This window comes from Homo sapiens, chromosome 5, assembly GCF_000001405.40.
Source record: "Homo sapiens chromosome 5, GRCh38.p14 Primary Assembly".
NCBI lineage: Eukaryota > Metazoa > Chordata > Mammalia > Primates > Hominidae > Homo > Homo sapiens.
Window position 1 is genome coordinate 42,358,208 of NC_000005.10, and position 576,716 is coordinate 42,934,923.

A 576,716-nucleotide genomic window follows, 5' to 3' on the forward strand; every position below is an offset into this window, starting at 1 on the left:
AAGAACAAAGCTGGAAGCATCATGCTACCTGACTTCAAGCTATACTACAAGGCTATAGTAACCAAAACAGCATGGTACTGGTACCAAAACAGATATCTAGACCAATGGAACAGAACAGAGTCCCCAGAAATAATACCACACATCTACAACCATCTGATCTTTGACAAACCTGACAAAAACATGCAATGGGGAAAGGATTCCCTGTTTAATAAATGGCACTGGGAAAACTGGCTAGCCATATGTAGAAAGCTGAAACTGGATCCCTTCCTTACACACTATCCAAAAAGTAACTCAAGATGGATTAAAGAGTTAAATGTAATACCTAAAACCATAAAAACCCTAGAAGAAAATCTAGGCAATACCATTCAGGACACCGGCATGGGCAAAGACTTCAAGACTAAAACACCAAAAGCAATGGCAACAAAAGCAAAATAGACAAATGGTAATTTGTCTAATTAAAGTAAAGAGCTTCTGCACAGCAAAACAAACTATCATCAGAGTGAACAGGCAACCTACAGAATGGGAGAAAAATTTTGCAATCTACCCATCTGACAAAGGGCTAATATCCAGAATCTACAAAAAACTTAAACAAATTTACAAGAAAAAAATGAACAACCCCATCAAAAAGTGGGCAAAGGATACGAACAGACACTTCTGAAAAGAAGACATTTATGCCCCCAACAGACATATGAAAAAATGCTCATCAACCCTGGTCATCAGAGAAATGCAAATCAAAGCCACAATCAGATACCATCTCACACCGGCTAGAATGGTGATCATTAAAAAGTCAGGAAACAACAGATGCTGGAGAAGATGTGGAGAAATAGGAATGCTTTTACACTGTTGGTGGGAGTGTAAATTAGTTCAACCATTGTGGAAGATAGTGTGGTGATTCCTCAAGGATCTAGAACTAGAAATACCACAAGACCCAGCGATCCCATTACTGGGTATATACCCAAAGGATTATAAATCATGTTACTATAAAGACACATGCACACATATGTTCATTGCAGCACTATTCACAATAGCAAAGACTTGGAACCAACGCAAATGTCCATTAATGATGGACTGGATTAAGGAAATGTGGCACATATACACCATGGAATTCTATGCAGCCATAAAGAGGAGTTCATGTCCTTTGCAGGGACATGGATGAAGCTGGAAACCGTCATTCTCAGCAAACTATCACAAGGACAGAAAACGAAACACCACATCTTCTCACTTATAAGTGGGAGTTGAACAATGAGAACACATGGACACAGGGCAGGGAACATCACACACAGGGGCCTGTCGTGGTGGGGGGGTCTGGGGGAGGGATAGCATTAGGAAAAATACCTACTGTAAATGACAAGTTGAAGGGTGCAGCAAACCAACACGGCACATGTATACCTATGTAACAAACCTGCACGTTGTGCACAGGTACCCTAGAACTTAAAGTATAATTTTAAAAAATTTTTCAAAATAAAAAGTTAAACATAAAAAAAGTCTGTTCCAATAATACACAGGTATACTGTGGCTTGGGTCCTCCTTACAAACATGTTACCCTTTAAATAAATACTGGGCCAGATTGTGACAGAGCAGATTTGCTACACAGAGGCCTTTTTCTTGGAGGCCCCAAAGTCTCTCCCACTACGTACTGTGTATCCCTCAGGATCAGCAATAGAAAAATTAAAGTTGGAAAAAATTTTTTATGCTTCATGAATGGCTTAGAGCACCTCAAATACCTCGTGGAATAATTTTTATTTGCTCTAGTTGGAGACAACAAATAATTGGAGACAACAAAAGATGGTTTTAGACATAACTGTGGACTAGAGGGAGCTTTCTATGACACATGCAGACTTCTCTTTCTGGTTCCTTATGCCTTGAGCATCTCTCCTTTACTCTTCCCTCTGTCCATGTTCTGCCTTCAATTAACAACACTCTCAAGACTCTATTCTCTGAAGTGAAATTAAAGCCAGCAGTCGTCAGAGAAACTCTAACAGTGTTATTTTACTGTTTCAAATGTATGATACTGGATTACACAAGCCATTGTGACAAACTGCTGGTGTCCGGACATTACTTATAACACTGTTCCTATGAGTAAATGCTTTCCAAGTTACACACAGCTGACTCACAAATAAACTTTTGGCCCACAATCCATTTATATGTTGGGGACTGTTTGTACTAATATAAGATCCTTGCCACAGGATTTTTAAAAGCCATTGCAACAAATAATTCTTTTAATTTCTAAGAAAACCCACCACTTCTGCAAGTTGTATGTTGTTTTTATCTCTAGATATCAAATTGCCTTAAAGCAAAACTTCCCAGTATGGATATCTAGTTGGGAAAATAGTCTGACAACAACAAAGAGAAGATAAATGAGAAAGCAAGATTGAACATAACTCATTTACAAGAAAAGGCCTTTGATTCTGTACTTTGTCCTTCAGCTTCAGAATTCAATTTTCCTACTCTCAATTTTCTGCTGTTCAAATGCTGCAGTCGTTTTGTTGCTTGGATATAAATGGTGGACTCCAGCTCTGAAAGAAACAAAGTTGGTGAAAAATTCACAGGAAGCCAACTCCTTCTTTCAGTTCTTTGTCAAAGCCCTTTGTATTTTCAAAGTGATCAAAGGCACTTGCAGGTGAAAAGCCGAGAGCTGTCAGTGGTGCTAGGGAGGGCGTGCTGTGGAAATGCTATCCTTTTAGGAATACAGTTTTTTTCTGAAGGAGGAAGAGTGAGGGAATTGTATAAATAATCCTAGAGGCCATTGGAGTACAATTTTAACTTGTCAGCCCTATTTAAATTTGGGTCACTCTTGTTACTGGTTCTGGTTATAAAAAACCTCCCTCAGGGGGTAAGAATCCTTTCCTCTCCTCACAAGATCTTTCCTAATTCTCCTGCCTCCCCTTGTTCAGGCATCATGCTTGGAGGAGAGCAACATCATTTATGTAGCAGCCCATTTCAAGCTTCTTTTAGATGGAGATAATTACAGATGGAAAATGTGCCACAGAAAGAGACCACCTGTGGTCAGTGCCTCACAAATGGAAATGTAAAAGGTGACTTGTATGGATCACAATGCTCTGCAAAGCTAACTTCCTGAGTAATTTTAAATTCTTTTAAGATGGAATATCTCTCTTCAATTAAGATTTGGGATAATCAAATATTATAAGGGAGCCTTGGGACATAGCATATTTAAAGAGACTTGCCTGTGTGCACAACTCATGCTGAAATAGAAGTAGATTAAACTCCATGCCATTCATATAAAATCTCTAACCTGTGAGAGTTTATTATTTATAGTAGTGGGTCTGCAAACTACAGCCCTCAAGCTAAATCTGACTCATCGCCTGTTTCTTTGTTGTTTTTTTCAGCTTACCGGTTAACAATGGTTTTTATACTTTTACGTGGTTGGAAAAAAACAAAAGAAGATAATGTTTTGTGACACATGAAAAGTATTTGAAATTCAAATTTCAGTGTACAGGAATATAGTTTTGTTGGAATATGGTAATGCCCACTCATTTATGTGTTGCTTATGGCTGGTTTTATCCCACAACTGCAGACTTCAGTAGTTGCAAGGGAGACTGTGTATGGTCTTCAAAGCTTAACATATTTACTATCCGGATCTTTCTGAAAAAAACTTGCCAATCCCTGTTTCATGTTCACTGAGAATTCACTTTTTCTAGTGATGTGCTGCAACGAGGTAGGGCATTCTTGGAGCAGGAGACAAATGTTATAAAGGAGAGGGGGAAATAATCCCAGAGAAGCATGAGGGCATCGGAAGGCACACCTGCCAGCATCACAGGTTGTCTCAGCTAGGGCTGTGATTTGCTTTTCTCTGAAGAACTTCATGCCTACAGCCTATATTTTTAATAGAGGGAACTAGGATACAGCGAAAGTTGGACAAATGAGGACACAGAAAAAGAGGAGAGAATAGTGGCAGCTATAACACAGACATACATTATTTTCTGTCTCTGACTCCTCTTCTCTCCCTCACTATCTTTAGTGGTCGCACTTGAGATATGAAGAGGATGGGGAAAAAGAGGGAGGAAAGTAGGAGGGAGACAGAGGTCAGGATGGAAAGGTGGAAAGTAGGAGGAGGAGAGAGAGAATTGTAGAACGAAAACTGAGTGTTAGAGTAACAGAGTAGAAAACAAAGCAGAAATCAAAGTGGGGAAGGTAGAGAAAAAGAGATTATGGAGTAGTGAAGAGAGCCTTCCAACTATCTATTCCTACCACAAGTTAACCTTTCTAAAAGGAGGCCATAGAGGCTTTGTTAATTAATTGATTGACTGATGATTGATTGAAATGAAGATCAAGACACTAAAGACAGAGGATATAGAAAGGTGATAGAAGAGAGATGTGACATGAAAAATTAACTTTAAAAACTATAACGTGTTCAAAACCAGCTTTTGAATTTTTTGCAATTGCACTTTTAATTCGAATAAAAGCTTATACATGGGCTTAATATAGTTAGATAAGTTCTGGCCTGACCTCCAGCCATGCACCACCTCTCTCCCTTTACCAGGGGTTTCCACAGAGTACAGTTCAAGGACCCCCTACCCTACTTTGAAATAATAATCATCACTTCCTCACCTGGGGTTAGGGGGTCATTCTGATTTTACAGGAGGGAGTCGTTTTGAATCTAATTACCTGAAAGACAGCGAACACAAACCTGTATTTGCAGTCTCTGTCCATATCGAACTTGTATAACAGTCATAAAATCGTTTACAGTTTGGTAATAACACAGATGAATTTGAAGCTCACACATTTTTAAGCTATATTGTAATTCTCACATGGAACCCGAAAACACTAAGTAAAGGGTTAGAGCATGACACATATGAAACCGTCATAGGTGTTTTTCCTGTGATGTGGGGCAATTTTTTAGGGCATCAGATATCTAGAAGAGAAGTAACATTAATTCTGAATTTTAAAACAACATTAGCAGCACGAGAACTACGTGAATAGGATTCCTTATAGCCTTAATCCATTACAAATTTGGATTTATAAAGGTGTTTCCCATAATATTCCTTTTATTCTTTCTTGTCTTTTTTTTTTTTTTTTTTTTTTTTTTTTTGCAGTGGCGCGATCTCGGCTCACTGCAACCTCCGCCTCCCGGGTTCACGCCATTCTCCTGCCTCAGCGACTCTAGTAGCTGGGACTACAGGCGCACGCGGCCTCGCCCGGCTAATTTTTTTTGTATTTTCGCAGAGACAGGGTTTCACCCTGTTTGCCCAAGCTGGTCGCGAACTCCTGAGCTCAGGCAATCCGCCAGTCTCGGCCTCCCAAAATGCTGGGATTACAGGCGGGAGCCACCGCACCCGGCCAACATTTGTTTTTCTTTGAAGAATTTTCCATCCTTGTCCACTCTGGCACACAGGTCAACTTGTTAGAAGACCAGGAGACATGGGGTTTTCTACACTCACTTTTGCCACTGTGTGGTTTGCTTCAGACCACACAAAGCACATTAGAAAACACAAATGTGCCAAGTGTGCCTGCCTACCTCTCCATCACATTTGCAGCCCCCCTTTCCTATTTGAACATGGAATGCCATAACCTTAGGACAAATCAGGACTACTTAAAAGGGCACCTAAATGTTCTAATGAAAATAAATTTGAATGTCACTCATAATTTTGCATTGAAAAATGTACTAGAAATATTTGTGGTCAAAGAGGAAGTTTTACTACCCTGAAATGTTGCCTTGGAAATGCACAGTGAGGAACAGGTAAATGAAATCTTTTCCCTCTAGTTTCATCTCTCCTCTGTGGCTAAAGGAAGTGTTATATAGAAATATAATCATCAGCTCTATCCCAAAATCAACAGAAAAAATGTTAAGGACTGGATGCAGTGGCTCATGCCTAGAATTCCAACACTTTGGGAGGCTGAGTGGGAGGATTGTTTGAGCCCAGGAGTACAAGGCCAGCCTCAACAACATAGCAAGACCCCATCTCTACCAAAAAAAAAAAAAAAAAATTTTAAAAATTAGCAGGCATGGTGGTGCAAGCTTGTAGTCCCAGCTACTTGGGAGGCTGGGGCAGGAGGATCTCTTGAGCCCAGGAGTTCAAGGCTGCAGTGATCTACGATTGTGCCACTGCATGTCAGCCTGGATGAAAAAGTGAGACCCTGATCTCTAAAAAAAAATAATAATAATAAAGTTAAGTACAAATTACAAATTGTCTTCTATTTACATAAATAGAAGTGGATCCTACTACTGAAAATATGAGTTATTCTAAAGCAAACCTTGCCCCTTCTGGGTAGGCAGGTTATCTTGGAAATCAACAGATGTCAGGTTAAAATAGAGAATCACAGCCTCACACTGAAACCGTCATGGTAGGATTAGTCAGTTCCCTTATAAGAAGAGACACAAGAGAGCTTGCTTTTTCTGTCTCTGCTCTCCTTTATGTGAGTATACCAAGAGAAGACAGCCATCTGTAAATCAGGAGGAAGGCCCTCACCAGACACTGGATCTGCTGGATTTTTGATCTTGGACTTCCCAGACTCTGGAAGTGTGAGAGTAAATGTTTATTGTTTAAGCTGCCCATTATATGATAATTTGTTATCACTGCCTGAACTAAGACAACCATCTTAACCATTTTTAAGTATACAAGTCAGTGGCATTTAAGTACATTCACATTGCTGTGCAACTATCACAGCCATCCATCGCCAAAAGCCTTTTCAACTTGTAAAACTGAAATTCTGCGCCCATTACACAATAATTCCCCATCCTCTCCTCCCTCATTCCTTAGGAACCACCATTCTGACTTCTGTTTCTATGAATTTGATTACCCCACATACTTCATGTAAGTGGAATCATACAGTATTTGTCTTTTTGTGACTTTATTTCCCTCAGCATAATGTCCTCAAGGTTCACCTATGTTGTAGCATCCATCAGACTTTACTTCCTTCTCAAAGCTGAATAATATTCCATTGTATGTATACACCACATATTATGTATCTATTCATCCATCAATTGGTGCTTAGGATGTCTCCAACTTTTGGCTATGGTGAATAATTCTGCTACAAAAAGATATTTATAAATGTATAAATACCTTTTTGAGATGTGGGATATTTTTTATTTTCATAATCAGTGTGAAGGTGGGGGGGCCATATGCCGAGGTAGGAGCAATAAGAAAATCATTTATTACCTTGGTGTCAAGGTGGAAAAAAATGTCCAGCAATGCAGAAGACAGTTTCCCACAATGAAGAACTTTCCTACCTAAAATGCCAATTGATACTCCCATTACAAAACACTGCAAGAAGAAGAAATATCAAGAAATAGGCCATTGCAGTAAATCAAGTACCAGGTGATGAAGCCCTGAACTATAGGGGAGATAGCAAAAAAGAGGAACAGGTAAGTCTGAGGACCCTTTGACAAGATTCAAGGCCAACAGTCTGAGATAAGAGTTCTCTGCATGGTTTAAGACAGTTTATTGATCATTACTGGGCCCCAATTTCTTATTTATTTGCAAGATGAAAATATGAATTATTTCAAGTTTCTATCAGTTCTCACATTCTATGGTCTTTTGACATTAGATTTTGACATTAAACATGACTGTCGCACACCTAAATGAGGACGTATAGATACTTGGCAATCCCTACTGAAAAACCTGATCTTTGGAGAGCTTGTGAAGTTGGTCAAGTTTGACTTGATAATCTCTCAGCTGTCCTTATGTCAGTACTTTCCCACCAAGCACCTGCCCATGAACATTCTTATAGGTTCCTGGCTGCCTAAAACTTCCTGAGGTGCTTTGAGAGGATTTGCCTTTCTAGAGCCATACCCATGCCCACAAATATTTTTCATGTTTCTATCAATTGATAGAAATAATTAGCTACTGCTGCATAACAAACTATTCTAAAACCTAGTGGCTTATATTTTAAGACTTAAAATAATAATCAGTTGTTACTTCTCATGAGCCATGGGTGGGCTGGGCAAAATTATTGAACTAGAATGACATAAGCTGATCTCAACTAGGCTCACTCATACTTCTGTAATCAACTAGCTAATCAGCTAGGGTTGGCTGGTCTAGACTACCCTGAGCTGTTTTCATAGGTGTGGGAGGGTTTCACAAGAGCAGAAACAAAGCCTCTTAAGGCGTAAACTTGGAGCTTGCATGCTGTCATTTCTGTTACATTATTAGCAAGTAACAAGGCCAGGCTCCGTCTCTTAATGAGAGGCACTTTCAAAGTTACACTGCAAATACATGATCACAGAGAAGAACAGAAGAATTGGGTCATTTTTGCAACAAATATACTATCAAAACTTCATGTGTCCTCCAGTCTACTCTCAGGAAATAGCTAAGTGACAGCTAGTACTATCACACTAATCAAGACCATGTATTCCTCAAGAATTAGGATAAGTCTTTTATCTTGGTAATCTTGGTTATACAGTATAAGAGTTAAGGCAAGCCCTGAAGAAATATTTGTTGAAATGACATGAAACCCATTTACAAAGGCATTTTAATAGTTACCACAGAAAATGTTTTTCTGACCCTTTCTTCTCTAAAAGTTAAGTAGGCAATTTAAGGATGTGCTTTATAGAATGCTATTGTGTTGATTTGGACTGTTACACATCATTGAAAGAACTAAGTCTGTGATTGTACTATACAGCATATTTTTTAAAATCTTATTTAGCTTGTAACTCTTTTATACCATGCAGAGGACTCAATATTTCTTCACTAATGAGCAACAGACTGCTGTCAGTTAATAGCTGGACAAAAGCAGCTAAACTAACATGACTAGGGAATTCTCAAAGCGAAGAGGTGGAACTACTCTAAATTAACATATCATGTGGCTTTAGGTTTCTTTGGTTTCAACCCAAAACTGGTTTTTCTTTCCTCCCTGCCCTGAATATTTTTAGAATATTTTACTCAGTGATGAAATATCTGTTGCAGTTTACTCAACCTGCATCTTTTCTCCTCTTATGATAGAGCCACCTTTAAAATCTTATCCACCACTTGGCCCTTACTGCCAATGATTGGATTAATTAGGGCTTGCTATTTTGATTAAAAAAAACAAAATGTCTAACAATGTGTCTTGTCTTTAACACACCAGAAATTATTCTTAAGGTCAGGTAAAACATTGAACTATTTGGAACAATTTAGTAATTCTCGGGTGATTATAGACACAATTACTATAAAAACCAAATAATTTAGGCAGACCATTTCCCATTAATTTTGCAAAAAGCACTTCTCTAAGTAACAATGAAGACACTGGAACAAATAGGATGTTAAAACATTTGGCCATATATTTTTCATTGGTGTGGTTTTGGTCATGGTCAAAACTAACTGCTGAGACTAGTATTACGCCTCTTCTGTGTCCTCTGGAAAATAGGATAATAATAGAACTTATCTCAAAGAATATTTGTGAGGGTTAAATTATCTAATTCAAGTAAAATATTAAGTAAGTATAATGCCTGGCACATAGTAACTAATCATCACTATCAGCTGGAGTTCCGTTAATTTGCTTCACTGATTAGTCATTGCTCTTACACAAAATCAACGCTTGATTCTTATTCTGAACAAATGATGACTTTATTGCATTCCAACTGAGCATAGAGCATGGCACTATTATTAATAATAGTAATAATTATAATATCAATAATGGTATTGTGAAAAATAAAAAATCAATTTATCCAAAGTTTCTTTTTAGAAGGAACTTACCTTCTAAACAGGGATATGAAATATTACTACACCATAACCCCCAAAAGTGAATATTTAATACCAATGAAAATTAATTATGAGTAAATATCAATATCCAAATGATGTTGATGATTCCCAAGGAGATCTAAAATTGATTGTTTACGCGGAAAAATAAAGTTAAGTATCTATGTCACAGTGCACGCATATATAAATGCCAGATGGAAAAACAAATCTCTATGACCTTGGGGTAGAAAAAATATCTTATTAAGAAACAAAAAGTGCCGATCAAGCAGGAGAAGACTAATATATTGAATTCTTCTAAATTTAAGAACTAAAAAGAACATTTTGTGTGAAGCGAACGGTGCCACAAATAAATTTTAAAAACAAATAATTGGCACAGAAAAGATAATTGTAACACAAATAATTGTCCAATAATTAGTATTCAAATATATATAAATAAATCTGCAAATGAATAAAAGGAAGTCAAACAACCTAATAGGAAAATATTGAAGAATATGAATATACAATTTACAAAACCAGAAAGCTGAATAGCCACTAAACATCAGAAAAAAAATGCTCTACTTCCCTGGCACATATTAAAACAATGGCAATCAGTAACACATCATCAGGGTAGCAAAAAATATTTAAGTCTGGCAAAATCAACAGTTGACAAGGAATTGAGAAAATGGGATTGCTCAGGCATTGCTAAAGGGAATAAAAATTGGCATCACCTTGAGAGTACTTTGCCATATCTAGAGATTTCTATAGCCTATCTATACCACTACCTACTATACACCCTAGAGAAAATCTCCCACATGTATAATAAGACATAATATACATAATGAGACAGGTTTAGGAATATTTATAGAAGCATTGTTTATAAAAGCAAAAAAAAAATTCATATTAATTATATTAGAGTCATGTAATGAAATATTACATAGCATTTAAAATTAAGAACTATAACTGCATGTTTATGTATTTTTTATAAGTTACACAGCCTGAATGAGCTGCTGTAACAAAATACCTTAGACTGGGTAACTTATAAACAATAGAAATTTATTATATACAGTTGGGGAGGCAAAAAATCTAATTTTCACATGTCAGTAAATTCAGTGTCTAGTGGAGGATTGCTCTTTGTTTCAAACATTGCTCCTTCCCACTGCATCATCATGTGGAAGAAGGAAAAAAACAAAACCCCTCAAGCCTGTTTCATAATGGCTCTAATCTCACACATGAGGGCAGAACCTTCATGACCTAATGGTGTCTTGAAGGCGCCACCTTTTAATACTATCACACTGGAGATTAGGTCGCATCATACGAATTTTAGGGGAGCACCAACATTAAGACCATAGCATGTATTGTATAGATCAACCTTGAAAAAATAATTCTAAATGAAAACAAATTACAAAATATTACATATAATGTGACATTCACATAAAATTTAAAAACATACAGCTATATTATATAAATGAACTGTGAATGCCTGCCAACTTTAGGCAAGTGGCTATATCTAGAAAAGAAGAAAGAGAAGGAAATCTGTGAGGAATTAAAAAAAAACTTTAGTTTCTATAACTTTTTTTTAATAAAAACCCTTAAGTAAATACAGTATGGGAGATATTAATATTTTACATAATCTGTTTTGGATATATACACATTAAAAATAATATTTGGGAGGAGCATTTCTGGCTTTTTTGAAATATTTCATAATAAAAGGAAAAGTAAACCTTACCAATCCTTTAGGAATACTCATAAAGCCATTAATAAACCAAAGCCCATTATGATAACATCACACCTCTAGAGCTGTCATTCATTGGATGATTTTGATCTTACAGAAGACAACCAAGACCAAGAAGCATCTAAGTTGTCAAACCAAGCTCCAAAACTACGTGTCCAAACTCTTAATTGTTATTCTTAACAGAGATTCTCAGTTCCTTATATAAAGCTACTAAATCTTACTTTATAAGCTTGGTTAAAAGTTGTAAAAAGCAAAATATTACTAGAAAGAAAAGGAGAAGAAATAAAAATATACTAAAGGGATATGAAATTATTTAAAGTTAAATGGTGGCTATTAAATATACATATACATCTATATATGTAAATCCATAAAGCCAATAGTAGTGTACAAAATGGCACAAGAATATATGCTGGTAATGATATCAAATAATTGATAACATTTGTCATCATGCTCTGTGTACTCTAAAAATAGAGGGACATCTGCAATACATTTTAGAAAAATGCCCATTAAAAATGCTAACATTTTTTGTTTTATGGGCTTCATTTCCATTGTGTACATGGTAATAAAAGATTTAACCCAAAAGTGTGACTCTAATCATGGCAATTTCAAACACAGTATAAAGTTGTCAGCTTTTTGGAGTTGTGGAACATATATTTCTTCTAGATGAGGTTTGCTTCTTTTACACATACAGCTTCCCTCAAAGTGTGACTGCAAGTAGACTATCTAAAGGACAGTGGAGGAGGATTGCTCTCAGAGAACAAAAAATAATTATAAAATTCTTTATGTACAGTACAGAAAGGATTTGTCAGCATTTTAACCCCTGAATGTCATACAATATATCTATGAATCTCAACAACCAAGATTAAACATAAATGCCATTAATGTTAATTTTATAAATTTGTTTTTTACCTCAAATTCTAGTTCTTAGTTTAACTGAAGTCATATATAATACACAGAGAAAATATTTTAATAAAGGAAAATGGATCCACAGATGATAATTTGCAAGAGATGGAAAGGAGATTATGATGATAACTTTGGTAGTGTTTTAAATTATTTTTTTAAGTTGACAGGAGAAAGGCTTGCCCTCTAATTCTCATGGTTAAGAGTTTGAAGAAAGCTGTACCTCTATCAGATAATGTAAAATCTAATGAAAGATTCTAGGATATCAATGGACTATTTTATTGATATGAAATCTCAATCTAAAACTTTTAAAAGTTTCTTCATTTTCTTTACTATAACACTCCATCGTTTGGCTATATAATCTTCAATAATATTTGACTAAATTTTCATAAATTTTAAAAAATCTGTTTTATAGTCCTTCAGAGTTAAATGCATAATCAACCAGTTTGCTTGCAACATGCATCTAAACCAGAATGAAGAGCCACATTCTTTGGTCTATTTCATGTTCTCTCCATCTTGATCTTAATTGCATTATTGCTAATATTAGTATATTAATTTTTTCATCTTACATTATTTTAAGTGGTGCAGAAATGTGTAATAAAACACTCAAATGTATCTGCAAACAAGTTCTATTTTTATATAATGATGGTTGCTTGACGGAGGCTGAAAAAGTTGACTAGTAGGCAGAGAGGGATGACAGTGCTTGATATTCACTTGCTGGATGAAAGTCTAAAAGAAATAAGAAAAGTGATTTAAAGGTAGCAGAGTAAAAGTTGAGGTCCCATAATACACATAGATGAGATTGGTTCTAGAAATAGCCTGCCTGTATATTTTGATTAAAGAGTAAGGTTTAAATATCCTGGCTGTTGAGAGAAGAAAAACTAAACACACACACACTTGTTGAAAGGTGTGGAAATCTCTGGTTTAGAATTTGATATCAGTTCCAAGAAAGTGGCATCTCTTATAGAATACTAGTAAGCTATACCACATAGTTTGATTCTGAACTTGGCATAGATATGTGACATGGGAATAAATGTACACGTGCAAACCAGCTCATTTGATGAGGTCAAAATGAAGCCTTTTGACTAAAACCACCAGCTTTTGACCAAAGGTAAGTTGTCCTTTCCCACTAGCTTTTTATCCAGTACTACCACCTTATTTTGGTTCCTCATTCTGGTGGACTGTGGTCATTAGTAAAATACTGTCATCAAGCAGAAATCAATGAACCCCACTTCAAGCAGTTGAATGTGAAGGATGTCTTCAAGGAGAACTACAAACCACTTCTCGAGGAAATAAGAGAGGACACAAACAAATGGAAAAACATTCCATGCTCATAGATAGGAACAATCATATGAAAATGGCCATACTTCCCAAAGTAATTTATAGACTCAATGCTATTCTCAGAAAGCTACCACTGATTTTCTTCACTGAACTAAAGAAAACTACTTTAAATTTCATATGGAACCAAAAAAGAGCCCACATTGGCAAGACAATCCTAAGCAAAAAGTACAAAGCTGGAGGCATCATGCTACCTGACTTCAAACTATACCACAAGGCTACAGTAACCAAAACAGCATAGTACTGGTGCCAAAACAGATATATAGACCAATGAAACAGAACAGAGGCCTCAGAAATAATGCCAAACATCTACAACCATCTGATCTTTGACAAACCTGACAAAAACAAGCAATGGGGAAAGGATTCCCTATTTAATAAATGGTGCTGGGAAAACTGGCTAGCCATATGCAGAAAACTGAAACTGGACCCCTTCCTTACACCTTACACAAAAATTCACTCAAGATGGATTAAAGACTTAAACATAAAACCATAAAAACCCTGCAAGAAAACCTAGGCAATACCATTCAAGACATAGGCATGGGCAAGGACTTCATGTCTAAAGCACCAAAAGCAGTGGCAACAAAAGCCAAAATTGACAAATGGGATCTAATTAAACTAAAGAGCTTCTGCTCACCAAAAGAAACTATCATCAGAGTGAACAGGCAACCTACAGAATGGGAGAAAATTTTTGCAATCTATCCATCTAAGGTCCAGAGTATACAAAGAACTTAAACAAATTTACAAGAAAAACACAGCCCCATCAAAAAGTCGGCAAAGGATATGAACAGACACTTCTCAAAAGAAAACATTTATGGGGTCAACAAACAAGAAAAAAGCTCATCACTGGTCATTAGAGAAATGCAAATCAAAACCACAATGAGATACCATCTCACGCCAGTTAGAATAACAATCATTAAAAAGTCTGTAAACAACAAATGTGGCAAGGATGTGGAGAAATAGGAATGCTTTTACACTGTTGGTGGGAGTGTAAATTAGTTCAACCATTGTGGAAGACAGTGTGGCGTTTTCTCAAGGATCTAGAACCAGAAATACCATTTGACCCAGCAATCCCATTACTGGGTATATACCCAAAGGATTATAAATCATTCTACTCTAAAGACACATGCACACGTATGTTTATTGCAGCACTATTCACAACAGCAAAGACTTGCAACCAACTCAAATGCCCATCAATGATAAACTGGATAAAGAAAATGTGACACATATACACCATAGAATACTATGCAGCCATAAAAAAGGATGAGTTCATGTCCTTTGGAGGGACATGGATGAAACTAGAAACCATCATTCTCAGCAAACTAACACAGGAATGGAAAACCAAACACTGCATGTTCTCATTCATAAGTTGGGAGTTGAACAATGAGAACACATGGACACAAGGAGGGGAACATTCTGTATTATATTGCTTAAAAGAAAGTCAAATTCCTACCTTTTTGGACACAAGACCCCAGGGCAGAGTTCTTATATATTCTATATTTCCCATCCAACCACTTAGGACTAATAACTTCACAAATTTGATTATTAGGTCTTACTTGTGTCTCATTGATTAATCTTTAATTTTTTAACTTATTCAGCCAATAATGGAAAATTGAAATGACAGCACTATGGCACAGGCATCCAGTCACTGCAACTCTTTTTGAGTCACTTCAACTCTTTTGACTCCTTAAACAACTGCCTTGACTCTGCCAGAACTAACTCAGGCACTTCTGTGCAGACAAAGCCCAAGAGGCCATAAATGACCTTTTATAGCAGATATATTCTGCTTCAGAATATATCTTTATATTCTCTTTAACATCAATTCCTGCTCAGGTCAAGCTCAGAGAGAAGAGAAGAGAGGACATCTAAGAGACACTGTCTGACTTTTACATTTTTTTCCTGGCCCACATTCACTTCATTTATATATCGGATATGTTAACTAAAAGTAATTTTCATAATCATATAAGCTGGGGACCATGATAAATTTTAATACATATACATTCCACATTACATTTTAGATGGAAGGGCTGCCCTAAATTTGCTTACATTTCTTTCAATCCTTATGAGGCAACATACACAAAGCATTTGGGGATTATTGTCAAGCCTCTTAGGGTTGAGGCTCTTCCAGAATAAAATGAAGAACAAATCCCCTTAGAGAAGGCACAGGTTCACCATAAGCTAAGAGAATCTGCCTTAGGGCAGAGAAGAAAAGTTAGCAGGTTTAGTTCCCCATTAAACCTGAAGTAGGGTTAAATGAGCTAGAAGAAGCTGTTGAACTGTAAGGCTGCTGTGAGATAAAGACAGCCACTGCTACATCTTACCCTGTAGAAACCTTGAAAGCATAATTCTGAGCTGTCCCCTCACTCACTTACTGATCTGGCAGCAGGCCCATAACTAGCTCTAGGCTCAGCCCTGTACTTTGAAGAGTTTGAAAGAAATATGAGAAAGCCTTGCTCTCCAAGGACCTTAGAGACTCACCTTTACTTCCTTCATGGTCTGCCACCCGATGATAGTAACCAGAATAACCTTGATAAGAAGGTTTAACTACTCTGAAATACCTGCTGAGAAGTTAACAGTAAGTTGAAGCTAAATCACTGCATATTTTTAAATTGAAATATGCATGAAAAGGAAGATAAGTCTGTGCTGCTTAGGATAGTGTAGATAGCCAGGATAAAGAAAGATGAGAAATTCAGATATATCGCTCAATCATTGGCAGTGTTTCTGAAGACACAGAAATCAAATGGCATGTGAACCAAAGGGCGCTAATGTTTCACCTTAAAGTGGAACCAAATCAGAGACTGAAGATGAGGCAGGCAAAAATTTTCTAAGACCACACAGCTAAGAAAGGGAAACTTGAATAACGGGCATTGTTTGGGTGTTTTAAATACATATTCAGTTGTTTGAATTACGATTGGAGCAAAACATATCAGGCTGAAGAATCTTACAGCCACAAAAAGGCTAAAGGGAAAGGAGAGGATGAGTGTTTTTTCAGAACTGCAAACTGGAACATGGGTCATCCAAACCTGATGAAACTAGGGTAACCATAATGGGCAGAGCTATAAAGGAGCGGTTAAAAAATATAGTGGATGAAAGCCAGCAGAAACCAAGATCAAGAACTGAGTGCATGACAGGGCTACGTAAATGAGTAACTTCCCTGTTCTGGGTAACAATAAAGGTTAAAGCAGAGAAACTACTTTAAAAGCATACAGTAAAATTTCAGTCATCCTTCATATGCCTATAGTGAATTATGTTTTCCAAAGCACATTCACATCCCTTGACTGTGTTCTCATAACTACAGTAAGGTGTATTATCCATGCTTTACAGATAAGGAAGTTAAAGGTCATGAACGCCAAGTAATTTATACTGTGTCACACAGCTAGTTAGCGGCAGAAGAGGGTGGGAAATCTCTTAATCTCTTTCTCCAGTACTCTGTCTAATATATCATGCTGCATCTTCCTAGCAAACAGAGTCATGATCCACAAGCCCATTTTTGCAATCTGGGAAAAAGTCTAAAAATGTTCCACAAGCCCCACATGGGCAGGCTCCTTCCCACTCTGTGCCAAATATCCCCACACCACTGTCTCAGGTGATGCCATGCACTGGACTTGCTGCAGGGCTTAGCACATGATATTCCTTCTGCCTAGAAAAGGGATCCCTCCGTATTTCTCCTAGTTCATGGTGACTCCTCTTTCAGCCTAAATGTAATTTCCTTCAAGGAAGTCTCCCCTGAACTCTAAGCTGCCTTAAATGTTTCTATGTGATATGGTTTGCTTGTGTTCCCACCCAAATCTCATCTTGAATTCCCACATGTTGTGGGAGGGACCTGGTGGGAGGTAATTGAATCATGGGGGCAAGTGTTTCCTGTGCTGTTCTTGTGATAGTGAATAAATCTCACGAGGCCTGATGGTTTTAAAAAGAGGAATTCCCCCACACAAGTTCTCTCTCTTTGACTGCTGCCAACCATGTAAGATGTGACTTGCTCTTCCTTGCCTTCCACCATGATTGTGAGGCTTCCCCAGCCACTGAATTTAATTAAACTTCAGTTTAATTAACTGAAGTCCAATTAAACCTCTTTCTTTCGTAAATTGCCCAGTCTAGGGTATGTCTTTATCAGTATCATGAAAATGAACTAATACACTATATTATATTACTCTATAAACACTTCGTATCATAACATTGTTTTATTTTACATTTCTTTAGATCAATAATTGATCAATCATCTACTCTCCCATTAGTCTAAAAGTCTGCTTTGCTCACTTTTATATAGTAGTTATTTACTAAAAAGTTGTTGATTAAGGAAATGACTGCTGGACTTTCTTCTCATATGGAAAGAAATCACTAATTTTCTGAAATAATTTATTCATGTTGAATATTATGTCTAGGTCATGTCCTCATGTGTGGCAATTACCTGGTGTGCTTGCAAATATGTATCCCAATTCCCAGAGATTTAGATTTGGTTTATATCAAGTGGATCCCAGAAGTATTCATTTTTACATTAAGCCTCTCAGGTGTTTCTGCTATGCATAGTCCACAGACCATACTTTGAGACACACTTCCAGGGTAAAGATGTTTCCAAAGAAAATGAGTACAAAACTGTTCTATCTTTAGGCTAGATTCAATGAAAGACAATTGATATGAAGGATAAAGCATGGATATATACAGAGACAGAGACAGGGATAGAGACAAAGACAAAGATAGAGATAAAGAATAGAGACATAGAAAGATAAATAAGTGATCAAAATCTAAAAGGATTCAGAACAGCTCTAAAAAAAGAGGCAGTTAAATCACGAATTATAACAGTATATCTTCATTGTCTCTTCAGTACAATCTGGTTTTCATGAGAATCCATGTGTACATCTGCTTGTATATTTTTGAATGCCTCTTCTTTCTCTAGAAAATACAAAGAACAGGGGAAATGTAGTGGAAATTAACAAAAGGTGAGTTTTTCTGGGAGCAGTTCCAATTTGAAAGGCTTATAGTGTCTTCATAGGCCAGGTGGTCTTAAAAACAACAGCAACTGCATCAACAAAAATCCTATTTTTGTAGGAGAAACTGAATAATTCCCTATGGAAAAAAGTGGAGGTAGCATTCAAATTTAGTTAGTGCCTGGACATTTTGGTACAGATTGCTGGGACGCATTATCCTTACTACCAGTAGCTTGACCTCAAGGTATTTCCCCAACCTATAACTTCCTGCCCAGATGGGGAAGACCCTGACTCTTATTTCCTCCTACAGGTTCTCTGACTTAGTATCGATGCAAGCCCTCTTTCATTCATGAAAGCAAATGATAAAGAGATTAGAATCCTGCAAAACAATCTTCCCCACCTTCTTCTCACCTCCAAGAAATCTTTTTCTGCAATTCATTTTTCAACTGATCTTAGTTATCCTAGGGTCACACAAAAAAGACTAAAGAGACTTTACTAACACATTAGTTAAATAAGTTTTCTTATCTATTTTCTAAGTCCAGAAAAATTTCCCTAAGTAGAAACCCATAGGATCTCTATTTCCAAGAGGCAATTCTTCATTACCATTAAAACTTTTAGTAAAACTACCTTATTTGCTATTCTGAGCCAGGCATATCTTCCCTAGAGAGTCTATGAAGTAGTTCCTGTTTGCTATCAGATACTTTTAGAATACTGGTGAGGTAAAACATGCCTCAAAGTGAAAAGATTCATATTGAAATAATTGCTTCATACAAATGGCTAAGATTCATTTCCAAAGCTGATTTAAGCTGACTTCCCAATTGCTATTCTCTGTCAGCTCCACTATAACATCTCTGTTCCTTTCCCATGATCAACAGCCATGGAATGAGTTTCACTGCTGTGGTTATAACTTTTAGACAGTGGAAATTGCTGAGCAAAGGTGTCCTTCAACAATCTCCAGTTAAAGAATTTGTTTGTTAGAACTGGTTAGGACAAACACTGTCAGTGCCAAGGTCTTATACAATGAAACTCCTTCCCATTTCCTCCCCGTGAATGGCATGCAAAGGTCAAGCATTTAACCACCTCTGGAATTCCAATTGTTGAACACCATCAAATATGTTGGCAATGATCACACCATTAGGTCTTCTTCCTCTCTTTCTCTTTAGCTATCTAGATGTATCTTCACAGAGTTTTGGCATTATGTTATTTAGAACAGATAAAATATGATTTAGCTAAGAAATTAGTGTTTGAAGTTTCAGAAAGGGATTGTCTTACCAGAGGAAAGTAAATGTATTGGAAAAAATAGTCAGTTGACAACTGAAGTGTAGATTACTCTCACATGTAAGGGGTGGGATATTAGGAAGAGTCTCAACAGGAATTGGATGTCATATTTAAAGGAGTGACTGAGAAGACTATAAAAATGGGGGAAGGGTTAAGGAAAAATCCTAAGAGATGGTTTTCCTGAAGATTATACAGGAGGAAATAAATGAGTAGAGGGAAAATGCAGAGCCTAAAACCCAAGAAAAGCTGAAGCATGGGACAAGGGTCACCCTCCAGGAAAAATGGAGGGACACAGCCATTGTCAGTCCAATAGAGAAAGCCAGGGGAATAAATACCCAGGCCATTCTATCTTCATGGCCTCTAGTTTATCACCAACATCTCCCATTGGGTGAACCCAACTGGACGCCTGAGTACAAGATAACTTCGTTGATGCAGTCCATACAGGTCAGCTACCTGGTCTGAAAGTATGGCAGAGAAGAGTGGATACTGGTTCTGGAAGTAGAAACAAATTATCCAGGAGAAAGAAAACAATCTCTCTCTTTTTGTATTTAGTACCCCTCTTACTAAATCCTTTACTTTACAATTTCTCCAGTGTCATAACTAAATCTTTTCACTACACACGCACAGCACAAACTTAGATACTATTGGCATATTTGGGAAGGATGGAACTGAGCTTTTTTTTCAGAATTAAGTTTATTTTTAAAGAGAATGTATTTTATATTTAACTTCATGCACAAAATCTTGATTTTACAAGAAAATTTTCTCAAATAAGTACAAGACACTTTAATATTTTGTTTAAAGTACATAAGTGGATGAATGATAAATTTGTATACTAAAAGCAGACATTAAAAGTTTGGAAATTTCAAACATTTTTATGTAGTAAAGCATGTAAAATATCCAGTTTTTATAAAGTCTGAAATTTATTTTAGATTCATTTCAAAAGTGAAAATTGTTACAAGAACCAAAAAAATGGAAATTATTAATAAGTTCCACTGCCACCAGCATTCTCTCATTCGCTATTTCTTGAAGTAACCAGTGATAACACCATGGTGTTTGTCCTTGCATGCATTACTTCATCCTCATTAAAATGCATATATATGTAATACGTATTATCCCTCAAGTTGTTTTTGTTTTTCTTTACTTAAAAAAATGCAGCAATTCTGCAAGGTCAATAAATGTGGATGTAGTTATGAGTCCTTTTTAATAGTAGCATTGTGTTTCATTGTTTCTTTGTTTGAGACAGAGTCTCATTTTGTCGCCCAGGCTGGAGTGCAATGAGGCAATCTTGGCTCACTGCAACCTCCTCCTCTCGGATTTAAGAGATTCTCCCACCTCTGCCTCCTGAGTATCTGCGATTACCGGCTGCATCACCAGGCCTGGCTAATGTTTTGTATTTTTAGTAGAGATGGGGTTTCATCATGTTTGCCAGGCTGGTCTTGAACTCCTGGCCTCAAGTGATCCACCCACCTCGGTCTCCCAAAGTGCTGGGATTACAGGCATAAGCTACTGTACCTGGCCAAGTTTCATAACATTAACGCATTATAATTTGCTCCCCAGTTCTATTATTGATAAATATTCAGGTGATCCCCACCTCTGGCCATATATACAGAATTCTAATCAAGTTAGAGTGTTGTTGAAGAACCAGTTGTGTCAACACCAGAGTGTATTAGAATATTTAATCTGTCTCACTGATTTATTTGCTTTTAAGAGACTGCATAATATATTTATCAAGGCCATGTTTGAACCTAGACTTCACTATGTATTGGCTATGTGACCTTGGGCAAGCTTCGTAGTTTCTTCACATGTGAAATGCGAATAATAATAGTATCTCTCTCTAAGAGTTAAGAATTAAAGGAGGCCAGGCGCAGTGGCTCACGCCTGTAATCCCAGCACTTTGGGAGGCCCAGGCGGGAGGATCACGAGGTCAGGAGATTGAGACCATCCTGGCTAACACAGTGAAACCCCATCTCTACTAAAAAATACAAAAAATTAGCTGGGTGTGGTGGCAGGTGCCTGTAGTCCCAGCTACTCAGGAGGCTGAGGCAGGAGAATGGCGCGAACCCAGGAGGTGGAGCTTGCAGTGAGCAGAGATAGCGCCACTGCACTCCAGCCTGGGCGACAGAGCAAGACTCCATCTCAAAAAAAAAAAAGAATTAAATGAGTTAATGTTTGCAAAGCATTTAGAATTATTAACATAATAAGAATTATATATGGTTTGTTAAATAAATGTAAATAAATTCTAATGGCATACCTTTCTACTTCTGTTCTAGTAAATTTTTAATATCTGATAACACTAGTTTCCTTCACCAGTACTCCTTATTCTAAATTGTCTTGGCTACTCTTAAGCAATTATGCTTCCTTTCATATGTACTTTAAAACACTTTTGTCTTAACCAGTTGGAATTCTGATTGGAATTGTCTTAGAATATTATATTAATTTGGAAAGGATTAATATTTTATTATATTTTAAAAAATACTTTTGTCTTAACCCATTGGAATTCTGATTGGAATTGTCTTAGAATATCATATTAATTTGGAAAGGATTAATATTTTATGATATTAAATCTTCCATCCAAGAACACAAGTTTCATTTATTCAGGTCTGATTTTATGTTTTAAAGGTGTATTTTGTAACTTTCTTCATAAAAGTTCTGCTCCTTTCCTGCTAAATTTTCTTCCTATGCATGTTATAATTTAGGGGACTTTTGTGAATAAGATGATTTTTCATTTCTGTGTTTTAAAATTTTTATTGATTTTGAAATAGATAATATATATACAGCTCAAAATTCAAAATGCACTCAAGAATGTACAGTGAAAGGCTTCCTCTAATCCCTTTCCCTAGTTTCCTTTCTCCTATTGTTTTTATTTTTTAATTTTTTTAATATTTATTTATTTATTTTGAAATGGAGTCTCACTCTGTCGCCCAGCCTGGAGTGCGGTGGCATGATCTTGGCTCACTGCAACCTCCACCTCCTGGGTTCAAGTGATTCTCCTGCGTCAGCCTCCTGAGTAGCTGGGACTACAGTATTTTTAGTAGAGAGAGGGTTCCACCATATTGGCCAGGCTAGTCTTGAACTCCTGATATAGTGATCTGCCAGCCTCGGCCTCCCAACATGCTGGGATTACAGGCGTGAGCCACCAAACCCAGCACTTTCCTGTGGTTTTTAAAAGGCCCTTTCACAACTTTAAAAGTAAATAGGTTTGATCTTCATATCATAGAAATGCATTACATGCAAAAATGATATATAGGGCTTTCAAACTACTGCCCTTTAATTATACTTGGATTTCAACATAGCCATCATCTTTTGTGGTTCAACATTTTCTCTGATTTACTGAAAATATTTGTTACTTAATGTAGGATGTTTTCATAAACTTATCTTCATGAGCAAACATCTACTCTTTGATGAGTAAACAACGGCTTGCAATGTCATTATAAAATGTCAGTGAAGGTTAGAAAGAATATAAGGTAAATAAGCAATATTTGCATCAATGTCTAAAATGGCTTTAGTGAAATAACACTACTCAAAAATTGTCACACATTCTAACTAAGAAGTGTCATGCTAGAAGAATGCTTTTTTAGGTTCCTACCTCTGCAACTCTTTTCCATAAACAGATAGGATTATTTGGCCTCATTTACACAGAAACAGTCTTTTCCATCTTGGGACTATTCCTGTCTGAGGTTGGATATTGTATGCATTGCAGCCCCACATCTCTCTCTTCCCTAAAGCAAAACTGTCCTTCCCCACCTCTCCTAGCTAGGTTAATACCTACACCATGTACCAGTTCCCCAGCTGGGAAACCCTGGTAGTGGAAGTCCAGCTCACAGTGAGCCCAGAACCAATAGAGACCACCAAGCCCTGTGCTTTCTTCTTTATGGTGGTGAAGGCATGTTACGGCAATTTGACTTCTATTTCTTATGGAGTATCAGAGCATGCTGTTGACCATGGTCTCTTAAGATCTTCACTGAATAGCAGGTACCTGAATCTTCAAAAGGTTTATATGCCACCCTTCACAACATGTGTATCTTCCCAAGGCTTCCAGCATATTAGTCGCCTCTTGCTCATCTTGCCCAATTAGCATATATCATTGATAGGACAGATCTGTGTGAGGTTCTGTGGCATATCCAGGCCATCCAGATTACTTAGGTCATATGATGAGAAAAATCAGACTTAACAGGGCCCTAAGGCAATACTGCAAATGAATATTACCATCTGCTTCACATAAATGTAAACAGTTTCTGATCCTTTCTTCTGATACAGACAGAAAAGAATGTGTTTTTTACATGAATGACTGCATATTACATACCTGATGTCTTATTAACCTGTTCTAGCAACAATACCCTTCTTGCTACCCAAGCGCTGCACTGTACCAGGGCTATTACACAGTTTAGTTGCTGTAGTCTTTAGTTATTCCCCAGGATCCAACCAGTTTCTGCGAGGCCAGACTGGCAAAGTTAATGAAAATAAGATAGGGAACACTATCTCTGCATCTCTAAGGTTCTTAACTGGAGACACCTAGCTCTGCTATCTCACCCAAGTGTCATGTTTTTGATTTACTCTTTTAACCACAGTGGGGGGCAGTTTCAGCATTTTCTGCTTGACTTTCTCCACTATGGTGACTCTTACTGCATAGGCAAAGGACCAAACTGTGTGTTGGGGTTTGGAGGAAGAAAAGTGTAACTCCAATGTGAAGTATAATAACCATAACTATACATTCAGGTAATGGAGGGATAATCATAATATGCTCACTGGGAGTTGAACTTAAACCATAATTCCAGAATTCCTTCTTTCTATTGTTGTTGTACATGTTAAGCAGCACATTTGTTGGTTGTCCCTCTCTGGAGGGACATTCCGTATGCCTCTGGAATTAACACACTCTATCTACCAGCTCTGCAACTCCCTGTCAGTCAACCTTTCTTAGCTGCCTCTATAACTTTGCCTCTCATGATAATTTCATTATCATGGCTCCTATCAGTTAAGTGCTGCCAACTCGCTTTTATTGTTACAGATCCCACCATTCCAATGATATTAAGCCCAGCTCTGTGACCATCTCCACTACCACCAGGCCTGGCCTGCAAAAGAGAGCCATTACCCCCCGCACCTTCTTCTGGTAGTCTTGACTGGTGTCCTCACCAGTGCATTCTTGATGGTTTTGGTGAATGGTATGTCCTCTAGACCCTTGTGAAATATCAAATTCTGTTGGCTTTTCTGGCCTCATATAATATAATATATCCATTCTGGTATGCCCACTTTCTGGAACCTCTTCATTCCTTTATATGTTGTCTGACAGGGCATTTTGGGCAGTTCTATTTTGTTCAGCATTGGTTATTATTTCTTGCAGACCTATAAGAGCCACGCTAGCAATGACTGTGATCTATCGCTTGAGGCTTTGCCAGGGTGATAAATCCTGTGTCTTGAGAAACTAACCCTAAGTCAATAAATTCTTGCTTATCTAGTTTTACATTCTGGCCCCCTTGATCATGTACCCTCAACATCCCAGTGGTATTCCAATGGATTTTGCCAATACAACATAGCAAATTCCTGTAGCTCCTTCTATGGTAATCTTTTTTCTCCCTTTTCAGATCCAGCACTTCCCCAGGCAGACCTTGCCAGTTATTGACTTAGCAGCCAAGAAAGGAAGTGGGGGGCAATTCTTACCCGCCTCTTACTTTCCCTCTTACCAGGGAAGTGTAGTCATCTTTTTAATCTGTGAGGGTTCAGAGGAGTCTGCAGAGCCAGCATCCTCAGGGTTATCCATCCAAATGTCCCCATCAAGTATTTCACAGTCTCAGGTTTGCCCAAACAGGGTCTGTTAGTGTAAGAGTTCTGCCTTGGTTGAACACCCAAACACCTTTGTAGTTAAGCAACTCTAACTACCATTTACGGCTCAACTGTATCAGAAATCTCATAAGATATGGGGCTTTTTGTTATTTACCAATGAGGCACTCTGGCCCTCAAAATTAACCGGTGACTACATATTAATGGATCTCAGTTTCTCATTAGCTTTGTGCAAGGCAATTTAGTAGTAAGCAATTAGCTCTGCTATCCCCATCACCACCAATGTCTTTTAAATTCCTGAATTACTACACTTGCAAAGGCATTCCTCTCTACTAATGAGGTTTTTTCAGGTCATCACCAGTGAAATTTGTAGTGTTGTACCACTACCAAGTGCCAGGTCTATCTACATCCCACATTTCACTTAGGACAGCATCCTCTTTGCTTACCAGGCAGTGAGAAAACTAGTCCCAGATTCTCAGCATACCACCTGTGTGGTCAAACCACTTCTGGCACCACTTGTGTTAGCTGAGGATTTCTAAGAAGCAAATGTCAAGATGTGACCAGATATAAAATAGATTTATTGGGGAAACCTATCTTTGAGGGAAAATATAGAGAAAGCCTTAGGAGGCTGGGAGAACCATCAGACTAGGATGCATGTCTGGCCCCTATGAAGAAGAGAGGGAAGAAAAAAAAGCCAGACTGCAATGAATTTCCACAAAAGTTTCAGCAAGTCTCATAGAAAATCCTTGAGCCAAAGTCACCTGCAGAAAAGTCACACATTTCCCAGGAATAGGCCTGCCTTAGTATCTTCTCTGTGCTCAATCACTGGCTGAAAGAAGCCTGTGGGAAGTCAGACTTTAGCATGAAGGTGATGGTTAATTCAGAGGGCAGCAACTGGAACCTTTTATGGCCATGATAGACATATTGTCTTATATTTGTATTACTATAAGCAATTCTGCAATTGATATCCTTATATATGTTTTCTTTTATACACATATAAGATTTATGTAAGTAGGTGCAGGTTACTGGAACACAAGTTATATGCCTTTTTCATTTTACTAAACCCTTAATGACGTTCTTCAAAATAGTTGTAATAATTTAAGCTCCCAGTAGCATGTAATGAAAACTTCCGTGTTTTGCCAACTCTTGATATAATACATTTCAAAACACTTAGCTGACTTTAATGGGTAAATAGTGAAATCTAATTTTTGCTTTCATTTGTATTTATCTGATGTCTAATGAAGTTGAATATCTTTTTATGTGTCTATTGGTTATTTGAGTTTTTTCTTCTGTGAATTGCTTGTTCTTGTCTTTCTCCTATTTTTATTTGGGTAGTCTTTTCCTTTTTGATCTTTAAAATCTGTTTTAATATACTCTAGAGACTGGTCTTCTATCTGTTGTACATATTGAAAATATTTTTTCTTTAAGTTTAATGATTGTCTTTTCATTCTGTTTATGGAACTATTCATTATGCAGAAGGAGTAATTCTTGCTATACTCAAATCTTACTATTTTGATTTGTGCTCTTGGGATCCTGTTTTAAAAACCTTTCTCCACCACAACATAAAGATTTGCAGCTATATTTTCTTCTACTAGCAGATTAAAAACTTGCTTTTCATGCTTAGTTCTTTCTGTCCATGTGAAACTCATTTTTTATATATGTTGGGAGGTAGAAATATAATTTCGTTCTTTGATGTGTCCAAGGTTATGTTTATAATTCATGGCCATTTTCAGATTTTCAGTGAGTACTACTCTTTAAAGAGTAGTAGAAACAAGTTTGAAACAAGTGCACTACATGGGCACTCTGCAGAAAAGAATGAGTGAGAATATTTCAGATACATTTGCCTCATTTTGGAACTTCTTACATTTATAGTAAATTGTGGGGCTACAGGAAAATAAATGAGTAAATAAGCTTTAGAATATATTTATTGGCAAAACAACTTCCCACTGACCTGTTAAAAGGATATTTAGCTAAGATATTAATAGCGCTAACAGTATTTAGCTGTTACTTGAATTTGATTATAAAGATAAAATTTGATATATAATTTGATTTATAAAGATAAAATTCAAAGTTACATTTATTTGACTTTAAATCAGTTGTTTTAGAATTGATTTCAGTGTGAAATGCTAAATTATGTAAAATGGAATATGTTCGAAATATTAAAGCAGTTTGTAAAAACTAAATAAACATGAAGGTTTCCATGTAAAATTATGATGAGTTCAGCTTTTAGTCTCTTTGTTAATCAATTAGGAACTCAGTTACAAGTAAAGGGAACTCAAGTCAAACTGTCTTGAGTCAAAAGAGGCCTTAATTGCCTCACATACCAGGACAGTCTATAGAATAGAACTTTCAGCGTTCCAAAACTCAAAAGCACCAGGCCTTTAGTTTGAGATTTTGCCGTGGACTATGTCAAGTCTACTCGTAGCCTCTCTCTTCATGATTGCAAGCAGCATTGATATAGCACCTCTAACACCATTTTCTCCCAGGAGCAGATTCTGTGGGAGAGGGCAAGGACTTCTTCCCAGAAGCTACAGCAAAAGTTTTGCAGTAACTTCCTTTTTGTTTCTGAAGTACAAGAACAAAGATTCGCTCCCCACAGAAAAGGTGGTTTATAGTTAGAATAAAAAGGTGACTGGATGCAGGGCCTCCTGAACAAAAGGTGTTCACTATGTTCCCTCATGCTCAGATTCCCATCAAATAACCATCTCAAATAACAATAGAGAAAAAGTCCCCTTAACCCCAGAAATTGTAGAGCAGTAATATTCCCAAGTGAGAATATTTGCAGAATTTCTCTGAATATTGTGAAGACGTGAACAGACTGAAAAAGAGCCCCCCCTAAACCTTGTTTGGGAAGGGAATAACAGAACACCTGGCAGCAACCTGCTACCACTCCCTAAATCAATGAGTGAGGAGTGGAGGAGAAGTGAGAATCAGCCCAGAAGGACCCCTCCATAGTATCAGGAAGCATAATGAGTTCCAGAACCACAGAAAGTACAAAGCACACAGTTCTTACAGCCTGATTTACCCTCTCTATGGTCTGTCACAACTGATGAGGAGTGTCAACACCACTGCACTGGGCTCCTAATAAAGGAATCTTTTCAGGCAAAGAATGGAGATTCTGCTTTGATTAACCCCTGGACACCATAAAAATCATGACAGAAATAATTCCTTACATAAGTGAAGGTTCCTATAACAACTTCATCTAGTTCTTTCTCTCCCCACTCTCTGTGCACTTTTACATTTCCAAAGTAGCAATTAGCTACAATAATCTCTATTTTTTCTTCTCTGTTTCTCCAGATCATAAAAAATGAACAGAGATTTACATGATCTCTGAAAGAACATATTTAAACTCCCAGTTCTGACACTCATAGATCTCCCTTTATAAGCATTAGAAAAGAGTTATTAAAAAGCAACCTCTGAACATACAAAAGAACATATGCATTCAACAGAGGTTTGTTTTAATTTTCTTGAGGAATTAGCAGATGACCACCATTTGTCATAGAATTACTGCAAAAAAGAAAAGTATATCAAATTCTTTATTATGTGGCATAAAGGTTCAGTAAAGCATTGTGCTCATGGACTAAGAACAGGAAATCAAAATAATCATGCTATGAGACTAAGAAAGTTTTCACGGAAATCTGATTCCCGAATTTAAAATTGTAAAGGAGGCAATGAAAAGCAGATTGGATGGATGCTATACATTCCAGACTTCAAGCCTTGGATCAACCTAGCTACTTATTTTTTTTTCTGTATCAGCACCCAAGCAATCAGGAAAAATAAAATTGTCTAAGTAGTTACACTTCAAATTGATGATTGAAGAACTCCACTTGGACACTCAATAGCCTCTAACAATCCGACTACATATTCCAAATTAATGTTGTTTCCCACTAATTGAGCTATTTCACGCCTTCACTTAGAACATTCTACAACAGCAAGACTCATGCTAAAATCAATGTAGAACAGGAAATGAGGATGCCAGTAGGTAATCTGATTCCAAAGTTTAAGAGGCTGTGCAGTGGCCAAAAAACAGCCATATCCCATTTGTGAGTAATTGTTATTGTTTAAGAATAAAATTTTTTTTATTTTAAAAACATTTTACATATTTTCCTTAGTGAATAATCTCACATTATCTTTATTGAGAATATCATGAACATCAGTTTGGAAACTCCCTCATACCTTCACTTCAAACACACAAACCTGTCTGAGTTCTCACTTACACTTTCTTCTCTCTTTTTATAGTGAAGGACATGTTCCTCTCCACATCAAAGATCAGTCTCTCAATCCTTCCACCCATGCTCTGCCTTCTATTCCATCTAGTCAAATCAAGAACTTTACTTCCACAAATTTCCCTTTTCTCTCCTGCATCAATAACTTTTTTTCCTTCTGGAATATTCTCATAAGCCTAAAGACATTCTACACTTTCTTTTATTTTTAAAAATAATTAAATAAGGGGCTTCATTTTACCACAGCTTTCACACCATGTTTCTGATTTTTATAGCAAAATGTCTTGAGTTACTTAAGCTCATTTTCTCCAGTTTCTCACCAAATTTTCATGCTTCTGCCTATGTCATCTGGCTTCTGTCCCAACTTCTCCACTGTCAGTATTTTTATTGAAAATAATGATTATCTCCTTATTGTGAAACTCAAAGGCTACTTTTTTCTTCTTGCTTGACCTCGCAGCTATCCTTGATAACAGTTGTTCACTGCCTTCTTTATGACTCTTTCCATTCTCAGGTTTTTTACATTATATTCTTTTGGTTATTTTTCTTATAATATTGACCATTCTTCTCCAGCTCCTCCACTGTCAGCTCTTGTAGGAGACCTCTCAGTGCTGAAGTTCTTCAGCAATTGAACTTGAATCATTTTCCCTTTTCTATCGGCATTCTTCCTTCAGATCTTTTCTTGCTTTAAACATCATTTATGTGTTAACAGTGCTCAAATTATATTTCTAGAACTTGTCTAATATTCCATCTTCTCAACACCTCCATAAGGCATACCTGTTTTACCCCTATCTTTTCTATCATTGTAAATTGTTCCATTTGCTCCAGCAAGAAGCTTTGAAGTCTTTTTCCCCTTCACCCTCACATCCAATAAGTCAGCACATCTATCTGAAAAAATATACTGTGCTACCCGAATCCAAACCAGATCTCTCACACAGATAGTTGCAATAGCCCACTAACTGGACTGCATTTTCTCTTTGGCCTTTCTACAATCCTTTCACCCTTTTTAGAGCATTCAGAACAACCCTATAAAAACATCCATCTCTTCTTGCTAACAACCCTGGAAATAGCTTTCCATTGCACTTTAAATTCTTATCTTTATACTTATCTCATGCCGTGACCATCCTTTATTACTATGTGTCAGTCATGCAGGATTTTTTTTTTTCAGTCCGAGACTATCCAAAAGTCTTTGCTTTACAGTTCTCTTTACTTAGAATATTTGTTCTTCATCTGGCTGGTTCCTATTCATTGTATAGTGTAAAAGTCACCTCCAGAGGGAAGTTTTCCTTTGTTTGTGCTTTCTAAGTAGCTTACTGAAGGTATTCTCTATCACAGTACACCATTTATTGACTCATAGAAAATACTAAAGTTGGGCGGGCGTGGTGGCTCATGCCTGTAGTCCCTGCACTTTGGGCAGCTGAGGTGGGCAGATCACAAGGTCAGGAGTCAGAGACTATCTTGGCTAACACAGTGAAACCCTGACTCTACTAAAAATACAGAAGAATTAGCTGGGCATGGTGGCAGTCACCTGTAGTCCCAGCTACTCGGGAGGCTAAGGCAGGAGAATGGTGTAAACCCAGGAGGCGGAGCTTACAGTGAGCTGAGATTGCACCACTGCACTCCAGCCTGAGTGAAAGACTGAGACTCTGTCTCAAAAAAAAAAAAAAATTAAAGTTGCAATTATTTAATTTATATGTTGTTTATATTACATTGTTTATTTATTTTCTCCCACTAGCCATGGAAAAGGTGCCACCCAAAAGGAGCTGTGATATTTGGTAGAGGAATGCCACCCTCTATTCCAACCAAGTTCTGTTAGGAAGAAAGCAGGGTGAATAAACACCTCAACCTCAATCCCCATCTCCTCTTATCTATTTCTGTTTCCTTTTGTCAATCAGACCCAAAGAGCAAAAGAAGCTAAGCTAGGTGATGTAGACCATAGAGATCAGCATACTAAGAAACATAACAGGACAGAGGAGGGCTGAGAAGGAATCTGAGAGGTAAATTGAGACTACCCAGGACATAGATTGAAGATAGAATGAGCTGAGTTTAATGGGAAGTCAAGAAGAAAAGCATAGTATGGGGGTTCAGTCATGGTGGTGGGAAAGATTTTAGAGGAAATAAACACAAACCTTCTTGGAAGGCCAAGAGGTTTGCATAGCTTTAGTAAAAGCCTTGGCTGAAGGCAGCTGAGTTCTCTTAAAAGCTCAGGGCATAGATACATAAGAATGTAGAGGAGTTTATCTAAAGAGCTTGCTTACTCATGTGGTCCTAAAATTGACCTTTGATCACTCATGGGCAAGATGGCTCTCCCGGGGCGGGGGTGACCAGATTAATTACCCACAGGTGTGTTGACTCAAAGTCAACCATGTTAAATAAATGCCCGCAGGGCCAGATAGTCAGGGCCATTGCTTCTGACTCTTTACAGCACCTTCCTTGGTGTCTGTGAGTGGCTTGGACCCCTAGCTGCTCTTTGACTGAATATTGGTGTTTGAGTACGTTATCCATCCGTCATGCAAGCTGGGGTCTGCAGAACAGACCCCCACAGTATAGAGCATTCTGTAGAAAGGGTGTGATCAAATCAACAATGGGAAAATAAAATCTTTCCTGAATTGAAGAAAGGCTTGAGTCTACCAGTCAAATAACAGAATTGCAAAGGTTTGAAAATATACTTTATAGATAATATTCCTTAAAACACGAATCAAAGATTTACCAAAGCTCTCCAAGAAAAGAGACTAAATAAACAACTCAGTAATTAGCAAAATAAATGAACTGGAAATAAGCAATAAAACTAACAAACCAGAGACTCATATTTTAATTATTTATAAATGTTTAGAAAATTTAATGCAAATATTAAAAATAAACCCTTGAATCATAAGAATCTTATACAATAGATTCTCAATTTCAATCATAGATGATGTTAATAAGATTGAGTAATAGAATAAGAAAAGAGCAAAATTATTTTACAGGGTTGTCAGTAGAAAGAATTTTATTTTTGGCATTTATAGGTAAGGAAAATAAGATCAATTTTAAAATAAAAATGATAATGCCAAAAAGCTATAAATAGAAAGAAAAAAGAAAACATAATCAAATATCAGAGTACATAAAAATAACCTCTAAGAAGTATTAACACAGAAAGATATAATAAGTATAACTGGGTTGACATTCTCTATTATAAAACAAAGACTAATATATTTATCACAACTCACTAAAATTAAAATTAAAGTTCAGTAAGAGAAAGTTTTAAAATATTCTCTTGATCTGTGTTTGGGTCTGTATTAGTCTGTTTTCATGCTGCTATAAAGAAATACCTGAGACTGGGTAATTTATAAAGGAAAGAGGTTTAATAGACTCACAGTTCCACATGGCTGGGGAGGACTCAGGAAACTTACAATCATGGCAGAAGGCAAAGGGGAAGCAGGCATCTTTTTTACAAGGTGGCAGGAGAGAAGAGTGAACAAAGGCAGAAGTGGTAAACACCTTTAAAACCATCAGCTCTCATGAGAACTCCCTCACTATCATGAGAACAGCATGAAGAAAACTGCCCCCATGATCCAGTTACCTCCCACCAGGTCCCTCCCTGAACACCTGAAAATTACAATTAGATTACAATTCAAGATAAGATTTGAGTGGGGACACAGGGCCAAAGTACATCATTCTGCTCCTGGCTGCTCGTGAATCTCATGTCCTTACATTACTAAACACATCATGGTATTCCAGTAGTCCCTTAAAGTCTTAACTCATTCCAGCATTAACTCAAAATTCCAAGTCCAAGGTTTCATCTGAGACAAGCACAAGCCCCTTCCACCTATGAGCTTGTAAAATCAAAAATAAGTTGGTTACATCCAAGATACAATGGGGGTATGGGCATTAGTTAAATGTTCCCATTCCAAATGGGAGAAATTAGTCAAAACAAAGGGGCTACGGGGCCCATGCAAGTCTGAAATACAATAGGAAGTCATTAAATCTTTTTTTTTAATTATACTTTAAGTTTTAGGGTACATGTGCACAATGTGTAGGTCTGTTAGATATGTATACATGTGCCATGTTCGTGTGCTGCACCCATTAACTCGTCATTTAACATTAGGTATATCTCCTAATGCTATCCCTCCCCACTCCCCCCACCCCATGACAGGCCCCACTGTGTGATGTTCCCCTTCCTGTGATCATGTGTTCTCATTGTTCAATTCCCACCCATGAGTGAGAACATGCGGTGTTTGGTTTTTTGTCCTTGTGATAGTTTGCTGAGAATGATGGTTTCCAGTTTCATCCATGTCCCTACAAAGGACATGAACTCATCATTTTTTATGGCTGCATATATTCCATGGTGTATATGTGCCACATTTTCTTAATCCAGTCTATCATTGTTGGACATTTGGGTTGGTTCCAAGTCTTTGCTATTGTGAATAGTGCCGCAATAAACATACGTGTGCATGTGTCTTTATAGCAGCATGATTTATAATCCTTTGGGTATATACCCAGTAATGGGATGACTGGGTCAAATTGTATTTCTAGTTCTAGATCCCTGAGGAATCGCCACACTGAGAAGTCATTAAATCTTAAATCTCCAAAATAATCTCCTTTGACTTTGTGTTTCACATTTGGGCACACTAATGAAAGGGGTGGGCTCCCACAGTCTTGAGAAGCTCCTTCACAGGCTGATGTTGAGTGTCTACAGCTTGCCCAGGCACATGGTACAAGCTGTTGGTGGATCTACCATTCTGGGGCCCAGAGGCTCTTCTCACAGCTCCACTAGGCAGTGACCTAGTGGGGACTCTGTGTGGGGGCTCTGACCCAACATTTCCCTTCTGCACTGCCCTAGCAGAGATTCTCCATGAGGGCTCCACCCCTGCAGCAGACTTCTGCCTGGAAATCCAGGTGTTTCCATACATCCTCTGAAATCTAGGCAGAGGCTCCCAAACCTCAGTTGCTAACTTTCATGCACCTGCAGGCTCAACACCACATGGAAGCTGCCAAAGCTTGAGGCTTTCACCCTCTGAAACAATGACCTGAGCTGTACCCTGGTGCTTTTTAGCCAGGGATGGAGCTGGAGCAGCTGGGACGCAGGGCATCAAGTCCTGAGGCTGCAAAGAGCAGCAGGTCCCTAGGCCCGGCCCTTGAAACCATTTTTCCCTCCCAGGCCTCTGGGCCTGTGATGGGTGTGGCTGCCTTGAAGATTTCTGACATGCTCTGGAGATGTTTTCCTCATTGTCTTGGCTATTAACATTAGGCTCCTCATTACTTGTGCAAATTTCTGCAGAAGACTTGGATTCATTGCCAGAAATTTTTTTTTTTTTTTTTTTTTTTTGGCTACCACATGGTCAGGCTACAAAATTTCCAACCCTTTATCTTCTGCTTCCCTTTTAAATATAAGTTCCAATTTCAAACCATTTCTTTGTGCACACATAAAACTGAATGCTTTCAGAATAATCCAGGTCACCTCTTTAATGCTTTGCTGCTTAGAAATTTCTTCCACTGTATACCCTAGATCATTTCTCTCAAGTTCAAAGTTCCACAGATATCTAGGGCAGGGGCATAATGCCACCAGTCTCTTTGCTAAAGCATAGCAAAAGTCACCTTTACTCTAGTTCCCAACAAGTTCTTTATCTCCATCTGAGACTACCTCAGTGTGGATTTCATTGTCCATATCACTATCAGCATTTTGCTCAAAACCATTCAACAAGTCTCTAGGAAGTTCCAAACTTTCCCACATCTTTCTGTATTATTCTAGGCTCTCCAAACTGTTCCAGCCTCTTCCAGTTACCCAGTTCCAAATTCACTTCCACATTCTCCAGTATCTTACAGAAATGCCTCATTACCTCAGTACTAATTTTCTGTATTGGTTCATTTTTACACTGCTATAAAGAAACACCAGAGACTGGGTAATTTATTAAGGAAAGAAGTTTAATTGATTCACAGTTCCACATGGCTGGAGAGGCCTCAGGAAAATTACTATCATGGAAGAAAGCAAAGGGGAAACAGGCACTTTGCACAAGGAGGTGGGAGGGAGGAGTGAATGAAGGAGTAACTGCCAAACACTTTTAAACCATCAGTTCTCATGAGAACTCTTCTCACTATCATGAGAACAGCATGGGAAAACTGCCCCCATGATCCAATCACCTCCCAGCAGGTGCCTCCCTAGACACCTGGGGATTACAATTCAAAATGAGATGTGGGCAGGGAAACAAAACCAAACCATGTAAATGTCAAAAAAGAAAACCAAACAAACCAATTACATTGCAAACACTATATTAAAATAATATATGAGACTATCCCAAACCTTTACTTATGAGTACATTTGTAACCTAAACTTATTTTATTCTTAAAACTAAGAGAATAAAAATAAATGAATTACGCATTCAACTCCAGAATTTAGGAGAAGGAGGAGGAGAAGCATAAGGAGAGTGCAAAAACATAAAACAAACAAACTAACAAAACAAAACAAAACAAAGACATGTCTACAGAAAGCAAGAAGAACAAAAGCAAAAAATAATACATTGGAAAATATGTTGTTTTAAAGAGAGAATGGATATGTAAATGCAATTTCTACAAACACACAGATGCACACACACAGCTGTACTGAAAATATTCATGAAAAATGTTTAAATGTATCATGTAATACACTCTGATGTTATTATTGACAAATAAGCTGCATACATTTAATTTCCACAGTTTGATAAGTTTTGACATATGTAAACACCCATGCAGCCATCAACACAATCAAGATGATGAAAATATCTAACGTACTCAAAAGTACCCTCATGTCTCTTTGCAATCTCTTTCCATCCCCTCTCCTTCCTCCCCCATCCACAGAGAAACACTGATCTTCTTTCTATCACTATGGATTAGTTTTAATTTCTAGATTTTTAAAAATACAGAATCATAAAGTATGTGCTTTTTTGTCTGGTTTCTATCACTGAGAGTAATTATTTTGAAATCTTTCCATGTGGTTTCCTGTATCAATAGCTCATTCTTTTTTATTGTTGAGTAATATTGCATTGTATGGATACACCACAATTTATTTGCTCAATTATATGTTGATGGATATTTGTGTTGTTTCCAGTTTGAAGCTATTAGAAATATTATATTCCTGTTTAGTTTTCTATTTTTAATGTGTCCATAACCTTCTTAAACTGATGGTACAGCCACTAATGAGACATAAGCCATAGATCTAAATAGTGTCTTAAGACATAAAATGTATATCAAGTATATCAAAGAGAAGAGAGGAAAATAATAATAAGTTATTTCTACTATGACACAGTTTAAAGATACAGTTTAAAGATCCCCTTTAGATCCACCTCTTTCTTTAAAACCTAGCAGATAAACAATATTAACAGTTCACTTTTAACATTCCTGTTAATCGGCTATTAATTCTTAAGAGGGAATTAATAGAAGTCAACATAGAACAAGAATAGAACATAAGAAGACGGGGTTGGGAAGAAGAATAGGGACAGGAATGATAATAGGGATTACAGAAGGAGAGACACGTTGACGAAGCCAATTGACAAGGTGCAAAGGACAAAATTCACCTATGTGCCAATTTCATTTAAATTGTCTCCCTTGACCCTTTGACATATATGATGCAGATACCATATCTTTTCCTAAATTTCCTCATTTCTTTTGCTTTCTCTATATAGACTGCATTCAAATAGCAGGCCTTCATTTTTGTTAATATTCCTCCCCCCAGATATCTTCACATGGTAAAAATTACCAATACAAAATGAAACGGTGGCAGTTGGTATTAGGTTCAATACATGTACAGTCAGCCCTCCATATCCACAGTTCTGCATCAATGGATCCAGTCAGTTGCACATTAAAAATATTCAGAAAGAAACTGAAATAATAGTAAAACAATAAAAAATACAAATAAAAAACAATACAGAATAACAGCTATTTACATAGCATTTACATTGTATTGGGTATTATAAGTAATCTAGACTAGAGATGATTTGAAGTATATGGGGAGGGTGTGCATAGGTTATATATAGATACTCTGCCATTTTACATAAGGGACTTGAGCATGTATGTGATGGCAGCAGCAGCCCCCCTAGAGCAGCTGCTGCCATGACCCTGGCTGCAGGTGGGGAGGCTTGGCCCAGAGTAGGCAGGAGCCCCACCCTCCCAGGTGCAGCTTCAGCTATCAAAGCCATGGCTACAAACTCGGACATCTCTGCACTCTTGGGGGCACAGAAAGGCCCCCCAGGCCCCACAGGCTCGGAGGTATCTGCTCCTGCTGCCTGGTCTCTCACCACTCCTGGCACCTGCTCTGGTCTCAGAGCAAGGTTTGGCCTGAGCCCAGGCACTGTCACAGCCTGACTGGGTGCGCACATGCTTGGGGCAGCACTGACATGCCAGCCCCCTGCTGCGTTGGCCCCCTCTCAACTTTGCATTGATATGCACAGGAGGGAGGCTGAGGGGGGCTGAGGGCAACTCGGTGCTGGCCTGCAGGCACCCCCCAGTACAAACAGCCTGGACACCATAAATGGCAGCAAGAGGCAGACAGGCTCCTGGGCTGAAGGGCACAGTCCTAGTGAGCCCCACCTACAAGCCAGGGGAGGTCTGAAGCCTGGGGGCCAGGCTGCTGGTCCAATGGACCAGAATGAGAGCTTGTGGTGCTTTCTCTGGGTGCGCCCATGGCTGCCCATGGACCAATTGCCACACACTTCCTCCCCTCTTAAGCTCATATAAACCCCAGACTCAGCCAGACTTGGGGAGATGACAGGATGACCAACTGTGGAGAGCAGCTATCCACCCTAGGGTCTCCTCTCTGCTGAGAGCTGAAAAGATGACGGGATGACCAGCTACAGAGAGGAGCTACCCACTTCAGGGTCTCCTCTCTGCTGACAGCTGAACACTTAATGAGAAGACCTGCCTGCAGAGAGGAGCTACTCACTCCAGGGTCTCTTTTTTGCTGAGAACTGAATACTAGTTGGGACACCCTGCCTGCAGAGAGGAACTACCCAATGTTGGTCTCCTCTGAGCTGTTCTGTTGCTCCTTAAAAGTCCTCTGCCTTGCTCACCCTCCACTTGTCCATGTACCTCATTCTCCCTGGACACAGGACAAGAACTTGGGAACTGCCATAGTGGGGCCAAAAGAGCTGTAACACAAACAGTGCTAACACATGCCCCTGGCTCACCACATTGGGGGCAACAAGAAAGAGAGAAGAAAAAAAGACAAGAAGAAAGAAGGAGAGAAGAGCTGTGGCCCTTCAGGGATCCCAGACCTAGGACCTCCTGGTGCCAGGGCTGTGACACCCTCTTTGGGGCTTTGTGGTTCCTGGAATCTCCAACCCTCCAGGTGCTACCATTTTTCCCAGTGCCAGCTGTGGAAGCTGCTTGTGGTATGCTTCGTCCAGCCACAGCCTCACAAAAAGCTGGCACCCGTGCTGACATTCCTGGCTGTGAGCAGTGTCCAGACCCCATACTTTCTAACACACCCTTCACCACTCTGTGCCTGGCTTGCCCTTGGCAGGTGCGGGGTCCAGGCCAGTAGCACGAGCTGAATGCAGCCTGCCAGGACGAGTAGGCCCTGCAGGCCTGAGCAAAACTAGGGCAAAGGCGCCACTGGCCACAGAGGTTTCTGACTGGCAAAGCGACACCCGAAGCATTCTGTAACACATGGATTTTGGTATTTGCAAGAGGTCTTGGAACCAATGCTTTGTAAATAACAAAGGATGACTGTGTATTGGCATACAATTTATAATATATGTATGATAACTAATAATAGCAATAGCTTAAACAAAATAGAGTATTATTTTTCTTGCACATGAAAATGTCTGGAGTAGGCAATCCAAAGCTGATACAGTATCAGCTTGGTATTAGGAAACCCTATCCCTTCTATTTTATGCCTTTCTAGCCTTAGCCTGAAATCTTTTGTTCAGAGGTAGTTTATTGGTTATCTGTGTATATGTAAGCCTATGAGGATCTGTCTGTATGTGCTCTCTCTCGCTCTCTTCCTCTCTCTCTCTTTCCCTCTCTCTCTCTGTCACACACACACACATACACACACACACGAGTATGGTGTAGTAATGTAACAGTGAAAGCACAAAACTAATTAATATAACTATTAATTTTTGTTTAAGGAGTCTTTACCAATCTCTGCACATAGACTAGGATAATTTTAGAGCACCGAGGTAATATGCAAAAACAGTAAATGTGTAGTTTTAAAAACTAAGTCTGGGATTAAAGGAGAAGTATGTAAACCCATAAAAACTGATACGCTGTTCAGCATCTTTTTTACTGAGTGGTTCCAGTCATGCATGCACACATATATTTTTAAATTTTAATCAGATACATATTTAATGATCTACCACTTGATCACCTCCTTTCTAGAATCAGTGTTCCTTTGACCCCAAGATACCTGCAGGTATTGCCTCTTTTAATAATCACAGCATTCGTATGAAGTATACATTATCATTTCCATTTTGAAGATAAAACAACCTCTAGCACCACTTTTTGGGTAAGGTTTTATTGAAGGATAACATACATAGAGATATGTGAGCAAATGTGTATAATTCAATTTGTTCTTACATGCCTTTTAGCCATCATCTAGATCTGGATTTAGAACATCTTCAGCATCCCAGTAGCTTCATTTATGCCCTCTCATAGTCAATAGAGAGGTCTAGCCTACAGATGGAACCTATGAGATCTGGACAAAATCATTAAGGGAGTGCCATCATGGTAGGAGAAAAAAAAACATTTGAGTGCAGAAGTTCTAGGAGACAATTGAGAATAAAGGAGTCTCATGCACATACTACTTGTGAGCACCATGTTACACACAGAATAGGTTTTATTGGGAAAAATCTCACAAATGGAGACATAGCAGAGCACACATGATCCCCTAAGCTCTCATCTCCACAGGCAGGACTCCAGGAGAAGAACACCACTCCCATAGCACTCTAGCATGTGTAAGAATAGGTAGGAACACTTAGATTCCTAGGTAACCATGGAAACTTCCTCCTTAAGGAAGTGACTCTCCTAGAAGCAGCTGGTATCTGCTAGTTCTTTCATTTAGTTAATTCAGCCTTGCTAAACTACCAAAAGAGAAGAAATAAGCCTCCAGAACCATCTAGATGTCTCTCCTTGCCTAAAGAAGAAGCAGTATCAAGGAGTTGAGAGCAATCAATTATTTCAAATGCTGCTGATAGGTCAAGTGAAAGAACTGAAGATTGGATTTAGTAACAGGTAGGTCATTGACCATGTAGACAAAGCCAGTTTTAATGGAGTGCTGGAGGAAATGCCTTTGTGGAATAAAATTAAGAGCAGTTGAAGAAGAGGAATTGGAAATAGTGACTATAAAGAACACTTGCAAGGAGTTTTGCTGCCAAAGGCAGAGAAAAAAATGGGTGACTTAGCTGGCAGGGGAAATGAGATCAAGCACAGCTTTTCTTCATGTTAAGTCAGCGTGCTTACAGGAATGATGCAGAAGAGAGCAAAAACTGATAGGAGGAGTAAAGGGAAACAGCAGTGTCCTGATTGAGACAACTTGGGATCTTGTGCACAAGAAGGGTGTAGGACTTTAGAAAGAATAGAAAGGTTGATCTATCACAACAAGTTTGAAGACAGATTGCAAGTGGAAAGATGCTGGAAGGAGGGGTAGATGTGGTGGTGGTGGTGGAGAGTGGGTCCATGAAAGTTCTCCTCTGATTTCTTCAATCTTCTTAGAGAACTAAGAAGCAAGGTCACCAGCTGAAAGTGAGGATGACAAGAAGGTGTTGGACATTTGAGGGGAGATGAGAGGCATGAAATAATCATCTGAAATTATATGCTATTGAAAATCATTGGTAAGCCATTCTCAGTGGGCTCACACTAGGGGTATAGTAGCATTTGTCAGAAAATTAAACAGCTAAAAAACCTAAGCATTATTCACCCAGAAAAAATATGAGCATGCCTGAACTCATCACTCCCACATAGCCCAAACCTGACAGTTTTCTTCCGTAACTTAACATTTAAGATGTTGAGTTACAACATGTTTGCTATGTTTGTCTTTCATTACAATATTTCACGTTGACTATTGAGAACTATAAGCCAATTTCCTTTTAGACTCTTGATATTTTGCTATTAGTTACTGTTGAACAAGAGCCATATCAGCTGTGCAGCACCTCCAGGGAAAGGGTGGATAAGTGTGTCTCTGGCAAGATAGAAGAAAAGCTACTTGTTAGCTTGTTTCTTCTATTTCCTTTTGTTAATTCTTTGTTTCAACTAGGATGAAAAATCTAGATCTCTTTGCTTCATTTTGGTGACTGTATTAAAAGGAGACCATCTAAATCAACTGAGATAGCTCAGTGTTCCCTTACAGGCACATTTATCAAGTTAAAATCTGGGTCATCTCCCCTCATGCAGAAGACAAAAGGAAATCATATTTTCAGGTCTGTCTTGATGTATCCATAAAATGAAGGAGTAATTTTTTTTCTGTTCCTGAAAAACATGAAAGAGCCTCTATTCCAGCTGTCACTGTGGAACAAAATAGGAAAGAAAGACAGACTGAGCTTTTTGGATTTATTTCATTTTGATCATTCAATATGTTTTCAATAAGATGCTAGATTTGGTTTTAAAATAAATATGAAAAATGTAATGGCAGATACATCGGGCAAAAATTTGGCTTGAGTTCGCAGTGGATAACATAGGAATACCAGATGTGGAGGGAATACATGAGAAGAAGAGCAATTTTATAAGCTAAAAAATAGTGGGCTCAGCATTTTTTAGGACTCTTAGTGCTTTGACTATTCTTCTTTTAATAATAAGTAGAGGATGAGTAGATTATTCAGCAGTAACCTATTACAGCCAAAAATTCCAGAAAACCCATATAAGGCTTCTTGTAGTCTACAACTATGCGAATGCATGCATAAAACTAAAGAGAACTCTGAGGAAGGAATGATATGATTGTGCCCCAGTGCCTCCTGGCTTATACAATAATACTTGGCCCATGTTGCATCAATTTGCTAATATAAACATGATATTGACTACATTTTATATGGTAATTATATATCTTCAAGAGGAAGATAAATTTGAGATGCCAATGATTTAAAGAGGAAAAACAATTTATATCATACTATACATAGGAGACTTTCCATCTGGATCATTCACTGATTTTTGAACAGTTTGAAGTGACTACTGAAAGATCCAAATGAACTTTATCTCCGATATAACTTGATAGAGTTTTCAGACTAGAAACTTTAGAAAGAGTGCAAGTGAAGAAATGCACATATCAGAGAACTATCACCCCCAAAACTATTGCTTGAATTAGAATTTTTAATAGGGAACACTAATTAAAACCTTGTAGGATATTTGGCTTTTTCAAACCTTTGTATAAATTCCGTTGCATCTATATGCATAAAATATATATAATACATGTATAATTTCTAGTGATTTATTACTTTTAGATGATAATATCTTTTTTAAGATTTATTCGTGGCATTAAACTTAAATACACTTTCGAAAGGAGCCCAGGACACTCATCCCCTCATGAAGCTTACATTTTTCTTTTCTTGCCATATATGCTCTATTTTAATGTAGAGAGAGAAATAGAAACTTAGAGTTTCGGAAGACTTGGCACACTCAAAAGCATACATGGAGGCTTGTATCCTACATTGCATATAATTACTATTTTTTCAAATTATGTTTTGGTAGGAGCTTATCCAGATTAGCTATAGAGCAAAGGAATGTTGGGGCAGGAAGTAACCTTAGAGAGGGTCAGGGCTCTAGGCCGATTAAACTTGTTTTATGAGTAAATAAATTCTCTTGGGGAAGTTAAAGGTCATCACCAGTGTTACATTATTGTATAGCATGGTCTCTGTCTTCCGTTGTATAGTATATTTGGGAAAGTTATACCGACTATATGTAAAGACAGACTTGGGGTCAGTCTAGTCCACATTAAAATCTCTGCTAAACTAATAGCTATGTAACTTTGAGTGTTATTCAGCTTTTCTGAAACCCAGCTCCTATATCTTAAATCAAAGATAATAAATAGCATAACACATACAATTGTAATGAGAATTAGTGGAGGTAATCAATGTAATAGGTCATAGCACATATAAAATATATAATAACACAGGAAATGTATAAATCTACTATGCTAAAATTCCCAATGGTATTGTAATAGAGAATAAAATAGTCTTCTATAAATAGCTTAACAATTAAATTTGAGTGGAGTTTCATGAAAAAATTCTTCAGACTCTTTATATTCATGACTTTCATTAGTTACAGAGGGTTTAATATTGAATATGAGGCACTTAGGTACTCTACGTGTCTATGCAAAATCAAACCGGTATGAAGGAGGTCTATGCAGATGAAACAGTGGGTGATCTTATGCACCTATTTGCAATGCAAATGAACATGATATATATTCATATACACCTGACTGAAAAAACTTGAAGTAAACTGGCCCTCTTGATTTATCCTTTTTCATTAATTGAATCTGGTAATATTAAAATCAGATCTTAACATCTTCAATGCATAGATTATCATTTTAAGTACAGACAAAATATAAGAAAAACACTATATTGTACTCTTATTTGTTTGAATTTAGTTGATCCAGATGTTCATTCTCTGCATGTAAGAATTCTGAACCTGAACATCAAAGATTTTTGCAAAGTACACCCAGCGAGATGCCAACCAAGAGTCATGACCAACTGGCACCAAAACAACTCTTTTTGGCTGATAGGCAAATTGTACTTGGATCAGGGAGAAAGCCAAAGCACTGAAGATTCTCTCACAGCATTCTAAACAGCACATAGTTTTATTCTTCAGAAAAGGGGCTCCTTCCTCAAAGCCTCCTTGTAAACAAATAACCCACAACATATACAGACAGCAATGGCTCTTACTGGAGCAAGTTTTTAAGCAGTATTTAAAAGTTCTTCAGGCTGGGAGCAGTGGCTTATGCCAGTAATCCCAGCACTTTGGGGGACCAAGGTAGATGCATCACTTGAGGTCAGGAGTTCAAGACCAGCCTCACCAACATGGTGAAACTCCATCTCTATTAAAAATACCAAAATTAGCCATGCATGGTGGCACATGCCTGTAATCCCAACTACTCGGGCGGGAGGCTGAGGCAAGAGAATTGCATGAACCCAGGAGGTGGAGGTTGTAGTGAGCTGAGATCGCACAACTGTACTCCAGCCCAGGCAAGAAAGTAAGACTCCATCTCAAAAAAAAAAAAAAAAAATTCTTCAAAAAGGGGCTTAAAAGTTTTAGAGAACTATTACTGCTATTGCACATTGGGATCCATTTAATTTATTGTATCATTTCAAGTCCTTTGAGAAACAGATGCCAAAATGAATTAAATGTTTGAAGGATTTATGGGAGAAAACACCTGTGAAGGATATAGGAGAGAGAAGCAGGGGAGCCTTCAAACCAAGCTGCAGGTTTAGCATCTGACTAAGGAAGAAGGAAGAAAGGGTGATTGTGTACAAGGAGCCTCAGACTATAATGAAGCTCTGCGAGTATCTCAATGAGGTCAAGAGGGAGCGCTAGAGCAAAGATTCACCTGTAGAGGAGTCCAGTGTCAGGCAGAAATGGCTCAGCTCTAGTAGCCAGTTGTTGGCTGGGAGCAGCCTGCAAGAAACTGTGGCCTTGGCAAAAACATTATGAATCCAACATATTTTTGAATTGTTGTCCACTGGAGACTGTCAGCCAACCCCAGTACTTGCAGAAAGTTCTCTCAAAGGGATATGGGAGCAGTGCATCTTCATAGCTACCACTGATGCCTTCCTAAAACACTACCCACAAGGATTCTCTAATCGGGCTACTTAGAAAGACAAGAGAGTTAAGAACAATTAAAACAGTTATATGCAGCTTTCCATATATAGTATTATATGCAATACATTATAGGCAATAGTTAGGGCTCTGATGTTAATTTCCAGTTCCTATGAAATAAATTGGTAAAGCCTTTGGTCTGGCATGGCTTAAAAGATTATAATTGCTTCAGTTGTGGTACAGCTCAGGTTTCTTTCTTAGCCATTTGTGGTCCAGGTTTCCTTCACATGCGTTTCATGCAGTTATAGGCTGAAATGGATTTTCCATTGAATAATTGACCATATTACTAATACTACTACAGAAATGATCAGTTCAACTGCATAAAGTTATCTCATAAACTTTTCCATAACTATCTTCATAGTCTATTCATATAACTTTTCATACACTATTTCAATAACTTTGTGACTCCTTTATTTTGTAAAACTTAAAGATTATCCTTTGTTCTTTCTTGACAATTATTATTATGTGGGAATGGTGACTTCCTATAAAAGATCTTGTGAAGTTCATGACTATTTTTCTTCTAATAATAAGTAGAGGATGAGTAGGTCATTCAACAGTAATCTATTATAGTCAAAAATTCCAGAAAACCCATAGAAGGCTTCCTGTAGTCTACAACTATGAGAATGTATGCATAAAAGTAAAGAGTACTCTGAGGAGGAAATATGATTGTGTCATATGATGGGAATGATGACTTCCCATATAAGAGCCTGTGAAGTTCTCCTGTTACTTACTGAAGTGCTTCTGTTGTTCTGCACACAGAGAAGTGTAGAGCATTCAAGAAGAAACGTTATTATGTCTTCTTTGAAATTCACTAGGGAGCAATAATTCTAGTATTTCCTCAGTAAATCCTGTATCTAGATGAATCAACAAAGTACAGACTGTCTCTTGAGCTAAACTTTTTACCATGATGGTATAATCTAACCTTAACCTAGAATGTGCCAGGAATTTTGACAACTCCTCCACAGGAAAGAATGCATTCTGTTACAAGATTCCTCCCTGACTTACGCTGAGATAATTCTCTGCCAAGCAAGCACAGAGATCAGGTGCCAGCCCTTATGAGAAATGAAAGAAATTAATCTATAATGGGAGTTGGAATAGTGACCAGCTTTATTCCACTTTGTATCCTTCCTTTCCCCAAAGTATGTGAATCAACTGGGTCTATGTGAACCTGAGAGAAGCCTTGTGAGGATTTTTAACACAACTACCATTCTCTCGGACTCATTTTTGCTTTAACCATATTAGGACATACCAAGAAAGTTGGATTAATAACAATGCCAAATTTTAATGTAAACAATTCCTATTGAAAAAAAGACTTAATCCTTTGCTTTGTGTGTTAATGAAAGTTATCTTTCAGTCTCAGATTGCTTCAAGGGTTTATCACAGTTCTTGGACTACACAGCTTGGTCACATTTCCTTATGCAGAGAAGAGGTGGAGAAAATGTCTAAAGCAGGCAGCCAGTTGCCTCTTTTAGTTTTTTCTTTTTGCAATACTCTCAATGACCTGTTTCTTAAACTAAAGCATAAGTATTACTTTCATCTTTATACAAATCATTGCTTTTTAAAATATTACAAAGTTGTCCTTATCACTAAAAAATTTAATAAAACTAATATAAAGAGTGAATTTATAAAGTTTTACATGCTCACTGGGAAAAAAGTCAAACATTACAACAAAGTGTGTAAAAAAAAAAGAGAGAGAGTGAATATTCATCTTTTTCCACTTCCCTCTTCTCCCATTTCCACTCTGTTGGGGTAACTGGATCTTTTGCCATACATTTTTATAAAAGTTCATTCATATTTTAGTTATTTTTCTGCAACTATTTTTCTTTAACAACATATCACTGACAGCCAACTGTATTAGTGAATACCTGTCAATCTCATTCTTTTAAAAGTAGTACAACATTCTGTTGTATGAACTTTTAATTTAAGTGATCTATATTAAGGAGCATTTTAATTGTCACTAATTTTCCTCTATTACCGTTAAAATCGGAAGAAATATCTTTTTCCCTATGTCTTTGCACTTGGGTAAATGTTACTGTAAGATAATCCCAGCAGTGAAATTGATGGATCAAAGGGTAGATAGAATTTAAATTTTGATATATATTGCCAAATTGCCTTTTTAAAATGTTACTAACTATACATTTCCATAATCATATGCACGTTTATCTTTCCCCATGCACTTGTCATAACTGGGTGTTATCAATCTTTTTGATGTGTTGCATTTCCCAATTGTAAATTACTGAAATCATTAATACCTTCAGGATATATTTTTAAAGATGGAAATGTGGTTTCACCTGCTTAAGCATTCTAAGGTTCAGCAATATTTTGATGCATATTTTATAAACCAAAAACTAAGAGGTAGAAAAGATGACTCCACTAAGTAGACGATGCCATCAGCTGCTAAGAGTAGTTTGCTATTGGGTGGTCCCCAAACTGGTAGGAATTCAAACAGTTAGTGGTGGTGATCGCAAAGTTACTTTCAATGTTACATTCTTTTCAACATTTCAAGATTGGGTTTGCTGAAGTGAAAATAGCACAGGCTTTGAAGTCAGTTAGAACTAAGATCAAATTCCTGCTCTCATTCTTAATGGGTGAACTCTCTGAGCCTTAGTTCCTCAAATGAAGGGTAGTTGTGCTCTGTCCTATCTCACAGCAGAGTTAAATATATAAACAGCTATGAGGAACAAATAGACAAATGTGCCGTATAAAAATTAAATATTCATAAAAACAATGTACCATTTTAAAAAGTCAAAAGACAACAAATGTGGGAGCATTTTAAAATTTGCTTCCTTCATAATAAACATAAACTTCTAAAAGTGGAATTTCTGTATAAAAGGATACATGCATTTAAGTTTATAAATATGCCAAACTGTTCTGAAAATAAGTTTTACCTATCTATATTCTCAATTGACATTGAATAAAAATGTCTTTGTCTCCACACCCTGACTGATCATGTGCACTATTGACACATTTTTCCCCAACTTGATAGGTTAAAAAAAGTTCCTTGCTGTGATTTACATTTCTTTAACAGTGAATTAATTTGAATATCTTTTCATATGTTTATAATAATTTATTTTTGTTTTTCTATCAATTTTCTGTTCTTAACTATTTTTGAAATATTTATTTTCCTATTGAGCTGTTTCTAAATCAGTTTTTAAGATCTCTTATATGTTAACTAAATTTTTCTTGTTTTACCTGTTGCAAATAATTGTTCATTCTATATTCTTTGGTGTTTGATTTTTTTACCATGGTGATATATTATATTTAATATAAAGTAAAATTCTAGACTATGTAGACAAACATATATGACAAACCTATATCTGCATATAATTACTTTCTTCTAGTGCAAAGTATACATTACCCATGATAAATCCAGGTAGGAAGAATAAAACACTAAATTCCTTATCATTGGGTAAAACATGTTAATGTTGTTTTGAGGTGATCAGCGCCGCATTTTGTAATTATATAGATATATAGATTTTGACAAGACCATTCTGCAAAACAAGCCTCAGCCAAAAGAATGAATTTTATAATTGCTTTTAAGATGCTCAGAAGGATACATTTAGGGTAGAGCAGCATGAGGTGAGAGTGGGGAATTTTACCAGGAAAATTTTGAAGACCCTGATTCTCGCCACAAAATATTGAGCTGCTGATTCTACCAGTCTTATTATAGCCACATTCAATTATTTAATTGTACTAATGCTATTTATTTCTGTAAATTTATTTTCAGAGAGTGATCTAAAGGGTAAAAATCAGGCTCTAAGTTATGTTTTGATAGCTTTCAGTTCGGAATCAACATTCATCATGCATAAGGCATGAAAGTATGGTTAAAATGGTTTATTAACTCTTGTGAATCATAAGCATAAAAGAATCAATTGATATATTTCTAGTAAATGTAATAAACCCCAAGATAATGCAGTACTTAGGTCAATCTTTTACATCAAGTAATCCCAGGAAAACTGGAGATTGTAAATAAATCTCAGATATCTTGCTCATTTTAGTTTTTGTTTATCTGGATGCATTTCGCTCAATCCCTGAAACTCATAGTTTCACAGACTCATTGAGATTTTCATGAACTATAAAAGCAATTAAATATTTAAATACAAAATTCTCAAATTCAAGATATTACTAAACTGAAAATTGTAAAAAATAACTTTTGAACCAAAACTTTCTGTGGTAATCATGAAGTAAGCAATTTATGTTTCTTAAAATTAAATTTCACCAATGTCTTTGAAATAAGAAGAAGTTAAAGATGAGTATGAGATTGCCCCTACTTTCTAGTAGCATTTTTTCCATTCAGGAATCTCCATGAAAATTTTAGAGGGAGAGAGGGCCTCTGGGTCTTATCTTATATAACACCATTGCCACTACATTATCCAGCCCACTACCTCTGGCCCCTATTAAGATGATCTTGAGAAACAATTTCTATGGATTAGTTTCAGAAGGATATGCACTTCTAAAAATAACTGCTTGGCTTTCACTTTATATTAACATACATGTTGTAAAGGATTATGATATTTTATTTGTTATAGCCACAAAGAAACTCAGAGCCAAGCTAAGAGCCCACTTCTAGCAAAAGAACAGGATGTTATGATACACATTACAAGAGCTAACTATCCCTGCTGGTTATCTCAGTTTTATATCCTATTTTTCTTACATTCTCATTTCCTCACCTGTTTTATTTATTTATCTTTTTGGCTTATATGTATTTCTAGAAGCCACCTCAAATCCTCTTTTAGAAGAAAGAGGTAGAGAAACATTAAATATATGAGTGAATAAGGTAAATAAATAACAACACAGATGATAAGGATATACACAGATTAAGAACTCTGACATATTGGTTTGGAAGATTATCTAAGTCTGCATAAATAAAGTGATTGTTATGCATCAACCAGTTTGTTTTATCCAGGCTTTCTATCATGTTGAAATTACTAATAAATTGGTTCATACCTCATCTCATACTATATAATAAATGTTTATTTAATGTTGCTTGTGAATCAAGTCATTGTAAAGTGAATCATATATTTAATCTACTAGAGAAACTTACCATTCAAGCACTTCGTAAAGCACAGAATTTTAATATTCTATTAAGATTCAACTTCTTATATAGATGAGGTTTCCATTATGCAGATTCAGAATTTATGTTCCCTGATTTAAAAGAAAACTAGAGTGCAAAAGCAAGGTAGAAGTCCTTGTTCTCTCATATACCCAACCCCCTTACACTTTCCAAAATTTTCACTACCTACATTTTCCTAGAAAAAATGTTTCATGTAATTTTTTCCAAATTAAAAAATAAATATTCATAAATAATGTGTGTAGCTATATGTGTGCAAAATATATAAAGTTAGATAAAATAAGAAAGAACTAAACAGACATTTTTGAAAGAAAAGATCCAAAAAATCAGTAAACATGAAAAGGCATTCAAGTTCCTAAGAAATCAGGGGAATGCCAGTTTAAACCATGATGTAGTATGCTCCACAGGCACCAGAATGGCTAAAACAAAAAAAGATGAAAAATACCAAGTGTTGGTAAGAATGTAAGAAATGAAATCTTTCATACACTGCTGGCAGAAGCACAAATTCATACAACCACTTTTGAACATCGTTTGGATATATATATATACTCAAGAAAAATGTGGACAGTCTCTAAAAGACATACAACAGAATGTCCATAGGAAAACTATTTGTAGTAACCAAAAATTGAAATCTACCCAAATATCCATAGATAGTAGTATTTTGCTATCAAGTTGTTGCTGTCTTCTGCATATATGTTTCCTACATATTTCACATTGTATTACTTTTCTTTTAGCTTTATTTTCAATAATGAGCATCAGATAGCCCGAAAAATGAAATTCAACTTTTTAAACAAGGATTTGATAAGTTCTTAATACACTGAATTCTATACTGGGCTCCTCAATTGAAAACCAACCCTGAACCTCTTTTCCAAGCTGCTCTTAGACGAATATCTGCCCCCTTCCAGCCCTGTTCCCACTAAAGAAATGTACAGAGGTCTCCAGGAGATCATACTGTAAATACTGCTCACTGGCCCATGCTAGAGAGTTCCCGAGCTGTCTTTCCTCCAGCAATGTCCCCATTCACCAGACAAGGAAACTTTGGATGAATGAGATATGCCTGGCCATGAGCTGTGGTTCCTCTTCAGACCATTCTTTGTGATATCTCAGACTTTGGAGTTCCTAGCTGAAGTGTCCTGGAGTTCCAAGGTGGGGGAGGGAGAGGTTGGCTAGAGCTTGGACATGTATGCTTCTATACACACATATATAGGAGACCGTTGCTGAGCATAGTGGGAGCCAAGAGTGGGGAAAGTGGCAACGACTGGGGACTAAGAATCAAACTGAGGACCAGATATCCCTGCATGACTAACTTCTGGTGCAAAATTCTGAGAGGTCTGAGAAATCTAAATTCAAACCTGTCCTTTCAGGTCATTATGAAGGTATATTTCTGAAGGTAAGAGGATAGAACACATTGTAGCCAACAATTCATTAGACTGACAATACTTTAAAATATTAATATTTAGCCTTATGGACTTATACTATGCGGGCTTCATTTGTCCTCTGGCTGTGGCTCCCACAAATGTTAGAAGTGGGCCTACATGTGATGGAACTAAAATGCAATAGACTTTCCTTATGTCCTTCCCTGCTACCACTACCATTAGTTTGGTTCCTAGATATTGAAAGATAATTTTAAAGATTTTGCCAAAGACAGATGCTTGTAGGGTGGTGGCTTGAAAACACAAATTGAGCAAGATGGTAGCATGGCTACATGAAAAGGTATGGAGTTGTCCACAGAATGCTCTTGTTTCACTGGACTATATCAATCTCATTGTGTGACTTGGTCTAGTTGATTTTCTTCTCCAAGCCACTTTCTTACTAAAAAAGAAAGGACAATCACACCTTTTTCACAGGACTACTGTGAAAAAATCCTTACATAATTTATGTGATTTGTGCTTGGAATATTGCACAGTGTTAAAAAATATGGTAAACACATTTTAGGAAGCAAATAAAATTTGGACAATCTGATTTATTTTTGTCTACAACAGCTGAAACCTATTTTACTTAGCTTTTAAGTTCTTTTATAGAGGTATCACTGTTTTTTATGTGGCTAGACATCTCAGCCTTACACCTGGTTCAGAAAGTGCTCCAGAGGGCCAGTGGCTGGGAGAAAAGTGCTATTACCTTGCTAGTCATCTTGTTCCTCAATATAGCCCTTACCCTACCTAAGGAGTTTTTCCAGCCAGAAATTCTCCAGTAGTTCATACCCTCACTTGACCTTTTCTGGCTTCACTGGGTAGACATTGAGTAGGCAGAGCTGGGTTTTTTTCAAGCTCAAAAGGGTTCAGTGTTATTTCTCTTGGGCATCCATGATGCCCTCAGTCAAGTCTGATTAGCAAGTTACATTGAGAGTTCATTTAGTAATTGGAAATGATCTGTGTGCCTTTTATGAAGGAAAGCGGTTATGAGAAACTTTCTCATACCTGGTCAGATTCCTTTCTCATTTATATCCTTTTTTTTGCTTTTATATTTTCACTTCTTTTAAAAATTAAGAAGATAGAGGTAAAGAAAAGAATCCTACAGTATGTGAAGATAGGCAGTAGGAAAGGATTGAAATGGAAAATGAAAGAAGGGATAGACATCCCTTTATCACACTGAGGTGCCTGAATTTACTTCCTGGGAGTGTAGGCTGAATAAGTAGCATAGGTTGTTTGGAACTGGGATCCCACCACATCTAACAGACTCCAGGGCTTCTGTCATTTCATTACTCTATGGCACCTAGCTGAAAGCTTATGGTCTTCCTCTATCTTGTGGTGACCACAATGGAATTGAATTTGATACCGGGAACAGCAATTTATGAAGGAGTTTGATAAACTGGAGCACACACCAAGGAGGTAGCCCAGGATGGTGTAGGGTCAGCAAGTCTCATTGACTTCTCATGTCAATGAGAAGTAGTGAAAACACCTGTGTGTGTTTGGTCTGGAGAAGAGGTAACTGGCAGTATGACATGTAAGTGTGTCTCATGAAACAAACAAATTTAAATTGCTAATTTTTTCCCTATGAGAGATAGAATCAGGTACAAATAATAGAATAGCAAATTCTTAGTAACATATTTTTAACAAATAATGCAGTCATGCTGCCCAGTGAGGGAATTAGTGGGTTACTCATCAGTACAATTATTCAGAAAGCAGAAATCATCTCAATGTTTCTAATTGTTTCATCATCTTTGATAGATGATTGTCTATCAGATGGGTTTTTTAAACAGGCTTTTGCATTTGGTGAGAAGGTAAAGAAAATAATGTCAATTTTTAAAAATCTCCACACTTAAATTATTTAAAGGGGAATGTTTATTCATGAGTCTCTTTTGAGACCTGTTTGATTTTGTTCCTCTCTACCAGGTGGCTGTACATAATCTGGCATATCCCTGGCCTGTAACTTTCCTGTGGGTGAATCCACTAAAGAGCATAAAGGAGATCAGTTTTATTTATTCCTTTGAGTTTTTATAAACTCTGAATTGAAATACCTATTTTTTGAAATTCATAAAATAAATGGTAATTTTTGTTCGTTTGTTTTTGCTTTTTTAATTATACTTTAAGTTCTAGGGTACATGTGCACAACGTGCAGGTTTGTTACATAGGTATACATGTACCATGTTGGTTTGCTGCACCCATTAACTCATCATTTACATTAGGTATTTCTCCTAATGCTATCCCTCCCCCATGCCCCTACCCCATGACAGGCACCAGTGTGTGATGTTCCCCACCCTGTGTCCAAGTGTTCTCATTGTTCAATTCCCACCTATGAGTGAGAATATGTGGTGTTTGGTTTTCTGTCATTGCTATAGTTTGCTCAGAATGGTTTCCAGCTTCATCCATGTTCCTTCAAAGGACATGAATTCATCCATTTTTATGGCTGCATAGTATTCCATGTTGTAGATGTGCCACATTTTCTTAATCCAGTCTATCACTGATGGACATTTGGACTGGTTCCAAGTCTTTGCTACTGTGAACAGTGCCGCAGTAAACATACGTGTGCATGTGTCTTTATAGCAGCATGATTTATAATCCTTTGGGTATATACCCAGTAATGGGATGGCTGGGTCAAATGGTATTTCTAGTTCTAGATCCTTGAGGAATCACCACACTGTCTTCCACAACAGTTGAACTAGTTTACACTCCCACCAACAGTATAACAGTGTTCCTATTTCTCTACATCCTCTCCAGCATCTGTTGTTTCGTGACTTTTTAATGATCACCATTCTAACTGGCGTGAGATGGTACCTCACTGTGGTTTTGATTTGTGTTTCTCTGATAACCAGTGGTGATGAGCATTTTTTCATGTGTCTGTTGGCTGCATAAATGTCTTCTTTTGAAAAGTGTCTGTTCTTATACTTTGCCCACTTTTTGATGGGGTTGTTTCATTTTTTCTTGTAAATTTGTTTAAGTTCTTTGTAGATTCTGGATATTAGCCCTTTGTCAGATGGGTAGATTGCAAAATATTTCTCCCATTCATGTAGGTTGCCTAGCTAACTCTGATGGTAGTTTCTTTTGCTGTGCAAAAACTGTTTAGCTTAATTAGATCCCATTTGCTAATTTTGGCTTTTGTTGACATTGCTTTTGGTGTTTTAGTCATGAAGTCCTTGCCCATGCCTATGTCCTGAATGGTATTGCCTAGGTTTTCTTGTAGGGTTTTTATGGTTTTAGGTCTAACATTTAACTCTTTAATCCATCTTGATTTAATTTTTGTATAAGGTGTAAGAAAGGGATCCAGTTTCAGCTTTCTATATATGGCTAGCCAGTTTTCCCAGCACCATTTACTAAATAGGGAATCCTTTCCCCATTGCTTGTTTTTCACAGGTTTGTCAAAGATCAGATGGTTGTAGAAGTGTGGTGTTATTTCTGAGGGCTCTGCTCTGTTCCATTGGTCTATACACCTGTTTTGGTACCAATACCATGCTGTTTTGGTTACTGTAGCCTTGTAGTATAGTTTGAAGTCAGGTAATGTGATGGCTCCAGCTTTGTTCTTTTTGCTTAGGATTGTCTTGGCAATGAGGGCTCTTTTTTGGTTCCATATGAACTTTAAAGTAGTTTTTTCCAGTTCTATGAAGAAAGTCATTGGTAGCTCGATGGGGATGGCATTAAATCTATAAATTACCTTGGGCAGTATGGCCATTTTCATGATATTGATTCTTCCTATCCATGGGCATGGAATGTTCTTCCATTTGTTTGTGTCCTCTTTTATTTCATTGAGCAGCGGTTTGTAGTTCTCCTTGAAGAGGTCCTTCACATCCCTTGTAAGTTGGATTCCTAGGTGTTTTATTCTCTTTGTAGTAATTGTGAATGGGAGTTCACTCATGATTTGGCTCTCTGTTTGTCTGTTATTGTTGTGTAGGAATGCTTGTGATTTTTGCACATTGATTTTATATCCTGAGGCTTTGCTGAAGTTGCTTATCAGCTTAAGGAGATTTTGGGCTGAGATGATGGGGTTTTCTAAATATACAATCATGTCATCTGCAAATGGGGACAATTTGACTTCCTCATTTCCTAACTGAATACCCTTTATTTCTTTCTCTTGCCTGATTGCCCTGGCCAGAACTTCCAACGCTATGTTGAATAGGAGTGGTGAGAGAGGGCATCCTTGTCTTGTGCCAGTTTTCAAAGGGAATGCTTCCAGTTTTTGCCCATTCTTTATGATGTTGGCTGTGGTCTTGTCACAAATAGCTCTTATTATTTTGAGATACCTTCCATCAATACCTAGTTTATTGAGAGTTTTTAGCATGAAGGGCTGTTCAATTTTGTCAAAGGCCTTTTCTGCATCTATTGAGATAATCATGTGGTTTTTGTAGTTGGTTCTGTTTATATGCTAGATTATGTTTATTGATTTGCATATATTGAACCAGCCTTGCATCCCAGGGATGAAGCCAACTTGATCTTGGTGAATAAGCTTTTTGATGTGCTGCTGGATTCAGTTTGCCAGTATTTTATTGAGGATTGTTGCATCGATGTTCATCAGGGAGAATGGTCTAAAATTGTCTTTTTTTGTTGTGTCTCTGCCAGGATTTGGTATCAGGATGATGCTGGCCTCATAAAATGAGTTAGGGAGGATTCCTTCTTTTTCTATTGATTGGAATAATTTCAGAAGGAATGGTATCAGCTCCTCTTTGTACCTCTGGTAGAAATCGGCTGTGAATCTATCTGGTCCTGGACTTTTTTTGGTTGTTGGGCTCTTAATTATTGCCTCCATTTCAGAGCCTGTTATTGGTTTATTCAGGGATTCAGCTTCTTCCTGGTTTAGTCTTGGGAGTGTGTATGTGCACAGGAATTTATGCATTTCTTCTAGATTTTCTAGTGTATTTGCATAGAGGAGTTTATAGTATTCTCTGATGTTAGTCTGTATTTCTGTGGGATCAGTGGTGATATCCCCTTTATCATTTTTTATTGTGTCTATTTGATTCTTCTCTCTTTTCTTCTTTATTATTCTTGCTAGCAGTCTATCAATTTTGTTATCTTTTCAAAAGAACCAGCTCCTGGAGTCATTGATTTTTTGAAGAGTTTTTTGTGTCTCTGTCTCCTTCAGTTCTGCTGTGATCTTAGTTATTTCTTGCTTTCTGCTAGCTTTTGAATTTGTTTGCTCTTGCTTCTCTAGTTCTTTTAATTGTGATGTTAGGGTATTGATTTTAGATCTTTCCTGCTTTCTCTTGTGGGCATTCAGTGCTTTAAATTTCCCTCTACACACTGCTTTAAATGTGTCCTAGAGATTCTGGTACATTGTGTCTTTGTTCTCATTGATTTCAAAGAACATCTTTATTTCTGCCTTCATTTTATTATTTACCCAGTAGTCATTCAGGGGCAGGTTGTTCCGTTCCCAGGTAGTTGTGCAGTTTTGACTGAGTTTCTTAATCCTGAGTTCTAATTTGATTGCTCTGTGGTCTGAGAAACAGTTTGTTGTTATTTTTGTTCTTTTACATTCGCTGACAAGTGCTTTACTTCCAACTATGTAGTTAATTTTGGAATAAGTGTGATGTGGTGCTGAGAAGAATGTATATTCTGTTGATTTGGGGTGGAGAATTCTGTAGATGCCTATTAGGTCTGCTTGGTACAGAGCTGAGTTCAATTCCTGGACATTCTTGTTAACCTTCTATCTTGTTGATCTGTCTAATATTGACCGTGGGATGTTAAAGTCTGCCATTATTATTGTGTGGGAGTCTAAGTCTCTTCGTAGGTCTCTAGGGACTTGCTTTATGAATCTGGGTGCTCCTGTATTGGGTGCATATATATTTAGGATAGTTAGCTCTTCTTGTTGAATTGATCCCTTTACCATTATGTAATGGCCTTCTTTGTCTCTTTTGATCTTTGTTGGTTTAATGTCTGTTTTATCAGAAACTAGGATTGCAACCCCTGCCTTTTTTTGTTTTCCATTTGCTTGGTAGATCTTCCTCCATCCCTTTATTTTGAGTCTATGTGAGCCTCTGCATGTGAGATGGGTCTCCTGAATGCAGCACACTGTTGGGTCTTGACTCTTTATCCAATTTGCCAGTCTATGTCTTTTAATTAGGGCATCTAGCCCATTTACATTTAAGGTTAATATTGTTATGTGTGAACTTGATCCCATCATTATGATGTTAGCTGGTTATTTTGCCCGTTACTTGATGCAGTTTATTCTTCACGTTGATGGTCTTTACAATTTGGCATGTTTTTGCAGTGGCTGGTATCAGTTTTTCCTTTCCATGTTTAGTGCTTCCTTCAGGAGCTCTTGTAAGACAGGCCTGGTGGTGGGTAAATCTCTCAGCCTTTGCTTGTCTGTAAAGGATTTTATTTCTCCTTCATTTATGAAGCTTAGTTTGGCTGGATATGAGATTCTGGTTTGAAAATTCTTTTCCTTAAGAATGTTGAATGTTGGCCCCCCTCTCTTCTGGCTTGTAGAGAGGGATCTGTAAAGATCTCTTGTAGAGAGGGATCTGTAAAGATCTCTTGTAGAGAGGGATCTGTAAAGATCTCTTGTAGAGAGGGATCTGTAGAGATCTCTTTCTGCCAAGAGATCCACTGTTAGTCTGATGGGCTTCCCTTTGTGGGTGACCCTACTTTTCTCTTTGGCTGCCCTTAACATTTTTTCCTTCATTTCAACCTTGGTGAATCTGATGATTATGTGTCTTGGGGTTGCTCTTCTTGAGGATTATCTTTGTGGTGTTCTCTGTATTTCCTGAATTTGAATGTTGGCCTGCCTTGCTAGGTTGGGGAAGTTCTCCTGGATAATATCCTGAAGAGTGTTTTCCAATTTGGCTCCATTCTCCCCATCAGTTTCAGGTACACCAATAAGACGTAGGTTTGGTCTTTTCACATAGTCCCATATTTCTTGGAGGCTTTGTTCATTTCTTTTTACTCTTTTTTCTCTAAACTTCTCTTCTCACTTCATTTCATTAATTTGATCTTCAATCACTGAAACCTTTTCTTCCACTTGATCAAATTGGCTACTGAAACTTATGCATGCATCATATAGTTCTCATGCGATGTTTTTCAGCTCCATGAGGTCATTTAAGGTCTTCTTTACACTGTTTATTCTAGTTAGCCATTCGTCTCATCTGTTTTCAAGGTTTTTAGTTTCCTCATGATGGGTTCAAACATCGTCCTTTAGCTCGGAGAAGTTTGTTATTACTGACCTTCTGAAGCCTACTTCTGTCAACTCATCAAAGTCATTCTCCATCCAGCTTTGTTCTGTTGCTGGCAAGGAGCTGCAATCCTTTGGAGGAGAAGAGGCGCTCGGGTTTTTAGAATTTTCAGCTTCTCTGCTCTGGTTTCTCCCCATCTTTGTGGTTTTATCTACCTTTGGTCTTTGATGTTGGTGACTACAGATGGGGTTTTGGTGTGGATGTGCTTTTTGTTGATGTTGATGCTATTCCTTTCTTTTTGTTAGTTTTTCTTCTACCAGTCAGGTCCCTCAGCTGCAGGTCTGTTGGAATTTGCTGGAGGTCTACTCCAGAAACTCTTTGCCTGGGTATCACCAGCAGAGGCTGCAGAACAGCAAATATTGCTGCCTGATCCTTCCTCTGGAAGCTTCATCCCAGAGGGGCACCTGCCTGTATGAGGTGTCTGTCAGCCCCTACTGGGAGGTGTCTCCCAGTTAGGCTACACGGGGGTCAGGGACCCACTTGAGGAGGCAGTCTGTCCTTTCTCAGAGTTCAAACACCATGCTGGGAGAACCACTGCTCTCTTCAGAGCTGTCAGACAGGGCCATTTAAGTCTGCAGAAGTTTCTGCTGCCTTTTGTTCAGCTATGCCCTGCCCCCAGAGTTGGAGTCTACAGAGGCAAGCAGGCCTCGTTGAGCTGCGGTGGGCTCCACCCAGTTCAAGCTTCCCAGCCACTTTCTTTACCTACTCAAGCCTCAGCAATGGCTGACGTCTCTCCTCCAGCCAGGCTACCACCTCGTAGTTTGATGTTGGACTGCTGCACTAGCAGTGAGCAAGGCTCTGTGGGTGTGGGACCTGCTGAGCCAGGCACAGGAAGGAACTTCCTCGTCTGCTGGTTGTGAAAACTGAGGGAAAAGTGAAGTATTTGGGCAGAAGTGTACCATTCCTCCAGGTACAGACTGTCACTGCTTCCCTTGGCTAAGAAAGGGAAATTCCCCAACCCCTTGCTCTTCCCGGGTGAAGCGACGCCCCACCCTGCTTCAGCTTATTCTCTCTGGGCTGCACCCACTGTCCAACCAGTCCCAATGAGATGAACCAGGTACCTCAGTTGGAAATGCAGAAATCACCCGTCTTCTGCATCAGTCACGCTGGGAGCTGCTGATGAGAGCTGTTCCTATTTGGCCATCTTAGGTTGTTTTCCAATAAATGGCAATTTTAAGCTTTCACCTGGCTCTGGGACCTCCTCATAAATTTTGGCTAAGAATACCCAGATCATGAAATAACATTTTCCCTGTTACCTTCCAATATAGGGGGAAAGCAATAAATACTTCCCTAAGTCATTTTTTTCTCTTCATGATTCCCTTGCCATCCTCACCCAAGGCAGTTGTGGGATGGAACTAGGGGACTAAGATAAAGAGAGTACCCTAGTCAAAGAGCTCTCACAGTGTGCTCACAAGCATCACATGCTCAATTCCATGATATGCTGAGTCCTGGGCAAGGAAGGAATTCTCAGCACTCTTGTACCTGCTACCTGACATTCTTGAGCCTCTTACCCTGCTATGGTTTTCTTTAATCAGCACTTCAGTGATTTACTTATTATGTTTATTGTTCATTGTCTCTCCTAACTAGAATGCAAGCCCCATGAGGGCAGCATCTTTGTAGATATGTGGTATAAATTTTGTTCCCTGATGCATGCTAAGTTTTTAGAACGAAGTCTGTCATAGTGTAGGCTCACCAACATTTGTATGAATGAAAGAACATGGTGAATGGGAATTCAGTGTTAGTTTAAAAAAAATTCATTAAAGGGATAATATTTTATTAGAATCTTATTAATTTTACCAGTAAATATTGTATTAATCAGGGAGATATATATATATATATATGTCATATTCATGAGATATATATATATATATATATGTCATATTCATGAGATATATATACAGAGACTTATTTTGAGAAATTTGCTCACATAATTGTGAAAACTGAAAAGTCAAAAATCTACAGGGTAAATTGGTTACAGATTTAGGGAATAGTTGATATGCAGTTTGAATCCAAAGGCTGCCTGCTGACAGAATTTTCTCTTCTTTGGGATAGGTCAGTTTTTTTCTCTTAATGCCTTCAACTGATCGATTGAGGCCCACCTACATTATGTAGAGCAATATGATTTACTCAAAGTCTATTGATTTAAATGTTAATCTTACCATAAAAATGCCTTTGCCAAAAAAATCTAAAATAATATTTGACCAAATATCTGGGTACCATGGTCTAGCAAAATTGACACATAAAATTAACCATCTCAATGTGTCAACTTTGCTAGGGCATGGTACCCGGACATTTGGTCAAATATTATTCAAATAAATTTAGAATTTATCACAAATGTTTGATATCATAATTTGATTTACAAATATCAATCTAATACTTTATTTTACAGCTGAATGATCTCAGAGAGCAACCCCTTCCTTCTATAGGCCAAGAAATGGAGTCATTGTGAGATTAGTAACTAATTTACCCAAAATCACAGAGGACCCACACAGGATCCCAAGGCTCCTGACTAACAATCCTATGTTCTTCAACTACAAATGCTATAAAACAAAACAGCTATAAAATGCTACTTTAAGTGTTTTGGCCTCTTTTGTTTTGTTTTGAGAAGAAGCTTTGGCATTTTATAGTACAACAGAGTGACTAAAGCCATGCTCTAACCTCAGATAACTGTAGATTTAGGAAGTTTATACTGTGGTGTTTTATGGTTTGGGGAGATGGCGATCTGACCTAGATATCTGCACTTGAATATATATAATCAGAATTATTTTCTAATTGTTTCTATTGTCTTCAAGGCAGTTTATATTTTTTGCTAAGCCCTACTGGGGATGTATAAAAGACTGGGGAAGGGTGGGCCATAATAAGGTAAGGCCATAATAAGGTAAAATAGGTTGGACAAGATAAGTTAGCCAATATCTGAGTAAAGACTTCAAGGAACTGTAGGAGGAAGCAAATGAATATTTGTGGAAGTGTGTTTAAATCAGAGAGAAAAGCCAGCAAAAAGCCTTCAAGTTAGGAGTCTGCCTGGCCTGCTTAAGAAACAGCAGGGAGGCCGGTGTGCTGGGAGCAGAATGGATGACCCAGTGATGGGGAAATTCATGGGAGATGAGGTGTGGGGCAAAGGTACATAGCTCACGTAGGGTCTCATGGGCCATTTTGAATTTTATTCTGATTTGAATGGGGAACCATTGGAGGGTTTTGAGCTGAGGAATGACATGATATTAATTTTAAAAGGAATGACTATGGCAACTGAATTTATACTTTGGGTTGTTGTTGGTGTTGGTTGGGGATTAGGGGTGGGGTTTGTCAAAGCAAGCAGACCAGTTGAGTTGAGAGACTACTGCAGTAATCTGAGAAATTCTGGTGGTTCAGACCAGGTGTCTCTGGACCTCTCCAAGAAAATAGACAGAGTTTTGAATGTGGAATGTGATTGGCAGAGAAGAAGTAAGGATGATTTCAAAGGTTTGTGGCCTGGGTAACTGGCAGGAAGTAGTTGCCATCTACTGAGATGGAAATGTCACCCACTGTGATTGGAGTATGTTTAAGGAGAAAGAACCAGAGTTCAGATGTGGACATGTCAAGTTTCAGAGGTCTGTTAGACATCCAAATGGAGATACCCAGTTGTTAGCCTGGAGCTCTGTGGAGAGATCTGGGTTAGAGATATAAATCCAAGAGATACAACTTTTCATTCAATTTGATTATTTATTGGACGCTTTATAAACTCTGTAAATACTGGGCACTAACCTAGACATTGCAGGTACAGATATTAAGAATATATAGTTTCTCCCTCAGAAATCTCTTAATTAATGAGAAAAGCAGACATGTCAACAAAACTGCAATATTTAATAAAAGAAGATATAAAGGCCTATAAAGGTGCTGATACAGGGAGAATTAATTAATTCCACCCTGGGGAATAGTCAGGAAGACCTTCAGAGAGAAAGTAAACAATTGATTGGAACTTTAAGATTAAGAAGGATTTCTCTGGGTGGACAAAGTAGGATCTTCCAAGCAGAGTGGAAACCATGAGCAAATGCAGTTTCATTCTTCAGAAGGTAAATGTGCTCTGGCATGCCTTAACTTATAACAAATTAATCAACTCAATACCTGCTACATTTTCCCTCACAATTTGGAATATATAAAGAGGCACATACTACTATGGACCAATACCTGGTCATATATGAGATTGAAGGACCTTTACTTACGAGGCTTAAAAATAAAGACTGCCCTTCATGTCAGTTGCAGGTTTATATCTAGTTCTATAGTATTAACTGAGGTGTCTTTTCCTATGTTTTCTGTGCATGATGACTTTTTAAAAATCAAAGACAGAGCAGCAGCCAGAGTAGTCTAGTTTCATGGCACACAGAATGGAGGATATTGCTGAACCCAGATTTAAAAAAAAAAAGAAGTCAATTCTTATTTTTTTAAGTATGGCCCTGAGCTCATCTCAGAGCATAAACAATAGAATTTAGAATATCTTTTATGACTCCGTCTGGCACCTCCTAAACTAGATCAAGATTCTCTAGCTCAGGGAAGAAGGGCAAAGGATGAGAAGGCACAGAGAGGATATAAACAGAGAGGTTGGTAGTGCCAGGCTCTGAAGAAGGTCCAACTTGGAAGGTCATTTCAGACAGGCGTGGAGTCAGCATTTGAGGCCTGTCTGGTCTCTACTCCTGCCAGGACTACCCTGTCAGCCAGCTTGGCAGGTATGGACCACCCAGCAGGAGTTTTTCTTGACTGTGCCCTAATCTTTTACTTTCCCAAGTTTCTCTATATGGGTACCTCCCCTTTTAAAAGCTCCAGACACAGCCAAGCACCACTATTGCTCCAGCAAAGTATGAAGCCCCAGAAATCAATGGTTTGGGGAAGAGTCTTAGGGGAACTAAATGCCTCCTTATTTTTAGATGCCATAGAACAAGAGCAGTTCAGGATCAATAACCATCCCACCCCATGATAAAACACGCCCCTTCCAGAATCTTTCCTTTTTCGTTCATTCTAGGTGTCTGTCTGGAACAGCTGGGGTATTTGAGCCACAGCTGAGCTTCTGAAAGCATTCTAAGGAACAGTTTTTCACTTATCTGATTCCTTTGAAAATAGGGGTATCTTATGTGATATCTGCTATCCCAGAGTCTTTGGTCCTCTGTTCCTTCTCAAGTCTTGGCTCCCGTGTACTACTTCAAAGCCCTATAGATATTTTATTCTAAAGAAAAGAAACTTGGTTCCTTTAAGTTGTTTAAACATTTCTTTCTGGGTATAAACTTGGGTTTGTGTCTGGGAGCTCTGTTAAAAAAAAAAAGTCTTTAGTAAGCCAAAGCTGTTAGAAGCTTATAAGTAAGTGACATTACAATTGACCGTCAGTAAATAGTGGAAAGATTGCATGACTAGCTACTCCTTCAGATCTGAGACAACCTGGAGCTAGATTTTTGTACTCTCTACTCAGAAAAGCATATAGTGACTTGGGGTTTGATGCTGTACAAAAATGACATGCTTATGCACAACTTTAACTTTCTGCAACACTTTTACAACTTCTTGTGAATGAAGTAGGCAGGGCTCGCATTTGACAGATGAGCTATGTCCAGCGTGAGGCAGAGTTAAAACCCTTTTCCTGGCTCAGGAACTTCAGGCTGGGGCCTGTGTCTGCTCTCCCTGCATCCCTGTCCTCTAGCAGATACCTCTCTGCTAACATGCTGAGTGTCCTTGGTAAATTACTCATTCTCTCTGTCTCCGTCTTCTAACCTCCACAATAAAGTCCTTCGTAGTTTTAACTATCTTTTCACTGTGCCCCAGTGAGCAGGAGTTTGGAACTTGATTGTTGATGGAAAGGCAATATTTGGATGGCTAAACACGCTTTCCAAGGTATCTCGCTGATCTTCCTCTCATTCCTGGAGATAGCTAACCTTTTTGTAAGTGTTTCTTTGAGTCTGTGGACTGCACTTAACGCTCTTGTAGGTCCTGCTTTCATTTGGAACGGGCAGGCGGAGAGGAAGGAAGTGTATTGCAACTACCAATATTTTCCTCTAGGAGGAGCCGCGCAGCTCAGTTGAGAGTGACACGCACCAACTCCAGCTCCTCGCCGGGAAGACTTCATCCCAGCAACTCGGAATGCTTGGCCCGGGCGGCACTCGGCCTCTCCGCAGCAGTTCTCGAACTGGCCTCCTTGAACGTCCGCTTCGCCTTCGCTTCTGCAACCTGGATCTGGGGGACTGCGGGCCAGGCGCGGCGTGACCCCTGGTGAACGGTGGCCGCCTTTTCCCACCCCTGCCCTCCCATCCTCCCTTCCCGTTTCACCCCGCCCCCTCTCTCCTCCCCAAGCCTGACAGCCCGCGAGCTGCCAAGCAGGGCGCAGCCATGGGAAGAGGAGGAGGGCTAGGGAGCGGCGGCGGCGGCGGCAGCGGCAGCAGCAGCTGCTACAGTGGCGGTGGCGGCGGCGGCTGCTGCTGAGCCCGGGCGGCGGCGGGGACCCCGGGCTGGGGCCACGCGGGCCGGAGGCCCCGGCACCATTGGCCCCAGCGCAGACGCGAACCCGCGCTCTCTGATCAGAGGCGAAGCTCGGAGGTACTGGAGTGGGGCTCCGGGAGTCTGGCTTTATTTTCCTCCTGTTGTGCCAGGGGGCCTGAGGGTGAACCCTGGGACTCTAGTTGTTTATGAAAACGGGAGGATCTGTCTTATATATTTACACGGATAATTTTTTATTCCGGATGACTTGGCTGTGCTCCCCTCCTCCTTGCGAAGAAGTTGTTTTCTGCTGGTGGGTTGTTGTAACCCAATCTAGTGTGTGTGTGTGTGTGTGTGTGTGTGTGTGTGTGTGTGTGTGTGTGTCTGGAAGTTGGTGAGGGCGGCAGGGAGTTGCGGGCGACAGACGAACCATCACACTCTGGCGTCTGCTCTGGCCCGCGAGTAGTGTACGTGGAGGGGTTTACTCCGGAGACAGTTTTGTTAAAGTCATAAAAGTTTTGCTAGTGTGTTTCTGTTTGCCATCATCTGCCTGGCTGCGGCAGGAACTGCCGAGGCTGCTGCTGTTGCGCGGGGAAGAATCCCCGGCAGCGCGACTGGAGAGACTGGGGAGGTCGAGCTGTGCGCGTGGACACAGCGCGCAGAGCGCGCGGTCTTTTGCGCGTTTGTGCGGGCCGCAGCCGCACGTTGGCACCGATGGAACTGGGGTCAGTAGAGTGACAGCCACCAGTCCGCATGAACTGGGGTAAGTGGAAATTGTGGCGAGCCGACCTCCCCCAGCTTTTGACACACTAGTGGTTGTAAAATCAACCAGGCTTAAAGTTTTGACAGAACTGCCAGAGGCTGCGGGTCAATGGGGTGGCCGCGTGTCTAGGGAGAGGGCGCTGGCGGCGCAGAGGGTGCGGGGCAGGGCACTTGCGAGTGCGTGGGGAAGTCTATTTGGGGCGAGTGCTTTATATATAGCCCGAGGGGATGCCTGCTGAGACCGAGCTGCGGGGGCTCTCGGTCTGGCGCGGACTGTGTGTCCTGAATGAGTGTACGTGTGCGCTGTGTGTGCGCGCGCGAGTGTGCGCCTGGGGAGGCGTGTCGGCGCCTGAGCCAGTAGGGTGTGCAGGGTGGAAGAGGCCACAGAGGTGCCGCCTGTCTGTTTGTGCCGCCAGGAGACCTTGGAAGGGACAGAGAAAGGTAACGGAAGGCCAAAGTGTTGGGAAGTCAGAGTAGTTTCTGCATAGGATTAAGTATTAAGGGCTTTAAAATAACTAAACGCATTGCCCTGAGTGGCTGAGGACTGGAAGTGAGGTTTTGGGGAGTTCTCAGGAGAACTGCATGGGAGGGCGTTTGGGAGGTCTAAGGGATGTGTAATATGTGTGAGTACAGAACTTCGGAGACAGACACAGGTTGGAGCTATGAATTTGAAATTTTCAGGGTGCTGCTGTCCACAGTCCAGGGACTGGCTGGTTTCAGAGGTATTCAGGCTCCCTGGTGTGTGTGCCTGGGAAGACACTCATCTTTTCTTGCAGACATGGGATATTGTGGCAGGTCAGGCTCTGTTTCCTGAGCAACTGGTGTTCCAGGCTAGTTTCCACCTGAATCACCCTAGAAGTGTCTTTTTTCTGATGATAAATGTTGAAACCTTTCCAGAAATTAAAATGCTGGATAGAAACAAAATTGATGCAGCAGACAGGATTGTTGATTCTATTTATTCAGTGATTGGGAGCTCTTTTTCCTTTTGAGAAAAGCAAAGCTCAGTGTTTCCAGATTAGATTTCAAGGAGTCTTCAGCTATCTACAGCTTCCCTTCTGGGCCTTTGGATGGAGCTGGAAGGATGTGTTTTGGCCTAAAGACCTTTGGAAGACATCATGTGTAGCTTAAAGAGGTTGTCCCGTCTCTCATCATCTTCTTCCACCCTTATAAACTTTTTGTTTTGCATTAATCTAAGGAAAGTTGGTGTGTCAACATTTAGCTTTTTTTTATTGGAGTAAATATATCACAGTGAAATTATAGTTATGGTCTCCTGAAGCCCATGGAAAGCCAACACTTAATGGGCAAAGGTGTGAAATGAAAGTCTATAAATGCAATGACAAAGTGACGAGATGAGTGCATTCTTTTTTCAAAATGAACATAACTGTGCTCACAAAAATTTGTTTTAGCCAGGCTTTGGGCCCATGTTTTTTATTATTAGTTTTTAAACAGCAGACTCCACATCATAAACCACTTTAAAATGGATACTAGAGGCCTCCTGTATGCTATCTCTGGCGCCTGCTTAAACAGATGTTTACAGTGCTTGGTAACCTATGGGATTGTCATGTTGAGTATCTTGTTAGCTCAGGACATAATGTTTATAGCATAATATAATAAATGGAGCCACAGTTGCAGCGTGCTTCTTCCAAGTGCATGAAGCAAATCTTGCAGCAGGGAAACAAATCTTGCAGTTGGTCCAACTTGGCTAGCCTTCTTTGGCTATCTCCTGGTGAGCAATGTTAATGTAAAGATAAATGTGAGTGACGTAGTGAGAAAGTGGGACAGTAAATTGTTTAGCTTAGTGAAAAAAGCATGGATTATGTTTTTTAAATCTGCTAACCTGAAGATTACACTTCTCAGGTCGTACCACTGGCAAATTGCACAACTATGGGAATTTGGTTTGCTTTTAAAGAGCAATTTTTAAAAAGTATGTCAGTAATGAAAATAACTTATATTTCTTAATGTGTTTATGTGTGTCCATACAAGCCAATACTTTTTCTTCTTTAAAAAGAACCCTATAATTTCTGTGGTAATTATTTAAATATTATGAGCATTCAAATCTCCTAATCACCTTTTCAATCTTCAATTGATAAGAATCGAAGTTTGGTAAGACTGGAGTCATCCCTCAGCCAATTGTGTAAACAAGACAGTACAGAATGTCTTTCTGGCAAGTAATTTTTTTCAACCTGAAACAGATAATATAAATAATATGTCCCATAAAAGAATTACTTAAGATGATAATTACTTTAGAGGTAATTATCTGGTGCATGAACCTCTATCTGTGAAAATGGTCTAGTCTATCTCTTATTGGAAATAATCAGTTGGAAATCTCCCTTTTTCATTGGTCAGTCCATTCTAGGAAAGATTCATTTCTAGAAAGTTCTTATACTGAATCAACATTTTCTTCCATCCACTTGCCTATCCTTCAGCAGCTGACCACAATGAATCTAGTCTCTTTTCCCTGTGTTTACCATACTTGAAAACAAATATTATCCTCCTTGCCGAATCCCCTTTTGCCTACTCTTGGAGCAGTTTTTCATCCACTATAGGGTTCCACCCTCCTCTGCCTTGAACAAGATGCCCTTGATTGTACATTCTCATTGTATTAGTCTGTTCTCATGCTGCTAATAAAGACATACGTGAGACTGTGTAATTTATAAAGAAAAAGAGGTTTAATGGATTCACAGTTCCACATGGCTGGGGAGGCCTCACAATCATGGCGGAAGGTGAAGGAGGAGCAAAGGCATGTCTTACATGACAGCAGGCAAGAAAGCATGTGCAGGGGAACTGCCCTTTATAGAACCATCAGATCTCATTAGACTTATTCACTATCATGAGAACAACATGGGAAAAACCCACTTCCATGATTTAATCAACTCCTACTGGGTCCCTTCCACCACATGTGGGAATTATGGGAACTACAATTCAAGATGGCATTTGGGTGGAGACAAAGCCAAACCATATCATTCCGCTCCTAGCCCCTCCTAAATCTCATGTTCTCACATTTCAAAACCAATCATACCTTCCCAACAGTCCCCCAAAGTCTTAACTCATTTCAGCATTAACTCAAAAATCCACAGTCCAAAGTCTCACCTGAACCAAGGCAAGTCCCTTCCACCTATGAGCCTGTAAAATCAAAAGCAAGTTAGTTACTTTCTAGATACAATGGAGGTACAGGCATTGTGTAAATATGCCCATTCCAAATGGGAGAAATTGGCCAAAACAGAGGGGCTATAGGTGCAAGTCCAAAGTCTAATAGGGCAGTCATTAAACCTTAAAGTTCTGAAATGAACTCCTTTGACTTCATGTCTCACATCCAGGCTGTTTTCATGGCTGGCATTGACTGTGGCTTTTCCAGGCACATGGTGCTAACTGTCAGCCCCTACCATTGGGGGTGCTGGGGAATGGTGGCCCTCTTCTCTTAGCTCTACTAGGCAGTGACCCACTGGGGACTCTGTGTAGAGGATCCAACCCCACATTTCTTTTCCTCATTGCCCTAGCAAGGGTTGTTTATGAGGGCTCTGCCCCTGCAGGACAACTCTGCCTGGACATCCAGGCATTTCCATACATCCTCTGAAATCTAGGTGGAAGTTCCCAAACCTCAGTTCTTGTCTTCTGTGCACCTGCAGGACCAACACCACATGGAAGCTTCCAAGACTTGGGGCTTTCACCCTTTGCAGCCATGGCCTGAGCTGTACCTTGGCCCCTTTTAGACATGGCTAGAGGGGCTGGGACACAGGGTACCAAGTACCTAGGCTGCACCTAGCAGGCCCAGAAAACCATTTTTCCCTCGTAGGCCTCTGGGCCTGTGATGTGAGGGGCTGCCATAAAGGCCTCTGACATGTTCTGGAGACATTTTCCCTATTGTCTTGGTGACCAACATTTGGCTTCTCATTACTTATGCAAATTTCTGCAGCAGTCTTGAATTTCTCCCCAGAAAATGGGTTTTTCTTTTCTATGGCATCATCAGCTTGCACATTTTCCAAACTTTTATGCTCTTTTCACCTCTTGAATGCTTTGCTGCTTCTAAATTTCTTCTGCCAGATACCCTAAATAATCTCTCTCAAGTTTAAAGTTCCACAGATCTCTAGGACAGGGGAAAAATGCCACCAGTCTCTTTGCTAAAGCATTAACAAGAGTCACCTTTGCTCCAGTTCCCAACAAGTTCTTCATCTTCATCTGAGACCACATCAGCCTGGACTTTATTGTCCATATCACTATAAGCATTTTGGTCAAAGCCATTCAACAAGTCTCTAGGAAGTTCCAAACTTTCCCACATCTTCCTGTTTTCTGAGCCCTCCAAGTCTCTAGAAAGTTCCAAACTTTCCCACATTTTCCTGTCTTCTTTTGAGCCCTCCATACTGTTCAAACCTCTGCCTGTTACCCAGTTCTAAAGTTGCTTCCACATTTTTGGGTATCTTTACAGCAGCACCAACTCTACCATTACCAACTTACTATATTAGCCCATTCTCATGCTGCTAACAAAGACATACCCAAGACTGGGTAATTTATAAAGAAAATTAGGTTTAATGGTCGCACAGTTCCACATGGCTGGGAGGCCTCTCAATCATGGCAGAAGGTGAAGGAGGAATAAGGCACTCTTACATGGTGGCAGACAATAAGGCATGTGCGGGGGAACTACCCTTTATAAAACCATCACATCTCATGAGACTTAATCACTATCGCAAGAACAGCATGGGAAAAACTCGCCCTCTTGGTTCAATGACCTCCCACTGGGTTCCTCCCATGACACATGGGGATTATGGTAGCTACAATTCAAGATGAAATTGGGGTGGGGACACAGCAAAACCATATTACTGACTGTCCCTCCTAATGTGTGTTTTCTAAACAAAAGATTTATAATTTGTAGTTCTGAACATTCTATATCTATTAAGACAGTTTAATATTAATGAAATTCTTTAGCCATTTCATTACGCTCTTGATTAATTTCATACCTATAAACAAGATAACTTGTTCTTTTCAGATTATTAATCATCCATAGTCAAAGCATTTTTATAATAGCTTCAAAACATTTTTTCATGCCTGAATGTACTATAAATTTATGGAAAGTATAATACTGTGTGGGTAAATAAAATTCTATAAACAGTGCAAATAGTGACTTAATTTCTCCCTATCAAGGAATATCAACCCCAAATATACCGAAAGTAGAATGTTCCAAAGATAAACAAGTTGAAACTACATGTTATAGACAGGTAGGGACTATGATGTATTTTTTTCATAGGCCTCATTGTGTCTGCTTCCATGAACATGAGTCAGTACTAGCAATCAGGCATTTATTGAAGGCTTGTTCTGCCAAAGTCCCAGAGAGTATGCCATCTGGCCTTAAATGAAGTGAAAGTACATCAAATAAAGATACTTCCTTGGGCAACTGGGATTTAAGATGTGCATGCAGGACATGTCTAAGTCAGCCATCTACTTTTTCTCAGGAGGTAAATGGCTTGCCAATGCCACAGGAAAGTCTAAAGTGTTCACACTCCATAAGCAGGTCCCATGTCCTGTTGTAGGTCTGGACAGGAGCTGGACAAAGGCCCTGTTACTCTTAGCTTACCAAGTCTTAGCTGCCTTGGAAGAAGATAGCAAATCTGGCTTATCCAGAGGAGAGGCCTGAAGTGTGCATTGGGCACCTACCTGGTGTGACTGATTTCTCTTTTATGTATCTGTCTTGGGCTTCCAGCTAAATTGTGAATTCCCCTTGCCACCAAGCTAAGAATCTGCCACAGCATTGTCTTCCTGCACACACACACACATACACACACACAAAAACATATATGTTGGATGATGAAGAGACAATGTCAGTTTTTCAGCAAGTCTGAATGTGAAACAAATGGCTATGTTTCTTGGTGCAGTGGGGTGGGAGGATGAGAGAGAAAAAACAAACCTGTGATATAAACTGACATCTGAGCCTACCAAAAGCCCTTTGAGAGACCTTTGATCAAGACAAGGGGATAATCATAGTGTTGTGCACTTAGATAAAATTGTCCATGCTAGTCCCGTGTGTGTGTGTGTGTGTGTGTGTGTGTGTATGTGTGTGTTTCTTCACTTTATCCCCAGCATTATGGTCTCAATTCATACACATTTGCTTTTTTGCTTTATTCTAGTCTGATATGAAGGGAAGAAATAAGCAATGATTCAGTTCCTTTTTTTACATTTCAAACATTCATTTCACTACTCCCCACCTCCCAGTCCTCACCCCCCAAAATTACAAGAGACCCATTGGCAAGTACTTGGACATGCAATTTTCAAACCAAAGGTTTACTTTGCTATAAGAAACGTCTAAGTTAGGATGATATAATATGAAATAATAGTAAATTAGATGTCAAGAAACTTGGGTCCTCTCCAAGCTCTGCCTTTAATGGGCTTTGCAGTTTTTGCCAACTATTTAACCTTCCTGGGCTTCATATTTCTTGTATGTTAAAAACAAGCAAAAAGGAGAAGTAAACAAAATGACCCCTTAGAATTCTCTTCAGGGCTATTGTTTGAATCCATTTAATTATCAAATTTCTCTCTTCTTTTAAATGTAAGCATCAAAAAATGTTTGCCTATTTTATTCTCTCATCATTAATTTTTAATCAATTAAATAAAATAGATAAAAATTTTATCAAAACCATGCTTCTTGCTTTCATTCTAAAACAATGCAACTCATCACTATCTGATGCAGAAAGTCTTTCTGAAATATTGTTTTTCTCTTTTGTTGTTGTTTTTTTCTTTGTGCTAAAGAAAATTCATTGATGAGTACCAGGTTCTTCAAAGAAGGATGGAAAAGTCATTGTTTTTTAGTCTCAACTTCTTTCTTCAGTGCTTCTTCCTACCTTTTAATATAGGCAAATAAAGCCTTAGGCCAGGCACTAATTTTACTTAGTAATGATTCATAAGAAGGTAGTGATTTTGTCAGAAATTGCTGGCTGCATGCTTTTAATCAGCATCTAAACTTACCTTCAAATACTCCATTCCAAAATCAGCAGATAACTTCTTCTACAGAGTCTTTCAAACTTCCAGATGTGTTTACTGTTTTGATTAGGGCTTTCTTCTTTTGTTGTTGATAAGACTTCAGCCAGTTTTCTTTAGGCTAACATTATTATATTCCCAATGAATTATACTTCTTAGGTTGTGAATTTGTTTAAAGATAAATCTATCTCCAGCTGGCTGGCTTCTAAGTAAAAAGGGGTATCCTAGGGAAGAAGTGCACTTCACAGGGATTCAGTACAGGTGTAGAGAATTCCCTGATAGAGAATTGGAACACATCAAGAGTTTGCAAATTGAAAAGGTACTTTTATGTACTTATCCATGGTGGACAACCTGTGTCCTAGGGAAGAAGCGCATTTCACAGGGATTCAGCACAGGTGTAGAGAATTCCCTGATAGGGAACTGGAACACATCAAGATTTTGCAATCTGAACAGGTACTTTTATGTACTTATCCATGGTTGACAACCTACTGTGCTAGACATTTGCTGTAGTAACTCCTTGATTTTTTCCTCGGTTGTTTATAAAATTAAACATTTGAAGTAGCCTATTGAAAAGTCTTAAAAGAAGCATCTCCTCTATTCCTTTAGAATACAGTATATTAAACAAGTGATAAAGTCCAAAGAAAAATCCTTATTCTTTTCTTGCTTTAAAAAATGCACTTTATTTTATTAAGCATTATATCTATCTTTTAAAACTTTGAATTGCCATATCAATGAAAGTAGAGTGTTATCATTACAAAACAGAATCGCAGATAGTTCTTTCCCTGTGCTTATTGAGAGAAAAGGTGCATAATTGATGCTGTAAATGATCATCTTGAATTTGATGATGGCTGGTGAGAAACCTCAGTCAGACATTCAATTTTGATTGCCATTGGTCAGAAAGGCAGCCTTTGTTCTTCGTCACTATGTGGCACATGATCCTAATTCACCCTATCAGCTGCTTCTCTGCACACTTTCAAGCTATGTGATTGTTATACTAGAAAGCCTCTAAGTTGGCCAAACTAATGAAGACTAATCTGACAAAGCATATGTGAATGATAAATTCTGTAAAGACCGTGGAGATAGAGCCTCTGCAGTGGCTTCTTCCCCTGGGGATAGAAGAAGATACCAGAATCCCTGGGCAAGATGAAATAGATAAAGGAAAGGCATCATTTTTATACCTAGGAAATCAGAAAGATTAAAGAAAGAGAAGCAAGAATAAAGAAGAACTACTACTTTCATAGTTCATTCTTTCAATGTAGCACCTTATTTCCCATAGAGACATTGGTGAAGCCATGCTTTTCTTTGCCATAGAATAGGTGTTCAGTAAATATTTTGCAGGTGGCCTTAATATGTAGTAAAACATACAGAAATATGGAAGCATTGACAAGAAGTTTGTGGATAATTTGAGGGCAAAAGGATGTAGATAGGATCAGGTTCATAATGCAAATTTGCTATTATTCTCCTTAGATTAATGATGTCACTCAAACTTCATGACCTGCTTTCCAAGGTGTATGCTGTTCACAGCCTTGGAAACATTTAGAAGTTTTTAGTACTTGGAGCAAGATGGATATATGTTTCACATTTTATCTAGGACTTAGTAGGACTTGGGAGACATATCTACTTTGCCAGATCTTAGTATACTTATTATGGAGCATGACATTTTAATTCTCTTTGCTTTTGTCCTACAAAGTTTAGTGTTTTAATTTATTTTTCTCGGTGCATATAGGGAGAGAATTATTTATATAATCTGAAAAGTACTTTGAAAACTACTTGGGAAAATATGTTGAATAAATAAGTTTTTTTTTAAATTAGCCTACAGGATGTAAGTCTGGCCAGGCTAGTGGTATTTTTGGTATCATTGTGAAAAATCAAAAACAGAACATGTATTTATCAATCCATTAGTGTGTTCCCAGGAATGTGCTAGACACTAGGGAATTAAAACATGACTCTTGACTTTAGTACCAAGCATTCAAGCTAGAAGGCAACACTATTAATGTACATTCATGGTGTGATTATGGAACAGTCGATGACTGTACAACTTAATGAAAAGTTCATTAGAGACTATAAATGCTACATTTATTTAGAGAGAAGGACAATCTGTTTGGACTGAGGGATTGGAAGAGTGGCCTTCATGGGCAACATGGCTCCTGAGCCAGTACTTAAGATATGGTATTTTTTTTTTTTTTTTTTTTTTTTGGTTAGGTAGAAGGGTTGGAGAGGTTTCATGCAAGGAGTTAGGAACTGAGGACCAGGAGGCGTATCTTGAGTTCACTGGGGTTACTGGTAATAGGGAGGAGGCAGAGAGTACCAGGCTGTGGATTTGTTATCCGTTGGAAGCTCTTCCCATTGCTTATTATGGTCGCTGCATATAGGCTCATCCCTTGGGTAGGGCTATTGGAGTGGCCACCCTGACCCTATTGCTGATTGGATAGTGGTGGCTGCTGTGTGGTATTTCAGCACATTTATCTTTTCTGAACATTATGTAAATTCAGTCTGAAAACTTCTTTCTTAAACAATGTTCCAAGAGGCCTATTAAAGATGCCAACAATATGACTTCCATTCAAGAATATGATCTTGAATGGGCTTTACAATGGCAGAGCTGACCTGAGATTACCTCCTCTGCTCCTGCTCTCAAGCCATGTGCTGATGCTGACAGTCCTGGCCCAATAGAGCCATAGGGCCTCACAGAACTTGAGATCATCTACCAGTGGCTGTCAACCAAGCCACTCCTTTCTGCTAGGTAGTGCATAGGGACATTGGGAAATACAGTTATTATAAGAACTGGAAAGAGTTGTAGGCTTTTGGTGCCTGAAGTCAGAAATGCTAAATTTCTGTGATGCCAGGGGCAGTCCTATATAAGAAATTATTGTGCCTCCTCAAATGCCAGTAGATCCCTATTGAAATACTTGAGTCTCATATCCTCACTTTATTTATAGGTGAGGAAATGGGAGGCCCTGAGAAGTGACAAAACTTTCTTCTAGGATTAAACTTCACAGTCTCAGTGACAGATTTATAACTCAATTCTTTTAGTTTTCTTTCAAGAGCTCTTGTTGCAGCACCACAGTCCCTCCTATTAACATGGGCTATAACTATGGAATAGCATGTTGTTTATCTCTGCCATTTTTATAGAAGGATGATAGTTAGCTATGTTAACTATCTGAATGGGTGGAATGTGAATTGAGATAACTGGTACTTGACCAGCAGTTCTTTCGCCTGGGAACACACACAGATTCACCTGTAAATTAGGGTTGGCAGATGCCTGTTGAGATGTCAACCATAGCCAAAGCTTACAAATTGGTTGACTTTTTGGAAAGGGCATGGAGTAGGCTTTGGATTCACACAAATCTGCTTGTCTGACCGGATTTGAATACAACCCTTCTTATCTTTACTATCTTTGTGACTCTCAGCCAATTAAACTCTCTGAGCTTTATCTGCAAAAAAACAGTTGATTATTCTTATTTCACAAGCAATGAGTCAAAATAGTGCCTGGCACATATTGGGCACTGCAGATATAGAGAATTCCCTACAGTATCTTTTTGAGCATAAAGACTTGAAACCTTCACTTATAAAAGACCCTCTTGATAACAGTCGCTATTTTTTTCTCCTCCTTTCCCCAAACAACGAAACTAGGGCTTCAGTGAGTCCCTGAAGTGTTTACTTTGTTTGAACTGTTGAGATTTCCCTCCTCCAGAAGAGTCCTGCTGGCCAGAGATGAGTTCCTTTTGACTTCTCTGTCAACGTGCCTGTATTATTGTCACATAGTAAAAATGAAAGATATATCTAGATGATTATTAGCAGGTTATGAAACTTAGATTTTAAAGTCAATAATAAAAGCCATTCCTGGGTAGAGAAGTTTTTCAGAGAGATTTCTACCTTGCCAGCGATGAGAGAGCCTACTTAGGTGAGGTGAATACTTTAGGCAAGTTAAGGGATAACACAATATAATTTATTTAAGTAAGTTTTTTATCTGGGACTAATTTCAGGTTTGCAGAAAAGTTGCAAAAATTTTAGAGGTCCTGTATATTCCTCACCTAGTTTCCCATGTTGACATCCATAATCATGATATATTTGTCAACACTAAGAAACCAATGTTAGTACAGTACTATTAACTAAAATCCAGACTTCATCCTAATTCCCCCAGAGCTTCCACTCACATCTTCTTTTCTGTTCCAGGATTCAATCCAGAAGCGTGCACTGCTTTTGATTTTATGATTTTTAAATACTGTGCATGTGCTTTTTTAATTTGGGCCCTCTCATGTGTTAAACTTACCGGCCTTTGTAACCAGATAGCAAGTTCTGTAACAGAAAATACAATGATGTTGAATCCAACATCATGCTGGGCACAAAGTATGTTCTCCAAACTAATTAAATTTATCACAGCAACAAGAACAAAGTTTTACTCAGCGTACATATGTAGCTGAGTCCTCATTGGTAAGCTAAGAGGTAGTCATAAGAGTGGGATAACTTGGAAGAAATTTGATTTTGAATGTGTGCCCTGAACATTGGTATAAAACAGGACCCCCTAAATCATATATGAACTGAGTCTGTACACTGTGCCTAGCATTGTGTGTGCATATCACACTTACTCCTGATAACTGTAAGGCACATAGCCTTGAGTAACTTAGCTGAGGAAATGAGACCAAGGGAAGTTAAGTTACTTGGCCAGGGATTCACAGCTAGTAACACAGCTGAGATTAAAACATATGTTTTTCTGGCTTCAGAGCCTACACTCCTAATGCTGTATTCAATTACTCCCACACTTCTCCACTTGCTTAACCCCTATTCTTGGTGTCCTTTTTCTAGGTATACAGAATTTGAAAACTATATTGTCAAACTACAGCAGACCTGGATGCATGGTATACACTTCTTTGTGAGCTGGATTAAGTTTCAGCCTTGAATTTGTGGATTATTTTCAAAACCTGCCTAACATCTGTAAAACATGTTGTTTTTTTAATATGTAGATATCCACATAAATTGACCACAATGCTCTTCAGAAAGTCCCATAATCCAATAATAAATAAATTTTTGATACATGGCTAATAACAGGCACAGAAGCATCTCCAAAGGACAGGACATTGATATTGTGTAATAATTTAAAGTATTTTATGATTGTATAATGTGCCTGAGTTTTGGATAGTTGACCTCTATTTCTCAGTCTTTACATAGTTACTGCTTTTTTAAGTGTTACATGAGGGATGTGGAATATTCAGTGTAACATTTGACTAATCTTTATGTTTTGAGTGGCCCAACTGAAAATTACCCTTGGTTGCCTTGGAACTCTGGGCATGATGTTCAAAACTAGAAATTCTTGCAAATTATTTGAGCTTTGGCTCTGGGAAGATAAACAACATGAATAACTAGGTTAACCAGGGCTGAAATTTCTCTAACCTATAATTCTAAATTCAGAAAAGAATGGGCTTTAGGGTTTTTTGTTTATTTTTGCTTTGATTACAAGTTGTTGGAAGCCTAGAGTTAGTATCTAATAACACAATCTATGTAAAACACAAATTATTGGCTCAGAATGATATCTAATTTCTAAGAAGATATGAGGAGGCAATCATGTAAAAACGTGCTTTTCTTCCTAGAAGGAATAAGCTGGGATTGGCCAAAAGGTAATCCCTTTAGAGTCTAATGTTTAGAGCATTGCATATTTTTAAAGAAGACATATTACCTTTTAGAACATATGTAGGAAACCATTTTCTTTGCTTATATGGCTACATAAAGTTGTCATGGTTTTAAACCGTGACCTTAGATACCTTATAGAAGTAATTACAGGCACAATCTGTGAATGAAGATTTGCAAACTATGCTTCACCAAGCCTCAGGGACTATTGGATGTCCAGAGGACAGAGCCATGTTGGATGTCTTATGGGCCTTCAGTCCTGCAAAGTGGTGTGCTTTCATGTTTTACACACAGCAGTTCTGAGAAAATTTAAGTTGAAAAAACAGCCTCTCTTCTTATTATTTTTATATTTATTTATTTATTTATTTATTTATTTATTTATTTGAAACGAAATCTTGCTGTGTCACCAGGCTGGAGTGCAGTGGCGTGAACTTGGCTCACTGCAACCTCTGCCTCCCAGGTTCAAGCGATTCTCTTGCCTCTGCCTCCTGAGTAGGTGGGACTACAGGTGCAGGCCACCACGCCCAGCTAATTTTTGTATATATGTATTTTTAATAGAGACAGGGTTTAGCCAGGTTGCCCAGGCTGATCTTGAACTCCTGAGCTCAAGTGATCAGCCCACCTCAGCCTCTCCAAGTGCTGGGATTACAGGTGTGAGGCACCGTGCCGAGCCATCCTGTCTTCTGAAAAAAAAAAAAAAGCAAACAAAAATGTTTAAGCCTGGTATATATTTTCTTATATTGCATAAGCTACTTTTCTGACTGCCTCTCTTTAGAAATTCCTCTGATTTCTAGAGAAAAAAAAATCGCATTAGCTTTTTGGTTTCTAAATTCAGGCTCACTTTAGTAACTGCTAGATTATAAACTCTTAGAAGGCAAAGGGCTATGTATTCTCTACTTGTGGACACTCAATTAGTTTGCTTAAGCAATTACTTCTGTGTAAGCAACATTAATGAAGTGCTTACTATGATCAAGGGCTATACCAAGTCCTTTTTTATATTATTTAATCCCACACAAAACCCATGATCGACCTAATTGTACACTTGGTGAAACTATGATGTAGGGAGGTTAAATAATTTGTTCAAGAACCCACAGCTGGTAAGTCGCACAGTGTATTCAAACCCAGATCTTCCTAATTGCAAATGTGTCCAACTCCCATGCTTCTAACCACTGCCTATGTGATGGTTCTTTGAAATTCCTCCCTCCAAGAAGTGGAATTTAATTCCCCCCGTCCATTGAATGTGGGCCAAACTCAGGTGACTCATTTCTATTAAATGGAGTAAAGTGGAAGTGAAGATGTGTGGCTTTAGCGACTAGGTCATTCAAAGTGGCTCCTGTCTTGGTTGTTCTGTCTCTTATACCTATTGGGCATTTAATCTGGGGAAAACCAGCTGCCATGTTTTGAGCTGCTCTGTGGAAAGGCTAACATGAAAAGATACTGTGGATCCTACAGACAGCTTCAAATGAGGACCTGAGGCCCTCAGACCAGTAGCCAGTATGAAACTGAAGCCTCTTGACCACAGCCTCCATGAGAGTAATGGAATCTTGACCCCCTAGTGAACCACAGCCTCCATGAGAGTAAAATTCAAGATGGAGCCTTGACACCCAGTGGAGCCTCGAGATGACTGCAGTCTTCCACCAACAGCTTGATTCATGAAAGACCATCAGCCAGAGCCACCCAGCTAAGGTGATTCTAGGCCCCTACTCCTAGAAAATAAATATTTGCTGTTTTGACTGCCAAGTGTTTGATTAATTTGTTACGCAGCAATAGATAAATAATGCAGCCTAACACTGTCCTGGTCATTTTTAAAAAAGAAATTGTTTTAATTTTACTAAATCACAAATTTTAAAACATTGATACAGCAAGGAGAAACTTTCCAGAAAAAAAATGCTGCCAAATTTAAGTAGTAAAATATTAATGTCCAAAAAACATCATAGTTACAATGACATCTCTAGGATTGAGGATTTTGTAAGTCAAAGGTCAGCTGCTTAAAAAACCCATAATTTTAAAAGGAAGGATATTAATAATAACTGCATTATTGAACATAGATAGCATTTTGAACTTTTAAGAAATCCTCATGGGAAAACTCAGGAAATAATCTGTTTGGTAAGTTATCACTCATAATCTTAAATTGTTAGGTGCATGTTTGCACTTTCCATGATTTGAAGAGGAATATAAAGCAAAGTTGAATTTTAACCTCTTCCCTAATGATTTTACTCAGCTTTTCAAAGGGGTCCTAAAAGCTCAGAGGTCAAGTCATTTCTTGGTTTGCTCTACCTGACAAATTGCATTAACTCTGCTTTATAGCCACTTGCAGTTTAATAAATGACTTGGACTTTGATTAATATCTTTAGTGCTTAAGCCCAAGAATTTGTATAAGACTTTGGGATATAGTACTGTAAATTTATCTAAAGATGGACACTGGAAGGTAGAAGGAGATATATTAGTGTTGGTTTGGGTACATGTCTAGGTACTGAATTTGGATCATCATAAGTCCTTACAGAAGATACTTGTTGACTTGTCTTTTAAAAAATATGTGAAAGTGATTTTTTAATATATTTACAAAGTGATCTAAGTGATTTAAGGAATTCATTCATGAAGTGGATATGACTAGTTCTTGTTTAGTATTCAGAATGACTGTAAAATAGAAATGCTGATTTTCCTTGCCCAGATTGTAGAACACAGATCAAACCCTCCTAGTCCTTCCCTTAAATGTTTTTTCTCCATACAGCTTATGCCCTGAGTTCTCAAAACATTTTTTATATTGAACTGGACTGTATAGTATATGCCTGACCCTGATTCATGGGATTATGCTGCAAGGGAATATAAAGATGAATATTGATAGCCTGAGTGTGAAAATTCATCATTACTCTCATCCTCATTCATTAATTCATTTGTTCATTAACTCATAAACACACTAATTGATTCAACAGATATTTATTGAACGTTTACACTTTGCCCAGTGGAGCACTGGACTAGGTGCTAGCATAGTATAATAAGCAACCCAGAAATAGCCTCTGCCTTGCTGCATTTCATAGTCTAGGACGGAGAAAGGCATTAACCAAGTATAATTTAAAATTGTTTTAAGTAATGTGAAATAAACATATATGAGAACTTGACTCAGGTTGGTATATTTGATGGTTAGGGAAAGCTTCAAAAATGGGATATTTGAGATCTAAGTAAGAGGGAAAAGAAAGAGCATAATGGGTAGAGAAAAAATAGGATCCAGGAAGATACTTAGTACTTCTGAGAACTAAAAACAGTCAAGTCAGTGTAGTCAGAGTTCAAAGAAGGAGAAAGAACATGATCCAAGAAGAAGCCAGAAAAGTAAGCAGGGACTACATCTTACACGATGATGTAGGCTGTATTTTAGTTTTTACTTATCTTAAGAGCAATAGAAAACCATTGAAGGGTTTGAAGCAGGGGAGTGACATAATCAGGTCTGCATTTTAAGGAGGTCACCTGCTCTATTATGAAGCATGAATGGAGGAGGATGGAAAGAGATATTCAGGGAGCTGGTTTATGAGTCTGTTGTAGGCCAGAGGTATTGGTAGCTTGGACCAGGGTGATGATGCTGAAGATTGAAAGGAGTTAATAGATTTATAATATATTTGTGAAGTAAAGTTGACTGTACTTAGTGCTGACTTAGATAGTACTGGTGAGGGATGTCATGGTAAACTCCAAGGTACTGGGCTTCTTCAACTGAGTGGAAAACACTAGAGGGAGACCAGGTAAAGGTTGAAGGAAAGTGAGGAACAGTAGTTCAGTTTGGGGATATTTTGATTTGGAGGCCTTTTTAAGACTTCCTCAAAGAGACACAGTGCAGTCTTGAGTCCTGGATCAGAGGAGATACCTCAATGTATAAATTTGTAAGACAATGGTTTATACACACTATTAAAGCCACTGAGGTAAGTGAGATCATGTACAGAGTGAAAATGAAGTGAGAGAAGAAAGCATAAGTCTGAGCCATGAGAACTCCAACATTTAAAGGCCAAGTGGAAAAGTTGACAAGAGTGGGAATTGTGACTGGGGTAGATGCTAGAGGGGCATCTCAGAGGCCAAGGAAAGAGAATCATTTAAGGTGCTGATGAGGGGTAAAGTAAGAAGGTCCTGTAAATGTCCTCTTGGATTAATAAATTTGATGTTTTGAAGGACTTTAGGGAGAATGAGTTTGTTGTAGTGATGGGGGCAGAAGCCAGAATGAAGTGTCATGGGAAATGGGTGGAAGTCTTGAAAGAGAGACAATGAATATAGATAACTCAAGATATGTGGTCAAGGGAAACAAAAAGGATAAGGCTTTAACTAGAGGAGGAAATGGAGTTAAAGGAGGAGTTTTTTTTTTTTTGAGACGGAGTCTCGCCATGTCGCCCAGGCTGGAGTGCAGTGGCACGATCTTGGCTCACTGCAAGCTCCGCCTCCTGGGTTCACGCCATTCTCCTGCCTCAGCCTCCTGAGTAGCTGGGACTACAGGTGCCCTCCACCACGCCCAGCTAATTTTTTATATTTTTAGTAGAGACGGGGTTTCACCGTGTTAGCCAGGATGGTCTCGATCTCCTGACCTCATGATTCGCCTGCCTTGGCCTCCCAAAGTGCTGGGATTACAGGTGTGAGCCACCACTCCCAGCCAGGAGGAGTATTTTTTAAAGATGGGAGACTTGAGCACATTTGAACAATAATGGGGAAGACCAGTGGGGAGGATCAGGGGTGGCCTGAAGATAGACAGAGGGTGGATAAATAATCATGTAGGATTCCTGAGAAGATAGAAGAAGTTGGATCCAGAGCACAGCAGGGGGAATTAGCTGGCCTTGGAGAGGAGAGATGATCTCTATCCTCTATTCTAGAAGGAAGCCAAAGGTGATGTGTGCAGATGCAGAGGTGTGTTTGATGTGGTGAAGCCAAGTCAAAGGAGTTTTTGTTCGATGCCTTATATCTGCTCCAGAAAGCAGTTGAGTCACCAACTGAGACAGGGAGAGAGAAAGGGGCTGGCATACTAGGAAGGAAAGGGGATCATTTCAGATATTTGAGGAGGACAGAGTAAGTTGGAATATGAAAGGGAATAAATGAGTGAAATTTAGTAGGACTGCTAGTCACTGCTTGAAGGCTCAGCTGAGGCTGATGATCATGAATTCATGGTACTACTGTTAGAATTATTATAAAATATATGAGCCTTTTTGGAGGTGCTCAGCAGTTTACCAGACACAGAAAAACAGGTTCATCTAGGCTTAGGATTTTGTCAGAGAGGTATGATGAAAAGATTGCAAAGGAGTTTAGGATATTGGCATGGGCAAGGGAGCTTCTGGAGTGATAAACCAGGAATCTAAGCCTGCTAGGGAGGGACATATAGACAGGAGAAGGAGAGTATAGAGATCTTTCTGAAGGTTAGAGGAAATTTGTAATCAAAGTGGTTGATTAAACAAGACAGAAGTATAGCAGTCAGTGATCAGCCCAGGATGCTGCACCCCAGATCAATTAAATCTGTATTTCTGGGTGTAGGGCCCATCCCAGTTTCTCAGGAGATTCCAGTGCTTTCCTTAAGGGAGAATATTGATATAACTGTTATTAAGACTATTGTGAAAAAACATATTAGCAATGTGAAATCAAGACAAAAACACAAACACAGAAAGAAGTTAGACAAAAACAAAAAACACTGAAATTACACATTTTCTTTTTCACAAATCAAAGTCAAATTCACGGACCTTCTTCCCTGACTCATTCTCCCTGACATTAGAAGTCCAAAGGGAGCAAGTAAAGTCTTTATGGGGAAGATGGTATAATTAAGCACCAATTACCTAGGGACCAGATGCTTTGGGATTTGACTGATGAAAACAGATTAGAAGCATGGTGAATTTGTTCACTACTGTCTTTTTGGAGGGGCAACACTCCTGGCTCACTTGGCATGAGGTAATGTCAGTCTGGCTACAAAGATTTGAATGTGGGGCTTGAGTTTCTAAAAGGGGACTGATTGGACTTCTCTTAGCCAGGATACTTGGACTTGGTGGCTATATCATGGCTCACAGTGTCTTGGAATGGTCTTGAGCCTAGTTGAAATTTGTTGAAATTACATATGAATATTCATTAATGTATTACTTGGAACTCAGTGAGAAGGATCATCACTGCCAGATTTCCTAGTTAGGAAAACTTACCTTCATTCCTTCCAGTTAAATAGAAGACCATTGTATAGTTCATTTTGGGCTAAGTGGAGTGTTTATGAAATGTGTAGGGCTTATAGGCATAACTATTGCTAAAGAAAGCCCAGTAAAGCTTGACATCCCCTCTGTTGCCCTTGTCTGTCATTCCATAAATTTAATGTCAAGGGCATTTTTAGAGAAGATGATCACAGGATGATTCAGGTAGACATGGAGCAGGTTGTGAAAACACTGGCATGTTTCACCAATGTATTAGGGTTTCCAGAGAAACAGGACCAGTAGGGTGTGTGTGTGTGTGTGTGTAGATTTATTTTAAGAGATTGGCTCACACAATTATGGAGACTCGCAAGTTCAAAATGTGCAAAGTGGGCTAGTAGGTTGGAGACCCAGAGAAGAGCTCATGTTGCAAGTCAAGTCCAAGTCCGCTGCAGAATTTCCCTTTGCTTGGGAGGTCAGTCTTTGGCTCTATTAAGGCATTCAACTGATTGGAGGGCAGTTTACTTTACTCAGAGTACATCATTTAAAATTTTAATATCATCTAAGAACACTCTCATAGAAACATTTAGGGTAATGTTTGACAACATATCTGGGCACCATGGCCCAGCCAAGGTGATATAGATATAGATATAGATAGATATAGATATAGATATAGATATAGATATAGACATAGACATAGATAGATATAGATATAGATATAGATAATGGATATATATAATGGATATATAATGGTTATATAATTAAACATTACACCTGGGAAGTTACAGCACTATCTTCTCTGGATTAAACAACAACAACAAAAATACTCAGTCCAATTCATGATTTGTTGAGGGTCTGTGTAGAATATAGAAATTATACTACAAGTTTGGTTTTCTTTAGGATGGTGAGCATTTTATAAAATATGTATATATAAAGAGAGGCATTCTCTTGTAACACTTAGAATAGTCCTGTACACATAGAAGGCACACAGAATGTCCAGTGCCAGTGACATGAGACTTCATAATGAGTTTGAAGCCAAAGCTTTGTGTAGTAAAAAGCCATGAGCAGTTAATAAATTTCCATTTGATGGCAGCTATAAATATTAACCAGAAGACTCATAACTGTGTTTTCAACTCACATACCTGGGTTGGGGCAGAAGCAATAGTTTCAGCAGCTTTTATTTATCTGCTTTTAATTCCATCTCACCATTGTTAAATTTACCTGAAATAATTGCCATTTTGACAATGCCCTCAAAAATCATCTTATTGCCTGGGGACTGATTTTCAGATTCCTGAGCCCAGTATTCAGAATCCTATATATTCCCTCAACCTATCTTTCCATGTGTATTTTCTGTTGAGCTTCAAACTGAACTACCTCTTTGCTCTCAACATATTCTATTTGTTAACTTTTGTTCATGTTATTCCCTCTAAAATGACTTTTCTCTAATTTTTTTCATTCTCTCATTCTTCTTGTCTTTCGAGGTGGAACTCAAATGCCACAACGTCAAATGCCACAGTATCTGCTATGATCCTTCCCCTTTCCAGCTACAAATTCCTCTTTCCTCTACCACTTCTTTGGCACATTTATTAAGACTCGCGATTTCTCTCATCTAAGTCTCTTGTGCAATGTCTTACTGTATGTGGCCTGAATTCAGGATCTATGTCTACAGCCTCCCCTTTAGCCTCACTCCAGTATCTTGCAGGTGGGCAGTCCTCTGTAAACACTTGTTAAAAAAGTCAAAACACATTTTTCAAATCAGAAAGAACCTAACATACAAAGCCTCATTGTCATTTTTAAATTTCATCGAAGAGCTATACATTGAATTTTTTGTGTGTTCTCTATAGTACCTAGCCATGTGCTGGACAGTGGACCCACAGTGGACATTCAGTAATTAGTAATAGATGGATTTATTCTGTATTTAACAAAATTTTCTGGATGCTTTTAGACTGAAGGAGATTGGTTTGATGACACAAGTTTCAAAAGACAATGTTATTGCTAATGCACATTATGAGGGAACTATGATATATTTTGAAGTCCAACAAATAGAAAAATGAATCAATCACGAGTCAGATTTATTGATGGAATTGTGCCACCATCAAGTCCTAAAGCATTAGTAGTGATGTTATCAGAAAATATCCCACTCTGAGATCATCTGTAGCCAGCTTTATACTCTAAAAGAATAGTCTGAGTATGTTCTGCCTGGAAAAGGGCTCAGTGGTCTAGGAATTATTGTTTTTACTTTTTCAAAGTTTATAAACTTGGCATGACTGTGCTTTTCTGTGGCTTCCAATCTCTGGTGATAAGTTTTCTCAAAATATTCCTGATTTATCCTGATGTAAATCACAATTCATAAATATCAAGAGAGACTGCCTACAGTACCATCTTCTGATTTAAAAACACATTTGAATCAATATTTACTTATATATAATGCATTCTGCTGAATAAGGAAGTTCTGACTTGTTAAGCTCAGTATGCTTCGATAAGAAAGCAAAATTTTTTTGTTGGGTTTTTAAAATGTATTTTAAGGTCCTTGTCTCTTGGTGATAGTTCTTTACATATTGAAGTGCCAGGGAATAACTGTCCAGTAGCTGGACAAGAGAGACTCATAATATGGCAGTTGAAGCCAAAGCATTAAGCAAAAACAGTTATTAATATTAACAGGCTCACTGTAGAGAGAAGCCATAGTTGTCAGGGGAGGCAGAACTGCCCAGGAAACCCATCTTTGTCCTTTTGTCTACACAGGTTGGGGCAAAAGCAGCAGTTATTTGAACTCAGCAAACCTGTGTTCCATATTGAAGGCCTGCATAAGTCAGGGACCAGGGATGTAATGAAGACCAGACATGGACTTTAGGAGCACAAAGTGTAGAGATAAAACTGCACTCATAATGTAAGCTAATGGGAGGCAGGAACGATGGAAGCAGCAAAGACTCGCTACAGTGGGAGGAGTTATGAGAGACTTCCCAGAAGATATGGCATCTGAGCTGATTCTTAAAAGTTCTGTAAGAGGCCAACAGGCAGAGAAAAAATGAAAAAATGCTATTAAACAGTATAGCCCATAACCGTGGGGATATACCAGAGGATGATGTGTTAGGGAAATGGTAAGTACTTTAAAGTGGCTAGATCAGAGAATGTTCGAGGGCAGGTGAAGGGAAAAGTAGGCAGGGTTCTTATATTTATATCAGTGATCTTGGACTTTGTCTGGGGACCTGCAGGTAGCTGCTACCAGAATTTCTTATGTCAGTAAGTAACATGATCAGATTTGTTATTTTAGCAAGACAACTTACACTATAAAGTATAGAGAGGTGTTTGGAGTGCACTGATTGAACAGTAGTGTGGAGATGTGTTTTTTAATAATAAACCAAATGAGTAATAACATGTCTTACTCTTACATAATTAGTAAGATCTTGCCAGCATCTTTGTTGGATGAAAGGAAGCCTAGTGTTTATCACCAAATCTTTTGAGATGTCAGTATAACACAACACTGTATTCCACTTTTGAAAACAGCCATCCCTATAGTGTGTGAAGAGAATACTTAAAGTGCAGACAGACAAGTGAACACCGCACTTCTTTGTCACATGCAGTCAAGAAACCAGACAAGATATTTAAGCTATGATTATTAGTGTTGGCAAGGGTTCAGCTCCAGGGAAAATAAATACATTGAGTTAGTGGTGGTGATGAGATTGACACGAATAGAGTTGTATTTTCCTTTTCATGCTGTTGCAAGGGAAATGAAGCTTTAAACATAATGAAATTGGTTCTTGTGAACAGCAAATCTGCTATTTCTTCACTTTTTATGGCTTTGTCAACAGTGATCTAAGTTTTGCTTTACTTATTTATTTTAAATTTTGTTTTATTTTAATAGTTTTTGGGGAAGAGGTGGTTTTTGGTTCCACGAATAAGTTCTTTAGCGGTGATGTCTAAGATTGTGGTGCACCCATCACCCAAGCAGTATACACTGTACCCAGTGTGTAGTCTTTTATCCTTCACCCCCTCCCACCCTTCTCCCTGAGTTGCCAAAGTCTATTATATTATTCTTATGACTTTGCATCCTCAGAGCTTAGTTCCCACTTACAAGTGAGAACATACAATATTTGGTTTTCCATTCCTGAGTTACTTTCAGCTCCATCCGGGTTGCTGCAAATGCCATTATTTTGTTCGTTTTTATGGCTGAGTAGTATTCCATGGTATATATATATCACATTTTCTTTATCCACTCATTGGTTGATAGGCATTTAGGCTTGTTCCATATTTTTGCAATGGCAAACTGTGCTGCTGTACAAATGCATGTGCAAGTTGTGCAACTGCCTCCCTCCCTCCATCTCTCTCTCTTTCCTTTCTTCCTTCCTTCCTTCTTTTCTTCTTTCCTTGTTTTCTCCCTCCCTCCCTCCCTCCCTCTATCTCTCCCTCCCTCCCTCCCTCTCTCTCTCTTTCTTTCTTTCCTTTCTTTCTTTCTTTTCTTTCTCTCTCTCTCTTTCTTTCCTCTTTCTCTAGCCCTGCCACCCAGGCTGGAGTGTGGTGCCATGATCTCAGCTCACTGCAACGTCCAACCTCTGCCTCCCAGGTTCAAGCAATTCTCCTGTCTCAGCCTCTGGGATTACAGGTGCCCACAACCATGCCTAGCTACTTTTTCTATCTTTAGTAGAGATGGGGTTTCATCATGTTGGCCTGGCTGGTCTCAAACTCCTGACCTCCAGTGATCCACCCACCTCAGTCTCCCAAAGTGTTGGGATTACAAGCATGAGTCACCATGCCCCGCACAAGTGTCTTTTTCATATAATGACTTCTTTTCCTTCGAGTAGATACCCAGTAGTGGGATTGCTGAATCGAATGGTATTTCTACTTTTAGTTCTTTAAGGAATCTCCCTACTGTTTTCCATAGCGGCTGTACTAGTTTACATTCCCACCAGTAGCGTAAAAGGGTTCCCTTTTCACTACCTTCATGCCAACATCTATTATTTTTTTATTTTTTAATAATGGCCATTCTTGCAGGTGTAAGGTGATATCACATTGTGGTTTTAATTTGCATTTTCCTGATAATTAGTGATGTCAAGCATTTTTTTCCATGTTTGTTGGGCATTCGTATATCTTCTTTTGAGAATTGTCTATTCATGTCCTTTGCCCACTTTTTGATGGGATTATTTGTTTTTTTCTTGCTAATTTGTTTGAGTTCCTTGTAGATTCTGGATATCTTGCCGATTCTGGATATTAGTACTTTGTCAGATGCATAGTTTGCGAAGATTTTCTCCCAATCGGTGGGTTATCTGTTTACTATTATTATTATTATTATTATTATTATTATTATTATTATTGCTGTGCAGAAGCTTTTTAATTAATTAGGTCCAATTTGTTTATTTTTATTTTTGTTGCATTTGCTTTGGGGTTTTTGCTCATGAGTTCTTTGCCTAAGCCAATGTTGAGAAGAGTTTTTTTGATGTTATCTTCTAGAATTTTAATGATTTCAGGTTCTAGATTTACATCTTTGGTCCATCCTGAATTGATTTTTATATAAGGTGAGGGATGAGGATCCAGTTTCATCCTTCTACATGGGGCTTGCCAATTATCCCAGCACCATTTGTTGACTAGGGTGTCCTTTCCCCACTTCATGTTTTTGTTTGCTTTGTTGAAGATCAGTTGGCTGTAAGCATTTGCCTTTATTTCTGGGTTCTCTATTCTGTTCCATTGGCCTATGTGACTATTTTTATACCAGTGCCATGCTGTTTTGGTGAATATGGCCTTATAGTGTAGTTTGAAATCAGGTAGTGTGATGCCTCCAGATTTGTTCTTTTTGCTTAGTCTTGTTTTGGCTATGTGGGCTCTTTTTTGGTTCCATATAAATTTTATGATTTTTGTTCCAGTTCTGTGAAGAATGATGATGGTATTTTGATGGGAATTGCATTAAATTTGTAGATTGCTTTTGGCAGTATGTTCATTTTCACAATATTGATTCTACCCATCCACAAGTGTGGGATGTGTTTCCATTTGTTTGTGTCATCTATTATTTCTTTCAGCAATATTTTGTAGTTTTCCTTGTAGAGATCTTTCAACTCCTTCGTTAAGTATATTCCTAAGTATTTTATTTTTATTTTTGCAGCTGTTGTAAAAGGAATTGAGTTCTTGATTTGACTCTCAGCTTGGTCATTGTTGGTGTATAGCAATGCTACTGATTTGTGTACATTGATTTTTGATCCTGAAACTTTACTGAATTCATTTATCAGATCTAGGAGCTTTTTGGAGGAGTCTTTAGGATTTTCTAGGTATACAATCATGTCATTGGTGAACAGTGACAGTTGGACTTCCTCTTTTCTGATTTGGATGCCTTTATTTCTTTCTCTTGTCTAATCACTCTGGCTAGGACTTCTAGAACTACGCTGAATAGAAGTGGTGACAGTGGGCATGCTTGTCTTGTTCCAGTTCTCAGGCAGAATGCTTTCAACTTTTCCCTATTCAGTACAATGTGGGTTTCTCCTAGATGGTTTTTATTACTTTGAGTTATGTCCCTTCTATGCCAATTTTGTTGAGGGTTTTTATCATAAAAGTATGCTGGATTTTGTCAAATGCTTTTTCTGTGTCTAGTGAGATGATCATATGATTTTTGTTTTTAATTCTGTTTATGTGGTGTATCACATTTATTGACTCGGGTATGGTAAACCTACATCCCTGGTATGAAACCACTATATCCCTAGTATGAAACCCGCTTGATCATGATGTGTTATCTTTTTTGAAATGCTGCTGGATTCAGTTAGCTACTACTTTGTTGAGGATTTTTGCATGTATGTTCATTAGGGATATTTGTACTTTTAGTTTTCTGTTATGTCCTTTCCAAGTTTAGGTATTAGGGTGATACTGGCTTCATAGAATGATTTCCTCTTTTTCTATCTTTTTGAATAGTTTCAGTATCCAATTCTTCTTTAAATGTCAGATAGAATTCAGCTGTGAATCCATCGCTCTTGGACTTTTTTTGTTGGCACTTGTTTTTTTATTACTGTTTCAGTCTCACTACTTGTTATTGGTCTGTCCAGAGTTCCTGTTTCTTCCTGATTTAATGTAGGAGGGTTGTATATTTGCAGGAATTTGTCCATCTCCTCTAGATTTTCTAGTTTGTGTGCATATAGGTGTTTATAATAGCCTTGAATGATCTTTTGTATTTCTGTGATATCGGTTGCAATATCTCGTTTCATTTCTTATTGAGCGTATTCGGATCTTCTCTCTTCTTGGTTAATTTCACTAATGGTTTTTCAATCAATTTTATTTATATTTTCAAAGAACCAGCTTTTTGTTTCACTTGTCTTTTGCATTTTTGTTGTTGTTGTTGTTGTTTCAGTTTCATTTAGTTCTTCTCTTATTTGGTTATATCTTTTCTTCTGCTTTGTTTGGGTTTGTTTTTTTCTTGTTTCCCTAGTTCCTTGAGGTGTGACCTTAGATTGTCTATTTGTGCTCTTTCAGACTTTTTGATTTAGGCATTTAAAACTATGAAATTTCCTCTTAGCATCACTTTTGTTGTATCCCATAGGTTTTGATAAGTTTTGTCATCATTATCATTTTGAAAGAATTTTTAATTTTCATCTTGATTTCATTGTTGACCCAAAGATCATTCAAGAGCAGATTATTTAATGTCCATGTATTTCTATAGTTTTGAAGGTTTCTTTTGGAGTTAATTTTCATTTTTATTCCGCAGTTGTCTGAGAGGATACTTAATATGATTTTGTTTTTCTTAAATTTATTGAGACTCGTTTAGTGGCCTATCATATGGTCTGTCTTGGAGAATGTTCCATGTGCTGATGAAAAGAATGTATATTCTACATTTTTAGGTAGACTGTTCTGTAAGTACCTATTAAGTCAATTTGTTCCAGGGCATAGTTTAAGCCCATTGTTTCTTTGTTGACTTTCTGTCTTGATGACATGTCTAGTGTTGTCAATGGAGTACTGAAATCCCACACTATTATTATGTTACTGTCTATCTTGTTTCTTAGGTCTAGCAGTAATTGTTTTATTAATTTGGGAGCTCCACTGTTAGATGCATATATATTTATGATTGTGATATTTTCCTGTTGGACTAATCCTTTTATCATTATATAATGTCCCTCTTTGTCTTTTTTTTTTTCCACTGTTGTTGCTTTAAAGTCTGTTTTGTCTGATATAAGAATAGCTACTCCTAGACTGGCCGCAGTGGCTCACACCTGTAATCCCAGCACTTTGGGAGGCCAAGATGGGCAGATCACAAGGTCAGGAGTTCTACTAAAAATACAAAGAAATTAGCCAGGTGTGGTGGTGTGCGCCTGCAGTCCCAGCTACTCAAGAGGCTGTGGCAGGAGAGTCACTTGAACCCAGGAGGTGGAGGTCATAGTGAGCCAAGATTGCACCACTGACTCCAGCTTGGGCAACAGAGCAAGACTCTGTCAAAAAAAAAAAAAAAAACCTACTCCTGCTCACTTTTAGTTTCCATTTGTGTGAAATATCTTTTTCCACTTCTTTACCTTAAGTTTATGTGAGTCCTTATGTGTTACGTGGGTCTCTTGACAACAGCGGATACTTGGTTGTCGGATTTCTCTCCATTCTGTCATTCTGTATCTTTTAAGTGGAGCATTTAGGCCATTTGCTTTCAATGTTAGTATTGACATATAAGGTACTGTTCTATTCATTATGTTAGCTGTTGCCTAATACTTTTTAAAATTATGTTATTGCTTTATAGGCCCTGTGAGATTTATGCTTTAAGAAGGTTCTGTTTGGGTGTATTTCAAGGTTTTGTTTCAAGATTTAGAACACCCTTAAGCAGTTCTTGTAGTGCTGATTTGGTAGTGGCAAATTCCCTCAACATTTGTTAGTCTGAAAAAGACTATCTCTCCTTCATATCTGAAGCTTAGTTTTGCTGGATGCAAAATTTTTGACTGACAATTATTTTGTTTAAGGGGGCTAAAGATAGGACCCTGCTCCCTTCTGATTGGCAAGGTTTCTCTTGAGAAGTCTGCTGTTAATCTGATAGGTTTTTCTTTATAGGTTACCTGATGCTTTTGTCTCACAGCTCTTGATTTTTTCCTTTGTCTTGACTTTAGATAAACTGATGACTGAGTGTCTAGGTGATTATCTTTGCAATGAATTTTCCAGGAGTTCTTTGAGCTTCCTGTATTTGGATATCTAGGTCTCCAGCAAGGCCAGGGAAGTTTTCCTTAATTATTCCCTTAAATAAGTTTTTCTAATTTTTAGATTTCACTTCTTCCTCAGGAACACCATTTATTCTTAGGTTTGACTGTTTAATATAGTCCCAAATTTCGTGGAAACTTTGTTCATTTTTAAAAATTCTTTTTTCTTTGTCTGATTGGGTTAATTCAAAAGTCTTATCTTTGAGCTCTGAAGTTCTTTCTTCTTCTTGTTCTAGTTTGTTGCTGAAACTTTCCACTGAATTTTATATTTCCCTAAGTGTATCTTTCATTTCCAGAAGTTGTGGATGTTTTTCTTTATGATATCTATTTCTCTGGAGAAAATTTCGTTCATATTTTGTACTAGTTTTTAAATTTATTTAAATTGTTTTTTGCCTTTTTCTGGTAACTCCTTGAGTAGCTTAATAATTGACCTTCTGAATTCTTTGTCTGGAAATTCAGAGATTTCTTCCTGGTTCGGATCCATTGTTGTGGAACTACAGTAATCTTTGGGGGTTTTATAGAACTCTGTTTTGTGATATTACCAGAATTACTTTTCTGGTTCCTTCTCATTTGGGTAGACTATTACTTAAAATTGTTTTTGTGGACTGTGTTTTTTTTTTAATTTCTTATTTTTTCTTTCTTAAGAATCAGACTCTAATGTTTATTTTAGCCTAATTGGAGTCTTGGTGCTTGTAGGGGTGAAGACTCTGTACGAGATCCTTAGTTACAGAATCTTCCTGCACTGGTTTTCCCCAATGCTGATTTTAGTAGTTACATACTTGGTGTGTGGGTGAATTCTCTGTCTCCTGTGAAGCTGGAATGGCAGGGATCCCTTGACGCTTATGTCCTCCTCTCATGGTATACAGTTTATTTACTGGTCTTTTATTTACTGAGTTGATGATTCAGGCTTCAGGACAATTGGGGAGGTATCCCCCGGCAGGCACCAGTTGTGGCTAAGGCAAGTGGGTAGATGTAATACCCAATGGCGAGCCGAGGTCACAGCCTTGATGAGGGTGGCTGGAGGAGCTCTCAATTAGGTGTGCTGAAATTTTATCAAGGTGAAAAGTGGGAGCTTCCTCAGCTCCCCTGCCAAGTCAGAAAGAAAACTATTCACCTCACAGCCTCACTCCTGTCCTAGCATTTCAGCTATTCAGATCAGACAGGCATCTCTTTTCATCTATAGGAATGTTGTTGTTCCAAGTAGGGAGGAACTGTGACTCTGCCTCTCATGCAGGCCTGAATCTGGGGTTTGCTCCTCTTGTGGGCGATACTCACCCTGGAGTGTTCCAGAAAGGCTGTCTACAGGTGTATCCATGTGTGTTCCTGTGGGGGAAGCCCCAGCTGTGTCTGCAGTGGAGTGCCAGGGGGAACAAGGACTCCTTTTCCAAGGCCCTTCATGGTCACAGAGGCTGCTTGCCTATTGGGGTATAGGTGCAGACTTTCCCTACTGCACCTGGCACTGCAATTGGGTCTCTGCTGTGAGAAACTACCCACTAGCAGAAAGATCTGAAACTCCTACTATTCAGATTATTTTGTCTCACTTAGTGATTCCTTGATGTGGTGTTCTCCTCTTTCCCCTAGGGATGGGCTTCCTGAGAGCCAGATTGCAGTGACTGTTATTGTTCTTCTGGGTCTAGCCACCCAATGGAGTTACCAGGCTCTGGGCTGGTGCTGGCGAATGTCTGCAAAGAGACCGGTGATCTGATCAGTCTTCAGGTCTCCTAGCCATGTATACCAGCACCTGCTCTGGTGGAGGTGACAGGATAGGGATGTAGACTCTGTGAGAATCCCTGATTGTAGATAGGTGTAGTGTGCTGGCTTTCTCAAATGCTAGTTATGCTAGTATTGAAGTTGCCACGTGGACAGACTAAGGACCTCTGGTTAGCCAGGATGTTGCAGGCAGTGATATTAGCTGTTGTTTTCTCCTTCCTGGGAGCAATATTATTGTCATGAGTATGGCCTGAGTTGGTTGGCCTCCAGCCAGGAGGTGGTGTCTTTTGTGTTCGGCTGCCAAGGCAGATAGAAAAATACCATCAAGTGGGGGCAGGATTAGGCGGGTCTGAGCTGAGACTCTTCTTGGGCTAGTCTTGCCACAGCCACTATGTAGGATGGGGAGGATGGTTTTCAGGCTGATGGGGTTATGTTCCAGAGGGGATTATGGCTGCCTCTGTGGCACAGAATAGTTCACCAGGGAAGTGGAGAATAGCCAGTAGTGAAAGGCTTCACCCAGCTCCCACACAGTTGGTGAGCCCAATCTCACTCTTGCAATGCTGTGTTAACAGCACCAAGTTTAGATCCACGCCTCCTGCTTGTGGAACTCAGTCTTACTCCAGGCCATACACTTCCCCACTGAGAAAGCAAGCAAGGCTTTCAGGCCACACCCCTCCCTGTCTGCCCACAAGGTTCCTGTGCTCATATCTGCTGCAGTTCCCATTCACCCACCAGATTCTGTTCACGCAGGTTCATGCCCCCTCAAAATTATCACAAAATTCATTTGGAAGCTTCTTTCACCTTGTGCCCCCTCCCTAATTCTGCTGGCTGCCTTCCCTGAGGGCCCCTGTGAGATATAGTCAGGCATGGCTTCCCTGGGTTTGAGCTGGAGACTGGGAGTGCCTACAAGACTCTTCCTGCTGCTGCTTCTACTTTTGTGTTTCACGTGGCTCCCTAAATCTGTTCCAGCTCTAGGTAAGGTTAAATCCTTCTCTCATGATCTGGATTTTCAGATTCCCCAGTGAGGATATGTGTTTGGAGGCAGGTTTTCCCCCATTCACACTTTGGGAACTCATTGCTTTTTGCCTGTCTCACAGAGTTTGCAGCAGCCTGTCACTTCTTTCAAAGGATCTGTGAATTCTTTCCATTTTCCTGATATGATCCTGTGGTGGTTCTTGGAAAAAAGGTTCACAGTCTGAGTCTCCACACACTGTTCTGTCCATCCAAGCAGGAGATGTATGTTAGCCCTGCCTGCTATCTGCCATCTTTCTTCTGTCCCCAATCCTTCTCTTTAGATAGCTGAGATACCATCTTTTGTTTCTTCTGACTTGGTTCTATTCACTGACATTCCTCTCTATCAAGTAGATTTTTGAACTTTCATGGAAATTTATTCCCAATTTATATGGAAATAATTCCCAATTTATATGAAAAGCTTATAAAGTGATTCATTAACCAAGTATTTACTGAGGTGCTAAAAGTATACTCTGAAGCAGGAGTGGCAAGTCCTTTGCCTTCATGGAGATTGCATTCTCTTGTAAATCTTACATGATGGTCACTAGATTTAGGAATAAAGGACTCCAGCATAAAACACTGACACTTCTGCTGGAGAAATATTTTACAAACTATATATATTGAAGCCCAAACTCTGGTTTATTGGTAAAGGAGTAGCACTGATACTAGAATTTTGTGATCAACATGTTGGAATAAGAAGTCAGAAGACTTAGATCTGTGTTCTTTTTCTCCCGCTGGCTATAGGTTGCTTTAATCTCTGAGCTGCAGTTTCCTCATCTACAGAATAGGTTAGACCAGATTAGTGGTCTTCAACTTTGGCTGTATATTAGAATTATCTTACTCTTGACCAATTAGGTTAGAAATTTCGGGCCACACACAATGGCTTACGCCTGTAATCCCAGCATTTTGGGAGGCAGATACGGGCAGATCACAAGGTCAAGAGATGGAGAACATCCTGGCCAAGATGGTGAAACCCCATCTCTACTAAAAATACAAAAATTAGCTGGGTGTGGTGGTACACACCTGTAGTCCCAGCTACTCAGGAGGCTGAGGCAGGAGAATCGCTTGAACCTGGGAGGCGGAGGTGGCAGTGAGCCGAGATCGTGCCACTGCACTGCAGCCTGGTGACAGAGCGAGACTCCGTCTCAAAATAAATAAATAAATAAAAATTAAAATTAGAAATTTCCTGGTGGAGAGGAAAGCAGAGGTATTTTTAAAGCTCTCAGGTGATATATTTCTGTTTTAAGGTAGGACTAAAAATCATGGGACTACGTCAGAAGTTCTAATTATAAATCTATAGGTTAGTTTTCTCCAGGCATGGGTATAGTGCTTAAATGCCTTTTAAATTTGTTACCAACATAGAAAAAAAAAGGTTTCCGGCTTCTCTTGAAAAATGGAAATATTAGGCAACAGTTGGGCTTATGTTTCTGAGTGGTAAAAATTAAACAAAGTAAACGAGTCTCCGTTTCATTTGTTCCTGTTGCCTTCCTGGCTCTTGAAGGCATTGTCATTTGTGAAAACTAAACTAGATGGTCTTTAAAATCTCCAATTATTTGAATTGCTTATTTCCACATCCAGAAAAGAGACGGTAAACAAACTATACCTTTATCTGTAAGCTAGTTGGTTTGTGAAATCAAAGGGAACTTAATCTTTGAATATGGAAAAATCCCAGGGTCCAATGGAAGAGAAACTCCATCTCATTAATAGCAGGACTCCACAGACTGCTATGGAAAAGACACCCACCCGGGGCTAAGAGGGAGGGAGGCGGAAGAGGACTTAATTCATTTTCTGGGCATTTTTAATGAAGCTTTCCCCTCTTTCATTATTTCTTATTTGGGAGCTGGATCATTAGTTGGGATGTGACTGGCTTTCCCTGGGGAGCAAAAAGGAGATTAACAGAGGTTTTGCTCGCTTCTTCCTGTGATTTACTGTGGGAAGTCTCCCAGGTTCTTCCCTTCGCTTCTCTGTGGCCTTCATCTTCATGGTTTCTTGCTGTGTCTCTCTGAGAGCAAGTACCTGGGTGAAAAAGGCTGAGTGTGTGGTTTTTTGGCAACTGCCTGGCATTGGATTTAAGTGGGTATATTTGAATTACTAGAATTTTACATTTTATAGGTTCAAAATATGCACTTGAATTCTGTAGGACCTCTTACCCAAATTGAATAATCCTTTGTGCCTTGTTAAATTTTAAAAAGTCACACTATCAACATTATGACATATGGCATATATGATGGCAATAATAAAAATAACACACTTATTGTCCACTTTAATGTGCCAGCAGTGTTCCAAGTGATTTGCGTAAATATCAAATTTGTTCCACACAATTATCCTATGAACTAAATGTTATTATTTCCTGGTTTATAGGTGAGGAACACAGAGGCTCAAAGCAGCTATTTGATTTCTCTTATTTCAAAATTAGGGGAAGTGAGATACATTAACCTGTATAACCAGACCTTGTTAACTGTTTTTGGTAAATTCCAATGTGTATTGATTTTCACAAAGACAAATCACACCATTGTTATATTAAATATTAATTTTTTCATAGTCCCTCAAGGTGCTTACTGGCTATATTGTTACTGTCTTTTGATGTTGTTTATACATGGTGGATTACAGAATTCCATGAACATAAAAAATCTTGACTTTATCCTAGCCTATTTCCTATTCTTACCCCCTGCAAAGTAAAAAGTTCAAAATAGCGTTAGTAAGCCAAGCAAACTACTTACTAGCCACATGAACCTACTAGCCTCTCTGCCTCAGTTTCTTTGTTGGGAAAATGGACAATACCTAACTCAACTCATAAGGATATTTCTAGAATCAGGTGTAATATCAAATAAAAATATATTTCCTTTTTCCTAGAAGATACCCATGTATATCTTAGGTACTGATGTATTCATAGTGATGCAGAACATAAAATGTTTATTCTTTTGCTTAGCAACAACTATCCATAGAGATTTTTCCACTTTAGAGATTTAATCCCATTAAAGGTTTTTAGATTGATTGGACAATGAGAATGTTTTTGTCTCTCTGAAACTGAGGCTGAAAGTTGATTTCATTCTCTCACTTCAAATCATACTACAAGGCTACAGTAACCAAAACAGCATGTCACTGGCACAAAAACAGACACATAGACAAATGGAACAGATTAGAGAGCCCAGAAATAATGCCACACACCTACAACAATCTGATCTTTGATAAAGTTGACAAAAACAAGAAATGGGGAAAGGACTCTCTATTCAATAAATGGGGCTGGGAAGCTAGCTAGCCATATGCAGAAGATTGAAGCTGGACCCCTCCTTACACCATATAAAAAAATCAACTTGAGATAGATTAAAAACTTAAATGTAAAACCTAAAACTATAAAAAACCCTGGAAGATAACCTAGGAAATGGCATTCTCGACATAGGACCTGGCAAAGATTCCATGACAAAGATGTCATGACAAAGATGTCAAAAGCAATTGCAACAAAAGCAAAAATTGAGAAATGGAAACAGATTAAACTAAAGAGCTTCTGCACAGCAAAAGAACTATCAACAGAGTAAACAGCCTACAGGATGGGAGAAAATATTTGCAAACTATACATCCGACAAAAGTCTGGTATTCAGAATCTATAACAAACTTGAACAAATCAACAAGCAAAAAACAACCCAATTAAAAAGTGAGCAAAGGACATTAACAGACATTTTTCAAAGGAAGACATACATGTGGCCAACAAGCATATGAAAAAATGCTCAATATCACTAATCATTATGGAAATGCAAATCAAAACCACAATGAGATACCATCTCACAAGTCAGAATGGCTATTACCAAAAAGTAAAAGAAAAACAGATGCCTGTGAGGTTGTAGAGAAAAGGGAATGCTTATACACTGAAAAGGGAATGCTTATACACTGCTGGTGGGAATGTAAATTAGTTCAGCAATTGTGGTAAGCAGTTTGGTAATTTCTCAAAGAACTCAAAGTAGAATTACCATTAGACCCAATAATCCCATTATTGGATATAAACCCAAAGGAATATAAATCGTTTTACCATAAAGACACATGCATATGTATTTTCACTGTGGCACTATAACAGAGACACAATAACAAAGACATGGAACCAAACTAAATGTCCTTCAATAGTAGACTGGATAAAGAAAATGTGATACATATATACCATGGAATACCATGCAGCCATAAAAAGAAATGAGATCATGTCCTTTGCAGCAACATGGATGAAGCTGGAGGCCATTATCCTAAGTGGACTAACACAGGAACAGAAAACCAAATACCACATGTTCTCATTTATAAGTGGAAGCTAAACATTGGGTACATATGAACACAAAGAAGAGAGCAACAGACAGTGGGGCCTACTTGTGGGTAGAGGGAGGGAAGAGGATGAGGATTAACAAACTACCTATCAGATACTATGCTTATTACCTGAGTGGCAAAATAATCTGTACACCAAACCCCTCTGACATGCCATTTACCTATGTAACAAACCTGCATAGTACCCCCGAACTTAAAAGTTAAAAGAAAAAAAAATGATTAATGAGCGTGATACCAGAACAATATTATGATGCAGGGCTATTTTTTGTGTGTTTGCTAGCTGGGCTTGAGATTTGATAAATAAGTCCCATTGTCCTAATCCGCTAGTGATGATGTTCTAGCCTTTGAAATTCAAACTACTACTACTCCACTTTGAGAGAGACTGCATGAGAATTGGACCCAGCCTGGGGCTTTAGACACCATGGTTCAAATCTTGGCTCTTATCATTTTTTAGCCACGTGTCATGGACTCAATGTTTTTGTCTCCCAGCTCCCCAGATTCACAGGTTGAAGCCCTAACCTCCAATGTGGCTGAATTTGAGATTAGGGCCTGTGAGGAGCTGGTAAAAGTTAAATGAATTCTTAAGGATAGGTCTCCAATCCTATAGAGTTGGTGCTCTTACAAGAAGAGGAACAGACACCCGAGTTCTCTCTCTTTGCTATATGAGGACATGGTGAGGAGTGGCCATCTGCAAGCTCAGAAGAGAGCCCTCACCAGGAACTTAAGTGTCTGGCACCTTGATCGTGGACTTCCCGACCTCCAGAACTGTGAGAAATAATTTTTTGTTGTTTAAATCACCCAAACTGTAGTATTTTGTTGTGGCAGCCCAAGCCAATTATTATACCATGTAAGCAGGTTACTTAAATTTACTAAATATGTAAGTTACTTAAAATTTCAAATCCTGGTTCTAACTTTACTAGCTATCACTTTTACTAGCTAACACATTACATTTTCTTCAACTTGCCGCATGCTTTTGCTGTGAGTTTTAAATGAAATTGCTTAAGTACTTTGCTTATCATACTGCTGATCCATAGTAAGCACTTAAAGTTAGTTTCCAGGAAGTTTGGAATGGATCTCACTTATGCAAATGGTTGACTTTGACGGTGCTTGTTCCTCTCTGGAAAGGGTTCACCTCCCATTAGAATAGTCCTGTGACTGCAGTAATTTTGTATGTTAAACTTACATGTATATCTGCAGAATGTTAAATCTGCAAACACCATCCATCAACCCAAAAGCAAAAAAAGAGTGTTTCCTAATAGTTAATAGTTGGTAGCTTAATAGGAAATCTAGAAAAAAAATGTTTAATAATGAAGGCTATATTAATACCAAGTCTCATTTGAGTTCCTGTCAGTAAGGAAATAGTTATCTTTCGTTGTTAATCAATGAAGACCAGTTGCCATAATTAGGGCTCTGGTGTGTTTTCTTCACATGGTCTTCTAGGACCTAATGTAATATCATTTGAGAGGCTCAAAGAGGATCCCATATTCCCAAAGGTATCTTAGAGTCCTTAGCTGCCCAACATCCCACCATTAATCATGCTTTGCAGATGAAAAATTGAAGACTCCTTGTCTCTGAATATCTGGGATATGCTTTCATTCCTAGGATGGACATTTTTCTTCTTCCCCAATAAGGAAGAAAAAGGGACAGAGGTGATTTATAAGAGCAGTTCTACTGAGTGAAATGTGGGTCCTAGCAAAGGAGGACACAGCTGCCCCTTGTAATAGTGGAGGGAAGGAAGGAGGCAGGCTGGCTGTACTTTGCCCTCCTCAACCCTAAACCCTATCTGTTTACCACAGTGGACCTTTTTTCTGAACTCTAACCTCATTATTTCATTCATTATCCACGTAATATTCATTAATGTTCTCCAAGGCTCTTAGAATAAATCTTTAACATTTCCCCAAAAAGTCACAAGGTCTGACACCTGCCTTCCTTTTTCCAGCTTCCTATCATAATCCTCCTTTTTGGCAGTGGCCACACTGATCTTCTTTCAGGTTCCCAAGCTCAGCATTTGCTTTTCATTGGGAGCCCCTTACATCATGACTGTCAGCCTGATTGTCATTTCTTTGGGGAGGCCTTCCCTGAACCCTGGAACTGGATCATATACCCCTATCATGTGCTTTCATAGCACCATGAATGTCTCCTTGGTGGCAGTCCCCAGTAGGAGAATTCTGTGTTTATCTGTATGGCTGTTTCATAAATGTTTATCTTCCTCCCAATAGTCTGTCAGCACTTTGGCAGCCAGTTGTGTTTTGCTGTTGATTCTACCTCCAGCACAGAATGTCTCTTAGTATTTATGGAAGGGGACATGAAAAAAGAAAAAGTCCACTGCATGAAGATTTAATCCAGCGACACTGAGGCCTGAACATCTAGCTTTAGGGAAGCCAGCTTCTAGCAGGACAGACTGGTAGGGACTAGGTAAGGAGAATGGAAAAACACAGGGAATGAGCATCACTTTCTTTAAGACTTTGCCTCTGGCAGACCCCTCCAAGTAACAGATTCCAAAGAGATTGTGAATGTTCTCCCTCTGGTATGCAGTCTCCTGTCCTGTCAGAAACATGGTACCCAGAGGCCAAAGCTGCTGCATAAGCAAGTTATCATGAAACTATTCCAGGACAGGTTTCAGAAGCAGGGTCTTAAAAATGAGTATTAAATCTAATGTTCACCCAGATACATTTCCAACCCACATATAGACACCGAATTTAACGATGAAAGTGGAAGTTACTCTGTTGAGGATTTATTTGAAATGTTGGTTTTCTCTTGTCCATCTGATACAGGTCATAGCTCTGTTTCTGTCATTAGATTGATTTTCATGTTTCTCAGCACAGACTCTCTGTGAGTCAGAGATAAGTTTAATTTTTCAGCATGGCCATAGGAATGATGAAGTCATTCCTCATTAAAATGAAGCTAAGCAAAATTTAATAGTACTTGTTTAAGATTCCTTATTTACTTTTCTACACAAAAAGAGTTGCAAGGGGAAAACAAAAACTTTAGCTTTGAGTAATTTCCTTAATTCAAATATAGATTTAAACCACTTTGTCATAATATGTAAATGAACTATTGCTTTTTTCACCACAGGTCTGTTTTCAAATAGATAATGAGATTATATAAATAATTACCTTATATAAACATAAGGTTACTCATTATTGAAAGCAATTTTCTTTTTTTGTTTCTGGTTTATTATGGTTAAGAGTGAGCCTTTGTTTTAGATATTTGAAAACAAAATGTGTGTGTGCGTGTGCTTTTGTGTGTGTGTGTGGATATGTGTATCTAGGGAGGTCCTCAAATTCAAAAATTATAATACAAGGTTGTAATGTCAGCACTTCCTATTGCATAGTTTTATAATGGGGATATATAGCTATGCATTAAAATGCATTATTGAAATGGAAAATCAGGATGTGTTAAAAATGAATTAGTAATTATATTAAGATCTGAATGGGAACTAGCATACAATGTAACTTAAGCTTTTGAAAAATAAAAAAAAACAGAAAATAATTAATGATAAGTTAGTTTCAGTATTACATTGATAAATATTTCCAGAATAAGCTATAAAAAATAAGGAGGTAGATTTATTATTTTAAGGTTCATACTAAAAGATTGTAATATTTACTTAACCTTTCTTTATTTAATTTAGAATAAGATTACTGTCATCTCTCTAAGCATCTATGTAATAGTGTTTTATTTACTTTTCCATTAAATATTACTGAGATAAATAAGGAGTCCTGGTGAATGAAATATAATTTAATAAGCAGAGTTTTCTTAGGTGAAAACTAATCATGTCCTGCTATAAATGTATATTGAGAGAGAAGCTGAATAGACAAGCTCCATGATTTAGTCAATGATACGACTTCAGGGAAAATGTTTTTATGCCTTGTTGGCCATATCTTTTAATACTTGCATTGAAAATAAAATTACATCCCAAGATTATGAGGGTTGTGAAATTTTATAATTAGATATTTAAGTCCTGAATTGATTAGCAGCAGTATAAACATAGACATGGATTTTGGGTTAAATCTGAGAACTATTTTTTTGTACTAAAATTTGCGTGCAGATGACAATGGGAAAATCAAATGTTTTCCTGGAAAATTTTCAAATGGGACAAATAGTCATCTTTCTGGAAATATGAAATAAAGGGAGTGGTAGTGGTTGGACTATAAACCTCTTTGAAGGCCTTTTAATCTTTAGCTGTAATTCATGTTTTATCACCATTGGATTTTCAAAACGGAAAATACCTTAGAAATAATTTAGTGGGCCGGGCGCGGTGGCTCACGCCTGTAATCCCAGCACTTTGGGAGGCCGAGGCGGGTGGATCACGAGGTCAGGAGATCGAGACCATCCCGGCTAAAACGGTGAAACCCCGTCTCTACTAAAAATACAAAAAATTAGCCGGGCGTAGTGGTGGGCGCCTGTAGTCCCAGCTACTTGGGAGGCTGAGGCAGGAGAATGGCGTGAACCCGAGAGGCGGAGCTTGCAGTGAGCCGAGATCCCGCCACTGCACTCCAGCCTGGGCGACAGAGCGAGACTCCGTCTCAAAAAAAAAAAAAAAAAAAAAAAAGAAAAAGAAATAATTTAGTGTTACCTTGTTGATATTACCAAAAAAAAAAAAAAAGTGCTCAGAGTCACATAACTTGATTCAGTCAGAGCTGGTACTAGATGCTCAGTCTTCTGACTTCTAATTTAGTTTGCTTTCATTATCTACTTACTACCTGCTGCTGACTCAGAGCTCCTCAGCTATCTGCAAGTGGATGTGTTTATTGAACATTTACGATGTACATGAACTGCTCTCAATGCGAAGCTCCCATGGTGAATGGGAGCTTACTTTCTGACTCAAAAATTAGTTTTCTCTCTTTGTGTTCTAAATGAAAGTGTCCTTTTGCTTTATCTGAAGCAGAAAGTTGTAAGTTTGTTTATTTTACTTTTGAAATTTTGGAGAATTGGCAGTGGGGTCATGCCATCAGAAACACATACATGCAATGCATGGATGCACGGTGTGAATGAGCTCTCTGGAAGATGGTAGATTATGGGAAAGAAGGAAGCTCAGAAAGAGAGTGGACCAAGTCAAGAGGAAAGAGAGAAGAAACAGGCAAGTGTGGAGCAGAGGAAAAGTAGGAGGGTCATGAATCCATTCTGCAGGTGTGTGCTGAGTGACTGGAAGAAGGAAAAGAACCAAGGAAGTCTCTGCCATGTTATCTTAGTTTTGTTAAGGGTATAAAGAGATTGAAGAGAGTTTAACTAGGCCATCTTTAACCCTAGGACATCCCTAGAGTCCCTGGCAGAACTAATAATCTAAATTATGAATGGCTGTGTGTGCACACACACAGGATGCACTTACTAATGTCTATCATTATGAGTATCTTCTGACTTCTCCACTACAAAGAAAGGAAGGGAATGTGACCCTCTTTCCAGGTTAGAAGTAACTAGGGCATAGTAACACAAATGGATGAATTAAACTGTTTAAATGGTGCACTGGAATATATTTATTTTGGGGCAAATCATGAAGAAATAAAAAAGGAAGAGATTCTCTTTTGAGAAAAAGTTTGTTTCCTATTGTCAATTGAGCAACTCTGTGAACATCTTAAAGATAAAGAATGATTATTCTGTAAAGTGCTGGGATTTCTGGTGCTGTGTGACAAAGTCCGGTTCCTTTTGTCTAAGTTAGTTATAATAATCTTTAATGAAAAGCAGAGGGGTCCCATGGTTTGGAACAAGTATCTGAGTCAAGAGTTGACAAGTAGAATAGCTGGGCGCAGAGGCTGCTGTCAAGTTGACAAAGCCAGAACAGTACATTTGGACAGAAAGAATTTGATTTTCTTATACTGAATGTGATGATCTTGAAGAACAGATTTTTTTTTTGCATGAAAATAAATCTTTATTTTCAGTTATTACCCACCAGTAAGAGAAAGTTAGGTTAAGGGTATAAAGGGATTGAAGAGGTTTCTACTTTTGCCCAGTCCTTATTTTGAATAGCCTTCCACTCATCCAAAGTCATCTCTTTTGGACCCTCCTCTTTTACCTCTTCAACTTCATTCTCCTTATTTTCAGTGTCTGCCACTGGATGATGTTCTTCACCTTCAGGTGTTTCCTCAGTCACATTTGATTGATCCAAGTCACTGCAATTATAAGATATTTGTTTCTGAATGTATTTGGGGGACTCTGTTAATTCATCTTTGACAATTCCCCAGTTGTGAGATCTGCTACCTCCACGTTACAGGTCCTCGTGCTTCAGGCCACTGTAATGTGAAAAAAAAGATCTATCACTTCCACTATACCTATCAAATTCACGTTTGCCACGAGAATCAAATCCATCTCCTTGGCCCATTTCACGTCCACTGCCCTCTCGACCTCTTCCAAGACCACCATGACCTTGAATAGGTCGGTCAATAATCAGTCTATCAACTGAAAATTCGCCTCCTTCACCCCTTTCATCAAGTGGCTTTTCAAGTCTTCGTTCACAAGGTGGTCTCCTTTCTGGTCTTCTATCAGTTATTTTCCCTTCACCGTGAAGTTGTTGAGCAGGTCTTCTTCCAACTTGTCTTATTCCTTCTTCTTTTTGTGTTTTTTATTTTTCCTCTAGGCAAGCTTTATTCTTTGATTCCTCTATCCAGGAAGGGGGCTGTTGGTTGCATCTTACCCAAATGGAATGCAATGGGAATTGGGAGCTTGAGTTGTGTGGAGGAGGAGTTGTCAATCTTAACAAATGACTATAGCTGGCGTGTGGTGTCCATCAATCCTTGAGGGCTTGGCCATGCACACTAGGGAATGGTCAGAACAGACTCAACAGAGGTCTCCAGAGCTTTACAATATCTACAATATCAAGGTTCAGGGGGTATAGACAGTAAGGAAAAAGGCCATTTCCTGTTTCTGTCCATTTTTGGTACAGTAGACAGTTAAGGTTTTTTCTTTTGACTAGCTTTTAAAAAATTACTTAGAAAATGGAAAGCTTATAAACATTCATAAGTGAATTGTTGAATTGCTACCCCAAGTGGTTTCCTTACCTAGTCACCACTTAACCAGAAATACTAGAATACACGGTTCAACCAGAATTCAACCAGGCAGATAACCTGCCTATTGCTCAAGCAATCATCAGAGTTTTTAAAAACAAAATTAAGCAAAAAAGACCTTTCCCCAAATACAATCATTACTTTGTATGACCCATTCCTAAGAAAGCTACATTCCATTTCAGAAAACATGACCACTTAAGGTACAGTTAAAACAAAGTCGTTGCCTTCAGGTGCTTACTTTCTGTTTTCTTTAAATTAACTGCTGAAATGTTTATCTTGTGTTTTGTGCTGCATTCCTGAAAACTGTAACTTTTAAGGACATAGGCCTCATCTTTATAAAGGAAGAAGAAAACAGCAAAGAGGTGTCTCATTTGGGAGGCAGAAGGTTATGACCAATGCTGGAAGTCTTCCTCTTCCTTACTTGTTGTTCAACAAGATGGGTTCTGTGGTGTCGCATGAGGTGTGAGTTGGAAATGAAAGCTGCACCACACTTCTTATATTCATAGGGCTTCTCCCCAGTGTGGGTTCTCTGGTGCACCGTGAGGCTCAACCTCTGTCTGAAGGCCTTCCCACACTCATTACACATGTAAGGTTTTTCTCCATTATGGATTCTCTGATGAATAAGTAGGTATGAGCTACATGTGAAGGCCTTCCCACATTCATTACACACAAAAGGAAGATCTCCACTGTGAATTCTCTGGTGGACAAAAAGGCAAGAGAGCTGACTGAAGGCTTGCCCACATTCACTGCAGTCATAAGGTTTCTCTGCAGTGTGAATTATCTGGTACATAATAAGGTGTGAAAAACAACTAAAGGTTTTCCCAAACTCACACTCATATGGCTTCTCACCAGTATGGCTTCGCTGATGTACAATAAGATTTGCAATCTGCGTAAAGGCTTTGCCAGAATCGTTACAGGCAGAGGGCTTCTCCCCAGTGTGGATCCTCTGGTGGACAATATGGTTTGAGCTCCCAGTAAATGTTTTCCGACACTCATTACATTTACAGCATTTTTCTGTAATGTGGAGTTTCTGGTGCCGAGCAAGTTGTGAGCTATAACTAAAGGCTTTCTCACATTTACTACGCCTAAAGGTTTTTTCTAAGGAGAGGTTTTTTTGATATACAGTCAGATTTGAACTCTGATTGAAGGCTTTCCCACATTTTGAGCAAACATAAGGTTTCTGTCCAGTGTGGATTCTCTGATGCACATCGAGCTTTGCACTCTGAATGAAGGCCTTCCCACACTCATGACATTCAAAAGGTTTCTCCCCGGTGTGGATTCTCTGATGCACAACGAGGTTTGCACTCTGACTAAATCCTTTCCCACACATGCTACAATGTAAAAGACTTTCGCCCAAGCTGGGTTTTCGGATTGTTAACAGTGTCAGAATTAAGGCTGTATTTTCCCACAGATTTCTTACATTTCTGGTCTTCCTCTTCTTTGAAGCTTTCAGGTAAGTGACAGTCATTCACTATGACTTATCTGAAATCTTTCCTTTCCCTCCTTATTCTCTGCCTCTTTAACATGTTTTCTTTTTCACAAGCCTCTCTTAACTCAGGTCCTTAAGGATCAGCTTTCTGGATTCTTCCTAATATGATGCGGGGGTTTTCAGCTTCCTCACGTATCTCAGTTTTTGGAACCAGTAACTGAAGGTTCTTGGTTTCAGCACCTTTTCTTCCTCTTCTGATCCATCAAGGCCTGTCTGACGAAACTCCCCTGGGGCCCAGACTTTGATGTTCTCAGAGTGCACTTGTTGGCTGGATGCCTGATCTGGGAAGTTTTCTTCTTCCTCCTCCTCCTTTTTCACCTTCACTGGGCGGCATGGGCCTAGGGCCATGGCTTCTCTCAATTCTGCAGTCATCTTCTCTGCTCAGCAGGGGAACGCCTATAGCTGGGAGCTGCCCAGCACAGGTCAAACCCCATCTAAGCTTTATGTTTCAAAAGCTTCTTCTTGAGTTTCCTCCCAGGGCCAAGATGAGTATTGCCTACGTGCGCAGCTGAGAGGCCCGACCAGAGTTCACTGGCTCTGCAGCAGGAGGCTGGGGGACCAGGACCTCAGCTCCTACTGGCACGAGAACAATGACCCTTATTCCTTCTTTCTTAAGCACCATGGACGGCTGCGTCTCCTCTTTCCTGTCAACCACGCCAACGCTGGAGGGCAGCGGGTTCTTGCTGTCTTTCTGGGACTCCTTGCGCAGCTAGCTATTTGCCTGCCGCCTTGGAGTTGGTCTGGGTCGCAGCCTGAGCTGCCGCTCTTGGCCCCAGAGACGCCGCCCCCGCCAGCTTCTTTTTTCTTGTTCTCTCCTGCCTTCAGCACCTCGAAGGGGTCCGATTAGTTGTCAAATAACTGGTCGAATCGGTTGGTGACCAGGCAGCTGAAGCCTTCCTGTAACTGCCCAGGCATGATGGTTGCTCGGCGGCACATTCCTCCACGGATTGCAGCGGGCTGCGCCGAGCCAAGAGCGCGTGCTTCAGCTCTTCCCAGAAGATCGAAGAACAATTTTTTTGAAATCCGCCTGTAAATGTCAGGCAAGGTAAATTTCAAAATGAATTTTTAAAGTCTCTAAAATGGAGTTATGTTTAATTATGACTTTATGACAAATTAAAAGATAGTTCTAGATAATACTATTGTAGAAAGAAGCTTCTCTTGTTCTGGGAAAGAGAGACAGTTTGGAAACTTGAGACAAGACCCTTATTGTCTGTTTTATTATTTACTGCTAACAAACTGCATTCTCTCACTGTTCACTGGAATAGGTGGGTCCAGGGAACTTAGGAAAGCCTAATGGGAAGTGAGAAAAGTAAATTATTTCTTATATTTTTATGTATACAAATAGTTGATAAAGGAGGAAGTGTAGTGGTGGGGTGGATCATGCAGATTGGGATACAAGAGACAGTATAATTATTCACAATTATAGATAAGGAGATCTAGGCTTCACATTTTCACTTCTGGAATATTCCACTTTGACAGAACAGTCTACTGTCTGCCTCAGCCTATCCTGGAGATGTCCTTGTGGTGGGAGAGGACCTGCTTTCTCCTTGCTGTGCTCCTACAGTTTGTCTCTGCCAGTCATGTCCAAGCCCCTTGTCTTAGTGCCTCACAAGACCTCTTCCTCTGACCAGGATTCAGGCACCTTCTCAGAACCTTCATTCCCCTGACAGCAGGACCAGCCAGTCTCCCAGACCCGGGGTAGTGCGAAGAGGAGAGCAGACTCCTTAGACCCAGAGTCCCAGGACACTTGGCCTCAATTCCCGTGACACCTATATCACCCAGACAACTGGGAAATGGAGGTGCTGGTGCCAGAACAAAAGCATAAGCTGTGTTTCTCAAGTTTGGACTTTACCTGGGCTGTTGCTTTATTTTCTAGCTGTTTACTGATTTTTAGAAGCATAAAGGTTTCTTTCTGTGAAGTTCCTAGGGACACTTAACGGAGTGGGGACAGGTATTCCTTTTGTCTTTCAGAAAGGCATGTTAAGAGTTAGTCTCACAGTAATTTAAGTCTCACCTCCTAAATGGGGTAAGAGTGGGGAGAAATATATGTGTGTATATTTGTGTGTGTATATAAATAATATATATATACTACTAATATAATTAATAATGTGTGTATAAATAATATGTAAATAACATATTATATTATATGTCAATAATAAAATATTATATTAATATATGTTATTACATTAATATACTATATATTATAATATATAAGATATAATTATATATTATATACTATTATATTATATCTATAACATAATATATTATATATTTATATATCATTATATAATGTATTACATGTATTAATATATATTATCTATATAGTAAATATATGGGGTGTGTATTTGTGTATACACACACACACGCACATATATATCCTGCATTGTTTGCTTAGAATCATGCTTTGCAATTATTAACTGCTTTTTCTTCCTTCCCTTCATCTAATACACCTGAAGAATATTTCAGTTAGCCAAAGGTGAGAATCCGAATTCATATTTGTATTCCCAATAGATTTCCCGCAGAATCTTGGGTTATCATTTCATCAATAACAGTTATGCAGATGTTCTATTGCTGTGTCCAATGCTTGCTTCGTTCATATGAAATTTGACTTTTGGCCATTCAAAAAGCAATCAGTGCCTTCTTGTTGATTAGCACTAATCACCACAAGATCCTTCCAATAGTAAATTTTCCAGAGCAAAATTCTAAACTTACAGATTAGTTTGCCGCAGCCCCTAGCCCTACACTGTAAGGATCTTGCTTTCCATGAGGTCCATTGTTAAATGGAAATGTTCCCCTGGCTCTATGCAGTGCTCAGGTGTTTCTTACTCAGCTGAAGGACTAATGAATTTAGTTTGAATCTAAATTTGGAGTAAAAAATGCCACTCAGGAGAGCTGCTTCTGTGACTGCATTGCCTTCCAACCTGCTTTTCCATTTTTCCTTATTACTCCATGTCCTTGAGGAGTTTATTCCTTTATAGCTTTTGTGATCTGGCTGTAATTATTTTGAAAAAAATTTTCATTATACTGGACATTTTGGATTAAGTCCTCCAAATTTTCTTATTTGTGAGAGTACAAGTCACTATTTACACTATGGTAAACTGCATGCAAACATCTGAGTACCTTTCTGTTCCTGTCTTCAGCTGGGCCAGCACTAAGCTGGAATAGCCTATACTTTGATGTTTTTCTGAGGAAGTACATTTTCCTTTTCCCTCAGATTCCTGGTGCCTGGTATAGCACTTTTTTGATTTGCTCTTGTTCTGGCAATAGGTCAACTGGCTTTCATGGTCCTTAACGTTTCAGGTAAATAATTCCAACAGTTGTGACTGGAAGGAATTCAAATCAACTCAAGGCATCCACTCTATGTTCAAAATGCCATGTTTTGAGTGATTTGTCCTTTGGTTAGTAACTTTAAAAAATATGAGGACTGGAAGGAGAAGCTACTATTTGAGGAACTAATGGAAAATCAAGCAGTTTTTGATGTACTAACATATACACTTATGATGCAAGGAGTGTGATCGTTGACCTTCCTACTTATCTAAACATTATGCTCTCAGAGCATGTGGATAGGTAGCATAGCCTAGTGGTTAACACACATAGAAAAGTCAGACTGCCTAGTTCGAATCCCAGCTTCATCACTTGCTAGCTATATAATCTTTATTAAATTAGTTAACTTTCCTGTGCCTCAGTCTGGTTTTCCTGAGGATTAAATGATTTTATATTTGTTAAGTGCCTAGAACTGTAGCTGGTCTGCAACAAGTACTATACGTCTTTGTTTAAATAATAAATAAAATGACAGTATTGTTCATATGGAGAAACAGGGGTCTTAGGCAGCTTAGGAGTTTTTCTAAAGTAACAGAATCATTTAATGGCAGGAACAACAATATTATCACTGCCCAGAACCCTAATGGAGAACTATAGCTCTTAAGGGTGATGTGGGGAGAAATACACTGATGAAAAACAATCAACATTATTAAAGACAGGATGGGAGAGAGTGGGAACTCGTCATTCATTTATCTAATGGCTTAGTCAGCAAGTAACTAATGCCTACTTTGGGCCTTGACACTATACCAACATTGTGCAGAAAGTGATTAAAATGCAAAAGAACATTCACTTAGGCTGGGATAAACAAGAGGTCTTTTGCAAAATCTGATGATGAGCTTGTTGATGTTGAGTTGACAAACTATGCAGCAGGTCAGTGGGGGGGTGATTATCATAAAATTCCATCCCTTAAACATCTACAGGAAGATGATTATTTTAAGATGCTTTACTTCTGGAGATGTATGCTTTACTTCTACTTAGAGAATCTGGCTTATGTTCTCATGTTCTGGTTTTATATGTAATTGGTCATGAGCTTAATTTGAGCCAAGCATTTGACACAGTTGCCCCCAGAAGTTAACTCATTTGTGGATTGTATAAATGCTATTGCACAAAAAAGAAGTATATATATACAAATAGTCATAGTAGACCACATCTCAGTTAATGGCTTCAAGTCTAGATGAAATGTTTTAAGAGGGATATTGACAAATTAGAGAACATTAGAAGCATTTGCCAGAATACTGGCAGGGCAAGAAATTATGCCAAATAGTAGAAAGAGAATTAGATGCCTAAGTGGAACATGGTGTATAGCCCATAAGAATTTGAAGGATTGTCACTGGTAGAATAAGATGTTATTCTTGGCTGCTTCCAGCTGAGGAGTGGTGGATGGGTGACTAAGGCCTATAAGAGAGCAAATATAAGGAAGAGTTTCTAGATATTAAAATCAATTTCCAAAGAAACAGCCTGGCCTCTAAGGGAAAGAGCTTCTTGTGAGTAGATGTGTTTAGGTGGGGCCAGATGAACAAGCTCCTGAGCTCTAGGGATTAGACTCCTTCTGCTGGATAGGAGGTACAACCAGGTCATCCCAGAGGTTCCTTGTGTTCCAAGATTCTGTTACTCTATGATTTCATGACTTGGATGTCACCTCCCTTAGGTTGGTTACTCTAAATAATGTTAAAAGTCAGTGTATGCCTTAAGATTGGGTGAATTGCTATGACAGAATGAGATTTACCAGAGAAGCAGTTAAGTCTAAGAATGAAACTACTGTTTCTAAGTGAAAGAGGTATGAATAACCTAAAGATAATATTTTTCTCTGTAGATAGAAAGAATTTGTATTATAAGTCTGTGTTGGGTGTATAGTAGGGCATCACCAGAATTCACCCTAACTGGGTGAATTCATGGCAGTGATCAGTAGAATATGTAGTTTAACAATGAGGCCTTATCATTTCTAAGTAGTTTCTTTTTGAGACGGAGTCTCACCCTGTCAACCAGAGCTTTGCCCTGGAACTCTTGGAGTGCAACGGCGCGATCTCGGGTCCCTGCAACCTCCGCCTCCCAGGTTCAAACAATTCTCTTGACTCAGCCTCCCGATTTCTAAGTGGAGAGTTATGAATGGCCCAAAGATAATATTTTTCTCTATAGATAGAAATAATTTGTATGCTAGGTATGTGTTGGATATATAGCAGGACATTACCAGAATTCAGCCTAACTCGGTGAATTCATGGCAGTGAACACTGCAATATGTGGTTTAATAATGAGGCCTTATTCTTAAGGCAAAGCTCAGAAAAGCTGATAAGCAAATTAGAAAGGTCTATTGAAAAGTGTCTGTTGGCCGGGCGCAGTGGATCACGCCTGTAATCCCAGCACTTTGGGAGGCTGAGGCGGGTGGATCATGAGGTCAAGAGATTGAGACCATCCTGGCCAACATGGTGAAACCCCGTCTCTACTACAAATACAAAAATTAGCTGGGCATGGTGGCATGCGCCTGTAGTCCCAGCTACTCGGGAGGCTGAGGCAGGAGAATCGCTTGAACCATGGATGCAGAGGTTGCAATGAGCTGAGATTGTGCCACTGCACTCCAGCCTGGTGACAGCAAGACTTTGTCTCAAAAAAAAAAAAAAAAAGAAAAGTGTCTGTCTAGCCAGGCGTGGTGGTTCATGCCTGTAATCCTAGCACTTTGGGAGGCCAAGGTGAGTGGATCACTTGAGGTCAGGAGTTCAAAACCAGCTTGGCCAACATGGCGAAACCTTATCTCTACTAAAAACACAAAAAATTAACAGGATGTGGTGGTGCACACCTATAATCCCAGCTACTTGGGAGGCTGAGGTAGAAGAATCGCTTGAACCGAGGAGGCAGAGGTAGTAGTGAGCCAAGATTGTGCCACAGCACTCCAACCTGAGCAACAGAACAAGACTCAGTCTCTGAAAGAGAGAGAGAGATGAAAGAGAGAGAGAGAGAAAGAAAAAGAAAGAAAGAGAGAGAAAGACAGACAGAAAGAAAGAAAGAAAGAAAGAAAGAAAAAGAGAAAGAGAAAGAAAGAAAGAAAGAAAGAAAGAAAGAAAGAAAGAAAGAAAAGAAATAAAGAAAGAAAGCAAAGTGTCTGTCTGCCAACCTGCTTCCACAAAGGCCCCTCTTCTGATTGTAGAAGTGCCTGGTTTAGGATGGCAGTGTGCTCTACCTGCTGTCTGGTGAGTAGTCAGGATTGGACTTCTATAAGACACCCTCTGAGAGGCTTGCAAATACCTTCAGAATCAGGCAGAGGTCTTTGGCCAGTTATTTCTGAATAAAGCATATCTGCGTGTCTGTCTGACCTAAGCCTGGGAACCACGATGGAAGATACTGTTTGAACAACAACAACAACAAAAAAAGGCAGGGAACTTAAGAGAGAAATGGATTTTAGTCACTAAGAACACGAAGAGGAACATTTTGATAATATGTACTCTATACAAACAGAATGCTTATACAAGACAATCAAAGAGGAATGGGTAGTTTTCTAAAGAGTAAAACCTGTATTTTTAGGAACATATATTTGTTTACAATATATTTTTTCTTTTTTCACCCTTGATTTTTAACTATTTAATAATTTTCTACAACATTTTTTTCTTTTTTTTTTTTTGCCCTTTTTTTTTTTTTTTTAAACAGAGTCTCGCTCTGTTGCCCAGGCTGGAGTGCAATGGTGCTATCTTGGCTCATTGCAACTTCCGCCTCCTGGGTTTAAGTGATTCTCCTGCCTCAGCCTCCCGAGTAGCTTGGATTATAGGCACCTGCCACCACACCTGGCTAATTTTTGTATTTGTAGTAGTGACGGGGTTTCACCACGTTGGCCAGGCTTGTCTGGAACTCCTGACCTCAAGGCCCACCTTAGCCTCCCAAAGTGCTGGGATTACAGGTGTGAGCCACCGCGCCCAGCCTGCCCTTGATTTTTAACTATCCCTCCTGTGAAAATTTAAGTCTTTCTGTGGGTTAAAGGGAACTGGTAAAGAGCACTGGATTTATGCTTGGGCTGGAATTTCCCTCTAGGTTTGGATGTAATGAAGGCAGTAGAGATTTGGGTTTATAACAGAGGCAGATTTGTGAAACTATAGGAGTTGAAGCCTGAGGGTCCCTCACTTGCAGAGACCCCTTCCAGGGTCCTGGAAGGAACCCTGCTAATGTGTTATTATGGTCATTTTTTTTATAAAAATTGCAAAACATAATGTGTTTCAGCCATGACTGGTTAAGATCATTGTCTTCTTCCAATTCAACTTTCCCTCCTTTCTCCTTCCCTTTCTAGTTGGGTGGCATTAAAGTGGTCATGCGCATTTTGTATTTGTAATTATGTATTTTTTTTTTTTCTTAAAAAGGACCCCCCCACCAAATTGTATAAGTTTCAGGCCCTAAAAACATGGATCTTCCACTGGGTGTAGGAATGGAATGAGTAACAATTTGGAAATTGCCTGTGTAGCAGAATCAGCGAAAAGTCAGAGTCAGCAGTCAAAATGTGATGGGGAGAGTGAGAGTAAATTGGAATCCATAATCCCAACAGCATTTGACAGTGGGAAAATGGAGCTTTTTCCCCCCTCTTTAGGGTTCATTTTAAAGAATTCCATGCAAAGGATATCATGAATTGAGAAATATACATCAGATTCATCAGATTAAAAATTTTTTTTTTTTTTTTGAGACGGAGTCTCGCTCTGTCACCAGGCTGGAGTGCAGTGGCGGGATCTCGGCTCACTGCAAGCTCCGCCTCCCAGGCTCACGCCATTCTCCTGCCTCAGCCTCCCGAGTAGCTGGAACTACAGGCGCCAACCACCATGCCCGGCTAATTTTTTGTATTTTTAATAGAGACGCGGTTTCACCGTGTTAGCCAGGATGGTCTGATCTCCTGACCTCGTGATTTGCCCGCCTCAGCCTCCCAAAGTGCTGGGATTACAGGCGTGAGCCACCGCGCCCGGCTTTTTGTTGTGTTTTTTGTTTTTGTTTTTGTTTTTTTGAGATGGAGCCCTGCTCTGTCGCCCAGGCTGGAGTGCAGTGGCACAATCTCGGCTCACTGCAACCTCCGCTCCCAGGTTCAAGTGATTCCCCTGCCTCAGCCTCCCGAGTAGCTGGGATTACAGGCACGCGCCACCATGCCCGGCTAAATTTTTTGTTTTTTAGTAGAGACAGGGTTTCACCATTTTGGCCAGGATGATCTCCATCTCCTGACCTCGTGATGTGCCTGCCTTGGCCTTCCAAAGTGCTGGGATTACAGGCGTGAGCCACTGCACCTGGCCTAAATTCTTTTTAAAAATAGCAAATTCTTAAAAATAATGCAAATTGATGATGAATTATGAAAATCATGATGAGAAACTCCTGACTGAAGAGAGAAATTGTTGGAAAATGATTCTCCTTTTCCTCTACTACTTTATGTAATTATAAAGCCTTTTTCTAAAGTTCCTTTCTGACACAGAAATACTGGCCAACAGAAATTCAAAGGAAAGTTGAGACTTTTGAAGTTCAGGCAATTTATATGGTGTTTCAGGTGTTACTACCTCTAATAGTCTATCAGTAAAACCCTGATAGGGGATGGTCTCTCCTTTTTGCCTTCTACTCCATCTCTTCTCACACACACTTGTGATTCTTTTTCTTTTTTTAAAAAATTTTATTATTATAATACTTTAAGTTTTAGTGTACATGTGCACAACGTGCAGGTTTGTTACATATGTATACATGTGCCATGTTGGTGTGCTGCACCCATTAACTCGTCATTTAGCGTTAGGTGTATCTCCTAATGCTATCCCTCCCCCCTCCCCCCACCCCACAACAGTCCCCAGTGTGTGATGTTCCCCTTCCTGTGTCCATGTGTTCTCATTGTTCAATTCCCACCTATGAGTGAGAACATGCGGTGTTTGGTTTTTTTTCCTTGCGATACTTTGCTGAGAATGATGGTTTCCAGTTTCATCCATGTCCCTACAAAGGACATGAACTCATCATTTTTATGGCTGCATAGTATTCCATGGTGTATATGTGCCACATTTGCTTAATCCAGTCTATCATTGTTGGACATTTGGGTTGGTTCCAAGTCTTTGCTATTGCGAATAGTGCCACAATAAACATACGTGTGCATGTGTCTTTATAGCAGCATGATTTATAATCCTTTGGGTATATACCCCAGTAATGGGATGGCAGGTTCAAATGGTATTTTTAGTTCTAGATCCCTGAGGAATCGCCACACTGACTTCCACAGTGGTTGAACTAGTTTACAGTCCCACCAACAGTGTAAAAGTGTTCCTATTTCTCCACATCCTCTCCAGCACCTGTTGTTTCCTGACTTTTTAATGATCGCCATTCCAACTGGTGTGAGATGGTATCTCATAGTGGTTTTGATTTGCATTTCTCTGATGGCCAGTGATGATGAGCATTTTTTCATGTGTTTTTTGGCTGCATAAATGTCTTCTTTTGAGAAGTGTCTGTTCATATCCCTCACCCACTTTTTGATGGGGTTGTTTGTTTTTTTCTTGTAAATTTGTTTGAGTTCATTGTAGATTCTGCATATTAGCCCTTTGTCAGATGAGTACATTGCAAAAATTTTCTCCCATTCTGTAGGTTGCCTGTTCACTCTGATGGTAGTTTCTTTTGCTGTGCAGAAGCTCTTGAGTTTAATTAGATCCCATTTGTCAATTTTTGCTTTTGTTGCCATTGCTTTTGGTGTTTTAGACATGAAGTCCTTGCCCATGCCTATGTCCTGAATGGTATTGCCTCGGTTTTCTTCTAGGGTTTTCATGGTTTTAGGTCTAACATGTAAGTCTTTAATCCATCTTGAATTAATTTTTGTATAAGGTGTAAGGAAGGGATCCAGTTTCAGCTTTCCACATATGGCTAGCCAGTATTCCCAGCACCATTTATTAAATAGGGAATCCTTTCCCCATTTCTTGTTTTTGTCAGGTTTGTCAAAGATCAGATAGTTGTAGATATGCGGCATTATTTCTGAGGGCTCCGTTCGGTTCCATTGGTCTATATATCTGTTTTGGTACCAGTACCATGCTGTTTTGGTTACTGTAGCCTAGTAGTATAGTTTGAAGTCAGGTAGCATGATGCCTCCAGCTTTGTTCTTTTGGCTTAGGATTGACTTAGCGATGCAGGCTCTTTTTTGGTTCCATATGAACTTTAAAGTAGTTTTTTCCAATTCTGTGAAGAAAGTCATTGGTAGCTTGATGGGGATGGCATTGAATCTATAAATTACCTTGGGCAGTATGGCCATTTTCACAATATTGATTCTTCCTACCCATGAGCATGGAATGTTCTTCCATTTGTTTGTATCCTCTTTTATTTCCTTGAGCAGTGGTTTGTAGTTCTCCTTGAAGATGTCCTTCACATCCCTTGTAAGTTGGATTTCTAGGTATTTTATTCTCTTTGAAGCAATTGTGAATGGGAGTTCACTCATGATTTGGCTCTCTGTTTGTCTGTTGTTGGTGTATAAGAATGCTTGTGATTTTTGCATATTGATTTTGTATCCTGAGACTTTGCTGAAGTTGCTTATCAGCTTGAGGAGATTTTGGGCTGAGATGATGGGGTTTTCTAGATATATAATCATGTCCTCTGCAAACAGGGACAGTTTGACTTCCTCTTTTCCTAATTGAATACCCTTTATTTCCTTCTCCTGCCTCATTGCCCTGGCCAGAACTTCCAACACTATGTTGAATAGGAGTGGTGAGAAAGGGCATCCCTGTTTTGTGCCCGTTTTCAAAGGGAATGTTTCCAGTTTTTGCCCATTCAGTATGATATTGGCTGTGAGTTTGTCATAGATAGCTCTTATTATTTTGAGATATGTCCCATCATTACCTAATTTACTGAGAGTTTTTAGCATGAAGCATTGTTGAATTTTTACAAAGGCCTTTTCTGCGTCTATTGAGATAATCATGTGGTTTTTGTCTTTGGTTCTGTTTATATGCTGGATTACATTTATTGATTTGCATATGTTGAACCAGCCTTGCATCCCAGGGATGAAGCCAGCTTGATCATGGTGGATAAGCTTTTTGATGTGCTGCTGGATTCGGTTTGCCAGTATTTTATTGAGAATTTTTGCATCAATGTTCATCAAGGATATTGGTCTAAAATTCTCTTTTTTGGTTGTGTCTCTGCCAGGCTTTGGTATCAGGATGATGCTAGCCTCATAAAATGAGTTAGGGAGGATTCCCTCTTTTTCTATTGATTGGAATAGTTTCAGAAGGAATGGTACCAGCTTCTCCTTGTACCTCTGGTAGAATTCGGCTGTGAATCCATCTGGTCCTGGACTTTTTTTGGTTCGTAAGCTATTCATTATTGCCTCAATTTCAGAGCCTGTTATTGGTCTATTCAGAGATTCAACTTCTTCCTGGTTTAGTCTTGGGAGGATGTATGTGTCGAGGAATTTATCCATTTCTTCTAGATTTTCTAGTTTATTTGCGTAAAGGTGTTTATAGTATTCTCTGATGGTAGTTTGTATTTCTGTGGGATTGGTGGTGATATCCCCTTTATCATTTTTTATTGCGTCTATTTGATTATTCTCTCTTTTCTTCTTTATTAGTCTTGCTAGCATTCTATCAATTTTGTTGATCTTTTCAAAAAACCAGCTCCTGGATTCATTAATTTTTTTGAATGGTTTTTTGTGTCTCTATTTCCTTCAGTTCTGCTTTGATCTTAGTTATTTCTTGCCTTCTGCTAGCTTTTGAATATGTTTGCTCTTGCTTTTCTAGTTCTTTTAATTGTGATGTTAGGGTGTCAATTTTGGATCTTTCCTGCTTTCTCTGGTGGGCATTTAGTGCTATAAATTTCCCTCTGCACACTGCTTTGAATGTGTCCCAGAGATTCTGGTATGTTGTGTCTTTGTTCTTGTTGCTTTCAAAGAACATCTTTATTTCTGCCTTCATTTTGTTATGTACCCAGTAGTCATTCAGGAGCAGGTTGTTCAGTTTCCATGTAGTAGAGCGGTTTTGAGTGAGTTTCTTAATCCTGAGTTCTACTTTGATTGCACTGTGGTCTGAGAGACAGTTTGTTATAATTTCTGTTCTCTTACATTTGCTGAGGAGTGCTTTACTTCCAAGTATGTGGTCAATTTTGGAATAGGTGTGGTATGGTGCTGAAAAGAATGTATATTCTGTTGATTTGGGGTGGAGAGTTCTGTAGATGTCTATTAGGTCCACTTGGTGTAGAACTGAGTTCAATTCCTGGGTATCCTTGTTAACTTTCTGTCTCGTTGATCTGTCTAATGTTGACATTGGGGTGTTAAAGTCTCCCATTATTATTGTGTGGGAGTCTAAGTCTCTTAGTACGTCACTAAGGACTTGCTTTATGAATCTGGGTGCTCCTGTATTAGGTGCATATATATTTAGGATAGTTAGCTCTTCTTGTTGAATTGATCCCTTTACCATTATGTAATGGCATTCTTTGTCTCATTTGATCTTTGTTGGTTTAAAGTCTGTTTTATCAGAGACTAGGATTGCAACCCCTGCCTTTTTCTGTTTTCCATTTGCTTGGTAGATCTTCATGCGTCCCTTTATTTTGAGCCTATGTGTGTCTCTGCATGTGAGATGGGTTTCCTTAATACAGCACGCTGATGGGTCTTGACTCTTTATCCAATTTGCCAGCCTGTGTCTTTTAATTGGAGCATTTAGCCCATTTACATTCAAAGTTAATATCATTATGTGTGAATTTGATCCTGTCATTATGATGTCAGCTGGTTATTTTGCTCATTAGTTGATGCAGTTTCTTCCTAGCCTTGATGGTCTTTACAATTTGGCATGTTTTTGCAGTGGCTGGTACCGGTTGTTCCTTTCCATGTTTAGTGCTTCCTTCAGGAGCTCTTTTAGGGCAGGCCTGGTGGTGACAAAATCTCTCAGCATTTGCTTGTCTGTAAAGTATTTTATTTCTCCTTCACTTATGAAGCTTAGTTTGGCTGGATATGAAATTCTGGGTTGAAAATTCTTTTCTTTAAGAATGTTGAATATTGGCCCCCACTCTCTTCTGGCTTGTAGAGTTTCTGCCGAGAGATTAGCTTTTAGTCTGATGGGCTTCCCTTTCTGGGTAACCTGACCTTTCTCTCTGGCTGCCCTGAACATTTTTTCCTGCATTTCAACTTTGGTGAATCTGCCAATTATGTGTCTTGGAGTTGCTCTTCTCGAGGAGTATCTTTATGGCGTTTTCTGTATTTCCTGAATTTGAATGTTGGCCTGCCTTGCTAGATTGGGGAAGTTCACCTGGATAATATCCTGCAGAGTGTTTTCCAACTTGGTTCCATTCTCCCCGTCACTTTCAGGTACACCAATCAGACGTAGATTTGGTCTTTTCACATAGTCCCATATTTCTTGGAGGCTTTGTTCATTTCTTTTTATTCTTTTTTCTCTAAACTTCTCTTCTCGCTTCATTTCATTCATCTTCCATCACTGATACCCTTTCTTCCAGTTGATCTCATCGGCTACTGAGGCTTCTGCATTTGTCACGTAATTCTCGTGCCTTGGTTTTCAGCTCCATCAGGTCCTTTAAGGACTTCTCTGCATTGGTTATTCTAGTTATACATTCATCTAATTTTTTTTCAAAGTTTTTAACTTCTTTGCCATTGGCTCAAACTTCCTCCTGTAGCTCGGATTAGTTTGATCGTCTGAAGCCTTCTTCTCTCAAGTCATCAAAGTCATTCTCCATCCATCTTTGTTCCATTGCTGGTGAGGAGCTGCTTTCCTTTGGAGGAGGAGAGGCACTCTGATTTTTAGAGTTTCCAGTTTTTCTGCTGTTTTTTCCCCATCTTGGTGGTTTTATCTACCTTTGGTCTTTGATGATGGTGACGTACAGATGGGTTTTTGGTGTGGATGTCCTTCCTGTTCATTAGTTTTCCTTCTAACAGACAGGACCCTCAGCTGCAGGTCCATTGGAGTTTGCTAGACGTCCACTCCAGACCCTGTTTGCCTGGGTATCAGCAGCGGTGGCTGAAGAACAGCGGATATTGGTGAACCGCAAATGCTGCTGCCTGATCGTTCCTCTGGAAGTTTTGTCTCAGAGGAGTACCCAGCCGTGTGAGGTGTCAGTCCACCCCTGCTGGGGGGTGCCTCCCAGTTAGGCTACTCAGGGGTCAGGGACCCACTTGAGGAGGCAGTCTGCCTGTTCTCAGATCTCAAGCTGCGTGCTGGGAGAACCACTACTTTCTTCAAAGCTGTCAGACAGGTACATTTAAGTCTGCAGAGGTTACTGCTGTCTTTTTGTTTGTCTGTGCCCTGCCCTCAGAGAGGGAGCCTACAGAGGCAGGCAGGCCTCCTTGAGCTGTGGTTGGCTCCACCCAGTTCGAGCTTCCTGGCCGCTTTATTTACCTAATCAAGTCTCAGCAATGGTGGGCGCCCCTCCCCCAGCCTCGCTGCCGCCTTGCAGTTCAATCTTAGACTGCTGTGCTAGCAATGAGCGAGACTCCATGGGCATAGGACCCTCCGAGCCAGGTGCGGGATATAATCTCCTGGTGTGCCATTTTTTAAGCCCATTGGGAAAGTGCAGTATTAGGGTGGGAGTGACCTGATTTTCCAGGTGCCGTCTGTCACCCCTTTCTTTGACTAGGAAAGGGAATTCCCTGACCTCTTGCGCTTCCCAGGTGAGGCGATGCCTCGCCCTGCTTTGGCTCGCACTCGGTGTGCTGCACCCACTGTCCTGCACCCACTGTCTGGCACACCCCAGTGAGATGAACCCGGTACCTCAATTGGTAATGCAGAAATCACCCGTCTTCTGTGTCACTTATGCTAGGAGCTGTAGACTGGAGCTATTCCTATTTGGCCATCTTGGCTCCTCCCCCAGATCACACACTTGTGATTCTTGCTGGCATTCACACTTACTCTCTCTTTATTTTTTGAGACAGGGTCTCACTTTGTCATCCAGGCTGGAGTGCAGTGGTGCCATCTCAGCTCACTGCAGCCTCCACCTCTGGAGCTCAAGGGATTCGAGTAGCTAGGACTACAGGCGTGTACCTCCACCCCTGGCTAATTTTTGTATTTTTTGTAGAGCTGGGGTTTTGCCATGTTGCCCAGGCTGATCTCCAACACCTGGGATCAAGCAGTCTGCCCACCTTGGCCTCCCAAAGTGCTGAAATTACAGGTATGAGCCTCCATGGCTGGGCACTTACTGTCTTTTTAATTATCAGCTTGCAAATGAGAAATCTGCCCAAGGAGCCTGAGCTTGGTGAATACAAGTTCATTTCAGCCCCATTGGTGAGTTTATGATTCTATGAGACTTTAAAGATGTATTTTATTTGGACATGTTAAAAAAAAAAAAAAAGAACCGTGTGTTTCTTCACAACATCCAAAATAATTATTTTATTGGTATTGATAATTATTATTGAGGAATAGGGAAGTCATGTATGTTATCAACCACTTCCTAAATGATACCTAGTTAACACGTTAGGGGAGGGAATCGAATCTGAAAGTGATACCCATTTAGTGAAGCCAAGCAATGTAGCAAGAGTTGAGAAAAACTTATAAAGGGACCTCTTAGCCCATGTCCATAACATTGTCGTTAACATAAAGATAGGTTGCCAGAGAAAGGGTAACTGTATGGTCAATTTAGCCAGGTCTGAACTCTCAAAAATCAAGCACTCTCATTCTGTTAGGGTGAAGTCAGAGAAAAGAACCTTCACAAGGTTTGAAAACACAGTTGTAACATACTGGGCTGTGTTCCAGGGCTAGCATTTGACTCTGATTTTTATCTTGTGCTTAGAACCAGCCTACTGTTGTCTCTGTGCAGAGAGAGTACTAAGTAGGTACTGAATAATACTTGCTGTCCAGCACATAGCTCTGTGCAGAACGAGCACTAAGTAGGTACTTAATAATGCTTGCTGGCCAGCACATGGATGGATCATGTTTATAAGTGTGTATCATAAACACTTTGCCTTGAGGAAATTGTTTTCTTTTTAGAGTTTTCATACTGTGGACATCCTTAAAAAGCCCAGAAAATGTATCTTTATGGATTGACATGTGACTTCTTACATATGAAGTTAGAAGCCAATGAAATGCTGTTCTTTGGACTGAACTTTCAAGACTCATGTGTGTGGTGTCTAATTCATTAACTAAAAATATGATTCATATTTACCTTATGTAGGACTACAGGTATCCACATATCCACCATTAGGATATTCTTTAAATCTGGTAGTTTGGAAGATTTCCAGACATTGTAAAGAGTAAATGCATCAGAAATAAGCATTTTCCAGAAGAGGGAGGTATGAAATTGTAATGATTAGCCTGTTGCTTAGTCCTGGAAATGTGAAATCAGATAAAAATGAAAAAGATGCTTTCCTTGCATTCTCTTCCAGAAATATGCAGCCTGCTGCTCTTTTGTCTTCAGTGTGACCATGCTGCCCTGAGGAGAGCCCAGAACTGTTTTTAAATTCAAAAGGACAGCTGCTTTCTGCTCACTCAGGTCCACTGAGGCATGCTCCAAGACAGGAAAAAGGTGCTTAGCGGGGCTCTTTGATAGAGATTCAATATATGAATTTTACTTTGAGAATAAAAAGCTCACCCACTTTTAAAAGGTTAATCAAAAGCTCATTGTAGTGTATTCTTCCTTTCCTATGCAGTTTCCTATGGAAATGGAATCAGTTTAAATTCTGGCCTCAGAACAGCAATATTTTTCACAGAGGCAGTCCTTCTGCCAAGTGGCTCTAGAAGTACCCGTAATATCCATGTCAGGAGTATGAAAAATGAAAGGGATGAACACTTCCTTCAGAAATTATACCTTTGATTCCTTTACTTTACGGCCAGGCAGGAAGAATCCTGAGAGAGGTCTTTACTGAAAGTTCAGTATTTATGAACTACATACTGAAAAATGAAAAACGATTCCTAGCACTGAGTTGCTTACCCTGTCAAGTTTACCCATTATTTTCAGGCTGTTGAGCATTGTTTGAAAAATCGATCTGAGAGCTAAATGAGACTCTGTCCCTTACCATGGTCTTGCTGTTATAAATTCACACTGGGCTATTTCCATTCCCTAAGTTTGCTTTGCCCTTTCCTACCCTTTACCTCTATGGTCTTCCATCCGGTAAATTTTCTCTCACCCTTCCTGGTCTAGCTCTATTTCATCTTCACTTATGAAGGCTTCCTTGTTTTCCTTTTTTAGAATTAATTGCTAATTCCTCACTGCTCTCTAAGCATTAATACCCCCATCATAGCCTTCATCATAATATGTTTTGTGCTGTAGTTATTTATGTACTTACTTGTTTTTCCCCCTTCTTTGCTCTTTGATTAAATGCATGCCAGATCCAACTTTACAGATGAGAAAAATGAGCTCTGAAGTTCAATAACTTGCCCAAGGCTACCCAGTTAGAAGAGTTATGGACTTCACTCTGAATATGGTGACTTTTGTTCTAGTGTGTTGCCTTCTCTAGTCTTCTTAAGAAAAACCTTGTCTTCTTTTCTTTTTTCCTTAGGTTGACTTATTCTATACATTAGAAGTTTCTAAATTTTAATCAAACTGTCATTCCAGGGTCATAGTCAGCCACATGTAAATCAGAATGCAGTTTTACATAGATTCATTATTACTGTGCATGGAGATTAGAAGCCAGCTCACAAGAAGACTTAATTTGGAAAGATATGTAACCAACTTCACGTAAGTGCTAGCCTTTCATTGATTTCTCACCTCCATTCTATATTCCTCCTGGCACTTGTTTTAAATCTGTTCTACTGAAGTCCATACTCTACCCCCTTGCTCTCAGCCGATGATCTGTTTACCTGCTCTGAGAAGATTTAGATCAGTAGTTCTCAAACTTTAATATGTATAAAAATCACATGCAGAGCTCTTTCTAACATAGTTTCCCGGGACTTTTCCCAGGAATTCTGATTTCAGCAGGTCAGGGTGGGGCTCATGAATGCTCCATTCTAACAAGCTCCCAGGTGATGGCAACACAGCTGGTCTGAGGACTACACTTTGAGAACCTCTGATTTAGGCCATCCTCTGCAATAGGATGTCTTCTCCAATACATCTTCTCTGGATATTTATCCTTCCTCTCCTTCTATGAGAATTCAGTCGTTCTATTCTCAGGCTGAACCCTCTCACCACGAGCTTTTATCCCATCTCATTTCATCTATTTCAGGACCTTGCTTCAACTTGGCTCTCTTTGAATCTTTTATATCACCCTCTCAATTGCTTTTTATTCTCTACTGCTTTACTAATAAAACTGTTCCTTTCTCAGTTGTACTATTTAAGATACATCTAATGATTGTAAGCAAAATTATTTTCTCTAAGAATGGTCGACAATTTCAGATTCAACTCAGCTGGCTAGGAACTAAGTTTCTGTAATTTGGGAATTGGCTTGTAGAGAGCAAAATTAAGAAACCAAGTTTGGCCGGGCACGGTGGCTTACGCCTGTAATCCCAGCACTTTGGGAGTCCGAGGCAGGTGGATCACGATGTCAGGAGATCGAGACCATCCTGGCTAACACGGTGAAACCCCGTCTCTACTAAAAATACAAAAAATTAACCGGGCGTCGTGGCGGGCACCTGTAGTCCCAGCTACTCGGGAGGCTGAGGCAGGAGAATGGTGTGAACCCAGGAGGCGGAGCTTGCAGTGAGCGGAGATCGCGCCACTGCACTCCAGCCTGGGCGACAGAGCGAGACTCCGTCTCAAAAAAAAAAAAAAAAAGAAACCAAATTTAACTTTTTTTAATGGATGTGAGTGGAAGAGACTAATGAGATAACACAAAAGAGTTAACTTCTTACATTTCTGTAGTCTAATACGAGATAGTTTCTCCAGGAATTAACACAGCACATCTGGTTCACTGACCTGAGTTTGTTTCCTGGTGAGGCATTGCAGTATCATCCATATCTCAGGCAAAGGTACTCCAGCATTTTGTAGTTAAGCAGTTGGAGGAGGAGTAGGGAGAACTGCTGTACTTTGAAACATTTCACAGTGGACTACTTTGCATTCTAATGATGTTCTCCTTACTTAAGGACTTTGTTATGTAAGGATACTTTGTCCTTCTGATAATCACTTACACTTTTCTTCTGTGTTCATGTCACTTCATTAATCCTGATTACTTGTAATGAATCATAATCTTACCCACTTATTCTTGTGTGACTCATTCCTACTTGTATTCTTAATAGTATTTTCTATGTCTGATAACACATTGTCAATTGACTATGCTATTTTTAACGTAAGCGTTGGCAAAAAGGTTTACTTAGAGAAAAGCTCTACATTTAATTCCCCGGTGCCTCAGTTCCCAAATTTGCTAATAAAGATTATACTTAGCTGTCACTCCACGTTTCATCAGTAGGATTAAAATGAATAGAGATCATGAAATAAGACAATGAAAAAAGATAATTATAATGGACCAGATTGAGAAATCCCTACAAATCAACAGAAGCGACCTGCCATGTCAGATTCCTAGATGCAGTTTATTTACTCAGTGGGCCATATTTCTTCCTTATTCTTTCTTTTTCCATGATGCCTTCCAAAACTATATTTTAACCAGGAGGGAAATACCATTTGTCTTCTGATATAGGAAGATCCTACTGAGAGATTATATTCATATATTTCGTCCATCGGCCTGTAGGTGGAATTGTATTTAAAATACTAATAAAGGTTATTATTGCTTATATATCTAAAAATGCTCCAACTGTCCAAACAAAGCTTATACTGTTGATGATATTTATCAGTGGCTCTGAACACTTGCATATCATAAAATTCTCCCTCAAAATTTAACCTTAAACTCTTTCAGGCTTGTCTTGGTCACAGTGGGAACTGAGGACAGCTGCTCATGTTTTTTGATAGAACAGCTCTTAACATGCTTTTGCTCTTGCCTCCCACTGCCCAACACCAGCTGCATACACACAGTCTACTTGCTGTGTGCATGCTCTGGCTCCTGTCTCCTTTTCCTTCAGCCTAGTTAGCCTGGTTTTGTTTGGTTTCATCATACAATGTATCTATTAGTAAAACTTTTATGAACTCTGATTATAGTACTAAACTCATAATAAAGTAATCAGAACTTCATTTATTAAAACACTGTCTTGAGCTTATTTTTTAATTTAGTACACATGACAATTTGGTAAGGTAGGAATTTTCATTCCCCTTTTATAGATGGGAAAACTGAGGTCCAGGATATAGGTAACATTTTCAAAGTTAACTCGTAAGTAAATGGCTTAGCTGGAATTTGAACCCAGGTTTCTGCAATTCTAAAGCCCATCCTTTTAACTGCTATGCTATGCGCACAATTACTGTATTCTTATTTGCTCTCTGAAATACAACACCTTATTCTCATTTCATCTGCTCTTTCTGCCCTGTACACTTCAGTTTCTGCTCTATAGATACCTGCTCGTATTGTGACATCTCAATTTTTTTTGTACCTTGGCAGGGTTTTGATTGATGTATTGGTGTTCTGAACTCTTTAGCATATGTATTAATAGGGAAGACCTACCAAATATTTCATGTAATAGGGATTATTTTGTCTACCTATTTTATCTTTCTTTATAATGTAAGTTTGTAGAGGGCAGAAACTATAAATTGCTCAGTTAGGGACTCCACATTGAGCCAAGCACATACATACTTGACCCAGAGAAGTCATCACCATCTTTATCGCCACAGCTAACATATGGGTAGTGCTCACCATCTACCAAACATGTGCATGGATTATTTTATTTACTCTTCACAATAACCCTATAAAGTAGACTATGTTGCCATCCCCAAGGTTAAAAAACTAGCCCAAGTTCATCGAGTTACTGCATGATAGAGTTTGAGTCTAACCAACACCAATCTACACGTCTGTCAACACAGTTAACTATCCCACACTTCTCAGTGGAATCTAGAGTTCCACTTATTTCCTATTCCTTCCATTCTTCACTATATGTCCTCTTTGCCTTCTTATCCTGTTTCTCTACTTCTCACTTTCTGCCCTATACGTATCTGCTCAATCTTCAATCTTCTCTGCCTTACCCTCTCTTTTTCAATTTTGTTCTCGTTCTGTCCTATCCTGCCTCCCCACTCTTCTTACCTCATTTTCCTAGTCCTCTTTTCTTCTTTTTTTCACCTTTTTACCTCTTACATATTTCTTTTTTAAAAGTAACTTCAAGCTTGATAATAGATTCTTCAACGCTCTTAGCAATATCGTATCCTAACCATAATAAAATGATAGTGTGCTAGGTGTAAACAGAAGTAGAATATGAAATTGAAATGAAGAATCTCTTTACTTTTTCTATTAGAAACATAAATAATGAGTGACTGTAACATCTTGGTCTCCATAATTTCTAAGTGTTAAATAAAACACATTTCTTTTTTTATTTAACACACACACATCCACACACACATAAACTTGTTTTATGCATTGATTGCCATTTATTGAGCAGCATATTTTTGGAAATGCAACAACTACAAAAGAATTTTTAAGTTATTATCATACAGTGACATTAATAGGCTCATCACTTTGCCTTCTTTCCTTGTTCTATCATGTAGAGGGTTGCTTTAGAGATCATTGTGTATTGATATGAATTATCATTGAAGTTTTATTAGTCTGGATGTCTCATCTTGGGCATTTTGATAAATTTCTTTTGCTCCAAATCCAGAAGTTATGGCCATTCATCTTTATAAATAAGACTTTTTAAAAAAGGTAAAGTCATAAAATAAATATTTCAAAGCAGTGTTGGATATAGCCAGCTGAATAAACTGCCCTTTCTAGTTAACTTTGAACTCTAAACCTTATTTAAATATCCTCCCTTTTTTTCTGTAAAGAAGACGAGAAAAAAAAACAATTTCAGTAGATTCTAAAAGAAAATATAGCAAGAACATTTTCATAAGAGATATCTCACATAAAAAGCTGTAAAAATTGGGCAAGTATTTGCACCTAACCAGTAGAACTTAGAAGAGAAAACATGAAATGAACTTCTTAGCTTATGGAATGGTGTGGATAGGTTTGCATTACTTAGATGTTCACAGAGCTCTAGCATTTACTTACTGAAACACTGGAATGGTTCATATCCCTGTGGTTTCCACCTTATTTCTTCCAGAAGGATTAGGTTTTATGCTGCCAGAGACCACATTGACTCTTAGTAATGGGATCACTAAATTCTGGTTCACAATTTTGTGCATAGAGAGATTGCACTAATATCTCAAAATTGTAGCTATGATTATAACCCTGGCATAGAAATCTGAGCTATGCTGGCAGTGTCATGCTGTACAATCGAATCCACCTGATTATCTCTGCATTTGTGACAGCTGGGCTGGCCTTCATTGGCATATGCCTCTTTGCTGTGCCCAGGGCTTTGAATGCAAAATGAAAGATCAGCATGATATTAGGGGCCCATGATCCATAGATGGAGCTTCACAAGTGAACAGCGTCTCAGCTTTAACATGGCCCCCAGTATCCTGCTTTATCTTTCTGGACTGAAGTTCCTATGACAGATTTGTTGCTTTAAAAAAGTAATTTTGCAGATTTGTCCTTTTTTAAAAGAAATAAAGATTGCCTTCCATTTCCTACTGAAAGTGATATGGTAGTATCCATCTTATAATTGCACAGATTCAAAAATAAGCCACAAGTATGTGTGCTGAAGTATAACTGTGGACTATAAAATACAGATATCATAGCCTATAATATGGAGGGTAGTGTGATGTTATAAAGCCATTTTTCTGTGTTTTACATTATCATAAAATTTAACTACTGAAGGGAAAGTGAAGGTTTTAATATTTAACTAAGCCTAGCACTTGAAGAGAAACACATATATTTTACTTGGAAAAAAAGGAAGTTCCATTTTGGACACTGCAAATGACAGTGCCAGCTGTTGTCATAATATTTCTAACATCCGCTGAGGATTAATTCCAGGCCCAGCAAATTCACTGGATGAGCAGAAACAGCCAAAGAAGTAAACACTGGAGCTTATGCTGTGATATTATTAAATTAGGCATGAGACTTCTACAGAGTTGGATATGTAGTGAACACTGGATTATCATGCCTGAGGATCGTTTGCTTTGTGTATATCTGCAGAAAATTGAATCCTGAACTTGCTTTCTTCTGCCTCTTGGCCCTCTTCCTCTGTAGAGGTATACTCAGAAAATGTGATCTCATTTGAATATAAACTTTTCTATTAATATTCATTAAGTACTCATACAATATAAGCTGAGGAAACAAAGTGGTGGGTGTAAAACACAGGCCTCATGTAAAGAGCTTACTTTCACTACAGAGGCAATGTAGCATAATGAAGCAGAGATGGGTTTCAGAGGCAGGTAGACCAGAATTCAAATCCTACTTCTCCTAAGTATGGCCTTGGGCCCATCACTTAAATTTCTGAGACTCAGTTTCCTTTTCTATGAAAGGTAGATACTAATCATGCTACAGAGTTCTATTAAGAATTAGAAATATTTAAAGATACTTAGACCACTACAAGGTAGCTATTTTTCTAGAACAGGCATACCTTATTGTATACATTCTATGTTTCTAGAACAGGCATACCTTATTGTATACATTCTATGAAACAGAATATGGAAAGTGCTAAATGAAAGGCACAATCAGAGAATTCCCCAGGCCCTCAAGAAGGAAGGCGGAATGGATGAGGAAGTCTGCTGTCCAAGGGGTGGGCCAGAGCTAAGGCAAGATTTGTGGGTGGGCCTTCACTAACCAGGCACAGGGAGAGGGCATTCCAGGAGCAGATGTAGATCTGGCCAAGGAATTAAGACAGGAATGCAAGTGGCGTTTTCCAGGCAAAAGATTAGGAAGTTTTAGATCAGCCTGGATATGGAGACCTTGAATAGCAAGCCGACTGAGGAATGCATGAAAGAATGACTACTAGCTGGAATAAGAGATAAATCTCAAGGCCTCTTTTCTCTTTCACCTCTCCTCTTGCCCACATCATGGACAGATAGTTCTGGCTTTTCCTTATACTCTGTTTCTGTAAGCAATTTTAAGAAGGCAGAGTGCATAATGGTATTACTTTTATGTCTGCGTGTGTATTGCCACCATGAAGCCTATAGTTTTGCTTTTCAAACTACTAGATTGTGACCTTGTAATGATCTGGCAAAAGGCTGAATTTTTAAAAGCAGTAAATCCATATAGTGGATAATATTGGGAAAAAATTAGGGCTAATACTGAGGAATGAGAAGATTAGGAAAGAGATAAATAAAATATGGGTGGTATAAATAAAAATTAAAGTGAAAATGTGGGGAAAGGACTGCTTATGATTCACCTTACAAAATTTCTACCTTATGGGGTCTGTTTTCACTGTCAGTTCTTTCTGTGAATGCATGTTCATGAAGATACTGAAGGCTGTTTTTCTATAGGCAGCTGGTGGTTTTCTGCTGTAGGCAGAAGTGGTTGAGGTAATCCTAGGGAGGTGATGCTGAATGGGGCTGTGGTTCTACTTTATGTAAGGTTATTATATGTGAAAGAAAGAGTAATTTTTAAAAGTAATTAACTAGTGGTAGATTCTGAACTAACATTAGCAAAGGTTGATTATAAATCAGATTTTATTTTTACTACTGATTTAGAAAAAATCTTTGGAGAAATAGATTTGGAATGGTTAAATATCACTTTAGGGAGCACATTTTGGTATCACAGCTTAAAGGTACTCTTAAGAGAAAGCTTTACAAATGGGGCAACCTGAAAAGACACATTTCATGTGCATTCAAATTCAAGATAAGACCCAAAGCTCTGTTGCCAAGGTAAAGGTTTTGAGAGTTAAATGGGAATTTGGAAAATAATATGCAAAAATTGACTTAAAATGTAGATAAGCCTACAAGTATTTACAGGGTGGAGACATCAGAGAATGTAAGAAATAGTTTGGATCACTAACAGGAATGTGTAATGGGAAGTCAAAATCTATGCTGTCAGGAAAAATTCATATTATTGGATAGAAACTGTATTATTTGGTACATTTAAGATAAAATGAAAATTGTGTTTTCAAAGGGTTACGCCTCGCAGTGGATGAGTGATTGGGGCGTTTTCTGGTTTCAGTGATTCTGTAGGCAGAAAACAGTTTTTACTGCCAAGTGTGTCAGTGGAGGTGGGGAGACAGAGACCTTGCTGTGTTAAGTGAAATCTGTTGCTTAAGAATAAAGCTGGGATTTCTGTAGAATGGAGAAGGAGTTTGGTATTATCATATTATCAAAAATAACTGCTCTTTGAAAAGTAGATTTTTTAAAGTTTGATTATCAAGTATTTATTTAAAATACTGCCTAAGTATTTAAACACTTTCAGGCTCTGATTTTGTTTTTTTTACAAAGGAAACCTATGCCTAAAAATTATTTTAAGTAGTTATATGGATACATGAGCTACACAGTTTCAGACCTGTGTATATGACTTTCTAAGAGGTCTATGGTATCCAATAATAAATGATTTTATGCAGGGATTTAACACATAATGGGTCATGCATTATCTATACCTTGTTAATGGGATCTATATAGAGTGATAGCAGAAAAGAAAGTTAATTTTAGGATCCTTTAATGCCTATAAATTTAGAGCAAAAGAAATATTTCTAAAAGTTCAACTTTTGTATACATATGCCCAATCACAAGTTTTACAGACATTTTTACACGTTTAGGCCTGAAATATTTGATTCCGCTCTTATTTGTCAAGATACAATATAATTACATTAGTAAAATGCAAACAGGGCAGATAAGTTTTCCTTCTTTTTCCTATGCTATAGTCATGCTGCAAACCCTCCATTACAGTTTTTTGGCTGAGGTAGGTCTAGATGTCTAGAGGCCAACTAATACAGTTTTATATAATCAACATAGGGAAGTCATTTCAGAGACTGGCATTGAGCTCTTGGAGGGAAGAAAATGAACCTTAAAGCTTCTTGGGAATATCCCTCACTGCAGCAGAGTTTATGTGCTCTAATGGATGCTCCGTAAATGCTTGAGAGAATATAAGTCCCATAGGTTAGCATATACTTAATTCTACCTATCATGGAAACCTCTCCATACATTCTATAGCTGAAATATTTTAGGAGCTCAAAAGGAGTAACAGAAACTAAAGGGAACACCAGCTCCAAGATTGGATTTTTAGGCTTTCTTTCTAGTGTAACACTTCCCTTCCTGTTGGGCCATCGGCAACCATATCCTGGCTAATTAGAAGTGATTTTCAGGGGAAAGGAAGAGGTCATAAGTTCTTGCCTCCCTATTTTCCTTCTTGTTGGGTGCTAGTAACTTACCTTAAGAAGTAATGAAGTCCTAGTAAAACTCCTAATATTCAGAAACCAACTCTCATTATTCAAACATGTTGAGGAAAAAATGTCTCCTTGCGTCCTCTTCTGCTTAAAACTCCCCCAGTACCATCAAGCATGGACGGATATATGATAGTGGCAGTATCCAGAAGACACACCATCTATGTAACAAACCCTGGAAATAAAGTATGGTATAATCCTAAGCATTCGCTCAGCACTCTTGCTTCTGGGAATTTGCTATGAGTCAGCCACAGGCATCTCTGTGTACCTTCAAGCCCAGATTAGCACGTATGGGAGGATAAGAGAGAAAGTGTACTTCCTGAATACATCTTGGGTAGAGTAAACTAATCCTTAGCTAGGTTGATGACATCCTTACCCAGAATTTAAAAGTTCAGTAGAGACTCTTCTTGAAATGTTGAATTTTTATTTCTGCTTGTTGCCCTCTATAGATGAGTGAAATGCAATGAAGATATTCATGGCTACTATAAAAATGCATTAGTTCTTTTTGGTGAGCTACTTGACTATCAGAGCCAAATATGTAGGTAGTTGGAATTAAATTTCCAATTTAGCATCCCCCTTAGAAGGGTGATGGAAGCTCCCATATCTTGGTATTTCTCTTTCTGAGTATCTGCTGTCTCACTGAGGCAACATGCTAGCCTCCATGTTGTATTATTTCACAGGTATAGAACTAAGTGACACATTGCCAATTCCCACGCCCCCCCCCCATTTTCTTTGATGGAGGTAGATTACATTTATAAGGTGTAGATATTGCTTGAAGGTACTTGTTCTTTCTTATAAGTAAGCAAGAAAGAGAGCAGCAAATAATAGCTAGGAGGAAGATGTGCCCACACCACATTCAGGCCACTTAGTCTATCTAGTAAGATAGAGTGTTTCAGGCATCAAGCATGTACTGGGAGACATGCATACAGAAAAAGAACAAGCAATAGACTCCTTTGAGAGTGACATGGTAGGTCTGAAGAGTGAATGTAACTTTTTGTCTCCATCCCCTCAGTGATTCATTAATTATTCATTAGCTGTTTTTTTCCACCAGGATTACAATCATTTTACCTTTGCTTGCCAGCCTAGTGGGTTATTAACAGTGGTTACTCTATTTATTTACACATTTTCCTTGTGTATGTTATTCATCCTGTATTAGTTCACCCCCACCCCTAGTCACCATTCTTTTTTCTTTTGTTTGGCCTTTCATGGCTACCATATTACCATGTGATCAGAAAAAAAATGCACTGGTGTCAGAATTAGGCCAACACAGACATATGGGATGGTAGGTTCATTTGGGTTGGATAGAGAGCTGTTTGAAACTTGTATACACATTTTTCAATTTCAAGAAGAAACATCTGCAGTAAAGGAAGAACTGCATAGTTTGCAGTGGTCTAATGGAGGTGAACTCAGGAATCTCAGATGCATTTAGCTCTACAAGTCTCCATTATACAAATGATGTTGAATGTTTCATCTCTTGCTACAGATTAGTTTTGGGCCATCATGAAAAACTTTCCTGAAGATTAAGTCAAACTTATCTATGCATGCCTTCTTTGGATACATAGATCCACCTTTGACAGCTACTCTGTCCACTAATTCTGTCAAGTAGGACTGAGCTTTCTTGAACACCTCTCCTTTTGTTAACAAGAAGGAGAAGAAGAAAATTAAACACTCCTGGCATCTGCCTGGCTGTGATTTAGCCCTTGGTAAAAAGTATTACAAATTGAGACGGTGCCAGACTGCTCCTGTGATTCATCTCTTCTCCTGTCAAGACCAGTTGAGGCGATGCAATTGGGAACCTCTCTAGTTTGTGAAGAGACACTTTATGTTGGAAGCAACAGCATAAGCACAATAGTACTTAGGCATTCAAAGCAGAGAGAATTGGTTCCTCCTGATTGGGTGAACAATCACTGCAAATTAAGGTCAAAAGTATTGTCAACCAATTCAGTGTACTAGGCTTCTTCATCATTTCCCATGACTTGTTCTCTCTTAGGAGAAGGTTTAGCAAATTGGAGCAATTTTTTTTTTTAAATCTTGGTGCAGCGTTAGTGATAAAACACAAGAAAGTTTAAGGCTGGATATAGCATGTGCATCTATATCAAGATGAAGATCCATAGAGAGATGTGCTTGATCTTGGGATGCTGGATGAAAATCCAGGCACTGTGTTGTGGGAGCCTGATTTCTGAAAGTTGGGGCATCATTGTTTGGCTTATGACGTTTATAAGTGTCAGGTACGTCTTGTCCCACAGAATACTTGTTATAGCTGTTAAAGGACAGATTGTCTTCAAGACAACTGGTACCCATGCCAGAGTAGGGTATATTCTGACAGAAAATCCATTTACTCTCATCTGTAATTTATCCCCTTAGTTGAAACATGATCCCAGTGTAGGGCATTTACTTTTCACACTCCGTTTAAATCAGTGTGGTTTCTTCCTACCTTAATGAATTTTACCTCATTTCTTTGTCTTGCAAAAACCCAGGGCAGAATGGTAAAATTTCAAAACAAATCTTTCACAAGGCTGGAACTAGACACTCTGTTGGGTCACATGCAAGTTATTTGCAGAAGAGGAACACTTTGCATGTGAATAAGAGAAAGCAAAGCACTTACACCAGTATTCAGTGCTCTTGGGGCCAGGAGTGAGGGGCCTTCCATGTTTGCAGGACATCTGTTTGGGCCTTAAGTTCTGCTACAGCCCCAAGTCCTTATCTCATATCTGCCTGGTGTCCTATTTTTCTGCTTAAAGAGTCAAAGACTGAAATTCTTATCCTTGTTTCCCATTCATTCCTAAGTTACTTTAGCCTTCACATGGAGCCACCATGCTGTGGCCCACAGAGTGTGCTATTCACTTAAACTTATTTATCTTAACCTTTTTGTGAAATATGGTTGCATTCTTTGACTTTCCTTGCTTGTCACAGTTTACATTAATCCTGGAACTTTTGAGTCTTAAGCGCTACATGATAGTACTCTTTCTAATGGTTTCTAATGTTACACGAATGCCTCTCTTTCCCATTTCATCCCTTTCTCTCTGTTGGTTTTGACTTTAAGCTCTCTGGCTGTTTCATGGCAATGATTATTGGTGACAGTATTATCTATTACCAAGTGTTTCTTGTTCAGTTTTGCATAGTTTCAATGTCCTTTTAAGCAAGGATTGCCAAACTACAGGCCACCTGTTTTTGGAGATGCCATTTAATTGGAACACTGCCATACCCATTCATTTACATATCACCTATGGCTCCTTTCTCACTACAAGGGCATTGTTTAGTAGTTGAAACACAGACCTTATGTACCTTCACCTCAAAACCTAGAATATTTACTATCTGACTCTTTACAGAAAAAGTTTGCTGATCTCTACTTTGAAGAAGAGAAAGTCGTCAGATACATACAATGCCAAAGAACTGCTGGCTATGAAAGGGATATTGTAGAATTCTGCAATTTTCTTAAAGAATGGAAAACATTGGAAAAGAGTCACCTGTTTACAGGTGATTTGCATTTCTATAGGTATCAGAATAATGTGGGTGCTTGTAGGTTGGGGAAGGAATGGCAGGCCTTCTCTCTCTGTCAGTATCTTCAGGCCCTGAAGTCATACAATCAATGGATTGCTTTTCCTCTTCACTTTTCCATTTTGCCATAATTTTGCCAAGGGGGAGGTTGGAAGTGGGTTAATATTTTGCGTTAGAAGAGCATTTGGATACATCCTGATAATTACTTTATCTCAGATATTCTTAGATTCTCTCTAGTGAAGGCCACACCTTCTCTGTGCCTCAGGCTGGCATGGCCCAACTGTGCTACTTACCTTGGGTTCCTGCTGCTCAGCTTAAAGGGAATCTCTTTCATATGCCTAGAGCCTTGTTTACTCAGTTCAGGTCTGTACCAGTTGACACCAAGTCAAAAAGCACTTTAGACAGAAGCCTGCTTTGAAAGTGCTAGCTAGCAGCAAATAAGTCTGGCTTAATTCTCCCTTGAGTCTGGAGATCTGATTGGAAGGGTAAAAGGGAGAAAGGGATGATTTATTTGTTGACTGGATTGACTACTTTATATTAGTAATTATGAGGCAATTCTACCCACATTATCTCATTTAACTCCCCATAAAAACCCTACAAGGGAGGTAATATACTTTGGAAAACTGAGACTCAGAGAAATTAAGTAAATTGCAAAGTCCCCATGCTATAAGCATTATAGTCTCATAAGCAAATGTCATGAGCTTCTTCTAGCTTTTTCTTCATGCTCACAAAATGGTTGAAGGAGATCCAAGCATCATGTTTCTAGTTAAAAAGAAGGTGCAGAGTAAAAGGCAAAAGGCAAACGGACAAGCCAACCAAGTTTGTTCTCTTTCCTAGATGTTCTACTTGGTGACTTCAGCTTATATCTCATTAATGTGCATCATAGGATTATCTCTGCAAGGGAACCTGGAAAATATAGAAATTTGTTTGTGTTAAGCTGGGCACCTTGCCACCTCCATAAAAATGTGCTCTATAGGTACAGAGCAGGAGATAATCATTATTAATAGGCAACTTATAGTCTCTGTTTCAAGAGGTCATTCTGGTACCTGAGAAAATTGACAATCTCTGGTCTAAACTCTTACAGGCCTCTCTTGCCTTCATTTAAGATGAACTTGATAGAATAAAGATTATTGTTGTTCTCTAATCTCCTGGGTATGAGACAGAGAGGTAACAGATGGAATGATTTCTTTCTGGCTTCCATAGCAAACCAAAGCATGTGCCAGTGAAGAGTGGCAACTGCTACAAATACTTAGCCAAACGTGGGGAAGAGTGTTGATGCTGTAAGTCTCCTAGCTATGTCGAGGCAGCAGGTGTCTCTGTAGATCAGGGCAGCAATCCCTTTGGTAAGGGCATGAAGAGGGCACTTGGGACTACTGGATTGCATCATCTTGGCAGAGAAAAATGTAGCATATACTGGAACTCTAGCTGGGTAGGGAATTGACAAGTTGAACCACAAGTTGACTACTGTTCAGTCAGCACTAGCTTTTATCTTCCAGTCACCATTCCCTGTGGCTCTTCATTGATCGTCCACAAGCTCCAGGCCTGGGTGGTGCCTGTTGTGATATAAGAAGGGAAGAGTGATGGTTTCCAAAATGTGAACACTCATGTGTACAGTTTTCATGTTGATAATGAAATGCTAGAAGGGGAACAGCTAGCTGATGCCTATGTCTTTGTCCATACCTGGCTACCCATGACAAAGTTGTTGTTGTTGTGGTTGTTGTTTCACTCCAGGCACAGGCACAGAGCCGCAAGAGTAGAAAACAAGAATTCCATCCTGCAAAAGAAAACTGAATCCCCCTTGCTTGGTCACTTAGGGAATCAAGTTCAGGAGGGCTGGACATGTTTTCTGTTGCTCTGTAATAGGGGCTGAAACTTAGTTCAATTATGGTGCTTAGCTGAAGCACCATGACTGAATCTTTTTTTGAGAAGGAGAAAGGAGAAGATTTTAAAATGAAATGCCATAAGTGTAACATAGTACATATAGAGGTCACAAACTTGGAAAGCCTGTGGTGTCTTGGAAGGTCACATAAATGTGTGAAACACGCCAGTTGCACACAGGCAAGCATATGTCCCTTCTAGAGAAATTATTGCCACTGAGGAATGCTGGTTCTAATCTCCACCCTCCCTTCCCCTCCCCTCCACTCCTGTAAAAACCAGAGGTTTGGAATTTTGCGTGAATAACTCAGTTTGTTAGTGTTGACAACCAGGCATGACAGTAGCTCATTTGGACCCTTTGTCCAAATCAGGAAACAGCAGCCCTTCCTTCATGGCAGCCCTGTAGCTACGCCAGTCGAGTGTGGGCTGGATTTCAGCCCTTACTCTCCTCCTTAGCTGAGACTTTGTGCCAGACACAAGCTGCCCAGCTGTAGACAGTGGGCCCAGAAGTTATCAGTGTTACATGAGCAAAACAAAACATATCTACGGGCCATACTCAGCCCATGGATTATTATTTTGCAGCTTCTGTAGCTGCGGTTAAAACAAAGCTCTGGGGCCAGATCACCTGGGTTTAAATCTGGGTTCTGCCCTTCAGGCAAATGACTCAGTATTTCTTGGCCTCAGCCTCCTCTATCTGTAAAATGAAGATAAATACTTGTACTTACTTAACAGGGTTGTTACGAGGATAAAATCAATACTGTGGGGCAAACACTTAGCTCTACAGAGGGTGACACATAGCACTTAATGTTATATAATACCAAAATCATGTGAAAATCTGATTTTTTCACACTTAGAGAATATACAGCATATAAAATGATGGGAGAGTGCATGTCAGACCTTCATGATTATTTTCTGCTTCTTGGGGAAATGCTTATGCCTCTTTGGTCACTGTGAAGACAGAGAACTCAAAATAGTAAGCATCACTTACTAGCTGGCCTACTAAGGCCACAAGAACAAATGAAGTAAACACTCTGCTTGAACCACTGATTTTGTTTGCCTGCATGAAACACTTGCACAGGTTGACAGCTGACATCCGTAACAATGACATCCTAAAACCATTAAGAAATGATTAAATTAAGTTCAGTATTATCTGTTGCAAAAGACAAAGATGTGTGAGGTACGTTTTAGAATAACTTACAATGAAAACAACTAAAAAGTGAGGAAGTTTAAAGTGGTGAGTATTCAATTGCTTGAGTTCATCTTCTACACTGGCTCATTATCTGGAAGCTGGGCCACAGAGTTAATACTCCATCTTTAAAGACTGTCACAGGTGTTTGCACCTAAGATGCATCAGGTTCTGCAGTAAAAATTTGGTTCCTGGCACTGAGACAATGCTAGGAGGAGGGTGTTAACTTAGTACTGACCATAATGAAATCTGTGGTTGACTGCAAGGACCTGGGTTGAAATAAGACTAAATCCAGTAGTATTGCTCCGGTAGGTTCAATCATATTCAAGTGTTCAATAATGATTATAAAGAAGTGTCAAGCTGTCATGCTTACTTTAAAACATATCCAGAAAAGAGAATCCAAGGAAGTGTATTTAGTTCTACCTGCATTTAAATTAGCTTTTTTTTTTATCATTACATCAATGTCATTAGGCCCTAAATGATATTAAGAGTGTCTATGAGACCCCAAAGACAAAGATTGTCCCCTAAACTTCTATTCTTATTTGTTTAACATGGACTTGGCCCAGCTACCTCCAATCTAAAGCTTCTTTCTCTAGAGTAAGGTATCTCAATCTATGCACTGTTGACATTTTGGGCCAGATAATTCTTTGTTCTTGGGGCTACCCTGTGCATTTTAGGATGTTTAGCAGCATCTCTGGTCTCTACCCACTAGATGCTAGTGACTTCCTTCCCCTCAACTCATGACAACCAAAAATATCTGTATACATTGCTGTAATGTCACCTGGGGAGAAAATCTTCCTGGTGAGAAACACTACTCTAGACTAAGAAAAGTAGCCAGATTTTTAAACACAAAAGTGTTTTTCCTCCCAGAGGCAAAAAGTGCCCTAGAGATGGAAGAATTTTGAAAATAAGCTCTTCCACAAACTATACTGCCAAAATGGTTAGAGAAAGATCCTATAATCACCATGCTTGACAAATGGTGTTTTTGCTAAGCCTCACAGCAGCTTTGTTCATGTATTGTGTTAATTGCAATTAAATAAACTAGTCTAGAAGTGCGGGTCATCATCCAGCCCATTCATATCCCTCCTTTACAGTACACATCCAGACTTCTTTCAGAGTTTTGCTTGCCCATTGGTGCTCACATATAAAAACTCCGTGGGTGGGAGTTAGGGATTCATAGAGCAGAGAGGGACCTCAGCTCTTCATGTCCACTTTTCTTGTTTTAAAGGACAAGGCACTGAGGTCCAGAAAGTGGAATTTGCAGCACAAATTGCTATGATAAACCTCAGTGATTCAGCCCCTGGGATCTTCAATGATATAGGCACAGAACATATAACTATTACTGAGTAAAATGTTTAAAATTATGTTCTTATGGCAATGTTCAAGGTTTTAGGCATAAGTAAGACAAAGCAGAGAAAAAATAAAAAATATTTTTCAAATTGAAGGCTTAAAAAATTAAGGATACCCTCTATGTGCCTTCTGCTTTAGGATCCAGAATCTTATGTTTGTTTGCTCTTTATAACACATGACTGTGTAATATCAGTCAATTGTGACTGGTAAATTTCCATTAATTTGCCTAATCATATTTAGAAATTATGCCTACTAAATAAATTATGGTTGGAACTTGAAAGGAATAATGGCTTAAATAAGTGATTTGTTCTTTAGTCAGAAAAATATTCTCACGCTCTCTCTCATACCCTCATGAAGCACTGTCATCTCCATCTAGTTTATAATTAAGGCAATGGGACCAAAGTCATCCTGTTGGCACAGGATGGCCATCTCTGCATCCAAATTTCTTTTACTAATTGGAGAAAACCACTAATTGTACATTTTAAACTCAAAATGTCTTTATGTATATATATATTTAAAATATATTTTATTATTTTTATTAATTTATTAATTATAATTATATTTATTAAAATAATAATTATTTTTATTAATTTATACATATGTATAATTTATGTTTTCTCCATGTGGCTAGCTGTTGATCTAAAGGAGAAGGAGCAAGGCAGGAAAATTATCAGGTTCAGTGTTTAACTGGGAGATGAGGACATCACTAAAAGAAAGGTACAGCAGGTTCTACTGGTATGTACAAGTTTTGATTACAAGGTGTACTCTTGCCACCTGGTGTGGTGTCTCAGCTAACTTTAGTTTCTGATTACCGGGGTCTCTGAGACAACTCTCCAGGGTCAGGTATAGAGCTCCTTTTGCCCTTGGCATGTTCCAAATCGCTTCCTTATGCTCAACCTTCTGAGCAATACAAGGAAAAATTCCTTGTATTGGCATGTTATGAAGGTTATTGAAATACTTTAGGAAATGCCTTTGACCTTGTTTTGTACTTAGAGGATGATCTCATTCAGAAATGGGTAGTGTCAAAATATGGAATGTGCTAGTAAAATAAGCACACAATTCACTTAAAGAAACAAAAACAAGACAAGACAAAACAAAACAAAACTTGTTTGGGATGGGTGAAAGGCATGGGGCTGCAATTCATCCTGGATTTTAAGGTTAGAAGTGGTTGAAAGAAATGTGATATTTTTACCTAAACCGTGGTCAACTATACTTTTACTTTTTAGCAATGATGTGAATGAAGAATGGCTTTGAAGACTGTTGGTGGATTTGACAAATATTTATCAAGAGCCTGCTATGAGTGTCACCATTATAGGTGGTAGAGATTCCACAATGAACAAAACAGAGTCCTTTCTTACATTTTGTGAAGGGAGACCACCTCTAAACAAATATATATCATGTCAGGTAGAGATAAGTGCCATGGGGAAAAACAAAATAGGGTAAGGGGCTAGGTGGGGCAGGATCAGACCAAGGAATTTATATTTTATATAAGATTGTCAGGGAATGCCTCTCTAATTAGATGACTTTTTTTTTAATAGAACTGAAGGACATAAAAGGACGAGGCTTATGGATATCTGGGGGAAGATGTCAGAGGCTGTTATAAAAGTTGCAACAGGAAACTGATTAGGACTCTTAGCAGACTTATATGTGCTTAGAATGAAAGGGATTGGGATAAAAGAAAAGAGGGGAGCTTTGGGAAAGCATTAAACTGTGGCCATAGCACTGATTGGATAAACCATAACATTGGATTATGGGTCTGCAAATTTCTTACATTTTTTTTAAAGTGTCAGACCCATAGCCCTAGTAATAAGCAACATGGTCTTTTCTTTGAGCATAGCTGTAATGAACATGTTATTCTTTTGGAGTTATCCTGCAAAGCTTATCAAACTCAAGAAGCAATAGTTTATATGCATTGCCCAGGTTGAATATTATTAATTTGGGTTGGGAAGTGATATGACCACATTCTGACTGACTATAGGCCCTAGTTCAGTTTACCTGATTTTATGCCCAATTTTTAATGAGAAGGGAGCTTGCTAGGCCAGGCAGGAAGAAAGAAATGGGGACAGTGTCAAGCAGGAAATGCAGAAGAGTTGAGTGTAGGTAAATCCCATCTTTCCTGGCTTTACGTTGCCTTCACATCCCTCATAATGATCTTCTACCTCAGTCTTCAGTATAAGCAGTATGTTGTTCTAAAGGTATGAAGTCTTGGCCAGGCACCGTGGCTCACGCCTGTAATCCCAGCACTTTGGGAGGCCGAGGTGGGTAGATCACGAGGTCAGGAGATTGAGATCATCCTGGCCAACATGATGAAACCCCATCTCTACTAAAAATACAAAAATTAGCTGGGAGTGGTGGTGCACACCTGTAGTCCCAGCTACTCGGGAGGCTGAGGCAGGAGAATCGCTTGAACCCAGGAGGCGGAGGTTGCAGTGAGCCGAGATCGCACCACTGCACTCCAGCCTGAGAACGGAGCGAGATTCCGTCTCAAAATAAAATAAAATAAAATAAAAGTAAAGGTATGAAGTCTTTTCCAAGCTAAGGCAAGAATGCTGAAACCTCAATCATAGCACTTTTCCAAAAGAGTCTTACCTTATATTCTGGATCTCTTCATTATCTCAAGAGGGGCTTCTTTCTCTTTAAATGTGAAAAGAAGAGAGGCATCAGCTAGCCCTATTAGCCCAGGGCTAAGAATTGCTCCAGATTTTTGAATGCTTAACCTTAAACAAAGTCACATGTACCAGTGGAAAGTGGCTCCCCTGTTTTCAAGGACAGGTCAGATTTTAACTACGTGCCTCTTAGGCTTGCCCTGTCTTCGGAGTTGTTAAACATGCATGTTGGGAGCTGTTGACTGTTTTTTTTTTTTTTTCTTTCTTTCTTTTTTTGCCTTATAATTTACTTTTATTTTAAATCTATTATACTTTGAACTGTTGACTGTTAGAGAAAGCAGTACTGGCTTAGGATCAGCAGAGAATATGGTTGAATTCTATTTCTTAAACTGAGGAGAATTTCTGTTTGAGCCCAGTCCAAGTCATTACTTGAGCAATTTTTTGCGCATTTTGCTGCTTAAGTGTTTATTTTTTTTTTGCTTTTACAAGTAATTTTTTTTAAAAAAGTTATCATACACTCAGCAAACATTTTTTGAGCACGTACACAATGCCCAGCCCTGTGCCATGCATGTTCAAAAAAAAAAATAGGTAACATTATATCTGTGCTTGTGAAATTAATACATTTGTTAGAAAGATAAGACTTCAATCAGTAAAGCAATCCAAGAAGGAACAAGTACAAATCCAGGAAGGAGACATTAGCTCAGTGGAAAGAGTCCACTGAGGTAGGTAGACTTGGGTTTGAGTCAGAAGCAAGAGATTGCTTTTGTGAGATTTCGCTTATCCTGTGTGGGCCTCAGCTTCCTGTTATGTAAAATGGGATAATAGTACCTATTACATTGTCACATTGGATTGCTGTGATGACTTGATAATATTTATATACAAAGCAACCAGTATAATGCGTGCTCATAGTAAGCACTTATTATATTATTATTATTTATTGGACATATAATTAGAAGGTCTGGGTTATAATCTTGATTCTACAATTATTTAGTTTTGGTAAGTCACTTAACTTTATCATACCATTCATGCATATTACCTATAAAGTGAAAGGAACAGAGGTTCTACAATTTATCTCCCAAATTCCATGGTATTTTGAACCAAAATGTATTGAATAAGTATTTGATGTTTGCTTCCCCTTCTTGTTAGTGATATTTACAATAGCAATAAAACATCAATATTTATTTAGGACTTGCTCTGGAGCCACGAGCCGTGGTGTGTTCTTGACATTATGTTATTTACTCCATGCTGCATACTCAGTGAGACAGATAACCTTGTCTTGTTTCCTAGATCCTAGGCCATATTTTATCCAGTTTAATATTTCTGAAATCAGAATGTATTATGTAGTATTATGTAGTTAATAAATATATTTAATGTGGAATTTTTTTCCCAAAAGCCCTTTCTAAGTGAGATGGACCCTCTTATGATTTAATGAGGATGTCTTCCAAGGGAAATAAATATTTTTTCTATATTTCTGATGGTAAAGTTGAAGCATAGAGAGGATAATTTACATGACCAAGATTAATGAACTAACAAAAGCAAATTCAGGACTTGAACTTAGGTTTGTTTTATTTAACAATGCTCACCCTACCGTACTTCTTGGGAGCAAAAAATTTAAAAAGTTTCTAACATATATTCATTAGTTCTTTCCATTTTTTATAGCAAAATATATTTGATCTGTCTCTAGAATCAATGATAGATTCACTATTTGTTAACTTTTAACAGGAATATATTTTAGTCCCTCTAGCCTGACTTTATAGGCTATGTACCCAGTACATGAAAATATATAGTAGCCTCAGTTTAATGTTGATGTTTATTTGATGTCGACATCACTAGTGACACTGGTCAAGCGTATCCTTTTAGATAAGAGCCTATTAGAATTATATATTCCCTGTAGAAATCTTACCTTGACCATAGTACATTTAACAGCAGATTTTTCTCAGACTTTCAAAATCCTGAAAGTCTGGGTCATTACAAGAAAACAAGGATGTGGTCATAAACAGTTGATTATTAAGCAAATTCATTGAAAATTAACAGCAGTATTCTTTGACCTCACTCTTTATAGCCAAACTGCTAATCTTGGGTAAATTATAAGATTATATTACTAATCCATTGACATTTAGCACAAATTAGCTATCAAATGGGTCAGTTGTTACTGTTGGAAACTTATGAAAATACATTAAAGTTCTTCCCATTTCCTGTATGTTTCTTTCTCTGACACAGAATCTTAGAGGCTTTTATTAGGCTGGGAGAACTTCCCAAATAATCTAATGACTAGTTGAATAATTGTTTATGATATAAAATCAGCTTTGTTGTCAGAATGATTACAGTTTCAGGGTCATAGTTAATAGAAAAATATTTCAGTGAAGGTTACCATTAGTCGTTGTAAGTATCCCTTGATTCAAGAAGTGAAACTTTTATTGAAAAAACTATTTGCAGAGCTGGAGCCCTGATGGGCCTTTCTGAAGTTTTTAAAATTAAGAAATCCTATCTCTACTTTTAACAAGACATGAATGTTAGTATATTCACCCAGACTAAATGAATGAATGAATGATCACATTACACATGCTTGGGATTTGATTTCCTTCCTCTGGTGTTCACTGGACTAGCAGCTTCAGTACTCAAGTGCGATTGTAAAATTACACATGGTGGAATTCAAAATGGTGTACATCAGTCAGGTCCTGGAAAGACACACAATCTAACTCAGAAGTTTCAAGAGACTTCAAGGGGAAATGTACAGAAGTATGGGTAGGATTAAAGTAGCTAGCAAGGAATGCTGAGTCACTCGGACCCTAGCTGCCATGAGAAGCTATTATCTCTTCTGGACCTGGAGCTGCAGAAGAAGGAAACCGTGTTACTCTAGTCCTGAGAGGGCCGGAGCCATGGAGGAGGGGTCTTGTGACAGAAGCTAAAGTTCTGGAGAGACATAGGCTAGGCCAGAGCATAGGAATGTGGGGAAGACATCCCTGACCTCTCTGTCAACCTTCTAATCTCCATTGTTCAAACCCAGTAGGAAGTTATCCAGCATTGAGCCTGGAGAGTCAGCCCGCAGCAGTCAGCCTCCTGAGTGCAGAGCAGAGGAAGACCTGGAATGGATATGCTATAGGAGGAGGGCCAAACAGAGAGTAACTAGTCCAGATGGGAAATGCTATTTTAGACCTCATACACTGCCAAAAAAGAATGGCATATTCAAGGAATCCAGGACCTTGACCTCATTTGATCTTGGATTTGCATCCATTTTCTGATACTTTCTTCCAAATACTCTTGTAAGCATCTGACAGCAGCCAGGAGAATTGCTGGTCAGTTCAGCCTGTCCCAGCTTCATTGCTGAGGTACATATGTGGTTAAGGAGCTGAGAGAACTGGTCTGATAGCTCACCAAAGGGGGCCTTTCCCAAGGAAAATAAAATAAAGAGAAAATTCATTGAGAATCTGTCCAGAAAGGACAGTAAGTAGGCATGGAATCATAGTAGTAAGGAAGCATGGAGGAGGCAGGTGCATAAAAATGACTTGTGATATTTTTGAAGCTATATGATAATGTTCTGACCCACACTCTTGCCAGCCTCTGCAATCTTCTGGAGGCTTCATATGAAAGCAGGATTGGTATGCTGTTTATTATAAATAGTGAGACCTGAGAGATGATTACTGTCAGCATAAATGGATATTACACATTGCACCTATCTCCCAGCAGGAAGTTTGTTTGTTTGTTTGTTTGTTTTAGACGGAGTCTTGCTCTGTCGCCCAGGCTGGAGTGCAGTGGCACGATCTCGGCTCACTGCAAGCTGCGCCTCCCGAGTTCACGCCATTCTCCTGCCTCAGCCTGCCAAGTAGCTAGGACTACAAGCGCCCGCCACCACGCCCGGCTAATTTTTTGTATTTTTTAGTAGAGACGGGGTTTCACTGTGTTGGCCAGGATGGTCTTGATCTCCTGACCTTGTGATCCACCCGGCTCGGCCTCCCAAAGTGCTGGGATTACAGGCGTGAGCCACCGCGCCCAACCAGAAGTTTGTGTTTGATGTCACTGTTGTTTCACCAATTTAAAAGAAAATGAATATTTTTAAAGGAAAAGAAAAAAGTTATCACACTATGTGATGAAATTTGTATCTATGGGTGGTTATTTGCTACTTGGTAAATAATTAAAGCCTGTACTGGTTACCTTTCCTTTAGCAGCTGACAACAAATAAACATCCTCACCTCACACCTTATACACTTTACTCCATGGTTCATTTTCAGTATTATTTTGTACTTCTCTTGCTTCATCATACTATTGCCTGGCAAAATTCCAACCCAGATTTAATCCTGCTTTCCATCTATACCCTGCCTACACCTGAGAGTTCAATGTTACTGTGGAAAATGCACACTGTGGTGACTTGTTTCACTTTAAATGCATGGGCCCTAACCTCACTGAGCCATTTATTAGTAATGATTGGCAACTCTCCATATTTCTTGAATCCACTCACTTTCCTAGTCTCCTGGACAACTATGTGACAACTCCTCTATCCTCAAGCCTCCAACAATTACTTCTCATACCCTAACTCTGCGCAGATAACCTTTTTTCCTATTTCACTGCAAAAAGCCCAGAAGTAATCAAAAGTGAATCTACAAGCTTCCACCACCACATCTACTCCTCCCAGTCTCAGTGACCATATGGTTTGCCTTCCTTCTGTTAACAGAGAGCTTCTATCAAAGATGAACCTCTCCACTTGGCACTTTATTTCCCTCTTGCATATTCAAGGACATTAGCTCAGCAATTTTCTTTCTTTCTCCTTTCTTGCATTATTTATTTTCTCCCTCCACCAGAAGTTGTCACCCCAACTTCTATTAGAATGACTTAGGAAGTGCAGGCCTCAAACCTTTTTTTTTTTTTTTTACACGTCTACCTCTATTAGCACTCCCTGCTCCTATTTTAGGAATCCAGGCTTTAACGCTAACAGTTACAAATTAAGCCACAAGCTTTGTAAGTATTTGCCTGTGCTCTAGCTGCTAGTGGGTTTTTGGAAAATCAGTATCTGATGGGCATTTGAATACATTTGCTCTTGTGGCTTTAAACAATGTCTGTACAATAAAAACTTGAGAATTTATCTCCTCTGAATTCTAGACATTTCTATTCAACTACCTAGCTGGCATTTCCACTTGCATGCCTTAAAGGCCCTCAATCTTATCTGTACTGAATCGATCACCCCCCTAACTGCCTCATCCGTCAGTTATCCCCATTGCAGTTGGTGACATTCCATCCTTTGGTTGCTTGGGTTAAAAAATGTTGGAGTCCCCCTTGACTCCTTTCTTTCTCTCATTTCCCAAAGCCAATTCTTTGGCAAATAGTAACCATTTATCACATTTTCCACTGCTACTGTTCTGGTCCAAGCCACCATCCTCATTCACTTGGATTATTGCAAAGACCTTTACCTGTTCTATATGCTTTTATATTTGCTCATTTTTCTCCCTTCACCCCTATTTTGCTTTCAGCACAGTATATCATCTCATGCATCTACTCAAAGCCTTCTAATGCCTTCCCATTTCATGATGGCCTATAAAGCCCTTTGTGATCTGGTTCCCTGAAATCCTTGACTTCATTTGGGCAGATGTTTCTGCTATAACGCTATTTATGTGTTCTGTAAAACTTTTTGGTCTGCAAGATGTACTTTGAAAAATAACAGGTCTTATGGTAAAATTACGATTGGAATAGAACACTCATATCTTATACAACATAAAAAACTGTAGCAATAACCAAAGCAATAATAGATACCTTGGGAGATAACAGGAAGGCAGGCAGCTCAGATTGACTGAAGGCGACTCAAGGAATATTAAAAATGCACAAAAACAGTAGCATGGAGATGCCGGCTGGGGAGCTGAGATGAGACAGATGAATGGAGCTCTGAGCCAGAGGGCCTACCACAAAAGTGGTCATAGGAAGAAGTTCAGCCTGCCTTGAGCAGATAGCTTTGCCTGGTGGGAGAGGGCGTATTTCTTGGGAGACACCTCTGGGTGCAGGCGCTCATCTTTAATTCCCTTAAGAGAGCTGAAATCACTGCAGTCTGTGCAGCAGCCAACTTCAGGGATTTTTCCTTTCCTGCTAAGGTTATAATTCTGTTCTTGCTATTCTTACTCCTCTTGCCTAAGAAAAATCTTGTTTCCATGTAATACCAATATTATCCCACTATTTACCAGTAGCATATGAGCTGCTTGCTGTTACAGAAACACATGCTGTAATAGAACAGACTGCACTCCTTGGGTCATCTTTGTTATTTCCCATGTGTCAGGTGAGCACCCACCTTGTGACTTTTGCTACTGGTCTTTCCCTGCCTGGAATGCTTTCCCTCCAGAAGTCCTCACGGATTTCTTCTTCTATTTCAGTTCTTTATTTAAAAATATTTTTCATAGTTTGAACCTCTCTAACCAGCTGATTTAAAAGAACAACACCACCCCAACAACGTTCTCTACTTTACATCATAGTTTAATTTTCTCCATAGTATTTATCATCATCTGATATATTATAATACTCATGTATTGGCTGAACCACATCCATAAGTATTAAGATCCGTGAGGGCAAGACTTGTGGGTTTTTAAACTTGTTTTCCTCCTTTGTTTTTCTCTATTATATCTTTAGTGTCTGGAATAAGGTTCAGCACATACAAGGCATTTACTAAATGTTGAATGAATGAATGAATGAAGCTCAAGCTCCATCTACAAACAGTCCTCTGTTTTTTGTTTTTTGTTTGTTTGTTTGTTTTTTGTTTTTGTTAGCTGTTATCTGGCTGTTTTTTATTAGATAATAATTTGTCTTCCTTTACTTACTGATTTTGTTTATGTGTTTGCAGGTGTGTGTGTGTGTGTTTGTGTGAAAGAGGAGAATGACTTTTATCAAACCTGGTTTTATGTCTTCCTTAGGATGCATCAGAGTTTCATGCTGTTCACACTACCCTTCGGGGTATTCAGACATTTAAAGTCTTAATATTTCAGCAATAAAGTCTTAATATTTCTGGCCTGGAAAAATACTGTGATATGGGTTGAATTCATCTTTTTGCACCCCTCTATCATCATAACCACTCCCTGCTCCCATTCTAGGAATCCAAGCTCTTATGCTAACAATTAAAAATTAAGTCCACAGACTGCAGATAGACCCTACGCTTGAGCTGCCGGTGGGTTGCTGAAAAATTAATATTTGATGGAAATTTGAATTAATTGCCTCTTTACCCCCTACCAATCCCTGTGTATGGTCAAAAAATAGGACATTCCAATACTCCACAGTGATGGCCACAGTGCTGGTTTGTGCTGATGTTATAAAGGAGCAGGAAGATGGTAATGAACTCCCTCTGGTGCTGGACAAGGCTTCACAAGGGTGCTGATGAAAACAATGTGAGAAAATGGACTCAGGGGTTCTCAAGGCAGAGAATGGTGGGGGGATCCAGGAATCCACATATTCAAAGACACAAAGAAGTACAGATTTCTGAGGTGTTCAGGGAATGGTGATTCATTAGGTATGGGGCTGGGGGTGGGGCACAGGGTAGGCAGAGGAGAGAGCAGTAGGTGTATATGCCATGAAGATTTTGGAATCGATCCAACTATACAGCTATCAAAGGTTTTTGGTGATACAACCAGATTCGTCTTCTCACTCCTTACCTTTCTCACCTGATCCCTCCCTGGCTTTTCCAAACTGTCAACTATAAGGCTGTGTGACCAGAGAGCATGCCCCTGTCCCCAGTACTCAGATAAGTGCCTGACATATATATATATACATAGACAACCTACTTGTTTATGTGTCTGAACAAACTATCAATATTCATTTCTGCATTTTCTTTTCAGCAATGCTTACACTGTCTTCAAATCCTTTAGGGCCCTACACTTGACTATCAGGCTGCCTATTGAAAACTAACTTTACAGGTTGTTCATTGGTTACCATGATGGCACAAGTAACCATTCAGTAACTTTTTTTTTTTTTTTAACTAGAATTGAAAGCTTTGATCCATTCTCTTTTTCTGGTCTCATTTCCCTTCTACCAGATCTGATTCATGGTGCAACTTTTGGTGGCATCACCCCTTAATCCAGCAACATTTTTGTATACCCTGAGGTTATTACTTTGATGTCCTGAACTTATGGCTCTGGGGGATATTTTTTTAAAGGGGTCAGAGAAATAAGGTTGAATTAGAGAGATTCTTAGAAGTTTATGATTAAAACACTATCCCCTCTGATCTGAGTCCCAGCTCTGCCATTGACAGGTTGTGTATCATTAGCAATAGCAAGCTACTTCACATTTCTGAATCTCAGTTGATTGAGCAAAATTTAGATAATCAAAGACTACTGGAGATGTGATGCTTTGACACAAAGAAATCTACCTCTTTGGTGAAATTTCAATTGTGTAGGAGCAGTTATTTGGGAGAAAAGTGCCCTCTCACCTTCTTAAATCATCTCCTAGGGCTATAATAGGAAATACGCAGCTTTTGCTGAGAACCCAAATGACATTGTGGATTATCCAGCTCTAGTCTTCTCTCTCCCATATAGAGGCCGGTTATCTTTGTCACTTCACAGCTCATTAGCAGCCCCACTCAGGGCCATGGAGAGGAAATAGATGAGATGAAGCTTAAATATGTCACATTGGTTATTTCTTAGCAGCTCTGATAAAAGGCTTAGCAGGGGCCAGGCGCGGTACTGTACGTCTGTAATCCCAGCACTTTGGGAGGCCGAGGTGGGCCGATCACCTGAGGAGTTCCAGCCCAGCCTGACCAACATGGAGAAACCTTGTCGCTACTGAAAATACAAAATTAGCCAGGCGTGGTGGTGCATGCCTGTAATCCCAGCTACTCGGGATGCTGAGGCAGGAGAATCGCTTGAACTCGGGAGGCGGAGGTTGTGGTGAGCCAAGATCGCGCCATTGCACTCCAGTCTGGGCAACAAAAGCAAAACTCCGTCTCAAAAAAAAAAAGCTTCAGCAGGGTGAGGTTAAAACTCAAATAAAGAGGTCTGAGGATTATCTGTGATGTTAGCTCATGTGTGTTACCTTCCTGTCTTCCCTTCTTTGTTCTTATTTCTAGGGATTAGTTGACTGCAAACATTAATGGGTTAAATATAAAAATGACTGCAAACATTAATGGGTTAAATATAAAAAATCTTTTCTATCCTGAAGGTCTTTGAAAAAATGATTTTATTACTTACTGGAAAAGAAAAATAAAACAAAGCTTGCTTCACCCAGAATTTATTTTTTCTTCTAGTTAAAATGAGCAACTTCTTTAACCAGAACTGACCTTGAAGACAAATGGCTAAAATAAAACATTTGCTGAATTCACTGGGCGCATCTTACAAGTAATTTTTGGATTCTGCATTGACTACCTACAAGTGCCTTCTGGGTGCAAGTCCACAGGCAAGATTTGTTCTGCAAATCTTCCATGACCAAGGTCACCTCTTTGGATTGGCAGACCCAGGGAGTCCATATTGGGAAGATAAATTCACACTTCACCCCTTGTTGAGATCTCCAGCCTTGCTCCTCTGATAACCAGGTCTCTCTTCTGTCCTATTATAATTTATGACCTTTGAAAAGTTACTTATATCTGGGGCTATTCAAACTCCCAGCTATCTATGACCATATGCATAAATGGTTCTAGATTTAAAAAAAAAAAGAAGCTATTCAGAGATATTGGGATACCCTATAACCAATATAAATGGGTAATTCAGCAGAACCAGATGCTGGGGTTGAGAAATAGATGTGGACAATTGGGGCAGGGCCTAAGAAAGATCGGAGGCAAAGACAGTGACTAGATGGGGAGCTCTGATAAGGTAATGCCCAGGCCTGTGCTTGGAATTCTGCCACAGTGGGGACATTAGTGGGGGTCTGTAGTCATTGCAGGGTGAGAGGAGGATAGAAAGAAAAGATTGTGTGAAGGTCAGTGGAAGGTCCCCCATTTCATTGCTAAGAGAACTATGTATGCACGTTTTCCTGTGTTTAGTCTCACACATAATTGTACCTTTAAGAACTGATCACACACTGCATTTCCCTGGCAGTTTTTGGCATCTCAGATGAGGAAGAGTGATGGGCGACAGGTGATGGTGACAACTATTAATAAGATCTGAAAGTAAACAGTCTCATGAAAGGTGGCCAGGAGAGGGCAGTCACCTTTTATCAGGAGCACAGACTGAATTTGCAAAGGGTACTTAAGCTACAAGACTATAAAGCATGATGCAGGCTTAACCAAAATGCAGTGTCTTGAGCATAGTAGACTCTTAGTGTATGTTTGCTAAATATACCTTAGCTGCTGCTGTTCCCCAGAGCTCATCAGAGTTCCATAGAAACCTGGTCCCTTCCAGAAAACCAAAGAATGACTAAAGAAAAGTGATTGCAAATCCAGAAAGCAGCTTTGCCTTACTGGTTGGTAACAGCAGGATTTTCTTTTCCTTGTAGTTTATTTTGGCTTAGGCTAGTGTCTCTTTCATGAAGACAGCTACTATTTACAATTGTTGTTAACATGTTTTTCCTTTTTCATCTCCCAATATACTCTCTTCCTGTCGTTAAACACAGTCAATTTACCAATGGAATCTGCTTTATAAGCTCCTGCATTTTCTTTTTCCACAGATGGGATTAATGCCATTATGTTCTATGTCATCCACATAGTCTTGGCTTCTAGGCACCAAGGTGTTGTTCTAGAGGAAAGAAGAGTAATGGTCGACACAGGCAGGCTGAGGGCTAACCTAATGATTTCATGCATTTAGTGGTAATTCTTAATTAAGATCCCAATTTTATTCTGTTGGATTTAGTCTATAACCCGCTGAAAATCATTCTTGAATTAACACTGGGTGGATATAAAAGCAGAAAGCCAAGGACTTTGCACTGTTCTCAGCTGTAGCTGTTTATTTAGCTGGAGAAAATTTAGTGGGTGGTCCAACCTTCATAACCAGGAAGAATAAAATAGAGGTGTAAAGGCCTTGGTGGAAGGAGGGCAGTAGCAACCTTTCCATTTCTTCAGTTTTATCGCAGCCTATGAAATTAGTTCCTTAGGTATGTTGATCTTGTAGGAGCTAGTATTTTAACATTTGCTCCATCAAGTTGTTTGGTTTAAATCTAAGAATAAGCCCACTGAAAACTATTCCTAATTTGTGAAACGAATAACAATAATAGATGTTAATAGAAACAAAGACTTCATTTGGTTAGTTTTTAGAGGGGGCACAGAGAATGTAGTAACATAATAAGTTAGATTTTTGTTGTTTTCTTTTTCTTAGTTCTTTGTAGTCTTTATAATCTCTAATTGGCATTTGCTCCTGACTTTTCTCAGTGTACTTCCACATGGAAGAGACAAAAGTCTCAAAGCTGGTGTAGAAAAACCCTTAATAAATTGCCCATTAATTAGCCACCTTGATTTCCACCTTTAAAGCAGTTAATTGAAGTAAGAATTTGTTAGATTTTTCTCAAGCATAGCAGAAATTAAGATTAATTTCTTAGGTGTCATTGCTACTTGCCTACTTAAACCACCAGTTCATCTTTATCATAAATACTTAAGCCAAAAGTCACATTAGAGGCAATATGGCACAGTGATTGTGGACCCCGGAGTCAGGTGAGCTGGTTGAAATCCTGGCTTGGCTACTTCCCAGCTATGTGATCCTGGGCTTCAGGGTTCCCTTTTGCAACATGACATGATTGCTGAGCTGCTTCTTAGGGTTGTGTGTGGCTCCGGTAAGATAATACAGGAAAAGAGCTGAAAGCAGTATCTGACCCTGGAGAGAAAGTAGGGAAGAGACAATAGAGGAAAGAGGACAAGGAAGTGGGAGATGAAGAGAAAGTTCAAGAAGGAAAGTGGAAGAATCTCAAATAGAAAGTTAATTTTCAGTTTTTCCTGAGAAGAGATATATAGACATCTTCATGTGGCTTTGGAGAGCCTTGGAGCCCATCAGCAAGACGGTTGGAAATTATACTGAAACAGAAGTGTAGACCTATGTGACTTATGTCCTGGCCAGTTGCCTCATGTCCTCTGTGGTCAGGTTGATCTCTACTGGCACTGTCAAAAGATTTTTTATGGACAGCTGGTTGGGGTAAACTTTGAAACCTGATTGTTTGCACTTGAGTGCCAGAGTGTGTAATTATTTACCGGTGTTCACTAAGGATGTCAGTGTAGATTTTTAGGGGGAGAAAAAACTTAAATTTAAAATTTGGAGGCATCTTTTTCAGTCTGCCTGCCCTGGTGTTTGTTATAACACTTAGTTTGGCATGTAACAGCTGAAGCTACTGGTTAAATCATTAAGCATTTATTATTTTAAAACTCCTCTTCTCAAAGCAAAAAATAACTATCATGTTGAAGTTCTTTCCTCTAAGAATGACATTTACTGTGAGTTTTATACCAATGGACTAATTGGAGGGTTGAGAAAATAAATTTTGGAAAGACAACAATAACTTCAGAATTTTCCTTGGATGGAGGTTTCCTTTTTAAAACCTGAACTGAGCTTTATCAAAACAGTAACTGAACTTTGAAACGAAACAAGAGTGCTGAATTGAAAGCTCCAGGAAGGCAGGGATGTGTCTGTGTTGTTTATGACTATAACCTCTGGGCCTAAATCAGTACCTATCCCATGGTAGGCACTCGGTAAATACTGAAGGAATGAGTACAGTATGAAAATTAGCATGGCTGATCCTTGGAAAAAATATAAGTCAAAAGGGAATAGCATGCATGTGTAACTAAAACATCAGTCCACATGCTTGAAATGTCATCACTTTTTTATGGTCAGGACCTGTTTTTTTCTGCTCCAATTAAAGAAGAAAATTGTAATGTGAAAGAAGCAAGAAGTGAAGTATTTGGTATTCATGTGTTTTGACATCTGCAGTAAGTTTAAAATAAATTTCTAAATCTTATTGTATTGAAATTGTATGAGTTTCTTAAGTGGTATTATTCATTCAGACTTAAAGTGAAGTTAGGTTGCTGTCACTCATAGTGGACTTTTTTTTTTTTGGCATTATTAAAACAACATGTCTTCTGGGTGTTGTCTTGTATTACAAAAGCTTGCGTGTTTTCTCTTGATGCTGTGCCCTGTCTGTTGCCATTGAGGGGTCTAAGGACCAAATGAGGTCTTGTTTCCTTCCTGATATTCTTTTGACCAGTTTAGAATATGCCAGGTCCATTCACACAACTAAGCGGCTCAGTTCTCTCAGTTCCCTGGTCTTCTCATATTAGATTGTTATCTATGAGCTTGAAGTTTAGACATGAAAAAGAATGGTTGTAATCCTCTTCCTTCTCTCACCCTCTTCCCTTTTTTTCTTAAGTTAGCCTTTTGAATTCATGATTCTAATAATTAATATATATTATTATATAATATAGTATATATTCATAATAATGATTAATGATAGTATTAATAATTCTGTGTGTGTGTGGGCAGCTACTCATACAGAGGAAAACAGATTGATTAGTGGAAATTACATTAATTTCATAACTTCTTATTAAAAGAGTTTGTGTGTGTGTTGTTGGTTGTTTGTTCCCTTTGCAACTCAACATGGTCTTCTTGAGGTGTAGGGAAAACATATGCTTAGGAAACAGAGCCTTCTTTTCTCCTTTTGGTATGGAAGACATATGCAAAAAGAATGAAGGAACTAATTGTCTCTAGCCAGGGCTCTGCAAAAATAGTACTGGTAGAGAAAAAGCTCTAAAAGAAGTAAAAGTTTATAGTGCTTTCTCCTGGCAGAGTTAACCTCATCTTCATCAGCTTTTCCCCTGCCTCAGAGAGGCAGTTTTGGAATGACCAAAGCAGAGTGCCCAACCTCTCTGTTCAGAGTTAGCGAGCATTTGGATCACTCTCTCTCTCTGCCTCAGTATGAGTGGAATATTGCATGACCATTTCTGATTTCTGCCATGAGCGCACTCGGCCTAGATGAATAAATCCTCCTTGAAGAAGGCGGGGCATTTTGGCATTCACAAGAAACCATGTTGATATCTGATCCTCCCACTGGAGAAATGTGGCAAAGTGAGAAAGACTCACTCTTTGGGACTCCAAAAATGTAAACACAAGTAAGCATGCAAGCTGAAGAAGTCACTTGAAATAGAAAAAAAAAGTGTTAAACTCTCTGTTAGTCATGTGACTTTTTCTTGGTATTCGAGAGCCAGGAGGCTCTTGTGGTCTAATCTGGAAAGAGTCGCTAATCGCTGTGTCACCTTGGCAAATTGGTTGATCTCCCTGTGCTGGAGTGTTTAGTCCAGCTGCTGGATGGGATGAAAGCAAGACCTCACTGAAACCAGATGCTGTCTCTCTGAAAAGATTTCAGCAATAAATAATATCGTATATACTTTGTTCCTGGCAGCAAATACTGAACTGCTATAACCCTCTGTTTTCACTTGCTTCTAAATTTCTGGAAATATCTCCTTTGGGCTTGAATTTTTCCATGCTTGTCTTCAGCCCAAAACTTTTTGGAAAGTTTGACCAAAATTTCACTTAGCTGTTTTTCCTGAATTATGGGAGAATAAGGGCAATGCATTGTTTTTCAGCTCATAAATTCTCATTTTTCCCATTATTCCTCAGAAAAATAGCTGCTACATTTAAAGTGTTTAGAACTAGTAAAAGAATCTTGGTATGGTAAAGAATACTGGCAGAAGACAAATTTAAGTCTCTCAGTATTTCCTTCTAACTTTAAACATGACTGCACACAATCAGGGCACACATAAAAAGCTCTGATGTAGTTTTATAGATGGCCAAAGAGAAGATTCTGCAAATTCTCTCAGTAACTCATCCCAAGTTACCAAGAGGCAACTTTAGCTACCATCAGTTGTTACCTTTCTCAACCACTTGCTCTGTCTGTGGATCTGATTTCTAAAAAAATGTCATGGTTATATGTTGGCATTGACCCCTTATCTACATTTTAAATAAAGTTGACCATTTCTTTTAGGTAGCCTTCATGTGTGATGACCTCAGTCATATCTGCTGACCTACTAGACTCAAAATTCCTTTACAGCAGGGCCTAGGTCTGTCTACCTCACCATTGACACTGTAGTGCTCAGCAGGGTATGACACATGTAGTAAAAACTGATTGTTGAATGAATTAAATGACCATAAGTACAGTTGTTTTTGCTGCAATTTGTTCATTGATTTGTCCACTAAGACATGCATGCATGTATTCAGTGAGTATCACTGAGTCTCTACTTTATGCCAGGTATTGGTATGAATGTTGTGAATATTTCTTTGCTTTGATGGATAACACAGAAGTTTTGCTGATACACAACAAAATAATTATATTATTTGAGTACAATTACTATGCCTATAGTTGGAATATTAGTCCAATATAGCTAAAGGCAATCCCAGGGAATTTATCACTTACTGAGCGTCCATGATGTGCCTGGCCCTGTGTTAGGTACTGAGAAGAGATCAATTAGACAGTTTCTGCAGGAAGTCACACATAGGTTAACAGTGCCAAGACAAATCCTAAAGTACCTATTATACAAGGGGAACTATAATAAAGAGCCAGGTGAGTTGAAGGCAGGAGAGGTATCATTGTACCACAAGATACCTTGTGATCTTGTGTAAATCCCCTGAACAATCAGGAAAAGCTTTATGGCATAGCTTTATGGTCAGAGATCTCATGGGGACAGGCAGTTAGTTGCAATGCCTTTTATAGCCACATCCTTCACTCCTTAACCCTGCACTGTCTGCCATTCATTCTCTCTGTGCTTTCAGCCTTGAGAAGCTGGCCAAATTTCTCAGGACTGGAAAATAAACTGGAATGACACTCAGGCACTTGATATCAAGATTATTAGGGTCATGATTGTGTTTAAGACCCTAAGACCTCTTGATGCTTTTACAAGAATGGGTACTTTTTTTGTCCCTGTTTTCTTCTTTTGCCCCAAGTTTCAAGAGCATGTTACAGCAGCAGTATAAGCATACACAATCAAAGGTGATTGAAGTGAGGACAACTGGCTCAATGAGCTCCAGCCACTTCAACTCTCCTCCTAGTCCCTGTCCCCTTGCCCGGAATGCTTCACCCTCAGACTTTGACATAGCAGGCTTCTTTTTGTCATTCAGATCTCAGCTCAACTGCAAGGATTTCTCTGACCTGAAGTTACATATGTGTCACCCCTTCTGGTCTCCGTTGCTCTCTATCACATCACCTATTGGACTACCTTTATAGCATTTATCTCCACCTGATTGTGTCCTTTTCACTGTTTTTCTTTAAACTTTTTATTGTCAATTTTCTTTCACTAGATGCCAGTTCCATGAAGTAGGAAACCTTTACCACTGGTCTTGAGTGCTCTTGAAAGTGTACGTGTGCAATAGGCACTCAAAAATGTTTATGGAATGATCAGCTGGATGCGTATATGGCAAGTGGCGAGAAGCCAAGGGAATAGGACAAGAGTCCTATTGTGCTCCTTGCCTGAAGAAAACCTCTTGCAAGAATCATAGGCTGTTCTTGAGGGTGCCTTTGCCTTGGATTCGCCAAAAATTCTTCTGTTTCTTTTGTGTGAAAATTTTCCCCTCATACACAGCAATGGGCACTAAGAATGCATATATCCAGACTTTTCAGGTTACAGGATGGCATCTCAGATATAGTCTTCCTTTGATCTATATACTATGAAGCCATAATTGCTTAGCCAGTATCTTTTTCAGGATTTACTCCATATTTCTTATTCTAGGCCTTTCAGGTGGCAGCTGCACTGGCTTTCAGATATAATTTAGAATTTAGTTTCGGATTTGTAAAGCTACTCATGCTGCAGATCTTCTCTGAAACATTTCTGTCACATTTTAGAAAGCTTTACATTTTCATCTGCTAACGATTTTCATCTGCCAAAGAGCCCATCTACTTAAAAAGCAGATCACTGAAGCCACACTTGGCACATATTACTTTGGCTTATTTTCTTTTGATTTTTTTGCTTTGCTGGGATTACTTATTTATGAAGAAAGAGAGAATATTGACTTCTTATTTTAGAAGAGAGGATATTACTTGGGTTGAGAGTTCTAGTTATATAAAATGTATTTATCTAAGTTGTTAACTATATCAAAAATGGAGCAGTCAATCTTTGGAAATAGTTCAGGGTGAAATGTTTTTAGCATGTTCACATATTCTCTTTGCTGTTTTTAAATAATTTGGCAAAGCTTATTTGCATTTCCCAAATTAACAATTTTGGCCAAGAGGAAAAGCTAAAGTGTTGGTTTTTCTCAGCTCAACTTTTTGGGTGTAATTAATTTATAAGCAAGATTTTATGAAGGGAGAACAGATAGGACCTTTCTACAAAGTCCCTGAGCCAAAATAAACACCCCATTGTTCCATCGTTTTGTATTGCACATAGGAAAACATCCATCCCTATCATTATTCTGTTAAAGGGACACAGATTACCAGATTTGTAATTTTAAAAAAGGCCATTTGTTGATTGAGCCACTTTGCGTATAAAGGGTGGTATATGTTGCCTGCCGAATTTCTGTACAAGAAAAAAATCATATATCAAAAAAATTTTTCTCATTCATCATATAAGAAATTTATGCATTTTAGTATGTACCAGAAGAAATGGCTTTGGCATTTTCTGTTTTTAGCAGTCTGTTGAAATTTCTTCATTAAAGACATTTTCTGTTTGAAGGTTAAAATGACCATATAAATACAGATTAATTCAGTTTTAATAGGTGCATCTTCCTGTCATTTACCACTTTCTCTCCTCAATATCAGCTACAGTGATCAACATATATTTAGCAGTGAAACTGATATATTCTGTTTATCTTCAAATCATAAGCTTTTTGTTTAAATACAAAGGAAAATCTTATACCTCTGATTTTAATATGACAAATCAAAAAGTCCACACCAAACTCCCAACTCATCCCAAAAAAGAGATTGCTATCTACTCATCACTGTTCTCTGCTTCTAAGATTTGTTTCCCTTGGGGTTACTGTTTGAGCAACTTTTCTTACTTCCAAGATTGTTTTTGTGGTTTTAAGAAAGAATCTGAATTCCAAGATTATTTTTCTGGTTTTAAGAAAGAGTCTGAAAATCTAGAGATTACTTACCTTGTGGTGAGGTGGTTGTCTATGCTTCTGTTCAACAAAGGCCTCATGTACTGAATGGAAAAAAAGCATCAGGACCTATAATTTTCTAGGCATTATGCAAGATAATAGAGGAGACAAAAATGATGTCTTGCTTCAAAGTCTTAGATCTATTTCCCTTTGGGGGTTGAGGAATGAGAAAGAGATTTTTAGATGAAAAACAGGAAGCCCAATGAGGACGTGTGGCAATAGTTCCTAAAATGAGCAAAGAGATAAATTTACTCTTTTATATGATTACAACCAAATCACACACTGGTGAGTTTCAAAACAGTAGTTTTCATTTAGAAAGCAAATTAAGTGGAATAATTCAACTGAGTTTCACTGCAATGGGATTCATTCTAGATGGTTCAACTCTGGAATTAGAAACAATATCTAAGGATGTTGCTGATAGTAGTCAGCAGATAAATACCAGTAAGTCGTATACAGGTATACATCATTTTATTGTGATTTGCTTTATTGTGTTTTGTAGATAATTGTGTTTTTACAAATTGAAGGTTTGTTGCAACCCTGTAACGAGCAAGTCTTCTGGCTCCATTTTTCCAATGACTTGTGCTCATTTTGAGTCTCTGTGTTACATATTGGTAATCCTTGCAATGTTTCAAACTTTTTTATTATTATTATATCTGTTTTGGTGATCTGTGATGAGTGACGTTTGATGCTATTATTATGTTGTTTTGGCACACCATGAATTGCACCCATATAAGGTGGGGAACTTAATCACTAAATGTTGTGTGTGTTCTGACTGCTTCACTGAATGGCTCTTCCCCTATCTCTCTCCCTCTCCTCTGGCTTCCCTATTCCCTGAAACACAACAATATTGAAATTAGGAGCGTTAATAATGCTACAATGACCTCTACGTGTCTGATATGGTTTGGTTGTGTCCCCAACCAAATCTCAACTTGAATTGTATTTCCCAGAATTTCCATGTGTTATGGGAGGCACCCAGGGGGTGGTAATTGAATCATGGGAGCCAGTCTTTCCCATGCTATTCTCATGATTGTGAGTAAGTCTCACTAGATCTGATGGGTTTATCAGGGGTTTCCACTTTTGCTTCTTCCTCATTTTTCTCTTGCCACCACCATGTAAAAAGGGCCTTTTGCCCCCAGCCATGATTCTGAGGCCTCCCAAGGCATGTGGAACTGTAAGTCCCATTAAAGCTATTTTTGTTCCCAGTTTCTGGTACGTCTTTATCTGCAGCATGAAAACAAACTAATACAGTAAATTGGTACCAGTAGAGTGGGGTATTGCTGAAAAGATACCCAAAAATGTGGAAGTGACTTTGGAACTGGGTAACTGGCAGAGTTTGGAAGAGTTTGGAGGGCTCAGAAGAAGACAGGAAAATGTGGGAAAGTTTGGAACTTCCTAGGGACTTATTGAATAACTTTGACCCAACAGCCTGATAACGATATGGACAATAAAGTCCAGGCTGAGGTGGTTTCAGATGGAGATGAGGAACTTGTTGGGAACTGGAGAAAATATGACTCTTGTTATGTTTTAGCAAAAAGACTGGCAGCATTTTGCCCTAGAGATTCATGGAACTTTGAAAGTGAGAGATGATTTAGGGTAACTGGCAGAAGAAATTTCTAAACAACAAAGCATTCAAGAGGTGAATGCTTGGGTGCCATTAAAAGCATTTCATTGTGAAAGGGAAACAGAGCATAAAAGTTCAGAAAATTTGCAGCATGACAATGCAGTAGAAAAGGAAAACCCATTTTTTGAGGAGAAATTCAAGCCGGCTGCAGAAATTTGCATGAGTAGCAAGGAGCCTAATGTTAATCCCCTAGACCATGGGGAAAATGTCTCCAGGCCATGTCGGAGACCTTCATGGCAGACCTCCCATCACAGACCCAGAGGCCCAGGAGGAAAAATTGTTTTTCTGGGCCAGGCCCAGGGTCCCTGTGCTGTATGCAGCCTAAGGACTTGGTGCTCTATGTCCCACCTGCTCCAGCTGTGGCTGAAAAGGGCCAACACAGAGCTCAGGCTGTGGCTTCAGAGGGTGGAAGCCCCAAGCCTTGGCAGCTTCCATATGGTATTGAGCCTGTGGGTGCACAAAAGTCAAGAACTGAGGTTTGGGAACCTCCGCCTAGATTTCGGAAGATGTACGGAAATGCCTGGATGCCCAGGCAAAAGTTTGCTGCAGAGTTGGGGCCCTCATGGAGAACCTGTGCTAGGGCAGTGCAGAAAGGAAATGTGGGGTCAGAGCCCCCACACAGAGTCCCTGCTGGGGCACTGCCTAGTGAAGCTGTGAGAAGAGGGCCACTGTCCTCCAGACCCCAGAATGGTAGATCCACCAACAGCTTGCACTGTGCTGCTGGAAAAGCCGCAGTCACTCAATGCCAGCCCATGAAAGCAGACAGGAGGGAGACTGTACTCTGCAAAGCCTCAGAGTAGAGCCGCCCAAGACCATGGGAACCCACCTCTTCCATCAGCGTGACCTGGATGTGAGACATGGAGTCAAAGGAGATCATTTTTGAGCTTTAAAGTTTGACTGCCCTGCGGCATTTCAGACTTGCATGGACCCTGTAATCCTAATCCTATTGTTTTGTCCAATTTCTTCCATTTGGAACAGCTGTATTTACCCAATACCTGTTGTATCTAGGAAGTAACTAGCTTGCTTCTGATTTTACAGGCTTATAGGCAGAAAAGATTTGCCTTGTCTAAGGTAAGACTTTGGACTGTGGACTTTTGGGTTAATGCTGAAATGAATTAAGACTTTGGGGGACTGCTGAGAAGGCATTATTGGTTTTAAAATGTGAAGACATGAGATTTGGAGGGGCCAGGGCCAGAATGATATGGTTTGGCTGTGTCCCCACCCAAATCTCACCTTGAATTGTATCTCCCAGAATTCCCACAGGTTGTGGGAGGGACCCAGGGGGAGGTAATTGAATCATGGGGGCCAGTCTTTCCTGTGCTGTTCTCATGATAGTGCATAAGTCTCCTGAGATCTGAGGGGTTTATCAGAGGTTTCTGCTTTCGCTTCTTCCTCATTTTTCTCTTGCCGCCACCATGTAAGAAGAGTCTTTTGCCTCCTGCCATGATTTGGAGGGCTCCCATACATGTGGAACTGTAAGTCCAATTAAACCTCTTTTTGTTTCCAGTTTCAGATATGTCTTTATCAGCAGCATGAAAACAAACTAATACAGTGTCCAAGGGAAAGGAAAAGTCACATGTCTCTCACTTTAAATTAATTAAGCTTAGTGAGGAAGGCATGTTGAAAGCCAATATAGGCTAAAAGCTAGGCCTCTTGCACCAAAGAGTTATCCAAGTTGTGAATGCAAAGGAAAAGTTATTGAAGGAAATTAAAAGTCTACTCCAGTGAATACATAAGTTATTAAAAAAAAAAAAGTGACACAGCCTTAGTGCTGATATGGAGAAAGTTTGAGTGGTCTGGATAGAAAATCAAACCAGCCACAACATTTTCTTAAGCCAAAGCCTAATCCAGAGCAAGGCCCTGACTCTCTTCAGTTTTATGTAAGCTGAGAGAGAAAGCTACAGAAGAAATGTTGGAAGCTAGCAGAGGTTGGAAATTTAAGAAGCCATCTGTGTAATAACATAAAAGTACAAGATGAACCAGCAGGTGCTAATTTAGAAGGTGCAGAAAGTTATCCAGAAGATATAGCTAAGATCAGTGATGAAGATTACTAAACAACAGATTTTCAGTATAGATAAAATAGCCTTCTATTGGAAGAATACGTCAATAGAAGATCTAAGACTTTCATAGTTAGAAAGAAAAAGTCAATGCTGGGCTTTAAGACTTCAAAACTTCAAAGGGAAGGCTGATCCTTTTTTTATGAGTTGATGAAGTTGGTGACTTTAAGTTGAAGCCATTCTCCCCAGCCTTGCTAGAGAAACCAAAAGTCAAATTCAGGAAATACAGAGAACCCCTGCAAGATTCTACACAAGAAGATCATACCCCAGACACATAATCATCAGATTTTCCAAGGTCAAAATAAAAGAAAGAATGTTAAAATCAGCTAGAGAGCAAGGGCAGGTCACCTACAAAAGGAACCCCATCGGGCCAACAACAGACCTCTCAGCTAAAACCCTATAAGCCAGAAGAGATTGGGGGCCTATATTCAACATTCTTAAAGAAACAAATCTTCAACCAAGAATTTCATATCCAGCTGAACTAAGTTTCCTATGTGAAGGAGAAAGAAGATTCAGAGAAGCAAATGTTGTGGGAGTTTGTTAGTACCAGACCTCCCTTATAAGAGATCTTGAAAGGAGCACTAAATATAGAAAGGAAAGACAGCTACCATCTAATACTAAAACACACTTAAATACACAGACCAGTGACACTATAAAGCAACCACAAAAGCAAGCCAGCATAACCAGCTAACAACACAATGACACTATCAAGTTCACACATATCAATACTAACCCTGAATGTAAATGGGCTAAATGCCTCACTTAAAAGGCACAGAGTGGCAAGCTGGATAAAAAAGAAAGACCCAATGGTATCCTGTCTTCAATAGACCCATCTCACATAGCCTCAAAATAAAGGGGTGGAGGAAAATCTACCAGGCAAATGGAAAACAGGAAAAAGCAGGGGTTGCAATCCTAATTTCAGACAAACAGACTTTAAACCAACAAAGATCAAAAAAGACAAAGAAGGGCATTACATAATGGTAAACGGTTCAATTCAACAAGAAGACCTAACTACCCTAAATGTATATGTACCCAACACAAGAGCACTGTATTCATAAGGCAAGGTCTTAGATACCTACAAAGAGACATAGACTCCCTCACAATATTAGTGGGAGACTTCAACACTCCACTGACAGTATTAGATCATCAAGGCAGAAAATTAACAAAGACATTTAGGACCTGAACTCAACATTGGACTAAATGGATCTGATAGACCTTTACAGAACTCTCCACCTAAAAATAACAAAATATACATTCTTCTCATCACCACGTGGCACATACTCTAAGATTGATCACATAATTGGAAACAAAACAATCCTCAGCAAATGCAAAAGAGCTGAAATCATACAATTTCAAAAATCAGAGGGCCCTTAAGAATTATGCTAAATCTACTCTGTCTATACTCTATAAATGGAACACAATACATGTGTAATAGTACACCTGTTTACAGTATGGCTTGCTGAATATTTTAAGGCCACAGTTGAGACCTCCTGCACAGAAAAAAAAGATTTTTTTCTAAATATTAGTCCTCATTGAGAAAGCACCCAGTGACCAAAGGGCTCTGATGGAGATGTACAAGGAGGTTAATGTAGTTTTCGTGCCTGTTAACACAATGTCCATTCTGCAGCCTATGTATCAAGGAGTAATTTTGGCCTTTAAGTCTTATTATTTAAGAAATACATCTTGTAAGGCTATAGTTGCCATAGATAGTCATTCTTCTGATGGATCTAAGAAAAATACATTAAAAACCTTATGGAAAGGATTTACCATCCTAGATACCATTAAAAACATTTATGATTCATAGGAGGAGGTCAAAATATCAACCTTAACAGCAGTTTAGAAGAAGTTGATTCCAATTCTCATAGATTACTTTGAATTGATTCAAGACTTCAGTGGAGAAAGCCGCTGCAAGTGTAGTGGAAATAGCAAGAAAACTTGAATTAGAAGTGGAGCCTGAAGATGTGACTGAATTGCTACAGTCTCATGATAAAACTTGAACAGATGAGGAATCACTTCTTATGGATGAACAAAAAAATAGTTTCTTGAGATGGAATCTACTCCTGGTGAAGATGCCATGAACACTGTTGAAATGGCAAAAGATTTAGAATATGACATAAACTTAGTTGATAAAGCAGCAGCCAGATTTGAGAAGATTGACTCCAATTTTAAAAGAAGTTCTGTGGGTAAAATGCTGTCAAGGAGTATCACATGCTACACAGAAATCTTTTATGAAAGGAAGAATCAATCAGTGTGTCAAACTTTACTGTTGCCTTATTTTAAGAAATTATCACAGCCACCCCAGACTTCAGCAACCACCACCATGATCACTCAGAAGGTGTCAACATTGAGACAAGACTCTCCACCGGCAAAAAGATTATGACTCACTAAAGGCTCAGATGATGATTAGCATTTTTAGCAATAAAGTATTTTTAAATTAAAGTATATACATTGTGCTCTTTTTAGACATAATGCTCTTGCACACTTACTAGACTACAACAGATTATACACGTAACTTTTTTTTTTTTTTTTGAGACAGAGTCTTGCTCTGTAGCCCAGTCTGGTGTGCAGTGGTGCAATCTTGGCTCACTGCAAGCTCTGCCTCCCGGGTTCACGCCATTCTCCTGCCTCAGCCTCCCGAGTAGCTGGAACTACAGGTGCCCACCACAATGCCCAGCTAATTTTTTGTATTTTCAGTAGAAACGGGGTTTCACCATATTAGCCAGGATGGTCTTCATCTCCTGACCACGTGATCCACCCTCCTCAGCATCCCAAAGTGCTGGTATTACAGGTGTGAGCCACCGCGCCTGGCCAGACATAACTTTTATATACAGTAGGAAACCAAAAAATTGTGTGGCTTGCTTTATTGAGATATTTGCTTCATTGCAGTGGTCCGGAACTGAACTGCAGTATCTTCAAGGTATGTCTGTATTCAAGTTTATATTTTGACATACATTCTTCTTTACTTGTTAAAATCATGGTCACCTCATTATTATATGACTGATCAGAATTTGCAGGGTTGCTTTGACCATATACCATTGTTCTACAACTACGCAGATGTCTGAGTCCTAAAGGTGAATCTGTCTGGCCAGTTCTGGGTTTAACGGCCTATATAAAAAGTAGATGTTACACACCTTGTATAACTGAAGCGCCCTATCACGGACACAGCTTAACTCTTGGGTGGGTCACTTAGTCTGCTTGGTTGAGGTTTCAGTGCTTTTCACATCTACAGAAATGTCCTATTTGTCTAAGGCAATTTTATGAAGTAAATTTACTCTTGTCATCCTTTCCAACCTGAAAATAGAGGATATATAATTTTTAGCATTCCATTATTACCTAGGGGATGGTCTTCAGTCATTCTTCCCTGAATTTATTACACTGGCCCTATCTTCTTCACCTGAAATAAGTTAAATGTAGAATTAGCACTAAAGAGAAATAGAATGAACTTCTTCCGGAATGGGAATAGGAAATGAAAGAGAGTAAATCAGAAGTGAATCACTTCTTTTTTTTTTTTTTTTTTTTTTTTGCTTTGCAAATCTATATTTTTTTCCAGCTTTATTTAGGTATGATCAGCAAATAAAAGTTGTATATATTCAAGGTGTATGACATGATGATTTGATATATGTGTACATTTTATAATGATCACCATGATCAAATTAATTAACACATCCTTCACCACACAGTTACCATTTGTGTGTGTGTGTGCAAGAGGAGGTAAGGGAGTTTAATCATTTTTGAACACTAGCTACAACATAATTCAATTAAAATTCTGAGAAAGAAGAAAAATTGTCATGCAGCTGTTTAATTTTAGAAGCATTAACTGACAAAATCCAAGTCTTATGATGAATACTCAGTCAAATTTTCATGAATGAATGGGAGCCTTTACCTCTGAAATTGTTGTCATGGAAGAAAACACTAACACTGTCTTACACAGTAATTCAAGTTACCAATTGAGTTAAAGTAGCAAGATGAGCCATGGTTGTAATTGAGAATGGCAACTATGGTGTTCTTATCTAATCTGCTACCTAGTTTGCCTTTTTGCTCTAAAATGGTGACTATGTTAGAATTCAAAGAATAAAAGGCCTTTATCCTTTCAGGGGAAATACAAGTAACAAGCTTAATTTTTTTTTTCTTAACACTGATGAAACTCATTTGGGGCTGTGGAAATTGCTGCTAGCATTGAACCTCTTATTAACATTCAAGGTGTGCCAGTTTTGCACAAGCTGTGTCATATTCAGAGATAGATTGTTGGCACAAACTAAGGCACTTATTCTCTTGTTTTTTCACTTCTTTCAATAAGAACAGATAAATATACTATTTCTAGATAAGCAGTTGAAACTGTTCTGCTCATCTCTTTGGAATAGGTTTGTGGGGGTATCACTGTATGACATGCCGAAGAAATATACAAGGGAAATGCTCCCGCATACATTGAGATATAAATGAATGCCTATTTTAGAATACGTCATTTCTTAAAAGTAAAATAAGTTTTGGCTGGGCGCAGTGGCTCACGCCTGTAATCCCAGCACTTTGGAGGCCAAGGTGGGTGGATCACCTGAGGTCAAGAGTTCAAGACTAGCCTCGCCAAAACAGTGAAACCCCATCTCTACTAAAAATACAAAAATTAGCCAGACATGGTGGTGTGCGCCTGTAATCCCAGCTACTCAGAGGATGAGGCAGGAGAATTGCTTGAACCCAGGTGATGGAGGTTGCAGTGAGCTGAGATAGCACCATTGCACTCCAGCCTGGGCAACAGAGTGAGAGTCCATCTCCAAAAAAAAAACCAAAAAGTAAAATAAGTTTTTAAAGTCACTGATTCTGTTTCTAAGGAATTCTCAGCTGGGGCTTCTGAGTCAATTCTCGATGGTTAGAACTTATGAGTAGCAGAAAAAGAAAACTACTATGGATTTTCTCTACAATGATTTGAGACAGTGAATGGGGCTTTCTGGCAGGTTAGCAGTTAGGAACTCAGATGACCATAGACTTTTTTTTTTTTAGAGTGGGTCTCGGTCTCACTCTATCACCCAAGCTGGAGTGCCGTGGTGTAATCATAGCTCCCTGAAGCCTCGACCTGGGCTCAAGCAATCCACAGATTTTTGAAGTTCACCCTGGATTGTTGTGTTCTACACAGAGGTTCCACCTTTTGCTGCCTTTTATGGTTACTATATTATTATTTTGATGTTTCTTAACCAGCTGAATCACATTGTAGTATATGAAATATGTTTTGGCTCTTGTTTTAATGGTTATTTGCTAGCAGATTTCACAATGGCCCAATGAAACAACCCATTCATTGCTATTTGTTGCAATTCATGGTGACTAAACATGACTCCATGGTACGGCTCACCAAAGTCTTGGTTTATGTGTGACTTCCAGGGGAGAGAGATTGAGAACCATCTGTTAATCATTTTGTCCCTAAACTAGAGTTTTTCAATGGAGTACTTGGGCAGTTGAATTAGTATGTTTCTCGTAGGCTAGTGAGAAAAATAGCTTTTTTTTTTTTTGGCATTAATCAGACTGCTGACCCACATCTCTGGGAATACTTGTGACAAGATCCAGCCTGACAATATCACATATGATTTGCTTTTCTTCTTGGAAGGGACACATTGTGGCTTTTCTCTGGAATCTGTGAAGAAAATGCTCCTGAGCCTAGAAACTGGAACTGAGAAAGCTCTTCCTGATCATATAACAATAAGTCTTGTGAGGGTCAACCCTTGAGCCATGAGGGCAGCTTGAAGGAACATGGGGTTGAGAGTCAAGTCATCAGAACTTCTGTTTATTTTTCTGTGTAATATTTAGGGACTTGTTATGTTTAACTCTAGGCAAAGGTATAGATTTGGAGGTCTTTGATATAGATGATAGATAGATAGATAGATAGATAGATGAAATATATTTTAGCATACAAAGGAGGCTACAATACACACTCATGTACCTGTCACTCCAATGAATTCATCAAATGTAAACATTTTCCCCAAATCTGCTTCTTAGCTGTTATTCGTAAAGAAACAAATTGTACAGAAAAATTTGAAGGCCCCCGTTTTACCTTCCCCAGTCTCATTATTTTCTCTGCCACCCCAGAGAAAACAACTGTCTTGCATAGGTATTTATATAATTCTGTTTTATACTTTGCCACTTTTACTACATATATGAAGCATGCTTGTTACATACATGAACATAAAATATACATGTTTTACTGTAAGTGTGGAATGTATTCTAGAATTTGCTACTTTTACTACAAATATTTTATTTTCAGAATTTACCCTTGTTATTATATAACCCTAGTTCATTTTTTAATTGCCATATATTACTCCATCTTATGAAAATACCACAATTTATTTATTCCCATACTAATCAGAATTTGAATTGATACAATTTTTAATTAAAATTAATAATGCTGAAAGAAATGTTCTTTTTATACATTTCCCTCAGGGTGCATGTGATAGAGTTCTTCTCACATATATATCAGTGTACTTGCTGTGTCTTAGGATATGTACAATTGCATGTCTATTAGATATGCCAAATTGCTCTGCAAAGTACTCATACCAGTTTCCACTCCTACCAGCAATGAATGAGAACTTTGTTTCGCAGGTCATTGCCAACACTTGATTATTATCAGATTTAATTATTTGCCAGTTGATGGATGTGAATTGCTCTATCACTGTTTTAATATTCATTACTTTGATTATTTATAACATTAGGTATACTTTTCATAGGGCCATTTAAATTTCCTCTCATCTGAATTGCCTATTTCTCCTCTTCGTTGATTCTTCTATTATCTTTTCTTCTCTTTATTAATTTATAGAAATGTATGTGTGATCCTAATATGTGTCATAATATCTATGTTCATATTTCATATATAAATATAATGAAATACTTGTCTCTGTTATATATAGGTTGAAAAGTTTGCTCCCTATCTGCTGATTGCATTTTAATTTTGTTCATGGCATCTTTTAACACACGTGATTTTTAATTTTGATATAGTTAATATTTTTTATTACTCTAGATTTTGAGAATTGCTCAAGAAATGACTTTATTTTGCATAGTCATATGCTCTAATTTTTTTAATCTACTTACAATAGTTTTATGTTAAATATGTCAACCTTTGTTTCACCCGGAATTTTTTATATGTATGGTATAAAGCATAAATCAATTTTTTTTACTATTGAGAATGCTTTTATTATATTATATCTTATTCTATTCTATTTTTATTTTTCCATAAGTTATTGGGGTACAGGTGGTATTTGGTTACTTTAGTGGTGATTTGTGAGATTCTAGTGCACCCATCACCCAAGCAGTATACACTGCACCATATTTGTTTTCTTTTATCCCTCATCCCCCTCCCACCCTTCCCCCAAAGTCCCCAAATTCCATTGTATCATTCTTATGCCTTTGCATCCTCATAGCTTAGCCCCCACATATCAGTGAGAACATATCATGTTTGGTTTTCCATTCCTGAGTTACTTCACTTAGAATAATAGTCTCCAGTCTCATCCAAGTCACTGCCATTAATTCATTCCTTTCTATGGTTGAGTAGTATTCCATCATATATATATAGTATATGTATGTATATATATGTACGTATGTATATATGTATATATGTAAGTATATATGTACGTATGTATATATGTATGTATATATATGTACATATGTATATATGTATGTATATATATGTACATATGTATATATGTATGTATATATGTACATGTGTATATATGTATATATGTATATATGTACATGTGTATATGTGTATATATGTATATATGTACATGTGTATATGTGTATATATGTATATATGTACATGTGTATATGTGTATATATGTATGTATATATGTACATGTGTATATGTGTATATATGTATGTATATATGTACATGTGTATATGTGTATATATGTATGTATATATGTACATGTGTATATGTGTATATATGTATGTATATATGTACATGTGTATATGTGTATATATGTATGTATATATGTACATATGTATATGTGTATATATGTATGTATATATGTACATATGTATATGTGTATATATGTATGTATATATACTATAGTTTCTTTATCCACTCGTTGATTGATGAGCATTTGGGTTGGTTCCATGATTTTTCAATTGCAAATTGTGCTGCTATAAATGTGTGCAAGTATCTTTTTCTTATAATGACTTCTTTCCTCTGGGTAGATACCCAGTAGTGAGATTGCTGAATCAAATCGTAGTTCTACTTTTAGTTCTTTAAGGAATCTCCACGCTCTTTTCCATAGTGGCTGTACTAGTTTACATTCCCACCAGCAGTGTAGAAGTGTTCCCTGATCACCGCATTCATGCCAACATCTACTGTTTTATTATTATTTTTTTTATTATGGCCATCCTTGCAGGAGCAACATGGTATCACATTGTGGTTTTGATTGCATTTCCCTTATCATTAGTGATATTGAGCATTTTTTCACATATTTCTTGGCCATTTGTATATCTTCTTTTGAGAATTGCCTTAGCCCACTTTTTGATGAGATTGCTTGTTTTTTTATTTTCTTATTGATTTGTTTGAGTTTGTTATAGATTCCAGATATTAGTCCTTTTTCAGACGTATAGATTGTGAAGATTTTTCTCCTACTCTGTGGGTTGCCCATTTACTCTGCTGACTGTTCCTTTTGCTGTCCAAAAGCTCTTTAGTTTAAGTCCCAACTATTTATCTTTTGTTTTTATTTCATTTGCTTTTGCGTTCTTGGTCATGAAATCCTTGCCTAAGCCAATGTCTAGAAGAGTTTTTCCAATGTTATCTTCTAGTATTTTTATAGTTTCACGTTTTAGATTTAAGTCCTTAATCCATCCTGAGTAGATTTTTTGTATGAGGTAAGAGATGAGGATCCAGTTTTATTCTCGTATATGTGACTAGCCAATTATCCAAGCACCATTTGTTGAAAAGGTGTCCTTTCCCCACTTTATGTTTTTGTTTGCTTTGTCTAAAATCAGTTAGCTGTAATATTTGGATTTATTTCTGGGTTCAATATTCTGTTCCATTGGTCTATGTGCCTATTTTCATACCAATACCATGCTGTTTTGGTGACTATGGCCTTAGAGTATAGTTTGAAATCAGGCAGTGTGATTCCTCCAGATTTGTTCTTTTTCCTTATTTCTTGCTTTGGATATGCAGGCTCTTTTTTGGTTCCATAAGAATTTTAGAATTGTTTTTTCTAATTCTGTGAAGAATGATGGTGGTATTTTGAAGGAGAAGGTTTTGAATTTGTAGGTTGCTTTTGGCAGTGTGATCGTTTTCACAATATTGATTCTACCTATCCATGAGCATGGGATGTGTTTCCATTTGTTTGGTCATCTACGATTTCTTTCAGCAGTGTTTTGTAGTTTTCCTTGTCAAGGTCTTTCAACTCTTTTGTTAAGTATATTCCTAAGTATTTTATTTTTTATTTTTTTGGCAGCAATTGTAAAAGGGGTTGAGTTCTTGATTTGATTCTCTGCTTGGTCGCTGCTGGTGTATAGAAGAGCTACTGATTTGTGTACATTAATCTTGTATCTGGACATGTTGCTGAATTCTTTTATCAGTTCTGGGAACTTTCTGGAGGATTCTTCAGGGTTTTCAAGTTAAATGATCATATCATCAGCAGACAGTGACAGTTTGACTTCCTTTTTACCAATTTGGATGCTCTTTATTTCTTTCTCTCATCTGATTGCTCTGGCTAGGACTCCCAGTACTATGTTGAAGAGGAGTGGCGAGAGTGGGCATCCTTGTCCTGTCCCAGTTTCCAGAGGGAATGCTTTCAACTTTTCCCCATTCAGTATTATGTTGGTTGTGGGTTTGTCATAAATGGCTTTTATTACATTGAGGTATGCCCCTTGTATGCCAATTTTGCTGAGAGTTTTAATCTGAAAGGGATGCTGGATTTTGTCAAATGCTTTTTCTGCATCTTTTGAGATGATCATGTGATTTTTGTTTTTAATTCTGTTTATGTGGTGTATCACATTTATTGACTTGCATATGTTAAACCATCTCTGTGCCCCTGGTATGAAACCCACTTGGTCATGGTGGATTATCTTTTTGATATGTTGTCAGATTCAGTTAGCTAGTATTTTGTTAAAGAGTTTAGCATCTATGTTTATCAAGGATATCGGTCTGTAGTTTTCTTTTTTGGTTATGTCCTTTCCTGGTTTTGGTATTAGGGTGATGCTGGCTTCATAGAATGGATTAGGGAGGGTTCCCTCTTTCTCTATCTTGTGGAATAGCATCAAAAGGATTGGTATCAATTCTTCTTTGAATGTCTGGTCAAATTCTGCTGTGAATCCATCTGGTCCTGGGCTTTTTGTCGGTAAGCCTTTAATTACCATTTCCATCTCACTGCTTGCTATTGGTCTGTTCAGGTTATCTAATTTTTCCTGATTTAAGCTAGGAGAGTTGTATTTTTCTAGGAATTTATCCATCTCTTCTAGGTTTTCTAGTTTACGTGCACAAAGGTGTTCATAGTACTCTTGAATGATCTTTTATATTTCAGTGGTGTCAGTTGTAGTATCCCCCATTTTGTTTCTTAATGAGGTTATTTGGATTTTCTCTCTTCTATTCTTGGTTAATCTTACTAATGGTCTATTGATTTTATTTATCTTTTAAAATAACCAGCTTTTTGTTTTATTTATCATTTGTATTTTTTCTTTTAATTTTATTTAGTTCTTCTCTGTTCTTGGTTATGTCCTCTCTTCTCCTCGGTTTGGGTTTGGTTTGTCCTTGTTTCTCTAGTTCCTTGAGGTTTGACCTTAGAAAGTCACTTTGTGTTCTTTCAGTCTTTTTGACATAGGTGTTAGGGCTATGAACTTTCCTCTTAGCACTGCCTTTGCTGTATCCCAAAGGTTTTGATAGGTTGTGTCTTTACTGTTGTTCAGTTCAAAGAATTTTTTAACTTCCATCTTGACTTCATTTTTGACCCAATACTCATTCAGGAGTAACTTATTTAGTTTCTATGTATTTGCATGGTTTTGACGGTTCCTTCTGGAGTTGATTTCCAGGTTTATTCAATGTGGTCTGAGAGAGTACTTGATATAATTTCAATTTTCTTAAATTTATTGAGGCTTATTTTATGGCCTATCATATGGTCTATTCTTGGAGAAAGTTCCATGCACTGTTGAATAGAATGTGTATTCTGCAGTTGTTGGATGAAATGTTCTGTATATATTTGTTAAGTCCATTTGCTCCAAGTACAGTTTAAATCCATTGTTTCTTTGTTGTCTTTTTGTCTGGATGACCTGTCTAGTGCTGTCAGTGGAATATTGAAGTCCCCACTATTATTGTGTTGCTGTTTCTCTCATTTCTTAGGTCTATTAGTAATTGTTTTATAAATTTGGAACCTCCAGTGTTAGGCGCATATATGTTTAGGATTGTGATATTTTCCTGTTGCACAAGGCTTTTTACCATTATATAGTGTCCCTGTTTGTCTCTTTTAACTGCTGTTGCTTCAAAGTTTGTTTTGTCTGATACAAGAATTGCTACCCCTGCTGGCTTTTGGTGTCCATTTGCATGAAATGCCTTTTTCCACCCCTTTACTTTAAGTTTATGTGAGTTCTTATGTGTTAGGTGAGTCTCCTGAAGGCAGCAGATACTTGGTTGGTGAGTTCTTATCTATTCTGCTGTTCTGTATCTTTTAAGTGGAGCATTTAGGGCATTTACATTCAATGTCAGTATGAGATGTGTGGTACTGTTGCATTCATCATGCTGTTTGCTGCCTGTGTACCTTGGTTTTTTGTTTTTGGTGTTTGGTTTTTAACTTGTATTTTTGTTTATAAGTCCTATGTGATTTAGGCTTTAAAGAGGTTCTGTTTTAATGTTTCCAGGATTTGTTTCAAGATTTAGAGCTCCTTTTAGCAGCTCTTGTAGTGCTGGCTTGGCAGGGGCCAATTCTCTCAGCATTTGTTCGTCTGAAAATGACTGTATCTTTCCTTCATATATGATGCTTAGCTTGCTGGATAGAAAATTTTGGACTAATAATTGTTTTGTTTGAGGAGGCTGAAGATAGGGGCCCAATCTTATCTAGCTTGCAGGGTTTCTGATGAGAAATCTGCTGCTAATCTGATAGATTTTCCTTTATAGGTTACCCAGTGCTTTTGCCTCACAGCTCTTAGAATTCTTTCTTTTGTCTTAACTTTAGATAACCTGGTAACAATGTGCCTAGGTGATGATTTCTTTGCGATGAATTTCCCAGGTGTTCTTTGTGCTTCTTATATTTAGATATCTAGGTCTCTAGCAAGGCTGGGGAAGTTTTCCTCAATTATTCCCTCAAATATGTTTTCCCAAACTTTTAGATTTCTCTTCTTCCTCAGGAACACCAATTATTCTTAGGTTTGGTCGTTTAACATAATCCCAGACTTCTTGGAACCTTTGTTCATATTTTCTTATTTTTTTCTTTGTCTTTGTTGAATTGGGTTAATTCAAAGACCTTGTCTTCAAGTTCTGCATTTCTTTCTTCTACTTGTTCAATTTTATTGCTGAGACTTTCCAGAGCGTTTTGCATTTCTATAAGCTTGTCCAATGTTTCCTGAAGTTTTGATTTTTTTTCTTTATGCTACCTATTTCCTTAAATTTTTCTCCTTTCCCTGCTTGTATCATTTCGTTGTATCAGATTTCCTTGCGTTGGGCTTCACCTTTCTCTAGTGCCTCCCTGATTAGCTTAATAACTAACCTCCTGAATTCTTTCTCAGGTAAATCAGAGATTTTTTTCTTGGTTTGGATCCATTGCTAGTGGACTAGTATTACTTTTGGGGGGTGTTAAAGAGCCTTGCTTTGTCATATTACCAGAGTTTGTTTTCTGGTTCCTTCTCATTTGGAAGCTCTGTCAGAGGGAAGGTCCAGTGCTGAAGGCTGTTGTTCAGATTCTTTTGTCCCTTAATGTAGTACTCTCCCTATTTTCCTATGGATGTGGTTTCCTGTGAGCTGAGCTGAAGTGATTGTTATCTCTCTTCTGGGTCTAGCCACACAACCAGTCTACCTGGCTCTGAGCTGGTACTGAGGGTTGTCTCCACAGAGTCCTGTGATGTGAACCATCTATGGGTCTCTCAGCCATGGATACCAGCACAGTATTTGGGGTGTCTCCTGCATCCTGCAGGAGCAGTCCACTTCCTTCTGTGGGTCCTCTCGGGATTCCTGTTTCATTCTTGAAGTCTAGATCTATTTTTTGACAGTCTAATCCTAACACCATTTACTGAGGAACACTCTTTTTTTCATTGTTCTGTAATGCCTCCTCTGTTGTAAATTAAGATCCCATAAATGCCTTGGTATTTGCTAGACTTTCTTTTTCTTCTGTTGTTTTAAAATTTTCTCTCCCAACAAGATAAAATATTGTGTAAATATTATATGTTTATACTAAGCATTTTTATCTTGTACTGAATAATAGTGAGAATGCTTCAAAATTTCACTGTTTTTGCTATTAAGTATGATATTAAGTACGCTATTAAGTACTGTATAGGTTTTTGGCTGACTTATTTTTGTCAGGTTAAGAAAACTGCTCTCTATTTCTAGTTTATTAAGACAGTTTATCACAAGTATTAGCCTATAAATAATGGTTTTTCTGCACATTCGAATAATCATTTGATTCCCACTTTTAAATTATTAATGCTGTAGATTATATTGATAGATCTGCCTGATATTAAACTATCCTTGCATTCTTGATCTAAATCTTACTTGAATGGGATGTGTTACTGTATTCTCTCTCTCTCTCTCTCTCTCTCTCTCTCTCTCTCTGTATCTCTCTTCCTCTCTTCATCTCTCTTCTGCAACATCTTAAAGCATATTTTGGTAAATTTGCTTTTTATAGTTATTGATTTTCAGAAATATTTCTTTGAGAAGCTAAAAATGCAAAGGTTTTATTTCACCTTGTTTCAAATATAGTAATTATCTAGGAATAAGAATTGTCCATTTTCTACCTATTGAGAATCAAAACATTCACAGAACATAAACCTACTTGTTTCAAATATGGTAGTTATCTAGGAATAAGGATTGTCCATTTTCTACATATTGAGAAAAAAACATTCAAAGAACATAAGCCTAAAACCTCTCTTTCTTTTGTTTCTAACCTACGGGAAGCCTGTCACTTTTCTAAAAGTTATGATCAGGCTGAGCTTCACTCCCCCTTCCTGGGCTCTCTGGTAGAATATGCCCTCCCAAGTCCTCCCTAGTGTGAGTCCGCCCCTGTCCCCACCCATCCCCTCTATCCACCACCGCCCCCGCTCTCAGGCTGCCCTGCAGTTGTTTCTTAATGCAGCAGAAGGCTGCAACAACCACAAACTACATTGCCCATGATCAACCCATGCCCATGTCCTTCTGCACCCCCCAGTCAGACTACCCACTCCCACAACAACCAATATCAGTGTTCCCATATTTCATGCATTATCTATCCTTCTCTCAAATAAAGCAGATCTAGCACATTTTAATTATCCTTTGTGACAGTCTCTAGTATTTTCCTTGTTTTTTTTTTTTTGTCTAGAATTTACTTTCATCTTCTGATTCACAGGAAATTTGTTCCATATTGTTTTTTTACAAGCAATATCTAGTTGAATTACCCACCATGTTTTACTTTTTTCCTCACCATTAGTTCATTCACCTAATAAATTCTTATTGCATGCCTTGTGTTTTCCTGCTATTGTACATGCCTGGAAATATAGGAGTCAACCAAATCGTCTCTGAGCTCATGTAGTTGACAATCTAGTTAGAGAACAGAGATGATAAACAAGTAAATATATATCAAAAATAATTGCCATGGAGAAAAATTAAGTAGTATAAGGATTATTATTTATCTAGGTTGTCAGGCAAGAGCTTACAGATGGGTGACATTTGAATGCATACTTGAAAGAAGTCTGGGAGAAAAGTATCCCAGGTAGAGGGAATAGCATATACTATTTGGGATCTTCAAGGAACATCAAAGAGGCCAGTTTGTTGGAGCAGGATGAGCAAGAAGAACGTAGTGGTAAATGGAGGCAGAGATAGTGGGTGAGAGTGGGGTTGGGAAAAAATCAGATAGGACTTTCAGACCACTGTAAATACTTGGTCATTTACTCTAAGTGAGATAGGATACCATGACAGTGTCCTGGAAAAAAAAAAGGGACATGTTCTTATTTTAGTGAGACCAATTTGGGTGTTGGGAATAAGGAGATTCAAAAGCAAAAGCAGGTAGGCCATTAAGAAACTGTTATAATAATCCAGATAAATGTTGGTGCCTTGGTTAAGGGAGATAAAGATGGAGATGGTAAGAAGTGATCGCATTCTGGATGTAATTTGAAGGCATGTCTGAGAGGATTAGTTGATGGAGTGTTACTTATGGGGTATCAGTGAAAGAATAGAGGAAAGGCCTGAGAATCTGGAAAGATGAAGGTGATATTTACTGAAATGGCCTACACTCTTGAATGAATAGATTAGGAAGTAAAATTGAAAGTCTGGTTATGGGTTTTATAAGTTTGAGACGCCTATAAAACATTCAAAGAAATTATTAAATAGTGAACTGGATATATGAGCCTGTAGTTCAAGAAAGAGGTCTGGATTAAAGTTATGATTTGGACAACATCATCATATATGTGGCATTAGTGTCATGATTCCAAATGAGATAATCCAGGGAATAACTATAGAGAAAAGAGGAGAGGAGGATAATTTCTGGTGATATTTCAATGCTAAGTGGTTGGGAAAATGAAGAGAACACAGTGAAGTTGACCAGGATGAAGTACTTACTGAGGTGGAAGAATCAATGGAGAAGGGTGTTCAAGATACAAAATTAAGACAGTGTGTCAGAGAAGTGGGGAGTGATCCATTGTGGCAAGTGTTATTCATTGGTTAAATAAGATGATTAAGAATTTGCCACAATGTGGAAGTCATTGGTGACTAGAGCAAAAGCTATTCCATTGATGTAGTGGAGATTAAAGCCTGATTTCAATAAGTTTAAGAAATTGGGCAAGGAGGAATTAAAGAAAGGAGAATAAGACAATTTCTTCAAGAAGTTTTGATTTAGAGGGGAGCAGAGAAATGGGTCAGTAACTTCATGAGCAGTAACTGAAATAGGAGAAATTATCCTTTTTCTAAAAGGAGATAATTTTAGTGCACACTTAAGGTGATTCTTATCTTCCTGCAAAAATAGCTCCTTTAGGTATTTTTCAAAATTTTATACATGTATATTTCTATTCCAATCATTTTTGGGGTACAAGTGATTTTTGGTTACAAGGTTGAATTGTATGGTGGTAGTGAAGTCTGAGATTTTAGTTCATCCATCACCCAAGTAATGTACATTGCACCCAATATACACCTTTTTTTATCCCTCAGCCACCCCTACCCCCTCCTCAGTCTCCAGTGTCCATTATATCACTCTGTATGCCTTTGCATACCCATAGCTTACCTCCCACTTACAAGCAAGAACTTCATGGTATTTGGTTTTCCATTCCTGAGTTACTTCTTTTAGAATAGTGGCCTCCAGCTCCATCCAAGTTGCTGCAAAAGACATTATTTCCTTCTTTTTTATGGCTGAGTAGTATTCCATGGTGTGTATATATCACATTTTATTTATCCACTCATTGTTTGATGGGCATTTAAGTTGTTTCTACATCTTTGCAATTGTGAGCTGTGCTGTGATAAACATACATGAGCAGGTATCTTTTTGATATAATGACTTATTTTCCTTTAGGTCGATTCCCAGTAGTGAGATTGCTGGATTGAATGGTAGATCTACTTTTAGTTCTTTGAGGAATTTCCATATTGTTTTCCATGGAGGTTGTACTAATTGACATCACTACCAGCAGTGTATAAGTAATCCTTTTTCACTACCTCTACACCAGCATTTATTGTTTGTTTTTGGGATTTTTTTGTTTTTGTCTTTTTATAATGGCCATTCTGGCTAGGAAAAGGTGGCATATCATTATGGTTTTAATTTGCATTTCCCTCCTTTAGGTATTATTTAATGAGAGTCTTTTGGTGGTAAAGTATCTTAGTTTTCATGTGTGCTCACACACACATACACAGAGTCTTTAGTGACAGGCTAGTTGGGTATCAAATTCTGAATTGATGTTTTTTTCTCTAATACTTTTAAAGTTTATTTGTGTTCTGGCATCTGTTGTTACTAAATAAAAATCTTCCACCAGTCCATTTGAGTTCATTAGCAGGTAATCTGCCTCTTATTTTAAGCACTTTTAAAGATTTTTCTGTATCTTGATGCCATATGATAGATCTACCTTTTATTATACTTTACTCAGTAATTACTGTGGGCTTTTAATCTGCAAACTCAATCAATTATTCGATTTTATAAAATTATCAGTAATAACCTTTTCTATAACTGATTATTTGCAGTTGAATTAAATCCTCTCTTTCTGGAATTCCAATCATATGTGTGTTGGAGCTTCTCAATCTGCCCTCCAAGGCTCGTAACTGCTCTTTTAAATTTTTCAGTACTACTCTCAATTTTTTTTTTAAAAAAACAACCTAATATTGCAGTGTTTGGCACAGAAGAAGTTCAAAGTACAACTTTGCACTGCCACGTTGACCAGCTATTCTGGCACTGGTTATTCTTTAAAGTTATTTTTAAGGTTAACGTACCTTATCAGGCAGCAGGTCTCAAAACCTAGGGAAGCTTAAAAGCCTAAAGGCAGCCTGGCAAAAATCAAGCTGATTAAAATGCTCTTTCCCATTTTCTTGTCCTCCTATGCCCTCATCCCTAAAGAATAGTGAGAGGGCCTTCCTTAAAAAGATATGTATAAAATAGCAGAAAGAAAAAGGGGATCCAGCAAGCGTGAGAAGACATACTTAGATAATTCACAGTAAATGTTCCAAATAATATTCAGCCTCACTAATTCTCAAATAAATGTAAAACAATGGCAGATCATTTTTATCCATTAAATTAGTGAAAATAGGAGGAAAAGAACATTTTGCTGACAATTGTTAACAGTGAAACTGAAATTCTCTTCTTGTCTAGTTTGAATCTAAATTAGGACAGTTTGAAAGCAATTGGGTGATATCTATGAAAAATCTCATAAACATTCTACCCTTCCATGTAGCAACATTGCTTCTGTGAATCAACCATTAGGCAAATAAATGGAAATAACAAACCAAATTTCCCCCCACCTCCCAAGAGATGTTTATTGTAACATTACTGATAATATTGAAAAACTAGAAGCGATCTATATCAGTGATCCACCCTTGTTTTGACTGTCACTCACCGTAAGAAAATATTAGGTATACAAAGTAACCCAACAGACACACCCATGCATCAAAAAGTTCCATATAAGGAAACCGTTCAATCCATTCCATTTATTTAAACAAGCCAATGAACAAAGCTGGCTTTGATCCACTAAATTGATCCTACAACCTAAGAGTAGGTTATGACTCAGTTTGAAAAGCACCAATCTGAATGTCCTATAAAAGATATATGATGGAATATGAATTAAATTTGATATTCACAATTTTTTACTTTTTTTTGTTTGAGGGTAGTTGGAGGGGTACTATGTTTCTTCAGCCAGCAAGGAAGATAATGTTTCTAGATAACTCCATATAATGGAGATTTACTGTAATGATACCAGATCTGTTCTACTATGCCCAGCCATTCTTATGTATCTGTCTCTCAATGCATCATGGGTCCTTTATGGATTCTTTTGTGATGTCCTCAAGCTTCCTGTCCACTCCCTAGCAACTTGCCCAAACTGATAGAACCGGCCTGAATCAGTCAACATCTGATTTCAAGCATTTTCTCTTGGTCAGCCTTTGGTATTAGGACTTTATTCTCAATCTAATCAATTAATATTAGCTGAGCTAGGTTGATTTCATTTGAATCAACAAAGAATTGCTAAAAGCTGCATTTCCTAGAAAATGTGGCAATATAATTGGCAGGTACTTGAGAGTCTTTAATGTTAAATGGAAAAAAAATAAAAAATAATAAGAGACAACTTTTTATACGGAGCATGTTTTCGGTTTTCTTTAGATATTTTGTTAGAGACAAAAAAGGAATCCAGAATTTATTTTATACTACATTAGTACTTAACAGATTTCTACATAAGCAAGTATTATGCATTTGTAATCAGAAAAAAATATCAAAATTAGCTCTGTGGAAAATGATCATCTTGCAAGCAAGCATCATGTACCCCTACTTTTGATTTAGCTCATCTTCTTGATGTAAATATGAAGTGTCTGCGCTTGAAATTCTGTTTGAAGTGGAAATCTTCATGTTTGTCTTACAAATACCATCTCAGAGTACATTGCTCAGTATAAAACTTGTTTTGGGGGGTTGGGTACAAAAACCTGCAAAGATATAGTCCAGGCTCCTTTTCCCAAAGTCCTTCACTTTCCTACTCTTAGTATAACCATTATTTTGTAAAATTTAATAAGGCCCCTAATAACTTGGGGTTTGGGAATTTGATTTGAGGTAACATGCCTCAGAGTATCACCTATTTTTTATTAAACCAACAAATTTCTATCTGACAAAGATGTGCATTTATGTGGGCCTTAATAATTCCCCCAAATAAAACTATTCGTAAGTTCTAACAGTTCCAAATACTTTTGGTTTCAGCACACTAATAGGATTTATAGCTGTCTTAGATAAGGAGCAGTATCTTCTAAAGCTCATGAAAAAGCCATATCAGAATGCCATGTGTTCAGGTATATTTCCTTTTCTTTATGGTATCAAGAATAAAATCTCAGCTTATGTTTTCACTCAAGTGTTGTGTGATTACTTTTTCCCATTACTCTTTCGATTGAGCCTGAAAAATGAGGTGAAAAAATCTTTCTCTTTCAAGGATGAACTAGAAGGATCTAGGCTGGCTGGTCACCAAACCACTGACTAGTTGGCCCTTTGTCTTTTTATAACCCCTCATTGTCTGGGATCCAACATCATAGTGAGTCTCAGACATGTTCCACAAGTCTAGATAGCCCTCATCCATGTGTTCAGTGGTCCAGCCCATCAGCATCCAAGCCAGCAGGGTGAGGAGGGGAAGTGTAGGGGATGCTCATTGCCCTGAAGGATGCATATGCCACTTCCATTCAGGTCCTGCTTGCCAGAACATAGTCATGTGACCACAGTTAGCTGCAAGGTTGGCTGAGAAATGCCTTTCACTGGGTTCTATTACTAACTGAAAATGGGAAGAGTGAAAGTTGGGGATAACTAGTAAATATTAGTTAGTCCAAGTCATGGATTGTGGTATTAATTCCATGTGCTAGGAAGGTCATTTAAATGTTTTATGCAGAAGGATGCCATGATGATAATTATGTTTCAAAGCATATTTGTGTGTGAGAGAGAGAGACTGAAAGAGAAAGTGAGATAAATGGATTGGAGAGAATTTGTCTGAGTGTTAAGAGGCCATTCTCAAACCCAAGTGGGAAATGGTGGCTAGTAACAGTAGTGAGGATAAAGGGGGATGGAATGGACTCAAAAGATACAGAAGAGATAACATCAAAAGATGAAACAGGGGCAGAGGAGGAAGAAAAGACATCCAGATAACTCCTAGGTTTCTGATTTATACTGCAAATTCTGGGGATCAGGTGTTTATGGACCACTGAGTTTAGTTTTAGAAACGTGATTTAGAGGTATTTGTCAGATAGGTGGTTTCTACACATTCAAAATAAGATTTCAAAACATATTAGCCACAATTCACAATCAGCAAAATTCTCAAATCTAGTCATTGTCAACTAAACTATTAAAATGAATTTTCCCCTCTAAGTGTTTCTCATCTTAAAGGGTTTGTATGTATTACATGTCACAGTATGGTTTATTGCATATAAACATGGGAAAGCAAGCCAGGCAGAAGGAGTCTTGTAACCAGCTAAAGGCCCAGCTAATTCTTGAAGCAGTCATAAATCATGAACGGTCTTCTTGTGTTAATAGTGTGGACAGGACTGTTGGTCACACACAGGAAAATGAGTCACACAGTCTTGTGTGTACAGCAACTCACTCCACACTCAATGATGGGAATGGTCATGATTGTTCTAACTGTGTGAGCAGCTACAAGAATTATGGCAAAGCTCCAGAGCTAGAAAGCTGGTTTTTTTTTTATGTCACCCGAGTATGTAATTCACTAAATGTTTAGTATTTTATACCTTTTAGTTGACTTGTGAGCCCTTTCTAAAGGAGATCTATTTCCCTCTACTAGAAGGTAATCAGAAAAACCCTAAACTACGTTTTCTAAATGCTGTGTTCTTCTGCCCAATTGACCAAAATATACTTAGTTGATTAGGACTTTGAAGGGATGAGATGAGGGGACTAAATTAAGATGCAGGAATTTCAGTTTTCTAGGGGTTTTCTGTAAACTACTTTATACTGCTGACAAATGGTTAAATGTTTCCAATGAAACTAAGTATGCTAGGATTTCTAATGAGCAATGAAATTTTAGAATTCATTTACTCATTAATTTCTTCATTTACAAGATGTACAATGTGCTATCTTCTGGGCATTTGGGGTACTTTAATGAGGTAGCAGTGAGTACCACAAATGGTCACTTCTGCCTTTGTTCTTATACTCCTTAGAGAAGGGAAAGGACCAGATTCAGATACCCTATCACTGCTTTCTACCCATCCAGATCAGAGCCTTTGCTGAGTTCTAACGCTTAGCCCTCTTCTCAGCTGATTTGGCTGCCTCCATTGTAATAGGCCTCATGAGACTCCAGCCTAGGCCTGGCCTTCAGTTCAGCAGGCAGAGCCCAGAGATGTACTGGGCAAAGGTCAGGGGATTTATTATATGAGACAATGGTCTGATGTGATTTAATTTACTCCTCTGGTACCAGATATGTGTGTGTGTGCATGAGAGAGAGAGATTGAGAATGACTGATTTGGGAGGGATTTTGTGAAGGTTTATATATCAAAGCAGAAAGACCAAGAATTTAGAGATTAATACATGCCAAGTGGTAACCAAGAAACTTCTGTGGGATCCCACCTCCAACCCCTCCCTCTCTGTCAGATTTTAACCAAATCAGTGTGATGTGATCTGCTTGCATATATGAGTGAAAGAAAAAGGAAATTTAAAAAGTTCTTGATATAAAGCCTGGAGGAAACAATACGAAAATCCAGCCTCTATTTCAGCAATATCTGCCGGACTATTGGTTAGTATTCCCTTACTGTTACTTATTGTTTGATTAAAAGGCTGATAGTCAGGGTTTTTTTTTTCTTACTTTTGCATTTTTTAGATATAAATCTTTAATATATGGCTGTGGCCAGATGTTTTCCTTTCTCCTCCCACTTCGTTCTTCCCTCTTCTGGGTTAATTTCTCATTGTTCTCTCTTCCCCTTACTTCTCTGCCCTTTTCCTTTCTACTCTAAGCGAAACTTCTTTTTTTCTGTGCTGGAGTTTATAAAGTATTCTTTTAGGCAAAGAAAGCCTTTGGCTGCCTTCCTCCTTGTCTGGTCACCATCAAGATATAATTTTGGTTTTCAAAGGTTGTTCTCTGAAGGAAGGACTAGTTTTCTGAGCATTTAGAGAGCAGATACATTTTGAGAAAGTCAACAGAGATAGTAATTTGCACTCAGGAAATACTTAAGGGTTTTAATTCTGTTCCATGTGTTACATTTCAACAGTTTACATTAAGAAAAGTATTGTAAAGAGAAGTGATACCACAATTGCATGTTTATTTTGCATCTTTAGTCTGAGAGATGGTCAGTACTTTGAAGGAAAGAGAAATAGGGCTTTGTCTCCTTCTGCTTCTTGCTATACCTCTTTTCAGATTAACTCTGATGCTTTGGGTTTCTTACTGCATGCCTGATTAAAACCCATCCCATAATGCCTGATGTGATGGGAACCACCACTTATTCTATCTCAATGGAAAGTATTCACATGAGCTTTCAACAGAAGGACATTCTCCCACCTCTTCCAAACACCTCTTTGAAAACCGTGTCCATGGGCCTTTATTCATGTCTTCAACAATTTGTTTAAAACTGGTTGTGCTAGGTAGTGGGCAATATAAAGATGAGCCACAGGAGAGAGATGACAATATCACTGATTCCTTATAGTGCTGTAATAAGGGTTTATTAAGGCTGTGATAGAAGTAGAGAGGAGAGGCACCTGACTTCACTTGGGAGTGGGGTTGTTGCTAAGGTGTTTCTAAGTTGAAATGTCCTTGAGCTGAGGTTTAGGGGAATGAGTAGCAAAGATGGATTAAGTGAGAAGAGTATAGGAGGCAGCAGGGCCAGAGGTGTGAATAGCCCAGAACCTTCTGAGAAGATTCCTTTGTGGACGGAAGAAAGGGGAGGTTTGTGGAAATGGTGGAAGATAAGGTAGGAAGAGGCCACATCAGATCACACATGGCTGGATGTACCTCTCTAAAAGTACTGGGGGGTTTGAAACAGAGGCTATAAATTGGCAGTTTAAGAAAATCACTGTGGTGTCAGTGTGAAGAATACATTTTTGCAAGATTCTAACGAGGATTATTTTCAGAAATTTAGGCCCAATTTAGTCCAGATGTCAGGGCTAGTTTGGAGTAAATTTCTTTCTTTAATTACTCCAGGGCTCTTGTATTGCTTCAAAGAAAGTAGAAAGTGGAACTCACCCTCATTCAGGGAGGGTGGGCAAGCGACCAGCCAGCTGGGGAAGGCCAAAGAGCCAGGTCACCTTGTGCCCGCACTTGTTATGATTTGTTTGTATTGTCTGCCTGATGATCAATGATATTAGCTATGACAGCACGTATGAGCCTGGGGTAAGTGTGTCTTCTTGCTACTTGAAGTGCTTCTTGAAAATAGTGGCAGGCTGAAGACAACAAGGAATACTGAAAAAGCCCATTGGACTGGGGACAGGAGACCTGGTGCTGCTCCCAGCTTGGCCGGCACCAGCTCCGGGGGCTTAGACACATTACTTCACCTCTCTGGGCTTAACTTACCCCATTTGTAAAATGCAACCTTTAGACTAACACTGTTCTCGGGGCCATGTTCAGCCTCTGGCTTCTGTCATTGTGATCCTGCCTCCCCAAGGTTCCCCTGGGCCCCATCACTACTAACCCTAGGCTTCTAGACATTCTGATTCATAGAGAAATAGGAAAGCCCATTTATCTTAAGTTAATGTCAGCCAGAAGTACAGTTGTGTCTTAAGGAATCTAATCTAGTGAACATGGAAAATAATTTTCTAAGGAAAAAAATTGTGATTGGTGTTCTGTCCTGAACTGATGGCAAAAGGGAAGCAGAACCACTTCACACATCTCAATCTCTCTGTTTTTTCCTTTTTATCCTCTTGAATTTTTCTGCCTGTTTGTCTTTCAAAAGTAGAGAGGAGTTTGAATGGGGATGCTGAGGAGACTGAGGGTAGCCACCGATGGGGGAAGCTGGACTGTGGGAAGCCGAGTTCTGCCACCTGACAAAGGGGCACGTGTTTAGTGTTTATTTGGCATAGCAGCTGTTCAGGTGGAGCCCAGGCAGAATTTTGATGTCGTTGGGACCTTCCATACCTTTCTGAAATTCTCTTGCACCAACACCCGGCACCCTCAGGTTATGTTCTGCTGCCCAAAGCCTGAGGCTCAACTTCTAGCCCTCTCTTTTCTCTTTTACCGGAACTAACTTCTAAAAATCCAGAAATGACAAGTAGATGGTGGTCTGGATGTTCCTGAGGTGGAAAGAGAACCTCTAGTGCCTCTGGCTGACATTATATCCACTGACAGATCCCCTCCCGCACGCATACATGTCACATGTTTCTGCTCATTTATCAAATACAGCCCATGCTTTGGTGATTGAGAGCAGAGTGGGGATTATAAGTTGATGCAGTAGGCCTGTGTCTTGCCCTTAGAAGTTTACAAACAGCAACACAGGCACCAAGAGCTCATCTGTTACACCCACAGGGATTTATCATCTTGTGACTTGGATATTGTGGAATGTTTTATAGTAAAGGTTAAAAAAAAACAATGTAGGCACAGAGGAGTTAACAGCTAAGTTGCGGTGGGGAGTCTGGAAGGCTTCATGGACGTGGTGATATTTGAACGTGACTTTGAAGGGTAGGTAGAGTCCTGATTTGTCTAACAGTAGCCTTGAAAGTAAAGGAAACTTGACCATGAAGAAGGCTGTTGAAAGTCTGGAGAAAAGAGAAGGTAGGAGACTAAGACTCTAGGAGAAGGTACTACGTTCCAGGGAGAATGCAGAGGTAGAATCCTCCCTCATGGTGACAAGTTAAATGTGAGAAGGGATGGAGTAACCAACTGGGTGAACCCTGATCTCATTAAGCAAAATAAGAAATAGAAGAAATGAATCTGCATGCTCATAATGTAGGGATCAGAAGCAGGTAGGAAATGCTGACTTTATTTTAGACAGAGGTTATTTTAGGTACCTGTGGACATCCAGGTGTATTATTTCCCTATGTCTGAAGCACATGTCCTTTGGTTCTTTAGCATTTTGATGATGATGCTCCATGTAAACTGCCCCCTAGGATTTTCTATAAGTTTTCTTCCTCATTTGAGAGTAAAGTTTTAACTGGTAACATGATCACAAGTGGTTGAAAAGTTAAAATGTTATTCATATAGCTTTCCAATGAGGGGAGCATGAATGGTTTGGTACTGTTTTACAAGATGTGAAAACTGATTTCACTTAAGTAGACTGTAACATAAAGTTTATGTGTCTGTCCCTTTGGCTTCCTGGTAGGTGGACAGTCTCTCTGAATCAATAGTGGCTCAGGCTTCTGATTTCAAACCTCTTTGGCCAGCCAACTGGTTTAGGAGAAACATGGCCAGGTCATTGAATTATAATTTCCTGAGTTATGTTGTGGTGGTCCCGTAGGACAGTAAACATAAGCCTCCTGGGAACTGAACTTTTAATTCAGGAGGACTGAAAACAAGCTCTTCTGAGCCAAGATTTGCAAGGACATGTTACAAAGATAGACTGGCCTTCCTGCTTCCACACCATTTTTTCCTCCATAAATACATGCTCCTTTTCCGTATTTTTCTTCTACCCTAGTCTGTTGTAGATTTTGACCTTGGCTGTTACTTTCCTACCAACACATTGCCTATTTTTAAGTTTCCTGGTTTGACCTGATGTTAAGATGGAAAGCAAAGCTAGCAAACTGATGGAGATAGGGCCTTCCAGCCTTTCTAACTTTCCCTGGGATCATCTTATGTTGATTTACATGTTCAAAAAATTTTTAAAAATAAATAAATTGTATCAGTTGATCCAGAAGTGATTAGACTCTAGGGGCCTGATTTATCTTAGCCAAACTTAAGAGATGAGCCAATACACCAAAATGCCAATATATTTGTTTGTTCTCTATGGCACTGTCAAGCAATTTCATTTCATCTGATTACTGTGTTCATTTTCCTGAAAGATAGTGAACCCAGAAAACAAGAATCAGAAGGTCATTTGACAACTGTGGAGTTGGAATAGAGGGAACTGAATGACCCTCTATTGGGTCATGAGGGAGAGCATCATCAAGCTTTGAGAAATTATTGCACCTGTCTCTGTGTTGGGACATTTTTTTGGTCCCAGGTAGTTGGAAGAGACAAAGCTGTAAATTATTTACTAGTTTTTCAACATTTCCTTATCACTTATCGTTAACTGATGGAACTAAGTTTTCTCTAAAGTCCCTTATGAATAAAATTGCTAGACATTGCAAAAATGCCCCTCTCAATATTGACATGCTTCAGTGGTGATTATCTTCCTGATTAATGTTTACAGTCAATCTCAAGCTCTATAATGGACTCTTAAAGGCTGTAGTAGTTTTCTATTGCTTCCATAACATATTACCACAAACTTAGTGGCTTAAACAATACCCATTTATTGTCCCACAGTTCCATATGTGAGAAGTCTGGGCACACCATGGCCCAACTGGGCTCTTGCTTAGAGTTTGCAAGGCAGAAATCAGTGTTGTTAGGGCCTCTAGGGATGAATTTTCCTCCAAGCTCATTCCAGTTGTTTTCATGAACTGAGTTCCTTGTCATTGTTGGACCATGTTCCCCATTTCCTTGCTGGCTGTCAGCTGGGAGCCAGTTTTTGCTCCTAGAGGCTATCTGCATTGCATCTCATGGTTTCTGTGTGCCCCCTTCCAGCAACAAGATTCTATGTACCCCCTTCCAGCAACAATATTCTATGTACCCTCTTCCAGCAACAGAAGATCAAGTCCTTTTCAAGTTTCTAGTCTCTCTGACTTCCCCTTCTGCCATATCTCATTCTGCTTTTACAGGCTCAGGTGATTACATCGGTTTGTGCAGATAATCCAAGATAATCTCCCTGTTTTAAAGCCAGTGGGTTAGCCATCTTAATTACATCTGCAAAATTCCTTCACAGCAGTACCTAGATTAGTGTTTGAATAACCCAGGATGGTAATCTTGCGGGGGATCTTTTAGCATTCCATCTACCCAGTCTCATCAGCAACACTTTGAAATATTGTCGTTGAGTGATCATTTCTGTGGCCGGCTGATTTCATCTATACAAGTGTATTCTTTTTATTTGCCATTTTATAGGATAATATTTTCTGATCTTAATTCCATATTTCAGTATTAAAATTACTTGACATAGATCCATAAATCATCATCTGTTGCAAAAAAGCACATTAATTGATTGGTTGAATGGGGAGATTGAGATATTTCTTTTCTCTTCTTCTGCTCAGGTGGGGGCAACTTTTGGGGGCAGATGAGTTCTGTTGCCACAAAAGTTATATAGCACATTTGGTTTGCACTGAATCAGCGATTCTCAATCCTGGCCATGCTTTAGAATTATACAAGAAAAATCTTCAAGTATCAATACTCAGTCCCTATCCTACTGATCCAATTCATCTATGATAAAGCCAGAGCATTGATTTTTAAGTTCTGCAAGTGATTCTAATATACAGCCAAGGCTAAGAACTACTGATATGTTCCAAACACTCTATTTTGGAGATAAAGAAGTTGAGGCTGAGGATGAGAACTTAGTCACATAAAGTTCCATAACTAGTAACAGACAGAAGTTCTGTCCTACAAAAAAAAAAAAATTTGATGCTTTAATTGTATGTAGAGTTCAGTGCTCAGTAATTATGTACAAAGTGAGTGTTGAGACGATCTGGAACACCCTACTTCTTGCTTTAGTAGGAAGACTATTTCTTTCTACTACTTTAAAAAATTATCAGATCTTGCAAAATAACTGTATGAAGGTCTCTTCTCAGCAGCTTTGGCCTGCCTTGTGAGTAATAATAAACACAGATCTATTCTACACTAACTAGGGAGCTGGCCGCTTGGACTTCTACTACCTCTCTGTGTTCCAGAGCTTCATGGTACAATGCAGTAGCCACTAGCCACATGTAGCTATTAAACACTTGAAATGGAACTAGTTTCAACTGAGATGTATGTGAGTGTAAAAGGCATACTAGAATCAAAGATCCAGTATGAGAAAAAAGGTGCAAAATATCTCATTAATACTTACATTGATTACATGATGAAATAATATTTGAATATATTGAGTTAAATAAGATACATTATTAAAATTAATATATCAATTTTTAACTTTTTTAATGCAGTTGCTAGAGAATTTACAACTATGTATGTGGTTGGCATTTGTGGCTCACATTATATTTCTGTTAGCACTTTTCTAGGGAGTATTTTCTATTAAAGCTATTAACAATGAATGGTCCAAGTCCAAGCTATTACACCTCCTTTGATCCTGAAGAGTGAAGGGGTACACTGTAAACTTCCTGGAGATGAGACATGATATTGATCTGCCCTGTGTTTGCCATCTATCTGGCAGCCAGTCAGTCTGGCCAAATAGACTTCTATTTTTACATAGAAGCTTAAAGGAGGCAGGATAATGCCCCATGTCATGGAGAGAGCACACTGCATAGCTCTTGAGTAATGTACCCAAAAGTAGACCAGGTGCTATTGGAGGTTCTAAGGCATAGCGATAAATATTACATCCCTTGAGCAATGTAATACAGCCCTTGAAGAAACTGCCATGTCAGCACTTATGAATTATCACTGTCTTTGACAGGCCCTATGCACTGAAAATATTATGGTGTCTACCTCTCTTTATAATTCACATCCAAATATTACTCTGTCTTTTTCTTGCTCCCTGTAGTTTGTTCTGATTCACTGCTACCCTGATTGTGTGTTTAGTTTGCCTAGTTCACAATTGAAGAAGCATGGGAAAGTAAAGGCAGGCCTTGGAAAGATCAAGCACAGTTCGAAACCCTACCCAGAATTATTCTGTCTGTGTGAGCTTGGGAGATTTACTTAACCTCTCTGAGCTCCTCTAAACTTCCATTTTCTCATTTGTGAAATGAGCCTTTCTCTTGCAAGGTCTGTCTGAGGGTTGAATGAAATAAGAAGGTACCTGGCACACTTATTTTTTGGGTAGATGTTGTAGTGAACATCTACTCTGTGGCAAGCCTATGGCTAATTGTTAGGATGTAATCGTGAGTGAGACACAGCTACTGCTTCCAGCTAAGAGAAGAGAAAGACAAGGAGCCTGGTAACGTCGGGACATGAATAGCCGTCAATGAAAGGCAGCTATTATTACACTGCACAGTGCAGGATTTGGCTTATAACAAAATTTTAGAAGGGTGTTCAGGTGAGGGAATTGAGACCCATAGTGATTAAATGACTACCTGAGTCACCAGCTCGGACAATGCTGGGCTGATGTCAGGTTACGGGATTGCTGACTCCTCCTCTAGTAATGCCTTTCCTGGGAGATCACATTGCCTCACTCTTGGTTTCCCAACTTGTTTACCTTCAAAGAATAACTTTACCATGTTGGACTCGATAAAAGGAAAGAGGGGTTTCCTCCAATTTTTGCTCCATTTGTTATTAGGGCATGCTAGTAACTAACTGTCTTTGAAAACCTACGCTTCTGTTAACTCCAAAGAAGGCAGGAATACATGCACTTCTTTAAGATATAAAAAGTATTTAGTATACTATAAATTATTATAGTAATCATTGTTAGATTATATCTCACCAAGATAATGAATGTTTTTGTTTGAAGACTTCACTGTATGAGAAATTGTCTCCTATACCTTATTTATCTCCTTTTAGATTAGGTAAAACAAAATTTTCAAATTTGAGTCTGAAGAAAATTCCAACATCTTTAAATTTGTTTAAGGAACATTTTCCATGATCTATATGATCTATCATAGTAATTTAAAAAATCAGATTTTAGAATGAGCCACGTGTAGAAAGAGAAAAAAAGTAGAAAGTCAATAAGAGGTTTCATTTTTCAAATTTTGTTTTGGAAAAAACTACTTGGTAGGGACAATGGTGTAAAGTAAGATATAAGAAGGAATATACTGTTCAAATAAGCGGCCATGCAATTGATTTTCTCTTTCATGTAACAATCACATCTGCATTGTGAATCCGTTAGTGCACCAAGTGAATCAAGCTTAGTGAGTTGACAAACATCCACAGGGATAGTTGCGGGGAGGCATTATAAAGTGCAATGTGGTCCTAGTGAAACAGAATGCTTCGTTCTTTGAGAAAGTTCCACTCTGAATAGAATAACGGTGCATACCAATATCGGAGTATGGCCAAGCATTTGGCTACTGACATGCCCCTTCTTCTTTCACTCCTCCATAAAGGAAGAGACAGAGACTCAGGTTCTTGTAACTCAGTTGCCTTTTTTGAGTTCTCCCAAGAAAAGTTCTAACTTCAAGCCAAGCGTCTTGTCACTGGGATTTCTGTATCTAATTTTTAGTTCTAGAAATCCATGATTTCACAAAACAAATTATCCAAACCTAACGACAACCACATAGAACTTTCTTAAAGTAGACGAGGGAGGAATTAGCCCCTAAAGTATTTCCTGCACAATTGGAACTCACTATAGAAGATGTACAATTGCCTGTACACCCAAGCACAAATAGGCTGTATTATTGCCTTATCCTAGGAGATATACACTTTACATTATGATGGTCCTTCCCTTTCCTGGACCTTCATATGATGTAAGTGCTTGATTTAGGAATAGGGTCTTACATATTGTGGCTGGCGAAGAGCACATTTGCTGATTGCTCTACCACATGCCTAGATGTCCTCTTCATGATATATAAATGAGGGTCCCTACTCTCAATATACCCCATAGGAACATAATAAAACATAAATAGTCTATTTGTTACTACTACCAAGAAGACTTCAGTAAGTGTAATAACTAACCCTTTTGGATACATGCAGAGGGAATGCCAAATGCTTTAAATAAATTATCTCATCTAATCCTGATTTTTTTATTAAAAAGGGAAAATCTTATCATATGAATATTAGAGATGAGTAAACTGAGGTTTGGTAGAGCTGGGATTTGAACCTAGCCCTCTGTGACTCCAAAGCACATTCACTTAACCCCAAGCCCACCCTCTCTGTAAATGAAGATTAATGATAGCATCTGTGGTAGAAGCTAATGTCTCCTGACCTGGGAAAATATCTTTCAATGATTATTAACTAAATGTGATCAGCTGCCAGTGGATCAGATGTCATCAAATAAAATCGAGTGTCCAGGGTTTACTCAACAGTACTGTCTCTTACATTTTTTATCAATGTTAGTAGATTGCTTAATCTTTGTACCTGTTACCTCACATGAAGCCTAGATAGCATCAGTCCCTTCCCCAGCCAGTTTGTGCTGGGTTCAGCTTCTGGCTTGTGAATCCAGTCAGTGAATTAATGTTGGTAGCTTAAAAACAGCCCTGAGAGAGGTATTTACATCACAGAAATTGGCAAATGATACAAATCATGACCCTTTTTTTAAATTCCAGGGAGACAGGTGTTAAACATTTACCAGTACACCACTGTCTATGATTCAAATCGGGACATAATAATTGTATTTCTGAAGGTAAACAAATGCACACTGAGTACCCTTGGAAAAAAGCAACCTTCCACAGATACAATCACACCTAAGTCACCTAAGTCTTTAGTGAATTTTTTGTCCCCATCATTCTGCATTTGGGAGGACCTTTTACAACATAACCATAATGATTTTATATGTCATTTGAAATTTTAAAAAATTACTTTATTTGTTCATTTTTGTTATGAAAGCAAATATGCCCATAGTAAGCATTTAATGTTTTTGAATGTAAGTGCAGACATATAAACCATAAAATGTATATACGAATGCTACCAGTAGAAATAAAATGCAAGCCACATATGTAATTTAAAATTTTCAACTATAGTCATGCACCACGTAATGACTTTTCAATGATGGACTGGTCCCATAAAATTATAAAATCATGTTTTTATGACATCTTTTCTATGTTTAGATATGTCTAGATACATAAATACTTAATATTGTGGTAAAATTGCTTATACTATTCAATAGAGCAGTAACCTGCTGCACAGGTCTGTAGCCCAGAGCAATAGGCTATCCCATATAGCCTAGGTGTGTAGTAGGCTATACCATCTAGGTTTGTGTAAATACACTCTGTGGTGTTCACAGAACCATGGAATTGCCTAATGATGCATTTTTCAGAATGTATTCCTGTCATTAAGTGATGCATGACTGTAATCACATTTAAAAAATAAGAAATATTTGTTTTAATAATGGATTTTATTTAATTCAGCAGTTAAAAATATGATTTCAACTTGTAGTCAACGTGAACATTATCAAGATATTTTGCATCTTTTCTTCTTGTACTAAGCTTTCAATTCTGTGTATATTTTATACTTATAGCACATATGAATTTAGATGCTAAATTTTAATCATAAATACTTGATCTGCATTTACATTTCATAAAATGTAAAGCTTAAAAAGTGGGTTCATATATCCAATCTGTTATAGACTTACATATTTAATTAAATTAAATTTAAATTGTCATTGAATTCCTCAATTGCATTAGCCACATTTTAAGTGCTCAATAGCCACATGTGACTTATTGTAACATAATTGGTCATTGCAGGTACATACCATATATCCTTATTTTATAAAATTGGAAACCTAGGCTGGATGTGGTGGCTTATGGCTATAATCCCAGCACTTTGGGAGGCCGAGACGGAAGGATCAGGTGAGGCCAGGAATTAGAGACCAGCCTGGGCAACACACCAAGACCTTGTGTATAAAATAAACAAATAAATAAAAATAGCTAGGTGTGTTGGCACATGCCTATGGTACAAGCTATTTGGGAGGCTGACGAAGGAGGATCCCTTGAGCCAAAGAGTTGGAGACTGCAGTGAGCTATGATTATGCCACTGCACTCCCAACCTGGGTGGCAGAGTGAGACCCATGTCTCTTCAAAAAGTAAAAATACAAATAATATAACAAATAAATAAATAAAATTGGAGGCCTACTATATATACAACTCCCAAAAGTCTTTTCCCCCCTCACACGTTACACATTTAAAATTCCCATCCTGCATTCCCTGCTGGATCTCCAAGAGGAGAGAAATCTCAGCAAAAGTAGTTATATCAAAACTGTCTGTGAGCTTTTTCTTCCTCACTCATAGGAAGGAAATAAATTCACATAAGGCATTTTGGATCTGACCATTTTCCAAATTATCATCACCATAAAAAGTTGGTAACAACATGAACTCTGAAAGCAAGCTGTTTCAATGCATGCCTGGTGCTAATGAAAACCAGCAGTTTTAAATGCCCTTTTGGGTTAGCTTCTTCCTTTTTCTGTGCTGTATTATTAGAAAAGCTTCACCAAGGAGATCAACTAGATATAATTTCACAATATTTCTTAGTAATCAATGTTGGCATTTACTCTTCCCATATATTAATTTATTAACATCATGCTTCTAAGGATGCTTTAATCACTTTTTTAAAAAAAATACTTGATACAAATTAGAGGGTGTTAGTTATTTTAGGTGGTGATTTGTTTTGTTTCTGCAAAATTACAAACCAGATATGAGCATATTATTCCCTGTGTGGCTTAATAAACTGTTTTTTCTTTTTTGAGACAGAGTCTCGCTCTGTTGCCAGGCTGGAGTGCAAGGGCATAATCTCGGCTCACTGCAACCTCCGCCTCCTGGGTTCAAGCGATTCTCCTGCCTCAGTCTCCCGATCAGCTGGGACTACAGGTGTGCGCCACCACACCCAGCTAATTTTTGTATTTTTGGTAGAGACGGGGTTTCACCATGTTGGCCAGGATGGTCTCAATCTCTTGACCTTGTGATCCACCTGCCTCGGCCTCCCAAAATGCTGGGATTACAGGTGTAAGCCACCACGCCTGGCCAATACACTTTTAATATAATTTTTGATAAAGGTGTTATGGAGACTTGTCACCAAATAGTCTAGTCTTCACATTAAATTCACATGATACTCCTCATCTCTATTTAGCTCTCTCTCACCTCCAGTAATGACCTCCCTTGTCTCTCAGTCTTTGGTCTCTTACCTTCAGCTTCCCACTAGCCGTTTCTCACATTTCCAAAAGTCTTGTAATTGCCTTAAAACACCAAGTATCCAAAGCAGTCCTATGACCTTCTCCTCCTGCTAACCAACTCAGATCCCCAAATCCTGATTTCTTTCACTAGCACTATCTCTCATCCACACATACTCAGTTATTTGTGATAGACATGTCTCTATCATCTCTCATATCCAATCATCACCAAATCTTATCAATACTTCTCAGTGATATTAAGTTAAGAAGTCATGAAGGGCGGCTGTACCCTAAGGAAAACCCACTTTTGCACAAATCTGAGTTTCTGATCAATCTGAGTTCAGAATGCTGTTTTAATCTGGTCCTACCTCGCCAATCTAATTTTAGGCCCTTTTATTCGTGAATTTGAACCTTGTTCTCTATTCACCAGCTTCCTCAGAATATTGTCCAAAACATACTCAGAATTCATACTCATATCCAGAACATTTGCTCTGAGCTTTTACCATACAAGTTCACCACAGTTTCTCTCCCTTTTCCATATCCACCAAAGCCTTATCTGTCATTTAGTTTTAATTTTAAGCCCTTCAGTTTGATAGCTGATTTTTCCCTAGTCTGACCTTCTATTTTCGGGTATGCTCCTTCTTTTCACAGTTTCATGTGTTTGTACTGCCTTATTCTTGAAGAACCATTATTTTGATTGCTTTTGCATTAATCTCCATAGTGCCTTGCTCAGTGTTAGCAGGAACTAGTAGTTTAACAAATACTTGCTAATTCTAAATTAAAGAGCATGAAACATATTGTTTTCTTTGCCTGGAGTTGGTTATAGCATGCTGGAAAAAGTATTATATCTAACCTTCATCTTTTCTCATGTGTTTATGAACTGTTTTATAGCCAAAGAATAAGTTAGTATATCATGGGCCTAATTATGTAATTTGGAGGCCTCCTCTGCTGGGCAGTCTACAGATTTAAAATTCATGCCAGCTGCATTACGCTGGTTTTGAACTTGCTTTTTCTTGAGAAAGATGGGGAGCAGACAAAATGCCTCAGGCTTTGAGGGTAGAAATGGTGTGAGTTCCATTATGCAAGAATAGAACCCCATTTTTTAATCCCTCCTGCTGAAAATCTTGCCATGAGGCTATAGCCAAAGAATGTGTAAATATCAAAAGAAATTTAGAGAGGGATTTTCCCTAGGAAAATATTGCAAGCTTAAAAAACCCAGTGGGCTAAGGTCCAATTTAGTAGATTCCTCCGAACAATGCCATCCTCTACTTAGATTGTTACAGAACTTCTTATGACAGCATTTGAGTAGACTCCTGTACCTCTGGGTTAAAAGGTACATGTAATAAGTTTAGGTACCTGGGCAAAAAGGGCTTGGCAGAGGGGAATAGAGGGACTTTCTTATTCTCACATCTAGTATATCATTACATTGTAATGTTAGATAACATTAAAGTTCCAAACTTCATGTGTCCGCACTCTGACGTTTCCTAGGGACATTTTGTCTCAGCTAGAATCTAATAGAGAAGGATTCCCTCATCTAGAAGCTTCCATATGGGGCTCTGTGAAGATGATGTGGACAGTGTACAATCCAATTGAATGTCACGTCTCGTGGCCTGGCTCATGTGAGGGCACTAGAGAGAGTTCTCCAGAGGAGTGCAGATGGGGCTACTTTTGGAATCATTCCCACTGAGCCAACATCAGTGGAAGAGAAGGGGAGGAGTTAGATTCTAATAAAGCCCTTATCTTCTGCTGAATCCATCCACATTTTTTTATCCTCCTCCTGGCCCCTGCACTTAGTTAGAGTCGGGTCCCTATGCAGTGTTCCAGGCGGCAGTGAACTGCATTCACCTCCTGTTTGGGAGCATGGCAATTTTAAATACTTTTTTCTGCTGTAAGAGTATGCAAACAGATTTCTGGTTAATTTTGTGTTGAGGATTCTTGTTTGTTTTTTGTTTTGATAGAGCACATTCTATGGACATATGTTCAGCTTGTAAAGGAAGTGTTATAGTTCCTTTTTTTTTTTTTTTTTTTTTTTTGGAGATGGAGTCTTGCTCTGTCACCAGGCTGGAGTGCAGTGGCGCGATCTCGACTCACTTCAACCTCCACCTCCCTGGTTCAAGCGATTCTCCTGCCTCAGCCTCCCGAGTAGCTGGGATTACAGGCATGCGCTGCCATGCCCAGCTAATTTTTGTATTTTTAGTAGAGACGGGGTTTCACCATGTTGGCCAGGATGGTCTCAATCTCCTGACCTCACGATCTGCCTGCCTCGGCCCCCCAAAGTGCTGGGATTACAGGCATGAGCCACCACGCCCCACCTAGTTCTTTATTTGGAAGAAGTGAAGTTCATTTGCAGGCAGCTGCTTTCAAAAGTTTGGGGATTGGAGGAAGGTCATCTTCTATTCAACTGAAGCAAATGCCACTTGTTTGTGGCATCTGCCAGGCATCCTTGAGATGTCTGAAGAGGTGACTTCCAAACCAGAGGATGCAGCCTTCCGAGAAATGCAAACCTGTTCACATTCTTGCTCAGATGGGAAGCAGAAAAGGCTGCGTGGGAATTGGGGATTTACTGTTATACTCTGGCATTGGAATAGCAGGTGCTACTGGAAACTTCTTTACCTGACACTAAGTGTCTTGGGAGATAACAAGTAAAATTAACACAGCATCCAGTTCTTCAGTGCTTTCTCCACTTAAAAAGAATCAGGCTGGGCACGGTGGCTCATACCTGTAATCCCAGCACTTTGGAAGGCCAAGGCGGGTGGGTCACTTGAGGTCAGGAGTTTGAGACAAGCCTGGCCAACATGGTGAAACCCCGTCTCTACTAAAAATACAAAAAAAATTAGCCGGGCGCGGTGGCGGGCGCCTGTAGTCCCAGCTACTCGGGAGGCTGAGGCAGGAGAATGGCGTGAACCCGGGAAGCGGAGCTTGCAGTGAGCCGAGATTGCGCCACTGCAGTCCGCAGTCCCGCCTGGGCGACAGAGCGAGACTCCGTCTCAAAAAAAAAAAAAAAAAAAAAAAAAATACAAAAATTAGCTGGGCATGGTGGTGCACACCTATAGTCCCAGCTACTTGGAAGGCTCAAGCAGGAGAATCGCTTAAACCTGGGAGGCGGAAGTTGCAGTGAGCTGAGATCGTGCCACTGCACTCCAGGCTGGGCAACAGAGTGAAACAAAAAAAGAAAAGAGACAGAATCAAATGCAAAGTAAATATTTAGTTACCAACAGGATGGCATTTTTAGCCTATAACTTTTTTTCAGCCTTTTAATATATTTCTGCTGGAGGTTTCCAGCTTTGATTACATAGCCTGTTCACCTAGGAGTAAAGGACATTGGGAGGGAGAGATGCTCAGTGGTTCTCATTTGCAAAGTAGACGAGGATGATGAAAGGCCATCAGCTCAAGGCCTTCCAGGTTAGGAATTAAAAACATGAATGTTGTAAAAACCACAACTCATATTTATTTGAAATCTCACAAAGTGTGAGATTTATTTGAAATCTCACAAAGTGTGAGATTTATTTGAAATCTCACAAAGTGTGAGATTTATTTGAAATCTCACAATGTGTGAGATTTATTTGAAATCTCACAAAGTGTGAGATTTATTTGAAATCTCACAAAGTGTGAGATTTATTTGAAATCTCACAAAGTGTGAGATTTATTTGAAATCTCACAAAGTGTGAGATTTATTTGAAATCTCACAATGTGTGAGATTTATTTGAAATCTCACAATGTGTGAGATTTATTTGAAATCTCACAAAGTGTGTTCATCTGCATGTTTCTCACGTGAAATCTCACAAAGTGTGTTCATCTGCATGTTTACACTCAATCCTATGAACGACTCCATGAAGTAGTGTATGAAGGAGAGTTCCTCATGCATGTGGATTTGCACATGGGGATTCAGATACAAGAAGACAATTTAGTTTACATAGAGATGTGCTTTTTTAAAGAAATTTTTAAGAATACAAAATTATATGGAACAAAAAAGATAGGTCCTCTGCTGTCTAGAAATTAAAGTACGTCAAGAATTTTATCCCTATGTAGAATTACACAGCCATTGCCGGGGGCCACATCTGTAGGCCCATGGAAAAAAACATCTTTGCTCATTATTTCAGCCTGATTAGGGATACCATGAAGGGCTATTCCATTAGGTCAGGTTTGCACAGTAATAAAAATGAAGCCAGTAGAGGATCTCGTGGAGCTCCTGGTATGATGATAAGTCTCTGAGTAACTTGTAAATAGTGCAATTTTATGGAAATGTTGCAGCTAAGCTTTAAAGTAGTTGGCATTAGTTGTCAGACACAGCAACAGCTCTACAAAAGGCAATACGCTGAGTTCATTTTCAACCAGCCCAAACTTGCCTCAGAAGATCCGGGATGTGGACACCCTGGTATATTTTTTCTAGAAAAGCTTATTTCCTTCCTCCAGATAAAGGTGTATGGTCACTGAGGTGTTGTGCTGACAGAAGTGTTGATCTACTCTCTCCGTTAGACTGAAGGGCTCCAGGTGTGGCCACACTGGGCTTCTAAATGGCTAGCAAAGCCACAGACGCATCCCTCTTGGTGTCTGAGGTGTTCACATTCCTGGGTCTTTCAGATCTGTATTCCTCATGAAAATAAAACCTCTCTACGACACACTGTGTCCTTGTGGGTTTTTAGTTTTACTAGGGAGTTTTTGTTTCCTTTTGCTTCCCTCCTTCTTTCTGCTTCCCTTCTAGTTAAACCTCTTTAGGATGGCTCATTAGCAACTCGTTTTGAGTGGTTTGAGCTCTTTTGTTCACTGGGAAACAGATTTATGAAATGTTACTATTACCATGATTGTTATGTTTTTCCTTTTATGGCCTGTCCAGCTCAAGGCCCCATGCTTTCTGATACTGCTGATAAGGTTTTCTATTTCCAGATCAAATTAAAGCAAACCTTACTGGCCCTGTTACTGAAGCTGTGCATGGGGGTCGTTTGCTGTGAGGTGTTTCTATGGCTTTGAGCCAGGGTATGAACATCTCTAGTGTTCATGTTATTTCCTGAGACTAGCACTCACGGGAAGTAGAATTTATTACAACCTGCTGTTTGAGTTCATGAAAAGTAGGACAATATGAGACTCTGGGGCAGTGAAAGACTTACCAGGATTCCTTCTGGAACTGACTCGTCAGCTCATTCATGTCTTACCCAGTCTTTAAACAGTATTTCATGATAATGGTCTGCTTTTAATTGCTGGGCTTTACCTTACCCTTTTTGTGATTGCAGGTCCTACAGGTATGGATCTCTGGCAGCTGCTGTTGACCTTGGCACTGGCAGGATCAAGTGATGCTTTTTCTGGAAGTGAGGGTGAGTTCTGCTTTTCCATTTCCACCCTCAGTGTTTTGAAACAACACTGAACTGTATTCGCTACATCCAAGTTTTTTGGATGATTTTATTAAAAGATGCAAGTTTTACATAGCAGCAAAAAGGAAACTTGACTTAGCTTTAAAATCAGAAACTAGTAGGACTTTTCTGTGGATGTTTAGGAGGAATGCAGTAGTCAGTCAACTTTGGCATCTGATGTTTTCATATCAAAAATTAATACTACAAATCATGCTGAGGACATTTATGTTGAAGACAAGCCAGGTCTCTTGTTCTCAGGCTTTGGGAGAGATATTGAAATTACACTGAAGGGTTATTAGCTTACTGTTCACTCAGCTCATCTGTGACTAAGGATATCTAATCTATTTCCAGAGCTCAGAATTCAGGCTTGTTAATCATATTCTCAGAGAAAAGAAATTGCAGGTTTCAAATGAATTTCACTTCTCACTCTCTGGGTGATTACCATTTGGCTAAGTTGAGGAAAGAGACACCTGAAATAGTTGAATGATATACCCAGAAATTATGAGCTTCCTTCCCCATCTCTATAATTCTCCCTCCCTTTTTTATATCCCTCTCCTTGTAGAGAAGTCTCAATATGTTTAAACTATGTTTCATAGCAGACCTAACTAAAACAAGGAAGAGTAATAGAAGGGAAAGGGAAGAGGAACTTTTCTGTCAGAAAGAAAACTGTGCTCTCTAACGGGTGGGAGACTTTTTTTTTTTTAATGAGTACTTGATGTTTTTCCTTGCCTGGGCTTCTACAGAAGAAAGAAAGAATATATTTCTCCCATGCTATGACACTGAATTTAGTTGTTGCTTTAAGAGTGTCAGACTCCCCTTCTCACCATTCAGCTCATGTTGGAAAACACAGTTTAACAGCAGACTTAGCGCCTTAAGATGTCCTCCCTGACCTTCTAGCCAAAAATAAATCCGTAGTAGTGAGCTGCTGAGGGTGACCACAGTCACTTAGAAAATGAGAAGAGTAAAATATGTTATTTTATCTCTTAAAGCAATTTAAAAATATTTATAGAAAAGAGTCATAATTGTTGGAAATATTTTTTGGTCTCTCTGGCGTTATAATGTCAACATTATGCAAGTCAAACATGGAGAGAATTGCAGGCTCCATTTCAGCAGCTTTTCCCATGGCTGGTTTTAGACCTTGGTTCTGAGCCAAAGAATTGCAGCTGAGATCCTCTGCTGTTCCAAAGTCATGGTGGCTTAATCTCTCGTTTCTTCATTAAGGTGACTTTCACTCCACTGGGCAAGATTTGAGGAATTTAAAAAACTTGTGAAATGAAAAGTATGGCATAGGAAATCTTTAAAGAAAATTAAAAATGCATCCCCAGCTGAGAGATTAGAGCTCAAATTACATTTTAGAACTAGAAAGTCTGCAAGGAGCATCTGTTTCAGCTGCTTCGACATTTTACTAAAACTTTGAGTTCCTGAGTGAAGAGAAAACATCACTAGTTGCTTTTAATGTTTGCTTTTTGTTTTTCTTTTTAATAGTTTTGTTTGATTCATTTATTTGTTCAGGGAGAGCAGAATATAAGCAAATGCAATAGTTTATACTAAACACAAATCACATATCCTACCAGTACTTACGCATAAGAAGTAATTTAACAAAGAAGAACATTTTTGTCTCTTTTTTTTTTGTCTTATTGAACTAACCAATATTTCTTTTTCCTTTGGAATATGTGCATATTCCAGAATCCTTTCTTAAAATGGTCTAAGGATTAAGGATGGGGCATGATGTTTATGTAAGAAGGCATATGTAAGCACGTTCCAGTGTGTGTGTGCATGCTTGGCTCTGTGTGTGTGTGTGTGTGTGTGTGTGTGTGTGTGTGTGTGTGTGTGTTCTAGTTCTGGCCACTTATCTAATGAATGGGTTCATGGGTTCAGCCAAAGTTACTGCATAACATGACATGGGTCAGTCTCAGATAATATTTATGGACCATGTGTTTGTTTTTCTGCCAGGTCTGGATTGTAGCCAAATCATTTTATTTTTATTGTGTCTCCTATTGAATAAGGCAGACTAAAAATATAGATTAAATTTTTAAAAAGAAAAGATACTACTATTGAATTCAGTTTGTTCAGTGAAAGATGTGGCATTGATGGGTAAGTGATCTTGGAAGCATCACCTGGAGAAAAGTCACCCAGGAGCTGGTAGAAGATGACAGACCTGTATGCGTAGGGAAGGGTAGCACTTGAGCAGGGATTTTCTTGCTTGGGCAGATGAGCAATTAGAAATATACTGGCCCTGAAAGGATTTTTTTTTATTAAATCTAATTGCCCTGTGGGAAATTTAATGAGAACTAAATTTGAACAGTGCCGTTATTGTGTTAGCTAAAGTGTTGTAATAGATGTTTTCTGTCTCTCATCCTTAATATGAAGTTCTCATCCTTAATATGAAGCTCTATATCTGCTCCTCAAAGCCAGTTACATAGTCTAGAGGAGAATTTTTTATTCCAAAATCAGGAATGATCCACAATGCCTTGTTTTCAAAGGGCTTCACATGGTTGACCTATCAACTGATTGTATCAAAATTGCTGCTGCTGGAATAATGTTGCTAATGAGAAATGTGCATAAAGATCTAATGGATATAAGTATTCTTCCAAGGAGTGCCTGTTATAAATTAGGTCGTATATCTCTACTATTTCAATCAGTCTACCCTTGAATATACCCTTTGACCTCAGTAACCTAAGGTGGAAGTAAGCAAGCCCCTGCCTTGTAGTTCAGTCTAGCTGGGACATGAGGAATGTCTTGAAATTAATGAGAGCCTGTATACCTTTAAAGTCTAGATTGTGTGATGAAGAGAAATGGTCAAGATGCCCTGAAAAAGAATAGATCAAGGTGGACTAGAATAGTTAATTCAACAAATTCAGTGTACTGATAATTCTTAAGAGCTTCCTATTTTCAAAGCCTGCACCTATGGCTATGAGGAATACATTGATTCTTCCCTCAAGGAACTTTTCATGGGTTAATAAATCAGGCATGTACACCAAGAATTACAATATCAGGCATTGTATATTAACTATCAAAATGGCTTGAATCACACTTTATAGAAGTGATGATGACGTGAGGGATACCTCAGCTGTGGTGAATTACAGCTTCATGAAGGAGGTTGACATTGTTTCTCTAGAGACTAGAATGTCAGGTTTAAGATTTTAAAAGGCTGAGAAGAACAGAAGGCTATTACAGGAATAACTTATGTGATAAAGCAACAACATAAACAGAAGTGTACAGATGTAGATATGAGATGTCTATGGACAACAATTCATTCACTTACTGTGCTAGTCAATGGATGGTTCTATTTTATGCATTTAACATTCAACAAGCATTTCTTGAGCACTTACTTCGTGGAAGGCATAGGATTAATTTGGCCAGGGTGTGTGGTACATAGGTGCTATATTTGTAATTATTCCCTTTGGAAGCAAACTTAGGTCAGTAGGTTTGAGTCAAATTATAGAAGGCCCAGAGATAGCAAAGGCATTATGGAAAAGGCAAGACTTGCTGGGCCCTTGAAAAATCGGTAGCATTTGGAGAGGAAGAAAAGAAAGAGGAAGTGTATGCCATATCCAGCCAGTAATAGTCCTCAATATTGGAGGCCAGACAAAAGCGCTACCTGCATGATGGAATAGTGTGTGTGTGTGCATATGTGTGATATTCATATGTAACATATATAGTATCTACATGTAATATTGATATATAATATTTACATACAACATATTTATATTTGTATGTGTGTAATACATACACTATATGTACACATATACATATACATGTATATATATGTACACTATATGTATATAGTATATGTATGTGCACACCAGTGAGGTGTGGCTTGCAGGCAAAGCACATAATTGACATCACTCAAATTCTGCAAAAGGTGTTATATCATTCTGTACCATTCAAAGTAAGAGACTTAGGAATGAGATGCCACATCCTAAGGGAACCAAGAGCCCCAAAATAATTTTTTCTGTATATTTTGAACATTTTTCATAAACCTATGCACACTGACAAAACACTTACTTGAAAGGAAAGACACCCCTGTTCTCATTGCTATCAGACAGCAACAATTTATTTTTTAAAATAAACTCTATTCCACCACAGTTGAGGTTCCACAGAGCTCTGAGAGGATGTCAAGACATGTCAGATATATTTCACACAAGTATTAGAGTCATGGTTTCAGTTAGTAAACAGTAATGAATGCATCTGTTAAATGTGTTCAAGAATGAACACTTCAAGGCTTTCCATTCACAGTGAAGGTGGGGAAAAAAGCCACAGAGCTTTTGATTGCTGCTGTCTTCACCATAATCCAGAGGCAAGAAGAAATCTTATGGTGTGTTCTAGTGCAATGGCCTGCGTCCATGTACATCAGCAATCCTCTGTCCCCTTGTCCTCCTGATATTGCAGAATTTATTTGATGTTGGAGTTCAGCAGGTCACAGCAAGCTGGATTAATCTAGATGGTGCCAATGTAGATAATGACACATAAAAAGTCTTTCAAGAAGCTTTTATTAAGTCATTTTACAGATTCAAGGAGGAATTTCATGTATTTATTTATTTATTCATTCAATTTTGCATGCATGCATTTATTCATTTTTTTGTTTTAGAGATAGGAACTTGCTATGTTGTGCAGGCCCCAAACAGTTCTACTAGCTTCAAACAATCCTTCTTCAGCCTGCAGAGTAGTTGGCATTATAGGTATGAGCCACTGTGCCCAGCCCAAGGAAGAATTTTGAATGTATATTCCTGCTTTTAAGGAGCTCACAGTCTTTAGAAGAGAAAACAGAGAAATAAACATAATTTAATTGTGATCCTCTTAGATTATTAAAGGGTTTTAATCTAGGTAATAATACTGTTAGATTTTTACTTTGTCAGTAATACTAGTAATAGGATAAAAGTGAATTTGAAAGGGATGAATTAGAGGAGGAAGTTGATGACAATAGGTCAGGAGAGAGATAATCTAAGTGTGACAGGGATGATAAAAAATAGATGGATCACAAACACGGGGATGTTAAGAAGACAGAATTACCAGTACTCAGAGTCTAATTAACCTGTGGATTTTTGACTCGGGGAACTATCAGTGCCTTCTTTTCCATCCATTTCTAAGTTTCTGCATTTTTAATTAATGTGATCATCAGCAATGACTCACGTTTAATGCAGTGAAGTCCTGGTGCACAGTTCAGCCTATTAGCACTAAAGTGGCACTTGCACAGAACAACTCTGTAGGGGAGGAAACATGCTGAGGCTGGATGACAGCAGAGTGTCTAAGCTACGCTTCTTTTGTACTATTTCTCTGAACTCCTCATGCCTGTGTCTACCCTGGGTCCTGCAGCTGTCTGCTCAGCTCTGCAGTATGGCTGTGGTATGGCTCAGGCTACTATGCAGTGAGGGTCTACAGCAAGGACAAAGGTCTGAACTCCCTCCTCATTGTAGTCTCTGGACATGTGTGACTCTATCCCAAAACCTTGACAATCCCCCAGATATTTTGTCATTGCTAGAGTATGTACTTACTCATGGGATACAATAAAATATATGCAGGATGAGTTGAGAACAGCAGAGCCATGTGCTGGGCAGAGTCTGGGAGGTTGGTTAGGCTCCCACGGAAAATGAGTGACCTACCCCTACAAAGAAGCTGGCAGTGTGAGTGATTAGATTTGTGCCACAGCTAATTAGTAAATTGAAGGAGTGGGACCACCCAAGAATACTCAGAACCCTGAATGTTAGTTAAATTCACACATGCCAGTGATAGAGTATATTTCTGGTCTTCCGCCTTAGATGCCAGCTCTTACGGGAACAGAGCCAGTCCTGGTTATATAATAGAATGTTTCCACACCACTTTGGTTCAGTATCCTAAATTGTGGCTCTTGTTATGGGGTAGACAGGAATGAGGTTGACATAACGTATTTGGTGTTTGGTGATGGCAAAGAGTACCTGTTCATAGACACACCTGGTTGTCCACCTCTGGCTAGAGACCAACCCAAGTTCAACTGTGCAGAAGTCCATGTTGGCCTTTACTGGCCCAGCCAGCCTCTACCTGAGATCATTCCCTACAACAAGGGGCCCAGGATTCCTCAGTCACCCCAGCAGCTTTTCCCAAGGAAAACCATCTCATGAAGAATTTGCCATTGATGATTTTCTCCTCACTGTGCATCGAAGTCAATGGGTTTATTACTGAGAGTTGGTTCCTTTTAAACCTTAACCTTACACTGTATATGATATAGAACTGTAGGCAGGCCAGGGTCATCAATAAAGACATTTTTGGGGCCTCTACTTGGCTTGTAACCACCTGCTTATCCACAGTACTGTGCACCTAGCTTGTCATCAGGCAGAGTCACCAGCAGCCACAACAAAAGGGTGCACCTTCGTCTTTTCCAAGCAGCAGGCAATGTGGCTCCATTTTAACTTTTCTGGCAATACTCACATGGATTGTTAAATAATGCTGTCAACAGTGTCATCTTCAAACCCAAAGCAAACTTCCTCATCATCTGTAGTTAGCAGCATGAAGACGGTGATGATGTGTAACATAAACACACTTTGAAATCTGATGCAATTGACCCTACGAAGAGAGTATTCCTTAGTGCCCTGTCTGGCAACTTCTGGACAGACCAGGAGGCCTTGGGGCTTAGAGCACTTCTTCAGCCTCAGCTGCAAATCCATTTTTTCTTGTCCCTTGTTCCCAGGATGAAGCCACAGTGTTTCATCAGGTACATTTATCAGGAATCTCTGTTTCTGTTTATATAACAATTTAACTTAAGCCTCAACCTTCACAGTGTACGCATCACATTTCCATGGAAGGATTGCAGGTATTAGAAGATGGTGGATCATGTCTTAACCACAGGGGAAATGTTTCAGGATGTTTTTATAGAAACTTTCACTAACAAGCAGGACACAGGATTGGCAGAGAGGTGGGGGTAGGAGGCAGGTGAAGGGTGGCATTTGTTGTGTTTCCCTCTTCTAAATGAAGTTATAATGACATCTGTGTTTCAAGAGTGTGGCAAGTTTGGACTGAGCTTGAAATAAATACAGTTTAATTGGTTTCAAATAACTGAACAAAATGACCATTCCATGCCCTGTGTAATAAAATGTTATAGAATTAAAACTTATTAGACGTTAAAATCCATGAAGGATATTTTGCTGGATGCCCATCCTTCAGCATTCTGATGAGGATCTTCGTGTATTTGTTCAATGAATAAGTGAATCAGCAGCTAAATCCTGACCTTTGATTTCCTCAGTTCTCTCCTGCAATTGTCACTGATGCTCTCATCTCCAGTCCTGAGCAAGGCAGGAGTTGAATTAGTATCCCCTTATAGTGGGAGGGGTCTAGAAATAGCTGTGCCACTTTAGAAGCTAGGCTTTGTGGGCTTTTCCGGGGGATGGAATGATTTCATTTTCCTGCTTTCTACTCCACATACCACCAAGATCAGAATTCTGCCCTAAACACTAATGTGTGGGAGCCTGATGTCCTGCCTAAGTCTTGTCAACCTCTTTCCAGGTGACTGAACTCCGAACCCCATGCACCAGTCACTGGCCAACATTCTGCATTAAGTGACCCGGTCACCCAGCACCATCCCCCTGACACCACCTTTATCTCTACACCACCTGCCTCCTGCCTGATTAAATCTCCTCAAATATTGACAGACATAATGATACCTGAAGATCCCAAATCCAAATTTTCTTTGCCCCTTTGGACATTGAACTTTAGATTACAAAAGACCCTGACTAGGGATCCTGTGGATAGCTGAGTCAATTTTCTTAGCCCCATTCCTTAAATATCAAGTCTTTCTAATTTTCCAATGAGAGCACATGAAACTCTCAAGGTTAAAAGTCAATTTATATTAATAAAATCTTTAATTTCTTGATTTCTGAATATGAAAAAATGATACTTTGTGTATTTTTTAATTTTTTGGCAAAACCTTCCAAATTTGTGGAAAGAGAAATAATATTGACTACTGGATAACCATGTGCTATGTGTAAATATTAACGGATTCACCTTAGTGGGCACTGACTTGATGATGTTTGCCACATTATATTTTCCAGAGCCTTGGCTCTCCCAAAAAATGAGAGGTCATTTTTCAGGGGAGGACCATTTTGTGTTTGGCTAACATTTAGGACATATAATTTCTTCTCCTCTACATGCCACTGACCCACTGCATCCCTGGTTGGAGCAAGAAGAGCCATGCTTTCCTTAATAATAGCTAATGGTGAAAGGATGTGTTGTAACAAGAGCAGAGGAATAGGGAAACAGGAGAAAGACAGTCAGTTGAAGAGTCCTGCCCTGTGTCAGGGCACCGTTTGGCCAGCTGGGCTTGCTAGGAGTAGAATATAGAAAGTACATGAAGTGCCATACTCAGACAGCTCTGGCTACGTTGACAAACTGGTATATCATGGTGCCCAACTTTCTTTGTTAGCTGGGCCAGCATCATACCCTCTAGTATTTGCTCTGAACTTCGTAAGCACGGTTGACTAGCTTTCTTTTCCTCTGCAGTTATCATTCAGACTGAATAGTTTCTAAGAGGCTCTTAATGAGAAATAGAAGGAAGTAAGTTAACTTCTGTGCATACCTTGGCCATATTTGCTTGACAAACTGATGTGTATACTAAAGCCATTATGGGTGTGAAAGGCAAAAGTATAAGTGCTCCCCAGTATGACCTGGCTATTTTGTCTTACTTCTATATTTGATTGCTAAAAATATATGTTCTTGGGTCAAAAAACTCACTTTAAGGGAAAAAAATGGAAGAATATTAATAACCAAAATAGAAGAATATTAAGAACTTTAACATGAGATGTATTTAGATCAAAACCATCTCTTTTTGGATTTTTGCGGGTGATTTCTCCAACATGTTTAGAACTGGGTTGCTATTCACCCAAAGGTGGAAACTTTTGATGTTGGGGAATACCACTGATGCCTTAAAGCAGAGGGTAAAAGGAAAAGACTGAAATTCCAGGCTAAAATGAGGAGAGCATGGCCACCACTGAGCCCAAGGTAGCATTCAATAAATACTATATAAATTACTGATTTATTTCTACAGTTGGTTGATAGAAGCTTACTATGATCTGCCTAAGGGTGCATCAAATTCCTCTGGTACTTATCCTATTCTTGACTATCACTTCCTTGGGGGCAGCAGTTAATCAGGTAGAGGCTTATCCTGTCAAGAGAGTAAAGGGAGCTATGGAGGAACTCGCTGGGAGGAGAAGCTGGTCCTCAGAGATGCTTAGGGTTTAGGACCAGTAAGAGGCAGTCTCCACACCACCCACATCTGATTCTTGTCTCCTTCTTCTCTGCTGTGGTCAGGAGAAACAGTTTAGATTAGGGATTTCAGAGCAGTGGTGTTGAACTTTGTCAAAACTGCATTTGAATCCCATTTATGAATTGTGTGATTTTTTTAAGGTTGAGTTCCCCAGAAGTAGGATGCTGAGACAAGGATTCCTATGAAAGTGAATTATTAGAAAATGGTCCAGGGAGAAAGCGATAGGAGAGTCAGAAAATGAGACGGGGAAGGTAAAGAAACCAGACAAGGATACAATATCAAGTAGAATCCAACAGTGGTGTGGGTGGGTAGAAGTATCTGTCTCAGCAGATTTTGAGTTGTCCAGATTATCCTCAGTTGGTGGTTAAGGTTAAATTTGCATCCTCACGAGGATGCAAATTTCTACACACTATCAGTTGTCCAAGTGCAGGTAAAGCTGGCTCCAGCAGCCTGAGGGCAGCCGACAGAGAGACACGGGTCCTGGGTGTGGGAGTGAAACCACACATGAAGCCTGCATGTAAAAAAAAAAAAGGTAAAGAGGGGCTGGGCGCGATGGCTCATGCCTGTAATCCCAGCACTTTGGGAGGCCAAGGCGGGTGGATCGAGAGGTCAAGAGTTTGAGACCAGCCTGGCCAACATGGTGAAACCCTATCTCTACTAAGAATACAAAAATTAGCTGGGCAGGGTGGCGGGCACCTGTAGTCCCAGCTGCTCGGGAGGCTGAGGCAGGGGAATTGCTTGAACCCAGGAGGCAGAAGTTGCAGTGAGCTGAGGTGGTGCCACTGCACTCCAGCCTGGTCAACAGAGCAACACTCTGTCTCAGAAAATTAAAATAATAAAATAAAATAAAATAAAATAAAATAAAATAAAATAAAATAAAATAAAATAAATAAAATAAAATAAAATAAAATAAAATAAAATAAAATAAAATAGTAAAGTAAAATAAAATAAAGGCAAAGAGATCAATCTACATCACCAAAGCACTGACAGCATCTGCTACAGTGACTTTGGTAGTTTCTTACATTCTCTGAGCCTCAGTTTTCTTATCTCTTAAGTCAGAGGAAAATGACTTGTTTAAAAAGGCTTCAATGAGGTAACACAAGTAAAGCATGTATTGAGATTACTACACAGGAAAAGCAGTTGCTGAATACAATTAGTCAACTGGTAATTGGTAATAATTATGTAAAATTCCTATAATTATAGGGAGCGCTATACAATTATTATATATAATTCCTATAATTGGAATTACCAATAGGCTAATTGTATTCAGTAACTACTCTTATTGTCCTCAAGTTGAGTTATTATTGCAAGCCCTGAGGGCTGAATAAACATGCAAACTAAACTGACATGTAGAATTTTATTTATAACAATATATGCCTAAAAGAAGCGGTTTATTTGCACAAGGAAATTTTGGAAGCTACAGATAATTTTAATAATGACTACAGAAAACTATCTTGAAGATGTTTCTAATGTTTAAGACATAATAGCATAAGCCTTTATAAAATGGGATACTGTTATGTAGTTATAGTTGTAAGAATCAGTGTTTAAAGGATGGGTTTGATGAAATTGTACTACTCTAGTTCCTGTGCTTCTAATAAAATTAAATCTGATTAATACAGCAAGTAGGTCTTTGGTGAGTTGATTCTGATGCTGGGAGTGATTTTCTTAATTCTTGCTCAGAAAGCCATCCATGAGAATTAAATGAGATAGCATGTACAATACCTGGTATAGTTACTGGTAAGAGGTTTTCAGTAGAGACCAATCTCCTCTTTGTTTACCTTCTCATCAAGAGAGGAAGAACAAGGAAAATTAGGTTGCTTTTTTGAGAAAATACTTTAGGCCAATTACAATTATCTGAAAGTAGAATGAATTTCTAGGTTAGGCAAGACTAGAGTTAAAACGTGGGTGTGCAGGGCTGACCTGCCAGGGTACTCTGTATGGAAGTACATGGAAATGTATGCCCAAATACAGCTTCATATAATTGTTTTGATCATACACAGTTTCCACATGAGATTATATTTGAATGACTAATTCAGCAAATATAAAAAAGGAGAAAACCAGTGGACAAGATGATTCCTAAGGTTCCTTTCTTCCTGGTCTATGCCCTAGTGTATTATGAATTGATATTCACTGGAACACACAGTTACTGCTGGAGATTGAGTTATAAAAACATTCAAATGGGTTACTCCATTATATCTACTTAGGAAATTTTTTTTTAAAATAACTGATAGATGTTCAGTTATGCGAAACGAAAGGTATTTCTGGCTACCCCTTTATAGTTGTGTACATGACTGCAGAGCCATCATTTCATGCTTACTTCCCCACATTCATGTACCATTTTCTCAAAGGAAAATTATTGAATGAACTTGCTAGTTTTGATTCTGGGGTTTGTTTTAAACAACTGATATTTAAATCCACCTAGTCCTCTTTAGCTGTTCTCCTAGGAACTTTAATATTAACAAACAGCTGAACTTATACATTTTGTAAAAGAGTTCAGACAATGAATTCATTCTTCTTGAAATGCATGGAAGTACCCAGGTGCTAGCTACACCCAAGAGCCTTTTCTAAATACAAAAAGGATTGACAAACCAAGCATTCATCCTGTCTGCGTCCAACAGTTCGGAATCAAACCATGAACTTGCTGTTCCTCTGTTTGTGGTTAGCTTGTTTGTATATTTTTAAGGAAGATGATTCAATGCAAGAAGTAGTTTTATATAGTACGTTAAGTAAATTTCCTATACGATATACTTAATCAGAAAAATATTTTTGAACTAGAGCTCACAGAACATATGATTACAATAGTTTTCAGAAAGCAAGGGGCTAAATGAGGATTTCTCAACCTTGGCACTATTGAGATTTTAGGTTAATTTATCTATGGTGGGAGGCGTGTCCTGTGCATTGTAGCATATTTATCAGCAGTTGTGACCTCGTACCCACTAGATACCAGTAGTCCCCCTTCTCAGTTGCAACAACCAAAACAACTATAGACATTGCTAAGTGTTCTCTAGGGGTCAAAATGGCTCCTGCTTGAGAACCACAGTCTAGATCTGGTAGTTGCATATTGAACTGACAGTCCCCAGGATTGTTGTGGGGATCAAATTAGATAAAACTTGTTTATATTTTTTAAAAAGTAAAACTAATACATATAGTTACATTACACCTCTTCTTTTCATTTGTTACTCATCTAAGATTTTTTGAGCCAGATGATGGAGACCCATAAATAAATTAACCTTAAGAGGCTCAAAGGTTTGCCAGGTAAACAAAGAGTTAGAAGAAAAAGAGAGATCATGTCAGATGTGCCTTAATGAATGTGTGTGTAACATGTACAAAAAGTTATGGGAACCCCAAGAAAGAAAAGACTCCTTTTGAATGAAATCAGAGAAAACCAACTGGACCATACAGTTGAAGCTCTATAACAGGAATTACCAATTAACTAATTGTAACTAAATACTCTTTTATACAATGTCATATATTCATGTAGTTTTTAAATCTAGAAGTAGTTAAGGTTCATAATTGTCATTTCTCAGGGACACTACTGAAGTGGTATCAAATCTAAATGAGCAACTTAAGAATTGAAGTTGTCAGACAGCTGTTAATTCCCCTTTTTCATACCTGCTCCAATGATAGCCAACAATCAAACAAAAATAATAAAATAAAAACGAAAGCAAAAAATACAACTCAGATTTCACTACGTACAGCAATAAATATCAGAGACATTAGGGAATAATAATAGGTCAAAGCAGAAATTCATTCCTCAGCATGTTCTTCAAGTGGAAGAATTAGGTCTGTTTTAGTTCTGTTGATTCTAAAAGAAACATTCAGGCTATCAAGAAAACCTGTTTTAAACTCTAAATCTGACACTATAGATAGATAGATAGATAGATAGATAGATAGATAGATAGATAGATAGATAGATAGATAGATAGATGATAGATAGATATAGATAGATAGATAGATAGATAGATAGATAGATAGATAGATAGATAGACAGATAGATAGATATAATTCTGCCTAAGTAATTATCTGCTGGTACCAAAGAGATTGACAAAGAGATTCACTAACCTACCAGAATTTCCCAACCTTGTTCCAGGGTATTCTACATTAAATACTCATTACCAAGGAAATTCCACATAAAAGCTGTCATGCTTGATGGAGCCATATTTACATGAAACGTTGCAGCATTTTCTTCTTTAAACCTCTTCTACAATTTGACCAATTCCATGTTCCAGGGAGTACTCAGAGGCTGATTAGGACATGAGTTGTTAGCATGTGCTGCACTAATGGTTATGAGTCACATTTGTTTTGGAAGATCACCCTTAAAGCCTGTCACTCATGCTTGTTTATGGGAAATACAACAACTTAAACATCAGTTAACAAATCCCCATGAATGCATGGTCATATTTGAGTGCTTCTAACAAATGCTTCCTTTCATTTCTCCCTTGACAGCCCTAAGAATTAAAGGCTGGTAGAGCAAACTGGGAGACATCCATGAACATTTATTAAAGGAAGCATAGGAGAGTATGATAACTGCAAAGCCAGCTGTTTATATTATTGGTGTGAGATTAAATTTCATCAGTCTTAAAACCTGCTTTTTACCACTAGAGAAATCAATCTGCCATATTTAAGGTTACATTAACGTGGAACATTCCACGTACTGAACTGTCACATGCCTTTAAAATAACCATGCCATGCTGTTTTTTTTTTTTAAAATCATTACACATGAAACAAACAGCTGACAGGTGGGGATCTATTGGTATATTCAAGTTTTTCATGTGAAAATTTCCCCCAATATTAGTGGTAATCACAATTTGATTATGAGAAACAAACATACCATATATAGGCAGAACTATATATCAGTAGCCTTTATATTTGACAGCTCACTGTAAAATCCATACTATGATTCAGTGAACATATTTATGTCTTATATCTGGGTTGATCTGGTTGCCTTCAGCTTTCCTCACTTGAAAAAACTATACTTAAAAAACTGTAATTTAATGTTAAAGTTAATTAACACAGCAAATACTTATTGATGACCTATTATTTACTGGGTACTATTTTCGGTGCTTGCAATGCCTCAATGAACAAAAGAGATAAAAACCTCTATGGTCATGCTGCTTGCTTTAGTGAGATATATGTGTGTTTGTGGGGTGGAGGACATGAATGTGAGGCAGACAATAGGCTACAAAAATAATAAATTATCTAGTATTTTATAAGGTGGAAAGAGCTATGGAAAACTGCCCCATTTGTTCCTCATCTGAGTATACCCAAAAGTTGATCTTTAATATTTTATATGAGTCTCCTAGGTTCTAAATGTTAGAAACTAATTAAAAATAAATTGAAACTAAACTAAATATCTTTGTGATCTCTCTGGCTAGAAGCCTCAGGACCAGTCCTCACTGTTTACTGATGAGGAAGCCGAGGCCCAGAGAATTAAACGATGTAGCCAAGATTTCAAGCAGTTACTGTCAGAGGTAGGACCAAGACACACAACCTCCTTCTCTAGTGTGTTTTTCTCAATCGGTTGGCATTTAACAGCAAGTGTTTTAGTTGAAAAAATTTATTTGAAAATCTGTTTGAAACATGACAAAATAGGAAATACCTGCTTATTCCCTCACTGCAGAGTGGTCCTCAGCAGAAAGAAGATTTTGAAGTTTATGAATTATGTTCAGACAAGACCCTTATAAAATCACTCTCCTCTCTCCAGTGGCAGAAGCGTGGCCCCTGACTCCTCACCCACCTTCATTCATCTTTCGTATTCCTTGAAAATTACCACTGAGTATTTTCCTTCTGCTTCCTGCAGCACCAGCAGAAAAGATGAGGATGCGTCTCTTGATTGCCATTACAAATCTCTTTCTTATGCTTGTTTCCATTCTTATTCTGCACATAACTTGGACTTGGCCATCATTCTTAGAGCTCCTCTAAATTGTTTGATTAAAAGATTGTTTATAAGTCCAGAGTCAGAACGGAATTGAAAAGGCACTGCACATTATGATGGAGAGGAATAAACTCCAGTCAAAAGTCATGGCTTCTGGACTCACCACCCTAAGGCAGCCTCACTGGAACTTGCTTTTCCAACTGTCAGTGGAGTTTTAGAATTTTCCTACTTGCAAGCTTGTTGTGAGGATTAAACGGTTAAGAGAGATTGTGTCTGTTATGGAATTGTGAAAACTGTAAGTTGCAGTCCACACTGTAGAAATCTTAGTTACCTCTGCCCTTTCTTTCTCTAGAGACAGGTTGCTAGTGGAATAGACAAGTTTGCCATTAATTTGAAGGTTGCATTAAGCATATATTATGTTAGTGAAGTTGGTCTTCTGAAAGTTGGAAGGGACCTCAGAGGTCCTGTATTAGACCAACTGTGGCTGTTCCTTAGAATAAGCTGGAAGTTTTCTGAAAAATACAAATTCTGAAGCCTCATACATAGAGATTCTGATGTGGAAGATCTGGAATTGATGGCAGCAGCGGCCCATCTGGAGCCGCTGCTGTGAAGATGCCGGCTGTAGTGGGGGAGGTGCGGCTGTGGTTGTGCCCTCCACAGAGCTGCCAGGTGGGAAGCCTGACCCTTCTGAGTTGGCAGGTCTGAAGCCCAGTGCTCTTCAGGCACAGTTGCAGCTGCCCATCTGTGCCTCTAGACCTGGGCATCCCCGTGCTCTCGGGGGCCCAGGAAGCACCCCCTGCTCCTGCAGGCTTGGAAGTGCCTGCTATCACTCCCTGGCCTCTCCCTGCACCTGCACCCAGCACCCGCTCCGGGGTGAAGCAAAGTCATGGCCAAGCCTGGATGCTGTCATGACCTGGTCAGGTGTGCACACACTCGGAGCAGTGCTGACACACCAGCCCCCTGGCACATAGGCACTCTCTGGACTTTGGACACCAACCAGCATGGGAGGGAGACTGAGAGGGCACTAAGGGGTGGTTCAGCGCAGGCCTGCAGGCGCCCCTTGGCATGAACAGCCTGGGTGCTGTGGATGACATGTAGATGGTGGCAGAAGGCAGACAGGCTCCTGGGCAGAAAGAGGCCAGTCCCCAGTGAAGCTCCACCTTCAAGCCAGGGATGGCCGGAAGCCTTGTGGCTGAGCTATCAGTTCCAGGTGGAGTCCTTGGCTGGGAGTGAGAACTTATGGTGCTTTATCCAGGCCTTCCCATAGCCACCCATGGACCAATAAGCACACCCTTCCTCCCTTCTGATCTCATAAAATCCCTGGACTTATCCAAACTCGGGCAGATGTCGGGATGACCTGCCTATGGATAAGAGCTACCCACTTCAGGTCTCCTGAGAACTGTACTGTCACTCAGTAAAGTATTTCTTCACCTTGCTCACCTTCCAGTTGTCTGTGTATCTCATTCTTCCTGGATGTGGGACAAGAACTCAGGACCCACTTAATAGCAGGACTGAAAGAGCTGTAACACGAACAGGGCTGAGACATGCCTTCCCTGCCCACCACATTGTAGGTGACAAGAACAGAAGAGCTACAGCCCTTTGGGGAGCCCAGACCTGTGTGACACCCTCTTTGGGGGCTCTGCGGTTTCTGTCATCTCCATGCTCCCAGGCGTCACCACATTCCCCTCGTCCAGATGCAGTTGCCCACGGTGGAAGCCATTTGCGTACATCAGATGCAGCCGCAGGCTTGCATGGAGCTGGTGCCTGTGCTGGTGCCTGGAGCTGCTCACCCCACCACGGCAGCTGGTGTACCTGGCTGTACACAGTGGCTGAACCCCATGCTTACCCACTCACGTATCCCTCATTGCTCCACGCCTGGCTTGCCCTTGGCAGGCATGGGGTCCAGGCTGGTAGCGCAACCCGAGCATAGCCTACCAGGCCGTTGGCAGAACAAGCCCATTGGGCCCGAGCAAAACTTGGGCAAATGTGCCACCAGCCACAAAAAGGAAACACAAAAGTTTCCAGCTGGAAAAGCAAGACCTGAAGAATCCTGCAACAGAATGATGCTCTGGAGTGTTTTCTGTGTTAGGTGTGCTTGTTTGTTTGACTAAACCTCCAAACATGAGTCTGAAGATTAACCAGTTTGGGAAGCCTTGCTTCAGCTTTCTACTGACATTAAACTCCTTCTCCTCTCCCATTTCTGTCTTCACTTAGAAATGGAAACCCACTAATTACTCAAGATCTTACCTTTTCCATTCAGTCAACTAGGCCCTTGCACCCCCATTACTTTGCGTTCCACCTTGACAATTGCTATTGCCAAACATCGGCATTAATCTATTTTGACATCTTCTTTCCACCTGCTGCCCTCTAGTGGAAGTGCTGACAAGCAGCAAAATATTTAACTGGGAACAGCAGGAAAGTGACCAGTTTGAGCTGGCCAGTTCACACAAGTCAGCGCAGGTCCCCAGCATGATGTCTACAGACTACAGCTATGCCAGAAATCGTTAGGATGGCCTCCAGCTGTTTGGACACTATTTGCACACAAGTTACATTTAGAGCAGAACTTTGTAAAGACCCTGGCATTTATTCAAGGGCTTTTTAAAGGTTTCAAAAATCTACCTGGAAAACATTACCCTTGGGATATTTTTGTTTCTTTGTCCCTCATTTTCTTCTTTTGTCATTTACCCAAATTCTTCTTCTTGCAAAAGAAGGTGGTTCTTTCCTGCCTTCCCTAACCTTTGAATTTTCCAAATCTTGCAAAAAATAAAGATATATATATCTTTAAATAAAGATATATATATATATATATAAATTCTTACAGTTTAGAAGCTTCCAGTCACCAGGTGAAAGGAATTCACATGAACTGAAAATTGACAATGTAAAGGACACTGTGTTCTCCTACTGTTCCTCCAAGTCTCTTTGCGGTCCGTTAGTAGTCTTCTTTTTTCCAGGAGACACTGAAGTTAAGAGAGTTTAAGAAGATTGTAGTATGTCACAAAGCAAGTGGAAAAGCTAGCACTAGAACTCAGGTCTGGCTGATGGAAAACCCTTATGTATTTTTTTTAATGTGCTTCTTTGGTGTTTAGTGATTATTTAGTCTTCCGTGAAGTAATAAATAATAACTTGCATGGTAAATGTTATTAAGGCTCGAGGTACTAAATTTATAGCAAAAGTCATTCAGCTTTTTTTTAAATGAATGTTTAATAATCAGTGTGTCTCTGCATAATCTCCAATTACTCCTTTTAGCAGAGGAACATGGCAGGAATGCAGGTAAGTTTGGGTGGGAGGAAAAGACAGCAAAAGCCACAGCACTGATGCAAAGTTGAGACTAGATTTCACAGGGCAGATGCCGTATACTCCCTCAAGCTTTGAAGAAACTAAATAGTTATCTATGTTAACCAATAGGGCAGAACTCGTACTCCAAACACCGACATAAACCGTGTGTGTGTTTTGTGTATGTGTGTGTCTTCCCCCACAGCATTCTGCACAATTATTAACCCTTTTTGTGTAGTGGTTTTTCATAATTTTATCCTTGATTGTTAATATCATGGTAAGTGATGTGTTATAAATATATTTTTCCTTAAGTATCATAAACAATCTAAGATTTCATTTGGCTGATTTTTCTTTTCTTAGTATTGCATATCATTATTGCTGTTAGAACACTCATACAGATTATTCAGCTTCTTAACTAGAATGTATACACACACACACACACACACACACACACACGTGCATGTACAGAACTGCCTTCTTTCTCTTTGATGGTAGAAAATACAGCTCTCTATAGTAAGCAAATTTGCTTTCAGTCTCAGACATACCCTTCATTCTCTGCATGACTGGTAAAGAGCGGAAAGAGTAATACTTAGGATCTGGATTCCAGTTCCCTGTTCTCTGACCATTTAAAAATTTTGTTACCTTGGCCAGGTAAATACAGTTCTATGAACGTCAGTTGTGCCTCAATTGAGCAGGCTTGTCCAAAGGATTCCTCAAGGATGAGGTATCCTTTCAGCTGTATGAGCTGAACCTTGATTTGTGCAATAGTTTAAGCCCCTGAATAGTCAGATAAAAATCATGTTAATTAAAATTAAATAGCTATTGGTAGGATCTGGTTTTCCACTGGCTTGCATGAATGATGTTTTGCCCTCCTTTCTGATACTCAGCTCAGAGGATTCCTTCCATTGGGTTTTCTTTCTTGTAGTTTTTCTGGTTCATAAATAGCCTATAGACAAACACTAAACTGTTACAGGTAAAAGGACCCTAGATTAAGCCTTTTATAAAACAAATAGTCCTGTGTAAATAATGACATCTTATTTTATGTGTGTGAATTTGAGTTTTAGGATGTAGGGCATGTCTGACTAGATAGCTAAAGGCTGAGCTCCAGGCAGCCAGCTGCTATCCAATCTCCACACCTGGAATGTTCCAAAAAACCTCCTGTGTTTTCTTTCTGCAGCTAAGCACTGATGAGCAGGATTTAAGAAGTACAGCCACACACTTTTTGCTGCACGTTTTTTAAAGTTTGTTATTTTTGTCATAGATTACTTGTTTTGAATCAAAAATTTTTAAAGAAAACTTAATCTCCCAAATTTTAACCCCCTTGAAGTTTCAGGATTCCAAGGAATATTTTTATTTTAAGATGCATAAAATACTCAGTACATGTACAAAGGTAATGCTTATAAGAAACTTAGAAAAAAAAAAGGAGCTAGTAAGATTGAGAAGGGGAAGAATATCTAAGCTAACATTACTAACCTGGCAACTATTATAGGTGGCTGGATAGCATGAAGGCATAAAGCTGAAGGCAGTTAAGAAAATAGACTGGATTTGAATCCTGGCTCTACCTGGATTAGTTTTGTGACCTCAGAGAAGTTGCTTCCCTTCTCTGTGCCTCAGTTTCTTCATATGTAAAAGGAGATAACTATAGTGTCTAACACACAGAATTATTGTGAGGATTAAATAAGTTAATACATATAAAGAAAGTCCAAAACTATGGCACACAAATGTTTAATATATGTAAGCTATTATTGTTATAAAACTAAAGAAAGAGAACCCAGAAGACATTCAGTTTGGTGGGATTCAGATATATGTTTTCCTTTCCTCCTCCTCCTCCTCCTCTCCTTCTCTAACCCCACTATGCTTGCCTCCCAATCTATCCCTGACTCCTATTTTTCTTCCTCCCAACTTAAGAATTGTCACTAAAAATATTTAGAAGAAAAGAAAATGTGCATACTTCAGGGGGTGCCAAGCTTTTGGGTAAAGTACACTTTTCAGCTAACATGACTGTATCCAACAGTAATGGGCTTTATGGCAAGAAAAAGCTTTTTTCTCAATAAATGGGTTTTAACTTTGTAATGGATTATTCTCTTTGCATGGGTAATTCTTCTGGAAGATGGAAATTGGCTCGATGATAAGATAGGACAGTTGGATTTAGGGATCTAGATTAAGGGACTATCATGTATGCTTTTAGGAGAGAAGTTTAATCTGCAAAACCTACTTGTCTTATTTAATTAATTGTTGCTCTTAGCTGCTCAATTTTGTACAGGTGACTTGCATGAAAGCAAAATGTATGTCAAAATCCAAAAGCAGAGTGAAGCCTCGGGACTTCAGTGCTTTTGGGTGTCTTTCCAGACCTCTGCTCTTCCCCCACCCTCACCAAGGCCCCACTGACCTCAAAGGGCCCTTCTTGCCAGGCCGTGAATTACGTCTGAGCCAGAGGGCTGGGACTACAGCCAAAGCCAAATGAAGGTGCAGAATTTAGGACTAAAAAAAGCCTGAGCACGTGGCACTGGGTATAGCAGATAAATTTGTTGGAGAAATGGTTTATAAATAACATGAAAAGGGAAAGGGGATAGAGGGTCAAAATATTGAGCTGTTGAGAGTTGTTCAATATTTGAGGTCAGTCTCACCATTTTTAATACTGAACCCAAAAGTAATACACACTGAAAAAAAAAAAAAACTCACTGAATAAAATTAACTACAGCTGGGCTTATTTTTTCTTATCAAGACATTTGTAAGTTTGGCAGCAAGCATTTTTAAACAGGATCTCTATTATATGAAATAAATTTAAAAACATGTGTCTACAGTCAGGACAAACAAGTGAACAAAAACAAAGCAAAAGCAATAAAGAAGCCCCATGAAGGCATTATGCTTTTCTGAGGACAGTATAAGGCTAGGATACTGCAGAAACTGAAATACTTAGGGATCTTATTGAAATAGTTTTCTTTTCCTCCAAACAAAGCAACCATCTCAGAGGGATAGATGGGCTAAAAGACAAGGAATAAAGTAAACAGAAGATTGGTAACTTGGGAGGTTTTCTTTTCCCCTTTCTCTTTTTGGTTTTGATTTGCTTTTCCCTTGTTAAAGCCAGAAAGGATAAATTTTGGTCCAGAACTCCCAAGACCAGAGGGTCAGGGAAAGCCACCCCGAGGCTGGAAGCTATGAACTTATCGCTAGTCTAAACTCCACCTCCTTCTTCCCTGGGAGTCCTGCACAAATATAACTGCCTGATCTTTCTGTTTACTGGCAAAGGTTTTGCTCCCTTCTCTTTCGTATCGGAATGTGAACTTGGGGAAAGATTTGGGGTTTTTTTTGTTTTTTTTTTGTTTTTTTAAGAAACAGAGACTTGACTTATTCCTCCCACAAACTCTTACCCTGGCACAGGGAGACCACAAACTAAGTGAAAACAAGGTAAGAAGCTTAGAGAAATGGGACCATATGCCCTCCCCGGAGCTGAACCGTGTTCCCTGTCCACCATCACCTTGTCTTCCCATGCTACTACTCCACTCCTGTCTCTTCCACACTCTGGGTCACATGTCTACCCCTTACTGTGAGTTATAATCGCCCAGGAAGGGTAACCCATTGACTGAGGGCCAAGCTTCTGATAAGTGAATGAACTTGTCTTTTCTCCTGGCCAGATATCTGTCTTTGCCAGAGAGGGCTGAGTCAGGGAGACTAAGATTTTCAAGGTCAAATTGTATATTGTTTAAAATTGTGAAAATTTGCTTTGTGCATTGAATCTCATTTTCAAAATAAAATTATGCCTTAAGTCAGATCATACTGATGCAGATTCTGCAGATGTTAAGAGGCTTCCATGATTGTATTTGCCAGCTGCAGGTCAGGCAGTGGTGGATGGTGGTAAGAAGTAACCTATACTTTTGGCTGGGAGCTGTGGTTCATGCCTGTAATCCCAGCGCTTTAGGAGGCTCAGGCGGGCAGATCACGAGATCAGGAGATTGAGACCATCCTGGCTAACACAGTGAAACCCCGTCTCTACTAAAAATACAAAAAAATTAGCCAGGCTTGGTGGCACACGCCTGTAGTCCCAGCTACTTGGGAGACTGAAGCAGGAGAATCGCTTGAACCTGGGAGGCAGAGGTTGCTGTGAGCGAGATCGCGCCATTGCACTCCACACTCCAGCCTGGGCAGCAAAAGCGAAACTCCATCTCAAAAAAAAAAAAAAAAAAAAAAAAAGTGACCTATAGTTTTGCAGTAGAATTTTGAATTCAAACTCAGGCTTTATATTTTCTCCAAAGTAAATTGTATTTTGTTCATTTTAATCCATTGGTTGACTCTAATGAGATCTTTCTGACTGGAAATTCTGCCCTTTTTTTCCTCCATAACTGTATTACCAGTTATCTCTCATCCATGTGTTTGATAAATCCATATGAATGTCTTTTTTTGTTTTCTACCAAAACCTTTATAACAAAACAAAATTCATAGCTTTGTCAACTACACTTGAAAATTATGCCCCAGGCTTTTCAGGATTCTGTAATTAACTTATTGAGTCATTTGTTTAACCATTGGTGAATTCATTTATCTTTACTCGGGCCACAGTAATGTATTTTACTTACAACATATTATGAGAAACTACATCACCTGCTTCACCGAAATTGAAAAACATTAGATGAACAACACTGCCCTAAACCATATTTCAATAATCCTTTCATGAAAGGAAAGGAAGTACATTTCCTATAATGATTTGTTCTTAGTGAAGCCATGTTGACTCCAAGTGACCTGTTGTTTCCTTTCTGGGCTCATAGAAATAATCTAACCATTCTAAAATATTGATGGGGATTCAGGTCAAAGGTATAGTTTTAAAAATTCACCATATTTAACCTGTTAAACATTCAGTATCTCCTACCTTCTGTCTTCCAAAAATCCAAAGAAATAACCATTTATTGTTCCGTTTATGCTTTCAGTGTCTAGGACATAGCTAATCTGATACTGAACATTTGAACTTATCGTTAGCTTTGAAAATATGCCCTATTGTCCTATTGGCTTTATACTAAAGTTTTATTAATACATTCCCTCAATAGTCTCCAGTCTTTGCCCAAGAAGAAGAAAATTCTGTAAGAGTTTCTTTTTACCTTCCTTTCTTCTCTGAGTGGAATAATCTTTTTTGTTGTCTTCATAGTATTTTAGAGTTTTGTGAGATCAGACAAAATTTACCTCAGCTTATAACTTTATCTTTTAAGTGGAAAAACTCTGAACTATTGATTATTGTGTCATCTTGAAAAAATAGTCTATGGAATATATATAAGTAGTTGTGTTATTTTTTTCAGTGTTAAGTTGACCTTTTTCTTTTAGTGCATTGTGAATATTTAAAAGGTCATTTGTGCAACATATAAGAGGATTGACAGGTTTCCATGCATGATGCTTAATGTGGAGATGATTTCTTTCCATCAAGTTATTATGCTTGGAATAAGTAACACATCTTAAAATTACAACCTTGATGTAGCAAATCATCAGATGGGTTACCATTACATGGAAAGAGCCAGTGAAATAAAGACCATTAAGTTCAGGTAGACAGAGATGGCGGTGAGAAATTCACAGCCAAAGAGGGCCATATGGAGGTGAAAACACTGGTAAATGGCTCTGGGACCCTAGGAGTCTACAGTAAGTCATTGGGAAGTTGGAGTGGAGAAAGGCAACATTAGCTAGGTATTTCATTCATTCCTCCATAAATGCTTATTGGGAGCATGTTGTGTGCCTGGCATCATCCTAGCTTCACTGAAAAGAATGAGGAACATATAAAATGTGAAGGTGAGAATAAGTGAGAAGTAATTGCTCTTTACTCTCAATTATAGCTGGGCAAGTACATATATGAATATGCTTTTGTGTTCTGAACACACACTAAGCAGTTGGTCAAAGTATTAAGCTAGAGACAACTTCTACTTTCAAATGTAGTGTTTCAAAATAATAATAATAATAAAGATTTCAGGACAGTTTACATATAACCATTTAGAGATTTAAGGATTAAAATCAGGAGGGAAGGAGAAATGTCTCTGCTGGGGAAATTTTTTTAAACTAGTGTTTTCTACTCAGCTACTCAATGTGATTTCTTTTATTTTCTTCCTTCCATTGCTTATTGGCATTTATTGTGGGGAAGACTGCTGTGTTGGCAGCATGAGAGAGATGGGAATCAAGAAAATGGAAACACCATTCAATATTCAAAAGCCACTATCCCCTTAAAAGCAACCACAGATCATTCAGTTTTGCCACATACTCAGATTGCACACTAACTGGAGGATGTTAAAAAGTGTTCTATTACAACCAGTTATCCAGTTTTTGCCACTTAAACTCTGCTGTGAGAAATGTGACTGTAGAGCAGCCTTAAAAAGAGATCATCTTGATATTAAGCAGTGTTACTCATACATGCTTGTTGACATTCTAACAGGTGACTTTGAATGGATCTTCAGGCTCAGAAACATGGTTGTGTCCCTAGAACTGGTGAGGCTGGAACAAGGTGTACAGAAGTGAAATGACCACTTGCTTTCTCTATTGGATTTCTTTATCCAGCTGTGCAATTGTTTCAGGGACTACAGTTGATTTTCCTGATGCAAGCCTAGCAACTTGTTTTTCAGTTCAGCACAGTAAAATATGAACAGGAGAGAACTCCCTGTTGGCCACCCACCTCACAATCTTTAAAAGGGAACTCTGTACAGAAGCATTCTGCATTAGGCAAATGTACACTTCTGCAATCAAAATGAAAAACACTTGAGCTGAATCGTTTTTCGTTAGCTTTAGTTTCCAGCCCTGATTAAAAAGAACACAGGGAACCCTGCAAGTTTAAGCGGTTTTGGCAGCCGAGGAAACAGCTGTGACATTGTCAAGGGTTGTCTGTAGGAGCTGTGCAGGCTGCTGACAGCACTGATAATGCCCAGAAATGGGGCAGACGCTTTTCGCATTTGGTCATCAAAGGAGTGGCAGCAGCTAGGTTCAAGAAGTGAACTTTTGACCCTGTCTGAGACAACTGGCTCTCGTGGATCTTGTTCTGTCATTCTCCAGTCTGATTTTCTCTTTCAGAACAAGTGGGTAGGATCTTTGGTTTTTAAACTGTTTGACTGTTATTAAAAGTAAGCTAGTTCTTATAGCTGCGATTGGAAGGGATGGAAGGTGAGGAAGAAGAGCTGGTATTTCCCACTATCCTGCAGGGGTGGGGAAATCTATCAACGACTGTTCCACTAATCTGCGGATGAGTTATCTAGGGAATATCATGCAGTTGCCAAAGTTTTCAGCATCTAAAAGCCTCCAAAGTTCTCTCTGTGAGGGTCTACCTCCCCTGTCTCCAGATCCTTCCCATGCCCCTCAGACTCAGCACTTGTCCACTGTCCTTGCTACCAGGGAATCCCTCTGCAGCCCCCTTACCCTCCTGCCCCTCCCAAAAGAGCTCCAGACTTTGACCTTTCTCTTCCACCTCAACATCTGTTTGTGTCTTAAACTGATGTCCATTGAAAGAAACAGATAAACTAATTAATGCTGAGATATGACTTATGAAGTATTATGAATGTGCTAACTCTCTCAGGGGTATGTGCATTTTAATAGAGGACCAGCAGTCCAAAGGCCGGTCTCACTCCACTGTGCCCCTCTAACAGCACCGAGTCTATTTCCAGGCAGCCAGAGACCAGGCCTGAGAACTTGCCCCAGACCACCAGCGTCCCCACTGAGAAAGCAAGCAGACTCAACAGTTTTTCAGTGTTTCAGGGAGCCTGCAGCAGCAATACAGTTCCTTCAAAGGGTCTGTGGATTCTCTCAGCTTTCCTAGTAGGTTGCTGTGGTAGTTTTTGGAGCAAAAGTTCACGATGTGAATCTTCACATGCTGCTCTTTGTGCCGAGCAGGTGCTTGCAAGCTAGTTCTGCCCCTATCTGCCATCTTAATCCTAACATCTCCCATGTTTTTTTAATTTAACTTCTATTTTGGTTTCAGAGGTACATGTGCAGGTCTGTTATATAGATAAATTGGATGCCATGGGAGTTTGGGGCATACATGATTTCATCACCCAGGTAATAAACATGGTTTCCAATAGGTTAGTTTTTATGTCCTCACCCGCCTCCCATCCTCCACCCCCAAGTGGGTGCCAGTGTCTATTATTCCCTTATTTGTGTTTATGTGTACTCAGTGTTTAGCTCCCACTTATAAATGAGAACACGCAGTGTTTAGTTTTCTGTTCCTGTATTAGTTTGCTCAGGATAATGGCTTCCAGCACTATCCATGTGGCTGCACAGGACATGAGCTCATTTTTTATGGCTGCATAGTATTCCATGGTGTATATGTATCACATTTTCTTTATCCAGTCTACTGTCAATGGGCATTTAGGTTTATCCTGTGTCTTTGTTATTGTGAATAGAGCCTCAGTGAACATACGTGTGTGTGTGTCTTTATGGTAGAGCAGTTTATATTCCTTGGATTGTTGGGTAAAATAGCAGTTCTATTTTAAGTTATTTGAGAAATCTTCATCCTGCTTTCCATAGTGGCTGAACTAATTTACATTCCTACAAGCAATATAAATATTCCTTTTTCTCTGCAACCTTGCCAGCATCTGTTATTTTTTTGAGTTTTTAATAATAGCCATTCTGACTGGTGTGAGATGGTATTCATTGTGGTTTTGATTTGCATTTCTCTAGTGAATAGTGATCGTGAGTATTTTTTCATATGCTTATTTTCCATGTGTATGACTTCTTTTGAAAAGTATCTGTTCAGGGACATCATTCCTATGAAAATGCTAGTTAATTATACAAGTATTACTTGTTTCCAATAATCGATTTTTTAAAAAACCTTATAATCAATATTGCATTAAAATTTTCAGCTGTGTGATTCCTTATCATTTTCTTGGATGCAAATGCCTTGTGTCACGTACTATATCTCATAAATCTATATTGCATCTAACAAAGTGCTTTGTGTAAAGTAGGCAATTAATAAATGCTTGTTTAATGAGTAGATTTGTTTTTGTTTTATTTTGCTTTCTATGTTTTCCTAAGGATGTGGGGCATTAGGCCAATGGAAACTGTCTCTCAAAAGTTCTTATATATAAATATTGATGTCAAAGTCACTATTTTTGTACAAATAAACACATTTACCTAATTTGGTGAGCATTTATAGAGTCCTGCCTATATTCAAGGTCCCTGTGCTGATCAGTGGGCAACTGAAGAAGTATGAGGCACTGTTACTGCTGTCTTCCTTCCCTAATTGGGTCCTATACCTTATCTTGGTACAGCTACCTCCTAAGGAGGCCCATCTGTGCTGTTGAGGGTACATCTGAAGGCAGTGCACTGGAATGTATAGCCTAGGACTGGAATTTGGAGTGAGGCCCTGAGAGATCATACACATTTTTCACTTGTGGGGGAATGTCCTTAAGTAGAAATAGATGGTGATTTCAGATATTTGATCCAAACCTAACTTCCTCATTTGAATTGAGTATGCTAATAACTATTCTTGAGGCTCTGGAATAGTGATGACATTTCCTGGTTGGGAAATCAGATGCTGATTTCTGAAGCAGAGTTTTAAAGTTGAAAGATGAAAAGGGAACAAAACAATAAACACAACCTTAGACTGAAGGGTCATTTTTCTAGTCCAACTTCCCTCCACCTAGCTGCCACCCAAGATTGTCCCTCAGCCATCCTTAGAATATTAAAATAAATCCATTGCAGTGCTCAAATGACTTGTTTCTATTTGAAAATCCTTGCCATTGGAGAATTTTTCTATATATCTTACCTTAATGGCTCTCCACGAATTTTGTCAACAGTTTGTCAGCAATGTACTCATGAAAATATCTCATATCTATGTATATTCTATCACTTTAGCCTCCTTGACTTCTAGACCAGCAGTTCCCAAACTTTTCAAATGTGACCCCTTTTAGTATCAACTTCTGTTTATAAAAGTACAAAAGCCCTCACATCTTATACTTTCTTTTATGCTTTTATTTATTGAGATATTAGACAACACATACTTGTAGGTGACATGGATTCTTAGATCTAAATAACTCCACTCTCCATGGTCACTGTCACTTCAACACAGGTTGATGCAGTCCTTAGTTTGGAAAACAGTTTTGGCATAAATAATCCCAAACCTTCCTATCACTTCTTGGAGCTTTTTTCTTCATGCTTTCCTTGCATCTTTCTTAAAATGTGAAGACTACATTGGATATATTATTAAAATAATGTCATTATTAGTGCTATGTTTAAAGCTGACCTTTTCTTCCTAGCCACTGATATAGCAGTGCCAACTGTGGACTCTCTTTAGAATGAACACTTTAGTAATAATAAGTCCTTAGAACACAAACACTGTCACTTGTAAAACACTTTTCTATACTTGGTAACCTACACAGAACAGCGGTTCCCAGACTTTTTCTTTTTTTTGTCTTGTGGGTCCTTTATATATTCTTACAAATTATTAAAGACTCCAAAGAGCTTTTGTTTATGTGAGGTTTTGTTATTGATACTTACTGTCTTAGTAATTAAAACTAAGAAAATTGTAAAACAACACATCCCATTAGCTGTCAGAGCATCATCATGTCTTGTAGGCTCTGGAAAACTCCACTGTACACTCATGAAGAATGAGTGTGAAAGAGCCAAATAGTAGCTTAATATTATTATAATAATAGTTTAACTTTGTGAGCTCACCAATATAATACATATTCATGACACAGTCCCTAACATCTAAAAACTTACAATCTAAGGCCCAACATAAATACTAATAGATGATGCTAAATTCTGGCTTCACAGTGCTTCCTACAATAATACTAAAAATATATGAATTTAGACAGAGGCCAAAATGTGTTTATTAACCACTTGGCTTTGCTTAGTATTTTGTTACCCACCTTGGAGAATTGCCTCTGCTGATTTACACTTTATAAGAAGCAGCCCTATGAAATTTTTTATCATAAGTTTAACAATGATGTAGAACATACTGTTTCATTTTATAATGATCCTTGGGCAAAATGTATAATATCTGTGGGAGAAATGCTCAATGCTGCAGTAAAAACTATACTTCTCCTCAGAATCAGGTATGTTCTTATATGGTCAGTATAAATCTTATAACTGTGCTTTCTGATCTCCTTTGGCCACCAGGAAGACAGGAGCTGACAATCCAACTTACTATAAATTCTTCAGGGTCTGATGTCATTATTTCTATAAGATTTTCCCTGGCATTATCTTATTTCTCAGGTCTCACTTTTCCTTTGTTCTGATTTATTTTTCTTAATATGTTTTATTGTGTATTTGTTAATATGTTTTGTTGTGTATTTAATTGCCAATGGGGATGAATGAATAAGTGAGAAAGAAAGATACTTGATCCATTTGAGTGGGACTGCTTGAGTACCTGGAGTGGTGCAGACCAAGCAGGGTAACTGTATCAGGTTTCATTAATGAAATGGGTCTTAAGTGGAGATTAGGAAGGAAAGGAAGTGGGTTGCTGGAGAGGCGGGGTGTTTTATGTGACAGATTGGCTGTAATAAAGATGCAGCTGTGGAGTGAGTGAGTGATGTCCTGAGCACAGTAAGGAGATCTGGCTGACGTGGCACTGCACCTCATTGCCTTAATATCTTTTCATTTGATTGAAGAGGCAGCTGAGGGATAGGTGCTCTTGGAAAGTGGAGTAACCATTTCCAATTAAGGAAGGACTCTCACTTCAGTTTCTAAAATAAATTAGAAGGGAGAAAATATGAAGTCTGAGAGATCAATTAGGAGAAAGTTCTGGTGCTACATATAGAAATAGGCTTATCCGCATATGCAGGTGAGAGTACGAAGAAGAATCTGTGAATGGCAGTCATTTTTTGTAGCTGGTTCCAATTAAAATTGATTCTCTATAATGACTACTTATTGGCTGCTGCTCACCAGGTCTGCCTTTTTCATCATTGTCTGCAGAACATATCACAGTATACAGCATAGAGTAGGTGCTTCATAATGTGTTAAATGGATGAAATGGGTTCCTACCTCCAAAGGAGATGGAAAAAAAAAAACAGGCAAGTAAATAAAGTAAAATATGTATAAATTGCTTTAAGAATGTTTTATAAAAAAGGACAGTAGCCCAACAGCATTCACAGTAGGCTGGCTGGAGTAGCAGTCATTGAAGAAACCCATGAAAACAGCGGCAGAAGCAAATGTGCAGCTGCTCTGCCTTTTCACACTGTAGGGCAGCACACGAATAGTCCTGGAGCACCAGGGCCCTTAGACTGTGGGATTTTTAAGTTACCTAGTTGGCACAGCATTGACTCCTCCTCTGGTGTGATTAGGGGCCAGGATACAATAAACATATGTTATGTTGGAACTTTGATGCCAGCCTAAACTTGCCAGTTCAGTGTTTGTGGTTGCAGGTAGTATCAGCTCCTCTCCTGATATGATTGAGAGACTGAGGTCCAAGGCTTCAGGTTGAACAGAATTGATGGCCCTAAGGATTGGGTTAGAACTCTTCCAAAGCACTTAGCAGGAAGCCAGTTTACTTTTCTTGGATGCCAGCTTCCAAGAAAAGATCAGTCTTGAGCAAAATAGTCCTTCACTCTCAGCTCAGAAGCCTAATTGAGAGGGTATCCTATAAGTAACACAGCCCACTCTGCTAGTAACCTGTTCTACTTCAACCTGTAAGGCCCATGAGGCTAGCCAGTGACATCACTACAGGACACAGTGGAGGATGTTTAGGAATGGCTGGGTGATGACCAGGGTGCAGATTGTGTTTACTCAAGGCTGATTGAGAAATACTGTTTTCAGTGGTGTGCTTATAAATGTTTAACAGTGGTGGGTGGAAGGGGGGCTCTGGCTTGTAGCATTTTTCTAGTGCCCATGGTGTAAATACTCCCAACATGACCAACTTTAAGTTACCAATGTGATTGAAAGTAGAGTTTGGAAGCGAGGCACAGTAGCCCACTGTTATGTAGTATTTTTGCCATACAGATGCATAAGAGACATAAGTAACCTGAAGAACATAGATAATTATTAAATGTAGTAAAATGATCATGAAGTGACAGATCTTGAGTGTTTTATCACATTTGTTTTTAATATAATTTAATTTTAAGTTGCCATAATTTAATTTGTAATTAAGACTATGTTAATAATTGGCTTATGGAATTTCTGAGAATTCAAAAACCAGTGCCCATAGGTGGATCCAGTACACCACTAGGTAAGAACAGCCTAGAAGTACTTCTAGGCTCTTGTTCTGAAAGGTGCCAAGACTGGCATCCATGGTTCCAGTGCCAGGGTCGAGGAAAGACTTACTAGGTCCTGCAGTATTGCTCCCAAATCTCTTTCAGTGGCCAGGGAAATTATCAGCCTGAAGGCAGGCTGAATGGCTTGCTTACATTCAGGTCCCAGTATCTACGATTGACAATCGGCTTCATTTGTAAGTACCAGATAGTGCAACTCCATGTATCCAGGAGGCTGGGAGGTACTGAGAGCAGACTGATAGTGTCAAGAGACACTGAAATGACTGCCAGCTCTCTCCTGCCATATCCACTACTAAGTGAGAAATTCAGTGACATAGTCACTGAGGACTCCACCACTGCTGGGTGTTGGGGAGGGCACACTGAGTATTTCAAGACAATCCGGGTAAGATTTTTCTTGGAGGGATTCAAGTACAAAATAGTTAATATGCAGAAATGAAGCAGAAATTATTATACCTCAGAAATGAGTCAGATAATACTAAAGAAAGGAAGAAAGGAAAGCATGACTTGATTCATGTCTTTAATGATGACCAAAGAAGTTGGGTCTTTAAAGATGACAAGAGAAGACTGATCAGGTAGCAGTGAGGTGGAAGGGGAAAGATGAGAGAGGGGACATTCCTGGTAGAGGAAGCAAGGTAGACAAAGTGTAGGAATGTGAAAGAGCATAATGTATGTAAGTATTGTTCAGGTGACTTCTTGGGTACCTAGATAGTAGAGAGAAATTAGAGGTAAGAATGGAGGAAGGGGAGACTCAGGGCCAGGTTGTTGAGGGCATTTTATGCCATGCTAAGGAGTTTCCAATTTTTCCTTTCAGTAATAGCAAGAAACTTAAAATGAGCAGGGGTTTGTGTTTTTGAAAGAACTGGGAAAACACCTCTGGGCAATCCATTACCTGGGGATAATGGGTGAAATTTCCCAAGTTAGTGCACAGGCTGCTGGGTAGGGCTTGAGGCTTTCCTCTTGCCTCCTATTTCAACACTGTGGTCTTTTAGGACTTGTCCTCAACATGTTCTTAAAAGGAATGTTTGCTAACTGCCAAAACAGTAGTCTTCATATTTATTCTGTTCCTTTCCAAAAGGTAAATTGAAAAAGCAACATACCCTCAGCCAAGAGAATTAATCTTTTATCACCTAAGTTACTGCCCACTGCCTTTCAGTTTTAAAGTTAATTTAGTGTGCATAAATGGCTATGAGCCCCTGGAACTCTCTTTATGTTTGCATCTTAAATTTACCAGACCCTCCTTCTGCCTCTAGTTCCAGAATTTTCTTTGTCTTATTTTCTTCAAGAAATGTATTTCTTTAAATTGGATTGCAAATTTGGAATACACACAGTCAAAGCCTTTTAAAACCATTCTTTTAAAAAAGGACAAGTTTCTTGAGAACATTTTTAAAGGAAAAAGTTAAAATAGATGTCAATGGAAGATGCAAATATGAATATAAAATATGAAAAGCATCTATAGGCTGGAGCTTCTCAGTAGAGCTCTACTTCATTTAAAGTCATATTATCTGGCACCATTTCAAAGCTTTTGGTTACTTGATTTTGTAGTTAGAAAAAAAGTATAAAGTTGAAATATTGGGCTCTTTACATGACCATTTTGCTAGTAGCAGTGGATGAAGCTTTTCTCTAAGAGATCAATAGCTTTAGTGTAAACTTGGTCAATACCTTATTGGAAGAGGTGACTATGTCAGATTAGGTAGAAACTTTAAAAGCCAGCAAGTTTCCAAATGTCCTTCTGGAATTGGCCTCCTAGGGCCATGTGGACCAGAGAGATCTTATCACAGAAGTCATAAACTGATATCCGTGAGCCAAATCTAGCTCATGGGCATGTTGTTTGGCCTACAGCACATTTTTTTTTTTTTTTTTTTTTTTTGAGACAGAGTTCACTCTGTCACCCAGGCCGGAGTGCAGTGGCACAATCTCAGCTCACTCAACCTCTGCCTCCCGGGTTCAAGCAATTCCCTGGCTCAGCCTCCTGAGTAGCTGGGATTACAGGTGCCCACCACCACACCTGGCTAATTTTTGTATTTTTAGTAGAGATGGGGTTTCACCATCTTGGCCAGGCTGGTCTTGAACTCCTGACCTCGTGATCCACCCCCCCGCCTCTTGGCCTCCCAAAGTGCTGGGATTACAGGCGTGAGCCACCACGCCTGGCCCACACCACATTTGTAAGCAGATGAATTGGTTATTTTTAAAAATTTGAAGAATTTAACAACAAAAACAACAACAACAACAACAAACTTTTGTGTCCAGCTTCTTTTTTTTTATTGTCCCAATAGTTAAGGACAATCCTGGGCCTGCATTCTTTGAACAGTTGGCTAGACTTAAGTAGCTGCTGCCCCTTTTAGATGGGGCAAACATTCTCTACTTTTTCACAGTCCCCTTCAAGGGTGCTTCAGCCATTTTTGCTACTCACTTGTCTTCAATAAACCAAGGTCATGTTTAAAAGATTAAATAACAGTTATTGCATGCTCACCAAACCGTCACAAGGAACCAGACTTGTGTACCAGAACAGAGTCCTGGAGCATATCTCTGTTAGGCTAGACATCACTCTTTTAGTTATGGGATCATGGAAAGGTGCAGAAAGTTCCAGGGAAGGGGTCGGGAGGGATTTGGTGAGTGAGGCACTTGGAGGCATGGGTCAATAGCTTTTCACCAGCTAGCATGGAAGTACTTTTAGTGTTTAAAAACCTATGGCACAGTGGGATCTTCTAGGAAAGTAGACCCTGGAGATGGAGATTCACATGTAGCACATTTATTAGGGGATGCCACTAGGATCAATATCTGTAAAAGAGAGAGAAAGGATGTAAGAGTGGGCAGAGGGAGAAGTTGAGCTGCAAAGCAGGCCCAGTGCCAGCCTCAACTGGCTCCATAAGGAGCTCTGGCTCTGGAATGCCCTTTTATATTTGTTTCCCATGGGACCAGGATGGCTAGGCCATTCTACTCTGACATGCATCACTCACTGAAAGTGGGAAGAGTCTTGCTCTTGAGTGAGGAAATCCCCTGCTACTGAGGCAATCCCTCAAAGGAGTAAGAAGTGAAAGCTCCTGGCCTGGAGCACCTGCAACATCTGAAACAAGAAATCCTTCATTGAACAGGATCTGGGCAGCACACCAGAGTGATCACAGTCAGCAGCTATACCAGTGACAACAGATGAATATCAACTCTGCCTTTAGCCCCTAGGGTATGACACCTGGCCTACCAAGGCTGTGCCTAAACTCTTTGGACTGATTCAGAATCAAGCAAGTCCTAGCCTAAAGAGAGGAGTTTAATGTCATGCTACGCTCTAGCCCAATATTTGCTGACTTGTAATTCAGTCATTAAAAAAATTCTTTTTATCTTCACATAGTTTTAGATTGTCAAACTGTTACCGTTCTGTGTCCAGAAATTAAAATCTATTCTTTCTATTCTTTTTTTTTTTTTTTTTTTTTTTTTGTGACGGAGTTTTGCTCTTGATGCCCAGGCTGGAGTGCGATGGTGCAATCTTGTCTCACTGCAACCTCCGCCTCCTGGGTTCAAGCAATTCTCCTGTCTCAGCCTCCTGAGTAGCTGGGATTACAGGCGCATGCCACCATGCTCAGCTAATTTTTGTGTTTTTAGTAGAGATGAGGTTTCATCATATTGGTCAGGCTTGTCTTGAATTCCCGACTTGAGGTGATCCGCCCCGCTCAGCCTCCCAAAGTGCTGGGATTACAAGTGAAATCTATTCTTATATTTTATTGTAACCTCAGAAAAGAATGCTTTTTTGAGGACTAGAGTTCTGTCTCTTTTATTGTCTTCTCCTTTCTCTTTCCCAAACCTATAACTCTATTTTGCTTAGCACACAATGAATAATCAGATGTCTTAAATTGTGGCTTACATAATTACTAGTATAACTTTTTTGCTTTTTTTTATTTCATTTTAATCTGTTCATGAGGACTGTTACCCAGGTATTTAAAAAATCTCACTCCATTGTTTTAAGGTTAGTGGTTCCAAAGGGATTTTAGAGACCCTGACCCAATAATAGTTATATTTTTCTAAGTGGTTCTGAAGCAATGGTCACAAGTAAGAAACTGCAGTTCAAAACACATCATAGGTTTGTTATTTTCCAAATTCTTATTAAAGCATTAATGCAAATGGAATTTTCCTACTAGTATTCTGCTTTCTCTAATCCTTGACAGGACTAATTGCTAAACTATAATATGATTTATTATAATTTTATGTTTATATTAAAAATATAGAATATGATTGCCCTTTGATGTCAAATACTAAAGATCCTGCTACTATTTTAGTTGTGCTGGTTCTTTTCTTCCTTATCTTTCATTCACCTTTTCAATTCATCTCATAAACATTTAATGAAAAACTTATTGTGTATCAAGGGTTGTTTATTATATGATTTGTAATTCAAAAACTTTCTTTCTCTGGTCTGAGAATTTTAGAAACATGAAAAGAAAGAGGGAGGGAGACCAACTGAGAGTATAAAAATAAATCTGGCATTTATTAACAGTTAACCAATTTCTTTTTTCTATAATAATTTATCTACTAAACTGTATTTTTTAAATTATTGTTTTAGTTTTTGTTGCATATATTTAAGGTATACAACATGATGTTTTTTATAATTACTAGAGTGAAACAAATTAACAAACTCATCTCCTACATAGTTATCTTTTGCGTGTATGTGTGTGGTAAGAGCTCCAGAAATCTACTCTATTAACAAATTTCCAATATGCAATACAATATTATTAATGATAGTCTTTCTGCTGTACGTCAGATTCCTAGACTTATTCATCCTTCATAACTGCTACTTTGTACCATTTGAACTACGTTTTCACATCCCCTGTGAAAATGGGAGGGGGGCCGTACCATTTGCATGGAATATCTTTTTCCATCACTTACCTTTTACTGTATGTATGTACTCAGATCTAAACTGAGTTTCTTGTGGAAACCATACAGTTGGATCTTCATTCTTTACCCATTCAGCCATTCTGTATCTTTTTTATTGAGGAGTTTAGACCATTTACAATTTAAGTAATTATTGATAGGGACAGATTTAAGCTTGCCATTTTGTCAACTGTTTTCTATTTGTTTATAATTCTTTTTTCTCTTGCTCTCTTCTTCAGTGTTTTGTTGGATTTTTATGCTGATAGGTTTTGATTTCTTCTTTTGTGTAACTTCTATATATTTTTTCTTTGTTGTCACCAAAGGGCTTACATAAAATATTTTAGAGTTGTAACTGTCCAATTTATGCTGATAGCAACTTAGCTTCCTTTGCTTATAAGAACTCTCTGCTTTTACCTCTTCTCCCCCATTATATGCTACTAATATCCCAATGTACATCTGTTTATATTGTGTATGTAGTAACATAATTTAGTTATAGTTGTTTTAATACTTGTCTTTTAGTTTTTATAGTAGAATGAACATATTTACCTACCACTGTTATAGTAATACAGTATTCTGTATTATTTTTTACCAATGTGTTCCCTACTCTGCTGCTTTCTTTTTGTTTCAATTTTAAGAGCTATCTTTGGCATTTCTTATAAGGCAAATCTAGATAAACTCTCTCAACTTTTGTTTGTCTGAGAAATTATTTATCTTGCCTTTATTTTTGAAGGACAGGATTGCTGGGTATAGCCGTCTTTGTTGTTAGGTTTTGTGTTTTTTTTTTCTTTTTTCAGCACTTGGAATATATCATTCAACTCCCTTCAGGCCTGCAAGGTTTCTGCAGAAAAATCGTCTGATAATACTACAGAGATTTCATTATAAGTAGCAAGTCACTTCTCTCTTGCTGCTTTCAAAATTCTCTTTGTCTTCAACTTTTAACAATTATAATGTGTCCTGGCGTGGGTCTCTTTGGATTCATCTTACTTGGTGTCGTTTGGGCTTCCTGGATCTGGATGTTTATTTTCTTCCCGGGACTGGAAAATATTCAACCATTATTTCTTTGAATTTTTTTCTCTCTCTCTTCTCCTTTTGTATATTCCGTAATATGTATATGGGTTCACTTGATGTTATTCCAAAATTCCCTTAAGCTATCTTTACTTCTCTTCATTCTTTTTTCTTTTTGCTTCTCTGACTGGATAATCATCAATAATCTGTTTTTGAGTTAGCTGATCTTTTCTTCTGTTTGATTTAGTCTTCTCTTGAATACCTTCTGAGTAAAAACAAACAAACAAACTGTTTTTCCTCTGCTTTCACAGTTCAACAGCAATCAGTAAAGAAGCCCTTTGTGACAAAATGTGTGTTTAGGGAAGGGGTGGTTTCCTTCACACAACAAGTAAGCAATCAGTTCTGCAGTAAATACCAGTTTGGTGTCCTCTAATTCAATTCCAACACTTCTACTGAGAGATCCTACAGATTGGGGGCTCAGTCCCCGAGACTGTCTTCCTCAACCAACTTCCAATGCCAATTGCAAACCCCAGGTTATTTTGCCTGTACTTCTTACTGACTGGCTATAAACTGAGGTTCCCACAACCCCCTTCTGAGGTTCAATTAATTTGCAAGAGTGGCTCATGGAACTTGGAAACACTTGCTTATGTTTATGAGTTTATTATAAAGGATATTTTAAGGGATACAAACAAACAGCCAGAAGAAGAGATGTCTAGGGTAAGGTCAGGAAGGGTCATGAGTACAGGAGCTTCTGTCCTTGTGGAGTTGGGGTACACAACCCTTCGGACATGTAGATGAGTTCTTGTTCACCTTCCTGTAAGCCTTCACATGTATAGCTGTCTAGAAGCTCTCTAAATCCTGTACTCTTTGGCCATTTATGGAGACCTCATTGGATAGGCATGATTGACAATCATGTGGAAATGTGATTGGACAAAAAGAGTATTAGCTAGTGCTAACAGACTGAATGGAAAACCCAGAAAGGCCTGTCTGTTCAGATTCTTCCTGGTCTCTCTCTGCAGCATTCTTTCCTCCAGGGAATGGGGCAGGACCTTTTTTGAAATGAAAATCTTATGACCTACAATCAGACAAAGTAGGTCAGAGAATTTCTTTATGGCCAGAGGCAGGGGAAGACTTAAGTGTATTTTTAGTTTCTGTTGCCTGCCTTATGGAGAAAAAGGAACAGGTGAATAGAGGGTAAGAGAAAGTCATAGAGAGATTTCTGTTTTTTGAGGCCTGCTTCTAATGTCTAAAGCACCCCAGCATTATAATAAAAGACTGTAATAAGAGCTAAGGAAGTTATGAGCCAGGAACTGTGGACAAAGTAATATCACACCCCTCTATTTTTTTTTTTTTTTTAGTTTACTTACTGTATTATTTATTTCCATGATTTCTGTTTGGTACTTTTTAATATTTTCTATCTTTTTGTTGAAATCTCACTTTGTTCATGCATTGCTCACATAAACTCAGTGAGCATCTTTATGGCTGTTATTTTTAATTCTCTGTGAAATCAGTTACCTCCATTTCATTAGGGTCAGTTTATAGAGGATTTATCTAGTTCTTTTGTTTGAAATATATTTTCCTATTTCTTTATTTTCCTTGACTACCTAGAGCTTTCTTTAAATTATATGAAATAGCCATCTCTCCCAGTCTTGTCAAACTGGCTTTGTGTAGCAGAGGTACCTCACCAATCAACTTGACCAGAGATTTGTGGTGCCTCTTTTTTTTTTTTTTTTTTTTTTTTGAGACAGAGTTTCACTCTTGTTGCCTAGGCTGGAGTGCAATGGTGCCATTCAGCTCACCCCAACCTCCACGTCCCGGGTTCAAGTGATTCCCCTGTCCCCTGTCTCAGCCTCCCGAGTAGCTGGGATTACAGGCATGCACCAACACGCCCGGCTAATTTTGTATTTTTTTTAGTAGAGATGGGGTTTCTCCATGTTGGTCAGGCTGGTGTCGAGCTCCCGACCTCAGGTGATCCGTCTGCCTCGACCTCCCAAAGTGCTGGGATTATAGATGAGAGCCACCGCGCCCGGCCTGGGGTGCCTCTTAAACTTTTGTGCTTATTCAAACCACCAGTTTTGTTCTTAGTGGCCCTCGGTAGGAATGTCCCAAGTCCTAAGTTAGTGACCAAGGTAGAGAAACCTGTCCCTCAAGAAGCAGCTAGAAATATTGGGGCTCTAGATGAGTGGTCCATCTTCCTCTCTCCTCAGGGATAAGCTGGGAGCTGGACTTTATACCCCACTCACTCTGCAGTCCAGATAGAGGATCTGTGCCAAATGCTTGTGCTCTATTTCAGACAATGCTCTCTTTAAACATTTACTTTGCTCTCTCAAATGGCAGGTCTCATTAGCTGTCCTGGATAAGTGAATTAGCTGGAAGCTTGGTTATGTTTCTGGAGTGAGGAGCTGCAGGAAGTGCCCTCATGCCTGTTCAGACTCCCGGAGTTCTACTAATTGCCTGCTCCATCAGCTCCCTGATGCAGGCTAATTAATAGCTTAATCCACGGACAGCAGCTAGGAAAGTCAGAATATTATGTATGCAGTCTAACTCCGTCCAGGGAGAAACTGAGAGCTGGGTGTTTTTGCTTGCTCACTCTTCACTGAGCTTGGGGAACTAGCTGCTGGTAGTGCACATGAGCTCATTTAAAACCACTTCTTTGTTCCTTGTGGTCTTGGGGGACACATAAATGCCAGTCCCCCATAGCTCCCAGAGCTAGGTGATTTCAGAGCCAGTCTCTCAGGTGGGAGCTGTAAAAGTTGGGGTGCTCAATGTATGGACAAACTCCTTCCAGGAGAGATTAGATGCTTGATTTTATCATTGGATTGAGCTGGGGGAGAAGGCACAGGAAGTGCCCACACACTAGTGCCCACATACATACCCTTTCAAGCTCCCAGAGGTCTTACTAATTACCTGCCCCACTGGCTCTTAGTCCACTTAGTAATGCTATAAGGAATACCTGTTGCTGGGTAATTTATGAGGAAGAGAGGTTTATTTGGTTCATGGTTCTGCAGGCTGTACAGGAAGCATGATGCTAGCATCTGCTTCCAGTGAGGGCTTCAGGCTGTTTCCACTCATGGTAGAAGGTTAAGGGGAGTTGGCATGTAGAAATCACATGGCAAGAGATGAGGCAAGAAAGAAAGAGGAGAAGGTGCCAGGCTCTTTTCAACAATCGGTTCTCTCGTAGAAACTAAGACTGAGAACTTAACCACTGCCCTGACAAGGGCACCAAGCCATAAATGAGAGATCATTCTTATGACCCAGACACCTCCCACAAGGTCCACCTCCCACACTGGGGATCAAATTTCAACATGAAGCTTTCTGGGGCCAAACAAACTGCATCAAAATCGGGCTCCCAGTTTTAGACTATGTAGAACTTTAATCCTTGGGCAGCAGCTGGGAAAGTGCAATAAAACCCCTACCAGAGAGAAACTAGGAGTTGGGCAATATCGCCTGTTCACTCTGTACTAAGCCTGAGGGAATTGGGGTAGGAAGTTCTTGCACACCTGTTTAAAATTGCCACCTTGTTCTCTGTGGTCCAGAGATAATTGCAAATGCTGAGCCTATCTGCTTCCAGAGCTAGGTGAATTGGTGATTATGGTTTGGCTCTGTGTCCCCACCCAAAGATTGATCATGGGGACGGTTTCTTCCAAGCATTCTCATGATAGTGAGTGAGCTCTCACAAGAGCTGATGAAGTTTTAAAGGTGTTTGGCAGTTCCCCCTTTGCTCACTTTCCCTCTCTCCTGCCACCATGTAAGATTTGCCTTGCTTCCCCTTCACCTTCCACCATGATTATAAGTTTCCTGAGCCCTCCCCAGCCATGTGGAACTGTGAGTCAATTAAACCTCTTTCCTTTTTAAGTTACCCAGTCTCAGGTAGTTTCTTTCTAGCAGGGTGAAAACAGAATAATATAAGGAGCAAGTCCCTCAGGGAGGAGCTGTAAAAGTTGAGGTGCTATATGTGTGGTCCCAACCCTTTAACTTCTAAGAAGGTAAAGCTAGGAGTTGGGTTTCCTTCCTGATTACAAAGTGATGTGCCTGGGTGGTGCTATTGGTGTGAATTAACCAATTTCTTAAACATCAACTAGGTGTTCCAAACTGTGCTAAGGGCTAGGGAAAAGGCTTTGTTATCCTTATTCTGAGAGAGCTTATAGTCTGATTAGGAATAAGAAAACTGACACAAAATAACAGCAAATAACAAGGCAACATAATCAGTTGCTACATGTTATGGTGGTATATAAATGATGGTAGAATTTAGAAAACTGAAAGGGGACAGGATAGACAAGAGTGGTCAGGAAGGCTGCATGGAAGAGAAGGAACTTGATTTGGGATAGAAGAAGGGGCTGGGATTTGGGAAGACAAAACAAAAGAAGAGGGCCATTCCAGTATCCAAGTAATGACAGATAGAGGCACAGGGCATGTATTAACACGAGAATAGCAGAAGTTTGATGTTGGTTAGAACTTACTACCAACTTCTTACAGAACTTTCCTCTAAGAATTATGAGTTTGAAAACATTCAACACCTCAATCTACTTTCAAGATTTCCTGGCAAAGTGAAGGAAGCAAATACCTTTATTATTTTACAACTGAAGTTACCTGTTTTGTCAGTTATGATCTAGGCTGATTCTAACTACCTATGGGCAACCTAGAACAGTCAAAAGAGCTAGGAATTCATTCAAAAGACCAAAATCTGCATTGTCTGGTAGTGTGAGCATGAGCAAATCACTTCATCTCCTTGAGCCCCAGTTTTCTCATCTAGGAATGAAAAGTAGAGCCTTATCTATCTGACCAGGTTATTATGCTATTAAGTTATATAAGTAAATGTGAAAATTCTTCTTAAACAATAAAACAATATAAATTTTAGTTGGTACTTTTGTTAACATCTACACTAGACCACGTTTATATAGGTAATTTAAAAATAAAAAAGAATGGGGAATTCATTCTTATGTCATGGATTTATATTTTTTTTGTAGTACAAAGTTAATCGCTCAGCAGTGTTTGTTACATTTCAAGTAGCAACCATCATATTGCCATGAAATTTATTTAGTAACCCCTAACTACTTTTTTTTTAATGAAATAGCATAGAATGAAAGTATAGTGTATATTGTACTTTTTAGGGCAGTAGATTATATCATTTGTCATAAAGATGAGTGTCGTTTAGTGACACACAAAGGCATAAGTGACATACACACTGGTCAAAATGTAAAATATATTTCTTTTTGTGGATTGTTGTCAAAGAAGATTGAAAGACACTAATTAATAATATAGTATTTCAAATATAAAATCCTCAGTCTTCATATTTTGAACCCTCAAATTAAACTAACCAAAAAGATAAATTTCAGAGAAAAGTTATTTTATGTAAAGAAAGTGAGATTTTGATGAAATGAGACATGCTACCACATATTCTTTATTTTCTTCTTATGTCTCTTGCTGAAACCCAAATTCTGTCTTCACTTCTGCTGCCCAAGTATACAAAGCAAAGGGATTTTTTGTGTGTGTTTCCATCAAAAGCTACATGCCTAGAAACTCATTGTACTCTATTTTTTCTGGTAGCTCTTGAGTTGTTTATTTTAACTATCAATCAATATTATATAATTTAAAAATAAAAACTTAATTTGTGACAAAGTAAGTTTTCAGTCTGGGTTCAGGAAAGAAAGGGATGGCATATGCAAAAATGATGTAACCAGGAAGAATGCAATAATATGTCTATGTACAAGAGGGGTGATAGAATTAAGGAAACCAACCAAAGATGGTGAAGAACCCAGAGCTAAGAAAAGGGTACTAGCTCCCAGGCCTGAAAGGTCACAGTGTTCTAGGTTCCAGAAGTGACACTGAGCAGTGGGAGAGGAGCAATATTACTAGTGCCATCATGGGAAACCAGTCTTTTCAGGAAAGAGAGAGGCATGGAGGGGACAGGTGCCAATGGCTGAACCCAATGAAGACCAAGGGTTCTGGGCAATGTCATCTGTAATGGCCAACTTCCTGGGGCACAGAGCAGGGAAGACGAGAGTGGAAAATGAGTGTGGAGCAACAAATGGGGAGTAACCAGCAACCTATTATATGAATGATCATTTTTCATGTCAGATGGTGGCATATAGCTTTTCTACTCAAATTCAGTTTCCTTCCTCTGTTTGCTAACTGGCCTAGACCAATCCTGATCTAGCCCATGGTAGTTTACTTTGGTTCCTAGCTGTTGGGTAGCCAACCAGTGGTGTCTTCCTGCAGGAACTTCTTAGAAGGGCCAAAGATAAAGGATGAAGTGTCCTCATTGATTTCATAGACACAACCAGTTCTAGATCACTGGTTCAAAGAGGGTAATAAATTAGTAAAGTGGGAGAACACGAAATTAGGAAGATTCATTTCTGCTTTATTGTGAACTGGGTCAATTTTTGCTTTCTTAATATTAATCTTGAAAAAGATATCCTTTGAAATCTCAAAATCCTTTTCTGTAATTTAAAAACAACCTTACCATCTGTGTCCTCTGTCATATGGTACAATATTCAAGAGGGTGAAATAATGGTCCAGTGACTAAGAAAAACCTTAAAGGATAAATTGGCCTTAGTGACTGTCACTAAAATGTAAACATGGCTTTAAAAAGTAAATCAGGAGGCATGAAAGGGCCTTGACAGCTAAGGCTCTCAGGAAGGGTCTAGAAAGACATGAAGCACAATTTTATAAGTGTGATATAGGAGTTACTCTTCTTTTTTTATTCATGTGTCATAGAAGGGAAAGGAAATTTCTAAAGGAGTAAGACCAGCCAGATATCACAAGAATATACAGGAATGTAAGGATAGCATGTTCAAGGGCAACATGAGGAGTCAAAGAAAATGTCCTGGATGCCAAGACTAGCTGTGTTCTTGCAGCTGCTGGCTCCTCCTTGGCAAACACACCATTGGCAATGAACTGATCTGATGTGAACCCCTCTAAGTCCTTGAGACTCTCTTTTTATTGCAAAGCTTGCCAGCCTCTTTACCCAGTACATGTACTCCACTCTAAGAAGAAAAAACAAAACTAAGTGACTGCTAAGCTCATGGACAATGTTTTTGGGTCTCTCCAGCAGCCAGCTAGTGGCTGACTAGGTAAAATCATTTATTTTTCTCAAGATGTTGTGATTCTGGGAATGCAGGGTTTGGCTGCCATGTTAGCCTGGATTTTCTGAGATGCATCCCTGCAAGAGATTCACTGGGAAATTAGATGTGCAAGAGATTTATCTGGGGAAATGCCTATGAGGGAAAATGGAGAAGGAGCTGCAGAAGGCTGGAAGAGATGACCACTGCAGTACAGGTCTAATCCCAGTGGAAAAAAAAAAAGGAGAGAAGGAATGAGAAAAGGGAAAGAGAGAAGGAGGGAAGAAAGGAAAGAGGTAGGGAGGGAGGGAAAGTCTTAGACATCAGTGCAGTGCCAAGAAAGTTTTGGCAAGGCTGATGGGGAGTCTTCAAACCAAAGTCACTTGAAAGAGGAATCCCCTCATCATCCCTCTAGGAATGGGCCTGCCTTGGTGTCCTTGTCATGCAAAGTCACTGGCTGGGTGGATTTCAGAGCATAGCAGCTGAGGGCATAGGCCAGTTACACTCTGCCATAGGAGGCTTGAGAGATGCATTTTCATAGCTGCCACATTTGCCACTGAAACCTTCTGGGAGTGATGGGTTGTGCTGGAAGAATTTGAAGATACTATCTTATGCTCCAGATAAAGAAATGCATTGATGAAGGCCCTTCACTATTAGATTTATTTTTGTGTGTCCCAACTATTATATAAATTCCCCTATCAAGGAATTTTCAGTGTTTTCTCCTTGCCCTTAGATATGTGATCTTATATCCCAGGTTTGCTGAGACATTCCTCTTACAGATAGTTCTACTGGCTCATGAGTGTAATGTGTCTAAATGTATGGTTGGAAAAATGTGGTTATTAGATCTAAATTTTAAGTCCAAATTTCCTTAGCCTGAAGTTTAGAGTCTTCCACAGTCTAGTCCCAACCACTTTTTCCAACCTTAATTACCATTGCACTTTATCCTGTATTTCAATTCATTTGAAATATTTGCTCCTTTCTAAATTACTCTTGCTTACCCACCACTATCTCTTTGTTCATACTGTTCTCTTCAACTAAGGTTAATTAATCAACATGTATTTATTGCCCCCTTCCCATGGGCCAAGCCCTGTGCTTAGAACTGTATGTTAGGGGACAAAACGCACATGGTTTCTGTCTTCTTAGAGTTTGAATTTAGTAGAAGAGGAACAGACAAATACACAGGTCAATGGACAGTGCATGCTTACAAATCATGTGACAGTGTCAAAAGTAAACAAAGAGGGTTCCCTGACAGAGAATTAGAGGAAGGTTTTATTTTAGATAGAGCTATCAGGAAAGAAATGGCATTTCAGCTGGAACTTGAATGATAAAGGGAATGTAGTTACTAAGGACTTAAGTCCTGCAGGTACCAGTTCCATCATCTTCAAGATATTGCCATGATCTTCACAAAATCTTTACTGACTCATCATTGGACTCTCAACCAATTTTAGCCCTGTGCTATCTGCATCTTTTATATCACAGAAAGTGTTGAAGTTCATACTATATACTAAATGTGTTTGTCTCCAATCAGACTATAAGATTGTGGAATGTTAGACCCATGTGTGATGTATGCCTTTGTATCCTATCAGATTATATGATTTTGGAAGGTTAGAGCTATGTCTGTATCCAGCATAATATTTATCTCTGTATCTGCATGATACTTAGGATAATAGTATGTGGCCACATCCAACAAATACTTGTTGAATGAATAAACAGTATTCCACTCTCTGCAAATTTGGTCTTTCTGACATTTGTCTGAATTATAGAAGGAGAAGGAGGCTTTACATAATAGTTGAAAATTACTGTTCATGTAATACAGAGTTCTGAACTTCAACCAGAAGCAAGTCTACAGCAGATGAAAACATTTGTAATGAGGGAATTAGCTGTGGATAACTTTCGGATAGGATGTTATAAGTTTAGCATTTGTATTAAAATCCATTATTATATGCATAATTAAGTTTTAGGAAGAAAATCTGGCTGAATAGTAAACAATTACTATTTTCAAACAGTTCTTCAGCAGTTAGTTACCACTGGCTTCTAGAATTTAACTGTTGTTTTTTTTAATATATCAAACTAGCATGTGGGTTGAGACACAACATCACATTACAAATGGGTAGTCCCTTCACTTGTAGATCAATCAGTAATAATATAGATACTGATTTTTACAGTTTGTAAAATTATTGTCATTTCTTTCTCTTATTATCTGTATTCTCAGAAACAAAGAGTATAAACAAAGAGAAAGGGCATGATGTATTTTTGATAGGCTACCATCTCAAATTTTCATTTCAATGTTTATTTGGAGAAACACTTTTATCTAAAATGGACCTTTTCCATTTTACAATTGCACTTGCTCTCAGAATGAGAACTGCACCTTCCAGGAGAGATTTCAATCTGACTCCAAAGCCTTGACCCTCACAAACAGTGTTGTTTGTAATGGCCCCTGGTTAGAAACTCTCAGCCTAACAAGCATGCAGCATAGCCCCTGAAGTCTCTCCTCCTATCTGCATAAATTGGGGATGTAGAACTCCTGCATATCCAGCCTCACTTACTCATAAAATGCTGGGAATCATTCCAAATTGCTCTTCCAGAGGAGGGTTTGTTTTTAAAATTATTTCAGATAGAGATGTTTCAAATTCTACATAAATGCATAATATTATTTCTGATTGTGCTTTCTTGGTATTTCTCTTCCTGTAACACCTACTTAGCCATTCTCCAGGGACCACTTCAAGGACTTTTGTAATCCATATAGCTTTCCTAAGCTGTTCTAACTTTCAGCAATCCCAACCACATCACTGACCGAGTTTGTAATGACTCACCAGACAATGTGTTGGGTCCTCTAGTAATACTTTGTTAATTCCAAGTTATCCTTGCTGCTGTTGTTTCTCCGTGTGTGTTTCTATCTGCGCTCTCCAGTTAAGCTGTAATCAACTTAACCACTGGGCTTTGTCTTATACTCTACTTCTCACAACCCTTGCCTCTTAAATTGGTTAATGTATGTTTGATGACTAATTGTACACATAATAGCTACTTGATAAATGTTCTTAAGAAAGGGACAAATTAAGTATTTTCCCTGATAATCCTCTATACCAGGCATCGCTGTGGAAAGCTGCACAGTTGGGAAAGCGTCATTTCAAAAACAGGAAAAATCACCTGTAAATTATTTCAGGGATTTGACTTTGACATTATGTTGACATAAAAGAGGCTTAAGAACAGCTATTAGAAAATAGAAACAGATAAATGAATGAGTGAATGGCATACCTAAATGGCATGAAATGTGAAAATGATACAAAATGTTAAGGTAATCCTTTTTTCTTCTCTAATTAATCTCCACTGGGTATGGGGAATAGGGAACAACTGGGGTATTCGTAACAGGCAAACATTCCTGATTCTTGCCCTACTAAAGGTAGGGACATTAGGAGAAAGGATCATCTACTTGGAAAATAAACTGGCATTGCTAAGTCTAAATGATTGAGTCAAGTGCAAATTTTATAGGCCAAATAGAATTTTCACAAGTCCATTGACTGTTGAAAACTACTTGTACCCTGGCTCAAAGGACATTTTCTTGCTGTCTGTAGTAAGCGGTCTGTAAACTGTGTTTAGGACCTGAACCGAATGCTGGCCTTTCACTTCTCAAACTATAGCTTAGTAATCCCAGCTCAGAAGTCCCTCCATACACAATTTAGTAAAATTAACATCAGAGCATAACCATGCTTTGTTCCCTCCAGAAGTAAAATGTGAAGTTTCTTCCCATTGGAAGTCTATTTATTATTAGTTTCAGATGTTGTGACACCGTTTTCATCCAAATGTTAGAGAACAGAAAGAAGCCTTTTTTAAAAGCGTAACTTTCATTATTCATCTAGGTTTTTTTCAGGGTCCTTGAGAAATGCTAAGATTATGCCTTGTGTTTGAGAAGTAGAAAAGGAAAAAGGGAGGAAAACCACCTAGAGAAGTGCTTCTCAAACTTTAAGGCACACATGAATCACCTGGGGACCTTGCAGATTCTGATTCTGAAGGTCAGAGGTGGGGCCTGACATCCTGCATTTCTAACGAGCTTCCAGGGGATGCTGATGCTGCTGGCCCACAGACCATACTACCTAGAGCAGCAAGCTTTATAGGCCATAGAGGACATTTTTTTTTTTTTTTTTTTTTTTTTTTTTTTTGCATGGAGCACAGATTACTGCTCTACTCTAGGTTACAATTCCAAGGAAATAATGACTAAAGAAAAATACTGCTGTTTCAACATTTCTGAGTCATTTAGTAAGAATGGAAGGTTAACATTAGCAATTTAACATTTCAAATGTGGTGGGAGTATTTATTGATGTACTAATTTGCATTTTGTTCCTGCCAAATCTTTTTACTCTGTTGGCTCCAGGGAGTTTGAAAGTCTAGGACAGAATTTTTCTTCCTAGGTTTGTTTACATATTGTGGAAAAGAAGTGAGCATCTTTGGAGTTAAGGAGAGTTAAGACCCAAGGAGAAGAAAGAAAAAGACTATGAAAGATTTTTAAAATGTTTATCCCTGTGTAAGATCTCCAAAGCCCCTCCCTTGACCCAGTAGTAGCAAATGGAGCCACAGTGATGGCTGAAATTGAATATCCCACTAACTTGGTAAAAGTTGGGCAGGCTCCCAGTCAGACTTAAATCATTTTAGAGAAGTACAATAATGTGGCATTCCTTGCACCCTGGTGATATGCAGAAAATACATACCTGCTTCCGACGAAATTTAAACATGGACTGTTAACAAGAATGTACCCTTAAAGTTTTGTAAACTCTACAGCAAAGAAAAAAAAAACTGCTACAGAAAAAATAAGGATTTTTTTTCTAGCTTTACCAGCGACCTATACTTTCATTTCTTCATGTTACTAATTACAGAAACTTTCAGCAGAAATGTATCACTCTTGGGCATCAGTTAGTTCTAAACATTTTAGCTCTTAGGAGCCTCTGATGACATCTGTTCTGTTGTTAGTTTTGCTCCCTGACTAGATTGTAACTTCTAAGCTCAGGAATCATGTCTGCAACTACTTTTCTTTAGTCCTAACCTAACCAAGAGCTAGGCATTTAGGAAATGCTCACTATAAATGTATTGACAAATGATTATGTATAATTAGCTCTTCATCACAATATTTTTCATCATCAAGAAATAGATTTAAAGGAGATATTTTCAAACAGTATGGATGTATCATCCCCTTACCTTTATGTATGTGTCTGGTTGTGAATAGTCAGCACATATTATGGTTAAACTCAAGAAACAAGGGAGGTTATTTTCTAAGCCTGCATCATAGCAGTAGAAATTTGGAAAAAAACAAAAAACAAAAAAAAAAAAACATAGAATTAATTGAGTTGTAATCAAAGAAAATTATGTGACTATAAATTGTAATATTTCTAAAATATACCCACATATGCCAATCTATTGTAAGAAAATGTTCGCAGAGGGAAAACAATGGAAATTCCTAGAAGCTTTAGATAGATTCTAATGATTGGAAATAAGTATTACAAATGGTCCACATTTTAATGTGACTTCTAGAATTTTTTAGAAGTCATAGTATCCTTTCACGCTCTTATGCTGCTTGCTTACAACATACACTTGGGTCACGTTTTTCTGTTAGGAAATATCATACTAATGATTTGTGATCATATTTACCACTTGGGGATCTTGGTGGCCATGATAAGGAATTTGGACTTTATTCTGATTACATGGGAAGCCACTAGAGAATTTTAGCCAGTGAGGTAGCATGATCTTACTTATGCCTTAAAAAGGTTAATTGTTTTGGTAGTTAATTGAAGGAAGGCAAAAGTGGAAGTAGGAAGTCTAGTTAGGAAACTATTTGATTGTTCGGGAAAAAGGTGCTGGATGCATGGGCTATAATAATAGCAAAGGAGATGGAGAGAAGTGAATGGATTGAGATGGAACTGAAAGAACTTGTTGATGGTTAAATGAGTTGGAAGGAGTTAGAGAAAGCAAAGTGACAAAGATGACTCAGAAGTGTTTGGCTTAAGTACCTGAGTGGATGGTGAAACAATTTTCAGACATAGAGAAGAATTTAGGAAGAACAGTTTTTTTCAGACATTGCTCGAGAGTTCTGTGTTAGGATTGAGATACCTATTAGATACCAACTGAAGATACTGAAGAGGCTGAGTAGAGTCTGAAGTTCAATGGAGAGGCTCAGACTAAGATAGAAATTTGGAACCATCAATGTGTAGATGATATTTAAAGCCATGAGACTCGATGAGATTCCCTTTGCAGGGGAAAAAAAAAAAAAAGCTAGAATATTGGAGGGAAGAGTTTTGTAACAGGACAATATTTATGGGTCGGGCAGAGGAAAAGAAGCCAGTAAAGGAGACCAAGAAAGAACAGTCGGTGAGCTAGAAGGGACACCAAGTGGCTCAGGCATCCTCAAAGCTAAGCAAAGAGCATATTTTTAAAAGACAGTAATGTACTGGGTCAAATGCCTCTGAGAAGTTAAGTAATATAAGAAATAAGAAGGGACTATTGAATTTGATATGAACAGGTTTAGTGGAATGGAAGGATTAGAAGTAAAACCAAAGTAGATTCAGAAGAGGAGAAATTAGGAAGTAGAGACAGCCATTCAGACAAGGACTTAAAAGATCCAGGAATGGAAAGGAAATTCCTGGGAGCGCAACCCCTAAGAAGCCAAAAATAGAGTATGCTTTCCATGTAGGTTTTTAATTCTTTTTTGGTGGTGTTCTTTAGAAAGAGAAATGTCTGTTGGGATTATTGTTTGAAATGGTGTTGGGGGCCCAACCATTTCTGGCTTCTATAGATCCCCTTTTTGTACATGCTCATTCCCTTAAAAAAAAAAAAGAAGAAGAAGACTAGATTTTCTAATTTAGGGCAAGGGGCTAATAGCAAACCAAACTCATTTGTAATCTAAATGGTCACATATTATTTTGGTTGCTCTTCAGTGGCACTAGCTGCTGCTAGGAAGTTCATTTTACACACACACACACACACACACACACACACACACACACACAGCATTTGCTGCAGATCCTAAACTTGAAGCCCTGGATCTTCCTTACATCATTTACCCAGAAGTATCTTTGTCAACCTTCTTAACTTACATCCACCAGAAAGTAGAACAAGGCAGAAGTTGTGTGGGAGTTCTGTTCCTCCCCATTTCCCCCCTCACCTGCTGGCGTCAGCACAATAAATACTGTGTTCAGAACTTGGCTAACTGCTTCTTTTCCCACATTCGATCAGGGAATACTTAAAGCCATACAGTGTCCTTGTTCTGCCAAAAAGCATATGGGGCAGGTTGCCCCTTCAGGCTGACACAAAGACACACTGTGCAAGACATCTATGGCCAGTGGAGTGGCCGTGTATGGGTTATCAATGAGACTTTTGACTTTTTTCTTTATGTCATATTGTCATCACATTAAATAGAATTCAAACAAGGAAACAAAATTTATATTCTAGACTTTTAAGGCATTGCCTGCCCTATAGCTATGAAACTTTTCTTTTTCATACCTGGTATAATTTTCCACTTTAAACAATGTTGTGTGATTTGATTACCGTTTTGACTCTCATTTAATTGTCCATTTTAAAAATTTTAACTGAAGTTAGATTTAGATTTAAAGTTCAATACCCATAAAGGATACTTCTCAATAGAGCCGAGAACTTCAGAAGGCACAACAAAAAAAGGGCAAAGTTCAAAAAACTAAGCATCAGGTAGCTACTTTTTACTGCCCAGGGACATGTCTAGGTAAACTGTCACCATATCCATCTACATTTGCTTGCTAGTAGAGCTTCCATTTTCTACTGCAAAATAGTTTCTGGAACCACTTCCATGTTGGCCAAAAGAGAGTGTCAACAATTCCTTTCCAAAATTGACCTTTAGAAAGTGAATCTAAAATGTTTGATTCAAGTATGTGAGGGGAGCTGCATCAAAGTTTTCATTTTTACTACATACAAAAGTGACAGATAAATCCGTAAAATGTATGCATTTTTCTGCTAAGACTGCTAATTAATTTAAAAAGAGATTGTTAGAATAAAAGGTCAGAGAGTAAACATATTACAGATATTTATTGAGAGCCTGCTGTGTGCAGAGTTGGAAAAAATAAAATGAGGTTGCTCCTTTCAACAGACTTACAATCTAATTGAGGGAGCGACAGCATAAATGTATGCAAAGCAAATAATGCAAGATACAGCATAAGACATAATTAACTATCAGATGAGTGACATATATAATAAATACCATTAATTCACAGGCAATCGTAATCAGAAGCACTTAACTTACTATGTGCCAGGCATTCTGCTCAGTACTTCACATACATTATTTCATTTTTTTGAAATATTATTTCTACTTTATAGATGGGAATTGGCTCTGATCTTCCCCCTATTCTGGAGAAAGCAAGGATAATGGTGTAAGGTAGACAAAGACCCAAGCAGACATGTTGGTCTGGGGCAAAGGTCCATTTAAGGGAATGGAGAGAAATGAACCCTGGGGCCAGCATTAGTCTGTTTACAACCATATCCCAGTGCCTAGTATAGTGCCTTGCACATAATAAGTGCTCAATAATATGTCTTGAAAAAACAAATGGCCCTCTGGTCTGTGCCTGTAATCCAGATCAAGTACCATGGAATAAAGTTAATTAGTGAATTAAAGCCACATACCACATAGCTTAAGGACCCATCCCCAAGACCTCCCAATTCCCAACTATGACAATAAAGGATTGCAGTGGAAAAGATACATCATAAGGGGAATAGCAATAGCAATTCCAGCTCACTGGGGTCTATTTCATGGAATCTGACATGGTGAACAGTTCATAAGTTTATTTCCAGGCTGCAAGACCCTGCAACATCTGGCCTCTTGCACCTCCACAACCTCAAATCCTTCTATTCTTCTCTCACTCTCTCTACTCCTGCCACACATACCTCCCTTCTACTCCTCAAACCCATTTCAGGGCCTATATTCTTGCTTCATATTGCCTGGAATGTTCTTCCACAAAACATCTGTGTGGCTCATTACCATACCTTCAGATCTATAACAGCCACTCTCCCCACATCTTCCCAGCTGCCTGACATTATAATACACATCTATTTCCTTATGTGTTCATCCCCGTACACACTAGAACATGGGCCCAGGAAGGCAGAATTCCATCTGCTGTTTTTGCCATTGAATGCCCAGCAACTAGGACAGTGCCTGGCACATTGTAAGTACTCACACACAGCAACTCTAACTCAGGATTACTTTTTCTAGCTCTGAAATACCTACTTCCAAGAGAACGAAATTTATTCAAGAAATGTTGGATGGAAATTGAAGAGTGAGCTTGGAAACGAGACACAGAGTGGCAGGAGCCCAGACCAACCTGTTTATGAAAGATGCCTTTGCCCATAGAGGGAAAAATACACCTTAAAACCTCTGCCAAAGTATATGCTTTCTTAGGACACCTCTGACATGCTGAATTGCACCTGGTCTGAACAAGATCTATGAATTTGCCAAAACAACTAATTCCTGTGATTTAAGAGTCACTACTACCAGTATCAGCCTAGTAAACAAGTACCAAGCAACGAGCACCACATATGTCAGTATCCAAAGACAAACATGCTGCTGCATGCAAAACCAGACAAATGCATTCACGCGGGTGACAGTGAGTGGAAGAAATTAATCTTATTTTTATTATTTTTTCCCTTATCAAACACTAGCAAGGGACTAGATGTCATAAATCTAGTTAAAATATGTTGACTTTGCCTCAAATTTGAGCATTCATGGTTCCAAAAGGACACTTGTTATAGGATCTGATGATGTACTTTAGAATCTTCTTTTGTGCAAATTGAGACTTCAGAGAACTCAAAATATATGGTAAATTCAAAGTAATATTATAAGTAAAATCATAATGCCTCACAACATTTTTTGAAAGTTAAATATTTAGTAATTTTACAAATATGTATTGAGCACTCCCTATATTTAAGGAACTATGCTAATGCTGTGATGGATCAAAAGGAGAATAAGCCATGATCCTTACCTTCAGACTTCAAGCTTATTATTCATTGGGCAGTTAGATAACTAACATATCAGACATGGAATAATAAGTGCCATTGTCCAGATATTAAAAACAAAATTGGTGTTGTGGAAGCAAAAAGAATGTAGAGATGGATCCCAACTAGGAGAAAGAAAAATTGCTTCCTAAAGAAGACACAGATTGACCATGAAAGGTGGATGGTTCTACACAGGACTAGAAGGTAGGAATTCTTCATTTGTTGGACTTGCTAATTTTTTTTGGTGTAAATATACCCACTGTTGTTGATTTAAAGTTGATAACGTGATGCAACTGAACACAGAACTGGGAAGAGAAGGTGGCTCCAGCACGCTACCTATGAGTCACCAGCTGAGCTCCAGACTTAATTAAATCAACCTCCTCACTACTATTTTGAATGAGTGAATTCACAAGTCTTAAAAAGATCTATGATAACATTATAAGGGAAGAGATAGTCACTTCTGTCATTCTCCCTTACATCTCCATCTCACCTTCCAATATTCTGTTTGAATATCCTTCCAATTTCAGTCATATGTTCCTGGCTGGCCTACCTAGGATTAATATTGGCCCAGTGCCAAAATGTGATTCTATTTATTCCTTTTAGCATTGCTGTGATTAATCTGCGCTCCTGTTATCCCATGGCATAGCAAACTCTCTTACTGATTATGGCCTGGTATTGACACCTCTGCTGTTCTCCATAACGAAAAGCAGCTTTTGGGGTGGCTAGCTGGGCAGGATGTTTTGCTGCTCTTGTAACAGTAGGAAGGAAAAGCTGGAGGAATTACTGGGAAGCTTTGCAGAAGGAAGATACAGGCCAGCTGAGAGCCAGCATTCATATTGCCTGTTCCTTTCAGTATTCTTTGTGAAAACACCACCACCAATGTGTTCCCTGGACGTCACTACTGCACCTTTAACTGGCCTTATTATGCTAGGGACTGCATTTGAAAAGCCAAACTCTAGTATCTGTCTGTAATTGCAAGCGGATATCTCAGCACATGCACAAGCTTATGTCAGGAGGATGTTTATGAAAAACTCACCAAGCAGAACACTGCTAGACAGGAAATAAATATGTGAAGCTTGAAGTTGTTAGGAAACTTCCACATTTGTCCCTCTAAGCCAGAGATAGGACCTGTGAGAAAAGAAGGTCTTTATCATTGCGCATTGATTCTTGCTGAACCCCTGCTATTCTCAAAATACATTTACAGCAAAATGTGGCTACTGCAGATGTATTTAAACATGTGCTTTTTTAAATGACACTGGTTTATCTTCCAAGTTTGTTATCTACTATTTTACTGTAAAGCATTAAAAAGTGTTTGAAACCACCAGCACCATTTCACAGTTCCTGTTTTATTTGTTTAAATTCTCTAGCTCATGTAATATGCTGTATGATTTACTGTTCAAGTAGAGAAGAAATACACTCCCTCATGGAGATGTGGGGAGGTAATACTGTCTCTTGGAAGGGCTCAGAGATTTCCTGTTTAGATTACACAGGCTTCTTTAGAGCTGCCAAGAGTCATAACATGTACGAGATAATACACTTTGGTTCAGGAAAAACTATGGATAGGAATGTAATTAATTCACTGAGCCACAAAAGATATTCCAGCTTAGAAATGTCACTGCACTCAGGCCTGGTGGACTCAGTATGCCAAGGGGTAGCCATGACCAAAAAGAGGATTGCTGCCTGAGGACCCACTGAGTAGTATCCAACCACAGAGCAAAAGGAGGGGGCCTGGCTGCTAAGGACATCACACGTCTCACCTGCTTCTTTGAGAATTGATCCCTGAAGGGTATTTCTGCCCAAAGCCTCAGCAACCTGGCTTCATCAATATAACTTTGTGATGCTTGTGACATTGAGATCAATCAATCAGCATGTACTTTATCAAGTGCCTCCTCATGAGTACCAATTGTGGCACATAGTGGGGAAACCCTAGAGGCAGAGCCCTGCAGAGGATATGGTGATTCTGACCAGAGCAAGAAGGTATAGTGAAAAGTTTCCTAAATATATTTTGTGTCTTGTCATAAGAATCACCTGGCAGGGAGGGGTATGGAAGGGCAAGGTAAGCATACACATTCCCAGGACCTTTCCAAAATGTAGAGTGACCAGGGACTTAGAGATTCAGACTCTATCAATCTGGGGCAGGGCCCTAGACTTGGTATATTTAATAACTGCTGTGTGAGGCCCTTTACATGCATGACCTCCTGTAATTGTATAGCTTGGTTGCTGTATATGGTACTATGTTTACTTGTGTTTGCACTGTCTATTCAGGGGTGTTTCTAAATGCCATTGCTACACAACTGGTGAATTATGATTCTTGCCAGAACATTGATTCTCCTACTCTTGCTTCCTTAATGACACACTAGAGAACTGGGATTGGCTGCATTTAGTCTCAGGATGAATCATTGCCATAAGTAGATTTCCATCCCCTACTCCACCAACTCATTTGCCAAACACCCTTAAAGAACAGAACCCACTGCCTACATGCAGCCTGCACCAGGAGGGCCTAAATGGTCTAGCTGGGTTTATGACAACATCCCGTCTTCACATCAGCAAAACCCTAAGTGCACAAAGTCTAATGTAAACACAATGTCAAGTTCTCCATAGGAAAAGACATGTCCCTGCTGTCAAGGTAGTGACTAGCAATAATAATAATGACAAAAACAATAACAATGATAAGCATATATAACACTTACTTATCACTAATTATATTGTAAATGAAATGATTTGCATGTACTAACTGATTTAAATCTTATATATATATAGATACTTTTACTCTCTCAATTTTAAACACAGAGAAACCAAGACCTAGATACGTGTTTCTGTTGAGAAGTTGAGTACAAGGTTGAGTGTAAGTAGGGAAAGTTCAACTGCAGTCAGTTCTAGTCTTGGTAAGTACACTGTGAGGCGCTCCACCCCAAGCATAGCAAATTAATGGTTCCCCAGTGTTTGCAGAATCAAAATTAAGTTCTTTGGCTAGGTTCTCCCTGATGTGCCCCTGCTTCTTCCCTAATTCAACACATCCCCAGCTCCATCCATGCATTCCCAACACATCACAGCTCTTTACATGCCCAGGCTGTGTCTTCTGCACCTTTGTACCTTCTGCACCTTTGTTTCCTTGGCCCCAACTGCCCTTTCTTTTCCTCCACATTACCCTTTATCCCAAATTTAGCACCTGTCTCAAGGAGTCACCTTCCCAAGGAAGTTTCTCCAAATTTGTTAACAGATATTCCATTGTTCCTCCAATGCTTGACCACTCTTCCTTTATAGATCCCTGCCTAGAAAAATGTGGGCTCACTGAGGCCAGGGGCTGCAGCTAGTTTATTTTATAACCCAGCATTTAAAAGTGCCTATTTATTGATTTGTTGGGAATAGTTAATAAATGGAGTCCTTGCAGATCATAACCAAGACCACAGTTCGTAATGGTTTCATTAACTTTGTTACTATTGGATGTGATTCTCTGCTTATGGTCTTCCTTTACTTGTTTTTCCCTTACTGCTCAGCACCTCTAGACATTAGGTACATGGCTCTGATGCTAATTAAAATTGATGACTGAGAATGACACTTCCATTTGCTAAGCCAGCGCAGTTTTGTTCATTGTGCTTTACTTTTTAACCAGCACCCTTAGCATAAATCTGTAGTCTTTCCATGAGGGTACCATTTGTTCCTTTTATGTCTCGATTCATTACATATTTTCAGGACTGTTAGCTGACTAAGACTTTTTGCTTTGTGAAAATGTCACCAAATGCACGATAAAGGCAAAGTCACAAGATGTCTGTTTGCAAAAAGAATTAAATGCTGGTTTGTGAAGATTCAAGGCTGGCCAGGGCTCCCCAAGCATTTCCAGGCCAGAGCTTTGGCTCTGCACTCTCCTTAGGATCTCATAACTGACCCCCACATTCCATTTCTGCCATCGTGGAAAAATTTGTCAACTTTACTGCTGATGTTAGGCCTGGAAATTGTCATCCATTAGTTTTCTCAGATTCAAGCTGAAAATTGAGACAAACTTCCTACGTAATTTTGACCAAAATAACACATATGTTTATGTGCTATCCCATGATTAACATATTTTTAAAACCACTTTATTGAGGTATGGTTGGCATACAAAAATCTGTGCATATTTAATGTATACAGCTTCATGAATTTGGAGATAAGTATACATCCATGAAATTATTACTGCATGTATGCCATAAACCTATCACCTACAAAAATTTCCTTTCACTTTGTTATTATTTTGATTAACTTAATTTTTTTCTTCCTTTGAACTATCAAAACTTTCTCAAGTAATACATAGTTGTCAGTTATACAAACTTACTGAACCTTGACCAAAGGTCCTCTTTTAGTGCTCATCTTAGAGAAAGAATTAATGAAACAAAGTGTTCTCTGATTTGTAGCAAAGATCTGTGATGGTGGTGGGAATGGTTCTAGAAAATAATGGTAATAATAAAAACTTAGAGTATCAAAGCAGCAAGTAGATTTGAAGGAATTGTTACAATGCAATTTTGCTTTCCCGCCACTTTAAAATCAAGGTGTAGTACTTTATTTACTTTAGGAAAATGTTTGCTTTTTGTCATAATTCCTTATTGCATATGAGAGTAAATGATCTATAGATGAAGATAATAATAAAATTTAGAGAGAGAATAAAAAAGAAACACTTTCACAGCTGAAAGGCTGCTTCCCAGTTAGCTAACTGGGAGGAGTTACTGAAAAAGTACATTGAAAAGCGGCTCAGGGGCAGGTGAATTGGACTCACCAGGCTCTGACATTCAGAGAGATGGGAATGAGTCAGCTCACTGTCCAGCACATCTTTATTTTATTTCTCTTTCTTGTTTTATATCAGAAATAGATTTCTTGGCATTGTTACTGTGGGTTTCTATTAAGGACTGAAACAAAAGTATTAATAATCTGAGAGTATGTAAAAAAAAAATTCATTTTCTCCTACTATACTCTCATAACACAGAATATTTTGGTGACCAGAGATCACCAAAATGTGTGTGGTGTCAACGAAAAGAGTCAAACTCTCTAAAATATTTGAAGAGATTTTTTCTGAGCCAAATGTGAGTGAACATGGCCTGTGACATAGCCCTCAGGAGGTCCTGAGAACATGTGCCCAAGGTGGTCAGGGTACAGCTTGGTTTTATATATTTTAGGGAGGCATAAGACATCAATCAAATACATTTAAGAAATACGTTGATTTGGTTCAGAAAGGCAGGACAACTCAAATGGGGGGCTTCCAGGCTATAGGTAAATTTAAACATTTTCTGGTTGACAATTAGTTGAGTTTGTCTGAAGACCTGGGATTAATGGAAAGGACTATTCAGGTTAAGATATGTTTCTTATTGGACCTAAAACTGTGCCTGGCTCTTAGTTGATTACTGCCTGGATCTGGGAAGGAAGGAAGGAAAACAAAGGGGGAAGGGGATTCTCTATAGAATGTGGATTTTTCCCATAAGAGACTTTGTAGGGCAATTTCAAGGCATGGCAAGGAAATATACTTTGGGGCTAATATTTTTTCCTTGTCTCATAATGTTATGCCAGAGTCATATTGAAAAGCAAGTCACAATATACAAGGTCAAATAAAACCCATCCTGATGAGAACCCATGGTTTGTAGGGCATGACTCCCCAGAACCCTTAGGTAGGAATTTGGGCAAGATAAAAAATCGGAACTTAGTCCTCGGTGGGAATCTCTCCCCACACAAATTCTCCAACAGATTCTTCAGTGGGACACCAACTGGGTGTTCTCAAATTCAATTCAATTCTGACAATCTACCTATCTACCTGGAAATAGCATCAGATAACCACAGGTTTACGGCTCATTCCAACAATACTGTCCCCCACTTCAGATGCCAACTGCAAGTAATAGGTTGTTACCTATACTTCTAGCCAGTCAGCTGTAAATTGGTGTTCCCACAACCTCCCCCTCCGGTTTGATAATTTGAGACAGCTTGCTTACATGTACCAGCTTATTAGAAAGGATATTACAAAGGACACAGATGAAGAGATGGATAGGGTAAGGTATGTGGGTTGGAGTTGCAGAGTTTCCATGACCTCTCTGAGTGCAGCATCTTCATGTGTTCAGCTATCCAGAATCTCTCGGATTAAGACATTGGCCACTGGTGATCAAATTAACCTTGAGTCCCTCTCCCCTTCCTGAGGTTGGAGAGTGGGGCTGAAGTGTCTCAACCTCTAATCAACTCTTGGTCTTTCCTGTGACCATGCCCCATCCTGAGGCTCTCCAGGAGCCCCCAGGCATCAGTCAACTCATTAGCATACGAAAGACACTTATCACTACAGAGATTCGAAGGATTTTAGGAACTGTGTCAAGAAACGGAGACAAGGTCAAATATGTATTTCACAATATCACCAGTAGTTTCACTGGGAGGTAAAACTCAGTGTTTACTGTGGGCCTGAGCCATGCTGACCCTCTAAGAATAACTTAGAGGTAACGTGATCAGATGTGGGGAATTCTGGAGAAACACCTTTCACCACCAAGCCCAGACAAGAGATGCATACTTTTCTAGCTGGGATGCTTACAAAGCAACCCACTCTAATACTTCAAGGTAGAGTGACACTACATTCATCATTTTTCATTTTTTCCTGTTTTTTATGCCATCTACTACTAATGTCAATCAAATTACGACTGTGTTTATAGTGGATGAATTATGGACCATCTCACACCATAAAGTTCTGTTTCTCTCATGTTGAGCTTTTCACCTCCCTTCATTCCCTCCCTACTTCCAGGATCATTCACATGTTTATTTCTAAAAATAAACTTTTTTTACTGAACTTTTTTTCATACTGTTTAAAAAGAATTTATATTTCTCTTCATTCTTACAGATAAGATTCAAGTTTAAACTCAAATAATGTAGGAAATCTTTTTTTAAAAAATTGTTCCCTACTGTGTCTAGGCGTGAGACCAAAAGTAATTAAGACCAGGTTTTCATTTGCTGTGATTTGTGTGAGTTCTTTTTAGAGGTTAGGTGCAATTTTAATTTTTAAAAGGGGGATTATTATGAGAGGAGAAATCATACTTTATCATTTGAAAATGATGCCATAACAGGTGTTAGCAGAAAAATCAAACTGTAAAATATTTTAAAGAGATTTATTCTGAGCCAATATAAGTGACTGTGGCCCCATTGAAATGAGCGAGTTCCCTGATCCCTCTCACAGAGCTTGCGACAGGGATGTGGCTCACCTGTTCAGTTGCCCCACTGCTCAAACCCCTAGGGGGAGAATACAGACGGTCAGGTGCAAAGGCTGGGGCAAGTGCCTTGGCCCCTTGGCCCCTTAGCCCCGAGGTAGTGTCTAGGGGTGGGGTGCCTGCAACCCCAGTGTTACAAAGTTCTTTCAGCTTTGCAGTCCACGGACAGCTTGAGTGTTAATCAGCTCAATGGACCCTCTGCCTTATAGCAAAGGCAGAGGGCCAGTGTGACAGCTTTCTGTATCCCAAGCTCTTGCCCAGTGTCCTAGAAAAAACAGATCATACAGGGGCTCGAAGGATGAGTGCAAGGTTTTATTGAGTAGTGGAGGTGGCTCTCAGCAAGATGGATGGGGAGTGGGAAGTGGGGATGGAGTGGGAAGGTGAACTTCCTCTGAAGTCGGGCAGCCCAGTGGCTGGACTCTTCTCCAACCTCCCCCAGGCAAGCTCCTCTCAGCGTCCAGATGTTCCTCTTCCCTCTCTCTCTCTGCCGCATCATTTCACCATCTGTCTGCTGGTCAGCTGGCTTGCTGGTGTGCTGGTCTGTTGGTCTGCTGGTCTGCTTCTGGAACCTCAGGTTCAGAGTTTATATGAGTGCACGATAGGGGGTGTTTTGGGCCAAAAGGTAGCTTTTTGGACATGAAAACGGAAATGCCTGTTCCCATTTAGGGCTGCAGGTCTTCAGGCTTGAGGGTGGGGCCTTTGCCCAGGAACTACCCTCTTCTACCCAGTGTTTCCCTGTCTCCTGTCCATATCACCAGTATTCACAGTCTCAAGGAGTCTTGAGAAAGTGTGCCCAAGGCCGTCAGATTCAGTTTGGTTCTGTATGTTTCAGGGAGGCAGGAATTACAGGCAAAGACATAAATCAGTACATGGAAGGTATACATTGGTTCACTCTGAAAAGGCAGGATGTCTTGAAGTGGGGACTTGCAGGTCATAGTTTGGTTCAGAGATTCTTTAATCTGCAGTTGGTTAAAGGAACAAAACTGTACAGAAGCTTCGAGTTAGCAAAAAGAAATATTTAAATTAAGATAAGGATGCTATGTCAGAGTCAGCCACAAAATGACCTGTTTAGCAAGATTAATGGCCTATAGGTGTGACTTAACCCTTGCCTTGCATGGCCTAAGGTCTTGTTTATAATTTAGTATCTTATTGCCCAAAGAGTCTATTTAGTCAGTCTTATGATCTCTACTTTAACATTAATGCTGGTCACTTGTGCCTAAACTCCAAAGGGGAGGTATATCCAACCTGCCTTCCCATTGTGGCCAGGAACCTTTCTCTGGAGTCCCCTTGGCCAAGAAGGGGTCCATTCGGTTGGTTTGGGAAGCTGAGGATTTTGTTTTTAGTTTACACAGGGTCATATCAGATTGTTTTGATGGGGATGACTAATGGTTTTCTTCTCTTTCTGTTTCAGCCACAGCAGCTATCCTTAGCAGAGCACCCTGGAGTCTGCAAAGTGTTAATCCAGGCCTAAAGACAAGTAAGAATTTCAGTCCTTTTTCTTCCTTCAATGATATTTTCCATGTTTTAGTGTAATTAAGCTACTATCCTTTCTCTATTTTATTTGGGATGGTAGTAACTGGAATAGTGACTGAGTTGAAATTTTATAGGCAAGCAAAACATTTTTTAAGGATTTATTTTTTAACTTCTGATATAGTTTGGATGTTTGTCCCTTCCAAATCTCATGTAATCCCCAATGTTGGAAGTGGAGACTGGGAGGAGATGTTTGGGTCATGTGGGCAGATTCCTCATGAATGGTTTAGCACCCTCCTCTTTGTGCTGTCCTCACCATGAGTGAGTTCTCATGAGATCTGGTTGTTTAAAAGTGTGTGGCACCTCCCCCTTCAATCTCTTGCTCCCACTCTCGCCCTGTGAGACACCTGCTCCGCTTCACCATGATTATAGGCTTCCTGAGGCTTTCACCAGAAGCAGATGCTAATACAGCCTGCAGAACTGTGAGCCATTTAAATCATTTTTCTTTATAAATTACCCAGCCTCAGGTACTTTTTTATAGCAATGAAAACAAACTAATACAACTTCTGTGCAAGGCTGCTTTTTTTTCTATTTTTTGCTTGTGCTTGGAGGTTAAGTAAGGCCAAATTAATGAAGGAGGAAAAAAGAGGAAATGATACATCATGGATCAACAATTATTTATTGAATTTAGGAAACTGCCTCTTTTTATAAATTCTTTTTAAAATTATTTTCATTATTATCTTGAAGTATTTATCTAAGGTTTACACTGGTAGAAAGTTAAACTTGTCTCTCCAACCAAATTGCCTTAAGCTTCAAAATTATGCCTTATTGTAAGCTCTTTCTTAACCTTAAAATGACTTTACACATTCCCCGCTGGTCCTTTGACAATCTCCTCTTCAACCACAAGACAGAACCCCACCATCAACTCTGTGGGGAAGCGTCTCCAAATTCTCTAGTCCTGAACAACATTCTGCCTTCTCTGCTTCCATGGAACTTTGTCCTTTACAACATGATAGCGTTTGCCTCCTGACATTTTAGTGTGTGTGTTAGCCCTGCATATAGAACTCACCAGATTGTGTGGACTGCATGAATGAATTAATTCTATTGAACTTTAAGGCAAAGCCTAAACTTTATGCTTCTTCTAAATCCCTTACATCTCCTAAAAAAATTCTGATCCATAGTAGTAGGTACTTGTTTAATTAAATTTTAGGGATGGATATTTTTCATCAGTGGAAGTATATGCTAGAGTCCATATTATGCAATAAGGGAAGGGAAGACAGTGTACCTAAATCAGTTAAGATATTGCTATTCTTGTTGTTATTCTAGAGTCACGAAATCATAATTTGAATTTTATGACTAAATTGCAGAATTAATTTCCAATGTGAGATTTTAACATTATTTCCTTGGAGGTGACCAAAAAGGAGAGCTGGTACTGTTTTTAACAACTGTCATTCAATTGTCAGTTGTGCCAGACCACAAATCCTTTATAGCCCTCCTGTTTAAGAAGCATCTGACATGTTAAGCTGCTCCCTAATTAACACAGAGGTTGTAAAAGAAGTGGCTGTTTGGTTCTGTTTGGGTTTCCCAGCCAGTATATTCCAAAGCCTTTTTTCACTCAACAGATGAGTTATGTGCTTTATATTCTGTAAGGAAATGAGAAGTAATCAGTTGAAAATGTGTTACTAATGGTACATGCTTCACATTGAAACCATCCTCCTGACACAAACATAATACTTTGCCCTCCACTGTCCCCCAAAGTGGCAGTAGGATTTCTCTAAGTAATTTTCTTTACTTATATGAGTGCAGGATAGGGGGTGTTTTGGGCCAAAAGGTAGCTTTTTGGACATGAAAACGGAAATGCCTGTTCCCATTTAGGGCTGCAGGTCTTCAGGCTTGAGGGTGGGGCCTTTGCCCAGGAACTACCCTCTTCTACCCAGTGTTTCCCTGTCTCCTGTCCATATCACCAGTATTCACAGTCTCAAGGAGTCTTGAGAAAGTGTGCCCAAGGCCGTCAGATTCAGTTTGGTTCTGTATGTCACAGGGTCTAAGAAGCGTAAACATTGTGTCTTGTTGAAATACAGCCTCTAGGTATGGAGGATGTGTTGAACAACTTCCTACCAGTCATTTGGCATATGTTGATTTCCTGTCTTCATGATACGTAAGACGACTAGCTAATTATCATTCATATGTGGTAAGTCACATAGATACTGACTTCCCCTATCTTTCCAGCTTTTTCTTATCAAAAGTCACCTGCTCTCTGTCCCAGGAACGACTGGCTAAAGTAACCTATATCAGTGTCTGTAACAGTGGGCACCTATCATAGTGCACATGCTTGAACATATCATTGCCTTTTATCATCACGAGCCTCACATCCAGATGTGACAGACTCAAGTGCTCACATCACCTCACTCTGTCACTGTATACATTGTTACCGTGTCACAAATATTTAACAGTCTGCTGTGTACTCAGTCTTTAGCTGTGTGCCCTGAGGGAGACAGAGTAAGATACTGCCTTGACATCAAGGAGCTCACATTCTCCCTAAAGAGATAATTTCACATGAAAAGTTAGTGTTTAATATGAAAAGTTAGTGTTTAACATGAAATGTCCTGAGAATATACAATTATAATTTACACGTTTCCTGTGTGTACTTTTCTAAGTTCTCAGACTCAAAACAAAGCCCCATGGAAGAAAAAATGAAATAAAAACCCTGTCAGGACAAATCCTAGCCAGAACTGACCAAACATAAAAAATAAATGCCACTGCCCTCTCCAAGCTACCTTTACTTTATACTTGGGTCCAAGAAGCCCAAACATTGTGCCTCATTGAAATATAACCTCTAGGTATGGAGGATGTGTTGAACAACTTCCTACCAGTCAGTGCAGTGCAGTGACCATTTAGCAGCATCTCCCTCCTCTCTCCTTCCACCCCCTGCCCCATCTCTCCTTCCTTGCATCTATCTTCCCCTGCCAACAATAATTTTCTTATGTTCTAAGTAAATATCTTTAGTGCTCTCCCTACTACCTAAACATTAAACTTCAAACCTTTCCCAAGACCCTGAACACCCACCCCAGCTTGTAAGTTCAGGCTACTTACCATTCCCCAGGCACACTGTATTTTCCCTCCTCTGGTACACTGCTCATGTCATCGAATCTATCTTCCTCCCACCCCATCCTGGATTCTGTAAATATAAATCAGTCCTGCCCACCTTTAAGTTTCAGTCAAAACCTGATACTCATGGCCTGAAGCAATCCCTCCCTTCTCCATGCTGGTCTGAGAGAGGTCATGATATTTCAGTAGCTCTGGAGAGACACATATGGTCAAACCAGACCAGCTAAAATTAACCCATGCTATGCACAACCTAAAGAATCACCTCTTGCTGTAACCTCTTTCTTCTCTTGCTCACCAAAAACTGTCTGTCACATTTGCTAAGTAAGCCCTTAGGGCTTTGCTGTGCTGGCAAAAGGTCTTAATCCATGTGAATGTGCATTTTTGTGTTAGTGAGCACATGCTAACATGCCTTCCACAGATTAGTTTCTTAAGAAACATTTTCTGGGGGAAAAAAGACCTGTTTTTGGTTAGTAACCCCAAAAGGACCTTTCAGTTCACATACGTGGTAGCAGCATACTCCACTTATGCAAAGGTCAGCCCAGGGTAAATATGGGCAAAAACACAGACTTAGGATAAGAAGAATGTTAAGGGAGTTTACAGTTTAAAGAGATATCCAAACAACTTTTTTATATTTTAAAGAAGTAATGCTATAATTTTACTACAAAGAAAACTTCTTTATATTTCTGGGGAGAAGAATAGGAAGAGTTACAATCTCCTAGAGAAAAGCAAAACATTTTTAGTATTCCCAAATAAGACAGGCACCTCAACTAGGGTGCTGTGGTTGCACGTTCTTTGTAGTTTTTCAAGAATTTTATTTCTCTGTCATGATTATTTATTGGCAGAAGATTTGTTGGGCCAAACATGTAAGACTTTCTTAAACACATATAGAGAAAAAAATTAGATGATTGCACATCTTTCTGAGGGAGATTTTTCCCCTATTTTTAAAAGTCATTGCTTTTCACTGAATTTGTCTTGTATTCCTATAAAAGTGTAAATTTTGTGATTGATAGCATTTTTACCTCAAAATGAAATGAATATCCAACTGGAGCAAGTTTTATTGACTGCTTATTGGAGCATAAATTAGTCTAAGTTTTCATGAAAATAGGCATTTGAACATGAGTATTAATGGCTGAGATCAGAGGCAAGTTTTGAAAGGATTCCAAAATATTATCATATTAGATAGGCAAGCAAATGAATTGCTTGAATGCTAGAAGTTCACAAACATTCAAACAATTGTGAGTTACATTAACTTCAATAAAAACTTTTGCAGGACAAAAATTTAATATAGTAAACTTCATCTTGCTTGTCCAGGTCCGTATACATTCTTAGCTGGACTCTTGTCCTAGCTTCCTAATTTTTCTTCCTATCTCCTATTTTTCCCTATTCCAAGCCACCATACTCTGTTCTTGATTAATTCTTCCTGCCTACCTCTGATTCAGTGATTCATCTGCCCAATCATCTATAGTAGCTCCAAACTCTTTTCTAAATTATGAATAAACTTATCTCCCTGGCATTCAGAAAATTCAACAGCATTCATCTTACACACTTTTCTAGCCTTATCTCCCTTTTCTCTTATGTACTCCTATGTTTATATTCCCTGCAGTCTTGCTTCATTATATCCATTTACAATGACCCTTTTACCAGTAATTTCCTCTTCTTTCCTCTCAGTCTGAAACAATCCTTCATAGATTTTGTCCTGTGAGCCATATTTCAAATACAACTTTATCCACAAAGCTTTGCCCAGTTCCCACAAGAGGATTCTGCTTTTGCTTTAGAATTGTAGCCTTTTTTTCCTCTCTCGCAAGGAGAGAGAGCGTAGCACCGCAGTTTAAGTACTCAGCCTCTGGAGTAAGCTTTAGTTTAAGACCCAGTTCTACTGCTTACTTCCTGTATGATCTTCTCTAAATTTTATGATCTCTTTGTCTTTTTTTTTTCATCTCTAAAATAAAGATGCTAATAGTACCTACCTCATAAGATGGTTGTGAGAATTATAAGTGTTGATATATTTAAAGTAGTTAGAATAGTATCTGGCCCTACAGTAAGCTTACGTGGTATTTATTGTATTCTCTTATGGCTCTTATTTTATTCCAATGTGTATTAAATTGAACCGTATGAAATTGCCCATGTCAACTCTATATTGGACCCTAAAATCATTATGTCTTTTGGTTCAACCAAATGTAGTGCTTTTTGCACCCCCCCTTAATAAATTGAACTATCTCTAAAGATAGGGACAATATCTTACACATCATTATATCCTACAGTACCTGCTACATACTTGACATATGCTGAGTATTTCACGGATGGTTATTGAATTTTGCACACACACACACACACACACACTGCAAAAAATAAACAGAAGCCAAGCCCTCCCCAGTATCTTAAGTACTCTTTGGCTACCAGGGAGTTTACTCCATGCTGTTCAGCAGTCATTTATGAAAGGAGAGTGATAAAGATATAGAGGAGGAGAATTTTATCTTGTCTATTGCTGAGTATAAATACTATGCCTTTCCGAAAAGCCTTCCACAGAACCTTTCCTTCAGGTCAGGGACCTAGTGTCATGGGTCGGTCTTGGATAACGTTGCAGGACATATCAGTTCAACTGCCAAGGGAATCATAAATAGTCCTACTCCTGCCTGCGGCCCACCACTGCCTCTCTGCTTTCATTCTTTTTTATCAGATATTTTCAACATCAAGAACTTATTAGCTGATAATTTAACTAAATTAAGTATAACATAAGGGAAATGTGTCCTGGCAGAGATGGCATCTTAGAGTGAATGCACAGTCTTTATTGGTTACCAAAAACAAAAAAAAAAAAACTTGAGCTTTGGACAAGCAGTAGAGAGCAGATTTGATACTGGGTTCTGACATGGAAGCTGACATTAAATTATTGACAGTCTACTTGTTTATAAACTATTCAATAAACAATTTAGTAAGTAAACATAGATTCTTGCAATCCCTTTTAAGGAAACAGTGTTTATGTTGGCTCTCTCTTGTACCCAACCTAGTGCTCAGCCTTTCCTGACTCACATAAGCACTAATCTCCAGATAACACCAAGCACCCTAGGGTTATTATTTATCCCCCTTCCTTGTTCTCTGAAATAAGAGAAAGGCAGGTTAAATTATGCACTTTATGTAAGAAGAAATGGAGGTACAGAGAAAACAGCTTAAGTCTCTTAACAGCCCAAGAGAGTGAAGAAGATATTGCCAATGCAATGAGTTGTATCTGTCCCTAGGTAAGTAAAATATTAATTAAAGCATACAACTATATTAATAATTAAAACAACAGTCTTTACTTATATGGACTTTGCAGTGACTTTTTTCCAGCCTGAAATACTCAGATAATGACTGCCATTAGTTTCACACGTTAGTGCTTTATTATATACTGCTTTGTTTTCACACAAAATCGTTGAGAGGTAAGAATTTTTTGAAAGAAATATTTGGTCTTAACTTTTTTATCCCCCTTCAACTTCAAGCAATTTTCTGAGCAATGATAAGTGGTAAGTAGATATTTACCACTTAGTTTACAAGAGACCTGTTTCTCTCTGTGCATTGACTTAGGCACTATTAATGAAACCTTTGGAATGCAGGTCCCTTCTGGTTGTAAACATATACTGAGGTCTTCTATTTCTTTTGGAACTCAAACAATAAGAAAATAGTTAGAAATCTGTTTGTGGGCATAGGTCTCTAAAAGCCTTAATCTTAGAAGTGAGTAAAAAAAATTTTAGGCCAGACGCGGTGGCTCATGCCTGTAATCCCAGCACTTTGGGAGGCCGAGGTGGGCGGATCACGAGGTCAGGAGATGGAGACCATCATGGCTAACACAGTGAAATCCCGTCTCTACTAAAAATACAAAAAATTAGCCGGGCGTGGTGGCGGGCGCCTGTAGTCCCAGCTACTTGGGAGGCTGAGGCAGGAGAATGGCGTGAACCCGGGAGGCGGAGCTTGCAGTGAGCCGAGATCTCACCACTGGACTCCAGCCTGGGCGACAGAGCGAGACCCCGTTTCAAAAAAAAAAAAAAAAAAAAAAAATTAGAGCCTAAGAAGGATGATTAAGCATCTTACTTAAATTTTCAGTATGCCTATGTACACTCTATATACTGACTTCTAGCATGGTTTCTTTGCCAAAGCATAACACACATTTTTTAAAGGGATAATTCAAGACAAACATTCTTTCACCCTGGGTGACCCCAATGGGTGGTGAACACTTTTTAGTAACTCTTGAAAGTTAAAGCATCCAACAGTTGGTTGTGACCTTTTTGGTTGTGACCTTTGAGTTCTTCTAGCTTGTAGCCCACTGATTTGCTGCTTAATTCCACAGCTTCAAAACCAACTCTAATCACTGCTCCCGAGAGAGCCCTAGCTTCTGCACACATGAGTCTCTCACCAGGAAAGGATACCTGAAGTCCAGAAAAGCCCTTTGTTCACACTGGCTCCTCCTAGTGGGGAACAGTTTTTTTAAATAATGTACATTTATGCACTGGGAAAATATCTTGAATTTATTATTTAGGTGTAACCAGACTTTAATACAACTTAACCTACACACTGAGAAAGCAGACATTTACAAAAAGATTTATGGCTTTGACAAAGCGTTCAAATGTAGTTACCATTAAATAGTAGTTCAAGTAATTGTGTGTCTCATGGCAAATACATGCAATATAAGGTAATATATATTTAAGCCAAAAATAACAAGAGGTGATCATTTGCTAAACAAAGAACTTATTACTTAGGAAAAAATGTTACACAACTTTCAAAGGACTTTTGAAAATATAGTATGATTTATAGGAAATTTATTTGCATATAATTCACAATATCTGGTACAAGGTAAGCTACCTCTGTGTTTTTTTTCTTTAGGTCAACAAATATTTAAACCAAGGGTTGGCAAACAGGCCCTCAGACCAGATGCTTGTTTTTGTAAATAAAGTTTTATTGGACCACACCCATGCCTGTTTGTTTCAGATTGTGTTTACTTTAGGGCTACAGTGGCAGAGTGGAGTAGCTAAGACACAGAGCATAGGTCCACAAACCTAAAATATTTACTCTCTGGCCCTCTAAAAAAAAGTATGCCAAACCATTCTAAACAGCAAAGCAATTAATTCTTTTTTTTCAACTCTTATTTTAGATTTAGGGGGTACACGTGCAGGTTTGTTACATGGGTCAATTGCATGTCTCTGAGGTTTGGTGTACAAATAATCCCCTTACCCAGGTATTGAGCATATTACTTGATGTTTTTCAACTCACACCCCGCTCCCAATCTTCACCACTCTAGTAGTCCCCTGTGTCTACTGTTGCCATCTTTATACCCATGTTTATCCAGTGTTTAGCTCCTGCTTATAAGTAAGAACATATGGTATTTCGTTTTCTGTTCCTGCGTTAATTCACTTATGATGATGACTTCCACATACATCCATGTTGCTGCAAAGGACATGATTTTGTTCTTTTTTATGGCTGCATAGCTTTTCATGGTATACGTGTACCACATTTTCTTTATCCAGTCCACCATCAATGCGCATCTAGGTTGATTTTATGTTTTTGCTGTTATGAATAGTCCTGTGATGAATATATGAGTGCGTGTGTCCTTTTTGTAGAATGATTTATTTTTCTTTGGGTATCTACCCAGTTATGGGATTGCTAGGTTGAATGGTAGTTCTGTTTTAATTTCCTTGAGAAATCTCCACACTGTTTTCCACAGTGGCTGAACTAATTTACATTCCCACCAGCAGCTATAATATGGTTGTTTGTTTGTTTGTTTGTTTGAGACGGAGTCTCGCTTTGTCGCCTGGGCTGGAGTGCAGTGGTGCGATTTCGGCTCACTGCACTCTCCGCCTCCCAGGTTCAAGCAATTTGCCTGCCTCAGCCTCCTGAGTAGCTGGGATTACAGTCGTGCACCACCACGCCCGGCAAATTTTTTTTATTTTTAGTAGAGACGGGATTTCACCGTGTTGGTCAGGCTGGTCTCGAACTCCTGACCTCGTGATCTGCCCCCCTCAGCATCCCAAATACTATACTGCCCCCTCAGTATAATATAGTATTTTAAGGAACTAATCATCAAGTTTGTACTGGTTACCCTCTTTTAGTCTCCTGTTATCTTCAATTTCATAATTGGCATTAATGACAATACAGTGTTCACTTTATAAATTTGCTTCATAGTAAACTCTTCTGAAATAAATTACAGTCATGCATCACTTAACAGTGGGGATAGGTTCTAAGAAATGCATAATTAGGTAATTTCATCATTGTGTAAACATGAAGTGTACTCACACAAACCTGGATGGTACAGTCTGCTGCACACCAGCCTTTATGATATAGTCTATTGTTCCTAGGCTACAAATCTATACAGCATGTTACTGTACTGAATATTCTCAGCAATTGTAACACAATGGTAAGTATTTATGTATCTAAACATAGAAAATGTACAGTAAACATATAGTATTGTAATCGTATGGGACGACTATCATATATGCAGTCTGTCGTTGACCAAAACATCATTATACAGCACAAGACTATAGTTGAAAATTTTAAATTACATATGTGGGTTGCACTGTATTTCTGTTTGCAGCATTGATATATACATTTAATGGTTTGTATGTTTGTGCTTGCATTCATAAATATTAAACTGTTACAGGGAGCATATTTTCTTGTGTAAAAAAATAAATAATTTTTATTTCTAATGACATATAAAATTATTATGGTTATGTTTAAAGAGGCTTGAAGAGGTATTATGGTTATGTTTGAAGAGGCAACGGAAACGTCACCTTTGTCATTGACCAAAACATCATTGTGTGGCTCACGACTGTAATAGTGTAAAGTAAGGATTCAATGTATCGGCTAATCAATGTGGACATATCATTCAGTATTATTAAAGATACTCCATCCAATGAAGACTGAACACCTGTAAATGCTTGGTGATGGATGGAAAGGGCAATTATTTGCAGCTGGACTGTCTGAGACGTGTCATCATTATTGCATAATATTTATTTAATGAAGGATCAATGCACCATACAGCTCCAGTTTGAGAACACACTTGACATTGTAGTTTGTAGATCTTTTATAAACTAACTGCTATCACTGAATTTTTGCTGAAGAATAAAGACAAAAGATTCTCTCTTTAGGAAATTGTGCACTTTAAAGACTCATAAACCTGAAACCTCACAGAATCATAATAGATGTATTTTCAGAGACAATTTCTGAGTCCTTGACATATTCTCAAATGTCATTCATGTCTTCACTGCCGCAGGTTATCTTTTTATTTTTATCTGTCATGGAAAAGCAGCCTTTTTTCTTTTTTTATCTCCTACTATGCCTTAATAAATAGAATTTAAAACCCCGAATTTGAATTATTGTGAAAGCCAATATTTGTAGCAAATCCATCTATGCTCTGTGTTGTCAGCACATATGGTTTTGTGTACCTGCTACCATGAAACTCTGCCAGGGTTATCCTCAGAGAAATGGAGAGACACCTGATGCCATCCTTACTCTGACAGAAGTTTTTCTTTCTGTGAATTCCAAAAACTTTTGAAGTTATGCATCTCTTGCATTGAACTTCAGTGGCTTGTGTACACATGGTATCTTCCTTTCTAGATTGTAAGTTCTTTGAGGGCAGGGACTGAACCTTTCTCATCTTTATATGCTCTGCTCCTCCACCCTTGGTTTAGCCAGGGCCTTACAAAAAGTAGAAGCTTAAATAATGTTTATTAGGTGAATATCATACTAAGTTCCAGAAATTACCTGAGAGCAATTGAAGAAGGGAAGTGTGGAGGGAGAGGTGTTAGCATAGATTTCATAGTGTTTGAGTTTGGCAGTTTGGCATCCTTTTCCTCAACACTAATACTGACACAGATAAGTAACCTAACTGCCTTCTCAAATCTGAGAGCAGTAGATGCATTTTCTCTTTTGGGACTTTTCTATCTCATGTGGGAAAAGCAAACAAGAAGGTCCTGCAAAAGTCTTGTGGGTATTTATTCTTATCAGTGGTTGTGGCAAACTCTCTTACTGGTTTCAATTGGTCCCACAGGCTATGTGATGAGGACTTTGGGGTTTGGGGAGCTGGGAACCATGAGTTGTCTCTTAAGTATGACCTAACATACTGCTAATACCCCACAAGCTTCAATTTATCCATCTCGAAATGGAGATACTAACATCTATCTCAAAGGGTCATTGTGAGGAGCGAGTAGGAACATAGAAAAGTTCCTAGCACAAAGTAGATATGGAAGATATGGAATAAGGTGTTAGGTATTTTATTATTTTTACTGCTGCTGCTGCTGTTACTACTACTGCTATTATTATTACTACTCCTGGAAGAGTAGGACTTGCCTGGGACACTGACCCTACTTACCCCTTCACCTCATTCACCAAAACTTATCTCCTATATAAATTCATGTATATTTTTCTGGAAGGATAAGAAAAATCCTTCATCTAGGTAGCGTATTTTGTATTTGAATAGTTTATGTTTCAAATCCCAGAGAAGGCCTATACAGCCAAATTTGGAAAAAAAATAAATTTAAAAATAAATATTCAGTGTTTCATATATAATAAAATACCTAACATCTTATTCCATATCATATATGTGTGTGTGTGTGTGTATCTTTTAATTGCCATGTATTTCTACCAAAAAATACAAAACTTAATTTTGCGTCCTGAAAGACCCTCGTTTGAGAATCCCTGCTTTTATGTTCTGCTTTAGTCCAGGCAACAGATAGCTTAGGTTGTCACTTTACAACTGGAGCAGCAGGTAGGGCTGAGAGGCTCGCCATACTCCAAATTACCAGTGCCAGTCCCATGGCACCAAGACAGGAAAGGCAGGCACTCAAACAGAAAGGTAGTGCAATTAATTGCTTCAAATTCTTTACTCAGGGCTGCCCTTAGTCATGATCAAATAAAATGTACACATTGTTTGGCACTTGGTAAAATGTTGTTTCCTTTCCTTCCTCCTTCCCCTGATAGACTCTCCTTAGGTACAAAAAAGATGAGGCTGTACACAGAGCTAAAAGTGTACACCTTTGAAAAAGGTGTCTTTTTCAAAGAGCACCTTCACCCCTTACTGGACTAAACTCAATCCAAAGCTCTTTTCTCTAAGCTTTATAACACTTACTGCCTGGATGAGTCATTTGTCAATAAATACAGAATGTTTGTATAGGTGGGGTTCTTGTATATATGTACGAGCCCCTAGAGTCTCTAACTTAAAATTTATTTTTGCTTTAGAAGTTCAGGAATAAGGAGGCTTTGATGATCAATTTTAACAACCGCAATATATAATACAGTAACTAATGGTTAGGTGTCCAGGCTAGCCCAGGGCAGCCTGTGTGATTCATGCTGCTGGTGAACCATGGCTGGCTGGGCGAACTAGATCTGGAATTCTGTGGTGCCTAAGGGAGGGAAGGGAATATTTCCCACACTATCTCATCCTGCCCTCACTATCGCTACCCCCAATCTCTCTCTACATTCTACCCCACCTACTTTGCTTTTTCTGTGAAAGACCAGCTGGGGCAAATATTTTGGATTAAGTAAAATTTGTCTTGGGTAACTTCCCTAAAATTTAGTTTTTAATTGAATAATCTTGGTTAATCCATGAGTAAATAAGCTTGTAGAGTATAGTCAGCCTCACTGTGAGAAGCTGACAAACCAGAAAACCAGAGGAATATACACCAATTCCTTCCTGTCCTGCAAACCTCTGCTTCTTGAGGTTTTTAAAGAGTGGGTGCCTAATTGATTAGTCATTAGTTATTGACAGGACCAAAGAGATATGCCTGGCTCCTCTTGGAAAAACCAAAAGACTGAGAGGGAAAAGTACACCAAAAAGATACCTAAGGAGGCAGACTGCTATAAAGAAAATAATTAGGAGAAGAAATCATATGTTTTCAGATGAAAAGAATCTGAGGATGAAAAAAGCAGCCTTTTCAGGCCGATGATGGAAAGATAGAAACTAAATTCAGAAGGATCAGAAGACGATTAGAAGGGCAAGAAGTCATAGAAGACCAAGATTTCCCAAATTACCAAAAGAAATCAAGCCCAGTCTTGTTCAGGCTGCAGAATGAGAACGCCCTTCTAGTAAGATCCGTACAATGAATTTCACAAATGTTGATTTCTTTCTGTCCTCTTTGAGCCCATAATCACCTCCTTCTACTTGCACAACCTTGACCATCACCACTACCTATAACTAATAACCAGTTCTTATGTTCCCCTCAAGGCATAACACAAAAATATTTTCTTTATGATTACTTTCTCTACAAAAAAGAGGGAGAGAGAGAGAAACAAGTCAGGGGACTTCGTTGGTGAGTGTAGACCACAGCAAGAACCTAAAATCCTAGTGGGTTGTTAGTATAGACAGGCTGAAACCACTATCCTGAAGTGGTGGTTCTAGGTAGGTATGCCCATCAGAATCATCTGTGGATAAGTATTTTCAGTAAATACACATGCAGGACCTCTACCTCAAATGTACTGAATTGAACTTCATTGCTGGAGCTTAGGCATTTCATATTTGTTTCCTAAGCTGCTATAACAAATTACCACAAACTTGGTGGCTTAATAAGAGAAATGTATTCTGTCACAGTTCTGGAGGCCAGAAGTCCAAAGTCAAGGTATGACCAGGATTGGTTCCTTCTGGAGGCTCTGAGGAAATTCTGTTCCATGCCTCTCTCCTAGATTTTGGTGACTGCCAGCAATCTTTGGTGTTCTTTGATTTGCAGAAACATCATTCCAATCTCTGGTTCTGTCTTCACTTGACCTTCCCTATGTCTGCGATTGGTCTCCTTTCTGTCTCTTTTAAGGACACCTATCACTGAATGTAGAGCCTATCCTAATGCACAAGGAGCTCAATTATACCTTAATTATATCTGTAAAGACCCTTTTTCCAACTAAAGTCATATTCACAGGTACCAAGGTTTAGGACTTGGGCATATCTTTGGAGGATACAGTTCAACCCATTACACATATGCATTGAAGGGAAAAATTCACGCCACAACTGATTATCCTATAAAGAATGTTGGCTTAACTTAACGCATTTAACGCACCATTTCTCCAGCACTTAGGAAATGCTAGGAGATGCAAAGCTGAAGCTAAATAGGCTTCTTTATTGCAGAACCTCTCAGAGGCTCTCATCTGTTTGTGTGCATTATAAATGTCCAAGAGAAAGAAAAGAATCACAACATTTCCTGGAAATACTTGACCAGGGAACTTCTTTTCAAGGGATTACCTGTTAACTACCTCAATGGACACTAATGACTAAAGGAATACATGCTGCTGGTGATCATGGCACTTCCAAACTATGCTCAATGGTGTGGGCATGAGTCTACCACAGTGTCTAAACACTAAGATTGTTAATGTCTACACGACCTCTCCCTGGATATGAGCACACATCCTTCATCAAATATCCACAGTGGTTTCCCTAGAGGATTTGCATATGTGCATGGATTTTTAGATGTCTAGTCTCTACTCTTGTCTTCAGCCATTTTTGTAGAGAGAAATTGGCAAAATATTAGCATGAATGGAAGGGAAAGGTGGCCAAGATAATACATTATGCCTTTTTTTTTTTCCCTGAAAACAGCCCAGAATATCTGAAAAGGGAGAAGTGACTTAATCATTTCTATTCCCACAATTCTGGTCCTACAAAATTGATATCAGTATATGATTCATCCAGAGAAGTTCACAGTGGTATTTTTTTAAAAAAAACTTTTAGAGGTTACCAGGGCATCTCACTATTTTAAAATTTAATACCTCAAGGGAAATAAGCAACTACCTTGAATTTTTGCATGAATTGCATTTGAGAATAACTGAATAGTTGGTGGAATAAAGTTGTTTTTTTAAAAGTAGGCATATTCTAGTTAATAAATATAAAAGAAATGGTAGGATTAGAAAAATCACTACATTACAAACTCTAATGACATAATAGATTTAAGCAAGATGATCAGTGAATGATAAAATATTTAGGTATGCTGTCTTCTAGGTGAATCAAGCTGACAATACCTTGGACCCACGTTAATCTTACCACATGATATTATATGTCTCCTGATACTTAAAATAAATATCAAATAAATCTTGATAATTGTTGAAAATTGTTGATGAACATATAGTTCACAGCACCACCCATGATGTATTCTTTCCATGAGAATTGATCTGAATCAAAGTAAGCCTCTAGGTCTAACTGCCAGTGTGTAGGAAATACCAGGGATAGAGAAACATTTTTAAAGTCTTTAAGATTGCAGTAAGCTGAAAGAAATTGTCTGGTTTCTGCAATAACAGCAACAAAGTTATGTAATAAGAAGAGAGAGGGAGAATCACGGATTTATACAAACTTAAGAGACACTGTGTGAATCTAGTTTGTATCCTGATCAAACAAATTAACTGTCAAAAGATGTCTTTTGAAACATGATGGGAAATTTGAGCATAAACTAAGTATTCTACGATATTCAGGAATCATTACCAATTTGTTAGATATGATGTTGGTATGTTTTTTTAAATGAGAAAGTTTTTAGCTTTTAGAGATACATACCTAGATAGTTATGGGTGAAAGCATATCATTAAAAAAAAGATAGTGGAAGTACACAAAACAGGATTGCTATATGTTGATAATTGTTGAACCTTGGTGATGAACATATAGGAATTAATTAAACCATATTTTCTATTTTTATGTTTATTTTGCAAATTCCAAAATAAAAATAGAATAATCCCTCATGAACAGATGGTCTCAAATTTCATCCTCAAGTAAACACAATTCACATTCTCAGGGGAACCCATGAGAATATTATGAAGTATATGTCTATCTCATTTCATTATATATGGAATCCTACCATTCCTTTTGTCTTTATTACTAGTGGCCAGAGTTCTATCTTGAAAGGTGGGAAATGTCCTTATATGAACAGATTAGTTTAGAGAATTATTGTGAGAAAACCAGAAAATATTTGAGTTCTAGCTAACTGGATATTGAATGAGTTGTGCTGAAGTATGTGGTCATAAAGGGTTGATAATGAAATACTTGCTTTCCAGTGGCAAGGAAAAATAAATGTCTTAGAATTTACAAGGTCATTCTTGAAATCAATCAACGTGGGCTGAAGATCTCATTGCTTCTGTTATCTGGCACGATGGTATTTGTTTGTGCACAGCTCTGTTGATGTGAGCTATCAAATATTTCTTAGAGCTGAAATCATCTAATAGCAAACATTGCTATGTCCCAATGGAGATTCCAAGACTCTTTGGCCATGGAACATTTACATTCTATCCCCTTTCATCACTCCTGAACAAACAAAAACAAAAAAAGGAAAGATAACCAATAGGCTTTTTATTTAATTGAAAACCAAAGAGAGAGAGAGGAAAGAACCAGTTAGTTGCCATTTTCTAAATGCAGGCTTTTGTTTGTTTCTGCCTTCTAATTCTTTGCTCTTGAAGCTATAGCTTTCAAGCTTGTGTATACAGGCCCAGAGAGAACATTTGAAATGTGGCCACCCTACCCATGTCCATGCCACTCTTCCTGCCTTTCTCTCTGCCTACTTCTGCTCCACCATCCCAGGTCAGGGGCTTGGAGGCTGACAGCATTACAAGTAATATAGTCGTTCAAGCTCATATAAACAAGATGAAATCCAAATAATAACCAAAATGTATTTTATTTCAAGGACTGGACTACTCAGTTCCCTCAGTTTCGCTGACCGATTTCTAGGAGCCCTAGGCTCAGCTCTTGGTTGTCTCAGAACTGAGGAGAGTACTCATTTGCACCATATGCATCTGCTTGTTAGCCTGTGCTACCAAAATTGATTCATTACTTGGCCTTCTCTGAAAAGAAAAATGAAAACAAAAATGCACTCTTAAAAATAATTATTAAAATACAACCAGGAGGTATGTGCCTAGACATGGCTCACCTTCTACCAAATCATACTTTATGATTTTCCACAATATTATCTTCTATTCCTCCTGCCCCTAAGGTTCCATGGAGCAGAGCAAGTTGAAGAATGTTAAGGTTTTACTAAACTTTTAGAACAGAGGCTTTGGGGAAGCAAGAGAGAGGTACACTGAAAATGAAGTGTCTGTCTCTGCTTCTATTAATGTCATAGGACTAGAAGTTGACCTCATAGCTGATTACAAATGAACCCTGCAAATTGAACCCCAGCACATGCCTCTCATTATCCATTCTTCTCTTTGCAGGATGGGGTCCATGCTCACATATCAAGAAAATGGTGGGTTTCAGTCTGGCTCACTGGGTGAGGTTTTGGCATGAAAACTAATACGGGTTAGTGTACATCACCCATAATAAAAGTAAAAGCTTTTTTTTTTATTTACCCAGGTAAATAAGCAAAAGGCAGATCTAAAATACATTAGAGTTAAGTTCCATGGGGACAGAAATGTCTGCTTTGTTTGTTGTTATACAATTGACACCTAGAATGGTGGCTGGACCATAGTGACTACAAATAAAATATTTCTTAAGGGAATGAATGGTTCTGCAGGATAGATGTTCTCTGCATTTGGATAAGTGATGATACTATAGACTCAGAGCCTAGATAGAAAATATTGTCCCACTTTCAGTTCTGCAAACTGACTTGAGGTGCTTGGTGACGTCCTGCAGCAAGCAAACCAAATGAAGGCATCTCTGAGACCCCATAGTCACCACCAGCATGCTAGCCTCCCATTACCTTGCCCACCCTAGATTTTCAAATTGGGAATCACTGTGGTACCAGACTGGGAATCGTGACTTGCATACTTTCTCATATTGGGGCTTGGGATTTTGAGATCTTATTTCCTTTTTTGGCTTCTTGAGATCTGAAATTGTTGTTCAGAGAAGGATATTAAGACAATGACTCTTCCATTACCATGCATTTCTGTTACCAACAGAGGAGGTAAGTGAATCACTTAAAATGATACAATTCCATCCACTTCAGTACACCATAAACATATCCTTAGCTTTGACTATAATTATAGTATGTGGGTGATGCCGCTGAGAAAATGGTATAATTATAACATTATGGTTGAGAATTGTCTGAGTAGAAAACACTGAGCTGTACTGTGCAAAGTTTAAGGCGGAATTGTGGGTCCCTTTTCAATATGAATAAAATTGATTAGCCAATTGCAACTGAGAGCTTTGTGCAATGATATTAATAATATAAAAATCGGCCGGGCGTTGTGGCTCACACCTGTAATCCCAGCACTTTGGGAGGCCGAGGCGGGTGGATCACGAGATCAGGAAATCGAGACCATCCTGGCTAACACAGTGAAACCCCTTCTCTAATAAAAATAAAAAAATATAGCTGGGCGTGGTGGCAGGTGCCTGTAGTCCCAGCTACTCTGGAGGCTGAGGCAGGAAAATGGCATGAACCCGGGAGGCAGAGCTTGCAGTGAGCTGAGATCCTGCCACTGCACTCCAGCCTGGGCGACAGAGCAAGACTGCGTCTCCAAAAAAAAAAAAAAAAGTCAAGGGCCAAAGTAACAATGTAGGAAAAATTTGATGACTTTAATTTCATTTACTTCTAGGAGTCTTACATGCAAGCCTAATGCAGAGTAGAGAAGCTCACCAACTTGAAGGAAGCATGAATGAAATTACAAGGAAATCTAGCTTAGAAAAATTAACCCTGTAGCTTGGTTTTTCCACTCTTTGCTCTTGGCAAAAGGATCTTACGTATGTATACCAAATGTCTATTTGAAAATTTTGTTTCTCTGAATATAGCTTTCTTTTCTCTTTAACACACTGGTCCAGTGGTTCTAGATTTTATGCTCCCATAAATTAAGTAAGACAGCATTCTATATCATGACTGAGGTGTTAATGACATTATGCAGTTGTCACATTTTGAAATATAAACTTAAATGCGAGCTTTTCACTGTGTGTAAAGTTTCTCTGTATTTTTTTAAAAAATTTTTAAAGACCAGAGATTTTCAGCAACAAGAAACATAAAGAAGTAAAAAGAGCGTAGAAACCCTGCCCTAGAGGACCTGCTCCACCACTTAAAAGCCATGTACCTCTTGAAGCCTGTTTCCTTTATTTCCAACACAGGAATTTTTATATTTACACCCTAACCATCACATGGGTCACATGTGATAACAATGTGCAAGTTTCTTACAAGTGTTCTAGGAATCTGTAAGTCTTAGAGTTCTGAGGTTTATTCCCAAAGGACAGGAAATTGTGGGTTACACCAAACAGTTAAACAGGGTGGCAGGGAATCCCTGTCACGTACCCAGGCCTTTGGGTTATTTTCTAGGGTGAGGGGACATGGCCAGTAGTACAAAGAGCATGTGAACGCATGGATGTGGGTGTGTGAGGTCATGAGTGGGTGTGTATGTTTATGTACAACACATGTATTGGAGGATAAAAGGGAAAATAATTTGTCTTCCTGACTTCTTCTCTATTCCTGGCTTTTCTTAGATTGTTATTCCTCTCTAAACAAAGCTTCAAAACAGAAACCCCTCCCCTTCTTTATTATATCGGAAATCTGGGAATTCAGTTATCCTTGTCTTATCCTACTCCCTGTTCTGTTCTAAATATATAATAACAATAAGTAATAGTACTACTACTAGTACTAGTAGTAGTAGTAGTAGTAGTGGTGGTGGTAGTAATGGTAGTAATAGTAAGAGGATGAAAAGATGGAGGAGGTGAATTGGAAATAGGGAGGTTTCCTGTAGCTGACTGACAGTTTATATAGCAACCGCCTGCAGATTTAGGTTTTTTCTGACTGCGCTTATTTTATAGCAACCTCAACAAGCTGTGACAACCTGCAATATCTTTAGCCCTTAAGATACTGTCTCTTAAACCTGACCAATATTTCTTATTTCTCAAAGAGTAATGATAGTCTTTTCTGTCTGATAAGTTCAAAAGGCACAACTGATTTTCCTAACATTTTCCTCAAATGAAGGGAGTATTTGAAAAATGGAACTCAAATGAGGAGCCACCTCAGAAGCCTAACTGGAGCATTCAGACTGCATCAGACAGACTTGGCTTCAGTTCTGACACTGATACTTACTAGCTGTGGGATTTTTGGACAAGCTTCTCATCTGTAAACAAGTATAAATACTACCTACTTTATAAGCTCGTATGAAAATTCCCACAAAGTTTGATGTTAGTTTCCTTTCTTTTTGTGCTCAGCTCTAAAAATATGCAGTGTAGTGAGTCACTAATATTTCATTAACATAAGGGAAAACTATATACCCAACCCAAAAGCTGAGATTCTTCAGAACATTTTTTAAAGAGGTTCTAATTAGGAATTTTATAAATGGAATACAGAGTACTTTTTAAATAATAATAACAATGATTAATTTAAGTTACTAAACAAAATACCTTAATGAATTTGAGAAAAATAAACTGAAGATAAATATTAATTATTAAAAGAGAAAATTATTAAAGTAATAACATGCAAGTCACTTGATACTTGCAAAGTAACACAGAATTAGACATAAAGCCACATTTAAGAGGCAGCAAAGCCAAAATGGCTGGCCCCCTTTAAAAGGCTCTTGGCAACAGACATATGGAAAACTGTCATCTCTTCCCTGGGCCTTTCTTCCTACTCTGGATAAGCAGCATCCTTCACACAAAAGAACATCCAGGATAACTAAGAAAGAGATGAAATGATTTATCGGAACTAGTTAAAATAATTAAATCTTAAAAGCATGTTCTCCTGGGCATAGAGTGGGGTGATTTCTGCAAACATTTTGAAAATAAAGTACCCCTAAAACAAGGATTTGGTTTAACTGCTAGAAAACAAGGTGACAGGTTGAGAAAACTGAAAATTTTCTTAAAATCTTGTTTACTTGAATGGTGAGCCAGCCACCCAGGGAAGAAACCAGAGCTCTTTCCTTTAAGAAATATAGACTTCAGTTGGAAGAAAAAATTAGTAGGTTTTAACCTTCAACCTTCTAGTGAAGTGAGAATATTGATTGAGCACCTATTATTAGAATAAATTTATCTTAAGTGACCCAGGGAAGGGTCGTGGGTGACGGGAACTGTCAAGAAAGAAAAAAAATATGGCTGTGGATCTTAAGTACTTAAAATCTACTGAGGGCTCTTGTCTCCATTTTCCTTAGACCGTGATGTTGCTCAAAGTCACATAAGAGGGCACATAAATTTACTGAATAGTATTACAGAAAGCAGCAGTGACACTGAAATGCTTGCATTATATTCACTATCCCAGTCATCTGCAGTTGCCTGAGGGATTTGCAAGCAAGGACAGGAAAATGCTAGTACCAACCAGTTCTAGATAAAGAATTTATTTGCTCCAAAAACTTTCACTGTATTAAATTAAATTAGATTGGCTGGAATTAAAAGGTAATAAGGCCCATTTTCTTATGTAGGTCATCAATTAATTTAACTCTAAAGATAATTCCAAAAGAAGAGGTTTAAAAATTGTTTGAGTAGTAGTAACATCATTGGAATTTATGTAAAACTTCCCAATGTACTCACTTTTACAGATAACATATATATATATATATATATATATGTATGTCTATGACTGCTGGCATAATGATCAAAATGATCAGTTTTATTACTTTGTAATCACATCAGGCGGCACTGATGGTTGAAATAAAATGTGTTAGATGAGTGAATGCAAAGATAACATATAGCAAATGAAAGTCTTTGTCTATGAAGCACATGATTGTTATAATTGTTGCTGCCCTTTTGGGATCCTGAACCAGATTCCCCAAATAAGTAGGTAACACAGAATTTGTCTTGAGCACTTTTTCAAGCATTGTAATCCATGCATTGAAGTAGGCTTTATCAGCCTACAGCTATAAACTCCAAGGTGATTTTAAAGTCTGAAGGTTTATAGGTCTTCATTAGGATAAGCTGGGCTTACCATATAAATCTATGAGGACTTTGCTAGAAAAATAGTGGAATTGTTGAATAGGGAAAAGAGATAATGGTAACGGGATTTGCCTGATGTCTTCATCCTAGAAAAAAAGATTTCTGCTTGGGCATTAAGGACCCCAGTGATGATTCTGGGAGACTTTCAGGAATGCTGACAAGGCTGGAGCTACTCAGGATTTGATGCCAAAGAAGCCACACTGCACATGTGTTCCTCTAAGGTGTACTTGGTTCTCATCTGAGAGGCAAAGGCTCTACTTCTTTTTAATTGTTTGGTCCTAAGTTACCTTCAAACTCCACCTAACCACATCTCTAATCCTGTGTATAGCCTTTCCAACATCTTGTAAATTCCAAGGGGTTGGGGGAACCTTTAGGTTCCAAGGCTGAGCTAAGTTATAAATGAATACCCTGTGCAGTGTTGAGAATGAAACAGAAGCTTTGGTGCGTGGTAGCCCACTGTGAGTGGGGTTTCAAAGGAGCAGTCCAGGGGCCCTACATGAATAGGCATATATGGGCCAAGAGACAGGCTTCTCTCAGCCATACCATAGTATACTGGAACAATGAGAAATGGGAGAGGACATACTTCTTAAAGTGACACACTGACCTGTTTTCATTCTCTCCTCTCTCTGCTTCTCCATTTCCACTTATTGCCCCTATTGCATCTGTCCAGTAACTGTTTCTTTAACAGTTTTCCAAACTGACATTATTAATCCAGAAGATGGATGGTGGTTTTTTAATTAAAAGAGAAAGCTGATTTTATTTGGTGAGACTTCTGCTATCATCTTCAGTGTTATATCCCAATATGAGTACTTTTTTTAATGTTCTACTAAATCCAATAGTATATTCACCTCACTCTCGAGTTAAACTCTTGGCTTTAAAAAAATTAGCCAGAAAAACTTCTTAAGAAAAAATACAGTATTTTAAATTCTATAAATGAACTATATCTTAAAATATTTGGGGGCATAATTCAATTGTATCCATTTTACTTTAAGATCATGCAAAAAGGGAAAGGTATAGATGCTATTTTATTGATATGCTGCTCCATGGATTTCAAATTCAACATCATAAGCCAAGATTTGTGGGACCAGAGGAATGTTCAAAAGTATAATCTGATACATTATCTGCTGCAGGAATTAAGTAAAATATTGCATACATCTCACTTCCTATACCAAATAGAGAGAATGAAAGTACTAGATTTTGTATTACAGATAGTTTAGACAACTATAGGGAATTCTGAACTTTCAAACTTTTATATCCTAAACTCAAGATTTGGGCCTTGAAAAATAAAACTGATAAAACTGCTACAGTGTAGATTTTTAAAATTACATTCATGTGGTGAAGTTGACACTTTCTGTTGGTATGGCTAGAAGTCAGATAGATGCTTAATTTGAAAGACCATGTTTTTATTTCTTCTCTTTTTCTTACCCTATGATTTCATTGACCTGAAGTGGCTTTTAGTGCCATTCAATTCACACAGAAGCCAAAATTGGTTACTGTGTTAAGAAGAAACCAAGATGTTTTATTTAGTTTATGAAACACTAGCAAAATTACTATTTGATGCAAAACTGTGAGGAAGTTTTGTAGTCATTGAAAGGAGCAAGAATATAGACTGCTTGCAGTTCCAGTGTCGAGACATTCATTATCAGATTTACCACTTGAAAATATTATCAAGATAGTATTTATATTGTGTTTACCAGGTAAACTAAGCACTTTAGTTCTGAGCACTTTACATATTTTAAATCATTAATAGTGCTGTAACAAGCCTCTGAGGTAGGTACTGTTATCCCTCTTTAACAGATAAAGAGACTGAGGCACAAGGAAGAGAAGTGACTTGCTGAAATCACACACAGCTGAATGTGGACCCTGATTCAAATCCACACATCCTGACTCAAGCATCCTTGCTCTGTACTACTGTGCTACAGTGCCTCTTTACATCCTCCTGATGTAGAAATCTTCTTCTAGAATAATGAGAAGCAGTGTGAACTTTGAAGTAGGACTTCCTGGGCATGGTGCTTTCCATCTCTGGGCCAAAGTTTTCTCATCTTTACAAAAGGATTACGATCAACCCCCATCTCATACTGTGGTTAGGAGAATTGAGCAAGACCATATACTAAAAGATGTCAGAACAGGGCCTGACAGATCATAGTGCCCAATAAACATTGGCTCTTGTTATCATCATAAATATGTTAAAATGAGCTTTAGTATGTGGATAATAGTAGCAGAATTTCCTGAATGAGACATGTTAAACATTTATTAAGCAGGCACTTTTTGGAGTTTATCTTATAATAATTCAGTAAGGTTACTCTTGTCATCCCTATTTCACTGAATTTGAGGAATCTCAGGCTGCAAGATAACGTATTAGTTTTCTAGAATCAAATAAGCAAGGATTCAAACTCAGGATATATTGACCCCAAAACCTCAGATCTTTCTGCCATCCCTATCTTGTTCTAAACCCCAGGTTTGCTCATCCGGGCCCTAGTCATTGATCAAAAAGCACCAATACAAATCAGAGTAGAGAAAGTCATATTGAGCTTGTGAGGTTGTATTATGGGCATGGTAACAAATGTAATTCAGCTGTATTGGCACAGTGCATAACAACCACACTTAATTTCTGTCCTAAGACCTGTCTGAGCCCATAAATAAAGTTACATTAATAATTACGGAATGGTAAGGGACCACTCAGAAAATCTTGGTTGATATAGGAAGTGGCATCTGTGGCTTCTAATTGAGAGATATTGCTTCTTGAATCAGTGCTAGACCATTGCTCTAGGGGGATATTAAGCCTTCTCTGTCCATGGAAGATGTGAAATTCAACAGCTGACCTGACTGCTTGTCGCTGTTGATGATCCTATAAAATTTCCTCTAAGATACGAACTCTGTGTTCTAGTCCAAATCAAGTGAATATTTCCTGTTGGTTGACCTACAACTTCAAGGGTATGAGGTCATAAGTTTAAAAAGATTCCTTTTCTCCCCAGTGTTGTAAGAGTTATTTTAGTTCTATCAAATGCTCCCAGTGAGTACTGCATATTTCCTTTTTGCCAGATACATTAGCTATTCACTCTTTTTTCCTATCTCTTCTATGCTTTTATTTTTTCCCTCATCTGTTTAACCAATGGTACCCTGAATTTTAGAACCAGACAGGTAGTAGGACAAGGCAGGTGAAAATGCACAGGTTGTAAATTTCAGAATGCACATTCAAATTCCATCGTTGTCTCTTACTAACTGAATGAATGTAGGTAAGATGCTTTACCTCTCAGAGTCTTACTTACCCCATCTATAAAATGAGAATAATACAAACTGTCTTCTGTGGTTTTCTTGAGCATTAAACGTCTCTATTTATGGAACATAGTTTCACATAGTAACTGATTCTGTACCAATGCCCTGCCCCCCATGTAGGCAAATGCATGTCCCGAAAGACCCAAAACAAGTTGTCCCTCTTTTCAAGATGAAGATTTGTAATCTCTCCTTAAACTTATCCAGTTCTGGTGTTTAATTTCCTTTATAAGCCAGAAGTTGTTTTACGTCTCACCAAATCTTATAACATGAATATTACACTGTCTTCCAAATGTGAGCCTCTAATTACCTTAGGCCAATAGCAGAGCCTCTGATCTTGTCTTTTCTCCTTTTCCGCTTACCAGACAGCACATTCTGCCTGAGAGTTGAGACCCAAAAAGATATAAATCAACTAGGGGGCAAAAATGGAGTTTCCTAAGCTTGTCCCAGAGTTTGACTCAGTAGCCTGAGGTGGAGTTCAGGGGCTTGATGTTAAAAACAAGCTACCCCAGTGGTTTTGCTGCAGGTGGACCAGACTCCCAAGACCACATTTTGCAAGCACTGGCATTTAGGAAGAGCACGTACCTACTCTAGCAGAGTTTATGCAGACTATGATTGCAGCCTAGTTTGTGCAGACTATTGATTGCAGCCACTTGGCAAGGCTCTATAAGAAAAAGCGAGCCAACATGTAAGTAAATTATCATGGCCTTGAAACTCCTCATCTGAAAGGGTTTCCTCTCATCCCCTCATCCCCTTGTGTCTGCCCCTGAATGCCAGACTATCTTCTCCAGCCCCAAGTCAACCTCTCATTTTTAAGCCATTCCTCATTCTCCTATATAGTCCAAAATAGCGAATACATTTTTAGGAATTCTCTTGCTTTATGGACGTTCATCCAAAAATATTTCATTATGAGAATAAGTGCTTAGCTTATCCTGTAGTGTCTTTCTGCTCTAATATTTGGGCCCTTCCTTTCCACATAGTTGCATTTTCTTTGACGGGCAGATGCTGCTCCTTTAATATTTTTCACACCTTTGTGCTTCTAACAGAGCAATTATTTCAGGATGAGGGCACTTGGAGAGCTGTAAGAGGATAAGGAGCCCAGGGCTCTGCCTTGGATTTGTGTACCTAAATGTTACCTAATTAGATAAACCTGAGGAAGATGTGGAAGCAAAGTAGAATGGAACAGAAAGTGTTTGAATAATAAGAATTTGGACATTGCTGCTCCGTGGTGACATTGGCAGACTCTAAGCCTCTTGCCTCATTTTATTCATTCATGTATGACGGGGTTATGCTCAGTCATAAGTCACTAAAATTTGTATTCTACATCCCATTAGTAAAGTAATTTTTGAACACATGATACATATGTTTACATATTTGTAAGTTATATATATGTACAAGGTTCTAATATATTCTGTTCATTGTCAAACATAAAATATATATAAATTTGGTTTAATATAAAATATAAAATTGGCATTAGTAGACACTGTCTACCGAAATGAGACACTGTCTCATTTCTGAAAAAAGCACAATGTATACTAAGTTAAAGGTTCATTCTTAACAGCAGTAGGAGTAGATCTTTATTTCAAATAGTCTTTGGGATAATTTCCTATTTTGGAAGACAGCTTATCAGATTTGGTTAGAGTTGATGAAAGCTTATTCTAGGGTTAAGAAAAGTATTAGCCCAGCCATTTTCTTATTGTTGATTTGGGCTTGCATAATTAGTTTTACCTTCAGTATGAAGTTTCTTTACATGAATCTTTTTAACTCACTTATTTGTTATACAATTATTAGTTAAATCAATTTTAAATCAGTATAATCTATCCACAAAATCAGTCATACAGAACCTGCAAAAAACATGTTCTAACATGTTACATGAAGAGGTAACTAAAGATACTACAAACAACCCCTCTGAACGGTAACACTCCCACTCTTCCTGCAAAATTCCTCTCATAGCAAATGCAACATGTGACTCAGACACAGGCTGACTGAAGGCTTTATGCAACTCTTACATGCTCAATATTAGAAAACTTTCATTTGTTTCCTATTTTATATAAACAACACATATAAATAAACATTTTAGTATCTTCTCATTACCCAGTGGATTGTCTTGCATGGTCCATTTTGAAGACAGTAAACTGTAGCCTCTATTTTTATTTAATTTCAAATACCTGTTTGCCAATATTCACAGCCAGCTCTTGTTAATGTTCTTTTCTGTCCTGTGAATCCTGATGTCGTATCTTGCAACATCACCTCTAAAGCCTATCTTTGCACTCCTGTCCATCCCCCATTCTCTATTATTATGCTGCCTCTGATGGCCAGAGAAAAAAATCTTGAAAATATATATTGTATTGCCCTACCTGGCGAGGAATCAGCAGTTATACAATTCAAAGTTGCAGCAATTCACCACATTGTTTAGCACCCTACTATGTGTAAGGAGGAAGCTTGATTTAAAAAATATATACAATCATGCCTTCTTCAAGAATGTTTTGGAGCATGCAAGAGCTTAATGCTCATGGACATTTACTTTATTCCAGCAAATTTAGACCCAATCTCTGTGTAGTTTCATTTTGTTTTCCATTTCCTGATTAACTGACTATATATCTAGCTACTTATTTGCTGCCATCTAGTGTAATAAAGTATGTTGATTATACAAGGAATTTTGAGCCCATTATGTAGTTGAATATCAGTACTCAAAATGATTCTTTTTTTCTGGTTTCTTATAAGTTTACAAAATGCCTAGTCAGGGACCTTTCTTATCACTGTAACCCTGAACATGGTCTTAATCTTGTGTCATAGAATCTAGGGCTCAGGATCAACCTTCGTTCATTTTCTATAAATGTGACATTTGGAAACTGGGTAGGGGCTTAGCAGTTGGTGGATATGAAGTAAATATATAAGAGTAATCATTAAGAGATCATCTCAGTTTAGTGACCATGATTTTTTCCTCATGGAGGCAGCAAAACACAGCATGGATTCTTACCAGTAGTGTGACCATGGGCAATTTATTTCTCTCTTGGAGGCATCATTTTCTTCATATCTAAAATGAAATGGTAGGTCCAGGTGACTGTTAAGGTCTCTTCTAGCTCTAAGAGTCTGTGTCTACATATAAATGATTTTCTCTGCCAAAGTAGTGTTTTTAGAGTCCTTTTTAATGCCAGAAATGAATACGGCTTCTCTAGTTCTTCTAAGTGGCCATCTATCCTTTGGTGATGGTTAGAAGTAAGCAGAGATCCTGGCTAGAAAGAGAGAGAGGAAAATGTGGACCATGATTTTATTCCTTTTATTCTTGAGAGTTGTCCAATGGGATATTGTCCACTAGTGGATAAGTAGATACTTGCCAATATGCACCTGACCTCTTCTCTTCACTCATAATGGGAATTTAGAAGTATAATACCTGTTATAATCAACTTCCTAATCTCTATCCCTTTTTTGTCACTCTATTTCCTACTGTAACTTCTCTATGAAGTACTATAAGTCTACAGTAACATACTGGTGTTTCCCTTTCCTTATGAAGTTTTATATAGCTACTCCAGTATATCCTAAAATGTTCCTTTTTCTTGCTTTTATAGTGGAGTCTTGCTTGTTGGCCAGGCTGGCCTCAAACTCCTGAGCTCAAGTGATCCTCCCACCTAATAGTAGCTGGGTATTCTTCTGAGTAGGTGGTCCTAAAATGTTTTATTTTCAGCTTATTTCATAGGTATAAGTCTTATTTTCCCAACCAGGCTGAAAACTTTTCAGAATCAGGACTTGTCTTTAGTTTCTCATTTTTTATGAGGGGATGTGGCATTATTGCTTAGGGAATTCAGATATTTCTGATAATAAAGATGCTTTTCTGTTTGTTCATATAAATTAGGGTAAAAGAGGAAGTACAAAACTATCTCAAATCAAGTACAGGACTCTTAATTATTACTAGCTATCTAACAGCTCATAGAAACCGATAAGTTTCTGAACCTAATGCCAAAAAAAAGCAACCTTACCATAAAAAGAAAATCCAAATAAAACTGAAAGAGGCAGTGGGCAGTGCTACCTATGGGAAGAAAACTTTGAAGTGGGAAAAATCTGGATTCACATCCCAGCTTTGCTACTTATTACCTTTGTGTTTTGGCTAAAAATTATCTAACTTTCCTGAAGTTAAGTTTCCTTCTCTGTAAAATGAGGGTTATAATAATATATACAGCATACTCCACAGAAGAGTTGTGAAGATGGAATGAGAAAGCAAATGGCAAAAACTTAGCACAAAGTAGGAGCTCAATCAATCATGGTTAAAAAGAACTTTTATCCATTGTTATTTTTGCTTATATACAGTAAGAATTATCCAATGCAAATGTAATCAGAGCATCTGCAATTGAGCTTTATAAAGTGAATTATAATTCTCATACCATAGTGGTTCTCATCAAGGGTGATTTTTTTCCCCCCAGGGGACATTTGGCAATGTCTAGAGACATTTTACTTGTCACACTGGAAAAGAGGGGGTGCTACTGGCATCTAGTAGGTAGAGAGTAGGAATGATGATAAGCATTCTCTAATGCACAGGACAGCATTCCACAGCAACAAATGATCTGATCCAAAATACCAATAGTGTGGAAGTTGAGAAACCCTACCATAAAGCCTAGGGAGTCCATTACTTCTGACCTAAATTTGTTTTATATTTAAGAGTGGATGTGGATTAAAAGTAGCTTCCATTTTGGTAGGTTATGAAGAGAGTTGTCTAATCTGTGCTTTAGATTCTAATTTTGAGGCATATTTTTAGGCTAAGGCATTGCAATATATAAGGCTTTCTAAGTTTCAGACATTTTCTTGGAGGTCAACAAATGAAGGCTTGGGGATCTATTAACCCACTAGAGTAGTGTAATAATGGTGGTGGTTGTTTATTGAAGACTAACCAAGTGCCAAGTACTCTATAATAATCTGATTTATTTTTCAGCAACTGTATAAGCAGGTATTTTGCTCTCATTTTACACAGGGGAAAACTGGAGCTTAGAGAACTTATGTAACATTACTAGCAAGTTGCACAGCTGGGATTCAAACTGAAATCCAGCTAGCTTCAAAGACTGTGTTCTTTCTGCTGCTGCATACTACCCCTACCTACCAAGGCTCTGAGATTAGAAAGCAGGATGGGTGTGTTTTAAAGGAAATAAGGTAGGAAAGTTTTCAAATATTAGAAACTCTGCACAAGAAGATTAGGTCAAGTTTCCCACTGAGGGGCCCTTGAGTATCTATGAACTCGATGAAAACTCTGAGCTTCTCAGGAAGGTAGACCAAAGGGAAAGGATTCATCAAAATGGATGTTAGCACTATGCCATGTGTATTACTCCATCCTCACACGGCCAAAAGGACATACCTGAGACTGGGTAATTTGTAAGGAAAAAGAGGTTTAAAAAAGTTCTCTTCGATGGCCAAATAGGAACAGCTCCGGTCTACAGCTCCCAGCGTGAGCGACACAGAAGACGGGTGATTTCTGCATTTCCATCTGAGCTACTGCATTCATCTCACTAGGGAGTGCCAGACAGTGGGCCCGGGACAGTGGGTGCAGCACACTTTGCAGGAGCCGAAGCAGGGTGAGGCATTGCCTCACTCAGGAAGCGCAAGGGGACAGGGAGTTCCCTTTCCGAGTCAAAGAAAGGGGTGACAGATGGCACCTGGAAAATCGGGTCACTCCCACCCTAATACTGCGCTTTTCTGACGGGCTTAAAAAACGGCGCACCAGGAGATTATATCCCGCACCTGGCTCGGAGGGTCCTACGCCCACGGAGTCTCGCTGATTGCTAGCACAGCAGTCTGAGATCAAACTGCAAGGTGGCAGCAAGGCTGGGGGAGGGGCGCCAGGCATTGCCCAGGTTTGCTTAGGTAAACAAAGCAGGCGGGAATCTCGAACTGGGTGGAGCCCACAACAGCTCAAGGAGGCCTGCCTGCCTCTGTAGACTCCACCTCTGGGGGCAGGGTACAGACAAACAAAAAGACAGCAGTAACCTCTGCAGACTTAAATGTCCCTGTCTGACAGCTTTGAAGAGAGCAGTGGTTCTCCCAGCATGCAGCTGGAGATCTGAGAACAGGCAGACTGCCTCCTCAAGTGGGTCCCTGACCCCTGACCCCTGAGCAGCCTAACTGGGAGACACCCCTCAGTAGGGGCAGACTGACACCTCACACGGCCAGGTACTCCTCTGAGACAAAACTTCCAGAGGAACGATCAGGCAGCAGCATTCAAGGTTCATGAAAATCCGCTGTTCTGCAGCCACCGCTGCTGGTACCCAGGAAAACAGGGTCTGGAGTGGACCTCTAGCAAACTCCAACAGACCTGCAGCTGAGGGTCCTGTCTGTTAGAAGGAAAACTAACAAACAGAAAGGACATCCACACCAAAAACCCATCTGTACATCACCATCATCAAAGACCAAAAGTAGATAAAACCACAAAGATGGGGAAAAAACAGAGCAGAAAAACTGGAAACTCTGAAAAGCAGAGCACCTCTCCTCCTCCAAAGGAACGCAGTTCCTCACCAGCAACGGAACAAAGCTGGACGGAGAATGACTTTGACGAGCTGAGAGAAGACTTCAGACGATCAAATTACTCCGAGCTACAGGAGGAAATTGAAACCAAAGGCAAAGAAGTTGAAAACTCTGAAAAAAATTTAGAAGAATGTATAACTAGAATAACCAATACAGAGAAGTGCTTAAAGGAGCTGATGGAGCTGAAAACCAAGGCTCAAGAACTACATGAAGAATGCAGAAGCCTCAGGAGCCGATGCGATCAGCTGGTAGAAATGGTATCAGTGATGGAATATGAAATGAATGAAATGAAGTGAGAAGGGAAGTTTAGAGAAAAAAGAATAAAAAGAAACAAAGCCTCCAAGAAATATGGGACTATGTGAAAAGACCAAATCTATGTCTGATTGGTGTACCTGAAATTGACGGGGAGAATGGAACCAAGTTGGAAAACACTCTGCAGGATATTATCCAGGAGAACTTCCCCAATCTAGCAAGGCAGGCCAACATTCAGATTCAGGAAATACAAAGAACGCCACAAAGATATTCCTCGAGAAGAGCAGCTCCAAGACACATAATTGTCAGATTCACCAAAGTTGAAACGAAGGAAAAAATGTTCAGGGCAGCCAGAGAGAAAGGTCGGGTTACCCAGAAAGGGAAGCCCATCAGTCTAACAGCTAATCTCTTGGCAGAAACTCTACAAGCCAGAAGAGAGTGGGGGCCAATATTCAACATTCTTAAAGAAAAGAATTTTCAACCCAGAATTTCATATCCAGCCAAACTAAGCTTCATAAGTGAAGGGGAAATAAAATACTTTACAGACAAGCAAATGCTGAGAGATTTTGTCACCACCAGGCCTGCCCTACAAGAGCTCCTGAAGGAAGCACTAAACATGGAAAGGAACAACAGGTACCAGCCACTGCAAAATCATGCCAAATTGTAAAGACCATCAAGGCTAGGAAGAAACTGCATCAACTAACGAGTAAAATAACCAGCTAACATCATAATGACAGGATCAAATTCACACATAACAATATTAACTTTAAATGTAAATGGACTAAATGCTCCAATTAAAAGACACAGACTGGCAAATTGGATAAAGAGTCAAGAACCATCAGTGTGCTGTATTCAGGAAACCCATCTCACGTGCAGAGACACACACAGGCTCAAAACAAAAGGATGGAGGAAGATCTACCAAGCAAATGGAAAACAAAAAAAGTCAGGGGTTGCAATCCTCGTCTCTGATAAAACAGACTTTAAACCAACAAAGATCAAAAGAGACAAAGAAGGCCATTACATAATGGTAAAGGGATCAATTCAACAAGAAGAGCTAACTATCCTAAATATATATGCACCCAATACAGGAGCATCCAGATTCATAAAGCAAGTCCTGAGTGACCTACAAACAGACTTAGACTCCCACACAATAATAATGGGAGACTTTAACAGCCCACTGTCAACATTAGACAGATCAACGGGACAGAAAGTTAACAAGGATACCCAGGAATTGAACTCAGCTCTGCACCAAGCGGACTTAATAGACATCTACAGAACTCTCCATCACAAATCAACAGAATATACATTTTTTTCAGCACCACACCACACCTATTCCAAAATTGACCACGTGGTTCGAAGCAAAGCTCTCCTCAGCAAATGGAAAAAAACAGAAATTATAACAAACTGTCTCTCAGACCACAGTGCAATCAAACTAGAACTCAGGATTAGGAAACCCACTCAAAACCACTCAACTACATGGAAACTGAACAACCTGGTCCTGAATGACTACTGGGTACATAACAAAATGAAGGCAGAAATAAAGATGTTCTTTGAAACCAACAAGAACAAAGACACAACATACCAGAATCTCTGGGACGCATTCAAAGCAGTGTGTAGAGGGAAATTTATAGCACTAAATGCCCACAAGAGAAAGCAGGAAAGATCCAAAATTGACACCCTAACATCACAATTAAAAGAACTAGAAAAGCAAGAGCAAACACATTCAAAAGCTAGGAGAAGGCAAGAAATAACTAAGATCAGAGCAGAACTGAAGGAAATAGAGACACAAAAAACCCTTCAAATAATTAATGAATCCAGGAGCTGGTTTTTGGAAAGGATCAACAAAATTGATAGACCACTAGCAAGACTAATAAAGAAGAAAAGAGAGTAGAAAAATAAAAAATGATAAAGAGGATATCACCACTGATCCCACAGAAATGCAAACTACCATCAGAGAATACTACAAACACCTCTACACAAATAAACTAGAAAATCTAGAAGAAATGGATAAATTCCTCAACACATACACCCTCCCAAGACTAAACCAGGAAGAGTTGAATCTCTGAATAGACCAATAACAGGCTCTGAAATTGTGGCTATAATCAATAGCTTACCAACCAAAAAGAGTCCAGGCCCAGATGGATTCACAGCCGAATTCTACCAGAGGTACAAGGAGGAACTGGTACCATTCCTTCTGAAACCATTCCAATCAATAGAAAAAGAAGGAATCCTCTCTAACTCATTTTATGAGGCCAGCATCATCCTGATACCAAAGCCTGGCAGAGACACAACCAAAAAAGAGAATTTTAGGCCAATATCCTTGATGAACATTGATGCAAAAATCCTCAGTAAAATACTAGCAAACCGAATCCAGCAGCACATCAAAAAGCTTATCCACCATGATCAAGTGGGCTTCATCCCTGGGATGCAAGGCTGGTTCAATATTTGCAAATCAATAAATGTAATCCAGCATATAAACAGAACCAAAGACAAAAACCACATGATTATCTCAATAGATGCAGAAAAGTTCTTTGACAAAATTCAACAACACTTCATGCTAAAAACTCTCAATAAATTAGGTATTGATGGGACATATCTCAAAATAATAAGAGCTATATATGACAAACCCACAGCCAATATCATACTGAATGGGCAAAAACTGGAAGCATTCCCTTTGAAAACTGGCACAAGACAGGGATGACCTCTCTCACCACTCCTATTCAACATAGTGTTGGAAGTTCTGGCCAGGGCAATTACGCAGGAGAAGGAAATAAAGAGTATTCAATTAGGAAAAGAGGAAGTCAACTTGTCCCTGTTTGCAGATGACATGATTGTATATCTAGAAAACCCCATTGTCTCAGCCCAAAATCTCCTTAAGCTGATAAACAACTTCAGCAAAGTCTCAGGATACAAAATCAATGTGCAAAAATCACAAGCATTCTTATACACCAATAACAGACAAACAGAGCCAAATCATGAGTGAACTCCCATTCACAATTGCTTCAAAGAGAATAAAATAACTAGGAATCCAACTTACAAGGGACATGAAGGACCTCTTCAAGGAGAACTACAAACCACTGCTCAATGAAATAAAAGAGGATACAAAGAAATGGAAGAACATTCCATGCTCATGGATAGGAAGAATCAATATTGTGAAAATGGCCATACTGTCCAAGGTAATTTATAGATTCAATGCCATCCCCATCAAGCTACCAATGACTTTCTTCACAGAATTGGAAAAAACTACCTTAAAGTTCATATGGAACCAAAAAAGAGCCTGCATCGCCAAGTCAATCCTAAGCCAAAAGAGCAAAGCTGGAGGCATCACACTACCTGACTTCAAACAATACTACAAGGCTACAGTAACCAAAACAGCATGGTACTGGTACCAAAGCAGAGATATAGATCAATGGAACAGAACAGAGCCCTCAGAAATAACACTGCATGTCTACAACTATCTGATCTTTGACAAACCTGAGAAAAACAAGCAATGGGAAAAGGATTCCCTATTTAATAAATGGTGCTGGGAAAACTGGCTAGCCATATGTAGAAAGCTGAAACTGGATCCCTTCCTTACACCTTATACAAAAATTAATTCAAGATGGAGTAAAGACTTAAATGTTAGACCTAAAACCATAAAAACCCTAGAAGAAAACCTAGGCATTATCATTCAGGACATAGGCATGGGCAAGGACTTCATGTCTAAAACACCAAAAGCAATGGCAACAAAAGCAAAAATTGACAAATGGGGTCTAATTAAACTAAAGAGCTTCTGCACAGCAAAAGAAACTACCATCAGAGTGAACAGGCAGCCTACAAAATGGGAGAAAATTTTCGCAACCTACTCATCTGACAAAGGGATAATATCCAGAATCTACAATGAACTCAAACAAATCTACAGGAAAAAAACAAACAACACCATCAAAAAGTGGGCAAAGGACATGAACAGACACTTCTCAAAAGAAGACATTTATGCAGCCAAAAAACACATGAAAAAATGCTCACCATCACTGGCTATCAGAGAAATGCAAATCAAAACCACAATGAGATACCATCTCACACCAGTTGTTAGAATGGCGATCATTAAAAAGTCAGGAAACAACAGGTGCTGGATAGGATGTGGAGAAATAGGAACACTTTTACACTGTTGGTGGGACTGTAAACTAGTTCAACCATTGTGGAAGTCAGTGTGGCGATTCCTCAGGGATCTAGAACTAGAAATACCATTTGACCCAGCCATCCCATTACTGGGTATATACCCAAATGACTGTAAATCATGCTGCTATAAAGACACATGCACACTATGTTTATTGCGGCACTATTCACAATAGCAAAGACTTGGAACCAACCCGAATGTCCAACAATGATAGACTGGATTAAGAAAATGTGGCACATATACACCACGGAATACTATGCAGCCATAAAAATGATGAGTTCATGTCCTTTGTAGGGACATGGATGAAATTGGAAATCATCATTCTGAGTAAACTATCGCAAGAACAAAAAACCAAACACCGCATATTCTCACTCATAGGTGGGAATTGAACAATGAGAACACATGGACACAGGAAGGGGAACATCACACTCTGGGGACTGTTGTGGGGGTGGAGGAGGGGGAAGGGATAGCTTTAGGAGATATACCTAATGCTAAATGACGAGTTAATGGGTGCAGCACACCAGCATGCCACATGTATACACATGTGACTAACCTGCACATTGTGCACATGTACCCTGAAACTTAAAGTATAATAATAATAAAAGAAAAAAAAAGAAAAAGAGGTTTAATGGACTCACAGTTCCACATGGCTGGTGAGGCCTCACAGTCATGGTAGAGGGTGAATGAGGAGCAAAAGCATGTCTTGCATGGCGGCAGAAAAGAAAGCATGTGCAGGGGAACTGCCCTTTATAAAACCATCAGATCTCATGAGACTTATTCACTGTCATGAGAACAGCACAAGAAAAACCTGCCCCCATGATTCAATTACCTTCCACCAGCTCCCTCTCATGACACATGCGGATTATGGGAGGTGCAATTCAAGATGTGATTTGTATGGGGACACAGCCAAACCATATCACCATGACATACAATTTGCCGATTCAGCAACAGTTTTCAGGTCTTCTATTTTTAAGCCTAATGCAATATATTTTATGAATTCTTCCTATTTATGTTTTTCCTTTTAAATAAGTTCTACTATCTTAACTATCACTTTCAAATATAATGCAAGCTACATATGCCATTTTAAATTTTTTAGTAGTTACATTTAAAAAGAGGGTGAAATTAATTTTAACAAAGTAGGTTATTTATCCCAATATATCCAAACTATTATCATTTTGACATGTAGTGAAGCTAATAAAAGCATTCATTGTTAATGATCTATCTCTTACATTATTTTTTCCTAATAAATCTTCAGAATCTGGGTGTGCATTTTAACTTTCCAGCACATCTCAACTGGGATGTGAAATTTTCAGCAATTAAAGTGAAATATAGCCCTATCAAAACTATTAATGTTGCATTTAGGAAAAAGATATTTTTCACTCTTTTTATTTTTAAATTTGAGTTTAAATTAATTAAAATGGAATAAAATTTAAAATTCAATTCTCTGTCACACTAGCCACATTTCAAGTGCTCAATACCTACGAAAGACCCATGGCTACCATATTGGACAGCACAGATCTAAGCTCTTATTGCTCAGAATGTGGTCCCCAGAGCAGAATCAACAGCATCTGTGAACTTATCAAAAGTGCAGTATTTCAGTTCACACCTACTGAATCTGCATTTTAACACAATCCCCAGGTGATGCTTGTTCACATGAAAGTTGTGTCTCTCTAAATCGCAGATCTTTTCAACAAAGAGCCCAGAAAAAGCACATGAATCAATAACTGTGAGGAATAAGGAAACTTGCCACAGGAGAATGGTGCCAGGGTTGGCATTAATGATGTGCTCTGGTGAAAAGTCGTAGGTTTCCCACAAAGGCAACCATGGCTATTCTATTGTTTGAACTGACACAGAGCCATTCTAGAGCTTGGAGTTGGCTCTGCTCCCAGAATCTACATCAAAGAATCTAACACTAACTTCCATGACTACCACAATTAAGGCAGCTGCACACCCCACCACTATATATATTTGAAATTGCAACTTTAGAACCCCTGTAACACAGCCGTGAGCATGTTTCTGCTATACACAAGTGGAATTTAAGGTCGAACCTCCCTGGGAGACCCCAGGAAGATCACCCACAAGAGTGGCTTTTGTTGTCTGCCTCACTGTCATCCTCTGAGAGCTAACACAGACACAGTCAACATCCTCTTATATGGAGGTTGGCCCAGATGCCCCTGGGGATTCAATGTATTCTGCTTCACCTCACTAATCCTTATTTGGTTTGTTTTTCACAGAACTCAGTATTTGATGGGCCTTTCAATATTTTCCTTTAAGGAATTCATTGTACTAATATAACATAGAAGCTCATTGTTCTAATAAGTGGTCCCCAATGTTGGCTGCACATTAGAATCACCTGGGGCATTTTGAAAAATACCAATGCCCAGGCATCACCCCAATCTAATTAAATTAAACCTGTGGAAGGTATTTTGTTAAAGATCCCCAAGTGATTACAATGTGCAGCCAGAGTTGAAATCCACTGGTCCAATTAGAAGGAGGCCTTAGCTAGCGGTCAGGTGCCCAAGGAAAGGCATCTCAAGTTTTAATGCGCATACAGATAGCTTGGGATTTGTTAAAATGCAGATTCTGATCCAGTAGGTATGGGTGGAAATAAACCCATGTTTGTGTACAGATGTTTCTCTTGTGGTATGTGGTTGGTAATCATCCTCAGTATGTTTCCATTTCCGGCAAACTGGGTTGAGTTGATGACCCTATTCTTACTCCTCCCTGAAACCTTTGTCTCTCCCTCAGGCTCCCAGTTCTCATTAATCACTACTTTCTGTGATATTCTGAAGCAATTATTATCTTTAACTGCCTTTTTTCATTAGCTACTTCTCTATCTGCTTATGTACGTGAGTTATTTCCTCTACTGGATTACGATCTTCAAGGTAGATCCAAATATCATGTCATTTTTATAATTCTCACTGCACCTAAAGAGTGCCTTACACACAAATGCCACTTGTTGATTAATTGAAACAGGGAATAGCTGATGTGATCATCTCAAAAAATATCCAAAAGACTTAAAAATGCAAGATATTTTTCTTTGTTGGACAGAAAAAGAAAGTTTAGATAGGCAAGGGGGTAGGAGATATTGAGGCTTTCAATTTTTATTTCACTCGGTACATATTTAAATTTTGAAGAATTATTTTGTAATTTAGTGATTTTAATTATTTGTTGGGAATAGGGCACTATTGACATTTTGGACTAGATCATTCTTTGTTGTGGCTGTCATCCTGTGCATTGTAATATGTTTCACAGCATCCCTGGCCTCAACCCACTAGATGCCAGTATCACCCTTTACCCCAGTCTTGAGAACCAAAAATGTCTCCAGTCATTGCAAAATGTCTCCTGGGAAACTCATTCATGGTTGAGAACCCTTAGTTTAGAAAAATGGAAGTGTGACACAGCTGTCTTACCGCACTAATATAGACCTGAAAAAAATAAAAAATTAAAAACATGCACATAAGAGAATGACAAGCTATGTTCTGAGCAATATGTGTATATATAAATATTAATATAAAAATGTTCTCTGTTCCTGCGTTTTGGAGGCCATGTGCTTGTAGACCATATTTATCTTTGTATTTGTCATCTTGGTCATTCTCTTTATAAAAATAGAGGTATATTGCATGCCAATGCTCCTCAGCTTATGAGGTTACATCCCAATAAGCCTGTTGTAAATTTAAAAAATCATAAGTTAGAAATGTCAAAACTTGAAAATGCATTTAATACCCTGATAAACACATCATAAAGTTGAAAAATCCTAAGTCAATCCATCATGAGTCAGGAACTATTTGTATATGAAACATTTTTAAAATCTGAACATAGACTTAGGAATTTTAATATGTAGTGGTAGTAATTCCACCAAGCAAGAGAATACATAGAGCAAAAATCATTAAGAAACAGTGACTGAGATGATTCTCATTCTCAGGAAACTGGTCCAGCCCCTTTACATAAAATATTCTGTTCAGTGTGCTGTGATCCTTGGACTGAATATACTGTTTTAGCAAGCAGAGTTGTTAAGCTAAAGCCTGCACATCAACAGGTGTTCAATGTCTGCTGAATAAATGAAGAATGAATGAATATTAACTGCACCTCTAAACCCTAAAATTAAAAAGCTTTAATGTGCTCATCACAAAAGACCCTATTTTGTTGCATTTGAAATTTCAAGCTTCAAAAATGAAATTACATGCAAAAGTATATTATCATCAATGAGAATAAATGGCCTCAACAAAATTACAAGATAGAAAACAAAGTTTCATTTGTCAGTTGGTTTCTTCTGGCAATAGAAGGCTCCCCTTAGACTTCATTAGCTTCAGATATTTCAGTGACAGAAATTTAATGTTGGCAAAGCATTGCTATACTTTCAGGCTTGGATTGGAATGCCCCACATTTACTTTTTCCTACCATTCCTGGCTAAAAACTTGAATGTGAGAACCAGACACAAGGCTCTAGTGGTAGCAAGCAGAATGTCTCCTAAGCTCCAAGGGGAAAAAATGATATAAGTCAGTGGTTCCCAAATTAACCATCAAATGCTACCCATTAAAATCACTGGGGAACTTTTAAAAATTAAATGCCCAACTAACAACAAACTGTATGAAAAAGAAATTTAGAAAACAATCCTATTTTTAAAAGCAGCAAAAAAGTAAAATACTTAGGAGTAAATTTAACCAAGGAAGGGAAATATCTGTTTACTGAAAACTATGAAATGTTGATGAAAGAAATTGAAGATGGTAAAAATAAATGAAAAGATAAATATGTATGGATTGGAAGAATTAATATTGTTAAGAGATCTATACTACCCAAAGCAATCTATAGATTCAATGCAATCCTATCAAAATTCCAAAGTCATTCTTTATAGCAGTAGAAAAAAATCATAAAATTCATATGGAACCACAAAAGACTCTGAATAGCCAAAGCAATCTTGACCAAAAAGAGCAATGCTGGAAGCATCACATTATCAGATTTCAAAATATATTACAAAGCTACAATATTCAAAATAGCATGCTACTGGCATTAAAACAGATCTATCAACTACTGAAACAGAATAGTGAGCCCAGAAATAAACCCACACATCTATGATCAATTGATTTTCAACAAAGATACCAAGAACACACAATGGGGAAAGACAGTGTCTTCAATAAATGGTGCTGAGAAAACTGGAAATCCACATGCTGAAGAATGAAATTAGATCCTTATCTCATCCCTTATACAAGAATCAACTCAAAATAGATTAAAGACTTAAACATAAGCCCTGAAACTATAAAACTAATGCAGAAAATATAGGGGGAAATCTACATGATATTAATCTAGGCAGAAGTTTCATGGATATGACCTCAAAAGCACAGACAACAAAAGCAAAAATAGACAAATGGCATTGCATCAGACTAAAAAACTTCTGTACAGCAGATGAAGCAACAAATAGAGTGAAGAGACAACCTACAGATTAGGAGAAAATATTTGCAAATCATATATTAGATAAGGGGTTAATATTCCAAAAGGTACAAGGAAATCAAACTACTCAATAACAAGAAAGCCAATTACCCTATTAAAATATAGGGATAGCATTGGGAGATACACCTAATGCTAGATGACGAGTTAGTGGGTGCAGTGCACCAGCATGGCACATGTATACATATGTAACTAACCTGCACAAGGTGCACATGTACCCTAAAACTTAAAGTATAATAATAATTTTTTTTAAAAAAAAGCAAAAATTAAAAAAAAAAAAAAAATATATATATATATATAGGCAACAAACTTAAATAGACATTTCTCAAAAGAAGCAAGTATCACCCTGATTTAAAACCTGGCAAAGACACAATGAGAAAACAAACTACAGGCCAACATCTCTGATGAACATAGACACAAAAATCCTTGACAAAATACTAGCAAACTGAATACAGCAGCACATCAAAAAGTTAATTTGCCATGATAAACTAGTGTGTTAGGGTGTTCTAGCATGCTATTAAAAAATACCCAAGACTGAGTAATTTATAAAGAACAAAGGCTTAATTTGTTCATGGTTCTGCAGCCTGTACAAGCATGGTGCCAGCACCTGGCCAGCTTCTGGGGAAGCCTCATGAAATTTTTATTCATGGCAGAAGGTGAAACAGGAACAGGCACATCACACAGGGGAAGCAGGAGTAAGAGAGAGTGTGAGGGAGGTGCCACACACTTAAACAATCAGGTCTCACAAGTACTCACTCACTACTGCAAGGACAGCACCAAGCCATAAGGGCCCACCCCCATGATTCAAACACCTCCCACCAAGACCCACCTCCAACATTGGGCATTATATGTCAACATGAGATTTGAACAGATACAAATATTCAAACTATATCAAGTAGGCTTCCTTCTTGGGATTCAAGGTTGGTTCAACATACACAGATCAATAAATCTGACTCACCACATAAACAGAATTATAAACAAAAACCACATGATTTCAATAGGTGTGGGAAAAGCTTTTGATAAAATCCAACCTCCCTTCATGTTAAAAAAAAAAAAAAAAACCTTAAGAAACTAGGCGGCCGGGCGCGGTGGCTCACACCTGTAATCCCAGCACTTTGGGAGGCCGAGGTGGGCGGATCACGAGGTCAGGAGATCGAGACCATCCCGGCTAAAACGGTGAAACCCAGTCTCTACTAAAAATACAAAAAATTAGCCGGGCGTAGGGGCGGGCGCCTGTAGTCCCAGCTACTTGGGAGGCTGAGGCAGGAGAATGGCGTGAACCCGGGAGGCGGAGCTTGCAGTGAGCCGAGATCCCGCCACTGCACTCCAGCCTGGGCGACAGAGCAAGACTCCGTCTCAAAAAAAAAAAAAAAAAGAAACTAGGCATTGAAGGAATATTTCTCAAAATAGTAAGAGCCATCTGTGACAAACCCACAACAACATAATAATAAATGGGCAAAAACTGGAAGCGTTCCCCTTGAAGACAAGAAAAGGATGCCTTTTCTCACCTGTTGTATTCATGACAGTACTTGAAGTGCTAGCCAGAGCAATCAGGTAAAAGAAAGAAATAAAAGACATCAAAATAGAAAAAGAAGAAATCAAACTACCTCTCTTTACTGACTATATAATTCTATGCCTAGAAAAACCTAAAGGCTCCACCAAAAAAGCTCTTGGAACTGATAAACAACTTCAGTAAAGTTTCTGGATACAAAATCAATGTGCAAAAATCAGTAGCATTTCTATACAGCAATAGTGTTCACATTGAGAGCCAAACCAAGAATGTAATCCCATTTACAGTAGCCACAAAAGAAATAAAGTACAACTAGGGATACATCTAACCAAGGAGATGAAAGATCTCATAATGCTGCACAAGTACAGCCATTTAATCTTCAACAAAGATGACAAAATTAGCAATGGGGAAAGGACTCTCTAGTCAGTAAATGGTACTGGGATAAATGTAAATGTCAGTAAATGGCTAGTCAGTAAGTGATACTGACTAGCTATATGTAGAAGAATGAAACTGGACCCCTACCTTTCACCATATACAAAAATTAACTCAGGATGGATTAATTATTCAAATGTAATATCTCAAACTATAAGAATGTAATATTCAAATATATCTCAAATGATATACAAACTATAAGATATATATTATATCTCAAGCTATATACAAACTATAAGAATGTAATATTCAAATGTAATATCTCAAACTATAAGAATCCTATAAGAAAACCTAGGAAACACCATTCTGGACATCAGCCTTGGAAAAGAATTTATGACTGAGTTCTCAAAAGCAATTTCAACAAAAACAAAAACTGACAAGTTTTTCTGTGTAGAAGCTCTTAGTTTAAGAAAAAGAAACCAGCAACAGAGTAAACAGCCTACAGAATGGGTGAAAATCTTCACAAACTGTGCTTCCAACCAAGATCTAATATCTGGCGTCTGTTAGGAACTTAAACAATTGAGCAAACAAAAAACAACCCCATTTAAAAATGGGCAAGCAGCATGAACAGACAGTTCTCAAAAGAAGGCATATAAACAGCTAACAAACATGAAAAAATGTCTCACATCACTAATCATCAGAGAAATGCAAATCAAAACCACAATAATATGCTATATCACACCAGTCAGAATAGCTATTATCAAAAAGTCAAAAACAACAGACGCTGGCAAGGCTGCAGAAAAAAAAGTGAACGCTCATACACGGTTGCTGGGAATGTAAGTTAGTTCAGCCACTGTGAAAAGCAGTTTGGAGATTTCTCAAAGAACTTGAAACAGAGTTACCATTCAACCCAGCAATCCCACTGGGTATATATCCAAAAGAAAGTACATTGTTTCTTTTGGATATTGTTCTACCCAAAAGACACATACACTCACATGTTCATTACAACACTGTTCGCAATAGCAAAGACATGGAATCAACCTAGGTGCCCAACAAAGGTGGATTGGATTAAAAAATGTGGTACATGTCCACCATGGGATACTACACAGCAATAAAAAAGAATGAAATCATGTCCTTTGCAGCAACATGGATGCAGCTGGAGGCCATTATACTAAGTGAGGTAATACAGGAACAGAAAACCAAATACTGCATGTTTTTACTTATAAGTGGGAGCTAAACATTGGGTAAACATGGATATAAAGGTGGCAACAATAGAAACTGGGGACTAACAGAGTAGGGAGGTAGGGAGCAGAGAGAGGACTAAAAAACTATTAGGTACTATGCTCATTCCCTGGGTGATGGGATCAATCATACCCCAAACCTCAGCATCGTGTGATATACCCAGGTAACAAACCTGCACATTTGTTCCCTGAATCTAAAATAAAAGTTGAAATTACAATTTTTAAAAGGATAGAAACTAGTCATCAGCGTGTTTTTTAATTTTCCAGGTGACTCTAACATTCAATAATTATTTTAAATAATTATTTCTGTCTGTAGACCTTCTGCCAGCTACTAAGTTTCAGGAATTTTGATGGTCTCATTAAAGAGAACCTGACAACCCCACTTACAAGTGCTTCAGCTAAGTTTCATTTATAATATTTTCATATTGCCAAGGATCCAGTAGTGTCTTTTTTACAGTGAGTTACAAATTCCTGTTTTTGTGACAGTGACAGGCCAAAATTAATGAGCTGTGATTTTTAAACTGAAAAAGTGACTGTCCAATAGAGGCTAAAAAGAAAACTAAAATTATATTTTGTCAATTTTAGTGTTAAGTGTGATTTTTTGCTTTGTATGTTTTAGATAGTTTTTTTATTGAGATAAAACCCAAATAGCATAAAATCCACCTTTTTAATCTCAAAGTGGTTTTTGGTATATTCACAATGTTGTGCAACAATCACTACTATCTAACTCTAGAACATTTTCATTACTTCCTCATGGAACCCTGTACCCATTAGTAGTCACTCCCAGTTTCCCATTCACCTCATTTCCTGGCAACCACTAATCTACTTTTCTGTCTCTCTGTATGTGACTATTCTTAACATTTCATGTAAATCAGATACTATAATATGTGGCCTTTTATGTCTGACTTCTATCACATAGCAACATATTTTCAAGGTCATTCGTGTTGTAGCATGTATCAGTATTTTATTCCTTTTTAAGACAATACTTTATTATAGGATTATACCACATCTTTTTTATCCACTCATCAGTTGATGGACCTTTGAGTTGTTTCTACTTTTCTGTTATTTTAAATAATGCTGTTATGAGCATTCTTGCACATGTTTTTGTGTGATCATATGTGTTTGCTTCTCTGGGCATATACCTAGGAGCAGAATTGCAGGGTCATATGGTAACTCTGTATTTAACATTTTGAGGAACCCCCAAATTGCTTTCCCCAGTAGCTATACCATTTTACATTCTGAACAGAAGTGTGTGAGGGTTTCTATTACTTCACATCCTCTTGCTTTCTATTTTAATTATTTAATTATTTAATTTAATTATCTAAGATGCCTTTTACCCTAACCAACCAGAAAATAAACTTGACTGAATTTAGTGCTAATTGTTTTTGCATAGTCATTCAGTATAATTGTCTTTGACATCTCAAAACACTGCTTATGCAGAATACACTTTTTTAAAACAGTGAAATCATAGCAATTCTATTTCCTAAGTCAGTTCTTCTTCAGGGTAGTAAGTTATAGGTCTTTGAGGTCATGTTCCTGTTTCCATCTTCCAAAAGGCAACATTATTAAAATCTTGTTGCTGTATCTGCCTTGGCATATCCCCCTCTCTATCCAGAGAAAAGATCACTGACAGAATAGTGTCCCCACCTTTCTATCTTAGAGGTCTCATTACGAGTCAGTATGCTTTTAAAAGAATTAATGGATAAAGAGCTAGACATCAAGAAGAAGAGAGAAAATTTTAAATAAGACAGAGGAGTGTATGATCACTCTTTCTAAGATGATTAAATGAAATAATTTGAAAGGCAATAAACTAACTGCACCAAGTAAATCTTGTGAAAGCGAAAGGAAAGAGGAGAAGGAAGATTTGAGTGCTGAAAACCAGGATAAATTGTATTCAACCACCAGCATTAAGGGAAGTTATACAATACATTTTATGAAGAAAGTGTTCCATGAAAATAAAACAACAAAAAGAAAGTTTGGTGAAGGTTTAAATGATAAATGCCAATAGTAGTATATGTGCAATTATCTACTGACACTGCTATACAAATGAGCTATCTATATAGGCTGTGACCACATAACCTCACCTGCCAAACCACAGTACTATAAATAAATACTTTTCCCAGACACTACAGAGCTCAGTTGACTTGAGATTCATCTTATGGTAACTGGAAATGTAGACTGTGCCTTTATTTGGGTCAATCCTACAATTTTCTTTAATGTACCAGCAATTCATTATTTAAAGTTTACTAGAGTTTAATTTAAAATTATAAAAAAGGAAGAAATTGGCTGGGTATGGTGGCTCACGCCTGTAATCCCAGCACTTTGGGAGGCCAAGGCGGGAAGATCATGAGGTCAGGAGATCGAGACCCTCCTGGCCAAAATGGTGAAACCCAGTCTCTACTAAAAATACAAAAATTACCTGGGCATGGTGGCACACGCCTGTAGTCCCAGCTACTCAGGAGGCTGAGGCAGGAGAATCGCTTGAACCTGGGAGGCGGAGGTTGCAGTGAGCCAAGATCTCACCACTGCACTCCAACTTGGTGACAGAGCGAGACTCCATATAAAAAAAAAAGGAAGAAATTAATAGTTCAGGTGAGAACTTGTGAATTTTTATTCTCAACTCTAAGCTAGTAAGTGCTTAAATAGAAGACTTTACAACGAGCTGTACCTTCTTAATTCTACAGAGAATCATGAGGAAAATCAAATATAAATGTGAATTTCTTATGTTCAGTATTGTCCAAAAAGAAAATATTTTATTAAATTTTTTGTCAGTTGCCATCATTATTTAAAGCCTTCCTGCCAGTAGCCTATACTATTTTTGGAATGGAGTGTTTGCAGTTTCATAACCACTTGATAACACCATAGGTTAAAAAAAAAGTCTACCAGTCTTTTTCAGATGGCCTCTTTGACAATGCATTATTTATAGGGAAGTTCAGTTACTTTTAACAATAAAGACAAGCCAAAAGAAATTACAGATCTCTTTTACCATATTTTGATATACTAGCAGCATCCACTCAGGACAGGACCTTTATTAAAAGGGGGCTTAAGGTACTTTTAATTGGAGGAATTACTGAATTCCTGAAGCTCTTCAAACAAAATAGCACTTGGGATATGACAAGAGTACTTTGGAGAAGGCTGCTTGGTCCCAAAGCAGAGATTCAAGAGGAGGACTCCAGCTAGCTGGGTAAGGGGTTCCTTCCTCTCAACCTAAGTGTTTATGTAAGCCTGCTGGGGGCCAGGAACTGCGTAAAACTCAGTAAGCTCAGTACTTCTCAGCACAGAATCCAGTCCCAAGGAAGCACCCAGCAAAAATTTAGGTTGAATTTTCTTTAAAATAAAATAAAGAAAAAAGTAAAATTAAAAAAAAAATACAATTCAACTACTCAGCCCATTCCATTCCGGGTAGTTTTGGCTCAGAATGCTGGAAGAGTTGGATAGGCTATTAGTGAGAGAACTCAAAACTCCCCAAACTCCACTTCATTACTCTTCCTTTATATTTTTTCTGAAAAGAGTATTGCCAATATATCAATAAAGCTTTTTGCTATGACTTCAGAGTGCCCAGGTCACTAGGGAAAAGTATCAAGTAGCATCCTGAATCCACAAATCCTTTGAGAGCCAGCCACACAGTATCTGCGTGAGTGTGGTAATTCTCTACCCTTACGAGTGTCATCACAGAATTGCAGCATTCTCTTTTCATTGTTTCTCAGGAAAACATAGACAAAGGCTCTGCTTGGATTTTTTTAATTTAACACTAATATGTAATAATATAGCAACATCTCCTAGTTATCTAGAACTCAGGCTTTGATAGCTGTGACTGTCTAGAATACAACCACAGAAAATCACCTCTGAACAGTGAGGGAAATAGCTGCCACAGTATCACCACCTACTCCAAGCTTGAACCTCTCAACCCGCAACCAACAGACTGCAAGTAGTTCAGTACAGCTTTGAATGCAGCCCAAGACAAACTCGTAAACCTTCTTAAAACATTATGAAATTTTTTTGCAACTTGTTCATCAGCTATCGTTAGTGTTAGTATATTTTTTGTGTTGCTCAAGACAAGTCTCTTCTTCCAGTGTAGCCCAGGAAAGCCAAAAGATTGGACACCTATACTTTGGATGTTTCATCTAGTACCGATATACTTATAATTACATGTTTCAACTAGTACTAATGAACTTATAGTTACAGGATGAAATTTCAAATTAGCAATGTTCATCATTTGCTCTTCCTAGGTAACAACAGTTAACAAATCATAGGTTGACAATCACAACTGATTGTGAGGATGGAAATAATAACAATGAGCATTTATATAATGCTTACTCTATACCAGGCACTTTTCTAAGAACTTTACATAGATTAGCTCACTTAATCTTTACAATAACCCTGTGACATACCATTATTATCCCCATTTTACAGGTGAGGAAACTGAAGAAGTTAAGTAATTTGCCCAAGATTACAGATTGTATGTGATTGAGGTAGGATTTGAACTCAGCAGTCTGGCACCAAAATCAGCACTCTCAGCCTCTACCCAGTATTATCAAAAGTAATTTCCTGGTAGCTTCTTTCAATTGTCATGGCAACTCTCAAGATAAAGAATTATTGTTTTTAATAAATAATGTCATTCCCAGAAATGAATTATGTGTGAATCATACTAAGCTGCAGTGAGAGAATGAATATCACCATCACAGTGGTGAATCTACTTAGTGTAGGGGTAAAAGGCCAGTCTCTCCCAGCAGCCCTGCACATAGGTACACCGTAATTCACTAGGATAATCCCTGATCGCCATGCTGTCATAAAAAAACGTTAAATGATGTTTAACAGGTTTCATTAATGATTCAGAGAATCTTATAATATGTCTTAGGAAAAATAATTTCAGGAGTAACTTTCAGTTAGCTAGACAATACAGTTCTGTTGAGCATCTCATAATCTATGCCAGACAAAGGAAACATTCTTGCCTTTCTTTGAGGGAATTATAGACCAACAATTTTATTAATTTTCAACTTTCATCGAGGCAAGATTAGCTTCATGAACAATGTTTCTCAAACTGAAAGTAGTGACCTGTATTAGTAAATCAATTTATAGGGTTGCAAGCAGCATCATTTATAAACTGAAATCAGAATTCATTGCAGGCAGTAATTTTGAGACATTTTATTTTACATGTGCGTGTGTATATCTATCATATAAATAAGTATGTGAGAACATTTTAAAACATTTAAAATATATTTATATATCTAAAGTTTAAATGTAAATATATATTTATATTAATAATATAATTAATATGAATTAATAACATATTAATTCATATTAACTTATATTAATTTATATTAACAATATGTAAACAATATATTAATTAGTAATATATTATACTAATATTAGTATGTATTAATATATTATTATAATATATTATATATTAATTAATATATTATATATTGTATATTATATATTAATTAATATATTATATATTGTATATTATATATTAATAACATACTATTATTAATATTTTAAATATATTTTAATATACTTAAATTTATACTTAAAATTTACATATACATATAAATAATTTTCCTGAAAGTCACTTTCAAAAACTTTGAAAGCCACCAGTGCAGTGGTTAAGAATACAAATTTTGGGCTGGGCATGGTGGCTCACACCTGTAATCCCAACACTTTGGGAGGCCGAGGTGGGTGGATCCCGAGGTCAAGAGATTGAGACCATCCTGGCCAACATGGTGAAACATTGTCTCTACTAAAAATATAAAAATTAGCTGGGCACGGTGGCACGCACCTGTAGTCCCAGCTATGCAGGAGGCTGAGGCAGGAGAATCACTTGAACCCAGGAGGTGGAGGTTGCAGTGAGCCGAGATCATGGCACTGCATTCCAGCCTGGCGACAGAGCGAGACTGCATCTCAAAAAAAAAAAAAGAATACAAATTCTGAAGCACAGCTGTTGAGTTGGAATCATGGCTGTGCCACTTAATAACCAAGTGACTTTGGGCCAGTTATTTTACTTCTCTATGCCTCAGTGTCATCTATTCAGTAGTGAGAATAATAGTACCTAACTCATTCTAGTTTTGAGAATGAACACTTTTTATATTACATATAAAATGTGTAGGACAGAGACCCCAAAGAAGCCGTAGTTGCTGTCATATTGTTATTCTGTTCCTGCTTAAGAAGGGGACTTGGAAAAATAATGATGTTGAATGCAGTAACTTCTTTCACTCATGGAAGAATTACATATTCACATCTTCTTTGCTCATCAAACCTTTGAAGATCATGCATGTCTCATTCTGTAACATCGCCTTAACCAAATATAAAGGCTAAATACAAAGGTGTTTTTAAATAACTGATACATTTAGGCCAGTCACACAAAGATTTTACCCAAAGCCTATGCAGGCATAGTCCAAGAAGTAGACTTGTTCTACTGCAATCACCATCTCTTGTTTATTATTTGTGAAAGGAACATTATGGTTTCACCACAGTTGGCCTGGCCAACGTGCTTATGCAGTCCTCAGAACATATGAAAGTGATTTCGGCTGACAATAAGTATTTCCTCACTTTGGCTTATGTTCAATAATAGCCATTCTTTATCCAGATCAGGGTGACTGAGCATGCTGTAACCATTCTTCTCTTCTAAAACTGACCCTTGTTTGACTGCATATGCAGATTGCTTAGCAGAACCCATATCCACCATAACGGGCCAAAAGTCATTTGATCCAATGTGCTTTTCTTTTTTTTTCTTTTTTTTTTAATTCCATGAAATTTTATTAAGATAAATTAATTATAAACATTGCAAAACACTTTTTTTTTTAGACAGAGTCTCACTATGTCACCCAGGCTGGGGTGCAGTGACACGATCTCAGCTCACTGCAACTTCCGACTCCCAGGTTCAAGTGATTCTTGTGCCTCAGCCTCTCTGAGTAGCTGGGATTACAGGTATGCCCCACCAGACCTGGCTAATTTTTGTATTTTTAGTAGAGACGGAGTTTCACTATGTTGGACAGGCTGGCCTCGAACTCCTGGCCTCAGGTAATCCACCCGCCTCAGCCTCCCAAAGTGCTGGAATTACAGGTGTGAGCCACTGCTCCCAGCCCCAAACATGATTTTTTGATTGAATGCTTAATGTCTTTCTATTATTATTATTTTTTTTTATTATACTTTGTTCTGGCATGCATGTGCACAACGTGCAGATTTGTTACATAGGCATACATGTGCCATGTTGGTTTGCTGCACCCATTAAAAATTAATTCAAGATGGATTAAAGACTTAAATGTTAGGCCTAAAACCATAAAAACCCTAGAAGAAAACCTAGGCAATACCATTCAGGAAATAGGCATGGGCAAAGACTTCATGACTAAAACACCAAAAACAATGGCAACAAAAGCCAAAATTGGCAAATGGGATCTAATTAAACTAAAGAGCTTCTGCACAGCAAAAGAAACTACCAGCAGAGTGAACAGGCAACCTACAGAATGGGAGAAAATTTTTGCAATCCGCCCATCTGACAAAGGGCTAATATCCAGAATCTACAAAGAACTTCAATAAATTTACAAGAAAAAAAAAAAACCATCAAAAAGTGGGCAAAGGATATAAACAGACACTTCTCAAAAGAAGACATTTATGCAGCCAACAGACACATGAAAAAATGCTCATCATCACTGGTCATCAGAGAAATGCAAATCAAAACCACAATGAGATACCATTTCACACCAGTTAGAATGGCGATCGTTAAAAAGTCAGGAAACAACAGATGCTGGAGAGGATGTGGAGAAATAGGAACGCTTTTACACTGTTGGTGGGAGTGTAAATTAGTTCAACCATTGTGGAAGACAGTGTGGCAATTCCTCAAGGATCTAGAACTAGAAATACCATATGACCCAGTGATCCCATTACTGGGTATATACCCAAAGGATTATAAATCATGCTACTATAAATACACATGCGGCCGGGCGTGGTGGCTCATGCCTGTAATCCCAGCACTTTGGGAGGCTGAGGCAGGCAGATCACAAGTTCAGGAGATCGAGACCATCCTGGCTAACATGGTGAAACCCCATCTCTACTAAAAATACAAAAAATTAGGCAGGCGCAGTGGCGGGCGCCTGTAGTCCCAGCTACTCGGGAGGCTGAGGCAGGAGAATGGCATGAACCCGGGAGGCGGAGCTTGCAGTGAGCCGAGATAGCGCCACTGCAGTCCAGCCTGGGCAAAAGGGCAAGACTCCGTCTCAAAAAAAAAAAAAAAAAAAAAGACATATGCACACGTACGTTTACTGCAGCACTATTCACAATAGCAAAGACTTGGAACCAACCCAAATGTCCATCAGTGATAGACTGGATAAAGAAAGTGTGGCACATATACACCATGGAATACTATGCAGCCATAAAAAAGGATGAGTTCACGTCCTTTGCAGGGACATGGATGAAGCTGGAAACCATCATTCTCAGCAAACGATCACAAGAGCAGAAAACCAAACACCACATGTGTGTTCCAACTTAACTCATTGTTCTTAGTGATAATTCACTTAGGGGCAAAGTTAGGCTCTCTTGTTAATTGCAACATTCCTTTCAGAGGTGCTATAAATGGATGTTGAACTATACTATTTTTAGATTTAATCTTTAAAAATCATAAGAAAGCAAGAAATATTACTAGTTCAGAAATGATTTTCTGTTCCTGGCTAATCAGAGAAGACCTAAGAGTCTATAGTAGTCATTTGTTGTCTTCGTAGTAAAAGTAAGATTCTAATAGGATTTTTAGACATAGTGAGAAAGGTGTTCATTTTAAGATTATGGTAGTTCCTCTCAGATTTAGAAAGCCTTAAGATGACACTAAGGAGTTGGACTTTAGGAATGCTGAGTGTCTTCAGCCACAGCGGCACAATGGTACTAGATGTGACAGGATGTGATTAAGGAGAAACTAAACGGCCAGGCACAATATAGTTCTTCTTGCCTCCAAAAGAGGAGTCACCCACTTTCTCACACTCACTGTGATACATTCCATTTGCTAAGAAAAGTGGCTTGTGTCATTCTTGAGCACTACTTTTAAGTTCTGATATATTAAATTCATTTACTCTGTATTAATAGCATTCAAATATTTAGTAAAGTTAATATACCTCTCACACTTTTTCCAAAGTAACCCACCAGCTGTGTCCTGTGCTTCAAGCTATCTTATAAGACTGCAATCAAAGTGTCAGCCAGGGCTGTGGTCTCATCTGAAGGCTGGATAGGGAAAGATTGGTTCCCATGCTTATTTACATTGTTGTTGGCAGGATTCAGTTCCTCAAAGGTTTTTTTTATTTTTATATATTTTTTTTTGAGATGGAGTCTTGCTCCATCACCAGACTGGAGTGCAGTGGCGCAATCTTGGCTCACTGCAAACTCCGCTTCCCAGGTTCAAGCAATTCTCCTGCCTCAGCCTCCCAGGTAGCTGGGATTACAGGTGCATGCCACCATGCCCAGCTAATTTTTCTATTTTTAGTAGAGATGGGATTTCACCATGTTGGTCAGGCTGGTCTCGATCTCGTGACCTCATGATCCACCTACCTCAGCCTCCCAAAGTGCTGGGATTACAGGCATGAGCCACCGCGCCCAGCCAGTTCCTCAAGGGTTTTTATACTGAGGGCCTCTACTTCTTGCTGAGTGTTGGCCAGAGGCCATGCTTAGTTCTCTGCTGTATGGTTCTCACCACACAGCAACGTACTTCATCAAAACCAGCAAAAGGGTGAGTCTGCTAGTTAAAAAGAAGTCTCAATCTTTTGTAACCTAATCATAGAACTGCCATCCACTCCATGCTGCCATATTCTTCTGATTAGAAGCAAGTTACTCAAGGGAAGGAAATACATAAGGCTGTGAATGAGAGAAGACAGGAATCATTGGAGGCTACTTTAGGGGCTGTCTGCCACAGCACTTAACAGCACATACCCAGCCATAAAATTTAAAAAAGCCGGAAAGAGAGAAGGAGGGTGCAGGGTAAAATAAAGAAAAGAGGAAGGTGGAAGGGAAGAAAGGAAGGGAAAGAAAGACATTTAAAAAGACAAGAACAAAACAGCTCTGCTGCACAACATCTGTATCGGAGTTCCATGTGCAGACACACACGTCATCACATCAGCACCACACCCATAAATTTCCTATTTCTTATTTACAATGAGAAGGTAATAAGGACTTTCTATGCATCTGGAGTTAAAAGGAAACAATAAATCTAAGAATACTAAGTTTAAGTAATCAAAATGTGTTTCAGATTAGTTATTTTTTCTTTTTAAGTTTTTTTTTTTGTTTCAGCTGACAAAGTTTTTTATTTCTTTCTGTTTCAAGTTTTGAAGTTGAGTTTATTATTCTTGCTATTATGTAACAGGCATATTTTACAGAGAATATAGGAACCTGATTGACATTTGTATTTGGTGTTCTATTGTTGTTTCAATTCAAATGCCAAAATTATGTTTTTGTTGTGTACGTTATTGTTCATAATTATATATGCCTCTTAATTGTAAAAGCGAAGCTGTAAAATTGTAAAGTACTTTGTGTCTCATCTATTCCAGGCATTCTACTAAGGAAATCAAGACCAAATGGCTTGGGAAGGTCAACGTTAAATAGTGTCAGAGCCAGAACTAGAGTACACATCTCTCAATTTCTAATCTAGTGCATTTCCTTTTCTTATTTCTGTGCAAACGAACAGTTAGAATGTGAAATAGTCTCCTCAGATATACCAGCATTAAAACAGTTGTGGTTTAAATATTTAGTTTTAATAATTACTAACTTTGTAGAAGGACCTAAAATAGTGTTTGTTTTCAGTGCTTCAACTAATAGTAAAAAGGAATATTTTCAGTGCTTTACTGTATGAGAGGTGCTTGCCTAACGAAATACACATCTTTTTCACTGTACTCATTTGTAACAGATAATGTGGGCTCGTACACCTCAGTGTTCTGAGAGGGGTTGGTAAACACTGACCACATAGAGAGAGCTGCCCATCTGCCCTCAGTACCAAGGCACATCCCATCCATGCCCTAAAACTCTTGTAAATTTCTCCATTCATACAGGAAAATGAGTATTTCTTACAACAATATGACCGTGGAATTTGATTACAAAAACACTCCTGCTATCCCCAACCTGTGCTCCCAGGGCTAAAGACATATTTGCAACTCAGGATTTTCTGAAGATTCACTTGTTTGTACTATTGAGGGCAACAGTTGTTCTCAAACAAGGATGCAGTTCCTTTCTTCTTACCCTGCTTATTTTTCTTTTTATTATTATTATTATTATACTTTAAGTTCTGGGGTACATGTGCAGAACGTGCAGGTTTGTTACATAGGTATACATGTGCCATGGTGGTTTGCTGCACCCACCAACCCGTCATCTATATTAGGTATTTCTCCTAATGTTATCCCTCCCCCAGCCCCACAGCCCTCAACAGGCCCCAGTGTGTAAAGTTCCCCTCCCTGTGTATGTGTGTTCTCATTGTTCAACTCCCACTTATAAGTGAGAACATGTGGTGTTTGGTTTTCTGTTCTTGTGTTAGTTTGCTGAGGATGATGGTTTGCAGCTTCATCCATGTCCCTGCAAAGAACATGAACTCATCCTTTTTTATGGCTGAGTAGTATTCCATGGTGCATATATGCAACATTTTCTTTAACCAGTCTATCACTGATGGGCATTTGGGTTGGTTCCAAGTCCTTGCTATTGTGAACAGTGCTGCAATAAACATACATGTGCAAGTGTCTTTATAGTAGAATGATTTATAATCCTTTGGGTATATACCCAGTGATGGGATTGCTGGGTCAAATGGTATTTCTAGTTCTAGATCCTTGAGGAATTGCCACACTGTCTTCCACAATGGTTGAACTAATTTACACTCCCACCAACAGTGTAAAAGCGTTCCTATTTCTCCACATCCTCTCCAGCATCTGTTTTTTCCTGACTTTTTAATGATCGCCATTCTAACTGGTGTGAAATGGTATCTCATTGTGGTTTTGATTTGCATTTCTCTGATGACCGGTGATGACGAGCATTTTTTCATGTGTCTGTTGGCTGCATAAATGTCTTCTTTTGAGAAGTGTCTGTTTATATCCTTTGCCCACTTTTTGATGGGGTTGTTTTTTTTCTTGTAAATTTATTGAAGTTCTTTGTAGATTCTGGATATTAGCCCTTTGTCAGATGGGCAGATTGCAAAAATATTCCCCCATTCTGTAGGTTGCCTGTTCACTCTGCTGGTAGTTTCTTTTGCTGTGCAGAAGCTCTTTAGTTTAATTAGATCCCATTTGTCAATTTTGGCTTTTGTTGCTATTGCTTTTGGTGTCTTAGTCATGAAGTCTTTGCTCATGCCTATTTCCTGAATGGTATTGCCTAGGTTTTCTTCTAGGGTTTTTATGGTTTTGGGTCTTACGTTTAAGTCTTTAATCCATCTTGAGTTAATTTTTGTATAAGATGAAAGGAAGGGATCCAGCTTCAGCTTTCTGCGTATGGCTAGCCAGTTTTCCCAACACCATTTATTAAACAGGGAATCCTTTCCCCATTGCTTGTTTTTGTCAGGTTTGTCAAAGATCAAATGGTTGTGGATGTGTGGTGTTATTTCTGAGGCCTCTGTTCTGTTCCATTGGTCTATATATCTTATTTGGTACCAGTACCATGCTGTCTTTGTTACTGTAGCCTTGTAGTATGAAGTCAGAGACACAATAAAAAAAGAAAATTTTAGACCAATATCCCTGATGAACACTGATGCAAAAATCCTCAATAAAATACTGGCAAACCTAATCCAGCAGCACATCAAAAAGCTTATCCACCCCGATCAAGTCGGCTTCATCCCTGGAATGCAAGGCTGGTTCAACATACACAAATCAATAAACGTAATCCATCACAGAAACAGAACCAGTGACAAAACCACATGATTATCTCAATAGATGCAGAAAAAGCCTTCGACAAAATTCAACAGCCTTTCATGCTAAAAACTCTCAATTAACTAGGTATTCATGGAATGTATCTCAAAATAATAAGAGCTATTTTTGACAAACCCACAGCCAATATCATACTGAATGGGCAAAAGCTAGAAGCATTCCCTTTGAAAACCGGCATAAGAAAAGAATGCCCTCTCTCACCATTCCTTTTCAACATATTATTCAAAACTCTGGCGAGGGCAGTCAGGCAAGAGAAAGAAATAAAGGGTATTCAATTAGGAAAAGAGGAAATTCAATTGTCTCTGTTTGCAGATGACATGATTGTATATTTAGAAAACCCCATCGTCTCAGCCCAAAATCTCCTTAAGCTGATAAGCAACTTCAGCAAAGTCTCAGGATACGAAATCAAAGTGCAAAAATCACAAGCATTCCTATACACCAGTAACAGACAGAGAGCCAAATCACGAGCAAACTCCCATTCACAATTGCTACAAAGAGAATAAAATACCTAGGAATACAACTTACAAAGGATGTGAAGGACCTCTTCAAGGAGAACTACAAACCACTGCTCAAGGAAATAAGAGAGGACACAAACAAATGGAAAAACATCCTCATGGATAGGAAGAATCAATATCATGAAAATGGCCATATTGCCCAAAGTAATTTATAGATTCAATGCTATCCCCATCAAACTACCATTGACTTTCTTCACAGAATTGGAAAAAAACTACTTTAGATTTCATATGGAACCAAAAATGAGCCTGCATAGCCAAGATAATCGTAAGCAAAAAGAACAAAGCTGAAGGCATCACGCTACCTGACCCAGCTTATTTTTCTACATAGGATCCCCACATCCCTGCTTTTGCTAGAATGGAAACTAGACAAGGACCAACTTTTATCAACTTGTTCATTTCTCTATTCCTAGAACACAGCCTGGTACAAAATTTGCGTTTAATAATGTTTGTTGAATGAATTTGAATGATGGATTTGTTTAGAAGGTTTATAACATCCCATGCCTTATGAGTTTGTTGCCAGAGGAAAAAAGAAGCCTGTTTTTGGTTCATAACATCAGGTATGTAACCTGGAATTTGGAATCATGAGTTTTTATGCATTTGCTTCATATTATTTATTTTTAAGAGATCTTTCAAAGTATTGACAAAGATACTTTAAGATTGAGAGCCTCCCTGATAACCCAGGAATGAGAGTTTTAGATTAAGTTTACAATATGATTGAAGGCTAATCATATAAGGAGAAAAAAATAAGAAAAAGAAGAGAAATTTGAAAAGAAATCTCCAAAATGGCCATGGACATCAGAACACTGAGAATTCATACACAAAAATGTGTTTTGCTTCATACCTGTCTGTTGCACATCTATACATTTCATAGATGCAGAGGAATTTTGGCTAAATTCCTAACACATGAGAGGCATTCTGCACTTACTTCTCAAATTAGAATTAACACATGAGTATGTATAAGTTGTTTAGAGTGGGCATCTATTTAATGAGTTTACTGGCTGAATCTTTTAAAAGAATGCAAACATAAGTGCCTTTTATCAAAAATCAATGAAAAGATAAAAGGCCCTGTAGTGCATGCTGTGGTTCCCACACTACATCCCCCACATCCACCTGATGTCATCACAACTGTCTATGGTGTCCATTTGCCACTATGCACCCTGCCGGGCAGACTCAGGTGCCTGCCTCGGCAAAGACCCTCAGCTCATGTGCAGGTACAGCCTAGAAGTGCATGGGGGTGAACATCTCTGAGGCACCCTTCAACCAGTGAGTACTGGGAGCGGTAGATAAATATCCTAGCCTCTCATCTTTCTACACAACAGTGGTGGTGCATATTCTACACAGCTTCTCAAAGGAGCCTCAGAGGGATTGGGCCCCATTAGCCACTGTGATAACCAGCTCAGAACACACACATATTAGTTGTTCTCCCTTTCCTTCCCACCCTCCCCATTCCCTGACTGCTAGATCCAGAAGTCATCTTCCAGATGAACTACCTATATCCAAATCCTAATCTCTAGCTCTGGTTTCTTAAACAGGTCCTATGAAATGCTTGAAATAAAAGGCAAAATGGTTTGTGTCTAGAATCAAAGGCTGACAATGGCAAGCAACAGGCACTAAAACTATGACCCAGGAAAAATGCTTTTCTGGAAGACATCGGCATTACCTCCTAGACACGGAATACACTGGCTTCATCCCAGTAGTTTCTTCACACACTTTAGATACGTGTCTCATTAGGATCACATATGACTCACCTGATTTCATGCCTTGCCTTTTCTTTTTATTCTGCAGATTCTTCTAAGGAGCCTAAATTCACCAAGTGCCGTTCACCTGAGCGAGAGACTTTTTCATGCCACTGGACAGATGAGGTTCATCATGGTACAAAGAACCTAGGACCCATACAGCTGTTCTATACCAGAAGGTGCCACCATCATGCCTTTCTGATTTTCCTCTCCATGGATGTACCTACTAAAGTACACTGAGTCAGATGTACTGTGGGAATGGAAGTGATTTGTTGTGATTTATGCAATCAATGAATATTCATTCACTCATTTATTGAAAAAAATATTAATCAAGCCCATCCTATGTGCTGAGTACTATTTTAGGCCCTGGAGATATAGCAGTGATTACAAAAGACAAAATCCCTGGTCTCATGGAGATTTCCTTCCAATGCAGGGAGACAGGCAATAAAAATTGAATTAAATGTCAGCTAGTAATATAGGTTATTAAGAAAAATAAAGCCAGAAAGCAGCATATCAGCAGTGTGTGGGAGTTTGTGTATGTGCATGAGAATGTGTGAGAGTGTGTCAAAGTGTGAGTGAGAGCATGTATGGATACACGTGGGCATGTGCATGTGGATGAGAGTGTGTGTAAAAGGCTTGAATGATGCTGAAATGCGTGGTCCTAGGAGGCCTCTCTATTGTGGTGTCCTAGACCAGAGACATAAGTGAAACGGGACAGGCCACGTGAGTATCTGGGGGAAAGGCTATGCAGGCAGAGGAAATTGCAAGTACAAAGTCCCTGAGGCAGTCTTGGCATATTTGAGGGATGAAAAAGGCCAGCACTGAAGGCACAAGATTGAAAGTGAGGAGAGTGATATGGGAAGGGATCAGAGAGTTACTTAGGGACTGACCATGCCAAACCTCATAGGCAAGGGCAAGGCTTTGAATTTTACTTTATTTGTGGTGGAAAGCTGTAGGTGTTTTTGAAAAGATATATGCTTTAAAAGATGTAGCTTTGTTTCTAACCAGATAATACACTCCTTCTCTTAAATATATTCAGTAAAAGACTGTAGTACTTTTTCATTTTTACCAGTGACCCTCTAAAATAACAGAGGAAGGGTGAAACAAAGACCTCTCAATATAGGTACCATCCAAGTTGTTTATTTCTTCCCCTTCACCTGGCATTATTTTCATTTTTGTTTACTCTCACTGTGTATATTTTTCCCTTTTTTACATTTTAGGCTTAAACACTTCATTATCTCCTGTTTTCCACCCAACCCCCAGAGAAGGCCTAAGCCAAGATGCAGGGTTAGTGAGGACCCTTTATCCTTGGCTCAAGGTGTTCGTTAGTCAGAGGATGACATTGTCTATCCAACCGAAGAGCTGGAATAGGGAAGGAAGATGCAGCCAGCAGTTAAGGGTATGAGCTCAGGGCTAACAAACCTGCACTTCAGTGTAGTTCTGCACTTTCTCACCAAGGAATACTAGGGAAATTAGCCAGTTTGTGTACAACTCAGCCTCCTCATTTGCAGAAAGGAGATAATGGACTTGCCTCATGACTTCTTGTGAGGATCATATGAGATAACCCATGAAAAATACTTGGCAGAGTACTTGACACATAATAAGTACTCACTAAATGGTAGCTGGTATTCTTCTTATCGGTAGTATAGTGATAATTTTAAAATAATTATGATATAGAAATCCAGTTCCTGGACTATAAAATGACTATAAATTGTATAAGACCATTTATACCAGTAAATTGTTATAATTATTTTAATTATTGGTATAAGAGCATTTTAATGCAGAGCTGCTGCTTAATTTGCAGATAAAAAAATACTTGGAGTTAGCAACCAAGCAGACCTTCCCCACCTTTCAGTATAAGAGAGGTCTCTTGGATGAAGTGAAGTGAAGATGAAATGTTTGGGCACCAAGTATACTATATTTTTCCTTAAGGCTGACACCACAGAGAGGTTGGGGCCAGTAAACAGAGTTGATTTCTATAAATACATTCAGACATGAAGTTAGTATGTTTGATGACACTTTTGAAATGTGTGGAATCATTAAGTTATTTGTACAGGCACAATTAGCCAAACTGTAAAGAAAAGTAGCAGAATAACCTCTTAAGCTGGGCCCACTTTATGAAAATAATTTTTTGCTACCTCAATATTTACCAAATTTGATGAGCAAAAAGAGAAATCCAAAGGAATGAAGCCTTGATAAATATATATCCCTTGCCCTCATCAATCAGGGTCACATAACTCTGTCCACAGGCATCTTATGCACACTCCAGTCATTTCAGCATCTCTGGTTCAAATCCAGGATCTACACTACCAAGGATGCTGCTGAAAGTGTGACTGGGTAAAGGGAAACGTTCAGACATATTCAGAAAGATGTCTTAGATTTTGCCCTGGTAGTGTTTGGAATCCCAGGAGGGTAAGTACAGCTTCATGATTAAGTGCCAACCCAAACTTACAAAATTAGATATTTGTGTTTTTTCTATAAAATATAACTATTTTGAATATCTTAGCCAAACTACTATGAGCCCACAGCCCAGTTTATCCAAGAAGGATAAAACTGAGGGATTAGGAGTATCAGGACTGGACTGGACTGATTAGTGTACAGTTATATTTGATTTCTCATTGCCCACTTCACAGAGAAGACAATACAAATGCACTTTCTGACTCTTATCACTGTTTCTTAGAACTCAGTTGCCAGGCAACTCCTGAAACTATAGAAACATGCTTCTCATCCCTGACACATAAATAAAACTCTGAGATGATTTTATCCAAAGTCAGAGTCAGTGGGCAGTGCAGTTGTTTCAGTTTGCTGGCCTGGCCTCAGTATCTAAAGCACAACAGAACGTGAACATGTCAGGCTGTCAACAGGACAGTTCAGGCACAGCCCTACAGGCAGTTGTGTGTTTTGCCTGGCTCTGCTCCTTGCCAGGTGGCTGGCAGAAAAGGCAGCCTCCACATGTTAGAGCAGCAGATTCAAAACAGTGTCTGCCATCCTGTGATGACGATAGTGCCAAATTCAGCCTCTGAGCTTGCAGGGGACTCAGGATGAATGCACATTACAGGCATGGTAAAAAGAGGCTCTGGGAAGCATGTTCGAGCTGCTCTGCTCTCAGCTCCTTGCATGTAAATGCTGTGTTTTTAAAGGAAGTGGGCATGTGAACACTCAGTCCTTAAGGCTGTATCCCCCACCTCTTCCATACCCATTCAACCCCACTTCAAAAATTACCCTGGTCTTAAGAGAAATTTCATTTTCTATACAAGGTTGTGTGGAAAATCAGTAGGGAGAAAGGGCATTATTACTTTCATTTTTCTTTAACAAAAGTATTAAATTTAAAGCCAAAAACGTGCGCTTTCTGTCATGAAAACAGCTGCCCTTAAAAACATAAATGATGTTTTATTTTTATTACTTTTATCTAGTTGGTTGTCTTTAGATGAAAAACATTTCTTCTGCTCTTTATTCTTATTTTTAATGATAGTCTCTTTCTATGGTTCTCACCCCTTCCATTTCACAAGATAGTCTGGGAGCAAACCTAAAGCACTTAACTTTTGGGAGTAAGAGCAGAGGGGAGCTTCCATACATTGATTTTGGTCATCTGTAGAGACATTCAACCCAGAGAAGGCAAGTGACACAGTATCTGTTTTATGAGCTAATTTGGGTTCTTGTCTACATTTAATAGTTTAAAATATAAGTTATAAATATTTATTTAAAATGAAATTCAACATTGGTTCATGAAGAAAGAGGTTGGAAGTAGTGTTTTGAACTAGCTGTTTCTGATCCATCATGCTTAAAATAAATGCTCTGTTTGTCCTGTGGAGTTCATGGATTTGGGATAATCTAAACAGGGTTTTTTAAACAGTCCTCATGGGGAACAAGGTACTGACATGCACTGTTGAGAAATTCTGTGAATCATGAAAGAGCTAATCTTTTAGAAATCCAGACCTGTTAAGCACTAATCTACATCTTTGGAATATCTTAATACTTTGAGTTTTCTAACTTTTATACTATCACTTATGCTAAGTACATTTGATATCCCTTCTATTATGTGAAAGCCTCATTTTCTGGGCAATTTTCTTACAACTACTCTCTTTAATGCACTCTTACTTAATTTGAAAGTAAATATCAAATTAAGCATACTATAGTTCAATGAACCACCCACCTATTCCTAATTTTTTTAACATTTCTCTTCTGACTCTACATACACACATACTTACACACACACACACAAACACACCTTATCTTTTCTTCTGCCTTTTGCCCATTTACTTTTTGCATCAGAGATGAATCTCTCATTCAAGCATATGCAACTTTTTTTTTTTTTGAGATGGAGTCTTGCTTTGGCACCCAGGCTGGAGTGCAGTGGCTCGATCTTGGCTTACTGCAAACTTTGCCTCCTGCGTTCAAGCAATTCTCCTGCCTCAGCCTACCTACCGAATAGCTGGGATTACAGAAGCATGCCATCATGCCCAGCTAATTTTTGTATTTTTAGTACAGATGGGGTTTTACCATGTTAGCCAGGCTGGTCTCAATCTCCTAACCCATGATCCGCCTGCCTCAGCCTCCGAAAGTGCTGGGATTACAGGCATGAACCACCGTACCCAGCCAGCATATGCAACTTTTAAGAGTCTCAACCAAAGCAGCAATTCACTGTCTCAGACCCTGGAGTCTCTGCCATTTAAATCCCAATTTCCTTCCAACAGCTGAGGAGCAGCTGTCTCAAGGACCCTCTGATACTACACAAGTTTTCTCCTAGTGCCAAGCAGACCAGCCTGAGAAACAGCTATAAGAAGGAAATAGGCGTCTTCTCCCAGCTTGGCATCCTTTCCTTCCAGGCCCTGCCTTCCCTACAACCTGCATTGTCTTCATTGTCCACTGCTGCCCAGCACCCATCCCACAGAGGGATGGTCCCAAACCTCCACAGTCTGGCCTGTGAGCCACAGGCGCCTCTGCCTGCACAGGGCCATTCCTACCTCATCTTCCACAACCACAGATTACATGGTTTTATGTCCCTTTGACTTATATATTGTCTTCTCAATTAATAGGCTAGTGAATAACATGGAGATGATGAACTACCTCACCCAAGTAGCAATTCTAATTTAAGAAAATTTTCCTGTCATTCCATTGCCTTTTACTTCCATTACCACACTCATGCCCATACTTCCTTACCTCAATCCCTTTGACCTCTCTGTTTATTCCCTTCCTTGCCGTATTGCCATCTATTAAACTTTTACCCATCCTTCAAGAATGCTAAAAACATACCTCCACCTTGAAGCCTTCCATGAAGAGCCAGAGCAATCATTCCCTCTTCTGAACTTTTAAGGACCCTAGAGAGCACTACTAATGAGCACTTACCCACATTGCTTTGTAATATGGTTTTTTACTCTTTCCTTCTGAGGCAGGAGGAATTCCTTAGACATCTATGAATCCCATAGTGTCTGTCATTATGTTTTAGACATAACCAATTCTCATTAAATGTCAATAGAATGAATATAAGAGGCCCAAAAAACTACTCAGATGGGAATTTGAGTCTTATTTTAGCCTGAAATTAGGGGACCACATCTTACTTATCTTTATATCTGCACAGCGTTGGTGCTGGATATAATGCATCACTCTGCCTGGAGCACACATCAACTTGTCTCCTCAGTTTCTTTCACCATAGGCTGGTGAAACAGCCAGGTCTAAACCTTCACTGTTCTCTGGGAATCTCTAGTTTGGGGGTGATTCTCTGTACTGTTTTAATGAACATTTTTAAAATGTCCCTAAGTCTCAGAACCTTCATCTATACAACTGGCATAATAAAGTACCTACCATAGGAATCGATTTATGAGCAGGCATAGCATATTCATTCAATAAACGGAAGTTTTACCATAGGCAGAAGTACCAAACGGCCTCGTAGCAGTCGTCAGACACTGATGATACTGTCCACTGATGTGATATGTCTCGGAAATGATGTTACTAAAATACCTCTTCACAAAATATTTGTCTTCCAATTTATTGAATCAGACTATCAAGCACCTTACTTGGACTTAAGCTACAACATGATTTTTGGAACAATTAATCTTTTTTTAACCCTTCATTTTAGGAACACTCAAGAATGGACTCAAGAATGGAAAGAATGCCCTGATTATGTTTCTGCTGGGGAAAACAGCTGTTACTTTAATTCATCGTTTACCTCCATCTGGATACCTTATTGTATCAAGCTAACTAGCAATGGTGGTACAGTGGATGAAAAGTGTTTCTCTGTTGATGAAATAGGTAAATCACAGGTTTTTGTTTCATTTGACATAGTTTTAGACTAAATAAATGGGGAAGCCTGCAAGGTCCAAGTATAATCAAGTAGGAAGACTTTGTAACAGTGTTCTATAGATACATGGAGATCTGTTTTACAGGAGATGGGATCAGCTGGTGAACAAGAGGAAAAGGGCAGGGGGAACTTAAGTTGACTTTAACATAAAGTAGCCTGGCAGTAAATGTTGTGAAGAAGAGAATAGGAACCTTGTGGAGTCTTTTCCTTTAGGATATCTTTGAAGCTGCGTTGTGTTTTTATGTTCCACTGCAAAGGGTGAACTTAATATATTCTTAGGATTTCTTACTTCCTAATTATTTGATAGGATCCTTATATTCAAATTCACTGAAATACGTTGGCCTTTGACCTCTACCATTGCTGTAATCAAAGCCTAGATTTTCTTTATCACAAAGCATAATCATTCTGGAATTTTACATTTACAAAACAGCCACAGTTACTTTAAAGACATGTTTATTAGATCTCAGAACAAATACTGGAGACAATCAGCTCAGTGAACTAAGTGAAAGATCCAAACAGAGGATCCTTTGCCCATCATATGGACACAAGGTGGAAACAAAACAAATAAAACAAACAATTGTAATTAGAATAGTCATGTTTATACCTTAATAGTATAAATAGCAAAATAGAAAGAATCAAAGAAGGACTTTGAGTAGCTGAAATTAGTGCCTCAAAATCTATCCACAAAAGCTCATTTGTTGCTTATAGGAATTTCTCGTTGCTTCTCCCAAATGTATTGTTCTTTTTATGTGGTTTTCTAGGCATAAGCTGACTGGAAGACATAGGAGTATGTGGCTAGAACTTACAGATAGAAACAAATAAAATCTAATAGGCTGACTTTAAGGGAGAAGATTAAGAGAACTGTATCAAGCAGTAAAGATAACCCAATTGCTTTGCAAAGACAATTTAGTATGTGTCCTAACATCACTGGGTATAGCTGTTGAGTTGAAACTAAATGGGATAGCAGAATGGGATAGTAGCAAGAACACTGGGTTAAAACCCATGTTCTAGCCCTGTTCTCTGCCAATAGCCAGTCCTACTCATTTACCTGGCTGACATGCCTGTCATGTGTCACGCACTGTTCTGGTGGTGGTGGTTATAGAATAAGTACAATACAGTCAAAGAGGGAAGTCAGGCATGTTCACAAATAATTGCAGTGCAGCGTGATAGGTGTTAGCCTGGAAATACGTGGAATGCAGAGCTGCAAAGGTGGTGGCCAAAGGCGTGAATGACTGACAGGCCTGAGGGATGAGGAAGGGCTGCACAGAGATGGTGACAGTTTAGTTACCTCTGAACTGGAATTGGACTCTCCCTATTTTTAAAAAAGTGATGACCCACAGTGGTCAAAAGCATGAGTGAGTATTGTCAGGTACCACAGTGGACTTGCCTTTCAGTAACTACTAAGTTCCAACAGTAACTTAGTAGTTACTTAGTAATTACAACAGTAACTTAGTAGTCCCAACATGTTCAGGGACTCAGGAGCAGTTAGGAAGCCCTCCTAGTCAGCTGGAGAAATCATCAGTAGTTGTTTGTGCCCCAAAAAGGAATTTGGACTTTAACTGTCACGAGGTACCTTTGAGGATGTTTAAATAGGGAAATTACTTGAGGATACTAATAGTTAACAGTCACAAAAGTCTTACCATGTGTCAGGTATAAAAACCATCTTTTGCAATCACACTTTACAGATAATGAAACCGAGGCACAGAGCAGTTAAAGGACTAGTTCAAGTCAAACAGCTAGTAGATAGAGCTGGGATTTGAACCTCCAGCCTCCATGCTCTTACTCTTGAGGCTTTGCAGTACCACTTGTCTCTTTATTAATGCTCAGAGAAATTAATCTTGTTGCAATGTGAAACGTAGATTGGAGTGGGACGGACTAGAGGTAGAAGAGGTTAAAAGACTGAGATGATCAAGGTAAAAGATTATGACAGGTAGCTACAACTAGCACAATAGTTGTGGGGCAAGGTGCTGAGAGTGAAAGAGAACAAAGAACTAATGTAACCCTGGTAGATCTTGAGAAAGTTGTCAATCATTATAAGCCTCAGCTTCCTCATAAAATATGTATGTATGGTACTACCTCACAGGGCTATTCTTTGGATTTGAAGTACTATATTAGTTAGACATTTGTCATTCATTCAATTCATTCAGCAAATATTTATTATGCTCTTCTCTCAGGCCAGTCAATGTTCTCCATGCTGGGGATAGAAACTGTCTTCCCTGGTGGGATTTAATCCCAACGAGGATGGAAAGCGACAATGCTATGGAGAAATATAGGAAAGGAGAATAGGAGTGTTGGAGAGGTTGCAGTGTTGAGTTTTCAGGATTGGCATCCCTGAGGCAGTGGCATTTGAATAAAGAAGGATTGGAGAGGATAATTATGTGTGTGTCTCAGGGAAGGGCATTTCAGCAAGGGGGCACGCCAGAAGAAAGATCTCAAAGTAGGAGCATGCTTTTCCTCACTCAATGAACAGCAGGCCGGCGGTGGAGTGGGCACAGAGTGAGCGAGGAGACTGGTATGAGACCAAATCGCACAGACAAGACAGTCAAATCTACCCAACCATTGCCAAAGACTTTGGCTTTCACTTGGAGTGAGGTAGGCAGCCTTTGGAGGGTTTTAGATGATGAGCGATGTGATCTAACGTAAGTGTTAGGATAATCACTGTGTCAGTTCGCTTGAGGATTGCATGGAGAATAGACTGGAGGGGGACAAAGACCAAAGGGGTACAGTGGGGAGACAAATGAAGCAAGAAGAATGAAAAAGGATAATGGCCAGGACCAGGTTATTAGTGGTGCAGGCGGTGGGACATGGTTGGATTCTGTTATATCTTGAAAGTACAGCTGACGGAATGTGGATTAGTGAGGAAAAGATGAGCCAAGGACAAGTTCATTGTTTTTATCCTGAGCAACTAGAGGAATTGAGTCCTCGTTAACAGAGATGGAAAAGAGGAAAGGAGAGCAGGTTTTGGAGAGGAAGAGCAAGGGTTTGTTTGGGGATATATTAAGTTTCAGATATTTTTTAAATATCTCACAGGAGTTGTCAATATAGCATGTAGATTTATGTATAGAGATAAAGGAGAGGTCATTATTATGCCTGTAATGGTATCTCACAGGAGGTCATTGTTATGCCTGTAATGGTGGTACCAAATCTTTTCCAAAAGGACCTTGTCTCATATCCTCTATTTTTCAAATGCAGCATAAGTAATGAGTTATAGAAAATCTTCCATTAAAAACAATTTTATAGTTTGGTCACTTTAAACGGTTAAGCTTTGATTATCAGGATTCCTGAATCTCCAACAAATCCAGAAGGGTGAGGAATTATTGCCATTATATCGGCATATGTAGTTTGGCCATTTTGCATATCCTTCCAATTTAATTTTCAAAATGTAGTCATGATTCATCAAATTTTGACTCTCCCTGTTTTTAAAAAGGTGGTGTCGACCCCACAGAGGGCAACAGCATGCTCCTCCACCATAAGGCCTGTTTTCACTGTGGGTGCACACAAGAGCTTCCCTCTTTGGCCAACAGATTTGACAGCCAGTAAGAGCTCCTCACTGTGTATATCTGTAAAGTTATCTCCAGTCAACGCTAGGGATGCACACTCTGCAACACTCTAGGTGGCCTTCTGTATATATGGCAGAAAAAGAAAGTAAATTTTACTCTGTATCTGCAAGTGATTTTCAAAACCCTCAGTAATGAGATCCAACTAGCAAAAATTTACCAGGAACTCTCTAGAATATAAATTTAGACATAGTTCCTAGCTTTGGAATCCATATTTTTCTTCATCAGCCTCTGAGAAATTGTGGTCTTTGAGGTCCTACTAAGCAGAATGCAACAAATTTTCGTGGAACTGTAGAGTATATCAATAGAACCTGAGGAAAACAATGTTTCAAGTTGTTCATGTGACAGTCAAAAAGACAGAAAACACTGAATTGTCACCATTTGTGAGACTAGCATAATGCTTTCTTCCTTCTTATGTCAGAAGAAAATATCACATGTGGCTAGGAAGATCACAAAGCTAGGGAGCATTAGCAGAGTGTGCAGGAAGATTGTATGAGAAGATTGAAGAAGAGTAAAAAAGGATAATGGCTAGGACCAGGTTATAGTGGTGCAGGCGGTGAGATATGGTTGGATTCTGTTATATCTTGAAAGTACAGCTGACGGAATCTGACGGAATATGGATTAGTGAGGCAAAGATGAGTCAGGGAACAACACAGAAATGAGGTAAACAGGGTCTCTGCCCCCAGGCCATACATAGTTGCAAGAAAAAAGGTTTCTCTACCCCTAGTTCCGAAGCAGCCCCATGTCTAAATTCTGTAAGTCTTTCTGACTCTCTGTTTTTTCAGTTTCAAGTGAAAATAAATTCCTTTGCCAAAATCCTGATGCATTTATGATATCAGAGCAAAAAGAAATATACAACATGGCAGATCTTGTAAATAGTGATCAGATGTTTTACTCCAAAAGGAATTTTTGTAAGGGCTTATTTAGAAGTTAAAAACAAGTCATCCTTGAGTTAAAAAAAAAAGTTACTCTCTTATAAAGTGAAAGTTATAATAAGAAAAATATTGGAAGAAATAAGAGCATGAATGATCAAAAATGTAGAAAGTAATTTGGTCTTCTGAGAAGAATGCCTTCCATTAATATTAAATTGTGTCTGTCTGTGTACTAATGCTCTGTTGAATTGCACAGTGCAACCAGATCCACCCATTGCCCTCAACTGGACTTTACTGAACGTCAGTTTAACTGGGATTCATGCAGATATCCAAGTGAGATGGGAAGCACCACGCAATGCAGATATTCAGAAAGGATGGATGGTTCTGGAGTATGAACTTCAATACAAAGAAGTAAATGAAACTAAATGGAAAATGGTAAGATGTTGCTACACCTTACACTTTGACTTTTCTTTCTATTTCAACAAACTCTCTCTCATTTATCATTAGACTTTCCTTTGACCTAATACCACATGTTCATGCTGTATGCTCCATAATTTCTTAATTGAGAAAACATTATTTAACCGGTAAAATATTGTCTTGAAATTCTGTAAGACAGGAGATGCTTATGTATATATGGAGGCCTGTGGAAGGAAAGGAAAACTATTTCTCCATTCATTCTTGCTGTCCAGTTTAACTTTAGAGCAAAATTATAGACTGGCCACTTAGCTGTCTTTGGGGATGTGGATAAAAATGGGAAAGTTTGTGATCCAGTCAACAGTGACTATGGCCAAATATTTTCCCATGATTTCAGTTGCTGCTACTCAAAGGACTCCCACTAAAACAAATTCATACGTGTCTATAGGAAAACAGAGGGAGGGAATTTGTCTCTTAGAGGTTTCAGAAGGATGTTTTGTTACATACCTCAGAGAAGAATCAAGCTGAGATTCTTATGTAGGCAATTAGAGAGCATGGTACCAGTTGACCTCTGAATCCCTCTCTTCCTTACCAAGCATATGGAACTCAGCATTTTGATAAATTTCACATGGCACATAACAAGAGGAAAAACAGGAGTATCATGCTGCTCCCAATATAACTAATTCTAAATCTGTCTAACCACAGCCACAGCCACAGCCACAGCCAAGCCAAGCAGTTTCTGGCCACTCATCAGGTGATGCCCAGCAGCCTGGCACAGATCACTCCCAGAATTTTGAGACACCAGGACATTCAGTGAGCCACTGAAAAAGATGCCAATTTTGTCATTAGAGGAAAGTTAAGTTTGGAGGAAATTTGAGTAGTTACAATACTGGGCTTTGAGGCTCTATTTTCTGAATCATTTTAATTTAGATATCTGTTCTGTAACTTGGTACAAATAAAATGCCTGATTGGATGCTAAGTCAAACAAGACTGTCTAAATCCAAGCTACAATCAAACATTATTTAACAACAGGTACTGAAATAACTACTATGCAGAAGGCACTGTGCTAAATGCCTGAGGTGGCGGTTCTCAAAGTGGGAGCCACAGACCCTTGAGGGTCCCTGAGACCCTTTCAGGGAGTTCAGTACTATTTTCACAATACACTAAAATATTATTTTATTAACTATGTTGAAATTTAACTTAATGGCACAAAAGCAATGCTGGAAACACTGCTGGCACCTTAGCATGAAGCAAGGCAGTAGGATCAAATTTTACTAATAGTCATGCACTCCCAATGAAGAAGGAAGAAAAAGCCAGTTTCACGTTTGAAGTTCTTGATGAAGCTGTAAAAATTGTTAATTTTACTAAACCTCGACCTTTGAGTACATAGCTTATTAATATTCTGTGTGACATATGGGAATTACACATTAAGCATGTCTGCTGCGTACTGAGGTATTGTATTTGTCTTGAAGAAAAGCGCTTAAATGACTGAGTTGCCAGCTGAACTAGTTGCTTTTATTGCTTGGAGCACCATTTTTACTTGGAAGAGCCATTGATAAACTGGCAGATGGTTATTCATATTTGAATTGGCAAACATTTGTCAAAAAAGAATGAGGCAAGCTTGTCGCTTCAAGAAAAACAACTGACAGTATTTTTTGCAATGGAAAAAATTTGACTTTTCAAAGCAATTCATTTTGCCTTTTTCGAAAATTTGTGTCTCCAACCGTGAGCTTGATAGTGTTTTAATATTTGAAGACTTTTCTTGAAGAGATTGATGGTGATATTAATGAAAGTGACTTTTTAATTATATTGTGTAATAAAATGTATGAACATTTAGAAAAATCTACAACTCAGTTAACCAATATTTTCCAAATTACTAATACATGATGTAATCAAATCATGCATGGGGAAATGATCCATTCAAAGTACTAGATAGAATCGTGAATTTTTTTAATGATCAAAAATTTTTTTGTATATTTATTGTGTACAACATATTTTTTTGAAATATGGATACATTGTAGAATGGTTCTATCACACTAAGTAACATATGCATTACCACACATACCTTTTTTTGTGTGTTGAGAACACTTAAAATCTACTCAGAGATTTTCAAAATACAATACATAAGCATTAACTATAGTCACCATTTTGCACAATAGATTTCTTAAACTCATTCCTACTAACTGAAAATTTTAATTCTTTCATCAATATCTCCTTAACTCTGCACCCTGCCCACAACCCCTGATAACCACCATTCAACTCTCTGCTTCTGAGTTCAACTTTTTTAGATTCTGCATATAAGTGAGATTATGTGGTATTTGTTTTTCTGTCTCTGGATCATTTTTCTTAATATAATATCCTCCAGGTTCATCCACATTGTCACAAGTGACAGGATATCCTTCTTTTTTTAAGGCTGATAGCATTCCATTGTATATACCTACCACATTTTCTTTATCCACTTATCCATTAATGGAACATAGGTCGATTCTATTTCTTGGCTGTTATAAGTAATGAACATGGGAGCCCAGATATTCTGGCTCAACATACTGATTTCATTTTCCTTGGATATATACTTAGTAGTGGAATAATATAATGGATCACATGGTAGTTCTATTTTTAATCTTTTGAGGAAGCTTCATATTATTTTCCATAGAGGGTATACTAATTTACACTCCCACCAATAGTGTGCAAGGGTTCCCTTTTGTCCACATTCTCACCAACACTTGTTATCTCTTCTTTTTTTGAAAATAGCCATCCTAACATCTTTGTGCACTCTATGCCTTCTGTGAGCTGATAGCTCATTGTGGTTTAAATTTACATTTCCCTGATGATTAAAGATGTCAAGCATTTTTCATATACCTGTTGGCCATTTCTATATCTTCTTTTTAAAAATTTATATTCAGGTCCTTTGCCCATTTTTTAATTGGGTTATTTTCTTGTTATTGAATTGTTTTAGTTCCTTATATATTTCAGATAGTAACTTCTTATCAGATGTATGCAAATATTGTCTCCCATTCCATAGAGTGTCTTTTTACTCTGTTGATTGTTTCCTTGGCAGTGCAGAAGCTTTTTAGTTTCATGTAATCCCGTTTATCTATTTCCACTTTTGTTGCCTGTTCCCAATGGAGTCATATCCAAAAAATCATTGCCCAAACCAATGTCATGGAGCTTTTTCCTATATTTTCTTCCAGTAGTTGTACAGTTTCAGGTTTTACATTTAAGTCTTTAATCGATTTTGAGTTTATTTTTGTATATGAGGTAAAATAAGGGTATAATTTCATTCTTCTGCATATGGATGTCCAATTTTCCCAACAACATTTAAAGACAGAGTCCTTTCCTTACTGTGTATTCTTAGCACCTTTGTGATAAATCAATTTACTGTAAATGTGTGGATTTATTTCCGAACACTTTATTCTTTTACATTGGTTTATGTCATTTTTATGCCAGTACCATGCTGTTTTGATGACTATAGCTTTGTATTATGTTTTGAGGTTGGTAGAGTGATGATTTCATCCTTGTTCTTCTTGTTCAAGATTGCTTTGGCTATTCATAGTCTATTGCAGTTGCATACAAATTTTAGAATTGCTTTTTCTATTTCTGTGAAAAATGACATTGGAATTTTGATAAGGATTGCATTGAATCTGTAGATTGCTTTAGGTAGCAGGGACATTCGAACAATATTAATTCTTCTAATCCATGAACATGGGCTATCTGTTCATTTATTTGTGTTGTCTTCATGTTTTACAGTTTTCAGTGTTCAGATCTTTCACCTTTTTGTTTAAATTTATTTCTAGGTCTTTTATTTTATTTTTATTTTTATAGATATTGTGAAAGGGATTTCTTTATTTCTTTCTCAGATTGTTCCTTATTAGTGTATAGAAATGTTACTGATTTTTGTATGTTGACTTTGTATCCTGCAGCTTTACTGAATTTGTTTATCTGTTCTAGCAATTTTTTGTTGAAGTCTTTAGGGTTTTCTATATATAAAATCATGTCATCTGTAAGCAAGGACAATTTAACTTTTTCCTTCTCAATTTTGGATGCCTTTTATTTCTCTCTTTTGCTTAATTGCTCTGACTAGGATTTTGAATCGAGTAGAATAGAGTAGAGGAGTTACATTGAATAAAAATGGCAAGAGTAGGCATCTTTGTCTTGTTCCTCATCTTAGAAGAAAAGCTTTCCACATTTCACTGTTTATTATGATGTGAGTTTGTTATATATGGCCTTTATTGTGTTGAAATACATTCCTTCTATATCTAATTGTTAAGGGTTTTTATCATGAAAGGATATTGAATTTTGACAAGTGCTTCTTCTGTATCTGTTGAGATGGTTCCATGGTTTTCGTCTCGGTTCTGTTAAAGTGATGTATTATGTTTATGTATTTGTGTGTGATGAACCATCCTTGCATCCCTGGAATAAATCCTACTTGATCATGGAGAATGTTCCTTTTAGTGTGCTTTTGAGTTAGTTTCCTAGTATTTTGTTTAAGATTTTTACATCTGTATTTATCAGAGATATTAGCCCATAATTTTCTTTTCTTGTAGTGTCCTTTCATGGTTTGGGTATAAGGGTAATGCTAGCATCAAGAAATAGTTTGGTAGTATCCCCTTTTCTTCCACTTTTTGGAAAAGTTTGAGAAGGATTGGTGTTCCGGTGAAGCTTCCAGTGAAACTGTCAGGTCCTGGACTTCTCTTTGATGACAGACTTTTTATTACTGATTCAATCTCCTTACTTATTATTGGTTTATTAGATTTTCTATTTCTTCAAGAAAGTCTTAGTAGGTTGTTGTGTGTAGGAATTTATTCATTTCTCATGCATATAATTTTTCAGAATGGTCTCTTATGAACATTTGTATTTCTATGGTATTGGTTGTAATGTCTCCTCCTTCATTTCTGATTTTGTTTTTAATTTGGGCTTTCTCTTTTTTTATTATTTAGTCTAGCTAAAGATTGGTTGATTTTGTTTATCTTTTCAAAAAAACTTGTTTCATTAATCTTTTCTACTGTTTTAATGTGCTAACTGAAAAGCACATTAAAAGGATCATTCTCCATGATCAAGTAGGATTTATCCCAGGGATGCAAGGATGGTTCATCACACGCAAATACATAAACATAATACATCACATTACTAGAACCAAAAACAAAATTATGGAACCATCTCAATATTTTCTATTCTCTATTTCATTTATTTCTGTTCTGATCTTTATTATTTCCTTCCTTCTATGAACTTTATGCTTAGTTTATTCTTTTTCTGGTTTCTTCAGGTAAAATGTTAGGTTATTCATTTGAGATCTTTGTTTTCTGATGGAGGCATTTATTGCCATGAACTTCCATTGCTCTTAGAACGACTTTTACTGCATTCCTTAAGGTTTGCTATGTTGTTTCCATTTTTGTCTCAAGATATTTTTGATTTTATTTTTTACTTTTTAACTATTTTTTTAGGTTCAGAGATACATGTGCACGTTTGTTATATAGGTAAATTGCATGTCACAGGGGTTTACCATACAGATTATTTCATCACCAGGTAATAAGCATAGTACCCAGAAGGTAGTTTTTTGATCTTCACCTTCCTTCCACCCACTACCCTCCAGTAGGCCCCAGTATCTGTGGTTTCAGTCTTCGTGTCCATGTGTTCTCAATGTTTAGCTCCTACTAATAAGTGAGAATATGTGGTATTTGTTTTCCTGTTCATGCATTAGTGTGCTTAGCATAATGGCCTCCAGCTCCATCCATGTGACTGCAGAGGACATGATCTTGTTCCTTTTTACGCCTGAGCAGTATTCCATGGTGTACATATACCACATTTCCTTTATCCAGTGTACCATTTTCTTTATTCCATGTCTTTGCTATTGTGAATAGTGCTATGATGAACACACGCATGCATGTGTCTTTATGGTAAAATGGTTTATATTCCTTCAGGTATATACCCAATAACGGGACTGCTGGGTCAAATGACAATTCTCTTTTAAGTTCTTTGAGAAGTTGCTAAACTGCTTGCCACAATGGCTGAACTAATTTGAATTATTACCAGCAGGATATAAGTGTTCCCTTTTCTTTGCAACCTCACCAGCATCTGTTATTTTTTGACTTTTTGATAATAGCCTTTCTGACTGCTGTGATGTAGTATCTCATTATGGTTTTGATATGCCTTTCTCTCTAATTATTAGTAATGTTGAGCATTTTTTCTTACACTTGTTGGCTCATGTTTGTGTTCTTTTGAAAAGTGTCTGTTTATGCCTTTTGTCCATTTTTTAATGGGACTGTTTGTTTTTGGCTTGTTGATTTAAAGTTCCTTATAGATTCTGGATATTAGACATTTGTCAGATGTATAGTTTGCAAATATTTTCAGCCATTCTGTAGATTATCTGTTTTTTCAGTTGTTTCTTTTGCTGTGCAGAAGCTCTTTGGTTTAATTAGATCCCATTTGTCAATTTTTGTTTTTGTTGCAATTGTTTTTGGCATCTTTGTCATGAAACCTTTGCTAAGGCCTATGTCCAGAATGGTATTTCCTAGGTTTTCTTCTAGGGTTTTTATAGTTTGGGGTTTTGCATTTAAACCTTTAATCCATCTTGAGTTGATAGTCGTACATGTTGAAAGGAAGGGGTCCAGTTTCAATCTTCTGCATATAACTAGCCAGTTACCCAGCACCATTTATTAAACAGTGTTTTCCTCATTTCCTGTTTTTGTCAACTTTGTCAAATATTAGTTGGTTGCAGGTATGAGGCTTTATTTTGGGGTTCTCTGTTCTGTTCCATTGATCTATGTGTCTTCTTTTTTAACCAGTACCATACTGTTTTGATTCCTGTAGCCTTGTAGTATAATTTGAAGTCAGGTAATGTGATGCCCCTGGGTTTATTCTTTTTAGTTAGGATTGCTTTGACTATTTGGGCTGTTTTTTGCTTCCATATGAATTTTACAATTGTTTTTTCTAAATCTGTGAAAAATTACATTGATAATTTGATAGGCATTGCATTGAATGTGTAGATTGGCTTGGGCAGTATGGTCATCTTAACGATATTGATTCTTCTAATCCATAAGCATGGAATGTTTTTCCATTTGCGTTATCTGTCATTTTCTTTCATCAGTGTTTTATAGTTCTACTTATAAAGATATTTCACCTCCTTTGTTAAATGTATTCCTAGGTTTCTGTGTGTGTGTGTGGCTATAATAGGCTATGTTAACCTGATAACAATTTAACTTTCTTGCATAAAAAACTCTACACTTTTACTCCACATACCGCCCCCCCAAACACATTTTAAATTTTTGATGTCACACTTACATCTTTTTATATTGCATATTTCTTAACAAATTATTGTACCTAGTATTATTTTTAATAATTTTATCTTTTAACCTTCATTCTAAAATAAAAGTGATTTGCATATTACCATGAAAATATTAGACAGGTAATGTGATGCCCCTGGGTTTATTCATTTTAGTTAGGATTGCTTTGCCAATTGGGCTGTTTTTTGCTTCCATATGAATTTTACAATTGTTTTTTCTAATTCTCTGAAAAATTACATTGATAATTTGATAGGTATTGCACTGAATGTGTAGATTGGCTTGGGCAGTATGGTCATCTTAACAATATTGATTCTTCTAATCCATAAGCATGGAATGTTTTTCCATTTGCGTTATCTGTCATTTTCTTTCATCAGTGTTTTATAGTTCTACTTATAAAGATATTTCACCTCCTTTGTTAAATGTATTCCTAGGTTTCTGTGTGTGTGTGTGGCTATAATAGGCTATTTTAACCTGATAACAATTTAAGTTTCTTGCATAAAAAACTCTACACTTTTACTCCACATACTCCACACACACACACGTTTTAAATTTTCGATGTCACACTTACATCTTTTTATATTGCATATTTCTTAACAAATTATTGTACCTAGTATTATTTTTAATAATTTTGTCTTTTAACCTTCATTCTAAAAAGTGATTTGCATATTACCATGAAAATATTAGACTACTTTAAATTGGACTGTGTACTTACTTTTACTAGTGAGTTTTATACTTTCATATGTTTTTATGTTACTCATTAGCCTCCTTTTCTTTCAGCTAAAGACCTCCCTTTAGCAGTTCTTGTAAGATAGGTCTGTTGGTGAGGAATGGTTAATTTAAATATAACAAAGTACAAAAAGTTCATCAGTAGAGTTTCAGGTTTCATTTTTCCACTAACCTGTAAGAATTTATCATTTGAGTTTTAGTCTATTGTTAAACAGAAATGTTCACAATTATGTGAAAAGTTTATTAAAATATTCCTCATTTTCCTCATTATTTATCTGTGTGAGGCCAGGTTTTATTCATTTACGAAAATAGCACATTCTAATAGATTTAATTCAGAAGCAGTTATAAAAATACAGTCATCTTCCTTTAAGTCTGACATTAAATAAATTTGCAAAAATGTAAAACAGTATCACTCTTCTCACTCTCTTTTTTGTTGTTTGGGAAAGTACAATAATTTTTATGAAAATATATTATTTAACAAAATCAATTTATTATTTTCAGTTTAAAAATAAGGATTTTAAAATTTTTTCATTTCAATTTCTAATACTGTAAATAGTGATAGGTATAACCCAACTAAACCAAACTCTTTAAGATTCTCAAATTTTTAAGAGTGTAAAGGAGTCCTGAAATAAAAAAGTTAAACAACCTAGAAAAAAACAAAGATATAAATCAGCATGTTAGCATTCATCAATTCAGTTACCATCATTTCATCCCTAAAAGCCATGGCATATAGTTACGTCTCACTGAGCCACCACTTTGAAACTCCCACCCTGTGCCAGGTACTTGTGAGCATGTAACTTTGTTAATCAACTGTTCAGGGCTATATCCCAACATGGCTTTGTTGCACTTTTCGTGGCACCTCTGCTAAATCTCGTTAGGTAGACCAAAGGGGTCAGTTAACTTTTTCTTTATACCTTTTATTCATGATATTTATAAGTTTGGTAATTTACAAAGGTCTTGGACAAAGACCAGGGGCTTATATATAATAATTTATTTATCTCTTGAAGAAACAAACAATATAATTGGTTATGAAGCACAGGCGTCATAAGCAGAAAACAGGTTTATAGGTAAAGGGGGAAGACCTAGTGTGTGTCGCTTGCATCAGGAATTCATGTTACCATTTGGCAATATGAATTTGCTTAGCAGTGTGCTTTTTTTTCTCCCCCCCACAGGATCTTGCTCTGTCCCCAGGCTAGAGTACAGTGGCCCAATCTCGGCTCACTGCAACCTCCACCTCCAGAGTTCAAGTGATTCTCGTGCCTCAGACTCCTGAGTAGCTAGGATTACAGGCGCAAGCCACCACACCCAGCTAATACAGCTAATTTTTGTATTTTTAGTAGAGACAGGGTTTCATCATGTTGGCCAGACTGGTCTCGAACTCCTGACCTCAGGTCATCTGCCAACCTCGGCCTCCCAAAGTGCTGGGATTATAGGCATGAGCCACTGTGCCTGGCTGCCCTTTTTAGTAAATACATTTTGCATGACCATGTGGTTGTTTACAGCTATTTATCTAGTAAACCAATAACTTACAGCTTTTTAAAGGCTTAATGAATAGCATGGAATTATTCATGATATCTGTGCCATATCTTGAGGACCCACTGTATACCTGATATTGCACTGGACTTTGGAAATGAAAAATAATGAGTGATCTTGGGGAATTTACAATGTAACATAGAAAGGTGTGTATCACTAAATTTGCACAATGAAACATAATTAATAATAGAAGAAGTATATTATCTGGCAGAATAGAGTGGGGAAAAGTACCAGCAAAGACTTAGAATACCAGCTCTCCTCAATACTTGCACTTAGACTTGGATGAGAAACAGTTCCCCGCACAGGCAGATGACAGGGTTAGGTATGATAGGAGCCACGTAAGTAGGAGCCACTCGAAATCTGAGTTTGGTGTGGCTGGTGTGGAGGGTTGAGGGAATATGAAGAGAGGACCACAACTTGAATCACTGAGGGCCCTTTTTTGATCCTATTAGTGAAATCTTTAAAGAAATTGTATTGGTGACAATAACAGAGAAATAAGGGCTTTGAGGATGAAAACATAGGCTTTAAAAAAAAAACTTAAGAAAAAAATAATAAAGTAAGTTCAGTATTCAGTGTCCTGCCTTAAAGAAAGCATTTTAGGCATGCAAATATCCCATATATTCAGAGGCTTCTATAAAAAATACAAACAAACCCTGTCATATACACATGAGGCAAAAAAAGATACTTTGTGAGTAGAAACTATTGAGGTAAAAGAAAAACTTGTTTTAGAAGCTGAAGGCCCAGCTGCTGACTTAATAAAACAAATTATGAGAATTTTGTTTATGCGAAAATCCATGCTGTTGAAAACGCGAGTGTTTAAAGTTTTCTATAAACAGGAACAAGGTGTTCTACCAAAAAAAAGTATAAAAGCACATTGAATAACTGCTTTGAGTATTTGACTTGGAGGAAACTACCATCACTAGTTGAGTATACCTCTTTGATAGCAATATGTGTTAAAAGTCTAACAGTCTCACTCTACCCCTCCCCGAGAAGGTAAAGGAATATCCTGACCTTAAGGGTTGTGAGACCTAGATGTTTCTTACCAAAGAACTCCGGTGACTTTTCTTTGCAGATTTTAAATAGCAAACTATTTTATGGTGGCTTTAAGCCTTCCAGAGCAAGCAGATTAGGTATGTAGTTCCTTTTAATAAAAGTATTTGGAAGTTCAATAAAGGCAATTATGATTTTTCTAGGACCTTTTCCAATTCTGTGATTATGTGAATGACTACCCGGAATTTCCATCAAACACTGATATACAACTTGCTATGGCTACAATTTATTTTGGTGTGAAAACATGTTTGCTTTTCTGTTCTTATGTCTCCCTTCATACAAAAGTATAATATCCCAGATATGTAGGCATATAGTTCTGCCATTCAGAGTAATTCTAATATACTTTAATCTTATTAACTATCTGGAAGACTAATGCACAGTTATAGCTGCATTTCTTTAAGCAAGTCTATCATATCTTTGGGTTTATGCCAAACTAAATTTGTGAACTATTATCCATTTACAAAATGATTATTTACATCAATCTTCCTTTAAATAACAAATGCTCACAATGCATTTTAAAATATTACCTACTTTATAAAAATCCATTCTGAATAAAAATGGGAGAATACCTGTAGTGTTCATTGCATTGAGTTGTTGACTCTTTGGCCAATATGCGTTTATATTTTGTCTTGAAAGATGGACCCTATATTGACAACATCAGTTCCAGTGTACTCATTGAAAGTGGATAAGGAATATGAAGTGCGTGTGAGATCCAAACAACGAAACTCTGGAAATTATGGCGAGTTCAGTGAGGTGCTCTATGTAACACTTCCTCAGATGAGCCAATTTACATGTGAAGAAGGTAAAAGAAATAAAAGATTAAAATAGTAGCTAACCTGGCTTTTGTCAATATAACAGTTGATTCACCCCTGCACTGGTAGTGTGTTGTCCAAATCAAAATATATTAACATCAGATATCAGGATGAGAGACCTTGAGCTCACTATCTGTAACAGATATTGTTCATTGCAAAAGCAGAAGGAAGATTTAGTTTCCAAATTTTTCATTCAGGAGAAGTCCGGGGGGCAGGTGGAAGTTTAGAGACAGGAATTTGGTGGCAATCTCCGGATGGTAGAATTCAGATGATTCTTTTCTTTATATATTTTTATATTTCTGAAATTTTCTATAGTAAGTTTGTTTTGAATTTATAATCAGGAAAAAAAGCTGTACTGATGGTTAGGGAAGAAAGTATGTATCTATATGGATGGATAGATATGTGACATCTAAGAGGAAACCCAATATTGAGTCAGCATAGGTAGTCAACAGCAGGTGCATACGGTTTTAGAAAGCGGAGGTGTGGCTTTTACCTAGAGGAATGCCTAATAAGTAGTGTGGCAGTCATACTTAAAGGAGACGTGGAACATTTGAAAACCCTATGTAGGAGAATCACAACAATGATTAAAGTTTTTAAAAATGGGACCTATGAATTTAGAATAAAAGAATTAAAACTTTTAGATACAGAAATAAAGAAAACTGATTAATGATGAGCAGAAAGTATAGAGTATTATTATTCTCAAATGGGAAATGGCTCTATTCCATCTTCATTGAAAACAGAAGTTTACAGGGCTATATGTTTGTTAATGAAACAACCACAAGCTACATAGAAAATAAATTTATATTTCTGTATTTACTATACAGGTAGAATCTCATGATACTAAATAGCATTAGGATGAAAATTTCTATAGCACCATTTTCTCTATACTCTAGTTAACTGAATTCTTGTTTCCAAACTATTTGATATTATGCAATTCTGGCCTTAAAAGTACAATAGCTATACACCCTTAAGCTTAGTGTAGTGGCATTTAATTCACTTAACATATATTTTTTAAACTGCCTTTTCCTTCTGTTACTAACAAAAAAGAAGCTCTAACTTTATGTTATTTTCCTGAATATGTCATTGATATGAAATTATAGACACTACAAGACAAAAAATGATTTTTTCTCCCCCACCAATTCTTTAAAATGCTTATAATATCTCCCTAGGGGATTTTAATAACTTTTTAAATAAGAAAAGACTATTTCAGCATAAAGACCTACATTTTAAATGGCAATGTTAAGGTAAATTTCATCTGTCATTTTTATAAAAAAGTGGTTAGCCTCTGCCTCTGTGGTAAGAATACTGGGTACCAACTGCAAAGTAGCTGGCAGGTACTCAATCTTAAGGAATGAAATAGAAGTTTTACAAACAGGTTCCCCCAAGTCTCATACAAAGTATACTAAAACCTGAAGATGGGAGCCTCAGTAGTGATCTTTCTGTCAATTTTATGTATATAATATACATGAGATATATTTATTATATTTTAATAATTTAATTTATTGATATAAATACGTATATTTATAGCTGTAAAATATATGTTATTTGTGTCTAAGAAGTTTCTGTCATGATTTATCAATAAAAACTCTGCCTTCATCTTTTTGATAAATCTTCAATCTGGAAACTAAGAAAATCACCACACTTAAAAAAAAATAGAAAAGAAACCGAGTGGGCATTATTTAGGTAGTGTGTTAATAAGCAACACTTTTTTACTGAAGCTGAAACCTTTATGATACTCCCTGGACACATAGTATGCTTAAAGCAGATTGTTTGTTTTCATAAAACACACATTGATTTTGAACTATATGCTGTTTCTTTATTTTGAAGTTTTTTTTTAATGTGAGGAGATTTGAAAAGTGGACAGAGATGTTCATAAAACAGAAAAAAACTAAGTCGTTGCATTCTGTTTCAGTGGTTATCAAGAGAAATCACTGACTTTATTAGATGAATACAAATTATGAATTTTTTGTGAAAAGGGAAAGGGAAATGTAAACTGTGCTTCAACTATTCGTAATTCTGAAAGCGAAATATTCTTGTGTGTTTCAGATTTCTACTTTCCATGGCTCTTAATTATTATCTTTGGAATATTTGGGCTAACAGTGATGCTATTTGTATTCTTATTTTCTAAACAGCAAAGGTAGGTGTGGAGTAGTATTCTTTGGTATTTTGTACCAGTTGTTTAGATTTCCATATGTGTTTCTATTTGTTATTTGATATTTTCTTTGTCAAATTATGAGTGGAAATTTTAGTTAACCTAGTACACTTTTATCTCCAGTTATATATTTACCATTCATATAAAACTCAATTTGTTGTATTTATCTTAGACAATTTAGAGGTTTAGATTCTATCTGGAGACTTGTACAGGACATTAAGAGGCTTAGGCTGGTGACTATGCATACCTTGTGATATGTACCTCTTTATCCAAGAGCTAGCTCTTTCCCTCAAGTCCTCAACAAGTTGACCCATTCATTCCAGGACTTCAAAGTATCACTGAGCCTTTGGCTGAGTCTGATACAGTCCTTATATACAGACAATTTTTTTTTTTCCTTGAGACGGAGTCTTACTCTGTTGCCCAGGCTGGAGTGCAATGGCGCAATCTTGGCTCACTGCAACCGCCGCCCCCCAGGTTCAAGCAATTCTCCTGCCTCAGCCTCCAGAGTAGCTGGGATTACAGGCATGCGCCACCAAGCCCAGCTAATTTTGTATTTTTAGATACAGTTTCACCATGTTGGTCAGACTGGTCTCGAACTCCTGACCTCAGGTGATCTGCCCACCTCAGCCTCCCAAAGCGCTGGGATTACAGGCGTGAGCTACCGCGCCTGGCCCCATTTAAGGTATTTTTAAAGTCCCAATGGTTAATCTTGTTGCTTCTCCTAGAATTAAGGTGACTAACACTCCCAGGTTGCCTAGAACTCTCCTGGTTTTTAGCAATGCAAGTCCGGTGTGCCAGGAAATCCCTCAGTTCCAGGTAACCAAGACAGTTGATCCCCTTACCTAGAATTGAAAATACGTTCTCCAGCTGAAGCCAAGAGGCATCTATAAATCAAAATGAGATCTATGTTAATATATTTTAAAAGATTTTACTTTGTTTTGTAAGGTAGTATAGCACTTGTAAACTTCAAAACAGAATTTTGTTAGGAAGAAGAATTATTGGGACGCTAGATTTCTATAGTGTCAAGCATGCTAAAAGTCTAACTGAATGCAGAAAGGGTTATTTTCAGTAGAGCTTCATGTCCAATTTTATAATATAAACCAATTGGAAAGTAAAATTCATTCTGAATTCCATTTTGCACCTAACTTTCTGGCAACATTCCTGTTTTCCAAAAAAGCAGCTATCATAAATCACAACACAATTTTCTATTGTTTCAGGAAAATAAATAAATATATTTTTAGAATTTTAATTTGTGTATTTAAGTAATGCCAACAACAAAAAAGCCAAATTATTCTGTTGATTAATTTCAGTTTATTAATCTATATATTTGGTGGGAAAATTTATACATAACTTCAGTAGATAAACTCACGAGGTATGTAAAGTAATTAGCTCTTAGTATTAGCTGTGAATTTCTAGCCATTGTGAAGGCCAAGTCAATTTGTTATGTTGTTTAGTTATATTAGTTAACAATATTAGGAAGAAAAAATTATCCTCTCAAAAAGTAGGATTTCCAAGAAAACATATTACTTCTAATACAGTGCTTTTTATAAATAATGAAATGCTTAACTATAATGTTTAGTCAAAATCACCAAATTCTACAATTGATTTGAAATCTTTATTGTTCTCCCAAATTTCCTGCACTAAATTGAATTTTCTGTAGGAAAGAATTAACTTTATTTTTTATTTGCCCATTAAAAACGCTTATCATTGTCTAAATTTGCATGTTCTACTGAAAGTGGGAAATAGTAGCAAATATTTGTCAGCAAGTATGGACAGAACATGTAGTTCCAACAATTAAATTGATACTGCAAAGAACGAGATTTTTCCTAGAACTGTAGGGCTGTAAAGTGGCGTCAGGTCCTACATGCCTTTGAAATTTTCTGAGTCCACAATTCATTATCCAACCCACTTCACCCTGCTTTAATCCAGTTAATTGAGTCAACTCTAGCAAAATTTATAATTTTATTTGTATCTGATACAAAACCACAAACATAGTTTCAAGTCAGGCTATTATTATACTGGTTCCTACCACACAACCCTCCCAGCCTTTGAGCTGTTACCAATTGAGGAAAGAAATAACTGAATCAGCCTAAAATAGAATTTCCAAACCAGTAGCGAAATTCAGCCTACAGATTCATATTTTGTTATTTTATTTTAATTAGTTTTGATTTCAGAGTGAAGATTTTCCTACAAAGTGTTTGTAAAATAGAGAATTTTCACACAAAAATCCAGATTTGGGGATTATCTTTTAAAAAATGAAAGATGTAGTGAAACTAAACAAGGCAGCATATGCTGCAGCAGACAACCAGCTATCCTATTTGGGATTGGCTCACATTCTTTAATTTGCCACCATCCTCATTCCTCCTAATGACTTTGCAACTGGCTTGCTTTATTCCTCTGCATGACCTGCTTGGGCCTCTTAGATTTATGCTCTGCCACTGTGGCATAAGGTCACTACAACCACTAGAAAACCACTAGCGCATGCCTGAATGCATCATCCTATTTAAAAAGGAAAAGCACACGTCACAAAGTCAAACATCAGCCATTTGGAAACCTTTGCTTCCTGTAATTAGAATTATGTTCCATCTTTTTATGTTTTTGGGAATTTGAAATACCAATTTCGAGATGCAGAATCAAAAAAAAAAAAACAAAACAGCGAAACAGCAGCATGACACAAAGAACCTGGGTTTTGATTTGGAGTCAGGTTCTCTGGGTTTGAGCCCCAACTGTGCCAACTATGAATGCATGATTTGAACATGTTGCTTAATTTTCCAAGTTTTTGCACAGATATATCATCTGCCTCCCTGGGAGTCATAAGGATTAAGTGAAATGTTTAGTGCAGGGGTCACAAACTTATTTCATAGAGTTAGAGTACATTTTTAGGCTTTTCAAGCCATACAGTCTCTATCACAGCTACTCAACTCTGCCACTGTAGCACGAAAGTGGCCATAAACAAAATGGAAATGAATGAAGATGCTTGTGTTCTCATAAAATTTTATCTACACAAACATGTGACAGGCCAGATTTGGCCCACAGACCTTAATTTAGTGACCCATAGTTTAGTGCAAAGTATATCCCACAGTGTCTGATTTATCAGAAGCACTAAAAAATGATAGTAGTTATTATTAATAATTTGTATTACTTATTTCTATATCTGTAATTCATCAGTAACAATATGCTTTAACATTTGCCCCACTGAGTAGTAGAGGCTACTTAATGCAATTTATAAAATGGATTTTTGCTTATTACTTGGATTAGGTAAAATAGCAAGTGGAAATACTGAGAAAATGTACTCCTTATGGAATGGACTGGACTGACCATTCACACTGAGTGGAATAGTAACTGATATCCAAAAATCTGGTTACCACCTCTTCATGACAGTGTCATCTCTGAATAGTCAGGAGTTTTTTAAAAAATTAAATGAATTGTTTGGAATAATCTCTGAGCCTTTTTCCAGTGCTATAATTTGATTTTAAAAAATAAACTCCAGGCCAGATACAATGGCTTATAGCATATAAATCCAGCACTTTGGGAGGATGGGGCGGGAGTATTGCCCTGAGGCCAGGAGTTCCAGACAGCTCGGGCAATGACTAGAGCAAGACTCCATTACAAAAAATGAAACAACAAAAATTAGCACACCCTGTAGTCCTAGCTACTTAGGAGGCTGAGGCAAGAATATCGCTTGGCCCAGGAGTTTGAGGCTGCAGTGAATTATGATTGCACCACTGGACTCCAGTGTGGGCAATGAAGTAAGACCCTGTCTCAAAAAGTTTTAAAAAAAATTAAAAACACCATAAATTCCAATTACACTATTAATTGTACAAAATAGATACATGATTTATTCATTTTTATGACCAAAAAATAATTTAAAGATTTGGAACAAAAAATGTAAGTGCATCCTAGAATTGTATATATAAACCCATACTGATTAGTTAGAGATAGTTAAAATTTAATCTGTCCCATCTGAAATGAACCCTGTAGTAAAACCCTGGTTAATAAGATCATCTTAGATAATTTCATAATTAATATGAACTATATGGCTAACCTACCCAAGTCTACCCTTTTTCAAGGGTGTAAGTAATCTTGGCTCCATGTGGATTGACTCTTTTTTCTTTCTTTCCTGTACAAATTACTGATGAGATGTACACTAGAATTGCCTTATAGCTGAAATGGAAATCAGCTTTAGATGAAATTAAATTTCTTTCTTTCAAATACTAAATCTGGCTGAAAATAAAAAGCATTAAGAAAAAAACAATTGTGGGAAAACCACATTTTCTTTTAATAGACTTCAGATGAGGCTTTTTGGGTTTTTTAGTTGTTCTTTTTTTTCCTTCTACAGTTTTTCTTTCTCATTTACTGTCTAATATTTTCTTCTGTTTCTCACACTCCAATTATATAAAGTACCAGAATATTTGGAAAAAGTAATAGTATTGCCAATATTTTATTTCTATCTTTTGCTATAATTGAGAATATGTAGCTTTTAAGATGTCAAAACCAAAATTTTATATGTTTTCAAGGATTAAAATGCTGATTCTGCCCCCAGTTCCAGTTCCAAAGATTAAAGGAATCGATCCAGATCTCCTCAAGGTAACTAATAATTTTATCTAAATTGTAGCTAGTACTAATTAACACCTGAAGACTCCTGTCATATGTTGAAGGTTTTCTGTAAGCTATATATATCACATTCAATTTTCTTGTGTCTCTTCTCCTGGAGAAAATTTTTTTAAATATTCTATTTCTTAAAAATAAGAAAACGTCATATGTATTTAAAAAGTTACACACTAATTTATGTTTTTTTATATGTTTTGTTACTGTTGTTCTTATTGTAACCATAATTAATCTCTGAACATTATTTGCTAATTCATTTAATTATTATGAGTTTCTTTTCATAGATCTTCATTTTCTTTCTATTTTCTAGGAAGGAAAATTAGAGGAGGTGAACACAATCTTAGCCATTCATGATAGCTATAAACCCGAATTCCACAGTGATGACTCTTGGGTTGAATTTATTGAGCTAGATATTGATGAGCCAGATGAAAAGACTGAGGAATCAGACACAGACAGACTTCTAAGCAGTGACCATGAGAAATCACATAGTAACCTAGGGGTGAAGGATGGCGACTCTGGACGTACCAGCTGTTGTGAACCTGACATTCTGGAGACTGATTTCAATGCCAATGACATACATGAGGGTACCTCAGAGGTTGCTCAGCCACAGAGGTTAAAAGGGGAAGCAGATCTCTTATGCCTTGACCAGAAGAATCAAAATAACTCACCTTATCATGATGCTTGCCCTGCTACTCAGCAGCCCAGTGTTATCCAAGCAGAGAAAAACAAACCACAACCACTTCCTACTGAAGGAGCTGAGTCAACTCACCAAGCTGCCCATATTCAGCTAAGCAATCCAAGTTCACTGTCAAACATCGACTTTTATGCCCAGGTGAGCGACATTACACCAGCAGGTAGTGTGGTCCTTTCCCCGGGCCAAAAGAATAAGGCAGGGATGTCCCAATGTGACATGCACCCGGAAATGGTCTCACTCTGCCAAGAAAACTTCCTTATGGACAATGCCTACTTCTGTGAGGCAGATGCCAAAAAGTGCATCCCTGTGGCTCCTCACATCAAGGTTGAATCACACATACAGCCAAGCTTAAACCAAGAGGACATTTACATCACCACAGAAAGCCTTACCACTGCTGCTGGGAGGCCTGGGACAGGAGAACATGTTCCAGGTTCTGAGATGCCTGTCCCAGACTATACCTCCATTCATATAGTACAGTCCCCACAGGGCCTCATACTCAATGCGACTGCCTTGCCCTTGCCTGACAAAGAGTTTCTCTCATCATGTGGCTATGTGAGCACAGACCAACTGAACAAAATCATGCCTTAGCCTTTCTTTGGTTTCCCAAGAGCTACGTATTTAATAGCAAAGAATTGACTGGGGCAATAACGTTTAAGCCAAAACAATGTTTAAACCTTTTTTGGGGGAGTGACAGGATGGGGTATGGATTCTAAAATGCCTTTTCCCAAAATGTTGAAATATGATGTTAAAAAAATAAGAAGAATGCTTAATCAGATAGATATTCCTATTGTGCAATGTAAATATTTTAAAGAATTGTGTCAGACTGTTTAGTAGCAGTGATTGTCTTAATATTGTGGGTGTTAATTTTTGATACTAAGCATTGAATGGCTATGTTTTTAATGTATAGTAAATCACGCTTTTTGAAAAAGCGAAAAAATCAGGTGGCTTTTGCGGTTCAGGAAAATTGAATGCAAACCATAGCACAGGCTAATTTTTTGTTGTTTCTTAAATAAGAAACTTTTTTATTTAAAAAACTAAAAACTAGAGGTGAGAAATTTAAACTATAAGCAAGAAGGCAAAAATAGTTTGGATATGTAAAACATTTATTTTGACATAAAGTTGATAAAGATTTTTTAATAATTTAGACTTCAAGCATGGCTATTTTATATTACACTACACACTGTGTACTGCAGTTGGTATGACCCCTCTAAGGAGTGTAGCAACTACAGTCTAAAGCTGGTTTAATGTTTTGGCCAATGCACCTAAAGAAAAACAAACTCGTTTTTTACAAAGCCCTTTTATACCTCCCCAGACTCCTTCAACAATTCTAAAATGATTGTAGTAATCTGCATTATTGGAATATAATTGTTTTATCTGAATTTTTAAACAAGTATTTGTTAATTTAGAAAACTTTAAAGCGTTTGCACAGATCAACTTACCAGGCACCAAAAGAAGTAAAAGCAAAAAAGAAAACCTTTCTTCACCAAATCTTGGTTGATGCCAAAAAAAAATACATGCTAAGAGAAGTAGAAATCATAGCTGGTTCACACTGACCAAGATACTTAAGTGCTGCAATTGCACGCGGAGTGAGTTTTTTAGTGCGTGCAGATGGTGAGAGATAAGATCTATAGCCTCTGCAGCGGAATCTGTTCACACCCAACTTGGTTTTGCTACATAATTATCCAGGAAGGGAATAAGGTACAAGAAGCATTTTGTAAGTTGAAGCAAATCGAATGAAATTAACTGGGTAATGAAACAAAGAGTTCAAGAAATAAGTTTTTGTTTCACAGCCTATAACCAGACACATACTCATTTTTCATGATAATGAACAGAACATAGACAGAAGAAACAAGGTTTTCAGTCCCCACAGATAACTGAAAATTATTTAAACCGCTAAAAGAAACTTTCTTTCTCACTAAATCTTTTATAGGATTTATTTAAAATAGCAAAAGAAGAAGTTTCATCATTTTTTACTTCCTCTCTGAGTGGACTGGCCTCAAAGCAAGCATTCAGAAGAAAAAGAAGCAACCTCAGTAATTTAGAAATCATTTTGCAATCCCTTAATATCCTAAACATCATTCATTTTTGTTGTTGTTGTTGTTGTTGAGACAGAGTCTCGCTCTGTCGCCAGGCTAGAGTGCGGTGGCGCGATCTTGACTCACTGCAATCTCCACCTCCCACAGGTTCAGGCGATTCCCGTGCCTCAGCCTCCTGAGTAGCTGGGACTACAGGCACGCACCACCATGCCAGGCTAATTTTTTTGTATTTTAGCAGAGACGGGGTTTCACCATGTTGGCCAGGATGGTCTCGATCTCCTGACCTCGTGATCCACCCGACTCGGCCTCCCAAAGTGCTGGGATTACAGGTGTAAGCCACCGTGCCCAGCCCTAAACATCATTCTTGAGAGCATTGGGATATCTCCTGAAAAGGTTTATGAAAAAGAAGAATCTCATCTCAGTGAAGAATACTTCTCATTTTTTAAAAAAGCTTAAAACTTTGAAGTTAGCTTTAACTTAAATAGTATTTCCCATTTATCGCAGACCTTTTTTAGGAAGCAAGCTTAATGGCTGATAATTTTAAATTCTCTCTCTTGCAGGAAGGACTATGAAAAGCTAGAATTGAGTGTTTAAAGTTCAACATGTTATTTGTAATAGATGTTTGATAGATTTTCTGCTACTTTGCTGCTATGGTTTTCTCCAAGAGCTACATAATTTAGTTTCATATAAAGTATCATCAGTGTAGAACCTAATTCAATTCAAAGCTGTGTGTTTGGAAGACTATCTTACTATTTCACAACAGCCTGACAACATTTCTATAGCCAAAAATAGCTAAATACCTCAATCAGTCTCAGAATGTCATTTTGGTACTTTGGTGGCCACATAAGCCATTATTCACTAGTATGACTAGTTGTGTCTGGCAGTTTATATTTAACTCTCTTTATGTCTGTGGATTTTTTCCTTCAAAGTTTAATAAATTTATTTTCTTGGATTCCTGATAGTGTGCTTCTGTTATCAAACACCAACATAAAAATGATCTAAACCACTCTGTATACTGTGAATTATCATTGTAAGGAGAGCTTAGCACCACTGGATCAAATACATCAGCATTGGGTATGGAGATTTTTATGTGCTGAGATATAGAGAGGGAAACATATCCCCCTTCCCTTATTTTTTGAGAAGACAAAAGCCCAACTCAGAAATATCCCACTGGCTTGGCCCTCCCCTTAGGCTGTGACTCCCCATAGGCAAAGGTTCATAGAGCTGTGTATTTGATGCATCATGGAAAATAAATGACATGGGTGTTGGATGAGGGAGAGTGATATGTGAGCATTATCTTTACATTTCCAGCTTGAGCATGTTGTCTGGAAGGAAGGAAAGCAGCTCTTCCTCTGCCATTCACCCATTGGCCTAAGTCAGTTTATTGGACTAGCTGCTTGTTATCATGGGAATCAGCTAATAAGTCAGGCTTGGGAGGAAGGCTGATTAGGTAAGTTGTGTAGGAGCCTGAGAGAGCCATGAAGTTTAGATTCCTACAGCAGGAGGCAGGATGCAGGTGAGGTAGCTGCTGAACCCTAGGCTCCTGAGCAGGCACTGGATTCTGAGATGTAGGAATCTGGTGAGGACATTGATAAACCTACTAAACAATGACGTATTGCTTCAGCAAGTCAAATGCAAAGTGCCACAACTTTTTATAATACTCAAGTGTTATGTTAAAAAAAAAAAATGTCTTCACCTGCTGCCCTCTGCCCTGTGAGCAGCCATTACCTGAAAGAACCATGGAGTGAAGCCTCAGGGCTTCTTCATATAGATGCTTTAAGATATGAGGAGTACAGGGAAAAGAAAGCCTGCCTACTTCCATGGATTGAAATAACACAATTCTATTTCAGAAGATTAATGGTGTGTTGAAAATGGCTACACACATCTTTCAGCATTTCAATTTCTCAAAGTTTCTACTAACACTTTATTCAAGTGCTATAATATTTACATATTTACATATTTGTATACCAAAATATGTCTTGTTATGTGCTTGTTTTAGGGTAAGAAATAGTGACCAGAAAAACCAGAAGTTACTTAAATCTAAACTTTTTAGTTTGGAATCCAAGATCCCACATAATTTGCCCCAGTCTCCTTTGAGAGTTTAAAATTTAAGACCTAGATGTAAAGGGCACAGCTTCTGAATAAGAATTTGATGTTTGGTTAACATTCAAACTCTATTGCTGTGGAAATCTAATGAGCATATGATGTCAGCTATGTTACACGGGAAACATTGCTCATAGTTTAAATGATCTCTGACTGATAAATGACATCTGGATAGGGAGAAACTATAACCACCTGGAGATAAGTTATACTTTGGACTTGAGTGTAGTGACTTGTAATTAAGCATTTCCCCTATAGAAACTCTGGAAGCTATGTTTCTGGAGATGTAACAAGAGTAACTGGCTCCAGTGAGGCATAGAGCTTCTAAGCCTGGGAGACTCCTTTACCTGCCCAATACCTTCTCTGAATCTGAGCTGCCAGTTGTAGGAGGAGAGGAAGGAAAAGACCTTCTGGATAGCTATATAAACAGCTGTTTAGATTGCTTCATGCACTGTTATCATTACTGTGACTCTAAAGCAGAAAGCCTGATGCTGTATCCCTTCTGTCCTACATCCCTCTGAGTAGACTGGAACCAAGTATGGTGAATCTGGGGAATGTGTGGTTGAGCCTAAGAAGATCCCCTTGCATATGTAGCAAAAGACACTTGCCATTTCTTGAACAAAGTTTGTGCTTTCCCATCTCTATGTTCTTGGTCATGCCTCCTCCTTCAACTAAAAAGCTCCCACTTACCAACCCTGCCTGTCAAGATTCCCTTCATCCTTCATGGCCCAGCTCTAATGCCTCCTTCATGAACTCTCCTCTGATTCCCACCATCCAATCAGTGATTTTTTCTTCTGAACCATGTTTAATGGTGTTTATCACATTACTTTGGTAGCTCACCTGACAAACGGCTAGTATAGATTTACCAGTATGTACGCTGGTGAATATCTATCTCCAAAATGCCCTTGAATGGATAATTTTGTGGTCAAATAAATTTGGAAAACATCTCATACTACACTCCCATCTGGGAGAGTCATAGTGCATCTTGACATTTTAAAGCTTCTACAGTTTAAAGAAATCCATTTAAATTTAACACATTATTTCCTAATTAATAATGAGAAATAGTTAAAGAATACCCAGTATTATATTATTAACACTTAGGAAAAACCGTATAAGCAGAGTAACACACCTGGCACAAAATAAAGTTATATTAAATTTCAGATGAATGTGAATTTGAACAAAACCTTTTATATGATGTCATTAAATTTTTACTCTCAATAAAACTTCCTAAAAATTGAATGCGAAGGAGCTGCATGATTAAAATAAACACAGATTCTTCTCAACTCAACTCAGATATGACATTTTTCTGAAAGTCTGGATGTCTTAGAGCATTCATTATCTTCTCTATGACAGTGACTTTTTATATGCTTGCTGAAACAGATTTTAACTTTTTCCCTTTTTCAGTCCAAAGAATGATTGACATATGGAATGTACCAATATTAAAAAATTCTGATTCTTATTTAGGACACCCATTTTTCTATGAAATCTGAGCTTATAACACCAAGAAATGCTTATATCACTTCTCATAAGAAGGAGCATATGTTGCTGTGAAACTGCAGAATAATATTTATCTGTTATTATCTGAACAAAAATAACTCACTCCTAATGCTGCCTGCTAAGTTAAAAAAAAAAACTTCGAATATAATAGATTTTTTCACAGTAGTCCCAGGAAGCAGTCTTTGTAGGAATACATAGAAATCAATTTTGTTGATCTCTTGTTAGAAAAGAATCCTTACACAATTGTTCTGTGGGCATTAAGAGATGTTACCAGCTTTTTCTATAAGGATAAAATAATTTGTGAAGAAATTATACTCACTTTGGCTTTGACAATGGTACTGTAGTCAAAAATTCAAAGTCGAAAGATTTTTATTGTTACCTTTCCTTTTATGGTACCATATGATAAAAAAAAACTTGCATATAAGGACTTTATAAAGTACTTTCAAAGGTATTATTTCATTTAAACTTAAGAAATCTGTGTTGTAGGCTTGTCAGATATTATTCTTAATATTTTATTGGGAAAAAAGGCTCGTAAAAACTAAGAGATTTTCCCAAAGTTAATAAACTAGTGAGTGATGAAGTCAGGATGAAAACCCATGTTGACTAGTCCAGAGTTCCCAAAACAATGCAACCTATAACATTACTGGATGGGGGAAAAGCTTTGGATCCTATTCACAGTCTGAAGAAAATGGAAAGTTAATTGTTTTGTAATAATTATTATTCAAAGATAATAACTAATCTTTGAATAATCTTTGGTAATAATAATTCTTTGAATCCTTTGGTAGAACTCAAAGAATCACCTGCCAAAGACAAAAGATTCTTCTCTGATAAACATAACCAGCTAATAAATGTCTAACAACCAGTTCTGGAGTCGGGGGGATCTAGATTTGTAACATTTGCCAATTTCAATGGTGTGAATACACAAATATGGTGATTTTAAGCTATTATCTTATCACTCCGCATGAAGTTGGGAAAAGATGGCACAGTCAGCTCTCATAACTGTACAGAGCAGCTCCAGGAAACCACTGAGTCTACACAACCTTACAATTTCATCTAATGCTGACATTTTTTATAATGGCTAGGTGGCATTTTTAGCTAACATTTATCAAGCACTTACCATATGCCAGACACTCTTCTAAGCACTTTACATTGATGAACTTATTTATCCTCACAACAATCTCATGAGGTAAATCCTATTTCCCCAGTTTACTGATGTGGAAACTGAGTTATAGATCATTTAATTAACTTGACCAAAGTCACAAAATTAATCAATATTAGAGCCAGAATGCAAACACAAGCACTCTGGCTTTAGAGCTTGTGCTCTACATTTAGTGCTATCCTACCTTTGAATAATAATTGTGTCCAGATTGGATGAACATAATGACAACAAAAGGCAGCTGATTGCTGAGCACTCCAGGCAGGCAGTTCATATTCAGTATTGCTAATTTTTATATAACACAAGCATTATCTTTCCATGCCTTCAAGACAACTATCTAGATTCGTATGTGGGATAAACAGAGATTACCAAATGTCTGCTTCTGAGTCTTCCACAATGCCATGGAGACTTCATTGCATGCTTTCCCCTTGGCTCCAAGTGTGCTGCTGGCCACTGAGCAGAACCGGACCACAGATTTCTCTAAACCAGTGATACAGTGCATCCAGGTCAGCCAAACTCCTCGATACTCCTTGTTCTCTTTATTCACCCAGACACCCCCAAACAAGGCTGTGCAGACGGGCTGTGAATAACTAGAGAGAATTAAAATATGACTGGGGAAATATCATTTTTACCCACAGGACCATGTAAACAACCATGAAAAAGTCAACCCTTAATAGGGATTCCTCTCACAGACACACCCCAAATCTCTGCCTTCCCCACTTCCCATCCCCAGGCTCACCTTTCTCTCTGAGAACCCCTCCTTCTCCAAACCATCAAAATGTGATCATTTCACTTCCTTAGAAAAACCTTATCCCACTTCCACAAAGGTGGGTTTGTCTCATCCCTCAAATCTAATCCCAGATAACTGGTGATACAGTACAAGATAAGTGTTATCCTCCTTCATCATTGAAAAATAGACATTGAGTTGAATTTCAGAAGGTTTCTTGATGTATAAAGCGTTCTGGTAAGAGGCAGAAGCACGATTTTCCCTCTGTCTCCAAAACCAGCCTTGTTACTAAACCATAATTCCTCCTGTCATGCCTCCCTGATCCCAATGACAAGCATATTCACACATATTCATCTAGGAGCTAATACCATAAAGAGGTTTGAAGAATAGTTACCAAGCACCTACTGTGCACCAAGGATCTTCTAGATGAAGAGAATGTGGGTACAACATAGGCTCTGCCTTCAAGATTACACCTAAGGCAAGGTCAAATCCTTGTGATATAGTGACAAGTCAGTATTAACACTATATGCTGTGTACAAAGTGGGAAATAATCTGTCTGGGGCACTCGAGAAGAGTGGTAGGAAGTGAAAAAAAGGGGGCAACCAAATGTACTACTCACCTTACTGCCCATTGGAAGGATTTTTCTTCATCTTCGTCTTTCTGGGATGCCCCTGATTTGATTATAAATGTAGCTGGTGCCAGCATGTTAGGCAAAACCATTTGTACCAGACTGCATTTTTCCCTTCTAAGTCAGTTGATTGTGAGAAAATGCCCATGAGGCCATGAATGCAGACTCAGGAACAGGAAGCAATGTAGAAAGAGAAGCTATTGTAGGAGTCAGCACTATCTGTTCATGCAGATTCCTTTTGTATTCCATATTTCTTAGAACCTAATCTCTTTCCATGTGTTGATGGATTGTTGCTGCATACTCCCACCCTTATAAAATGATGAGCTAATTAACATATAGATCATGACTGGCAACTTAATTGTATGGTCACTTGCTGTCCCATGGTTAGGCATTCAGATTCTGCCAGTGTCCAATATCAAACCAGAACTATTTCTAAAAGACTAGTTATCTGCTGAAGAGAACATGGTTTGCTCCAAAACTCTAGGGGTCTACAGTGTGATTCCCTTATTGGGGCTATCCAGCAACTTCTTACAGAAGCACTAATTACCACAGAAATGTCGAGTGTTGAATTTGCTGGGTCATACTCCCAATGGACATAGTGTGTCTGTGCTCCCAATGGACGGAGCAGCTTGTATTGTATCCTAGACTTGCTAGAGTATATTTTCTTACTCTAGGCTCACTTAAATCCAGCAGTCTTATGGGTTACTAATAAATATTTTAGAGCAGCATATTCAAATGTAATGTATATTGTCTCCAAAATCCAAATACCATCAAGTATTTTAGTGCTCACAGTTTAATGTGCAAGTATTACACTTTGGAAGGGATAGTTTGACATATTCCAGATATATGGACCTCCAAAATCTGCATCTCTTATGTTCTCATTCAGCCCATCCAGGCTAAAGAATAATGCAAAGTGACATAAAACATGGAGATGTGACTCTTAACACACATTTGTCCTGGGACTGTTTTTTTGGACTCTTGGCTACATGAATTATTATTTGATCTCTCTATATGTGTTTTACTTCCTTCTCTCTTAGTTAACCTCATTGGTCCTTTGTCGTAGATAAAACTCTTGGTTTAAAGTAACAGAAACCAAAAATTGGCTTAAGAAAAAAGGAGAATGTATCTATAAAGTTATGGTAGTGTCTCACAAAAATGCAAAAAGAGGAATCGGGAACCTCGTGATGAATTGAAATGAGAGATTAGAAAGTAGCCAAAATGCTGGAAGAAATTTCACTCTATTGTTTGGCTTTATTGGCTTTAGTCTCTTTCTCTCTCTCTCTCTCTCTCTCTCTCTCTCTCTCTCTCTCTCTCTCTCTCTCCCCCGCATACACCCACTTCCCTATCCCCAGTCCCTCTCCACTGAGAACTTGATTTTTTCTTTTCAGTGCAATTGGAAGAAAGAAAGCAGCCTCTATACAGCTTCCCAGTTGATATCAACTTTCATTTTCAGTTGCTCTAAAAGAATAATTGATGATGCCCAAATAAACACCTCTTTCAAATATTCAGGGAGGAGAATTGATTTAGCTCAGTTTGGATGAAGTTTCCATGTTCATCCAATCAACTGTGTTGATGTAAAGAGGGGAGAGTCACATATCACAAAGAAGAATGCTGAGACCAGCCCTGTGATAAGAAAGAACATTTTCAGAGAAAGTAGGTTGGGGTGACATCAAACCAAATTACCTATGAGAATCTTTTTCCTCAGTGAAGAAGTTTCTTTTTTATTCTAGACTTTCTTTTTTTTCCTTTGTTTTTCTTATTTCCTTTAGATATTAAGCAGACATCTATGCCCAGCTTATTTTAAGTTTATTACGTTCTGAATTGACCCTTTGGATATTTACAGAAGGGATTTATGTTGGAAGAGCAAATGATTACTAGGGTCAACATGTGGAAAGGAGTGCCCACTCACCAAGGTTGGGCTACTGATACTGGACCACCAGTTTAGAAAATGAAATCCAGCCAGTTGTTGTTGTTGTTGTTTGGTGGTGCAGCCAAAAGGTATTGATCGAGATATGTCTGCTCAATTTTAGCTGATTGGAGTACATAATGAAATGTATTTCTTTCCTGATTAACTTTCAAAAGTTAAATTCTTTAGTTAAAAATAACGTTAATTTGTATAGTTTAATTTACACAGTAAGTTATTCACCTACCAAATATTCTGCATCACTATTTAGTCTGGCAAGAAGCATTTCAGAAGAAATTATAACTCTTACAAAATCAACATAGTGACAAATAAAATCAAAGGAAAAGTTGGTGACTTTCAGCTAAATGTGGTATGAAAAATAATCTAAATTTTTGTGGTTTGGGTGGACATGACAGGATTTGAGTGCTCTACTTGTCATCTCATCTTTGAAGAACACATATTTGAGAAGTTAGATGCAATCACTGACAAGAAGAATAACAAAATTAATCTGGCTTATGGAATGATGGACACATCTCAGACAGATCTGTTTGACAGAGTGTGTGAATTATTTGAATCTCTGAGTACCTGAAGCAGTAATCGATGCCAGAGAATTCATTGCTCTGGGCACGAACTTCCAAAGTACAGTAAATAGGAATATTTTCATGATATTTTACCTGTATTTTTACAACTCTAATTTCTTATTGTAATTAAAAGGCAACATAGAATAAGAATTTTTTTCTGTTACTAGCTTTACTATTTTAATTCATCTTATGTGACTACTGAGTTTTATAATCCTAAAAATATGTGGTCTTTATTTTGATTAAACTATTAAAATGATAAATATTAAGGCAAAATGAATATAACACCTTACACGACTATGAACTTGTATTTGTTTACTAACTTTATCCAAGTGTGTTCATATAAAGCTTATTTTCTACTTATATATAAATTAGGTAAAAGGGTTATTATACGGGCCAGGCATGGTGGCTCATGCCTGTAATCCCAGCACTTTGGGAGGCTGAGGCGGGCAGATCATGAGTTCAGGAGATCGAGACCATCCTGGCTAACATGGTGAAACTCCTTCTCTACTAAAAATACAAAAAATTAGCCGGGCGTGGTAGCATGCACCTGTAGTCCCAGCTACTCAGGAGGCTGAGGCAGGAGAATCGCTAGAACCTGGGAGGCAGAGGTTGCAGTGAGCCAAGATTGCGCCACTGCACTCCAGCCTGGGCAACAGAGCGAGACTCCGTCTCAAAAAAAAAAAAAAAAAAAAGAGTTATTATACCCATTTCAGGGTTGAGACAAAGAACTTAACTTCCTAGAGCCATTCCACTAATTAGAATATCTGATACTAGACCTCATGTCTCCTTACCACAAGCTCTGTATTCTTTCTTCATTTAAACTCTACATTTTCTACATTAAACTATTCAACTTATTCAGACTGAAACTGAAAAAGTTGTGAATGTCCTGTCAATAACAATAATCAAATGTGAATGTGCACAGAAAAATATGTAATCTCTAAGTGAATTATTAATTTCAAAAAGAACTACCAACCTATGTTAATTGAATTTTTTTAATTTGTATCATTTAAAAGTATAAGTCTGCATATAGGCATTATAACATTGTATGAGATGTTAAATCTTTCTTCTGATTAAAACTGGAAGAACAAAACTAAAAAAATATATACCTTCATCATATTCCTTTCTAAGCAGAACAGGCTATGTCTTAATTAGTCTGCCACTAAAATAATGCTTTTAAATAAAAATAGAGAAATTTGACTTTATTCTCTGGAATAATTTAAATAACAAAGGACTTCTTTAAAGTTATGATAGACCTTGACCTAATACATTTATGGGGACAGATAGCTAACAAAGCTTTCGATTTCTTGTACTTTGTTGAACTAGTAAAATTAACAACTGCCTCTTGAGTCAATGTTACTTTTTATACTTTTCTAAAAGTCATTCCTTCCGTTATGTACATTTTCTCACTTATTCTACAGGCATTTTGTTCTTTCTTTTTTCTTAGTTGAACTTGTCAGACATTTGTTTATTTTACTGCTCATTTTGAAATTCCATTTTAGGCTTTAATAAAAATTCTAATTTTTTGTTTTGTTGGCTAATCGAATTATTTCTTTGCTGCTATTTATCTCCTCCTCTTCATATTGTTTCTCTTTTTCAAGCTTATTGATTTAAATGTTTCCTGAGCTGAATACTTGGTTGACTTATTTTCAATCATTTTTGTTTAAAAATAAAATAAAGAGTCTTTGCTTGCCTATGGGCTGTGGTCCCACATGCAGTGTTTTTATATATAGTGTTCTACTTTTCAATAATGCATGTATAACCTATAATCTCACTTTTGAATTCTTATTTGGTTGAATAATTATTTATACTGTTTTTCTTAAAGTTCCAAGTAACAGGAGATATTTTAAGTTAAATTTTCATTATTGGCATCTAAATGTATGACATCATGAGCAAAGAAAATTGATAAGAGCACCAAATTTTTAGAACTTACTGAAATTTACTTTGCATACTAACACGTGATCAAATTACGTAAATGATATTTGGATGTTTAAAAAAAATGTGCATCAGACCAGGCAAGTGGCTCATGCCTGTAATCCCAGCACTTTGGGAGGCCAATGTGGGTGGATCACTTGAGGCCAGGGGTTTGAGACCAGCCTGCACAACATTGTGGGACTCGGTCTCTACTAAAAATACACAAATTAGCCACTCACAGTGGTGCACCTAGGAGGCTGAGGTGGAAGGATCACTTGAGCCTGGGAGGTGGAGGTTGCAGTGAGCTAAGATCACACCACTGCACTCCAGCCCAGGTGACGAGTGAGACCCTGTCTCAAAAAAAGGGTTGGGGGGAGGTGGGTGGTATCATTTATTTTTAGGTACAAAGTTAAAAATATAACTACTAAAGATTACTAACAGCCTCATTCAAATCTAAATGCTTGGTATTTATTCACTTGATCTCTCACAACCTGAGAGAAGTAGATTAAAATTCTTCACCATGCTTATGATTTCTTTTGGTCAATTCATTTATATATTCTGATGTTGAATTCCTAAAGGCATACATTTCATTACTGTAACAAGCAAAAGAACTAATATATTAAGTAGGTCACTTTTAATTTCAAATAACAGAAGCAGATAATGCTATAGTAGAGTGCCCTGTACACAATTCAAAGTCAGAGAGATGGCTAGACCTCAAGAAGGTAATAGAATCAAAGACCTATAGCTACACAGAATTTATTTTTGCTTCTATCAATCTATTTCACTCTTCCATTTCTTTCTGCATGTATATGACATTACATGATGATACATGTGGCATGTGTACAGCACATGGAGGATGCTCCACTCACCACAGCTCCCAAGCACCAACCCTTCTGAAGTTACCTGTCAAGCTGTCTGAAACATAATCACTTCTTCTTTTTTGTAGTCTCGGAACAGGGATGCTGACTGACCCATCTTGGGTTAATTACGCACTCTGGTCCAATTAGCTGTGGCAGTGAGACTGGGCAAAATCACACTGTTCAAAGTAATTGCTGTTACCCAGTCTTGTCCATGGAAAGAGGAAGCCGTTGCCGGAGAAGAAGGGCTGGACAAACAACCGCTATGTGTGCCCTAGAGTAGGAAACCACTTTGAAGGCCTAAGATATATCCAAGGCATATAGTGAGAGTAATAAATTAAGTACATTTAGAAAAATGAAGATAAATATTATTCCAGAGCTGTCACTGACACTTCAAACAATGCAACTCAAAATATTTCTATGGAGAACATTTATAGTGATTCATATCCTCTCAACACAGTGGACAGCAAAAGAGAAAGAATAAAACAGAAAATAGAAGGGATATAATCACAGGAGAATTCTAAACACAACCAAAGAAAAGTTAGGAACAACACTATCTTGTAAATATTTCAAACCAGGCACACAGGCAAAGTAGTAAAAATAAATGACATCAGCAGTTAAAAGGAGAAAAGAATGGTAAATGTTTGTGTCTTGCAGCTAATTTTATAATTTGGAATTTATATCAATTTTATTGATCTCATAATGCTGGCAAAATACAAGTCTTATAACACCTATATAACACCTTATAACACCTATATAACCCCAGGTGTTATAGTCTTATAACAGCTATAAAACTCCAGAAGTTGATTGTCTAAAATCTCACCCACACAGGGGCAAAGATTTATATCTATATCCCAATAGATATATTTCTGAATGGTGCTCAGATGGGCTTAAATGAAAGATGACTTATTTAATAGTACTGAGTTTTATTATGCTACTAGTCTCTGACTAGCATTCATACTGAATTTAAAATAATGGACTATTTCCTTTTAGATTAGTATCAGAAACATAATTTATTGACTTGTAGATGACTCATTACAAATAATAAATTTCAGTTGTAATAAATATAGTACTAGAGTCAGAAAATGAACTTTTTAGCTTATTAATATTTTATTTCTTTTTATAAATCTACAGGGAAGATGTAACTAATTTTTCAAAAATAGAAAAAGCAGAAGAAAATGAAAAACAGAATATATTTTCCTAAAAACAAGCATTTCAATAGCTCAATGGAATAAGGTAGCCTCCCCATGAGTGTATTGTGTCCGTTTATTAAGATTGAATATTCAAATAAGTTAATATAATTTAATTACATAAAATTGGTTGCATTTTAAAGTCTAAAAATAACATAGAGCAGACTCTGAGCAGAGTTTATCACGTAGAATATTTATTGGAGAATGTCCTTAGGATCAACATCTGTGGCGGGAAGGGAAGGAAGCAGGATTGGGCAGAAGGAGAAGTCAGGAGAAAACTCAAGAAAGCCTTGACTGACCCCACAAGATGGTTTTGGATCTGGAATGGCCTTCAGAATTACCCTGAATTGTCTTAAGATGTCCAGGCCTTCATACCCCTGCCTCAATTAGGGGGCAATATATTTGCAACAGCCATTCTGGAGAGCAATTTAGCAGTATTTAATAGAACTGAGTAAGCACATAACTCTGTGACTTGCCATACTACTTGTTTGTGTGTGCTCCAGGAAAACTGAAGGGAATTGGAGTTTATTATGGACTGAATGGCTTTCCCCTCAAAATTAATATGTTGAAGCTTCAACCTCCAACATGACTATATTTGGAGACAGTGCCTTAAGGGGGATAAGGTTAAATTAGGTCATATAAGTGGAGCTCTAATCCAATAGGACAAGTGTCCTTATAAGAAGAGGAAGAGACACCAAAGATCTCTCTCTCTCGCTCGCTCCGTCTCTCTCCCTCTGTGTCTGTCTCTCTCCCCTCTCTGGCTTGTAGAGGTCTCAGGTTTCCAATGAGACCTCTATAAGCCAGAGAGGCCTCAGTGGAACCACCCCTACTGAAATCTTGATCTTAAACATCTAGCCTCCAGAAATGTGAGAAAATAAATTCATGTTGTTTAAGCCACTCACTGTGTAGTATCCTGTTAAGGCAGCTCAAACTGACTAATACAGCATCTATGTGTTGTCCAGCATTAGGGAACTGGATGAACAGAATGGGGTGGATGCATATGACAGTCCAATTCAGTGGTCAGAAATGATGAACTAGCTGATGATGATAGCAATAGCGGCAAACGTTGAATGCACTTCTAGGAAATGACAATAATACAACTAATATTTACTGAACACTTATTATCTGTCAAGCTTTTTTTTAACCTGCATTATTTTCATTCAGTCCTATGTTGTCTCCATTATAGTGTATCTAAATGAAGAAACAGATATTGAGAGGTGTAATAATTTGTTCATAATAACATGGCTAAAAAATCACAGAGCCAGGTTTTGAATGCAAGAATTCCAGTCTTGGGAGGAGGAGCCAAGATGGCCGAATAGGAACAGCTCCGGTCTACAGCTCCCAGCGTGAGCGACGCAGAAGACGGGTGATTTCTGCATTTCCATCTGAGGTACCGGGTTCATCTCACTAGGGAGTGCCAGAGAGTGGGCGCAGGCCAGTTGGTGCGCGCACCGTGCGCGAGCCGAAGCAGGGTGAGGCATTGCCTCACCTGGGAAGCGCAAGGGGTCAGGGAGTTCCCTTTCCGAGTCAAAGAAAGGGGTGACAGACGCACCTGGAAAATCGGGTCACTCCCACCCGAATATTGCGCTTTTCAGACCGGCTTAAAAAACGGCGCACCACGAGACTATATCCCACACCTGGCTCGGAGGGTCCTACGCCCACTGACTGTGCTAGCAATCTCGCTGATTGCTAGCACAGCAGTCTGAGATCAAACTGCAAGGCGGCAGCGAGGCTGGGGGAGGGGCGCCCGCCATTGCCCAGGCTTGCTTAGGTAAACAAAGCAGCCGGGAAGCTCGAACTGGGTGGAGCCCACCACAGCTCAAGGAGGCCTGCCTGCCTCTGTAGGCTCCACCCCTGGGGGCAGGGCACAGACAAACAAAAAGACAGCAGTAACCTCTGCAGACTTAAATGTCCCTGTCTGACAGCTTTGAAGAGAGCAGTGGTTCTCCCAGCACGCAGCTGGAGATCTGAGAACGGGCAGACTGCCTCCTCAAGTGGGTCCCTGACCCCTGACCCCCGAGCAGCCTAACTGGGAGGCACCCCCAAGCAGGGGCACACTGACACCTCACACGGCAGGGTATTCCAACAGACCTGCAGCTGAGGGTCCTGTCTGTTAGAAGGAAAACTAACAAACAGAAAGGACATCCACACCGAAAACCCATCTGTACATCACCATCATCAAAGACCAAAAGTAGATAAAACCACAAAGATGGGGAAAAAACAGAACAGAAAAACTGGAAACTCAAAAACGCAGAGCACCTCTCCTCCTCCAAAGGAACGCAGTTCCTCACCAGCAACGGAACAAAGCTGGATGGAGAATGACTTTGACGAGCTGAGAGAAGGCTTCAGACGATCAAATTACTCTGAGCTACGGGAGGACATTCAAACCAAAGGCAAAGAAGTTGAAAACTTTGAAAAAAATTTAGAAGAATGTATAACTAGAATAACCAATACAGAGAAGTGCTTAAAGGAGCTGACGGAGCTGAAAACCAAGGCTCGAGAACTACGTGAAGAATGCAGAAGCCTCAGGAGCCGATGCGATCAACTGGAAGAAAGGGTATCAGCAATGGAAGATGAAATGAATGAAATGAAGCGAGAAGGGAAGTTTAGAGAAAAAAGAATAAAAAGAAATGAGCAAAGCCTCCAAGAAATATGGGACTATGTGAAAAGACCAAATCTACATCTGATTGGTGTACCTGAAAGTGATGGGGAGAATAGAACCAAGTTGGAAAACACTCTGCAGGATATTATCCAGGAGAACTTCCCCAATCTAGCAAGGCAGGCCAATGTTCAGATTCAGGAAATACAGAGAACGCCACAAAGATACTCCTTGAGAAGAGCAACTCCAAGACACATAATTGGCAGATTCACCAAAGTTGAAATGAAGGAAAAAATGTTAAGGGCAGCCAGAGAGAAAGGTCAGGTTACCCAGAAAGGGAAGCCCATCAGACTAACAGCGGATCTCTCGGCAGAAACCCTACAAGCCAGAAGAGAGTGGGGGCCAATATTCAACATTCTTAAAGAAAAGAATTTTCAACCCAGGATTTCATATCCAGCCAAACTAAGCTTCATAAGTGAAGGAGAAATGAAATACTTTACAGACAAGCAAATGCTGAGAGATTTTGTCACCACCAGGCCTGCCCTAAAAGAGCTCCTGAAGGAAGTGCTAAACATGGAAAGGAACAACCGGTACCAGCCGCTGCAAAATCATGCCAAATTGTAAAGACCATCGAGACTAGGAAGAAACTGCATCAACTAACGAGCAAAATCACCAGTTAACATCATAATGACAGGATCAAATTCACACATAACAATATTAACTTTAAATGTAAATGGACTAAATTCTCCAATTAAAAGACACAGACTGGCAAATTGGATAAAGAGTCAAGAACCATCAGTGTGCTGTATTCAGGAAACCCATCTCACATGCAGAGACACACATAGGCTCAAAATAAAAGGATGGAGGAAGATCTACCAAGCAAATGGAAAACAAAAAAAGTCAGGGGTTGCAATCCTAGTCTCTGATAAAACAGACTTTAAACCAACAAAGATCAAAAGAGACAAAGAAGGCCATTACATAATGGTAAAGGGATCAATTCAACAAAAAGAGCTAACTATCCTAAATATATATGCACCCAATACAGGAGTACCCAGATTCATAAAGCAAGTCCTGAGTGACCTACAAAGAGACTTAGACTCCCACACATTAATAATGGGAGACTTTAACACCCCACTGTCAACATTTGACAGATCAACGAGACAGAAAGTCAACAAGGATACCCAGGAATTGAACTCAGCTCTGCACCAAGCAGACCTAATAGACATCTACAGAACTCTCCACCCCAAATCAACAGAATATACATTTTTTTCAGCACCACACCACACCTATTCCAAAATTGACCACATAGTTGGAAGTAAAGCTCTCCTCAGCAAATGTAAAAGAACAGAAATTATAACAAACTATCTCTCAGACCACAGTGCAATCAAATTAGAACTCAGGATTAAGAATCTCACTCAAAGCCGCTCAACTACATGGAAACTGAACAACCTGCTCCTGAATGACTACTGGGTACATAATGAAATGAAGGCAGAAATAAAGATGTTCTTTGAAACCAACGAGAACAAAGACACAACATACCAGAATCTCTGGGACGCATTCAAAGCAGTGTGTAGAGGGAAATTTATAGCACTAAATGCCCACAAGAGAAAGCAGGAAAGATCCAAAATTGACACCCTAACATCACAATTAAAAGAACTAGAAAAGCAAGAGCAAACACATTCAAAAGCTAGCAGAAGGCAAGAAATAACTAAAATCAGAGCAGAACTGAAGGAAATAGAGACACAAAAAACCCTTCAAAAAATCAATGAATCCAGGAGCTGGTTTTTTGAAAGGATCAACAAAATTGATAGACCGCTAGCAAGACTAATAAAGAAAAAAAGAGAGAAGACTCAAATAGACACAATAAAAAATGATAAAGGGGATATCACCACCGATCCCACAGAAATACAAACTACCATCAGAGAATACTACAAACACCTCTATGCAAATAAACTAGAAAATCTAGAAGAAATGGATACATTCCTCGACACATACACTCTTCCAAGACTAAACCAGGAAGAAGTTGAATCTCTGAATAGACCAATAACAGGAGCTGAAATTGTGGCAATAATAGTTTACCATCCAAAAAGAGTCCAGGACCAGATGGATTCACAGCCGAATTCTACCAGAGGTACAAGGAGGAACTGGTACCATTCCTTCTGAAACTATTCCAATCAATAGAAAAAGAGGGAATCCTCCCTAACTCATTTTATGAGGCCAGCATCATTCTGATACCAAAGCCGGGCAGAGACACAACCAAAAAAGAGAATTTTAGACCAATATCCTTGATGAACATTGATGCAAAAATCCTCAATAAAATACTGGCAAACCGAATCCAGCAGCACATCAAAAAGCTTATCCACCATGATCAAGTGGGCTTCATCCCTGGGATGCAAGGCTGGTTCAATATATGCAAATCAATAAATGTAATCCAGCATATAAACAGAGCCAAAGACAAAAACCACATGATTATCTCAATAGATGTAGAAAAAGCCTTTGACAAAATTCAACAACCTTCATGCTAAAAACTCTCAATAAATTAGGTATTGAGGGGATGTATTTCAAAATAATAAGAGCTATATATGACAAACCCACAGCCAATATCATACTGAATGGGCAAAAACTGGAAGCATTCCCTTTGAAAACTGGCACAAGACAGGGATGACCTCTCTCACCGCTCCTATTCAACACAGTGTTGGAAGTTCTGGCAAGGGCAATCAGGCAGGAGAAGGAAATAAAGGGTATTCAATTAGGAAAAGAGGAAGTCAAATTGTCCCTGTTTGCAGACGACATGATTGTATATCTAGAAAACCCCATTGTCTCAGCCCAAAATCTCCTTAAGCTGATAAGCAACTTCAGCAAAGTCTCAGGATACAAAAATCAATGTACAAAAATCACAAGCATTCTTATACACCAACAACAGACAAACAGAGAGCCAAATCATGAGTGAACTCCCATTCACAATTGCTTCAAAGAGAATAAAATAACTAGGAATCCAACTTACAAGGGATGTGAAGGACCTCTTCAAGGAGAACTACAAACCACTGCTCAAGGAAATAAAAGAGGATACAAACAAATTGAAGAACATTCCATGCTCATGGGTAGGAAGAATCAATATCGTGAAAATGGCCATACTGCCCAAGGTAATTTACAGATTCAATGCCATCCCCATCAAGCTACCAATGACTTTCTTCACAGAATTGGAAAAAACTACTTTAAAGTTCATATGGAACCAAAAAAGAGCCCGCATCACCAAGTCAATCCTAAGCCAAAAGAACAAAGCTGGAGGCATCACACTACCTGACTTCAAACTATACTACAGGGCTACAGTAACCAAAACAGCATGGTACTGGTACCAAAACAGAGATATAGATCAATGGAACAGAACAGAGCCCTCAGAAATAATGCCGCATACCTACAACTATCTGATCTTTGACAAACCTGAGAAAAACAAGCAATGGGGAAAGGATTCCCTATTTAATAAATGGTGCTGGGAAAACTGGCTAGCCATATGTAGAAAGCTGAAACTGGATCCCTTCCTTACACCTTATACAAAAATCAATTCAAGATGGATTAAAGATTTAAACGTTAGACCTAAAACCATAAAAACCCTAGAAGAAAACCTAGGCATTACCATTCAGGACATAGGCATGGGCAAGGACTTCATGTCCAAAACACCAAAAGCAATGGCAACAAAAGCCAAAATTGACAAATGGGATCTAATTAAACTCAAAAGCTTCTGCACAGCAAAAGAAACTACCATCAGAGTGAACAGGCAACCTACAAAATGGGAGAAAATTTTTGCAACCTACTCATCTGACAAAGGGCTAATATCCAGAATCTACAATGAACTCAAACAAATTTACAAGAAAAAAACAAACAACCCCATCAAAAAGTGGGCGAAGGACATGAACAGACACTTCTCAAAAGAAGACATTTATGCAGCCAAAAAACACATGAAAAAATGCTCATCATCACTGGCCATCAGAGAAATGCAAATCAAAACCACTATGAGATACCATCTCACACAAGTTAGAATGGCAATCATTAAAAAGTCAGGAAACAACAGGTGCTGGAGAGGATGTGGAGAAATAGGAACACCTTTACACTGTTGGTGGGACTGTAAACTAGTTCAACCATTGTGGAAGTCAGTGTGGTGATTCCTCAGGGATCTAGAACTAGAAATACCATTTGACCCAGCCATCCCATTACTGGGTATATACCCAAATGACTATAAATCATGCTGCTATAAAGACACATGCACACGTATGTTTATTGCGGCATTATTCACAATAGCAAAGACTTGGAACCAACCCAAACGTCCAACAATGATAGACTGGATTAAGAAAATGTGGCACATATACACCATGGAATACTACGCAGCCATAAAAAATGATGAGTTCATGTCCTTTGTAGGGACATGGATGAAATTGGAAATCATCATTCTGAGTAAACTATCGCAAGAACAAAAAACCAAACACCGCATATTCTCACTCATAGGTGGGAATTGAACAGTGAGATCACATGGACACAGGAAGGGGAATATCACACTCTGGGGACTGTGGTGGGGTGGGGGGAGGGGGGAGGGATAGCACTGGGAGATATACCTAATGCTAGATGACGAGTTAGTGGGTGCAGCGCACCAGCATGGCACATGTATACATATGTAACTAACCTGCACAATGTGCACATGTACCCTAAAACTTAAAGTATAATAATAAAAAAATAAAAAATAAATAAAAAAATAAAAAAAAAAGAATTCCAGTCTTGAGAGATCATGCTTTTTATAACTACCTCAGGCATAGATCCTTTAATGGTTAAAAAAAAGAAAAAAAAGAAGAATGAAAGAAAACAAGATCTATCATAATACTCTTTGTATAAATGTAAAGCACAGTAGTATATAAATTAATATCATATATATTTGAATGATACTGGCTGTGTCGGTTAATTGTATATGTCAACTTAATTGAGCTAAGGGATACCCAGATAGCTGGTAAAACATTATTTCTGGGTGTGTCTGTGAAACTATCTCCAGAAGAGATTAGCATTTAAATCAGTAGACTGAGTAAAGAAAATATGTCCTCACCAATATGGTGACATCATCCAATCACTTGAAAGCCCACCCAAATAAAACAAAAACAAAAACAAAACAAAAAAAAAGAGTGAGGAAGAGCAGATTTTTTTTCTCTTTCTCTCTCTTCTGGAGCTGGAACATCCATCTTCTCCTGTCAAATACCATGAGCTCCTGATCTGGGCCCCCTCTTCTGCCTCACTCTTAAAACCCTTTTCTCTCTCCCTTAAACATTTTACAACATTTTCCCAACAGTACCTTCCTTCCCAGATCATCTTTCCTCATTCTGAATGTCTGCTTCTTCTTTCCTCAGCTTGGCTATGTCCTGCCCATTCTTCAGTCTGTGCTGAAACATCCTTTTTTTCGGAGAGATTATCTTGGCTCCCAAACCAGGTTAGCTCTTCATAGCATTTATCACAATTTTATTGTGTCTTTTTTGTGCCATTATGTGTTTTCCTGTCTTTCTTCCACCTAATCTGAGGGCATACATTTTATCTACCACTTCACCATCTCAAAGCCTAGCAGAGTGTTTAACATGTATTAGCTGCTCAGTTAATATTAAATGAATGAATTCCATAGTTGTAGTTTTTAAAAAATAGATAGAAATATTTAGGCACTTTTCCCTTTAAGAGGCAGAATCTACGCTTTCTCCCTTTGAGTCTGGTGAGCTTGTGACTGCTGTGACAAAGAGTAGAAGTGACACATATGATTTTGAAAGCTAAGTCATAAATAGTAATGCACCTTCCTTCTGGCTCTCATGGTGTACTCTCTTTGGAGGAACTCATTCACTATGTGAGAATGCTGAAAACACTGTAAACACCATGCCTAAGAGGCCTTGTGTAGGCACCCTGAAAAACAGACCTGGCTAACTCCAGCCTTCCACACAACTCTGCCAAGAAACCAGAGGATCAGTAACACCATAGTCGGCCCTTCACACCAGGCCATCCACTGGCTGAGTGCCACTAAATGACTCCAGTTGATGCTACAAAGAGCAGAATAATTGCTTAACTAGCCCTATCCAAATTTCTGATCTGAATATGTGTGCTATACTAAAAATGTTGTTGTAAACATCAGTAAGTTTGGGGTAGTTAGATTTGCAGCAATAGCAACTAGAACACCTGGAGACTAGAGAAGAGTGATATAAAGAAACCCTGAAAATTGAGAGCACCTGTGTGTACCACCATCTGAAAAATAAAAGAGAGTTACACATATACAATACAGCTACACATACTCTGGTAAAATTTTCACATTTCAAAGAAACCTAAAATTGCCAGGATTTCAGGTATAAGTCTGTCTCCTGCATTATAGAATGTTTAGCGCCTCTGGTTTCCAGATACTAATTCTAGTAAAGCCAGCAGGCATTGTGACAATCCATAGACATCCTTACACATTTGAAACTGTACAAATAATAAAACTCATTTTTCACTAATCTTACAAATTAAATTGCATTCTTTCTATAAACACAAACATTTGAAAAAGATATTACAAGAATATGACATCATAGAATTTTCCAGCTATCTTAACCAAAAGCTTTTTGCAGCTTTGAAATTTTTAACACTTTGTTTTAGAAACTTCTTAGAAGAATTTTAAACTTATATCAGGACCTTGAGTGTGGTATCAGTGTATAGGTTCAGAATTGCAAGCCCAGGCAACTCCCTTTGGGAGATGAAGAGGGAAAAGAAAAATCTCTACCATTAGGAAGGATTTTTTGAGGTGCCAAATCCTGGTAATTTTCTTCTCAGCTTCATCTTGAAAAAGGAATACATTCTCATTACTACTTAATTTTATATTACAAACTTGCAAGGTTTCAAAGCTATCAGAAATGCTCTGTAAAGCAAATCTCATTGCCACTCTAAGGAATATGCAATTACAGTAAAATTCAATAAAACTTGTTTTAAGCTGGAGGCATCATGCTACCTGACTTCAAACTATACTACAAGGCTACAGTAACCAAAACAGCACGGTACTGGTACCAAAACAGAGATACAGACCAATGGAACAGAAGAGAGGCCTCAGAAATAATACCACACATCTACAACCACCTGATCTTTGACAAACCTGACAAAAACAAGAAATGGGGAAAGGATTCCCTATTTAATAAATGGTGCTGGGAAAACTGGCTAGCCATATGTAGAAAGCTGAAGCTGGATCCCTTCCTTACACCTTATACAAAAATTAACTCAAGATGGATTAAAGACTTAAATGTTAGACGTAAAACCATAAAAACCCTAGAGGAAAACCTAGGCAATACCGTTCAGGACATAGGCATGGGCAAGGACTTCATGTCTAAAACACCAAAAGCAATGGCAACAAAAGCCAAAATTGACAAATGGGATCTAATTAAACTCAAGAGCTTCTGCACAGCAAAAGAAACTACCATCAGAGTGAACAGGCAACCTACAGAATGGGAGAAAATTTTTGCAATCCACCCATCTGACAAAGGGCTAATATCCAGAATCTACAAAGAACTCAAACAAATTTACAAGAAAAAAACAAACAACCCCATCAAAAAGTGGGCGAAGGACATGAACAGACACTTCTCAAAAGAAGACATTTATGCAGCCAAAAAACACATGAAAAAATGCTCATCATCACTGGCCATCAGAGAAATGCAAATCAAAACCACTATGAGATACCATCTCACACAAGTTAGAATGGCGATCATTAAAAAGTCAGGAAACAACAAGTGCTGGAGAGGATGTGGAGACATAGGAACACTTTTACACTGTTGGTGGGACTTTAAACTAGTTCAACCATTGTGGAAGACAGTGTGGCGATTCCTCAAGGATCTAAAACTAGAAATACCATTTGACCCAACCATCCCATTACTGGGTATATACCCAAAGGATTATAAATCATGCTGCTATAAAGACACATGCACACGTATGTTTATTGTGGCACTATTCACAATAACAAAGACTTGGAGCCAACCCATCAATGATAGACTGGATTAAGAAAATGTGGCACATATACACCATGGAATACTATGCAGCCATAAAAAAGGATGAGTTCATGTCCTTTGTAGGGACATGGATGATGCTGGAAACCATCATTCTGAGCAAACTATCACAAGGACAGAAAACCAAACACCGCATGTTCTCACTCATAGGTGGGAATTGAACACTGAGAACACTTGGACACAGGGTAGGGAACATCACACACTGGGGCCTGTCGTGGGGTCGGGGGAGGGGGGAGGGATAGCATTAGGAGATATACCTAATGTAAATGATGAGTTAATGGGTGCAGCACACCAACATGGCACATGTATACATATGTAACAATCCTGCATGTTGTGCACATGTACCCTAGAACTTAAAGTATAACAAAATAAAAATAAAAAATAAAAAAATAAAAAATAAAACTTGTTTTTACCAAAATTGAGGAAATGGGCAATTCTGGATAGAGTTCTGTATATCATATTATGTATAGTGTAATACCTTACATTATTGCAACTTTTATCAGGACATTTTGGTCATCATATATCTCAGCTATATTCTAGTCCCTTTGGCCTTATTTAAAGAACAAAATGTCCTTATTGGACAATATCTGTTTACTTTTGCTTGAAAACTTCAAGAATTATGATAGGCTAGATCTCTAATGATGTGGCTGCAAATTGTGGAAGTCAAGAGTATAAACATCTTTGTTACTGTCTTGCTGTGTATTAGGGAAACCATCCCACCTCCCCCAAACTCATATCTTCGGACAGAAATTTTATTGGATGATTTGTTCTTTCTCTAGTACTCCTTATATCAAATAATAACATCAGCATTAGAGATGGTCCAAGTTACAAAATATGAAATCCACCAAAGTCCGCTCTCCCTGACCTCCAAATATTCATTCTATCACCAAGATTCAGCTTCTGCCTATCCCTAAAATTTTCTCTTCCTTTTTTAAAAGTTCAGACGTTTCACAACTACCCCTTCTATAAGCTCTGGTCCCACCAAAAGTTTCTTTCTAAAATACATACCTACTCATGCCAAACCTTTGGTTAAAACATGTTGATGCCATCCTACTGCCATAAAAGTAAAGTCTATACCCCTTAGCCTGATATTCAAGGCTCATCACAAACCTGTCTTGTGGTCCTAGTCTTGTAAAGTTTACTTTTGGGCACTTCTAACCTTATCATCACCTACAATCAACCCTTAATCAAAACTCTGAGCTTTAACTTTGGCACGATGATTTTGATGGACTTTGTGGATTTTATTTTTAAGGAATTGACTTAGTGGACTTAACCCTGTTTTGTATCCTGACTTTTCCTGGCCCCATCAAATCTGACCAATAGAAAGAGCCATGCCTCCTCCCTTGACCACAAAAAAGGCATTTCTGAAATAACCAAATTCATCTGTATTCTTTTGAATAACCATTCACACAGCTTTTTTCTGAGCTCATTTTAAAGAAATGTTTACACTGGTCCATGGTTATAAAAACAGCGGACGTCAGTGAGAAAGCACAAGAGAGATCCTGAGAGATGCCTGCCTTCTCAGGAGTTTGTACAAAATTTTGATGCAGTCAATAGGGGGCGCTGCTCCTCTCTCCTCCTCGGCATCTCAAGCATTCCCAGCATACAAACTCTTGTCCCTAAACTTCCAAGCCACACAAATAACAGGGAAGCTAGAAAAAGGTAAAAAATTGTCAGGGTGAGAAGGCAGGAGTCAGAAGCAGGGCCAGCTTCATGGGTGTGTGATAGCACAGAACCCCTACATAGAAAGGCTATCTAAGTCCATTCTGGCTGCTATAACAAAATACTGTAAACGGTGTAGCTTTTAAATAACAGAAATTTATTTCTCACAGTTCTGGAGTCTGGAAGTTCAAAATCAAGGTGCCAGCAGATTCTGTATCTCTATATCTGGCGAGGGACTGCTTTCTTATTCAGATGGCGCCTTTAAGTTGTGTCCTCACATAGTCAAAGGGGAGAACTTTGGTCTTTTCAGCCCCTTATAAGAGCACTAATCCCATTCATGAAGAAGAACCCTCATAACCTAATCCCCTCCTAAATGCTCCGCCTCCTAATCCCATTAAATTGAGGATTAGGTTTCAACATATGAATTTGGAGGAGAACACAAATATTCAGGCCATCTGCAAGGGCCCACAGTTGATTGTATGTTCTGCTGTTCCATCATGAAATTCTTAATAATTGAATAGGGGTCTCACATTTTTATTTTGCACAGGACTCCACAAATTATGTGGCCTGGCCAGCTCTGGTCACAGGGTTTGGGGCCCAGCACTTCTACCCACAGTTAGCCTCCAATAACAAAAGGTTTGATATTGGATTTTCTTTGTCAACTTCTTTTTACCATCCAGGCTCAGATATAAAACATTTTAATCCCATCTACCCCTAAAATTGGTTATAAGGTATTTTGTTAGTGCTCATTTTATATTACCACTTCCTAGCTCAGCAGCTGATTTTCTGCCCAGAGCCTTCAGTCAAGGGAACAGGCTGTCATTTCTTTCTGTTTGACCTAGATTCTTTCTTTAAAAATCCTAACATAAACTCTTTCAAGATGACTATAATGACTTAAATGGAACTGGAAATCACCTTTCTGCAGCAATATCACTCAAGACATGGGAATAAGGTTTTTATAAAGCACATTATGTAGCTGAGGAGACAGTGACACTAAACAAATTGAGAAGCATTCAATGCCATATGAAGTCAGTGGATGAATTGTTTGGTAAAAGTTATAAATGATATAAATTAATAAATTACTATTTATATCTTTAATTCTCTTTAAACTATATACACAATTACCTGGGAGATTCTGATCTCTGCTACTATGATCATTTTTAGTAGTAAAAAGTCAACATACTTTAAAAAGGGAAAAAGAAATAACTGAAGGATTTTCTGCCTTAGTTGAAGAATATTGTAAACTCAGTGAGATTAGATTGATTATTCAAGCCCAAGAAGCCCTGAAGTTACTTCCAGTGGAGGCATGTCTTCTGAGGTTACAACTCTGAATTTGGCAGCACTTATATTAGTAACAATATGAACATCTTTGATCAAGAATACACTAGACCTTCTCAACAAATAACATAAAATAGAGCTCCCTGAAGTTTCATTTCATTCGGTGATGATGGCTCTCCTTCAAAAACAGACATTGTCATTCAATGATGCATCAAAATATCTCAAATCCTAAGTGACTGTCAAAAAAAATCCTCTTAAAAGAATCTCAGAAGGATGGAGTCCATTTTAGAGGAAAATGAGTTGTGTGGATGAAAAGTTCATCTTTAGGAAAACCTAAAACTGCTTTCCCAAGAAGCCAGAAGGTGAAAATAGCAGTGCAGGAACCAAAGGAACAAATAAAAATGTTTAACAACTCTAACATGCAAATGGAACAGGTTGTAAGTAACTGAAAACCACTTATGGTCTCTAATTAGATTAGATTACTAGCTCTCTTTAGAATCAGAAAATGGAAGCCACTATTGATAATCTTTATCAATCAAAAGTCGACTTGAAAAAAAACCTCATTGATAGTGTTAACTTAAATGTTTCCTTTAATAAGGCTTGAAGAAGAAAAACAAAATATATTTTTAAAGTTTCTGTGAAGAAAATAAAAGAAGCACTTAGAGTTCAAATGGAAAGTTTCCAAACTGGGCAAACATTTATAGTCTGAAATGCACAGCTTAAAAATGAAATTCAAAAGCCTCAGCTCAAACTTCAGATAGTGCTTGAACTGCATCAAGAACACGTAATGCAACTTTGCAGAAAATTAATGGAGGAAGGAATTTACCACTTACAAGAGAGAAACCAAAAAATTTCCCAAAATATATAAAAACATGGCCACATACATCTGAAGACAGCTCCTACAGGGAGATGGCTGAAAGCCTGGGGTAAGAATAAGCTCCTTCTATCAAAGGAGTATTCTCTGCCATGAGGAAAAAACTCTAGAAAGATCGTTGGAGCTTTGTGAACTAACAAGATATTCAAAGAGCCACGAAGAGAAAATGGTCACAACAGTCAAAATTTGGTAGAAGTAGAGTTTAAGTTTCAGTTTTTTCCAGGTGGCCCCTTTTGTCATTGCTGTTCCACATACAGTCCCAGGCAGAGGCCAGAGAGGATCAGGAGATCCGCTAGACTCTCAGGTCCTCAGAGAAGGAGGATTGCATTGTGAGGACTCAGGGATCTGGTGTCACATACAGGCTGACAGCTTTCACAGCTGCCGACTCTGAACATCTACAAGACATTTGACTGTGTTTTCTCCCTTAAAAATAACTTTATTTCTTTTTTGTTTAATTTCAGTTATTTAATTAATGCTACATTTGCTGTTATTGAAGTTTGATAGAATCACATTTTCCCAAAATACTGTTTTGTGAATATAGGTGGTTTAAATGTAATGCTTATGAACATATTATTTCAACTTTCTTGAACCCTCTAGAATTAAACAGTTTAATTGCATTAAACAGGCCACTACTCCTTAAACCGCAAACCACTATTACATGACCAGGTGGAGCCATTTGAAACAGCAAACCATTTTTATATGCTAAGAGATGTTATTTAAAATATCTAAAAATAACAATATCTACCTCAATAAGTTTTCATTGGTTTTAAAAGCAACACGCACACATGCAAACACACACACACACACACACACACTAGTTAAACAATTTTTGTTGGTTTAGCCCTAAATCCATAGATTAATCTGGAAGACTGGACATTTTGCAAGCATTTGCTTTGTGTTTTGTAATTTCCTTTTAATCTTTGTTATTTTGTTTAGGATACCCTATACTGTTTAAATATTTCTAGGTATTATGAAGTCAAACTAAGAATTTTCACTTAAAAATTAATCGAATTTACTTATTTTATATCAAATGAATTCATCCCAGATTTTTAATTTAGTTGTTAAGCATTCTGGATGTATTTTTCATAGGAACACTATCAGATCACCACTTGAAAAGAACACAGTTTTGAAATTATCTTTCATTTCATGTTGGAGAAGAACACTTGACCAGAAGAGAACAAGGAGGCAGATGGTGGCTTCTGTGAGAATGATGAAGAAGACTCACAGACACTTCCAAGGTCTGCAGCATTGGTGTAGTGGTTTCCTATGTCATACTTTCTTTTATGTGAGTCACACTGCATTTATTTGCCATAATTTCATTTTCATAACATAGGAATGGATCCCAGAGAGAGAGAGATAAAGATTCCTTAAGACTAGTGGGCACAACCTGTGTACAGTAGAAAGATGTGGTTATAGTGGTGAGAAAGCAGTTGCCTGAGGTAGAATTAACTGAATAGTGAAAGTAAAATGGCAAAGAGTAGGCCTCTCACTGAGGGTTTGGGCTCATCAAACAAAATCTTGATCCTTTCTGACCTCATTAAGTGTCTTTTCAAGAAGATATGATATCCTCAACGTTTATAGACACTCTGCTGTGCCTTATACTGCCTATTCATATATCTAGCTTCAATTTGTTCATTTTTTGCTTGTTTTGGTTTGGTTTTTACTATAATCTTTTCTGGAGACACTAATGGCAGGGCTATGAATTACTTTTTTTGTAGGAGTCAGAGGGTGAAGCACATCCAAATTGGATCTGTTCGCTGTGGTTTTCTTTTTCTTTTTTTTTATTACTATAAGTTCTGGGGTACATGTGAAAAATGTGCAGGTTCGTTACATAGTTATACACGTGCCATGGTGGTTTGCTGCACCCATCAACCATCATCTACATTAGATATTTCTCCTAATGCTAACCCTCCATTAGCCCCCCGACCCCCCAACAGGCCCCAGTGTGTGATGTTCCCCTCCCTGTGTCCATGTGTTCACATTGTTCAACTCCCACTTATGAGTGAGAACATGCGGTGTTTGGTTTTCTGTTCTTGTGTTAGTTTGCCGAGAATGATGGTTTCCAGCTTCATCTATGTCCCTGCAAAGGATGTGAACTCATCCTTTTTTATGACTGCATAGTATTCCATGGTGTATATGTGCCACATTTTCTTTAACCAGTCTATCATTGATGGGCATTTACCTTGGTTCCAAGTCTTCGCTATTGTGTTCACTGTGTTTTAAGAGTCATCTGCCTCTACAGTTTCTCCATTTCTTTTTTGATATTGCTCAAATATTGACAACTGCATAGGAAGATATGTACACTCCTATATGTAGATGATTTTTAAAAAGCATTATCTCAAAAGTTACTTTATTTTGCTAACTACTATTAGAATGAATGAGCATATTTCAATTTTTCTTACACAAAAATCATTTGGCAGATGTCCTCTCTTAACTAATACAACAAACTATTTTTCCCCCTTTACTTAGGCCTGCATAATGGAACTGTTATTTTGACAGGTTTATGTAAGGGTAATTATTGGTAAACTTTTTGCAAAGTGGCTATAATTATTACCTTCCTGTATTTACCCCCTTTGCAGCTCCTGCCATCAATAGATGGAGTCTGTTTCTTCGCTACTTGAGTCTGCGTGGCCTTGTACCCTGCTTTTACCAATAGAATGTGTGGAAGTTGCTGTAGGCCAGTGCTGAACCTGGTCCTCTAGAGCAGGGGTTCCCAACCCCCACACTACAGACTGGTACTGGTCAGTGGCCCATTAGGAACTGGGCTGCACCGCGGGAGGTGAGCAGCAGGTGAGGAAGCGAGGTTTCATCTGTATTTACAGCCACTCCTCATTGCTTGCATTATCGCCTAAGCTCTACCTCCTGTCAGATTAGTGGTGGCATTAGATTCTCACAGGAGTGCAAACCCTATTGTGAACTGTGCATGCAAGGAATCTAGGTTGCACAGTCCTTATGAGAATCTAATGCCTGATGATATGTCACTGTCTCCTATTACCCCCAGATGGGACCGTCTAGTTGCAGGAAAATAAGCTCATAATGATTCTACATTATGGTGAGTTGTATACTTATTCATTATATATTACAATGTAATAATAAAATAAATAAAGTCTACAATAAATGTATTGTGTTTGAATCATTCTAAAACAATCCCCCCATCCCAGTCTGTGGAAAATTTGTCTTCCACGAAACCAGTCCCTGGTACCAAAAAGGTTGGGCATCACTGCTCTAGAGGGCCTTGCATGTCTGTGATTTCTTTCTCAGGATGATTAAACTCCTTAAGAACAAGCCTGGCTGAGCCTGCTAGAGAATGAGAGACCAAGTGGCAAAGTGACAAGAGTGATACCAACTAAGTCTCCAGAGACTGAGAGCCCGGCCCAGATGAGTAAAACTAGCTAAGCCACTTACCTGAACGATGGCTAACCGCCAATGCATTAAGAACCCAGCCAAGACGAGAAAACTTGCCTACCTGATCCCAGTTTAAACTGCTGACCTTAAATAGCATGAGCTAAATAAATGGCTGTTTCAAAGCACTGCATTTTAGAATGGTCTATTGTATCACAAAAGCTTGCTGATATAGGAACTAACATTGTTCATTGGTTCATTCTTTCTTTTATTCAACAAATATTTATTTCTGGCCTACTCAAAGCCAACCCAGGTTTGACACATTTATCCTAATCTTCAGAGGTTTGTTCTCATTTTATAAAGATGAAATGGAAGGGCAGAGAGATAAATTGACTTGCTGAGGACCACACAACTAGTAGGAGCAGAGCCAGGATCTGAAGCTAGGAATGTTGAAAGGCTCATTAACCTGCCCCCACCAACAATGTTATCACTAAGAAGGTAGGTTATGAAAAAGTTGATGTTCTCTGGGAGCAATGGAATATTTTAGGCCCAAATTGTCAAACTTATGCTCTATTATGACATTGAAGCCATCATGGATCACTTGTTTATGTACTGGAACAGACTTAAGACTAAATTTTGAGAAAAAGTCTGACTTCTTCTGAGAATACCACATAGCCACCTCCAAGTAGTTGTTGAATACAAGGCCATTGAAAGCTGGTTAGACTATTTTATTATCACAAAAATACTACCCTTACCATAGACTCACTATCTAAAGTATATTTATGTCAATAAATTAAGTAGAATAGCTTCACTTCCTGTCCTCATCCAAAAATGCAAACTCTGCCCAGATAGCAACATTGATTCTACTCTTAATGAAGCTCATTAAAAGATGGAATATTTATATATCTAAGTAGGATTGTTTCAGGAAAAGTAATCCAAGTACTGCACGGTTTAGACTTTATTTTAGAATCATGTTCAAATTCCCCTGTCCATTTGGAAAAGGATGGGGATTAGTCTAACCAACAGTGTTCCATTGGGTCATAAACCTGATGCATGGAATGTATTTTACCTAATTACTGCAGGAAATGCTGAGAGCTAGAGATCTACAGAACTCGAAGCCAAAGTTGCAGTTGAAGCCAAGACAATATGGTCCAGAAACAGATACTGAAATATGAGAATTACGTAGAGAAACCAGAGGAGGGAGATAGTGCATCAAGAGATCAAGTAGAGGTTAAAAGTAACCCTAGCATTTAAATGTTGCCCACAGCTAACATTTTTTTTTTTGAGACAGAGTCTCACTCTGTCACTCACTGTGGAGTGCAGTAGCGTGATCTCGGCTTACTGCAGTCTCCACCTCCGGGGTTCAAGGGATTCTCCTGCCTCAGCCTCCCTAATAGCTGGGATTAAAGGTGCCTGCCACCATGCCCGGCTAATTTTTTTTTTTTTATATTTTTAGAAGAGATGGGGTTTCGCCATGTTGGCCAGGCTGGTCTCAAACTTCTGACCTCAAGTGATCCACCCACTTCGGCCTCCCAAAGTGCTGGGATTACAGGCGTGAGCCATCATGCCCAGCCACCCACAGCTAACATTTTGATGGAGGACAGTCGCTGAGTAAATAAAATAAAAGTGAGACCTGAAGGGTACATTAAAATGTTAGCCCTTCAGTTCTCACTTTTATCTTATCTACTCAGCGACTGTCCTCAATCACTGTAACTGAAGCACCTCCCACTCACTTTTAAAATCGATATCATAGATTTGTGTTTCTTCGCACTTATTACAATTTTATGTATAGGTAATTTACTCAATGTATTACCTATTTCCCTTTTAAACTATAAGTCCTCTAAGGTCAGGGGCCAATCTGTTTTGTTTATTCCTAGTTTTCTCATAGACCTCAGGACATAGTTGGTGCTCAAGTATTTCTTGAATAAATAAATGTGTAATTACTGATAATCTTAAAAAGGCAAAGGAAAGAAATAAAAAGCTCTAAAAGCTTTCTACACAGAAGATCAATGCTTCTCAAACATTTATATGCACATGAATCACCTGGTAATGTTGTTAAAATGCAGACTTTGATTTAGCAGTTATGGGATAGAGTCTGAGACTGCATTTTTACAAGCCCGCAGGCGATGCCCATGTTGCTGGTGCAGAGACCACACTTTGAAAAGCAGGGGCCTAGATCATGATTCATTATGATTGCCATTTCTGATCCAATCTAGCCTTTTTCATAGAGATACTTCGAAAGTGTCTTAAAAAGCTCATTTCCACCTTTACTCTCAGGCTAATATTGAGGAAATTGCCTATTAAATTATCCAGTGCCTCCTATATGAATCTTAATGTGAAAAATTAAGAAGTTAGAGTTAGGGAACATGGTTCCTCCTGAGAAACTTGTATGTTTTCTCCTCTTTTACAAAAATAAATAAATAAACTAAGTAGTTAAGCCTGTATCCTTTTTTATTCCAACCATCAGTAAATTCAAAGCCAAATTTGTAGCAGAAATATAAAAACTTTGTTGACCTACAGGCCAGAGTATTTCTGTTTTATTTCTCTACTGCTCTTCAATTTCTAATTTATATTTCACCTTGTATAGGTGAAATATGTATGTAGCATTTTTAAATAAATATTCATGGAAATGAGAGCAAGCTGAAATTTCAGCAGTTGGTGAATTTGATTCAAAGACAAAAAGCATGGCCTAAACAGAGGTAAGAATATCGAGAGAGTTAAATAATAGGGCTGGAACAAAGGACTCCATAGATTAGCCAAACCACTTATAAACATTTGCTGTGATATGGGAGCAACACCATAATATTTTGTTGTTATAATATGCCGGTGATAGTAACTAAAATAATCAAGTGAGATTCCAATGCCAGAGCAATATTGCCAATAACATACACTAGATTTCAATCCTCTGCTAGTCTCTCCTTTGAGACTGTAAGCTCCAAGGCAAAAGGAGAGTCTCTTATTTGTCTTTGCTCTCCTTAGTGCCTAGACTTGCAGCAGCTGATGTTTTGTAAGTACTTAAATATTTTAGAATGAATTAATGAGTGAAGCTGTTTTCAACCTAAAAAAATCAATGTATCACTCATTTTAAGATCTTTATGTACATAAACCGGTAGCTTCTGATTTTTTTTCAGCTGCCCAGGTACATATGCATTTCTCTTCCAAATCAGGGTATTTTTAATGAATTCCAGTGTTACTTTCTTTGTTAGTATGACAAAATAATGTAGTTTGTTTCTCTATTTTGGTTTTCCAGGCAGTCTTAAAATATATATTAAATAAATCCTTGATCTATCAGAAAATAAATATTCTCTTTTTTCCCAACTTTTATTTTGGGCTTGGGGGGTACATGTGCAAGTTTGCTACATGAGTAAATTGCATGTTGCTGACATGTGGTGTATGAATGATCCCACATCCAAGTAGTAAGCAAAAATGAATATTTTCTGAGCAAATATTTGATGAATTCTGTTTCTCAGTTGGATGGTATCTGAAGAATAAGACTGTGAATACAACTGTGAAACACATTCACTTTTTAAAGATGAAATCATGACAAGTTCATTTAGTTTCTCATTGAAAGATGCACTCTAAACCTACTAGAATTCTTTGAAAAAAATGCTAACATCTATAAACTGGAAGATAAACTTGCAACCCATTCTAAACTAGAAAAATTAAGCTAAACTTTTCTGACTTATTCCTGATGTGTTGGTTCATTTCTATTTTCTCTATGGTAGGCTCTATGGAGAAATATATACATATACATATATATGTGTATATATATATACATATATGTGTGTTTGCATATATACATATATATATATATAATATTCCAACTTTCTTAGTCTCTACATCCCAAAATCATTAGATAGTCAAAGCTTCTGTATTTCAAATGTTGGAACATCCAGAAGATTTGGAAGTACAGATGAGGCAGGGGATCTAGGGAGCTCCCTCTCCACCTTACACATTCCAGTCACCACATATTTTCAAAGGACTCCTGAAATTTGCCTAGGATGGGCCTAGGTGGAACTTAATACATACATACATACATACATACATACATGCGCGTGTGTGTGTGTGTGTGTGTGTGTATATATATATATATATATATATATATAAAGAAAATAGAGTTTCTTCCCCCAAGGAGCCAATAATAAATACAGCAAAAGAGGTAATACATCAATTCAGTCTTAACAAATGCCACAGAAAGCTAGCATGTTCCATAGAGTAAGGAAAGGTAGATCACAACTGATTGATACGATCAGTGAATGACTCATGGAGAAGGTAGCATTTTAGCATTTAGGGTCTTAAAATGGGCTTGTTTCAAAAGTTATTATGACATGAGTTACATGGAACATTTTATATTTGCTAATTGGGTAGAACCCGCAATTCAGCAGGTCATTTTCAATATTTCTATGTGTTGCTACTAATGTTAGGGAAAGCTTATTTGAGCAGCAGAGTGAAGACTACAACCCCCATTTTCCACTTTAACCTAATTTTCTTGCCATTATGCCACACTACCTTTCAACTAGTAAAGTATGGGTTATCATATTACTGTTTATATTTTTTCACTTGCCAAATTTTGGAGTCTATCGAAAAATCACATTAACAAAAATAAACCTCCCATCTCCCACTCAGAAAAAAAAAAAAAAGCAGATGAGCAAAGTTGGCAGTGGATTCGCTTTCAAACTATTACTGAACAACATTCAAAAATTCTAATAATTAACATTTCTGAACACTTACTTTAAGCAAGGATCTCCATTAAGCACCTTATAAATGCATCACTTCATTTAATCATCACAACCGTCCTAAGAGGCAGGCTTCTTTTTTTTTTTTTTGACTGAGTCTTGCTGCTGCGGGTCTCGGCTGGAATGCAATGGTGCGATCTCCGCTCACTGCAACCTCCGCCTCCCGGGTTCCAGCAATTCTCCTGCCTCAGCCTCCCAAGTAGGTAAGATTACAGGAGCCCGCCACCACGCCTGGCTAATTTTTGTATTTTTAGTAGAGACGGGGTTTCACCATGTTGGCCAGGCTGGTCTCCAACTCCTGACCTCAGGTGATCCACCCCCCTCGGCCTCCCAAAGTGCTGGGATTACAGGCGTGAGCCACAGCGCCCGGCAGAGGCAGGCATTATAATTAATCTCTTATACAGATGAAGATGCTTAGGTGCATGAAATTAAGAACTTACCCACTATCACCCACGGAAAAAGAGAAGAGTTGGGGTTTGAATCCACGCAAGAGCCCACGCCCTTAATCATTAAGCTACCAAGATATAACTCTGTAGATGGGAAACCATATCTATTAACTGGCTCTGGAATTTTAAAAGGCAATTTTATAAGTTACAAAAATAGATATGGATAATTATTTATTCAATGGAGCTGACTCACAATTCAGAACACCCAATGTGATTTATTCTTTGGTTGGGGAAACAATTATTGATCCGGTGTTGATTCATGTTCTGGAAACCACATGAAAATACCTAAGCAGCCGCAGATGCTGAGCGGAGCTGGGCCAAGTTGGTAAGAACTGCTGGTGGTAGGAGCTCCAGCATAGCGCACAGGGCGGGCCCAGAGAAAGGCGGGCCCATTGTTGGGGGATTCGGCTTCCGGAGGAGGGGACAGCATTCAGGGGTGTACCAGGCCCCAGAGGCAGCGGAAAGGGAGACTGTGGGGAACTAGGAGCAACAGCAGGTACACTCCAAATTCTATTGACGGTTCGAAATTCCCGCTTTCTCCATAGAGATTCCTTTCTTCATATTTCATTACAGTGCTCTGGGTCCATTACAGGCTTTTCTTTTCAGACACCTCTCTCACATCCGCGGGTCCTCGGCCCCCATCCTTTATTTTTGCTAGGCCGCTAAGGACGCTAGAAAGCGATTCGAAACTCCCGCTTTTTCCATAGAGATGCTTTTCTTCTTATCTCCTTACAGTGCTCTGGGTCCATACAGGTTTTTGTCTCAGGCACTTCTCTCACATCCGCGGGTCCTCGGCCCCCATCCTTTATTTCTGCTAGGTCCCTAAGGACACTAGGATGACGGAGAGGGAGCCAGGGGACCCAGGCTTCAGGACTGAGAGTGAATTCTTGAGGGGAGGTGAGGAGGAAAGAGGAGGGACCAGAGCGTGGGGCAGGCGAGCGGCGAAGGACCAACTGTGTGGGGTAGGGGAGAGGACGAGCCCCGGGACTCAAGCCAGCAGACAGGAGGACCCAAAAGGAAACGGAACTGTCACGCTCCTGTGGGGATGGTTGAAGCCAGCAGGCAAGAAGACAAAGAAGGAAATGGGACTTTCACTTGCCTGTGGGGACGGTTGAAGCTGAGCCTTGAAGGTCACAAATCAGTCTCTGCGGCTCACTAAGGAATTTGACAAGCACTGAATCACCAGCTTGACACCGAATTTCACAGGGCAAGACCATATTCACTGAAAGGATCTTGACCTAAGAAATCAGAAGAGCAGGCAATGAAGATACCTAGAAATGAATTGCCTGGCTCTGCCATTATGGCAAAAGGGATATCATGCAACGATAGCAAATGGAATATTAGTGATGGTTTTACAAGGAAATAACAGGGTCTTCTTTGGGGGAAGGAGTTGAGAGAAAATCAAGCTCAAATTTAAATGCATTTATTTCAAGAGCCAGATTCTGAGACAAAACCCTAGTAAAACCTTTTTTATTTAAAAGGTTAGGTACCAAAAAAAAAAGGTGGGGGTGGAGGGAGTTTCCATTAACTACTTCAGATTACTATGTAGCACTATTAAAGAATAACAGTACTATCAAACAGCAATTATTTTTAATTTTACTCCAAAAGGAATTTTACTGTATCATGGGAGGCTATTAACAAATATTTTTCTGCTGTAAGGATCAAGTTTTAACTATTTAAGGGATTTTATATGTAGTTGTGCTTGCATATGTCATACATAAGATAATAATTCGAGATAATAATTCAAGAAACAAAATATACAGCCAAAAATCTGAGATTTAAAAACCATTAATAATTGCTAATGCAAAATATTTCAAAAGAAGAAAATGAGATATCTTGATGAAATAACATATTGTCAAGCAATATCTGTTTTGGTTAACTTCCTTTTAAACAATAATATGCCCCCAAATTGCTTTGAGTAACTACATCAGGAATTTTACTTACATTTTACTTTGGACTAGTTACCGCTTTCACACACCATACATTGGTTCATGTTTTTTCCTCAACCTAACATCCCTGAATTTCAAACTTGTATTTTCCCTTTCTTCTTTGCTATAGAAAAATCTAAAGACAAGTGTCTCATACTTGTTTACATTACATCTGAAGATGTAAACTCATCCAGTCAGAATGGATAAATTGACTTTTGCAAAATAGCCAGCATTTACATTCTGGGATTCTGAAGAAGTTCTTATGATTGATTTCATAGGACTAAAACTGAAACTCTTATTCTTCAGCAGTTAGCTGGCTATCCCCAAAGGTTAATCCCTTATACAAAATTACAAGACAATAGAAATGCAGAGAGATTGCTTTGAGCACATTAACTTCCATGCATCTTTTATTTACCAGTTTACCAAACAAAATATAAGAAATAAGCATAACAGCAGAAAACATCTGTGACATGATAGTTAAACAAGTATTTTTAACATCTTTAATTAAGAATAATTACAGTTAAAAGTCATGCCTCAGATTTAATATTGCATTAGGTTTTAATGCAGTAAAGAAACAAATATAAATAAGTCAACTGGGGTGTGGGTGGTAAGGAGTGGAAAAGACAATGCATTTGACCACTGTTAATATTGGTTATAACAAAAATTCTCGCAGTGCAATGGAGCCCAAGTAGGTGCCCTATGAGTTGAATATAGAAATGTTAGTATTTGAGCTATGAACACTATTGTGGTGCTTTAGATCTTATTTATTTATTTAACACTATCTACTGTTTACTACTTTCAGGCATGGACCAAAGCAGTGAAGGATGTATGAAAAAGATTAGCAGTGTGAATCTTGACAAACTTATAAATGACTTCTCACAGATAGAAAAGGTATGTAAAGATAGAAAACAATTCTACTATATAGGGATACATGGAACAGATTTTGCCAAGGGAAGAAGTTGGGAAGAAAGAAAAATATACCAAAAAATGATCAAGATAATAATATTATATTTTGCTATGCTCTTCTCTCTCATTTTAAAACTCCATGTTTAAAATATATCTGGCTTGGATTCATTTGTACTAATACATCAAAATGTCCCTATGACAGGGAAACAAATAATTTATGTACTTTTGCCAAAGTCAAACAGAAAATACATATAGTAGTCCCCTTATCTGAGGTTTTGCTTTTTACAATTTCAGCCACCTGAGGTCAACAGTGGTCCAAAACTATTAAATGGGAAATTCCCAAAATAAACAATTCATAAATTTTAAATTCTGCACCATTCTGAGTAGCACGGTGAAATCTTCCATTGTCTCTGTCAGTCCTGCCCAGGTTGTGATTCATCCTTTTGACCAGTGTATCCATGTTGTATTATAGACCACTTGTCTGTTAGTCACTTGGTAGCCACCTCGGTTATCAGAAGGGTGAGTACAGTACAATAAGATAATTTCAGAGAGAGAGACCACATTTATGTAACTTTTACTACAGTATATTATAATTGTTCTATTTTATTATTATTGTTATTAACCTCTTACTGTGCCTAATTTATAAATTAAACTTCATCATAGTTATGTATGTAGAGGTAAAAACATACTATATATAGGGTTCAGTACTATCTGTGGTTTCAGGCATCCACTGGAGGTCACGAACATATCCTTCCATGGATAAAAGGGAATTGCTATACTTGAAAGCCTACATTGTCCAGGCAGGGCACGGTGGCTCACTCCTGTAATCCTAGCACTTTGGGATGCCGAGGCGGGCGGATCACGAGGTCAGGATATCGAGACCATTCTGGCTAACACGGTGAAACCCCGTCTCTACTTAAAATACAAAAAATTAGCCGGGCGTGGTGGCAGGCTCCTATAGTCCCAGCTACTCCGGAGGCTGACGCAGGAGAATAGCCTAAACCCGGGAGGCGGAGCTTGCAGTGAGCCGAGATCGCGCCACTGCACTCCAGTCTGGGCGACAGAGCGAGACTCCGTCTCAAAAAAAAAAAAAAAAAAAAGAAAGCCTACATTGTCCATAAACTCAGGAATGGTTTTAGTAAACATTGAAGTAAATGCATATTTCAATCTGTTATTATAACTACTCATTTTTTAGTATTTCCTGTTCTATCTCTTCCATTTTCCTTCTTTTTTGCCTAAAAGCAAAGCCATTTAAAGTCTGTCTCCCCAACTCTGGACAAATGGTAGACCAAACCCACAAGTGTGTATTGGGTTTATCCTCCCTCCTCTGCCTTCAATAGCTGTTGAAAAATGTAGGTGGTTAAATGAAAGAATTGGGAAGTGACTTTGTGAAGCAAGAGTGGGAGGGAGGCTAATATCTACTTCTGTTTTCTCTTCTTTTCTTGTAATTCTTTTCTATTCCTTCTTTTCGTCAGCACACACACACACAAATGTCATAATGAAAGAATTTTTATGATCATGCGTATTTTGAAGTAACATGAGCTTTTTTTAAACGGTAAAGTTAAGTGTTCTTAACCGAGTGATTCCTAACATAATAAGAGATAAAAGAGAAAGGAATAAGAAGCATTTTTGGTGGGAAAGGAGTTAGTGCAATGATTTTGGAAATTAATTTGGAAATATCTGTCATATTCTTAAACACTTTAAATAAGAAATAATTGTTCATTTTTGAGGTGATGATGGTATTGTGGCCATATTTTGAAAGAGTCGTCTCTTGGAGATACATATGGATGGTAATATTAACAGATGAAATAACATAATGTCAGAGAGTTGCTTTGAGATCAATTCAAAAGTGGTGAGACTAGGGCAGTGGATAGAGATACAGATGATATAAGACTGTTCATGAGTTGATTTTTGAAGCTATTTGAAGAGTATATGGAGGCTTATTATACTATTCACAAAAATACCCAAGAGATATGGTCAAGAATGTTTAACCATTACAAAAAGTAGAATATGGCCTCTGTCTGTCTCTCTCTCAGTAAGAGACTGGTTAAATAAATTACAGCATATTCAAAAATGAAACTGAATGTAGCTGTTAAAAAGAATGAGGTAGGCCAGGTGCGGTAGCTCACGCCTGTAATCCCAACACTTTGGGAGGCCAAGGCAGGTAGATTGCCTGAGCTCAGGATTTTGAGACCAGCCTGGGCAACATGGTGAAACCCTGTCTCTGCTAAAACACAAAAAATTAGCCGGGTGTGGTGGCGTGCCCCTGTAATCCCAGCTACTCAGGAGGCTGAAGCAGGAGAACTGCTAGAGCCCAGGAGGCAGAGGTTGCAGTGAGCCAAGATTGCCCCACTGCACTCCAGCCTGGGCAACAGAGTCAGACTTCATCTCAAAAAAAAGAAAAAAAAGAATGAGGTAGATCTATGTGGGTTTACATGACATCATCTCCCAGATAATAGTACTAAGCGGAACAGCCAAGGCACAGAACAGAATATAATATGATTTCTTTCTATAGCTGTACAGTCATAAAATATTTTGGAAACATATATAAGGAATTGTTAACCATGGGACTGAGAGTTGAATAGTTGGAAAGAAAGTGGTTCAAGTTAGGTCATATTTTTACTTTTCATTTATAACTGCTAGTCTGTTTTAATATTTTACCATGTTACTTTTTAATTTGAAAATAAATTGGGAAGTGGGGTTATTTAAAATACAGTCATATATTGCTCAATGACAAGGATATGTTCTGAGAAATGCATTATTAGGCAATTTTATCATTGTGTGAATGTTATAGAGTATATTTACGCAAACCTAAATGGTGTAGCCTATTACACACCTAGGCTTTATGGTATAGCCTACTGCTCCTAGGCTACAAACCTGGACAGCATGTTACTATACTGAATGTTGGAGGCAAGTGTAACATAATGGTAAGTATTTGTATATCTAAACATAGAAAAGGTACAGTAAAAATATGGTATAAAAGATAAAATTGTTACACTTGTATAGGGCAGCTCCATTATAATCTTGTGGCACCACTGTTCTATATGCAGTCTGTTGTTGATCAAAATGTCTTTATGCAGTACATGACTGTATATGTATTTTTTTATTAGACTATCAGATATTAAGTGGTTTGTATTTTCATTAGTCTGCATATACTTAATAAAAAATTAAACTAGCAGCATTGATTTGTTAATAATAAGTATTCTATTTCTTCTACAGAAAATGGTAGAAACCAATGGAAAGAACAATATACTGGATATTCAGTTGGAAAAAAGTAATTGCCTATTAAAAGTAATGCAAGCAAAGGAGGTCTCCATTAAAGAAGGTTAGTTATTTGCTGCCTGAGGAATGCTAATTCTAATGAAAGTGTTTTTCAGTTCAACAGTGATTAATATTACACCATATATTTGTAAAGTGTTTTAAGTCCACATAGAATTTTCCAGATTATCATCTCATTTATATCCTTACTATAGCCCTGAAAGACATGTAAGATGGGTATTATTACTCTACCTCACCAATGAAGAAACATAGAATGAGACAAGTTAAATAATCTTTCTGAGACTGCTCAACTTTCTGAGGCCAATAAGAAATGGCCAATTGAAGTCTCAATACAGGCCTATAAAAACCATAGGGAAAAAAATTAAGTTGAATTTCTACCTTATAATTACATCAAAATAAATGTCAAATGTGTCAAAAAAATTGTGTTAAAAATGAATCTGTACACATATATTGATTTGCTCTGTCATCTGAGAGAGCCTAGAGGCAATAATGCCCCACTGACATTGAACATACCTGGTTCCCAGATCTTGGTTCCTTACACCATTCTCTAATAAAAGGAACCAACGTTTTTTTGAGACATGGCTGATTATAGCACTGGGGCAGGAAATATGCACAATAAGCCTCAAGCATCTTGTAAGGGCAGAAAGTAAGAAAGTCCTCAAAAAGGAAAAAACAAACAAACAAAAAGCACCCCACAGTGATGGGAGTATGTTGAAAGTGAGACAAAAGCCAACTGAAAGAGCCGAAACTGGAACAACATGAGCTAGCCCAAAGTATAAAATAAACATCCATAAATCCTTACTGATATAAATAAATGATTTAATAAATAAACAATTGGGGAAGAAGACACACATCTTCTGTGCAGAAGAATTACAAATGACTTTCGTAGATATTTTGCCCTCGAGGAGGAAGAGCATGGCTCCACACTCATTAATCGTGGGCTCAATATAGTCACTTTCTTTACTATAGTGAAGACACAGTATGGAAAGGGTGAGGGTAGGGGAAAAGTAACTACAAAGTGGAGAAGCCTGACAAATACTACCTCAGCAGAAGATCAACATAAATTGTTATATCATATTGATAGTATATACTCTCGATAAGATACAATAAAGATGGCAATTCTGTGGTCTTTCTCCCCAAAACCCATAACCCTAGTCTAATCATGAAATAAATATCAGAAAAATTCTCATAGACATTACAAAATACCTGATCAGTATTTGCAAAACTGTCAGAGTCATCAAAACTAAGGAAACTCTGAGATATTGTCACAGCCAAGGTTTGAAGATATAGCCCTAAAAAGTAAAGTTTATTAAAAGTTAAAAAGATGAAACCACAGAAAAACTAGAAGAGAAATGTAGGGTTTTTATTTTTATAATGGAGAAGGACTTTCTAAGTGTATGACACAGCATATAGAAACAATCAAAGAAAGGATTTGTACTTTTGACTCTAAAAATTAATAAACTTTTTGGAGCAGTTTTAGGTTTACAGAAAAAAATTGAGTGAAAGTACAGAGAGTTTCCGTATACTCTCTCACCCCACCACTTCCCTATTACTAATATCTTGCATTAGTATGGTACATTTGTTACAGCAGATGTGCCAATTGATCCACTATTATTAACTAAATTTCGACCAGGCATGGTGGCTCACACCTGTAATCCCAGCACTTTTGGAGGCCGAGGAGGGTGGATCACGAGGTCAGGAGTTCAAGACCAGACTGGCCAAGATGGTGAAACCCCGTCTCTACTAAAAATACAAAAATTAGCCGGGCATGGTGGCAGGCGCCTGTAATCCCAGTTACTCGGGAGATTGAGGGAGGAGACTTGCTTGTATATTCAAACATTTGAAGAAGAAATAATACCAATCCTACTCAAACTGTTCTGAAAAACAGAGGAGGAGGAGGAGGGAATACTTCCACACTCATTCTACAAGGCTGATATTACCCTGATACCAAAATCAGACAAAGACACATAAAAAAAAATAACTACAGGCTAATATCTCTGATGAATACTGATGTAAAAATCCTCAAAGTACTAGCAAACCAAATTCAACAATACATTAGAAAGATCTTTCATCATGACCAAGTGGGATTCATCCCTTGGATGCAAGGATGCTTCAACATATGCAAATCAACCAATGTGTTACATCATATCAACAGAATGAAGGCTAAAAATTATATGACCATTTCAATTGATGCTGAAAAAGGATTTGATAAAATTCAACATTCCTTCATGATAAAAACCCTCAAAAAACTGAGATAGAAGAAACATAACTCAACATAATAAAAGCAATATATGACAGACCCAAAGCTAGTACCATACTGAATGGGGAAAAACTGAAAGCCTCTCCTCTAAGATCTGGAACATGACAAGAATGTCCACTGTCACCACTGTTATTCAACATAGTACTGGAAGTCCTAGCTAGAGCAATCAGACAAGAGAAAGATATAAAGGGCATCCAAATTGGAAAGGAAGAAGTCAAATTATTCTTGTTTGCAGATGATATGGACTTACATTTGGAAAAACCTAAAGACTCAACAAGAAAACTATTAGAATAAACAACTTCAGTAGAGTTGCAGAATACAAAATCAACATACAAAACTCTGTAACATTTTTATATGCCAACAGTGAACAACCTAAAATAGAAATTTAAAAAGTAATCCCATTTACAATAGCTACAAATAAAATTGAATACCTAGGAATTAACCAACAAGTGAAAGATCTCTATAATGAAAACTGTAAAACACTGATGAAAGAAATTGAAGAGGACACCAAAAAATGGAAAAATATTCCATGTTCTTGGATTGGAAGAATCAATATTGTTACAATCCCCGTACTACTCAAAGGAATCTACAGATTCAATGCAATGCCTATCAAAATACCAGTGACATTCTTCAAAGAAATAGAAAAAACAATCTGAAAATTTGTATTGAACCACAAAAGACCCAGAATAGCCAAAGCTGTCCTAAGCAAATGAAAAAAACTGGAGGAATCATATTACCTGACTTCAAATTATACTACAGAGCTACAGTAAGCAAAACAGTATGATACTGGCATAAAAACAGACACATAGACCAATGTAATAGAATAGAGAACCCATGAACAAATCCACACATCTATAGTGAGCTCATTTTTGACAAAGGTGCCAAGAACATACACTGGGGAAAAGACAGTCTTCAATAACTGGTGCTGGGAAAACTGGATATTCATATGCAGAAGAATGAAACTAGATTCCTGTCTCTCACCATATACAAAAATAAAATCAAAATGGATTAAAAACTTAAATCTAAGACTTCAAACTATGAAACTGTTACAAGAAGACATCAGGGAGATTCTCCAGGACATTGGTCTGGGCAAAGATTTATTGAGCAATAACCCACAAGCACAAGCAACCAAAGCAAACACAGACAAATGGGATCACATCAAGTTTAAAAGCTTCTGCACAGCACAGGATACAATTAACAAAGTGAAGAGACAACCCACAGAATGGGAAAAAATATTTGCAAACTACCCCTCTGACAAGGGATTAATAACTAGAATATGTAAGGAGCTCAAACACCCCTATAGGAAAAAAATCTAATAATCCAATCCAAAAATGGGCAAAAGATTTGAATAGACATTTCTCAGAAGAAGACATACAAATGGTAAACAGGCATATGAAAAGGTGCTCAACATCATTGATCATCAGAGAAATGCAAATCAAAACTATAATGAAATCTCATCTCATCCCAGTTACAATGGCTTATATCCAAAAGACAGGCAATAACAAATGCTGGTGAGGATGTGGAGAGAAGGGAACCCTCGTACACTGTTGATGGGAAGGGAAATTAGTACAATCACTATGAAGAACAGCCTGGAGGCTCTTTGAAAAAATGAAAATAGAGCTACCATAGGACCCAGCAATCCCACTGCTGGGTATATACACAGAAGAAAGGAAATCAGTATGTTAAAGAGAGATCTGCACTCTTTGTTGCAGCACTGATTACAATAGCCAAGATTTGGAAGAAACCTAAGTGTTCATCAACAGATGAATGAATAAAGAAAATGTGGTACTTATACACAATGTAGTATTATTCAACCATAAAAATGAATGAGATCCTGCCATTTGCAACAACATAGATGGAAGTGGAGATCATTATGTTAAGTGAAATAAGCCAGGCACAGAAAGACAAACATCATATGTTCTCATTTATGGGATCTAAAAGTCAAAACAATTAAACTCATGGACATAGAGAGTAGAAGGATGGTTACCAGAGGCTGGGAAGGGTAGTGGGGGGCTGGAAGGGAGGTGGGGTTGGTTAATGAGTATAAAAAAATAGAAAGAATGAATAAGACCTACTATTCGTTAGCACAGTAAGGTGACTACAGTCAATAATAACTTAATTGTACATTTTAAAGTAACTTAAAGAGTGTAACTGGATTGTTTATAACTCAGTTGATAAATGCTTGAGGGGATAGATACGCCATTCTCCATGATGTGCTTATTTCACATTGCATGCCTTTATCAAAACATCTCATGTACCCCATAAATATATACACCTACTATGTAACCACAAAAATTATTTTTAAGAAATACAATTTTATTTGTTCTAAATCTAATGTCCTTTCTGCTGGATAGTACTTAGCAAAAAGCATAAGTTGTCATAAGAATGACAACTTATGGAGCCAAGTGTGTAATAATTCACTTAGGAAGGAGGGGCAAACTACACATGATCAAATTTATTCAACAACAAAGAATGATATATGGACATTTTATTTTCTGCATTTGATGCCAGACAGATAAATAATTTATTTGCCAGTTAAAGATAGTAATAATATTAGTATTGAGAATCAAGTACTGCAGGAAACTCTTTACATGTATAATTGCTTTTAATATTTGCAACTATTGTATGAAATACATATTAATATTCATATTTTTGGTTAATCTTAGAGCCCACATTTGAGCTCAAAATGATTATTGATTTACTAAATTATACAGTATAAGAAATAGCTTAATATTCTGACCTCTGGTTTTTAGGAAGAATTTAATAGGCCAGCATTTTCAACTTACACAGTAAAGTCCAACAACAACAACAACAACAAACAGTGTGGATTAAATTTTGCAAAGAGAATTAAAAGCCATTGTTCAAAATTAGTGAATGGTATTCTCGTGAAGAATTTATCTATGCTCCATTGTAGAAAAATGTGGTGAGAGAGCCACCTTGTGTTTAAGTTTTGAAAATACACATTTTTGAAACATTCAGTTGCAGGGTTCTGTTCTCAATTTACGGATTACTGAAGTAACTTCAGCTACTATATTCTATGAATCACTGGATTCATTATTCTAAAAGGCACAAAGACAAGTGATGGCAGAGTCTGTCTATGCCTCTTTAATTTTTGAATTCTATCAGTTAGCACAGTGACACTCATGAAGCAGATTCTCAGCTAATTTCTGTCAAATGTAATTTAACCGTTATTCTCTTACTGGGAAATAGCAGGATAGAGAAAATGGAGGATGAGGGGAACTTTGAGTAGATGGTGGGGATGGTAGGGAGAGCAGGGAGGAGTGAAGAGCCACAATAGCACCTTATAGCATCACAAAGCTTTAAACTTCTGCAAAATACTCTCATTTCTATCAGCATAGTTGAAAAAGTACATGAGACTGAGTGCAGAATCTCTAATTAAAAGGTGAAAAGTTTTGAATTCTCCCTTCACAGTATTGGTTCTTTCATTCAGTCGACAAAACATATGTTATTTTCATACCAGAGATTCCCTACTTACCCCTTATCTGCTTCAGCTTACTGTGATATTACCTATCAACCCAATAATCACTGAACAAATATTTGTGGATTGCCTACTATGGACCACAAGTGTCCTAAACAGTAGGAATCAATAGTAAGCAAAACAAAACAGTCTCTGCTGTTGTAGCCCTAATAGCCAAGTGGATTTCTAAAGTAATGAAATTACCACTACTATTGCTGTCCATCTTGGCTGTTGCTGGTGGCTACCAATATTATAGTCAAGGCTTGAATGCGCATGTCAAGGCTCTAATATTTGCAATGAAACTTCTATCTTCTATTATGTCAGCAGCCATTGGCAGCACAGTTGCTGAAGCCTTGGAACACTACTTACTGAGTTTTTACTCCTTTTATTGCTAATCTCTTGGTCTAAGACTCAAGCCTAAGTACTAAGAGGATAGACTGGAAGATAGAGTAAGAAAAGCATTGTCTTATACCACACAATTGTACCACACATTGTCTTATACCAAAACAATATAATTTGACTCCCTTTCCTTAGGATGTTCTTTCCTGGAAGATTTGCATGGACATACTTCTTATAGTTCCCCAGATATATGCAGGTGTGCCTTACTACTTAGGGCAGAGATTGCTTAGGCACATGGTAGGACCCATACTATTCTGTGCTTTAGGAAAGTCATTACCAAGTTTTGAAATTCATTTGGCTTAATGAGTGAGTTAAAAGTAAAGGCTCACACCTATAGTCCCAGCATTTTAGGAGACCAAGGGGGGTGGATCACCTGAGGCAGGTGGATTACTTGAGGTCAGGAGTTCGAGACCGCATGGCCAACATGGTGAAACGCCGTCTCTACAAAAATATACAAAAACTAGCCAGACATGGTGACGCGTGCCTGTGATCCCAGCTGCTCAGGAGGCTGAGGCAGGAGAATTACTTGAGCCTGGGAGGCGGAGGTTGCGTGAGCCGACATCGTGCCACTGCACTTCAGCCTGGACGACAGGGCAAGACTCTGTCTCAAAAAAAAAAAAAATTATATTTTTCCTTTATATAATTTTATTTAAGGTGCTTGGCTGCTTTATTAATATCTTGTAATTTCAAATTAAATATTATTATTATTATTTTTAGAGACAGGGTCTTGCTCTGTCACTCAGGCTGGAGTGCAATGGCATGAGCATAGCCCCCTGCAGCCTTGAACTCTTGGGTTCAAGTGATCCTCCTGCCTCAGCCTCTTGAGTCAATAGGACTACAAGGCACACATCACCATGCCTGGCTTAAATATTATTTTATTTTAATAATTTCAACTGAGAGAATAATTCCAAAATGAAAGCAAGGGATTTTAAAATAAATTTATCTTTTATATTTCAGAATGTGCTACTCTTCATAATATAATAAAAGGGCTACAACAGACCATTGAATATCAACAGAATTTGAAAGGTAAGTTAGAAAAAAAAGTAAAATCTAAAAAAGCATTGTGTATTTGAGCACCTTTAAAAATAGGAAGTTTTTACATGGTTGATAATAAATTTCAATTTGTCAGCTAAAAGAGGACTCCTTACTACTTAAAAATACTTTCCTAGATGATTATGAAATAAGAAATGTTATCCTGAACAGAACAATTCAGTCATGTTCTATCTGATAGTGACATAAAGGGATGTTTTACATAGGTCATATAGTTATTACCTTCAAAAATTTAGAACTCTATTTATTCTCAGTAGCATTCTTGGTCTTTAATAATCTTGTGTTCAGTTTTGAAGAGTGGATATTACTAGTTAAACCATAATTTTTTATTTAAACCACAGTGATAGTTTACCATTTAATTTTTTTGTCATAGACTAAGACTATATTTGTGCAAGTGAAGTCAACACATTCAGCTTATCTTATCTGTAACAATCATGTTAATCAAACAGGCCTACCATTCACAAAACAGACCAAGTATTTTGTGCTGTTCTGACTCAGCTGTGATGGCTGTGAGATTTTCTTCTACTATATCAGAGATTAGACTAAATTGCCTTAAAGGCCCCTTCCACATAAAACTCACATCAAATAAGCATTTCTCATCTTAGACCTCTGCCTTTATTTTAAAACAAGCACCTTATATATGTGAGATAAAATATTGATCTTATATGTGATTCCTGTAATTTGGAGTGTTAAAAAGGGGCACTCATGCTCCTATTTCAATGCCAGGGCTCAAAACAACTTTTCCCTTCCTTGTGACTAAAATACCACACCCAGCTGGGTTCTCTATTCTGTTCCATAATCTACATGTCTTTTTTTTTTTAACAGTGCTGTACTGTTCTGATTATTGTAGCTCTATAATATATTTTGAAATTAGGTAGTGCAGTGGCTCCAGGTTTGTTCTTTTTACTCAAGATTGCTTGGGCTATTTGAGGTCTTTTGTGTTTCCATATGGATTTTAAGATTGTTTTGTCTACTTCTGTAAAGAATGTCATTGGCATTTTGATAGCGATTGCATTAAATATGCAGATCATTTTAGATAGTATGGACATTTTAATAATATTCTTCTAATCTATTTATCTGTGTCTTCTTTCATTTCCTTCATCAATGTTTTATTACTTTCAGTGTACAAGATTCTCACCTTCTTTGGTGTACAAGATTCTCACCTTCTTTGGTTAATTCTTAAGTATTTTTATTGCCATTATGTATAGGATTGTTTCTTAATTTCCTTTCCAGATATTTTGTAATTTGTATATAGAAATGTGATCGATTTTTATATGTTGATTTTGTATACTGCAACTTTACTGAATCTGTTTATTAGTTCTAATAGGTTTTCTAAGTATATAGTCATGTCATCTGCGAATATGGATAATTTTCTTCTGTTCTGATTTGGATGCCCTTTATGTCTTTCTCTTTCCTAATTGCTCTAAGATTTCCAACACTATGTTGAAAAGAAGAGGCAAAAATGCTAAACACACTCCTGAACAATCATTGAGTCAAAGAATAAACCAAAGGAATTTTTAAAGTATCTGAGACAAATGAAAACACAACATACCAAAACCTATAGGATACAGCAGAAGACATTTTAATGGGGAAGTTTATGGCTGTAAAGCCTAAATTTAAAAGGAAAAAATATATATATATCCAATAAGTAATCTATCTTTACACCTCAAGGAACTAGAAAAAGAACAACAAATTAAGCCCAAAGGTACTCAAAGGAAAGAAATAATGAAGATTATAGGATAAATCAATCAAATAGAAAATAAAAAACAACAGAAAATTTAACAAAACTAGGAGTTTGTTTTTTTTGAAAAAATAAACTAAATTGACAAATGCTTGGCTACACTGAAAAAAAAAGAAAGATGTCAATATATAAAAGCAGAAATGAAAGAGAAGACGATACAACTGAAATCCTAGGGGGCGTGAGGAGGATAATAAGGGACTATTAAGAGCAACTATATGCCACCAAACTGGATAACCTAGAAGAAATAGTCAAATACCTAAGAATATACAACCTGCCAAAACTGAGTCAGAAATAGTCGGAACACACCAATGACAAATAAGGAGATTGAGTAAATAATCAAAAATCTCCCACCAAAGAAAAGCCCAGGATGAGGTGGCTTCATGGGAATTCTATTAAACACTCAAAGAAAAAGTAATACCGCTTTTTCTTAAACTCTTTCAAAAAATAAAAGCAAAGGGAACACTTCCAAACTCATCCTATGAGGCCAGCATCACCCGGACACCAAAATCAGACAAAGACACTGCAAGGAAAGAAAATTACATCCCAATATCCCTGATAAACACAGACTCAAAAATCTTCAATAAAATACTATCAAATAAAATTCAACAGCCCATTAAAAAGATCATATATCCTAACCAAGTGGGATTTATCCCTGGGATGCAAGTATGGTTCTGTATACACAGATCAATCAATGTGATACACCATGTGTTTTCTATTTATTATCAAAATGAATAGAAAAAAACACATGAACACCTCAATAGATACAGAAAAAACATTTGACAAAATTCAACATCCACTCATGATTAAAACTCTCATGAAATAGGCATAGATAGAGAAGATAATAGGCATGGAAGGATCTTGCCTTAACACAATAAAGGCCATAGATGAAAAGCTCACAGCTAACATCATAATCAATGGGAGAAAACAGAAAACTTTCTCTTTAAGATCCAGTACAAGGCAAGTACAAGTTTTAAAATAGCCTTTCTTGGCCGGGCGCTGTGGCTCACGCCTGTAATCCATATCCTGGCCAACATGGTGAAACCCCGCCTCTACTAAAAAAAAATACAAAAATTTGCTGGGCGTGGTGGCACATGCCTGTAATCCCAGCTACTCGAGAGGCTAAGGCAGGAAAATCACTTGAACCAGGGAGTTGGAGGTTGCAGTGAGCCGAGATCGCACCGCTGCACTCCAGCCTGGCTGCAGAACGAGACTCCGTCTCAAAAAAAAAAAAAAAAATAGCCATTCTTAAAAATGAATATTGTATGATGTCTCTTGCAAATAAATGATGACTCATTGAGTTCACTTTCCCAATGCTTTTACAAGCCTTGATTGAGCAAGGTAATAGATAAGAACTATCTATATTTGACCATTTTCATCCAATTGATTGCCAAGATAGTATGATTAATCTGCTTATTTAAGCTACCCAGTGGTTTCCTTTCCAATAGCTCTTTTCTCTCCTTAACAGGAAACGGTTTTTCTTTTTCAGACATTCACCCTTCATTCACTTAACCATATGCCTCAGGGGAAGCTGATCGCATCCAAGCTCCAAGGGAGTTCTTTTGGAATAATTTTCCTCTCTCCCAAGAGATGGACTATGTTCTTCTGGTTGTTATAAGACTGTATATAATGCCTAAAATTGTTTCAGATTTCTTGTTTCTAGTCTAAAAATCATGCCAGCAGGATGATTTTGGAGGATAGCAAGAAAAGTAAACTAAAAGGATCTGGTTTTTTGGTAACATTATTGAGCTGATTAATCAATTACCCTTTGGGTTTAAGAGACTTTTCAGTTACAATGAGAGAAATGCTACCTTCCTTTAGTCTTATCAATGAATCTTTTCAGTAGGGACTTATGGATTATGTAAAAGATAATTCAATGAGATGTAGAAAAAAATTGCAATTCTTATTTATCTTTATTTTCATCTGAAAATTCAAAGCCAGTCATCTTACAAAAATTTAATAACTGGGATAATATTCCTTTTTCTATCTATAAGTTAATTATATGTCACGCATGATACACAAGGTTCTTTCTCTGAGGAGAATGGGAGTTCTAAAACTGAACAATTGCATGTTTACTTTTTCCCCTAGTTTCAGTGTATGGCCATGTAGTACAGTTTATATGTTTCTGGATAAGAGGATTGATAGATAAAATTAGCTAGTTCTAATCAAACTAATCCTTTCAAAATGGACAAGTAGTTTTAAAAAATAAAACATATATTGAGGACAATAATAATTACAATAATGCAAGCACAAGCCAACAATAAGAAAGTATCAGAGCTGTCACTTCTCCTACCCCCATACAAGCTCTTTATCAGGCATATTAAGTTAAAAAGTAGTGAAAGTCTGTTAGACTTGAAAAAATGTCAGCCAACAGTGGCCAATTAACTGATTTTGGAAAATTAATTTATGGAAAAACCATTGTATCTTTAGAAATGGTTCCACCATTAAGCAACTTCAGGGCTGAAAATGTGTCCCTTTTAAGTATTCTCACTTGCACATAAAACTTGGAAATAGAATTCTAACTTTAATGAAAATCCTTCAAACGTACCTCATCTTTCTGGTAAAACATATAAGGATCTCAGAAGTTGTCACGCCCTGCTAACAACAAGTAAAACATTGAGCAAACTGAAAAATCAACAATTCTTAGACTTTTGATCAGAGAACTGAGGTCGCAGGACAAACTGATGCATCTAAAATTGGAGACAGGGAGGCAGACTCAGAGAATCACAACTTAACAAGAGCAGAAACCTCCCTGTTTGTCAGGCTAGGAAACCCTAAAATGTAATTTTGATGAATTGCAGATGGCTCATTGTAGTCAAATCTAAGAGATTAAAAATTTCAGGGGACCCAATCCCATAGGAGAGCCCCTATAGTTTTGTAAGTTTTACCTGTGAGAGCTCTACTAAGATCTCACAGTTAAGATATGAGAAAAATTCCCTCATGTTGTTGGCTGGAGGAGAAGAAAAGTAACCATTTTGAAATAATCCACAGCTTCTGTTCTTAACAAAGCCTGACTTGAAAGAAGCTATTTTATCTGAGCCTAAACTACTGGGGTTTTAGCCGAGGATAAGCTGCCTTAGGGGAGGAAAATATCCTATTTCAGCTCCCCCTAGCCTTCCCAACTCTAGCCCATTCTAGCCATCCCATCTCACCAAAGGGGAGAGGGACTAAGAAGCATGTGGGTAACTCACAGTCCAAAGACACAGGCTTACTGAAAGACTGAGACCTAATCATAGGACTATAGAATACTTCTCCTTCTGCAACACCTTAGGCGTTTTTACTGGTACTTGGTCTTGAGCTTTGTACAAAAAATTACAAGGCACACTAAAAGAAAAAAAATAGGCAGTTTGAAGAGACAGAGAAAGCATCAAAACCAGACACAGAAATGGCAGGGATATTGGAATTATTAGACCAGAAATTTTAAAAAACTACAGTTAATATGCTAAAGGCTCTAAACAGTGTAACACAAATGAAGAATGCCTTTGTTGGACTCATTAGTAGACTAGACATAGCCTAATGAAAATAATTTCTCAGTTTCAGGAAAGATTCTCTGAGCTTGAGAATATGTCAATAGAAACTTCCGAAACTGAAATTTCAGAAAAAAAAAAAAGACTAGGAAAAAAGTAACAAAATATTCAAAAACAGTGTAATAACTACGAAAGCTGTAACAAACACTTAATGGGAATATCAGAAGAAAAATAAAGAAAGAAAGGAACAGAAGAAACATCAGAAGCAATAATGACTGAGAATTTCCCCTAATTAATATCAGATACCAAACCACAGATCCAGGAAGCTCAGTGAACACCAAGCAGGGTAAATGCTCAAAAAACTACCCATAGGCATGTCATATTCAAACTGTAGAAAATAAAAAACAAAGAAAAAATTTTGAAACAAGTGAGGAAAATTATTTACCTATAGAGGACCAAAGATAGGAATTATACCCAGCTTCTTCTCAGGAACCATGCAAACAGTAAAGGAGTAGAGTGAAATATTTTAAAGTGCTGAGAGAGATAGAATAAAACACCAACCAATAATTCTGCATCCTGCAAAATTATTGTCCAGAAAGTAGAAATAAAGACTTTCTTAGACAAAAATTGAGGGTATTTGTTGCAAGTATACCAGCCTTGCAGGAAATGATGAAAGAGGAGAGAAGCAAAATGATATAGGCCAGAAACTTGGATCTACATAGAAAGGAAGAACATTAGAGAAGGAATAAGTGAAGGTAAAATAAAAACTTTTATTTTTCTTATTCTCAATTGATCTAACAGGTAACAATTTATTCAAAATTATAGCAACAATGTATTATTAAGTAATTATAGCTTATGCATAAGTGAAATGCATGACATCAATGACATAAGGAATGAGAGGAAGGAATTATGAATACTTTAGTATAAAGTACTTGTACTACCTGAGAAGCGGTATAATGGATTTGAAAGTGGACCTGAATTCATTGTAAATGTATATTGCAAATTCTAGGACAATCACTAAAAAAAAAAAAAAACTAAAATTAGAAGTATAATGGATTTGCTAAGAAAGAAGAGAAAATGGAATCACGTGAAATACTCAAAACCATAAAAGGCAGAAAAAGAATAGAAGACAAAAATAGGATCAAAGAACAAGGTCTATGAATAGAAAAGAGTAACAAATACGGTAGATATTAATCCAACTTTATCAAAAATCACTTTGAAAATCAATAGCCTAATACAGTTTACAAGACAGAGATTATCAGAGCGGATCAAAAAACATTACCCAACTATATCTTTCTACAAAAAAAGTCTACTTTAAATATAAAGGCACATATAGATTAAAAGCTAAGGGCTGGAGAAAGATATGCCGTGCTAACACTAAGAACACTGGAGTAGCTATCTTCATTTCAAACAGCAGATTTTTAGAGCATGAAAAATTATCCAGGATAAAAAGGGGTATTACATAATGATAAAAGGGTTAATTCTCCAAGAAGACATAAAATTGTTTTATTTATGCATCTAGCAAAGGCATCAAAAATATGTGAGTCAAAGATTTATAGAACTGCAAGGAGAAATAGATGAGTCCACTATTGTAGTTGAAGATTTCAACATTCTTCTATCAGAAAATCAGTAAGGACACAGTTGAAATCAACAATAACATCAATCAATTGACTATAATGGACATCTATAGACTATTTCATCCAACAACAGCAGAATACACATTCTCCTCAAACTTAATGAATACTCACCAAGATAGATCCCATTGTGGTTTATAAAACACACCTTAGCAAATTTGAAAGACCAGAAGTCATACAATGTCTGCTGTCAGGCCACAATGGAATTAAAGTAGACATCAAAAACAGAAAGGTAGATGAAAAATCTCAAAATATATGCAGATTAAAGAACACTTTTAAATAATACAGTGGTCAAAAAACAAATATCAACAGAAAATTTAAAATATTTTGAACTAAATAAAAATACAATTTATTAAAATTTGTGAAATGCTGCAAAAACCACAGTGCTTAAAGAGATATTTATAGCGTTAAATGTGCATATGAGAAGACAACAAAAAACTAAAATTAATTTAAGCTTCCACTTTAGGAAATAAGAAAAAGGAGAACAAATTAAATCCAAAATAAGTAAAAAAAAGAAATAACAAAAATAAAGCAGAAATTAATAAAATTGAAAACAAGAAATCAATAGAGAGCAATGAAACTAAAAGCTGTTTTTTTGAAAAGATCAATAAAATTGACAAGTCTGTAGCCAGATGAACTAAGGAAATAGGAGAGATTACTCAAGTTAATAATATCAGAAATGAAAGAAAGGACATCACTACAAATGTCATGTTCATTAAGAGGATAATAAAGGAGACCAGCCTGGCCAACATGGTGAAACCCCATCTCTACCAAAAATACAAAAATTAGCCGGGCATGGTGGTGTGTGCCTGTAATCCCAGCTACTCGGGGGCCGAGGCAGGAAAATAGCTTGAACCCAGGAGGGGGAGGTTGCAGGGAGCTAAGATCGCGCCATCGCACTCCAGCCTGGGGGACAAGAGCAAGACTTCATCTCAATATAAAAAAAAAAAAGAAGAAGAAGAAGATAATAAAGGAATACTCTGAACAACTCTGTGCTCAACTCAAATATTTGATAGCCTATGTGAAATGGACTAATTTCTTGAAAGACACAATCTGACAAACTGAAACCATCATCAGAATTAAGATTTGTATTAAATATGACCCTTAAAAGTGTAACACTTTTCCTATCGGTTTCTCATCACAACCTTTGAAAACTAATAGATTTTAGATCTTTACTTAATTTTAATACTTTGATATAATGCCTCTGCAAGTTTTATATGTGGACCCTATTTCCAAGGCTCCTTTCAATGTTACTGTACTACAGAACAAACCTTCCTAAAGCATTGTTCAGATAATGTCAAAAATCTTTACTGATTTGTCATTGTTTTGTTTAGCTAATTCTTAGTTTTGTTTATAGTCAAGGTTTTAATTTTAATACTGTGGTTTAATACCTCTGCAATAGTTTCATAAGTGGACTCTATTTCCAAGGCTCCTCTCAACTTTACTATACCACAAAACAAACCTTCCTAAAAGCATTATTCAGATAATGTCAAAAATCTTTACTGATTTGTTGTTTTGTTTAACTACTTCTTGGTTGTGTTTATAGTTAAGGTTGTAGAGGGGAAATTGTAATAGGATGTCTATTGAGGCTTTTCCTGTTTACCAGGAATTAGTGACTAGGGCACATGCCACAATTAACAACAAAATAGCTACATATTTCCATATTCTAGTGACATCTGCTAAAAAGTCGCCAAATGTTGGAGTGAGTCCAGACTGCATATATTTGCTACAACCACCTAAAGGACTGGAACCTCGAAGTTAAATAGAGAATTTTTTACCTCTCCTCATTTCCTGTCTCCACCCCCCAAGAGATGACCCAGAGGAAAGACAGGGAAGAGCAACTAAGGAGGAAACTAAGACTTCTTTCCCACTTCTATTGACTCTTTACAGCCACTGATCTAGCCAGTGATAAGGATCATGAAAACTTTCAATCAAATAGGAAATTACAGTTTTAAACCGACCTGGATGTTTAGTAATCAAAATTAACCACAGGGTTTTTAAAATTTGTTAAAAATATTAAGGTATTGTTTTCAGTTACCCAAACCAAAAACCTAAAAAGAAAAGGCTCCCCCTTTCTCTTTTGCCTCCTCTATCTAAAGGGTCACTAAATTCCTAGGTAATTCTATCATCTAAATAATAATTCTCCTCATTGCTTCCTTTTTTCCATACTGCCGCTGACGTAATTTAGGTTCCTGTTATCTCTTACTTGACCTATAGTTACTGATCTCCATTCCTCTAGGGTCAAAACCCTCTCATTCATCATCCACATTGCCAGATAATCGTTTTAGCATGTAACTCTCATTATTTCACTTCTGCACTATTCAAAATTCTTTGATGACTCCCTGTAACCTCTAAAACCAAAATCCAAAATTGTTCATCTAGAATATGTAGAATATGTCTACCTAGTGATAGGATCCCAACCTATATAGCATCTCCTGCTCACACTTTACACTTCAACAATACCGTACGTGAATTGTAGTTTTTCCAAGCTATATTCACTCAAGCCCATGGTCTTCTGTGCGATTTTCTGCATTTAGAATGCTCTCTCTTAACATGGGGTAAGCCTATCACTTAAATCTCGTCTCAAGTAGCTTCTCTTCTCTAAATCCTTTCCTGACTTCAAGCTGCCCTAGGTTTTCTTTTTACAGGTTCCTGTAGTATTTCAGATATACTGCCATTAAAGAGCAATTATCATAGCATATTATAACTACTAACACATTTGACTCAGCACTAGGCTGTAAGTTCTTTGAAGAGCAGTAACTCTTTTCACTTTCATATTCTCAGTGTCTAGCATGGTGCCTGAAGTGTAGCAGCTGCTGGATGCATGTTTGTTGAATGCATACATAATGGAAGCTAAAATGTTGAACATATTTTCATATTAATTGAAAAGTGCTATATATTATGATGTTCTTTGATTATTCTTACACAGGTGAAAATGAACAACTAAAAATAAGTGCTGATCTTATAAAAGAGAAGTTAAAGTCTCATGAACAGGTGAGTTTATGTATCATTCTATTCAGTCAAGTCCCTGTGGAGATTTATCTTTTCAAATTAGGAAAAAAAAAGAGGTTTTTAAATTAATAAACACAGCCAAATGTTTGTGGGTGTGTGTGTGTGTGGAGATATACGTATATATGCCAAAATCTTTAGTAAATGACAATTTGTTTTCAAAGCAATACTAGTTTTAAGAGTTTTTTTTTTTTACAAAATATAATGTACTAACAAATAACTTGCATTACTTTTTCTTTCTACCAAAAAGAGATGCAGTTATTTTGCTACATAATTTTCAATTATGTTAATAGAGGTTTTACTCTAGTAAACTCTATTTGTTACTACTTGTGAACTTTCTTATTATAATGTAAATGAATCTATACTCTTTATGATTTGGGTAATCATTACACCATTCCAATACAGGGGGCATTTCATGTGGATCACAAATTATTTCTCTCCCAGGAGCCACCATACCCTCTGCTACTTTTCCTTATCTCCTGTAGGAACAGTGTAGTGACAGCAGTTGTAGAACACATGAACAGCGTGTAAAAAGCATAAAAGATGCTAAATAAATGTCAGTTCCCTCTGCTCTTTGAGAGGTTCATTATGCTAACTTCCTCATCTCTCAAGAGCTAATATGTCAAATTCTAGCAGACAAAAGATCCTCAAAACTCAAGTTGAATCTATAGGAGCTTTCAACTTGAAGAATCTTCTCTAAATTCAGTCTGGTTCCTCATCTGAGGACCCTCTGAAGAAATCTGCCCAGAACTTCTGGTTAATCCTGTACAGTAATAAGTAGCATTCTGGCTATGCTCTTAGAAAATTTAGCTTTTCATCACCAATTTTGAGATGGTTTTTAAGTATTTCTGAAATGAATCCTACCCTTTCTCCCCCTTTCTTTTCCTTTTTCCCTTTATTCTTTCCCAATCCTTTTAATATATTGACTCTAGATCTCAAAAATAGATGGTAAAGTCAGGTTGTAATTGGGGTGGGGAACCAGGGGGAGAAAATTTGACCTGCTTTCCTTTCTAAAACTTCAAGCACTAGGATACTGCTTTGTTGAGAATACTACAGGAATGTTCAGAGGGGAAGAAATTAAAGAGAAAACACCACAACCCAAGAGTCTGAATTTCTTACTTAGGGGCTGCCCAAAGCAAACTATGACAACGCAGATTTGCTAATTCAAAACCTCTGAACACATCTAAAATTCATGGAGAAAACTCCCCAGGAACAAACTCAGGAGGTACCCAATAGCAGTATTTGTGAGAGTAGAAGGATTTTGCAACTTGTATAGAGAGAATCATTGTTTTTTATATCAAGAGTGAAACTGGAGGCTATTCCTTGGAATTTAAAATTCCCAGAAAGCATATGAAAAGAAGACAACCAATTGTAACCTATTGGGGATTAGTCTCCTTAGAAAAATGAAAAGATTACATTTTTTAGGAATGGCACAGGCTAAAGTGGAAGAGAAGATCTAGTGGGATAGAACTTGGCTCAACCCAGATAGAATAGTCTTCATGCCTGGAGGCTGAAATGCAAATCCTGGGTCTCACCGAATTAACTGGCAGCATTCCACTTTCCTGGTGACATCTTCCTGTGGCAAAAATCAGTGGAGAATAGAAAGGTACATAGGTTTGTCTCTTGTGGTTTCTCAGAGCAGCAACAGCTTAGTGCACACAGTTGTCAGGAGTAGTTTATAAAAGCTGCTCTGTAGTTGCCCATCTAGAAATCTAGATATATAGAAAATGGCAATTTGTGGGATTGCCAGCTGGGTTCACCTGCCCAGTTTTAATTAGAACCGAGAAGTTGAATAGCTTTGTCCATTCCTACAAGTTGCCTGGCAGGATAAGTAGAACAAACAGGAATCCAGACAAAATCTCTTGAACTGAGATAATATGGAGGAATGTATGCCAATTTTTAATTGTGGGCATAGAAGCCAGTGTGTCTTGACCTGTTTTAAACTGTTTAACCTCCTCAGTACCATGAAATATCTATTAAAAGCTATGAATCCTCACTGAGAAAAATGCGCGCGCGCGCACACACACACACACACACACACACATACACACACACAAATAAATACATGTATAATTTTACCTTAAAATTTGGAAGTTGATCAAAAGCCTATTCACTGGCTCTAGGTTAACAGTTCTGACCTAAATAATTCTTATTGGCACTCCCATTCATTCAAGAAATATATATCAAGATATATGTGTGTGCACATATATACATGTATTTACACACAAGGAGTTGGGAACACAATGGTGAGTCCCAGCTGTTAGGTATTAGAGGCTTTTATTGACCTCTTGCCTTTATTATTGCCTTTTTATTACTATCATACTTAACTTTTATTCTTCCTGCTTTCCTTTTCTCTTGCCTACATTTTAGGCCTCTGAATAATTTCTTCATGTAGGACCATACCCCCGGTAAAGTTGTAAAATTTATCTTCACAATTGTAAAATAACTGTCTTCCATCACCACTCTCAATGCTCCTCTCCCTGTTCTTAGCATAATAAATCACCCCTATCCTTCAACAACCTAAGAAGCTAATCTCAGGCAGCTGTCAAGCACTTTGCAAATCCCAAACTCATCTTTCTCTCTATGCCTCCTCATAAAGCATACACTTACCATGGGTAATGCTTAATCTTGCTCTGGGAATTAGGAATATTTATATAATTTTTGGAAACAGAAGTTCAGCTTGCATTCAAAGAGACTCATCTTACATTATAGTAAGCTTGCTAGCTATTGAACAGTGCCTTTTGTTGGCTCTAATGTATAGTTTTGGCTTATATTGAACATACCTTAATTCTGTAGTGGCATTTATTCATAAAATTAAATATTTTGAGCATCCTTAATATTCTAAACCCTGGTAATGAGTATCCAGAAAGCAAAGATAAAAAAAGACATTGTTTCTGTAATATCTTTATCTTATCTCCTTGGATCAGAAATTGATCTTTCTTATGGAATTCATGAAGCAGAGAGTAGAGTGGTGGTTAGGCTGTGGTGGAGGCAGCAATTGGGGAGATGTTGGTGAAAGGATAAAAAATTTTAGTTGGAAAGGAGGAATAGAATCAGGAGAGCTATTGTACAATTTGGTGATTGTTATCAATAACGATGTATCATATACTTCAAAATTGCTAAGAGAGTAGTTTTTTAATGTTCTCACCACAAAAAAGTGATAAATATATGAGGCAAATGGATATACCTCACATATTTAACATATATTTAACATATCCATAATATAGATATGTTAATTGGCTTGAGTTTAGGCATTCCACAATGTATACATATATTAAAACATCATGTTGTACATCATAAATATATATAATTTTTAATTTTCAAATTAAAATTTAAATTTTTTTTTTGAGACAGAGTCTCGCTCTGTCCCCCAGGCTGGAGTGCAGTGGTGCCATCTCGGCTCACTGCAAGCTTCAGGGCCTCCCGGGTTCACGCCATTCTCCTGCCTCAGCCTCCCGAGTAGCTGGGACTACAGGTGCCCACCACCACGCCCAGCTAATTTTTTTGTATTTTTAGTAGAGATGGGGTTTCACCGTGTTAGCCAGGATGGTCTCGATCTCCTGACCTCGTGATCTGCCTGCCTTAGCCTCCCAAAGTGCTGGGATTACAAGCGTGAGCCACCACACCAGGCCAAAAATTTAAATTAAAAAATAAATACTTTATACATACAAAAAATAAAATAAAATGGGTCTATCTCAAAGCTGATTATTCAAACAATGAACAATATTTTTCCTTGTAGATATAACTTTTAATTATTAGAAAGGTGAAATTGTTCATTTATATTACATTTATAGTAACTTTTAAAAAAGTAACATAAATGGAGAATTTTTAAAGTATTTAAAAAGTAATATGAATGGAGAATTTCACCTTTCTAGGAATCAGAAGTTATATACACATATTTAAATTTTAAAAATTAATATATATTTTAATCTTTAGGAATATAAGAATAATATTGCCAAACTTGTAAGTGAAATGAAAATCAAAGAGGAGGGATATAAGAAAGAAATAAGCAAACTTTATCAGGACATGCAGAGAAAAGGTAAGTTTAAAATAAACTTGCTTTTTTGTTATTGATTCAACAGATATAATGTGTGGGTTTGTTACATGGGTATTTTGTATAATGCTGGTGTTTGGGCTTCTAGTGAACTCATCAATTATATAGTGAACATAACTCGTGGTAGATCATTTTTCAACCCTCACCCCTCCCACCCTCCCTTCTTTTGGAGTTCCCAGTGTCTATGGTTTCTATCTTTATGTCAATGACTACCCATTGTTTAGCTCCCACTTATAAGTGAGTACATGCAGTATTTGACTTTCTGTTTCTCAGTTAGTTCACTTAGAATGATGCCCTCCAGCTCCAACCATGTTGGCAAATAATTCAGTTTTATTCTCTTTTACAGCTGCGTAGTATTTCATGGTGTATATATACCACATTTTCTTTATCCAATCCATCATTGATGTGCACTTAGGTTAATTTCATGACTTGCTATTGTGAATAGAACTGTGATAAACATGCAAGTACAAGTGTCTTTTTGATAAAAACAATTTATTTTCCTTTGGGTAGATACCCAATAGTAGGATTACTGGGTTGAATAGTAATTTTATTTTTAGTTATTTGAGAAATCTTTGTAATGTTTTCCATAGGGGTGAAACTAATTTACATTCCCATTAACAGTGCATTATTGTTCCCTTTACTCCACATCCCTGACAACATCTGTTATTTTTTTGACTTTTTAGTAATACTCATTTTGACTATTAGTCATTTTGACTGGTTTGAGAAGGTATCTTATTGTGGTTTTAACTTGCATTTCTCTGATAATTAGTAATGTTGAACATTTTTTCATATGCTTGTCAGCTGTGTGTATGTCTTCTTTTGAGAAGTGTCTGTTCAAGTCCTCTTTGCCCACTTTGTAATGGGGTTGTTTTTGTCTTGTTGATTTGTTTAACTTCTTTGTAGATTCTGAATATTAGTCCTTTGGTGGATATACGGCTTGCAAATATTTTCTCCCATTCTGTAGGTTGTCTGTTTATGCTGTTGATTGTTTCTTTTGCTGTACAGAAACTCTTTAAATCCGATTTGTCTATTTTTGTTTTTGATGCATTTGCTTTTGAGGTCTTAGTCATAAATTCTTTGCCTAGGCCAATGTCCAGAAGAGTTTTTCCTATGTTTTCTTTTAGGATTTTTATAGTTTAAGGTCTTACACTTAAGTCTTTAATCAATCTTGAGTTAATTTTTGTGTATGGTAAGGGATGGAGGTCCAGTTTAATTCTTTTTCATATGGCTAACCAGTTTTCCCAGCACTGTTTGTTATAATAAATAGGGAATCTTTTCCTCATTGTTTATTTTTGTAGAATTTTTGAACATTAGTTTGTTGCAGGTGTGTGGCTTTATTTCTGGGTTCTTTATTCTGTTTTACAGATCTATGTTTCCATTTTTGTACTAGTACTATGCTGTTTTGGCTATTATAGCCTTGTAGAATAGTTTGAAGTAGGGTAACGTGATGCCTCCATCTTTGTTCTTTTGCTTAGAATTACTTTGACTATTCAGGCTCTGTTTTGGTTCCATATAAATTTTAAAGCTGCTTTTTCTAATTCTGTGAAAACTTACATTGTTAATTTGATAGAAATTGAATATGTAGATTGCTTTGGGTAGTATAGTCATTTTGATGATATTGATTCTTCCTATCCATGAGCATGGAATGCTTTTTCATTTGTTTGTGTCATCTATGATTTCTATTACCAAACTGTTTTGTTCTCCTTGTAGAGGTTTTTCATCTTCTTTGTTAAATGTATTTCCAGGTAATTTTGTGTGTGTATGGTAATTGTTAATGGGATTGAGTTCTTGATTTGGTTCTCAGCTTGAGTGTTGTTGGTTTATAAGAATGTCACTGATTTTGATGCATTCATTTTGTATCCTGAAATTTTACTGAAGTCATTTGTCAGGTCTAGGGGGAATCTTTAGGGTTTTCTAGGTGTAGAATCTTTTAGATGAATCTTTAGGGCTTTCTAGATGTAGAATCATATTATCAGCAAACAGGTAAAATTGGACTTCCCCTTTTCCAATTTGAATGGCTACTATTTATTTCTCTTTCCTGATTGCTCTAGCTACAGACTTTCAGTACTATGTTGAATAGGGGTGGTGACAATGGATATCCTTGTTTTGTTCCAGTTCTTAGGGGACATGCTTTCAACTTTTCCCCATTCAGGATGATGTTGGCTGTGAGTTTGTCATGTATGGCTCTTGTTATTTTGAGGTACGTTCCTTCAATGCCTATTTTTTAGGGTTTTTATTATAAAGGGTGTTGGATTTTACCAAATGCTTTTTCTGCATATACTGAAATGATAATATAGTTTTTGTTTTTGATTCTGTTTGTGTAGCGAATCACATTTATTGACTTGCATATATCGAACCATCCTTGCATCCCTGAAATAAGGCCGTTTGATCCTGATGAATTATCTTTTTGAGGTGTTACTGGATTCTGTTTTGTTGGGGATTTTTGAATCTATGTTTATCAGGGATATTGGCCTGTTGTTTTATTTTTTACTGGGTCCTTGCCAGATTTTGGTATCAGCATGATACTGGTTTCATAGCATGAGTTAGAGAGGCCTCCCTCCTCCTCAATTTTTTGGAATAGTTTCAGTAATATTGGTACCAACTCTTCTTTGTACATCTGGTAGAATTTGGCTGGCCTGTAAATACTCTAGTCCTGGGATTTTGTTGTTGTTGTTGTTGTTGGTATATTTTTTATTATTTATTCAATTTTATAACACATTAATGGCCCATTTAGAATTTCAGTTTCTTCCTGGTTCAATCTCTGGAGGTTGTATGTTTCCAGGAATTTTTCCATTTGCTCTAGATTTTCTAGTTTGTGCACATAGAAATGTTCATAGTAGTCACTGAAGATCTTTTGTATTTCTGTGGTATTAGTTGTAATGTCAACTTTATCATTTCTGATTGTGCTTATTTGGAAACTTCTGTTTCTCTCTGTTTTTCTTGGTTAATCTAGCAAGTGATCTATCACTTTTGTTTGTCCTTTCAAAAAACCCAGTTTTTGTCTCATTGATCCTTTGTATGGATTTTTGGAGTTTTGTTTTCATCTCATTTTCACTTAGTTCTTCTCTGATCTTTTGTTATTTCTTTTCTTCTGCTACCTTTGAGTTTGGTTTGTTCTTGTTTTTCTGGCTCATTTAGGTGCAACGTTGGGTTGTTAATGTTACATCTGTCTTCCTCAGGTAGGCATTTAGTGCTATAAACTTTTCTCCTAATACTACTTTTCTGTATCCTAGAGGTTTTGGTATGTTATGACTGCATTTTCTTTTGTTTCAAAATAAGTTTTCATTTCTGTTTTTTTTGTTGTTGTTTTTTACCTAAAAGTCAACCAGGAGCAAGTTGTTTGGTTTCTATGTATTTGTGTGGTTTTGCAAGTTCCTTTTGGTATGTATTTCTGATTTTATTCCATTATGGTCCACATATACGTTTGATATAATTTTATTTAAAAAATTATTGAGACTTGTTTTATGATCAGGCATATGGTCAATTTTAGACAATGTTCTATGCACAGATGAGAAAAAATGTATATTCTGCAGTTGTTGAGTGGAATGTTCTGTAGATGTCTATTAGGTTCATTTGGTCAAAAGTCCAATTAAAGTCCAGAGTTTCTTTATTATTTTTCAGCCTCCATGATCCAGTAGACTGGTCTCCAAGCTTTTAAATTATTCCTTCTGCTTGGTCTAGTCTGTTGCTAAAACTCTCAACTATATTTTAAAATTCCTTTAGTGAATTTTTTAATTCCAGAAGTTTTTGTTTTGTTTTGCTTTTTAAAATGTAGCTACCTCCTCTTTTATATCCTGAATCATTTTCTTGGTTTCTCTGTGTTGGTTTTCAACTTTCTCTTGATCTCTTTGAGTTGCCTTGCAATCCATATTTTGAATTCTTTATCTGTCAATGGGGCATTGACAACCCCACTACTATTGTACAGCTGTCTATCTATTTTCTTAGGTTTAATAATATTTGTTTTATAAATCTGGGTGTTCCAGTGTTGGGCACAGTTAAATCACTTGTTAAGTCTTTTTGTTGAATTGAAGACTTTATCATTATATAATAGTAGTTAGGTAATTATATAGTAGTTAGGTAATTGCTGAATTGAAGCCTTTATCATTATATAATGCCCTTCTTTGTCTTTTTTACTGTTGTTGGTTTAAAGTCTGTTTTAATTGATACAAGAATATCAACCCCTGTTCTTTTTCATTTTCTATTTGCATGGTAGATCTTTCGTCACCCCTTTACTTTGAACCTATGGTGTCATTACACATAGGATGGGTCTCTTGAAGTCAATAGATGGTTGAGTCTTGCTTTGTTAACCCAATTTGCCAATCTGTGTATTTTAAGTGGAACATTTAGGCTGTTTATGATTAATATTTATATGTGGCATTTTGTTCCCTTTAGAGTGTTGTTAGTGAGCTTTATAGTCTCAGTTGTTTGTTTTATAGGATCTGTGAACTTTGTACTTCTGCGTGCTTTTATGATAGCAAGTATTGTCCTTTTGTTTCCATGTTTAAAACTCCTTTGAGCATTTCTTGTAGGTCTGGTCTGGTGATGATGAATACCTTTAGCACTTACTTATTTGGAAAAAAACTTTATTTCTCCTTCCTTGTTTGGTGGATATAAAATTCTTGGATGGCATTTTTTTTTTTCTTTAAGAAAGCTAAAAAGAGGACCTCAGTTTCTTCTGGCTTGTAAGGCTTCTGTAAGAAGTCTGCCATATAATCATTAGACTATTTAAGGTCAATGCCAAAAAAAAAACAAAAAACCCTCAAAGGCAGCTAGAGAAAATAGCCAAATTACCTATAAATGAAATCCAATCAGGCTAACATAGTAGACTTCTTACAGAAGCCTTACAAACCAGAAGAGACTGAGGTCCTCTTTTTAGCCTTCTGAACTCAAACTCACAACCTCAGGTAAACTGCCTGCCTTGGCCTCCCAAAGTGCTGGGATTACAGGCATGAGCCACCGTGCCTGGTCCTTCATCTGTATGTCTCTGGGATAGTAACTGTCCAAATATTTTTGCCATTTGCTTGTTGAATTGTTTGACTTCTTCTTACTGAATTCTTAGTGTTCTTTATATATTTTTGGATATAAATCCTTTATCAAATATCCATCTGCAAGTCTATGGATTGTCTTTTCATTTTCTTAACAGTATTAAAGAATATAAATTAATAACTTTGATGAAGTCCAATTTATAACTTTTGCCTTTATTGTTTGTGCTTTTTGTTGCTTTCCAAGAAGTTGTGCCTACATGGTCCTGTAGCTTCCCATGGACCTGCAGGTTCCCCGTACTTGCCAAACTCAGAGCAGCTTGTGGGGTATATTTGCAGGGGATTTGGTGGTATGGTAATGCAAAGACAGAGATCCCTTGGGCAGCAGCAGTGGCCCACGACAGGTACACAGCCAGTACAGCACCCACCATCTCAGTTCAGGCCTGAGGCATACGCAGGCATGCCTGCATGAGCTAGCCACCTGGTTTTCTTTCCTCAGGAAGTTCCTAAATGACCACCAACAGTATTGCCCAGTGTCACAAGGGCAGACGACCTCCTTAGTAGTTTGGCAGTCAGCAGATTGTTGCAGGAGTGAGGAAAGACAAGAAGCACCCTCACTTACCCTTTCTGCAGGGCTCTGAGTTCCTTTGGTGTTGATCTCTGCTAGAGTCTTGCTGCCTTCATTTTCTGCACTTTGGCTTCTTCCTGTGGGCTCTCTGACAGGTCCTGGCTCTCTTCCCTCAGTTTTCCTTTCAGAACATGTCCATTCACAAGTAACTTTGATCTCTTTGAGAAGAACTAGCATCCAACATTCCTAGACAGCCATGTTGGCCAGGGTGGTCTCGAATTCCCAACCTCAAGTAATCCACCTGCCTTGGCCTCCCAAAGTGCTGAGACTACAGGCATGAGCCACTGCACCTAGCCCCTTGATGCATTTTAATTTGGGTTTTGTACCTTCCTATATATTTATGTATGTAAATACAACATTTCTAAATTTGGTTCCTAGTATTTACACTTAATGTTATCTAATGTGAAACAGTTTGTATTCTTATAAAATTAAAATTAGTATTAAATGTATAATTAATAATTTTTATGTATATGTAAAGCATATTGAATATAATTTCACTAATGAAATTTTCCTCCTTCAGTAAAGCAGATCTCATAAGCCTATGTTGAGGGTTAATCGGTTTTATATGGTTGTTGAAAACCTTCCTTAATGAGCCTATCTTTATGCACATCATATGCAGCAATTAACTTAAAATGGGTAATAAGTTACATATAAAACCTACATCTGTAAAATTACCAGAAGAAAGCATAAGAGATTATCTTTGTGATCTTGAGTTAGGCACAACTTCTTGGAAAGCAACAAAAAGCACCAACAATAAAGGCAAAAGTTCTAAATTGGACTTCGTCAAAGTTATTAATTTATGTTCTTTAATACTGTTAAGAAAATGAAAAGGCAATCCATAGACTTGGAAATGGATATTTGATAAAGGGTTTATATCCAAAAATATATAAAGAACACTAAGAATTCAATAAGAAGAAGTCAAACAACTCAACAAGGAAATGGCAAAAATATTTGGACAGTTACTATCCCAGAGACATACAGATGAAGGGCCAGGCACGGTGGCTCACACCTGTAAATCCCAGCACTTTGGGAGGCCAAGGCGGGCGGATTACCTGAGGTTGGGAGTTCGAGTTCAGGCACATACAGATGAAAAATAAGCCATGAAAAGATACTCAACATAATTAGTAGGTAGGGAAATGCAAATTAAAACCTCACACCTTTTAGAACAGGTAAAATCTTAAAAATTATCAATGCCATGTTGATAATGCCAAATGGAGCAACTGGAACTCTGAAACATTATTACTGGGACTATAAAATGGTACAGTCACTTTAAAAATAGTTTGGCAGTTTTTTAAAAATGCAATGAGTTAATTTGGGTCCTCTGCGAAACAGATGCCAAGACAGGATTAGACATTTGAGAAGTTTATTGGGGAAAACATTTGTGAGGGTAAATGGGAAGGGAACCAGGAGAGACTGGGTAAGTTGTCAGTCTGTAATACAGGTTTAACCTCTGTGAAGAAGAGAAGAAAAGAAGGAATCTTGGGTAGGGAAAGTGTTAGATTGTAACATTTTCTAAGAAAGTTTCAACAAAATTGAGCCAAATTTGCCCATTAAATAAGTTCTGCAACTTGCAGGAATAAGCTTGCCTTCGTAGCCCTATCAAGCTCAGTCATTGACTGGGAGTAGCTCTTGAGAAGTATGACCTCAGCATAAACATGGTCATGAAAACAGGGAGTCAATTATGCTCTCCGAAATTGGAGATCTAATAGGTGCATTTTCATGGCTACAACACTCCACCTACTGTACTACACAGAGTTACTTCTCTACATGAGTTCATGTAGCAACTCTTCTGTGGTTCTTGTTGGCCTCTCTTCCTAAAGGGATACTAGAAGTATTATTTAAGTGTTCTTCCTAGTGACCTGACCATATATTTAGCCAATGGGTTCCAGATCCCATAATTGGTTCAGGTCTGGAGACTGAGAAAAGGATGATAATTTTTTAATTGAGGCATGTACCCTAAGCCTTGTGTTCTTCCATTTTTTATTTTTTTAAATTGTAGTACCTGTTAAGCAGAATTGGCTATCCATCTATTAACTATCTCTACAACTACCTGCACATCAAGTCTTTTTGGCTGCTCTCCAGCCTTCCTGGTAATTTGGTAATTGTGGCCTCCTGCCTTTTGGCAGTTAAGCACTATCATCTGGCTTTTATTACTTTGTGGTGGAGAGGCCTGCCATCCCCATGGGTATTAATAAACCTAGCTCTATGGCAACCTATTTTACTGTCAACCCTGGCTTGCAAAGGAGACTGATCACTGAATTTTTTGTGATACTTTTTTACCCCTCACCAGCACATTTCTGGTGGCCTTGGCTAATAATGTGTCTTCTGGGCCCTCCTGAAGAACATAATCCTTTTGTAGGTTGTCTTACCTCATGTAATATATTCCTACTAGCATGCCAACTTTCTACAGCCTCCTTATTTCTTTCTTTACTATCTGTCAGGCAGCTCAGATATTTTCACTTCACTCAGCTTTGGTCATTGCTTTCTTTAGAGGTTTAAGGCCACTCTAGCAGAGCATTTGCCCCATCTCCTAGGGCCCTTGCTAGGATATTACATCTGTGGTCCCTGAAGAGTAATGCTGAGTCAATGAATTCTTGCTTACCTAGTCTTACTTTCTATCTTCTTTGATCCAGCAGCCTCAAAATCTGTTCTCAGGGATACTCACATAGCTCTTCCCAGTACAACCTAGATAATTCTTGCAGATACTTTTAGATATAATCACTTTTCTCCCTTATCTCCCAGCCAAGTTATGGTGCATCTTGACCCTAGTTATTGACCTAACAGCCAAAAGAGGAGATCGAGGCAGCTTCTGAGAGCAGCCTCTGCATCCTTCACCACAGGGGAATTGCTAGCTTTTACTAGGAAAGAGTGGGCCACCTCTTCAGACTCCAAGGGCTTAGGGAAATCTTTAGAGCTAGCATCCTCAGAGGCATCCATCCACATGTTTCCATTCTATTTTTCAGGATCTCAGGTCTTTCCAACCGGGGTCCAAATTTTATCATAGTAGAACTGCTTTGGCTAAGCATTTAAACATCTCTGGAGTTCTTCAAATCTATTATATTTTCTGTTGCTTAGCTGTGTTTGATGTTCCATTACCAGAGGTAAGAACATGTTTGTAAGCTACCAAAGAGATCTCTCACTCTCACATTTATTCTTTAATTCTGTAACTTTTTGCTAACAGCCCTCAATTTCTCATTATCCTTTAGTATAATGTCAATTTAATTTAGCAGTAACCAGATAACTCTACTGCATTTGTGGGCATTATTTCCATCCATATTTCAAATGTCTTAATGATAACTAATGTCTTGCAAGGCATTCCCCACCACCAGGACATTTTTCCAGATTACTTCTGGTGAAATCTGTAGTAATTATTAACACCATTGTATACTAGGAGCTACCAGTGCTCCACATACCACTAAGGATGGCTTCTTCATTGCCCAGAAAGTGGTAAGTGAGCCCATCTTAGAACCCCATTATACCTGTTTCCTTGTGCTAGTTCAGGTCCTTAAAGGAGGAAACACCAAGATAGGATTAGACATCTCCCAGAATTGGCCCACAGTAGTATTCCTTCCATACCCTGTCATTGACTAGTTGCAACCATAGAAGCATGGCCTCAGCTTAAATGCAGTAATGGATTTTAGAGTGCAGGAGCTGGGGCAAGTGATCAGTTAGGATTCCTGAGATCTGAGAGGCTCATTGTCATGGCGCCACATAACACACCATCTGACCCAGCATTCGCACTCCTGGGTATTTACCCAAGAGGAATGAAAGCATATGTCTACCCAAAGACCTGTTTGTGAATGTTTACAGCAACCTTATTCATCATGGCCCAAACCTGGACTCTAGCAAATCCATTAACATAAATAAACAAATCATGGTACATCCATGTAATGGAAATTACTCAGCAATAAAAAGCAACAAACTGCTGATACATTCAACAATACAATCACTTCAGAAGCAATATGCTAAATCAAAGAAGCCAGACACAAAAGTCCACATACTATATAATTCTGTTTATACAACATTCTTGAAAATGAAAATTATGGTGACGAAAATCAGATCAATGTTTGCCAGTATTTGAGCAAAAGGATAGATTATAAAGGGGCACAAGGGCTCCTTTTGAAGTGATAGAAAAATTTTACCTGATCGTGGTGATGGTTAGATTCTTGTATATGGTCCTCGAAACTCCTCAAACTATACGCCTCAAAAGAGATTTTGCTATATATAAATTACGCTGCAGTAAATCTGACTTTAAAAATACAAAAAAACCTAAGCAAGCTCAATTATAAACATTTTTAAAAGGAAATAAATATAAATTCATTTATGATCCAGATAATGGCATTATCAGATATATAATTTACAATGACTCTGATTAATATAATCAAAGAAATAAAGAACTTGGGGAATTTTCTTTTTGTTTTTTTGGAGACACAGTCTCACTCTGTCACCCAGGCTGGAGTGCAGTGTTGCCATCTCGGCTCACTGCAACCTCCACCTCCCAGGTTCAAGCAATTCTTCTGCGTCAGCTTCCTGAGTAGCTGGGCCCACAGGCACGTGTCACCATCCCTGGCTAATTTTTGTATTTTTAGTAGAGACAGGGTTTCACCATGTTGGTCAGACTGGTCTTGAACTCCTGACCTCAGGTGAGCCACCTGCCTTGGCCTCCCAAAGTGCTGGGATTACAGGTGTGAGCCACCAAGCTCAGCTGGACTTGGGGAATTTTTATGGAGAACTGGAAATTATACTAGAGAAGTAGATGGAAATGTAAGTGCTAAAAACACAGTAGGTAAAAATAAAGTTTCACTGTATTGGTTTAATAGCCAATTAGATACACTGGAGATAGAATTAGTAAGCTGGAGAACAGGTTAGAAGAAAATATCTACTCTGAGACAGGGAGAAGCAAGAAAATGGCATATACAGAAAAGAACATGTGAGATATAGGAACTGGTAGTAAAGTCTATGAAAGGCTGTTGTCTCTCATCTAGTGTTGGGCCTAAAGTTGCTGCAGTCAGAAAGGCCTACAGGTAAAAAGAAAAGTTGGATGTCAAGTGGAAATACTGAGAACAAACTGGAATTTGCATCTTTCTTATACCTCCTTCGACCTTAATGACATGACGACCTGCAGGAAAAGATGGTGCCCTACGCCATTGAGCTTCAAGGACACCTGGCCTGAGACTTCTAGCAGCTAAAAAAAGAAATCTGTTGGGAGCTTAAGAAGCTGTGGAACCAAACGTTTTTCCTTATTACTGAGATGATCCTTTGATAAGTGACAACTTGTATAAATTGCACTGTTCCCTGGGGCTCTACATTGACCTTCAAAAAATAATAGCTGCTGATTTGGTGAGCCAGAAGGCCAGCAACACCATGTGTGAACTGAAACACTGCCCAGCATCCTATACTAAACATCAGAGAAAATTAGTTCTTGCTATACTTCCATCTTCCAAACCTTGTGGAGATTTCTCTTACGGCTAACTCTACCTTAGAACATATAGACAAGGGAATTCTGGAAAACATAGTTCTAATTTAGCTAAGTTAACATAGTACAAAAACACCAAAGACAAAAGGGGGAATAAATGGAGTTAAAATGTTTTTAAGGTTTGTATCATGTCCATAAAGTGATAAAAGTACTAATTTTATTAAATTCTAATAAGTCAAGTAGGCATGCCATAAACTCTAAGATAACCACTAAAGGAAGAATAAAAGAATATTTATCAAGCTAATGATTATCAATCTAATAGAGGAGGAAAAAAGGGAAGTAAAAATAGTTATTCTGTCTAAATGAAGATGAGAAAAAAGAGAGAAATGAACATAAAATGTAAAAGCCAACAAATAATAAGCTAGTTGATTTAAACCCAAATATATTACTAAATGCATTAAGTTAAACTTGAATGAATTTCCAATTAAAAAAGATTGCCAGATTGAATAAGTATTAAAATCTGCTACTATCCTGCTTTCAATATACCTAAAATACAAAACTATAGAAAGATTTAAAATAAAAGATGGAAAAGAATATAACATGCAAATAGTAGCCAACATGAAGCTGGCATAGCTATACTAATATTGGACAAAGTATACTTTAAAGCAAGAAGCAGTTCTAGAGCAAAAGATGGATATTTTGTGATGTAAAGTGTTTGATTTACCAGGGAAATAAAACAACAATTCTAAATGTATATGTACCAAGTAAAATTCGCAGAACTAGTAGGTGACAGACAAATCCACAATCATAATGAGAGACTTTAATTCACCTTTTAGTGGTAGAAAAGTACATACAAATATGCAAAATTAGTAATGATATAGAAAATTTAAGCAACAAAATAAACAACTGATACTAATTGACATAAATGATATACCCAATAAATGCGGAATACGTATTATTTTCAAGTATGCATGGAACATTTAAGAAAGTTGACCATATCATAAATGAAAAAGTAAATTTCAACCTATTTCAAAGGTTTAAATCATACAGAGTAGGATCTACAAATTTATTATCTAAATATCTATATCAGAATACCATTTGACCCAGCCATCCCATTACTGGGTATATACCCAAAGGACTATAAATCATGCTGCTATAAAGACACATGCACGCGTATGTTTATTGCGGCACTATTCACAATAGCAAAGACTTGGAACCAACCCAAATGTCCAACAATGATAGACTGGATTAAGAAAATGTGGCACATATACACCATGGAATACTATGCAGCCATAAAAAATGATGAGTTCATGTCCTTTGTAGGGACATGGATGAAATTGGAAATCATCATTCTCAGTAAACTATCGCAAGGACAAAAAACCAAACACCACATGTTCTCACTCATAGGTGGGAATTGAACAATGAGAACACATGGACACAGGAAGGGGAACATCACACTCTGGGGACTGTTGTGGGGTGGGGGAGATGGGGGAGGGATAGCATTAGCAGATATACCTAATGCTAAATGACGAGTTAATGGGTGCAGCACACCAGCATGGCACATGTATACATATGTAACTAACCTGCACATGGTGCACATGTACCCTAAAACTTAAAGTATAATAATAATAAAATTAAAAAAAAAAAAAAGAAAGCTAGGAAGCCCTTCATTGTGGGGCTTGTAGATTGTCTCCTTTCTCGTTAAAAATAAAAGATTTTCTTGAGCCTCTCATCCTAGATGTCATGGTGTCATTAACAGGAATAAGAAAGTTGGGAGAAGAAGAAATTTGATAAAGCATAAAGATATGATGTGAACATGAGAATGGCCTGATCATATGGAATAGTATAGCAGGGGCTTCATGTAGCTCTAGAGTCATCCAGTAGTTTGAGCCCTTCATACCTAGAAACTCAGGCTTTGTGTCCCTCTTCAACCACTGTATCTCCCATTTATTTTCCAGGCCTTTGATGTTTAATAGTTTAAATTACCTTATTCATTCAAAAATATTTGGCAAGTGACTTCTGTGTCTCAAACATTATTCAGGGTCTTGTAAAAAACATAGAAAAGCTATTCTATACCTACACCATTTCTAAAATATGTTTCATTAATAAAATTTACTTTTTTAGGAATGATTTAAAACACTAAAGAAATACAAACTTATAATAATTTTGAAATTTTTAACAAATGAATTTTATTTATTTCATTTTATTCAGTTGAATTAAATGAAGAAAAGCACAAAGAACTAATAGAGAAAAAGGAGATGGAAATTTCAGAGTTAAATGCAAAGCTAAGAAGTCAAGAAAAAGAAAAACAAAATGAAATAATCAAGCTACAACTAGAAGTAAGTGTTTAAGAGTCTGCTAAACTTGAGGACACATCCCTTAGTCTAAACTGTACTTTGATTGTTTTTCATCACAGTGAGATACATTTTAGGATTAGAAGCAATTCTGTGAGAGGGCTTCACACATGCTCATTCTCCACCAAATGATTGCAGTAATCACATACCATACAACTGTCATCTGCATTGCCTTTCAGCACTTGACCTGAAAGTGGACCCTTGAGTTGTTCGAAAGTTCCTGGTTTTTAGGGAGGATATTGCTTCCTCTGAGAACTTTTCTTCTCAGTATTTCCCACTTGACATCCAACTTTTCCTTTTAACTGCAGGCCTTTCTGACTGCAGCAACTTTAGGCCCAACACTAGGTGAGAGACAACAGCCTTTCATAGACTTTACTACCAGTTCCTGTGTCTCATATGCTCTTTTCTGTATATGTCATTTTCTTGTTTTTCCCTGTCTCAGGGTAGATATTTTCTTCTAACCTATTCTCCAACTTACTAATTCTATCTTTAGTGTATCTAATTGGCTATTAAACCAATACAGTGAAACTTTATTTTAGCTATTGTATTTTTAGCACTCACATTTCCCTGACAGAAAACTCAAGGATTATCTGCATTTTATGGTAAATTCTATGTAGGTTTCATAATTTCTACCATTCCAGCATGGGAAGAATGTTTCTAACGCTTCACATTTATTCTCATCCCAGCCGAAATTTGTCAAAACCCAGTAACCAACTAGAAATTTATTTTGCTTTATTTCTCATTAAAAAAACAAATTTCTTCCTAATAACTTTCTGGAAGAATATATATCCTGGGGGCAAACAAACCAAATTCCTACAATTTTTTTTTTAAGGGACTTCTAATAGGGCATCTCAAAGGCTGAGGCTCTAACTCTTTGCTCAAAAGTCTTGAGTAGGCCGGGTGTGGTGGCTCACACCTATAATCCCAGCACTTTGGCAGGCCGAGGCGAGCGGATCACCTAAGGTCAGGAGTTCGAGACCAACCAGGCCAACGTGGTGAAACCCGCCTGTACTAAAAAAAAATTACAAAAATTAACTGGGCGTGATGGCAGATGCCTGTTATCCAGCTACTCAGGAGGCTGAGGCAGGAGAATCACTTGAACCCGGGAGGCAGACTTAGCAGTGAGCCGAGATTGTGCCACTGCACTCCAGCCTGGGCAACAGAACGAAAAAAATAAATAAATAAACAAACAGTCTTGAGTAGTTCATTTAACCGGATATCACAATCTCAAATGTACTTTGACAAAATATTTGTCCTTTAAATGTTTTCTAGACTCTATCAATCTACCCTTCCATCATTCTTCCGTTGCTTCCCCCCACCCCAACTTTCATTTTACCTTGTAAGAATTCACAAGTCTTAATTAAAATCACATACTACTCATATTCCTGAAACTTTGGAATCCCCAGGGTACTTGGTGAGTTACCTTGAGTAATCACTGGGCAGAAAGAGGACTGATGTTGACTTTAGATACCCTTTGCTGCTGGTGCTGCTGCTGCTGCTGCCATCTGACCAAGTGTACCACAAACCACAGGAAAGGCTGAATGGCCAACTGAAATTAATAGGCCATGTTTCAAGATCTACTACCAACTTCTAATCCTCCTCTGTTTGGAAATTTGCATTTTGTTTGCCATTTGGGCCTTATCACTGGTCTATTATTTGACTGGTATACACAGCTCCTTATTTGTTTTCATTGTACCTAACCATTTCTCTCCTCAAACCAGAGCATAATCTCAGAGTTTATTCTTAGTCCTCAGAGAGGCTATGTTAACTAAATCTGAAGAGAAGAGTTATATAATGGAATATTGTGCAAAAACAAAAAAAAATTGGCCTGTTAAGAATGGCCTATGAGAACTTTTTTAACCTGATTCAGTTTAATTGAAACCAGCAAGGGTTCAAACTATATCGACAAGATCGTATTCAAATTCTACTGTTCAGCCTCAAAGTTCCTGCAGAAAGCTAGGTGAGGTTTTCTTCCTTGACTGTTTATTACATTTTCTTTATAATACACTCATTTTAACGTAAAAATATTTTTACCTATATTTAAGTTAAACTAGATTCTAAACCCTGTCTGCACTATAGAATCACGTGATGTTTTGAGAAAAAGATGACGCTAGCTGCACACCAGAATCTCTAAAGTAGTGCCCAGGCATTTGGTACTTTAGAAACAAAGAAAAAAAAAACCTCTCCAGGTAATTTTGCCGTGCAATCAGGGTTAATCTTGTTTTTCTGTTCTTTGCTCTTTCTGAAAAATTATTTCTTAAAGAAAGATTTTTCTATTGTCTATACTGTAATTTACACCTGAATTACAGATTACATGTCAAAGGATAACATGGATTATAATTATAGAAACAATTGTTTCTAATTGTCTAGAGTTTCAATAACTTTCTTTTCAATTTGATTCAGTTTGATGCCAAACTAGCAAGAGTTCAGACTAAATCAAAATCATATCAGGATTCTACTGTTTTGCCACAAAGTATCTACAGAAGGGTATGTGAGTTTTCCTCTCAGTATTTGTTGCTTAAGAAAACTTTCTAAGCATGTTTCTATAAAAATCATCTAATTCTTATTAACAATATAAGGTATTTTTTAAAATACCAATAGCAGAAGTGCATTTCTTTGTTATTTTGTTGTTCCTTGTACTAAATTTTATTTCTGAATTCTAATAACAAATTTTTTGTTTCGTTTAGAAACTTCAGCATTTTCAAGAAGAAAAAAACAAGGAGATTGCAATTCTTCGTAATACCATTCGCGATTTAGAGCAACGCCTTTCTGTTGGCAAAGATTCTCACCTTAAGCGTAGACGGTTTTGAGCTTAGCAGTAAATTCATTAGTTGGTATTTATTTAAAAGCAATCGAAAGTTTCACTTCTGTTTTCAATATATGCATACAGCCTACATAACAAACGAAGTCAGCTTTAAGGTTTTTATTGAATTTATTTGGACAAATCCGTACTGTATCCAATTCTGTACTGCATTCTTGCTTAATAGTATTAACCATAAAGGAGGTCAGGTTTATAGGGTTTGGTTTACCTATTAAACCATCATTGACTATGGAAATACTTACTAAGCAATATAGAGACAGACAATATTATCTTTCCCCTTATATCTTTTAAGACAGCCACTCAAGTTTTAGAAGAGTATGATACAACATTAGAGAAAGAAAGATACAAAGGCTTTATTCATGTGTGATAGTAAAAATCAGGATGAGTCTTAGATATACAAAAGATAAATGGATATTTAAAATAGTTATATATGCTTTTTTAGCAAAATATTCACGTGTTAAGTATTTCTGGATCTTAAAATACAAAATCCACTTATTTTATTAGTTAAAAGTAGAAGATTGAAAAGACAAAGTAATATTGTTTTGAGAGATAAGTAAAGAAAAAAATGGAAAGCATGTCTTTGTTGTTCTTCCTCCATTCTAAACTGCTAATTATCCAACAGAAACCCCTAGGTCATAGTTTACGTTTCTATTCTCATTAAAGCAAATAGAACACTGGAAAAAGAAAAAAAAAGACATATTAACCAAAAGCTGCAATCACCTTTCAGTTGCTCCATCATAAAAAATATGGTTTGAGTCAATATTTCTATGACATAAAATTTAAAATCTGGAAGCCAATTCAGTAGATTTCTCCATGTTTGCACAAATCTAATTTCTATTTTTGGTTCACTAATTTGGTAGTTTATAAAAATGCTGGAAATGAAATTGTGTCTAGACTAAATTGGGGAGTATGTCCTATTTTAAATATTTAGTTTGAAGGTCATTCTCACTTTTTTGCCTGATTCTTTCAGCGTCAACTGGCACTGGCTTCTGTGGGTATAAGCTGCTGACTTATTTGTCAGGCAGCTGGAGGCAAACGTCACTGACAAGATTCAGTTATGTTCTCCTCTGCCCGAAGTCCCTGTCAGCTACATAAAGATGGGAGGTTTTCTTTACACTGTCAGGTGATTGCAGACCCTGTTTTTTCAAATATCAGATGTCGACAATGGCAGCATCAGCTCCTAGGAGCCAACTCTGAATCTGTGGGCAATTTACAGAGTAATTGATTTATACATCTCTTTCGACAGAGCTTCTTTTGTAAATCTTGTAAATCTTCACTTGCTGGCATATCTCGGTTCTCTGGGTGACCCTGCCTATGCTGACCCTTGTGCTTATGGTGGTGATGAAGGCCTGGAGGAGCAGGATGAGTAGGAGCATTTGGTGCTCCTGGTTGCTGATTCTCTGAAAGCTCACTGCTGCCAAGGTGCTGATGTCCATGATTGTGATGATGCTCATGATGGTAATGAGGCGATGGAGTTTCAACTGTTTTATCCACAGTAGCCAAAGATACACGTTTACAAAAGTCTTCATCTTTGAGAGTCTGGAACAAATTTATAAATCACTTTTTAACAAGCTTATAGAGATAGGAATAATGCGTGAAAAATGATTTGTAGAGCTAACATGTGAAATTCCAACTAGTTAATTAGAATCGAGCTGGCTTTGTATTATATTAATGAGAAAGAGTCTGATGTTAGTCTCAACACCTAGACATTTTATTAAAGGCTTAAAAAGAAAGCCAAACCACTGTACTTATATTTGCAGAAGCAAATGAAGTAAACTGGCAAAAGGAACTTGGATTGCAGGAAAGTCAAAGTAATATCAAATCCTAAATTCAGTTGATCTGGGCCGAGCATGGTGGCTCATGCCTGTAATCCCACCACTTTGGGTGGCCGAGGGGGGCAGATTACTTGGGCTCAGGAGTCGGAGACCAGCCTGGGCAACATGGCGAGATCCTGTCTCTGCAAAATATACAAAAATTAGCTGGGTGTGGTGTCAGATGCCTGTAGTCCCAGCTACTTGTGAGGCTGAGGTGGGAGGATCGTTTGAGCCTGCAAGATGGAGGTTGCAGTGAGCTCAGATGGTGCCACTGCACTCCAGCCTGGGTGACAGAGTCAGACCCTATCTCAAAAAAATAAAAAATAAATAAAAAATCAGTTGAACTATATGGAAACTTCTGTACCTGTGTCAACGGTGCATCTTATCTAATACTATATGATACTGTAATCTAATATTATCTCTGATAATTCAAAAATGCTAATAAACTCTGCTCAAATGTGTTAGTTTTTCATACTTCATCCTATGCCAGGAAATGTTTTGAACTTCACCAAAGCTTTGCTAATGTCTCCCTACCATAAGGCTGTCAGCTGAAAATAGCAAATTACTGCCCGACTCCCATTGACCATAATATCCATTCCGCATGATCCTAGTTCTTTAATTTACTGGAAGTCTTTACTGTTTTGTGGTACCTACTAATCAGAGACTCAAAGCCTATAGATACAGAAATGTAACAGTAAATCTCAACCTAAGGCTAATTTGCAAATAAAATTACAAAATCAACTTAGAACCCAAAGACTCACTAAGTGATATGCTTTTGATGTTTTGAAGGTTTTAAAAGGTTATAAATTCCATTAAATTTTAGCATACAACTACTAAGTGGTACTTTATTTGGTTATTTCTGAATTACTTCTACATTAGAAGCTAATAATGTTTGCTTACAAACTTATAAAGAATTTGATACATGTTTAAAATATACTGTGTAATGTTCAAAGTGTTCAAGGTTTAAACAAACACAAATACCTATGGTAGTAGTCTAATTTCTTTCATTTATTTATTTATTTAGTGACGGAGTCTCACTCTTTCGCCAGGCTGGAGTGCAGTGGCACGACCTCGACTCACTGCAACTTCCGCCTCCTAGGTTCAAGTGATTCTCCTGCCCCAGCCTCCCAAGCAGCTGGGATTGCAGACACGTGCCACCACGCCCAGCTAATTTTTGTATTTTTAGTAGAGATGGGGTTTCACCATGTTGGCCAGGATGGTCTCGATCTATTGACCTCGTGATTCATCCACCTCGGCCTCCCAAAGTGCTGGGATTACAGGCGTGGGCCACCGCACCCTGCCAGTAGTCTAATTTCAGAAACGAATTACTATATTTTACTGATTATGTGATGCATATTTCTTTAGATTTTAATATCTCTAAAATTAGAATGTACCATACTGTTGGTGGTGGTTTCTCACTGTATCCTACTTTAATTAGCAGCATTTTTTTTTCCTAAATACTACATAAGATAATATGTCAAATAATCAGTGGTATCTAGGAGACAATGAAATAGAAAAACTCCAATCGGATTTGGCATATCAGATACTAATAGTGTCTGATCTGTAATTTGTATTTACAGATGATTCACACATTTTAAGCATATTGTGGTAACTATTAACTGCCTTTTTCAATATAACTGGGTATATTTATAACTAGCAAGCATTTGCACAAATGAGAAATGCAGAAATAATCCCAAAATATGAGGAATCATTATAATTAGTATTTATTAAATGCTTAGTATAGGTTGAGTTAGTACTTTTCTTTCATTACTCTTAGTATTTTCTTCCATTACCTCAGTCTCCTCATCTTTAAAAATAGTAAAATAACCCTCAAAAGATCATTATAAAGATTAAAATGTGAAAATTACATAACTAGAGTAAGTAACTTATACTCCTTAACAACTAAATTAATTAATTAAATTCGTTAAAAATTTGAGGCGGCTTTCTTTAGACCTGGGGAAAATCTGAAGGAAATACAACTTACAGATAAAATTGTGAATTGTTTTTAAACCTAAGTTCAAATTTTCCCAATCTGACTTCTCAATGGAACATTGTTTAGAATTATTTTCCTTTTTGTTATGAAGGAAAACAAGTCTAGTTAATACAAATTAAATTCTTTGAGTGCCTTTTTTATTTAAAAAAGATTTAAATATAGTTCTTCTCATAACAAAGAAGAAATATTTTCATGGTTGTTAGGAAATAAATACCAGTAATGAGTAGAAAACTTACTCCATTTTGAAGTAAACTCAGACTGCAGATGGGCAGGCAGTGGAAGGGCTTCAGGAAAAATCTGATAGCCTTGCATCTTCAATAAATTAAGTAGTTTCTGGCCCCAGTTCCATTCCAAGTAATGCTGTGGGTAAGCTTTGCTATTTTTATGTTCTTGTGCTAACATGTTCAGGTTACTACAATAACATTGCTTTTTTGTGTTGACTAAATTTTTTGAGCACTTATGCCCATGCAACGTCATTTGGTGGTAACTGAAATACGATACATTGATTTTTAATTTCTAAAGCTCTTCTAGATAAAGGCAGCAACATCGATCTTCAAAAGATGTTTTAAACTAGAGGTTAGGCCGGGCGCGGTGGCTCACGCCTGTAATCCCAGCACTTTGGGAGGCCGAGGCGGGCGTATCACAAGGGCTGGAGATCGAGACCATCCTGGCTAACACAGTGAAACCCCGTCTCTACTAAAAATACAAAAAATTAGCTGGGAGTAGTGGCGGACGCCTGTAGTCCTAGCTACTCGGGAGACTGAGGCAGGAGAATGGCGTGAACCCGGGAGGCGGAGCTTGCAGTGAGCCGAGATCGCGCCACTGCACTCCAGCCTCGGCGACAGAGACAGACTCCGTCTCAAAAATAATAGTAATAGTAATAAATAAATAAATAAAGTAGAGGTTAGATGACAGGATGTTTGTTTAATTGTAAAAATTATTGTTATTTATTTTTAGTACACCTGCAAAAGCATTGAGTTTTCTAAATAAGTGTTTCATGATAAACTCTTAAAAGATTTCCTCTTTTCTCCCCAGAAAAATAATTCAGAAAAATACCGTGAGAGAGCAGTTTCCACATTTCTTTTCACAGTAAGCAATCTTAATGGCTTCTTCTACATATGGGAAAGTTAGGAAGGAAAAAGGCAAACCAAGATGATATACAAGACGGCCACATCTAAGAAAAAGGACAAATACAATGTCACTATAATATTTTCTGTATCACGATCCTACTCAAATACAGTCTGGGATAGGTATTATAGGTTTAATGGTCATAACTAAGACCCTTTCACGCCTTTACTAAATTTCTTTGGATGAGAGCTACAAATGAGCTCCCAGGTACTGCACACCAGGTCAGGTCATAGCAACACTATAATTAGTCTAATACTAGTATTTTGAAATGTTATAGATATGTCACTATATAATATCAAAAATGTCATCACTGTGACTTGGTAAAATACAATTTTGTGACTGACTTATAAATTCTACCAGTGCCCAAACCGCTAACTTATAAATTAGGCTCTGAAAATCACTTGAGCTTGTCATAACTGCTAAGGCAGCACAAATTTGACACAACAAGAAATCATCACATAACAAAAACATCTCCAAGCCTTGGCCAGTAGCCCATTTATTTAAAAATGTATCTAATGCAATGAAAATTTCAGCACAATGAAAGTATTAGAACATGTGGCATTGTCAGAAATGGTGGGGTTAAAATGTTCTTCTTGCCTACATTTTACCTAGTATATATGGTTTTATGTGACTATCAAAGGGTTATACTTTTAGGTTATCCTAAAAATTAGAAGTTTAAAGGCCTAAAAGAATGAAATGTGAATTTTTAAAAATTTAGTGTAAGACCAAGTAGGGCTCACCAGACTCCGGAGAGTCAAAAAAAACAAAGCACCAACTAAGAATGTTTATAATGGCATAATGCATGAATTGAGATTCCCTCAAAATATAAATGTTTTATTTGTTCATAGAATCAAAAGTAGATTTGTGCAGATCATGCTTAAATGATTAACTCACTTTACAGTTCAGAAATTCAGGTATGTAGCCTTAAAATTATTATTTAGATTAAAATTAATTAGAAGATATGGTTATTCATTTGCAAAAGAATTAGGTTAGAATTGTACAGGATATACAAATTGGTCATTCTTTTTATTTAACCGAAATGCCAATTTATGGGGATAATCAATTTTCTGTATTTTCCTCTTGGAATGGTGAACTCTTTTACATGCCTTACTTTTTAAAAAGTCATTTCAAAAATCAAAGTCATTTCAAAAAAATAAATGTGAATAAAGAGTTTATAAACTATTTGGCAATAATCAAAAGCAAATATATTATTTTAAATCACTTACTATTAAATACAAAACAAGAAGAAATCAAGTGAAGAGATTAGTGGAAAAATCTAGAGGAGTGGTCACCAGGAAGTAACTTGAGATAATAATTACGGATATGAGATAAATATACTCAGGATTAAGAACCCATAGAATTTGATTACTGACTGAGGTGGGAAGTGTGGTGGAAGGAGTAAGTAATACATTCCTGTCACACAGTTTTGTGAAGGGGTGGATGGCAGCAAGGCTGCCATACCTGATGGTTTTTGTGATGTCCTGCAAAATAGTGGATGATGACTGGGAGTGCAGGGTCTGAAAATTATAGGATTATATGCCCTAGTGGTTGGCTGCATCTGCCTCCAATAGGTTGTATATAAAAATCACACAAAAGTGAAAGTATAAGCATGTTTTAGGAGAAGATAATCAATACAGATTTGAATAATTAAATTTAAGATGTTTGTGAATATGTCTAGGAAGTAGACTCGTCTGGAGTTCAGTCATTGTGTTTCAGCTTTGTATATATGGGATCATCCTAATATGTGTTTTAATTGTAATCAAGGGATAGATGAGATTGCTCAGGTAAAATGTGCAGAGTGTGAATAGGCAGAAAGCTGTATAGCCCTGAATAACACAAACACATACAGAATAAACCAAGGAAGAATGTGGGAGGAAGAAAAATCAGGAGGTGGAAGAGGAGGAAGTGTGGAGGAGGAGAAAGAAGAGGAAGGATATGAGGAAAACCAGCAGGGTATAGTGTCATAGAAATTTTTTAAAATGAGAGTATTTCAAAAATAAGGAGTGATTTTTACTTCTAAATGTTAAAGAGAGATTATATGAGATGAAGACTGAAATATGGCATTGTATTTAACAGTAAAGAAGATTGTTATGTGTGATGGGAAGTAAATAAATAGATACGAAACAGTTATTTTTAAATTTGGGATGTGTTTGTGTGTATGTACAAACCTATCATATATGAGGAAGTCATCTTTGCTTCCATTTAAAAGAGTCCAGACATCTGTTTGGTTTTCTTCTTGTTGATAAACAGGAATATGCTCTGAAACCTTATTCTTAAGATGTGTGTATTTTAATCGAGAAGAGATTCCTTGATGATTAACAACAATATAAGAAATATTAGAATATCCTTCTTTCTTCAGTTTTACTCGCAGGTCTTCTAATCTAAAATATTTGGGAAGAAATACATAAAATGAATAATCTCATTTGATTTGATTAGTGGTTTTTCTCCCTCTTCCTTAATTTTCTATGTGAAACTCTCCTTCTTATTTTTAACTAACCCATACTGCACCTATTCTTTATATTGCTGTAAAAGATTTTAAAACTTTCATTTTTAGAATTACTTAAAACTTGTGCTTAATTAAAACCTTATGCTTAAACAAACATTGGTTTAGTTCTCAAATTAGCACGATGAAGTGTATATATTTTGAATGTATCTTATAGGTAGAATGGATTCAACCAACCACAGATAAAAAATGGTTGGAAAAAAAAAGATGGCTGCATCTATAGTAGTGAACATGTAGACTTTTTTTCTTGTCATTCATTATTCACTAAATACAGTATAAAAATTCCTTACATAGCATTTACATTGTGTTAGGTATTATAAGTAATCTAGAGATGATTAAAGCATATGAAAGTATATGCATAGGTTATACATGCCATTTTATATAAAGGATTTGAGCTCCATGGATTTTGGTGTATGAGGGGGATCCTGGAACCAATCCTGCACAGATACCACTGGATGACTGTAAGGAGAATTCCACCCAGTGAATATCTGGTGAATAACTCAACAAATATTTTTTATATTTATTTGTTAAATAACCCAAGACTTTGATAGCAAGCCTAGTGTTCTTTCTACTCTGACAAAACAGTCTTCTCTGCCTCTTGTATTGAAGTAACTGTTCTATTTGCAGAAGTACATTTTAGAGCATTTTCATTACACAAGTAATACATATTTAGTAGGAAGTTATAAAATATAGGTGCACAAAAAGAAGAAAAAATTTCCATAACCCTAGGAAACCCACTGTAAACATTTTGGTGTGTATCATCCTAGTTTCTCTCTTCTAATATGTTCTATGCAAACACATAGTTTTTCTAAAAGTGTGACTTAATACATTATTTACACTTTTATTTTATGTCTATATGCGTGTGTGTATTTAATAGCCTTCCCCTTAAGGTATTTTAAGCCACAGAAAGACTGTCTTACTTAGATGCCTGCAGTATGCACAGGTATCAGCTGGCTTGAAGAAGAGCAACCACAGTCACTGAACCATTGGAGTTTAGCATTGGATCTTGATCTCTTATGCTCCAGGCTGGGGGTTGCTTACATAAGGAGCTTTGGTCCTGGCTCTCTGTTCCTCCCGATGGGAGGAGACAGAGAGCCAGGGCAAGCCCCAGGCTTCTCCACATTGCTGGGGTTGTCCTGTAAAAGAGAAAACCTGTCACTCTTCTTCATAGTTAACTTCACAGTCCTAACTATGAATTTCTATAAATCCTGCAGACATAATTCCACTTCCTAAAAATACCTAGCCCATGAATTCTGTCTCCAGAAAGTTATGTTCAGACTGTGGCTTATAAAAATAAGTCTGTGACTTATGTAACATTCTGCAAACACAACCTAACTTTTGTTTGAGACACACCAAGTTCTGACTGTTCTTTCTATCCTCCAAGAAGAAAGGGATAGGCCGGGTGTGGTGGCTCACGCCTGTAATCCCAGCACTTTGGGAGGCCGAGGCTGGCAGATCACGATGTCAGGAGATCGAGACCATCCTGGCTAACACGGTGAAACCCCTTCTCTACTAAAATTATACAAAAAAAAAAAAAAAATTAGCCAGGCTTGGTGGCAGACACCTGTAGTCCCAGCTACTCAGGAGGCTGAGGCAGGAGAATGGTGTGAACCCGGGCGGTGGAGCTTGCAGTGAGCTGAGATCGCGCCCCTGCACTCCAGCCTGGGCGACAGAACGAGACTCTGTCTCAAAAAAAAAAAAACAAAAGAAGAAGAAGAAAGGGATAAATAGAGCATTCTGCACAGAAATGAAAAGAGCCAGCAAAAAAAGAGAACCAAGGAAAAAAGATGATGGCAGAAAAGACAGTATACCAACATGAATGTGGCTCATGTCGGGCCCTTAGCTCTTCAAGTTCAAACATTCTATATTTATCTCTTGGGTATGGCTCCCTTTTGTTTCTCTTATTCCTTGAAGTCTGGCTGTATGTATCTAACCAAGTAGAAATATCACACATCTGCCCCCTCTACCATTTAAGACTCTTTGAAATCCACACTCAATTAGCCTATTTATTGGAAAGTTCCTATGACTAGAAAATTCCTATGACTAGACAGCACTTTCTTTGGTAAAAAGATGCTTCCTCTGAGCAACGAAATTAAAATGCTTTTAAATACCTGACTAGAAATATCCTCAAAACTAGGGCTAGCTCTCTAAACAGAAATGTTCAAAAACAGGTGAACTGTAGACAGGTGATAAAGAAAAAGGAACACATTCAGCAGAGAGGAGCAAAGAAAAATCCTCACAAGTAATTCAGGCTCATTTTGATGTAAGAATCTGTGGGGAGAGATCAGGACAAAATTTGAAAACTGGGAAATCAATATATTTTCAAGCACTGATTTGAAATTTTTAAAAGCAGATGCATTTCTTTGGAGGTGGGGAGCTAATGGTAAATTACTTAGAGTGAGCCCAGAATTAAGAGAAGAATAGAAAAGTTAAAATCAGATTGATCTGGGCTTTAATGCACTGGTAGATATAGATAGAATTTTTAACCCTGATTGTCTTTCACATTATTTAACACATCAAAACTCTTACCTATATATGATATCTTGATAAGAACTTAACTAGAGAGAGTGAGGTGAGAGAGGTAGAGAGAGAGGACAAATTAACTTACTTATTTAAGGCCACTCCAACTACTTATTTTAATATTTAAAATATTCTAATATTTTAAGAAGAAGAAGAAGATATATTTGGACTGTTTCTAGAAAATTCCTCTAGAATGGTATTTACAATGATAATACAATTATCCTTATTATAGCTAATGTTTATTTAACTTTTATACAAATATATTCAGGTGGCACTAAGCACTTTTATATATCATGTCAGTTAATCCTTAAAACAATTATGTGACCATTATCCCCTTTTGCAGTTGAGAAAAACCATGGCTAAGAGTTTAGGTAACTTGTCTATGATCACACAGAGAGAAAGTCAGTCACAAAAGAGACTGGATTAAAACTAGTTCTGTCAAATCCTAAGCTACATCTTAGCTACTGCAATATATTGAGAGTTTTTAGATAGATCACCTTGTAATAACTATAGCCGCCAACTATTTTTGTTTATGCACTAAGATGCCAAAGAAAACATAAAAATAATTCAAGCTGTTTTATTTCTTAATAGAAAGGCTAGGTTTTCTCTGTTTCCTAGACCACAAATTCAGTAGTTACAGAACCTTGGCAAAAAATCAGCACTTGGTTTTTTCACTTTGCCACAGAGCACATATTTATTTATCTATTTATTTATTTATTTATTTTTTGAGACGGAGTCTTGCTCTGTTACCCAGGCTGGAGTGCAATGGCGCAATCTCAGCTCACTGCAAACTTCGCCTCCCGGGTTCAAGCAATTCTCCTACCTCACCCTCCCAAGTAGCTGGGATTACAGGCTCTCGCCACCACGTCCTGCTAATTTTTTTATTTTTAGTAGAGACGGGGTTTCACCATGTTGGCCAGGCTGGTCTTACACTCCTCACCTCGTGATCCGCCTGCCTTGGCCTCCCAAAGTGCTGGGATTACAAGCGTGAGCCACCGCGTCCAGCCCAGAGCACATATTGCAAGTAGCTGAATGGTGAATACAAATGAAAAGACTGTTTCACTCATTTCCCTCATTTAGGTTTATGATGAAAAAATAACCCATTGGCAGAGAGTTGTAGCTTAAGAGTTCACACTTTCGGATTTCTTCTGTCATTATAATCAACAGGCTGCTCAATTTTGTTTTCTTAAAATTATTTCTTACACCGTAAACCTTTGATAATTATAGTTGTCAGACAGCTATATAAAAATAATGAAGATAAATAACAAAATTGGGTTTCCTGGAAGCTGATCCAATAAGAATTGAAAAGTAGTTGTAAATTTCACTATGTCACCACTTTTCAATTGCGAAACTTAAATTTCATGGCCACATTCAGACCTACATTTATTTAAAATTACTCATTAAAAAGCAGGATATGTACAAACTTTCTCTGTCCTCCACCTCTGAACTTTAGGCCAGCATCTGAAAGCCCCTAATTCACCTGAATGCTCTCATTCACCATTTAAAATACAAAAGTTTGCATTTAATCACAGACCACCTAATTGTTGACATGGGTTTTAGCTTCTTTAAGGGTGACCACTTCTGCACTGTGGACTGAACCTACTGTACCCCATTCCACCACTTTTTCTTCTGAAACTGCTCACAATATCCCTGGACATTTCTACAACACTAGAATGAGCATATTTCAGTGTCTGCTCTTCAAATCCAAATGGCTGGGTTTTTTCCCTGTTTGTTCTTACTCTGCCCTTCAGTGGAAAATATTTAAATTTGAACATATAATACTGCCTATGTAACATCACAACAGATTATAGAATAAAAGGTTTGGATTTCTCCAGCTTCCTCTGCTCTCAGCTGTGCAGAAGACAGGGCAGAAATCAAGAACTGACAAATGTGCGCACTGGGAACTTCACCTACCACACCTAAGTTCAGACTCTTCTTATTCTTTTTCTCTTTTATTATTTTTATTTCCTCTATCCACCAGTTTTCTGAATCTATTCTATGGAAAAAAACAATTTATCAGACTCAAAAAATATTTACCAAACTTTAAAAGAATAAAGTATCAGAAAACACGAAGTTCCTACTTACACAACCACTTCCAACGGGCCTGCTTCCTTTCTCTTTGCTTTACTCTGGCAGCTCCACAAAGCCACAGCAGCACACTCTGATATTTATAGTCCTGTTGTTTACCTCACCCCTCAGGTATAGTCCAAAGTTCAATGTTCATTCTTGCAGTGACCTTGCAAGCAGAGCAAACCCCTGAGCTGATTGTTATCAACTTAAAAGAAAGTAGCAAGTGCTGCCATGCATAATATGGGGAAAACATTTTGACAATTACTAATTTATTCCCTATCCTTTTCAGTCACCCTAGAATCTAGGATTTAATGGTACAGTCGGGGGCGGGAGGAAGGGCTAAGGGTAAACAAGGCCTCCAAGTTGCCTTCTTTCCCAAACTATAACAGGGAAAAACATTTGCTGAGCCAGCGAATTATGCTGCTGCTTTAAAAAAAAAAAAAAAAGAGAGAGAGAAGCTTTTTTTTCCTTTTGTTTTGCTTCTTGCAGTGATGAGGTGCTAGCTTAGCCCACACAGTGTGACCTTTGTTAGAAAAGTCACCTGCTGTTACAAGTTACTCTGGTCTCCTGTTGTTACAGACTTACACGTCGATTGTGTTCTATGTTTATAACTTGAATTCATATGGGATTTCACAGGACCACTGCTCTTTTCTTGTTAATTTAAGGAAATAGAAAAATAGACTTCCTATCTGAGGGAAATCAGACCTCATTTTTATTGTCACTGAAGTCGTACTTCCTGGAAGACCTATGCATCCCCAGAATTTTTTGAGGATCGAATATAAAATCTTTACAAATGTGAATACCATAAAAATAAAAATTAAAGGTAGTAGTTGGACATGGAAAGAGTGTGGAAATTTCAAGATGTACAAATGAAATAGCTAATTCCTACTATTTCAGAAGAGGGTATTTTCTTTCTGGTAACGCTTGTAAGTTGGCATGCTCACTGTAGGTGAGGTAAGGAGCAATGTCAAATGATGTCATTCCTAGATAGCAATGGTTTTCGAGTAGGCCTTGCTTTTTTCATCAATTAATTTTTTTCCAAATAATCCCCCACTGATTGCTGTATGCTGAATACTGTTGTACAAGGTGCAGGAACTACAAAGAGACTCAGATGTTATCCTTCCTTTCAAGAAACTTCCTATCAAATTAGGAGGTTACCATTTGAAATCCAAGTTCTCTTTACTTGCCCTGAGCAGTTGTTACTTGCCTTTTGGGGTCCCATATCTCTTTGAGAATCCAGTTAAAATGCACATATACATAATCATTTTTTTAAAGAGTGTCATTAAAAAAATCTTTGTACAAAGCAGATATTCCTCCCTGTAGTTCATTTCCTTGACCAATTTAAGTAGTCATATTGAGGAAAGAGAGAGACCCTCTCATATTGTTTTATACTCAGTACCTGTTTTAAGGAAAAAAAAAAACAAGGATGTGAAATCAAAGACAGGCAGCCCGGTGCCAGGCCCAAACCAGGCCTGGGCCTGCCTGGCCTAAACCCAGTAGTTAAAAATCAATTCATAACTTCGAAACCGATGTTATTCATAGATTCCAGACATTGTACAGAAGAACACTGTGAAACTCCCTGCCCTGTTCTGTTTCTCTCTGACCACCGGTGCACGCAGCCCTTGTCATGTACCCCTTGCTTGCTCCAATCAATCACAACCCTTACATGTGAAATCTTTAGTATTGTGAGCCTTTAAAAGGGACAGAAATTGTGCACTCGGGGAGCTCGGATTTTAAGGCAGTGGCTTGCCCACGCTCCCAGCTGAATAAAGCCCTTCTTTCTACAACTCAGTGTCTGAAAGGTTTTGTCTGCAGCTCGTCCTGCTACATTTCTTGGTTCCCTGACCAGGAAACGAGGTAACTGATAGACATAGACGGCAGAGCTAACCCGTTAGGCGGCTTAGGCCTGTCCTGTGGAGCGTCCCTGCAGGGGACTCCAGTCAGCCTGAGTGACGCGATCCAAAGAACGCTCCCGGGTAGGAAATTGCCCCGGTGGAATGCCTTGCCAGAGCAGCGCATAGCAGGCCCCTGCAGAGGATTAACACGGTGGCTGAACACCGGAAAGAACTGGCACTTGGAGTCGCGACATCTGAAACTTGGTAAGACTAGTCTTTGGAACTTGCCCCACTCCATCTGAGTGGAAGTGTGGCCTGATCACCCACGGCGTGCCTGTATTGGCACTTTTGTTCTGGTTTTGACTTGGCTTGACTTGGTAAGACTAGTCTTTGGAACTTGCCCCACTCCATCTGAGTGGAAGTGTGGCCTGATCACCCACAGCGTGCCTGCATTGGCACTTTTGTTCTGGTTTTGACTTGGCTTGACTTGGTAAGACTAGTCTTTGGAACTTGCCCCACTCCATCTGAGTGGAAGTGTGGCCTGATCACCCACAGCGTGCCTGCATTGGCACTTTTGTTCTGGTTTTGACTTGACTTGAATTGCTGGATACTTTGGTTTTGATTTTGACTTGGCTTGAATTTTTTGGTACTCGGATTTTGAATTTCGTGATTTTGGTTTGGTATAAACGGTAAAAGTGTGTGTGCAGCCTCTTTACCCGTTCTTTTTCTTGTGGTGAGTGTGTGTGGTGTGAGCGTGGTATTTTGTCTCGGAAAAAAAACATGGGTCAGGCACAAATAAGCCCACCCCACTAGGAACTATGTTAAAAGAAAATTTTCAAGAAAGAATTTAAGGGAGATTACGGTGTTACTGTGACACCAGGAAAACTTAGAACTTTGTGTGAAATAGACTGGCCAGCATTAGAGGTGGGTTGGCCATCAGAAGGAAGCCTGGACAGGTCCTTTGTTTCAAAGGTATGACACAAGGTAACCTGTAAGCCAAGGCACCCAGACCAGTTTCAGTACATAGACAATTACAGCTGCTTTTAGACCCCCTTCCCCGCTACAGTAGTTAAGAGAACAGCAGCATAAGCGGCTGGCAGAGGCAAGGAAAGACCAGCAGAGAGAAAAAGAGGCCATCTATACCAATTCTAAGTTAATTTAGACTAAACAAGGTCTTATTAATAGCAAAGGATAATTGAAATCCCAAACTTACAAGGTTTTCAACAAAAGTGAAGTTTGCTAAAAGTTAACAGTGTAACATGTATTATGGTAACTTCTAATCTTGTGGCCTTAGACTGTCTAGTCCAAAGACATAAAGAAAGTTCGCTTTAAAAAAAAAAAAAAGGAATGGTTATCTTAAAAAAAAAACAGGAAAAAAAAAAGGGGGGGAGGCAGAATTTATGTAAAAAGAGTGTTATAAGGTAAATTCTTCTCCTAAAATAAATTAACTGGTTGTTAAAAAAAAAACACTGTTTGTAATAAGTCAGAAAGTTGAGACATGTTAAAAAATTGTCTGCGAAAGTCGTAAAAGAAAATGTTATAAAAAAATTTTTATGCAAAAAATGTTGTATAATTTAAAAGTAATAAGGCCTCCTGAGTACTATTAAAGAAACTGTTTATGTACAAGGTGTATAAGAAAAGTAAAATATAACTTTGGTAAAAAAAATTATAAGGAGGCATAAGAATTAATTTTTACCTACATTAAAAGGTTAAAAAAATTATTGTTTTAACAGTTTAAGCAAGTTTTAAAATATTAATTTTAAAGAAAATTCTGTGGGTAAACATATTAGCTAAAGTTAAAAAGGTATCATCCAGTTTTTCTGTGAACTGGACATTAAAGTAAAAATGCAACAGGTTTTTCTTAAAGCATCAACTTGCTCTTTAACAAAAATTATAAAAGATTAAAAAGAGTCTATAAAATCTTACCTTATGGTCAAACATAAAAAATTGGATAAATATGTCTACAAGGTTTTATTAAAATTAAGTTTAACATTAATAACACACTAATAAAAAGGTAAAACTTAACTCATCTGGTATAGAAATCATACAAGAAGCATTATTAAATATAAAATGGTGTTTAGCTTTCTTTGATTTAAAAACTAATAAAAATTGGTGCTGAAGGAAACATTCATTTTACTAGAGGATCATAGAAGTTGAAGACTTAAAACAAACTTTGGCAATTAAGACAGCATACCAAGATGCAAATGCCTGGTTGGAATGGATCAAATATTCCATCTGCACATTAAACAAAAGCAATTGTTATGCTTGTGCACATGGCAGGCCAGAGGCCCTGATTGTCCCCCTTCCACTAAGGTGGTCCTTCAGTTGACCAGGTGTGGGCTGCATGTAGCTCTTTTCCAGGATTCTGCAGCCAGGAGTAATAAGTCATGCCAAGCTCTCTCTGCTATATCCCGAAGTCCCTGCCAGTCAGCCCCCGAGGGCCATCCAGCTTCCGTCTCCCAACACTAAGTTCACTTCTTGTCTCTCACAGCAGGGAGGAGACTTAGCATTCCTTGTAGACCTGAAGGGATGCAGTGAGCTTAAGAATTTTCAAGAGCTTATCAATCTGTCTTCCCTTGTTCATCCCTGAGCAGATGTGTGGTGGTATTGTGGTGGACCTTTACTGGGCACTCTGCCGAATAACTAGAGTGGCACTTGTCCTTTAGTCCATTTGGCTATCCCTTTCACCCTGGCATTTCATCAACCAGAGGAAAAAAAATAATAATAAGACATCATAAAGCAAGAGAAGCCCCTTATAGGTCTTTCAACTCTCACATCTATTTAGATGCAATTGGAGCCCCGCAAGGAATACCAGATTAATTTAAAGCTTGAAATCAAATAGTTACAGGATTTAAGTCAATATTTTAGTAGATGACAGTCAATAAAAATGTAGATTAGATGAACTACATCTATTACAACCAACAGCAATGAGCTTTTCATGAGTTAAAAAGAAAAACTCATGTCGGCCCCAGCCCTGAGGCTACCTGGCCTGACAAAACTCTGTACACTCTATGTGTCAGAAAGAAAAAAATTGGCAGTTGGAGTTTTAACCCAGACTGTAGGGCCCTGGCCAAGGCCAGTGGCCTATCTCTCAAAACAACTGAATGGGGTTTCCAAAGGCTGGCCCCCATGTCCAAGGACCCTGGCAGCAACGGCCCTGTTAGCACAAGAAGCAGATAAGCTAACTCTTAGGCAAAACCTAAACATAAAGTCCCCCCAATGTTGTGGTGATTTTAATAAATACCAAAGGACACCATTAGCTAATGAATGCTAGACTAACAAGAGACCAAAGCTTGCTCTGTGAAAATCCCCGCATAACCATTGAAGTTTGCAACATCCTAACCCCGCCACATTACTCCTGATATTAGAGAGCCCAGTTAAACTTAAACTATGTAGAGGTGTTGGACTCAGTTTATTCTAGTAGGCCCAACCTCTGAGACCACCCTTAAACATCAGTAGACTGGGAGCTGTACGTGGATGGGAGCAGCTTCGCCAACCGCTGCAAAGTGACTCTGAAGAAGACCACAAGCCCTGCTCCAGTCACACACGGAAGCTGACTGGTTCACGCATGGCCGAAGCATGAGGAAACTCATCGTGGGACTCATTTTCCTTAAAATTTGGACTTGTACAGTAAGGACTTCAACTGACCTTCCTCAGACTGAGAACTGTTCCCAGTATATACATCAAGTCACTGAGGTAGGACAAAAGATTGCTACAGTCCTATTATTTTATGGTTATTATAAGTGTACCAGGACTCTAAAAGAAATTTGTTTGTATAATGCTATTCTATCCAAGGTATGTAGCCCAGGAAATAACCAACCTGATGTGTGTTATGACCCATTTTAAGCCTCCCATGATCACAGTTTTTAAAATAAAATTAAGGACTTGTCCTTTTCTAGGTGACACAAGTAAGGTAATAGCTAGAACAGAAGAAAGAGGGGTCCCCAAAAATCTAACCTTAAAATTTGACGCTTGTGCTGCTATTGATAGTAAGCAGCATGGAATAAGATGCAGTTCTCTAAATTGGAAAAAAAGTTACACAGTAAAAAAATAAGTATATCTGTCAAAAATCATATTTTTATGAGATGTGTCAATACTGGTCTCGTGTCATTTAGGCTACTTGGAAAAAAGATAAAAAAAATCCTGTTTGGCTCCAAAAAGGAAAAATCAGCCCCCTCCTGCATGAGTGGGAGCTGCAACCCTTTAGAACTGATAATCACAAACCCCTCAGAACCAAAGTGAAATGAAGGAAAATATGTAACATTAGGCATTGATGGAAGAGGACTAGATCCTAGTGTAAGCATCCTAATAAAAGGAGGGGTTCAAAGATGCTCTCCAGAACCAGTATTTCAGACTTCCTATGATAAACTAAATGTGCCAGTACCAGAGACTCCAGGAAAAACCAGAAATTTGTTTTTGCAATTAGCCGAGCATGTAGTCCAGTCTTTAAATGTCAATTCATGTTATGTTTGTGGAAAAACTGTAGTAAGAGTTTCCATAAGAAGAACTTCCATAAGAAGCCCGAGAATTAGTTCCTACAGACCCAGTTCCTGATGAATTCCCAGCCCAAAAGAACCACCCTGACAATTTTTAGGTCCTAAAAGTCTGAATTATTAGACAGTGTTGCATAGCTAGAGAAGGAAAAGGATTCACTCATCCTATAAGGCGGCTTAGTTGTCTTAGGCAAAAGCTGTATAATGGTACCACAAATACAGTTACATGGTGGAGTTCCAATTACACAGAAAGAGATCCATTCAGTCAATTTCCAAAGTTGCAGACTGCTTGGGCCCACCCAGAATTCCACCGGGACTGGACGGCCCCCACCAGGTTATACTGGATATGTGGACACAGAGCTTATGCTAAGCTGCCTGATCAGTGGACAGGTAGCTGTGTAATTGACACCATTAAACCATCTTTCTTCTTACTGCCCATAAAAGCAGGGGAACTTCTGGGCTTCCCAGTCTATGCTTCCCGCAAAAAACAAAGCATAGCCATAGGTGATTGGAAAGATGATAAATGGCCCCCTGAAAGAATCATACAATACTATGGACCCACCACTTGGGCACAAGATGGCTCTTGGGGATATCGGACCCCCATCTACATGCTCAACGGAATCATACGGTTACAAGCTGTTTTCGAAATTATTACTAATACAACCGGTCAAGCCTTGACTGTTCTTGCCCAGCAGGAGACTCTGATGAGAAATGCTATCTATCAAAATAGACTAGCTCTTGACTACTTGCTAGCAGCTGAAAGAGAAGTTTGTGAAAAATTTAACTTTACTAATTGTTTTCTACACACAGGTGATCAAGGGCAAGTAGTTAAAAATATAGTTAAAGATATAACAAAACTGGCACATGTACCCATACAAGTGTGGCACGGACTCAATCCAGGATCCATGTTTAAAAATTAGTTCCCAGCAATAGGAAGATTTAAAACTCTTATAATAGGAGTTATAATAGTAATAAAAACCTGCTTACTGCTCCCTTGTTTACTACTTTTACTTCTTCAAATGATAAAAAGCTTCATTGCTACCTTAGTTCACCAAAATGCTTCAGCACAAGTGTACTATATGAATCACTATCAATCTATTGCACAAAAAGACATAAGTAGCAAAAATAAGAGTGAGAACTCCCACTAATAAAAAGTGAGAGTCTCAAAGGGGGAAAATGAGGAAAGAGAGCGACCCTCTCATATTGTTCTATATTGTTTTATACTCAGTACCTGTTTTAAGGAAAAAAAAAAAAAAAGAAAGTGAAATCAAAGACAGGCAGCCCGGCGCCAGGCCCAAAACCAGGCCTGGGCCTGCCTGGCCTAAACCCAGTAGTTAAAAATCAATTCATAACTTAGAAACCGATGTTATTCATAGATTCCAGACATTGTATAGAAGAACATTCTGAAACTCCCTGCCCTGTTCTATTTCTCTCTGACCACCAGTGCATGCAGCTCCTGTCACGTACCCCTTGCTTGATCAAATCAATCATGACCCTTTCTTGTGAAATCTTTAGTATTGTGAGCCTTTAAAAGGGACAGAAATTGTGTACTCAGGGAGCTCAGAATTTAAGGCAGTAGCTTGCCGATCCTCCCTGCTGAATAAAGCCCTTCCTACTATAACTCGGTGTCTGAGAGCTTTTGTCTGCGGCTCATCCTGCTACATTATTGGTCTATCTGCAATCAGAAAGCAGGTGTTTCACTATGTCCTCTTTTCTTTACATGTGAGCTTAGCAGGAACCTCCTGACCCAAAAGAATTTCATCCAAGTGTTCAAGTTGATTGTTATCAACTTAAAGTAGTTTTGAAAGTTGTTTCAAAAGAAAGTGCCAAGGATTATGTGTATTGAGGCCAGTGTATGTCTAAAACCTCAGGTGACAAAAGGAAAAGATGAGGAGCTTGTAATGTTTGAAAGGAATTTATTCTTAGAGGGCATGGTGTCTCATGCCTATAATCTCAGCTACTCAGGAGGTTGAGATGGGATCACTTGCACCCAGGAGTTCGAGGATACAATGAGCTATGATTGTGATGCAGGATTTTTTGCTTCTTAGCTCAGCTAAAATCTAGGTTCTTGTCTCACAACCAGAAAAAATTAGGCATGCAGACACATTGGAAGGCAGGGAGAGTGGAATTTATTAAAAGAAAGCTCTCAGCAAAAAAAAAATTAAAAAATTAAAATGGGGGGTTCCTGCCAACAGGCTTCCACCTCACAGATTGAATACCAGCCCGCCACACAAGAGCTGAAGAGACAGGGCTCCTCCCCACTCCATAAGGTGAGAATTCCCAGTGGCTCCACCCCATTCTCCCAGTGCACAAGGGGACCCCTAGTCGGTTGTGGGCATCTTTAGGCAACCCTCCTGTACACAATGACCTGGGCAGCATTTGGCTGTCTCCTGTCTCTATCAATTGCACCACTGAACTTCAGCCTGGGTGAAAGAGCAAGACCACACCTCTAAAAAAAGAAAATAATAATAATAATAAAATGGGCTGGGAGTGGTGCCTAACACCTGTAATTGCAGCACTTTGGGAGCCCAAGGTGGGTGGATCACCTGAGGTCAGGAGTTCAAGATCAGCCTGGCCAACATGGTGAAACCCCGTCTCTACAAAAAATACAAAAATTAGCCAGGCGTGGTGGCGGGTGCCTGTAATCCCAGCTACTCGGGAGGCTGAGGCAGGAGAATGGCTTGAAACTGGAAGCAGAGGTTGCAATGAGCAGAGATCATGCCCTTGCACTCCAGCCTGGATGCCAAGAGAAACTCCATCTCAAAAAAAGAAAAGAAAGAAAGAAATTGATCCATTCCTAACAGTCTCTTCTGTGCTGGGCAACCTGGCACCAGTCAGCATTTTCAAGAAAGCAGAATTTCCAAACAAACACCAACTCGGTATTATACAAAATTACATTAAATCAAACAAATCAAAGGAACATTTGTTGGTTGCTTATGCTAGGCACAATGCTAAATGTTGGGACTACAGAGATTTAAAAATAAAAACAAAAAATGGTATTTCTTGTTCTCAGGGACCTCAAAATCTGATAGGGTAGACAGACAAGTAAGCAGAAAAAACAAAGTATAAAGCTTGATCCCCTCTAGGATGACTGTAAGCACAAGATTCTGTTGGAAACTTGGAAATGAAGACAGGAGCATTGAACCCAGCCTGGAGATAGGATCAGTATCAGGTTGGTGCACTTTCCAGCAAGTTCAACAGGCATTATCTTGGATTTTACATTCCACCTACAGAATACTCAGCAAACCTGACCACAGCACTGCCTAGACCAGGGGTGTCCAATCTTTTGGCTTCCCTAGGCCAGATTGAAATAATTGTCTTGAGCCACACATAAAATACGCTAACACTAACAATAGCTGATGAGCTAAAAAAAATTTTAAAACACTATGTATAAAGACGGTCATTCTCTATTTATTATTCCACAATGCTTTTAATTTAAGCATCATGGAAATCTTTCCCCGTCATAGACATTCTTCTGTGTCAGTGTGTATAGAGTTACCTCATTCTTTTTAAAATGCACATTATTTTATTCTATGAATGGTCTGTAATGTGTATACTCATTTTCCCTTTCTAACTGAAGCAAAGATTTTGTAAATAAGACATTCATTTTTATTTTACAGTTTTCCATGTTTATGTAACTGAAAAATATAAATATTTAAATAAAGCAATCAAATTTAGAATATATACTTTCGCTGATCCGAGAATTAATGAAAAAATGGCAAAATATTTATTCTCTTTGAAAAATGACTCAATTGTCATTTAAGAGTTATAACTATTAAAACAAGCCATGACCTTAGTCCTGAATACATATTTGTGTAGGATTGTCTAATGTTGGGACTCAGAAAAACATACCCAAAATGAAGGCCGCAGAAGCAGCCTCAAAACAGAAATTTTTCTCTGACCTTCTCCTACCCTACTATCTCTCAATCCCATTCTCTCTCAAGGCTAGCCATAAAAACTAGAATCTGTCTTACTCAAGGTGGGTCATAGAAACTAGAACCCCTTTACCCAAAGCCAGCCATAAAATCTAAAAATTTTACTCTAACTTTCCCTCCACTATAACTGCACAAAAACTGGCCACTAAAAAATTAGATAACTAGACTTATCTTGTTTGATTATAGGTCATAAGACCCCCATTCCAGAGAGGGCCCTGTGCCATATCCAAAAAAAGGAATACATGCTCAGAGAGGCGAAGAAAAATCTAGACAGACAGACCTTTCTGAGTTTCCCCACTCAGTCTATTAACATTAGATCATATTTTTTGTCCAATCATGTTTCTACTTGCTGCCCATACTTTGTTAAACCTAAACATAAAAATGGACAATTTCCCCTGTATCTTTGGGTCTTAATTTTAAAGGCTCCCATGTACACATTAATAAATATGTATGCCTTTTCTCCTATTAATATGCATCTTATCAGTGATTTTCTGCAAATCTTCGGAAGGCAAAGGGGAAGTTTTCCCTTTTCCCCTATACTAATCTTTAAGGTACATATTCTAACTTTTACAAGAAGCATAAAATCATGTGTGCACGTATATTTCTGTGTATGTGCATGTGTATGTGTGCATGCATGTGCATTGGAAACCTAGGCCCTGGAGCATGACTCCAGAGTGAGAGTAAACAGAAGACAAGCACATGAACAAAGACTGGGAAGATATGCTCAGAATTAACAGTGGTTCCCCTTCAGAATAAACATGATTTTTAGTTCTTCTTTTTATTTTTATGTATTTTCTAGAAAGTCTAGAATAATAATAGCTATCATTTATTGGATGTTTACTATATTCCAGTCATATTCTGTCTTTTATAGGTAATAAATAACACATTTAATCATCACAATAGTCTTTACCCTGTGAGAAAATAGGTACGAAGATGTTAAGTAACTTGACCTATATTCACAGCTAAAAGATAGAGGAGCTGGGATTCAAACCCAATGGTTTCAGAGCTCCAGAGTTTAACTGCAACAATAAACATGAATTTATTTTTCATCATAAATGTGGATAAGTGTGTATGTACATACAAATATATATATATATATATACACACAGACACACATTTATATATGCATGTATATAAAGGCTAGACACATGCATGCTGAGGCTTGGTACATTTAAATAAATGCATAACACCTTAAGTTGAATTCCATTCTCGTGGTTGCTGGAGAATAGTCATTATAACTATTCTTCAAAAGACCTCATTTGCTAGTCTTTTTCAACTGGACAAAGAAGAAACTAGAGTGAGGAGGACAAAGGCTTTGCACAACTTTTCCTACTACTTGACTAGCAGCAGACTCAGGGCTGCTGAGTCTGCAAGCAATAGGAAAGGCTTTGCAGATTCAGATTGCTTTTTGGAGATTACAATTCTGATCGATTTCAGATGGGCATACTGTACAATTATGAAATGCAGATTTGAAATCCTTTTAGTCAAACTTTATCCAGAAAGCAATTTTGAAATCTCTCTCCTCAACAATCTTCTAGCCTCTGTTTGAACACTACCAGGTCAGAAAGCCCACCACTCAGAGTGGGGCCATGTTCTCTTGCTGAGCCTCACATATTCTAAGTAATGGTCTCCTTACACTAATCTGACATCTCTTGGTGCAAGCTCTGTACTCAACAAAGACACTGAAAAATATATAATCCAAAGCTGATGTGGTTCATCACTTTGCACAGCTCCTTCCTTTTTAATTCTACCTATTTTTGTATGTTCCCACTCCACTTACCCTGTGAGATAACAAAGGTAAAGCTAATATTTAAAAGTAACATGTTTCCATGGAAAACAACTGTTTCTTTTGTGCTCTCATAGTCTGGGGTCATCTTATCCTCTTAAATGTTACAGCGTTTAACTATAAGAGTTAAAAACTAGTGCTAAGTAATGGGCCAATAATATTCCTAAAGTGCTGGGATGTACTGCCATAAAACAAACAAGAACCTAGGTATGTAATATTCCAGGATTCTAATTCCCCAACTCTAACTCCAAACCATCAGACCCTGGCCTCCAGCTCATATATCTTTGACTGCTGGACACATCTGACTGCAGAACATCCTGGACCAAACCTTGGCTACTGCTTCTTAGGATGTTCCAGCTTCAACTTTTGATTTACCACACCCTGGGTTCTGGCTCTGCTCATATTTGGCATCTCCTCATGCCTTCTTGACAATATTTGCATATATATTGTCATTATTTCAATTTCAGGACCGACGCAGTTCATGTTCCTGAAGGCTTACCCAGGCAGATGGTATAAATCCAGATCTCCTTCCCACCTGACTTCCCTCCACTCCTCAGCATGGCTCCTTTATTCCAGCCTCAGGGCCTCTCTCACACATGATCAGCATCTAGGGTTCCAATGTACATGCATGCACATGTACACACATACACATGTGCACACGTACACATGCACACACGTACACATGCACACACGCACTGCACCTTTGTTAACACTATCTTCCTGTCACAAATTGCCTTTCCTTCTACTCTCAGATTCAAATCCTAGCACAGAGTTAAAAGTTCAGGCTCTGGAAATCAGATTGCCTGTGTTTGTATCCGGCTTTTCTACATATTAACTAGATGACCTTGGGCAGGTTACTTAACTCTCAATGTCTAGGTTTCCTCAGGCAAAACGAGAATAATAGTAGTACTCATCTGTGGTGGCACTGCTAAATGTCTATTTGATGTCAATTTCCTTCCTTCTTCACCAATATCCAACTCCATAGCTTTTTAGGCAGCTATGTTGTCAGATGAAAGAAAAACAAAAAGCCTTCATTTCTCAACCAGTTATGCCACTGGGTGTCCATGTGATATCGTTCTAACCAACGAGATGGAGTGGAAATCTGAAGTCTGCTAGAAAATCTTAGGAAAGTTTTCCATTTATTTGCACTTGTTGCTTTTGTTGTCTTTCTACTGGGATGCCAGTGCGATGCCTTAAGTGGACCAGTCATTTTATAACCATGGGGCTAAAAAACACACACTGAGCATGATGCAGCTGAAGGTTAGAAGAAGCTAGAAACTTGATGGTTTCTCACGCATTTGTATCAGCCCCAGACTGCCTACTCCTGAACGTTATTATGTGACGAAGGATGAGTCTTTACTTCATTATGCCACTGTGATTATGATATGGACAAGAGGCAGGGAAATACTGGTTAAAAGAGAGCGGTTCCCTGGCAAAGGCCCCATCCTCAAGCCTGGAAACCTGCAGCCCTAAATAGGAACAGGCATTCCTGTTTTCGTGCCAAATGTTGCCTTTTCCAGGACCACCCTGGCCCACCACACCCCCATCCTGTACCCATAAAAACTCCAAACCTCAGGCTCCATGAGCAGAAGAGCAGCAGAGCAGTGTGGCAGAGGAGAGAGGAGAAAGAGTGTCTGAACATCGAGAGGAGTTCGGCTGGGGACTGTCAGAGAGATCAGCCATGGGATGGCCAAACCCCAGGGGAAGATTATCTTCTCACTCCATCCGCTTTCCAGCTCCCCATCCATCCTGCTGAAAGCCTCCTCCATCATTCAATAAAATCTCTGTATTCACCATCCTTCAAGTCTGTAGGACCTGATTCTTCCTGGATGCTAGACAAAGACCCGGGTACCAAGAGGACAGGGCGTAAAAGGCTGCCACCCTGACTCTCCACTGAGCTGGTTTAACACTTAGCCATCCGCGAACAGCAACTGCTAAAAGAGCATTAATTGTAACACACCCCTAGATGCTGCCATGGGGCTAGAGCCCAAAAGCGCTCACCCCGTCTCCTGCACCTGCCTGTCTGTGTGCTCCCCCTCCCTTAAGGGGTTTGAATGTGCAGTGGCCAAGCAAACAAGCCACACCCCTGTTGCAAGTCCCATAAGAGGGTCAGAGAACTCTCCCATTTCAGTCAGGTTTCTGTTACCTAACAGTGTGTATGTGACTGTGAGGGTTGAATAAGAAAACACACATCAATGACTAGCAGAATGCCTGAATAAGTGCTTATAAGAGTGTTAGCTAGAGACTGGGCATGGTGGCTCAGGCCCATAATCCCAGCACTTTGGTAGCCCAAGATGGGCAGATTGCTTGAGCTCAGGAGTTCAAGAACAGGCTGGGTCAATATGACAAACCCCCATCTCTAAAATGTGTATACACACACACACACACACACACACATACATATATACACACACACACACATATATATATAAAGGTTGTTAGCTGGCATTGTTATTTCAAACCTCAAAGCCCCTTTTGTGAGATCTCCCTCCTTAATATGGCACTTAAAATTTGCACTATTCATTGGGCACATATCTTAAGTCCAATTCTCTCCTACTGCTATGTGGTTTTTGTATTGCTGTTAAACTTGTATTTCCTAAGTTTTCCCATAATGCTTATCTGAATTCTATGCATATAGGTGCTACTCACTAAATAAAATATGTATTCAGGAACTTTGAAACTGCTTTGGAAACATTTGAAAGGTTGTATTCTCACATTTCTTGTTTTACTTTATGGCAAGAGTCTTTAAAACTAATAAATTCTCTAGCTGAATTAAACAGCTGATTGTTTTTAATGGAAATATCTAGGTAATGAACTTCTATTTCCTTTTCTTAGCTTTTGATTACTATAGAATTGATACATTATCAAATGGTAGATTTTGAAAAGCTATTAATTCAACATACATTTTAATAGAAGTATTAGCTATATATACAAACTTTATTATGCATCAAATAATACAATGCTTTAATAAGCTACTTTTACCCCAGGAACTGGACTATAAATAGACCTAAAGCTGCAAGAGAAAATAAACTGTCTGTAGTGACTTCTTCACTTGCATAACTTGTACTACATGGCCTCTGAAAAACAACAGGTCCCTCCCCCTTGTCCCACCCTGCGAAGATGCAGGAATAGGGTGGTCCAGGAAATCCTTCCCTCCCTGGATCCTTCAGAGCATTGTTTTAACATATTCCTCTACTATTTGTGTATTTTTAAAATTATACTTCCAGGCTATGAACTTCTAAGGGCCAAGAGTGTGTTTTACTCAGTTTTGTATACTCTACAGCTACCATCATAATACTTGCCACAAAAAAAGGTCCTCAGAAAACATTTATTATGTTTCACTAAACTAAGTTGAGCTGAAATTGGCCAGGAACAAGAACTGGAAATTTATTTGCATCATAGTCAAGGGAAAAAATGTTTCAAAGAGTTAGAGACCTGTTTTCTATCTCCATTTGATGGCTATGTGAAAAGCTCCTTTTTTAATAGATCTGCTCTCCCAAATGATATTTGCTTCCTCCTGTTTCCCAGAAGTCACATAAAAAGATGTATGGCAAAAATCCTCGGGAATCCCAGCAACAGAAGACATGTTGTTTGTAGTGTCTTGGTCACTGTCCTTAGGGTGTGTTTTTCTTAACTGAACAAGTAGTTCTGGAATATCTAAGTGCTGATATCGTTCTAAACACTTGAAAATACATCGCTATCCTTATAGAGCTTATAGTTCAATGCTAGAATGAATGTCAGTAAGTGTTAAATAGCAAAGAATAGAAAAATAGAGAAGTCACCCAGTTCATAGAATTTGGCAAAAGCTTCCCTGGGGAGGTAAAAATTAGCAGCAATTATAAAGAAGTGTAAAACTTAACCAGGTGGAATTGGAGGCAGATGAAAGAGCACGTGCAAGGACATGGTAGGAGGGAGGAGGACAGATTGAAGGAAATGAGCAAAGCCTATGTAGCTGGAGCCAAAGGTAAGCAATGAAATAGGAAACATGTACAGAGGCTACACCATGCCAGGCCATGTAGACTTTGTGGGAGTTTGTGTGTAACATGATCAGATTTGTATTTTAAAAGATTCCTTTGGTGCACAGTGAGGGATGCATTGAAAGGCAGCAAAGCAGCCATGTGTATCATGGGTAGTCCAGAAAACCTCAAAAGGCCAACTTCTGCCTTTTCAACCATCAGCTTTCTTCTTACAGATACCCAGTACAGATACTTTTTTTTAACTTTTAAGTTCAGGGGTACAAGAGCACGTTTGTTACACAGGTAAACTTGTGTCATGGGGGTTTGTTGTAGAGACTATTTCATCACCCATGTATTAAGCCTAGTCCATTAGTTATTTTTCCTGATCCTCTCCTTCCTTCCACCCTCCACCCTCCAATAAGCCTCAGTGTCTGTTGTTCCCCTCTATGTGTCCGTGTGTTCTCATCATTTAGCTCCCACTTATAAGTGGGAACATGAAGTATATGGTTTTCTGTTGCTGTGTTAGTTTGCTAAAAATAACAGCCTCCAGCTCCATCCATGTTCCTGCAAAGGACATGATCTCATTGTTTTTTATGGCAGTATAGTATTCCATGGTGTATATGCACCACATTTTCTTTATCCAGTCTATCATCGATGGGCATTTAGGCTGATTTTATGTCTTTATAAAAGAAGCCTAGTGGGGCCATTTTTGCACTGAGTCAGAATAGTTTGGGGTCGGACTCAATTTTAAAGTGTTGCTCTAAAGTTGTTGCCAGATTCAATATTTAGGAAGACTCAAAATTCATGTCTTACCATCTTGGTGACCACAATTGTATATTATGCTTGGTTTTGTGTCCTGAGAAAAGGAAGCCAATTTTTTTCCCTTAAAGTAATGCAATTTAGAGTCTCTACAAACAGTAAGAAGTGACTGATATGAGAAAAGAGTCAAGAGTCTTATGAGGATTATGTTTGTGTATGTTTAAGTTAAGGAATTTGTGAGTTGGCATGACAGCCTGCGGGAAAACAGCTTCATGATTGTCTTTCTGTCAGAAGCAATTTTCAGCAGGCTCCCATCTTCCTCGGCTTCCACTGTCAGTGCCAAGACACAGCCCCTCAGGCCTGGGGCCAGGTAACCATAAGACTTCAGTCAAATCTTCTTTGCATTTTCTCTGAGAAAAGCCTGCAGTTTCTTTTCTTGATCTTAGTCCAAGGGTAAGGTTTTCTGGAAAGTTTGAAAAGAAATTTATGCCTAGCGGTTGGAGGCCTATAGAAAGGGAAAGCAGTATGTTCCTATACGGCTATTTTTATTTTTTTGGCTGGAGAAAGCTACAGGAAGCAGCCTTGTAATCAATTGCTTTGGCATACCTGAGCCCTTGCAGGATGCACATTGGCTATTTCGTACTCACACAAAGAATATTACTTAGTACAATACTGACACCAGGAAAGCTGAATCTATATAAGATAGTAAAAGATGCTAAGCAACAAAACTGGCTATATTCCTTCATTTATTTATTCATTTATTTCTAAATAAATGAGCATTGATTAAGCAGCCACACTGTGCTAGGTAATGGGAATTACAGTGTCATTGATTTCACTAGGGTGGCACCAGGATAAATATCTTGTGAGCTCAGAGATCTAGATCACCGAAAATGAAGGCCACAGTGCAGACCTTAGTTCAAGCCATCAGGTTAGACTTGGCTTAGACTGAGTTCTCACAGTATTTTGGAGAAATAGGTCTTCCTGGGGTCCAGACAGTGTCCCCATCCTGGTAATGCCTAGGGCATGGGTATATCTGACCTCTACTGCTGAAATGGGCCCAATATTCTCATAGACAGTTGTTTTTGGGTAAACATAGAAATTGACCCTTCTTCTGTTTTTTTTTTAATTGTTGTTGGGTTTTGTTTGTTTGTTTGTTTTTGAGATGGAGTTTCACTCTTGTTGCCGATGCTGGAGTGCAATGGCGCAATCTCGGCTAACCGCAACCTCCGCCTCACGGGTTCAAGTGATTCTCCTGCCTCAGCCTCCTGAGTAGCTGGGATTACAGGCATGTGCCACCACATTTGGCTAATTTTGTATTTTTAGTAGAGACAGGGTTTCTCCATGTTGGTCAGGCTAGTCTCAAACTCCCGACCTCAGGTGATCCACCTGCCTTGGCCTCCCAAAGTGCTGGGATTACAGGCGTGAGCCACTGTGCCCAGCCCCTTCTGCTGTTAAAGCTTGAAACTTGTATTTGTTTTATCTGAGTTCCTTCCTCAGGAAAGGACCCTCAGGCCTCTCAAAAAAAAAAAAAGTAGTAGTTTCTGTTTTCTTACACATTGTTACATTTCTCTCTTGCTATATAAACCCCTAGTTTTAGTCAGTTAGGGAGATGAATTTGAGGCTGAGCTTTCATCTCCTCAGCTACAGCACTCAGTTAAAGCCTTCTTTCTAGGCAATAATCGTCATCTCAGTGGTTGGCTTTCTGTGTGGCAAGCAGCAGGACCTAGCCTGAACCCCTGGTTTTTCAGTAACAGTGCTACTTTCTGACTTGCTATCTGAGCTCCTGGAATCAGCTCTCAAGATGCAGGCTACATTTGTCCCAGAAGCCTTGCTGTGAGTTTACGTGCCTACAGAGTCCCATTAATGGACCTAGTGCCAGCTACCCAAGTACCAGAGGCTCTAAACCCCATTAAAAATGTACATGTGTTTGTGTCTGCCGACCTACTTCCCTCCCTACCTACCTAACTGCCTGTCTCCCTCATATCATATCGCTATGACAATAGGAAAAACTGAAGCTGTGGTGGTATTTGGAGAAGAGAATCTGGATGATAGCTTGGAGGGAGACCTTGCCCTGTGTGTCTTTGGTCTTTTTTGTATTCCTTAAGAGCACATCTCCTTCTAGCTTCAGCTCATTTACTCCTTTTGCAGCAAAGTGTCTCAAGTTTCTGTCTTCATGACTCCTTTCTACGTCTTCCTTTGTATAAGTTGCCAATGGCTTTTATGTTACTAACTCCAACGATCAGTTTTCTATCTTCTTATGATTACTTATCAGTATCTGACTCAATAAACTCTTTAGTTTTTCTTAACCAGTGTCTTCATTCGGCTTCTGGGACACTATACTTGAATGGTTTTATTTTCTCTTCTCTCATTGTTCCTTCTCAGTCTCCCTTGTTAGCTCTTCTTCTTTTGTTTGACATCTGCATTTTGGATTGTCCCAGGGATCTGTCTTGGGTTCTTATCTCTATCTACACATGCTGTCTACATGGCTTTATTCATATTTATGACCTAACACCATCGATGTATTAGTGATAGCAAGTTTATATCTCTAGTACTACCTCACTTCTGCTGACTCACCATCTCCAGATGGATGTCCGGAGGCATCTCAAACATAACATATCTAGATCAGGAGTTATGACTTCCTTGTGGTCACTCAAAACCTGATTTTCTCCCAGTGTTCCCCCATCTTGGTACTATATCCACCCAATTGCACAGGTCTCAAACCTAGGAGTTAGCTTTGATTTCTCCTTTTGTCTCACTTCATGGTCAATCTTTCAGCAAGTTCTATAGACTCTATCTCCAAAACATATCACAAAGACATTTATTTCTTCTCATGTCTACTACTCCAGTCCAAACACTAATATTCTGTCTTCGAGGAAACTGCTGTAGCCTCTGAACTGGTCTCCTTCTTCATTCTTGCTCCACTACAATCTATTCTTCACATGAGAGTCCAAGTGGATTTTTAAAAAAATAAATGGTTATTAATTGAGATAATTTTGCCCCCAAAGGGACATTTGGAAAGGTCTTGACACATTTTTGGTTATTACAACTCAGAGAAATAGATGCCACTGGGTAGAGACCAGGGATGCTGCACAGGACAGTGTCCCACAACAAAGAATTATCTGGCTCAGAATGTCAATAGTGCCAAGTTGGAGAAATGCTCAAAATCTCATTCCCTGACTTCTCCTTGCACTTGGAGCAACTCTTTATATTGTTTTACAAAGTACTAGTAATCCGGCCTGTCCCTGCTTGTGTTTCCAACTTCATCTTTTACTATTCTCCTCTTTACATTTTGATTCAGCCACATTGATTTTCCTGTTTTCGAACATACCCAGCCCATTCTTCCCTAAGGTCTTTGTGTCAGTTGCATCCTTTGTCTGGAATTTTTTTCTCTTTACTCCTCAAATGATTATTCCTACTTATAATAATAATTCACATTTATATACTGTTTACAAGATGCCAAGAATCCCAATTTTCTGAGCACTATACACATACTAACTTGTACATGCAATCCCACAAGCAGTTACACTGCCAGAAACTAAGGAACAGGGTTTAAATAATATGGCTGAGGTCATATGGCTAGTAAATGAGAGAAGTAGCAAGTAGCTCCAAAGTCCCAGCTCTTAACCACTGCATGGTACTGTAAGGCAGACTTCAGCTTACGTCATCTCCTCAAAGAGACTTTCCTTTACTCACCTCTAAATTTGTCATCCAGGCCAGGCATGGTGGCACATGCCTAAAATCCCAGCACTTTGGGAGGCTGAGGTGGGTGGATCACCTGAAGTCAGGAGTTTGAAACCAGACTAGCCAACAAGGTGAAACCTCGTCTGTACGAAAAATACAAAACTTAGCCGGGCATGATGGTACACGCCTGTAGTCCCAGCAACTCAGGAGGCTGAGGCAGGAGAATCACTTGAACCCAAGAGGGGGAGGTTGCAGTGAGCCGAGATTGTGCCATTGCCCTCCAGCCTGGGCAACAGGGTGAGACTCCATCTTAAATAAATAAATAAATAAATTTGTCATCCAGTTATTCTGTCACCTCATCTTACTTCAATCCATGGCACAGCTCAGACCATAACTGGATTTTCTGGGTTCTTATTTATGTGTTTGTTTATTACATGTCTCTTCCAGTAAAATCAGGAATCATGGCCATCTTATTTATTCTGTATTCTCCATATATAAGAAAGTGCCTGGCACATAGCAGACATTCAAAAAATATTTTTGAATGAATGTTACTAAATTGTATTGTTAGAGAAGGCAATATGGCAAATTTATTAAAACCACATATTTTGGGGCCAAATCTATGTTTGAATCTCATCTCTACCACATCATATTATGTGATCTTTGGCAAAATGACCTAACCTTGTTAAGTCTCCATTTCTACATCTTGAAAATGGAGGTAGTAACTACCTCAGAAGGTTGACATAAGAATTAGATAATGCTTATAAAGCTTTCAGATTTACCTAAGTGTTTAATATATGTTAGCTATTAATATTAGAGAAAATTAAAAAGGCATAATGACAGCCTAACTATACTCCTCCAAATTTACTTTTTTTTTTTTTTTTGCCTAAAGGCCTACACTCATTTACATATTATTGCCACAGCAAGTATCAGAGCCAGATCTTCAATATCCAGTTCTAATACATCCGATCCTTGAGTAAGAGTTGCTAACTACCTATATTAATGGACTAGCACATGCTTAATTAGGCATATTCTTGTCAGTTTTGAATTAACAACTAGAATTGATATTTCAGTAATTTGATGTTTCAAGAATAAGCTTTTCTTTCATTAACCCTAAAAATTACTTCAACCTAAATTAAGTTCATGCAGTAGTATTCTACAAAATCGAAGTTTTCCCATTATGGTTTCTGAAGAGACTTTAATAAGAGTTAGCCAGTCTCAAACCAGATGGTCTTTATAGTGACATAGTGGGAGGAATCCTATTTGAGGATAATGGGTCAATAAGAAACCCAGAATTATAGTTTGGTCTACAGAGTAAAGAAAGCTAAAATTCCAGGGCAATCACTCAAAATAATAATAGAAGAATCCAAACCGTAACCAAAACATCATGGTACTAATACAAAAACAGACACATAGACCAATGGAACAGAATAGAGAGCCCAGAAATAAGACTGCACACCTACAACCATCTGATCTTCAACAAAGCTGACAAAAGCAATGAGGAAAGGACTACCTATTCAATAAATGTGCTGGGATAACTGGCTGGCCATATGCAAAAGATTGAAACTGGACCTCTTCCTTACACCATATAAAAAAATCAACTTAAGATGGGTGAAATACTTAAGTGTAAAACCCAAAACTATAAAAACCTTGGATGAGAACTAGGCAATATCATTCTGGAAATAGAAATGGGCAAAGAGTCCATGAGAAAGACACCAAAAGCAATTGCAACAAAAATAAAAATTGATGAATGGGATCTAATTAAACCTAAGAGCTTTTGCACAGCAAAAGAAACTATCAACAAAGCGTTTACAACCTACAGAACGGGAGAAAATATTTGCAAATTATGCATCTGACAAAGGTTGAATATCTAGCCTCTGTAAGGAACTTAAACAAATTTACAAGAAAAAAAAACAAAAAAAGTGGGCAAATGACACGAACAGACACTTTTCAAAAGAAGACATACATGCAGCCAAAACGCATACAAAAAAAGCTCAATATCATTGATTATTGCAGGATCTGGCCAGCAGCCTGCAATGCAACGGGGCTCTTTCTTTGTTCCCAGGCAGATCAACAGGTCAAGAAATAAAAGACACACACAAGATAGTGAAAGCTGGGTCCAGGGGGGTCACCGCCTTCTGGTCCTGTGATGCCGCCAATGCACTGGATATACCAGCATTTATTATTAAGTTTAGTGAGGGCAGGGGTAGGTTAGTGAGGGTTTTAGGGTCGTTTGATTATGAGGTGAGATGGTCACATGGGGATGAAGTAAGTCTTTAACGTAACATTGGTATGCAGAAGTACAGTATACAGAGATAAGAATTTACAATATAGTGTGTGCATCAACAATTTCTAACAGAGCCTTAAAACAGAAACACAGTCTCTCCATAACCTATGATTAGCAAGATATTAATCAGCAGTAACAGTTGCAGCAAAAGCTGGTTGCAAACAATCAATAGAAACAGGATGTGAAGCTAGACAACCAGTTAGACCAGAAATTCTCAGAAGGGAGTATGCCTTAACCTTAAAGAGGCCTAGAAGAGCTGTGGCAAAATAAGGACGTTTATAGCCCTATCTTATCCATATGAACAGGCGCCCCTCATGCATCTGCTTATAGGCTCTCCACAAGAATCACATTCCATTCCCAGAGCTATGAACATCTGCTTTTCTGGGATAGGAATCCTGGTTATGTGAAACCTCCCTGACTGCACGTCCGTTTATAGGCTCTCTGCACGGGGAAGCACATTACGCGCTGTTGGCTCATTCTGGCAGCCCAACCTGGCATTGTCTTTACACAATCCTGCATGCAATTTTGTACGTACAATAATCAGGAGCATTTCATCTTTTACTCCATAGCAATAGTTTCAGGGGGTCTCCCTACAATTGATCGTTAGAGAAATACAAATCAAAACCACAATGAGTTACCATTTCACACCAGTCAGAATATCTATTATTAAAATGTCAAAAAATAACAGATGCCAGCAAGGTTGCAAAGAGAAGGGAACCCTTATACACTGTCAGTGGGTGCATAAATTAATTCAACTACTGTGGAAAGACGTATAGTGATTCCTCAAAGAACTAAAAACAGAACTGTCACTGGACCCAGACATTTTATTACTAGGTATATACCCACAGAAATATAAATCATTCTATCATAAAGACACATGCACATGAATGTTCATTGCAGCACTATTCACAATAGCAAAGACATGAAACCAACCTAAATGCCCATCAATGACAGATTGGATAAAGAGAATGTAGTACATATACACCATGGAATACTATGTAGCCATAAAAAAGAACAAGATTGTCTTTTGCGGGAACATGGATGGAGCTGGAGGCCATTATCCTTGGCAAACTAATGCAGGAAAAGAAAACAAAATACTGTATATTGTCACTTGTAAGTGGAAGAGAACACATAAACATATAGAAAAGAACAGCAGACATTGGAGCCTACCAGAGGGTGGGGGGAGGAAGAGGATCAGAAAAAAAATAACTATTGGGTACTAGGCTTAGTACCTGAGTGATGAAATAATTTGTACAACAAACCTCTGTGACACAAGTTTACCTATATAACAAACCTGTATGTGTACTCTGAACCTAAAATACAAGTTTTTCTAAAAAAAAAAAAGGAAGCCCAATCAACGGAATGAAAATAAAAGAGCAGCAGGAGCAAGGGTTTGAATCTTTCTGAGACCTTTTAAAATTAAAGTAATAGTTACACAATCAACTTTTGGGTTTATATCCAGCCCAGAGTTGAGGCCCCAGGAACCATGTTCCAGGGGATTATAGCTGACTTCCTGGGAAAAAAAAATAATACTAAGTGCAGCAAGAAAAAAAAGCAGATTGAAAGTGGGACTGTGGAAGCCTGGTTCTAAGAATACACCCAATGATTCCTTCCTCCTGATATCCATATCCTTGTGTAATCACTTTGAGAGGTGACAACATGCTAGTAGCCCTCACTCGCTCTCAGCACCTCCTCAGCCTCGGCATCCACTCTGGCCATGCTTGAGGAGTCCTTCAGTCTGCCACTGCACTATGGGAGCCCTTCTCTGGGCTGGCAGAGGCCACAGCTGGCTCCCTCTGCTTGTGGGGAGGTGTGGAGGGAGATGGCGCAGGCGGGAACCAGGGCTGCCTGCGGCACTCACGGGCCAGCACGAGTTCCTGGTGGGCGCGGGCTCAGCAGGCCCCGCACTCCTAGTGGCCGGCCGGTGCCAGCCACCCTGGGCAGTGAGGGGCTTAGCACCTGGGTCAGCAGCTGCAGAGGGTGCGCCGGGTTCCCCAGCAGTGCCGGCCTGCTGGCGCCATGCTCGAATTCTTGCCAGGCCTCAGCCACCTCTCATTGGGGCAGGGCTCGGGACCTGCAGCCCACCATGCCCAAGCACCCCCCCAGCCCTGTGGGCTCCCATGCGGCCCGAGCCTCCCCCTTGGGCGCTGCCCCCTGCTCCACGGCACCCAGTCCCATCGACCACCCAAGAGATGAGGAGTGCGGGTGCACAGCGCAGTACTGGCAGGCAGCTCTGCCTGCGGCCCTGGCACAGGATCTCCTAGGCAAAGCCAGCTGGGCTCCTGAGTGGGGTGGAGACTGGGAGAACTTTTATGGCTAGCTAGAGGATTGTAAATGAACCAATCAGCACTATGTGTCTAGCTAAAGATTTGTAAACACACTAATCAGTGCTCTGTGTCTAGCTAATCTAGTGGGGACTTGGAGAACTTTTGTGTCTAGCTAAAGGATTGTAAATGCGCCAATCAGCACTCTGTGTCTAGCTCAAGGTTTGTAAACGCACCAATCAGCACCCTGTCAAAAGGGACCAATCAGCTCTCTGTAAAACGGACCAGTCAGCTCTCTGTAAAATGGACCAATCAGCAGGATGTGGGTGGGGTCAGATAAGGGAATAAAAGCAGGCTGCCCAAGCCAACAGCGGCAACCCACTGGGGTCCCCTTCCACACTGTGGTAGCTTTGTTCTTTTGCTGTTTGCAATAAATCTTGCTGCTGCCCACTCTTTGGGTCCACACTGCCTTTATGAGCTGTAAAACTCACCACGAAGGTCTGCAGCTTCACTCCTGAGGCCAGTGAGACCATGAACCCACCAGGAGGAATGAACAACTCTGGCTGGGATGAACAAACTTCAGATGGGAGGAATGAACAACTCCAGATGTGCCACTTTAAGAGCTGTAACACACCGCTAAGGTGTGCAGCTTCACTCTTGAAGCCAGTGAGATCAAGAACCCACCAGAAGAAAGAAACTCCAAACACACATCCAAACATCAGAAGGAACAAACTCTGGACACACCATCTTTAAGAACTGTAACACTCACCGAGAGGGTCCGTGGCTTCATTCTTAAAGTCAGCGAGACCAAGAACCCACCAATTTCGGACACAACTTCTCCTTGAGCTAGGTGGACATAGTGACTCATTTGTAAGAAATAAAATATAGCAAAATAATGAGCTGTCACTTCTCAGACTCTAATTTCCATCCTTCTTCCCTCTTCCATTTCCTCCCTGGCTCTGAGCAAAGCCAGCTGCTAGGCTGTGAGCTTTCCTATGGAGAAGTACATGTGACAAAGAACTGAGGGAAGGCTTCAATGCAATAGCCAGCAAAGAAATGAATTATGTCAACAACAACATGAACGAGCTTGGAACAAGAACCTGTCTCCATTGAACCTTCAAATGAGAGTGCAGCCCTGGCTGCCATTTTGACTGCAGCCTTTTGAGAGGCTTTGAGAGAGAGAGATTTCAGCTAAGCTGCTCCCAGATTCCTGATCCAGAAACTGTAAGATAATAAATGTTTATTGTTTTAAGTGGTTAAGTCCTGGGATCATCTATTAGACAGTAATAGATAATTAATACAGAAACTATGCCAAAAGTAAGGGCCCCATTAACTCATTCATTTATTTGTTCACTTAACACTTATTTTTTGAGCATTGGTGAGATAAAACCATCCCAAGGACAAGAAGATTCCTCTGTCTTCTAAAAGTTTCATTTTATAGAAGTCCACGAACATCTAGAAAGGGCAGAAGTATTGAAGGCCCAGTCAGGGAAGGCATTCCAGAGAAGGTAAACTGAGTTCTTGGCCAGAACTCGTTGGATAGATAGTATTCAACAGGCAGGCAGGATGGGGACAAAACAAGTGGAGAAGTGAAAGGATGGTGGCAGACAGGAAACAGGTTTAGAATCTGAGACTCTACAGGTTAGTGAAAAGTATGAGGGGAAAAAACACAGAAGAAAAAAGCAAGACTCATTTAAACTTTCCTTGCTGGCCAATCACCACCAGCATCAGGGACTCTGTGGAAAAAAAGTCATCCTCTGCCGACCCTAATATTGTACATACAACTTGTTAATTCTGTCAAAGATGGGAATGCAGAGGACATAATTTCTTCATTTGGTTTATTGTACCATTTCTGATGAGACCATTGTTATACTACTACATTGTTCCTAAGCTTGAATGAACCATTTATCACTAAAAATGAGGGAGAAACAAAGCAAAAAAAAATGCTCAGATGCAACTTCTTGAGGATTTATATCTTATCAGCTAGACTCTAGAAATTTAGCTAAAATGTTGTATGTGTGTCATGAAATGTGGGAAGAGAGAAATTTTTAAGCCACAAATGCAAAACACCATTGGAAAAGATGACAGAATGATGATTATCATAGAGTTTTGAATTCCAGATATACAACAAGTGCACATCTATGTTATTAGCATTAGACCTTTCCATGGCTCTTTCTGGAGTGTTTGGAAAAAATCTTATAAACTTTACTCTGAAAATATTCTTTATTTCAGAAGTGAAGCATTTGAAGAGAAGATATAGGATCCTCTCAAGCGTCTGTTAATGTTGTTTTTATCACTGGCATCAATTTTTAATGTCTTGAGTTATTTAACTTAGACATTTCAATGATGAACATTGTTATGGAGGCTGAATTGTGTCCCCTCTAAAATTCATATGTTGATATTTTATCCCCTAATACTCATAATGTAATGGTATTTGGAAATAGGGACTTGAACGAAGTAATTAAGATAAAATGAGATTATATGAGTGGGCATTTATCCAATGTAAGTGGTCTCCTTATAAGGAGACTAGGAGACAAACACGCACAGAGGATCATGTGAATAAAGAGAGAAGATGGTCATCTACACACCAAGTTGAACGACCCTCATTAGAAACCAACCCTGCAAACAACTTGATGTTGAACTTCTAGCTTTCAGACCTGTGAGAAAATAAATTGCTGTTGTTTAAATTACCCAATCTGTGATATTTTTTATGGCAGCTCCAGCAGACTAATTCAGCAGTCCTTATAGTTTCACAAACAGAATAAATAGAAAAAAAATAATTCACTGAAACTTGTTACCATCCAACAGTAAATGTATTTAACTCATCTATAAACAGTTTCACATAATTTTCTCACTTAAAAAAAACTTCTGTTAAAAAAAGACATTCATTGGAGATGCATTTTGAAATATACATAATCTAAATTTAAAAATTAAAAAGTCATTATCCTTAATCGGTTAATATTACAGTTTATTGCCAGTGGTTTTTCTTTACAAACACATACACTAATGGTTCAAAATATCCTAACGCATCATGGATATTTTTTACATATTGTCAATGTGACTTTGGGCATATTGTTAACTTCCGTACACCTCAGTTTTGTCATCAGTAAAATGAGGATAATATGAACCGTTCAGGTTTTTGTTAATGATTTATATTAAAGTGCTATATACAAGGCACTTAATAAAGTGCCTGGCACCTAGTAAGCAAACAATAAGTGGTCTGTATTATTTGTATGTCCTGCATTTTACCAAAAGAGGGTCTTTCTGCATGTTATTTTTGCAATCTGCTTTTTTTCATATTTTATATAGCTATTACTAGTTATTTGTTACATTATCTTTCTGGGTATAAAAGTTACCTACACATAAGAATGTCCTCTCCTGGTCTCATGGAGTTTTTGTTTGAACAGCCTTTCTTCAAGACTCTCAGTGTAGAATTTCATGCAGTTTTAAGATTCTTGTTCTGTTAGCAATCTCCTTTCGTTTAGGAAAATTTCTAAAAGCATAATTGGGGTTGAGAACTCACTCAAATTTGAGACATTGCCAGGCAGTAAAGGAAAAACAACAGTTCTTGCTGACTCTGCATCACAGCTGCCAGATGCGTTGGTTAACTTGTGGAAAGGGAAACAAAATGGAATTGCGAAATGAAATGCTTTGGAGACCACAAAATGGTGGGGGCAGAATTGAAGTTTATCCCTCTGGTACTTTTAGTAACCGTTCTAAGGGTCATCTATATGCCAAGCCCACGGGTCTGAGCCAGTGGCAGGCTGCCATGGGGTGGAATGCGCTGATAAGAGGTAACTGCAGTCAGGGTACCAAGTGTACCAGGAAGCCACCTCTTCCATGCCTCCTACACCACCACTGCCACCAAAAAGCAACCTCCTCCACCTGAAGTTTTGTTCATTGAGCTTTCCTAAAAGGCATAAACTCACAAGAGAATTTCAACCTGAATTTTTTAGGATGAATGAGTTTCTAGTTCTTTTTCAAAGTGGGTGTCATGGGGGGGAAGGAAACAGCTTGAGAGAACACTCAGCCCATGTGTGTAAGAGAGACACCAGCTCCAAAGGGTGAAACAAATAAAAGGAAAGCTGGAGGCTGAAGCTTTAAGCCAGCTCAGTTAAGTCTTGGTTTACCTCCAACTGTGCAAGGGCCAGTCGAAGCTGTGCAGGGGAAGGGGTGTTGTGATAGATAGTCAATGTCGCTTACAAACACCGTGTGGCTATCATGAGGAAAAACTGCATCCTAGCAGGGCATCAAGATATCACTTTTGTACATGCAGGATAAGGCTGTCTCCATATAAAAAAACACCTGCTTTTATCCAGAGGCACTTTATGGAGCAGCCTTGGGCCCTATAGAAAGACACAAGACAGGAAGTGTGGTGAGCTCCTGCCTGTCAACAGTAGTTCTTTCTTCCAGTGCTTCCATTATCACATCAAATCAAATCAACGTATCTTTGTCAGGTGTCCAGGATGGGCAAGACCTGGCATGAAGGTAGCTCTGCCAAATGGAGGCTGCTCTGAGAAGGTGGCAGCTCTTTTTTGCAGCAGCTGTATCAGAGGACTTTGGCCTGGAAGGCTGTGAGGAAGCCAGTGATAGGAAGACTGGAGGAGAGAGCCACATCTCATACCCAAATGGTCAATTGCCACATATGTCTACATTGAAAAAGGAGCAAGTGATACCACAGGCTGAGCCAGTAGGGCTTTCCTGCCAGCTAGCTTTTTCAAAAAAGACAAAATTAGATTGTCTCCGATGAGAAGAATTTAACATGGATCTTTGAATAACCCTAAGAGTCAGATGTGACTTTATTTCATAACAGATATATTTCATGGAACAATATGTTCAAGAAGGTGGGTCAATGGCAAAATATTGCTGCAGTTGGTTGTATTTATTTTAATATTCTTTTTTTAATTTTATATTTTTACTCAAGAAGATGTAACTTTTTAAATTTTATTATTATTATTATACTTTAAGTTTTAAGGTACATGTGCACAACGTGCAGGCTTGTTACATATGTATACATGTGCCATGTTGGTGTGCTGCACCCATTAACTCGTCATTTAGCATTAGGTATATCTCCTAATGCTATCCCTCCCCCCTCCCCCACCCCACAACAGTCCCCGGTGTGTGATGTTCCAAACAAACAACCGCATCAAAAAGTGGGCAAAGAATATTATTCTTTTCTGCTGGTTTTTCTACCAGAGTTTGAAAGCATGGAACATTGTCAGCATAAACTTTATGCTATAAAGATGGCTGCAGTAGGACCCCTAAAATAACACAATTCCCAGACTATTGTTTACAACTAAACAGTTTCACTCATTTTTTGTCAGTATGCCTGAAAACATGGGTTCTTCATTTCTTTGTCTGAAAAATGAACATTGTACTGCCAGATAGATAATGATGCCTCCCAAGCCTCCCTAGCCTACAGTTTTCTAAAGAAAACTGCCAGCTAGAACCCTGTGGAGGAGAATTGCAGCAGACCATTGGTCCTAATTATGACTGCACATAAGAATCACTGGAGAATTTTAAAAACTTGTAACTGTCCAGGCCAGGCGTGATGGCTCACACCTGTAATGCCAGCATGTTGGGAGGCCGAGACAGGCGGATCATGAGGTCAGGAGATTGAGGCCATCCTGGCTAACATGGTCAAACCCCATCGCTACTAAAAATACAGAAAAAAAATTAGCTGGTCATGGTGGCACACACCTGTAGTCCCAGCTACTCTGGAGGCTGAGGCAGGAGAATTGCTTGAACCTGGGAGGCGGAGGTTGCAGTGAGCTGAGATCACACCACTGCACTCCAGCCTGGGTGACAGAGCGAGACTCTGTCTCAAAAAAAAAAAAAAAAAAAAAACAACTTGTCATGTCCAGAACCTACCCGCAGATTCTAATTCCAGGATTCTAATTAATCTTGGAGGGGGTTCAATTTATAAAGGCATTATAGAAGATTCTGCTTTGCAGCCAGAGTTGAGAGCCACTGCTCTAGATCATTCCATAAGCTGGGGTCTCTAGCTGCTCTCCACTATATGCAATTAATCTTGTTAATTAATTGAAATGGCCTGTGTCAGGATCTTCAAGATCATCCCCATATTCAGAGATTTGCTAGAAGGACTCATGGGACTCAGGAAATCACCACATAGCTAGGATTTATTACACAGATGAAATAACAAGAATACACAGTGAGATCATAATGGGAAAAGACACAGAATTTACAGAAATCCATGCACGGGCTTCCTATGCTCTCTCCTTCTGTAAAGGGAGACATGATGTGAGTGACTTACTTCCTTCAGCAATTAAAAATGCTGTATCATGTATGCAATGTTTCTGCCCAGGAAATCCCACTAGAGACTCAGCGTTCAACATTTTTATTGGGGGCTCATCACATCTACTCTCTGCATAACACATGCCAAAATTCCAGACTGGCAGAAGGAAAGCAGGTGTTCAGCATAAATCACATTTTCACAAACAATCTAGGCACAGTGAAACTTCTTTATCATTTGGAATTTATTCCAAATAATTATCTGTGGAAATTATTGTGCTAAGGGCCAACCTTGCAAGCAGACCCTACTAAAAATAGCAGCCTTAGGCCTGCTATGTTGACATTCTGCCCATGGCCCAAAACAGAGATAATGAATATCAGCTAGACTAATAAATTCTCTCTCGGGAATTTGACTTGAAAAACACAAAGAGCCTCAGGCAGTTGATTTTGAAATAAGTGACCAGACACAGAGGAGAGAAGCAAAAATTGAGAGAATGGTTGAGTCGCATTGATGACACTGCTCTAGTGAAGAGAACAAATTCCAGTGGTGAGAATTCAATAAGATAACTTAGTTTTTTGAGCTCTGTCATTCTTGTGTCCCAAATACTGTTTCTCTTTATTCCCTGAAACCTATCACCCCACTTACTCCTTGTTCTCCATGAATTTTCTGTTTCTTAGAGCCACTTCTGTCCTCTCTATAAATCTCAATAATTTTCTCCTTTCTACAAACCTCAATTACTCAGCCAGAGTGAGTTTTTAACCCTTCGAATGGAAAGCGCTAACATATCCACTCATCACCTGATAGTGAGCCAGGACCACCCATGACACAGGCTGGGACAGAGCAACCACTGTCACCCTCAAAGAAGAGAAAAAGGAATATGAGCTTGCCACCCAGAATGGGCTTCACAAAGCCACAACCATCATTTTTAGCAACATGCTGTCTTCCACACTAATTGGACTTTTAGCTGAATTGGTTAATTAATAACTTTGCAGAAATTATTGACAAGTTTTGGTCATGGAGATCATAGAGATTTAGTCCCTGTGGATCCAGAATAAAAGGCAAATAATTGAGAATGGTGCAAGAATTTCTAGTTTTACACCAGGCACAGTGCTTCACATTTGTAACCCTAACACTTTGGAGGACTGAGGCAGGAGAATCACTTGAGGGCCACGAGTTTGAGACCAGTCTGGGCAACAAAGTGAAATCCTATTTCTTTTTTTTTAATATAAAAGACGTAAATTTTATTCTTTTTTTATTATTCTACTTTAAGTTTTAGGGTACATGTGCACAAAGTGCAGGTTTGTTACATATGTATACATGTGCCATGTTGGTGTGCTGCACCCATTATCGTCATTTAACATTAGGTATATCTCCTAATGCTGTCCTTCCCCCCTCCCTCCACCCAACAACAGGCCCCAGTATGTGATGTTCCCCTTCCTGTGTCCATGTGATCTCATTGTTCAATTCCCACCGATGAGTGAGAACATGCGGTGTTTGGTTTTCTGTCCTTGCGAGAGTTTGCTCAGAATGATGGTTTCCAGCTTCATCCATGTCCCTACAAAGGACATGAACTCATCCTTTTTTATGGCTGCATAGTATTCCATGGTGTATATGTGCCACATTTTCTTAATCCAGTCTATCATTGTTGGACATTTGGCTTGGTTCCAAGTCTTTGCTATTATGAATAGTGCCACAGTAAACATACATGTGCATGTGTTTTTATAGCAGCATGTTTTATAATCCTTTGGGTATATATCCAGTAATGGGATGGCTGGGTCAAATAGTATTTCTAGTTCTAGATCACTGAGGAATCGCCACACTGACTTCCACAATGGTTGAACTAGTTTACAGTCCCACCAACAGTGTAAAAGTGTTCCTATTTCTCCACAACCTCTCCAGCACCTGTTGTTTCCTGACTTTTTACTGATTGCCATTCTAACTGGTGTGAGATGGTATCTCATTGTGGTTTTGATTTGCATTTCTCTGATGGCCAGTGATGATGAGCATTTCTTCATGTGTTTTTTGGCTGCATAAATGTCTTCTTTTGAGAAGTGTCTGTTCATATACTTCGCCCACTTTTTGATGGGGTTGTTTGATTTTTTCTTGTAAACTTGTTTAAGTTCTTTGTAGATTCTGGATATTAGCCCTTTGTCAGATGGGTACATTGCAAAAATTTTCTCCCATTCTGTAGGTTGCCTGTTCACTCTGAGGGTAGTTTCTTTTGCTGTGCAGAAGCTCTTTAGTTTAATTAGATCCCATTTGTTAATTTTGGCTTTTGTTGCCATTGCTTTTGGTGTTTTAGACATGAAGTCCTTGCCCATGCCTATGTCCTGAATGGTAATGCCTAGGTTTTCTTCTAGGGTTTTTACAGTTTTAGGTCTAACATTTAAGTCTTTAATCCATCTTGAATTAATTTTTGTATAACGTGTAAGGAAGGGATCCAGTTTTAGCTTTCTACATATGGCTAGCCAATTTTCCCAGCACCATTTATTAAACAGGGAATCCTTTCCCCATTTCTTGTTTTTGTCAGGTTTGTCAAAGATCAGATAGTTGTAGATATGCGGCATTATTTCTGAGGGCTCTGTTCTGTTCCATTGGTCTATATCTCTGTTTTGGTACCAGTACCATGCTGTTTTGGTTGCTGTAGGCTTGTAGTATAGTTTGAAGTCAGGTAGTGTGATGCCTCCAGCTTTGTTCTTTTGGCTTAGGATTGACTTGGCAATGCAAGCTCTTTTTTCATTCCATATGTACTTTAAAGTAGTTTTTTCCAATTCTGTGAAGAAAGTCATTGGTAGCTTGATGGGGATGGCATTGAATCTATAAATTACCTTGGGCAGTATGGCCATTTTCACAATATTGATTCTTCCTACCCATGAGCATAGAATGTTCTTCATGATATCCTATTTCTATTTAAAAAAAAATCTTAGTTCTATGTAACTCATCCATTTATATCTTGGTCTCACTCAATGTTTAGATGGACATATCTATGAACTTCAACATCTTTTTAAACAGTGAAATGATCACAAAACTATTCAGTTCAGATTATGTGAAATGCCAGCTTTCAGGTTAAAGCATTAAGCCTTCCTCTATCAAAAGATCATTCATTCAGGGAGAAATTCTCCTTCCCGAAAAAAAAAAAATCATTCCTTTATTCCTCTCCATTCTACAGCTCATTTTTCTACTGCTAACACTTTCCATTATCATTACATATTCTTTCTACCACAGTTGTTGTTGATTTAAATAAATAGTAGAATCTGAAAACAGGAAGAGGCATTACCAATCATCAGAATTCAAGCCTCTGAGGCCAGGCATGGTGGCTCACCCCTGTAATCCCAGCACTTTGGGAGGCCAAGGCAGGCGGATCACCTGAGGTAAGGAGTTCAAGACCAACCTGGCCAACATAGTGAAACCCTGTCTCTACTAAAAATACAAAAATTAGCCAAGCGTGGTGGCAGGCGCCTATAATCCCGGCTACTCTGGAGGCTGAGGCAGGAGAATCGCTTGAGCCCTGAAGGTGGAGGTTGCAGTGAGCCCAGATCGCCCCATTGCACTCCAGCCTGGGCTATAAGTGAAACTGTGTCTCAAAAAAAAAAAAAAAAATTCAAGGCTCTGGTTTTAAATATGAGGATTTGGAGACCCAGCAAGATTTTAGACTTACTCAAAAATCTCACAGTTGACTAGAACCAGAGCCAGAACTAAAGAACTCTGATCTTCTGACTTTCAGGCTAATTACTACTCTAGTTCTTTATCTTGTTTTGTTTTTTTTGTTTTTTTGTTTTTCCTGTGCAATTGAATTTAGGCTTCAAAACTATGGGTAACTAAGGACTATCTCTAAAGCTTTTTATCTTTTTGTCTGTTCTCATTCCCAGAAAATATTAACATTCACAAGGCTGTAAATTTGTGATTGTGCAATAAATAAATAATTCAAAACTCTCCAATTTGCTAATGTTTGCTGACTAAAATTACATGTTTCTAAAGAACAGGAAGCTGTGCTCAAAATTTGTACTTTTCAGTCTAAGAACAAGTCAGCACGATGTGTTGTTTGTCATAGTTATATCTAAAAGAGAATATAACCTTCACTCACTGGTTTACTTTTAAAACTGTATCACATGACAGTGTTCAACTCAAAGAAGGTAAATGTTGCCGGGCGCGGTGGCTCATGCCTGTAATCCCAGCACTTTGGGAGGCCGAGGCGGGTGGATCGCGAGGTCAGGAGATCAAGACCATCCTAGCTAACACGGTGAAACCCCGTCTCCACTAAATATACAAAAAAAAAAAAAAAAAAAAAAAAAATTTAGCCGGGCATAGTGGTGGGCGCCTGTAGTCCCAGCTTCTCGGGAGGCTGAGGCAGGAGAATGGCGTGAACCCAGGGGGCGGAGCTTGCAGTGAGCAGAGATCACGCCACTGCACTCCAGCCTGGGCGACAGAGTGAGACTCTGTCTCAAAAAAAAATAAATAAATAGAAGAAAGTAAATGTTACCTGTACAGCAACTGCTTTACTCAGAAGTCAGGCGTCAGTTAATCTATCAGTAACCAATGGAGAGGAACTTAGCTAACCATTATTAGAGTCACAAATCAAGAAGCTCTCAGAGCATTTAATGAAATGTAGAAATATATTAATAATGCACAGGAAAACAGAAAGTGAAATGCAGAAATAATAATATACAGGAAAATATTTAAAACAATAAGCACTAGATCGTATAATAAATCTTTCAATGTCATAAAAACTCAAGCATGAGAGAGATCAGCAGAGATAGAGCTAGTCCAATTAATATTTTCTAACTAGGCATTTGTGCTTGAAAGTAGTTAAACTAGAACATTTTTGCCCCTGAGGCATATTAGAAAGCCAAGACAGCTTTGGGGTCCAGCTGATTCTTCTATTTCTTCTCTTTGTACAATGAATATCATACTACTGTATAATGAATATTGTATTAATGTTATTGAACACATCCTATGTGCTAGAAAAACTGGACATCTATATGCAAAAAACAAAAACAAAAAAGCCTCAACTTTATTTCACAGCATACACAAAAATCAACTCAAGATGGATCATGGATCTAAAACTATTACACTTCTGGAATAAAACACAGGAGAAAATCTTTGTGACCTTGGCTTAGACAAAGACTTTTAGACATGAAATCCACAAAAATTTTTGCTCTTCAAAAATCGCTATAAAGAGAATTAAAAGACAAAGTGACAAACTACCAAAAGAAAATGCAAAAAAAGATATCTGATAAAGGACTTGTATCTAAATATTAAGAAATCAAAAAATAGTAAAAACAACCGAATTTTAAATGGGCAAAAGATTTGAACATGTGACTGAGAAGAGATACAAATACAAATGGCATATAAGCACATGAAAAGAAGTTCAAAATCATTCGTTATTAGGAAAGTAAAAATTAAAACCACAATAAGATACTACCATTTTCTTACTAGAATGGCTAAAATTTTGTAGGAGGATGTCTAGTGCTAACAAAGCTATAGAGCAACTAAAACTCTCAATATCACTAGACAGAATGTAAAAAGGTACATTCATTTTGAAAAATGGCTCAACAATTTAATATAAATTTAAATATAGATGTACCATATAGTCCGGCAATCCCACTCCTAGGTATTTACCCAAGCGAAATAAAAACTTATGTTGAACTACCTCACATCCACTAGGATGGCCATCATAAACAAAACAAAACAGAAAATAACAAGTGTTGGCAAGGATGTGGAGAAGTTGGAACCCCTGTGCACTGTAAAATGTAATGTAAGATGTTGCAGCTGCCTGTAGAAAACAGTATGGTTGGTGCTCAAAAAGTTAAAAATAGAATTACCATATGATCTTGCAATTTCACTTCTGTGTATATGCCCAAAATAATTGAAAGCAAAGTCTCAGTGAGGTATTTGTACACTCATGGTCATAGCAGGATTATTCACAATAGCTAAAACATGGATCCAACCCAAATGTTCATCGGTGGGTGGGTAGATAAGCAAAGTGTAGTATACATATACAATGGAATATCGTTAGGCTTAAAAAGATAGGAATTCTGACATATACTACAACATGAATGAATCTTAAGAATATTATGCTAAATGAAATAAGCCAGTCATATAAAAACAAATACTGTATGATTCCACTTACCTGAGGCACTTAGAGTAGTCAAATTCACAGAGACAGAAAGTAGCATAGTGGTTACCATGAGCTAGTGGGAAGGGGAATGAAGAGTTACTGTTTAATAGGTATAGAGTTTCTGTTTTACAAGATGAAAAAAGTTATGGAGATGGATGGAGATGATGGATAAACAGCATTATGAATTTGTTTAATACTACTGAACTGTACACTTAAAATTGGTTACATGGTAAATTTTATTTTATTTTACTACAATAAAAGAATATGGCTGAGAAAGGGAGATTTTTTTTTTTTTTTTTTGAGACAGAGTCTCGCTTTATCACCAAGTTGCAGTGCGCCACTGCACTGCGGCCTCTGCCTCCTGGGTTCAAGCGATTCTCCTGCCTCAGCCGCCCGAGTAGCTGAGACTACAGGCACGCGCCGCCACGCCCAGCTAATTTTTTGTATTTTTAGTAGAGATGGGGTTTCACCATGTTGGCCAGGATGGTCTCGATCTCTTGACCTCATGATCCACCCTCCTCGGCCTCCCAAAGTGCTGGGATTACAGGTGTGAGCCATGGAGGAAGATTTTTTTTTAAAGTGTGGAAACTGAAGGGAAACCTCAGGGTAGAGACAGAAATTTTTATTTTGGACAAAGAGAATATTTTTATAGCCTATGAGGTAGGATCCAGTAGAGGGAAAGAAGCTGAAAATACTAGAGGAAAAAGTAAACATTGAAAATTACAGAGGAGATGGACAGTGAACATAGGTGTGAAAATTTATCTTGAGTAGATGATAATAACTGTTTTCATTATTCCATTATATTGAGTGCTTACTATGCCACACACCCAACTAAGTGTTATGTATGTTATCTTATTTTGTCCTCACAGCAACCTTAAGTGGTATATACTCTTTTTTTTCTCCATTTAGCATCTGTTGAATCTAAAACTGAGGTTGGGAATATATAGTACAAATAAAACACAAATGTAAACATAAGTGTCATACCAAAACCTGTGTCTTAATGCCTATGTGAAACCGAAGTAAAGAAATAAGAAGAGATGTGGTATGTGCCTGTAGTCCCAAACTACTTAGGAGGCTGAGGCAGGAGAATCCCTTGAGCCTAGAAGTTTCAGTCCAGCTGAGGCAACAGAGTGAGACTCTGTCTCTACAAATTTTTATTTTAATTTAAAAAAGAAAAGAAATAAGTAGAGTTGCATATATTGAAACATTTGCAGGATGCTGAGGAAGAAATTTGTGGGAGTTTGTGTTGGATAGAATTAATGTCCATGAATCCTATGAAATTAACTATTGAGATAGAGGATATCAGACAATATATATCTAGAAAAGTTACAAAGGAAGAAATAGATTAATTGGGGAAGAGGTAATATTTGATGAGAATTTTTCAGAATCAGTGAAAGAATTTAATTCTCAAATATAAGAATTTCATTTCTTAATTCTCAAATATAAGAATTTCATGTAGAAGAGCAGAGATTCACTGAAAATTGCTTGAAGGGGACCTGGCAGCATTGACCACTAAGCTAAACAAAAATTAATTCACACCTAGACACATCAGAATAAAACTGTAAAACACCGTAAATAATGAAAAAAACTTAACAGCAGTTAGAATGAAAATATAGATTACTTACAAAGTGACTGTTAGACTAAAGCTGACTTCTCAATAGAAAAAAAATAGAGATCCCAAAATAATATAATAATATCTCCAGAGTATTGAGGAAAAATATCAGCTAAATTATCATTCAAGGGTGAGATAAAATAAAATAAAATAAATCTGAATGTGTATGCCATATGCAATGAGCAGTAAGGATTTTCAAATGGTTCTTGAAAGAACTATTATATAAAGGAAGTACTTTAGAAAGAGGAAATTCAACTGAAAAGAAAAGAGTTGGGTATAAAAAAGCAGTATGTATCAAATAATGTGGTAAATATTTGAGTAAATAAAAATTGGCTATTGAAAAACAATAATAATAATGACTACTAGATAGAAGAATTTTAATGAGATGAAACTAAAATATTAAACAAAAATGGAAAGTGGAGAAGGTGATTAGAACTAAAGAGTTCTAAAGTTCATTGTTTTGTTCACAAAAATGTAGATATATTAACTTTTGGCTTTTTACGGGTATGCTTTTTTACTTTTTTTTTTTTTGTAGAGGTGGAGTCTTGCTATGTTGCATAGGCTGGTCTCAAATTCCTGGCCTCAAGTGATCCTCCTACCTTGGCCTCCAAAAGTGCTGGGAATATAGGCATGAGACACTACACCTGGCCTGTTTCCTTTTCTTTTTTTTTTTAAGCCAGATTTTATTTGTATTAAAAAAAAAATCCTCAGGAGACTTAAAAGTTCCAAAGACCTGAAGATATCAAGGTTCAATGTACAGCTACAGCGAGGTGCTTGCGATTAGTAACTGAGTCATGGAAGGTTCTATAGTGCCTCGGGGACTTCCACTCCTTCAAATCACTCCTAGTCTTGGTCTTGTGGTTTTCTGCAAGTTCTCATCGACTGTAACTTTGTAACTTTATACAGGGCTGTCACTCCAGTAAGGAAAAAACAAAACAAAACAAAACCCCTATGGCTATCATTGTTAATCCAGTAGAGAAACTACAGAGTCACAGGGGTCATGTACAACAATGATTCACGGAATCACAGTCGATAACCTTAAGCAGGTGACAAGCAGACATTCAGAGCAAGACAAGCATCAGAACTCCTGTTTTCCCGGTAGTCCCATCCATGGATAAGCTTGGACAGATTGGTACATGGTGATTTTTTCTTTTTTTTTTTTTGAGACAGAGTCTTGCTCTGTCACCCAGACTGGAGTGCAGTGGTGTGATCGTGGCTCACTGCAACCTCCACCTCCCGGGTTCAAGCAATTCTCCTGCCTCAGCCTCCTGAGTAGCTGGGATTACAGGCACATGTCACCATGCCTGGCTAATTTTTGTGCTTTTAGTAGAGACGGGGAGTACGTGGTGATTTTTTGCTGGTATGGCAGGCAGGAAGCTTTTTTAGTCAAAAGAAGGTCAGGAATAGTATCCCCAAAACAGCCAGATGCCCTCCATCAAGACAAATTGTTTTTGGATAAAAAGATCCTGATTTCTTTTTTTAATGTAAAGGTAACTATTATAGGAATAAAATTACAATCTCTTAATTTCAAAGGAAAAGAGACAAGAAATGCTTGAATCCAGTACAACAGGAGTTGACAATTTTTTTCTGAAATGTCCTAATAGTAAATATTTTAGTCACTACAGACCATATAATTTCTGTTGCAAATATACAGCTCTAGCATTGTAGTATGAAAGCAGCTATGTGCTATATATAATTGAATGAGTGTGGCTATGTTCCAACAAAACTTTATTTATATAAAATAGTTTGGTGACAACCCCTATAATATTAAGGAGAAAAATAAAAACTTTATTTATATAAAATAGTTTGCTGACCCCTATAATATTAAGGAGAAAAAAAGACACAGAGAGGAAAAAATGCCTGCCAAATAGAAACACAACAGAATGTAAGCAATAGAAATATAACTGTAATAAATATAAATTCATCAAAATTCCTAGTGAAACATACAGTAATTCATAAAACTGACAAAAAAAATCCAACTGTGTGTTGATCATGTGAAAGGAAATTAAATTTTGAGACCCCAAACTCATTTAGCCAAAGGGAAAAGTCAAGCTAGGAACTGGGTCACGAAAACCTGCCTCACCATTTTGGTTCCTAAATAAGATGACTACAAGATGAAAATCTACACACCTCCCCATATTTTGTCCACAAGGAAATTCCTAGTGAGCTGCAAGATCTTTTAAGGTGTTTCTGTTAAAATTCCACCATGGCAATGTAAATTGATAGCTTATCTTTATAGGTGCAGTCACTCCTAGTCCACCAGACACAAATGCATATCTGATTGTTCTCCTGCCCCATTTTGTCTATGTTATCCCTGCATTTTTCCTCTGCCCCATTTGTTCATGTCATTTTATGTAAAAAAAAAAAAAATGAAGATTCATTGAGCCAAAGGCATGAATAACTATTTTTCCCTACCTCCTCTTACATAAAAATTGTGTACTTCTCAATATCACGGCCTTTCCCCTTTCTTCAGAGAAAGGCATATAGACCTGTCTCCCAGGCATGCATCCCTAACTTTGGCAAACAAACCTGCTAAAATGCTTGAGACTTGTCTCATCATTTTTCTGGATTGACAATCACAAGAGACACATTAAATCATAACTACACCAGAAAGTTTGAGAGAAAGTGGATGAGAAAAGTTAGAACAGAAAAAGTACTGAGTAAACTATATTAGTAGAAGACAAAATACATTAGGAGAAAATGTATTGTTTGAGACAAAGATATACCCACCCTGAAGCTGTATGAACTTAACAACATAGCCTCAAAATATAAAAATCAAAACTGACAGACTGAAAAGGAAACAATGATAAATCTACAACTACACATTTCTTTCAGAAATGTATCAAGAAGACAAAAACCTAATAGAAGATTTTAACCAAAAAATTTAACAAACTTGATTTGTAGACATATATAGAAGTCTGCACTCAATAATTAGAGAATACTCCTTCTCAAACAAACATGAAACATTTAGCAAAAGTTAGTCATGTGCTAGGTCACAAAACCAGTCTCAATAAACAGAAAGCATCAGTAACAATCATACCACATTTTTGGACACACTGCAGTAAAATTCAATGATTTGTAACCAAAGTATTTGAACTAATTAGAGAATTCAGTAATGAGATATGGACTTGGTGGTTTATTTGGGAAGTTATCCCAGGAAACAGAGCAAAGGGGCAAACAGAGTGAGGCAAGGAAGGAAGCAAGGCAAATACAGGATGTTTTATTGTGTTTGTTACCTCTTTGAGCAACTGTGATACTATCCTGCTTTGGGATCTCCAAGGAATAGTATGGACTGTGCCTCATAACTTTTCATGAAGAGAACAAGAGCCTGGAAAATTTATCCCTTGACTCTGCTGCTCATTAGTTCAGGGTTGCTCCTGGTATTACTCCTCCACAGTTGTAGTCTGTGCCTGTGCAGCCAAGGAACTTCCAGGTCTTCAGGGAAAACCCTGATGTAGAAGAGCAGAGATTCACTGAAAATTGCTTGAAGGGGACCTGGCAGCATTCATGCAACTGTCCCCTACAGGTTCCCTAAAATCCAGTGGCTTGAGGGAATTTAGCATCTGCTACAAATTGCATCCTTGAAAAATTAAAACAAAATGATTGTATGCATTATTTAAGATACATAAATATGTGTAAAAGTGTCAAAAATATTCAAGGGAATAATACAAACTACTTCAAAATCATAGTTTTGGGGTGGATGTAAGAATGAGTGTGACTTCAACTGTAGGTATAATTAATTTCTATAGAGAAAAAATGAAGAATCTAAAGGAAATATCACAAAATGTTAGTATTTATTAATTTAATAGATATGGGTATCTAGTTATTACTTTCTGTATTTTTTTATATATTCCACAATTAAATATTGTTTTGAAAGAATAAGTTCTGGTGCTTTCAATAGAAAGATTTTGCTTGATAATACATGCCATAATTACTGAACCTTCATTAAATAAAGAAGCTGAACTAGCAAAGCTCAGTTTTGTCTAGGTAGGCCCTGGCCTCCTCCAGAAGCAAAATTAAATGTTATGTTGTTTTCTGTTTCTTTAGGGGAAGTGTCCCTTTAAGGATCTGAACTTTGAGCACATGAGTCAAGCTCAAACAACAGTTTTCAGTCACAAGCTGTCTCAGCAGGTCATGGTGGCCTCCATCTTTCAGTTTGTGGTTATCACTTAAATTATCCTGGAAGAGTATTCTTAGCAATCTTTCAAATTCCTTTCCAAGTCCCTGTCAGTTTAGGTTCACCATTTTTATGGTCTAATTGGTTAATTATCATAAAATGATACACAGTGTACATGCGATCATGCTTTATAGCTGTTGTAAAAATAGATTATCACTCTAACTCTGTCTGGCCACAGGTGTGTTTGTTTTAATGGATTACAACAAGATTAGATTAGATTATCAGTCTAATCTTTTCAATTTACAGAAAATGAGGCCTAGAAAAATCAGATTTTTTTGTACTTAGTAACTAGTAGGTGACAAAGTTGAAAATCAAATTTTGGACCCATCATTATCATCAGTCTATGAGATAATATCTACGTTCCTTAGAGGTTACAGAATAAAACAAGTTATCTGTGAAGATCTGAAAGTATCACTCATTAAGACATCACAATTTATAGCCACCTGATTTAATCACTGTGGATAGCATAAGCATAATGCATCTGGCACTAGGAGCCATGCTCCTGGGTGGTATTCATGTCCAGCCTGTGCCTGTCTAATGCACTTATGCCCCTGGGATCTTCAGAGACAAATACCTTGCATGATTTCATGGTGTGTTAAGGCAGATCTTGTGTGTTGATATCATCTATAACAGCCTTAGCAAAAGCCATAACATCACTAATGTGATTAGGCACACCCCATCAGAATTATCAAAATTGCCCAGATCATTTGCCATTGGGTCAAAGAACCACTAGACTGGAGAGGACTTTGAGAAGTCACCTAGGGTACCTGTATCTAACACAGTGTTTCTCAAACATTAATGTGTATATGAATCACACAGGGAGCTTGTTAATGGAGATTCTGATTAAGTAGGTTTGTGCTATGGCCTGAAATTCTTCATTTCTAACAAAGGTGATATCAACACTGCTAGTCTTAGGACCAGCCTTGAAGTAGCAAAGCTTTTTCCTGTGGTTAAAAATTGCCCAGGGTCTATGACAAAGAAGTTGTGCTTCTCTGAGACAGGACACTGATGGCCAGAGAGGGTTGGTGGCAGGTGTTTTGTGTAAGCAACGCTCACAAAGCTAGTTATGTGCTGTCTAAATGCTTGTCTACACTAGTCAGAAACAAACTATTTGGCACTGCCAAAGTGCTTGACCCTGAAGGTTGCATTGGAGCATCTATAGACTCAGAGCTAGTAATTTTGCAAACAGCAAATTTCCCCACTTCTTAATTTAGAAAGAATGCATCGTGGTCTATCAGCTTAAAAAAGTAGATTGAAGAGGGAAAAAATGCAACCTGGAATGACAGGGTTCAGATCTGGTATCAAACTCCAGCTCTTTCATTTACCTTCTGTGTGACCTTGGGTAAGTTTCTTAAAGCCTTTGACACTCAATTTCCACAAGTCTAAAAGGAAAATAATATTAATATTAACCAAGTCACAAGGACTTTGCACGTTAAACAGGATAATGATTTGAAAATCCTTTTGTAAACTAAGTGCTCTACATGTAATAGTTTCATTAAAAGGTAATAGTTTTAAAAGAATAGATAAATCCTAATGATACCCCCATTGAATTTTAAAGGCTTCAGCAATTGCATTTTAGAAAACAGCCAGTATTTCATTCTTTATCTATCCCTAGTGAGTCTAATATCAGAGAGAGATCAGATGGGCAGTCTTCTCAGGGTCTCAGGCAAAATGGTCACTGTTTATCTGTTCCCAATATTCCTTCCAGGTACCTGTAGCTACACCTGGAAGAATGCTCGTATGCTGTTTAAACACAGGGTGATGCTTATTACAAAATGATGAAGTTCCCCTAAATGTTCTTTAGGTCCTAAATTTATCAGGTGTTCTCTTCACTACCATCTACCCTAATCATAACATGAAACATGTAACGGTGTACAAATTAGATCAACTTAGGTACACATACATAGTATGTGTTTAGGGTTTTCACTTTTTGTACCTCTAAGTGTTTAAGGTTTTATACTTCACATTGTGCCTTTGTATATGTACCTAATTTGATTCTCTTAGCTATCCGTAACTTGCTTGTTATTAGTACCTAAGGATTATACGTTACTCCAAATATATACCAAAATAATTTATAAATGTCTTTTGCCATAAAATATGATGCTTGTATATTGCAATGGATACTGTGGTTGCCTCCCCTTCTCTTGGTAACAACTCCATATTTATTTGGTATTCACACCTCTTCATGAAGCCTACATACTTAGAACAGGGGGTCTCCCCTGCGAGCTATTTTGCCCCTACACCCAGGATGTTTGGCAATGTCTGGAGACATTTTTAGTTGTCACAATATGGAAAGGCAACTTCTGGCAACTCATAAATAGAGGACAGGAATGCTGCTAAATATACTACAGTGCACAGGACGGCCCCTCACACCAAAGATTTATCCAGCCCACAATGTCACTATTGCTCAAGGTGAGAAGCCGACTTAGAGAACAGCTAACTCTACCTCTAACTCTAGCAGTGGCACAGGTAGTTCAAGCCTGCTTAAAAATCACAGTCCCATCTTGCAAGAATTATAGATTTAGGGTAAATGCATGACCTTAAATCGTCAATGAACCTGAAGAAGACATTTCCAGAGGGTTTTTGGAATAAGAAAGCTTCCTTAATCTTTTGAGAGAGGTTTTGGAAGTGGCTGTTGTTGGTTCCACTTCCAGCTAGGATGAATTAACAGGGACCAATTTTATCCACCTGTTGGAGGTAACTGGAAAGCAGGAAAAAATATAAGACACATAGGACATCAGACTGTGCAGGACAATGATACCTAAAAAAGAGAAAAAACTCAAAAATAAAAAGAAACAGAGTATCAGTGAGCCATGGAACAACTTCAAGCAAGCTAATTATATGTGTTACTAGATTAACCAGGGTGGGATGGGGGCAGAAAAATATTTGAAGCAATAATGGGTAACACTTTTCCGAATTCTAGAAACTCAAGATCCAAGAATCTCCTCAATTGAGGGCTCATTACTCAATAAGTACAAGAAAAAAAAATAAAAGAGAGACTATCATTATAGTAAAAGAAATTTAACTCAGTGGTGGAAATCCATAAACTATTTCCCTTAAAAGAGGTCTGTATGTTAAATAGTTTTGTAAAACCTGTTTTAAATATATTTGCATTTCTTCTGTAAATCAGTACTACAATAGAAATAGTTTGATTTTGCTTTTAGCAGAACTCAAAACTAGCTTGGATATGTCAATAGATCTCATTGTTCTGCCAATGTATTATTCATCAGGGTCACATGGTCAGGCCAGACCGAGCTTACAAGGCAGCTGGAAACTCTGCCCAATTCAATTATCTGTTTCACCACAGCTACAAATCATGTACTTCCTTAATGTATGTGTTTAGGGGCTTGACTCCCATCCCATTCTCCATTTAGAGACACTCAAAGCCAAGGTAGTCTATGACCTCCTGCAAACTTCCCTACCTGCCCTTGACCAGTGGCAGTGGCTCCCTGCCTTCCTCCCTCTCAAGCAGGCCCAGCTAAGTTTCCACTGGCTATTTTTAAACTCTGAGTGGCTAAATGAATTAACTCAATTTGTAGAAGAAAAGACAAGGAAGCTGTGTTTTGGCATTTAATCCACACATCTTTCTTCCATCCAGCTTTTCCATTAAATAAAACTGGTACTTTAAACCTCCACATTTTTTAAAAAAATTGTACCATTTACACAGTCATGAAAAAAAAAATCAACTAGCCTTAAACTATCAGCATGCTGACTTTCTGATTACTTGCTAAGAAACCCCAAAAGACAAACTACAGACACGTTCTTAAAATATTTCCTCAAGAACGTGGGGCACATTATTCTTGTCACATCCTGACTGCCAGGAGGAGCTACATCCCTCTCCCCAAGTGGAACTGCCAGGAATGAAAGCTAAGAAGCCCCATTGTCTGCCTGTGGAACTCGGCACAGTCACTGCTTGGTATTCCTGGGTCCGTGAGCACAGGCTCAGCTTCCTTGTTTTTTTTAACAACGTGCCTGTCCATGTATTGTTTGCCAACTCTTAGGATCCCTTTCCCTTGCATCTCGGCCTGAGCACTTGTTTATTGTGCACACTAAAAAGTACGGTCTGTTGAAGAGAAACAAGGCAATTTCTAAAAGCAAAGTCAGGCTGGAACAGTCTGTGTTCAAAACATAGAGTTTTTGATCTTTTTGTCTTACTTGTCTGTTTTTTTTAATTTATTTTTAATTTCAGTGGGTTTTGAGAGAGCAGGTGGTGTTTGGTTACATGAATAAGTTATTTAGGGGTGATTTCTGAGATTGTGGTGCACCCATCACCCAAGCACTGTACCCAACGTGTAGTCTTTTATCCCTCACCCACCTCCTGCCCTTTCCCCAAAGTCCCCAAAGTCCAATATATCATTCTTTTGCCTTTGTGTCCTCATAGCTTATCTCCCACATATGAGTGAGAACGTTCAATGATTGGCTTTCCATTCCTGAGTTACTTCACTTAGAATAATAGTCTCCAATTCCATCCAGGTTGCTACAAATGCCATTATTTCCTTCCTTCTGATGGCTGAGTAGTATGCCATGGTGTATATATATAACATTTTCTTTATCCACTTGTTGGTTGATGGTCATTTGTGCTGGTTCCATATTTTTGAAATTGCAAATTGTGCTGCTATAAACATGCATGTGCAAGTATTTTTTCGTAAAATGATTTCTTTTCCTGGGGTAGATACTTAGTAGTGGGATTGCTGGATCAAACGGTAGATGTACTTTTAGCTCTTTAAGGAAACTCCACACTGTTTCCCATAGTGTTTGTACTAGTTTACATTTCCACCAATGGTGTAAAAGTATTCCCTTTTCACCGCGTATATGACAACATCTATTATTTTTGGATTTTTTTGTAATGGCCATTCTTGCAGGAGGGAGGTGGCATTGCATTGTGGTTTTGATTTGCAGTTTTCTGATAATTAGTGATATTGAGCATTTTTCCATATGCTTGTTGGCCATTTGTATACCTTCCTTTGAGAATTGTCCAATCATGTCCTTAGCCCACTTTTTGATGGGATTGTTTGTCTTTTTCTTGCTGATTTGTTTGAGTTCCTTGTAGATTCTGGATATTAGTCCTTTGTTGGATGTGTAGATTGTGAAGATTTTCTCCCACTCTGTGGGTTGTCTGTGAACTCTGCCAACTTTGCCGATTATTTCTTTTGCTGTGCAGAAGCTTTTTAGTTTAGTTAAATTCCGTCAATTTATCTTTGTTTTGTTGCATTTGCTTTTGGGTTCTTGGTCACGAATTCTTTGCCTAAGCCAACGTCAAGGAGGGTTTTTCCGATGTTATCTTCTAGAGTTTTTATGGGTTCAGGTCCTACATTTAAGTCTCTGATCCATCTTGAGTTGATTTTTGTAAAAGGTGAGAGATGAGGATCCAGTTTTACTCTTCTACACGTGGCTTGCCAATTATCCCAGCACCATTTGCTGAATAGGGTGTCCTTTCCCCACTTTATGTTTTTGCTTGCTTAGTCAAAGATCAGTTGGCTGTAATATTTGGGTTTACTTCTGAGTTCTCTATTCTGTTCCATTGGTCTGTGTGCCTATTTTTATACCAGTACCATGATGTTTTGGTGACTATGGACTTGTAGTATAGTTTGAAGTCTGGTAATGCAATACCTCCAGATTTGCTTATTTTTGCTTAGTCTTGATTTGGTTATGCAGGCTCTGTTTTGGTTCCATATGAATTTTAGGACTGTTTTTTTCTTTCTGCGAAGAATGATGGTGGTATTTTGATGATAATTGCATTGAATTTGTAGATTGTTTTTGGCAGTATGGTCATTTTCACAATATTGGTTGTACTCATCCATGAGCATGGGATGTGTTTCCATTTGATTGTGTCATCTATGATTTCCTTCAGCAGTGTTTTGAGTTTTCCTTGTGGAGGTCTTTCATGTCCTTGGTTAGATATATTCCTAAGTAATTTTTTTGCAACTATTGTAAAATGGGTTGAGTTCTTGATTTGATTATCAGTTTGGTCGCTGTTGGCATATAGCAGAGCTACTAATTTGTGTACATTAATTTTGTATCTTGAAACTTTGCTGAATTTATTTATCAGTTCTGGGAGTTTTGGGGGAATCTTTAGATTTTTCTAGGTATATGATCGTATCATCAGCAAACAGTGACAGTTTGACTTCCTCTTTACCAATTTGGATGCCCTTTATTTCTTTCTCTTGTCTGATTGCTCTGGCTAGGACTTCCAGTACTATGTTGAATAGAAGTGGTGAGAGTGAGCATCCTTGTCTTGTTCCAGTTCTCAGGGGAAATGCTTTCAACTTTTCTCCATTCGGTATTATGTTGGCTGTGGGTTAGTCATAGATGGCTTTTATTTCCTTAAGGTGAGTCCCTTCTATGCCGATTTTGCTGAGAGTTTTAATTATACAGGGATGCTGGATTTTGTCAAATGTTTTTTTCTGTGTCCATTGAGATAATCATGTGATTTTTGTTTTTAATTCTGTTTATGTGGTATATTACATTATTGACTTCTGGATGTTAAACCATCTCTGCATCCTGGATATGAAACCCACTTAATCATGCTAAATTATCTTTTTGATATGCTGTTGGATTCAGTTAGCTATTATTTTGTTGAGTGTTTTTGTATCTATGTTCATCAGGGATATTGGTCTGTAGATTTCTTTTTTTGTTATGTCCTTTTCTGGTTTTGGTATTAGGATGTTAACTGGCTTCATAGAATGATTTAGGGAGGGTTCCCTCTTTCTCTAACTTTTGGAATAGTGTCAACAGGATTGGAGCCAATTCTTCTTTGAATGTCTGATAGAATTCAGCTGTGAATCCGTCTGACCATGGATTTTTTTTGTTAGCAATTTTTTTATTACCATTTCAATGTCGCTGATTGTTATTGGTCTGCTCAGAGTTTCTATGTCTTCCCGTTTTAATCGAGGAGGGCTGTATATTTCCAGGAATTTATCCATCTCCTTTAGGTTTTCCAGTTTATGCATGTAAAGGTGTTCATGGTAGCCTTGCATAAACTTTTGTTTTTCTGTGGTATCAGTTCTAATATCTCCCGTTTTGTTTCTAATTGAGCTTATTTGGACCTTCTCTCTTCTTTTATTGGTTAATCTTGCTAATAATCTATCAATTTTATTTATCTTTCAAAGAAACAGTTTTTTGTTTCATTTATCTTTTGTATTGTTTTTGTTGTTTCAATTTCATTTAGTTCCGCTCTGATCTTGGTTATTTCTTTTCTTCTGCTGAGTTTGGGTTTGGATTGTTCTTGTTTCTCCAGTTCTGTGAGGTGTGACCTTAGATTGTCTATTTGTGCTCTTTTGGACTTTTTGATGTAGGCATTTAATGCTATGAACTTTCCTCTTAGCACCATTTTTGCTGTATCCCAGAGGTTTTATAGGTTGTGTCACTATTATGGTTCAGTTCAAACATTTTTTAAATTTTTATCTTGATTTCTTTGTTGACCCAATGATCAATCAGGGGCAGGTTATTTAATTTCCATCTATTTGAATGGTTTTGGGGGCTCCTTTTGGAGTTGATATCCAATTTATTCTACTGTGGTCTGACAGACTACTTGATACAATTTTGATTTTCTTAAATTTATTGAGACTTGTTTTGTGGTCTATCTTGGAGAATGTTCCATGTGCTGATGAATAGAATGTATATTCTGCAGTTGTTGGATAGAATCTTCTATAAATATCTGTTAAGCCCATTTTCTCTAAGGTATAGTTTAAGTCCATTTTTTGTTGTTGTTGACTTTCTGTCTTGATGACCTGTCTAGTGCTGTCACTGGAGTATTAAAGTCCCCCACTATTATTGTGTTGTCATCTATCTCATTTCTTAGGTTGAGTAGTAATTGTTTTATAAATTTGGGATCTCCAGTGTTAGGTTCATATATATTTAGAATTGTGATTATTATCCTGTTGAACTAGTCCTTTTATAACTATATAATGTCCCTCTTTATCTTTTTTAACTGCTGCTGCTTTAAAGTTTGTTTAGTCTGATATAAGAATAGCTACTCCTGGGATCTGGTTCCAAGATGGTCGAATAGGAACAGCTCCAGTCTGTAGCTCCCAGTGTGAGCAATGCAGAAGATGGGTGATTTCTGCATTTCCAACTGAGGTACTGGGTTCATCTCACTGGGGCAGCACCTGGAAAATTGGGACACTCCCACCCTAATACTGCACTTTTCCAACTGTCTTAGCAAACGGCACACCAGGACATTATATCCCATGCATGGCTCGGAGGGTCCCATACCCATGGAGCCTTGCTCACTGCTAGCACAGCAGTCCGAGATCAAACTGCAAGGCGGCAGCAAGGCTGGGGGAGGGGCGTCCGCCATTACTGAGGCTTGAGTAGGTAAACAAAGCAGCCTGGAAGCTCAAATTCAGTGGAACCCACTGTAGCTCAAGGAGGCCTGCCAGACTCTGTAGGCTCCACCTCTGGGGGCACAGCATAGCTGAACAAAGGTAGCAGAGACATCTGCAGACTTAAACGTCTCTGTCTGACAGCTTTGAAGAGAGTAGTGGTTCTCCCAGCATGGAGTTTGAGATCTGAGAACAGACAGACTGCCTCCTCAAGTGGGTCTTTGACCCCCGAGTAACCTAACTGGGAGACACCTCCCAGTAGGGGCCGACTGACACCTCATACAGCTGGGTGCCCCTCTGAGATGAAGATTCCAGAGGAAGGATCAGGCAGCATTTGCTGTTCTGCAATATTTGCTGTTCTGCAGCCTTCACTGGTGATACCCAGGCAAACAGGGTCTGGAGTGCACCTCCAGGAAACTCCAAAAGACCTGCAGCTGAGGGTCCTGACTGTTAGAAGGAAAACTAACAAACATAAAGGACATCCACACAACAACCCCATCTCTAGGTCACCACAATCAAAGACCAAAGGTAGATAAAACCACAAAGATGGGGAGAAACCGGAGCAGAAAAGCTGAAAATTTCAAAACTCAGAGTGCCTCTTCTCCTCCAAAGGAATGCAGCTCCTCACCAGCAATGGGACAAAGCTGGATGAAGAATGACTTTGACGAGTTGAAAGAAGTAGGCCTCAGAAGATCAGTAATAACAAACTTCTCCCAGCTAAAGGAGGATGTTCAAACCCATCACAAAGAAGCTAAAAACCTTGAAAAAAGATTAGATGGATGGCTAACTAGAATAAACAGCATAGAGAAGACCTTAAATGACCTGATGGAGCTGAAAACCATGGCACAAAAACTACGTGACACATGAACAAGCTTCAGTAGCCAATTCGATCAAGTGGAAGAAAGAGTATCAGTGATTGAAGATCAAATGAATAAAATGAAGCAGGAAGAGAAATTTAGAGAAAAGCAAGTAAAAAGAAATGAACAAAGCCTCCAAGAAATATGGGACTATTTGAAAAGACCAAATCTATGTCTGATTGGTGTACCCGAAAGTGACAGAACCAAGTTGGAAAACACTCCTCAGGATATTATCCAGGAGAACTTCCCCACCATAGCAAGGCAGGCCAACATTCAAATTCAGGAAATACACAAAATGCCACAAAGATACTCCTCGAGAAGAGCAACTACAAGACACATAATTGTCATATACACCAAAGTTGAAATGAAGGAAAAAATGTTAAGGGCAGCCAGAGAGAAAGGTCGGGTTACCCACAAAGGGAAGCCCATCGGACTAACAGCGGATCTCTCAGCAGAAACTCTACAAGCCAGAAGAGAGTGGGGGCCAATATTCAACATTCTTAGAGAAAAGAATTTTCAACCCAGAATTTCATATCCAGCCTAACTAAGCTTCATAAGTGAAGGAGAAATAAAATCCTTTACAAACAAGCAAATGCTGAGAGATTTTGTCACCATCAGGTCTGCCTTACAAAAGCTCTTGAAGGAAGCACTAGGAGCAACTGGTATCAGCCACTGCAAAAACATGCCAAATTGTAAAGACCATTGACGCTAGGAAGAAACTGCATCAACTAATGAGCAAAATAACCAACTAACATCATAATGACAGGATCAAATTCACACATAACAATATTAACCTTAAATGTAAATGGGCTAAATCCTCCAATTAAAAGACACAGACTGGATAATTGGATAGAGTCGAGACCCATCAGTGTGCTGCATTCAGGAGAACCATCTCACGTGCAGAGACACACATAGGCTCAAAATAAAGGGATGGAGGAAGATCTACCAAGCAAATGGAAAACAAAAAAAAGCAGGGGTTGCAATCCTAGTCTCTGATAAAACAGACTTTAAACCAACAAAGATCAAAAGAGATAAAAGAGACGAAGAAGGCCATTACATAATGGTAAAAGGATCAATTCAACAAGAAGAGCTAACTAAACTAAATATATAGGCACCCAATACAGGAGCACCCAGATTCATAAAGCAAGCCCTTAGAGACCTACAAAGAGACTTAGACTCCCACACAATAATAATGGGAGACTTTAACACTCCACTGTCAACATTAGACAGATCAATAAGACAGAAAGTTAAAAAGGATATCCAGGACTTGAACTCAGCTCTGCACCAAGTGGACCTAATAGACATCTACAGAACTCTCCACCCCAAATCAACAGAATATACATTCTTCTCAGCACCACATCACACTTATTCCAAAATTGACCACATAGTTGGAAGTAAAGCACTCCTCAGCAAATGTAAAAGAACAGAAATTATAACAAGCTGTCTCTCAGACCATAGTGCAATCAAATTAGAACTCAGGATTAAGAAACTCACTCAAAACCACAAAACTACATGGAAATTGAATAACCTGCTCCTGAATGACTACTGGGTACATAATGAAATGAAGGCAGAAATAAAGATGTTCTTTGAAACCAATGAGAACAGACACAACATACCAGAATCTCTGGGACACATTTAAAGCAGTATGTAGAGGGAAATTTATAGCACTAAATGCCCACAAGAGAAAGCAGGAAAGATCTAAAACTGACAACCTGACATCACAATTAAAAGAACTAGAGAAGCAACAGCAAACACATTCAAAAGCTAGCAGAAGGCAAGAAATAACTAAGATCAGAGCAGAACTAAAGGAGGTAGAGACACAAAAAACCCTTCAAAAAATCAATGGAATCCAGGAGCTGGTTTTTGGAAAAGATCAACAAAATTGATAGACCACTAGAAAGACTAATAAAGAAGAAAAGAGAGAAGAATCAAATAGACACAATAAAAAATGATAAAGGGGATATCACCACCAAACCCACGGAAATACAAACTACCATCAGAGAATACTATAAACACCTCTACACAAATAAACTAGAAAACCTAGAAGAAATGGATAAATTCCTGGACACATCCACCCTCCCAAGACTAAACCAGGAAGAAGTTGAATCCCTGAATAGACCAATAACAGGCTCCGAAATTGAGGCAATAATTAATAGCCTACCAACCAAAAAAAGTCCAGGACCAGACAGATTCACAGCCAAATTCTGTCAGCAGTACAAAGAGGAGCTGGTACCATTCCTTCTGAAATTATTCCAATCAGTAGAAAAAGATGGAATCCTCCCTAACTCATTTTATGAGGACATCATCATCCTGATACCAAAGCTGGGCAGAGACACAACAAAAAAAGAGAATTTTAGACCAATATCCCTGATGAACATCGATGCAAAAATCCTCAATAACATACTGGCAAACTGAATCCAGCAGCACATCACAAAGCTTATCCACCACAATCAAGTTGGCTTCATCCCTGGGATGCAAGGCTGGTTCAACATACACAAATCAATAAACATAATCCATCATATAAACAGAACCAAAGACAAAAACCATATGATTCTCAAGAGATACAGAAAAGGCCTTTGAGAGAAGTCAACAGCACTTCATGCTAAAAACTCTCAATAAACTAGGTATTAATGGGACGTATCTCAAAATAATAAGAGCTATTTATGACAAACCCACAGCCAATATCATACTGAATGGGCAAAAACTGGAAGTGTTCCCTTTGAAAACTGGCACAAGACAGGGATGCCCTCTCTCACCACTCCTATTCAACACAGTGTTGGAAGTTCTGGCCAGGGCAATCAGGCAGGAGAAAGAAATAAAGGGTATTCAATTAGGAAAAGAGGAAGTCAAATTGTCCCTGTTTGCAGTTGTCATGATTGTATATTTAGAAAACCCCGTCTTCTCAGCCCAAAATCTCCCTAAGCTGATAAACAACTTCAGCAAAGTCTCAGGATACAAAATCAATGTGCAAAAATCACAAGTATTCCTCTACACCAATAACAAACAGAGAGCCAAATCATGAGTGAACTCCCATTCACAATTACTACAAAGAGAACAAAATACCTAGGAATGCAACTTACAAAGGATGTGAAGGATCTTTTCAAGGAGAACTACAAACCACTGCTCAAAGAAATAAAAAAGAGGACACAAACAAATGGAAGAACATTCCATGCTCATGGATAGGAAGAATCCATATCATGAAAATGGCCATACTGCCCAAGGTAATTTATAGATTCAGTGCCATCCCCATCAAGCTACCAATGACTTTCTTCACAGAATTGGAAAAAAACTACTTTAAAGTTCATATGGAACCAAAAAAGAGCCCGCATTGCCAAGACAATCGTAAGCCAAAAGAACAAAGCTGGAGGCATCACACTACCTGACTTCAAACTACACTACAAGGCTACAGTAACCAAAACAGCATGGTACCGATACCAAAACAGAGATATAGCCCAATGGAACAGAACAGAGCCCTCAGAAATAATACCACACATCTACAACCATCTGGTCTTTGACAAACCTGACAAAAACAAGAAATGGGGAAAGGAGTCCCTGTTTAATAAATGGTGCTGGGAAAACTGGCTAGCCATATGTAGAAAGCTGAAACTGGATCCCTTCTTTACACCTTATACAAAAATTAACTCAAGATGGTTTAAATACTTACATGTTAGACCTAAAACCATAAAAACCCTAGAAGAAAACCTAGGCAATTCTTCAGGACATAGGCATGGGCAAGGACTTCATGTCTAAAACACCAAAAGCAATGGCAACAAAAGCCAAAATTGACAAATGGGATCTAATTAAACTAAAGAGCTTCTGCACAGCAAAAGAAACTATCATCAGAGTGCACAGGCAACCTACAGAATGGGAGAAAATTTTTGCAATGTACCCATCTGACAAAGGGCTAATATCCAGAATCTACAAAGAACTTAAACAAGTTTACAAGAAAAAATCAAACAACCTCATCAAAAAGTGGGCGAAGGATATGAACAGACACTTCTCAAAAGAAGACATTTATGCAGCCAACTGACACATGAAAAAATGCTCATCACCACTGGTCATCAGAGAAATGCAAATCAAAATCACAATGAGATACCATCTCACACCAGTTAGAATGGCGATCATTAAAAAGTCAGGAAACAACAGGTGCTGGAGACGATGTGGAGAAAGAGGAATGCTTTTACACTGTTGGTGGGACTGTAAACTAGTTAAACCATTGTAGAAGACAGTGTGGCAATTCCTCAGGGATCTAGAACTAGAAATACTATTTGACCCAGCCATCCCGTTACTGGGTATACACCCAAAGGATTATAAATCATGCTGCTATAAAGACACATGCACACGTTTGTTTATTGCGGCACTATTCACAATAGCAAAGACTTGGAACCAGTCCAAATGTCCATCAATAATAGACTGGATTAAGAAAATGTGGCACATATACACTATGGAATACTATGCAGCCATAAAAAAGGATGAGTTCATGTCCTTTGTAGGGACATGGATGAAGCTGGAAACCATCATTCTGAGCAAACTCTCGCAAGGACAGAAAACCAAACACCACATGTTCTCACTCATCGGTGGGAATTGAACAATGAGAACACTTGGACACAGGGTGGGGAATATCACACACCAGGACCTGTCATGGGGTTGGGAGATGGGGGAGGGATAACATTCGGAGAAATACCTAATGTAAAGGACGAGTTAATGGGTGCAGCACACCAACATGGCACGTGTATACATATGTAACAAACCTGCACGTTGTGCACATATACCCTAGAACTTAAAGTATAAAAAAAAAAAAAAAAAAAAAACAAGAATAGCTACTCCTGCTCCCCTTTGGTGTTCATTTGCATAGGATATCTTTTTCCACCTCTTTACCTTAAGTTTACATGAGTCCTTAAGTGTTAGGTGAATCTCCTGAAGACAGCAGAAACTTGCTTGGTTAATTCTTGTCCATTCTGCCATTCTGTATTTTTTAAGTGGTGTATTTAGGCCATTTATATTCAATATTAATATTGAGATGTCAGGTACTATTCTATTCATCACGCTATTTGTTGCCTGAGTACCTTGTTTTTTGTTTTTGGGTTTTTTTTTCCATTGTATTATTGTTATGTAGGTCCTGTGAGATTTATGCTTTAAGGAGGTTCTGTTTTGGTGTATTTTGAGGATTTGTTTCAGGATTTAGAGCTCCTTTTAGCAGTTCTTGTAGTGCTTGCTTGCTGGTGGCAAATTCTCTCAGCATTTGTTTGTCTGGAAAAGACTGTATCTTTCCTTCACTTATGAAGCTTAGTCTCACTAGTTACAAAATTCTTGGCTGATAATTGTTTTGTTTAAGGGGGCTAAAAGTGGGGGTCCCAATCCCTTCTAGCTTGTAGGATTTCTGCTGAGAAATCTGTTGTTAATCTGATAGGCTTTCCTTCATAGGTTACCTGATGCTTTTGCTTCACATCTCTTAAGATTCCTACCTTCATCTTGACATTAGATAACCTGATGACTATGTGCCTAGGTGATGATCTTCTTGTAATGAATTTCCCAGGTGCTCTTTGAGCTTCTTCTATTTAGATGTCTAGATCTCTAGCAAGGCTGGGGATGTTTTCCTTGATTATTCCCTCAAATATGTTTTCCAAACTTTTAGATTTCTCTTCTTCCTCAGGAACACCAATTATTCTTAGGTTTGGATATTTAACATAGTCCCAAACTTCTTGGAGGCTTCTTTCTTCATTTCATTCTTTTTTCTCTGTCTTTGACGGGTTGGGTTAATTCAAAAGTTTTGTCTTCGAGCTCTGAAGTTCTTTCATCTGCTTGTCTGATTCTACAGCTGAGACTTTCCAGTGCATTTGCATTTCTCTAAATGTGTCCTTGATTTCCAGAAGTTGTGATTATTTTTTATTTATGCTGTCTATTTCACCGAAGATCTTTCCTTTCATGTCCTGTATCATGTTTTTTTTATTTTTTTAGGTTGGATTTCACCTTTCTCTGGTGCCTCCTTGATTAGCTTAACAATTGACCTTCTGAATTCTTTTTCTGGCAATTCAAATTTTGTCTTGATTTAGACCCATTGCTCATGAGCTGGTGTGATCTTTTGGGGGTGTTAAAGAACCTTGTTTTTTCATATTACCAGAGCTGTTTTTCTGGTTCCTTCTCATCTGGGAAGACTATGTCAGAGGGAAGATCCAGGACTCAAGGGCTGCTGTTCAGATTCTTTTGTCCCACAGGGTGCTCCCTTGATGTGGTGTTCTCCCTCTTCCCCTAGGAATGGGGGTTCCTGAGAGCCAAGCTGTAGTAATCGTTTTTCCTCTTCTGGGTCTAGCCACCCAGTGGAGCTACCAAGCTCCCGGCTGGTACTGGGGAGTGTCTGCAAAGAGTCCTGTGATGTGATCTGTCTTCAGGTCTTTCAGCCGTGGATACCAGCACCTGTTCTGGTGCAGGTAGCAGGGGAATGAAGTGGACTCTGTGAGGGTCCTGGGTTGTATTTTTGTTTAGTGCACTGGTTTTGTGTTGGTTGGCCTCCAGCCAGGAGGTGGTGCTTTCAAGAGCACATCAGCTATGGTAATATAGGGAGGATGTAGACTTGCCCTAGGGCCACCTATTTGTATTCAGGTTTCTCAGGTGGTGGGCAGGACCATAGAACTCCCAAGAGATTATGACCTTTGTCTTCCGCTGCCAGGGTGGGTAGAGAAAGACCATCAGGTAAGGGCAGGGATAGGCTTGTCTGAGCTCAGACTTTCCTTGGGCAGGGCTTGCTGTGGCTGTTGTGGGGGATGGGGGTGTGATTCCTAGGCCAATGGAGTTAGATTCTCAGGGAATTATGGCTGCCTCTGCTGAGTCATACAGGTTGCCAGGGAAGTAGGGGAAGGCCAGCATCACAGGCCTCACCCTGCTCCCATGCAGCCAACAATCCTAAAGGCTGGTCTCATTCCCACTGTGCTTCTACAGTAGCAACGAGTTTATTTCCAGGCAGCCGATGCCCAGGGCTCAGAATTTGCCCCAGACCATAAGCTTCCCTGCTGAGAAAGCAAGCCTACTCATAGTTTTTCGGTATCTCAGGAAGCCTGCAGCAGTGATCCAGTTCTTTAGATTCTCTCGGCATTCCTGGTATGTTCCTGCAGTAGTTCCTGGAGGAAAAGTTCTTGATGTGAGTCTCCACATGCTGCCCTGTCTATCTGAGCAGCAGCTGCAAGCTAGTCCTGCCTCCTATCTGTCATCTTCTGCTATCTCCTCTTACTTGCCTGCTTTGGAGGAGCTTGTAAATGCCATTTCTGTCCAGTTTTGCTTTGCAAAGGAAGGTTCCTTAACACCTACCCACTTTCCCAGGGACTCCCACATGGGAGCAATACTGCCAAAACAAGCTTTGGCTCCTTCTTTAGACAAACCCTTTACCTTGAAAGACTGATTCTCATAGAGGGTCAATAAACCATTTTCTTTCTTCTACAATGAAATAATTTAGTTTCAAATTCTTAGAAAAATCAAGCCAGAATCATGGGCTCCTACAGTCTATGCAAGATGTTTCATCATATTTCTTGCCTTTGGCTGATTTTTTAAAAATCAATAGATCTTTTCTGGCCAAAACAATTCCTTTCACAGTTCTATTTTAGTAAGAAATTATTTGAATTCTTCCTCATTCTCCGAGTAGAGTTTTAAGTTGAGACTGAGCTGCAGAATTAAAGATGAAATTCCTTACCCACTTTCACTGGGCAGCCAATCTCACAGGGAGTCAGAGAACCAGCAAGTCAGACAAACCCCTAGATTTCCTGGGACCTGCACTCTGAGGTCGTCAGCCTCTACAGAACAGGGGCTATGGACACTAAGGTGATGAGAGCCCTACCATCCCCAGCTTAGGTTGTGCGCCCACTCCGCATCTACTCCCATCACAATAGGGACTTACTGAGATGAGAAGGGGATAATCTAATGCAGGAGTGGATCCATAGAGCCGTCATCATTTATCTTTGTTTTCAGTGTTTAAAATCACACACACAGGCCAGGCGCAGTGGCTCACGCCTGTAATCCCAGCACTTTGGGAAGCCGAGGCCGGTGGATCACAAGGTTAGGAGATTGAGACCATCCTGGCTAACACGGTGAAACCCCGTCTCTACTAAGAATACAAAAAATTAGCCTGGCATGGTGGCACGTGCCTGTACTTCCAGCTACTCAGGAGGCTGAGGCAGGAGAATGGCGTGAACCTGGGAGGCGGAGGTTGCAGTGAGCAGAGATCTCGCCACTGCACTCCAGCCTGGGCAACAGAGCGAGACTCCATCTCAGGAAAAAAATAAAATAAAATCACACACACAAATACCCACACATATGTGATGTTTACTCTGTTGCCAAACACATAGAGCTGTGACTCAGGTTTCATATTTAAGCAGCTGATGTTGGATACTATCGCATTTCATGGTTAACCATGTTTTGTAGAGTTGCCAATTGTTTTCCCCCTTCTGAGACGACAGGACACTAATTTGGTGTGGCACATGGGTTGGGCATGGAGTGTGGAAGGATGCCTCTTCCTCACTGCTACATTAATATAAACACCTTTTAATGCTGTTAGTGAAATGGTTTATACCTACGAAGAGACCACATTTCTGAATAGCATAAAGGTCAGGGTCTTCATTTCCCTTACAAGAGCCTGTCAGAGAAAGAGACAAGAATGGTATTGCCTATCAATGCTAGGGTTTTGGTGCAGAGGCTACTGTTACATTAAATGTATATTATGTATAAAGATTTCAATTTCTAGACTGTTTTTAAACTGTCATTTGCTCTTCATCATAAAAGACAGTAACTACCTGGGTGATGATTATAAGCAGAGCCCTAGTCCTTACCTCACTTTCCCAGTTACTAACTGTGCTCTTCCAGAAAGCCAGAGAGGGACTGTGGCTCGCTTATCTCATGCTTGCAGCAGCCTAGAGAGAGCCCAGCATGGCTGAGACAGATGTTCTCTGTTTGCCCTCCAAATCTGCTCTCCACCCTTCTCCACCCTTTGCACCCTGCTCCGCATCATGAGGGTGTCCTTTTCTTCAGCTTCTGATTTGATTTTGCCAGTGGAAAGTACCAGCAGGAGATTGAAGGGACCGAGGAAGGAGAGATCAGGGCCACTTTCTGCCAGGTTTTGGTTTGGCAGTGGCCACACTCCCCTGCTGAAGGCCACAATGATCAGCAAGCAGCCTCTCCTTCACCTGAAGCTCTCACTCAGCCTCCCTGGGAATTGTATCTTTCCTTTCCCCTCAGGCCTAGGGTATAAAGACTCCTTCTCTCTGTATGCCTCTTCATCCTTTGTCAATGTCTTTTCATCATGCCCTGCTTTTATAGATACTCTCCATTCAACTCTGTTCATTCACCCCTTTAAACAAATGCTTTTTCATGTGTTTTATGATAGGACCCTTATCAATGAGGATGCTGGTAAAGGTTTATGACAATGCATAGAATTTTCTTCAACATGATATAATTCAGGAAAACACCTAAGTGACAACTCAGAGATGAAAGCTGTCAAAGTCTTTTCAGGACCATGACTCTTGAAAAGGAGACTTCACCTTGAATCCCAGCTCTGCAATTTGCTAGCTTGTGATAGCTTGTAGGATAAGGCATCCATGAGTCCCCTAACCCCATCCCAGATGGTTACTCTTGGCCAAGCAAACAATACTAGTCACTCACCCTGCAGTATTAGAGAAACTCCTTGAGGCTAGAAGACTCTACAGTCAGTCCTGGATTCTGGTAGTTCCCATTTTTACACACACACACACACACACACATACACATATTCATACATATATCCCCTCTTACATACACTCACACACGTAAACACATATACACATTCACATATATTCACTCATACACACTTTCACACTTTTCCTCCAAGATGTCTCAGGAAGACACAATCAAGAGGGATTTACAGCCTCAGCTAACTGTTACACTCAAACACACCCCTGCTTACACTCATGATCTTCCCCAGCCTCAAGGGTTGAGAAAGCGTAGCGCACCACCACGTTTCCTGCTGCAATACAAATAATATTTACTTCAGACAATAATCCCACCCAGGTGCTGTCTTCATTGAAATTATTTCAAAATACGTAAGTTATGAAACTTTAAATTATTGTGTTTTATAAGTTTCTGTCTTGTTTCATGGAACAAAAATATAACTGTATCCACACAATTTCAAGTAGCTGGACAAATTTTTTTTTAACGGTAAATCTTTCTAATATTTTGCAACTCATCTATTGTTCAATCCTATCAGGATTTCACTCTGTCTCTTTATGAGAGGATAAAGTGATGTAGTCTCTATGTCACTGCACACTCAGATCAGGGCAGCTCAGAGAGTATCCTGAAATGAGTACATTTGCCCGTCAAGTTACTTGAACTTTAGTGAAAGGAGAGGAAGAGCAATCAGTGCCCAAAGGCAGTTACTCTATTTCTGATCCTGTTTCTCATGGCTACAAAAACTGGGTTTGCATTTGCCTGGCACTTTACAGTTTATAGAATATTAACAAATGCTGGGGAATCTTGGTGTTGGAATTTAACAGTGAGTGTGGATGATTAGAACAGCATCCTGGAAATTGGTAACATGCCCCAATTTACAGTTTTCCCTTGGATTTTCCAACAGCCTTGTGCTTCTTTATTTTCATGTCTGGACAAAGCTCTGGATAAAGGGACAGTTATGACCTGCTAGTAGCCAACACTGAGGGCAGTAGGATGAGGGAGGGGGTGCAGTGACGGCTCCAGCCAGCAAAGGGGTTCTGAGTGGGCACCCACAGCATCTACTATGCAGAGTATTTGCAAATTTGGGAGTCATCAAGTTCTTAATTTTTGTCTCTTGCATGTGTGAAGAAATGTCTTGTAGTTTCCAAACTGTGCTTCCAAAGTCCACCAGGAAGCTGGGGCTGGGATAAGCAAGCAGAACTTTAGCCCCTGCCTCTCATTTCCTTTTTATTTATTTTACACGTTGGATTTCTAGGTAAGATTACAACTGAACAAAGAGTCACCTCATTCTTTAAAAAATGAAAAATACTGATGCACTTTGAAATATAAATGTCCTTGATGGCAGGGTCCTTGTCTATCTTGTTCACTGAGAGACCCCAAAGGCTGCAGAACAATGAGCAAAATTCAATCCTTTCATAAATAACTTGAAAAAAAAAGAAAATATATTAACCAGTTTAATCCTCATGACAACCTTATAAGGAAGACAAAGCAGGTATTTTCTCCCATACTTACACAGGAGAAAACTCAGTTTCAGACACTTGTCCAAGCTCACACAGGTCACTTGCACTGATCTGAGTTAAGTAGCAGTGGTATATTGGAAGAACATATGCCTGGGCATGGGGCTGGGATGTGTTCACATCCCTTCTTCCCACCTGTGTTAAAAGGTGCCCATAAATAAATAAATAGGAGAAATGACTTGGAAAATTTGAGAGCTTCATGCTTTGGACAATCAACAAATCTGAAGTTAACTTTGTGGAAAATTCATATAAAATTCCTCGTTAGACCTGAGGGTACTCTCATAGACCAGTATGTCAGGACAGTTGTCATTCCCTTCCCCTCCTTCACTGGGTCTGGAACACAGGTTTTCCAGCCCTAAGTATGATGCTATGGCCTCTTTTACCAGACCCTTTGGTCTAATGGATTTATTTCCTCCCATACCCTTTCCTCTGCCCCCAGATTCCCAAACATTCAAGATTCAGTGAGTGTCCCCAGTGAGGAGAGCTGAGCCAACTACCTGTGCCCTTGGACTTGAACAGTTTCTGTTTCCTCTGAGGAGTCAGCCTTCCTCTTCCGGGGGCCACAGAGAAGAAGGAGGAAGCAGAGCCCTGGGGTTAGAGCTTGACCCCAAGCTAAAAACAGGAAATTGATTAAGCAGAGGACTCAGTCTGCAGAGGGGTCAAAAACCAGGAGTTGGTTCAGGGAAAGCAACCTTGGTGACCAGACTAGCAAGCTTAAAAGTCATTCCTGTGGAGGCCTGAGCCACCTGTCTCCTCTGTAATACAGAAGGTAATTGGAAGACTACTCACTCCTAAAGCACATGGATGCCCACTTGGTGTGTGATTTCAGAGGAATCCTAAAACTTTCCCAGCCTGAAGCCCCACCAATTACAAGTTCTTTTGGGGTTGGTGACTTTCCTTTAAAAAATCTATTATTAAAAGGGAGAAATAAATAAACAATTACATGGCATTACATTAGCAAAAAGTAGGCTTTCAACCTATGAGGTAAGGCAAATAGGAAAATCAGAACTTTTTTTGTTTTGCTCAAGAAAAAAGGAAAAGAAAAGAGTGTTTGTCCAATTGGCAATCTCATGTGCTCAAATTTAACATAAAAACAATGATAAAGAGAACAGGAAAATTCTTGAAGCCCTCCATAATTTGAGGTCTTTTACTGTTTACACCATAGAGGAAAAGAAAGCACAACAAACACAAAACCAGACAGTCAGATAAAGCAGCCTGGTCAGCATTATGTCGTTTGTCATAATGTCATATTGCTTCCTTTCTAGCAGCGAGCTGAGACCTACTACATATAGGGATCATGAATGAGATAAGAAAAGAGGCCATTGTGAAATAGTGGTTCAGTAAATGTGTCTCCCAGTTCATCCAGGATAATCAGGACTTCAAGTGTTCTGTTAGTGGACACCATACGTGCACTGAATCTGATCAACGCATGTGCTTTCATTTTCAGCTAAGAAAGCAAGTTCATGATAAATAGCCTTGGAAGGGCAATGCTTTTATTTCAAGCAGGAAAACCATTTACTCTGCTTGTTACTAGCTGAATAACTTTGTGAAGCTCATTTAAAATCTCTGAGCAACAATTTCCTTATAAGCAAATGGGATAATGACAGCTGACTAAGAGGGTGGTGAGGAATTAAAAAAAAAAGTTAGATAACTTGTCTAAGGCTGCTACTAAAATGTCTGAGACTTTAATAGACCTTCAACAAATGATAGTTTTTATTATCTGAGCATTCAGAGAGCAACCCATAAGCATGTGACACCATCTTTAGGAAAGAGTTTTACTGAGGTGAGTTGTATACATGCATGCAGAAAGGCTTACAGGCAGGTAAGCCCCCTGCACTGTCCCGGGGAAGTTCAGGTGACAAGGCCAGGAGTGCTGGGAAAAGTGAGAAAAGAGGACTCCTTCAGCACAGGTTTATGAAACTCCAAATAATGGAAGGATCTGGCTCTCAATGGCTAGAAGAATCCATCGGGGTGAAGTCCAGAGCGCCATACCCTCCTTCCTCCCCAACCTACACCCTAAGCATCTGTGCCTCCCATTTCAGGGGTACAGAGCCTGTAGGGACCTCAGGTAAAGGCCAGGTGCATTAGAGGATAGAAGAAGAAGGAAATGGGTAATGAGTGCTTTGGAGACATTTGTAACAAGAGCTCAGAACAGGGGCTCAACTACAGAAAAAAGAGGCAGCTCTCACTCCACCAACTAAAGTCAAAAAGGTAATCATCCTAGGCAATGTAGTCAGACTTGTCCACGCTCTGCCTCAGACACATATTCATCTACATATGCAGTGTCCAGGCTCAACCTCCAAGTTTACAGGAAATCCTGATCTCCCTTCTCTCCATGATTTAATCTTTCCCTAACCCAGGTTTAATTCCTCCTTCTTCCCTTTGTCTAGAATCAGGAAATACCAGGACCTCGGTGTGGTGAGGGGCCTTAGATGTGACTGACCTTCACCTTGTAAAGCAGTCACTGGTACTCTAAAAGGTTAGGAGACTTGCCCCCATTACACACCTAAGCGATGGCACAGTCCAGACCTGAATACAGAATTTTATTCTACTTTATTATGCTGCATGTGGGTACTTATACTACAATCCCTGGGTAAAGTGGTCATTCTTAAAGTGAACTAACTTTCAAGACTGAAATTGAACATGCCTGGGCTCAAATCCAGGCTCTAATAGCTGAATGATCTTGGGCAAGCAACTGAACTTTACAGAACCTCAGCTTCATGGTTCACCAATTAAAATAATACTCTACATCAGTTACCTTGAGGATGAAAAGAGATAGCATGCAACATAGTGTGTGCCTCCAACACCACAGGTGCTCAATGTTGCTTAATATTGTCATTAATTAAGCTGTGATCAGTCACTGAACTTCAGACTGCTGCAAAGGGCTAAAGTGTCCAGAAGGCTTGAGAAAGAAGAGCCTTCTGAGGAGGAGAAAGTGGAGATTGGTTAGCTTTGTGTATTTGGTAATTCAGAGGCCTGCTAAACTCAAGAGCATATGGAGGGGTCTGGGACAAAGACCAGAGGGAAACAGAGAGCTCAAACCTTTGAGTCCCTCTTGGCTGTTTTATCAAGTTCTCTTTAAAGCAAGTGACCTTCTAACCATTGAGGACTCAAAGCCAGTAGGAAGAGCACAGAAAGTGAAAGGCATCAGAGTTGTCCTTGGGATGAAAGCAGAATCTCTGTGATGGTAGTGTTCTTGCTGGGGCAGTCATATCAGTAATATCCCTGAAAATCCTCGTACTATGACTCTAAACTTAAAAAAATAAAATAGAGACAAAAAAAGGAAGGGACGAGCAAGAAAGCTAACCCTGAAAATTTTTCAGTATCAAATTATAGCAACAGACCTTTTGTCCACCGTAGAGTTAAGAAAACTAAACAAACACTACGGTTACACAGAAACCAGATGTCTCTGCTACACTGACAGGTTGCATGCTGGAATTCCAGATGCTATTCTGTTGACCAAGATACATATTCACACATTTTTTGAATTATTGTAATCCTAAAGTGAATTGCCCAAAATGCAAAAAGAACTCCCTTTGGGGTGTTTTTTTAAAAAGGTGAGTTAGGAGAAAAAAGTTACCAATTTTATTTTAAGAACTAAAGCCAGCTACTTAAGAGTCTGAGTGTTAGGATCTGAAAAAGATAAGCTGGCTTCACTATAAAAATTGTGAATTCAGCATTTAGCTTTTTCAATGAAAAAGAAGAAAAGACTAGGAAAAAGAAGAGAATGTTTGTCCTGATATTTAGCTCTTCTCTAGGTATAGGCCACATCTTAAATCATTAGATGTCAAAAACGAAAAAGCATTTTGTAGGCCTGTGCTCAGGAAAGTGTATCAATAAGTCTATTTTCTGCTCATGCATGTGTGTGTGTGTGTGTGCGTGTGTGTGTGTGTGTGTGTGTGTGTGTTTAGGTGGGATTTGGAGTGGATTTCCATTTCCATGGGGATGGTGGGTAGTCTGGAAAGCAGAAAATCTAAAATTCTCTGTCTTGGAACTTAAAGTAAAGCTTCCTGGTGACCTACTGCCAAGCTGATGATCAGGCCTCAGCACAGGCAGGAACAGCAGACAGTCCAGCTCTGACCTCACAAAGGGAAACTTCAGTCTATAAATGCTAATCAAACATATCGCCCTGCAGGATCCACTTGTAAGAGAATTGCCTCTAGAGTGGACTTTGCTATGAACTCGTCTCTGAGGCTGTTTTATGATCTTTATGATAGTCAGGCATTGGGAGGGTGATCATTTTAGGTTACCAGGGCCCTAGCCTTGATTTGCACCATATGACCCAGGCAGATTTCCAAGAGAAAGAATCTGCAAGCCAAACCAGTGGATCTTAATCTAGAGTCTTCAGACACTCAAGGTGTCCTTGAAAGTAACAATAAAAGTCTGAGAAGTTTCTTTAAGATAGTGTTTTCTAAAAAGCATATCTTCATTTGCTCACTATAATGCTGCAAATGCTTGCTAGATCCCCAAGTTTCTATGCTTTTAGCTAAAATTATGTCATTCATTTTAGAAACAAGAGTAATTAGTCATTGACCACAAAATTCAATATGTGAAAAATCTAAGCATAAATTAGACTGGTTCCTTATATGATAGAAGTATTTTCTACTTCACTAAAATATTTGCAGTGTTTACATATTAGCATTTTCTTATATTTTTTACCTTAACTTTTTAATATATATTGAGTCACTATAAGCTTATAGTTATAATTCTGCCAATTTCCTTGAGAATTGTGTTTTCAGTTAAGTTCCCAAACAAACAAGTGTTTTAACAGACACTTGGGCTAAGAGATTGGCTAGTAGTTCTTTTTGTAAGTTGAGAATTTTAATGAGGTTAAAATATAAATTTAAAACTGTTTCATCTCTGCATGAATAAATGGACTTACTCTTCCACCATTTTATAGTGATGGTAAACAATGATAGCATGTTGATTTATTCAGAATTTGTAGTGTAAATTTCTACTGCGTAAAGTATACACACAATTTGTAAAAATTAAGGATAAAGAGGACTAATGGAGTAGCCATCTTCCTTCCCCTCCTCCTATATGCCCAAAGTAATTTAGAGTTGATTTGAAGCCACTTCTCTAGCAATTGGACTTGCATAGAATCGTGGGGGTTCACACATCACCAGCCCAGGAAACTTCAGGCTGTCCTTTGTTACTCTGTTTACTGAAATTGACATATCAGCAAGTTCAAAATTATCCTGAATAGTAGTTTTGGCATGTTCTACCTCTGGACCAGTGATAACTGTAGTCAGTGTATAATCCTTCCTGTTCAAATGGCCACACAGATTTCCTTAATGGCTTGACCTGCCAAGAGCTGGAGGCCTTAATCATCCCAGGAAAGAGGATGCCAAATACGGAGGATTTTAATTACTCTCATTTTCTTGGAGGAAAATCTCTTACAATCTTTGAAATATATTGCTTAGAACATTCCATATCTGAAAAGTAATGTTTTCTGTTAGCATCTATTGTGCAATTGGCTATAATGTGTTTACTTAAGAAAATATGGAGATGGCTTTTAACTAATTCAAAAACACAGTAAGACAGGGTATGTACACAATATTACATTTACTTAGTATGACAGTAAAGAATCCTTGTTCCCTTTTCTGGGACTTTGAGTTTAGCTCAACAAGATGGTTGCTACATAACTGTTTGAAATATTGATGCCATATAATTTTTAAAAATAGTTTTAAAGGGTGATTTGTTTTGTATTTCCTTGAACTCAAACCCTGAGACAAGGACTAGGTGCAAGCAGTTTATTTAAAAAGATCTACTAGGGAACCAGGTCAAGGGAGCTTGGAGAGGGACATGAGGAAGCAGGGAGAGCTCATGTAAGGATGCATTACTGAGGTCCCTGCCATCAGCAATGGAGATTCAATTCTGCTGGGACTTCTGAGTGGTGTACAGACTTTCTCTGAATGGTTCACCTGAAAGATGGAAGGCGGAGCAAATACTCCAACACCATTCTCCCAAGGGTTGGTCTCAAGGGCTTTAACCCCTGGCACTTCTGATCTGCTCTTGCACAAGCCAAAGATGTTCCCAGGGCCTGGGAGATGGCCTGGGGCAGAATGTGGAAAGACAAAAAGCAGGAGCCTCTTTTATTTTATATTTTATTTTGTGATAAGAGCATTTAGGATCTATGCTCTTAGAAAATTAGGTATTCAATACAGTATCTTTAACTACAGGTGCTATGCTGTACAGTAGGTCTCTAGGACTTATTTATCTTATATAACTGAAATTGTGTGCCCTTTGACCAACATCTTCCCTCTAGCGGACAGCTTGACTGCAAACTCATGACAGAATGTGGCCAAAACTACCCAGCTAAGCCACTCAGGTATTCCTGACACTGAGAAACTATAGGATATAATAGATTTTTTGTTGTTTTACGCTGTTGAGGGTAATTTATTTTGCAGCAATTGATAACCAATAGACTGTCCATATAAAGTAGAATATTGTGTGGTAATAAAATATCAGATTTTCAAAGAATTTTTGAGGATATGAAAAAGTGATGAGTATACAACATTAAGTGAAAACAGCAGGAAGCAGAACTATGTAGTGCGTGTTAATCACATCTGTTATTTTCTTCTGATCAGCAGATGTCTTTCCCCTCCTTCTTCTGCTAATAGAACTTCCCTTTCCTATGGGAAAAACATCTCACGTGTTTCAAGTGGTGCTTTGACTCCAACCCACATAGGTCAAAAACGTTAATTAGATTAAATTAAGGTAACTCATTTCCTTGGTACATCATGAAAGACAGGCTAATGAAAACAAGTCCTGGACCTTTTCTTCCTAGAACTTGGTTAAGGAAAAGAAAGGCCTTAACTCCCAAATAAAGATGGTGAAGATATCAGACACCCTAGGTTGAGTAGTTATTAAAGTCAGAACCAGCTTTAGACTTCTCAGTCATAAGCCAATAAACTCTGTTTGCTTAAGCTAATTGGGCTTGGGGTTCTGCCTGAATACAAATACAATATACAATATCATCCCATAATTGTATATAAAATGAATAAATAAAATTATTCACAAAGAATAATTTGGGGTAAATCTACCAAACGTTATCACTAGTTCTAGCTAGATTTCATATTATTGAACTTGCCATATCAGAAATTTTTAAAACAAAACTTCTTAGCCCTCACAGTTGGAAGCTTTGACTCAGTAGTTCTGGATTACAGACTAGATCTTTTATTGAATATTTCTATGTGTTTGTGAGTTTTCCAAAATTTCTCTTGATTTCTAGTTTTATATCATTCTGTTCAAAAAAGATATTTGATATGATTTCAATCTTCTTAAATTTGTTAAGACATATTTTGTGGCATATATGATTACATATTATCTGTCCTGGAGAATGTTCCTTTTGTGCTTAAGAAGAATGTGTATTCTGCAGCTATTGCAAGGAATGTCCTGTGTATGTCTGTTAGGTCCATTTGGTCTAAGGTATAGTCTAAGGCTAGTGTTTCCTTATTGATTTTTCTATGTGGATGATCTGTCCATTGCTAAAAGTTAAGTATAGCAATCTCTTACTGTTATTGTGTTATAGTCTAATCTCTTCCTTCAGATCTATTACTATTTGCTGTATATATTTAGGTACTTTTGTGTGGGCATGTATATATTTACATTCGTTATGTCCTTTGGCTAAATTAACCTCTTATCATTACATAATGACCTTCTTTGTTTCATTTTACACTTTTTGACTTAAAATTTATTTTACCTGTTCTAAGTATAGCTATTCCTGCTTTCTCTTGGTTTCCATTTATATCACTTTCATTCTATGTGTTGTATTCTTACAGATGAAGTGAGTCTCTTGTAGGCAGGTTATGATTGGGTGTTTTTTTTTATTCATTCAGCCACTCTATGACTTTTGATGGAAGAATTTAATTCTTTTAAACTCAAGATAATTATTGATAGATAAGGATTTGCTATTGCCATTTTTTAAATAGTTTTCTGATTGTTTTGTAGAACCTTTGTTTTTTTCTTCTCTTGTTGGTCTTTCTTTGTGATTAAGAAATTTCCTCCAGTGTTATGCTTATATGTTTTGATTTCTTTTTTAAAAAAATCCTTTTTTACTTACTATAGGTTTTTGCTTTGTGGTTACCATGAGCACCATGAGGCTTACAAAAAAATCTTATAATGGTGATAAGCTGATAACTTGACTTTGATAGCATTAAAAAAACTCTACACTTCTACTCCACCTCTCCCTACATTTATAATATTTGATGTCACAATTTCCCAGTTTTTATTCATGAGGTAAATTTCAGCCACCTCTTTTAAAATGGGAAAAGAAGAGAAGAAGTATAAAACCTGTACACCAAAATTAAAACTCTAAGCCCCCACCGCACCCCACCGCCAACCATCTGAATGGGCCCCTCCTCTAGGCCAGGGCACTCCAAAGTTAACCTGAAAAGCTGATTTAGGCCATGGTGGGAAGTGGGGTCAGACATGGCTCATTATACCCTCTTCCCTTTTAGAATTCAGGAAAACCCAGCCAGCGTTTAATATCAACACAGATCTTAAGTGTGATGAGAAACGTTTATAATCTGTTATCTCTGAAGCCTGCTACCTGGAGGCTTCATCTGCAAGATAAAACTTTGGTCTCCACAACACTTTATCATAACCCAGACATTTCTTTTTATTGATAATAACTATTTCAATCAATTGCCAATCAGAAAAATTTTAAATCTACCTATAACCTGAAACCCCTCTCCCCCTCACGGTCCCCTGCTTCAAATTGTCCTGCCTTTCTGGACCAAACTAATTTACATCTTAAATGTGGTTAATTGATGTCTCATGTTTCCCAAAATGTATACAACTAGGCTGTGCTTTGACCACCTTGGGCACATGTCCTCAGTATCTCCTGAGGGCTGTGTCGCAGGCCACTGATCACTCATGTTTGAATCAAAATAAATCTCAAATATTTCAGAGTTTCACTCTTTTTGTTTACATCAGGATAGGTCAGTTCATGTTAACTTACTTTCCTGGTGGGATGGTGTTGAAGAGAGCCTGAGAACTTCTCAAAAACAAGGAAGAAAAGGTAACAGCAGACAAAAAAAGACAGACTAGCATCAATACGTTCTCCCTTGTTATCCCCATCTTGAGAAGGGGGCACATGGATTTGCCCTTTGATCTTGCACTCTCACCTAGAACACAACCACACTGGCCTATTACACTCCATAGACCTCAAACCACACTAATCCACTATTTACATTCACTTTCACCAGTTACCAGGGGAAAATAGCACATGTGGGGTTACAAAGGCTACATGATTGGGCTACCCAATTAGAACTTCACTGTGAAACTTCAGGACAAAATGCAGATCTGAAGATCATCCCAAAATGCCCAATAATGTTGGCTATGCTGACCCCAGCTGCTGGACTCCATTCCTTCTATGCAAGCTAAGTTCTCAGGCAAAAGTCTCTTGGAGTGTTTCTGCAGGGAGCAGAGAGCAAACTCTGCCCTCCAAGTTCTGTATCTTTGCCCTTAAAACTCAGCTCTCTGAAGGGAACCATATAATATTTCTGTAATATCTCTCATAAGCAAGTAAAGATCCCTCCTTAGACTCCCTTAATTCACCTCCAACTACTGCTTTGTTCCTCAGCAACCCTTTAGAGAAAAACCTCTAAATAGAGTTGTCTGTTCTTACTGTCTTCACTTCCTTGGCTCTCATTGTGGTTTCAGCACACACTGATTGAGTGTTCACCCCTCTCACTCCCCTGAACTTGGCCTTCTCCAGACACCAGTGATCTCCATCTTAATTTACCTGTAACCATCATTGTAGCAGGTTATCACCTCCTTCCCCTTGAAAATTCTTCAGATCTCACTGGACATCTCCATTCTGCCTCTATTGATGACTCCTTTACTTCTTCCAACATTTTACCTCAGTCTTCAACACTCTTGTCTATCTACTCCCCTCTCCTTGAGTGGTCTCACTCAGTTCCATGGCTTTAAATACATTTAGATATTGAATCTCAAACCTACATCTTTACATTGGCTTAAATCTCCAGCTGCCTACTTGACATCTATGCTTGGTGAACCCTAGTCAGCCTCTCCACACTTCCTTGTTTCAATAAATGGCCCCAATATTCACCTAGTTTTTCAGACTCAAGGCATAGGAGATATTTTTACTCTTTTCTTTACACCACACCTCCAACTCATCAGAAACTTCCATTTATTCCACCTTCAAAATTTATTTCAAACTTCACCACTGTTTACCACTTTCACTGCTGCTATCTATACCAAAGAAACCATCTTTGTTCACCTAAATCCCTGCGGTAGGCTTGCACCTGGACTCCCTGATTCCTTTTATACTCTTAAGTGGTCAGGTCTCCAGATAGCAACTAGAATGATCTGCCTAAAACATAAATCAGATAATGCCTCACCCCTGCCTCAAAGTCCTACATAACACTTTGGATTTTGGTTGTTGTTTTTGTTTTGTTTTTTGAGATAGGGTCTTGCTCTGTCACACAGGATGGAGTACAGTAGCATAATCACAGCTTACTGCAGCCTCGACCTCCTGGCTCAAGCAGTCCTCCTGCCTCAGCAACCTGAGTAGCTGGGACTACAAGTGTGCAACGTCAAGCCAGGCTAATTTTTTATTTTTCGTAGACATGGGAGTCTCACTACATTGCCGAGGCTGTCCTCCAACTCCTAGGTCCAAGCAATACTCCTGCCTTGACCTCCCAAAGTTTTGTGTTTACAAGAGTGAGCCACCATAATAGGCTTCCCATAATACTTTGAATGAAACCCAAACTCCTTACCATGTCCTATAAGGTCTAAAATAACTGGCTTTTGCCTATTTCTCCAGTTTCACCTCTTTTTATTTTCTGGCTCACTTCTGCCAGTTTGACCAAATTGACCTTCTTCCTTTTCCTACAGCAGATCAAGCTCATTCTGTGCTGGATTGTCACTCTGTCCAGAATGCCCTTCTCCCTAGACATTCATATGGCTCACACTCTCCCATCTTTCCAATGTCCACTCTCTTGTCACCTTCCCAGAGAGACCTCCCTGACTGCTTCATCTTAAATAACCACCCTCTCCATCTCCTTACTCTCCAGCCTATTAACATGTTACATTTCTTCGTACTTTTCCTAACAGTATATTACATATGTATTTGTTTATTGTTCTTTCTCCTCTCTCCTACATGAAAACAAGGAAATTGTTCATTGTTAAATTCTATATGCCCAACATCTAGAACTAAGCCAAGCACTTAGTATGAGCTCAATAAATATTTGCTAAGTGAATGAGTGTATTGAGCATGGGTGACTGAAAGATGGCTAACAGTTAAAGGCAGGGTCTTGGAAAGTATATCCCAGAGAGAAGTGAACTCCCAGATAGCAAGTCTGCTTAAAGAAACTGACCTTCTCTCTGATTTTCAGACTATATGAAGCCATTACTGAAATGTCACCTGGGGATTGCTAGTGACTGTTCTTCAAACCTGTCTGAATAGTTACTGAAAGCCAAGCTTTTAACTACCATTTTCAGATAATAACAGGAAGTAGAAGAGACAGTCAGATGACCAGCATCAGAACAGCTCTGTAGCAAAAGGCACGTGAGAAAGGAACCATGCATATCCCAGTCTGAGTTTATCCTAGGATTTAACAAAGTGAAGAACAGAACACAGGAAAATTAGCAACATATCAGAGAGAGGGAAAAAAAAAAAAGATCAACAGAGAAATAAATAAAAACAAATTAAATCTGTGTTTAAAATTTTAAATTTGTATAAATATTTTAAGTAGTGATGCTTAGTTTCGGCATTCATTTCATATGCTGTTTCATGTTGTCCACATGAAGGTAAGTCAGATTGTTACATATCAAAATATGAGGGCACAGAATGGTGTGTCTGCTGCTGGATAGACACGGGTGAGTTGCTGGCTGCTGTCAATAGAATCACAAGAGAAAGGACAGTTGTTATAGTGTCTTTGCACAGACAGGGTGTGGCGCTCACCTGAATGGAGATTGGATTTTATGAGGCACTGACGTGGCTCCTGACGGTAAGTCAGATGTCTCACCCCAGCCTCGATGACCTCTCTCCCTCGTCATGCTCCTGCCTCTCCCTGCAGGAACTCCAGCCTCTTCTGTAATATCTAGCCCAGATCTTCCTTCTGGTTATGACTTCCTCAATGTCCTGATTTCCCACATGAAATGTCACAAAGCATTTTTTCTGATTTTTCTAATATAATATCTTTCCATAAAACAATGAATACCTCCAGGTCTAAATGTGGGCTGTGTGGCTGTGTGATACAGTAGCCCCTAGCCATATGTGGCTATTTAAATGTAAATTTATCAATATTAAACAAATTTTAAAATTTAATTCCTAGTCACAGTATCACATTTCAAGTGCTCACTATCCTGGTGGTAAAGGACTACTATATTGCACAATGCAAGTAGAGAATGTTTCTGTGAGACAAAATAGTAAATGTAAGAAGCTGTGTTTGTTCATTCTTGCCAGCAGAATTTCACATAATCCCTTGCCAGCAGAATTTCACAGAGCCCCTGACTTGGTGACTGAGCACAGCCCTCCAAAAGAATGCCTTGAAAACGATAAGAAGGGGAGAGCACAGATTCCCATATCTCCTGCCTGAATCAGTGCATTTTTTAGAAAAGATAAGTTCAATGATTCTGGTCCTTGCCTTTTTCTGTACAAAAAATAATGTACAACGGGATTAATGATTATGCCTCTGTAATCTATAACCAGATGTACCCTCACATCCAAACTTTGATGACATTTTGTTTGCTTGTAACTTCTGAGCACACGTAATGTAATTCCGAGCACATTTGATGTAACTTCTGAGCACATACTGAGCTGCCACCACCTGTATATAAGCAGTGGATTGAAACACTACTTTGGTGCAGTCTGACAGAAACTCCTTGAAAGACTCCTATGGGATTGCAATTCTCATTAAGTCCACAATTCTATTACCTCCAAAGTTCTTTTATATAGTACTGTCCTAGATTAAATGGCAGTAAATGTATGGGGTAAAAACAAACAAAAAAATTACTGAAAAAAATGATATGTTATCCTGCAAACAGTGAGGGATAAAAAGAACTGAAGATATTATCCTGAAGAATCCTGGAATATAAGAACTCGACCCAGAAACTGAGACTAGCAAATGACAAGGAATAGCGAGTGGGATAGAAAGAAAAACATAAGAATGTGACATCACAGATGCAGAGGAAAGAAGAGCTTTCAGGAAGGAAAGAGTGTGCAGTAATTTCAGTGCTGTTGAGAAGTCAAGTGAGATAATGATTGAAAGTATGCATTAGATGTAGTGATTAGGAAGAGATGTTGGTGATTTGAAGAAGAGAACCTTTTGAGGAATTGTGGGGGCATAAGCCGGACTGCAATGGGTAGAAATGTGACTGGGAAAGCGAAAAAGAAAAGGGCAAATATAGACAACTCTGCAAAAATAATAGTAATAATAATGGTTATGAAATACAGGAGAAATGGGAAAGTTGAAGAATGATACAGTCTAGGGTAATGGTTTTAATGAGAAAATATGACTACGTTACAAGTTAATACAAGAACTCTTTTTTTTTTTTTTTTTTTTTTGAGACAGAGCCTTACTCTGTTGCCCAGGCTGGAGTGTATTGGTGCAATCCTGGCTCACTGCAACCTCTGGCTCGCCTCCCGAGTAGCTGGGATTACAGGTGTGCACTACGACGTAGAGAGGGGATTTCGCCTTGTTGGCCAGGCTGGTCTTGAACTCCTGGCCTCAAGCAATCTGCCCCTGCTCAGCCTCCCAACATGCTGGTATTGCAGGTGTGAGCCACTGCACCCGACAAGTTAATATGAGAACTCTTCTAAGCAAAATGAAGTAAATCCTGTAAGCCAATATTTCACTGTAAGAATGGGAAAAGCTGGAAATTTAAAACTATCATATTTTTAGGGGATTTGGAGACCTGTAGAATCAAAGAGAACTAGATAAACTAAAATTCCAGGGGAAAGAAAACTGTTTCAAGATGAGTCAAAAATGGTCAGCCCATCCTCCCGCACCCCCTACTCCTGTCCCACATACACATAACACTTTAACAAAAAAAAAAAAGAAAGAAAGAAAATATTTTCTGAGGCTTTACTATACAAATTATCTCATAACCCATGTTTTCCTCTGGCTATGCATCCACCACCCTTACTGAGAAGATAAGGAATCCCACCTGGTCCTATGGCTCCACCTAGTGTCGCCATTGGGGAGCAATTTAACTGCCTTGAGACTAGCTACAGAGGTTGGTTGGGAATGATGTATTTGCTTTACTGTCTTGCCTTCCTCTTCTAGGAGATCATGATTAGCAGCCTTAAAGAAGAGTCTGTGATTAATTAGACCTGAACCTCTCCTCACAGGAAACGAGTGAGAACATTTTCATTCCAAAGGGATAAAAAGGAATCCCATATTGTGACTTGGGAGCTGGATATATAGGTAGCATATGAGAGGATCTGCATGGGAAAGGGGGTGAACTGCTTTGAGACGCAAACTTATGCATCTTTTCAATAACTTTTCTTTCTCCCTCTTGATTTAATGCTACTTTTGGTCTTGGGTGGAAAATTTCCCCACTAAGTATGGGAGCTGATGTCCAGAAAGGTCAGGAGACTGAATGTGACAATCCAGAAGGGCAGGAGTTAGCTCCTCCAAGGGTAAAATATGACCAGTGAAGAACAAGGACCAAGCAAATAAGTGACTTCTTTTTTTCTTCAGCAAGCCGTCCAAGGTATGGCTTTTCCTTACAATCCAGCTGGAGAAGCCCTGCACCAAGTAGCCACCTGCTGACTTCTTGGCTTGTGAAGGCAGAGGCAGCACAATGGCACCCATCACATCACACTGCTTAGTATCTTCCCTTCCCTCACCTCCGTCCCTCCTTTCCAATAACTGACCTGAGTGTGCACAACCCAAATGAGCCGCTGGCATCTTAATCCTAGCTTCAGCCTCTGCTTTCTAGAGAACCTGCCTAAAACACTCTCTCTCTATATATATATATACACACATATCTATATCTATAGATATATACATATGTATGTGTATACACATAGATATAGATATATATTTAGACAGAGTCTTGCTCTGTCACTCAAACTGGAATGTAGTGGTGCCATCATAGTTCACTGCAGCCTTGAACTCCTGGGTTCCAGCAACCCTCCTGCATCAGTCCCCTGTGTAGCTAAGACTACAGGGGCACGCCACCACACCTGGCTAATTTTTTTTTAATATATTTCTTAAAGAAACAGGGACTTGCTCTGTTGCCTAGAGTGGTCTCAAACTCCTAGCCTTAAAAAAATTCTCCTGCCTCAGCCTCCCAAAGTGTTATGATTACAGGCATTCAATGCACCCGGCCTATCTCTCTCTCTCTCTTTTTAAAAAATCTATAATAGTCTCCCCTCCACTTTTTCCTTAAAATGTATTTGTTAAAGAAATTCTGTTGTAAGTTTGACACTCTAGGTTTGACTAATTACATCCCCAGGGTGTAATTCTCTTGGCTGGTAGTTACAAGTGAAGCTAGATCAAATTGAAGTCTGAGCTTTTTTGGCAATAATACTTTTTAGATTGAGCCGGAGACTCATATTGTGTCATTTTATTGTCTGGTTGTCTCCACTTAGTGGTTTTAAAAGTGTCAGCCCAATCCATTTATTATAAAGTTCCCCATCAGATTATCACCTGATGATTTCAGGAGCCATTGAAGGACATTATCTAGATTCATTACTTCATTGGGGATTACAAACGGTGATATTATGATTTTCTCATTCCTTTATTAGATAGACTTCTTATAAAAGGAAGGACATTTTCTTATCAACTATTTGTTTATCCTGAAATATAGTTGTGCAAGAAAATCAGGATAAATATTTAATGTTTTCTTTTATTTACCAGTTTCCCAATAATTCTTTTGTGTTCTAAAAACTTTCCATGTGTACAATGAGTTATTTTGTAGTATCATTATGGATTTTCACATATTTAATATGTTTCCAATCATTTTCAGCTATATGGAGGAAGCAGCAGAGAAGGGCAAATTTTAAAAAGTGGAAGAAAACTGGTATGCATATTTTCAACCAAGTGAAAACGTCAAGGAGGTTAAAGTAATCAACTGGGTCAAATGCTGCTGAGAGGTCAAATAAGGTAAGATGAGGACTTGAAGCTGGTGACCATACATTTAAAGTGAGGTCAGTGGGTATGGTGGGATGAGTTTTTTGTTGTTGTTGTTGTTGTTGTATTTTTTTGTTTGTTTGTTTGTTTTTTTCTTTCTTTTTTTTTTTTTTTTGAGACAGAGTCTTACTTTGTCGCCCAGGCTGGAGTACAGTGGCATGATCTTGGCTCACTGCAACCTCCACCTCCTGGATTCAAGTGATTCTCCTGCCTCAGCCTCCCAAATAGCTGGGATTACAGGTGTGCACCACCATGCCCAACTATTTTGTATTTTTAGTAGAGACAGCGTTTCACCATTTTATTTCAGTGCTCCGAAATTATCCTAGCCTGCATGCAAGAATGAGTAAAGTTCCCATAAACAAAAAAGTACAGTTAGTGCTGTTGGCTATTTTGCTGTTTCACTTTTACAGTAGTACTAGAGAAGAGACTAAACCCAGGCCTATGGGGCAGAGGTATGTTTATTTATGGAAGTAACAGTGAGGGGGTGGTGTTTGGATTAAAAGAGAGTGGAAGGGAAACCCAAAGGGTGATTTTGGGGGCAGCCTGGTTGGGAAGGAGAAGTCACTCAATTTTTCACCTCTATTCAGTTTACCAGTTTTGTCTTCTGTTGTTGAACTGGACATTTCACTCCCTTTTGTTTGTTATTTAGTTTTTATTTCATAATCATAAACAACTCTGCAATCCAGCTAGGCATGGAAGGGAACAAGGAAAACATGGAACCCAAAGGGAACTGCAGCGAGAGCACAAAGATTATAGGATACTGCAAGCAAATGGGGTGGAGAGGTCCTCTCCTGAGCTACAGAAGGAATGGTCTGGTGGTTAAGATAAAACACAAGTCAAACTTATTAGAATTGTCCACAGTCAGAAATGGTGGTCTTCTTGCTGGTCTTGCCATTCCCAGATCCAAAGTGCTCCATGGCCTCCACAATATTCCTGCCTTCTTTCACCTTGCCAAAGAGCACATGCTTGCCATCCAACCACTCAGTCTTGGCAGTGTAGATGAAAAACTGGGAACCATTTGTGTTGGGTCCAGCACTTTCCATGGACAAGATGCCAGGACCTGTATGCTTTAGTATGAAGTTCTCATCATCAAATTTCTCCCCATAGATGGACTTGCCACCAGTGCCATTATGCTGTGTGCAGTCACCACCCTGATACATAAACCCTGGAATAATTCTGTGAAAGCAGGAACCCTTATAACCAAATCATTTCTCTCCACTGCTCGGAACACGAAAGTTTTCTGCTATCTGTGGAAACTTGTCTGCAAACAGCTCAAAGGAGACACGGCCCAAGGGCTCACCGTCAACAGAGATGTCAGTGTCGAAGAACATGGTGGGGTTGACCATGGCTGATAGTACAGGGCTTCTGGCAGCGGTGGCATCTGCAAAGCCCATTTCACTCTTGAAATGCACTTTTAAATAAAACAATCTCACCTGGGTGTCTACTTCAGTAACGTTTCCTTGGGGAAGCCAGGCCATTAAATATGCCTCTCTGCTTACCTCATGTGCCTCAGTGTTCTTCCCCTGCAGGAGGAATCCTCAACAATTCATTCTGGGTTAAAATTTGCTTCAGGGTGCCTTCAAAAATAGAATGACTTAGGCCAATCTTGCCTTTTGAAATGCTCCAAATGAGACATGTTCCCTGTATCTGAAAAGTCTGACTGGGTAGGACAGTCACAGGAAAGACCTTTTAAATATTGACAAGTTTACGTATTAATAAGCCCATTTTCATGCATCACTCTAGTGCCCCTCCTCAATTTTTTGATCAGTCAATATCTCTCCCAATCACAGAGCAAAATCATAAATGGCATGTTAGTATTCTGAATCCAGTGCTTTTTTAAAAATGTGTTATAATCTAATAGTGTTTGTCAGGAACTCAACATTGGTTGGGCATTTGAAAATCAATCAATATTATTCCTCACGTTAACAGCAGAAAAAATATAAGATAATCTCAGTAGATACCAAAAAATTTTTTTAATTCAACCCTGTATATTATTAATGTAAAAATCATCTTAGCAAATTAGAAACAGTGAATTCCCTTAATTTGATACATCATATCTATAAGAGATGTACACATAACATCTCACCAAATTGTAAAATATTAAAATATTGAAAACTAACAATTTCTTATTGAAATAGGAAAACTCCCAATAACTGGACCCATTCTCTCACCCCCTGCCCCACGCTCTTACCACCTCACCTGATAAAAATCCAAGGAGTTTCAATAGTGCCTTCCAGAATGATAACATTTTCACCATAATCCTATCACCGCCTGAAGCAATTAGCAAGGTAAATAAGTGTTAATCCCCACATGATTGGATTTTGGTATCCGACTTCCTGTACAAGACAGAATACTACAAAAACCCACAGTCAGGGAAGAACTGAGCCATTTGCTGTTTTCCTAGGCTAGCTGTGTGACTGAGCCGGTCAGGCCTTGGGAGGCTGAGGCTATGGAGTTCCATCCATCAACCTTGGAAGAGCTGTCTTGGAGGCAGGCAGGTCCAGAGCCCCACATGCCATGGGACCTGAATCGAGAGCAAGCCTGGGCCTGGGCACTGGATAACTTCCCTGTGCTGAGCCGCCACTCCTGCCAATGCCATCAGCTCTGCGGGAGCTCTGCTGCGAGCTGGCTGCTGGACGGCACCCACACGGGGCACAGAGCCCTTCCCGGAAATGAGAGGGGCCAAAAACGCCCTCGAGATTCCCATGTCCAGGAGTCAATGGTGAAACCACAAAGGGGCTCCAGTCACCTCAAGAAGACGCAGATGCTACCGACGGTGGGGTCCAAAGCGGCCTGAACCAGCCCGGAGATGCCAGCGCCTGCGGAGGTGGAAGTACACATGCCCAGGGCGCCCTCTGCAGTTCAGGCCGCTCCCGGAAGCTGCTGAAAATCCACGATTCCATCAGGAAGGAACTCGGAAAGGAGAGGAACCCCAGCCTTGCTGCAGGCCTGCAGTAGGACCCGCTTCAACTGCTGTTCTGGAAGGAGCCCGAGGCACCCCAGTGGGGACCCTCTTGCCGTCCCTGCGGACATTTGCACTGGAACTGTGCCCTGCACACATGAGAGCCTTGAGGTCTCTGCTGTGGAGATCATTCTTTAATTTGTTCTTCCTCTCCTGAACGTCCTAAACATTTTTCATTTAGAAAAACTCTCTTCATGGAATGAATAATGTGTAATATGCTTAGGAACTGTTCTTTTAGATCTACTCAAAATTGCTATGGTCCCTCCATTGAAACTATACACTCTGATTAAAGCCTTTCCCTTATCCTCCACCTGTGGAGTTGATTTTTGAGCTGGTAGATCAAGATTGCTATAGATGGGCTGGGCGCGGTGGCTCATGCCTGTAATCCCAGTACTTTGAGAGGCCGAGGCGGGAGGATCACGAGGTCAGGAGATCGAGACCTTCCTGGCTAACACGGTGAAACCCCGTCTCTAAAAATACAAAAAATTAGCCGGGCTTGGTGGCGGGTGCCCATAGTCCCAGCTACTCGGGAGGCTGAGGCAGGAGAATGGTGTGAACCCGGGAGGCGGAGCTTGCAGTGATCCGAGATCGCGCCACTGCACTCCAGCCTGGGCGACAGAGCGAGACTCCGTCTCAAAAATAATAATAATAATAATAATAATACTGCCACAAACATGGGTGTATAAATACCTTTTTGAATCACCGCTTTCAAACATTTGGGATGTATACCCAGAAACAGATTTGCTAGATTGAGTGATATTCTATTTTTAATTTTTGAGGGGACACCATACTGTTTTCCACGTTTTTATTTTGAAGGCAAACTCTGTGGCTTTCTTTATAGTTAGACAATCAGTAAGGAGAGGGAGAGAAGGAAAAGCAGACTGTGAGACTTCAGAATTACATTGCGGCACCTAAGCTTCTCTACATTGAAATTTAGAACTGTCACTATAGGAAAGAAAAATGTCTTCAGAGCTACACAAAGTTAATGCCAACCCCTAGTTTCTGGGTCTTGATTTCTAACATCTGCATGACAGTAAAATTTCAAAACCCAAAGCGTGATTTCTCCTGTATGCCTTTTTATCTAAGTCCAGAGATTTTGATGTGCATGGCTAGAGGCTGAAGCTATGGTGGTGCATAAATCTTTCTCCTGAGTCACCTACAGAAAGAAGTGAGTGTCAGATGCTGCCGGTCTTGAGATGGGTGGAGACTGTGAGAGCATAGCCTCCCTGGGCCAAGTGACCATACCCATGAGCCTTCAGTTTTGCTGGATCTTAAAGTACAATTCATGTGCATCCTTGAGGTGGGCAAACTTCACACTGGCAAGAGTCTACAGCTTCCTGGAATTGTCTGACCTGAAGCTGGTACCCTGGAACCTCATGGCTATCAATTCAAAAGGCACAGGGCTGAGGGGTCTTCCTCATGTCCCCCTAAATTTAATTTCCACCTGTACCCTGTTAATGTAAACTGCATACCATTCAAGGAGATTTTATTGATGACTGTTCTTTTCTGTCACCAGGGAGGTCATGGTCAGTTTCAAGAGAACTCCAGCACAGTGGTCCACTGCCCCTTCCCACTCTGTTGGTATCATCCACAACTATACAAAGGCACCCTGGAGTTCAGCCTCCAATTCTGACCTGTATCACAGACTTTTTCATGCTCCTACCCACCTATATGTACTTCTAATCTTGACTCCACCCAATCCAAATCAATTCCACAAGTTGAGAATAAGGAATAGGCTTCAGTTGTCATGTATAAAGAACTATGAATTCTGAGTTAACCTAAAAGTAAAGCTCCTTAGCATATTCTTGATTGCATAAAGATAGTTTTTATAATTGTGAAAACTTTAAGGCACTTTGGAGAGGAAGCACTAAATAAAGAATGATCTCCATCACAGAGGGCACAGTTTCAAGGAAGTTCACAATAAAAAAAAAAAGTCAATTTTGTTCCCACTTATAAGTGGGAGCTGGATGATGAGAACACAAGAACATATAGAGGGGAAAAACAGACACTGGAGCCTATCGGAGGGTGGATGGTAAATGGAGAGAGAGGCAGGAAAAATAACTAATGGGTACTAGGCTCCGTACTTGAGTGATTGATATGGTTTGGCTGTGTCCCCACCCAAATCTCATCTTGAATTGTAGCTCCCATAATCCCCTTGTGTGTTGGGAGGGACCAAGTGGGAAGTAATAGAACCATGGGGCCGTTTTTCCCATGCCGTTCTCATGATAGTGAATAAGTCTCATGAGATCTGATGGTCTTACAAAGGGCAGTTCCCCTGCACATGCTCTGTTGCATGGTGCTATGTAAGACGTGCCTTTGCTCCTCCTTTCCCTTCTGCCATGATTGTGAGGCCCCTCCAGCCATATGGAACTGTGAGTCCATTAAGCCTCTTTTACTTTATAAATGACCCAGTATTTCTCCTAGCAGTATGAAAATGGCCTAACACAGTGATGAAATACTGCATACAGCAAACCCCCATGACACATGTTCACCTAAACAACGATCCCACACATGTACCCTGACTTAATGCCAACATCTAGTTTCTTTCAAAGTAATTGAAAATTCTTTCAAAGAATTTCTTTCAAAGAAATTGTTAAATTTTCACATAAATACTAGAATGTTCAAAATTAGTCATTTCAAACAACACTAATTTCAGATGATCCCTTTTATTTAGATGTCTTGCAACTATTTCTCTTTATCTAAAATTGCATAGTCTTATATCTGCCTGTTTTTTAATAATTGTACTTAAAATATAGTTACATTTTTAAAATAAATATAACTTGGAGAGACCCGAGGTACTTGATATTGTCTACACACATTCATTATCAATTCTTTACAAATTCTGCAGCCACCATCAGAATTCTTAGGCTTCCTCTTTTGGAAGCTGTCAATTCTTCAATATTAACATGTAATTTATGTATGACCCATTCCAGTGCTTCTCAGCCTTTATTAGCATTTGAAGATACTGTTCTTGCCACCGGTTTTTTCAAGGTATCTGCTGAGGCTCCTTCCTTTCACTACTTACAGCTTCTTGAGGCAAACTAGTTTTTTTCTGTGTCCTGATGATGTGGTTTGTGTATATCTCTCATCTACTAAAACCATATTTGTAAATGAAATATTCGTAGATTTAAGTTCCATTGTTTTCTCTATAGGATTAACTACAGAATATTCTAGTACATGTTTTGGTTCTTGCTGTACCAATAAGAGACTTCACAATGGAAGGCAGTTCCTACTCTTGGTGGAGAAGTCTGTGGTTGTGCAACTCTCCAGAGGGATCTATGTCTGTCCAGTACACCAACCCCAGCCATGCTCATGTTCATAGGGTTTGGGCATTTGTGCATTCCAATTGTTGTAACAGTTTCCTATGAGTGGTCAAAGTCATGCTCTGAAGTCCAGATTATGATGGAGCAGGCAGCCTTAGAGATGTCGGGGCAGTGCAGGATAAATGAGACAAAGAGGCTACACCTGCCCCACCTGACTCCCAGCATCCCAGCCAGCTTCACTGTGTGCCATCAACCCCACGTGAAGGGCATCCCAACCTCCTCCTTCACCACTTATTATTATACGATGTAACTTATAAACAATTTAAAGCAGGGGTCTCAATCCCCCAGAAACAGACTAATACCAGCCTGTGGACTAATAGGAACCAGGCCACACAGGAGGAGGTGAGCAGCAGGCAAGAAAGCATTACTGCCTGGGCTCTGCCTCCTGTCAGATCAACTATGGCATTAGATTCTCATAGGAGCACCAACCTTAATGTGAACTGGCACTGCAAGGGATCTACCTTGCATGCTCCTCATAAGAATCTAATGCCTGAAGATCTGAGGTGGAACAGTTTCATCATAAAACATCCCCCCAACCCTTACCAGCCATCCATGGAAAAATTGCCTTCCACGCAACAAATCCCTGGTGCCAGAAAGGTTGGGGAGCTCGATTTAAAGAACATTATTAATGTCTGTTTCCTGCCTTCATCTGGGAGGTCACAGTCAGCTTCGAAACTCCAGCAAGTGATCCACCCAGCTGTCCCCTCCCACCTTGTTAGTATCCACAGCTCCTGAAAGGCCCCCTGGGATTTAGACTAAAGCATGATCGTACCATTGCATGCCAGCCTGGGCAAAAAAGTGAGACCCCACCTCAAAAGAAAAAAAAAAAAGGAAAAAGAAGAAGGAAAAAAAAGCTCTGAGTTGGATCCCTGCCCCCTTTCTGTCAGCTTTGGGCCCATCTATACCAATCTTGATTTACCGGTCTTGATTTCACAGGTGGAAAATAAGGAAAAGGCTTTAAACAATGTGTATAATTTCAATAAAAGAACCATCACAATTTTAAGCAGATCTAAAAGAAGGGTTCCTTAGCACACTGCATATTATTCATTCCATGAAGAGAGTTTTTCTAAATGAAAAATGTTCAGGACGTTCAGGAGAGGAAGAACAAATTAAAGAATGATCTCCACAGCAGAGGCCTCAAGGCTCTTATGCGTGCAAGGAACAGTTCCAGTGTAAAAGTCCGCAGCGACGCCATGAGGGCACCCACTGGAGTGCCTCGGGCTCCTTCCAGGGCAGCAGTTAAGCAGGTCGTGTCGCAGGCCTGCAGAAAGGCTGGGGTTCCTCTCCTTTCCGGGTTCCTTCCTGATGGAACCCTGGGTTTTCAGCAGCTTCCGGGGCGGGGTGGGAGGGTCCTGAACTGCAGAGAGCGCCCTGGGCATGTGTACTTCCACCTCCGCAGGCGCTGGCATCTCCAGGCAGCTTCAGGCCGCTTTGGAACTCACCGTCGGTAGCATCTGCGTCTTCTTGAGGGGACTGAAGACCGTCTGTGGTTTCAGCCATTGACTCCTCAAAATGGGAGTCTGGAGGCCGTTTTTGGCCCCTCTCATCTCCGGGAAGGGCTCCGTGCCTGGTGGAGGCTCAGTGCAGCAGCCAGCTCGCAGCAGAGCTCCCACAGAGCTGATGGCATTGACAGGAGTGGCGGCTCAGCACAGGGAAGTTATCCAGTGCCCAGGCCCAGACTTGCTCTCGGTTCAGGTCCCATGGCATGTGGGGCTCTGGACCTGCCTGCCTCCAAGACAGCTCTTCCAGAGTTGATGGATGGAACTCCATAGCCTCAGCCTCCCAAAGCTTGACCAGGTCCGGCCAAGTAGCTAGTCTAGGAAAAGAGCAAATGGCTCAATTCATCCCTGACTGTGGGTTTTTATAGCATTCTGTCTTGTACAGGAAGTCGGATACCAGAATCCAATCATGTGGGGATTAACACTTATTACCTTGCTAATTGCTTTAAACCATGATAGGGTTGTGGTGGAAAGTTTATCATTCCAGAAGGCACTATTGAAACTCCTTGGGTTTCTATTGGATCAGGCTGTAATAGGGTGGGGCAGGGTGTGAGAGAATGGGTCCAGTTATTGGCAGTTTTCTTATTTCAATAAGAAATTGGCAGTTTTCAGTATTTCACAATTTGATGAGATGTTAGATGTACATCTCATATAGAAATGCTTTATCAAATTAAGGGAATTTGCAATTTCTAATTTGCTAAGATGACTTTTATATTAATGAAGCAGGGTTGAATTTTTTAAAAGATTTTTTGTATCTACTGAGATTATCGTATATTTTTTCTGCTGTTAATGTGGAGAATAATAGAGATTGATTTTCAAACGCCAAACCAAAGTTGAGTTCCTGATAAACTCCATTAGATTATGATGCATTTTTTTAAAGTATATTACTGGATTCAGAATGTTAACATATAGTTGATTTGGCCCTGTGGTTTGGGAAAGATATTGGATGATGAAAAAATTGAAGAGGGGGCACTGGAATGACGCACGAAAAGGTCGTATAAATACTTAAACTTGTTGGTATTTAAAAAGGACTTTCTATGTAGTTGTACCACTCAGTCAAAGACTGTTTAAATGTAGGGAACATGTCTCATTTGCAGCATATCGAGAGTCAAGATTGGCCTGAGTCATTCTATTTTTGAAGGTACTCTGAAACAAATTTTAATACAGAGTGAATTTTTGAGGATTCCAACAGCAGGGGAAAAACAGTGAAGTACATAAGGTGAGCAGAAAGGTATGTTTTAATGGCCTGGCTTCCCCCAAAAAACATTACTGAAATAAACACTCATGTGAGATTGCTTTATTCAAGAGTGCTGTCCTTAGGAAGTGGGAGTGAGAAGAAAAAGGAGAGGGTCAGGGATGAGCATATTCAATGCTGTGCTTCCTAGTTGTTCAAGCTTAGTATCAAGTATGACCAGAGGTGACTTTATTATTAAACCAATAAAGTTTAACTGTAAGGCAAACTTCCAAAGAGTTTGTAAAACATTTGTCTTAAAACATTTTTATAATTCTCTTAAACAGAATCCCCTACTACTTGTATGAACACTGACTCCACAAATTGGAAACCGCTGTGAACACTAATGGTTGTTTGATCTCATGAAACCATCTTCTGAGAGGCCTTATGAATAACTGCTTCTCAGCACAGTTCACTTGGGAGGAAGAAAAGGACAGAATATATCCACTGTTGGGAGATAACACAATTCTCACAACAAAAACCCCAGTGTACCAAACAGAAGAGGCAGGGAACACTAGCATTCAGTTGGTATTCACAGATTTTCATGCATTTAAGTTAGCATGACAACTACAAAGTTAGGCCACATCTCATACATTTTCAGCAGAGCAGGGGGAAGCAGGATGAATTCCTTTCTCTCTTCAAAGAAACAGAGAACACCTTACAATAGTATTTTGTCATCTGCTAAGAGACCCTCAGCTCATTCTGAAAGTACTTTTAAGAAACATTTACATATTATTATTTGTCCTGTGACCATGGATATATTGATATATTGCAAAAACTTGAGATTCAATTTTATCTTCAGATGGACAAATCTAAATTCAAATGGTTCAACTATGGATTAAGACTCACCATATTAAATGTGATATTACTGGTCAATTTCTTTTATGGGTTTTAGGAAAAGAAAACACTCATATAGTATAAGCAGAAAACTATTATGGGATAAAATTCACTTAAAATATGATAAAAATGTGTAGACATAGATTTTAGACTGAATGTCAGGGAATGATTTTCTGAACCACATTGCAAACTGGCTCCCTAAAACAAGATGCTGTCAGAAATCAGTAAACACTAAATCAGACAGCAGCTGAACCACCCTGGGCTTCTCTCTTCAGAAACATGCCTCAAATATTAGACACTGGATCAATCCAAGTGTCTATAGGGAATAAATGTATACAGTAATTATCATGATCTATTTTTGGAGGACAAATACTTAATCTATTTTTAAAAACAATCTGGCAATACTCCATAAAATTAGGTTATGCATTTTCAATGCACAGTTCAGCTGGAGGATGATGTATATCCTAAATAAATTCTCATGAGAATGAGACTAATGTATGTGATATTGGTGATTAGGTTGCATCTGAGTCTCCCCTGTGGGACACTGGAGAGGGAACGTGTGGCAGAGGCTCATCAGAAGCTGATATGCTGAAGTTGGAAGCAGCAGGTAAAATGTTCCTATAAAAATCTTAGAAACTTGTCAATAAATGGAAAATAATAAACAAGATACACACTCCAATACTTTTTGTAATAATTGAAAATCTACACAAAAAATGTGTCACATATAAGACTGATTGCTACAAAACACACAATAGAAATAAAAATAAAATAGCTGGAAATAAAATAGTAATAAGAATTTCAGTAGAAGTATGAAAGGAGATAAAAGACAATAAGTAATAAAATGCACCTAATTACATAAAATAGGATTGGGGCCTGCACAAAGCACTATTAAAAATGTTAAGTCAATTCAGCTTATTATACCCTTAGGTATAAAAATCATAGCACCCTTGAGGTCTCCCTTTCATATAGTTAGATGAGTGTAGACACAAATAGAAAATATATGGCTGCCGGGCGCAGTGGCTCACGCATGTAATCTCAACATTTTGGGAGGCCAAGGTGGGCGGATCACCTGAGGTCGGGAGTTTTAGACCAGCCTGGCCAACATGGATACCATCTCTACTAAAAATACAAAATTAGCTGGGCGTGGTGGCACATGCCTGTAATCCCAGCTACTCGGGAGGCTGAAGCAGGAGAATCGCTTGAACCTGCGAGGCGGAGGTTGCGGTGAGCCAAGATCGCGCCATTGAACTCCAGCCTGGACAACAAAAGTGAAACACAAAAAAAAGAAAAGAAAAAGAAGGAAGGAAGAAAGAAAGAAGAAAATGTATGGCTTTACAAAAGTCCTGGGATGCTCCATTTTTTTTTTTTTTTTTTTTTTTTTTTTGAGGCAGAGTCTTGCTCTGTCGCCCGGGCTGTGGCGTGATCTCGGCTCACTGCAAGCTCCGCCTCCCAGGTTCTCGCCATTCTCCTGCCTCAGCCTCCTGTGTAGCTGGGACTACAGGCGGCCACCACCACGCCCGGCTTTTTTTTTTTTTTTTTTTTTTTTTTTTGTATTTTTAGTAGAGACAGATGAGATGCTTCTTTTCACAACCTAGCCTAGACTAATATTTTATTCATTACTCAATGTGATTGACATGCTGCAGGACCTGGATTCTGAATCCAGATTCTAGCAGAATTAGCTTTCTGATCTTGGACTATGATCTAACCTCATTGTGTCTCCTATCTACAACCAGTCAATGCCTCTAAAATATGCAAGAAGAATGAGACATAGTAGGTGTAATTGTCTAGGGTGCCCTGAAATAAGGATACACTTTCTATAGTGAATGGACAGTGAGTAACTGGATCATGCCAGCAGTGGAACATCTCCATTGCTCTCTTTCCTTGGCTGATTCAATCATAGCAACCCAGCAGCGTTTTCAGAGTATCTTCCAGAATGATACAATTTTCACCTTAATCCTACTCTGAACTGATTTGCAAGGCAAATTAGTGTTAATCTCCTGCTTATTTGAATAGCTGGTTTCTGGCCTATATACAAGAAAAAGCATATTATAAAAACACACTCAGGCCGGCGTGGTGGCTCATGCCTGTAATCCTAGCACTTTGGGAGGCCAAGGCTGGCAGATGACGAGGTCAGGAGTTCAAGACCAGCCTGACCAACATGGTGAAACCCTATCTCTACTAAAAATACAAAAATTAGCCGGGGGTGGTGGCACGCACCTGGAGTCTCAGCTACTCGGGAGGCTGAGGCAGAAGAATCGCTTGAACCCGAGAGGCAGAGGTTGCAGTGAGCCAAGATCATGCGACCGCACTCCAGCCTGAGTGACAGAGCAGGACTCCATCTCAAACACCCACCCACAGACACACACACACACACACACTCAGTACTAGCCTGAGTCATTTACCTCTTTTCCTAGTTCAGCTACATGGCTGGCCTCATCACAAGGCTGAACCCATGGAGTTCTGTCCACCAACCCTGGAAGAACAGTCTTGGAGGTAGGCAGGTCCAGAGTGCTTGTCACATGCCACCAGGACAGGACCAAGAACAAACCTGTGCCTGGGCACTAGATCACTTGCTGTGCTGAACACCACTCCTGCCAATGCCCTTTGCTCTGTGAGGATGTAAAATCAGGTGTGTGTGGGCTGCTGTTTTGGGTTTCCAGCAGGCTCAGAGCTGTTCTCAGACTCAAGAGGGACCCAATCGCCATCAAAACCCACATGTCCAGAAGTCAGTGGCTGAAACCACAAAGTAGCTCCAGTCGCTTTAAGACAAGATGGATTAGGCCAGGCATGGTGGCTCGCGCCTGTAATCCCAGCACTTTGGAAGGCTGAGGCAAATGGGTCACCTGAGGTCAGGAGTTCGAGACCAGCCAGGTCAACATGGTGAGCCCCGTCTCTACTAAAAATACAAAATTAGCCAGGCATGGTGGTGCATGCCTGTAATCCAAGCTACTTGAGAGGCTAAGGCAGGAGACTCACTTGAACCTGGGAGGCGGAGGTTGCAGTGAGCCGAGATCGCGCCATTGGCCTCCAACCTGGCAACAAGAGCGAAACTCCCTCTCGGAAAAAAAAAAAAAGATGGATTCTGCCAATAGCAGGGTTCAGTGGGTCCCAAACCAGCCAGGAGATGCCAGCGCTTGCAGAGCTGAACAGACACATACCCAGGACGTCTCCTTAAACTGCTCACAATCAAGGCTTGAAATACTGAAGAACCCTGAAAGGGAAAAAAAACTTTTCTTGCTCATTACTCACAGTGAGATAGGAGTTTGGCAGGACTAGTTTCTCAAGACAAACAGGATGCTAGGTCCCCAAGACACAGGTCACAGTACCCGGTACAAGATTCCTTAAAAAAAATTTAAAAATTGTTTTAAAAAAGCCCAAACCAGCTAGAAGGAAAATGGCATAAAAGCTACCTCTGGTTACCTTCATTGCTCGTTATATGCTAATTATTATGCATTGGCATGCTAAAAGACTACCACCAGAGCAATGACTGTTTATAAGTGCCATGGCAATCCCCAAGAGTTACTCTGTATCTTCTGTAAGGTAGATAAACCCCCGGTCCACAAGCTCCTGCCTCTTTCCCAGATAACTAAAGAAATAGTCGACCCCTCATTTAGCATATAATCAAGAAATAGCCATAAAATAGCCAGCTAGCTGCCCTGTCCCTTGGTGCTACCCTGACTACGGGGGTAGCCTTCTTTTTGTTTCCTTAATACACTTGCTTTCACATTACTCTTTTGGCTTGCTCTTGAATTCTTTCTGGTACAAGCAAAGTATCCACTTGGCTTCCCTGGCTGAATGCCAATTCTGGGGGTATCCTTGCATCAACAGCACCACTGCCTTCAACCAATGCCCTGGAAGGAGCTCCTCACACCCCAGTGGGGACCCTCATGATGTTATTGTAAACTTGCTTGGGACTCTGCCTTCTAGATAGAGGCAACAGGAGCAAGAAGTTTCTATGTTGGAGATCATTCCTTGTTTAGTTCTTCCTCTCCAAAGTACTAGGAGCAAGAAGTCTATGATGGAGATCATTCCTTATTTAGTTCTTCTTCTCCAAAGTACCTCAAAGATTTCCAAATTATAAAAACTATCTTTGTGTAATCAAGAATATGCTAAGGAACTTTACTTCTAGATAGACTCAGAATTCATGGTAGATGGTAAATTTTGTTATATGTATTTTACCACAATAAAAATAAATAGAAAATAAAAGACAAGAAGGAAATGAAAGAATTGAGTGACTACCACTGCCCTGCTTCTCACTAACATCCCAAGTTGTCTTTGAGGACACACCTCTCCTCAAGCTTTTCTCTGCCTGGAGAACAAGATTGCAGTCTCTGCTCCAGGACTAGCAATGTGGTTTGGGGCAATAATAAACTATTAACCAGGGTTCCTCAAAAGAGCTTTCCCTCCACAGGTTAAGGAGTACCTTTTCTTTTTATCACTTAAACCACCCTATCACAGATTGAGTTTCGTCTAAGATGTTAGGGTTTTATGTTAATACCAGTAATTCCATCTTCTGTTACAATTTGCTTCTAGAATTAATATCACCACTATGCTTCCTATGATCTGATTAGGACCAGGCACTTGGCCAGAAAAGTGTAAAAACTCAAAAGCTGATGTCTCCTGCTGTGAGACTGGATGAAACACCTTTTCCCTTGTGTTCAGGAGCCCTTGGATTACACAATTCCATATTGCTTTCAGATTGGCCAGCCCAGAGGAAATCTTAGCAGATAATCTAACCTGGGTGTTGCACACAGAGGCCACCCTGAGGGAGCCAAAGCCAGGGCTGCATTCATAGTCCCTTTATCCCCTAGACCTTCAAAAGGTTTCAAATTGAAATCACGATCATGTCATCTAAGATAACAATTAATTTCTCTTTACAATTAATTGCCATTCAGGGATGTTGTGGTTTGAATATTTGTCCCTTCTGAAACTCATGTTGAAACTTAATCCCCAATGTAGCAATATTGAGAGGTAGGGCCTTTAAGCAGTGATTGGGTCTTGAGGGCTCTGCCCGTTTGATGTCTTAATCCATTTATGGATTAACGGTTAATTGGTTAATGGAATAATGGGTTATCAGAGGATTGGGATTGTGGTTTTATTTTTTTTTAAGTAGATTTTGAGACTTCAGAACAGAAAATGAGGATGATAAGATGGGAAGCCCCCTCCATATCCAAACCACAAAAACACTCTAACTCATCTTTCACCATCTGCTTATTTTTTATGACATGGATAATTGACATGTAATTAGTCTAATAATGAGTGCAAAGCAAACACAGCTCTAGTTCCACGTTCCAATAAGATGCAACATCTAAGCTTCTCTATACTGATACTTAGAACTGCCACTATGTGAAAAGATTGATGTAATCACAGCTAGACTAGATTAATGCTGTCATCTAGTTTATGGGTTTTGATTTCTAACATTTGAGGGGACAGAAAAGTGTAAAAGTCCCAAGTGTATTCTCTACTGCATGTTTTTCATCTCTGCCCAAGGATTTTGGTGTAAAGGCTGGAAACCTTTACACCAAATCTTTACACTAAAGTTGTGAAGACACATAAATCTTTCTCCTGGGATGCCCACAAGAAGGAATGAGTCTTAGTTGCTGCAGGACCTGAGATGGGCAGAGATTATGAGAGCCTCCCATACACTTGGTGTTCTGCACTGAATTGTGTTCCCCCAAAATTCATGATAATTTTGATTAACTAATCTCCAAGTGATGGTATTTGGAGATGGGGCCTTTGGGAGACAATTAAGTTTAGATGAGGTCATGAGGGTTGGGGTTTCATAATGGGATTAGTGCCCTTATGAGAAGAGGAAGAGATACCAGGTCCCTCTCCTTCTCTCCCTTTCTTCTCTTGCCCCTCTACCCACTTCTCTCTCTCCTTCTGTGCCATGTGAGAACACAGCTACAACATGGCCATTGGCATGACAGGAAGACAGCCCTCACCAGGAGCTGAATCACTGGCGCTTTCATCTTGGACTTCCAGATCCTGGGCAAGACTCACCAAGGCAGACATCTGTAGCTGCCTGGAATTGTCTGATCTGGAGTTGATGCTCTGGAACCCTGTGGTTGTTAACTCAGAAGGCACAAGGCTAGGGATCTTCTTTCAGTCCCCGTTAGTCTATCCCCACTCTTCATTTTCTCTTTTGTTTTTCAAGTAATGAATTTATTTTTCCAATTAATGTAGCCAGCTCATGGTACAGCATATTAAAGCATAAAGTACAAATCCAAGGAAGGTAATACCTTTACTATGTTATAAAACTTTGACAAATCAATATATTACTTTTTATTATAATAAAAGCATATGTTTCTGGGAGTCATATACTACTTTAGGGATAATTTTTACTCCAAAAATATTCAAGTACTAAACCAAAACACTGGTTTTTAATGGTGGTTTATAGCAGAGCAAGTTATTTTATACACATTAATATCATTTAAAACTGAGCAATTTCTCCTTTTAAAGTGAAGTTCCTTATGCAAGCTGTTGAAGTTTATGGCAGCAGGGCAATTGTGTGTATATAAGAGGTGGCTCTGCTTTGTTCTGAAGTTCCACCAAAGTCAGGTAGTGTTCCCAGGTGTTAAAAGCTTTAAAATTCTACCTCAAAATGATTCAATGTCAATGCAAACTGCCAAGTACTTTTTGAAAAATTTTTAAATTTTCACATAAATACTGGAACTCTCAAAATTAGACAATCATTTCAAACAACACTTATTTTAGATGATCCCTTTTATTTAGACACCCTGAACCTCTTTGTTTTTATTCCATGTCACAAAGTCTTCTATCAGTCTATTTTTTAAAAATTCTACCTAAGATACGGTTTTAAAATAACAGATTGCAAGGTTGGAGACACCTGGGGTACTTGATGTCTTCCAACATCCATTATCATTTCTCTGTAAATGATGCTGCTACTATCCGAGTTCTTATGCTTCCTCTTTTTGAAGCCAGCAATTTCTCAATCTTAACATGTAGTTTAAGTATTACCCATTCCAGTGCTTCTCAGCCTTTATTAGCATTTGAAGATATTGTACTTGTCTTCAGTTCTTCAAGGTAACTGCTGAGGCTGATTCTTTTCACAATGATTGTGGTTTCTTGAGTCAAAATAGTTTTTTTTCTGGGTCCTGAAGACTATGTTTTGGCTCTTGCTGCAACAGTAAGGGACTTGCAGTTCCCACTCTGTGCAGAGAAGTCTGTGGCCTTGCAACTTTCCAGAGGGATCTATATATCCTTCCAACACATCAACCCACACCCTGCTCAGGTTCGCAGGGCTTGGGTATTTGTGCATTGCAGCTGTTGTAACAGTTTCCCACGGGTGGTGAAAGACGTGCTCTGCAGTCCAGATCTTGATGGTGCAGGCAGTCTGCTAGATGTCTGTGAAGCGCAGGGGAAAATGAGGTGAGGAGGCTACACCTGTCCCACCCCGTCGGGGGCCCTTCAACCAGCTTCGCTGTGCGCAGGTGCCGTCGGCTCCAAGTGAGGCGGTCCTCCACTCTTCGTTACAATGTAACATTTAAACCATTTAAAGCAGAGATCCGCAACGTTTTTGGCACCAGGGACCAGTTTAGTGGAATACAATTTTTCTACGGATGGAGAGGGGTGTGGGGATGGTTTCGGGATGAAGGTGTTAGAAATCAAATAATCAGGCACGCAATAGATTCTCAAAAGGAGAGCAAAAGCTAGTCTTGGTCCTGCGCATGCGCAGTTCACAATAGGGTTCGCACTCCTGTGAGAATTTAATGCAGCAGATCTGACGCTAGGCGGAGCTCAGCCAGTAATGCTCGCTTGCCCACTGCTCAGCTCCTGCTTTGGGGCCGGGTTCCTAACCGGTCCGTGGTGGGGGGGATTGGGGACCCCTGATTTAAAGAACAGTGCTAATGCCTGTTTTCTGCCTTTATTTGGAGGGCCACAGTCAGTTTCAAAGCAACTCCAGCATATGATCCACCCAGCTGTCCCCTCCCACCCTGTTAGTATCCACAGCTCCTCAAAGGCCCCTGGAATTTAGACTAAAGCCTGATCACGCCACTGCACACCGGCCTAGGCGACCCAGCGAGACCCCCATCTTAAATAATAATAAGACTCAAAAGAAAAAGAAAAAGCTCTGAGCTAGGTCCCTGCCCCCTTTCTGTCTGCTTCAGGCCCATCTATACCAACCTTGATTTACTAGTTTTGATTCCACAGTTGGAGAATAAGGGAAAGGCTTTAATCAATGTGTACAGTTTCGATGGAAGAACCATCACAATTTTGAGTAGATCTAAAAGAAAAGTTCCTTAGCACATTGCATATTATTCACTACATGAAGAGAGTTTTTCTAAATAAAAATGTTTAGGACATTCAGGAGAGGAAGAACAAATTATGGAATGATCTCCACAGCAAAGACCTCAAGGCTCTTATGCGTGCAGGGCACAGTTCCAGTGCAAAAGTCCCCAGAGACAGCATGAGGGTTCCCACTGAGGTGCCTCGGGCTCCTTCCAGGGCAGCAGTTGAAGCAGGTCCTACTGCAGGCCTGCAGAAAGGCAGGGGTTTCTCTCCTTTCCGGGTTCCTTCTTGATGGAATCGTCGGTTTTCAGCAGCTTCCGGGGACAGCCTGGACCGCAGAGAGCAGTCCTGACTCCACACAGGTGGAGAATAAGGAACAGGCTTCAATTGTCATGTACAAAGAACTATGAATTCTGAGTTGATCTAAAAGTAAAGCCCCTTAGCATATTCTTGATTACATATAAATCAAAGTTGTATAATTGAGAAAACTTTAAGGCACTTTGGAGAGGAAGAACTATATAAGGAATTATCTCCATCATAGAGACTTCTTGTTCCTAGATGAACAGTCCCAAGGAAGTTTACAATAACATAATGAGGGTCTCCACTGGGGTGTGAGGAGCTCCTTCCGGGGAATTGGCTGAAGGCAGTGGTGCTGTTGATGCAAGGATACCCCTAAAATTGGAGTTTAGCCTGGGAGACCAAGTAGATACTTGACTTTGAGCCAGAAAGAATTCAAGAGCAAGCCAACAGAGTAATGTGAAAGCAAGTTTATTAAGGAAACTAAGGAACAAAAAGGAGGCTACCCCATAGTCAGGGTAGCAATGGGGCCAGGGTGGCTAGCTGGCTATTTTATGGCTATTTCTGGATTATATGCTAAACAAGGGGTCAATTATTTCTTTAGTTATCTGGGAAAGGGGTGGGAGCTTGTGGAACCAGGAGTTTCTCCCCCTTACAGAATATACAGAGTAACTCTTGGGCATTGCAATGGCATTTGTAAACAGTCACAGTGATTGCTCGGGTGTTAGTGTCTTTTAGCATCCCAATGCATAATAATGAGCATATAATGAGCAACGAGGGTAACCAGAGGTTGCTTATGTAGCCATCTTCCTTCTAACTGGTTTGGGCTTTTTTTTTTTTTTTTTTTTAAAGGAATCATGTCTTATCAAGAGGGTATTGTGACCTGTGTCTTGGGGACCTAGCCTCCTGTTTGTCTTGCAAAACTAGTCCTGCCAAACTCCTATCTCACTGTGAGCCAGGAGCAACAAAAGGTTTGTACCCCCCTCCCCTTCCTGGGTTGCTCTGTATTTCAAGCCCTGATTGTGAGTAGTTTATGAAGGCATCCTCAGTATGTGTCTGTTCAGCTCCACAAGCGTTGGCATCTCCTGGCTGGTTTGGGACCATTGAACCCTGCCATTGGTAGAATCCATCTTTCTTTAAGGTGACTGGAGCTCCTTTGTGGTTTCAGCCACTGACTCCTGGACATGTGGGTTTTGATGGCCATTGGACCCCTCTTGAGCCTGGGAACAGCTCCGTGCCTGCTGGAAACCCAGCACAGCAGCCCACACATACCTGATTTTACATCCTCACAGAGCTAAGGGCATTGGCAGGCATGGTGGCTCAACACAGCAAGTGATCTAGTGCCCAGCCTCAGGTTTGTTCACGGTCCTGACCTGGTGGCATATGACATGCACTCTGGACCTGCTTACCTCCAGGACTGTTCTTCCAGGTTTAATGGACAGAACTCCATGGGTTCAGTCTTGTGACAAGGCCAGCAATATAGTTGAGATAGGAAAAGAGGTAAATAACACTGGCTAGTACTGAGTGTCTGTTTTTACAGTATGTTTTGTCTTGTATATAGGCCAGAAACCAGCTATTCAAATAAGCAGGGGATTAACACTAATTTGCCTTGCAAATTGGTTCAGAACCTGATAGGATTAAGGTGAAAATTGTATCATTCTGGAAGATACTCTGAAAACGCTTCTGGGTTGCTATGATTGAATCAGCCAAGGAAAGGGAGCAATGGAGATGTCCCACTGGTGGCACGAACCAGTTACTTACTGTCTATTCACTACACAAAGTGTGTCCTTATTGCAGAGCAGCCTAGACAATTACACCTACTATGTCTCATTCTTCTTGCATATTTTAGAGGCATTGAGCAGTTGTAGATAGGAGACACAATGAGGTTAGATCATAGTCCAAGATCAGAAAGCTAATTCTGCTAGAATCTGGATTCAGAGTCCAGGTCCTGCAGCATACCAATCACATAGAGTAATGAATAAAATAGGCTAGGTTGTGAAAAGGAGCATCCCAGGACTTTCTTAAATCCATACATTTTCTTTTTTTGTCTACACTCATCTAACTACATGAAAGGGAGACCTCAAAGGTGCGATGATTTTTATACCTAAGGAGAAAATAAGTTTAATTGATGTAACATTTTCAACAGTGTTTTGTGCAGGCCTTGATCCTATTTTATGTAATTAGGTGCATTCTGTCAGTTATTCGTTTTTATCTCTTTTCCTACTTCTACTGAGATTCTTCTTATTAGTAACTACTTTACTTCTAGCTATTTTATTTTTATTTCTATTGTGTGTTTTGTAGCAATCAGTCTTATATGCGACACAATTTTATGTATATATATTTTTAATTCTTCCAAAAAGTATTGGGTGTATATCTTATTTCATTTATTATTTTTCGCTTATTGGCATATTTCTAAGATTTTTATAGGTACACTTCATTTGCTGCTTCCAACTTCAACATATCAGCTTCTAATGAGCCTCTGCCAGACTTTCCCTCTCCAGTGTCCCACAGGGGGCACTCAGATGCCACCTAATCAACAATATTTCGTATGTTAGTCTCATTCTCATGAGAGAATTTATTTAGGATATACATCGTCCTTCAGCAAAATTATTCATCGAAAATGCATAACCTAATTTTATGGAGTATTGCCAGATTGTTCTTTAAATGAATGAAACATTTGTCCTCCAAAAATAGTCCATGAGAATTACTGTATACATTTATTCCCTACGGATACTTGGATTGACCCAACCATCTAATATTTGCTGCGTGTTTCTGAAGGGAGAAGCCTGCGGTGGTTTAGCAGCTGTCTGATTCAGTGTTTACTGATTTCTGACAGTATCTTCTTTTAGGGAGCCAATTTGCAATGTGGTTCAGAAAAATCATTCCCTGACACTCAGTCTAAAATCTGTGTCTACACTTTTCTATCAGATTTTTTTTTCATTTTTTTCTTTTCATTTTTTTTTTTTTTTTTGAGACAGAGTCTTGCTCTGTCGCCCAGGCTAGAGTGCAGTGGCACAATCTTGGCTCACTTTAACCTTTCCTTCCTACGTTCAAGCTTTTCTCCTGCCTCAGCGTCTCAAGTAGCTGGGATTACAGGTGCCTGCCACCACACCTAGCTAATTTTTTCTTTTAAAAATTAAAAGAAAGTGGAGACGAGGTTTCACCATATTGGCCAGCCTGGCCACGAACTCATGACCTCAAGCAATCTGCCTGCCTCGGCCTCCCGAAGTGCTCGGATTACAGGCGTGAGCCACCACAGCTGGCCTCTATCAGAATTTTTTTTTTTTTTTTTTTTTTTGAGACAGAGTCTCTCTCTTGTTGCCCAGGCTGGAGTGCCGTGGCACGATATCCGCTCACTACAATCGCTGCTTCCTGGGTTCAAACAATTCTCCTTCCTCAGCTTCCTGAGTAGCTGGGATGACAGGCACGTGCCACCACACCTGGCTAATTTTTGTACTTTTAGTAGAGACGTGGTTTCACCATGTTGGTCAGGCTGATCTCGAACTCCTGACCTTGTGATCCACCTGCCTCAGCCTCCCAAAGTGCTGGGATTACAAGCATGAGCCACAGCGTTTGTCCTAGATTTTAATGATGTTTATACCATAATAAATCTTTTTATGCTTATACTATTTGAGAGTGTTTTGTTTCTTTTCCTAAAAGCCATAAAAGAAATACAACAGTAACATCACACTTAATATGGTTACTCTGAATCCGGAGTTGAACTATTGGAATTTAGATTAGTCCCTCTAAAGATAAAGCTGAATCTCCAGTTTATACAATGTAGTAATTTATCCAAGGTCATGGGACAAATATGTACATGTTTCTTAAAAGTACCTCCTGAATGAGCTGAGGTTCTCTCAGAAGATAGCAAGATATTATTGTAAGGTGTTCTCTCTTTCTTTGAAAAGAGAAAGGAATTCATCATGCTTCCCCCTGCTCTGCTGAAAATATATGAGATGTGGCCTAACTTTGTAGTTGTCAGGCTACCTTACAGGCATGTAAATATGCGAATGCCAACTCAATACTAGTGTGCCCTCTCTCTTCTATTTGGTACACAGCAGTCTTTTGTTGTGAGAATTGTGTTATTTCACCAACAGTGGATATATTCCATTCTTTTCTTCCTCCTAAGTGGACTGTGCCGAGAAGCAGTTATTCATAAGGCCTCTCAGAAGATGGTTTCATGAGATCAAACAACCATTGTTGTTCAGAGCAGCTTCAAATTTGTGGAGTCAATGTTCATACAGCTAGTAGGGGAATCTCTTTGAGAAAATTAGAAAAATGTTTTAGGTCAAAAGTTTTACAAACTCTTTGGAAGTTTGCCTTACAGTTAAACTTTATTGGTTTAATAATAAAGTCACCTCTGGTCATACTTGATACCAAGCTTGGGCTACTAGGAAGCACAGCATTGAATATGCTCATCCCTGACCCTCTCCTCTTTCTTCTCACTCCCACTTTCTAAGGACAGCACTCTTGAATAAAGCAATCTCACATGAGTGTTTATTTCAGTGATGTTTCTGGGGGAAGCCAGGCCATTAAAATATGCCTCTCTGCTCACCTCATGTACCTCACTGTTTTTCCCCTGCTGTTGGAATCCTCAAAAATTCACTCTGTATTAACATTTATTTCAGAGTACCTTCAAAAATAGAATGATTCAAGCCAATCTTGACTCTTGAAATGGCACATGAGACATGTTCCCTATATTTGAAAAGTCTTTGACTGAGTGGGACAACTACATAGATAGAAAGGCCTTTTTAAATATCAACAAGTTAAGTTTTTTAATGCCCATTTCATGCATCACGCTAGCGCCCCCTCCTCAATTTTTCCATCAGCCAATATCTCTCCCAATCACAGGGCAAAATTATAAACAATATGTTAGAATTCTGAATCCAGTAATATACTTTTAAAAAATGCATCATAATCTAATTGAGTTTATTGGGAGCTCAACATGGGTTTGGAATTTGAAAAATCAATCTCTAATCTCCACATTAACATCAGAAAAAATAAAAGATTTTTCAGTAGATACAAAAAAATCTTTTTAAAAATCAACCCTGCTTCATTATTAATATGAAAGTCATATTAGCAAATTTGAAACAGTGAATTCCCTTAATTTGATAAAACTTATCTATTAGAGATGCACACCTAACATCTCACTGAATTGTGAAATATTGAAATATTAAAATCTGCCAATTTCTTATTGAAATAAGAAACTGCCAATCAGTGGACTCATTCTCTCACCCCCCTGCCCCACCCTATTACTGCTTGATCCAGTAAAAACCCAAGGACTTTAAATAGTGCCTTGCAGAATGATAAAATTTTTACCATAACCTTATCACAGTCTGAAGCAATTAGCAAGGTGAATAAGTGTTAATCTCCACATGATTGGATTTTGGTATACGACTTCCTGTACAAGACAGAATGCTATAAAAGCCCACAGTCAGCGATGGACTGCGCCATTTGCTCTTTTCCTAGACTAGCTATGGCTGGGCCTAGTCAAGCCTTTCCAGGAAGAGGCTATGAAGTTCCAACCATCAACCTTGGAAGAGCTGTCTTGGAGGCAGGCAGGTCCAGAGCCCCACACGCCATGGGACCTGAACCAAGAGCAAGCCTGGGCCTGGGCGCTGGATAACTTCCCTGTGCAGAGCCGCCACTCCTGCCAATGCCATCAGCTCTACGGGAGCTCTGCTCCGGGCTGGCTGCTGCACTGCGATTCCACCGGGCACGCAGCCCTGCCCGGAGATGAGAGGGGCCAAAAACAGCCTCGAGACTCTCATGTCGATGAGTCAATGGCTGAAACCACAGACGGGCTCCAGTCCCCTCAAGAAGACACAGATGCTACCGACGGTGAGATCCAAAGCGGCCTGAAGCTGTCTGGAGATGCCAGCGCCTGTGGAGGTTGAAGTACACACGCCCAGGGCACCCGCTGCAGCCCAGGCCGCCTCCGGCAGCTGCTGAAAACCTAGGATTCCATCAGGAAGGAACCCGGAAAGGAGAGGAACCCCAGCCTTTCTGCAGGCCTGCAGCACGACCTGCTTCAACTGCTGCCCTGGAAGGAGTCCGAGGCACTCCAATGGGGACCCTCATGCTGTCCCTGTGGACATTTGCACTGGAACTGTGCCTGCACTCATAACAGCCTTGATGTCTGTGTTGTGGAGATCTTTCCTTAATTTGTTTTTCCTCTCCTGAGCGTCCTAAACATTTTTCATTTAGAACAACTCTCTTCATGGAATGAATAATATGCAATGTGCTAAGGAACTCTTCTTTCAGATGTATTCAAAATTGCTGTGGTTCTTCCATAGAAACTGTACACATTGATTAAATCCTTTCCCTATTCTCCACCCGTGAAATTGATTTTGAGCTGGTAAATCAAGATTGGTATAGATGGGCCTGAAGCAGACAGAAAGGGGACAGGGACGCAGCTCAGAGCTTTTTTTTTTTTTTTTTTTTTTTTTTTTGAGCTGGGGTCTCGCTAGTCTTCCTGGGTAGCCCAGGCTGGTGTGCAGTGGCATGATCATGCTTTAGTTTAAATTCCAGGGGGCCTTTGAGGAGCTGTGGATACTAGCACGGTGGAAGGGGACAGCTGGGTGGATCACTTGCTGGAGTTGCTTCAAAACTGACCCTGGTCCTCCAGATGAAGGCAGGGAACAGACATTAACAGTGTTCTTTAAATCAGCAGTCCCCAACCCTTTTGGCACAAGGGACTGGTTTTATAGAAGACAATTTTTCCATGGATGGGGGGTTGGTAGACAGGGATAGTTTGGAGATGAAGCTGTTCTACCTCAGATAATCAGGCATCAGATTCTCAGGAGGAGCGCACAAGGTAGATCCCTTGCATGTGCAGTTTACAGTAGGCTTCGTGCACCTACGACAATCTAATGTCTCTGCTGATCTGACAAGAAGTGGAGCTCAGGTGGTAACGCTGGGCTGCTGGCCACTCCCATCCTGCTGTGCCACGGGGCTCTTAATGCTAACGGTAGAGGGTGTCCAGGTTCTTGGCGTCTTGAAGAAAGAATTGGACAAAATGCGCAAGCAAAGCAAGGACGGAATGAAGGGATTTATTGAAAACAAAAGTACACTCCACAGTGTGGTAGTGGGCCTGCGCATAGGGGCTCAAAGTTACAGAGTTTTTGTGAGTTTAAATACCCTCTATTTGGGGTACGCCCTATGTAAATGAAGAGGATGAAGTAAAGTTTCAAAGTCATTTACTGGGTGTATGCCCTATGGAGAGGATATTTCCTGTTATAGCTGAAGTGTGAATGGGCCTTATGTTCCCGGCCTCCAGACCCTATTTTCCTGCCTCACTAACAGGCCAGGGTCCAGTACAGGCACGCTGTCTGGGGAGTTGGGGACCCCTCTTTTAAATAGTTTAAAGTTTACATTGTAATAAGGGCTGGAAGAGGGGGTTGGGATGTCCTTCACATGAGGCCGATGGTGCCTGCCTACTGCGAAGCTGATTGGCATGCTGGGGGTGCAGTGGGGCAGGTGTAGCCTCTTTGCCTCATTTTCCCCTGCACTGCCCAGACATCTCCTGGACTGCCTGCATCATCAAGATCTGGACTTCAGAGCACGTCTTTGATCACCTGTGGGAAATTGTTACAACAGTTGCAATGCACAAATACCCAAAAGCCCTATGAACCAGGGCATGGTGTGGGTTGATGTGTTGGACACACATATAGATCCCAATGAAGAGTTGCACAGCCACAGACTTCTCTGCACAGAGTGGGAACTACAAGTCTCTTATTGGTACAGAAAGAACCAAAACATATGTGCTAGAATATTCTGTAGTTAATCCTATAGAGAAAACAATGGAACTTAAATCTACTAATATTTCACTTAAAATATGGTTTCATTAGGTGAGAGACTTATATACAAACCACATCCTCAGGACCCAGAAAAAAATTATTTTGACTCAAGAAGCCATAATCAGTGAAAGGAGGCAGCCTCAGCAGTTATCTTGAAGGACTGATGGCAAGTAGGATATCTTCAAATGCTATCAAAGGCACGGAAGCACTGGAATGGGTCATACATAAATTACATGTTAAAAAATGAAGAATTGATGGCTTTCACAAGAGGAGGCATAAGAACTCCGGTGGTGGCTGCAGCAGCCTTCGTAGTGAATTGATAATGAATGTGTGTAGACAAGTACCCCACGTCTCTCCAAGCCGGCAATATATTTATTTTAAAACTATAAATATATTTTAAGTAGAATTTTTAAAAAGTAGGCTGACATAAGACAGTGACTTTAGATCAAAACAAAGAGATGCATGGCGTCTAAATAAAACGGATCGTCTGAAATTAGTGTTATTTGAAATGACTGTCTAATATTGGAGATTCCAGTATTTATGAAAAATTTAACATTGAAAGAAATTATTCTTCTTAATGTTTATTTTAAATTCAGGGTACATATGCAGGTTTGTTATTTTGGTAAACTTGTGTCATGGGAGTTTGTTGTACACATTATTTTATCACCCAGGTATGAAGCCTGGTGCCCATTACTATTTTTCCTGATCTTCTCCCTCCTTCCATCATCCACCTTCAATAGGCTCCAGTGTCTGTTGTTCCCCTCTTTGTGTCCATGTCCATGTCATCTCCAGCTTGTAAGTGAGAACATGTGGTATTTGTTTTTCTATTCCTGCATTAGTTTGCTAAGAAAAAACAGCCTCCAGCTCCATCTATGTTCCTGCAAAAGACATGATCTTGTTCTTTTTTATGGCTGCATAGTATCCCATGGTGTATATATACCACATTTTCTTTATCCAGTCCACCATTAAAGGACATTTAGGTTGATTCCATGTCTTTGCTATTGTGAATAGTGCACATGCATGTATGGTCTTTATGGTAGAACAATTTATATTCCTTTGGTACATACCCAGTAATGGGATTGCTGGGTCAAATGGTATTTCTGTTATTTGGTCTTTGAGGAATTGCCATGCTGTTTTCCACAATGGTGGAAATATTTACACTAATTTACACTCTCACCAATTGTGTATAAGCAAAATTTTAACATTTTTTTAAAAAGTACTTGGAAGTTTGCATTGACATTGAATCAACTTAAGGTAGAATTTTAAAGCTTTTCATACTTTGGAACACCACCTGGCTTTGGTCCAACCCCAGAACAAAGCAGAGCCATCTCTTACATACAAACAATTGTCCTGCTGCTGTAAACTTCAACACCTTGCATGAGGAAATTCAATTTAAAAGGAGAACTTGTATAGCTTTCAAACATATTAATATGTTTATTAATAATAACTTGCTCTGCAAGTTATTTTAAACCATCATTAAAAACCAGTGTTTGCCGGGTGCAGTGGTTCACACCTGTAATCCCACTGCTTTGGGAGGCCAAGGAGGGCAGATCACGAGGTCAGGAGTTTGAGACCAGCCTCGCCAACATAGTGAAACCCCATCTCTACTAAAAATACAAAAAAATTAGCCAGGCGTGGTGGTGGGCACCTGTAATCCCAGCTACTTGGGAGGCTGAGGCAGGAGAATCGTTTGAACCTATGAGGCGGAGGTTGCAGTGAGCTCAGATCACACCATTTCACTTCAGCCCGGGCTACAGTGCAAGACTCCATCTCAAAAACAAAACAAAACAAAACAAACAAACAAATGAACCAGTGTTTTGGTTTACTACTTAAGTATATTTGGAGTGAAAATTATCACTAAAATAATATATGACTCTAACAAAAATGCTTTCATTGTAATAAAATGTACTACATTGATTTGCCAAAGTTTTGCAACCTGGTAAAGGTTGCAAAAGGTCCTTGGATTTGTAGTTTGTGATTTAATATGCTGTACCATGGACTGGTTATGTTAACTGGAAAAATAAATTTGTTACTTGAAAATCCAAACAAAACAAAAAACAAAAAGCGAAGGCAGATTAAAGAGGACCACAGGAAGATTTATAGCCTTGTGCCTTCTGAGTTGACAACCACAGAGTTCCAGGGCATTAACTCTAGATCTGACAATTCCAGGCACCTACAGAATTCTCCCCTGGTGAGTCTTACCCACGATCTGGAAGTCCAAGATCAAAGCACCAGATTCAGCTCTTGGTGGGGATTCTCTTTCTGTCGTGCCAATGGCCATGTTGTTGCTGTGTTCTCACATGGCACAGAGGGAAAGAAAAAGAGAGAAAGGGGGAGAAAGGGAGAGAGGGAGAAGGGGAGAGAACAAGAAGGACATGGTATCTCTTCCTTTTCTCGGAAGGCCGCCAATCCCATTATGAAAGCCCCAACCTCGTAACTTCATCTTAACGTGCTTGTCTCCCAAAGGCTCCATCTCTAAATACCATCACCTTGTGGATTAATCAAAATCATCATGAATTTTGGGGAAGACAATTCAGTCCATAGCACCAAGTGTATGTGATGATCTCATAATCTCTGCCCATCTCAGGGCCTGCATCAACTGAGACTATTTTCTTTCTTCAGGCATTTCAGAAGACAGAGATTTTTTTTAAAAAAAGGTGCAGCAGAGAATACAATGCATTGATTAATTAATTAATTAATTAATTCTGAGACAGCATCTCACTCCAGCACCCTGGATTATTTGGGTTACTTCAGTGCCCCTCTGGCAGGTGATATTGTTTCACATTCATTGCTTGCCTGTATGGGGGCAAGTACACAGGCATCCATTGGGCCAATCCCCTTTTTGTAGCTTGATTACTTTCCAGACTCAGACCTTATTCTTATTCAGCTCATTTGAGGTCCACTAATGCTCTAATGCTTAACTCATAGCATAGATTTTATTTCACATTAATGGATTCAGAAGTGTGACCAATGCCCAATGTCACAATTCTTTTTTAATTGGAAATGACCCAGACATTCAATGGTATCTGAAATAATTTTAATAGTTTAAGTTACATTAAAAGTTCACCTACAAGCATTGATTCCATTTACATTTATTCAATTTATTCACCTATAGCAGTTTATCTAGATTAGTTCTTAGAACTAAGACATTAGACAACACTAATTATCGCTCCAAGTTATTTCTTTGTTAACAATTTGCATGGCCTGTGAATATCAGGTGTTCACCTATGCAAAAATCTTAAACACATGGGCATTTTTTTCTGATAATACAGAAAAATTAATTATTCTTATGGAACCAACAATATTAAATTAGTCTTATTTATCAAAAAAGTCATTCAAAGAAAGATTATTCTGTTTTTGGTTGAGTTTATGATCTTATAACCTTCATGTAAAATTCTAGCATGTTCAAATATTTAGCAAAGGCAAATATAAAACTCATCTAATTAGTAAACCCAGAAAAAAATGTATGTTTACCATTCCAAAGACATTTCTATTTTTATTTTGTGAATAGTTTTAAAGCAAGCTTATTATTAAAGACTACTAAATTCACACAAATTTGAAAAGCATTTGGACTTTCTTGCTAAATTTGTAAGCACTCATTTACTTATAAGCCAATATGGTGCCATTTTGGACATAACATACAACATAATACATGTAACACGCACAGAAACACATAGAAACACGTATCCATACACACAAAGATCAAATAGATGTTACCGTGAAACTCTAGCCATGACATGGCATCATAAACTCATTATTTTACAAAAGGCAGCTGGAGTGGATCCAAATTATTTCAGGACAGGACAAAACTGGGACCTGTCCACATGGCTAAACTTTATCTGCCCTGATAGGTAATCCAGTTAATGCTGTGGACCAAACCTTTGGCTAATGCAGTTTCCATAGTAGTTTTATATCTAAAACTTTTTTTAACCATTTTTTCCTTCAGTTCCAAATTAGTTTCCAATGTTTACATCTTAGCTAGAACTGGCTGAACTGCATACAAAAAACAAAGTTTCCAGGCCGGGCACAGTGGCTCACGCCTGTAATCCCAGCACTTTGGGAGGCTGAGGTGGTCGGATCACGAGGTCAGGAGATCCAGACCATCCTGGCTAACATGGCGAAACCCCGTCTGTACTAAAAAAATACAAAACATTATCCGGGCGTGGTGGTGGGCGCCTGTAGTCCCAGCTACTCTGGGAGGCTGAGGCAGGAGAATGGTGTGAACCCGGGAGGCGGAGCTTGCAGTGAGCCGAGATCGTGCCACTGCACTCCAGCCTGGGCGACAGAGCGAGACTCCGTTTCAAAAGAAAAAAAAAAAATAACACCTTTCCAATAGGCTTCAATTTGCATTATCTTAAGCGGTGCATACACAAAAATGGGCCTTACCTCCTTTTCAGTTTGGGAGAATGTTAAAGTGCCAGGATTATCTCATAACAATGGTAATCATGAACAGAATCTGAGAGCCCAAAATGATAAATCAGGAAGGGGCCTCTGTGGAGGGAATCATGCCGCAATCAACAATGTCCATATAGGGTGAAATTGCCTGACTGTTCAACAATCGTGGGCTGCTGCTATTTTCACCCTTTCAATGATTAAATGTTAAAATACCTGACAATACCAAGTGTTAGAGAGCATATTAAACTTCAGAGTATCTAATATATTGTAAATGGTAACATGTATTTGTACTATCACTTTGAAAAACAATCTGTTGCCTTATGAAGCTGCAAGTCACATATCTCAAAACCTACCAATTCCATTTCAGAGTACACGTCCAAGAAAAATTGTTGAACATACATATACACTAGGAAATATGTAAAAGAATATTAATATCTGTGCTGTTAACAGTAACAAAAACCTGGTGGGGAAGGAGGATCCAAAGGTTCTCATTGAGGTTTTAATTTCCATTTCCCTGATGATTAGTAATAAAAGAGCATTTTTTATATATGTTGGCTATCTGTATGTCTTCTTTTAAGAAACGTCTTTTCAATACAATAACTGAACTGATTGCAGAAAAGTTTGCTGGGTGGCTTTGGACCAACTAAATTCCCCCATTTTCTTGCTTGTAGTCCTCAAGAATAACTGTAGAATGTGCTGGGAGTGCAACATCCTAAAATAAGGAGGAAGTGGCTGAAACAGCCTGGGCTGTATTCCTGTCTCCATCTAGCACAAGATGTCCTTCAACCCTTTAGCCCAGCGTGCAAGGTAAGCTGCTTATTGGGGTCCCTCAGCTGTGGTGCAAGAAGAGCATGTGCAGTTAAGACACCATCTACCGTAGGCAGCTTTCTGAGTTACAAGGGACCAACACACAATGAACCCTAGTCTTGCTATCCCTTGCTGCCTGTCTGTAAGTACAAATTTGCTTCATATAGCTTGCTTATGAATATCTTATGTCTCAGCTGATTCAAAGAAGTTGGTAAGCAGTGCACAGTTAACCTGCTTCACACTTACAATTTTCTGATCTTTCACAAATTACTGGGCATTGGTCTTACATCACTGCTCTTTTTGAACCTCGGGATATGGTAGATACAACCATTCAGTTTATATATTTTTTTATTTTTGGGACGGAGACTTGCTCTGTCACCCAGGCTGGAGTTCAGTGGCCTGATCTCGACTCACTGCAACCTCCGCCTCCCGGGTTCAAGCGATTCTGCTGCCTCGGCCTCCCAAGTAGCTGAGACTACGCGCACCACCACACCTGGCTACTTTTTGTATTTTTTAATAGAGACAGGGTTTCACCATGTTAGCCAGGCTGGTCTCAGACTCCTGACCTGGCTCACGCCTGTAATCCCAACACTTTGGGAATTAATCTTTAGAACTGGGCCATTTTCCCTAACCACCTCCAAGCTCCCTCCCAAATAATCCTTTGAGCTTCCCTCCCATTCCCCTTCATCGCAAACACCACACCCACACCCTGCCTTCAGCCCAGTATCCATCCCACCAAACGCACACACTCTAGCTCAAAGATACAGACATACCTCTTTCCCACAGCCCTGGTTCTCGGTCTCTCCTGTAGTACTACCAGAACGTTTGGGGTCAGAAATCGGATATCTACACTTCCCCGTCTCCCAAAAGAGCTTCCCTCCTTAGGCGTCCGGAGGTCTCTTGGATTTTTCACTGCTAATCCCATCTGTCTTCACTAGACTCACTTCCCACAACTTGCTCCAGGAGGGGCCTATGTGGACACTGAAGGCGACTGGGGCGGTTCCTCTTCTGATGTAGTTAGCTCTCAGTTAGCTCACCGCCCAGTTCTCCTTGATCTCTCCGGGCTGGACCGCCTCGTAAGCAGGAGGAGCATAGAAGGAGGCGGGCTCCACAAGCTTGATCTTCTGAATCCCCTTGTCTCTGTAAACTTCCCCTGGAAGAAGCGATGCACTGGCGAAGCCATGTGAGGGGGGCTTTTGGTTCCAGAGAGACAGCCCGAGAGCCCCAGTGGGAACCATCCGGAGACCCAGAAGATCGAATTCGCGGGACGGCGCGTTACCTTCCAACACCGCTGGGCCACCACTCTGAGAACCAGAATCAGCGGTACTGGGGCTTCCCCACGGGACAGGAGCGCGTTCTTTGGATTCCCCTGGTGCGGCGTGCACAACCTTCGGACGAAGAGTCCACGCCTGCCACCCAGGAGGAGGCCCAGGCGCAGGCAGGAGTGGCGGCCGCAGCCTCGTCGGAGGAGCCCGGTCACTGCGCTCCGCGGCCGCCACACGCGCCGCGATCGGCCCTCTTCGAAGACTGGTCGCGGGAACCAGAGAGGTCTGACGATGGGGACCTCTCGGAGTGTCGTCGCCCTGCTACTGAGCCTTGGCGGCCACCGGGCTCAGCCTGGAGGCTTCCTTGTGCAGCATAGGCCGCCTGTCCGCCAAGAAGACCGCAGCCTGCCTGGGACGGCCGCCCTGGGCGCTCAGAAGCCAGGAGATGTCCAACGAGGCCCTTGGGTTCCTGATCCTCTGCCCAAGAACTGGGTTTCCGTAATGCCTCTGCTCTGTTCCCATGCCACTCAGGAGGCTGTGGCTGAGCAGCGCTTCGGACACATTATTCTCTTTAGTCTGTTCTCGGAATAAAATCCAACGCCAAGGCAAAAGTCTGCATCGCGTGTGTTTCTGGCCTAGCTTTTGGGGATGGATGGACCAATGCAAGGGCTGCTCTGATTGGGGGTCCCTGTGCTGTCCCGAACCACGCCAACGCGGGACATTCTCAGGCTTCCCGGCCAGGGAGCAGGGAGGTAGCCAGGGCCTCCCGGGCCAAAGGGCGCGCCAAGGAACAGACTTGCCCCTTCATCCACCTTCCTCCAAACACACTGCGCAGCCCAGGCTTCCTGTCTACCTGGAGCACCAGGTCCATCCCAGAAAACTTACCTTCCTTCTCCTCGTCCTCCTTCTCTTCCTTCTCCCCCTCCTTCTCAGACTCTCCTTACACCCCCTGTGCATCTCAAGCCTGCACACAGAGAAAGCAGCCCTTTGTCCCCACCTCCCCCTTCCCACTCCCAGCCATAGAGTTTAATTAGTGCCCCCCAGCCCTGTCAGGATGTGCTTTATTCCGACGCTTATTCCAACTGGGGAGACCTTACAGGCCCCTTTCCTCCCTAGTTCAAAGGGACCTTGAGTCTACTGGAGCCAGGAAGCCCACACCCTGGATACCTCCATGGACTTCACAACATACACAGCCCCTAGTGGGGCAAAAGACCATTCCTTTGGGCAAGAAACTTCTGTAGTGGCTTGCAGGCTCCTCTTTCTTTTCTGGGACCTCTTTACTCAGTTCTGTGCTTTTCACTTCTCTACTGGGAAGATCTCAACCCTCCCCTCCCTTCCCCTGACCACTGTCACAGTACATACACACACACACACACACACACACACACACACACACACACACACACACACGGATACATCCACCTGGGACTGCCCCCATGTTGTCGTTGCCCTCCTCTGTCCTGCCTGGAGTCTTCTGTTGTCTCCGTGTATAGCTGAAGGTGGATGTTGTTGCTCATCCACCTTCACTGCCCTATGCGCACCACACTGAAGAGCCAAAGTAGTAAAATGGGGTTGATTTTTGTCCTCTGGTGGACCAGTAGCTGTCCTGGTTTCTGCCTCACACTCCAAAGGAAGTGCTTGAATGCTTTTTTCAGCTTGGGTAACCTGTTGATCCATCAGGATAGCCTATCACAGATAGGACCTAGATTATCTACCTGTGATGGAGACAGTCATTCCCCACCCTGGAAGTCCCTCACTGCTCTTCCAGGTCTTCTTTTCTCACCCAGAGACAGAGGAAGAACATCTGTGGGGTTAAGAAATCAATGACTGCCTGAGTTTCCTCACTTCCACATCACTGCCCGAACTATGTCAGTTAGGCATCTCATGAGTCCTGGACGAGACCATTGTAATAGCCCTTGAAATTCCAGAAACGGTAAGGGTCCTGCTGAAAGCCCCTGGCCCAGTATTCCCTGGCATAATTTGGAATCCAGTTTCCCATTGACTGTTGCCAACTTCGAAATGCAAAGGCATAAGCACAGGTGCTGTGCTTTCTAAGGTTCTAGCAGACACAGGGTCAAAATCTGTAAAATACTAAAAGACATTTATTCTGAGCCAAATATGAGTGTCCAATGGCCCATGAAAGAGCCCTCAGGAGATCCTGAAAACATCTGCTTTAGGCGGTCAGGGCACAACTTGGTTTATACATATTTTAGGAAGACATGGGATCAATACATGAAAGACGTACATTGGTTCAGTCCAGAAACACAGTATAACCGGAAGCAGGATCTTCCAAGTCCAAGGCAAATTCAAAGATTTTCTTATTGGCAATTTGGTTAAACAATTATTATCACTAGAAAGGAGTGTCTGGGTTACCTTAAGGTATTGTGGAGACCAAGGTTTTACCATGCAGATAAAGCCCTCCAGGTAGCAGTCTTCAGAGAGCTAGGTAGTAAATGTTTCTCATCAGACTGAAAGAGTCTGTTCTATCATTAATTCCAAAAGAGAGGAGAATATTATGGGGCATGTCTGGATCTCCCTTTCCATCATGGCTTGAAACTCCTTTTTTTTTGAGACCAACTCTTTTTTTATTTTTCCAGAGTCTCGCTCTCTCGCCCAGGCTGGAGTGCAGTGGCGTGATCTCAGCTCACTGCAAGCTCCGCCTCCCGGGTTCACGCCATTCTCCTGCCTCAAGTAGCTGGGACTACAGGCGCCTGCCACCACGCCTGGCTAATATTTTTGTATTTTTAGTAGAGACGGGGTTTCACCGTGTTAGCTAGGATGGTCTAGATCTCCTGACCTCGTGATCCTTCCGCCTCAGCCTCCCAAAGTGCTGGGATTACAGGTGTGAGCCACCGCACCCAGCCTGAGACCAGCTCTTGCTCTGTCACCCAGGCTGGAGTGGAGTGGCACGATTTTGGCTCACTGCAACCTTGGCCTCCTGGGTCAAGCGATTCTCCTGCTTCAACCTCCCTAGTAGCTGGGATTACAGGTGCTCACCACCACACCCAGCTAATTTTTGTATTTTTAGTAGAGATGGGGTTTTACCATGTTGGTCAGGCTGGTCTTGAACTCCTCAGCTCAGGCGATCCGCCCCCTTTGGACTCCCAAAGTGCTTGGATTGCAGACGTGAGCCACCATGCAGTGGGGAGGCTGGGGGGCGGGAACTGCTTTTTCAGGCTGACTTTGAAATCCCCTTGGCTGAGAGAAGGGGTCCATTCAGATGTTTGTGTGGGGTCTTCACATTTTATTTTTGCTTTACAGTAACAATGAAGTACTAACCATATACAAGTTTAGCAAATGATTGAGCCCTCATCCACTGTGCTTATATTTATGTCCTGGTCTGAAAACCAATCCCAGTTCCCATTTTTAAATTGTTTTCGTAACTATTCCTGGATACAGGGACTCTACCGGCTGGGCCCAGTGGCTCATGTCTGTAATCCCAGCACTTTGGGAGGCTGAGGCGGGTGGATCACCTGAGGTCAGGAGTTCCAGACCAGCCTACCAACATGGAAAAACCCTGTTTCTACTGAAAATACAAAATTAGCTGGGCATGGTGGTGCATGCCTATAATCCCAGCTAGTCGGGAGGTTGAGGCAGGAGAATCGCATCAACCCGGGAGGCGGAGGCTGACAGTGAGCCGATATCGTGCCATTGCACTCCAGCCTGGGTGACAAAAGTGAAATTCAGTCTCAAACAAAAGAAAGGAAAAAAAAGGACTCTACCTGTCAGAGTTCACACAGGAACCGAAACCAAAGCAGCCAACACTGTGAGAGCCAAACTAATGTGCTGCCACCTTACTGCCAGGCCATAACCAGAATGACTGTTGACCTGTTTACTGTCTCGTGTCTCACCAAGTCGGACTACCATTGACAAAGACTAACTGTGACCCTGTTGGCAAGGCAAATTTAGAAATGGAGGTTTTAGGAGTCCAGGCCCACAATTCAACAGAGAAGACAGAAAGGCCTAAATGTGCCTAAGCACAAAGAATAAACACAGTAAAACAAAAACCAGGTGTGTTTTTAGAGCTACATTTAACAAGTGTACTCTTTTAACATAAAAATGCAACGCACTGTCACTGGACTAACTACAAGATTAGACAACACAAACATTTTATTAGATGACACGGTGCCATAGGCAATGAGGTCCTCTGATTGATCACAGTTTAAAAATTGAGACATGACCGTTTTCATTCCCATTCATGAAGCTCTGTGACTGTAGGTACAATCTCAGTTGGAGGGAAAATCTAACATCTAAATTTGAGGTTCTTCATGAGTCTGAGGCCTTGGACAATTGGACCTTCCATGGATATCCTCTCACCCCATTGGCTCCAAGCCTATACATCTTATTAGATTTAAGCTTAGTCCTCTGATTGGGGTCTTGCAACCAGGAGGCTGGCTCTTGGGATATCTTCATCAATGTTTTTTCAGATTTTTAGATACTTTTTTTTTTTCAAAAATAGGGACCAGAGGATAGCAGTTAAGTTCTAATGAGAGAATAGAGATCTGAAATATGAACAGGGGGTTCCCAATGTTGTTCCACTTATTTTTTAAATATCAGACTATGCAGTCTCATTCCTATTTCTCTGCATGGCCATTTGTACCAAGTACTTCCATAATATAATCCAACTTACAAATATTTATAATATGCAGCTGAATTCAATACTGTAAAACTTAAGAATCATATCTCTTTGAGTAACCCCTTAACAGCTATCTGATTATGGTTCAAATCCAGATATTCTAATTCATTCTGCAAGCAGATACCTCTCAGATGCACTCTGAGTATATTCAAGTCCTCCACAGGCTCACTCTAAAGGAGGCAAAGTTCTAGCTGCACTAGAAAGAAACATTTGAGTCATTCCAGATGTCCAGCATTGTTAAAGTCAGAACTTCAAAACACTTGAGTTCACTGGGGTCCAGCATCTTGACCTTTTTATGCCATATATTCACATATCCACTTCCCTATTTTGAAATACAAAGCATCACTAAATTCACAATTATCTTTTCTTTCCCCCACTTGAGACAGAGTCTCACTCTGTGGCCCAGGCCTGAGTGCAGTGCCACAAACACGGCTCACTGTAGTCTCGACCTCCTGGACTTGAGCAGTCCTCTCGCCTCAGCCTCCTCAGCGCTGGCACCAAGGTGCATGCCACCATCTTGGGTTAATATTCTTTATGTTTCATAGAGAGGGAGTCTCCCCATGTTCTCCAGGCTGGTCTCAAACACCTGAGTTCAAGCAGTTCTCCACCTCAGCCTCACAACTTGCTGGGATTACGGGCTGGGCCACCATGCCCATCGAAATTCACATAAATCTATACCCCCAGCTCAGACTCTGATGCCGCAGGCTTGTATTCCTTGTTATTTCTTTACGCCTGTTTTGGAAGCCCCCAGACAATTCTAAATCCAGTCTTACTCAACTTGAGCATTCCTTATCTTGGTTAATGGCCGCCAGAAAAAATAGTTTAGTACAATGCAGAAATTTTATCTTAGAATAAATTTTATTTTTTCTTGCTTCCTTTCTTCGTCTTCTTCCTTTTTTCCTCCCTTCTTTCTTAATCATAACCCTAAGCCTAAATCTATCCAGGTGAGTGAATACTTCATGTCATATAACTTGTCACCCTCTACATCAGCATCCCCCCTTCCCAGGAGAATTGCATCTTCCCTTTCACTTTGCTCAGCAGAGGTTTCCAGGTAAGTCCATCCAGAAAGATTCTCCTGGTGTTCCCCAGATTTTAAGGAAATGCATATTCCTCTCACAAGGCTGCTTATTGGTTCAAATTAGCACCATGACATTCATGAATTCTGTTACACTGTTAAATCAGAATTCTGCATTCAGAATCCTAAGTTCATAATGTCCCAAATCACCACTGATTTCTTCCCACAGGAAAGACACACACACGTAATTGTTAGTCAAGAGTTTATCAGGAGCTCTTGGAATGCGTCAGTGAATACAGCCCTAAATTACTAGAAGCAAATGGAACCAGGAAGAAGAAAGTCTGCAAAGTAACAGGAAAGAGAACACGTGTGGAGGTGCATTGGAGTGATAGTCACACGGCTCCTCAGTACCCTGCAGGGTCTAGTGTATCCTGGGTTTTAAAATCTATCAAACATTTGTGGACAATGTTTTACAAAAAAAAAAAAAAAAAAAAAACAGAAACAAACAAGAAAACTTTCAGCTACACAGTGAATGTAAACCAGAGGCTAGACAGGAAGGGGGAATTTTCAATCCCAGAGACCAACAGCAAATGGTTCATTTTTTTTTAGGTGAACCTAGTGACCTAGTGGAGTCCTGCTTTGGCACCAAGCATAATTCTTCACTTTCTAATTCCAGGTGACTTACCCTGGGGCATTTTTGCCTTTTACTTTCTGTCCAGCCTCCTCTATAGTCTTTGTTTTTACCTACTCTACTAGACTTACTGGTTATAAGTGTTAAATTTTTTTCTTAGCCTAAAATCAAGAGTCATTACCTGACAAAGAAGCAGATTGTTAAAACCAAGAGTTTCTCTGTATCTGGAAAGTATTAATATGGATTCCTGCCTCCTAATTCATTAGTTGCACAGCTTCTGGCAACATAGCCTCAACTCCCACCTCAGCCTCCCAAAGTGATGGGATTACAGGCATGAGCCACCACACCCAGTCTTTTAATATATTTATTGTCTCTTCATTAACAAATACTAAGTGTCTATATTGTGCTACATAGTGATCAAGGTCCCAGAGATAAGTGATCAACAAGCAGACATGGACTTGGTCATAAAGTGTTTGACACCTTCATGGGTTGAAAAAAATAGTAAACATGACAACAAATAAATAAATAAATAAACTGTTTATATGATAAACGCTATTAAGAAACTTAATGCAAGTTAGTTGGAAAGGTAACTAGGAGGATGCTATATTAGGTAGTGTAGTAAGGATAGAATTATCAGAGATACTTTCACTTTGATATGAATAATGCAATGAACAAAGAAAAAAAATCTGAGCCAGACACAGTGACTCACACCTGTAATCTTAGCACATTGGGAGGCAGATACAGTAGGATCACTTGAGGCCAGCCTTGCCAACTGTAGGGAGACCCCCTGAAACTATTGCTACAGAATAAATGATGAAATGCTCCTGATTATTGTAAATACAAAATTGCATGCAGGATTGTGTAAAGGCAATGCCAGGTTGGACTGCCAGAATGAGCCAACAGTGTGTGATGTGCTTCCCCCTGCAGAAAGCCTATGAACGGACGTGCAGTCAGGGAGGTTTCACTTCACCAAGATTCCTATCCCAGAAAAGCAGATGTTCATAGTTCTGGGAATGGAATGTGACCCTTGTGGAGAGCCTATAAACAGATGCATGAGGGGCGCCTGTTCATATGGATAAGATAGGGCTGTAAATGCCCTCATCTTGCCATGGTTCTTCCAGGCTTCTTTAGGTTAAGGCATACTCCCTTCTGAGAATTTCTGGTCTAACCGGTTGTCTAGCTTCACATCCTGTTTCTATTGATTGTTTGTAACCAGCTTTTGCTGCAACTGTTACTACTGATTAATATCTTGCTAATCGAGGGGGTGGAGCCAAGATGGCCGAATAGGAACAGCTCCAATCTACAGCTCGCAGCGTGAGCAATGCAGAAGACAGGTGACTTCTGCATTTCCAACTGAGGTACCGGGTTCATCTCACTGGGGAGTGTCGGAAAGTGGGTGCAGGACAGTGGGTGCAGTGCACCGAGTGTGAGCCGAAGGAGGGTGAGGCATCACCTCAACCGGGAAGTGCAAGGGGTCAGGGAATTCCCTTTCCTAGTCAAAGAAAGGGGTGACAGACAGCACCTGGAAAATCAGGTCACTCCCACCCTAATACCGTGCTTTTCCAACGGCACTTGGAAAATCGGGTCACTCCCACCCTAATACTGAACTTTTCCAATGGTCTTAGCAAACGGCACACCAGGACATTATACCCCGCATCTGGCTCAGAGGGTCCTATGCCCACGGAGCCTCGCTCATTGCTAGCACAGTAGTCTGAGATCAAACTGCAAGGTGGCAGCGAGGCTGGGGGAGGGGCGCCTGCCATTACCAAGGCTTGAGTAGGTAAACAAAGCCGCCGGGAAGCTCAAACAGGGTGGAGCCCACTGCAGCTCAAGGAGGCCTGCCTGCCTCTGTAGACTCCACCTCTGGGGGCAGGGCACAGCCAAACAAAAGGCAGCAGAATCCTCTGCAGACTTAAATGTCCCTGTCTGACAGCACTGAAGACAGTAGTGGTACTCCCAGCATGCAGCTGGACATCTGAGAACAGACAGACTGCCTCCTCAAGTGGGTCGCTGACCCCTGGGTAGCCTAAGTGGGAGGCACCACCCAGTAGGGGCAGACTGACACCTCATACGGCCAGGTACTCCTCTGAGAGAAAACTTACAGAGGAACGATCAGGCACCAACATCTCCTGTTCACCAATATCCGCTATTCTGCAGCCTCTGCTGCTGATACCCAGGCAAACAGGGTCTGCAGTGGACCTCCAGAAAACTCCAACAGACCTGCAGCTGAGGGTCCTGACAGTTAGAAGGAAAACTAACAAACAGAAAGGACATCCACACCAAAACCCCATCTGTACGTCACCATCAACAAAGACCAAAGGTAGATAAAACCACAAAGATGAGGAAAAAACAGAGCAGAAAAACTGGAAACTCTAAAATCAGAGCACCTTTCCTCCTCCAAAGGAACGCAGCTCCTCACCAGCAACGGAACAAAGCTGGAGGGAGAATGACTTTGACGAGTTGAGAGAAGAAGGCTTCAGATGATCAAACTACTCCGAGCTAAACAAGGAAGTTCAAACCCATGGCAAAGAAGTTAAAAACCTTGAAAAAAAATTAGACAAATGGCTAACTAGAAAAACCAATGCAGAGAAGTCCTTAAAGGACCTGATGGAGCTGAAAGCCAAGGCTCAAGAACCACGTGAAGAATGCAGAAGCCTCAGCAGCCGATGTGATCAACTGGAAGAAAGGGTATCAGTGATGGAAGATCAAATGAATGAAATGAAGTGAGAAGAAAAGTTTAGAGAAAAAAGAATAAAAAGAAACGAACAAAGCCTCCAAGAAATATGGGACTATGTGAAAACACCAAATCTACCTATGATTGGTGTACCTGAAAGTACGGGGAGAATGGAACCAAGTTGGAAAACACTCTGCAGGATATTATCCAGGAGAACTTCCCCAATCTAGCAAGGCAGGTCAACATTCAAATTCAGGAAATACAGAGAACGCCACAAAGATACTCCTCGAGAAGAGCAACTCCAAGACTCATAATTGTCAGATTCACCAAAGTTGAAATGAAGGAAAAAATGTTCAGGGCAGCCAGAGAGAAAGGTCGGGTTACCCAAAAAGGGAAGCCCATCAGACTAACAGCTGATCTCTTGGCAGAAACTCTACAAGCCAGAAGAGAGTGGGGGCCAATATTCAACATTCCTAAAGAAAAGAATTTTCAACCCAGAATCTCATATCCAGCCAAACTAAGCTTCATAAGTGAAGGAGAAATAAAATACTTTACAGACAAGCAAATGCTGAGATATTTTGTCACCACCAGGCCTGCCCTAAAAGAGCTCCTGAAGGAAGCACTAAACATGGAAAGGAAAAACCGGTGCCAGCCACAGCAAAAACATGCCAAATTATAAAGACCATCAAGGCTAGGAAGAAACTGCATTAACTAACGAGCAAAATAACCAGCTAACATCATAATGACAGGTTCAAATTCACAAATAACAATATTGCCCTTAAATGTAAATGGGCTAAATGCTACAGCTAAAAGACACAGACTGGCAAATTGGATAAAGAGTCAAGACCCATCAGTGTGCTGTATTCAGGAAACCCATCTCACATGCAGAGACACAAATAGGCTCAAAATAAAGGGATGGAGGAAGATCTACCAAGCAAATGGAAAACAAAAAAAGGCAGGGGTTGCAATCCTAGTCTCTGATAAAACAGACTTTAAAACAACAAAGATCAAAAGAGACAAAGAAGGCCATTACATAATGGTAAAGGGATCAATTCAACAAGAAGAACTAACTATCCTAAATATATATACACCCAATACAGGACCACCCAGATTCATAAAGCATGTCCTTAGAGACTTATAAAGAGACTTAGACTCCCACACAATAATAATGGGAGACTTTAACACCCCACGGTCAACATTAGACAGATCAACGAGACAGAAAGTTAACAACAATATCCAGGACTTGAACTCAGCTCTGCACCAAGTGGACCTAATAGACATCTACAGAACTCTCCACCCCAAATCAACAGAATGTACATTCTTTTCAGCACCAAACCACACTTATTCCAAAATTGACCTCATAGCTGGAAGTAAAGCACTCCTCAGCAAATGCAAAAGAACAAAAATTATAACAAACTGTCTCTCAGACCACAATGCAATCAAACTAGAACTCAGGATTCAGAAACTCACTCAAAACCACTCAACTACGTGGAAACTGAACAACCTGCTCCTGAATGACTACTGGGTACATAACGAAATGAAGGCAGAAATAAAGATGTTCTTTGAAACCAATGAGAACAAAGATGCAACATACCAGAATCTCTGGGACACACTTAAAGCAATGTGTAGAGGGAAATTTATAGCACTAAATGCCCACAAGAGAAAGCAGGAAAGATCCAAAATTGACACCCTAACATCACAATTAAAAGAACTAGAGAAGCAAGAGCAAACACATTCAAAAGCTAGCAGAAGGCAAGAAATAACTAAGATCAGAGCAGAACTGAAGGAAATAGAGACACAAAAAACCCTTCAAAAAATCAATGGATCCA

At 38.6% G+C, this 576,716-nt stretch overlaps 4 protein-coding genes, 1 long non-coding RNA gene and 6 pseudogenes across 18 annotated transcripts, besides 38 other annotated features; 5 read left to right on the top strand and 6 right to left on the bottom strand.

Annotated features, from left to right (window-relative positions):
• Nucleotides 64,515–65,023: a transcriptional cis regulatory region, noted in NCBI's record as "-720 to -211". NCBI's record gives its function as "negative regulation of transcription" and the evidence as "EXISTENCE:reporter gene assay evidence [ECO:0000049][PMID:19116246]".
• Nucleotides 64,515–65,600: a promoter, noted in NCBI's record as "HindIII/PvuII fragment for V2P1". NCBI's record gives the evidence for it as "EXISTENCE:reporter gene assay evidence [ECO:0000049][PMID:17991764]".
• Nucleotides 64,515–66,854: a biological region, named in NCBI's record as "GHR upstream promoter region module A". NCBI's record gives its function as "regulatory_interactions: GHR".
• Nucleotides 65,024–65,596: a promoter, noted in NCBI's record as "P2 promoter; -211 to +362 relative to 5' most ovoid transcription start site (PMID:19116246)". NCBI's record gives the evidence for it as "EXISTENCE:reporter gene assay evidence [ECO:0000049][PMID:19116246]".
• Nucleotides 65,164–65,198: a protein binding site, noted in NCBI's record as "c-ETS". NCBI's record gives its function as "positive regulation of transcription" and the evidence as "EXISTENCE:protein binding evidence [ECO:0000024][PMID:19116245]".
• Nucleotides 65,206–65,306: a promoter, noted in NCBI's record as "core promoter; -29 to +71 relative to 5' most ovoid transcription start site (PMID:19116246)". NCBI's record gives the evidence for it as "EXISTENCE:reporter gene assay evidence [ECO:0000049][PMID:19116246]".
• Nucleotides 65,228–65,377: an enhancer, noted in NCBI's record as "active region_22511". NCBI's record gives its function as "activates an Ori minimal core promoter by ATAC-STARR-seq in GM12878 lymphoblastoid cells {active_cell/tissue: GM12878}" and the evidence as "EXISTENCE:reporter gene assay evidence [ECO:0000049][PMID:35858748]".
• Nucleotides 65,232–363,671, top strand: GHR (growth hormone receptor). Of its 11 annotated transcripts, none has more exons than NM_001242400.2 (11): nt 66,245–66,391; nt 155,873–156,157; nt 207,657–207,737; nt 270,831–270,896; nt 330,683–330,812; nt 336,710–336,882; nt 341,617–341,795; nt 353,000–353,165; nt 355,222–355,312; nt 359,845–359,914; nt 360,246–363,671. In NM_001242400.2, the coding sequence occupies exons 3-11, from the start codon at nt 207,668–207,670 to the stop codon at nt 361,215–361,217; spliced, it is 1,917 nt and encodes a 638-aa protein (NP_001229329.1). In that variant the 5' UTR covers nt 66,245–66,391; nt 155,873–156,157; nt 207,657–207,667; the 3' UTR covers nt 361,218–363,671. The 11 variants fall into 11 exon arrangements, with proteins under 11 accessions (NP_000154.1, NP_001229389.1, NP_001229329.1 ...); NM_001242401.4 differs by lacking the exons at nt 66,245–66,391; nt 155,873–156,157 and adding exons at nt 66,774–66,831; nt 125,030–125,122; NM_000163.5 differs by lacking the exons at nt 66,245–66,391; nt 155,873–156,157 and adding an exon at nt 65,232–65,748.
• Nucleotides 65,308–65,328: a protein binding site, noted in NCBI's record as "Hes1 site 1". NCBI's record gives its function as "negative regulation of transcription" and the evidence as "EXISTENCE:protein binding evidence [ECO:0000024][PMID:19116245]".
• Nucleotides 65,361–65,401: a transcriptional cis regulatory region, noted in NCBI's record as "+125 to +165". NCBI's record gives its function as "positive regulation of transcription" and the evidence as "EXISTENCE:reporter gene assay evidence [ECO:0000049][PMID:19116246]".
• Nucleotides 65,504–66,272: a promoter, noted in NCBI's record as "(-585)V9 promoter". NCBI's record gives the evidence for it as "EXISTENCE:reporter gene assay evidence [ECO:0000049][PMID:11316758]".
• Nucleotides 65,925–66,272: a promoter, noted in NCBI's record as "(-165)V9 promoter". NCBI's record gives the evidence for it as "EXISTENCE:reporter gene assay evidence [ECO:0000049][PMID:11316758]".
• Nucleotides 65,945–65,973: a protein binding site, noted in NCBI's record as "V9 (CCAAT)". NCBI's record gives the evidence for it as "EXISTENCE:protein binding evidence [ECO:0000024][PMID:11316758]".
• Nucleotides 66,437–66,854: a promoter, noted in NCBI's record as "SpeI/BxtXI fragment for V3P3". NCBI's record gives the evidence for it as "EXISTENCE:reporter gene assay evidence [ECO:0000049][PMID:17991764]".
• Nucleotides 66,512–66,551: a protein binding site, noted in NCBI's record as "GAGA1/2". NCBI's record gives the evidence for it as "EXISTENCE:protein binding evidence [ECO:0000024][PMID:21238539]".
• Nucleotides 66,630–66,659: a protein binding site, noted in NCBI's record as "GAGA3". NCBI's record gives the evidence for it as "EXISTENCE:protein binding evidence [ECO:0000024][PMID:21238539]".
• SERBP1P6 (SERPINE1 mRNA binding protein 1 pseudogene 6) lies at nt 107,108–110,745 on the bottom strand (annotated as a pseudogene).
• On the bottom strand, nt 108,484–110,315 carry LOC100419545 (zinc finger protein 35 pseudogene; annotated as a pseudogene).
• Nucleotides 150,508–151,008: an enhancer, noted in NCBI's record as "H3K4me1 hESC enhancer chr5:42508817-42509317 (GRCh37/hg19 assembly coordinates)". NCBI's record gives its function as "activates a minimal SCP1, AML or CMV promoter by ChIP-STARR-seq in naive H9 embryonic stem cells {active_cell/tissue: H9 hESC(naive)}" and the evidence as "EXISTENCE:reporter gene assay evidence [ECO:0000049][PMID:30033119]".
• Nucleotides 188,112–190,005: a promoter, noted in NCBI's record as "BamHI/KpnI fragment for V1 promoter; similar to V7P1 (PMID:17991764)". NCBI's record gives its function as "promoter in HepG2 liver cells" and the evidence as "EXISTENCE:reporter gene assay evidence [ECO:0000049][PMID:9075743, PMID:17991764]".
• Nucleotides 188,112–191,924: a biological region, named in NCBI's record as "GHR downstream promoter region module B". NCBI's record gives its function as "regulatory_interactions: GHR".
• Nucleotides 188,152–189,362: a transcriptional cis regulatory region, noted in NCBI's record as "XbaI/BglII fragment for NRR3". NCBI's record gives its function as "negative regulation of transcription" and the evidence as "EXISTENCE:reporter gene assay evidence [ECO:0000049][PMID:17991764]".
• Nucleotides 188,229–188,255: a protein binding site, noted in NCBI's record as "HNF4 site 6". NCBI's record gives its function as "negative regulation of transcription" and the evidence as "EXISTENCE:protein binding evidence [ECO:0000024][PMID:17991764]".
• Nucleotides 189,357–189,622: a transcriptional cis regulatory region, noted in NCBI's record as "BglII/EcoRI fragment for PRR2". NCBI's record gives its function as "positive regulation of transcription" and the evidence as "EXISTENCE:reporter gene assay evidence [ECO:0000049][PMID:17991764]".
• Nucleotides 189,617–189,849: a transcriptional cis regulatory region, noted in NCBI's record as "EcoRI/PvuII fragment for NRR2". NCBI's record gives its function as "negative regulation of transcription" and the evidence as "EXISTENCE:reporter gene assay evidence [ECO:0000049][PMID:17991764]".
• Nucleotides 189,844–190,005: a promoter, noted in NCBI's record as "PvuII/KpnI fragment for -158 promoter; corresponds to PRR1 from PMID:17991764". NCBI's record gives the evidence for it as "EXISTENCE:reporter gene assay evidence [ECO:0000049][PMID:10715538]".
• Nucleotides 189,844–190,153: a transcriptional cis regulatory region, noted in NCBI's record as "PvuII/BamHI fragment for NRR1". NCBI's record gives its function as "negative regulation of transcription" and the evidence as "EXISTENCE:reporter gene assay evidence [ECO:0000049][PMID:17991764]".
• Nucleotides 189,844–190,153: a promoter, noted in NCBI's record as "PvuII/BamHI fragment for V1P4". NCBI's record gives the evidence for it as "EXISTENCE:reporter gene assay evidence [ECO:0000049][PMID:17991764]".
• Nucleotides 189,927–189,953: a protein binding site, noted in NCBI's record as "HNF4 site 1". NCBI's record gives its function as "postive regulation of transcription" and the evidence as "EXISTENCE:protein binding evidence [ECO:0000024][PMID:17991764]".
• Nucleotides 190,019–190,050: a protein binding site, noted in NCBI's record as "GAGA site". NCBI's record gives the evidence for it as "EXISTENCE:protein binding evidence [ECO:0000024][PMID:21238539]".
• Nucleotides 190,148–191,546: a promoter, noted in NCBI's record as "BamHI/ScaI fragment for V4P1". NCBI's record gives the evidence for it as "EXISTENCE:reporter gene assay evidence [ECO:0000049][PMID:17991764]".
• Nucleotides 191,541–191,924: a promoter, noted in NCBI's record as "384 nt fragment for V8P1". NCBI's record gives the evidence for it as "EXISTENCE:reporter gene assay evidence [ECO:0000049][PMID:17991764]".
• Nucleotides 398,611–444,232, top strand: CCDC152 (coiled-coil domain containing 152). 2 transcript variants are annotated; one of them, NM_001134848.2, is made up of 9 exons: nt 398,611–398,678; nt 400,913–401,001; nt 404,236–404,341; nt 411,390–411,458; nt 421,251–421,315; nt 425,267–425,369; nt 438,622–438,749; nt 441,168–441,251; nt 441,452–444,232. In NM_001134848.2, the coding sequence occupies exons 2-9, from the start codon at nt 400,915–400,917 to the stop codon at nt 441,572–441,574; spliced, it is 765 nt and encodes a 254-aa protein (NP_001128320.1). In that variant the 5' UTR covers nt 398,611–398,678; nt 400,913–400,914; the 3' UTR covers nt 441,575–444,232. The 2 variants fall into 2 exon arrangements, with proteins under 2 accessions (NP_001128320.1, XP_047272540.1); XM_047416584.1 differs by having other exon boundaries at nt 398,611–399,079; nt 441,452–443,124.
• Nucleotides 398,666–399,167: an enhancer, noted in NCBI's record as "H3K4me1 hESC enhancer chr5:42756975-42757476 (GRCh37/hg19 assembly coordinates)". NCBI's record gives its function as "activates a minimal SCP1, AML or CMV promoter by ChIP-STARR-seq in naive and primed H9 embryonic stem cells {active_cell/tissue: H9 hESC(naive and primed)}" and the evidence as "EXISTENCE:reporter gene assay evidence [ECO:0000049][PMID:30033119]".
• Nucleotides 399,168–399,667: an enhancer, noted in NCBI's record as "H3K4me1 hESC enhancer chr5:42757477-42757976 (GRCh37/hg19 assembly coordinates)". NCBI's record gives its function as "activates a minimal SCP1, AML or CMV promoter by ChIP-STARR-seq in primed H9 embryonic stem cells {active_cell/tissue: H9 hESC(primed)}" and the evidence as "EXISTENCE:reporter gene assay evidence [ECO:0000049][PMID:30033119]".
• On the bottom strand, nt 441,673–453,685 carry SELENOP (selenoprotein P). 3 transcript variants are annotated; one of them, NM_001085486.3, is made up of 6 exons: nt 453,629–453,685; nt 451,553–451,581; nt 449,944–450,159; nt 448,689–448,901; nt 446,449–446,566; nt 441,673–443,124 (listed from the first exon to the last, which is right to left on the bottom strand). In NM_001085486.3, the coding sequence occupies exons 3-6, from the start codon at nt 450,144–450,146 to the stop codon at nt 442,513–442,515; spliced, it is 1,146 nt and encodes a 381-aa protein (NP_001078955.1). In that variant the 5' UTR covers nt 450,147–450,159; nt 451,553–451,581; nt 453,629–453,685; the 3' UTR covers nt 441,673–442,512. The 3 variants fall into 3 exon arrangements, with proteins under 3 accessions (NP_001078955.1, NP_001087195.1, NP_005401.3); NM_001093726.3 differs by lacking the exon at nt 451,553–451,581 and adding an exon at nt 452,484–452,571; NM_005410.4 differs by lacking the exon at nt 451,553–451,581.
• Nucleotides 445,525–446,025: an enhancer, noted in NCBI's record as "H3K4me1 hESC enhancer chr5:42803834-42804334 (GRCh37/hg19 assembly coordinates)". NCBI's record gives its function as "activates a minimal SCP1, AML or CMV promoter by ChIP-STARR-seq in naive H9 embryonic stem cells {active_cell/tissue: H9 hESC(naive)}" and the evidence as "EXISTENCE:reporter gene assay evidence [ECO:0000049][PMID:30033119]".
• Nucleotides 446,026–446,526: an enhancer, noted in NCBI's record as "H3K4me1 hESC enhancer chr5:42804335-42804835 (GRCh37/hg19 assembly coordinates)". NCBI's record gives its function as "activates a minimal SCP1, AML or CMV promoter by ChIP-STARR-seq in naive H9 embryonic stem cells {active_cell/tissue: H9 hESC(naive)}" and the evidence as "EXISTENCE:reporter gene assay evidence [ECO:0000049][PMID:30033119]".
• Nucleotides 453,844–454,409: an enhancer, noted in NCBI's record as "NANOG-H3K27ac hESC enhancer chr5:42812153-42812718 (GRCh37/hg19 assembly coordinates)". NCBI's record gives its function as "activates a minimal SCP1, AML or CMV promoter by ChIP-STARR-seq in primed H9 embryonic stem cells {active_cell/tissue: H9 hESC(primed)}" and the evidence as "EXISTENCE:reporter gene assay evidence [ECO:0000049][PMID:30033119]".
• Nucleotides 479,368–481,296, top strand: LOC124900970 (uncharacterized). The gene is made up of 2 exons (XR_007058751.1): nt 479,368–479,830; nt 480,839–481,296. It is a non-coding gene; the product is annotated as an uncharacterized LOC124900970 (long non-coding RNA).
• Nucleotides 489,123–489,295: a silencer, noted in NCBI's record as "fragment chr5:42847432-42847604 (GRCh37/hg19 assembly coordinates)". NCBI's record gives its function as "represses an EF-1alpha promoter that drives an FKBP-Casp9 reporter gene in an ReSE screen in K562 erythroleukemia cells {active_cell/tissue: K562}" and the evidence as "EXISTENCE:reporter gene assay evidence [ECO:0000049][PMID:32094911]".
• Nucleotides 528,646–529,845: an enhancer, noted in NCBI's record as "MED14-independent group 3 enhancer chr5:42886955-42888154 (GRCh37/hg19 assembly coordinates)". NCBI's record gives its function as "activates an origin of replication core promoter dependent on BRD2, BRD4, P300/CBP and CDK7 cofactors, and independent of MED14, by STARR-seq in HCT116 cells {active_cell/tissue: HCT116}" and the evidence as "EXISTENCE:reporter gene assay evidence [ECO:0000049][PMID:35650434]".
• PPIAP77 (peptidylprolyl isomerase A pseudogene 77) lies at nt 533,912–534,651 on the bottom strand (annotated as a pseudogene).
• PRELID3BP4 (PRELI domain containing 3B pseudogene 4) lies at nt 539,060–539,623 on the bottom strand (annotated as a pseudogene).
• Nucleotides 550,001–550,460, bottom strand: PRELID3BP5 (PRELI domain containing 3B pseudogene 5; annotated as a pseudogene).
• Nucleotides 550,322–550,371: an enhancer, noted in NCBI's record as "active region_22512". NCBI's record gives its function as "activates an Ori minimal core promoter by ATAC-STARR-seq in GM12878 lymphoblastoid cells {active_cell/tissue: GM12878}" and the evidence as "EXISTENCE:reporter gene assay evidence [ECO:0000049][PMID:35858748]".
• Nucleotides 550,502–550,561: an enhancer, noted in NCBI's record as "active region_22513". NCBI's record gives its function as "activates an Ori minimal core promoter by ATAC-STARR-seq in GM12878 lymphoblastoid cells {active_cell/tissue: GM12878}" and the evidence as "EXISTENCE:reporter gene assay evidence [ECO:0000049][PMID:35858748]".
• On the top strand, nt 559,152–560,052 carry PRELID3BP6 (PRELI domain containing 3B pseudogene 6; annotated as a pseudogene).
• On the top strand, nt 565,497–566,542 carry LOC124900971 (uncharacterized). Its single transcript, XM_047417969.1, has one exon. The coding sequence runs from the start codon at nt 565,832–565,834 to the stop codon at nt 566,306–566,308; it is 477 nt and encodes a 158-aa protein (XP_047273925.1). The 5' UTR covers nt 565,497–565,831; the 3' UTR covers nt 566,309–566,542.
• The last annotated feature ends 10,174 nt before the right edge of the window (nt 566,543–576,716 follow it).

Coding starts and splice junctions, on each gene's coding strand:
- LOC124900971 (XM_047417969.1), top strand. CDS start 565,832: ATGCACTGGCGAAGCCATGTGAGGGGGGCTTTTGGTTCCAGAGAGACA.
- GHR (NM_001242399.2), top strand. Junction 336,883..341,616: donor TTTCTCTGTTGATGAAATAG/GTAAATCACAGG, acceptor TGAATTGCACAG/TGCAACCAGATCCACCCATT. Junction 341,796..352,999: donor ATGAAACTAAATGGAAAATG/GTAAGATGTTGC, acceptor TTGTCTTGAAAG/ATGGACCCTATATTGACAAC.
- CCDC152 (XM_047416584.1), top strand. CDS start 399,019: ATGACGGAGAGGGAGCCAGGGGACCCAGGCTTCAGGACTGAGAGTGAA. Junction 411,459..421,250: donor ATATCAACAGAATTTGAAAG/GTAAGTTAGAAA, acceptor ATTCTTACACAG/GTGAAAATGAACAACTAAAA. Junction 421,316..425,266: donor AGTTAAAGTCTCATGAACAG/GTGAGTTTATGT, acceptor TTTAATCTTTAG/GAATATAAGAATAATATTGC.